Consider the following 541,871-nt stretch of genomic DNA (forward strand, 5'->3'; position numbering starts at 1 on the left):
GCACAAGTTTCGTCTTACAATATGTGTCAATATTGATTCAATGTTATATTGGGTGAAGGTTAATGCAAAATAATTTTTTGTACAATTACTAGCAAGCAGGTCTTTGACTATACTTTCTTCTTACTGTCTCCACTGTCACTGGACTTTTTGGCAGAAAGCTGAATTTATTCATTTGAAATTTCATGCTCTATCGAGTAGGTACTAAAAAATATTTCTGTTCCTCATAAGCATTTTATCTTTTGAATAAAAAGAGAGCTGCTTTGTTTGTATCACTAGAATCCCATCTATATTTAACCAACAAAGGAAATTCTGTTCTCCTTTACAAAGCTAGGTTTAAGGTTCAAAAACAGCTTCTGATCGAAACATTCAGTCATGACGCAAGTTGAATTGAATGTTGGAAATAGGTTTGAAAGCCTGCCACTATTCCACAATAAATGCCACTTTTGGCAAGTAAATTAATTAGATCTAGCATTGCCATGTTAAGCATATGTGCAATTATGGGCTCCATATCTGGGGTGCAGGTCTTTTGGTGAGAAGGCCGGTGAAAGGCCTGAAGTCTGTGGACCAGCTGTGAGTTGGGTTCGGCCTGTATCGTAGTGGTTAAGGTACACGACTGGGACCCACAAGGTTGGTGGTTTGATCCCCGGTGTAGCCGTTGGGCCCTTGAGCAAGGCCCTTAACCATCCGGGGGAGGATTGTCTCCTGCTTAGTCTAAAATCAACTGTAAGTCGCTTTGGATAAGAGCATCTGCCGAAATGCCATTCATGTAATGAGTTGACACTCTCCATGGACCTGAAGGCCAACTGTCCACCAGAAAGTAGCTCCAGTATTGTTTTTCTAAATTGGTTCTAGGTAAAGAGACTCTGAATTTAATTCCTACTGAACTGCTTCTTTAATTTTTGAGAACCGGATAGCTTTGTGAATGACAGCATTCCAATGTCATGTCCAAGTTAGCCACACGATAATCTTTTATTTTTGTATTTTTTCAGCGTTAAGAATAAGCGAATGCTGTCCTTATTTATCAATTCTGGAAGAGACGAAATAACCACGGACAGGCAGGCATGTAGGGCAAGGCCACCGTGAACAATGTCCTGTCCTCCGCAGTACAAACAGTCGCTCCTGACATTCCGTGTCACAGGGAACGCCGTTACATTGCTCACTTCTGACAGAGGCAAATTGCTCCCAGAATCCGAGGGGGATGACAGAAGTGACTTTCTTCTAAATTGCAGAATCTGTTTGATGGATTGGAAAGCTACTTCTAAATGTGCAGAATCTGAAGGCCAGTAGAAATTTGGCATGCCCCCCCCCCCCCATCCCCTCCCCTCCGCATCATGTGGGAAATTATGAACCTATGGCCATAATATTATATTACTCCCAGGGAATAATAAAATGACTCTCGGGAGAGCGAATGAAAAATATGTTTCAAACATCTACTCAAAATGTGGTATTCCTTAAAAGTGGGCTTGGGGATACAGTCGGAGGTACAATCATCTTCACATCTGTGAATTGAATTTTCTGTGCAACACTGCAACAGAGATCGTAACCTTGTCTGCAATCCCTGCGTGATTATTCACTCATGAATTGTTTATAACATTGTGATCTAAATCCTTACCTCACACAGCACCCTTGTAGCCACTATCCATTTTGACCATCTGATGCAACCAGCAAGCAAAACTGCTTTTGAATCTCTTCATTCGCACAATATTCCCTGAAATAAATAGCAAACTGACGGAACATTCCAGACAGAAAGTAAGCGTTACTGGTAATGGCACACTCACATTGTTACAATTAGCAGTATTATTTGGATTTTTTTTTTTAATGTTTTCTGGTGAAGACATTGAAACAGTAAACGGTAGTTTTTTGACATCTGAAATGCATTTGTACGCCACTGGCTAAGAATAACGTTGACATCTTTACATTTGAAATGGTTTGTAATCAAGTCTTGTTTTCACTTTAATCAAGATGAGTTTAATTTCATTCTTCTTCAGCATTTCAAGAGAGTGAAAGATGAGCCATATCAGTCCATTAAATGACTGTCTGATTACAGTTAATCAAGGACAATTATGGGACATAATGACTTCATAAATGCATTTTGTCTGAATGCTATTGATGTTAATTACACACGTCATAATACACTGTACGTGTGTGCCATGCATCCAGAAAAGTATTTGTTGTAAACTGTGTGACTTTTAAAATATGTATGCATTTACTTTCCTAATTATACTTTAGCACTAATGTTAACACAGAAAGCAAACATACACTCACTTTACCACTAATGCTAAAACAGGAAGTACACATGCACTCACTTTACCACTAATACTAAAACAGGAAGCACACATGCACTCACTTTACCACTAATGCTAACGCAGGAAGCACACATGCACTCACTTTACCACTAATGCTAAAACAGGAAAATGCATTTGCATATACAGTACATTAGCTGTATTGCTAAACCAGGGAAACCCTTGTGCATGTACAGAACAATAGCCTTAACTGCAGTGTTCTTACGATAGCATCACTGCTAAAAACAGGAAAACTGCAGTGTTCTTACAACATCATTACTGCTAAAACAGGAAAACTGCAGTGTTCTTAAGATAGCAGCACTGCTAAAACAGGAAAACTGCAGTGTTCTTACAATAGCATCACTGCTAAAACAGGACAATGCAAGATTTGGACTTAGGTGTGTTCATATCTGGCTCCCTACAACATACAGGTGTCTCCTTGGTGTCTTTACCAGGCACAAAGTACAGGTTGAGTTCTCAGATTCCTCGTTTTAAAGAGTCGATTGGGATTATTAATCCCCATTCAGTGCTGACAGTAATGCCATTTAACCTCAGCAAAACACCTACTGTATCACAGTGATGCCAGTCCATCTCAGCAGCTAGACATAGTCCAACTAGCACAACTAGTCCATTGGCAGAGGATCTAAAAATCATTGTTTTGATTTTGGTAAATATTTCATCAGAGGGATTCAGTTCATTTTAGATGAAATGAAAGGTAACAGAAAAATTAAGATGTTTACAATATCAGGTGAGTTGGAAAATAGTTATGTCATTTTTGGGAATAAAAATGTCAATATGAATTATTGGAATATTGCTTCAATAATTTTGAAATTAAGTTCTTGCAGTCATGATAGAGACATCATGGGTGATTTATACCTTGTGAAATGGATGAATGAGAACATTAAATATTTTAATCTGAAACAGTCTCCCTCGTGGTTTTAAACTTAATTCGACTACCTGATTAATAAGCACTTCCAGACCAAAGTGCAGTAATGGAAACTAAACCTAACTGTGCTATGCAATTAACTGCACCTAGGATTGAACAACTGTACTGTAAGTAAATTATTCAGCATTAATTTATAGAAATCTTCATTATGAATCATCTTAATTGTTCACAAACAGCTATCAATGAAAGAATATCTCAGTTTGGCATAGATAATAGTAGAAAAATGCTGGGTGCAGTCCCAAGATCAGTGTCAGATAGAGAGCAGTGTCAGAGATGCCTGTTTTCAGCCAGGGAGCAGTATCAGAGATGCTTGTTTTTCAGCCAGGGAGCAGCGTCAGAGAGCTTGTTTTCAGCCAGGGAGCAGTGTCAGAGTTGTTTTCAGCCAGGGAGCAGTGTCAGAGATGCCTATTTTTCAGCCAGGGAGCAGTGTCAGAGATGCTTGTTTTAATCCCGGGAGCAGTGTCACAGACCCACTTTGCAGTACAGTCATCCCTGATACAGCTGTCTTGCAGCACCGTTTGTATAATTTCATCTAGATCCCCAGATACTACTGTTAAACACCACCTGTGCTAAATGTATAGAACTGCACGCTCTTCATCTCCACTCTCACTGCTGATTACAGCAGCTGTATGTCTGCAAAGATATTTCCCCACTGAAGTCTCTGAGTCACTGCCCAAACAGTCCCACTCTGTCAGTGTCAGATTATTTTCTCCACCATCTTTCTCTGGGCTGTAATATCTCACACTTTCTGTGCCTTGATAGATTTGATTGGTGCCAATACAGAATACCTGTAGCACATTCTATAAATTCTGTCTTTAATGCAGGTGAGTAAAATACAATTTACTGCACTGTCACCCATAATCACCCAACTGAAGAAAATGGGAAATGCAGATTTCCTTTTACGAAAAAAGGTAATGAGTTCAGAAAATGTGAACACGTAACATGAGAAGAGCACATATGAAAACTATAAACATAATCCCACTTTTAAGATGGGAGTGGAAAAAGGTAGCAGTTTTGAAACAAAAAAAGCCAGGCACATGCATTTGACATTTTTTGTTCACGTATTAATATTTTAATTCACATTAAAAACATTTAGTTACATGTAAAATGTGAGACTATCTATTGTATGTAGCCATTAGACCAATTCATGTTGTTCATTCATTATCTTAACCCACTTATCCTGAACAGGGGGGCTGGAGCCTATCCCAGCATACATTGGACGAAAGGCAGGAATACACCCTGGACAGGTCGCCAGTCCATCGCAGGGCACACATACCATTCACTCACACACTCATACCTACGGGCAATTTAGACTCTCTAATTAACCTGCATGTCTTTGGACTGTGGGAGGAAACCGGAGTACCTGGAGGAAACCCACACAAACACGGGGAGAACATGAAAACTCCGCACAGAGAGGCCCCGGCCGACGGGGATTCGAACCCAGGACCTCCTTGCTGTAAGGCGGCAGTGCTAACCACTGCACCATCCGTGCCGCCAAATTAATGTTGTACTGCACAGTATTGTAATAGTGTAATCGCATGTCCATCCACCTTGCTGTTGCTCAGACAACGACACAGATGTCCATGTACTTAGTTACTATGCTGGACTGCAGGGTTAAAGGCTTTGATGGGCTTAATGAAGAACACCTGTGAACTAGGATAAACAGCAAACAATCATGACCATGACCACTGGCCCCAGTGTGAAACAGAAACCATGAGGATGTTGAGAGCTTCGCTGTTTCTGGCCTTGATTACTATAACTCTGTTCCAAACTGTATCTACCCTCTCCTCTCCTATAGCTGCCTGATCGGTTCATCAACTCTTTTTTCACGGATACGAGTCACACCACTAGACCTGGGTCGAATAATTCACTCGTATTTTAATAACCCTTTTGACACCAGTAAGATTCCTGAAATTGACAAAGAAATGTTTTCAGTAACATTCAGGTCAAAGTTTTTTTCCGTTCTGTGCATACTGATAAGTGTAATCGCTGGCAGAAGTGGTTCTTTTTTTAATCTGTATATGCTTTGACCCAAGTCTGTAAATGACCTGTTCTTGCTTACTCCTGCATTAGACGCTCTATTTCAGTATGCTCTCCATCAGCTTATTAGCTGTCCATACGTGGGCTCCCGTCGACTTGATTAATTGTTCATCCTTTCGCTACTCCACTGGCTCATATCACACATTATCTACACTGGCCTATGCTTTTTTGTTGTTTAACCCTTCATGTAGCTAATCACTATGACCCCAGCACTAGTGACATTTTTTAATTCAATCTATCTATTATATGGGCATTTCTGTATAGTTTGCCTGTTATTGATCCTGCCGAGGTCAGTTTTATCAACATGCACGGAACTCTGATAAGCATTGCAGCTGAAGCCGTATCTGAGAATTCTCTTTCCGTTCTCACCCCGTAGGTTTAAAATGAACTGACATTTCATTAATCAGTGATTGGGTTCCTCTAAAAAAAAAATCTAAGGAGTAGTCTGAGATCCTGTATCGTTAATTGTGCATTGCATAAGAGATTCATTGTAATAATGGAGTTATAAAATGAGTGAATAGTTTGCCTTTTTTGTATTGTGGTAGAATGGACATTAACTCATAAAAATAATTTCATTATTTTTATTTTTCACTCCAAGGAGATCTACACGTTCTTTGATTAAATGGAGCCGAAAGATGAACCATGGTGCTATCATGTAGAGTCACAAAGGGACTGATTTCCTTTTATATATAAGTCCTTCTGAATAAATCTTTTCAAGTCAGAAATGAGAAAATGGCAGAATGCAGCCTTGTCGGTATCACTCAGATTTTCCTTTTTAATTTCAGTAATTCCATATCTGGACTGTACAGATTTAATATTGATAAAAACCTGTTGCATTTCAGTGTTGTTTCTCCTTTTCGACCTTGGCCTTTAGCTTAAGATATTTAGTGTTACTTTCCATTTTTAATGTACTTTGTCATTTTGTAATGCATAGAATATGTTCCCATTTTGTTCTCTTCAGCCTTATTTGAAATGGCCTCTTGAGTCACCACCACCTCTTAATCTTCTCCCGTTCACTCGGCTACATAACAGGGTCGACATGACACATCGCAATCATGTGCCTATTTGTGGCTGAGGGTGTCATGTGTGGCTTATCAAGGAGTTATGTAATTATAAGGAACATTCACAGAAACCTTCACCTTTTGACTACTGCCAAATAAAAAAAAACATGTGGTGTTGGCAATTATCTTGTAAGCCTGGAACATTGTCACCAAATTTGTGCAAAATACCAAAAAATCTTTATTTGTGGAAAAAAATGAAAAAAGGTATTTTCTAAATATTCGTAGTGTCAACATTGCCAAAGCAGTATCTGCCTGTGAATTACATTCCATTCTGAACAGAGATCAGTCATGCAGCCAGAGATCAGTCACACAGCCAGAGATCAGTCACTCAGCTAGAGAGCAGTCACACAGCCAGAGATCAGTCACTCAGCTAGAGAGCAGTCACACAGCCAGAGATCAGTCATGCAGCCAGAGATCAGTCACGCAGCCAGAGATCAGTCACACAGCCAGAGATCAGTCACACAGCCAGGGATCAGTTTCACAGCCAGAGATCAGTCACACAGCCATTTGTCAATTAGCAGTGGCATTCATCTTCTCTCACAGTAATTACTGTTCCTTACACAAAGGACCACGGGTGTAAATGGAAGAGGAAGATTCACCAAAACTCCTTTAACTGGAATAATGATCCCTCCACGGGACTCTAAAGGCTAATTTGTCTTAGTTTGCGTGGAATAAACCTGCATTCAGTACAATTGTGATTAATGGGCCAGCTTAACTCTGAGGAGTCCTGCAGAGTGAAAAAGCAGAGCACTGGTTAGAGGTGATATCACCAGTCTCCCACTTCAAAGTTGAATACTTTTCTTTCACATAAGGTCACATCCGCATTCACAGCATGAATATGAGCTGAGAGGGATCAGTGGTGTCATTTTAAAATGTTAAACACAGAGAAAGGGCAGCACGGAGCGGATGTGGTACAAGGCACCATTCCAGCGAAGGTTCCTCTGAAGCTGAGCATAAACTGGGCGATTTATGCCACGATTATTGCAGTAGCAGACAAAATGTAAAAAAATTTAAGTTCAGTACCAGTGGAAAAATTGTTTGAAATCCTGTTATTTGACCTTATGTAGCCTAACCATTAATACAGAGATATCTTTTGCACGGTTTTTACTGTTGCCCATGTTATTTCAATCTATCAATGCATGTAATTAACTCATGTTAAGAAAACTTTTTGCATTTTTCCGTGATTATCAACAACCTTGTGTACTGACTGTTCTGCCACTTCAGCCAATATTTTCAGTGGCAACCTTTTTGTTTAGCAGGCTAATCCATATATTTTCCCCATTTCCCCATTCACCAGAAATGATCATTTCACAGCCATTCTCTGAAAAGTAATATTCTGGGGGAGCATTCCACAGGATCCTGCTCGATGATTCCAGTTCTCGGGTCTATCTATTTTAACCCTTCCGACATCCCAACTAAATTTATGCCCAGACAACTTCCTAGAAATGATAGGCTCTGATGACTCCGATTAATCATTTTCAGCCCCCACTAAAAAAATAATAGTTCCCCCGTCTATGCTGCAGTTTTTCATACGCTTTAACGCGCAGCCGTTTAAAGAGGCGGTTTTCCATGACGCAGTAAATCTGTGTGTTCCTCCTTTCCTTAACCGAGTCGGCCATTGGACCGGGCGGACCCTTTCACTGGCATGAGCTGAGGTGTGGCCGGACGTTAATACAGCATCAGTATGCAGCGCCTCGCTCTGAAATGAGTCTTAGTTAGAGACGGCAGACAGAGCTGATGGAGGTGGCCTGGGGTGCCAGCTCCCATTTTGTTGCAGATTCAATTAGGCCCGGCGATATTTCGCAGAGTATTAAAAGTGCGCGCCGCCATGAAAGAGCTGATTGGTTTCGGTATTCATTGAATATTAATGCTGCTGGCCGTCTGTGCAACCGTTTAAGCGGCTTGACTTTTATTTATTTGTGTTCCCTCATATCAATCACAGAGAGATATCAATCTTACAGAGTGCGGATGATTCATCAGATTACAGGCATGGAGATGGAAGCCCAGCATGGTTTTTTTTTTAAATGATTGCACATCAGAAGTACAGCACCTTACATGTTTTTAATTTATTTTCTTGTAAGGTTGATAACACTGTGGGAAGGACATTCATTTGTATCAAATAATTGAATCATGTCCTACCGAGGCTCGTCCACACATACAGTAAAATCCAGGCCCACACACATTTAGTAATACTGCAGACACAGACATGTCAGAGAACATGCCACCTGGTAACACCTGCTAACACCTGCTAACCCCTGATAACGCCTGGTAACACCTGGTATCACCTGGCAACAAAGCAATTTTCCAGAGTGCAAACCTGAGTGTGTTTACCCTTAACAATCCTCTCAATAATTAAAAAAATGAAATTAAAATATATAATTTGGTTTGTTTCAAGTAACAATTTAATATTTATTTACCAAGAGACAGGGTTACATCTCTCTTTGAGCGAGAGAGAGAGAGAGAGAGAGAGAGAGAGAGAGAGAGAGAGAGAGAGAGAGAGAGAGTAAAACAGGACCCAGCAGAAAAGCTGGACGGCTGAGAAGCAGAAAGCTGATGAGTGTCTGCAGTGTTTACACTGTTTTCTTCTTCTTGTTGGAGCTTTAGTCTTTGTGCCCAGAACCTGTGAGGGGAAAGGTGAAGATTTGCATTTACGTATTTGTTTATTTGCCCGAGAGCTTATGTGCCTACCTCTCTCTCTCTCTCTCTCTCTCTCTCTCTCTCTCTCTCTCTCTCTCTCTCTCTCTCTCTCTCTCTCTCTCTCTCTCTCCTCTCTCTCTCTCTCTCTCTCTCTCTCTCTCTCTCTCTCAGCAATAAAAGGTGAAAAGTGGAATTGCTAATGCTCCCTGTGACCAGCAATTTTATCTCTCCTTGGGGTGTCACGCAGCGTGCGACACTTGCCTTTTTTAAGTGGGACTGGCTAATTGTTTTACATGGATACCTGCACCTATTCAGGAAGTTACAGCACATAAAACATATTACACTGCTCACTTTCAGTAAACTACCCTACTGTGTAAATGAACAGTTTACAAATGAGCAGTGCGCAAAAATGTTGCTGTGGAGAAGGTCATCTGCCAAGCAAACAAATTAACTCAGGAAAACTCATGTGTTTTATATGAATGAATATGCAATGCAATTACTTTGGTTTGGCACTGAATGGATCTGTTTTGGGTACTTATTACATTATCAAATAAGGAGCACAATACCTCCCCACAATGCATAGTGAGTGCAGGTTCTCACTGTATAATATTGCTGGACTTTAGTTGCTTCTTATTGTAGCACACATCACAATATTTCCAATGTATTGTTTGCTCATCACAGTGCAGTTGGGAAAACATAGATAGGGAATGTTTATCTTCCCCTGCAATTCCACTCTGTCAGTCTGGTTGTGTATATGGGTATGAGCACAGAATAATGGCTGAACAGATGGGTGCAAATCATGTGAGCATTGTTCAAGCAGTGGTGGGGATGGGTAAAGCAGATGGGTATCGTCTGCATCAGACGGGTTCGGAAAGAAGGAGAAAGGACTCACTGCTTGAGTCAGGGAGTCAGAGCTGGCCCTTGGGCCTGATTTATACTTCTGCGTCAAATCTACACAGAGGCTATGGTGTAGCCTGAAGCGCACCTCCCCAGAAATGTAATTTTGCGTTATAGCCTGTGCGTAGCCTACGGCGTAGGGAAAGTGGATATGCGTAGTCTCTGGGTAGGGAACGTGGCTATGCATAGGCTACACGTAGGCTGCGCTGTAGCCTCTGCGTAGATTTGATGCAGAAGTATAAATAACAGGAATGTTGTTGTGTCCTCAAAGTGCTCCAATATAAATCACATCCCCCACTTAGACTTCAGTTGTGCAGCCCGCTCTGAGGGGGGTGTCTGTGTAGTCTAGAGTAGTGCAAAACCCCTTGTTGTTCTTTGTAGTCTTATCTAGTTGCAGTTGAATTTGTATTTATATTATATTTGCGTTTGTATTTATTGTATGCTACTGTAGTTACAGCAGTCCTAATTCCTTACTTGGCCTATTGTGTTGGCTATACAGGGCTATACTTTGGGTTCTTTTTGAATTGTAGCTTATCCAACCTGCTCTGTTGTAATGCTCGAATGACCTTGAATATGCACATCTTCGTACTTCGCTTTGGATAAAAGCGTCTACTGAACAAAATGTAATGTAATCCCTGGTGTAAAATCCAGCTATGACCAGCTTGAAATACCAGCTACCAGCTGTTTCAAAACATAGCTTGAGCTGATCAAACCATGTTGAGTATAGAGCGGGTCTAACTGCTGTTTTGAGCTGTTTTTTTTCAGTGGGGATGTAATGGACAGGGAAACAGACTAACCATAATGCACTGCTGCTGTACCTCTGAATGTGGAACTAACCTCTTACATCGGCATGACCAATATACCCGTGGCACTCACCCACAGAATTCACTGTGGCACTGCCTGATCCTGCCTGGGGTGCAGTGGCAGACATGGGCAGTCATGGGCAGGCCTTCTCCAATCTCAGCAGGACCCACAGTGCCACATTTCAACTCATAGGGTGGGTTCGGTTCACGGAACGAGAGGGCACAAAAGGGAAATTGGCAAAGGAGAAATTCTGTACAGATATGGGTAAATTCTGTACAGATATGGGAAGTATTTTTTTCACACAGCGAGTGGTCAATGTGTGGAATAGCTTGCCAGTACATGTAGTGGAGGCAGAAACACTGGGGGGTTTTCCAAGACCAGGCTTGATAGACCACTTAGATACTATTTAGCTTTTAGGAAAACTAGGCAGTAGGTACACTTAGGGGTAGGAAAAGGTGATCATTGCTGGGCTCAATGGCCTGTTCTCGCCGTGCCCTTATGTTATGTCATGTTCTGTTATGTTGTTTCCCATGAGCTCCAAGGGAGATGGCATGTCTACATAACACACAGTGCTGTAAAATAGCTTGCACGGATCAGCCCAGGTAATCCTGCTCAGAAGGTGCTCCGCTGTGTCGAATCTTAACCAAACCTGCTTCCCTGACAAGCTGCTTTCTTTAATACGGCCCCCTTCCCGGAGATTACGCAGGAAGACCTGGCCGATTAGCAATGCCTTATCAGCCGCGCAGAAACGAGAGAGGTAGCCAAATTCATTTAAATGCATACGCACTCCACCCCTGCGCTGCGGGATAAACTGTCGCTTCCTCTGGTCTTAAAATTGAACGTCGCCCTTTCGTTCTGAACACAGAACAGCGGTTTCTCTCATTCTGTCTCCAGCAGTGCTGATATTCTTTGTTAAAGATGCATTCAATTATGCAGACCGATTGGAGCCCCAGCTCATTTGGCAGGCTTCCACAAAAGCTCATCTGTTTAAAAAGACGTTAGTGGAAATAAATACGGAAGAGGGGGGCTTAAAATGAGGAGAGGAGAGTTCCTAATTTGCACAATGGCAGGTTGAATACTGAGAGTTTGCCTTGTTTCAGTCCAAAGGGCTTTAAAAGTACTCTTTTGTAAAATGTATGTTTGCCAAGTTATAATATAAAACAAAACACACCTTGCAAGGTGAGGATTTGTCTGGTTCCCCTAGTTTCCCATGTCAATCAGAGACTAGCTTTATCACCACACGCTTGTATTACTTTGGTGAATTTTATAATTGCAATAAGCATTTAATCTGCATTTAGAATGAGCTTTGGTCTCTCACTCTATCTTATGCAATGTCTAAGTCTCTCTTAGACTTCCAAGGGACGCACAGCGTACACTACCGTCAGCAGGATAACATTTTTCCAAAAAATATGTTTTACCGTTCTCGTTAATTCAGGGGCCAAATGGTCGGGCATCAAATTCAAACTGGAACCGAATGAGACCAAAAGACTAGGACTAAGGTCGATTGAGACAGACTGCACCTGAAACTGAGATTGACTGAGACCAACAGAGGCTAAGACTAAGACTGAGGTTGAGAATATAAACTGTTCTGTTTAAGATTATGTCTAAGACTGAGACTATTTCAGAAACCGGGATAGGTGACTTCATAATAATGTTTTATATTGTAATTTGTATGCAGGAAGACAGTGAATGCCATCCGTGCATTGATGGATAGCAGATGATTTATGACTTTGCCCAATTTTATTGTACATTCATATTTCAGAAATGACCTCATCCATGGAATCTTATCTCTAAACCAGCAGGAAATAAATTAATCTGAATGAAACACAATGCGTGGGAAAGCTATAAGGGCATGGGGGAAAAGGCCATGACGGCAGGCATCCTCCCTCACTCACCGACTGCACACGCAAGCCTCTTCGCCATGGAAACCCCCTCATATCCTTTATGACACAAACTGCATGACGGATTCACTCCCCGTCTTCCAAAGACTGGCTCTGATCGATACAAGTATATTGGAGGTTGTTAAAAATATAAAAAAATCCTGCTATTTTATCTGACCTCATCACAGTGGTATGTGCTATCCAGGTCACATGGAACAGGGCATACATGAAAGGGAGTCAATTCTGGTCTACTTACAGAAATGAAATAAAATCTGGTGGACTTTGGAAATTACATCTATATTCATTAAATGTGAAAACCTGGCAGATGGACTCACCCAGACACAATTGTTTTTGGTCACATACATACTGTATGCTTAAGGGGTACATGCACACTGCTTAAAACCTTTTAAACAATCCCAATTTAAGCGCAATCATTACTAAATTGGTTGTAAATGCCACCTATATAAGACTATTTCTTATGAACTACTACTGAGTTTATGAGGTGTCATTGTGCTTTTAATGGCTGTTTAGCTTATAATTTTTCTTGTTCCTGAAGCATTTAATAACAGGAGGTAATTATTTACAAGGCACCATATGGCCACTTTAATAATTAAACAGCACGCTATAAATTAGAGGATCATTCATTTTATGAACCCTCTCAGTGAGATGGCTGATTCATCATCAACTGCTACAGTCATAAAAACGAATTGCCAGTTGATGGATTCCGTGTGCAATGTAATTCAATGCCAATAAGGGGTTAAAAACTGCTTTGTTAACTCATTCAGGAAGGCAGGAGGATTTTAAACTATACATTTTTCTCCTAATGGGCTGGGTCATTTCATGGGCAACAAGTTGTACTTGTGACGGACAATTACTCATTTAACAAGCCCTAGTCTTCTTGAAGACATGAAACTAGCTCTACAATACAGCTGCAGTTATTATTTGCTGTTTCCAAGGTTACTGCTAAATAACTTCCAAATAACTAAGTATTATTTGGATTACATTCCAGCAGTTCATGTTTTTCGAGGCATTAAATTTGTTACTTTAAAGCAGGTAAGTGCTTAACTGGAAAAGCACAAATAAGAGAAAAAAGTATGTGTGATACTGTATGTATAATAATAATCTCACTATTTTCTCTAAATCTGCCTTTTGCGGTTCCCAGAATGCATTTATCATCACGCACCTATCGCATGTGTGCAGTTTATGAGAAGTAGAGGAATGCTAGAAAAAAGGAGCAGACTGCTAGAAGGCTCCACTCCATACAGTGCTGACCCGTTTCAAACACTCGCGCATGAGTGTGTTGACATAAGTTATGTGTAAATGCTTTGTAAGTTGTCTGCAGTCCAGCAGCACTGCAGCTTGATAAATATGAGCTGGCACCTGAATCTTCACTCGCCTGTGTGTGAGTCCCCTCTGCAGGTCCTGCCAGTTCTCCTGCTTATGGCCGTTGGCCAGAAGTAAATTTACCATAATGAAATAATGTGATGGTTCTCAATTCATGGTGAAATGTGTTTTGTGGAGTATGCTGCTCTCAATCAAAAAAAAAAAGTACCCACAACTCTGTTCTTTTGGTAAAATAATTTGTCTTCACTTGAATAATAATAATAATAATAATAATAATAATAATAATAATAATAATAATAAATCCATGTGGATTTTTTGGGCTAGTTTATTGTCAAGTTATAGGTTTTGTTTTCAGTGCTATGTAGGTCAGCCCTAGAAAAGGAATTTTTGTCAATTTAATTCTTGCATAATAAATAGTGTATACTAGTACTGATATTAACCACTTCAATAAATTCATTTAAGCCAGATCTGGGAAAGATCAGATATGACTGTCTGTCTACTGTTCCATATTTATAAAACATTTAATCTAGTCTGTTCCTGGCTACATTTACATTTCTGATTTTGTATATCTCAGTGAAGCAAATGCACAGTGCATTGCCAATTGGCACACAAGTACAAGTAGTTTACAAGTACTCCAAAAGAATGCATGAAGAAGTCGAGTGAGTCTTTATTTTTTGTTTGATCAGAAAGTGTAGCTGATAGTCATATCTTCAAGTTCAAGTGTCAGCAATGAATTTCCAAAATGGGCTACCAAAGTATCTTGATTAGACAAGCTCCAAAATCAGAATCTTATAGTTTTATAACAAATGCGTTTTATATATAAAATAAAGTTTACATTATTGTACTGTAATTGCGAAATCTAGTATTTTTATCCAAGTATCTTCATGAAGTGACCAAACCTGTACTGCTCTGAGAAAACTGAAAAATGTTTTTTAAAATATAGTTATTCAGAGGTGGCTAAAGCCCTTTCTGCATCACCGAATCTTGTCCCCAAAAACATGGAACTGAATTTGAATCTCAATTTTTCTGTGACGGCATCTTCGCAGTGGAGGTAGCATTCATAATAAAATGCCATCAGCAGTTTAATTTTCCCCTTTCTCGACTGCATTCCATCATTGTTTCCCGAACTGCCAGTCAGACCCTTCTTTAAAACGTCCCATTTATCCCATTTTACTGATTTAATGATTTTTCCATCCTCCTGACAGTCCGGCCTCCAGAGGCTTATCACTCTGCAAACATTGCAAAATAATCATCATTAAAGCTGCCAGGAAGCTCTTGGAAGGTCTCGAGCTTCACTCAAGATTAGTGTCAATAAACCGGAGACAGCCCTCGGTTCAAAGGACCACGGTTTCTAGACCTCGGCCGAATAATCTAGAGTGGAGGGAGGCCAGAGTTTGAAACGGTGTAATAATTTCTGGAAACTTCTTCGTAAAGGTGGACAAACAATGCGGAAAACGGTTGGCCCTGCGGCTCAGTTCTTCAAACAACCGCTGTTCTGTGGAGGCCGATGTTGGAGGACTTACCGGTGAATGCTTTTCAGTCAGCTGGATTTCAAAAAGATTTTTCACACGACAGTCTCTAGAGTTTACAGAGAATGATGCGAAAAACAAAAAAACATCCAATGAGCAGCAGTTCTGTGGGCAGAAACGTGTTGTTAATTAGAGAGGACAAGGGCTAGACTGGTTGAAGCTGACAGGAAGGTGACAGTAATGCAAATAACCACACATTTCATAATTATTATGAATAGCTATATCTACACTCTCAGAAAAAAAGGTACCAAATGCCCTATGGTACATACATTTCACCCTTGAAAAAAAGTATTGTGTCTTTCAGGGTACATTTGTGAAATTTGTTTCTGAAAGAACAAAAATGTATCTCCACTGTACCTTTATTTCCAAAAGTGTACAAAAAAAGTGTACAAAAGGGTCAAACTTAGATGACAATCTGAGTTAAAATAAGCTTCACTTGTCCACTTTTGTCAGTTTACACTCAGTGAGCACTTTATTGGGTATTTATTAGACCTATATTATTGACTTATTGGTCTTCTGCTGCTGCAGTCTACCCACTTAGTTATGATGCGTTGTGTGTTCAGAGATGCTGTTCTGCATACCACTGTTGCAATGTGTGCGTATTTGCTTTACTGTCACCGTCTTGTCAGCAGCAACGCGTTTTTGCTCGTAGAACTACTGCTCACTTTTTGTTTTTTGCACCATTCTCTGCAAAATCTAGACATTGTTGTATGTGAAAATCCCAGCAGATCAGCAGCTTCTGACATACATAAATCACCCTTTCTGGCACAGATAATCATTCCACAGTCAAAAGTCACTTTTCTTTCCCATTCTGACATTTGGTCTAAAAAAACAGCTGAACCTCTTGACCAGGTCTGCTTGCGTTTATGGATTTAGTTGCTGCTTCATGATTAGCAGATTAAATATTTGCATTAACAAGTATAAGGTCTACCTAATAAAGTGCTCACTGAGAGTGTGTGTGCGTATTTGTGCATGTGCATGTGTGTGTTTATGTCATTTCATCAATTCCCGGTGTTCCGTACTGAATACTGATAAATGCTGTTCATAAAAACAAGCTATTTCTTCTAAAAAGCTTCACTGGATGGATTCTGCTAATTCAAAAATTCTATTTGAACCAGAATCTGTTTTTACCTTGTTGGCACTGGGCACTCATTGTAAAAAGAATGGATGTTTCCATGGCAACAGTTAGTAGGCACCTGGGGATTTTATCCACACTATAAGTTGCACACGCACTGAGACCGAAACGTTTACACATGAACATTCAATGGTCACAGTCATGCACCATATGTACATGTAAGTATATTTAATGTGGCAAAACAAGACAGAAAGTGTTTGTCTGTATTCACTTAGCTGCTACACAAGAAGTTTGCACTAGTATAATGGGTGCTTGGGTTAATGCGTATCTGTTTTAGGGCATTATAATGCTGGACCGCAAAGATATGGGAGGAGAGGATGAAAAAGTTTTTGAAAAGGATGAAAAAAGGTTTGACCTGCTACAGCTGATTTATCATGGCCGTTGGCCGTTGCAGCAAAGGCAACTGTGTGTTTTTTAAACAAATATGCACTGTGCCACAAAAGGAAACGCTGAAAACATGCACCATGCTAATGTGAAGGATCTGGGCTTGTGACCAATGTTGCGGGTTTGATTCCCAGTTGGGCCACTGCCATAGTTCACTTAGGCAAGGAGCTTCAGTAAATCATACACTCAGTGAGCACTTTATTAGGTATTTATTATACTTCAGCTGCTGCAGCCTATCCACTTAGAGGTTTTTCACACCATTGTCTGCAAACGTTAGAGACTGTTGTGCGTGTAAATCCCAGGAGATCAGCCATTTCTGAGATACTCAAGCCACCCTGTCTGGCCCCGACAATCTTTCCACAGTTAAAGTCACTTGAGATCACATATTTTCTCAATTCTGACATTTGGTCTGAAAAACCTCTTGACCATGTCTGCATGATTTTATGAATTTTGTTGCTGCCAGGTGATTGGCTGACTAAATATTTGCATGAACAAGCTGCTGTCACAGCTGTATAAATGCACTCTATAGTTTGTAGAAAACAATATATAATCTGTGTAAGTGACTTTGGATAAGAGCATCTGCTAAACATATCTTCATAAAAAAAGGCAAAAAACAAGTTAAATACTAAATACATGCATTCATCTGTGAGTAGAACATGGAAGCTGGACTCAAAGCAAGGTCAGAATGGCCTTTTTATGAATTGTGCACTGTTTCAGCCAGTTTCAAATGCTATTTCACCAATCCTTATATCTTATTGACACTTGTAGTAAATTGCAAAGTGATATATGGTTCTAAAGTATTAGAGTGTGCATTCTGCCCGTGGGAAGGATGCATACCATATTGAAGGTTAAGAATTATAAATCGGCAGAATTTTAGGAATACATTTAAAATTTGGAGGAGCAGTTACAGCCCATTGCAGAAAAAAAGTTATTGTTTTTGGCTCAAGTATAATTAGGAGGGGGGGAGGGGAAAGGGACATTTCAGAATCAGTTTTTCATTCAGGGTGGAATCAGCCCAATGATGGTGGAACCAGGTTGAACCAGGTTTCTCAGGATTAGATTTGAAATGCAAAGCATTCGTAAATGACCGCTGTTGATTTCAATCACATTTCTTCTCTGTTCTTACATTTGGTCTGAAAAACAGCTGAACCTCTTGACCAAGTCTGCATGATGTTATGCATTTAGTTGCTGCCACATGATTGGCTGATTAAATATTTGCATTAACAAGCTGGTGTACATGTACCTAATAAAGTGGTCACTGAGTGGTACACGACTAAACACTGGTTTAAAAATGCATCTACCTCAGATTCCCAACCGGAAGCACCATGACACACAGAGATTAAGGGGGGAATGCTTTTGGGAAAGAGATACAACAATGTCCATCCTCCAATTTTATTTCTTCCATGAACAGGGCAAACATTTCACAAACACAAATGGTCTGTGCCCAATGGGGTTTGTCCTGGATTAGATGGGATCTGAGGAGGGCCCACTCATGATCTGAAAAACCAATTGAAATGCTCTGCCTGCATGTCCTTTCGTAACTGAAAACAAATCAAATTTCTTCCCAAGACCCAGATGAGCTTGGGCTGCTCTGCTTAAGCTGAACCAAAGAGCATTTAATTGGATTTTTCTGGTAGCTGCAGGGAAAGAATTTGAGATTCAGGCATCTGCTCATAAGATGATCGACCACTTTCAGGAATTCAAATAAGAAGATGCACAAATGCAAGATTGCATTAATGAATGAAACTGTCTATGCATATGCCATTCATTCAATCCCGCGTCTGCTGTACAAAAGTAATATCTCAGACACTGCAAATGTGTAAAGAAATCTCCCAAAATCAATTTATCAGAGTATTGTGTACAGATTTCATCTATTTCAATAACTAGCCTCAAAGGACATTTTCCATCCTTCAAGTTGGAAGTAACTTTGAATCCAAACTTCCATCTGGAGTATGGACTGTGGATTTAATCTTATGGATTTGATAATGAAATAAAATGAGTGACTGTAGGCTACTGCCCCGCGTGTATTATTTTGAAACATTGCAGAAATGAATGCAGAGGGTCCAAGCTTAAATGAGATGTCCTCTTTTCTTCATGATAAATGTGCCTTTCCCCCGTCTCATAAATCACGATTACATCCGTGAGTTCAGGCTTCTTGGAACCTTTATTACCCTACACTGCTTTTGCTGCAGAGGTGCTTAAATTAATGATATGCACAGCAGGCCGTTTTAAACCAGTCCTCAATTCAGATTGACAGGCGAAGAAATTTTGGAAGGACAATTAATGCTTAATCGATACGCGGTTTTATAACTTCACAGCTTTTTCAGTAAAATGTCTGATAAGCGTGTGATTGATAAGTGTGGTTAATATGTGAGGGAGGCGGGGAGGGGCGGGGTCGTCGCAGGTCCGATGAGGTCTTCTGATCTTTGATGTCTCAGTCACGCCGAATTTTCACTTTTTCAAGCACTGAGACTGCTTAGCAAGGGTGTTAGCTGCTACCAGGGCAGTAAGCGCCTTCACCTGTGTGCTGGGTAAGGCAGGGGCAGGGCATGACTGTGTCATCTGACCTCTCTCAGTTCACTGCATAGAAATGCTGGTCGTCATTATGAGCTATAAGCGTTATGAGTATCCATTTCTTTTCACAAGACCAAGGGCGAACTGTAGTGCAGTGGTTAAGGTACGTGACTGGGACCTGTAAGGTCGGTGGTTGATCCCTGGTGTAGCCACAATAAGCACAGCCGCTGGGCCCTTGAGCAAGGCCCTTAACCCTGCATTGCTCCAGGGGAGGATTGTCTCCTGCTTAGTCTAATCAACTGTACGTCTGCCAAATGCCTGTAATGAAAAAGACCACCTACAGTCCAAGAAAGCAGAAATGGCTGTATTGTGAAATCATACGGTAGAAGGAAATGTCATATTTCCATATATGCTAAGTAGATGTCAAATAGTTGATAGATATCAAGTTTCTAGCTTAGGCGTTAAATGTCCACAGCTAAAACAGCTTTAGACATAATGATTTCCATTTAGGCCAAATTACATAAAGCTCAAGGGCGACATCTTGTATACTATTTTGCACATACGGATGAGCAGAACTAAGAGTGGCCGCAGTCGTCACGTTAGGCTACAAAAACACCCCCTAGCTACATGTACGATAGGTGAGCTGGATATTTATTTGCTGATGCAAATATGAAATGTACGTTTTCTTCCCATGTCTAAATTTGATGATGGTTCATCCATCCATCCATCCATCCATTATCTTAACCCGCTTATCCTGAACAGGGTTGCAGGGGGGCTGGAGCCTATCCCAGCATACATTGGGCGAAAGGCAGGAATACACCCTGGACAGGTCGCCAGTCCATCGCAGGGCACACACACCATTCACTCACACACTCATACCTATGGGCAATTTAGACTCTCCAATCAGCCTAACCTGCATGTCTTTGGACTGTGGGAGGAAACTGGAGTACCCGGAGGAAACCCAGGCAGACACGGGGAGAACATGCAAACTCCGCACAGAGAGGCCCCGGCCGACGGGGATTCGAACCCAGGACCTCCTTGCTGTGAGGCAGCAGTGCTACCCACTGCACCATCCGTGCCGCCCCGATGAAGGTTCAGAAAATGAAAAATTATTCTTTTTAAGATATTTTTTAGGCCTTTTTCAGCTTTATTGGACAGTATAGTACAGAGAGACAGGAAGAATGGGAGCAAGAGAGAGGGGAAGACATGCAACAAACGTCAGACGGTTGGATTCGAACTGCCGACGTCGCGGCTCACCACGAGCATGCAGTCAGTGCTCTACAGGCTGTGCCACCAAGACACCCAATTCAATTTGTATTCTAATGGCAGGGGGATGAAGGTTAACACAGCTGTGTGATGCTTTTCGCTAAAATGGAATTAGCCAGAAAGGTCTCATGCTGTTTTTTTGGGTACTGTTGTTTTTTTTTTTGAAGGAAGGCAGTGATATACCCACACAGCATTCATTCACACATTCTTACCTCAAGGATGATTTAGACTCTCCAGTTAATCTAAACTGCATGTCTTTGGGCTGAGGAAACAACAGTGCCCACAGGAAACCCATGCTGACTCAGGGGAAACATGCAATCTGGCCTGCAAACCATGCTCTCTTCTTTTTCCCCTGTGCAGTAGACTCAAAGTAATCATCGAACGAAGAGCCACAACAGTATGTTTCAGTCTATTGGCTTTTCATGAACAGGCTATGAAGGCACATGTTGGGCTGGTTTCACAGACACAGATTATGCTTAGTCCTGGGCTAAATTGAGTTTTGTACAGAGAAACTCCATTCAAAATTAAATTTAGTCTCGAACTTAATCCGCGTCTGGCCCGTTATTATTGCATTTTCAATGATTTGTAATCAGGTAAATAAAGTACTGAATGATGGGAATCAGCTTCCCAACTCAATTATGTTGTTGTAAACTACTATTCAGATGCATATAATACTACTGTGAAAAACTGACTGAACAGTGGGGAAAGCTATTATAAATGACATGCCATTGACCACTACATGATTGCTCTTGCACTGACTGAACAGATCCATTGTAACCGCTAGTTCATGATTGGTTTGGAAACCATGATTTGGCAGTGTGAATTCAAGACTTGTGTGAATTCAACTAGAAGTACTGTATATGCCTGGCTGTCGGACCAAAATAAAAGGAAATTTGACTGAAATTTGGGATACATTACTGGGCAGGATCACTATATGTTTGCCTTGGTTGACCCTTCCATTGAAAATAGCAACATTTAAACCTCAATATCTCACTCGTTTTAGAATCAATCTCAAAGCCATTCCGCAGGTCTACTGCAAGGGCAACACACAGTTGTTCTGATTTTGGTTTAGCTACGTTACGTCATTTCTCATTGCACATGACATGAGGAGATAAAATCTTGCTAGCAAGATAATAATATGCAAATAGCATGCCCAGTGCTGAAGATATTGTTTGACGTACAGTAGATATTACACATGGCTGTAGCATATTGACAGAGACCTGTGCTGATACCTCAATGGAGAGCAGGTTGATGTTAGCATTAGGGCTGATCAATTTAATTTCCTGCCTTTTGAGACTTTCAGCATGCGAACACTTGCCTTAAAACATATATTTTTGTGATTAATTGATTAAAGAAGGGGACAAGTCAGGCATTAATTAGTAATGCAAGGTTGCATCGTCCTGTTTGCCGGACCCTGCCTTGTTGCGCCGCCCCCCCCCAAAAATAAATAAATAAATAAATAAATAAATAAATAAATAAATAAATAAATAAATAAATAAATAAATAAATACATAAATTTAAAAAAATGTAACAACACACATTAGTCACCATATGTCACTAGGGCTCCGGGGGGAGGGATGGGGCAGACTAGCTCTCTGTCGCCCAACGGTGGGCGGTGGGCGTCCCCGCGCTCCCCGGGCCCCCCCCCCCTCGCCCCCCCGCTCCCCGCCCCGCCCGTCTCTGCGGGGCCTGGGGGTTCGCCGTCCGGGCGCCGCGGGGGACGCCCCTCGCCCGCCTGGGGGCCGGGGCTCCGGTGGGCGCTGCTGCGGCGCGCGTGGGGCCCCAAAAAAAAAAAAAAAAGTAATGCAAGGTTGCAGAAGGTGCTGTACTCCTGAGAGGTGTACAGTGTAGTCTAGATAAAGTCCCACACTACTCTACCTTTAGGTCGAGTGCCTGCAGATGTATTCCATGATTAATAATTTTAACCAAGGACTTGACATGTGCATATTAATCATTATTAATGTGTGATTGTCTGAATGTTTGCTGGGTACAATTGTTTCATAGACCTTTCATTATGAGGATCGGGGGCTGTTTTACACAGCCATGACCTGATCGCAAGGAAGAGCTAGTCAAGTTTCAATTAGCCTTGGCATTAATAAATCACTGAAATTATTAGCTATAATTTGCCTAAATGCAGTTCACTCTCTCGACAAATTCTCCGATTCCTTCTCTTCTCACAAAGCTTTAGAATAAGGTTCATTTATTAAACATGCTTTCAGTTGAAATTGTGCAGCTATCTTTAATAAAATCACAGGAAGTAATAATATTTCCTGTGACCCTGAAGTTATGAAAATCATTATATTGCTTTTAAATACTTAAGCTACTGTCATGCACTACTCCCTAGGGTGAGTCCTCCGTGTAGCTCAGCATGTCACAGATAATGAGCTTTGGGAAAATGGTTCATATTAACCTCATCTGCCACCTTCTGAATTCATTTTCCCTCCGAAACTCCGCTGCGCTTCCTCTGAGGATCACATTTGCGGTTTTCTTGCGGCCTTGGCAAGTCTATTTATCACGACTGTTCCTGTGATTATATAGAGGTTTTATTTGAATGTTTTTCAATTATATGTTGATAAAGATCTGGGTGCCTACTGACTGACTGCAACACTGCAATAGTTGTACATGGCTGATGTGCCTCTGTCTCTACATCTCTACGCAGCATTCACATGCAGGTACTTAGGTTAATAATTCATTAATTCAAGTATTTAATTTGCTGCATTTGTCAGGATATTTGATGCAAGGTTCATGGTTAGGGTAAAATCTATTGTCTATGTAAAGTCATTTTTATATTTAATAATGGCATTTTTCATAGACCCCGAGAAATATGAAAGGTAATGGTAGTTAATTTATAACACCATTAGTTAACTCAGTTAACAGTAAACCCAGTTGTTAACCTAGGGAATCATGCATCTTCCTTTACATTTTAAAAAGGGTGCAGCCTGTATCCCAGTGGCTAAGGTACACGACTGGGACCTGGAAGGTTGGTGGCTCAATCCCCAGTGTAGTCACGATGAAATCCACACAGCTGTTGGGCTCTTGAGCAAGTCCACACAGCTGTTGGGTCGTTGAGCAAGGCCCTAATGCCCATATTGCTCCTTGGGGGATTGTCCCCTACTTGGTCTTCTAATCAAGTGTAAGGTGCTTTGGTGTCAGTTACAGTAAATAACAAACTATTAAATAGCACTGAAATTCAACTCATGACATATACTATTTGTGGCTTTGCACTCATCAAATCCAAAGAAACTACTGAACTGATATTCCTTAATGTTAAATTATCATTAAATCAAATCTGCTAGTATCATTGTGCTTCGTCATCAATGAGTGCCTTTCACCAGTGTAATCCCAGTAGCTGTAAAACTGTAAGGAGGAAATTGGGCCGATATTGGTTCAGGAGGTAAGAGCAGTCGTCTGGCAGTCAGAGGGTTGGCGGTTCGATCCCGCCCTGGGTGTGTCAAAGTGTCCCTGAGCAAGACATCTAATCCCAAATAGCTCCTGATGAAAAGGTTGGTGCCTTGCATGGCAGCCAATCACCATCGGTGTGTGAGTGTGTGTATGAATGGGTGAATGAGAAGCATCAATTGTACAGCGCTTTGGATTATGGCGCTATATAAATGCCAACTATCATACTGTGTTAATTTACTTGGGATCTCTGCTAGAGAAACTCTGTGGACTGTCATACCCAGTTAAATGTGCCAGTTGTATACCAGCACTCCATTTAACATTGCACATTAATACAGTCTGACAGTGTTTCACGACTAAAGAACAAATTAGAAGAGGTCGGTCATGCATTACTGGATTAAACCAAAAAGCTGTCATTTGGAAAATGCTCTCTCACTTTATCTGAAGTTGTAGTATGCACTTATTTGGGAACCATCAACACATGCAGTTGGGTAAAATATATGTATTTAGTGAAATTGTAATGTTCACTCACATTCATATTAGCATTCTGTTCAGCTAAAAATTAAAAAGTTAATATCTACATTTAAATCAGCGTCTGCTTAATTGCCACAGATGTTAAATAAAATATAAAAGTTAAATGTAGATATGGATTTTCTGTTTAAAACCATTCAGTCATGTGTAAAACAAACTGATGGAGTAGCTACATACTAGGTCTTAAAGATCATCTAGCAGTGGCACATAGTACAGTTCTTCTGATCTTACTTCATTACAGGATTAAATATAGAAGAGTTCATTAGACAACACTTCACTTTCAAACTCTACCTTAGTCCTCCCTCCTGATTTCCCCCGCCCCTCCTTTCTGATATCCCTATCCTTGTCTAACCCCCCCCCCCAAAAAAATGTTGCACTTATGATGACGACTATGTTTAGAACAGCATTCCATGTGTATTTTCCTAGTTCTGGATGTGATGCTTTGACTTGTGGTAGAACCTATGCACTTGTAAGTCGCTTTGGATTAAAAGCATCTGCCAAATGACAAAAATGTAAAAATGTAAACTGACAATCTGAAGTCATAACAAAAAAACACTAAGGTTATAATCCTGTTGTAATATACATTGACATAATTGAACTAATGCATTTACTTATGATCTGATGTCACTTAAATTGCAAAGAAATCTGACATTTGAATTGAATGTATGCATATCATAGCACCTTTCATATTCTTCTAATTGCCTTAAGGAGCATACAATTAAGAAAATCAAACTTTATTATTATTAATTATTTTATTTTGTTTTTATTTTATTCAAAAGTTGTATCTATGTGTAATGTAGGATTGGAGTGACGCATTTACTTTGGTTATTGCTTAGTAACACTCATGCATAGCACATTTGTGTAATTCATAGTGGTTTATGGATGGAAAAAATGGCTAGCTTACTGTAAATCCAATTTAATTACATGGCTCATATGCACACCACTGTCATTACCTGTGAGAACACAGTGGTCGTTACTCTATCTCCAATCCCACAGCACTGCATGGATTAACACCTGATTTAGACTGGCTGAAAAAATCGAATTTGCATTACATTTTTGAAATGTCTGTAAAGTAGGGTTTGAAAAATGAACCATTTCACAATACTTCAAAGACACTCTGATTTTAGTTATAAAACAAGATTTCTCAGCTGCTTTGAGAGATGCCACATCGGTTATCTGGGAGCATTGTGAGCTGTATTTTGTGAGCTGCTTTTGTGGGATATACTGTACGCAAGGAGCGTGCAGATAGCGTGCAGGCCCAGAGATTCATTCCCTGTGCTTGCATTTAGCTACTTTCTTTTCGGCTTCAATAGATGAGCGCGATGGCTAGTAAATCTGAACAGCCTGGCCTCTCACTCACAGACATCGCTACCGTAGGGCTGGGAAGGTGGGCTGGGAAGGTGGGCCGGTGATGTCCAGTCCTTTCAGCTGAATTCCACTCGTGTCTACATTACATTTTTGGCTGGGGTTTTTTTTGGCTCAGATAATATTTTTATTTGATCTAGACGCGCTTGAATGGTTTTTGGCACGGTGCTGGACAGAGGGGAGCTTTAACCATCCTGTGGGGAACAGACTGCAAACTGATTCCAAGCAGTTACATTATTTTGCTAATTATTTGTCTGCTTCCCTCATTACCATTCTTCTGGTGGGCCTGCAGGGCTCCAGCAAAGTTTGAATTTGCTGGTTCACTTTCATCATTCCGTCCAAATATTGATGCCTTTGCTGTGAGTCAAACACATTAGAGAAGGCACAATATTTGTGTGGTGAATATCTCTCTCTCTCTCTCTCTCTCTCTGTATCTCTCTCTCACACACCCTCACATACTGTCTTTCTCTTTCTTCCTCTCTCTCTCTCTCTCTCTCTCTCTCTCTAAGAATAGTTTTTACTCTAAACTAAAGCTTGAGTTCAAGAATAATCTCAGATACTGTATGTCTCATACCCTTCTGATCCGTGGTTCTGTTCCTGTGATCCTCTGGAGTACTGTATGTGGTAACACATGTACAATTGAACAATCGTGTGTTTGCACATACTGTTTGTTTATTGCTTTGGAATAATTATGTACATGGTCAGTCATATTTATTGGAATCACCTACAGTATCTGGTAAAACAATGGAGCCAATTGCCTGTTTTACAGTTTTCATGTCTGCAGTCCAAGTTCCTCTATCAAACATTCTTGGAATAAGGTCATGCTCAATCTGTGCCAGGTTCTTACATCAATGGATCAATCTGTCACTGGCTTTTGTTCTGCGTCTTTTATCGTACAGAGAGGAACTGATCATTTAATACAATCCCACTAATTAATTTGAATTGCTTTAAAAGGTTCAGCCAGCAAAGGTGAATGCCTTTAAGACAAATATCTGTGAGCGAGACACATACACGCCTGCGGGTAAATCCATTCTCTGTTCTTCCTAGCCCTGCAGATCCCTCATGTGTCTGACCAAGCTGAAGACGATTGATATTTGAATAAAGCGCCAGTCAAATCAATGGCTTCTGGCAAATCAAAGTGAAACTGAACACCAGAAGCCGCCGGTTTCCCCATGGTCACCATACCTGCAGCTCATACAGAAAGTGAATATATGAAAAATAAAACACTTTGGTGTAATGAACTTTGCGTGCTTCAGAAGGTCAGCCGTTTTATGGCATGTGGTGTAACAGCAATCTCCCGGCACCCTCTGTTTCAGCAGATGATGCGTCTACTCAGTTTAGGAAATGAGACATGGCCGGTCACGCAATGCTGGCCTTCGTCTTTTGCCATTTGAGTCATTTTTCTCCATGAGCAGAAATGGGGGGAGACCAGCGACAGATTACCGAAGTTAAAAAAAGAATGCCGGCTTGGCCAGGAAAGCAATGAACTAATCTGAGAAATAACAGAATAAAGCAGGTGAATTTACCATAACGATATCCATTCAATTAAGGCTAATCCATAATCTTTCTTTTTAACCAAAACAATTCAATTGGGAATTTGACCTTGTGTGAGTGAACTAATACATCAAGCTGTATCAAAGGGCTTAATAATTTTAAGAGTACACAATTCAATCATGTGATTAATGTCATTGCAGTGATATTCTCCTGTTTTTTGGCAGGGGGATGTAGACAACATACATTTAAACATTTAGCAGACATTCACATGTAGAGCAACCTAAAACATTCATACACTCAAATTGTACATGGATATTTACAAAAGCAATTCAGTCCACAGTCATAGTACTGTACTGACATAGACATCACTCTGTTCTGTATTTATCATCCAATCAAATGAGCGTTCAACATAGTCTTTTACTGAGAGGCTTCTCTTGTAAAAATGACCATGAGTGAAGTTTTTATCTAGTGTGTATAATTTAATAACTGTAGAGCTTCTCAATGGCTCCTTCCCATTGGTGGACTCATTTCCACTGCCCCAGTGTAGAAAGTGTACCTTTAATAACTCAATTGCTACAGAAAGGAGAAAACGCTTTTTACTTTAATGACTGCTGTTATCTGATCCAAGTGTTCTTCACTGCTAATCAATTAAGGCAAGAGAAAGATTGAAAGGTGCCCACATTACTACCTAACTGTACTGTATGATATGTTCAACAAACATTTAAAAACAATCTACCTTGTGTTTGCTTTTACTGTATATCGCCTTTGCTTATGTCCAAGCATATGATTTAGATCAGTTTTACCACTGATAGTGATTCCGATGCATCTATTAAAAATGAAGTTTTTAAGTGTTCTAAAATCTTAAGTTTTTATATTAGCCATAGCACAATAAAATAAAGCCACAAAGTAATGCTTGTTTATTGTCTGTTGTGCCACATTTTAATTTTCCCTCAGCAGATTTTTTTTTTGTGAAATGGGAAAAAAAACATGACAGAAGACATTTATACTGCTCATAATATTGTCAAAATTGCCACTGTGAGTCCTAAATTATGAGGATTCTTCCTTCTATCAGAACTGAAGACCATGCCATGGGAAAAGTATTAATTTCACTGATAATTCCTTAGATTCGCCTTCTCACAAGCATCTGTTTTTAATCATCTAAATAATATATATATTTTTGCAGACATACTGCAGGAATGTGTATATCTACTGTTGTTGATGTGATTTTTACAGATTATTTATCTGCAAGTCCCATTCAAATAAAATGCTCTTGATTTCCTTTCTGTGACAAAGTGAATTAGGACTAGTATATTTGAGGTCTCACAGATATCAGTCAGAAATCTTGTCATACTTCTACATGAGCTGTGATGACTCCATATTATTGACTACACAGTACTGTGTAGAGCACGGTCATGTCTGCTGTAGCTCACAAGGGGGCAGTACTGCTATGCCACCTCGATCTGAGTACAGACATCCGCTGATGGAGCTCCAGAGTGTCTCTCCACCAGGCCTCAGTGTCCCTGTGTTCTCTCCGGCAGGACCCAGAGGTAGCAGGCCTATGCTCCCATGGTTGGCCCCAGAGCTAGCTGCCCTGTGCACCGTTTCACCCAGGCTGCCAGTGCATCAATCAGGCAGCACGTCCTCCACCTCAGGGCCTGCAGGCGGAGAAGCCTGGGGGCCCACTGCCCTGACCTCGTCTGTCTGCGAGGAGACGGGGGTGGCTCAGAAACAAGGCCAACGCGTGGGATGGGTCACGGTGACTGAGGATGTCCAGTTCCAAGCCCCCCCGGCCCTCCCACTGTTGGCAGGGAATCCCCTCGTCGCGAGTGAATCTCACTTCTGGAGCTCGTGGGGGTGCAGAGTGCTTGCACTCTGTCAGCCATGCATCGGGCCAGTGTGTATTCTCCACCGTGTGAAGTTAGAAATGTGTCACTGACAGGGGTTTGAGGCTCTGCGTGTGTATGTGTGTAATAAGTGTGAACCGTTCGGTTTGAACATTTCAATCTCGACACAGTGGTATAAGATCTTTCACACTTATGCCCAGAGGGCTTGATTTCAACGTTTCGCTTGTACGCTTGCTGCGGTTTATCGTAGACCTCGAACACGTGTGTGCATGTGTGAAATGTGTCTCACAGCCCATGGGACAGCTGACTCTTCGTCACATGTGATTTGTGTGGGCGAGGGTTTGATCCCTGCCATGGCTCGTCTTCAGCTATGGTCCCTATCCAATTTCCATATGTCTGATTAATGCTAAACTAAAAAAAAAACTAGAAATTATTGGTTTAAACTCACAGGTTGCGTTGGATCAAGACTACTTTCCATAACCAAAAACCAAAGCTTTGCTTCATGTGGGGAATAAAAAAAAGTACCTGTATATAGCTCTAGTGAGAAGGAGAGAATGGAGACAGTTTTATCAATGTCCTGTCTCGGAAAGACAAACAACGATGAAATGTTGAGATAAGCAGGAGGTCTACCACTACATCTTCCCCAAGTGTGGTGATAGTTGGACAAATATCAGTTTATCTAATGGCAAATATCTTTGCTATCTGACTTGACAGCTCGGTTTATCTGTATTTGAATTGATTTGCCATTTTTAAGGTGCTTTATGTGTTAATCGCTCATTTGACCCCAAGTAACCCACATGAAGAACACTGGTCACTTGCCTAAGAACAGGAAGGGGTTCATCGTCATGGCACCCACTACTACTTCCTGTGGGAGACACTGTGATACCATCAGGATGAACGAGGCCATACCATGGACGTGTGAAGCTGTTCAAATTGTTTTCTTTGGTTTGGCTTAAAAAAGCTCTCAGTGTCATTCGACATAATAAGAGCAGGTACACAAACACACATCGAAAATTTAGTTCTAATTCAGTGCATATTGCACAAAAATATGCACGCAGTAAATCAAATAATGATCATTATATAGGCCCACTTGTTTTAAATAGTACAGCTTACATAATGTACTCAGAATAATGAGCGATAATGAAGAATAATGAAGTGTACATAATCTTGGGAGAACAGCAGAAGCTCAATCAGAAATCAAGGCTATGGAAATGTGACATAACTGAGACAGCCTTTTATCTCCCATCTACCGAGAAATATATGTGAAATTTCATTCTGTACATTTTCACAGCTGTGATTTTTTTTAGTAATTGAAAAAATGCGAACTCTGTCTCTCTGTTTCTCCAAGTTTAACAAGTTAAAAGTGTCTTGTGTTAGCACTTAAAGGGTGTAATGTATGCTGATTAGTGTTGTACAGTTAGGCTGCATGTTCCATAATAAGTGGCTGCAGTATTGAGCGATCATTACTCTCCTCTCACTTGCCTGATTATGCATCATTATTTGTCATTAGCCCTGGTGCCAGATTGTCAGCGTTGGCTGCATCGCACAGAGGCACACTGACGGGCCCATTGTAGCGATGCAGGCTGACAATGCAGGCCCGCATTCACAACAGTCCTTTTGTAAGTTATACACTTGCCTGTACAAAACAATGTCGGCAAAGTATTTCCTCTATTACTTTCAATGGGTGATTATTTATGGCATCTTACAGCTTAAACGTTTCTTTGTTTTTTTTTTGTGGAAATAACATAATCCGGCCCCTGTTTATGCTGCTTATATGCAGTATACGGTATCAGTGCTGTGTAGAAGTCAGAGATCACTCTTTTTTTATTTGCCTTCCAGTGAAAACAGATGTTAAGTTTCAATTATTTATTTTCCAGTGTCAGAAAATAATGCATAAACATACAGTACATTTAATACAAAATTACACAAAATCTTCCATGACAATGTACAATATCAAACATAACATTGCCTTAAATAAACTCTTCCAGGACTACTGCAAGTACTGTAGTCACTATCAAATACTAATGTGATATGAAGTTATACCACCCTTTGCCTTTATCACAGCTTCCATGCTTTTCAGGAGACTTGCTTTTGAGATTTTTGAAGAGAACTGCAGGGATATTTGTCCACGCTTCTTGTAAATATCTCCAAAGTTCAGTCTTCTTGGTTGTATTTTCTGCTTCTATTGATCCAAGTAATCCCAAACACATTCACTGAGGTGTGAGTCTGTATTCTGGGGTGGCCGGTCCTGCGTATGAGAACATCAGCAGCTTCATTTTTTAACAGTGTGCTCGGGATCACAATCACACCTTGTCCTGAGGGTAATGCACGGTGCGTTAACATTTGTTCACATTTAGCAACATTCACAATGCTTTCAATGAATGACTAATGCCATAGTCCAGGCTGGGTTTAGCTCCCAAAGTGGGTCTGTGTGGAGTCGTCACAGTGGCATGCCTTCTCTTCTGAAAATCTATATTTTACTCATTGGTGCATACATCCTTACTCCACATCCAGTTTTTGTGCACTAGTTTTCGTTTTTGGCTTTGGCTTTTTGACAGCTACACATCTTTTCAGGCCTGTAGCATTGAGTTTTCTTCTCACAGTGAAAGGACTGACAAAAACACCAGTGGATTTCTTCAGATCTGAAGCATACAGGAGCTTTTTTTTTTTTTGGAGATTTTATCTTTCAAAGATAAAATCTTTAAGTACTGTCTTTGTGATGGTGATTGTTTCGGTGGTCTACCAGTTCTCGCACAGTTGATAGGCATTCCATGTTCTCCGAATCTTGCAATAATCTTTTGAATTCCACTTTTGGAAACTCCTGTTGTTTTCACTTATTTTCCTTTGCTTTGAATTATTTTATATCTAATCTCATCAGAAATATCTCCTATAGCCATTTTAGATGCACAGGACAAAGAAATCCGCACGGCAGCTGTGGTGTGTTTGGATAGTTTGTTTGAATGTTAGAGGCACTCTTCAAGTTGAGGTTGAAGTCGAAATGGCTTTATCATAATTTCATCAACACTTTTGTTAACAACTTTGTTTGGAGGACAAAGTTTGGAGCTGTACAACTTGTTTGTTCATTGGAATGATAGAAGACGTTTAGAGGTAGTGAGGTGCACACGATAAACAGTAGGAAAATGCATTACAATACATTACTGGCATTTGGCAGACGCTCTTATCCAGAGCAACGTAGAGTTGATTAGACTAAGCAGAAGACAATCCTCCCCTGGAGCAATGCAGGGTTAAGGGCCTTGCTCAAGGGCCCAACGGCTGTGCAGATCTTTTTCTGGCTACACCGGGATTAGAACCACCGACCTTGCGTGTCCCAGTCATTTTGCATTTTGCATTTTGCATTTTTATGCAGTGGTGGAGGTATTTCTGTAATTTTCTCATAAATATACGGTATGTTTCCTGAATTATTGCCTGACACTGAAGAAACTATTGCGCTGAATGGCTGATTTGTCCGGAAATGTAATAAACAATTGGATAGTATCTGACTTTTGAACAGTACTGTATACATCCCCAATGTTACGGGAAAGTGTGTTTCAGATATTGCGGGCACATAAACTGGGTTTTTTGTTTTAATTGGGCTGGTGGTTCACAATGTGAATGCAGAAAGAAAGAGTTGCTTCTCAGCTCAGAGAGGAAATGCATTGAACTGTCATAATGGCTGATGGTTTAATATCTCTGAGAGTTCATTGCACTGTCAGGCTGCTGACTCTGTAAGGCTTTGAAGGCAAAGCACAGTCAGAATGCCAGCCAGCAGGGGTTTAGATGGGTGCCATGTAGGACAGGCCCACATACGCTTTGAAAAGGAGAGAAATTGGTCTCCATTTTGTCATGCAGGAGTACGAATGGACAAAAATATGTTTGTTCCTATTGCTTCCAGGACATGATGTCTATAATAAATTGGATTTGTATTTGATGATGGACACTATTCTTAGCTGCACATGACCCTTGGATAGCAGATGCAGATGTTGGTTTTCAAAAAGAGATGACCAGACGAGAGACAGAGAAAAAATCACTACAAGAGGTTACAGGTGTCTCTTTGAAAAAGCAAGTACCTTCCATATGTATTCATGGTTCATAGTTTTTCTTTTTTATTTAAATATCAGTCTCTTCAAAAGATTTAAGGATGTGAAAACAGCGTGTCTCTTTCTTTTCTTTCTTTTGAGAAAGCCAGTGGGAATTTCTACACTAGTTTTAGTCAGAGCTCTAGAGTCTGTATTTCATGCTCTGAAAGAATCAGGTTTCTGTGATTTAAAGCTAATTTACGGATTCCGATATCTGCGTGACCAGACAGAACAGAACTTCAAGACCTGAAGGATAGTTGGGATTCTCGATACATGGATACATGGATTTTGCTGAAATGGTGGGGTGGCATGACACATCATTATTTTGTTGTGTAAGATGTGATATCAAAATAATAAAATAACACTTTTTTCAATGACAAAATGGTTGTTGTTTACTATCCAAGCCAAAGTACCAAAGAAGGTTTATCAAGACAATGCAGTCTTCAATTAATATTCTACATGTTCTACCACACTTCCATGCTCAGTCTTAAAACATTGGTTTTGCCCGAGATCTGACATGACAATAAAACTGATTACTGCACACATATGCCAAATACATCCAGTGACCCTGATATTAATGACACAATATTAATTTGTGAGTGCAGAACCTGAATGCATGATAAATATTGTTCACCATCAGCTATCTTAGTATCATCAACACTGAGCTAGCGAAGCAGTTTGTGTGTACCTGTATCCATTTTGCAAGTGTTCACAAAGTATGTTGTGCTATGTTGTTACACTACGTTGGCTCTACAGCACATTGGCACTCAAATGAATGGAGACATGGCATGTCCTCAGTGTGATAGTAATGTCTGGAAATGCAGTGCCACAGGATGGCCGTTATAACATCTGGCTGTTTCTGATTTGATTACATATGCACATGGAGCACATAACAGTTTGTACGTTTTCAAGATGATTATACAACATTAAATAACAATCCATGGAAATTATATAAGAAATGATCATATAAATACATTGCATTGTACTAGAATTACTAGAATTGGCACTATAGGAGATGAGGGACAATCGATCATATATACACACACTTATTGAGCACTTTATTAGGTATTTATTAGACTTACTTCTGCTGCTGTAGCCTATCCACTTAGAGGTTGGACATGTTGTGGGTTCAGCGATGCTCTTCTGCATACCACTGGTGTAATGTGTGGTTATTTTCGTTACTGCCACCTTCCAGTCAAATTCAATCAGTCTGGCCCTTCTCCTCTGACCTCTCTCATTAACAACGCATTTTTGCCCGCACCAGCAATCATTCCACAGTCAAAGTCACTTAGATCACATTTATTCCCCATTGTGACATTTGGTCTGAAATACAGCTGAACCTCTTGACTACATCTGTATGCTTCTATGCATTTAGTTGCGGCCACGTGATTGGCGGCAACTAAATGCAATATATTTGCATTAACAAGCTGATGTACAGGTCTACCTAATAAAGTGATCACTGAGTATATACTGTTGTTATACACACTGTTTACAGTTTCACAGTTGTATGCATTTGCAAGATGACTGCTAGCCTTTCTCTCTCTAGTGCAGTGGTTCTTAACCTGGGGTTCGTTGAGACAGTCTCAGGGGTTCAGCAGGGGTCAAGACACACATAGCCATAGTATAGACATTGTGCACTAATAAAATATATACCTATGTTTTGAAGAAATCATATTTTATTTTTCCAATTACGAAGGGTTCGGTGAATGCACTGATGAAGCTTGCAGGGTTCAGTACCTCCAATAAGGTTAAGAACCACTGCTCTAGTGGGACCTACGTATCACTCCTATTCAGAGTAATGAAAAAGTATCTGTTAAACATATCTAACACATACATGTCAGTTCTGAAGTTTTATTAAGGCATTTCAGAATGAGCTATCCTCTGTATGTGTTTCTGTTGTGTGCTATCGTCAGCTACCTACACCGTAGACTACAGAGTAGGGTCAGAGGAGGACCTTTCTTATGCAGCTGTCACATGCAGTCCACGAGCACCGTTAACATGTACCCAGTTAACGACACCAGCGACAGTGGATCCCTGAGTGACAGAACCCCCCCTTACCCTCGGCGACAGAATCCCCAATCACGTGCCGTCCCGTGCAGCTACCGGCCAAAGTCGGGATCGGCACGTTCCAGGTTCGATCCAAGGACATGAGGAATATTTGAGTTCTGAAAACTCACGTCATTGCTGGTGTCCCGGCAGTTTTCATTTCCAGAATAGCTGATGCGGTGGATGTTATATTAACAGGAAGAACGTCACATTAGATTATCTCATACTTGTAAAATTCTGTATTTTTAGCCCTGCCTCTTTATGAGTGCCAACAGAGATGACTCGGCAGAATTCACAAGCAGTTCCTGAGCCATCAGATCCCATGAGCCTCTTCTGTCCAGTGTGAAACCATTAAGTATAAAACAAGCAAGTTAATATATTGGCTTTTTCAATAACCTGTATATCACCAAAATAGTGGAAAGGCTATGACCATATAAAAGATACCAAATTCCCCAAATATTTTAGAGATATTTCACAATGATGATGATCGTAAAGACTTCATCTGAATACAAAGCCAAGTCACGACATGAAGCAATGCAATAGAGAATTGGGGCTTCAAAATTGTATGCTTTTGTAAATGTATTATCCATTTCCATCTGCAAATCAGTCTTTAATTATTTGAGTTTTCCGACTGCTTGTGAAAATTATTTTAAAAATTATTCTACAGCCAATTGTAAATTATGTCATATTAACTTCCTTGATACAGAATATCTGATCCAAGATACAGATGTTTGATCCATGATACAAATTATTTGATCTATGATACATATGTTTGATCCATGATACAAATTATTTGATCTATGATGCATATGTTTGATCCATGATACAAATGATTTGATCTATGATACAGATGTTTAACCCTTGATACAATGATTTGATCCATGATAGAGATGTTTGATCCATGACACAGACATTTGATCCTTTGTTATGAAATTACGATCTCAACATTGTGAGGCAGCAGCTGGCTGAGGGCAAGTTTATGACAGTAATTATTTATGTAAAAATTACCATTTATCCGCATCACTAATGTGCTATTCAAATATATCATTCTTTTCAGAAGTCATTACCCAATTGAGGGCATAATTTATTTAAATAGTTAATGGTGCAGCTGTTTAAATGCTGATGTTTTATCCTTTGCTGTGAATTTATGAAGGCCTTGACATGCGTGAGAGAGAGAGAGAGAGAGAGAGAGAGAGAGAGAGAGAATGAGAAACCAACCAAGTGCGTCCTTTGTTTAGTTTCACAGGTTTATCAGACAGTGAAAAAAATGTACATTGGCCTAAATATGGAAGGAATAGAAATAGGAAGGGCATACCACTACATTTAATATGGCTTTACGCCATGTCCTAATCCACATGCAGGCCACAGGGCTCTAAGCCTATATGTGCAGCTGGATCTGAATGTTCAGCCTTATGAGATTAAAATGCAGCCTCTGATTCAGCCGCGCAGACAACCCTTGAGTAACCAGGCCAGGAATGAGCTCGTCCTCAATTAGCCGCCAAGAATACAGCAAGCAAATGATTGATTACCCTCGGATCTCATTATATCCCATTTCTGAATTTTTCTCTGAGATATTTGGACCTGTAGTGACTGAGACAGTTTGATTAAGAAATATTTGCCAGTGCAATTATTCCATCTCAAACCTTTTCTGACCTCTCTCAGAATTCTTAAATAACATGTGCCAGTTGGATTTCAATGCTGTTGGCCTATTGTTTAACTGTCTGACTTTTGAAACCTTGATGCACATCTGGTCTTGGATTTATCATTTTAAATAGCATGGGGTTAAGCAATAATCATTATAAAATCCCCAGTTGTCATGCAATCAAAATCTTGTTTTCCTAATCTTGTCCTGTTGTTGTCCTAGTGTTTTTCCTTGTTTGGTAAAATGTAGAATGCAATAAGGTGCAGAGCGTTGATAAAATATTTTAATCCCTTAAACATTGATTGATGGTTGTTTGCATTTTGAGTTTGTTAAGCTATATAGCTACTGTCAAAACATATTTACACATCCACTTTATAGTTTTGAATGAGACTAAATTGTATAAAGCAAAGCTTGAATCACACTGACATTTTTCACAGCACATTATACAGTAACTCCCTGACACAGAGAGAGGCATTCTCTGCCCAGTAGAGTGACATTTTGCCTTTTCTGCAAGCAGATGGATTTGCAGTCTGTTGGGTTTTTTTTCTAAAATAAATAAGTAACCACATTGAACTTAGATCATTGGACTGTCATATTGGTCATATGGATTATGAATTATGTCACCAAATAATGAATAAGTTATTAAACAAATGTGTGAAATTATGCACAGGCAGAAATCCTGACATTAATGTCTGTCATTTTGTTAATGTATAACTGGGTGTTTGAATGATGTTTTTGTATGATGCAATGGGGTGCTGATCCATCAGTCAATCAGTCAACATGTACAGTGACATAATCAAATTATGTCTCCCAGTATATCAGCCTCAGAGGAAAGTGCTCCTCAGTTTGCAGATCTCCTTCATGTCTTGGGACGGATTGCTCCAGATGGCATCTTGACTACAAAGTGCCGCAGATGAAAGGCCCCAGATGGGAGTTCCTGTCTCGACTGGGTGAGCGTCGTACGGCTGGTCTTTTGTTTTCCATGCCGAGGGGACAGCCTTGTTTTTGGGCTCACAACAATTGATAGTGAAAAAATGATTTGGAAGAAATGAACAAATATGCCAGTGGGTAATTACACCTTTTAATTCGAAGAGCTCAGGAAAAAAGGCTGATGGAAATGCAGGTAAAATATATTTATTTCCCTCAGAGCATGCGTGATCGTTTTCTTCTAGTCATTTAAAATCGATATACAAAACCATTTAAGTTCTGAGTCATGTCAAAAAATGTGTGTGTCCGTGCAGTCGAGACCAGATAATATGCAGCGTGTGTTCATGAGTATATCTCATTTACTGGCTGGTGAAAGCTAATCAAAGAGTGCTGCTCTAATCAATAATTTCATATGCATGTGTGTAAGAAAGGAAAACACATTAGTGGCACCACTGAACCAAAAATGGTGACAAATGTGAGATTCTGAAGAAAACAATGCACTCGTATTTGTATGCAGCAAAGCAAGGGATCCAAGCATGAACAGGTTCCAATGTGCAGGAAATGAGGCTCTGCAAAAGCATAAAACTGTGTTCTGTTGTTAACTAGATACACAAAGGGAAATGGCTTCATGGCATATGCGTAAAAAGAAAGGAATAAATGGACATGGTAATTAAATGTAAGGTGCTGGTGGCCGTAGTAAAATTCAGTATTTAATAGGGGAGAGCCGAGTAGTCATTTTATACAAATACTAGTCATGAGTATTAACTTTTTTCCGAATACGAATGTTCTATGAGTAATTGGATTCGTTATCCGTGATTGGAGAATAGGCATGCTTTACGTATTTATTTTTTACTTTGGCTGCAGTAGCTGTACAGCAGTGACAAATGCTCTTTCCCCTTATATCAGTAAAAACTATTGTCTGCTGTTATTTTCCTCACGTCTCTCATGCATGTCAAGAGTTTGTTGTATAAACTTGTTCCGCGATCGTAGATTAAGGATATAACAACTTCACTAGTATTACTTAACTGATCAGGGGTGCGTTCAAGATTGCAAATGTTAGTGAACATATAAAAAAAAAATTTCTGTTACAATTTGAAAAGGTAGTGCGCTGCTAACAGAAATACACAGCCATGTGCTTCAAACAAGATACAGTACAGCGCTAACTTTAGACATAAATGATCAAGGATTAAAAATGCCAAAGTAAAAATAGTAAGGACGGACGGTGTGGTCACGATAACAAATAACAAAAATAACACGATTCTTATTATTTAGTTATCCACATTTAAACTTATTTACTAGCCAGCTAGCTTGGGGTACTAGGGGTGGGTACCAAAGTATACTGCCGATACTGTGACTTTGTTTTTGGTATCGATCTCTCCCATACAAGTTTGAAATATATATATATATATATTACATATATATATATATATATATATATATATGTTTACAAAAAATAAATCACATATTTATCTTTGTTTACCTGAAGCAGGGCTAAGTCAGTACACTGCTTTCACTAAAATAAACGTCTCTAACACTATATAAAGGGGCGTCAATTTTGAAGCTGCCTGCGCAAATGTATCGTTCGTGCAGCATGCCTATTTTGAATTTAGTGCCTTTACTTGTTCGTTAGGTAGCTTAACCAATCTAATCTGCTGACCTAATAGCTGGCTAATAGCTACTATTGATAGCTAGCTATGAGATACATTACCACCAATTTTAAAGGGTACCTGTACCCAAAACAATCATATGCCTAGATCTGTTCAATATATCATAAAAATTACTTTTCCCATTCTTGTAAGCTAAATAAGTCACACATAAGGACATATTTCCTTTATTTTATCAGACTACATCGGTCCTGTAACACTTCAGTGAGCAATATTGCCGAATAGTTTGCGAAGGTGTGATGTCATGTCATTGACAGCTCAAACCGGACACTGCTAAATCCAATGTAAACACAGTGGAGTATATAGCATATGTAAAATCCTTGGGATATTTTTTTTTGATCTAGGTATCATTATGAATGCAGAAAAATATTCAGAAACTTCCACTGGTTATTTAGTATGAACCACTGAATAGGGATTATCCACATTTAGTATGCTCAGGTAGAGAAAGCGACGATTCAGACGATGACATTATGGGAGCTCCAGCACAATCGCAAACTTGCAAGGATCGCCTAAAACACTCACTGGCTCCTGGTTCAGAACAATATGTCTGCTCACTAAAATGTTACGGAAAAACGTAGTCTGATGAAACAAATTAAATAATACATTATGTGTGATTTAGCTTACGGAAATGGGAGTTGAATCATGTTGTTTCTTAATAATAACCTCCAACTTTTTTTTTTTTTTTTTTGCAAATAAACTACCTTGTTACTGCAGGTATTGTTCAGAATATAACAGTTGTTTAAAGAATAAATATGCACTTTTTTTATAAATGATTTTCCCCACACCATGAATGTGCACTTTTTGATGTTCACTTAATTTTGAAAGAATATATATTTTTTACTGTTAACAAATAAAAACTGCCATGTGGTCTTGTGTAGGCTAAGTAACTCAAAGTGCCAAGGAAGCAGAAATGCTTGTATTAATCACTGTGTTCACTTATTTTCCTACAACAGAATTTATTATTGAAAACTATTGGTATCAGTATCGGTATCGATGATACTGGCCTAGTATTACTTGGTATAGTATCAAACCCAAAATTTGCAGTATCACCCACCCCTACTAGGTGCTGGCATTGTGCAGACATTGCCATTGGCTTCATTTCTTTGTTCAATTTGTAATGTTAATGAAGGTAGCTAGTGATTTTTCTGGCCAGATTACCTGTGATCTGTTGTGGTATGAACACACTTTAATGTTTGAGGATGGCTGAAAATCCTTAATGTCTAGCCATTCTTAGCCAACGTTTAACTACAGTCGAACAATCCCAGGAAAAGCAGAACATGTGGCAACCCTAGTACCATGTCCTCTAACGATATCTCTATTTTGTTTGCTGTGAAGCTGTGGGACTTGCTTCTTTCCCGCCATAGCTTAGGTTGTTTTCGTGTTGGTGCATTTTTCTTGTTGGTGCGCTTTCATTGAAAACATCAGCTAATCAGAGAAAATAGTGAATTATACCAGTAATGTAATGCTGCTTCTGGCAAATCAACCCTGATTGCAAAGTCATTAAAGGCACCATGACAAAGATATTCAAATAATGGAAATTAAACATGAGATGCCAAAGAAGGTGTATTGCTAGGTGGCATAGTGGGACGATGTGTGATACAATCTGATATCACAAGTAGATAATTTAAGTTAATTAGTAAGTTTTTAATTCTATTCATAAGTTCTCACCAGTCATAATGCAATATTTTCAAGTATTACTGCAGTGTTTTATTCACAAAGAACAGTACTTTCTCTCATAGCGCAGTCAAGCATGGAGTGAATAATCGATTCTGGACTCGCCGATGGGCCAAGTAACTTCGCACGTAGAAGCTATCCCTTAGGCAACCGCCTAAGTGATAGCTCGGGAAACACGCCTAGAAAAGTAAAGGTAAGTCAGGTATACCTTTGGAGTCTTTGTAAAACGCTAAGAGAAACCATTATCAGGAAATGCGGCCCAGATCATTTCGAAGGCTAGTGACCATGAGGAAAAAAACGTTTTATGCCAAGATCACGTGACAAATATGTTATGACTTTTTTATGAGTTACTGTAGTTGTCTCATTTATATTGGATACGTAGTTGGTAATTTTTATGAGTTAGTATGCAATTTCCACCGACCTCTCACGTTCCGTCATCAAATCTGGAAAAATAGACCTCGGCCCGCAAAAGATGAAAGGGGATGAGCTTCAAACCTCAAAGGCTTATTTGTTTGAGCTACATATTTGGAATTACCATTCTCAGAATAATGTTTTGATATAATTAACTAATTTAATTAAATTAAATTTATCGTCTTTGGGCACACGTTAATAACATATTCTTCATCATTCAGGGGTGGTTAAATGGTCAGTTCACGACAAAAGCAAAGCCATACAGTTGGGTTATCAAAATATGCTTTATTTGCAATGTAAATAATAACGTCAATGACATTTAAGCAGTCAATTCATATTCTACAGATGATTGTAGGTGAATCAGATGTTCAGATTCATAACGTTACATGGATCAGTAACGTTAGCTAATGTTGCTATCAGCATAGGCTAACGGTAATTCAGACACTGGCTGCACCTGATACAATATAGCAACTTGGCTAATTAAAGCTAGCTAAGCAGTTTGGTGTTTGTTCCTATTTTAAATAAGATGATGGAAGACTGATCTTTGAATCAAGGAAGTAGGCTATGTTACGTTTGCAAATGTTCCTAGGCTATCAGTATGGTCACAGGTATAAATTCATATGCTGGCTACTGCCAATATGACTTGAAATCGCAAGTGCTGTTCTTGTATGGTGAAGAACATTTGTTTTATATAGAATATTGGGAGTTAGTTGCATAAATACTAGCTAAGCAGTTAGCGGTTGACAAGGGTATGCAGTGAATATACTTGTATGAAGTCAAAGCTAATGTTGTGAATTAGATATTCCAATATGCATTGTGCCCTATGTACTTGCATTAATAAACTGGGCACGAAACTGTTGTCCTTCATATGACAATGAATGAAACTTTTGTGACGAAAAGCAGCTTAAACAGTGAAACAGTCAAAAAATGACACTGAGTGCTGCATTTACCGATGTCGTCACAGTGGGATTTTGATCTCCTCTCATTCATTTTGCCAGAACCTTGCCCTCTTTCTCTCTTCTAATGCTGCAAAATGTCTAACTTCCGACCTCAAGTATTCCAGGTGCATGACGACAAACGTAAGTGTATAACTAAATGAACTGTCCACATTCTGCACTGACCCAATGAAATATATCACTTGTTAATGGTGCTCTGGTCTAGCTACATTGGTAGCTAATCTGCAAAAGTCAGTAAATGGTATATTTCCAAATGGTTTCACATGGTATTTTTCCCAAATAACTTTTGTGCAGAAAAGATAACTTTCAGAGGTAATTTGCCCTAACCAACTATCTAATAACATTGGCAACATTGTTTCACATCAATTCACACGCAGAACAGGCTTTAGTGTATGACAGTATGTTGTATTTTAATGTCATACAGGAAGAAATACTTTGCATTGCCTTTTAGTTGATGGTTCACTTTTTGTTTTGTGACGTCAGACAACTGCTTTACGTGAAGTTAGGGTTGATTGATTTGCCGGGTTCACAAGAAGGAATTCCCACTTTGAGTGATGTTCTATTGCACTTTTCTTCATAGGAGCTCAGAAAAACTTGACTGTCGAGTTGTCTGGAAAGCAGCATAAGCTCTTTGGGTGTACTACGGACCAATATTGCGGGGTTGGCGAGCTAACCTAAGCACTAACCCTGGGTTTTCTGAGCTCTATTTCGTAGACATCGCTCACTTGGTTAGCCTGTCGATTGTCGATGTTTTGGGATAAAGTCAGGATGTTCGGTTTCATTAAGGGATTTCACAATTTAGACAGGCTTGTTGCCACGGTAACAGTGTCAACCTGCAAAACACCAGAATTAAAGTAAAGTTATATTGATGACATGTATGTAGGCTATATAAACCACCTGGTGAAATCGCATTCATTGTAAATCATACAGTTATTGAAAGTAAGCTTCTTGTCAATCTTTGTAAGAAGAGCATTGAGAAGGGAATGTGTTTTTTCAGAACGACAAGATGTTTTAATGTTATCTTTATGTGGGCCTCTGATTTAGGGACTCTTATGAGGGAATAGTTATACGACATAGTGAGTCATTTTTTCCAAGTGAGTTATGTTGTCTTTATAAGGTAGTACGAGTTACTTCGTTTTTTCTACAAATTATCTATATAGTTTTAACAAGATATTTAAGTTGTCTCATTTATATGAGATATCATTTCATCAAGTAATAAACCTTGTTTATCCGAGATTCAAAGTTATTTTTATGATCTAGTTATCTCAGTTACATGAGAGTACGTCATTTTTGCAAGTTTGTTTTTTTGTCATTTGTTTTTATGAACTTTTGAGTGATCTCTACAAGTTAGATAGTAATACATTTTTTCTTTGTTACTTGTTTCATCGATGCAAGAGTAAGTCATTTGTATGAGTTAGAAACCTTGTTTACACAAGTTGGTCATGAGTTAGGAATCTAATTTATATGAGATAGTAAGTCATTTCAGTTGGAAATCGTGTTTGTACAAGATAGTACGTAGTTTTTCAGATTTAGCAATCTTGTTTATACAATTTAACAAGCCATGTCATAAAAACAACATAGCACTAGCACTGTAAGTTGGTATCTAGTTTATATGAAATAGTAAGTCATTTTTAAGTTAGTTATCTTGTTTATACAATATAGTATGTTGTTTTTAGAAGTTATTGTGTCTTTTCTAGTTGTTTTTTTCCAAGATAGGAAGATTTATTTATGAGTTTGTTGTCTCATTTATACAAGATGGTATGTCATTTGTTTGTTAATGAAATATTGTTTATACAAGAGAGTGTCTTTTTAATGCACTAGAAATCTCATTTATACAAGATTTTGAGTTTTTATTAATAAATATCTATATCAATCATCAATATTGTAAACTAACAAGTTAGTTTTATAAGTTAGAAATCTTCATTTTTATAAGTTATTTGCTTTGTATATATGAGATAGTAAGTCATTTGTGTTAGTTTATACAATATATATATATATATATATATATATATATATATATATATATATATATATATATCATATTTTGTTAGAAATCTATTTTTACAAGTAAGTTCTTCTTATGAGTTAGAAATCTAATTTATACGAGAAGTTAGTTGCACTACAATATTGTTACTATAGGGAATCCATTTTTTTTGGCTTGTTTTCACAAGATATCAAGTCGTTTTTATGAGTTACTATCTTGTATAAGAGATTTCTAAGTCATTTTTACGAGTTCAAAATCAAATTTATATGAGATAGTAAGTTATTTTTACTAGCTATCCTGTTCATACAAGATAGCATGTTTGTCATTTGTACAAGTTATTATGACATATTTATACAAGATATAACAACAAAAAAGGAAATCTCAATTATATGAGATAGTAAGTTGTTTTTTATTAGTGAGTTACCTTGTTAGATAGTGAGTGATTTCTACAATTTTATATCTTGTTTATACAAAATAGCATGTCATTTTTATGACATGCTTGTTTATACAAGTATGTTTTTATGATTTAGTATGAGAGTAGTATATCAAGTTAGCTTTCTTGTTTATACTATCTATTATGTTGTTTTTATGAGTTAGTGTGTTATTTCTACTAGTTTCTTGTTTGTACAATATATTAAGATCTTTCATGCATAAGTGTTAGAGAACTTGCTAATACAATATTTTTTTGTTAGAAATCGACAAAAATTTGCAAAAATGAGACAACTAACCTGTAAAAATTAGATTTGCTATCTCATTATTTGTGAGTTAGAAATCTCATAAAATGATAGTTTAACTATTTAGTTGCCTTGTGTATAAGAGATTGAAGTCCTTTTTATAACTTTTCAGGACAATGTGCATAAAGTAATTGTTATCTATACGGGATAAGACATCTCTAATTGGTCTCCAGAATTACAGAGATTGGAGTGGTTAGTCAGCTTTGCTGGCATTGTTGTCACCACATAGCTTCTGCAACTTATGTGTACATGCTTGAAAGGAAAAACAAACAAGCATGGCTTCCAGAGCAAATAAAACTTGAAATTGGAATAGAGAGGAGACCCTTGGGGTCTACCTTGTGGTTTTCAAGACCAGGCTTGATAAACTGTTTTAGGCAAACTAGGCAGTAGGTACACTTCGGGGTAGGAAAAGGTGAGCATTGCTGGGCTGAATGGCGTGTTCTCGGCATTACCTTATGTTATGTTAACAATTTTTTAAAATGGTACACAACCATATGGTTTTGGAAGGAATATTTGAAGAGACAAATTTGCGACAAATATCCCACAGTAAAAGAAGCCTTTGGTGAATCTACAAAATGTGAAGAAAGTAATGGAAGGAGAGATAACCATACCTTCCCTGCCAAAAAATGACTGAGATGGTGTATTTGGACGGGACTAAAATTACAGACATTCTCTGATAATCAGGTACATTTCTCTGCCTCCCCTTGTAAAATGAATCCTATCATATAGGGCTTAGGTTTTTTTTATATGACTTTATATGACTTACTATCTTTTTATATGAGAAAGTACTTTTTATTAGTTATGCATGTCATTTTATGAGTTACAATCTTGAATAGACAAGATTTATAAGTCGTTTTCCTGAGTTTGTTGTTCTCCTTTATACAATATAATTTTTTATTTTTTTTTACAAGTTTCTTATCTAGTTTGTATGAGGCAGTAGATCGTTTTTATAAGTTATGAATTTTTTATAACAAAACAGCTGTGCAGATTTTTTCATGGCTACACTGGGGCTTGAACCACAGACCTTCCAGGTCCCAGCTTTGCCACTTGGCTACAGGCTGCCCGCCTTACTAGTTATCTTGTTTCTATGACATAGTTAGTCTTTTTTAAGAGCTAGAAATCTTATTTATATGAGGAATAAGTTGTTTTTACAACAAGATAAACAAGATTTGTAAATAGTTTCTATGAGTTATAATAAAAACGTGTAATTTCACAATAGTTGTTTTTCCGAGTTAGACGATGGATGATGGATACTCTTGGCTCATAGTGGCATGCTTTGTTAGAAGTCATACCACTCTGTCTGAAGTCAAGGATACACACAATGGGCCTCATTTATCAAACGTGAGCCGAACAAAATTCCCCCTAAACTCTTTGGAAATGCATTTGCACAAATAATGTGGTTTTTGAATGTCAGTTTTTCGTAGGAGCCGAACAAACTTAATTTGTTTATTATTCCATTTAGATTTTATTTAGATTTTGAGTGGCAAAATTATTTGAATAAATCAATCGACTATTATAATTATTCATATCATATAAAAACGTAACAGGATTCAACATTAAAATGGGTGATATTTCATTCCGGTAATTCTGATTAATTCATGCTTAAGAGGAGTGTAATATAGATTCCATAAAACATGTCAAAATCTTGCTATAAATCGGGCATAGACCGTTGTTTATATGTCTGGCCTCTCTTAACATTACATGTAAATTTATTGCTTTAGCCTATTAGAGGATTTGGGGCATGGCGTAGCCAACTTTGGAAAGAGCGCATATTCAAAGACCGAGCCAATTTCTTTGTTGAAGTTCACAGAAGAAACAACAAACAATAAAAGCGAGTTCAAGTTCAAACATCATGGTATAAAAGTGGCATGGCATGCGGCCATGAGTTTAGTTTTTTTCCTCGCATTTAAGTTCAGAGGTTGACCGGAAGGTGGTAATCCGGTCATTCCGATATGACGTGAACACAGCATTAGGCTCTCTTTAGATTACATTTATTGCTTTAATAGAAGACTGAAGCATGGCTTACTTCCAGAACATGGTCAGGTGCTTTCCGTCCTCAGCTTCTTGTGGACTGGCACAGGACAGTGAAAATATTGCTTGTTGATAATCCCAGACAGTAACGTATCTCCTATAATTCTATAATTTTGCCTCCTGTTTTATGTCAAACCATTTTTGTTTTACTTTTTTTTTTACTGTGTGTGGAACTCAAGACAGAGATTACTAAATCAACAATATCACCAGTTTGTGTTGCCTACATAGTTTATGTAGCCTATATAAACAAAAAAAAAAAATGTTTAGATGTTAATTTGGATGAAAAGAAAGAAGCCTGCACACTGATGCGGCTTACACACCTTGTAGACAACGTTTCAATCCCAGTGGATCTTCATCAGGTTTGGCATATCACTTTATGTTCATCTTCGGGGACAGCTTAATTTCCTTGTCCATTTTTGAACAGAATAAACAACAAACAATAATGGCGAGTTCAAGTTTATTATAAGACAACATCATGGCATAGATGTTAAGTCCTAAATCATTTTTTTATATATTTTCATGTTTGCAAAGAGAAGTTACGAAGTACAGTCATTTAATTATAAAAAATTTAAATCAGATCATGTGTAGGCTACACAGTATTTTTTCTCTGCCATCTCTTCAAATTGCCTGAAATTTATTTCTTATAAGGTATTTTATGGGTGTCAATTTATGCTAATTATACATTTTGTGCACATGCTTTTTATTTACGATTGATTGGTATGGTTGATTATGAAGAAACACACGTGGACAAAGCTGTGTCTACTCATAAATCCGGCACACATTTTTTGTTTGTTTCCGATCACACATAAATTCACACGGATTTCCGAAAATATTGATAAATGAGGCCCAATGATTTCACCACAAAAAACTTTATTCCATCATAGCAACAAAGTAAAGCCAAAAATAGCACAAACATATTCCGATACAACAGTGAAAAATTCCGCTCACCGAATAGCGGAATAAACAAGGTGAATTATTGTATAATTATATCATGTAATTTTACTATCAATATTTGTGACTAGCTGCAGTTGGATACTCTGGGCTCTTAGTGGCATGCTTTGATAGAATCCATACCACTCACAATGAAATTGAGTGTTGAAATCCCCAAAAGATTTGCAACAAAGATCTGTAGCAAAAGATGACATGCTTGCAGAGCACAGGAAACTAACAAAGTGAATGATTACATTTTTATGTATGTGTACCACAGTGTGTCACATTTCTTTTTCATTCGTTTTCAGTGTGATATCAATGTTTAATCTTTTGCCGCCATAAGGGGAAATATTATATGCTTTATAGTGGAAAAAAAATAATGTTATTCTATTTCAGAGTGGTTTCAGATTTAGTGGATTTTGGACCCCTAGATATTTTAAGGCCCGATGCAGATGAAAAGCTTCCCCTTTGGAATGATGCAGAAGTTTCATGAGTTATTGCAGTTTGTTTGTAGGAAAATATATAATTATTTTATGATTTACAGCATTGCACAATTTAGCCATTTGGATAGATTGGGAGACACTAAGGGACACCAGGGTGCACTGCATACATTTTCCTTTATATATATTTTTATGCTTTTTTCAGTTTTTCATAATCACTAACAAATAAATATGCTCCTTGTGTTCCCAAATGCCCTGTCATGTTAACCAGTAACTGTTGCATTATCATGCATGTTTTATTTGAAACTGTTGAAACTGTCATGGCCTCCCAGTGTGTGCATGTGTGTGCATGTGTGTGTGTGTGTGTGTGTGTGTGTGTGTGTTTGTGTGTGTGTGGTGCCCAAACAAGTAAATAGCCACCACAAGTCACCATGAAAACAACCAAGTTAAAAACAATTAAATCACTCCTCACTTACCTTATCCAAATTTACACTCTTACAAATTCAGACATGAGATGTTGAGGGCAAAAGTTACATCACTTATAATTACAGCCATGATGCAAAAAGATAAATATTTGTGTGGCTGATAATGATGGAGTGGAAAGTTGCTTGGTGAAAAACTGTTCATTTTAAGTGCATACCGTTAAAGAAATTCAGTTTGTTCAGAGAAGCGCCTTCTATGAATCTCAGCGGAACTGAGAATATTTCAGAGGCAGTGCTGAGAATGTTCTACAACTCCATCCCTCGGTGTAAACTCATGCACACAAGTAACTGTAAAGAAACAAAATGAATAATGTGGCCCGAGATTTGTTTCTCAGAGTGGTGTGGCTTGTCTGCGTCTCTGAGTGAGGGATCGTATACATTTATTCATTCACTAGATACAAAAGAAGCATGTTTTGCCCGATGACAGCAGCAGTAACAAAAACATGAACACATGCACAACAAAAAATGAAGTATATGCTCGGCTCCTTTTCTGACACTGGGAACCATGCATTACTGGAAAATCATGCAGGTTTATTCAGTTACTTCCACTGAGAAAATCAAACACCTGGAGAAGGTGTAAAACTTGTTAGAGCACCTGCTGCTGTTAACCTTAGCCAGAGCCCCATAATCTGTAGAAGCAAAGCAACCCAATAACAGCAAAAGATCTACCCCCGTATTCAACATATAGGTATGACATCCTTTTAAACACATGTCCATCTTTTGATGCAAATTCACCACTGGTGTGCATGTCAGAGAAGTTTTTCACAATAAACTATAACTTATTGAAAAGGAAATACAAAGCAAGGATATCTAAGGTGAGTCACAGTGCAATCTGAAGAGATAAGCGTTCAGTCTGTGGTGGAAGAATTAGAGGTGTTCCTGCTGTCCGGATGGCATTGGGGAGGTCATTCAGCCAGGGGGCTGGAGCGCGAGCTGGGAGACGTGACTTAACAGAGCAGACCTGCAGGGCGGTTAAGTGGCAGAGAGTCCGAAGTAGCAGAACATGGAGGTCGACATTACCTCAGGAGGTAAGAGCGGTTGTCTAGCAGTTGGAGGGCTGCCGGTTTGATCGTCCGCCCAGGGTGTGTGTCACCGTTGGCGTGTGACTATGAATGGGTGAATGAGAAGCATTAATTATAAAGTGTGATATACCTAAATGCAGTGCATTTACCATTCTTAAAGGGAAACAAAGTGTGATCGTGATTCGTTTTAAGTGGAAAACAACAAAAACGATTGTTATAGACCAGTGTTTTTGTGCTTGTTAATTGAGGAACTTTGTGTTCTGCTGCGTTTGTTTCTGTCTCCCCTACAGGTGGAGAAGATCACTTACCAATCCTAATTCAGGGACCCAGGTCGGAGGACACACTCCAGATGCCCTCTCCTGGGAATGTCACCGGGCCGACAACTTGAGGAATGATTGTTTTTGAGGTTGCCTTGACCATCTGTCATGGAGCATTGTTAAAAAGATGCAGGACTATATATTAATGTGCATTTTATTACTACAAGACTACAAGCCACTGTCTGCGGATCTGCAAACCTGACAAATGCTGCTTGGGCCAACTGTTTTATTTTGTGAAACTGTGAAAAAAATTGAATGAACACATGTTTTTTAATAAATGTATGTTGTAACAGGTTTCAGTGGAAAATGCCAAAATACATAAGCCTTGCGAACTAAATGTGAAAAAAAGGGAAAACTTTTACATTTTAATGCAAATTAATTCAAAATCATGTTTATTTCACAACTGTGGAGAAATTAATCCAAATGTTTTTGAAGAAGTATAAGTGTATATACATATAGTAAATTATATTATACTAGAAAATGCCTATATGTGATCTGCTATATCAAAATCAGTCATATTGACCCCAAATAATATTTTGAGTTTTAGGAACTAATTGAAAGATGAGAATGTTTTCTAACAATACCAAAGTTATCTCCTTCTCATTAAAACAAATTGGAATTTATAGAATTTCCTGAAGTGGAGGTGAAAAAATGAACACAAATTCCATTTTCTGGACACAATGCTAAGCTGTGGGGCGCAGTCACACACAAAAAACAATGCATCATATTCCGGATTCAGTACCATACCATGGGGCCTCACCACTCACAAAAACAGCATTGTATTCCATGGCAGTCTGTCATGCTTCAATAAAATGCTTTTCTTGCTTCACAACTCGTCTGAAATATTCAGCCAGTGAGTGTGGCTCACCGACTTATTCATGCAATTATCTAATCAACCAATTGTATGGCAGCAGTGCAATGCGTAAAATCATGTAGATACGGGTCAGACGCTTCAGTTAATGTTCACATCAACCATCAGAACGGGGAACAAAAGTGATTTCGACCGTGGCGTGATTGTTGGTGCCAGGCGGGCTGGATTGAGTAATTCTGTAACTCCTGGGATTTTCACACACAATAGTCTATAGGGTTTGCAGAGAATGGTGTGAAAAACAAAAAAACATCCAGTGAGCAGCAGTTCTGCAGGCAGAAATGGTTGATAATTGGTCAAAGCTGACAGGAAGGTGACAGTAACAGAAATAACCACACAACAGTTGTATGCAGAAGAGCATCTCTGAACACACAACACATCAAAACTCTAAATGGATAGGCTACAGCAGTAGAAGTCTGAAAAATAAGTCTAATAAATACCTAATAAAGTGCTCGGTAAGTGTATATATTAAGCTCTTGAATTATTGGCACCCTGTATTGTATTTTAGTATATTTAATAAACAACACAGATAATAATCTAGACTATATGTTATGCTCAAACATACAGAAAAATTATCTACTTTTATTTCAATACATTTCCTCTTGTGTTTCAATGTGTTTTATTTGTTTTTTCTGAAAAGCATAGGACGTGACCTTGAAATTAAAAGGCTGTGTCTGCGTTCTGAGCAGTTTTTTCAGCAGCACATTTTCAATCACAGTTTAAGATTGGTTGCATCTTGGGGTCACCAAGTCAGAAACAAAAACAAAAAACATAAAATGCCACCCCTATACCAAAAAGCTATTTGGAATGGTGACACAATGACAGCCCTTACTGTGCACAAACTAAAACAAAACCAAGCATCTGGAGTTTGCCAAACCTCATTGAAAGAGGGTGCTATGTTCAGATGAGACCAAAATTGAATGCTTTAGCCATACACAACACTGACATGTTTGACAGCAAAAGAGGAATGCATAGAAAGAGAACCTCATACCTACAATCAAATCCCTTTTCTCTCCTCTCTACTCAACACCTCCCTTTCTTCCGGCACCATGCCCTCTTCCCTGAAGAGGGCCAGAGTCACTCCCCTGATCTTGGGGTGACTCTTAATAACAGCCTCACCCTGGCTCCACAAGTCCACTGCCAGAACCTGCAGGTTCTTCCTCTACAATATACGCCGTATCCGTCATCTCCTGACGGAGAAAGCCACCCAGCTCCTAGTCCAGGCGCTCGTCATTTCCCACCTGGATTACTGCAACTCCCTCCTAGTCGGTCTCCCACCTTGTGCCATCAAGCCCCTCCAGCTGGTCCAGAATGCCGCAGCCCGCCTGATCACCGCTTAGCCCAGGTCAGCTCATGTCACCCCACTCCTCATTGGCCTCAACTGGCTTCCTATTGCCGCACGCATCCGCTTCAAGGCCCTAGTGTTGGCATTTCAGGCTGCTAAGGGGACTGCCCCACCTTACATACAATCCTTAATCACTCCTTACTCCCCAGCTAGACCACTCCAGTCTGCCAGCTCTGGTCGCCTTATGGTTCCCTCACTACGAGCACCTGGCGGTCGAGCTGCACGTTCACGCCTGTTTTCCGTTCTGGTTTCCTCAGTGGTGGAATGACTTGCCTACCACTGTCAGGACAGCAGAATCCCTCCCCCTATTTTGACGCAGACTAAAAACACACCTTTTCAAACTGTACCTTAGTCCTACCTCCTGATTTAAATTGCACTTATGATGACTGTATATTTAGAACAGCACTTCATGTGTATTTTACTAGTTATGGATGTGATACTTTAACTTATGGAAGAACCTATGCCCTCGCTTCGGATTAAAAGTGTCTGCCAAATGACTAAAATGTAAAATGTAAATATGGAGATGGGTCATTGATGTTTCGGAGGGCACTATTCAAGATGAATGGCACAATGGATTCAGCAAAGTACCAAGGAATTATTGCAAATTCTGTTTCTAAGGCTTTCATTGATTCCATTGAATCATTAATAAAGCAGTTAAAGTTAAATATTGGAAAATAAAGCTTATATCAATAGCTGTATTATTTTTGTTTAGTTCACAGTAATACCATAATTCTGGTGTCTGCTGTATATACTGTATATACTTTATAAAGATGAATTCCCTCCTTTGCACCTCTAAGGCATCAAAGAACCACAGGCCTGCATTTCTTATTGAGAACTCCCTGCATGACACCCTTTCAGCAGCCTCTACTGCATAATGCTGAGGAGGTCGCTGAGGTCACATTGGCCTGTGGTTAATTCGGTAAAAAAAATAAAATAAACAAGAACCAGAAAATAAATTAAACCTGGTTTGAAGGGACATAAGCAGTCCAGTAGGGCAGAGTCGCCAAATCCCATCTTTAAGATCTCCTGAAGTATCACCTGACAGAAGAATCACTGTAGTTAAGGGAAACACATCAACATTTACGAGACAAAAAGTTGCTTATTGCTTATTGCAGCGCTCCCTCCCTCCTCCCCTCCCCCCCCAGTGGCCAAATGACAAAAAAAAATGTAATGGGTTTTTTCGTTTTCCTTATACCAGGTTTGCCATCAGCACATCAACGCGTTGCTGAGATATGTCCTCACCTCCACTACCTTTGCCGCCAATTTCAATGAACAAACTATTTGGAAAATGAAAATACCCTAGCCAGAAGAAAAGGATGATGATAATTAAAAATAAGAAAAGAGTGAACGAATGAACAGCTTCACTGCTTGGCCCCCATTTTTCACATTTGTTAAAATGAAATAAATAAGAATATTTATACAGTATATATCTTTCTAATTTTAGAACTTTTTCCTTGTGTGTGATCCAAAATGCCGTCCTGTAATTCTAGTCTGAGCCTTTTGTAAATCATGAACAATCAACTTTAAAGCTCCTCTGGATGTTTGTCTGGGTAACTGACTACAACCTTTCTTCTTTTTTGAAGAAAGAGTTGTTGGCAATTAGTCTCAATGAACACTGACAGCAAACATGGCTATAAAGAAAGTTCAGTTAAATGGTTAAAGAAAGTATTCTTATGTTATGTATTCCTCAACATTTCTCACCAGCCTCATCAGACGTGCGAAGAAAACATCAGGCATTTCTGGACCCAGGTAGTTCAAGAAGGGTATAATCAATCCACTTAAACACACATAGCAGCCTTACAAAATGGATATATCTCAACCGCATTCATGTCCTCAAGTTTTAACCCAAATCTTCTCATCACAGCTGTCTTTTGGAAAGCTAATCAGTTTAGTGACAATTATGACCACACATTGGCTGAGATGGGTTATTTGCTAAACCTAACCATCATAACTCAAGCGTGATGTCTCAACTTAATTCAAGTCAATAGCACTGGTTTTAGACCATTCATGAAAGAAGCAAGCCAGTTCAAAGACAAGCCCATTTTCATTGATTTTAGAAGCAGGTGAAGGTTTTCTGTCAATTCTGTATGGCTACAATTTCTTTTAAGTGAATTATTTTTATTCCGAAATACTTAATGGCTTAAATGTCTGAAAGATGACACAAAGGCAAGCAGACAAACGTTAAGTATGTAGACTAGTTTTCAAAACTCATTTTTGCACTCTGCGAAGGTACAAATCTCATTTTACAAGTTTAGAGGGGAATGTGCTGGGAAGAAATAACATAATTCACACGAAGCAAATCTTGTGTTCTCCTTCCTTGTGGTCTTTACATTTAGATTGGAATTCTGAATTCTGGAGTTCTTATGCCAGGGTCTCCCTGACTAGAGTGGAAAACCAAGAGGACGTACATCAAGAGAGCAAGAGGTCAGAGTTTAGAGGTCAGTCCTACTACCAGCCCAAATGTCAGTATACAGATCCATCCAGAAGGAAGATTTATAAAGCAATTGAATAAGTTTAATGAAACTCAAGCCCCTGACAGAGTAGGGGGTGTACCACAGGCGACTACTCAACCAAATCAAAGGCTTTCTCGCTAGCGGGTGACACCACCAAGGATATGGCCTCTTGAATATCAAATAGTATTCATGAGCTTTAAAATTTTATTATCAGTGTCTGCAAACAACTTATGCTGTGTGGTGCCTGTTAATAAATTAAAGGATTACTTTTTTTTTCCACCCATCAGCTTTTGTGTCAAAGGTCAGCATTCCAATTATATCAAAGGGGAATGTACCCTCATCAGTAGGTTAGAAAATGTAGTTCAGTGAATGTACTGAATGCAGGAATCTTAAAATGTCATTGCCAGGGAATTTAGATATGCACCAGAGCATCTATTTTTCTGCAAGAGTAAAATTTACTGTTAGTTTATTGCACACTATTCACAGTTCAGATTTGCCGAAGGCAAACACATGAAGAAAAAAGAAAAAATCTTTTTATCTTAGGAAGTTAAGTAGTCTCCAAGCACAGCTGAGTTGAGCATATTCCACGTTTTGTGTATTAGCTCTATAGTGAAGCACAACAGATAGAAACCTCTGGGCATATTACTGAATTCATCGCCTTTCCTTGGTGAAAAAAAATCTTCCAGAGAATATTTTGCAGATTCATGTTAACAGTGGTTGTTTACTCTGATAGTTCATAGGAAGGACAGTGTTCTTTAGTTAGATGGTATGCAGTTGCTGGTCTAAACATGTTTTCTATCATTATAATATGAATTGTATACTCAATAGTTAAACATGAAAACAGGCCTTTGCTTGGTCTTAAAAGAGGCCAGAAGAGACACCATTCTTAATCGTATACCACCCACACAAATACTCTGCAAAGGTTTACCACCTATTCAAATATTTTTCAAAACTCACACCAAAATTGGATTTATCAGCTGTGAAACATCGAGCTGTGAAATGAGGTGTTTGAGTGATACAGCGACACTATGGAAAACACATCTAACCTTTAACTTGTTAATGACGGCTTAGACTTGCCTAACTTCTTGTCGGCGATAAAACTTAAAATGTGAACATTAATTAGGCTTTTTCGATTTTTCCTGTAATGTAGCCTCCTCCCAGATAATGACACCTGTTCAGAATGCAGCCTTGGCATAAAACCAGCGGTTAGCGGCAGCCTAATGCTATTTTAATTAGCGCGCTTTCTGAAATGTGGAGCGCGGCAACGATTTAAGACCTCACTGCACACCTCTCTCTTAATGTGGGTGCCACGCCGAGGTTCCCTCGGCACAGCTGTGAGGAGTGCAGAGTACCCATCATGGGACAGGGTGCACTTCACACCAGCATCCTGGACACAACGCTTATCGAGAAAGTTGTGTGCTTCGTGTCGACCGCGCAGGGTTTCTGGACGAGGAGGACAGGGGTATGACTATGGTGAGGGCAGTCTAGATGGAGAAGACTGGCAGCTTAAGTAGCCATGTTTATAAAAAACCACTGCTACAGGATAAAAACGTGAACATTTGACATATGACTGTGGTTCTGTATGCCATATCCATCTCCGACAGGCACAGTGACGTTATTTCTGATGCACAAACCAAAAGTATCAACAGAATATTCTACCGTTAGATTTTAAGTTTATCCTAATCCTAGAAATAGTAGTCTTAAAAACCATCAGTGAAGTAAATTACAGATTAAAAATGATAAATAAAATATATAGCAGTTAAGTAGTTCCAAATCACCAATTAAGTATTAACAACAAAGTTTGAGCAAGATTGAACATATTTGCCTGTAATCCAGCAATTTGACCTTGTCACGTTTCATGAAAAGGCTTACTTTGCCCAGAGTGGTTCGTTGATAGGGGACAGGACAAACAAAGTGTGGGCGAACAAACTGTTTCACAATACAGACATTTTTCTTTTGTGTCCATTTCTGTGTCTATGGTTATAAGCTCATTACCTGTATTCAACTTCATTTTCTCATCTTCATCAAGGTCTGAATCATTTTGTCGTGTACTGAATCGGGTACTGAATCAAGAACCACAGTCAGGCAAACTTGCATGAGCAGGTTTCCAGTCAAAGAAAGATATTATTTGAAAGTTAAATTCAAACACACGGTGGGACTTTAAATCACAAATGACTTACCACACACCGGACGCAATCATGAAATATGCAAGTCTTGTCAAGCCAACCAAGTAAACATTATTTTTATACAAATATCACCTTGAAACTTGAAAATATGAGCAGATGCTTCAAGAATTTTATATTTTCTCTGGAAAAATGTAACTTTAATGGGGGGCATGGCTCAATGTTTCTTAGATATTAAAAAGCATCCAAACCTTGAATGAACTATTGGCCTTCAGGGAAATAAGCCTTGGCACACCGTAGAATACACTGTTCTTCAACTGTAGGACAAAGGAAGCAAACACTAATTGGAAAAACATTGAGGTTCCCATAGGAATGTCTAACTATTACTTTTCTTACTTATTTAAAGGAGGGTATAATAAAAAGAGAGAAACCAAGAGCTGTATGGTGCATTTGAATGAATGCCTTTCTCTTTCTCTTGCTCTGTGCTGTAGGACCCAGCCATGCATACAAGGACGCTCTCTCTCTCTCTCTTACATACTCTCTCTCTCTCTCTCTCTCTCTCTCTCTCTCTCTCTCTCTCTCTCTCTCTCTCTCTCACACACGCCTTTTTTGTGCCTCTCCATGTTGTATTTTCTTCTTTTGGCCGACCGCACCCAGCCATTATAGCAGGGAGACTCCATAGCCTCCGCCATGTTTAGGTAGTTGGGAGACTGTTCTCTTTGGACTGAATTTCCTCTCACACGCATGGCTGGAGCCAGCCCTTCCTGTCACTCTGCGAGTGCGAGCGGTTAATAGCGCAGTCTTCCCTTGTCGCACGGCTTACAGTCTAGCGGAGAGAGCGACACGCTATCTCCCACAGGCTGAGCGAGTGGGCTCCCCTCTGGTGCCTCTTGGAAGAATAACTCCAACAGCAGTTCACTGAGGGAAATCACAAAAAACCTTTCAAATATGCTTCGTAAGTAATGGATATCACCTTGAGAATTTCAGCTGAACAATGACTTGAATCAATCATTCAGGCTAAAATGCACATAAATACTAGCAGACTCTTCTGCTGGCCAGGACTGGAGTTTGACACCCCTGCCTTATACTAAAATAGCAAGAGCATCTTCATTTAAATGTGGACCATAACATCTCATCAGGCCAGAAGACGTGTAGCATAGAGGGCAATATGCATACTGTCAGAATGTCAAGTAGATCATTGTGCGGTCCTTGTAGCATGCACTCATATGCCTATGGCATGGCTGCTTACTATAACTTCTGCAGTTAGCTTTGAATACAATACAGGGTGGTGTGGCTGCTTAACTTCAGCGGATAGCTATGAATATGCTAAAGGGTGGTATGGCTGCTTAACTTCTGTGGTTAGCTATGAATACAGTACAGGGTGGTATGGCCGCTTAACTTCTGCGGTTAGCTATGAATACAGTACAGGGTGGTATGGCCACTTAACTTCTGCAGCTGCGGGCCTAGCTGCTTAGCTAGTTTGACATGAGAAGGGTTAAAGGTATTGTGGCAGCCCGCAATACATAAATAAATAAATAAATAAATAAATAAATATATATGAAGCCTAACCAGAACATTAGGCAAATGGCATTGATAGACAATTACATACAGTACACATCAAAAGAAGTGTGATAGTTTAGAAAATATGAACAGACACCATGCTGTGTAATGACATGCATTTAATTTATTCAGCACCCTGCAAATGCTAGGCATATCAAACCAAGAGCCCACAGAGGACGGATTGCATATAGAAACATGATCGAATGTGATTTCATATCATCTAAATGGTTCCATCTTCTGTCAACAACACCCCTCCCCCCATTCCCCCTTCCCCCCTTCCCTCCCCTCCTCCATTCAGCCTGGTCTTTATCTTCCGATTGTGTTTACAAAACAGCCAGCAACTGGCATATGCAAATATCTCCAATAATCTCAGAATGACTGAACCAGAGAAAATCTTGTTCGTGGCTCAGTGTGACAAAGGCAAACAGCGGAACCCTGGGAGTTATGAGCTGCCAACCATAAAGCTCATGGATATCTAAAGTAGAAAATGAAGGGAAGGAATACATTCATAATATGCTTCATGCTATCGAGTGTATCTGTTTTGTCACGATAATAATCACATGCAGGACACATAGTGGAATAGCGTTGTTACTGGCAGATGTTAAATTATCAGCAGCTTGGCTTTGCATGTTATTTTGGCTTTGCATTAATGCGATGTAACTCACTGAATTATTTTTTTGGCATTGCTTATTGCTCAAGGAGTACCGGTATCCACACCAGAACCACTTGTCAAGAGTCATTGTCTGGCAGATATTTTTGGGGTTCTGATTCTTAAGGTAAGGAATTTTGAGCAGAAAATAAAGATGATGCCATAGGCTGCAACCAGGCCATATGCAGCTTTAGAATTCTTAAATTACTGACAAGAATGGATTCCTTGCATTTTAGAAATTTTGTTTCATATTTGAGAAAAAAACTAAATAGTACTGTATATCAAAGCAATACAATTAGATGCATCAATACTGTCCTTTCAGACAAAGACTACTGTAGGTGTAAATGTTAATCACATCTAACTGAAATACATTGGCAGATTGATAAACTGACTAATTAGCTATCCTAAGGGAATCTCTTTATACTAATTTTTCAGATCTGTACACCACAATTTTAGATTTGTAAGGAAACAATTCACATGTGGTTAAAGTGCAGATTCTCAGCTTTTGTTAAAGGGTATTTTTATACGTTTCTGTTCACCCGGGGTTCAGTTAGTTGGGATCCGTGCCTCGTTCCGTCTCAGCTGGCTAATTGGGCGTCCACGGTCTGCTTTCTACAGTTGCATAAGAAGTGTCTTCCACCAACTCATGTCTGTGGGAGCTTGGCTTGTGAGCTGTGGTATGACAAGAAGCAATTGGCAACATTCCTCTTTGGTGGAGAGCCTCTGCTTATCTACCATCTCCTGGATCAGTCACAGAGCAAGACTGCAGCTCTGGCCCTAAACGCAAAGATCTTAACTGTCATAGACAGTTGAAACATACAGGAAGAAGCTACGAGCATCTTAACCCTCCCCAGGGAACGTCCCTCACGACCTTGTCAGATATCATGCTGAAGCCGCTAATTAATCTGAATGCTCAGCCACCCACATGCGGGAGCAGGGAAGGAGCTAATAGACCACATCAATGGGTCAGAAAAGGTAACGGTGTAGCCGTCTGTTTGACCATATATTTTCATGGGATGCCCACTTAGGTGGGTTGTGAATATATGTGACCTGCTCTATCAAAATCAGTTGTATTAACCCCAAAATATATTTTGAGAAACTTGTTTTAGAGGAGCATGTAAGCTTTCTATTGAAGTTGAAGCTCCGTACTCCAGATATCAAGGGAGTTGTATCCTGATGCATTTTCTGAGAATGTTTTTGTTGCGAGAGTTATGTGAGGGCACTGCCGCCTCACAGCAAGGAGGTCCTGGGGTCGAATCCCCGTTGGCCGGGGCCTCTCTGTGTGGAGTTTGCATGTTCTCCCCGTGTCTGCGTGGGTTTCCTTCAGTACTTCAGTTTCCTCCCACAGTCCAAAGACATGCAGGTTAGGCTGATTGGAGAGTCTAAATTGCCTGTAGGTATGAGTGTGTGAGTGAATGGTGTGTGCCATCCGATGGACTGGCGACCTGTCCAGGGTGTATTCAGGGTGTATTCCTGCCTTTCACCCAATGTATGCTGGGATAGGCTCCAGCCCCCCCTGCGACCCTGTTCAGGATAAGCAGGTTAGGATAATGAATGAATGAATGAATGAACAACAAAACTCCAGGGCTATAACGTCATCTTATGTCTAAACCCTGTAAAACAGACCACAGGTCTGACTGCATCAACTGTAATATATTAACATGTACTTACACTTGCATGGATTTATGCAGTTCTTAGACTAGTGACACATTTTGCACAGCTTGCTTTATGAGAAATGTTGCTGTGTTCATACTAATTAGACCATGAACCAACTATTCTTCAAATTGTTTATTGTTTTTTTCTAGCTCTGTAGTTTACGAAAGTTGTTGGCAGATACTGATAATGGCTCACATTGAAGCTGGGATAAACTGTCATCAGGTTTCACCCATTATAGCAATTTTGCCAGTGCATTAGTTGAGTTAACACTACTTTTGTTTAAATGATCTGTCATGTTCCATTTGTTTGAAGTTGTTTTATCTCCATAACATCTGCTGTTGTTTGAACTAATTACTCACATTTTCTGCTTTGTAATCACAGACAGTGGATTTCTGAGTTTGTGAAGGCTGCTGTTATTTTATTTGTATGAACTTATTGCAGTGGTGGAGCAGTTATTCAGACAACTCAGGCATATATCTGAACACTGGAGGATCTTTAACCTGCCTGGCCCTACTGCTGCAAGGTCTCACAAGTAAAGCAAAACATTCAACATGTCATTACTGTGATCCTAATGTAACTACTGCGGGCGAGGGTTTTCTTCAAACCTCCTCATTCAAAACATCACATAAAACTGAAATATATCCTGAAGAAATGAATCACACCTGTTAGGTTGGACATAAATCCATAAGTAAACAAATACTACTGAAAAGAATATTAATACATATACATATACATATACACATATATATATATATATTATATATATATATATATATATATATATATATATATATATATGTGTGTATAGATTATAAATGCAGCTTTTGTCATTATTTTATTTACTTATTTATTGATTGAGAAATTTGAGTTCCCTTTATATGCAATGGTCACAATTCCTGTGTAATTGCATTGTAGCAACATACACTCACCGAGAACTTTATTAGGAACATTTTTACTTTATTACATCTACTTATTTATGTGATTATCTAATCAGCCAATTGTGTGGCAGCATTGCAATGCATACAATCATGTAGGAGCTTCAGTTAGTGTTCACATCAACCATCAGAATGGGGAAAAATGTGATCCAAGTGTCTTTGACGGTGGAATGACTGTTGGTGTCAGACAGGGTGGTTTGAGTAGCTCTGAAAGTGCTGCATCTCTGAACACACAATGCATCATAACTCTAAGTGGGTAGACTACAGCGGTAAAAGTCTATTAAATACCTAATAAAGTGCTTGGTGAGTGAATATAGGTACAGTATAACTTGTGTTTACATACATTGTTATATGGCACTTAGAACCATCAGACATATTTGCGATACAGTACTGAGCAGATGTTTTAGGCAGCTGTGAAAAAATGCTGTAAAATATGAATGCTTTTAACAATAGAAATGTTAATAGTTTATTTTTATCAATTAACAGAATGCATGAACAGAATGCATGAGTGTGAGTGGTTAATCGCACACCGGACTAGATGCCTACAAAATCCCTTAGAAGATATACACATTGGTTCAAACAAAGCAAGTGAACCTAGAAGTATTGATGCTGGTTTGAAGGCAAAGAGTGGTCATGTCAGGAGCCTGGGCTGGATTTGCCAGAGTTGGATGGGGCTCGGTGTGCGCATGGGTCCACGCATGTGACTGTCGGGTTTGGGGGCGTGACGCAGCTTCCTGTTTGACTAATAAGGCAGGTTTAAAAGAAGCAGGTAAGGGGCAGACACGAGAGAGACGCCGGGGTTGAATGTTGGGTTCCGCGAACAGAATTTTAACTGATCGAGTGCATTTCAGTTTGTTGTGTTTGGGTTTCTTTTTCTTTTTCTTTTCCTTTTCCTGTTTTGGTTTCTTTTTTTGTTTAGGCTGTCTCCCGCATTGGCGGTGGTTAGCTGGCTGACAGCCCTGGGAAATTGTGGACGCTACACGGGCGATACTGTTCGCAAGTGGGACCAGCGCTGGGCGATTCCGGTGGAGCAGCGCGGTGCGGAGCCGGACTGGTGCCGCGGCAAAGACCGCGCGACTTGGTGGAGGAAAGACGCAGTGGGACTACACTCACCCTGACGAGGGCGGAGGAAACTGTGAGTCTTCCACGCGGCGGAAAAGCAACGGGCGGACCAGGACCGGAGCCAGCACAAGCTCACTCCCCATTGGAGGAACAGCGAGGACGCTGAGGGCGGACCAGGGCAGTTCCAGCGTGTAGTGGACAGCAGAGTGGTTCGGGGCGCAGTCCAGCGGCCCAGAGACTTTAATGCGCAGCGGGAGACAGCCGATTGTTTAGGGGTTGGGTTTTATTTTTTTGTGTTTTTTTGGGATGTAGAGGCCCAGCACAGCGGTGAGGGCCAACTACATCCCCTCTTTAAAGATTATTTGTTGTGTTGTTGGTGTGTGTGGAAGTGAAAGGTGTGAGTGTGTGTGTGAGACCCCGACCGTGTGACTTCCCCTTTGAGTGGGGTTTCTTCCCCCCCCTCCTGGGCATGAGCTGGGTGGCAGGGGGGCCCTGGGTGGGGGACACTGGAGTGCTGTTTGGTCACTGGGGAGTTTAGCCGTGATTGCCTTTGTGTGTTGTGTGGTGGGTGGGTTCTGCATAAGAACAATAGGGGGCGGGAGTCAGCTGGTGCTTTTCCCGCTCCCGATAGTCACACCAAATATTGATTTGATTTAGATTTTTCTTCACTCACTTTGCATTTTGTTGATTGATAAAAATAAACGTAACATTTCTATTTTTGAAAGCATTCTTACTTTACAGCTTTTTTCACACCTGCCTACAACTTTTGCACAGTACTGTATGTCAATTGTGGATGAAAGGTACAGCATAAGTGAGGGAAAAAAATGCTGCAGAAATTATATGATCTATTATGATATGAGCAAAGGTGCCCCGCTATATTACAATCTGTCCTGTTTAAATTCATGCAGTGGATTATTTTTAAGAAAATGGTCAATGGTTTTAATAAATATGATGATGATGATGATTATTGTTATTATTATTATTGTTATTATTAGTCGTAGTAGTAGCAGTCGTAGTGGTAGTAGTAGTAGTAGTAGTAGTAGTACTAGTAATATTAACATATTTTTACTTTGTTTACCCCCTTAAGTCCTGTTATTTCCGGTGTGCAAATGCATTTTCTTTCTGGAGATTAGTGAGAGGGCAATACACATTCATTTCATCTTTACAGTTAGCTGCCTTAATATGGAATTATTTTGTGCTCTTTGTTGTGAATAGATCTTCTGGAAAGGTGGTTTTGAGAAGTTTTTGTGTTCGTAAAGCCACAGACTTTTCACATGCACTCTACATCATCACTGCAGAATTACGTTTGAGCTTTTTTCGTTTTTTTCCCTTCATCTCTCGGTTCCTCGCGTTGGTTGTGTTACCCCTGACACTGTCTCGCACTTTCAGCAGTGTGATACCAGACACTTGTATTCGATCGATTGTTGTCCTTAACTATGACTTACCAACAGTAAGTGTTTCTTTAAATACAGATGTGTTTCTTTAAATACAGTTCCGTACTTCTGCTTGTCACTGAACTCTCCAAACTAGGTTTGCGAAAGGGAAAACAAAACACTCGGTTAATTGTGCAACAAAGTTGAGGATAGATGTTGCTTCAATCCTGACTCGTCTCCTCAAGCTTCGCACCATCAGAAATGACCGGTAGCTTTGAAGGCTGGACAAACTGTCCAAACATCAAGCCAGGAGGCACAGGACGGAACAAGCGGGTAGATTTCCCAGCACGTACACATCACTCATCTGATCTCGCTGCCTTCTCTCCCCAGTTTCCGACCTCCGGACAGACCCCTCAGGCTCTGCCCGGCCGGGCTCGGCCCATCAAACATGAGGCGTCTCCGGTGGAGGCTACGGGCCTCACCTTTACAACACGGCTGACCTTTGAACTCACCGAGCTGGTGCTGTGAGAGTCCAGCCATCCTCGAGAGCACCTCCTGCAGCATCAGCATGGAGACAGAGGAAAACAGCCAGAACCTTGAAACACAGCAGCAGAATGACTGGACGATTCAACTAGTCCAGAATGGATTCAGTATCCATCCAGAAAGATAGCAGAGAATTACACCATTGTTGTTATAATAATAATAATAATAATAATAATAATAATAATAGTACATATCACTCAAGCAATGGAATTTTCATGTCATTCTGTTTGAACTAATGTATATATCTATATCTAAGTATATAATATTTAATAACACGTGTCTTGTGAGACACTGTATCTCCAAGTGATGGAAACACTCAGCCAACATTATATCTAGAACAGCCAGTGGCCAGTGTAAAACACTTATCTAACATTGTATCTAGAACAGCCAGTGTAAACATGTTTTTGAAAACAGAAGGACCCAGTGATTCAGGTGACATCTGGTCCATACCTTTGAATTGAAAAGCCTTTTAAATGCAATTGCTTCATAAACCCATCCCTCCTCTCCACTTCCAGAGAGAAGACTTGACCAATGACCAATGACTGAGCATTGGATCAGTTCCTTACAATAGAAGCTACGCAAAATGATGATGTATGCTGATTTAATATTTTTGTATTAAACGATGTCTTCAGTTTGGTGCCCACCCAAAAGTAACATTTTGAATAACGTTTTCCCTCCAACCAGTGGCTTGAACATTAAAGTCCAGTTTAGCTCTGTTATTTTGTCTAATGCAGCTCCTGTGGCTTGCCCCTTCCATAGATTCTGTCTTCAGGCTTTAGTCCATTTCCCTCTTCTGTTCAGAGAGTACACTATTACCCACATTACTACCACCTTCTTAACTGCATCAACACGTAACAGTTCTTTTATCTCACTATTTTACCATTATAAAAAAAAAGAAAAATCCATTTTGTTATGCAAGAGTCCCCCCCCCCAACACACACACACACACATGGCGTCCTTATTAAACATAATATTTCAGCACAGTCTAAAATGGCTGATGCAATAATTCTCTGCACTGCAATAGACTGTACATAAACACACAGGTTTTACAAAACAATATCAAAGGCAAATATGCCTAACATAATTGTGCAATCTAATAAATGAAACTAATACTCGGAATTTAACTAGATATCATGTATTATGTGTAATGCCATGTAGTAAACACAATTAAAATGAGTTTAGAATGACTTCTTAAGTGCAATGTGTACTGTGCTGGAAATGCATGTTGGAAAAGGCCACACACAAGAACATTTATATTGTATAATAAAGCTAATAATGTTAATGAATAGTTGGAAATGTTTAAATATTTGTTCAAATGTGTACTGCTGGGAAGAGCTCATAATGAGCATGCAGACATCGTGAACAAAACCTCAATTGTTTAACAGCAATTGCAAGGAATAGTTTAGCAATGTAGTTCCTGGCTTCACCCACAATATCACCATTAACTTGCTAGCAGAACAGCTGCTAAGTAAATTAAATGCCTAATCTTACATGTACAATGACTCATCACGAATAAAACAAGTTAACAGGAACCAATGTCAGTCAATGATCCCCCAGTGAAGAAAGGAGCTTTGTTAATAGCATGTGATTGTGCATTCCATTATCGAATATTGTATTCACAATTTGTAATACTTGATCATTTTGGAGCCCATAATGTTTATTGTTATTCCTCTTTTATAATTTCAAAGAGGGTTGTTAGATAGAAAATAATTTCTCCATTCAAATTATAGATCTCAGATGCAGACGACACCTCCTCCTTGCATGAACTACAGCATTGACACGAGAAACCTTGAGCCTACTCCAAATTAAAAGCTTTTTTCCCCAGGCATTTAAAAAAGACACACAATTATCATCTTTCAGACAATTGCAATTAGCCTTGATGAATTACATGGGCTGGCTTACATGCCTCCCATGTTTGCAGTCTCACATCTGGGCTCACAAACTCACATAGAGTAAGTCTAGCCCACATAATTCTGCAGCCCATGCAATTGCAATGACAAAATTTTTTTAAAATGTTTAAAAAATGTCCCCGCAACTTAATCTGTCCCTTGGGATACGGAAGAAATTAAATAGTAAAAAGATTTTGTTTTCAAATCTCACTTTATATCATTACATTACATTCTGTATCTCATAATGAAATCACCCAAAACATGAAACACATGGCAAAAAAATGTAAAATACTGACGAGGATTTAGCTAAGACTGATGTGACAACTTGTACACATGTCTTATTGTGTGAAGTATGGAAATATATAGAAACATAATCCTTTCTACCACTGTAAGGTTTTCACCATTTCCAGAAAATGTTTTTATTTTATTTTGCATTACTGCTGAACATGGTAACATATGACTTTTTGGTGGAACATGGAAAGTTTGCAACTTTTTCACTTTGTCATGTTTGACTTCTCAAATTGTTAGTGTTCATTTGTTAAAATATAATTTGTAGAGATACATCTTTAAACTTGGCACTTGGAAAAACAATCACAAGGATTTCTCATCTTTATTCATATAGAACAAAATTTACAAAGCCATTCAAACAGTCTTTTTAGTAGTTTGTCTCTTTTTTTAACTCAACTTCAAAAATTGAGAATATTCAAAATACACTTTTACTGCACTTATTTTCCCCTATTTACAAATATATACAATAAGTCTGTTTTCCTTGTTATATTGAACTGGTATTAAAAATCTGCAGTTTATCCCCTTCTTTTGACATTCCTTCTATGTTCTCATTTCCTTTGCCCACATAAAGGCAGGTCAACTTAGCTGTGATTGGTCAGAGTCAGATCGAGGTCCCGGACAGCAGGTCTTCCGATTGGACAAGGTCAGATCTCTGTCCCGAACAACACATCTCTGATTGGACAAGGTCAGATCTCGGTCCCCGACAACACATCTCTGATTGGACAGGGTCAGATGGGAGTGTCCCACAGCAACTGGACTGTGACTGGATACTGGATGGGGAGGAGGAGGCGAGGGTTGGGTGAGGGGGTGAGGGGGTAAGGGGGGGGAGCAGGGTCAGATGGAGGTCCCGTGGGCGGGCTCAATGGCTTCTGGAATGGGTCCTCCTGGCACTGACTGGTACGGCATTGGCAGGGGCGTCTTGATGGGGCTCTGTCGGAAGAGTGCCCCGTTGGGGGACCTGTGTTTGCACTGGATGGAGGGCATGGTGGAGCAGCTGAGGGGAAGGGGAAGGCTCCTTCCAGTGACCTTTGGCAGCGTTCTGCCGCCCCCATGACCCTGTTCCACCAGGAAGGTGGTCACAGCCAGGCCGGTGCCCCCGGGGCCCTGGCTGGGCTGAATGCTGCCGATGTCCAGCGCAGAGATCTCCATAGACGGGGCGGGGATCTGCTTGTGCTCCATGTCCTCGTCCATAAGACTGTTCATACGCCGGTGTACCTGCTCCAGATTCACCTCCTTGTCCTGGGAGGGAGGGAGGGAGGGAGAGAGGGAGGGAGGGAAGGAGGAGAAAGAGGCTGAGACTGGCTGGTTCTAGATCCTTCACACACACTCATGGCAGCTTTGTTTGTTAAAAGCATTAAAAAAGCCACTCTGCTGTAGCGTTTTGTTTTAGGACTAGTTCAATAGTTCAATTGTTTTGTGAATTTGGTGGTGGTGAATGGACACAGTGGTCTATGGTCACGTGGTCCTGAATGTGTGAAGGCTTTTTGTGTCAGAATCCAGCTTTCACAACAAAAATACACAGCAGGGCAGCACTAGATACATGTTTTCTTTTGTCTGCCTTCTTTGATTAAACACTGAAGATGGTGCATAAAAGAAATGGTGACTTTTCAAGACTATTCAGTTTCGCTAGCCCCTTTTCCATTGCACAAAACAGTTTCAGGGACTTTGAGGAACCTTGGTAGTTTCCGGAATGCTGGTTAATGTTTCAACTGAACTTTGAGAACTGTGACACTGAGAATTTGGGAGGAAGTGATGAAAAAAAAGTACTTGTATTACATAGTCAAATATTGAGTTAAGACCATGGCAATGGTGTTAAACCTAAAATGTACTTTGTGGGAACATACGGGTGCCACAATATGGAGTGTCTGAGTAACTCATCTCCTTCTTAATGGAAATTAGGGAACATTGGAGAAAAATGTTCGGGGAACAGGGATGGAAAAAAATCTAACTATATTTTAATCCCCCGTTAATATAAAGGCACTTTATATTAAAGGTTTAAGTGCATATTCAGACATGTCAGCTGACTGTGTCAAATGTACATTTTGTACATTATTCTGAATATGGGCACTCGCAATGCGAATAGCCATCACTGGTCTGCATTGAAATCATACTTCCATTCACAGAATGAGCATATAATTGGCTCTGCAAATCCATTTTGGCAAAGTGAACCTCTATAATCATCCCAGTCACGTGAAAATCCCTTTCTTCTGTGAGCTAATGTTCATACTGTCAGCTTGTGCAAAATGTGGCTGTATTTCATGATTTCAGCACAGACGTGGAACCCAAACAAAGAAACAAAAAAGCATCATCACAAACTATAAGAATGTTATGGTAGGAGATAAAATAAGAAAGCATGTACATCTGAACAGGCAGTAGACAGGAAAATGCACACTGTTGAATCAACTCTGTTAGAGTACACTTTACACTGAAAGAGTTCCTACCCCCTGTGGTCTTTCAACATTGTTAATGTTGGACTACAATTGGACATTCTGTTAATGAGAATGAGGTGGCAGAGACACATACTGTCATTTTAAAAACAAATAAATTAATATAAAATAACACAAGAGTAAACACTCCACAGATAACACAATTAATTAAAAAAACCTGTCATGTTTGGTAATACATAAGGTAGCCCCTTTGGATTTGTGATATGATAGATCTTATTTCATTCAAATGTTGATCTAGTGAAATTATATCTAATGAAATGAGATATTTATATATCTAATCCCACTGGGTTTGTGGCAGATAATACGAAAAAATTATTTAAAAGAACCATCAATGTTATTTTTATTGAAAGGAAATATTTTTAAAGCCTTGATGATGTCACAAAAAAACTGCTGAAAATCGGGGGAGTAGTTCTCTGCAGGAAAAAACTCAAAGAAAAAGATGTCACTGCAGACAAGGCCGGTGCTTCTGTTCCATGCATATAACAATGTAAAATCAATCATAAACAAAATTTTAAAAAATAATAAGAGGGAGGGACTGTGGCGTGAGATGATTGGTGGAGGTTTGGATGTCCCCGCCCCCAGCCCGCTCAGAGCAGTCATGACACTACTGAGCAAGGAAAAAAAAGAAAAAGAAAAAGAACAGAAATCTCAGGAGGCCTATCCTGACCTGTGTCAATGGCCTCTGCTTCAGGCCAGCCCCTCTCCCTCTCTGTCCAAATGTCCTTCCTCCCTTCCGATGAAGCTGTTGTTATATCATTATATGTCAACGGGCCAGAAACCCTTGCCAGTCTGTAATCCTTAGTAACCTGCACGAGACCATAAAGAATGATGAATAAATAAAAGGGAAAATACCTGAACAGCGTGTCAACACTGACATGTAATCGCAATAAAACACACAGTGAATTACTAGGGATTATGGACTGGTTTGACTGGGGATATATGAACTTTTTTTTTAAACTGCGGTGGTTCAGCAGAGAAAACCATGCATCTTCTTCTGCACACACTTTAGTTTACGGATCCGCGCTACTTTTGTCTCCCGCTAGCCCATGAGCAGAGGAGAAAAAAATATGATCTGCTAGGGTGAGACTTGCATGTCAATGTCCGGGGAACGTGAACAGATGTTCAAAAAAACAAAAAGAAACGAAACAAAAATGCTGTCAAAAAACAAAAAAACAAAACAAAAAAAAGATTGCTTCAAGGTTGATTAAGGACATCAGCAGGGCACTTAAAAATGCAATAACTACAAAATAACCATGCAAAATACTTCATTTATGAAAGATATTCAGATGTTTTTTTTATTTATCCGCACCTAGAACTGAGTGTATTGCAGCTCTACTGACTGGGGGTTTGCGTCTGCGGTCGGACCCTTAAAGTAGAGTGTGGCAGTGGCGTTCCCCTCGGCTCTGTGCTCGGTCACCTCTTTGGGTTGCTCCTGCCGGCAGCGGTTGCTGTTCCACCACATCTCCAGGCTGGCCACCAGGCAGGCCAGCAGCAGCCCCGCCGCCAGGATGCAGAACACCCCCACGAAGCTGTGCAGCTTCAGGGCACGGCCCTCCGGCTGCGTGCTGGTCTGCCCGTCCAGGTGACATCGCCCCGTCCTGGGCCACCACTTCTGCTTCAGCACGTCCAGGTCCCCTTTGTCCTGGAGCTCCAGGATCCTGCAGCGTAGAACAACCACTCAATCAATCAACCAGCCAATCAACCAGTCAATCAACCCACCAATTAACCAATCAACCAATCAATCAACCCATCAATCAACCCATCAACCAACCCATCAACCAACCAATCCATCAATTTGTATTTCTATAGCACTTTTGTCACAGTATACCTTGCATACCCCCACAAACCAGGCCAGAAGCCATTCTCAAACTGAAAGTAAATAAATTCAAATGCCGAATTCTATTTCAACATGTATTCTTAAAATAAAACCACGTATAAAACACTGGGAATGAACAACTGTTTAATTTAGATAAAGATCCACCCAAGAAAAAGAGTGTCTTCAGAAAAATGGGCCTTGGGCAAATAATACAGTTATCTACAGTTGTGGGATGAAAAATAAAATGGGCCTGTGTGATATTAAAGGTTATGGATGTGCGGGACGGAGGAGAAGGGGGGGATGATAGAGGGATGAAATGGAAAGGGGAAGATGAATCCTCCCCAGAGGAAAAAAATGCCATGCTGGCTGTCAGAGTTATGCAACCCCCCCCCAACACCGCACACCTCCCTCCCGCCCCCCTCCGCTCTTGCTGTCACTGAAGAAATTACAGATCCTCCGCCTCCCTTCAGCAAGCATGCTGGGATATTTGCTACACTCATCATAGACCCTGAGCTCCAGAGCTCCTGCGCTGTACAGCGTCCTCAGGGCCGGCTGTGCTGCCCCGGCTCTCTGTGTGCGCAGGCCGGCTTTGGACGGAGGATTTATGAGTCACCCTCAATCACGTAACAAATCCCATCAAAATACAGAGAGATTGCAGCTTCCTCCTCTGGATCACACGGTGAAACCTGTTTTATCCACTCTCACTGAGCAGGTCTTACTCAGTATGTGGTCAGGAGAGCAAAATAATATTCTCCTAAACTCTGTAAGGGTTCAATTAACGCTGACCTTTTTATTGTGTAGGCTCTCCTTGGATACATAGTCAATTTTTGAGTACAGACAATGATGACAGGATGGGATTTAATGTAATTTGGTATTAGTTAAACACATCTTTTATTTTATATAACAATCATTCCATGGTCAAAGTCACTTAGATCACATTTTTCCCCATTCTGATGGTTGATGTGAACATTAACTGAAGCTCCTGACACATATCTACATGATTGTATGCACTGCACTGCTGCCACACAATCAGCTGATTATATAATCGCACGAATAAGTAGGCGTAATAGAGTAAAAGTGTTCCTAATAAAGTGCTCAGTGAGTATGTTAAATGGACAGAACAGGATCTGAGCACTTTGCTGTTATACTGTTATAAAAAGCATAAACTTAACAACAGTCTCCATTAAATCTGATTCACCGTGTGAATACAACTGTGGGGCCAAACATTTTCCAGGTCCTCGCATGATTCAGACATGAGAAACTGTTGATACAGGCATTAGACCTGCTTTGCAGTTCCATACTATCTAGCTGTTATTATTATTATTATTATTATTATTATTATTATTATTATTATTATTATTATTAGTAGTAGTAGTAGTAGTAGTAGTAGTAGTAGTAGTAGTAGTCGTAGTCATATTCAAATAATAATAATAATAATAATAATAATAATAATAATATGCAAAGAGGACAACAGAATCAGAGGGCAGCAATGTCAGTAGGCAAATTGATGTCTGGATGCAAAGTGCATTCAGATGGGCTGACAAACAATATAGAACTCCAATATAATATCAAAAGTATTGTGATTACAAAACAAATAAATATTAGAACAATTAATGAAAAACATTGAGGTAAGAATAGTCAATATTTGCCCTCAAAGTTAGTTCCGTGAAAATGGAAGACAATGAAAGGGATATCTTCCTTCGTCACAATTTAGTTTTTTCTATTAGTTTAGTTTTTTCTATTTGTTATTCATTCGCAGAGATTCATTGTTTGCTATTGTGTCGGGGAAGCCAGAATTAATTAAAATGTGTTTAAAACAGCAATTCCTGTATTCAGCAGTTTCAATGGTCAACACCCTTGTTTAAATGTCCAGCACTCTGAATACTGAACACAAGTATTCAGAGTATTCACTTAACCAACATGTAAAATATGTTTATTTGATTTCATTTGGTAATTATTATGAAAGATATGAATGATCAATTAAATCGGCAAATTCTGTGATAGGTTATTCATGTCTAATCTAAAGACGTGGTTCATCTACTTTAAAACAATGAAGGTTACAAACACAGACACATAAGTCACAATGGAAATGGATGAAAGAAAATGCCAAACCCCAGCTTGTTTCCTCCCAAAATACCCAAGACCTGAAGACAGCGACATTCCATAAGACCAGTGACGAGAAGTAGAACGACAGACCAAAGTGCAGGACTTGGATGCTACCTTCCAATTCAAGCCACAAAGTAAAAAGCCAGGTCTGTTGTAAAGTTTGGGGTTTTAAAGCAGGATGTCAGCATGAAGTCTGCTAGGCCACCCCCATTGAAAGACACGTGATGATGATGATGATGATGGTGATGGTGATGGTGATGGTGATGGTTATGAAGATGATGATGATGGTGATGGTTATGATGATGATGATGATGGTTATGAAGGTGATGATGATGATGGTGGTTATGATGGTGATGATGATGATAATGATGATGGTGATGGTTATGAGGGTGATGATGATGATGATGATGATGGTTATGATGGAGATGATGATGATGATGGTTATGATGGTGATGATGATAATGATGACGATGATGATGATGATGATGATGATGATGATGATAATAATGATGGTGATGATAAAGGAGAGAGGAAGGCTCACTTCTGTGAGAAGAGGTCTCTGTAGGGGCTCCCGTGTTGTAGGGCCATGCCGTAGCCCTTGCTGCTCATGCTGTTCCCCGTCACGGCGAAGGTGCAGTCGTCATCTGTCAGGGCTGCGTACTCCACCACTGCTCTGTCCCACAGGAAGGCATACGGCCCCTTTTTAGCCTGTCCAGGGGGCACACAGAGCCACCTCAAAACCCCAACATTGCGTGCTCAGGTTCCACTCAAACAATTAATACCAGGCAAAAGCCATTAACGTGCTTAAACATGCCTTTTGTGCATCTGCCCGGGTTAATTTTGTGAGCAGCGCTCATTGCTGAAACTGTTCTGTGAGCCAATAAAGAGGCTTACTAATGTAAGTACAACTGGAAACCAGGAGAGCTGGGCTGTTTTCACAAAGTCTGCCGATTTTTATCACCAAGTCTGCTGAGCTAATAGACATCTATGGAGCATGCACTCTAAAGTGCATATTTGCATATTGAGTACACATGTTTTATGTGTCAATGTATCATTTACATAATAAAATAATAGTAATAACATTTTTTACTTCATCCTGTGACCTGTGTGTTCTGCGGAGTGAGTGCTTTATACATCGCTCTGCTACACCTGGCACCAGGTGGCAAGTCAGCTTAAAATCTGTTTTATCCAACATGGTGTGGGTGTTAGTCTGTATTTTCTCAACAAAGCTTCTCTGAACTCAGACTGGACCTGTTCAATAGACTCAAGTTTCTCAGTGAAATTAAATGATACTCATCTTCATCTTAGATTATGTGCAGGGCTAGCAATTTCCAGCAATTAGATTTGTGAACGCAAACACAAACCTCACGACTTTCCCCCAAAATTCCATCTGGGGTCCAAACCCATGATGTCTTTCCCTTAATGGTATGCCATTTAAAGCACATGTAATGGGTCAGACATTGCCGGAGTCCGAGGGCGGATTTGAACCCTGGCCTCGTCCATATATTTGTTGAATGAACGCGTTACTAGTCAGCTAAAGACGGACCCGCCTCTAGCCAAGGGCAACAACGTTCTTTTGAATTTGAGGGTTACGTCATCAGAGCGTTGTCGGGGTAACCTGCTACAAGCCTTCGCTTTCACAGCACTTCACCGTGCTTACTAGCGAACTAGCTGAGCTAACCCCGCTACGCATGTAACGCATTGCGCAGAGATATTCGTGGTACGGCCGTACCCTACGGATCCCCTCCGAGGGGCTGGAGACGGAGTACTCGTGGCCGTTGTTCTTGCCGATGGTCCTCCACAGCTCGGCGAAGGTGCTGTCCTGCTCCAGGGCGTTCGTGCCTTTGGCCCTGAAGTACTCGTAGACCGGAGAGTCCCTCACCGTGCCATATCCCAGGTCGATCTGTTTGGACAGGTCCTGGAAGGTCCTGCGATAAGAACAATATCCCTTTCAGGACCCTGGCTGGGTTGGTGTTTTACCGCGACAATTAACCGATAAAGCCAATGTCACAGTTCCCATTACATCACATTGCATTGCGTTAAATGGCATTGCTCTGCAGTAATTTAGCAGATGCTCTTATCCACAAGAGGAAGTGCAGCCACCTGGGTTATAGCAACAATAGAGCCAGACTTGGCTACCACCAGTCCCAACATCACAAAGCACTAATAAACAGGTCTAGCTTTGAATCACAATACAAAGTGTGAATGCATTTCCATTACATGCCAAATAAAACACTTTGATAACTTGAATTAATTGCCTAAGAGAGTGTTGCTGGTGGAGGGAGCAAATGAATAGTCTGAAGTGGTGGGTCTCCAGGCTGTGATGAAAAATGGCTACTGATTCCGCTGGTCAGAGATTTCTGGCTGGTGTTTTTCAGATATTGATAAAGAAAGTCATATCTTACTCTGGGTTGCGAGTAATTGGATCAGTCGATTTGACAATACTTGCAGGGATACATACCTTTCTGACCAATTGGTGCTGTCAGGAAACAAGACCTGAATGTTTAAATTAAATCTTAACTGACAAGGAATACAGTTAATAGAATGATTTATTGGCATTTCTCCCCGCCTGGCTGGGGCGAGTATGCATTTAAAGGGCATGCGGACAGTAAACAGATCAATGCCAGGTCTGCTCAATTTAAAATCTCAATATGCTGTTAAAACTAAACAAAGGATTCAATCAACATTTGCCCTTAACATTTATCCACAAGTAAAAGCTGGTGTTTGCTTTTTATTTTCACAGAAGATTTGAACGATTAGCCTCATCTTACTATAACTGGAAATTGTTGAGTGCAGACCTTCCATGAATGCAGTTGCTGCAATGTTTTGTGTGTGTGTGTGTGTGTGTGTGCATGTGTGTGTTTGTCTGTGTGCATGCAAATCATTTCACAACTATCATTTTGGAGTCCATGTAAGCCCAATGGTATAAACTCTAGACTTCTGATGTGTGAGACCGTGCTTTTAAATCAGGTTAATTGTAAAATGAAGGTGTGACTTGTCTTAATTCTACATACAAACAACAGATGAGTCCCTCAACACTAGTATCCAGTCATGCACCAATTATACAGTGTAAAATTAACACATCATAGGAAGTTATTTTCATAACAATTTCTGTCACTGGAAATGTAACACGTAAATTTGTTCAGAGATATGCGGAGAATTCCATAACTATGATAGCTAACAAGCGTCAAAACACAATTAGCGTCAAAACACAAGTATATAATTAGCATTCGGGGAGCCATGGTGGTGTAGTGATTAGCACTTTTGCCTGACAGCAAAATGGTACTGAGTTTGAATCCTGGCTGGAGGGCTTTCTGTGCGGAGTTTGCATGTTTGCCCCGTGTCCACATGGGTTTCCCCCAGGCACTCCTGTTTTCACCCACAGTCCAAAGTTAACCTAAATGAAGTTTAGGTTAACTGGAGAGACTAAACTGCCTTTGGAGTATGAATGTGTGAGTAAATGGTGTGTGGGTCCTGCAATAGATTGGTGACCTGTCCAGGGTGTATTCCTGACCTTTCACTCAATGCATGCTGGGATAGGCGCCAGGCCCACCACAGCCCTGCCACCAGTTTATAAAATGGATGGATGGACAGATAGTCAGTATTCACTTGAAATGATCTGGAGAAAACCAATGCATGTTTGAAAGCCAAATGTTTGACAGCCAGGACCCTTTAGTTAAAAATTCCAAGAAAATATAAGGCAGTAAGCTAATGAATATGTTTTTTAAACAACTGTAGTTAAAAACTAAAACAAACCAAACAAGGCAAAATCTTTAGAAACTCAGTTGCATATTAATTATCATAAGACACGGCACATTAATTTGCAACTAAACAATCATTGCCTTCCTGTTGATTAATGCCAGACATTACATGTTGGTATTGTTAATCTATTGCTTTGTTTAAACTCTGTCAAATACCTCCTGGGCATTCATTAGAACGAAGGCACTGAATTTAAGAATCCAACTCCAAGAAGAAGCCACAATCACAGCATGCATGCACTGCTCGAGCTATTTTCATTAAGATTAAATAAGAAAATTATTTGTGCTTCAGCAATTTACATCAGTGATTTCATACAACACTGTAGAAAAAAAAGAACAACATATCATATACATTTATAGGCTCAAGACAATAACATTTTTACAGTTTCAATGAATATGTGATGCGCATACATTTTGTTTGCACTCAAAGGGACAAATATTAAACAAACTAATGAAATTTCAGCCTTTGTGGCATATCATATTTTGGTACTGAAGTACTTTCCTAAATGTTTTTCAGAAACGAAAACACATGTTCTACTGCCATGTTGTTTATCCAAAGCATAACCTCCCCAATGTATCTATTTATTCATATATTGTCTGCAGCCATCTGTCAGATATATCTGTGGCTAATCAATATTTATCAATAATCTCTTCATCAGTTTGAAGCATTGGATGATGCATGCTTTGCTCCCAAATACAACACTGACTGCTGCACTTATCTCCCTCTCGGTAGTTGGTGACAGTTACTATTCATTATGTTTAAAATAGGCCCTGGCACATAATTAAAGACAGAAACTTCTTTCTCCCTTCTCCTTTGTATAGATAATTATGTTATATAAGGCTTACCTGACATATATAACCACAACATGTTGATGAAGGATTGATAGTTACAGTATGTGCAGCACTTATAGATTATATTTAGCATGCTATAGAGAATGGACCTGTTAAATGCTGAATACCTCTCAATTAGTATATGTATGTACTATACATATTTTATTGGGCGCTATATGTTTGTGTTGTTTGGAACTTCCATTCAAAATAGCTAATTTTGAACCTCAATAGCTCACACGTATCTCAAGACCACTCAATCTGTGGGTAATTCAGAAATATATGTGCTTTTTGTAATTTCATGACTGTACATTTTATTGAATTAAAATTCGACATTTCGACAATTAATTGCCCATAGACTTAACATTGGGGAGACACAGGCTAACACGAATTAGGCTAATTGAGCGTTGTATTGTTAAACAGACATGAGAATCACAACAGCCGTTTTCATGTGTAACGACCTGTTCGACCTAACAGCCATTCTACTTATATTAGCTTTGTTGGCTAAATGTATGGTGTTTAATGTAGCTCTAACATGACATACTCTATACAGACTCATGTTCATGATCTAACGTTAGACATTTCTAGCTCTAGCCAAATACATGTATTATAGTGAGCACGATTAAATCATGCATTGTTTGGTTGAGAACATAGACTGTAGAAGGTTGCGAAGCAAGCATGTGTCATCAATGAACAGCAAAATGCCACTTTTTGCCAGTAGACGTGATCAGTGTATAAGAAATGGGGAGAATGGGATTTTCTTTACTTAAGATTGCCAGTGGGCCAAATAGAGTATTTAATGTAAGTTAAATACATCAAAGGAAATAAAATGGATCAGCCCTAATGCTAACATCAGCCTGCTCTCCATCAAGGTATCAGCACAGATATTTGCCAAAATGCTTCAGCCCTGTAGCTTATATAGTTTGTGCAGAACAAGACTGTCAGTTATACCCAATTATATGCATAGAATTAATATGGCAGCATATTATTATTTTGATAAATTCATTCATTCATTATCTGAACCCGCTTATCCTGAACAGGGTCGCAGGGGGGCTGGAGCCTATCCCAGCATACATTGGGCGAAAGGCAGGAATACACCCTGGACAGGTCGCCAGTCCATCGCAGGGCACACACACCATTCACTCACACACTCATACCTACGGGCAATAGACTCACCAAATCAGCCTAACCTGCATGTCTTTGGACTGTGGGAGGAAACCGGAGTACCCGGAGGAAACCCACACGAACACGGGGAGAACATGCAAACTCCGCACAGAGAGGCCCCGGCCGACAGGGATTCGAACCCAGGAGTGGGTTCTGTGAGGCGGCAGTGCTACCCACTGCACCATCCGTGCCACCGCTTGATAAATTCAACAGATATAAAATAAATTGTATATATTACATACAATGTTATAACTTATTCCTTCAGTGAGGATCAAAGTGGTTTGTGGATGAGGCATTGAGTGACTGTGAATGCACTTGACTTTGTTTAATTTTTTTTTGGACAAATATTAACAATTATGTATAGGCCAATATACGTACATACTGCAGGCTATACATTTGCTTCTACACTTTGAACCAGAATGACATACAGTAGGCTTATATGAATGAGATCATAGCAATATACACTGTATGCATTAGAATTCCTGTAGGATCTATCAATTAAGCACACTAGTTAAACAATTGTATGCTATGGACCAACATAGTTTGTGGGCAAACTATGTTGAAAGAGTGATACAAGATATGAGGTCTTAAACAGTGCACAACTCTAAGATTGTACATTCTTTGAGAGTTTCTAATCTTAAACAATCTGCCCAGTGGTGAGCACATGATGTTTGACGTAAATTAGGCATTATACATGGCTGTAGCCGCTGTCAAAGATATGTGCAGATACTGTATACGTTGATGGAGAGCAGGCAGATGTTAGCGTTAGGGCTAATCAATTAAATTCTTTTGAGGCTTTCAGCAAATGCAAACATTTCACTTAAAACATAGTTTTTTGTAATTAATAGTATATAGTACAAACCCACTGATAGATTTTGAAAACTGTAATGTCAATTATTTGCTTGCTGGATTCCTATACATTTATTTATGTGGCAAGTAAATCATTTACTATCAATTAACTGAAGTTGCATAGCTAGTGAACACATCAAAGTTAAATGCAAATAACTCATATTATTGGCCTTTTAATAGTCTTTATGCTTCAATATTTATCAGATCCCAGATTGCTACATTTGTCTTCAAGTAAAAGAAATGGATTATATTTTAATTTCTTCCAAGAATTTGACACCCTACACATTTTTTTGGGTGATATTAGAGAACAGCCATTAAAAAAAAAAAAAAAGATTTTCATAGTTTTAGGTACTAAAAATACTAAACATTTGTAGCTAAATGTATATTGCATACTGTACGGGATTAATGCATGTATTATTTCGCATTTTCCAGAAATTATATTTTAGAGGACCAGAAGTAGTAGTCAGATCAAAATGAACTTTCTGCATCAGTTACAAAGAAGGGTTTTTATTTTTTTTTTTTTTTATTGTGTTGTTTTAAATTGTCGAAAACTCAAGTGAATAGCGAGAGATAATAACATCTAGGCGATTAATCATTTTAATTACCACCATATCTTGGTTGGCTATTTAAACCTCTCTATCACAAGGCCTGACAGGGGGATTTATGGGGCAGTCAGTCACACTCAAACCCCACAGGATTGGACGAGCTGGATTAATTTCACCTGTGCATCCAGCTGCCATGCAGAAGGTTCCAGAAGATAACATTTGTCTTCTTGAATATCCCTTGTATCCTTGATAAAAACTTTAAAAAAAAAAATACATTTTATAACAGCAACAAGGAGTTATGGGAGAATGTATCCTGAGTTATGAAACACCAACTTATTTGGGGCAGGTTTTTCCCCCGCAGAAAGATACACAATGATCGCTTCAAATCAGTGAAACACTGGTAGCATATTGCAGCTCTGCCTGCTTTTGGGGTCATGGTAACTCATCTCCCACCACTTGTAATGAGTATGACACGCACCAATTAAAGACGAAATTCATGGTCATCCAGAAATATGGCCCAAAACTGTCTGGCCACGTGTTCCAAGGACACAGAGCGGTAATCATTTGTGTCCTGTCTGGAAAGCTCATTAAACCAGACAATCATTAAACCCTGCTACCATAAAACATTACTGCAACATTTTAAAATGGTGCAGTGGGGTCATGGTGAATTGTATGTTGTTGAAACTTTAATGCAACCTTGACTTTTTCCAGGAACACCTTTTTCAAGACGTGCTTGCAAATGAACAAAATCAACAAAACAGAGGCAAAGGAGAGAGATTAACTCTATGGTTCAATTTGGGTACTTCTATAATACTTTTAGCAGCTTAACTGTATGTGGTTATTTAAATGAAAAACCCTTATAGTTATATAGTTAGACCAATGAAAAACCATTATGAAAAAATAAATAAATAAATAAATAAATAAATGAGCAAACATACAAATAAATAATGTTAGATTCACAACTGAACATGACATATATGACACAATGATTAATATGAGATTGAACACATTTTACTGCGGGACTATGATCTCCAATTGAAGACTACAAATGAATAATTGTGCCTCTTTGTATTTATGTTGAGAATCAATGGCTCTTGAAAATATGACCCTACTTAATAATGTTTAAAATCCTGCTAATGGAGCCCCACATGGGCTGTAATTTTGTATTACGAGGCAGCAGTGCAAACCAATGGGGAAGCATAATGCAAGGAGTTTGGGTTCAGGCACAATGATACGAATATGAATGAAAAACCATTTTCATCTTGATTAAAAATGATGATCAGTGCTAATATCCAGAATACACTGTAGTAACAAAGGCACAGATTTAGCCGATCTTCACTCAAAACAGAATGCAACTGTTAAATGTTAAATTCATCAAGACCCTTTTGTGAGATTATTAATGACACTGTAACACTTACAAGGTAAGGAACTAATGTTCATTGAATACAGACTATTGTTCTTTCATTCAATCCATGTGGCATACCCTTTAAAGTGAAACAAGTTTCCCAAATACAGGCCAACAGGCCGTCCCCTGGTGGTGCAACGACCTTTCACAATCAGCCGAGCAAGCAGATTCACTGGTTGTTCTCCTCAAAAAGGTTCAGTTACGCCCCACACTTTCAGACAAAACTTCAATATTTCTATAGAAGAAGAGGAGGAACAGGAAGAATAAGAAGAAGAAGAAGAAGAAGAAGAAGAAGAAGAATTATTACAGACTCTCTTCCTTCATCCTGAAGGTCTTGACAGTGCCACTCAAACTCTAGTGGCATTTGCTTACCTCGTTAAATGCACTTCGGAAAGTCGCTTTGACGTAAAATCGCCGAATTGTACTCATTTGTAAACTGCATGCTCTCCTGTTAGTAGGGCTAGAGCAGCAAACTGTCAAATTCCTTTAAAAGGATTTTGAATGTCAACAAGGAGAATTGGAATTTTTCGGGGAATTTACGATAATTTGTCCCCAACTTAGCACAGTCAGAAGCAGTTACAGTGACTGAGCACAAGAGCTGAAGCTGTACTTCCACTGAGGACAAGGGACAGAATGCTGCTGGTCTGGAATACAATGTGGCAGGTGCCGTGCTGATATCATTTGATTCATAAAAGTAAAGAATGAAGTGAATTCTCATTAACTCATTAAGACGCACGTAAGTGCAGAAGAACAAGTATAATCACTATTAACCCCTTAAGTCTCACTGGCAGTGAGGCTTTTTTTTTGCTTTCATTCCTCTTTTCAGCCTGCAATTTTCAATCACTACAATGATAGGATATACCATTTGAAAGCATTAAAACGCATGGTTCTATCTGTATAACCTACTTTAATATGCCATTGCTTTGGCAACAACACTTCCTTATTTTGTAACATGTGGGTGGTAAAACAAGTGTGGGGGGACTTTCTGTGAAATTTGGAAATATACACACTGCAAGAAATAAGGTAATGTCAGTATAAATGTACAGCGGACCAAATGCATAATAGTCTCTCATTCTAAGAATGTGCTAACGTTAAACGTTAATAGAATGTCCATTGTTTACTACAAATTTCCCTAGAGGAATTATCATTGCTGCCCGTTTCACCGTTGTATACTTTTACAAAAGTACGCGTACATAGAAATGCTTTTATTTTGTTTTGTATAGGCTCTCTCGAACATGATGAGCCCAAGTACAACCGTCTCCAAACAGTATTTGTAATTTAGTTACAGAGAATCCCCCCATCCGTGTGTAAGAAAATTCAGTATAATTCAGCTCATCAAAGAATCAACTACAGGCATGTTATTGTAGACGACTAAAAAGCATGTTAGCTAATGACATTATGTTTCCAACGGTATATAATTTGTTAGGCTTGCATAAAACAACAGCATTTCTTCTTCTCAAATATTTTATTCTCAACCTATTATTTAGTATGCTTATAAATAAAGGGGCCAGCCTGCTTTTGAATAATAAATAGCATGTGAAATCATGGAATGTGTTTGGCTTGTTGATGGGGGTTATTGTACTTATTTTGTATGATCTTCCTGTTGCTGTCTGAGGATAGCTGCAAATAAAAGTTAATGGAAAGTATACATGCGTTTCAAAACTCATCTTTCATAACAGGATAACAACTGCCATTCAGAGCCGTAGAGGGAAATAAGAACATTTCACTCGAAAGATTAATTGAGCATTTTAGCATTGCAGCGAAATCTGAAATTGAGTGTGAAAGACACTTGGATTGTGGAATCATCGCGTCCCCAAAATGACACCCCTGAGGGGCATATCTTCCCCAAGTACCCCTAATCAGACACAGACACACTAGTGCAAAGCAGTGGGCTTAGTGTTCCTACTGTAGCTTTCACTCATTACCCTTAAAGAATCTAATCAATACAACTACGTACCCAATTTGCCTTGACTGCAGGTTAAAGACCTACGATGCGTGTTGATTTTCTGAGTACTAAACAGGTTAATGGCTAAATTTCAATTTCCAAATGAGTCGTTTTACATTAAAACCCCACATTAAAAATAGCAGTAAGACATTACCGATGTAAGAGCTAAAGGAGAATTAAATATAAATGGAGAAAATGAATTGTACAACCTTTTACACTTAAAGGTGTTACATGATGAATAGCTGTTAAACGAGTGGGCTGGATAAGGACAGTTTGTGGACATGTAGTATCACGCAGTGATCTTATATAATAATTTCTTAACCTTTGATAATTAAGTGTGTTTACTGCATATTCAGAAAGACAGGTGCAGACGTCTAAGTGAATGACATCACGTATTGCATAACGTGCTCACAGCTCAGAATTTAGTGGCGAGAGTGTGAACCACAATTGGATGCCAATCAAAGAAAAGGAAAAAGGGCACCTTCAGATAATTATAGACAGCCCTTTTAACCAGTAGCATATTTTTTTATTATCTTAAATGTTCCTCAGAAGAAAAACCAAAAGGCAGCTATTAAAAATAAAATAAAAGATGAATATATAATGAAAGACTATCCACATCTCTTGGATTTCTACAAGTAATTACCATCAGGCATCACAGGGAATCCTCTCCTGTGTTCATTAACAGCACTATTATAATAGTGCTTCAACAACAACAACAACACCAACAATATACAACACCACCACCAGCAACAACAACAACACCAACACCACCACCACCGGCAACAGCACCTACAACAACACCACCACCACCACGAACAACAGCAGCAACGCCAACACCACCACCACCGACAACAGCAGCAAGAACAACACCACCACCACCACGAACAACAGCAGCAACACCAACACCACCACCACCGACAACAGTAGCAACAACAACACCCACACCACCACCGACAACAGCAACAACAACAACACCCACACCACCACCGACAACAGCAGCAACAACACCACCACCACCGACAACAGCAGCAACAACAACACCACCGACAACAGCAGCAACAACAACACGAACACCACCAACAACAGCAGCAGCAACAACACCGCCACCGACAACAGCAGCAACAACAACACCACCGCCACGAACAACAGCAGCAACAACAATACGAACACCACCAACAACAGCAGCAGCAACAACACCGCCACCGACAACAGCAGCAACAACAACACCCACACCACCACCACCGACAACAGCAGCAACAACAACACCACCACCACGAACAACAGCAGCAACAACAACACAAACACCACCAACAACAGCAGCAGCAACAACACCGCCACCGACAACAGCAGCAACAACAACACCCACACCACCACCACCGACAACAGCAGCAGCAACAACACCGCCACCGACAACAGCAGCAACAACAACACCCACACCACCACCACCGACAACAGCAGCAACAACACCACCACCACCGACAACAGCAACAACAACACCCACACCACCACCACTGACAACAGCAGCAACACCACCACCACCGACAACAGCAGCAACAACACCACCGACAACAGCAGCAACAACACCACCAACAACAATAACAGCAGCAGCAACACCGCCACCACCAACAACAACAACAACAATAACACCAACACTACCACCTCCGACAACAGCAGCAACATCACCACCACCACCACCGACAACAGCACCTACAACAACACCACCACCGACAACAGCAGCAACAACACAACCACCACCACCGACAACAGCAACAACAACACCACCACCACCGACAACAGCAACAACAACACCACCACCACCGACAACAGCAGCAACAACAACACCACCACCACCGACAACAGCAGCAAAAACACCACCAACACCACCAACAGCAGCAGCAGCAACACCATCACCACCAACAACAACAACAATAACACCAACAGCACCACCGCCGACAACTTCTGCAACAACACCACCACCACCACCGACAGCAGCAACAACACCGCCACCACCACCAACAACAACAATAACAACAACACCAACACCAACACCACCACCACCAACAACACCACCACCAACACCAACAGCAGCAACAACAACAGCAACAATTAACATATATGCATAGCCACAAGCAGTAATTCATGGGGTCCAAGCAGCATGTGGTAACAACTGTCAAGCTGTAAGCGCACATATCTCATGAATGGTACAAATATTTTCAGTCCCTGTACAAACATTGTACATGGTATTCTCTAGCTTAGATGTCAACATACTGTACATGAACACTCTGCATTGTAGTTAGGGTGGTATAGTATGTTTGGTGCTAGAGCTAGCTACAGTATAGTCCACATTTTGGATACCTTTCCTATAGACTACAGGACAAAAGCATGCTATGGTAGAGGCATTCAACAACATTTTGAACACCATGTATTCTCTATGCCAGAGTTTTCACTCACTGTTCTGAATCCATCCATCCATCCATTATCTGAACCCGCTTATCCTGATCAGGGTCGCAGGGGGGCTGGAGCCTATCCCAGCATACATTGGGCGAAAGGCAGGAATACACCCTGGATAGGTCGCCAGTCCATCGCAGGGCACACGCACCATTCACTCACACACTCATGCCTACGGGCAATTTAGACTCTCCAATTGGCCTAACCTGCATGTCTTTGGACTGTGGGAGGAAACCGGAGTACCCGGAGGAAACCCACGCAGACACAGGGAGAACATGCAAACTCCGCACAGAGAGGCCCCGGCTGACGGGGATTCGAACCCAGGACCTCCTTGCTGGGAGGCGGCAGTGCTACCCACTGCACCATCCGTGCCACCTCAGTTCTGAATCACCAAATTGAATTTCATTCCAGGAATTTAAAGTATATTTACATTTAATTGAATTACACTTTTACTCGGATAGTATATATTTTTCAGAAATTGGAAATAGCAAAAATTAGGCAAGACCTAGTATGGAACCCTGAAAGAAATCACTAGAAAAGGAAATAACACATTGGGGGGATCTGTGCGGAGAAAAAACTTCTCATTGAGTAGTAATCTCAGGATGAAACCAGAGACAGCAGGGAGTCTTCTCCCAGTGTCAATAGATAAAGATAAGCTAAATGGTAATACACAGGTAATGAGGAATCTATCAAAGCAAACAGGCAATAGACTGGTTAACCAGATTATAGCCTTAAGTATTAAACTAGCTTATAAAATATAAAGTCCAAGCAAAGAAATGTATGCTATTAATATACTGATAAATTTAAGTGGCCCCGCAGAGACTGAATGGGGCCCAGAATGTTGTGTTACACCCCTGCATCGACAGACGTGATGTGTTAATTTAGTACTGTATAATTAATGCATGACTGGATGCTAGTGTTGAGGTACATCTGTTGTTTGCATGTAGAAGTAGGACACCAAGTTGCATCTAAATTTTACAACAAAGTAATTTGAAAGCACAGTTACACAAGTATGTAGCTTAAACATGGACTTATTTTATTTACGTATGAAAGCGATTTAATCGCAAAAGAAGTACGTGTGTGTGTGCGCGAGCGTACGCATACACCTGCATTTTAATTAATAAAGTTATCATAGAGCCTGTCAACATAAGGACAACATGTTCTTTTCTCCCCTTTGATTGCCACATATAGATTCATGAACGGATGGATATTCCAAGAGACCATCCAACTGCTCGGAAAAAAAAACATACCGTATCTCAGATTTTAAACTCGGGGCTATAAATGATAAACGGCGAAATGCATCTCGCACAGCGCAGCGCGGGGGGTGCTGATCTATAATCTGCAGTCCGTCCGGCGATGACACGGTCGCAGACACCGCGCCGCTCCGCTCGTTTCCATGGTGACCTCACGTCAGCGTACCCCGTCCGTTCCCCGGAGGGGGACGTCAGGATTTTTATTCCATTACCGCCAAGAGTTTTACTCTAACGCCGGGCCCGCGGCTGGCTCCGACAGCCCTCCCGGCTGCCAGCGGCGGCGCCCACTCAGCGGCGGCCTTTTCCAGGCCGGTCTCATCGCTTTTCAGGGGGCTCGGGGGTGTTGGAGAGGGACAAAGCAGGCTTAATTCGCTGCATAGACAAAATAAAGCCAAATGCCTTTTCATCCTGCGAGGGTAACGCCGGCGTCGAGAGAGCATAACACAATTTTACAGACCCTGATTCAGGGCTGTTTCGCATGCGGGAAACAGCCTTAGAAGAACAGCGTTGGCTTCTCACACCCCTGGGTAATACTCGGAGAACCGCTATCAGCTACAGGAGTGAATGTTTTAGAGATTGGACATTGATAATTTATACAGCAATCTGTGGTCTGAAACATGATTTTTAAAAATTAATACCTCACGTGCATAGCTCCTGCCTGTTGGCTTATATCATTTAACGGCATCGAAACAGTGTTTTTAGTCAGGGTCACCTTGCTCAAGACCGAAATTTGAGTGCCAGTCTATTAGCTCACCACGGTCTGCTAGTGTCTGGGTTCCCAATACTTGTGTCTGACTGTACGTTTACAATGGGACGGTCAGAAATATTTGTGGTCAGTGCACGCAACAGTGATTGATGCGGGCTGTATAATTAGCTTTTTGGTGTCAGTGGCAGCTGTAAATTTGTCTTTGCAAATGTTAATTATAATTACCATGCATTATTTATTGCCGTTTATCCTGAAACTCCTTCAGTGAAATTTCATACGCGGTGAAATATTTAGTGTCAGTTCAGCTCCTGCAGAGTTTATATGGCATCTAATCAGGATCATGTACAATAATAAAATATACCTCACTTTATTAAGTGTGTAACTATTAAAGTTAAATACTGTTATATCGCATGTAACCTAGGTTACTTATTGTCACATAAGTTTGTGTGATATACTAAAGCAATTCAACGTATTACATTGTCTGACATACCATATACTGCACCTGTATCAACCATGTTGGTTTACGAATAATTCTATTGAACTGAATGAAATTCATGAGAGTTGATTCAGCAATATGTTACTGTGTAAGGAATGGCTGGAACATTTGCTGAACAAACCCAGTGAAATGTCTCTCTCCTCCTCATCCCAGTACTATTTACTTAACATCACCGTAATTGAATGCATTCAAACATCACTTTGGGCTCACTTCTGCTAACATGCACAATTTAAATAGGGATGAACTGATGGACAATGTTTACAGACATTCAAACTGGCAAACGTCTAGGTTTTTGTGTACTGATTAAATAATGAATACATTTGTGCTCTTGTACCTGTGAGGTATATTGTTCAACCCAACATTCGAGACACATGAAGTGTCTATAAAGTCATGATTATACCATAATTATACAGCATATTCCCAATAGAAAGAGGGAATCTTTTTTCTCACCTATGTGTATTCCTTGCCTTGTTTGTGTACAGCATTAAGTCAAATCAGACCCTGGCAACTGTGTTATGATCCTGATTCCTGTCTGTTAGTTTATTCTCTGTTTTTGTAAATGTATTATTTTTCATATTCATGTCCGGTTTTTGGCGGCACGGATGGTGCAGTGGGTAGCACTGCCGCCTCACAGCAAGGAGGTCCTAGGTTCAAATCCCCGTCCCTGTTCTATCCCTAAATTTCTTGCCTCGATTCAGCGAAATGTTCGAACCTGCTCTCCCCTATCACTACGTTCCTTAACTCTGTGCAATTGTCTAGTCCGGAGCCGTTTGTATTACATGTGTTTCTTTGTGAATCCAGTCCGCATTTTCATTTCTCCCTCGTTATTGTATTATTACCCGTTCATGTGTCTCACCTGGTGTGTATTTGTTAGACCGCCCTCACTCTCCTGCCCCACCTAGGTCATCTCATTCCCCTGTGTATTTATATCTGTCCTGCTCAGCTGCACTTCGCTAGTTTGTATTATTCTGTTTTTCGAGTCCCAAGCCCTTATATTCCTTTACCCAAGTTCTAGCCTCCTTGTTCCCGAGCCCTTGCCCATGTGGCATTCTGTTTTGTGGTTTTTGTTTTCTGGATTCTTGTTTATGACCCTTGCCTGCTTCCCTGGACTCTTCTCTTGTTTTGTGGATCTCTGCACCTCTGCCTTGTTTGGACTGACCTCCCGGTTTTTGAACTTTGATTACGCTCTGTCTGCCCCTTCATCTGCCTTTAATAAACCTGCCATTTTTTCGACACCCCTGAGTCTGCTATTGGTTCCTCTGCCCTGCCGTTGTGATAAGGTGAACTTCAGCATGACCCCATAGCAACAGAACAGAAGCTTCCGTTGGTACAATCATTTACATAAAAATAAAAAACACAACTAATTGTGTATATTCCATTCCACAATTATTTAATTAATTTCCAAATTATGTGTATGCATGGGTCCAGGTAAGCCATTGACATCTTGCTTGCAGGTGTAAACATTTAAATTAAGTGCATGAGATGCATGAACAAATTAAAATACATACAACGTGGTTGGCACACTGCGAAAATAGGTCTAGTAAACAGGTCTAGCAAAAATAATGACTTGTTCAATTCATATGCAAATGATGCTGAAGTGAATTAGTAAAAAACAAAAAAACAAAAAGAAAGGCAACAAGATTTATACTAATATGCAGTCCAAATGTTGAATACAAACCTTCTTAGCCGTTGCAGATTTAAACTTTAGACTTGATTTGCAACAAACACAAGCAGACCTGACCTTGTCCTGGCAGCTTTTTGTGTAAAGGCAGGGAGCAGTTTCACTGACATGAAATGACTCCCCAGATGAATCCGGGAAGGTTTGCTTTGGTCTGATTGAATTAAGCTGACTGGGTGCACTTGACTGAATCCCACACAGTGTGTAATTAAGCTAAAACCGTCTCCTCCTCCGTAGAGCAGGCTGCCAGCTGTCGCGGCACCCCAGAGCAGGCTGCAGGGGCACGGGGCCACCAGAGGAGGCGCTGTTGTGCACTGAAATTATTATCGCCGCAAAGAGAGTGACTAACGCATGGATGATATGACAGCTGGATGTACATGGCCCTACAGGACTGCTGGCCACACTCCACACTGGTGTGACCGTGTTTGGCTGCAGAGCACATTGCTAAATTGGGCGACATTGGCTCAGGAGGCAAGAGCAGTCATCTGGCAGTCGGAGGGTTGATTCCGCCCTGGGTGTGTCAAAGTGTCCCTGAGCGAGACACCTAACCCCAAAATGCTCCTGACGAGCTGGTTGGTGCCTTGCATGGCAGCCAATCGCCGTTGGTCGTCAGTTGTACAGCGCTTTGGATAAAGGTGCTATATAAATGCACGTCATAACCATGGGCGGCCTGTAGCGTAGTGGTTAAGGTAAATGACTGGGACACGTAAGGTCGGTGGTTCTAATCCCGGTATGAGCCACAATAAGATCCGCATAGCCGTTGGGCCCCTGAGCAAGGCCCTTAACCCTGCATTGCTTCAGGGGAGGATTGTCTCCTGCTTAGTCGAATCAACTGTACGTCGCTAATCAACTGTACAGCGCTCTGGATGAGATCGTCTGCCAAATGCCAATAATGTAATGTAATGTAACTCTTCAGAGTGTGGACAGTGAGCCAGGTGTGGTATGTAGCGTGAACGGTTGGGAGAAGGGGGTCGTACCGTACGGCGCTGTCCATGCGGGATACAGTGAGGTAGGCCGCCAGGTTGGCCGTGTAGGAGGAGCAGACTATCAGCGTGAAGAGCCACCAGCTGCCCATGACGATGCGCAGAGCCATGGAGCTCACCACCGAATCCCCGCCTGTAAGGGTCCACACATTTGCATGAGTGCCCCCTGTCTGTAGGCCCCTGCATTACAATCTGCCCTTTCAGGACGGCAGACAGAAACATATTACTGAATTATTATTTACTCTTTACAAAAAATAAAATAAAATAAAATAAAAAAATATTTATGGATACTCTCCCAGGCATTAACATTCACAGACTTGATTCCTGTTATGAGCTTTCAAAATGACATCATGCCATTATGGATATAACAGATGTGTCAGTAGGCTTAAAAATAACTACATGATGACATTTCAGTCATCAGCAGAAAAACCAACACTGAGTTACACATGCAGCCTTCTCTGATACTCTCTAATGCCATGTTTTTCACTGATACTCTCTAATGCCATGTTTTCCACTGATACTCTCTAATGCCATGTTTTCCACTGATACTCTCTAATGCCATGTTTTCCACTGATGCTCTCTAATGCCGTGTTTTTCACTGATACTCTCTAATGCCATGTTTCTCACTGATACTCTCTAAAGCCATGTTTTTGTTTTATCTATCATCCATAAAATAATGTATGCATGTGTATGTCTCTCTCTTAAAGTAAGCCTTGCACGTACCCACCCCCCTCTCTCTATCTCTATCTCCCTCTCACACACACACACACACATGCACCCACACACACACTCACACCCACGCACAAACACACTCACACACGCACTCTCACACACACACACACAAACACACACACGCACACACACACACACACACACACACTCACACACACACACACACGCGCACGCACACACACGCACACAAACACACTCACAGACAAACACACACACACGCGCTTGCACACACGTGCACACACACACACACGCTTGCACATATGCACACACGCACACACACACACTCACACAGACACACATACACATACACACACACACACACTCACACATACGCACACACACATACACACACACACGCTTGCACACACGCACACATACGCCCACACACACTCACACAGACAGGCATACACACACACACACACACTCACACATACACACTTGCACACACACACACACGCTCGCACACACGCACACACACGCACACACACACACTCACACACAGATACAGTATAATTCTGCAGAAATTAACACAGAGAGGTGTTTGTTCTTTCCCCCGCTCGTGAGTGAACACCTGCAATGGGGAGCCTGGGGAATAAAGAGACGGAGAGCCAGCGCTCCAGCACATTATAATCACTCAGGTTTCAGCCTTAAAGGGTCCGCGGGCAGACAGCCAGGCTTTTACTGCCACAGCTGGGCCCGGGCTTGAGCCGCCCAAGCAGAAACTCAGCCGGTGTTGCTGTTCTTGGACAGCTCCCAACCCGTCCCACCGTCTTATTCAAAGGCACCTCCGCTATGCACAAACAGCCTTTAAAGCCAATCAAAGTGAATCAGCTTCTAATACAATTACTTTGGCAAAACGTATGTAACAGTTCGGGGGAGGGGGGGGGGGCGCCAGTGTGGACAGAGCTTTTACTCAAAATATTCTCTTCCACTACACCTTCGATACAAAGGGCAAATATTACAGGCTGGCAATTAAATACATACATTTATTTTCATGATTGCTGCTTCCTCAGTGCAATTATGACATCTGTATCAATCATTTTAAATGATATCTAGAGGCTTAATGCTTTGGTGAAACACCGACCCTAATTTACTTCCTGAAAATAACCGGGGAAAGGATATAAAAACTGAAAATTGAGTTTTGTTTGAATGTCCTTGTGGCCTGGATCCAGACAGCTGTCTGTCTGTTATTAACAAAGCACTTTCCTGCACTATTTCTATTCATTCAAGGGACCAACAACTGTTTAAAAAAAATTCTGTCCTCCTTGACCTGATTTACTTACTTACTTCCTTCTACGAACAATCCTTACTCATTTTTATTTCTGTAAATGACAACATACACTGACAAATATGTTTGAAAAAAAATATCTGAAAGAAAACAAATTCAAACATTAAAAGACCCAGTCAAACATAATGAATATTACACACACACATGCATGCATGCACACACACACACACACACACACACACACTTACATACAGTCAGTTTTAATTTGTGTAATTTGTGTACTGTAAAACATTTACAGTACATCCATAATAAACCTAGAAGAACATTGGGTGCATCAATAGATTTGTACTGCAGTGGCGCTCTCAAACAACCTGGTAGACCATGGAAAACCACTGCAGTGTGTGATCAGAGAATACTTTCAATTGTGAAGAACAACATCTTTCCCACTGTTGGGCAGATCATGAAGGCTCTCCAGGATGTAGGCATAGATGCCAAAAACTAAAAGAGACAGAAGTAAGATAAAAAACAAGACTAAACCTGAATAAACTCAGTGGGTTCACAGCGAGATGCTCCCACTGGTAAGCCTTAAGAACAGAATGGCCAGGTTAGAGTTTGGTTAAAAAGTAGCTACATTTAAAAAAAATTAAACTGTAGAGTTCTGTAAAAAACTGCTCATGATCCAAAGCCTCCTCCCATCTCTGAACGATGGTGGTCGTGTTATGGCTTGGGCATGTATGGCTGCCTCTAACAAAGTAAACTCAGCCATTGTTGACGTGTAATGTAAAACGTTTGACTGGTAAATAAAATATAACATAAAGGTAATTTAGTGTAGACCCTACTAGAATATATATGTGTCTGACACATGTGCAAGATCCAGTATCGGAATAGAGTGCTACAGTTTGTAGTCCTAAAACCCGGAAGTCAAGCTGGTATGGTATTAAACTTAATACTTAATATAAGAGCTCAACAATATTTATGGCAATGTTAACAAATACAATTTTACTTGTAGAACAAAATGTGAAACTCTCTTAAATGTAATCCCTTAATCATACTTTATATTAGACAGAAACTAAATGCTGATGGGGAAAAAAACAAGGGAAATTTACTCAGGGCACCTGGCAGGAAGAAACTGACAGCTTGTCCTACAAAAAGACGCAATCATTGTAACAATCTCTGAGCTGTATAATAAGACAAAAGATTATTGAGAGAAATGGAAACCGGTGCATTTTGTCTTTGTGATGATGTCACAAGCTCATCTTTTGATGACATCACAAGCGCATATTTTGATGATGTCACAAGCACATCTTTTGAAGACGTCACAAGCACATCTTTTCATGATGTCACAAGCACATCTTTTGAAGACGTCACAAGCATATCTTTTCCTGATGTCACAAGCACATCTTTTGATGACGTCACAAGCGCATCTTTTGATGACATCACAAGCGCATCTTTTGATGACGCCACAAGCACATCTATTGATGACGTCACAAGCACATCTTGTGATGATGTCACCACTGCGCAGAGCTGTAATCTCACCCTGCTGCATGAAGGCCCCGTAGACGATCCAGATGGCGCTGTGCAGGGAGGTGGAGATGGAGGAGGCGTGCTGGTGTGGGCCGGGCGGGTTCTGGCCCCGCAGAGCCTGCATGCGCTTCAGGACGAAGATCATCACCCCCACCACGGGGATGGCGGCGGCGATGCAGGCCCACACCGCCAGGTCAAAGGGCGCAAAGAGCGAGAAGATGTTGATCTTCTCCTCCGGCTTGTGCAGCAGGATGCCCACCGAGTAGTCCATGTAGCGCTTGCTGAAGTCCACCACGCTCTCCCGCTCCGGCGTGATTGTGATGGCAGACACGGCCAGGTCCGCCCGCTGCAGAGGGAGAGAAAGAGCAAATCAGACAGGGCAGCAAAGTGAAGTAAAACACATACATACAATACGGCCTGTCAAACGTACTGCGTGCCCGCCATCTCTCAACCCGCCAAACAAAGAACCAACCTCAGGGTTAAATGAAAAATCTCTCAGGAATCTATCAATACATATCGAGAGCCAGCGTTCTTTCTTCAAAATGTATTATTTAATAACTGCAGTTAATGCGTTTTTATTTATTGCACAGAAACAAAAATTACATAAAATTAAAAACAATTTTCCCTCAAAGAAAAGGACAATTATCACATACAATGCTTCAGTTATGACTTATTAATGCAGAAATCAACCATCAGCAAGCTGGCTGGGCTTCCCAGCTCCTGCAGGAGGTGAGCGGTCAGAGACTTGCCTTGTTGATGAGCTCCCCGATCATGCCGTTCCAGGATCCGTTGGGCAGCTGGGTGCCGTACTTGTTGTCAGGAACCTGGTAGATCTCGTACTTGAACCCCAGAACCTTCGCCAAGGCATCGAGGACATCGATTGAGAAGCCCTTGTAGCGCTTGGGTTGGCCAAGAATGTTTTCCGCTACCATGACGAATGGTTCCTCCTAGATAATTACACATTGATTCTCATTAGCCATTTTTCTTTTTTTTGCAGGTGACTCTTGGGAGTTTTGGTGTGTTAAGCACATATATCCCCTGCAAGTCAAAGTCCCCTGGAAATGACTCTGTGCCCCTCTGCTGCCCACTATGTGAAAAACATAATGGAACAAAATATCCCACCCTGCTTAGCCACTCAGGAGACCATTATAAACTCTGTACATAATTCTGTGATAATGCATGCATGTTTACATATGCTGTACACGGACCAAGGTAAAACTAGATTAACGCAGTTGCTGAACAAAGGAGAAGACAATTAATTACTTATGCAAACAAGATGGAGGCTAAATGCTGAATGGATTCTACCCACATGCTGCATCCACTTGTTGTTATTTATTTATTTATTTATAAATAAATAACAATGTGGCTCAGTTTTAGATGCAGCTGAGAGGAGCAAATCATTTACGGCAGGTGCATCGAATGAAAAAAATAATAAAATTAAATAAAAACAGGGATTAGTGAGACTGCTTGGTATCGAACCGTTCAAGTTAAATGAAGCTTACACTCACAATGCATGACAGCCACTGCAATGGGAAATCTATCAGTAATCATTTCATAAACAGAACAGTTATTTTAACAGTCAATCAACAATACAAAAACAGCTATGCAGACCGCAGGTTTTGGGAACAAAAGATGGTGAGAAGTAAACTCCAAAGAAAGGGAAAATGATAAAAAATGCAAGTGTAGGAGAGGTGATAACACCATCCTGCCCATAAGGGTTGGGCAGCAAGCTACAGGCCATCTGTCTGAATGAACCGCAGAAGCCCATGTGCATGGAGACATATTGTCACTGTCACAGGGGTTACCATCCATCCTTACCACCGACCATAAGCTCAGGCGTTTCCAAAAACAAACTCGGCCCCAGGGGCAGCCCGAGTTAATTCAGGAAATGAATCGGATTCAATTCCTGAACTGAAAAGTGGGTATAGTGGATTTCTCGGTTAATTTAATTTCGATCCATTTCCTGAATTGAAAGAAAAAGGCTGAGTTCACCCTAACCCCAGCTCCTTGTCTTGGCCTTACATTTTCATAAATCCCAGGGCACTCCCCTTTCCTGAGCATCATCAAAGGTCAAAGGTCATACGCAGTTTGGTTTAGGTGCAGGAACATACAAATCCATGCAGGTAAGCACTACTTTTCATGTGAGAAAATCTGTAGCTCTAAAAAGCAAACATTAAAAGAAAAAAAAAACTACAGATATATTTTCTAGGTTATTCTGCCTATCACTGCTTCTAACATAAGAAGAATAATAAGAATAAGTACACAAACACAGTTCATTTTGGTGATTGGTAAAGTTCAAAACACATTTAATTGTGAGGACAAACGAAGGCTTGGCTGTGGGCGATCACAGCCTGCTCTGTGATTCAGGACCATCCGATCTGTATGAAGAGTCACAGGTTTAAGTTTTCCTCTACTGCTGACAGAGCTAATGCTGATGAAGCGCTTCGTGACCACCCCGCTGACCTGCGGCTGAGGCGCGTGTGGGAGGTGACCAATCATCAGTCCGGCATCACAGGTCAGATTGGTCTGAGAGGAATCAGGATGGATGTTTATGGGAAGGTTTCACTGCGGGGGTAGACATGCGGCCAGACTGTTCCTAATGAGATGACTAAACGGTGCGGCCTAAAAAAGGGGTATCCTGGGCAGTGGATATCTGACTGACCCTCATCTCTCAGCGAAATGCTACCAGAAAGAGGTAAAGTTCACTGGCCTGGTTAACATGGAGGCTTGCGGACATGACACAGTAATTTCACTACTGGAAACACGTGCATGAACACGCAGTGGGACGCAGGATTAGGGCAGCGGTTCGGTCAACGTCTGTCCTGTTCTTTTGACTAACACATAAAAGAGAGCGCTACTGCATCCACATCTTAGATTTAGCAGTGCTCCCACATGTCTGGCCGTAATCTGCTTGCTCGATGGAAACGACGTTGCCCTATTAACGGCGTGTGCGGTGTGAGTATTGTGATACCCCGTTATCTGGAGGTGCGTGTCTGTAGTTACTGCCCTATCTGTGCGTGTGGTTTGCCTGTTGTCTCGTTCGGGCCCCCTACCAGCAAGGTGACAACTCTGATTGTCACTCCCTGCATCCCGTTCTCAATGCGGCTCTCCTGCAGACTCCCGTTCAGACCTCGACTGGAGTCCCATGTAGCCAGCTGTGAGAGAGAGCGAGAGAGAGAGAGGGGAAGAGAGAGAGAGAGGGAGAGAGAGAGAGAGAGAGGGAGAGGGGAAGGGAGAGAGAGGGGGAAAAGAGAGAGAAAGAGAGAGGGAGAGGGGAAGAGAGAGAGAAAGAGAGAGAGAGGGAGAGAGAGAAGGGAAGAGAGAGAGAAAGAGAGAGAGAGGGAGAGAGAGAGAGGGGAAGAGAGAGAGAAAGAGAGAGAGAGGGGGAGAGAGAAAGAGAGAGAGGGTGGAAGAGAGAGAGAGAGGAGGGAGGGGAAGAGAGAAAGAGAGAGATAGGTTGAGAGACAGAGGGGGAGAGGAAGGGGAAGAGACAGAGGGTGAGAGAGAGAAGGGGAGAGGGGGGAAGAGAGAAGGAGAGATGGGGTGAGGGAGGGTAAGAGAGAGGGTGAAAGAGAGGGAGAGGGAGGGAAAGAGAAAAAGAGAAGGGGGAGAGAGAAAGAGAGTGAGAGAGAGAGGGGAAGAATAGAAGAGAGAGGGAATTAGTCATATATTTCAGCCAGAAAATACAAGCAGAAAGCAGGACAGCTTAATTTAGCAAGATGTTAGCATTACAAAGCTGTTCATACCTTGCCTCTTTCCAGGGGGGAATAAAAAACATGTATATATGTATGGCATTTAAATCATTAAAAGTATCAACAATAAATTATTAATTTGGTGACTTCAAAGGGTTCCCAAGAATACTAATCTTTTGGATGTGAAACTCTTGCAAATAACGCATTTGATGTTCATGCTTTTTGTGAAGTTGGTCTCGAATGTGCAGACAGATGCACTGGTCACCATGGTAACAGGGAAAGGACGAGCTCCTTGGCTTTGAGTAGACTGCAACATGTTGCCGTGATACGTGCTACCTAACCAGACTCGCAAACTCTCATATTCTTTCCCCGCTCTGATTAATTTTCTTTCCTCCACAATTAGCAATTTGTCTTCTCAGGGACTGCATGCCATATCCCTAAAACCTCCATACAAGAGCAGACATTATAACGCACATTCCCCTTAAGTAAAACGGGAGGCAAGCCATAGTTTTTTGGTTTTTGTGTCACACTGCAATTCTACGGCTAAGCTGCAAAAGTACTGCCCAGGAGAGCTGCAGTACTTCTGCTTGACCAGAGGTGTCGCTCTTGTCCAGCAAGGCGGCGATTAACCTGCCAACCCAAATTCTCAGGCCTATGTATTGCAGCAAAGTCACTACTTGCACAGTCAGGATTTTATTTTCATTTCTAGAGCGTGTCAGCCAGCCAGGCCCAATTCTTGATCCATTTAGAATAAACTTGGTTGAATGGGAACCAAGCGAGAACTTCCACCTGAAGAAAATTGGCCCGTGCCCCTGTTGCCCTTGGCCTGCGTTTTTGGAAGTTCTAAGCGTATGCTGTGAAGCATATTGTGACAAATGTTTTGGAAAATCCCTATAGAAACACCATTTTAATTTGGTTTGCATGCCTCGGAAATCTCAGACATGAATAATGATTCCTTTAAAACGAGTGACAGGCTACCATTATCCTGCAATCTGTTTACTGGAATACAAGGCGGAGCGGAACACGGGCCCACTGAGAGGATTAGAGACCACCATGTTGGCCGGACATCAGGGACCTCCCCTGTGCGTCTGTAATCCGCATTATCCTGTCACAAGGGAACAGCTCTGTCATCTCACCTGTGACTTCTATAGAAACCAAAAGACCCAATCAATCTGCATAATAAGTCATTCCACATAAAAGCAATTAATCATATAACCTTATATAGACATGCTATGAACTTTATTTGATCCTTTCCCATCATGATTTGATTTAACTGCCAATGACAACGAGGACCTGCCAAGATTGTAATAGCGTCAAACAAACAAAATTTGTGAACAATTAATCATCACTTTGAAATAAAAAGCCATTTATCATGTCCTTTTTTATGATTTGAAGAGTATGTTAGGGTTTGCATAAGAACCGCATACATTAGCTAGCGGTTTGACCCTGAATTTGTCATATATGACAGGACCGTGGCTACACTAAAATTAAATGATACAGTCCATTACTTTACGTCAGGAGCAAATCCTGTCAAAGGTGTAGAACCTACACATTCCACAATTCATTACACAAGTTGTGTAGTGTAACTGGGAGGTTGGGATGTCTATTCTTACTGAAGTTAAAATGTTAACACTGATGTTAAATAAAACCCTGTCTGACCTTACTGTCTCTTTAATACATTATGCAGTAATTTCAGTAATATTGCAACCACCCCAAGAGTCAATATCAAAAGCAGTATTGAAGCACAAATGATTTTAACTTCGGTAATATGATTCAAATGAGTTATTTTCTTTTCTTTCTTTTTTTTGCAAGAATGATGAACTGAGCATAACCTCATTGAATTGGCAATGTGAACTTCATTTTAAAATGCATTTGGAATTTTTCTTTGATTGATTTCTGGTTATATAATGCCAAATCAAGGATAATTACAATGCGATAACTAGTTCCTTTGTTTTCAGAAAAATAAATAAATAGGGAGAAGAAAAAGAGCTCTGTTCTATTTCGTGCAAAATTAAGAACATTATTTTAATCGAGAGCAGAGTGGCAACTATATATATTTATTTTTCCTGACAGAAGTGGTCTCATGACTATATTTTGGGAGGATGAGAAACAGGGTTAGTTAGGTGTTGCATTTTCACTGACAGATTTTAGATCATTAGAAACCTGCTTAGTGTGATGCATGAAGCAATCATGAATCTATTCAATATTTCTATTAAAATTACAACAGGCATAATGTCAAAGCATGCGCGTTGTGAATATCCTTTCTCCCCCCCAATTACAGTTTCGACTTTCACACACAGTACAATATTTGAAGTGAGTTGTAATGTTTATACATCACTGAGCACAATAAAACATCCAGTGATTTTAACAGAGTTTATACATACATACAACAGTCCAATAGGTCTATTTAAACGTTGATTTAACACTGGGGGATTTTGTATTGGACAAATGCATGTGTCTTTGCTACAGTTTCAGACTGATGGCGTGATTTTCCCCTCCATCAGCTACACTGTTAAAATAGAAAATGATCGCAGGTTGTTCATGGTAATTGGCAGTGTATTGCTAGATCAATGCATTTACATTATGACCAACCAAATGGTCCAGTTTCTTAAGTCATGTTGCAATATTAAGATAGTAATCTGCCTACACTGTGGGCAGGTGCACAACGCACATAAACCACACATCTGTTACACACGGGGGCATGAACATGTGTTAAGGTATCAAGATAAGACACACCTATTAATTAAGCCAGTAAATCCAGCCCTTTTGAAACTTGAACTTGAACGATCCACCAAGAAACTACCAAAAGTGTCTGCCCAAAACCTATGTGCACGTGCATGTTATGTTTTAGGCCATGTGCTCAGTCCATAAAAATAGAGCCCTCAATATTGTAACTTCAGCCTCAGGAACATGAGTTTAACAACACATTTAACATATTACCTTCATGTTCTTGAAGTGCACTTAATGAAAGGGCTAAATTATCACCAATCACCATGTGGCCTCCATAAATGTTACAACTACAGTGTATGCACAGAAAAGTACCACAAATCAAGAACTCAAAACTCTTGCTTTACCATTGGGCAGTGGTTTGTTCAAATTGAAGAAATCAATGAAAATCTGAGATTGTCAAATCCACGGGCAAATAGAGACCGCAACACAATCCAGTGATAACCCAAAAATAACCCAACACAATCCAGCGATAACCCAAAAATAACCCAACACAACCCAGCGATAACCCAAAAATAACCTAACATAACCCAGCGATAACCCAAAAATAACCCAACACAATCCAGTGATAACCCAAAAATAACCCAACACAATCCAGCAATAACCCAAAAAATAACCCAGCATCAACACAGCTGTGTGTGTCTGTTACTGTGGTGCCAGTGTCTCTAATACTTAGTTTCTGTGTCAACAGCTGGGAATGGGTAGGCGCTCCAGCTGAGAGGATTTTCTAGAGACTTCCTTTACATGTACACATTTTTAGCAGAAGTGCAGTAGGGCCAGCCAAGGTTCCCTGTCTCTGAAACATGAGTAAAGATGGTCTTCTGTACTCTTAACAGAGAACATCAGCTCACAAATCACACAAAAAAACAAACAAAGGCAAAAAGGGCCTGTGACTACACATCAGGAGGAATCGAATGCTAGCCTAGTGCCATTTCCTTTGTGACTGCATTGTGACTTAAGACCAAAAATAAACTGACTGACATTTAAATCAACTAGACATATTAAAGTGCTTTAGCTAATGTGTGATGTGTGACCAGACTCTCACTCCATAAATAATTGAAAATTGAAAACATGTTATATTAGCTTTGCCACAACCCCCTGCAGGAGTTAGGTAGTTTCACAGCAGAGATGTCCCCGTACATGGGAATGGTTTCATTTTCCTACTGTTAAATTTTATTTCCTCCCCTGCTCATATTCTATATTTTTATTTGAAGAACAAGACATCTCTTAATGTCCTCCAATCCATGATCTCTGGGATAAAATTACTTCTGATTGGAATTTATATTGCGCCGACAAAAACAAAAGGTTATATAATTCTATATTTTTTTTATTATTTTTTTTATTTGGAATGGTCCATCTTTACTATGCTTTACTGGCATCTGCTCTTATCCAGAATAATGTACAACGCGCACACGTTGGATCAGAGTACAGTAATTCCCGAGAGGATGGAAGCATCGTACCAAGAGAGGCAGTAAATTAAAGAGGCACAGATTCTATTAACAAGCACCAAACTCGTCAAGCTTCCAACTGAACGTAAGATAGAAAATAAGAACAAAGCTACGTTAATGAGCATTAATCTACATTAATCACACAACAGTATGAAGCACAGGTGCTCAAGACAAAGAAAAGAGAAAAAAGAAACGAAAGTAGCCACTCAGACTAAGTGGAAGAGAAGGTCAATGTGTCTTCTTTCTGCAATACTGTATATTTAAATGATATTCAATAAGCAATTAGAACAGTTCCCCTGAGCCCCCTTAGATGTTATTTCTGTCTTTGCACTTACTTAAAGATAATGCTATAGTTATATCTGAGTAAATGTTATCTGTCTTTGGTACCTTCTTTTGTTACAATAGTTTCTTGTTAGATTAACATTACACTTAAGATTATAAACAGGTTTTGTGAATACCACAGTTTTGTATTTCTGAGATGATCGGCGATGTTTTCCGCTCTTGTATCTGTCTCTGGATAATGTAATGTTCTGTAAACGTGATTGTGAAGAGGCAGTGGCTAATGTTTTCGGTATGCTCCCGAGTGCAGAATGTATATACCAATTATACCCTGGTTTTTCTTGCTGCCTGATCTTTTCCATTCCTGTGGAAAAGTTAAACGCTGTCGTGATGCACAGCCCGTGTAAATGAACGATGATAGATACGGTGTCGATGTTCGGAGTCGGTACGACGGGCCCGGTCTCTCGTCGTCTGACGCCAAAGCGTTGACTCACAGCCTCATCGGCGATTAAGGAAGGAGCGGAGGGGGAAGCGGACACGGACAGCCGTGTTATACAACGGCTCCACAGGTTATTCTGAGAAACCTGGATTCCATCAGGGAAGATAGCCTTATGAAATATTAAGTGCGGCTCTCCGGCCTTCGGTCGAGCAGCCTCATTTCGTCGGATGTTATTCCGACGTGTCTTCATCCTCGGAATAAGCCAGCGGTGCCCACACGCTGGAACTCAATGTGCACTTCTATTGAACAATATTTCCGTCCTGTGTGGATCTTTCAGTTCCGTCCGGCCAAAGAGAGTGGAATATAGCTTTGTTTGTCCGCAGAAGCTTAGCTTTGCTGTAGGCATAAGCTTCAACAGTTATCCTGCAGCTGACATAGCTGACAAGTGATTGTCTCAGTTAATTCATTGGCATTATCACAACAGCGAAACATATTTGCCAATCTGTGTCTTCAAAACAGTGCTGAAGCCTTTCCTCGGCGATCAGCCCATATCTGAATATCCTTAAAAGAGTTTAAATGACATTATGGTCTGATTTTCCCAGCAGTGTTCGGTATGCATCTGGCACTTGCCAAAGCACTTATCTAGGACCCACATATGCGTTGGACATGCTATGTGTTGTTTTAATGTGGGAAGGTGGTCAGAGAGATCACTGAGTAAGAACGCCGGCTTATCATAAAAGCAAAGATAAATGTGCAGTATTACTACCTGCAGCCTCTTAATATTTCAGCCCAGGCCCATAAAATGGTATGAAATAGTACAGTTAAAAAGTCTATTTTGCATTTTGCCTTGGTCTGATATTACGTCCTGCCTAAGCATCTGAAACCATTCAGTGAGACAAATATGCAATAATCAATCAGGAAGGGAGTAGATACATTTTCATGGCACTGTATTTTTTATGAATATTTTGCAACAATAATCTAAAAGCATATACAAATACATCCAACAGAAATCACAGGTTAGAGAAAGTTAAATGAAGGAAAGAATATGTAAACTCTAGAGACAATCCCAGGAGATCAGCAGTTTCTGAGATATGCAAACTACCCTGCCTGGCACCAACAATCATTCCACGGTCAAAATCACTTATATCACATCCCTTCCCCATAATGACATTTGGTCTGAAAAACAGCTGAATCTCTTGACCATGTCTGCATGCTTTTAAGTTTGCTGCCACATGATTGGCTCATTCAATATTTGCAGGTCTACCTAATAAAGTGCTCAGTGAGTGAGTGAGATTCAAACCATATTGAATCAATGATATGATATGACATGAGTGAGATTCTCCAGGTCTGGAGAACAGGTCTACCTAATAAAGTGCTCAGTGAGTGAGTGAGATTCAAGCCATATTGAATCAATGATATGATATTCATAATAAATGTCTACTAGTCCTGATTAAGGGTTTTTGAGGAGATAAAAATAGGGTATAAATGTAGCTTTCCTTTTAATGTAATATATTTATGTAACATATTTGTTGCAGTTATGTATTAAAGAACATGAAAAGTATGTTTTATTTGATTTATTAACATAGAATGATTATGTCGAAATAATTATGTACGGATGGTGCAGTGGGTAGCACTGCTGCCTCACAGCAAGGAGGTCCTGGGTTTGAATCCCGGTCAGCTGGGGCCTCTCTGTGTGGAGTTTGCATTTTCTTCCTGTGTTTGCGGGGGTTTCCTCCGGGTACTCCGGTTCCAGGTTAGGCTGGTTGGAGAGTCTAAATTGCCCGTAGGTATGAGTGTGTGAGTGAATGGTGTGTGTGCTCTGTGATGGACTGGCAACCTGTCCAGGGTGTATTCCTGCCTTTCACCCAATGTATGCTGGGATAGGCGCCAGCCCCCCTGCGACCTTGTTCAGGATAAGCGGGTTAAGATAATGGATGGATGGATGGAATTATGCACTTACACATTCCTACATATTTTTAAACCCATCGTCATGCATATTTAAAAAGCGTGCTATTTACTTGTTTGTGCTGAAGTCAGCATTTGCACAGGCATGTAAATTATCATGCGGACATGTCTCATTTATGTTTGATAAATCAGAGATAATTATCCCGTGTTTTGGTGGGTGGAGGGCAATACAGGGGAATATTTGCATAATAAACAGAGGGTTGAAGTGCGAATCAAAAAGGAAAGAAAATTGCATGATTGATAAAGCCAAATTATGAAAGCAAATCCGAACTACAGACCCCCCCCCCCCCCAAAAAAAATTTAAAAAAAATTGAAAATAAATAGAAATTGTAAGATAGAGGGGCGGCCTGTAGCGTAGTGCTTAAGGTACATGACTGGGACCGGCAAGGTTGGTGGTTCTAATCCCGGTGTAGCCACAATAAGATCCGTACAGCCGTTGGGCCCTTGAGCAAGGCCCTTTACTCTGCGTTGCTCCAGGGGAGGATTGTCTCGTGCTCAGTCTAATCAACTGTACGTCGCTCTGGATAAGAGCGTCTGCCAAATGCCATTAATGTAATAAATAATAATAATAATAATAATAATAATAATAATACATTGTCAAGAAAATGTCTTGATTTACCATGCACAATCGCATAATTGGACTAGTAAAACAGCTTCAACAAAGCAAGAGGAAAGCCAAATAAATACAGTATAAAATAAAAATAATCATAATCTGGTTAAATCAGTGACATTGTGACAGAGCTGAAACTAAGCCCCTTTCTGTTGCTAGGTTCCATGGAGCAGTCAGTGAGCTTAATATCTTTAATTTATTTTCCTCGCGGATCATAGTATTCATGTCAATTTAAGAAGTTGACATCTTAAGCTCATTACTGATTTATCCAGCAAGATATTCTTTGCATAAAAAGTCCGGTCGAGGGTGCCACAGTAGCACCTGCTGGTTACTTGTGTACAGTACAGTTTATATACCAGCTGAGCAACAGCTAAGTGTATAACAACAATGATTATGTTGTTTAGCCTGTAGCGTAGTGGTTAAAGTATATGACTGGGACCTGCAAGTTTGGTGGTTCTATCCCCAGTGTAGCTTAGTCTAATCAACTGTAAGTCGCTTTGGATAAAAGTGTCAGCCAAATGACATGTAATGTAATAAATCTGACAATATTAGCAATTGCCAAACTGGACAAACAATATGAACGGAAAGAAAATTTGCACCTGCATTTATTTGCAGGTGAAAGTAAAAAAAAAAGTTGTTGATTTAATCCTAGCCATTGGCTGAAGGCGTCCATACAGGAAGATGACTCTGCATCCTCCCTTTGTTGTTTACACAATCGATACATGTTTTCAAACACTGTCCCAAATAAGCGGAGCAGAAGGGGATTTGTTTTATGATTTGTGGTATTTCTGGCAGAAACCTTATCCAAGGACTAATGGGAAAGTTACTGAAACATTTTTGAACAGCCAATATTAGAAAATAATGAGAGCGGTTCCACCAATATCATTCTTCAGTGTGCAAGGAGCTTCATGTGGAACCGCTGATTAAACATATCAACCTTTCTTTAAGAGGAGAGCAGTCCATCCTCATTCTCCCACTTCACCCAGACAGGGAGAAGCCACAGTGGGCCACAGGTGCGAGAGGGGGGTCACAGTGCAGAAAACTTGTAGCGAGCAAGAAACCTCCTGCCAATATGGCGGGATTACCACAAGGGCTGAGTTAGGCTCCCTTCGAACACACTCCAAAGCCTCCCTAAATACGACATTCTAAAGGTGCACAGGTCGGATTACAGAGGCCTGAAAACAGACCGTGAGCTCAATGTGTCGAGAAACGCAGTAAAACATATAGCGTGCAGCAAATTACCTTTGTTTCATTTCTCATTCAGTGCTCATGAGATTCTCATCTTTTGTATATCTCCCACGTACAACCAGTCAACTTCAGGAAGAAAATAATAACTGTATGCCTTTAATTATGAACATTATTATTATTTGTATTTATTTATTCATTGTTCAATTACAAGGATGCACCCTAAATGTTTCCACTAACAAGTACCACCAGTGACAGCAACAGTGACAGCAACTATCACAAGAAGATTGCGTTTCTGCTGCTTCTTCCGAAATCCCTGGAGCTTAGACCCTGTGTTGTAAACAAAATATTACAGACGTTCTTTTACCAGAAAGTCGCAAAAAGAGCTGTGTTGACTGTTTTGGAGTATGCAAACTAGTCAAACTAGAATTTTCCTTCGGGGGATGAAAAAAAAATCCTCAAATGAAAACTGAAAACACAAAAGTATCCTCAATACCACTTGGCTCCCAGTGACTCTAATTAGCATTCGTTCTTTCCAGCTAAACTTTAAATGTCTCTGTGATACTAATGACACAAATTATTTTGCACACAAAGTTCAGGTGCTTTTCTCAAGGCTGTAATCCTTGGGCACAAAAAACATCCCTGTTTAATACTTTTGCTTCTTTCTACAAGTAATTTGAATTGTAAAGTAGAAGTGGGAACATACTTGAGGTGGCAATGCCAGCTGTGAGGTTGGTCTCAGTCTCTTGTGCTTATTTGTATGCATGCAAAAAGCTGCTAGCAACAGATATGCAGCTACAAATGGTATCCATAACAAATTATTATTATTATTATGATTATGATTATTATTATTATTACTGTTATTATTATACTTATTGTGAGAAAGAGAATGAGTCATAGAATGACAGCATCATGGAATCACAGCATAGAAAAGACAGTCATCATGTGTATTAAAGACAAGCTGACACAGAAGTTGGAGCATCACTAACGTCTGAAATATGATATACACAATTTGGCGGGGAGTCGATTTGACTGACGTCAAACGAGAAGGGGGCCACGACCGAGGATGCACGTCACTGTGTGAACAGGATATCGATTGGAGGGGAACAGAAAATTGACATTGATCGCCATTAGTACATACCCATTGGTACACGATTACAGTCCCCTATTGAAACAGCAAGGCCATTTCCTTTGTTTTTGAAATACACTGAATACATTTCAGGTTGAGATAAGATGAACACGAGAGAAGTGTTCAGAATTTCAGCTTTTATTTCCTGGTAATAACACCTAGGTGTGTTAAACTACTTAATACATAGCACCTTTGCTATCAGACCACCCAGTTTTTAGCTGAGCAAAAGTATTGGAACAGAGAGTATTAAGTAATTGAAAGTAAATAACACTTAATATTTGAAAGCATATCCTTTGTTTGCAAAAACTGCATCATCAATCATCACTGCATTTACATCACCAAACTGTTGCATTCTTCTCCCTTTTCCTGGCTTTTACTGCAGCCTCTTTCAGTTGTTGTTAGTTTTTTTTTTTTTTGGGGGGGGGGGGGGGGGTTCCCTTCAATCTTCTCTTCAGATTGAAGGGGAAATTAAATGTATGCTCAATTGGGTTAAGGTCTGCTCATTGACTTGGCCAGTCTGAAACCTTCCAGTTTTTCTCCCTAAGGAAATCTTTTGTTGAGTTGGCAGTGTGTTCTGGGACATTGTCTTGCTGCATGATGAAGTTCCTCCCAATTAGTTTGTAAACATTTCTCCGTAAGTTGGCAGACAGAATGTTTTTGTAGACTTCTGAATTCATCCTGCTGTTCCCATCATAAGTTACATCATCAATAAAGAATAGTGCATGCACTCCAGAAGCAGCCATGCAAGCCAAAGCCATGACACTTCCTCCACCGTGCTTCACAGATGAGCTTGTATGTTTTGGATCATGAGCAGATCCCTTCTTTCTCCAGACTTTGGCCTTTCGATCAATTTGGTTAATCTTGCTCTCATCTGTCCATATAACTTTGTTCCAGAACTTTTGTGGCTCATATCTGCACTTCTTTGCAAATTGTCATCTCCCCTTCTGATTTTTATTATTGATGAGTGGTTTGCATCGCGTGGTATCGCCTCTATATTGCTGTTCTCTGAGTCTTCTTAAAATGGTTGATTGAGATACATTCACACCTGCCATGTGGAGATTGTTTGTGATGTCATTGACTGATGTTTTTGGGTTTAGCTTCACAGCTCTTAGTTTCTGTTGTTTTCCTTGGTCGACCTGTTCGATGTCTGTTGCTCAGTACGCCAGCGGTTTCTTTCTTTTTCAGGGCATTCCAAGTTGTTGTACGAGCTATGGATTTTCCCTATTTTCTATGCTTCAAAATGGCTTGCTTTTCTTCCAAAGACAGGTCTCTGGTCTTCATGTTGGTTTATGTTTTCTATCACAAATTCAGTCTTCACAGGCAAAACCTAAGGCTAAAACCAAGAGTAGGCATTCAGAACTCTATATTGTTTAACCAATACATCTAACAGGACACATTTCTCAAACTCAAACCGACCTGTCTTCGGTGTATAGCAAAAACAAAGGAAATGACCTTGCTGTTCCAACACTTCTGTATGTCAAATCTAATAAAATCTTGTTTTCCAGGAAGTGGATGGAAAAAAAACTGAGTAAAAAAAAGTAAAATACACTAAAAAATACATAAATAAATAAATACACAAGCATTACAATTGTATACATTTTTTGGAATATACACTTGTGGATGTGTTTGTATAATTGGCTGAATTAAGGAAAATTTCATCAAAATGTCATTTGATTTCAGCTTGCCTTCAAAGTGGTAATGATAATGAGGGGTAGATTTTCTCAGTGGGCAAGTTGTCAGAAAGCACTGTCATGTATATATAATATGTATATATAATGGCTGTCTACCTGCCCTAGCCTTTCTTTTTTAATAGTGCTCAACTGAACCCCACTGCATGGGACACCCTGCTCTAACCTAGTGATGAGGAATCATTTGGATATGAGGTGCCTTATTGATATTAATATTATTGAGCTGAGGATACACCCTGTCCCCATTTGCTGAACAGGGCACAATAATCTACTGCAATGGTGCTTATTATAATTCAATGGTTATAAGTGGGTTAACTTGAAATAAATATTAAGATGGCAAACAAATCATTTCATTGAATCCAGTTTCTTGGACATGTAATATTTAATGGTTCTGAGATTGTGCAAGGACTGAAACATCCAAATATTATAACACTGATGCCAGGTACTTCAGACCCTATCACACTGGAGCAGGGATACTACCTGTGTCTGTTTCACAGTGAGGGCCGAGTTAAGTAAAGGGGGCTCAAACAGGGCTTTTCTGGGCTCAAAGGTTCCTGATAAACAGTCAACTTCTTTTGAATACCTCTCGACAGGAACCCCATCTCCCTTACTCCACTAAAGAGAGTCCCACCCAGCAGCTGTCTCTCACACTGTCGTTCCCGCAAGCTCCTGGCTTTATCGCGTTGTCAGACAGAGCCAGATTAGCCTCCCGCTTCCCATCAGATATTTAATCGGCAGCAAGAAGCCTCTGTCATTCCTAGCATTTCGTGCTTGTCTACGTCTCTCTGGCTGGCGCAGTGTCACTTCCCAGCCGGAGGAGAGACTGCCTCTGCGTTTTTTAACGGCTTCGCTCCCTGGGGTAAATCGCGGAAGAAAACAGCTTTAAAGCGCGGCGCCGCTTTCTTCCCTTCAAGAGGACGCCGCGTTAAAAATGTGCGGTCCTCTTGAATACTAAATGGTTTATTTCGCGAGAGAATAATTCATGGAACAAACGAGTTATTTTTATCCACGGGGCCGCGAGATAAATGAGACAGCTCCTTAACCCCTGCTTGGTGGCTGTGTCGCGATGTGTGAAGTGACACTAAAGATGTCAAAGCCAGTCGGTCTAGCCTGCAGTCTGCACTGGGGCCGCTTGCAGCATGGGCAATTAATTATTTACGCATACATGCTGTAGAGTTGTACAGACGCCACACGTTTGAGCAGCACGAATCATACACGCTACACAGCATCACATGAACGGTAAACTCAGACAAATTGGCTGTTCTAGTTCCGTTTCAGTTTGTGATAAGTATCGTGCAAATGTGTTCGCACAGTTCGCACAGTATGCGCGCAGTTTCATAGAGGGAGGAAATGCCTAGCATGGTCTGTGGGGTTGCAAATAGCATTTCAATCTTTATTATTTGTAAGGTGTAAGAGACATTTCATTTCGATTGAGGATTGAGGGCTATTGAGCAGAGAGAAATGCAGAAAGTGAGTGAAGATTGAAGAGAGTGGGAGACAAAATGGATGAATGCAGTTAGAAAGTAGAAGAAAGGGTATCGAGAGAAGTGATCTGTCAACATGATCTAGCTCCGGAAACTTCTCTTCTCCCAGCGCAGATGAGCTGGTCCAAAAAAAAAAAAAAAAAAGCAGCTAACCAAACAGCCTGTGTCTGTCAATCAAAGGCATTCACATCTGGTAGGGCAGACGGAAATTTTCTCGATTCATTTCTTCAAATAACACACAAGTTGACAGCAGCAGTAGCAGGCACAGCATTAAAGTGAAGAATAGCGGACTGTTTTTGACATGCCATTAGCTGTCCTTTCCATTCAGGACTTTAAACGTATGCCCATTTGACGCAGCCAGCTTCTGTGTGGCGCGGAATAACAGACCTGCGGACCTTAATGGAAATATTATGATAAATCTGGTTCATAATTCAACTTCGGATGCCTGGTGATTAAATCTTCATTACTACTCAGCAGCTATTGTACGACTAAGCTTGCATTTAAATTGTATTATTTCATATCATGTCAATGACTAGAAAAAATTGATTGTACATACATACGCACACCCTCCCTCCTCCTCTCTCTCTCTCTCTCTCTCTCTCTTTCTCACACTCACACATATTCTGTACACGTGTACATGCGAGTTAAGTCAATGAAGATAATTTGTAATCAACCATTAGAGCACTTCATAAAAGCAAAACAAAATATTAACAATGACAAAGTATTTTTAGTTTGTTCATCCACGTACTTTTCCCGTAATTGCCCTTGATTACAGGAGTTGTCCTTTTTTGGCACCCTATTGCTTGTTCTAGGTGCAGAGGAACTCAAACACCCTGATTCAGATTGGCTGAGTCATTTGGTTGCAACAGGGCAAAGCACTGATAGAGAGCAAACATAATGGATGCTCCCACACACACACAGGTACATTTTTGTTCTTCAAATTGCCCAAATGTACCCTGGAAGTACAGTAATGTTCTCTCTGGGTACAAATGAGTACATTTTCCGAGTAAAACAGCTGGAAAAATTATATACTGTTGTATAGGGGTAAAAGTTTTTTCACATCTAGTCGAGTGTTCCACTTTTCCACCTTGACCTTTATTTATGAGTGCACATGCACGCACGCTCACAAACACAAGCACGCACACACACACGCACAAACAAACACACACACACACGCTCGCTCGATCACACACAGACATGTGAACGCCCACATGCACACACGCACACACCATGCGACCGTACTGACCCGCTTGACGTCCTTCCCGAAAGTCTCGCTGAAGCTGGTGCCCAGGATCTCAAACTGCACGTGAGGGTTGGAGCCTTCGTCGCGGAAGTCCATCATCCCCGTCAGCCCTGTGATCCGACCCTGCGGGTGCGTCATCGCAAGGATCCCCACGTTAGAGCAGAGCTTCTACTACCCACCAACCCACCAACCCACCACCAGGAGCGGGCATCCCGCCATCCTCATGCAATACACTTTAATACAGTTACATTTACTTTCGGCATCATTCGGCAGACGCTTTTAATCCAAAGAAGTGCATAGGTTCTTCCACAGGTTAAAAGCATCAATTCCATAACTAACATGTCGGGGCGACATGGCTCAGGCAGTAAGAGCAGTCGTCTGGCAGTCGGAGGGTTGCCGGTTCGATCCCCCGCCCGGGCTGTGTCGAAGTGTCCCTGAGCAGGACACCTAACCCCCAAATGCTCCTGACGAGCTGGTCGGTGCCTTGCATGGCAGCCAATCGCCATTGGTGTGTGAGTGTGTGTATGAATGGGTGAATGAGAAGCATCAATTGTACAGTGCTTTGGATAAAGGCGCTATATAAATGCCAACCTTTTTTTTTTGTAAAACACGCATGAAGAGCTGTTCTAAACAAAAAGACACTATTTTTTAATAAATAAATAGCAATCCTTGTGGATGTGGACACAGATGGCTGAAGCTGGTAGAGGAAGGCATTGCTTGCATGCCCACAAGGAATTAACTTTACACAAAAACTCTTGCTGAGTGAACTTTAAAACAGCATCCCACTACAGCACTACATTGCCTGTGAGTGCCTGGAGTTACCTTATAGCATCATTTGATTTTGTTGGTTTTTGAAGAGTAAGATTTTCATTTTCATTTAGGAAAGCTGCTATTCTCTGCTTCAGACAAACTTGAAAACTATCATAAGGTGCCTTTCCTTTCTGAACAAAGGCATATCTTCCATATTAAAAATAGTGCAAATGGCCTCATTATCTTTTATTCTGTGTTGTGTACCCATCGCTAGAAAGCTTCTAGTTATATTATTACCTGTCTGTACACTTATTGCTTCCATTTTTGTAACATGGAGAACATGTTCAAGAAAAAGCAACCCATAGTGTGGCTAGTCTCTTTGCAAAGAATTAATTGCAACTGAACAAGTTAACAAGGCTTTTAAATTAAAAATACAACACCGTTCTTAAACCCAAGGACCTAACGTGGACAGGTCTAGCCAATTATTCTTAGATTTCATTATTAAAATGGCATCACATAGACAATTATTTACATCAAATGAATTCCATCCATGCAAATTTTTTTTTTTTTAAAGCTGCACAAAATTTATATTACAAATGCAAAACAGCTGTTCAGAGGGAGGTTATCTGCGTTATTCCCTCTTTGATGTCTTACTTCATCTACACTTTTGCTGTGATTTCCATGTTTCTCTTTAGTCATGTCTCCCCACAATATGGGGCAACCAGTCAATGAACCCCCATCCCCATAACAACCTACCTTCACCGTGTTCTCAAGAGTCCTCAGAATTAAACACAGTCAGCCACTGCAGTCTGCCAGCTAAGCAGCTACAATGCCTATGCAGCTGACCTGGCTGACTATAGGTGGCTGCCCAATCAGAGAAGGAGGCCTTGCCAACTGAAAACTCCCCCATAGGCACAATTGTAGCCAGTTACACCTCCCCCTATGGGACTCCTAGCCACAATCAGCACTGCATTTCAGAGTCCTTATAGAGCTGGTCACGATGCCATTCTAAACCCGAGCACCATTAGATGAATGGGCTCTTATTTTGATGGTCTATTGCATTATGTTACATGTGAATGTGACACTGGGTCAGTTTTGTTTGTTTAAATCAGGGGTGGGCAATTCCGGTCCTTGATGGCCGGTGTGTGCTGTATACCAGTTTTTGTTTCCACCAATTACCCAGGCTAAATCAGCACATTGGCTGTAAACACCAACACTGGAACACTCATAGATAATATACCCACTGAGCACTTTATTAGGTAGACCTGTATACCTGCTCGTTAATGCAAATATTTAATCAACCAATCATGTGGCAGCAACTAAATGCATAAAAGCATGCAGACATGGTCAAGAGGATCATCTGTTTTTCTGACCAAATGTCAGAATTGGGAAGGAATGCGATCTAAGTGACTTTGACTGATTGTTGGTGCCTGCGATTTTCACACACAACAGTCTCTCGAGTTTGCAGAGAATGGTGCAAAAAAAAGAAGAAATGCAGTGAGCAGCAGTTCTGCGGGCAAAAACGCCTTGTTAATGAGAGAGATCAGTGGAGAAGGGCCAGACTGGTGAAAGCTGACAGGAATATGACAGTAATGCAAATAACCACACATTACAACAGTGGTATGCAGGAGAGCATCTCTGAACACACACCGCGTCAAACCTCTAAGTGGATTTTATTTAGTACAGTTTCTGAGATACTCAAACCACCCTGTGTGCCACCAATAATCATTCCACGGTGAAAGTCACTTAGATCACATTTTTTCCTCATTCTGATGGTTGATCTGAACATTAACTGAAGCTCCTGACCCGTATCTACATGACTGTATGCATTGCACTGCCGCCACACAATCGGCTGATTAGATAATCGCACGAATAAGTAGGTGTAATAAAGTAAAAATGTTCCTAATAAAGTGCTCGGTGAGAGTACTCTCCCTCACCTATTCCCGAATGCCGTACCTTCTGGATGGTGTCCAGCATGGACCACCCGCCATTCCAGGGCTTGGTGGACTTCCGCATGCAGTTCAGACTGGCCATGCTGTGCCATTTCCTGTCCTCCAGCTTCCGGTAGAAGGCGTTGGCCAGCATCAGCACGCTGTCATACAGGTAGAGGTTGGACACCTGGAGGCAGGTAGAAGAAGCACAGGGACATTCACCTTTGCAAACTCACAACCGGACGGTCAGGAGCGACGGGGGTATGAGCAGGAGCAGAGAGAGTCGTTCGCGTACCGAGCAGTGCACTGTGCATTCAGCTCCTCAGCTGCTTAACAGCACCTTTTATTGAGGAATGTGTTCTGAGGGCAGCGTTAGATTTGATTGGTTCTATCAGGTGGCGAATCACGAAAAGGCAGGAGGTGGGGTCATTTGCAGTGCAAGCCTGATCTGCTATAGAGACCTCTATTACATGTGGGGAAACTACCCTTTTCCCTTTTGAGGCATCAGAGAAATGAAAAGGTAGCAGACAAAATTTACAGAACGAGAAATTAAGATTGCCTTCCCCAAACCCCCTGGATTCCCTTTCCCGAAACCCAAAATATCATGTGTTATTGTTAATTTCTTTGCGAGCGAACCAAAGAGAAAAATGGAACAGGTAAGCCATGGAACCCAGGTTTCCTACATCACGCTAACCACCACACTAAATCTGCTGGAAGCCAAGACTGCCGCTTCAGCATATGAGGCTCTTATCCAGGTACATTGAATACAGACTCCACCTCCTCAGATATTTGATTGGGTACCTAACAGAACCAATCATTTCAGTAAATATTCCTCCTATGTGCTGCTCAACAGTGTTTCAGGAGCACAGGGCAGACCTACAGGAATCCATGGTGGCAGCTGTGGTTCTTTGTGAATCATGGCTGCTGGCTGCTGCCTCATCAGTGGGTCTATATAAAGGCTGAGCTCCCAGGCCTCTATAAAGAGACTTTTCCCCTGGGGAGGAGATCTGTTGCAGGCAGAGAAATCGTGTCTCTCTACCTGAACCCTTCGTTCTTTGGCAGCTGCTGGTCGTCTTGTTTGTTATACTCATCCCTCAAAAGAGCAACAACGCCGCATCACAACACATTAAACAGACTTAATCTATAACTAATTTTTGGACAATCTGTTGATTGAAAGCATGCCGTTCAAACCTGGATTTGGCACAGTGCCAGGCTCACACATTATGAGGCAGAGGTGCCAGACTTTATTCCTGGAGGGCCGCAGCGTCTGCTGATTAAACTCCAATGCGCTGGAGTGCAAAACAAATTGTGTCACTGTCACAAATACAGCATCGGCACAGCACTGTGGCCCTCCAGGACTGGAGTTAAACCTGCAGACACTGTGGCCCTCCAGGACTGGAGTTAAACCTGCAGACACTGTGGCCCTCCAGGACTGGAGCTAAACCTGCAGACACTGTGGCCCTCCAGGACTGAAACTAAACCTGCAGGCACTGATACTGTATTTGTGACAGTGACACAATTTTAATTTGAGGGTAATTACATCCATATTGGGAGAACTATGTAAAAAATACATCCCATTTTAAACACAATTAACCAAAAACAAATGGAAAAAGTAACATAATTAAGATTCTATCTCATATATTGCACTATATTTTGCAATAGATTTACTCTGCATGAACTAATGATGTAATGGCACACGTCTGACCAATAAGCTGCAACTTTAATTTAATGGTATGGCTTTAACGTCATATTGACAGTTAAATTTCAAGTCAACAAAAATTGTGTCACCGTTCAAATACTTACGGACCTCACTATATCTATGATTGAGCAAAACAGCATTTGTCCCACATTTCCCCTGCATGTATAGCAAACCCTTTGGTAGGATCTGACAAATGCCGTCGAATATAGATATATTTTTCCCCTTGTACTGAGCAGTGACAGCTACATTAGGCCATTTACCTGACAGAAAAGTCGATGTTGTTTAATTCACAGCCGGTGCTAAGTGACAAACACATTTGGGTGAGTAATAGATTTATGTAAAGACAGAAGGGAAATCTGTGTTTCTCTGTCAGAGATAAGAAAGGGGGAGGGGGCACGGGTGTCTGTTCCAGACCAGTACACTGGATGACTCCATTTAACTGTCTGGCTTTCTTTCGTTAAACACGTGTAATCAGAACATTTCATCGATCAAATGCATGGATCTCATTGGTCGATGTGGCACCTTTGTGATGGTGGCGCAGGCTGTAGTTGGTATCAACATGCATACAAATTATACAACGGGAGGCAACAAAAAAGCATTTGCCTTAGAATTGACTTTGGAGTGGCCTAGTCAAAATCTTTACTTGAACCCAATAGAGATGCAGTGGCAGGACCTGGAATGAGCAGTTTGCGCTCAAAACCCCACCGATTTGTCAGAATGAAATCAATAATGCAAAGAAGCATGGGCTAAAATGCCAATGAAAGACTGACATCAAATCATAGGCAGCGTTTTGTTACAGTTATCGCTGCTAAATGTGGTGCAACCAGTTATTAAGTTGAAGGAGGGTATTACTTTATCAGACGGGTGATTTGGGTGTTTGATAACTTTTTTCATTAAATAAATTAAATGGCAATTTAAAAAATGTCCTTTGTGTTTACTCAGATTCCCTTTAATCTGAATATTACATTTAGTCTAAAGATCTGAAACTATCCATTGTGAAAAATATGCAATAATACTGGAAATCAAGGCAATTTTGTTATAAAAAAGAGCCACCTTTAACATGGATTGCACATCTCTTTTAATGGTGTTTCTGATTAAAAAAAAGAGACCTGTCTCAGCGTGAGTAAAATGGTTCAAACAATGGCATTAATTCATGAATCAAGCACAGAAATTGAAACGCATCAAATCTGAAAAAAAATATAACAAATGTCTACAAATGTATTCATTTTCACCTGTAGATGAAGGTATCTCCACAAACCACCTTCGCTTCTCCGACTGCCACGCAATGAAGCTTAAACGTAAACTTTGCTTTCCATCTTTTCTATTCAACAACCGCAGAAATTATGCAAAGCCACATTAGGGTGTTTAAAACGGGCTCTTGGCCCTGAAGCATGAGGCTGCATAATAGGGTCCCACACAGAAGGAAACGGCACAATCGACCACATCCATCTTCCTGTCCCCTCTAATATCCCTGCCTGGCTGTACACTACATCATTAGGATGAATGTGCGGGATTAGACAGGCAGATGTACAGTATGTAGGCTAGGACACGCGTGGAGCATGGAGCCCTTTTCACTGCCGACTTGTTAACAGACCTGACGAGAGACGGAAGTGGCAAGTTTGAAGTCTCCATTTTCCACACGCGTATGTGACGCCTAGTTCTAGACGGGATATAGGAGCGCTATTCGCTATTCTACTGCACGTCCTGCTGGCCGCAGAGTCCGCGGGTATTCGCTCCGACCGCGCGCTACACCACCCGATTTCACAAATTATTATACCTGCCTGGTTCAGGTGATAAGCTAATTGGTGAAATCAGGTGGTGCAGCGCACGGTTGAAGCAAACGCCCGCAAGCACTGCGACCCGCAGGACGTGGGGTCGAGCAGCCATGAAGGTGGAAACGCACGAGGCCCCACAGACAGTCGGGGTGAGCAGAAACATGGTTCGTTTTTTTGGTTTTTCTTTCATTTCAGCAGCGCAAGCATAAGCACATAATTTTACATGTGCCTCGGGTGTCATTTGGGGAAGGGGGGTCGGATTTCAAATCCGAAATCTGCATACAGATTTTCCGAATATCGGGGATGCAGAAATTGAAATGGATTGTGGCGAAATGAACGTTAATTATATTTCTCTCACAGATGTTCCGATGGCGAATTTGCCACCATATGTTCCCTCATCAGTTAAATACAGATTCTCCAGTCATGAGTTATTCACTCAGTCTGATGGTGTCCTCATTGGTAATTATGCCAGGGCTGTTCGAGTCTGAGTCCTTCATGGCGTCCTAGCTGCAGCCTTTCACAGACGCCCATTACCTCCGAAGAGCGTGATCGTGAGCCGCTAAAGACGCATCGCGTGGTCTGCCCGCTAAAGAAGGGCATCAGTGCTCAGCCATCACTGGCTCCTTACGGTATGTTATCGAGTTAATGAAATGCAGTCAGCAGCGTACCGCAGCAGCTTCGGTAAAATATGACGGAGTATTCGGATGCCTCTTTCTCACCCGTGTGAGTGCTTCCTCTTTTGCCAAGCGAGGCCGAGTCCTTAAATGTCAGGCTCATTGAGACATTCACAAGTACATGTCAATCATGGTCATTTTTAATCAACAATTAGAGCACTTCTTAAAAGCTAAAAAATATTAATAAGGACAAAGTATTTTTAGTTTGTACATCTGTGTGCTTTCCCTGTAATTGTAAACGTCTCTGATTCAGATTGGCTGAGTCATTTGGTTGCAACAGGGCAGAGCAAGCATAATGGATGCTCCCACACACACACTCACACACACAGTAAAGCACAGCACTCACACACACACTCACACACACACACACAGTAAAGCACAGCACTCACACACACACTCACACACACAGTAAAGCACAGCACTCACACACACACTCACGCACACAGTAAAGCACAGCACTCACACACACACTCACACACACAGTAAAGCACAGCACTCACACACACACTCACGCACACAGTAAAGCACAGCACTCACACACACACACGCACACAGTAAAGCACAGCACTCACACACACACTCACACACACAGTAAAGCACAGCACTCACACACACACTCACACACACAGTAAAGCACAGCACTCACACACACACACTCACAGTAAAGCACAGCACTCACACACACACACACACACACACAGTAAAGCACAGCACTCACACACACACTCACACACACAGTAAAGCACAGCACTCACACACACACACTCACACACACAGTAAAGCACAGCACTCACACACACACACACACAGTAAAGCACAGCACTCACACACACACATACACACAGTAAAGCACAGCACTCACACACACACACACGCACACAGTAAAGCACAGCACTCATACACACACTCACACACACAGTAAAGCACAGCACTCACACACACACACACACACACACACAGTAAAGCACAGCACTCACACACACACACACACACACACAGTAAAGCACAGCACTCACACACACACACACACAGTAAAGCACAGCACTCACACACACACACACACACACACACAGTAAAGCACAGCACTCACACACACACACACGCACACAGTAAAGCACAGCACTCATACACACACTCACACACACAGTAAAGCACAGCACTCACACACACACACTCACACACACAGTAAAGCACAGCACTCACACACACACACTCACACACACAGTAAAGCACAGCACTCACACACACACACACACACACACAGTAAAGCACAGCACTCAACATATGATAGTGGTGATGATGGCGACAGTGTCTGATGAAGATGACGATGACGAAGCCAGCGTGGGATGATGGTGGTGATGATGATGATGACGATGATGATGATGATGATGGTGATGGTGATGACAGCACACGTAGAGATGATGATCATTATAAGGACAGGATGTGATGACGATGTTCATGACAGTGTGGAGGAGCTGGCAGCGGGCCCTGGCTGACTGACCTCCAGGGACTGCAGGTAGCCGTCCTGGGGGTCGCAGAGCAGGGAGGCGATGCGGTGGTTGTTCCTCATGCAGCGCACATTACTGTCCTTCCACAAGGGGAAGATCTGCCGGATGACCGTCATCCGCCCCAGTGCACTGTGGGCCAGCTCAAGGATCTCCGCATCGCTGACCTCCTGCGGAGAGAGGCTCAGATCAGCACCACACAATCCACACAGGCTGGGCTGGGCTGGGTTGGGCTGGGGAGGGGTGGCCCATCGCCTGCTACAGCTCCTCACGCCTGGGTCCTAACTGCTCACAAAGCTAGTACTAACAATGTGGAGTATTGAAATATATTTACATATTTAAACGCGTGTATGTGTGTGTGTGTGTGTGTGTTTGTGTGTGTGTGTGTGTGTCTTGCTTTGCGGGGAGGGGTTGCATATAGGCTGCTCTTTTATGATTATGGATATATAAATATATTGTAAAACATCATAATATATGGAGTGGAAAATATTGACAATATTAAATAGATTTTTTAAGCCCATATATTTAAATATACTATGTCTATATATTTAATTTACATAAGGGTAATGCCTTTGGTAAAGAACACAAAAATACAGGCAGATGTGAAGGAAAAATCATATTGCATCATTTATCACATACAGCACAAACCCAGACATTTCAGCAACACCTTTCCTGAGGGATTAATGGCGCTTTGTTTTTAGAATGACATTATAAGCAGATTGTTATCAGGTTTAGCTTTCTAACAGCTTTCAAAACTCCTCGATGCAATGTTCTTCTTTCAACCCACATTTAACCTACACAGTCCCTATTTATGTCAGCTCAACAAATAAAGTGCTAACAACTTCTGGAATGCCGGCTGAAGTTTGCCTAATTAAGACGTTTTTGAAGCACAGATGCCCCTGCCGTGATACTAGCTCCACAGTAGCCATTTTAAGAGCGACATGCTTCAGTGCACTTCCCGGGCGGATATTTAAAGCGTCTACCATTCAATCAGGAACAAAACAGAGTTCTCAGGCTAAAAAAAAAGAAAGATCAACACATAAAACAATTATTGCGTGCTGTCATAGACAGAGTGAGGCTCTTTCCCCTCACGCTGTTAATATGTCATACCCAGCATGCCGTCTGCTGCCACGCCCCTCCTCCTGCCCCAGGGCCATTTTATATTCCCCCGACAACCTGTACATCCAGCGCCTTAGAAACCAACGCTCCTTTAGAAACGTTGGTAAAATGAGACAAAATGCTGCATGTTCTTTGAAACGATTTTGAGTATTGATGCATATGCCTACAGTAACTGCGTGCTGTTATTGGATAGCAGAGCCTTTAGCAGACTCACGCTGGGTCTGACTGCAGAGCAAGCTGTGGGCACACGTAGTCTGCTAAAGGGCATTATTTGTAAAATTACTGAAGTGGAGCAATTTTCAGCATATCTCTCATCCTGTAAAGATCAATGGAAACTGGTTGAATCTCCTGGAAATAATAAAAGAAAAAGGCTAAGTAATATAGAGCATCGGAGCTCAAACAGGCTGACCAACCGAAACACGCGTCGGATTTGAACACCTGCCTTAGCAGGCCATTGAATGTTCTCTTTCAAAATGTATTTTCATTTTTAAGGATTTAAGTTCTCAATTGCAACTAGGTCTTTGAATGTTATATACAGGGGCTCTGGGTATTGAATTGCCCCTGCACAATCGATGAACCAGAATTTCAAAGAAGCAGCTTTGTTCCGCCTTGTGCATAGTTATTTTTCTTTTCAGTTTGTGATTCAGAAGTTGAGGCAGATGCTTATTCTTTTTACCAAACTTTTTATCCGAGGCTTGTTTCAGGCGAGCAAGCTCTTATCTTGACATCACGACTTTCAGATCTTGAAGATGGCTGAATTTGGCTGAGTCTCTATTGAAACTATCGAAGATAAGAGACGCTGGCCATAAATGGAGATGTTCTGTGAGGAACATGTCTACTGCCTACACGGACAGATACGCCCGTTTAAAATGTACAAAGTAATACCCACTCATACTTACGCGGGAAGCACTGGGATCTCCTATAACCTTTAAAGGCACTCATTTAATCAAGTACTGTGCTGGAATGCCAAATGTATTATCTTTTGCCAATCTTATGCAAATTACACTTTTTTTGTATCCTTCAAAGAAGGGGAAAGACCAAGGTTAACATTTACTCTGAAAATGTGAATTAAAAAATAAAAATTTTCAGAAGAAAAATTAGCTTGATGAACATCTTTATGCTGTAGAGCAGTGGGTATCCCCACCCCCCTCTTTCCTATCATCTCAACGCCCAACTGTCATCTCCCTGAGAGTCCCTTTGGGTGCCGGTCACCCTGCTGAGAACCACTGCTGCAGAGTCAGCCCCTCCACTGTCATCTGGAACCTTCTCTGCTGCCCTACCCAAAGGGAACCTTGGATATCACTGCTGATTTAAAGTTCAGTTACAGCTACAGAGTAGATTATAACGTATCCTATAATGTCTTGTGAACATATTCCAGTTTAGTCCTCTGCATTCCACAAACACCTCACTGACAGTTGTGCTGTTATTCATCACATTAGACTTGGAGGGGCTGCTGTGTCCGTGTTCTGTTGGTTGCATCCACAACTGACTTCCATTTTGTCAGTAGATACATCGTGATTCCATTAGAATAAAGATGAACTGGATCATTTCTGGCTGACAATACAGCGATAGAACTAATAACGATGAGTCTCTCACAAAGGTAAACAATCATATACAAATAGATTGAAAATTTATATTGAACTGAAAATAAAAAAAAGTATATAATGTGTATATAAATACAGCAATGTTAACAATACAGATTTAAATGATTAATAGTGGGTGCAGTTAGACATTTTCCTCAGAAACACCCCATCAGCACCAGCCAGTCAATCGGGTGATTACAGTGCCTACAGAACAATCAGTGGATATGCATCAGGATAACCAACTCATAAATGTGCATAGCGGGTGCCATTACAACCAGAGTGTAAAAATAAATACATAATATAAATGAATGATAAAGTCTATCTGCATTACCGTGCAAAAAAAGCTTTCTCCGTCTACAAACGTGACACAAACATTAGCTAATTCTATCCTCAAGCACACCCAGGTCCAATTACGTTTTCATTCGAGCGCTGACCTCATCCTCCTGAGACTCAAACGCATCGGCTGATTGTGTTCCCCGTCACCGTTCCCGCTGACAGAGGGGCGGACAGGCCAAACCCGGGTTTCGTTACCGCGGACGTCCCCGGTCCCCGTCACACGGCTGTGGTACCCCGGGAGCCGGAGTAACCGGATCCTTCCCCGTCCGCCGGTGCCCAGCCCGGCCGTGATCACAGCAAATGCAGGGGACGCCCAGTAGGGGGCGCTAATCTCCACACGCCATTGCACTGCATCACGGGGCATGGTGGCACCCCTTACAGAGATCCCTCCACATCCCTTTATAGCCAGCTGTGTGAAATATGCACAGCTTCTGACGTGGCCTGCTGAAGTCTGCGATGAAAGATGGGACGTATTTCTCCTGTCAGAAGTCTATAGCAGTGGGCTAGAGGGCTTCCCTGGATACTTGATGAGGTTCAATGATGCATTGGCAGCATTTCAAATTATTTTTAAATCGTATTTTGTTTTTTGATTCTTCTGCTCTGTCATTACAGAAGCTACTGCGTTCCCGTGTAACCTGGTCAAATTTAAATCCTACTCAAAAATCTGTACTAGCGTAAGACCGATATTATATGGGTCTGGTAATATCGCTGGCATGCTCTAGCATGCTAATACTCAACTTAACCTGAGAATACAGAGCTGAATGTGTATGTGTTCTACCACCAGTCATAGCTGATTTCAATTCCACTTTCTGTCCGATCACTTCGCCTCAGGAACAAAACCACTGATAGAACAGAATTACTTTGCCAGGAAAGAAAATGAATCATATTTTATGCCAAGTGTTCTGTTTTCTGTTTTTTCTTTAATACAGTTTCACCATTAAAGCTCCTTCACAGTCATCTGAAAACATCTCTGCAGCCCTACCCAAGAATCTTTATATTGTTATGAGTGATTTTCTTTTGTTGCAGTATTGCTTTTTCTCAGCCATGATAACACAGTCAGTGCTAATATGTCATTCGTACTTTCTCGTTTGATGTTACATTACATTATTGGCATTTGGCAGACGCTCTTATCCAGAGCGACGTACAATTGAATAGACTAAGCAGGAGACAATCCTCCCCTGGAGCAATGCAGGGTTAAGGGCCTTGCTCAAGGGCCCAATGGCTGTGCGGATCTTATTGTGGCTACACCAGGATTAGAACCACCAACCTTGTATGTCCCTGTCATTTACCTTAACCACTACGCTACAGGCCGCCCTGTATAGCACACCTTGACAGTGCAGCACAATATAACTACTGCACATGCGAAAACAAACAACTACACACAATAAAACGGGCAAAGCAGAGCACCCTTCTGTCCATGCTGAGTTACTCTGACTCACCCAACTCTCAATGGCTTTGCCCATTCATAAGTGCCATGAAGCTGACAATATGCTGAAACTTCAATATTAAAAGTGAGGGCACATTAACAAGACATTACATCAGATCCAATGTCTTCTGCTATTAAACTTCATTGATGACTTTAGGCCATTGCTCTCTAATTGGGAAGAGGGCTGTTTGCATGCAGCAAAGCAATGGAATGAGAAAACTAGGGAATGACTGAAGAGCTAATAAAATACTGACAAAGCTGATTTTATTCATATATTAATATATGATATATATGTAGTGAGTTAGACCAGAAGGCTAATCAACAAAGTGTTTCAAAGTGAATAGAATAATAAAATGGTTGAAAGTGAAGACATCACAATATGACCATTTTCTTTACAGTCATAAATGACTTCACATCTGAGAAAGCAAGTACATCTGAGAAATCAACTCAAATTCAGTCTGTGAACAAAACATACTTGATTGCTGTAGGGCAATTAAAATGAACATAGAAATTATGTTGCACAATTATCTTGATAAAAAGGCACAGGTCCCCGGTTCAAGGGCACACTGCGTAAGTGCCAGTGGTTATCCTCTCTACGAACACACACACACACGCACGCACGCACGCACGCACGCACGCACGCACGCACGCACACACACCAAGCACATGCACATGCACACACACACACACGCACACACCATGCACGTGCACACACACACACACACACACCCGCACGCACACGTGCTCGTGCAAACGCACACATGCGCGTGCACACACACAGACACGCACACAGACACGCACACAGACACGCACACAGACACGCACATGCGCACACACGCACACACACTCACACACACACAGACACACACATAGCTGTATTCTGCATTCTGTTGAGCAAAGAAATAGAACAATCTGTTCTTCCTAGGTCAGGTCAGTAAAAATATTGGAAGTCACAGGTACTGTAATGCTGGTCTACTCCATTTGGCCAGATGTTCTTGTAACACCATATGTCCTTTCTTGCTGTACACTGGGGAAGGGGGAACGTCTGTGAATGCCTGGTCCATCCCTGGCAATCATCAGCTGATATGTCCAGGCATTCGGCATCCATCCTCTATATTGAATGGTGCCACACATTCAGACCCTGTTATTTCCCCCCTCCAGCCATTTTCCTTCCTCTTCCACCCACTTCTATATTTCTTCCTGGGTCCATCTTCAACAACATCATTCCAAATATTGAATTGAAATTCCCCCAACACCTGGGTAGATCTCCAAAAGAATTAGATGTGATTGTTCTTTTCAATCAATTCACAATCAGAAGCACACAACTTCAATCAGAGCTTTGTTTCTATTACTATTATATGAAAAGTGTTTTGAATGCATTTCAAAATAGCATTTAGAGAATTAGACAACTTGGAGTGGCATAGCAGGGCATTGCTGCAAAAGAGCAACTTTCCTTGTATAAATAAAGGTTAATAAATAAATAAATAAATAACAAATTGCTACCCACATTAATTTTAGCATATATGTTTGGTTTTGAACTTGAGCGTATCAGTTTTGAGACACTGTGTGCCAACATTAGAAAATTCAGCTGCAGAAATGTATTTTATTGCTGTAGAAAATCTTTGGTGGTTGAGCCTGACTGAGAAATGAATTCAGGATTTTGTGTCCATCGAATGAATTTTTTGTCAAAGCAATGAACTAATTATACAGTTTGGTCCATGTAGGTGTGGCTAACAAATGCTTGTTAGCAATTCTAAAAAACAAAAATCATCATCAATCATCATTATTGACCAGAGCCTTGGTTGATACAGTATTTCTGCATGGTATCTTCAAACCAGCGTCTCGCACAACCAGGTTCAGACATAACACTTCCTGTTCAGCTCCATTGAATCAACCCAAGACTTTCAATACAGTCCTCCCACAATAAAAACCATTCTGAACACTGTAATCTCATACATTTTGATCCACACTCACTTACTTACCGTCAGCTGCCATTGCTTCCCATACACACCCTAACAGTGAGTGAATATTCTATCCATAATAATCCCAGATAGAGCATTCAAACTAAAAAGGAAATGGTAATTCGATGACAGGAAAATCAATCTTCTGATGGAAAATATGTAGTGGGAGAAAATATTAAATTTCTCTCCTCAGTCCAGGACGACACAAATTTGCGCATACATTTGAGAACCTGGATGAAAAAGCTTGAGTTCTCCTATTGTGTGCTGTTCATCATGACTTGTCACATTCGGGCACACCTGGCACACCCACCATTTTGTCTCTTTCATTTCTGAGTGTATTTAATGAGAGGAACGTGATGTAAAATGATTTCAGTAAAGTGCTCCCGAGAAGCACCCACACAGTGTACATCTCCATAAGTGTCAAAACATCAAGTGATTTATGGAGATGCACAAACCCACCAGTCAATCTGAATGTTTCTGTCAATGTGAATGTTCCGGAGAGAGAGATCACTATGTGTTTGGCATTCTGGACCTGGAACTGCACACAAGGCCAGTCAGCCAACAGTCAGGCAGACCAAGAAAACAAGATGGATGCTCTGAAGGCGCAGAGGAAGTAATAAAATGATATCATGAAAGAAAAATCCATATGCTGCGAAAAGGCAAAATCTATTTCAATAAGGGAAATGTACGTGTGTGTGTGTGTGTGTGTGTACATATGTGTGTGTGTTTCCTTGTGCTGCATCTTTTACATCTTCAGGCTTATACAATGCAGAAAATGTGATTTGCGTTAATAAAAGCGAAATTGTAATTTATGATGCAGAAACAGATCGAAGATCGGGGATTTGTCATGGATCAGAAACAAGGCGCTCGCTCTTACCTCATTTACAAACACCCAGTGGCTGTCCTTAGAGGCCAGATTGGTTTCAACGGCCTGCAATGAGAGAGAGAGAGAGAGAGAGAGAGAGAGTAAGTCCAGGGAAAGTCCAGGGACAGAGGGGTGCTCAGTGGTCACAGACGATAATAACGCTGGCTGTTGGGTGGCTCATCCCGTTAAGCCTTTACTTTCACATTTTAGGCATTTAGTGACTTCCACAGCTTACATTCTTTATATGTAATCCATTTACACAGCTGGGAATCAAACCCAGAACCTCGGAGTCGCGAGCCCAGTTTCACAACCGTTATGCTGCGCCGCTTCTGAGAATAAAAGGGGGGAAAAAGAGCTAACGCTACAATCCGAACGAACTCTGCAAGGACCTCTGTCAATCACTCAGAGACAGTGTTTATCCTGCACCTACGTGCACCGAGCTGGAGCTCCTACGCAAACACAGCCGTGACAGCCAGACGTCCTGGATCTCCAGCCATTAATATCCGCGGAGGCCGCATCCTAGTCACCTTATGACGGCAAACAGGTGAGCTCCGGTGTTTGCATACCTTCTTATGAGCTGTCAGATGCGATCTCCGTCTTTAGGGACTTACTCAGCGGCGAGGAAGGCGTTATTGTTTTTATTTCTCAGCCTGTTTTCCTCAGCTGATTGATGCCTCGGCTTTCCGCATGTTTCCTCTCGTCTCCCCACCTCAGAGATTGATCGTTCCGGAAAGCACTCTCATTTATAACAGCCCGCAGCGGTGCCAGAAAGTTGATCACAAGGTCTAATTTTGGAGGGGAAAAACCGAAACTCGATTTTGCGCTTTCAGGTGGAGCTAGGTGTTACGCAGCGTGTTATAATCCGAAGATAACTCCCTTCTCGGGAGGAAGAAAATTGAACTACATTGAACTGCTGTCGTACACACGTGCATACAGGAGAAAGCTATTTCATGATAGTTTGTTTCAAATTTGGAACTCATTTTGTGATATATCTACAATTTAACCTGCTACAATGTTCACACAAATAGGACACAGCATGTTTTCACCAATATCAAGGAAAGCTAATACCTGTCCCTGTTCCAGTGAAAATAATTATTAGTCCAATCCATTCTCGTAGCCCTGCTGAAAAATTAATTACACTGATCCATTGTTGCTCAAATTATTAGAGAATATGGTGAAACATTTACTTGCATCCTTCATTGACATTAAACTATTCATAAAACAACTTCAAAAAAATAAAGTAACCTAAACTTGTTGCTTGTTGCTGTAGGCAATTGATAATCAGTGGTAAATTAACAGCCCAATTAAGCCTATTAACTGATTTAATCCCAGCATACGCAATGGGCAAAGGGTGGAAATGGTCAGCGAGTGGCAGCTGCAGGGAACAGCTCAAACTTCAAACATCTACTGTAGAGCAGGGATCCCAAACTCAGATCCAGGAAGGCCGCAGTGTGTGGTGCTGTTTATCCATCCATTATCTGAACCCGCTTATCCTGATCAGGGTCGCAGGGGGGCTGGAGCCTATCCCAGCATACATTGGGCGAAAGGCAGGAATACACCCTGGACAGGTCGCCAGTCTATCACAGGGCACACACACCATTCACTCACACACTCATACCTACGGGCAATTTAGACTCTCCAATCAGCCTAACGTGCATGTCTTTGGACTGTGGGAGGAAACCGGAGTACCCGGAGGAAACCCACGCAGACACGGGGAGAACATGCAAACTCCGCACAGAGAGGCCCTGGCCGACGGAGATTCGAACCCAGGACCTCCTTGCTGTGAGGCGGCAGTGCTACCCACTGCACCATCTGTGCCGCCTGGTGCTGTTTATGGTTAACTTAATTAAGCCATTGATTGGCTAAAGAGCAGGCACACCTCGCTTCTACAGGCAGAAACTGCCAGAAAGGAAACCACAGAAACATGCAGATACTGCGGCCCGCTGAGACTGGAGCTTGAACTTCTGCTCTAGAGTGTTTGGAGAGGCACATTGAAGTTAGTGAGATTGGTTTCCTGCGAAGTGATTGGCTGAGATTGCAGGAAACCAGATGACCAGTAACTGGCCATTGGTTCATTAGCTAAGCACATCCATGTAAACTGGTCAGACCTTTCTCACTTTTCAGGATCACAGGACCATTACAGCTGTGCTCAACTCTGCATGAGTCTGACAAGTGAAGTTTGTGAAAGATACACATAGGCAACGTGGCAATGGACCTTGGCATCCAAAGGTGATGAAGGCCCTAGGTGATGAAGGCCCATTTCGCTTTTAGGTTTTCAGGACTGATACTTATCTTTGCTCAGTGTAATAATCACAGTCACACCATTATGAGAAGTTGTCACTTAGCAATGTCCTGCTAATCTCTTCCACTCATAGTCAAAGATTATCTCCCTGCTTATGCCAATGATTAGAGGTCAGCTAAAGGGTAACATGTAAATTTAAATCGCCTTCAGCTATGGATAAATATCTGCACTGCATATTCACTCCCACCCATCTACCTGCCAGAATGCAGCAATACTCAATTTCCCATAATTTCCTGATCTGCAAGGGCCACAAATAAATGAATATCTAAAATTAGGATGGCGGAGCAACACACAAGCACACACGATTTCTGAAAATGTGTCGAGTGCCAAAACAACAATCTGACGATGACATCTCCAAACAAATAACATGAAATAAAATAGCCAATTTCATTTGAAATGAATAACAAGTTGTGCCCACTGACATCTAATAACAATAATTTTACACTGACTCGGGGGGGGGTGTGTGAATATGTTTTGATTAATTTTCTTTTGATTCAAGGCTTTGGAAAAGCATGCCACAATTTCTCCAAGTCTGCATGGTTGATAACGCATGCACCAGAATATAGTTTTTTTCATTCAACAAGGTGCAATTTCAATGAAAGAATGAGCAGGGCTTGACATAAGTGGTATGCATTATATACCACAAATAGGTATGCATTTGCGCCATTATGACATCAAATTACAGTGCATTTAAATATTTTTCCCTTGCATGCATGCTTACATACCACTTATGTCAATCACTTATGTTTATAGGCCACCTGGGCCTTCAACAGTCTTCTTATCTGAATGTGCAGTGTTCTCACCTAACCTGGTTGTCAACACAGAAAAGGTTCTGATAGTAAAAATACATATGGACAATGAAAACGACTCTCTCAGGTCAGCATGTCTATTATTGACTCTATTGGATTCTTTAAATTCATAGATCAACTGCAATCATACTCTTGATCTGGTGTTCAGTATGAGGCTGAAATTAGCCATATAGCTAGCTACACAATCCTGAGTGGACTTTCAGACCATTATCCCACCACTTTCAACTTCCATTCGCCTGTAATATATAATCAGATTCCAGATTTTCTTTCAGGTGTACAATCTCCTCTGATACTGCTAACGCCTTTATTGATGTGCTTCCTGGATCATACAGTCTAGTCAATGAAGACTCCCTTATCATAAATCAAACCCAAGTTTGGCTAAAAACACTGCATAAAACCTTAAAAGGAGGGAAATCTCACACAGAAAGCTTGCACCATGGCTATCAAACAAGCTTCATGGAAACTTTAAAAAAAAGTTGGGAAGGAAGTCAGTTGCCTGATCTTCATATTTTCCTAACCTAATAGAGGAACATACAAACAATCCCAGATACCTGTTCCACACTGTCGCCAGTCTAACAAAGAGCCATGCATCTGCTGACCCATGCATTATGGCTATTTACAATAGTGATGACTTTGAATCTAAAATCATAAAGATTAGAGAGACAACACAAGTGGATATGCATTTTAGGCCAGCTACTATGCTTAGATTATTTCACTCCCATTGAATTCAATGAATTCCCTTCCTTAATTAATTCATCTAAAAACTCCACCTGTCTTCAAGACCCTTGACCGACAAGATTCTTAAAACAAACGCTTCTTGCAATTGGTGCAATGCTACTTAATCTTACCAATGCCTCCCTAACACCTGGACATGTACCTCGGTCCTTCAAAGTAGCCATTATCAAGCATATCCTCAAGAAGGCCAATCTGGACCCAAGTAATCTAACTGCAGGCCCATCTCAAACATCCTATTCCTGTCAAAGATTTTAGAAAAGGCGGGAACAAAGCAACTCTGCTCCTTTCTACAATCCAATAGCAATAAGTATATCAGTCTGGGTGTAGACCCCATCACAGCACTGAACCTGCCCTTCTCAAAGTGCTTAATGGTCTACTTCTCTCCTCTGACAACAGCTGTATCTCATTACTTGTGCTTCTAGACCTAAGTGCAGCCTTTGATACTATCGATCATTTTTTCTCAAAGACCGACTCAAAAATCTTGTTGGCCTAAGTGGACTGGCCCTCTCCTGGATCAGGTACTATTTATCTGCTCTTCTCCTTATATATATATATATATATATATATATATATATATATATATATGAGAACCCTGCATTGCTCCAGGCGAGGATTGTCTCCTGCTTAGTCTAATCAACTGTACGTCGCTCTGGATAAGAGCGTCTGCCAAATGCCAATAATGTAATGTAATGTAATGTAATGTAACATGTTACCTCTTGGCAACATCATCTGTGATCATGGCATTAACCTCCACTGTTATGCAGATGATACCCAGCTGTCCATATCAGCCAAACCCGAGACCACATCAAACATAGAAGCCTGCCTCAAGGACAGAAAGGAATGGATGGCCCAAAGTGTTCTATTCCTTAACTCTGGTCCAAAGTCCATCAGAAACAAACTGACTGACATTACATTACACCACGATGATGTCTCTGTGGCTTCAAGTACAGTCATCAAAAACATTGGCGTCACTTTTGATCCTGAGCTATTTTTTGAAACGCATATAAAAACACTTCTAGGGTTGCTTTTTTTTTCACTTGAAGAATATAGCCAAAATTAGGAAAATGCTGTCAGTACACGATGCTGAAATGTTGGTCCATGCTTTGGTTACATCCAGATTGGATTATGGTAATGCCCTCTTGTCAGCATGTGCAAATGCCTCCTTAAAGCCCTACAGCTTGTTCAAAATGCAGCTGCTCATATTCTAACAAGAAGAAAACGCTTTGAGCACATTACTCCAGTATTAGCATTTCTCCATTGGCTACCCATTAAATCTCGGATTGATTTCAAAGTACTCCTCCTCACATTTAAGGCCTTAAATGGGCTTGCCCCTCCCTATCTTAAGAACCTCCTTCAGCCATACATTCCTCCACAAACTCTTCATTCCCAAAATGCAGGACTTCTCATCGTTCCAAGAGTGGTCAGATGCACTGAAAGCGGTAGAGCCTTTTCCTATTGATCCCCTCTCCTGTGGAACGATCTACCCATTGAAATTTGTGGAGCAGATTCTCTCTCTACATTTAAGTCTAGGCTCAAATCTTACCTATATAGCAAATCCCTTAGTTGAGGGACACGGCTTGGTCTCACAGCAATATGAGAAAGACGGATCATACTCACATCCAGGTACTTTAAAAGTTTAGAATAATTGGATAATTTGCAGACTATGTCAGAGTGCAGTGAAAATCTCCAAGTGAACCCAGAACACTGCTGTAAAAAGGTACATTGTATTTTTGTGAGTTCCGTTCATGCTCACAAGCTGGTTGTCACAGCAGCAAAGAGGCATGCGGCTTCGAGCAACTTTGAGATGTCAGCCACATATTTTTAGAGTTAAATTGTGCCTCGTTATTAAATGGGTCATAAGTAATCAAAATTGAGCGGAGCAGGGCATTTAAGGGGGGGTTCTTTATCAGCATGGGAGCAGGATCTGGCATAAAGGACCTTGTGTAACTTAAAGATCTGTTACTTAAGATCTTTAGTAGGGCAGCACCATTACTACCCAAAGACAAATGCAAGAGTAAATGATAATGAGTACAATTATTTTTGAGAACGTATTTCTTACTGTATTAGCCAACTTGAAAAACCACTTAATTTAAGCTTTTAGAATACAGGCTGTTTAACAGTACAAACCAAATACTTTTTCACCAAATATGTGGGCAGAGAAATCTTCAAATGGCCAGCTAAAATCTTATTGAATAACAGTAGGCCTACTATATTGAGTGTTGATGGAAGCACATTATTTTATTTTTTCAAACCATTGATTACACTCAATGCATATTGTTGTAGTAGTAATATTGATCTGAGTTGTAAAATACCATAAGGCAATAGTGAATAGTGGAAAACCCCCAAAGAGTAATGCATCAACAAAATAATGAACTTACAAAGAGGAGATGGTACAGTGTTGAAACCCAAACTGGTCCATTGCTAATCTTTATGCAAAAGCAGAATAGTGATTGGCCAGAGGAGAACAGATGGGGCAGGACCTTAGCAAAATTACAGCCAGTCCCCATAATAGAGACGCTGTCTTATGAGTTATCCTTTATTTCACCGTCTGTCACTTGGTTGAAGTACAGTATATTTTAAAAGAGCAGCTCCCTAAAACAGCTTGGGGAATTTTTACACTGGGATTGCCAGTGTGAATTACAACTCAGCAGTGCCAGAACTTTCCTTCATCTGAAATGTCTCTTTAATAATGGATGGTACAGTAGGTCTCATGGGTACTCCAGATGTGCTGAAAGTGCAAACAAAGCCTCAAAGCACTTTCTGTAGGTGACGATCCTTTCGGCTGTGTGACTTTTGATTCTTTTCAGTTGCGAACCAACGCGTAGGCCGCAACTGAAGCGAGTTCCCCTTTGCTCTATTGGTGTACACTCACTATCCACCGACTGCAGGGTTAGTGTTAGTGTGAAAGAGAAACATGCTACATTAGCATACCGTTCCCTCCAGGCCCTTATGCCTCTCTTAGCTGTTTTCTGATGTCACTCAGTTTATTGATACCAAAAACTGACATGCCTCCATGTAGTGTGACAAATTTTGGAATATTTATTGTCACTGAATAAGACAACCAGACATATAGTATATTACTGTGATGCGGTCAACGCACACACATACACAGGCACACAGGCACAAACATGCAAGGATGACTTGGATCACCATATTGATTTCATCCGCCTGAACTTCAGAGGACCGAATCAACACAAAATAGAACGCACAGCGGCTGACAAATTAGAATCGAAAGAATTACAAACAAGTTCCAAATTGGAACAAACTTTTTTCATCCTCTCAGAATCTGCACATCAGACCTTTGTAATTAAACTTGGAGACTATTCGAAGGCAATGTTTGCACACCCGGAAATATCCAATGGGCGGGTGGGGTGCTCAGCAGGAAATTGATCACATGTATTTTGTTTCGATAGTCCAGACAGGACATTGCTAGTGTAGTCTTCTTTGATACATGGGAGCAGACACCAAATTTAATTGCATGGTCTCGAGGTTTAAAGAGGAAGATGAATAAGCCACCCTAAAATGCATAGTAAAAAGGTACCGCACCGATATTAATAAGCCACACACGCATGCATGAACAAGGACACATAAACACACAGACATGATGCATTGTACATAATAATAATGCACTGCATAAATATGAATAACATACTGCCGAGAAAGACTTCTGGGAGCAATTCATGAGACATATTTCTTTGTCTGCATTTACAAGCAAAATCCCATCAATACTCATTTCACCAACCAACATTTTGGCAGGTTTCCGACAGCAAAGATAACGGGCAAAGCATGAATACGAGGCTAAGAGTGGTGCCAGATTCAGACGAACAACAGTGTGCTGACCATGTCAGCTGTGCAGACTGCTGAAACAGACCTTTTACATTCTCTTCAGGACCTGGGGAAAGTAGACACAATGTTACTATGGTAACCCAGACTCTGCAGGTACACCCAGGATGCATCAGGAAATTAGATGCAGAATCTCTCACCTCAAGGTGGTGGAATATCCATGAAAAGCCCACTGGAGTGACCAAGCCACTCAGGAGTGTGTGTGTGTGTGTGTGTGTGAGTGTGTGTGTGTGTGTGTGTGTGACTGTGTCTGTGTGTGTGGGGGTGTGTATGCGTGCATACAGTATACATCCATAAATACATACACAAGCTGGATAACGAACCATTGCCTAAAACTGAACTTGGATGCAACTGAGATGCTGTACTTCCCAGCCAAGTCCTTGACATTTCACTCACCCTGGGTGACACCAAGTGCCAGGAATTGCGAGTGCAAGTGGAGAACAAACTGTCCCACTCCGAGAACATCTTAGCACGTTGTCAAGCTTGCCAATTAGTCCTGGAAAACATCTGCAACATTTATCCCTTCCTAACCCACTACCCAACCGAGCCGTTAGTTCAGGCATTGGTGCAGTTTCGTTTTTTATATAATATTTTATTCACATTTCTCAACCTCATAATGTCTTCTGCCACTTTAATTGGCAGGACAAAATCTCAGAACAAAATATCAGAGACTAGAAACAGCTTTCTTATACCTGCAGTAAGGAAGTGATTGAACACACCTGACTAATCATACACACCTGTGAATCCTTTTGTCCCAAATATTACAGTCCCCTGAAATGGAAGGGGGGGCTATGTATAAAAAAGTGCTGTCAGTTCTACATGGTGAAACCAAATTGTATAAAAATACTTGTAAATAAAAGCTGAAAATTTAAACTTTAACCACGTGTGAATTGGTCTTTCTCTTTTGTATATAGTGTGCTCCATAAAACCTTGTCCCAAGTTTTATAGAGCACACTGTGTACAGTACACCACATATGATTGGTTTACACCTAGGGAATGAGCACTATTATTATAAGGAAGTTATATGTGACATGATTTGCAGGAAGAATTAATGTACTAATGTAATACAGTATTCATGTATTAAGTACTTTCCTCGAATGTCAACACATTAGCAATTACATTGAAATTAATATCAGGAATCCTAGCATGCTTTTAAACTTCCCTTAGCATTCATCGCACCCAGGAGCCTGACAATGAATTTTCTCTCTCTAAGCACACAAGAAAAACAATACAGATATAATGCACACTCAAATACATTCTGTATTCAATTTAATGGTAGTGGAGTACTAGGCAGGGACATCAGATCGATGTAATTAATAAGGCTTGTTGGACTGTACTCATTTTGTTACATGAGATACCCTTCTCAGAGAAGAACTTTGAGCATGCTTTATTGCGGTACTGGTAGAGCTGTGTGAACACTTAAATTCAGCAGAGCAAGGAGACTGGAAATCTGTATCCATATTGAAACAGCTGGTCCCAGGTCAGTGATGTCCCAATTACCGTTAGCCTTTATCACGGGCAGGTTTTCTCCTCTTCTTCATTTTAATCGCAGATGCTACAAAGTTATTATGCTGCTACACTAAACAGTTATTTGGTGTGGGTTTTTCGGAGACCATCACACCTACATTAACAACATAGTGCACTTAACACTGCGGCCAATCAGTGGTGCATCTGTGTAGTGGACTGCCAATCAGAAGTCAAACAGATTAGGACACACCGTGTCACTTCTCTCGCACGCATGAATAAAATTGAGCCTAACAGCTAAATAAAATATTTTTCTGTTTATGAATTTGGAAAACAAAAGTAGTCAGCTTCATCTTATGGCTTAAGAAACACATATAATTATGACTGTCATTATGCTCACTGTGATCTGGAATCTGAGGTGATGTCGATGCTGCTTGTTTGTTTTTGTTCAGCTCCACTTTTTCACCGGATTCATTATCTGTGGCGTGCTTGTCCATTGAAATAGAGACCAATTTACCTCCCTCATGAGCGCCTCCACAACATCAACACAGCCTTCTGCCTGGGGAGCGTCCACCACCTCAACTCTGAATCGGCAGAATCTTTTTAAACAGGAATAATATTTACCAATATGTTAAATGGGGGAAATAAATTCTGCCGATGGGATCACTTTTTGCTATGATTTCTGTTTGTCAGCTTTGTGTTCAAAAGCACCTTGAGTGACTCGGTGCGAAATAAATCCAAAGGAAATGTTTTATGTTTCTCCAGGGTTATTCCGCCTTTCCTGTGCCCTGTGATTGATGTGTGCCTGCCCTAATGTACCACAATTCATTTTAAAACTATTTTCAGGAAACCTGAAAAATCTGTATAAAACAGTACTCCTGTGCTAATAAGCCCTCGGTTCCCTATCATTAAATCCCACTCTGGTGAGAAGCAGCTGAAACTGGAGGGAAAAGTCAGACACGGTGAACTGCAGAAGAATATTCACACAAAACACTTGTGGGTGAAACTATCGAACATGTAGCATCTTACAAACACTTAGGAATTTGAATGGATGAAATATCAGTTACGGTAAGCACCTCGATATCCCTGCAAACCAGGAGAGCACTGTTAAGCAGCCGTATGGTTCTTCTTTAGAAATAAGTCCAATTTTTCTCAAGAAAAAAATGTGCTACATTCCTCTCTGTTCTGGATGACAGTGACATTATCTACACGCAGCTTCAGCACTTAAAACCTCAGATGGTGTCTATCATGGACTCCATGACACATGAACAATGCGTCTGCTCACAGAATGTGTTCTCTGTCTTTCATTCGCACCTGACATGTGCAAATGAAATGAAAGGTGTGAAGGGCCATAGACATTTCAGTGCTACCCGCTTGGTATGCACAGTCAGGTGTAGACACTACGGATAACATACTTGCTCAGTGCAGATCCACAGATCCTGTTGATTTAAGGCAGTGTTTCTTAAACTAGGGGTCAGGACCCAAAATGGGCCACTGCAGGGGACAGTATGAGGTCCCAGAATTCATCTGTACTCCACTAGGCTAAGCTAGCATTTTATTTGGCATGTGCCTGAAAGGAATTACGATTCTATAAAGTATTTCTTATTTGGGTTCCGATATTAATAACCATAAGATGGCATTTAGATGTGAGAAATAAGTACTGTGCATCACTTCACAGTCACAGCTTTGAGTTAGAAATTACACTTTACTTTCACATTGATGCCATGTAATCAACATGCGCAACAGTTATTTTTGGATATATGGGCAGGAAGGGTGAAGGAAAATAGCCTCAAGTAGACATGTCCTTTTAAAGCCAAGATGACAGTTTCGATGTCCTGTTTGTTTTCAAACAAATTATTTCAAGATAAAAAGTCAGTCTCACGATAAATCTGAATACATACGTTTAAAGAAAATCTAATTATGAAATATTAGTCTGCAATGACTTGGTATCGCGTAATTGATGTAGGTGTGCACATTTCTTGTGTGAACATGACCCGATCACAACTCATTTAAATCACAACTCATTTAAATCACAATTAAGTCCCTGGGTTCAAAGCAGCAGAAGGTGTGCAGATGCACTGATCTTTATGTTATATGCGCTGCTTAATCTAACAGTTAATGTGAGTCATTATCGAATGCAAATGAGATGAAGATCGGCTGGCGTGATAGGAGACACGCACACATGTGCGTTCAACGACAGACACAGGTACTGTATAGAATTACTGCCAAACAAAGTGCATTTATCAGACCCAGATTAAAAGTTGTAGAACCTTCAATCTGACAAGTCTCTTCAGCTGAATGTCTGACAACTTTGGACTGTGTGAATGGAAATAAATAATAATACAGTATAAACTTTAAGTACACAAAGATGAAGACTTTTGTGAACGTTTGTTGCACTTTGTGGTTAATATATTGCCTGTATAACTTTTATGTCCTTGTCCCTGATCACCTGAGTGAATGCTGAATTTCTATGTTCCCTTAGCAGTTAAAAGCTGAGAATAATGGCCCCCGTCCCACAAAGCCTTTCATGGTAAATGGTAAACGGTTGGCATTTATATAGCACCTTTATCCAAAGCACTGTACAATTGATGCTTGTCATTCACCCATTCATACACACACTCACACACCAATGGCGATTGGCTGCCATGCAAGGCACCGACCAGCCTTGTCAGGAGCATTTGGGGGTTAGGTGTCTTGCTCAGGGACACTTCGACACAGCCCGGGCGGGGGATCGAACCGGCAACCCCCCGACTGCCAGACGACTGTTCTTACTGCCTGAGCCATGTCGCCTTTCATGTTCCTGGCCGGCTATTCGCAAAGAGATGGGGAAGACCAATGGCCTGTCTGAAAACTGAAAACTACATTTCATTGTTTGTACCGTGTGTGCCACTCCTGGGCTCTACAGCACAGCCCAGTTCTGCTGGGGCCTATTTAGAGAACAATTTCAGGTAATACTGTACATTATCAGACAGACAACACCAACTGAAGAAACTAACATTATACAATTTAAATAGAGATGTTGCTTTGACTTTAAAGCATCATATTTTTCAATGTTTTGCACATATGAACAGCCAAAGTGTACAGTACCTCACTGTAAATACAGTTAACTGAACAGCCACAGTGTACATCAAGTTAACTTAATAGCTGCACTAAACTTCTATGTTTATACAGTTTCTTGCAATATACCATTATTAATATGAATATTTATTATAACATAAATAAAACAAAATTATAAACAAAACAATTAACGGAATTGACCCCTGTATAATGCATTATTCTCTAATGTCATTATAAATGCCTTTATTATTATTAATTCATACACACAAGCACCTCATTTCTGTGAATTGTGGGTTTTTTGAATTCGCCATTTGGCACTCACTAACCCCTGGGTTAATGGAAGCTCAGTAATGAGACTGCAGGCAGTGAGGTCGGTTTTTTTTTTTTTTGGTGAGAAATTAGCGCATTCATTTCGTAAACTAGCAGTGTTGTGGCATGAGCCCCATAAGCCAATAACATCCCACAATGTCCACAGCATTACCAGCGGTCCAATAAAGCCGAGCTCTAACGAGCCCTTTCAGTAAATAATCATAAGTGCGCCTTGTCCTGGCCGGCACCACCGTCGCTGAAAAAAATGCCATTTTCTTTTTCATCGTATACTACATCCATTTTGCCAAGTCTTTCATTAAGGAAGAAGGGATGCCTTTCGCTGCCAAAAAGAATAAGGCTAGAGGATGAAGCAAGGTGCACAGAGGCTCAATCAACATAAGCAGAAACGCCGGTGTTACGCTCACGCAGCTAACAGAAGAGCTGCCGCCCTCGGGGTCTCCGCTAAAAGCACTCGAAACCCACGCCACCCACTCAGGATCGGACCGTCTTTCCGCCGAACAATGAGCAGCGAAAGATCTCCCCTCCGTTCTACACCGTGCTCTTTGTGTTGTTCTACATTTGAGTAGAACCAGAGAGAGAGAGAGAGACTGAATGCTATTTTTGGGGATTAAAAAAAATCTGTTCATCCCATGACAGTTTCATTTTTCATTTCCGTTGACTAATTAGCCAGGACAAAATAGGATTGTATTTGTTTTGCAGGTTATCGAATTATCAAGGCACAGCGGTAATTATAATAAATATGGCCCTCATTAACGAAAGACCTCTCATAAATTTGTCAAGAATACTTCTTGTTCCCTTTCATCAAGTTTGATTCAACAAAAACACAATTCTGCACTTATCATTAAGGTATGACACATGTATTGGCACATTAATGACAGTGGGCCTCTGGTTCTGTGACATGTATGTGCCATTTACAGTACTGTGCAAAAGTCTTAGGCACCTATATCACATTCTGTACAGATAAGATTCTTTCAAAAATAATTCAATGAAAGGACCTAAATAAACATACTATGTATATTACATTACATTTTACAATTTGGCAGAATAGTTAAAAACTGCTTACAGTAATATGTTACTTTTTTTAACTAAATACAAAAATGTCCCTGTAAAATTAAATCTTTTGGAAAATGAATATTTGGAAATCGCAAATGTGTTATGGATAGAGAATAACCAGGCAAAATGAAACAGTTCTTCAGCTCAAAATCAGCCAGCTATCAAATTCACAAGGAATATATTTTTCTTCTCAACTGAGCTCAGTTAGTAAAACAATCCCGCCTGGCTGGAAGTATTAACATTTTGTTGGCAAAAAATCACAGCTTTGTATGGTATACATTTGTAAAGCAAATACCCAATCAATATCCGTAACGTGATGGTTTATGCAATGTCTAATATGGAGTGTCCATCTTTCTTCAGAAACACTCATTTCAGTCAAACATGAAATACATTAATACACTATGATTGACATATAATACAAAACAATATAATAATAAAAAACACCTGTAGTGTTTAAGTGCCAGTGCTGAAAACATCAATCAAAGCAAATACTGGTACAACCGTTTTCTGAAGTACATTTTCCTTTATAGGCTTTCTGTTATATGCTCCAACTAGCAAACTCAATGAAACGTGCAGGGTTTTAGAGACTTTCAGAACAAACAGCCCCCTATGCTGGGACACTAATCACACAGAGCGGCACATGCCAGCTGGAGTGGCAGCTGTCACTCACCGAGACATGGTGCCAAGACAAAGCACCAGCCCACCAGAACCACTACAGAACCCAATTAGTGAGTTATGGCAGGACAATGAGACTTCATAACAGCAGTGTATTCCACTGAGACAAGAGTGCCACATACTGGTAAGGTGACAAAGAATACTTTTTTATTAGTATGTATTATTATTTTTATTTTTATTAAATTATGCAGCATAATCAAGCCCACTGTCTTCCCAATAGAATCAGAATATAAACAAGATTTGTTATAATGGCTAATTTAGCATATCAAAATTATTCAAATGTAAGTAAAATATGTGTGTGACACATGAATCATCATCTACGATGATTACTTGTTAAAATACTACAGACTAGATTTTTACAACGGAATCAAAAATGCAGCCAGTTGGAAGGGTTTATTCCGGCACACAATTAAAAGGATTGCCCCACAGTTTGGCACTACTGAATGAATATGATATCAGATACGAGCAGGAAATGTCATCATATATAGCAGGTATAACACTACAATATGCTGTATCATATACCATTTAAATATTGACCAAAATATATTTTATCCTTGTCTGACCACAAATCCTCTGCTTACATGTCTATAGCATTATGACATTATGACAAGAATGAGTGTAAATATGAGAGTTAATGTGTTCTGTAGTGGTCTACGTCCTGGCACGGGCACACAGAGCCAGTTTAGCGAGGGGAATGAGGTATTACTGACGCATGTCTGTGATGTGAGTCAGTGTTCATTCACTTGTGAAGATACTGTCTGGATACTGGCTTCAAACTGCCATCTCTAAACAGTCTATTCCCATTTTCTGAGTCAAAGCTGACTGAAATATATATCACTGCTTATAAATGGACATTCATTTCAGTCAAACGGATCCTAAACTCTCTTTGAAATATATTTAGGATATTTCTCCCTACAACTTGACATGATAGGATTATTTAATATTATCTTATTAATAAGGGCTTGATTTGATCAGTCACATAGTTGGAGATTAATTTAGGCAAGTAATAAATTAAGGAGTAAGCAAAATACAATTATAATTGTAATAATAACAGTAATAGAAATTAAATATTAATAAAAATAACAGCAAGAACAAAAACAATAATAATAAAAATATACTTTTTATATTATTACCATAATTAGTAGTAGCGGTAGTATTAGTAGTATTTATTGTTTATTAATAATAATACGTGCAGAATAAAGATTTTATTATACAATATATCCCATGCACCCTCCCTTAATCAGGTCAATGCCCACCAGACACCATTACACATAATAACACATAATATTCATATATGCCTGCCCATCATATTGGTGTCACTTTATAAGTAAGACATCCATTGAAACTCCCTTTACCTGCAATGAGAAAAGGTGCAGAATATTTTTCTACACAGTCATTCCATCTCTTGGCTCTCTCCTCATCTAGAACTGACAGGAAGTGAGACACAATCCTGTTCCTCTCAATCTGCTAATGGCTTCGAAACGCATCTCCCTCATTTATTTCCTGTTCTTTCTTCCTTACTTCGTAAAAGTGACTCAGCCATTCCTCTTCACTCAAGATGAATCCCGTTTTACTCTAGCCCTCACGTGCATGCGCACGCGGGGAAGAGGGGGATACTCTAAACAACAGTGCAGTTTGATCAAATTTCTGTCGGCAGTTTGCTCACAGGAGTGTCAAAGCTCAGGCCTGCGAAAGGATACAATCAGCTCAGTCATGGAGGGTTGCGTGCACACCAACAGGCCTCTTCTCGGCCTGTGCAGCTCTATACAGCTCCACACAGCTCTATCAGCAGAAAACACAGCACCACAGCTCCGGTCACACGGGCGCTGTAAGTTCAGCCCCGTGTGCTGTAGGCTCGTGCGGTCATCAGTCATCCTGAGAACGGCCCCGCTGTAGCACCCACAGCGCCGGGGCTCTGTCAGCGCACGGGCCGGGGTCTGAAGGATCGCTGTTATGACTTTACAGTGTCATGAAACCGTCTGTCCTCACGGGCTCAGCGACCAGGCAGGAACGTCGTTGGGGAGGGGGGACACCGTCCTGGAGATTAGGTTCAGGTAAATTCACTGGTGAAAGTGTGACGACCATATCCTCATTTAAAATGGACAGCACAATTCTGGAGGATCACAAATTAAATGTGTTTTTATACAAGTCAAGTATAATAATATAAAATATAAATCTTTTTTTCCTTTTCTGTTTCTACAAAATAGTAATATTTTCTGATTTAGCAATATTTTGTGAAGGTTAATTCATGGGTATTTAAAGGAACAAAAGGTCATTTCAGACTTCTAATGGTCAAGAGAGGAATAACAGCAACAAACACCTTCAAACCACAACACTGATTATCCCTCCCCCTTCTCTGTAAATGAGCTGACATTGAAACGCCATTGGCTGTGGGAATTAGAACCAATTTTCAATCAATAAGCTTGAATTATTGTACAGCTATACGATGTATTGGTACAGAGTGCCGGCCCATGAACTGTATATTTTGAAACCCGAATTTAAGGACTATAAACAGTGAGCCTTTTTAAATGACATGAAGGGATTTACAATGGTCTTATAACAATGTTTTAACACAAAAATCCTACCTATTGTACCTTTAAGGCCAACTTTATCTTCAGTATTCGTACATATATCTGCTTAAACATACTGAGTATGTTAAAGCACTAGAATGAAATAAAATACATCAGAATAATGCATTACACATTGTTTTAGCCATATACATAAACTATAAATAGTGAAACAACTCACCATACCTTCAAAGGCATGTAATTGGGTTGGGTCTCCAATAGGAGTGAGTGAATGAGAAGCATCAATTGTACAACGCTTTGGATAAAGGCGCAATATAAATACCAGCCTTTTATCCATTTACCATTTATAAACTACAGGCTGAGGATTGTATAGTAGCTGGACAGAGCTTCTATACGAGTGTTTATACTCGTTGTTTTGGCACAGGTAGTACACATCATGTGCTGATAATCTTCACAGTGCCTGGCCTTCTCTTATGTCTCCTCTTTCCTGGGGCTCTTGCCCTTCCCTCGCCCTGAGTTCACTGGTCTGCTGCACCCCTGTTCCACCCCTGTTCCACCCCTGGTTCATGTCCATGCCTCGACACAGCCTGGAGCTCCAGATGGTTCACCTCACCCACCTCAACTTGTTTATTACCTCGACTGTAACCCGCTCAAGCCATTTTATTTGCAGTGATGGACCTTATTTTTCTGATAAATCCAGTGCTCATACTTTACACCAGGCCAGGCAGTGGAGGATGGGTTCCCGCTCTTTAGCTGGGTTCATCCTGAGATTTCTTCCCATCAGAGAGTTTACTCACCAATGTTTGCAGGTTTTTCTCCCTACTGGGGAGTTTTGTGTTGATTTTTATGCTCATGAACAGCCGCGAGACAAGGGAAGGCCACCATTTGAACATCATTTTATGAGGAAGGCTCTAACAATTCTAAAGGACCAAAACTGATGATTCACATTAATTTCCACGAACCATGCCATGTCTATTGTCGAACACTGGCAAATTAAGGATGATGATTATTTCAGCACAAAGACCTAAATTAACATCACAATAACAGGCAAATGTATGAAACAGTACATTTTGAGGAATTCTCATATTGTACAGATGTCAAATTTGTATGTACATTTTAGCTTAGAGTACAGAAAAAAGATACTTCATTAGTGTAGTGCATGACCTTGTATATGTACATATAATAACTTGGGCATTTAAATAAAATTCTGTTGGGAGTTTCAGTGGTGTCAACCTTGCCAACTCGAGTAAATAGTCTTTGTGGCTCAGCAAATGCTGTTTTAAATACTGTGCCCCTGCTCCTGCATGTTGCGCCACGTGGGTGGAAAACCCCCGAAGGACCCGCACCACGCAACCACTCAAACGTTACACATTGGGAGAGGTATGCGAAGGAGTGTATTTCCCTAGAAAGGTGATGGGGAGATCAGCACCAAGGAGAGAGACACCTCTACCTGCAGTCCAGGACCCCGGACAGCACACGTGAGTGAACACTATGGAAGAGTACTAACCCAGCTGCAGCCCTTTTTCCATAACGAGCAGAGGATATTTAAGGCGCGGTCAAGTCGGCGCCTATTCTAAGAAAGAAAGAGGCAGAGAGAGGAAGGACCATCTGCGCCCTGCCATACTGACCTGGAGGATTGATCCTAAAGGAGACCCCACCTTTACCGACGGACACGTGAGGATAATAAAGCACATTCAACTTACCCTATCCCTTTGTGCTTCCCCCAGCCCTGCCGCAGCCCAGGAGGGAAGGAGGAAGGAGGCCCTGAAGAATACCCCGGTCTGGGAAGAACCTTTGTTTATTTTTGCCTGAACGGCCCTTTTATTTCTCCTGTTTTTCCCTACCCTTGCCCTGAGGGGGAGGCGCTATCAGCAATACCCCGGAGAAGAAAAAACAAGATACATTTTTTCTGAATACTACTGACTCCTGTGTCTGGTTTCCAGCTTGGCCCACCCACTGCACCTCAGGATCCACCCCGAGGCACCACAGTACATATTACCAAAATCATAACAAATTGCTGTCCATGTATTTTAATGTAACTTACAGATATGATGATTAGGGAGTACTTATAATTAATCGCACGGTCAATTATATATCAATCAATTATAAGTACTTAGTACTCGAAGACTTTAGCGTTATTCTGAAAGATGTTAGAAGTGTTTTTGTGAAAACAAGTTTGGTGGTGAGTGCCTGTTAATGTTACACTGCAGAGTTTCAAGGTACACAAAAGCGCCATGCCAATCATCTCACAAAACTACCACTGTTGTTCCTCGCCTTTAACTTTTTACCCCACCACTTCATTCACTGCCACTTCGACAGCGACGGAAATGAACCGAAAGAAATCCGCAAGGCCTCGGGGAGAGAAAATAAAAGACAACAGAAACCTGAAGTTGTTGTTCAACATAAGTTAAGAACCACAGGGGATGAAGATCGGATCTTCACTTCAACATCCTTATCGAAAGTTTAGAAAGAGTACAATGAAAACGCACACTCACACACGGTTAACTCCCAGAGCGTGGATATTATGTGCCTATTAGTTTAAGTAGACAAAGAGCACAGAAACCCTTTTCATTTGAACCTGACATCCCCTGGGAGGCTGCACTGGACCTCCACAGTAAGACTGAACGCATGAATAATTTTTACGCTTATTTTAGAGTCATTTCATTATGGTGTTACGGCTCAATCATTTGTCATGTCATACATTAAATACGGCTGCTGTTTAAAATGGACAGTTACGATCCCCTCTGAACTTTTAACCAATATTTACTGTTTTATATTAAAGTGCACTACATATTGTATTTATTGCATAGCTAGGGGTGCATATTAAATTAATCTAGACCCTGTGCTCCATGTTGAATATCGCTCATAATGAGCAACAGAAAGTAAAAAAAGAAATAAAAATTAAATAAAATCAAAGAAAATCCATACACGATATCCAAAAGCCCCGGCATCCATTTTGTAAATATAGGGCAGGGCTGAAACTAAGCAAGCTCCAGAACAGTGACGGCTTCTCGAGACAGTTTGGGTTTGCAGTTCATGGTTCACCGACTGTGAGAACCATACAAAGGACGCAGGGTCAGTTTCCGTGTTCCTGTCTCGGTTGTGGATGTGGACTGCGTCTTGCTGGAGCTCACGGTTTGTTACAGACCACTACAGACCCGTACAGCTCAGCTCTGGAGGGCGTTTCGTCGGCGCAGAGAAGCAGGCTGACGAAACGTCACTTCACTACCAGGCTTCCCGACTGCCAAAAAAATGCCTTTTTGATTTGCAGACCCACCACCGCTAGAAAAATAAAACGCCAAGGGGCACGGACGCGTGTCATTTCTCCTACTCGTCACCGGGGTTGATATGTACCTAATCTGAAATATGAAGTCGTTAATGCAGGCTCTGCTGTGATATGAAGGGGTACAGGCAGGTTTCCAGGGTTACCAGAAGGAAAGGTACATAGGCCATATTGCACTGTCACCCGAGGCTGAAGTCAGGCACACTCGATCCCCGGGTGACTCTACAGACTTGTGTTTTTATAAGGTCGGCTTCTCCGCATTATTTAAGAAGGTATCGGGGCATCCACCTTTTGCGTGAATACGAATACAAAGAGTGTTTTCATTATGAATGCAAAATCATCATTCCAAGCTGTTTTCAAAAGCTACAGGCTGAAGGAATTATCGGTGCAAATACTGCATATTTTATTAATTAAGTTTTAGCAAGCCCTTAGCCATGTCAAGTACTCTGTAACGTCAGCATTTACTGAAATGAAATGGGTCTTGCTTGGCTGAATTTGTGTATAGTCTTGTCATAAACACCATAGAAATAAAAGCAGGGCTGAAATAAAGAGGAGATGGGAGTGTGTTGCTGCATCTTTAGGAGGAGCAGGCAGGGCGCTATCCTTCATAGGAGAGGGTGAGACCCAGATTGTCCACGGCTGCCTGTGAACCTCGTCGATAAAGCACCTGTCAGAAATCTAGCGGGACACCATTTTTATTCGCCTTGTTTTCGGAGATAATAAATCACACCTGTAAATACCTGCGCTCTCAGACAGCACAATGCGCCTTCCTGTGTAGATACATGACCAGCATCGCTCTATAACACCTCCTTCCCCGGCCCCTCCACCTCCCCGGCATTACCACCTCCGAAGGTGAAAACAATGGGGCCCTATAAAATGGAAACTTTCGCTGGGTTTCTCAGCGCTGCCATTTAGCAGCCGTTTAGCAGCCATTGTGAGAAACTGACGGGGAACCACGGGCACGGAGTCATAAGCACTACTGCAGAAGAAGAAACAAGTTTGATGTTTGGTCGTGGAATGAAGGTACGGTTGAATGTTATAATTATGCATGTCAGTCTTGTGAGTGACAGTATGAACGTGAGGTATGTTTAAGAAAAACTGTGAATAAAAGGACTGATGGGTGGTATATTTGATGTTCCCAAGCGATGAAGTGAAATTGATTGCGCATGAAAGAACTAGGCACTTAGTGGTACATGACTAGGATCCGCAAGGTCGGTGGTTCAATCCCCGGGGTAGCCACAATAAGATCCTCACAGCTGTTGGGCCCTTAACTCTGCATTGCTCCAGGGGAGGATTGTCTCCTGCTTTGTCCAATCAATTGTAAGTCGCTTTGGATAAAAGCGTCAGCCAAATGGCACGTAATGTAATGTAATATGGTATAAATAAAAACAAGGAAAAAACCTGGAACCATCAAGGCAGTAATGATCAGAAAATCCAATGAGAGAGAGAGAGAGGGAGAGAGAGAGAGAGGGAGGGGGTAAACGTCCCACTGGGGGAACAACAGTCTCAAAATCCACTGAAAGTGAAGCAATAACCCCCTCAATGTCAAAACGTCTCTGACAAACTTAGTTTCGGAAACACCTTCCCAGGATTGGTAACTTTGCCTCAAAAGTACAAAATAATTTGCCGTTGTCAATCCACATACACTACAAGCACATTTTCCACACTGCATGGGGAAATCCTGTGCTACCCAGTTTTGGGGATTCATCCGATCCAATTATCCTGTCACAGGACCAGTTCTCTGCCGCAGGTTTAGCATACCGTACAGTACATGTTCAACCTTATTTGGCCTGTAGTGTAGTTGTTAAGGTAAATGACTGGGACAGGCACGGTTGGGGGTTGGAGTCCCAGTGTAGCCACAATAAGATCCGCACAGCCATTGGGCCCTTGGGCAAGGCCCTTAACCCTGCATTGCTCCAGGGGAGGATTGTCTCCTGCTTAGTCTAATCAACTGTATGTTGCTCTGGATAAGAGCGTCTGCCAAATTCCATTAATGTAATGTTTATTCAACAGGTGATGTCACTTCCTTGTTCCTATTTGTTGTCTTGTGAGGTACAGTAATACAGAGAGGACTATAATTATGCCATAAAAGTTCATTTGCTCAAAGCCTAGACCTGATCAGCTACGGTGGAATTACTACAGAAATGACTACAGTGCATCTCAATGGTGCTTTTCCACAAGCTGACTAGGGTTGGATCCTCGGAAAAGGGATCACATGATTCCCAGGATCATTTTCAGTCTTGTCTCCTGAGAAAATTTACATGACAACTCAGGATTTTTCGTATTCCTGAAAAATGGAGAGATCTAAACACATTTCTAAAATTCCCTGTCACATTCGTTTCCCTGTGTAAGGATCGGGGAATAAAATAGGTCATTTATTTTTCTCTCTTTTTTAGTTCCATACAATTTCCATACAATATGAACATATCCACCACATCTGCATGGAGCTATTGCAGAATAAGTGATAGAATAAGCCATTCATAGAGGTTACACAGTTAGCATGCAGCACAAAAATATTGCCCAATATTTTTATAGGTGACTGGATGCACAGGGATGAAATGGATATTGAACATATTACTCTGGGTAAGATAGCAAAAAACAAATTTTCCAAAAATCTGTTTAAGCATTTTAGTCACTGTACATTTTTTTTGTGGGCACTTGCTATTTTTAACTAGGCTGCAGTAGGCTATTACAATATGCTATAACATTTTCTCCTAACAGACCAGTTAATGATAAAGTGCCGTTTAATAATAGGACTTCTGACAGAAGCTGACACTTTACTTAACCCCTCATTTTACAGGCTACTTGTGATTTAAAATTACGTCTCTCGAATAGGCTGCATGCCTATTTTTTTATCTGGCTGGTTAAGGTTTTATTATTGAGATAAAACAGGACAGGCTTATGTACAGTCACCATACTGCCTTCTCTTATGCCTATTGATTTTTGGGGAACTAAAAATTGGTTTGATTTATAACTTGTTGCATAAATGCTTATTATGAATGTATTCGATCACAATAAAGTGATTTGAGAGTGTGCAAAACTAGGAAGAACTGAAAATGGTCCATATTCAGAAAGATATTATGTGTTGTTATTTGCATTACTGTCACCTTCCTGTCAGCTTTGACCAGTCTGTCCATTCTCTTCCTCTGACCCCTCTCATTAACCCACTTCTGCCTACAAAACTGCTCCTCACTGAATTTTGAGAAGTCTAGAATCTGAAAATCCCTGGAGAACAGCATTTACAGAAATACTCAAACCAGCCAGTCTTGCACCAACAATCATACCATGGTCTAAATCACTGAGATCACATTTCCCCCCCATATTGATGGTTGATGTGAACATTAACTGAAGCTCCTGACCCATACCTGCATGATTCATGCATTACACTGCTGCCGCTCGATAGTCGCATGAATACGTAGGTGGACAATAACACAATAAAGCGGTCAGTGAGTGTATATTTCCACTGGTGAAAAATTGAGTCCATCTCTTCTGAAGACGAAAGGTGAGAAACAGCTACTGAGAACCGGGCACTTCAGAGAAGAGCCAGAGCTTGTCTGCGCTCTCCCAAATCAACGGCGATAATTGCAGGAGGAGAGTTCGCATACGGCTTTATGAACCAGGAGATAGAACAAAAAAAATCCGGGATGAAAATAAGCAATAAAAATAAAACGGTAATTTGCATTTGTTTTACATTCCCTTCCAGTCTTGAGTAATGCGTGTTCCTCTCCTCGTGTGCAGAAAAATGAGTTTCGCAGGAGGGGCTGACATCCGCACGGGCGGAGGGAGCTGAGCCCTGCTACCCAGAGGCTCTGAGGAGCAGGGGCCGCGGTGCAAACATAATCTCATTTTAATTACACATTACAGACCGCCTGAAACAGCCCCCTCTTCCACAAACCCGGGGCCAATCCGCTCCTCAGAGTGACAGTGTGGCCCCAGGCGACTCTGGTAGAGGACTAAAGGGGCGTAGTGACACAGTAACATGCCAAAAATACCCCCCCCCCCCAGTGTCCTCACACTACATCACGGGAGCTGTTGACCTTAAGCCGCGGTTAGAGTAACACAATTTCATTAACACTGCACGCTTTTTTTTTTTTTACCACCGCTGAACAACAGCCGCGGCCCTTTCCGCTGTTTCAGTGGGAGAACGTATTCCCTCAGTTCAGCCGGCAGTTTTATCCCTTTTTTAAATTATTAAATTGAAAATCACACAAGAAGGGAGGCGCGGATCTGAAATATCAATTAAGAGCGCTCGAATTCTCCGAAATACGACAACGCCGGCAATCGTGAAATAACACGTGGAGCTAATTTGCGGCCCGGAGTGGAAAAACGCACAGTAATCGGGGGTACATACTCTGCAGGCCCCCTTAACCCAGGAAATGCAGATAACACAAAGCCCGGATAATGTATGGATAATGTATGGCTATGACCACGACCGCTGTGTAGGTAGTGCTCCTTGACAACGTGGTCAGTCGAGAGGGACAATTACCAGCTCCACATCCAGAGGAAAAATAATGAAAAGGAAATTAAAGAAACAATATGCAATCACTTGTAATATACAGTAAGTGCCACTTACATCAGGCACTAATCAATTCTGTTCTGCAATGAACAATAGTGAACTTGCATACATTTACGTACAGTTTGGGGCAAATACATATTTTTCTTGAGTTGGTTCTGTACTCGACAGTTTCAAATTGTAGGGTATTTTTAAAGGTTATTTTTATACACAATGGTTTTACCATTGAGAAATTACAAAATGTTTTATAGAGTGCATAGCCGCCCACCCCCATGTCAGGGCACTATAATGTTTGGGTCATATTCATGCTATGTAAATGAAAGTAAACATATTTAGCACTTTGTCACATTTGGCTGTTTGAAGTCTGTAACCCATACAAATCATGTGCTGAGTATCTGAGTATCTGGTGATGCTCTGCTGTCTTCAGCTCCTGCTTGTTTTGGGGGCTAGTTGCCTAAAGTTTTCTCTTCAGCATATGAAACGCATGTTCAGTTGGATTCAGATCAGGTGAATGACCAGTTTTGGGCTTTGTTGCAGAAGGGGGAGGTTGTTACTTTTGGCCTCCATACGTTTCTCTTGTCATCACTCTGATGCTCCACAAGACATTTTTCCCAAAGCTCTGAAGGCTCTTTTAGGTCATTCTAAGCTAACTCTAACCTGCCCATTCTGTTTTGTGGCTAACTAGAGGTTTGCATCTTGCAGTGTAGGCTCTGTATTTCTGTTTAGGACGTCTTCTGCAGACAGGAGTTACTAACACATTCACACCTGTCGCCTGAGGGTTTTGACCTGTCGGACAGGTGATTCTGTTTTTGTTTTTTTCATAATGTTGAGAAATTATTTCTCATCAACCGTGGCCTACCTCAGCAATTCAGTCATTCAACTCATTATTAAATCGTCCATAATGCTTTATGGCAGGGGTTTCCAACCTTTTTTGATTCAGAGACTCCAGCCTATGTTCAAAATCATTAGGGGGACCCCATTATAAGCTTTTCATTGAAGAAAAAAGGTTTTGTGAAGACCCATAGATCCCTGATTGGAAACCCAGGCTCTGTTTTTTATTTCAATTATTGAACTGAATTTTAATTGACTACCTGAACTGACTGAATTGAAATGAAATTGACCCAGTGTCTGGCTTACTCAATAGGCAGAATGTTGTGTTACGCTTGAAATGCTCTATTGAACAGTTTGCTACATGTTTCAATAGTCTTTAGGCGGTGGTTCATAGGGGTGAGTGTCCGCTCCACTTGCTGCTGGTAGAGTAACATATTGGAGGAACTGAAGTACTAAATCTTTGTACCTGGCTACGGTAGAAAGGCTTCACATGGTCACCACACCTGCAACATCCTGCAACCAGATATTTACGTCTGTTTTACATTTCCATTTGAAAACTCCTCCTCCCATACGGCCGAGAATCTTGGGGTGACTCTTGATAACAGCCTCATCCTCGCTCCACATATATCCTCCACTGCCAGAACCTGCAGGTTCTTCCTCTACAATATACGGCATATCCGTCATCTCCTGATGGAGAAAGACACACTTAGCTTAATGCTCGTCATTTCCCGTCTGGATTACTGCAACTCCCTCCTAGCCGGTCTCCCAGCTTGTGCCATCAAGCCCCTCCAGCTGGTCCAGAATGCTGCAGCCCGCCTGATCACCACTCAGCCCAGGTCGGCTCATGTCACCCCACTCCTCATTGACCTCCAATGGCTTCCTATTGCCGCACGCATCCCCTTCAAGGCCCTAGTGTTGGCATTTCAGGCTGCTAAGGGGACTGCCCCACCTTACATACAATCCTTAATCACTCCCTACTCCCCAGCTAGACCACTCCGGTCTGCCAGCTCTGGTCGCCTTATGGTTCCCTCACTACGAGCACCTGGCGGTCGAGCTGCACGTTCACGCCTGTTTTCTGTTCAGGTTCTTCAGTGGTGGAATGACTTGCCTGTGATGCTTTGACTTGTGGAAGAACCTATGCACTTGTAAGTCGCTTTGGATTAAAAGCGTCTGCCAAATGACTAAAATGTAAAATGTAAATGTAAAACTTCGATGTAGTCTGTTGGTGCTCTTCAATGCACCCCCTGCCTGTATTCTGCAAAAGGTCTCTCATAAAGCATCACTTGAGAAAAGTACAAACTGGAGTACTTATCAATAAATAAGTACATAAGCAAATAAATAAATAAACAAATGAATAAATAAACAGGGTGGTGTGTGTGTGGGGAGTTGGGCGGGGGGGGGGGGGGGGATCTACCACATGAATAATGTGTCTGCCCACAGAATGAGTTTTCTGCCTTTGGTTTGCACCTGAAACGAGTGTGGTGTGTAGGGCCAGTTCAGTGCTACCCGCTTCGTGTTCACAGTCCAGTGAGGGTACTTACAATAGCTGAGAAACTGCTCAGTTATAATTTCATTTCAAATGCATTGGAGTAGAGGCAGCGAGTAATGATGACTTTTCCAATACACCTGCGCGGCAATTTAATTCAATCCCGCTCACTGTGCTCGATAAATATTCCTGTTCTGCACTTTAAGGGTACATAATGTCGTATAACAAGGAGCAGGCCTATCAAAAGAGTTACCGCTTGTGATGTCAACAATCTGTTTACACGTGGGATCCGAAACTGAAAGAAACAAAATGGCAGGAAGCTAAAGCTTATGTGAATACTCCGCTGGACACACCATTAGCATGATGAGAAACAAACATGCCAAAGCAAATGTTAAAGCGTTTTCGACAATTTCTGTGTATCGACATGTAACGGAAAATCTCTTAAGCAAATAAAGAGGAGGAAAAACATGATTAAAGCATACATTCCAAATCACTTACTTCTCCATTAAGATGATTAATGGAATCAGTTTATGGTTCAGACAGAGGTAGGAACCTGAAAAATGATGCAATTACTGCTTTTTGAATAGGAAAGTAAAAACCCTGCATGAGACGACCACGGTGAAGAGCCTTCACTCTCCCCCCAGGGCTGAAGACAAACAGCCAGCCAGACCGCCATCTTAGAGAGGAGGGGGCCACCTCTCTCACACCTGACACCACCATCATACTTTGTACAGAAAGGAATAGAATAGGCTTTTAGGTGAAAATATTTTTGCTTTCCTTTAAGTCTGCTGTCAAGTGGCACTGAAACTGACGGCAAAAAAAAACACGAAAACACAGGGGCACAGATAAACACAGAGGCAGACACACACATGAAAGCACACGAGCACACATGCACACACAACATCAAGTTGTGAAAAATGAAGAAAATCGTCCATACCACAAATTAAGGCTGATGTATTTTCTGTTATTTATATGTCACATATTTCAATGCTTTCACTTCAAATATGGATTTAATTTACCTGCACATTGAACAGCTAATGACACAACATTAAAAATAACTGTTTTATGGACAGACTGTCCAAATCTCATTGTCACAGACAGCTGTGCTATCTAATGGACATTATCTCTTTATTGGATGATACAGCACTCATATCACAATAGTATTTATCAGCGTAATTAAGCTTGGCATTCCACTGTGTGAAAACAGTGGCTACATCTGTCCTTAAAAACACCAGCCACTACCTTGAGATGTTGTATAAAACTCCATGCAGTGCTTTAATGTGTTTCATTTTAACAATTGGCAGTTTTTGCAGATTTCTCTTTACCATATTGATAAAATGACAAAATAAACACACTTTCCATGGCAAATTCCATAAACTACAAACACAAATGAATGAGGATAAGCAATAACAAATAATGGCACTACACCTGAAAACACTTATCTACCTCCTGCCATCACACCAACGTAAGCAACGTGAAGCAGCTGGTGGAAAGTGAAATATTATATGAAATATGATATTTACTCTGCATGAAACGGGAAGCGTATCCAGGCAACATACCGTGTATGTACTACAGAATCATACTCCACTATAATGCCAAACATCACCAACACCATTTTACAGAAACGTTTCACTGTATTAAATCCTGCATTGACCCATTAAAAATACTGAAGATTCCGTCTCATTTTACCACTTTAGCGCGTAAGTGAAGTGAGTAAAAAAACATAGCATCTGTTAAAACACCCCTGAGATACCAAATCTGTGTGCCTGGAGTAGCAACAAACACAAGCTGACATGCCTGTCAAGGTCACAAAGATAGCAGATAAAAGGGAATTGGAACCCTAGAGATGTTTTCTAGAAAATTCACAGTTTGTGAGCACAGAGTTATTCTTAGCAAAATTGTTCAAAGAGCGGGATTCTGAAGAAGGCAGTTACATTTCGCGTGTTCCTCTTTTCTTGGAAAGTAGGGAGTATTTCCTGAGTGGAATCCAGGTGATAATGATTCTCAAGAGCATTGCTGAGGGCTGTCAGCTCCTTTCCCAGATGCGGCAGCGATGCACTTCAACTTCGGTCTCAATTAGCGTGAAGAAATAAGTCAGAAAAAATATTGGGGAAATGCATTCAGCAAGAAATTAAGTCATTCGGTATGAGCGAACTCCATAAATAAAGGCATCGCATAGGCATAGCATCCTGAAAATACTTCAACTTTGCTAAGATATTAACAGCTGCTATTTAAATGGGTTTTTTGTTGTAGATGCAGCAGATATCATCCCGAAAAAGTGAACATGTGTTTTTCATTCATAGCTCATAACTATACTTCATATTTTGGCTTCTAAAACATATTTTTAAACCTGCTAGAGTAAAAAATAAATAACAAAAATTATGAAGCAATCCATATGCTTTGAAGAATTATTGTAAGCATCAACTTCTCAAACATTAATCAGTGTTACCTGTAATGTTGATTCTTAATGACATGCAATCAGAGCTTCCTGGCTCTCATTTGTTTAACTATATCTAAAAATATATATATGTAAAATGAAAATGACATCCGTATCCTGTATGTGTGTTCTGAGACAAGTAGAATATAATTAATGTGTTATATAAAATACAGTACATGTATGCACTTTACAAGCTGTTATTATAAACTGACAGCCATTATTGCCTATTATCGCATTGTAATTTGCAAGAACTGTGATCTGAAATACACCTGAAATGCATCCTATGCTGAATTTTAGGCCTCGATGCAGCCCTTTGATTACATACAAAAAAATGTCTACACCCCGACTCAACCCGCCCGCAGACACCCCCGAGATGATTCTGGCTGTTGCAGTCTGATACTGGGCAGAAGTGAACACAGACACAGGTTGTCAGTCTATCATAGTAATGACTGAGCACTGTTTTTATAATATTTCCAAGGTGACAATACTGCTGAGTATGCCTTTAAAACAAGCATTATTGGATACTTTTCCACAAGATACAAAATATTATCACACAAATGGAGAACATTTTCTATGACTATAACCACACACTAGAAACACTTAACCATTAATTGGCAGGCGAGACAGGGAGAAAAACAAACGAGTGAAGACCAGCTTGTGCACAATGTGGGCTGTCGTGTCATCACACCGCAGTCTACAGGCTGGGCTCACACAGTCGTGCAGCTGATCCCAGCTCAACAATGAGAGAGAACATCGCCATGTGGACCTGCTGGCCACTGACTGCACTAGCACGGTGTGAAATTGATTCTAGACCACAAGGCCCGTCCATGTGCTAGAACAGTGCTTAATGACATTGTTTTAGGACCGAGAGCAGCCAACTACAGTATACAGGAACAATAAGGGTGGCCTGTAGCGTAGTGGTTAAGCCACAATAAGATCCACACAGCCATTGGGCCATTGAGCAAGGCTCTTAACCCTGCATTGCTCCAATGGAGGACTGTCTTGTGCTTAGTCTAATCAACTGTAAGTCGCTCTGGATAAGAACATCTGCCAAATGACTTGTAATGTAATGTAATAACTATCTAAAATATGAGTAGCATTACGGGCAGTGCTATGCTACAAGACTCGTTCAGGGTCCTTACCATAGATCATCAGTGAATAGTATAGCAATGCTATGCTGGTGCATTACATACATATGGTGAGCTCAATAACTCTTTTTTTATCAATTTGTACTCCACAATTTTAGATTTGCGATGAAACAATATACGGTCGATGCGATTAAAGTGCACATCCTCAGCTTTGACTTAAGAATACAGTATATCCACACATTGCCGTATGAAAATGCCTGGTATGTGTCCAAGCCTTAACACCCACCCACACATCCAAATGTGTGATGAGTGAATGCAGGTGTGCTTGTGACATATTGGCTCCGGGCCTTCCCGGGGCCTGCCCTCCACACCGAGAGCAGAACAGAGTGGGGCCCGGGGCCCGGAGGGGGACAGAGTCCGGATGACAGCTCAATACGGCCCTCCTCGGGGAGGGATTCGAGCCACGGCGTAGCGCAGGTCTGCCCGTGACTCCTGCACTGGCTCGCACACGCCACATCGGCCCTGGTAATTGGAATGATTGACTGTAATTACCCCGTGTCTGTGACGGAGCAGACAGGAGAAATAAGACATAACTCCGCGCTATGGAGGCTCCAATCGAGTGAGATGGACACAATCGCACAGAGAAAATAGGTTATGGGTTATTGACTTTTCCCCCTCCATATGAACGAGGGCCCCAGGTTAAAGAATACAGGGGAACTGGGTGGCTTAATATCATGTTTTATCATTCATCTTCATTGTTAATAATATCAATTAACAAATAGATAAGGTTTCAGGTAATGAAATGTGGGGAAAATACACCTTACATTATACTTTATTAGTTACAATGTTTTTTATCTTGGCTTTATTGGTCTTGGTAGGAGACAACTAGTGATGCAACTCACCAATCCACAGGCGAGACGTGTGGCATGGAGATTCATGCCACCGTCAGTCCATAGACAAGTTAATGATAAAAATTCAAATATGATGTTTCAGAGGATATATTATGATACAGTACATGCTTCTACACATCAGGTTTTACGGCATACAATATAGGGACAAAGCCTAGCCCTAAATTCTATTTTGAATGGACATACTCTGTACAAAACTAATTTTCCAGGACTAAGCTTAATCTGTCTGTGAAACTGACTATACAGTATGTGTCTCACTCAGCAAAGAAATTGCAATCATCGCCTTGAGAAATTAAGCGAAATTAGGTCAAGTGGAAGAACGGATTTTGGCAAAAATGCTTTTGATTATGCTGCCCCATTTTCTCAGAAAAATAATTATCGCTATCGCGGTACATCGAACATTTTAGCGCAATAAAGAACGATCTCGGGCAGGTGGCCGTCGGTTTCGTTCCTTATTTTCGTCTTTAGTCATACTTGATATGGTACCATATCTCCAAACTTCAGTGAAATGCTACCGGGGGAGAGAAAAAATATCACTTGTATCTATTCAATGTTGGTTAACTTACCTATTAGTTTTGAAAACCACATCGCTTACATTTTTGCTCTTTATCCTTGTAGTCGTGTTTTTATCTGCCACGTGCCCTTTTGGTGTCAGCATTGAAGAGATACAAGTGGCATGTTTTCCTCCCGGAAGCATTTCACTCTGGTTCAGAACATTGGAGGTGTGCTACTGCATAAGGTATGATTAAATAAAAAAGACAAAGAAATCTAACACTGCATGCCAGAGATAGTTGTGACTGTGCTTACAAAGAAAATGTGTTATACCACGGTTAGCTATATCGCCCAGCCCTAATTAAAACAATTTTATCACATATGAATCCAGGGAAACTGAAACGGTCAGGATCTTAATTAGTGTATATTATCAGAGCATTTTTTTTCGAGCATTCTCCAAGAACATTTTTAGATGCTTCGTGATTTACGTAACTTGCGCTGGTTTCCTTGCAAACTTTGAACGCTGCAGCCTTGGCCAAGAGTCTCCAGAGGAAAAAGGGAGAGAAAGAACCTTCTAGACTATTCTGCTGAAATAAAATATAATAATACAAAATAAAAGGAATAAAATATATTAAAAAGAGCAGCTTCCCAGGGCCTCTCCTGTCTTTAGGAGCCCTCAAATCGGATTTCACAGTCTTACCCGCACACACAGGGGGACTGGACTTCACTATACAGCGCTTAATGAGACCCATTCTGCTCCAGCGAGTGGAGGTGCGGAATGGGAATGCCAGTCTCCGTGGGCTAGGTGGAGGCTGCGGAATGCTGGAGTGAGATTCCTGGGAAGCTTGCAGGGCTGTGCCAAGCTAATGATGCCGTACAATCGCCCAGATCCCACCGCAGATGTAAACTCAGGATTACACGGCCAAAGCTCAGCCTCACAGAGGGGGAGACAGAGCTCCAGAGCCAGCCACACAGAGGGGGAGACAAAGCTCCAGAGCCAGTCACACAGAGGGAGGGACAGAGCTCCACTGAGTCCCAGAGACAGTCACACAGAGGGAGGGACAGAGCTCCACTGAGTCCCAGAGCACAGCCTTACAGCCACCATGATAGACTGTGAAGTATGAATAAATAAATATATAGACTGACATATAAACAAACAAATAAATAAACAAAAAAACAAATAAATAAATAAATAAAGCTTTCAGTTTTGAAAGGTCCTTCCCTCTCCACATCTAGGCAGTGTGCTGAAACCTTTTCCTCGTCATAGTTTCGTCTGCTTGGCTGATTGGCTGTCTGTCACCTCACAGCAGAATTCCTGCATCTTCATCTGAGCGCTGAGCTTGTTACCCCGGGATACTGAGCCAACAGCAGGAGTCCCCACATGATTACTGGTTTTCAGACAGAAATGCATTCGGGGGGGGGAGGGGGGGGGGGCAGTGGATTTCACATACTGGGAGCTGCGTGAGGCGGTTTGCTCCAGGCACCTTCGGGCCAGAGAGAAGGCCTGCAGGACCCCCTGTCACACAGAATGACCCCCCTCTCCGGAGCACTGCCGCAGAGGAACCTCCACCCGCAGACCTCTGTCCTCAAAGCATCCAGGCTCAGTCAGATCAGAGGGCTTCCACAGCAGCCCAGAGACAGAGTCCGTGCTGATTTAGACCTCACGCTCAAAAACCTCACTCACAGAGACAGAGTCCGTGCTGATTTAGACCTCACGCTCAAAAACCTCACTCACAGAGACAGAGTCCGAGCTGATTTAGACCTCACGCTTAAAAACCTCACTCAGAGACAGAGTCCGTGCTGATTTAGACCTCACACTCAAAAACCTCATTCACAGAGACAGAGTCCGTGCTGATTTAGACCTCACACTTAAAAACCTCATTCACAGAGACAGAGTCCGTGCTGATTTAGACCTCACACTTAAAAACCTCATTCACAGAGACAGAGTCCGTGCTGATTTAGACCTCACACTTAAAAACCTCATTCACAGAGACAGAGTCCGTGCTGATTTAGACCTCACACTTAAAAACCTCACTCACAGAGACAGAGTCCGTGCTGATTTAGACCTCACACTCAAAAACCTCACTCAGAGAGACAGAGTCCGAGCTGATTTAGACCTCACGCTCAAAAACCTCACTCACAGAGACAGAGTCCGAGCTGATTTAGACCTCACGCTCAAAAACCTCACTCACAGAGACAGAGTCCGTGCTGATTTAGACCTCACTCACAGAGACAGAGTCCGTGCTGATTTAGACCTCACACTCAAAAACCTCACTCACAGAGACAGAGTCCATGCTGATTTAGACCTCACACTCAAAAACCTCACTCACAGAGACAGAGTCCGTGCTGATTTAGACCTCACACTTAAAAACCTAATTCACAGAGACAGAGTCCGTGCTGATTTAGACCTCACACTTAAAAACCTCATTCACAGAGACAGAGTCCGTGCTGATTTAGACCTCACACTTAAAAACCTCATTCACAGAGACAGAGTCCGTGCTGATTTAGACCTCACACTTAAAAACCTCATTCACAGAGACAGAGTCCGTGCTGATTTAGACCTCACACTTAAACACCTCACTCACAGAGACAGAGTCCGTGCTGATTTAGACCTCACACTTAAAAGCCTCATTCACAGAGACAGAGTCCGTGCTGATTTAGACCTCACACTTAAAAACCTCATTCACAGAGACAGAGTCCGTGCTGATTTAGACCTCACACTCGGAAAACCTCACTCACAGAGTCTCCAAGTTAATCTCGGTCACACAGATACCGCCTGCTTTCCTCTCAGCCTCCAAACACATTTACTGCCCCTCGTGTTCTTAACAGCGTTGTAAATTTCTGATTACCCCCCTCCCACACACACCCACGCACACACACACACACACATTCACACTCACACACACATATTACGCAGAAATTTGAAAAGGCCAGTTAACACTCAAATTAGCATTTCAATGGCAAAGCATAACTTCTCTGCTCTGAATTACGGCAGTGATCATATTCTCAACAAATTATCCTAATTAGGTTCCCCAATTGCTTTTTTTGTAGAGCAAATACCATTTCATGATGCATTGAAAAGAGTGGAGAAATATTTAGAGCAATCCAATTGGGCTGGACGCTGTGGATTAAAATCTTGGCGTTTTTCTTTTTTAATTATTTCAGTTTGAATTGCCTTGGAAGGTAATGAGAGATAATAAGAGTTCAATTTGAAATGCTGTAACACAGCCATGACCGCATGTTGCTGAAATAATTAGGTCCATTCAGCATTTAAATTATGTTTATATTTTTGTAACACGCAGATGCACACACGCATTTACAGTATGAAACCTTTAGCATCTGTATATGAGCATATAATGGTTGGCATTTTATATAGCGCCTTTATCCAAAGCGCTGTACTCATTCACCCATGCCCATGCAAGGCACCAACCAGGTCGTCAGGAGCATTTGGGGGTTAGGTGTCTTGCTCAGGGACACTTCAACACAGCCCGGGCGGGGGATCGAACCGGCAACCCTCCGACTGCCAGATGAGTGCTCTTACTGCCTGAGCCATGTCGCCCCATGTCGCATATAAACATTCCGTTGTGTATATACACTCAGTGAGCACTTTATTCTGTATTTATTAGACTTATTTTTTGGACTTACTGGTCTTCTGCTGCTGTGGCCTATCCACTTAGAGTTATGATGTGTTGTGTGTTCAGAGATGCTCTTCTGCATACCACTGTTGTAACGCATTGCTATTTGCGTTGCTTTCACCTTCCTGTCAGCTTTGACCAGTCTGACCATTCTCCTCTGACATCTCGCATTAACAAGGTGTTTCTGCCCACAGAACTGCTGCTTTTTTTTTGTTTTTTGGTACCATTCTCTACAAACTCTAGAAGCTATTGTGTATGAAAATCCCAGGAGATTAGCAGTTTCTGAGATACTCAAACCTCTTTGATACTCAAAAACAGCTGAGACTCTTGCCCACATCTGTATGCCTGTATGCATTTAGTTGCTGCCACATGATTGGCTAATTAAATATTTGCATTAACAAGCTGGTGTATTGGTCCACCTAATAAAGTGCTCACTGAGTGTCTATCATTGCATTTCCAGGCAAACAGACGGAGGCAGATAATTTAGACTCTATGATACAATATTTCACTATAAGAAATGAGAATTTGGAGCTAGCATTCACAGATTACAGCTTTTATATGTCGTATAAATTCAAAATCCCAAGGGCAATAAAGCAGATTATCAAAGCTACAGTATGTAACACTGGTCTGTTTTTTTCACTGCAGCTCTCAAAAATTTATCCGTTATCGCAAACACACTGTTGATTCATTCATAAGAAATTGATTTTACATTTCGAACTGCGAATTGGTTTTATTTTGAAACATACCTTCTAAAATTATGATTAATTTAATAATTTTCCTTTTAAATAAATTATTTTAATAAAGTTGTCCTTAGGCCAAGAGGTTTATATCTCAATCTACTAATTTACATCATAAACATTTGCAATCTGCTAAGCATTTTCTCGAGCAGATTCCTGCCCTCTATACTGGCAAAATCTACAATCTGTTCATAAGAATAATAAGTGCACTCACATAGACAATCATAGCTTTAGACTGGCAGTCAACTGAGAGATGTGGGATGTGTTTCTTTTGGCAAGACACTGGGGGGGGGGGGGGGGGGTAGGATATCTCACATGCCATGCATCTTCAAAGAGAAGGCGTGTAAAACGAGTACTGGGGTATAGGGGAGTGGTGTAGGTGAGAAACAGCTGCCGAATCTTCACCAGAAATTAGCATAACATATCCCCGATCTGAATTCAGCTCACTGCAGACAAGCCCTCTCTTTTTGGCTCTTCGGTCCGTGTGACCAGGCAGCCAGAGAGGCCAGCTGCCCTGCTCCAGAGGCCAGGCCGTGAGAGGTACTCACCCTTCCTGGAACCAGCTCGCACAAAATGTCAAAATTTCCATTGAAGTCTTTTTCGTGGGTTTGAAGGTTGTCTGTTCCGAGCAGGCTTAGCCCTCTCGCCTCCTCTGCACCTTACACCAGCGACGAGCATGCAGCGATTCTCAAATGCAGCTCAAAGTGTTTGGCCTGATGCTTAGATTCATATTCATATCACGAACGGTGAGGAGCAAGCCAAACTTCAGTTTTAAACAGTCGACAGAAAACTATTTTATCAGGTTCATTCTAATGTGTATTAATTCTCCACCATTTCAAAACAAATCCACGGTGAATTTGGTACCCATTTTGTATTCTGCTTAATAGTCTTATTTATGTAGTGGTCATGCACATAATGTACTGCAATTACATGTTAATTTCATGCTGCTGTATTAATGTACGTTTAAGAACCCAGCATACAACACTCATATCATAATAATAATGTAAAAAGAAGCAAACATCCACATGAGCTTCTATTAATATTGTCATAACTTGCACATTAAAATTATACATTTGCATGCTGTCCACATTTAGCAAAAGGTCACATTTATCAATCAAGTGTTTGACATGCAAATTCCCACAATCAAAACTGATAATGACAAAGTGTTCTGACATGAAAGGGCTTTGAAGTTTAGCACAAAACAGCCTCTAACAAATCGTATTGTGAAGTTGAAGAAACAGAGAGAATGTTTTCCCAAAAGAACAGATGCCTGTTTCACTGGTGGGAAAAATGTTAGGCTTTTTTTAGATAATTTTGTAAAAGAAAGTAAATAAATAGTTTCAGCAGCCAAAGACATGTCTTTTCAACCCAGGCAAAACTGCCACTTGGAAAAAAACATGAAACGCGCGTTTGATCTTCTCTTGATGCTCAAACTTAAGAGGATGTGGATTATGATCGTAAAATGTGATTAACAGACACCAAAATTAATAACTAGATTTTTGGCAATGGATTACATGCGCCACGCAACTCATTTATCGACTCTAGCCAATATTAGAATCGGATACTGTAATGCTAAATTACTGGAATGCAATGCAAATGCAATGATACATTATGTCTTATTTTAACATAAGAATATTATATAATTATAGGGATGGTCTGTTTAAGTATGCAATATTCATCCACATGAGAGATTATCCAGCACTGTATCAAGCCAGGACCTGACCATTGTGAGGGTCCCTGCCTCATGACTCAGGAAAAAAACTGTCAGCTCTGTGTAACAGAAACCTCCTAAGACCCCCAAGGAATTTACCTTTAGCTCATTTTCACCTACCCCTATGTTCTAAGCCTGACCAAACCTGGGTCAATTACATAATTGTTTTGGATTCAAATACTTTTCTATGCATTACCGAGCATGTCTGGTGTATTGGAACCAATTAAATACTCTCAAAAAGTGCAAACCCCACCTTCTGGTCCTCCAGGTAAGCTCGATGAATCCAAATAAATTCTGTATTTTACCCAGCTTGGTTATTGACAGAACTCAAATCCATGGCTAATGTTTTTGATTACGGTGTGGTGTACATCGGACAGTTAGATTAGACGTGAAGCGAACCAGCACAAGTGCAGACATTTTACTGAGATGATGTTATTTTTCGTTTGAAGGAAGTCCCCTGAGGCAAAGTGGCAGAGATTTAAGGCCTGCCAAAGAAAAACAAGATGACAATGCTCCACACAATCAGAGGAAAAACTTTCCGCCTCGAAAAGATGTTCCATCATTTTTACCACAGCCGAAGGGCATGTTCATGCCCATACCTTTCTGCTGGAGTGATACTTTCTTTACCGCATCGGATACACAATTGAAATTATGATCGCTGTAACCCTTAAATGTCTACTTCATTTGGACATGTTCTGCTATTTCCTAGATTGTAGTCTCTGCAGTGCACTGCATTTGTCAAAATATCCCGCATTTTATAAAAATGCATAGTGTATGCGCTGCATTCACTAGTGTGACTGTGTTGAGTCCTGTCTTCAAAAATAGATAAACACAGTGAACTACTGTACAAGACATTCTTCAGGTAGAGTTCTGTTAGTAGACTGAGGAGGCATATAATTGAAATGAGCAAAAGGTAAATTCCACAGATACTAGGATGTATTTTCTTCACACAGAGAGTGGCCTCTGTGTGGAATGGCTCTCCAAGTCATGTACAATAATAGAGGCAGAATATCTGGGGCCTTTCAAGACGAGACTTGACACGGTGTTAGACACAATCTAGTTCAGAGGTGGGCAACGTGGGCCATATCTGTTTCTGCTTTTCATGCCAACTGCTGGCTTTAAATACTTAATTAGCCCTACCATTATGCCACCTCAAATTTTAGCTACATTTCATGATAAGCGCATGAATGACAGCCAAAATTTGCTCTTGTGTCCCTAAATGAAAACGTTTTACTTTGATCTAATCTACGGGTGAACCAGTGTTGGTGTGTACAGCCAATTATAACACATTTAGCCAGGGTAATTGCTGGAAACAAAAACCTGCAGACACACTGGCCCTCCAGGACTGGAATTGCCCACCCCTGATCTAGTTTGTAGGTAAGTGGTGAGCACTAGGTACACTTTAGCGGTAGAGCAATGGTGAACATTGTTAGGCCGAATGGGTTATTGTGGCTTGTGCGTGGTTTTCAGGAAAGAAAACTGGTTAAGTAGGCACACACCTGGACCACGTTTGAAATAATTTGCCTACCAGTAGGCATGGTCCTCAGCTTGCCCTGCTTCCTTCCTGCAAACCGTACCCTTGCCACGGTTACATATTAAATAATATCACGATCTTCAGTCATATTCATTCCCTTTATGGCACAAGAGGCTCTGCTGTGAGCAGAAAAGAACCACATTACAGTAAAATATGCTTTATATCCCACCTACACTGATGTGCACAGAGCACAAAAGAACATTCAAAAACATTCACTGAATGCTACAGCTTCAAAATCATTCCTATTCCTATTGTGTTCTGGATATAGAACTGCTTAAAAGATGACTGTGGTTTCAATCAATGCAAGGCAATGCCCTTTAATCCCTAATATAGCACTAATGTCAATGATCTAACGTAGCAAATTCTGGTTTGCTAAGTGTGCCACAAACACAAATCAAATTGATAGATAAGCATAATTCATTGAGATTACATGTATTAATGAGAAACAATGCACTCAGTAGAGTGCAGGTCTGTGCCAAGGCAAAACAATCACCCCTATCATGAATGTGCACAGCAAGTATCTTGCCAATCCAGTAATTTATCAAGACGTTTCATCCTCTCGGGAACATGAATATGCACATCAAATTTCATGGCAAACCGGTCATTACTTTTCCAGATACATCCGTCACGGATGGACGGAAGGACAAACAGACGGACGGACATCATTAGAAAACCTCCTTGGCAGAGGTAACTACATCCAGCCAGCCCTACCAGAATGTCAACAAATCTGTTTCCCTTAGAGTGCATCATCATTTTTTAGCTATATCCAGACAAGGACAAGGGAATGATGGCATCCCTTAACTAACATACTGTCGCATGGAAGTCAGTTGCCATAACGCTGACCTCCCTTCCAGAGAATTCCATTACAGTACTGCTAGCATGCAGCAGCACTGACGGCTACCGTGGCTCGCTGATTAAAGCTAAAACCCACATACATTTCCCCCCGTTAGTTACCATAGGGGATAAAGATTTTTGCAGTGACAAGCCACTGAAGGAAATTCCGGTACAAATGAGCCCTGCCACCCCTCCGTAGGGTGATGATCTGTTTTCTGTCACGTCTGAGAGGCGGGGAGGAATGAATTAGCATTCACACGCTATAGCGTAGCCCGTGATATTACGTCTTCCGCTACATCCAGTTGGAAGAAAAAAAACAACAACAACAGAAGGATGCTGAAGCAGAGCTGAGGTTTACTGAAAATGGCGCAAAAGTGCAGAGACGCATGTCACTTTCATTTACAAATCTTAATCAATCGCTCTCCCCTTTAGTCTCAGATCCCACCAGTTGGGGAAAACAATTACCACGGTGGCAGCTGTCAAGATGCAGAACAGCCTTCTGGATCCCCTTTTATAATCAGGCAATCACGGCATGAAGTCACACGGATTCACAAACGCGCGGGCGCCCAGCTGTGATACCCACCCAAATTTTCACCAGGTCTTAGCGAGGAGCGTGGGCGGATCCCGTAACGGGCGGAACCGCGGAGCTCCGTCGAACATCTGTCCTCCGCGTGTCCATGCCTCAGAGCTACAGGGCTCCTCTGAATTCTCCTGACAGAGGAAAGGCTGTTTGAATAAGCCGGGGAGATTCGCGTGGCGCTGAAACTCGATTCCTTTTCACGTGTCCCTCTCTGTTTCTTTCATGAGACGTGGACCGGCACTCCAGCTCCCGGCTCCATTCTTCTGACCAGGCCTCTCAGACGAGCTCCAAGTCTCTGTTGCGTTTGTTGTGATTTCAATGGTTCTGTTAACCAATCGATTTCAGTGGTTCTGTTAACCAATCGATTTCAGTGGTTCTGGTCGCTTCTCGCATAGCATCTTCTCTGTGTGCCCTCCGGAAGGCCATTGCACACACAGCGTTTCACTGGAAGCTTTGCTTATCCGTTACATTACATTACATTACATTAATGGCATTTGGCAGATGCTCTTATCCACAGCGACGTACAGTTGATTAGACTAAGCAGGAGACAATCCTCCCCTGGAGCAAAGGGCCTTGCTCAAGGGCCCAACGGCTGTGTGGATCTTATTGTGGCCGGGGATCGAACCACCGACCTTGCGGCTCCCAGTCATGTACCTTAACCACTACACTGCAGACCACATTAAAGATTTCATATCCACAAGCACAGTGACAAGCTCGGCCATCACGGAAGGAAAGGACTGCAATCGTAGCATTCTCAATGGTGTCCTTGGATTGTAGACAGGGAGCTGTCCTATGAACTGTGTGGTTATAGGGTGCGTTCACAGGGACGCACAATGATGAGGTACTGAGCCTGGTAAATGGTTGGCATTTATATAGCGCCTTTATCCAAAGCGCTGTGCAACTGATGCTTCTCATTCACCCATTCATACACACACACACACACACATACCAATGGCGATTGGCTGCCATGAAAGGCACCAACCAGCTTGTCAGGAGCATTTGGGAGATAGGTGTCTTGCTCAGGGACACTTCGGCACACCTAGGGTGGGAATCGAACCGGCAACCCTCCAACTGCCAGACGACTGCTCTTACTGCCTGCCAATGTTGTCCCCAAACTAGTTTACAGGTCGCAGTGCATCCTGTACAGTCTAAGCAGGCATTTATGAATATTAATGATTTATGTTTTTCCCCAGAGATTTAATGACACCTCGGGGAGCTGTTCTGGGAATGTCCTTTGAGGTCACTCAAGGAGATGCAGGAACGTGTCAGTATATTTCAACTTTAAATTGGAAGAATCTTTAAAATCCTGCCCTTTCCTCAAAGGCACAGGCTGGGTACAGATGCTCGGTGCTAAGCCCGTTGAAATGGGCCTTTGAACATCAGATAATTACAGCACAATATGGGTAATGTTGAAAGGGGAACTCGGTAACATATTAATCATCGATTCTCCTTGAAACAAAGGAAGCAATTGCATTTTCCTTGGATGGAAATGAGTTAGAAGAAAAAAGATAAATGAATGAAGTTTAACAAAGTAAATTAATAAACCTTTCAAAGCTAGCCATATTGGGCTATATTTATAAACTTTATAAATCTTGATAGAGACTATCGCCCACCTGTGTGGGATAATAACACTGACACTATCGCCCACCTGTGTGGGATAATCACACTGAGACTATCACTCATCTGTGTGGGCTAATCACACAGAGACAATCGCTAACCTGTGGGGGCTAATCACACTGAGACTATCACTCATCTGTGTGGGCTAATCACACTGAGACTATCACTCACCTGTGGGGGCTAATTACACTGAGACTATCACTCACCTGTGTGGAGTGATCAAACTGAGACTGTTGCTAACCTGTGAGGCCTGATCAAACTGTTGCATACTGTTGGCCTATACAGCCAAAGTAGAAGAAGTCTTTTCGGTTAATATTGCCTTTTTTGAAGGGTCACATGGCAGTATTCACCCTGGTTTACAATCCATATTCCAATACCATTATACTGCACTGCTTAACCTCAAGACATTCAAGTACTTATGGACGTGCACAAAGGCTAGAGAGAAATGCATTTATGTATTTATTTGTAATACTAAAAGATCAGCTATGAGGGCCAACAAAAGACATATCCCAAGAAGATCTACTTAATCCGTTCTGGTGGAGAAGAGATTTGAGCCAACAAGTCAGGAAGGTAAGCTGCAGTGTTATTGGGTATTAAGAGCTGAAGTCAATGGGAGGCAGAGAGGCAGGCACTGAGCCTGGGCAGAGGCAGATTTCATGTACTGTAGTTCGGAGCTCAGAGCTGGTTTATGAACGGTATGGCGAACGCCATAGGCAACCACATCCCCCCCCCCCCTCTCCCCCGTTCACTCGCGCAGGAAAGACCTCCATCAGCCGAGCGTACTTCCAATTTCCGAATCCTAATATTACTGTCAGAAAGATGAGATCCGATCTGTCCGCAATCACAAAGATCCACTCGTCACCGCCTTTTATTGTCTGTTTATCTCCAGGGCAACTGCAAAGGGTACAGAGCAAATAATGAAGCCAGATTAATGCTCTGTGTCAAAGTTTTAAAAACTACTTCCTGTGCAGCGCAATAAGTAAGGGAAGATGGCATTTCTTTCCGAGCTGAAAGAACAGTAGATAAATTGCACATCTCAAGAGCTCTCAAATAGAATTCAATGATAAAAGTGAATTTATTCATGAAAAATACACTTATATCACACATTCTCTTGTGTATACAGTGTGTTTTATCTTCCAATGCTTTTACATGTTCCTTTTCTCCTATATATTGTATAATGTTCTCCAACATGAGCTCACATCTTGTTCTACTAATATCTGATGTTTGGGAGCCACAGCATATAAAACAGTGGCAGGAAATTGATCAAAGCATTTATTCCTGGCTTTGGCCCCTGATTCTCCTCAGAATAACTGAAGAAAATGTAGAAAAGTACTTCAAGTCCATCCCAGTAGGGAACAATTACTGAGAGAGCAGACATGCACACACACAGGATATACAGTGGGAGCAATAATTATTTGATCCCTTGCTGATTTTGTAGGTTTGCCCACTTACAAAGAATGGAACTGTGTAGAATTTTAATCATAGGTACATTTTAACATTGAGAGACAGAATATCACAAAATAATCCACAATAACAACATCATATAAATTTAATATCATATTTTCACATGAAATAAGTATTTGATCCATAGAACAATAGGACTTAATACTTGGTGGAGAAACCTTTGTTGACAAGCACAGAGGTCAGACGTTTGTTGTAGTTTTTCAACAGGTTTGCACAGATCTTGGGAGGGATTTTGGTCCACTCCTCTTTGCAGATCCTCTCCAAATCCTTAAGGTTCCGAGGCTGTCGCTTGGCAACTCGAAGCTTCAGCTCCCTCCACAGATTTTCGATGGGATTTAGGTCTGGAGACTGGCTAGGTCACTCGAGGACCTTAATATGCTTCTTTTTGAGCCACTCTTTTGTTGCCTTGGCCGTATGTTTTGGGTCATTGTCATGTTGGAAGACCCATCCACGACCAATTTTCAGTGCTCTCACTGAGGAAAGGAGGTTGTCGCCCAAAATTTCCTGGTGCATTCATCCTCTCCTCGATACGGTGAAGTTGTCCTGTCCGCTTAGCAGAGAAACACCCCCAAAGCATAAGGTTTCCACCTCCATGCTTCACAGTGGGGATGGTGTTCTTGGGGTTGGACTCAGCATTTCTTTTCCTCCAAACACGGCGAGTGGAGCTGATGCCAAATAGCTCTATTTTGGTCTCATCTGACCTTCTCCCAAGCCTCCTCTGCATCATCCAGGTGTTCTTTGGCAAACTTCAGATGGGCCTGCACATGTGCCTTCTTCAGCAGAGGAACCTTGCGCGCGCAGCAGGATTTTAATCCTTCACGGTGTAGTGTGTAACTGATGGTTCTCTTCGTGACTGTGGTCCCTACTGCTTTCAGGTCATTAACAAGCTCCTCCTGTGTAGTACTGGGCTGATCCCTGACCTTTCTCATGATCATTGATATCCCACGAGGCGAGATCTTGTGTGGAGCCCCAGACCAAGCGAGATTGGCGGGGACTTTGTGTTTCTTCCATTTTCTAATAATTGCTCCAACAGTTAACGTCTCACCAAGCTGCTTGCTTATTTTCTTGTAGCCCATTCCAGCCTTGTGTAGGTCTACAATTTTGTCCCTGATGTCCTTAGACAGCTCCTTTGCCCATGGTGGAAACGTTGGAATCTGATTGATTGTGTGGACAGGTGTCTTTTATACAGCTACATAACGATGTAACAAGTTGACACAGGTGTTTTGGGTCATGAGTTGAGATTAGGAGTGCTTCTTAATGGAAAACTAACTGGTCTGTGGGAGCCAGAATTATTGCTGATTGGTAGGGGATCAAATACTTATTTCATGCAAAAATACGATAATAAATGTATAAAATGTATATGATGTTGTTATTGTGGATTATTTTGTGATATTCTGTCTCTCAATGTTAAAATGTACCTATGATTAAAATTCTACACAGTTCCATTCTTTGTAAGTTGGCAAACCTACAAAATCAGCAAGGGATCAAATAATTATTGCCCCCACTGTATCTGTAATATCACTGCATATGCAGACATGTTGGCATATATGTGTATGCGAGTTTGTGTGTGCATGTGTGTGAGAGAGAGTGTGTGTGCATGTACATGCGCGAATGCGTGCATGTATGTGAGTATGTGTGTTCTCTCTCTCTAAGAGTCGGAGGCCAACTCTCAGGGAGCCTGTGCCATGTCTTCGCACGCACAACAATACAACAGGAAAAGAACCAGCACTGACCTTCAGACACAGTGGAGAGAGATGGAGAGGGAGAGATGGTGACAGAGGGAGAGGGGAAAAAGCGGAAAAGGGGAGATGGAGGGGAGAAAGCGAGGGGAGGGTGAGGAGTGGAAGGGAGAGAGAGAGGAGACCAAGGAAAGAAACGCGCAGGACAGTGACGGATGGCCCTGGAGAATCCGCGACTGGTAGGGAAAAGGGAAGAGGGAAGACACATAATGTGGTAGAGGGAAGAGGTCAGAGAGGGAGGAGAGGGAGGCCCGAGGCCGGCCAGGTACGATAACAGAGGACAGGTAACCAGATAAACTCCACAGACTGCCTTTTCATTTCTCACTGTCTGCGGCTCCCTGAACCACACAGTAAACAGACAGGCACCTCAGCGGCCACCCCTTGCCTGCTGACGAGGTCCTTCAGAGCCCTTGCTGAACAATTATCATAACACTCATTGTATTTCCATTTATTTCATGTTTGTTTATTTGTGATTTGTTGGTTTTATTGACTGTTCTTTTATGTATTATTATTGTTATTACTTATTTATTTATTTATTTTTGATCCTGTGAAGCACTTTGTGACTCTGTCTGTGAAAGGTGCTATATAAATAAACTAAATTACTTACTTACTTACTTACATTGTACTTGGTACAAACAAGGGCCCATATTCGAGTAGTACTCCTTAAAAATATTGTGTGAAATTTGATTTAAGATAATAGATAATAGTTGAGACATTTCCATATGTCTACACATTTAAGATATTGCTACCATCTGCATTGCAAAATGATCGAAATGTAGCAATGTTTTTTATGTGGCATTATTGTATTTATTTATTTGCTTGTTTACATATTTATTTATTCATGTAGGGATCATGCATTTCAGTGACTAGGCTAAACAGAAGATGCATAAGAATATAACAATTGCTTGTGTGCTAAAACTGTACAGGAATTGTTTTATTGGCAGCTGATTTTGACAGCAGTGCTGTACAACTAAACAAAATATTGAGGTCTTTCTATGCTTCACTTCAAAGTGGAAAGGACTCCGTTCAATATAGCATCACATTTCTATACCTTTCTTATTATTATTTTGCGAGCAAACATTAGTTAATAGCCTAAAAAAATATATTTCGGCTTTTCAGCAATGGTCAGCTAATGAACTTTTCCTCGGCTATGATGCTGTTGGCTTTTAGTTGTAGCAGGAAATTTTAGACTGTCTGAAGAATTTTTCTCACTATTTTTTCACCTATTCCCATTGCGTTTCAATTAATTGATTGTTTCTAAACTAAAAATAGATTGTCCATAGCTACATTACTTTGCCCTTCAGGGAGGTAAACGGCACCAGCATGTCTGGCAATTATTAACTCATAACAGACTCGTTCATGGGGTATTATCCCTTACTTAATTCTCTAATCTGCATATTACAGATTTTTATATTTATTTATTATATTTTGTAATCGCACCTCCCACTCTTAAAGTTGATAATTCCATTAGGGACTCATCTTTACAACACTCACTTTACAAATGATAATAAAGTGAAGAAAATAAAAGAACACTTTTTAAATAACTATTATGGGTGAAAACACTGCGTGGGGGTTTTGAAGAATATCGATTGTATCACAGCAAACACAGAACAAGACTAGATTGTTAATTTTCCTATTATTTTCCAGTTTCTCAAAAACATTCAAATGATGTTTTGCCTGAGACACAGTAACAAATTGGTAACACTTTACTTGAACCTTATGGCTTTGCCGTAAGGCCGACATGACATAACAGCTGTCACAAGATGGCATAGCAGATGATGCCAGGTAATGTCAAATGATATAAAACGGTCATACTTTTATCGGTAAATTTTATGACAGCAACATCTGTCATATGTTTTCAACTGACATCATCTGTTATGGCTTCTTGTAACAGATATTATGTCATGTGTTTGACAATGTTATGTTAGCCTTAGGGTGAAGGGGTTGAAGTAAAGTTTTACCAACAGTTTTCCTGCAGATGTCCTGCAGCTCATAAATATTGCCTGTGCTCTACAGACCACTGTGCTAGCAGTTCAGGCCTACAAATAACACCATTCTGATAAACACAGCCATTGTTCCAGGCCCATTAGCATTCGGAAGGGCTTAATGGATTGTCCATAACTGAAGCTCAATTCCCTCGGTACCTAGAATTACACAACGGAAACACTTTGTGCAGGTGCTGAGGCTGTTCCTGGACCCAGTCATCAGAACTCCGCAGTGGGAAAGAGGGGAGTGGTGATGCGTGTCGCCTAGCGACAGGGCCCTGATTGGCCAGAAGCTCGGGCCATTCCAGGAATCGTGCTGTGCGGTGACGGCAGTGTGGTCCGGGATGAACTCTGTTTTGACTGGAGGAGACCTCTGTGGCTGAGAGCAGTGAATACTAGCCTCCCATTGGCAGTTTACAGCGAGTCACCTTTCCACTACTTTCACCTGAGGTTACTCTGACAGAGTATTGAGGCAGCTAGGGATCACTTTAACCATAATTAATTAGCCAGATCTATAGTATAGATCCGATCTGAGAATTTCATTAGGACACTGCAGTTAAGACTCACGGTCTGTAAGCTCCAAGGGATATTTAATACCGTGTCCCATTCACAGCCCTGTGGACACAGATAACCTGCCCCCTACTGGCCCACCAGCGTCACAGCAAGCACCGCCTGTTCCAGAAAGGTCCTTCCTTCCCAGCGCTTAATAACCCAGCACCAAATAACCCAGCACCACACGGGCCCAAAGCAGCTGTCCGTCTGTAGCCAGGAAAAGGCGGGGCCATTATCCCTCCCGCTGTTCCCATTGGTCTCAGCGCTAGGCCCTCTAACCGGGCTCTACCTAAGTACGTACAAACCTTTAGTTTTAAATCCATCCAGGTTTATATTCGGCCCTACAGGAGAACTACAGCCAGCCGGATGACTTGATTCAGACAGTATTCTACAGGCGCCTCAATCTAACAAATATGATTGTTGAAAACATTTAAAAAGTGATAAAACTGCCACGTACAATTACTCAACTAGCTGAGAAAAATATTAGGAAAATATATGGCTTGCCAAATTTCCAGCTAGAAGCCTGTATACGGAGAAGCTCTTTGTAAGAATTTAACACAATGACGAAGAACCGTATGAACAACTCCAGATGGTTCAGCAATTTCTGGGGACAAGCACAGATCCTTAAAAGTGCATTTTTCTGGTAAAAGAGCTTGTGCTTAAATCATGAAAAATTACCACAGCATTTTAAATCATTTTTGTCTATACATAATAATTGTCTTTTATGTTAGGCTGACAATTAAAATACCTACTCGCAATGTCAAGTTTCCAAGTTGATTATTTGCATAAATGACATAGAAATGTAAAGTTATGCGCATTATGAATTGCTATGGCGTACCCCCATTGATTAGGCGTTGATAACATATTTCTGAGATGATTATGCAAATGGCAATTCTACGATTCAGTCATGTTTGAGGAGTTTTCAATTTGCTGCTTCAGAATTTAATAGGTTTAGGTTTAATGAAAACGGGTGTTTTAGCAACCAAGATCAAACATCCTGTTGAAGAAGTCCCTGATTTGTATGGTAGTACATGATAATACATGGTAAATGGTTGGCATTTATATAGCGCCTTTATCCAAAGTGCTGTACAATTGATGCTTCTCATTCACCCATTCATACACACACTCACACACCGACAGCGATTGGCTGCCATGCAAGGCACCGACCAGCTTGTCAGGAGCATTTGGGGGTCAGGTGTCTTGCTCAGGGACACTTCGACACAGCCCGGGTAGGGGATCGAACCGGCAACCCTCCGACTGCCAGACGACTGCTCTTACTGCCTGAGCCATGTCACCCACTGCAAGGACATTTGTGTCCTTTGCCCATTTTAACAATTTGAGTGGAAATTATATGAATTCAACTTAACAGCACCTCTTCTTCTCATTCCAGTAAATAGATTTTTAGCAATGTGTGAGAATGGAATGAGAGATGAAGGTCTTTTTATTCATTTTATTATTTATGAATTTATTTTGCAATATGGAAGCTGCTAACAGTCTTTGAAATGCCAGCGCTTGCAAACAGCTCAGTGTTACTCCCTGTAGATCACTATACAAGTTCTTACACAATAAAAGTTTTTTATTGTTTTAGTTTATTTTTGGTTGGGATTTATGAGCTTGAGTACTCCAACCTACTTACAATGGATCTGTTGACCTTCCTGAAGGTTTTATACTGATGAGTAGGCTGCTAATTATCTGTGGGATGGCAGAGAAATGAGAAAATAAGTGTACAGCATGTGAGTACTGTGTACATGTACATTCACAAAAGACACTTCAGAGAACTCCGGGTCATGCTTTCTGTTGCCATGGGTAACATATTTAAACAACAATTATTAAGTACTGAGGGCACAGATCTATTGAATGACGATTTAAAAAACGATATTCCAAAAATTTCATAGCGAAACGTCCTTAAACCCCATCTTAGTTTGTAGCAAAAATGGAATGGCATTTCAGATTTTTCTATGTATTAGAGTGCACCACTGTTAAATATTTACTATATTTTCTAAGAAGTCTGTCAGTGCACAGAACTGCAGTCTATTGCCGTATATTCCATTCGTGAAAGCACTTTGTCAGAAACTGCATCCATGCCCCAAGCCTGTGGAAGGAATAACAAGCCACATCCTTTGACTCTATTCAATTTAAAATTCACACAGTGCTCCTTCACCACTAATTAAAATACTTTTTTATAAATGACATTAACAATGGCTCACTTTGGCACCATGGGATTGAAACAAAAATATCGTGCTCTGAACAAAATATTTAATTTACTCCCTAGAAACCACATTTTTACTACAAGTCAAAAATTTAATAAATAATAACCCTGAGTTAAAAGAGACAAAGAGAAGGAATTTTGCTGCATTAAAAAAAAAGTACTACAAGAGAGCCAATGTCTAGTTTACAACCTACAGGCGACACACAGTACTACAGGAGAGCCAGTGACTATTTTACACCCTACAGGCCCCACACAGTACTACAGGAGAGCCAGTGACTATTTGACCCTCTACAGGCCACACACAGAAGGGTACACAGATTATGAATGTTTTTCTAGGGGAGCATGTAACATTACTAGATCGACTCGTATTAGGGTATTCCGTTAACGACATTGTGGATAATGGTAGCTATGTCAGTTTGGCCCAGACTGTGAACTCTTGCACCAAGTATAGGGCAGGCTGTAGCGTAGTGGTTAAGGTAAATGACTGGGACCTGCAAGGTCAGTGGTCACCGATCCCCGGTGTAGCCACAATAACATCCACACAGCCGTTGGGCCCTTGAGCAAGGCCCTTAACCCTGCATTGCTCCAGGGGAGGATTGTCTCCTGCTTAGTCTAATCAACTGTACGTCACTCTGGATAAGAGCGTCTGCCAAATGCTATTAATATAATGAAATGTAAGCCCTTTTATTCAATAGCATGCATTCAACAAAGGTCCTGCACTGCATTACATGCAAACAGCCTATTAAAATGTCCATTACCTTATCTTCCCAACACAAACAGCAAAGGAGAATGTGTGTCGATGTAATTAAAATTTAATTAAAATCAACAGTTGCACAACAATAAAAAAACAAACCTGCGGGTTGAATTGAAGTCTTTTTGCCGAACGTACACCACATAAGGCGTTACTTGACAGACATACAGATATAGACTGACTTGAGATTACGCGTGCCTGAGAACTGGGGCGATGTAAAACACGGGCATTTTTTACCCCGCAGTGCTGCTTCAGTCTGTAATCCCTCCCGGGGAGAGAGGGAGGGAGGGAGGGAGGCAGGAAGGGCCCGGTAAACCCAGATCCGTACCCCTGAAGAGCAGAGCTACTGTGAACACGCCGACACAAAGACAGCCAGGCAATAAGGCGAGGAAACTACACAACAACGTCCTGAGGGATCCGGGGAGGAGAAAAGACCAGGCCGGCGGCAAACCTGCGCTCGAAGGCGTCAAATATAGTCGGCAACGGAAGAATTTACGCTGCGGTTCTTCCTAGCAGACAGAAAATCTATGAATAGAAAACTGGCTGGAGTGCTCGAGATGAGGTATAATCAGACTAATAATGCAAAGTGCACGGCTAGCCCTAATGATTACACACTGGGTTTAGCTGGCACCTCTAATCTGTTTGAATACCCCCTCGCAGGGGAGGCTGATAAGTGTTGGGTAATAGAGATATTTTGTAAGGTGACCCATCGTGAGGAGTGAAAGAAGAGAAAGAGATGATAAGGACCGCACCCACACCTCCCCACCCAGCACCCCTCATCCCTCGTTCCCCCTGCTCTCCTCCTCTGGCTGTGGAAACGGGTCTACTGAGAGCGATGTCGCCGTGCCAACCCCGAGAGGAGCCCCCCCCCCACCCTGTCACGCCGCGGTCTGCCGAACGCAACGTGTCCGTCTCATCCATCAGCTGCCTGCCTGTCTGACCGCCGTGCCAATCCGTCTCCCTGACAACAGAGCAGGAAAACTGCTGAGGTGAAGTTACGCAGACTAACATGGGACTAACATGGGACTAACTCTGGACTAACTCTGAACTAACATGGGGCTAACATGGGACTAATGTAAGACTAACATTGGACTAATGCAGGACTAACGTCAGACAAATACTGGACTAATGTGTGAATAACATGAGATGAATGCAATTGTTCACAGTATCCTCCAAAGATGTGTGTTGACTTTTGGATGAAATGATACGTGGCATATTCATTTTGAAAATGTTATTCAAAATGTTTGATTCAATAATTTTAGGCTATAGTGACAAGTTATGGCTTTATTCTATATGGTGTTTGCAATAATGCCAGATGTAGGCTAATCTAATAGAGATTCAATGTAAGACTAATCAAATTTATCAACTCATCTAGGTTTTATTGCGATAAGGCACCTGCTTGTGTTTAGTATGCTGCAGCAGGCAGCAGTGTGAATTTGGAAACTTTTTTCTGAAATTAGATAGCCTGTGGATAGTCTATTCCAAACTGGTCAAAATGTAAAAACAACAATCACACAGAGAAATGAACATGAAGCGCTCAGCGCATTTCACTTTGAATATTTTTTTAGCTCCATGCACCTGTTGCCTGAAGTAGCAGCCTATAATTATTACTATGTTTGTACTCGTACCCCCCCACCACCTCCACACACACACACACACACGCACACAAACACACACACACACTCACACTCACACACACGCACGAACAAACACCCCCACACACACACTTGCACGCACACACACACAGACACACTCAAACTCACGCACACGCGCACACACACACATACACATACACATACACACACACTTGCACGCACACACACACAGACACACTCAAACTCACGCACACGCGCACACACACACATACACACACACGCATGCACGCACGCACACACACACACAGATACACACACACTCACACTCACATACACACCCACAGACACACCCACACTCACACACACACGCACACACCCAATCACTCCCACAAACACCCAGACACACACACATGTACAAGCACACACACACCCACATGCACACACACCCACACACACACGCATGCAATCATGCACACATACAAAAACACACACACACACACACACACACACAGAAACACACACACACACCCACACATGCACAAACACACACAAACACACACACACACATACCCACACGCACGCATGCATGCCAACATACACAAACACACACACACACACACACACACACACAAACACACACACACACATACGCACACACAGCAGAATCAAGATTTAAGACAGGGTCACAAGGAAACCACGGCGGAGAATCTGCTTGATGTAAACTAGGCCTACATTCCTCAAAGGAAAGCAGTCTACAAACGTAACATAAATCATTTCAATCTGTCAGATAGATCCGGATACACAACATAACAATGAGCCATATGATTATCTTATCACTTATCATCCATTATTTAAAAAAGCATATAAATAATAAATGACAAAGTGAAAAGACCAAACAAGAAAATAAATTACAATGTTAACGATCTGACATTTATGAATGACCTGACTCATCCATGAATCATGGACAATATCGCTCAGAGATGAGACGGACAGATGGCGATATCATAGTTTTATCATAGAGTTTTGCTGTAATTCAATAATAACACAGTGGGCTAGTCGTGTGATCCTTGTCTCTCAGGCACACCTCATGTCTGTGCAACAGTGTGCATGTACACAGTATATGGTTCTGCACAGTATGTAAATATATGATTGTGTGAATGCGTGCGTGCATGTTGCATTATGAACTCAAGGACCAGCATTCGGCCAATCAGGTGCCTGGACATACTGTGGGTATGGTCTGAGAGATTAATACACGAGTGGAATCAACTTGGACACACAATACTAAAGAAGCAGTGCTTAAAAGGTTTTTATGAAAGCTCTTAGAGCTAAAAGCATCTGAGGGGAGTGATTTGGTATCGGGGTTTATTGTATTTTTAATGCTGATTCAAGGGTCAGGTGCTGTTCGAGTGGCAGGGGACGTGCGTTTTTATTTCCCAATACATCAGCCCCTCTTGCCCATTTGCAAAATGAATAGATCCTATAGAGGCAATACACAAAGCGGCAATGACATTAGCTACCCAAGACACAGCCCTCGAAGGAAGGCATAAATAAGTGAAATAGATGACTGGCCCTGGACCTCCAGACCACAGCCAAGAAGAGTAGCTCTGCTGTCTGTGGCCAGGCCGGGTGACGGACTACAGCTTGCGCAGATACTGGATTAGAATCGATAATTATAAAAACGTTCAGCGGGCGACTCATGCCGCTATGCCGGTGGGCACTGATATCCTCTCATGCCAATCACCCACTGACAGATTTTGTAAAAATTGTGTTACTTTACTGAATGTTTTTTGTTCATAGTTATTCGAGGAGCTGGATCTAAACTGAAATGTAATAGGCTTCAGTCGCACTCTCTCAGACTCAAAGTCTAGGCCGTTTCCTCGGAGAACACTACCAGACCGATTGTTATCAGCCGCTTAAGAAATGACTGTGGATTGTGGAGGTGATTGCGGGCTGAACTGTTTCGAGTTTTCATGTCAGCTTCCCTTAATACTTCAAATAGCCCCTTTATTTGACCTGACAGATTCGATAAAGCCATGAACAATAGTGTAGATAGCACACGTACCCTTGGCGAAGATATTTTACTATTGTCTGATGCGGGATTGACCCAGCACTGATGCTCACAGTCGCCAGTATGAATGGTTTGAACAAAGTTGACCTTAAGCACCAGGGGCCTGTTCAACAAAGCAGGATTACACACACGCTCACATAGCTAGCCGGATAACTGCACTGGGTAAAACCCAGAACCCCCCCAAATCTGGAACATAGACTGAAGTAAAAAGAGTTGTTCCGGGTTTTACTTTGCAGTAATCCAGCTAACTCAGTAATCCTGCTTTGTTCCACTGGCCTCAGCTCTCCAGAACTGGAGTCCTGAACCCCTGTAGTTGGACCCAAGCTTTTAATCTTGTTCATGGGTCCTCATGTGACGTTTTGTTTAGCTTTTGTTGCAGCCAGTATAATATTGCTGAGAACCTGGATTGTTTGTTTGTTTGTTTGTTTGTTTGTTTATTTGATTGATTGATTGATTCAATTAATTTTACCCTTCAACTTATTTCAACACATTGCAAGTTTGGCTCATAACAGACTATTTGATTGTTTTCTACAGTTTAGCTTCATTGGCCAAATTTCCACACTTTCCTAAATTAGTACCCCACTGATTTTGCCTGTCAGTAAATCGTAAATCATTTTCCATGCGGAACATTACGGTAAAGGGAGGCATTAGTTGATTAAAAAGTCCTGGGGAAGTCAATACGGGACATTTGTTCTTGATGACACGCACAGCCTCGTCTGACATAATGTGGCCTTAAGAAGGGAAATCGCCCTTCAGCGGACATCAAAAGTGTCTCATTTACAACAATTACCAGCTTGTTGAAGTTCAGACGCTGCGATCACGCCTGGAACGCAACGCCGCGCGCGCAGTGGGAGGCTGCTAGCCGAGGGGGAGGCACGCCACGGTGAAAACTGCGCGCCGTCCTTTCGCAGGTGGAACAGGAAGTCGTCCGCGGCTCTGCCGTCTCGCCGTTCTCTCAGGCTGGCGTCCACCGCGCGGACGTCGTTCGCCCAGAAACGGAGAGAAAAGATCCGGCAGCCGCTTGGCGTCGGAGCAGGGCGCCAGCTTTCCGGGAGAGACGGCTAAAGCGCTTGTACAAAAGACGGCGGGCTCCAGCTCGCGGCGGAGAACCGCTCACCTGTCAGAGCCGACGGGAGCGACACCGCGGCTTTGTGTTGGCTTTTTCAAAAGGCCAAAAACATGCAGCCGCAGAAGAAACCGCCAGGACGGCGAGCCAGACAGAGGAGGGCTGGCACACAGGCGGCGCCCTGCGTTTAGGCAGCCTTATTCCAGGATTCACAAAACAAGACCCTGGCGAGACTAGCCCCTGTGTGGCTGGCCCACACTGACGGAAACTTACAGGCCCTGGGTAATAATGTGATGCCCACATTTAATTTCGCCGCAAATGAAAAATAGTCAGGTTCTCCTGCTGAGTCATTATCAAACCTGATTTAATGCATTTTTATTGCTTTTCCCTGGCTGTGTGCAGACAGCAGGCTTTCCTCTTCAGTGTCTCTAACAAACCGGTTCATTTTATTTAATTATTCATTCAACCCTGGAATGGAAGACAATTTACTACCGGCTAAACTTAACTCATTTTGGCAAGATGAACCTCCCACAGAACTCACGACGACAGAATCGTCATCGTCAAACACAAATTTCCACTGGTTGTATTGTGGCTCCTTCCTATTCCACCACAGTAATTTTTCCCCCCGCAGTTAGATAAGCATGGCTTAGCTTATGCTTTCACATGATATTAGTTACTGTACAAATCTACAGTAGGATATGTATTATGGTTCTAGATCAGCATAGTAAAATAATATTTAGCACTTCAGCAACTTTGTAAATAACCTTTAGGATTTAGAAATGTGGGAATGCGCACATAATTCTGCTGGATGCACTTTAAGTAATTTAAGTCATACTGGAAAAGTGTCTGCTAAATGAATGCAATATAATGTATACTTACTTGCTTTATTTATGACATGTTATGCATGTTAATTCATCTGACCACCATTTATAAATATCTACTGTGACATTACGCTCAATTACTTTTGTGGTTTTCTGTCAGCATTGCACTGCCAAAAAACGAATTTATTCTGCGTGCCCTTGAATGCACTGTATATCGCATCTGCCACAAATCAAACTTAAAAAGGTATCTGGAAGTCATTGAAATGCAGTGGCTACTCGAATTTAAGAATGCACGCTGTAAAGTAACAGCAGTTCTGAAATATCTACACGCATGAGAGTGGCTATCTGTCATCATTCAGCAGAGACTGGCTCCCTGCCAAAGATGGCTACTCTACCGTTGGGCAGTTTTATTCAAAGGGTGCTGTTCATGTAGATATTATGACAGATGTGAAATGCGGAAATTACTGGTTACTGGTGCACTAGATCTATAAATAGAAGTAACACTATTACATAAAATTATTATGTACATTATTAGAACACAGAACAGTGATGATGTCACTCCAATACACATCAGTGTTCATACAGCATGTATATTTATAAGTGTATTTGGACAGTGATTACATTTTTGTTTTAGCTCTGTTCTCTGTGCACGGTGACTTGCAAGCATGTTTAACAGTACACTATGAGGTATCTGAGTGCATGTTCAACAGTGTGCTGTGTATTTACACAGCACAGTTGAGGGCAGTTGGGGCAGTTCAGGGCAGTTGGGGGCAGTTCAGGGCAGTGTGGGGCAGTTCAGGGCAGTTGGGGGAAGTTCATGGCAGTTTGGGGCAGTTCAGGGCAGTTGGGGCAGTTGGGGCAGTTCGGGACAGTTGGGGGCAGTTTGGGGCAGTTTGAGGGCAGTTCAGGGCAGTTGGGGCAGTTTGGAGCAGTTTGGGGCTGGTCGGGGCTGGTTGGGGCAGATCAGGGCAGGTTGGGCAGTTCAGGGCAGTTCAAGGCAGTTGGGGGCAGTTTACGGCAGTTTGGGGGCAGTTCAGGGCAGTTTGGGGCTGGTCGGGGCAGATCGGGGCAGTTTACGGCAGTTCAGGGCAGTTAGGGGCAGTTTGGGGCTGGTCGGGGCAGATCGGGGCAGATCGGGCAGTTCAGGGCAGTTCAGGGCAGTTGGGAGCAGTTGGGGCAGTTGGGGGCAGTTGGGGGCAGTTTGGGGGCAGTTCAGGGCAGTTGGGGCAGTTGGGCGGCGGGGCTGACCTGGTGGATGAAGGCCTGGGCCCCACGGGGGCTCAGCAGCAGCACTGCCCTCCTCAGCGTGTCACGGTAGCGGTTGAGCTCCTCCGTGCGCATGGTGCTGAACAGGCTGGTGAACACCCGGCTGATGTTGCGGTCCACCCTCTGCAGCGACACGTCCAGGCCCTGCCGCGACGCCTGGTCCAGGAAGCCCTGCAGGCCGCGGATGTCTGCAGGGGACACAGCCAGCCGTGAACTTCCAGAACCAGCCCCCACTTACAGTACAGCTGGTCAGCTGACGCTTGTATCCAAAGTGACAGGAGCAATGTTGGGTTAAGGTCCTTGCTCAAGGGCCCAACAGCTGCATGGATCATTTTGTGGGCTTGAACCACCAACCTTCTGGATCGCATGGACCTTAGCTACCAGTCTACAAGCTGCACTTCATCCCAATTCCAACCACAGCCTGGAGGGAAGCTGAACTTCACACATTGTGCTCATAATCAGGTAGCTTCAAATGTAATTCCCTAACCACTGTTCTGGGCATCGGTACTCCTGTCATAATCCATCACTAAGCTGAGCAGATCCGGAAAACATGACACCTGTCCAACCCACTGCCTGCTGAACTGCACAGTTCATCTATACATTACAGCCAACTAAATTAGTTTTACCGTGTAGAAATGACAGCACTTTATATACAAAGAGCAAGCCACCCGCCAACTAGGTGCCCTGTAATGGAGGGCACTATGTGTGGAAAATAGTGTCATTTCTACAGGGTGAAACAAAAGCATATATCAATGTCCTTCAAAGCTGAGAATCCACACTTTAACCACATCTGAACTGAGTACACATCTTTGTAGCGCATTTGTAGTAATAGTGTATGTCTTTTACACATGCACTGTAATGCTCTCACACACAACACAGCAGCTAAATGTTTTGTAGGTTCCCGTTTTATGTAATGGGAGCTGGTCACGCTCTCGGTATGCTGTTCAGCAGAATATGAAGCGATATATCAGGGATATATCATGTGCTGCTATTGGCTGTTCTGCCATTGAGGAGAGTGGTCCAATGGTAACAGAGCTTAATTCCCTAGTGGGGCACTACCACTGTGCCCTTGAGCAAGGCACTAACACTGAATTGGTTTAGTAGAATCTAGCAGTATAAAAGGATTGTACATCATAATGTAATCTGCAATAATGTACATAATAATGAAATGCAGTTGCTCTGGATAAGACCATTTTCTAAATGCCTGAATGTACATGTAAATAATCTTCCGGCATGTTCAGCTGTCACGTTCAGTCCCTGGTACAGTATCTTTAATGGCCACATCATTACCTTCATTCATTGTTCACCCCATCCTGCCAACACTTGGCCTGCAAGCCAAGTCTCCCCATCGCATCCCTCCAAAAGGCTCTGTCTGTACTTCAGTCAATTGTGCGGATAAAAAATGGAAAACAATCTATTCCCAGCATCGAAAGGCGTGCACGATTCAGACTGAATTTTGGATAGCGTTGTACAGGTACGCTACTTTCAGAGTGAAAGACTGATTCGCAGAAATTGGTGGAAATGAGGATTTCAGACCAGGAACATAGCGGGAGAGACGAGTGGTATTTCTATCAGTCTGTAGCACATCACGGTCATCTCCCAGATATCAACCCGCACGCTTCGAGATAACTTCACTGACAGCGGCAATATAAAATTGAAAACTTACTGCAAATAAGCTGAATGCAGTTTCATTACTCTGGGCCTCTGGACCCAGAGAACAGAGAATAACTCAACAGCCTGTGCAAGGCTGGGCCTTAAAAACAGACGGGTCACTTCCTGGGCTACTGTGCCTTTTTTTTCCCAGATTAATGTGTTACCCATTGGCCCAAGCCGTTTTAGAGTGTGTTCTCAAATGGCCCAGGCAGCTTTAGGATATGTCTTTGATGGCAATGAAAGATATTAGATATGAAATTGGACACATTCTTTCAGTGGTTTTATAATAAAGGTGGTTTATCATGGTTCAACTCCTGTATTGGCTAAAATTCTGGGGTGCAGGAAGTTGATGATTGTGGTTTGGCCACGTTGACTGCAATGGCTAATACTGGTCAATGTAATTTGTTCAGTATAATCAACATATCCTATGAAAATACCAACTCTCAGTAATTTCTGAAATGCTCCTAACCCATTTTGCGTTCAAACACAAAGCCATTAGTTTCAGTTGTGCACTCAAGTCATGAAATACAGCTCAGAAAGACATGTTTTCATTTCATGAAAATGCAGCCTATTATCATGAAAAGCATAAACAGGGTAGTTTTGTCTGAAATTTACTTCAAAAAGGGAACACAATGTCCAATTAGACTGGGAGTCTATTCAGGATATTTTGCCATGCATTTATATACTGTACATTGGATTCAGTAGTGAATAGGCAAGTTATGGGAAGCCAAGATACACAGCCAGGAGTGGCCACGAACTGTGCTTTGGATGGGTTTGTGTCACTGAAAAATATGTGCATTAGTACACAAAATGGCACAATTCATGAGCTTGCACATTGCCTTCATTACTGTCAGTAACTCTACTCTAGGTTGTTTCCGTAATGATTCAGTTCTTCGTAATTATGAATTATGCTGACCGAAGCAACAGTAAGCAACAGCACGCGTGACTTGTTTCAAATTTTAGGCAGGATCCAGTTATAGAACAGAGCAGAACTTAACCTGAATAAATTGTTCCCTTATTCAAGTGATGGAAGTGCATTGTCCCAAGTTCAACCCACAACCCTCAATTTAAAAGTCAAATACCACAACCCCAAAAACTCCAACAGATGGAAGTGCAAGACAGGTCTGAGGAGACACCTGAAACGCAGGCAGCACGACGCTACACTCAATTAACCTGAACGATAAAAACAAAAATAATAAATCCCTTGTTAGAGTCAAACAGCATTTCCTTAAGCCTTTAGAGACACATTTCTTTGCAGAAGTTTTGGTTGTTTCGCTGTTTTTCAAAGGCTCTGCCTAACAGGTCTGGAGAACATGCCTGGCTGCAGCTCACGAGCTGGGAAACATCTGGTGCTGGTCCCAGGGAAATGTAAGGAAGGGACTTCAGGGGAACATAAGTGGAGAAACAACAGATCATCAAAGAAGGATGAAGGAGCAGAGGCTCATCTAACAACACGGATCTCAGCAGTCTCCCCACTGCCCAGACGCACAGGGAGGTTCTCTCCTCCTCCCTTTCTCTCTGCCTCTCCTTCTCCCTCTCCTTTTCTGCCTCCCTCTCTCTATCTCCCTCTCGCTCCCTCTCCCCCACCCTCCCTTTCCTCCTCCCTCTCCCTCCCACCCCCCCTTTCCTTCTCCCTCTCCCTCTATCCTACTCTCCCTCTCTCTATCTCCCTCTCTCTCCCTCTCTCCCCCGCCCTCCCTCTCCTTCTCCCTCTCCCTCCCACCCCCCCTTTCCTTCTCCCTCTCCCTCTATCCTACTCTCCCTCTCTCTATCTCCCTCTCTATCCCTCTCCCTCTCTCCCCCGCCCTCCCTCTCCTTCTCCCTCTCCCTCCCTCCCGCTATAACAGTACATAATAAACAATAAAAATTGTTCAAAAAAAGATTCACAAGAAACTAACTAGCAAATTCATCAACCATTGGAAAGGTATCTTACTCTGATATTAGTGCTAATAGGCTCTCGCTGTCTCTCGATCTGTTGACAGTAGAGTACATGAAAAATAATAATACACTGAAATAAAGATACACTGAAACAAATTAGCAAATTCATGAGCAAATTAGCAAATTCACACATACTACATTGATGTTTGTCATGTTATATCAATTAGATAGATTTGATTAATAATTATTTACAGTAAGTTTTGTGTTTTATTGGACACTTCTGCTTCTGGAGATCTGTTTATTTGTATTTTTTTATTTTCCACAGTAATTACTTGTTGTGTATGTTCCGACAGTAAGGGGGCAGCAGTGCTCTTTTTCATCATGAGAAGCATTCATTATCATGAAAGAGCTGAAAAGTCTGTTTCCGGAAGTAAATACAGTACCAAAATACCAAAGGGAAACAGACATTTAAATCACGGTTATGTTTTGTTTCTATTCAAACTCAGATAAAAAGTTTTAAATATGGATTTCTTTGTAAGGGCTGTGATTTCGGTCTCTTTCTCAGAATGCGGACAACCTTGGTGGAAAAAAATATGGGTTTGTTGCTGGGACAACAGTGTCTTCAGCACAAACCTGCAAAAACCTAGGTTTAAGGTTAATTTAGGAGGATAACAGGTAAGTAGCCTATATAAACCACCTGGTGAAATCACACTCAGATTACATCGTGTTCCGATGTTAGTGCTAATGGTCTCTTTTTCACACTCAGCCTTCCATTCTTCTGGCTTTTTTAGTTTCTGCATTTTTCCAACCATGCCCAGTTCTATAAAAACCCCACTATTAAAGGAATTAACGAGTTCATTGGATTAGTTCATGGTCTGTAATGAACTAATCCAAAGAAAACATTTGTTTCATAAAATCTTTGTCAGCAGTTTTTATTACTCTCTACCAAACGAAGGACATTAATCCCAGAACCTTTAAGTGCCGCTCTGCTAACCTGGAGTTAACAAGGGAAGGGATACAAAAGCATTCTGACCAGTGTGCACACACATGCACGTACGCATGAACATGCGCTCAACACATGCACGTGCACACACAAACACACACACGTACTCATGAACATGCGCTAAACACACGCAAGCGCGCACACACACACACACACACACACAAACTCATGAAAATGCCCTCAACACATACACATGCATGTACACATGAACATGCGCTCAACACACGCATTCAAGTACCAAACACACACGCATGTACACATAAACATACACTCAACACACACACATACACACACACGGACATACAAGTGCACATGCAAGCACACACACACGTACACACAAAATAAAGTGCCCTGCAAGGGGGCAGAATGAGGATCACTCATGTTTGTGTGCACACAATAGCCCTGTATATGCAAGCTTTCAACAAATTTCAAAGCTTCCACTGAAAGCATCCCCACTCACAAGTTTCATTCATCCCCGCATTTTAACCAATACAAGTGGCCTGCACGTGCACTGCGGGATATCGAGTCTGTGAATAAAATCCAAATGCAAATATATCCTTAATCTCCAGTCATGTGTGACTCCTACTGGCTTCCAATTCCTCCCACCGCCCTACATCTCTGCACCTCAGGCAGAGAACTCCAGCTGAAGCTTAAATGCGCTCTGGTTGTCATGGCAGCTGTGATCTGTGAAGAGCAGGTAAACGGGAACAGAATTCACGGAAAAAAACTCATTGGTTACCTTTTTAATTGGGATGTTATAAGACTGTTTGGTTTCGGTGCGCCTGACACACGTCAAAGGCAGAGTGCTTAAACTTAGCCAGCCGGCTCACCACCATTAGCGAACAAAGGACAGGGATGAACAACACAGCAGAAATGGGAATTAAGTGGAACGAAACACGGAGAGTCTTTACAAAGGTACAGCGTTGTACAAAGCCGTTTTAATGAAGAAAGATCATGTCTCTGTCCCTTCCTGCCAGACACATAGCTGGCCTGTATGGACCAAATAACCATTAGTAGCACTGTTTGTACACCTGCATCACATCAGAGATGTAGACTAGACCATAGTACTCACCATGGTTTTACCTGTGATTTTAAACCATTTTTAAACTATTTTAAACCTTTCACAGTTGATTCCCCCGTGAAAATGTATTGATCAATATCTTTTCAACTAAGTGCTTTATCAATAAACGTCACTTCCGACATTTTAATCTTGTGTCCTGAGTTAAGACTAGTTTACCCGCGCATAGAGAATGTCAAAAAACTTTCATTTTATAGAACTCTAGCTTTTATTTATTTTTGCAAGAAATCTAATAACAAACACATGGGCTGGAACTACACTGAGAGGAAGAACAGTCTTTTATTAAGAACAAGGAAGGAGAGGAAACACGTCGAGAGAAGGCTAGGTATAATAACTGGCCAAAGCTTTGATCAAATCTTCCTCTACACAGAAAGAAAACATGTGGCTTTTCCCAGTTTCATAACATAGCATTGGCCAGTTTCTGAAAAGAAAAAATGCTGTCCTTGTGCAAGTACAGACATATAGCAATGCAAACAAGTATGAGTGCTTCATCCATGAGTGAAGGGTATAGACATGCCCTTGTAAAGAGCATCTGTATCCTGGCTGCACTTTTGTTGATTGTATAACGATGAAGGGGTCTTCTAAACTTCACACTGAACAGCTCACTAAAAAGCTTAAGCTTATTTTAGAAACAAGGCCTGTTTTTCATTTCAAGCAAGAAAAAACTGGTGGCAGCTACATTTTTACCTCTGCTGGATTATGGTGATACTTTGAATATGAATGCCCCAGTGTCTCACCTGCATACACTGGATGCACTTTACCATGCTGTTTTAAGATTCGTCTCCGACACAAAATCCCTCAATCACCACTGTACACCATATAAGTTAGCAGGACAACCATCTTGGCTGTAAGGCGACAGACTCATTGGTGCATGTTTGTGTATAAAGCCATTTTAGGACAACTGCCAACCTTCCTAAGCACTTTAGTCACACAGCAAGTGGACATTTATGGACGTCATAGATTAAGATTGCATTTTAGATAAAATTCCCAACTCAAGGACAATGTTTGGCAAGCATGCTTTTAGCTATGCTGCCCCATCCTCTTAGAACTCTTTACAAAATGACCTGAAACCTGCCCATTTTATTGAAATTGATGTTTTTAAATCCAAAATTACAGCTCTTTTGATCACAGAATGCACATGCTTTTGAGCACTTCCAGAAAGTTTGTTGCTTTTTTCAGCTCTTTTATGTACTTTGCCCTGCTTTTATCTGTGAATTTGTGCATTGATGTTGTACTGCGTTTTATGCATTCATTTGTGTAACAATATGTACGCTGTCTTCTTGGCTAGGGCTCACTTCACTCACAGAGATGTTAATCTCAATAACCGCTGTCCAAATATCTGTTTACGTGGAGGATGCCTTCAGCAGTACGCAGAAATAAACTGCACTCTGCCCAAATACAAATACAGATACAAATACAAATACAAATCCAAGGCTGGAGTCTGAACCCACCCCGAGAGGCTTCTCAGCCAATTGCACGTGACGGAGACACAGAGAGGTTGGGGCATACCGTAGAACAGGACTATACAGATTGATGAGTTAGAGGAGATGCAGACTCAGCACTAACCCAGCCCAACCATTGATATTCACATCACAATACACTTCTCTTAGCCCACTGTCTCAGTCACAAACCCTGCAGATATCATCCTAGTAATCTTTGTGGATATGTAAACCTGACATGTACACTATGACACATATTTAAAGCCTTTGAAAGTGGATCTCTTCACACGCACACACATTACACAGCACATAATTACCCAGCGTGTCACGAGCATTGCCAAAATGCTGGCGATAATCGTTATTTAACACTATTTATTCAACATATCAACATGCTGTGAACGCTTTATTTGTTTACTGCATTTATTGTTTTGTGGGTATGACTGACAGATGTTGAGACTTGAGCTCTGAGCTCATATTTTCCAAAGTGCGGCACTCCAGGGAAAAGCAGACATTCTTTACGAGTTGAATTTTTATGAGTTTTATTTATTTCTTTATTACTTTAGATCAGGGGTGTCAAACTCCAGTCCTGGAGGGCCACAGTGTCTGCTGGTATTTGTGGTTTCCTTTCAATCAGCAGCCAATTAAGGCCTTGAGAACAAGGTGCATGGACTCTTTAGCCAATGAAAGACTTTGAATTGTATCTCCTGTGCTGAAACACACCAAAAACCAGTAGACACTGCGGCCCTCCGGGACTGGAGTTTGACGCCCCTGCTCTGGATGGACATAAAAGGGGGCTGGTGAGGGGGTAGGTTAAAAGGGTGGAGTGTGGCATTCACGGTGTGACTTATAAAGAATAATTGACCGTAAGTGTCGATCCCTCTGTCTGAAGAGAGAGGCAGCAGGCCTGATGAAGATGGTGGTGCTGCGACCGGTGGGTGAGCGGCGATGTCATTAAACTTCATCACCTGAGAAGCCGGTAGCACGAGCCCATTCTTCAGCAACGCCGAACCATCACCCCCGTCCACCAATCAGCTTTGTTGCTATGGTGCCCAGGCTACTCAAGGACACGCATCGAGGCAGACAGTCACCCTCTAAAGACAAACACTTATTGCCTCGGACACCGAGACCTCATCAATCGGTGGCTCGGCTCGGAGTGTGACGTGTTGAATTAGCGCCCCGTCTTTTAATATCTCCGTGTGTGTGTGTGTGTGTGTGTGTGCGTGGCCCTGTTTGGTTTTTATTGAGTACTGAGACGAATATCATCACAGGGAGCAGGAAGTCAGAGAACGCTACCGCTATTGCTATGACAAATAAGGTGCTAATGACCTGTGTGCCCATTAAAGCTCATTCTGTTTGATGGCCCACGGTGTTTATTGTGCCATGTTGTGTTTAATGCTACGAGCCGTAACCTTTGGGCCAGGGCTCCCTGGAAAAAGAGATGTTCATCTAAATGACACTTAATGGGACTCAAGATAAATAAATGTAATTGTATGTGTCCGTTATTTATCACCCGTTCACCCCCTTAAAACTAAGAGGAGGGAGATTGTCACAACCGCAACAACTGCCCGAATGACCGATCCTCATTCACCGTCGGACCAATCCATTGCGAATTAGGTGCGTAGGTAATCTGTCAATGTTTATCCATAGCCAATAAGAAATGAAAACAAATGTCAAAATGTGTCAAAACAAATGAAAAACCAACTTCTGCGCTGTCCTCTTGTAAAAAAACAGGGTTTTGGTTTTATCATACTGTTTTTGGAATGCTTTGTTTTGACGTTTATTATTATATTGATTTTAAATGCTCAATCTTTTATCTTAAATTACCACTGTCATTTTAAGCGGTCTATTGTTTTTCAGGTGGAGATGTCATACCTCTGGCATAGCAGCAGTATTGTGTTAGAGACTGAAGAACAGTGGGCAGCTAACAGCGGTATATCATTATAGCCTGCTGCTATGTTTCCTGTTATTACTTCCATTTGTTTTGTTCTATAATTCGCCAGTTACCCCTTACTTAAGCAAGCCTTTTTAAGAAACACCTAAAGTGCACACTTTCCATCCCAATAAAGCTGAATAACTAAACAATATACAACTCTATTTAACAGAATATAAACTGAATTAGAAGCATACTAAATCGTCTGCCTCTGAGAAAGTAGCAAAACGATCCGTTTAAAAGCTCATGAAGGCCTCCAGTGATAGTCTCACCTCTATTTACAGACAAGACTCGGTCTCTGAACTGTACAGGAATCTGAAGAAAGCCTTTCCGTTTTGAGTTGTTGACACATGAATGATAAGGTTTTGGGTTGAAAAGAAAAACTTCTATCAGTCTTGTTTTGTGATATTTACACAGCAGTCCCAGTGAATGCCCACATACCCCTCCCCTTCACTAGACACTTTTAATACACTGTGCAGAACACAGAATTGCATATAAAAATACCTCACACACACCCACACCCACATAAACACACACACAGGCACCAGACACACACACACACACACATTCCTCTGAAACCAGACACACTGTCGTGTGGATTCTTCCTACAGACACTACAAGTGGGTTGTTAACCTCCTGCTGACTATTAGTGAATCACATTGTCTAACTGTAACAATGTCTTCTCTCTTCGATTGTCATGAAGATCATTTATTATTTTTCTTTCTTTAAACATAAAACACGCACAAGCCTTTGCTTCATCAGCGTTTTCCAGGCCGTCAAGGTTGAAGCTGTCAGTACCTGTGTCTAATACATCCTTCCCTCAGGTTCAAAGCCACTGTCAGTGTCAGGAATGTTATCATCCTCTGGGAAGAAAGTAAAAGAGCACAAAAATAATACTATATATAATATAATAAATAATTAATACGCTGATCTCTCTGGACAGATGTGGTGCACTAAAGGAGCTACAGCGCACAGTGAGAGGGGTGGACACCAAGCTTTTTGCTGCACGTTGGTTTCATTTTAGCAGGACCATTACCTGCTACTCAGTTTCAACGCATGTTGTTCAGACCTGAACACAATTGCAGTAAATGTTTCAATGATTTGTCACATGTATGCCAACAACTAAGTAAACTAAATAGTTGGCATTTATATAGCGCTGTACAATTGATGCCTCTCATTCACCCATTCATACACACACTCACACACCAATGGTGATTGGCTGCCATGCAACCAATCAGCGCATCATTTTTTGATGGGTTTTTTTGGGGAGGGTTAGGTGTCTTGTTCAGGGACACTTTGACACACCCAGTGTGTGATCAAACCGGCAACCCTCTGACTGTCAAACGACTGCTGGAATTGCCTGAGCCAATTCCACCAGTGAGCCAAAGTCGCTAAAGTAACTGAACTGACAGCAATCCCAAACTGTGTGCTGTTTTTAAATTCTACTCCAAGAGCCATTCCTATCCTATAGCTCATGAGTACAGAACCTTGTTCCCATGTTTTACACTGGGATAAGGCAGTTTAAGATGAAGACATGAATAACAAAATTTAACAGCGATCTTTTGTTTCGGCGCATGTATTATAAAAAACATGAAAGCCCTTTCATTAAGCCTTTAACCAGAAACCCTATTGTGGAAAGGCTGATCACAGCTCTGTATTGGTGGTGTTTTCACACTCACATCAGCGTACGCACACAATCACCACATGACACACAGCGAGGCTAAATCACAGAGCATTCCATAAGCTAGAGTTTGGTCCCCAGTCATGCACCAGAACTCTTTTTTTTCCCATGCGCTACCATTCCAGGAAAACATTCTATACCTAACTGGCCAACTACTTTGTAAATAATAATAATTGATTATTGTCATTTAGCTGATTCTTTTATCCAAAGCAACTTATAGTTGATTCGACTAAGCAGGAGAGAGTCCACAAGGGAGCAATAAGGGCCTTGTTCAAGGGCCTAAAAGCAGTACTGAACTTAGCGTGGTAGCTACGCTGGGGATCAAACCTTGCAGGTCCCAGTCATGTACTGTAACAACTAGACTACAGGCTGTGCCTGCCCCTGCAGAGGTATAACTAAACCACTGCAAAGACCCAGGCCTGTATTCCATCAACATTTGTCTTGACCATTGATTTACTGTACAAACAAATGCAAGCATTACACTTTTTCTTTGAAGAAGATGATGAATATTTGTCTCTTGCTTATAATTGTTTTGTCATTTGTCCTTACCTTTGGTTCACAAAGAAATGCAAGCAATATGTGTTCACTTTGAAGAAAAATTTATGCTTAGTGAAGGGAAAATGTTGTCTCACATCAAATATATTAAAAGTTGTCTTTTACCATGTATGCGGCGGACACAGAGTAACTATATGCAACTTTAAAGAAAGATAAAATTAGCATCATCTTCTAAATTATATGTATTGGAGACCAGACCACCTCAATGAGTAGTATATAGATATGTTCATACCTGCAACCAATTCTGTGCAGTTATGTTTTTTTCTTGCAGCTAACTTGTCTATGCTGTAGTTCTGGTGTTGTCTGAATTGAATATTTGTGTTAAGAACAGAAGGTGCATTACCAAAAAAAACGATAAAATGTAAGAGATAAAAACATTAAATGTTTATTGCAAATCAGCGAGATAATATGCTAGCAATATGCTACGCTACGTCCCTGCAGTTGAGCCAGATTTTCATTTGACTGCAGTGTGGCAAAAAAAATGTTTTATACAATTGGGTGTTAATACATCAACAATGAAGTCAAGAAGTGAAGTTTGCAGGCAATGAGTCTGTATCATTTGGCAGTTGAAGGTCCAAGCAGGCAGGTGGTCTAATCCGGTACCCAGGGGTGCGGCAGGAGACAGAGGAACATTTAGGATCTCTGGAAAGGGTTAGTTAGCCACCCTGACAGCACACTTTGATTTCATGTCAATAAAGCAGCTTAGAGCTGAGGCCCGGGAGGGAGGGGGGTGTCTGAAAGTGTAAAGGGATCACATCAGGATGAGTCCGGCACATCTCTAACACAGACCAGTTCACATTCATTGATTTTTTCAGATTTTTTTTTTTTTTCGGAGCTCAACTCCTTTGAGATTTCGGGATTCGCAAGCATGGGCAGTCTGCCAGGGTTTCTGTTAGCTCTCTCCTTCCAGAACTTTTTCCACAAAAACTGAAAAAAACCCTTTGAAGGCATCATGCACATATCACCCACAAAACAGCCAAACAAAGAAGTACCTTGCCAAAGTGAGTTGGATAGCTGTTTGTATTGTGCGGCCAAAGTTTGATGCTTGTTATTGAAGTACTTTTGTCTGTCCTTGTGATTTACTTTTTCATAGTGCTGCCACTTGGATGGGTCATCCTTGAAAAAAAGATTCTTTATCTCAGAGGGAGTCTCCTAAAATAAAAGTAAAAGAGAATAAGCCATTGTTCTTTCTGCATCTCCAGTGAAACACACCCTTTGTCACTCCTTCCCTCTATCATTCATCTCTGCTGCTCATTTCCCTGTAGGTCTGATAACACTGGTGCAGCTGTGGCAGTAGAGGAAGTCTGAGAGGTGTGATATGAATATCAGCTCCGCCCCCTGTAACAGCTCAGAGCATCAGCTCCACCCCCTTTAACAGCTCAGAGCATCAGCTCCGCCCCTTTTAACAGCTCAGAGCATCAGCTCCGCCCCCTTTAACAGCTCACAGCATCAGCTCCACCCCCTGTAACAGCTCACAGCATTAGCTCTGCCCCCTGTAACAGCTCAGAGCATTAGCTCCGCCCCCTGTAACATCTCAGAGCATGAGCTCCGCCCCCTTTAACAGCTCAGAGCATCAGCTCCGCCCCCTTTAACAGCTCAGAGCATCAGCTCCGCCCCTTTTAACAGCTCAGAGCATTAGCTCCGCCCCCTGTAACAGCTCAGAGCATCAGCTCCGCCCCTTTTAACAGCTCAGAGCATCAGCTCCGCCCCCTTTAACAGCTCACAGCATCAGCTCCACCTCCTGTAACAGCTCACAGCATTAGCTCTGCCCCCTGTAACAGCTCAGAGCATTAGCTCCGCCCCCTTTAACAGCTCACAGCATTAGCTCTGCCCCCTGTAACAGCTCAGAGCATTAGCTCCGCCCCCTGTAACAGCTCAGAGCATCAGCTCCGCTCCTGACACAGCACTGGCTCCTCCCCAATGACACGGCTCAGCATATTGTCTCCGGCTTGCAGGTCCAGAGACACCTCCACCACCACACCTCAAACATACTCCCATCCACAGCTTCAGACCAGTGGGGAGCCTTGAAAAAGATCCTTAAAAAGATCACTTTAAACCCCTGTAATTTACAGACCTGAGTATCTGCCATGCGAGCTGTAACTCTGTTTTCTACATGTCCATATTGTTGTTCTGCAGCATTATTGTCTCCATAACTACAGGGACATTTCAGGATAAAAATGAGCCAGTGGTATTAAAAACAGCTTTTGACAAGGACACAGCTGTGTAAACGTTGCAAAAGCAACCACGAGGCATAAAAATAGCATAAAAATAACATACGGTTTTAATGCATTTAATGGAAACAAGGAGATTGGGCCAGAGGAGTGCCATTACTGAAAGTAATGTTGGTAAAGTAATGTAGGTAAAGTTGGTCCAGGTCTGGGTGTGAAACCACTCAGATCTGAGCAGAATCAGCAGATCACACAGTCCACTGAAAACTACTTTTCATTTTTTACCCACAGACACGTTTAGGAGTTAGCTTCGGTTATTGCTGAAGTAGCCAAACAGCGTTTCTGACAGAAAAGTACAACCCCTAGAGTTTAGCAGAAACATATTTACTCAACCCCAGCCAGAGCCTACAGTATATTACTGGGCTGACCCAAAGAGGTCTGTACATATGTTCCAAGAGGCTTACGAGAATTAAATCGCTGTCACTATCACACGCTCAAGAGCGTTTGAGCTGTTCGGAGTTATTATCAAAGAGCAAAACAGATTGGGTCATGCCGACATGTCCTCAGCACGAATAAATAAAGAAATACACAGCTCCTAAGCTGTGGTTGAGCGAAGTAAATGACCTGCACATCAGCACGTTATGAGTAAACAACTTGAATTAGCTGTCAGACTTTGGTTTAAACTTTAAAGTTGCTCCGTGGATGCGGGATATGTCCCATATGTATTCTCTCAGCTGCTCTAGCGCTTGCCAGTCTGATTTGTGTAACCCGATGGAATGTGGCAGTTAAGACAGGTCCAATACCTACACACACAAAAAAAAAAAACTGTCTTCAGTATTGCAAAAGTTTGTCTAACGGATGTATGAAAATTATAAACAAACAAACCATTGAATGAATTCTAATGACAATTCCCCCCGCTAAATTAAACTGCAGCTGTTGTTTTCATTTATGTGTACAGTGGGGTCCAAATGTCTGAGACCACAAGTGAAAATGCTTCTATTTTGCATCCTTCTCAAATTTAATACCAACTTTTGAATTATAAATTATATTATCAGCATAACAATTTGTGTGAAAAGTTTCAGAATATCTTAGTATTTGGAATGTCCCCTGGCACTGTGCACCGGAGCTGGCATGGACTCTACACCTTTGCAAAACCTGATGACCCATATTATGCCAGTATTATTTGACGATGTTCCAAAAACCATATTGCGATGTTACTGAATGCTTGGCTTTTGTCAGTCTTCAAGTGTCCCCATAAATGTTCAATGGGGTTGAGGTCTTGTAAAGCTTTGAAGTAAATGTAATTTGTTTAAAATTTCAGTTTCTTTCCAGGATTAAATTCAATGTGCTCTCAGACTTTTGGACCTCACTGTACATTTGCACTCAGTGACCACTTTATTAGGTAGACCTGTACACCAGCTTGTTGTGTCGAGGACCCGGCCCTAGGCCCGCCTGATGAGAGATTGACGGAAGATGGGTTAGGCAGGAATGCATTGTTAACCCCTCGCACACGCCATTGAGGTGGTAGTAAGAACGCCTGTAAGAGGAAAAATATGTGGTTCAGAGCTAATGAGCAGCCCTACTTGTCAGCAGAGGAGTCTGAAGTCGGAGGACTTAGATTTAGGGTACTAAGGAGCAAGGCTAAAGGTCTGACTGAGGCCATGCGTAACATGAATGTATAATAACATTCTTGGTTGAGAAGTGTGGGCTTGCTCCTACAGGGGAGGCCTGGTTAAAGCAAAGAGATGAGGAAAACAATGTGGACGATTGGGAAATGAAAGAGTATGAGGAGTTGGGTGATGAATTACAGTTGATACATAAGCAACTCAATACATAAAAGCATGCATGCATGGCCAAGAGGTTGTTGTTGTTCTGACCAAACATCAAAACAGGGAAGAAATGCAAGTGATTTTGACTATGGAATGAGTGAGAGTGGCCAGACTGGTTCAGGCTGACAGGAAGGTGACAGCAACTCAAATAAGTACACATTACAACAGTGGTATGCAGAATAGCATCTCTGAACACACAACGCTTCAAGCGTCTAAGTCGATAGGCTAGAGCAGCCGAAGACCAAAAAATAAATAAGTATAATTGATAGCTAGTGAAGTGGTCTAAATGTATACTGTATGTGCTACAAGTGCTGTCATGTTAGTTAGACTGAGAGCGATGGCAGCTCTTAGGCAGAAAGCACAAAACCCTGAGCACCTGACAGAAATAAACCTTTCTGGATTCGCTTTCTGTCAAAGTGCTGCAGGGGGGAAAGTGCTTGACTGGCCTTAACGCAGGGTGAAAGTACACAATATCCCAGCCCAATCCTCTTCCCCAGCGTATAATAGCATGAGCGGCAGTGCACGCCAGCCAGGGTGAGGGTCACTTAGCTGGAGAGATCAGGAGAAAAGAACAGTGACACGGTGCTGCTCGAGAGGTAGACCTGGCCACCATCTCGTCTGTGGTGAAAAGGTCAAGATGAGTCGGAGCTTTATCACTTTCACTAAGAGGGACACACAGAGAAAGCCCACAGAGAGAGGCCACAGAGAGAGCCCACAGAGAGAGCCCACAGGAGGCAACGTAGGCCTATACTACCAGCTCTACTGCTGTTGTTACTGCTACTGCTGTGACTGCTAATGTTGTGACTATTACAACTACTACTGCTACCACTACTACTGTTACTACTATGACTACTACTGATACTACTCTTAATAACACACTAGTGTCACTAATGCTGCCCTTAATAGTACAGTTTCTTCTACTACTATGTCTGTTACTATTACTACTACTACTACCACTACTACTCCGGCTATTACGACTACTACTGTTTTTACTGTTCCAGTGGCAGGGCTCGATGCACTTGCAATCACATTCTGGGGAAAAAATGCTTACAAGTTTACATGTTGGACTTAGATCCGGGCCTGCCCAATCATACGCCACGGAGAGCTGAGAGTATGCATTCCAACCGAACACTACGCCAGCTGATTTCAATAGTTCCCTCCTCCCTGGTTAAAGTTGTGTTAATTAGTGAAATGTAGTGATTTTTTTGAATGACTACCTGCATACTCTACTCTCAGAGGTCCACGGCACAGTTGGGCAGCCCCGTCTTAGATCCACTCAGCTTGAGCCAAGACGATTTGCTGCACAGATGAAAAAATAAATAAAAAATGAAGCCCTTTTTCAGTTTGCTCTTCCTGCAGAGTCCGTGCACATGGTTGCAAGGGAGTGTGGCGACCCAGAGAGCAGGCTTTGGTGTGAGCATTAACCAATTAAGCAGGAATGAAGGCAGCCTCCATGTTCCACCACTCTGAGCTGAGAAGAAAACCTGCTAATGGAAAATGCCCTTCTCCGTTCATGACAAGGCAAACAATCCCAAAACCATGAAATGGGGGGAGCAGTTTACATCTGCAAAATCAGAGGGTGGTCTGACATAAAAAAAAAACATAAAAAATAACTATTAAAAGCTGTCACAAGTCTAGTCGCACGTCGTGCTTTAAAAGCAGTTCAAACATACTCATAGTTCAGCAGCTTGTTCTGTGCAGATGGAACACATTTTAAGGCCTAGACAGGGACTATGCTCATGTTGAACTACATCTGAATTTATGACAGGATGGGTGTTAGGTGTAGGAAATCAGAATTCTAACAACCGTGGTCTGAAAGCCTTTAAAAAACATCGTTTTTATTCAGCGTCAGGACGCGGTGGTGGGTTCTGCAGTTCTGACAGTTGCAGGAAGTTAATTCCACCTCAGCGGGAGGCAATTTCATCTTAGAAAGAGGTTGTTGTTGTTTTTTGTGGGTGCTGGGAAAGTTTAATTATGCAGAGATTCATATTTCACATGCAAAAGTGGTAGTCTGTCCCCCTGTGACCAAATGGAAGACACTTTCGAAATAATTTGCATTTCAGCACAACTGGGATTTGCATAATGATCATACAAATATGGTGTCTGTATTATAGGGCAGCCTGATGCTTAACAAAATAGTACCCAATGAGCATTACCCAGGCAGACAATGAACACATAATATTGGCTTTAACTACTTGGAATCAGCACCATTTGCATCGAGGCATTTCAGCTAATCCAGTATTATACAGGCAGTGGTGAGAAGACCGGATCAGACAAAGGCATTGAAATGAATCGGGGCAGGGCCTTGTTAGGGATATTATGTTGATGCCTTCACAATTTTTTATTATGTATTATAGTCACACGACACAGCACAACATAACATTACAACATAATGACGAGAACAGGCCATTTGGCCGAACATTGCTTGCCATTCTCCTACCGCTGAAGTGCTCCTAGTGCTCACAACTTGCCTACAAACTAGATATAACACGGTATTGAGCCTGGTCTTGAAAGCCCCCAGAGTTCTGCCTCTAACCTGGCAACCTGGCAAGCTATTCCACACAGTAACTAATCTAAGTGAGAAACAAGACTTCCAAATATCCATGCGGAATTCATTTTTTGCCAATTTCCATTTATGCCCACTCGTTCTACTAACAAAGCTCAAACTGAAGAATTTATCATAGTTAGTACATTTAACTTCCATTTAGGGCTGTAGGAATATTGCATACTGCAACATTTTGGGCTAAATGGCTTTATGTCATCAAGGGTCCAAGGTATCAGATGAGCCTCAAACCATCATGCTGCTGCCAGATATGCTGCAGATACTACAAGGGACATTTCTCCTGACTAATGTTTTGAGGCTGGTTTGATACCTCGGACCCTTGATAACTTAAAGCCATTTAGCCAACAAATGTGTCCAATAGTGTATCAGCTGAATCTAGTCCCAGCCCCCAATTCCCATAGAGATCCATTCAAATGCAAAGAGTTATACTATGGCTTGTAGGACAACCTGATAACCCATAAGATATCCATACTGTGGTGATGTTGATAGGTCACAGACATCAGGAAGTCATGGTATGCAATGGATATGCAAAACATGACTCAAACATTGAAACTGGGGAGGGGGGGGGGGGGGCTACATTAAAAAGGTGCTATAATTACTACATGGCCCTTTGAACTCATATTATTTGTTTTATTACAAACAGTGGAAGTCAAACATTAATAAAAAAAGCCAGAAAAGGGAAAGGTGTTTCCAAACTTCTGACTGGTACTGTATATGCTGGACTATATTGCTCAGGTAAGGTGCACATGTTCTTTGTAAATTCATTCATCCAAGATAGTGGCCTCTGCTAAACAAAGTTTTATATAAAACCTATAATACTAAACGTAGCGTAATATAACCACGCACTGCTGCTGTGACGGTTCCCAGAGGCGTTACGACGAACATAACGCATTACCAGCGAGTCCTTTTTAAAACTGACATCTGAGTGTGGTGTACGGAACCTTCGGCAGATAGATCCAGAACAGATCCGGCTTAATGAGCACGCCACCTCTCTGAACCATGTCAAAGGGCACCCCCGTGGCCCCGGCCCATTGAACAGGGGACCCTGGGGGCCTCATTTCAGACCAGCTTAGCCTCAAGGGCCTCAATTAGAGTCCCAGATGAGAGGGATATCTCTCAGGAAGAGAGGCAGAGCGCCTTTCACCACACGTACGCTCCCAGAACCCATTGCTCATACATGACCTGGGCTGTTTTGATATGTATGAGCTTTTCTGACATGCACATGGACACTGATGGCTCAGGGAACCACACAAGCCTACACATTACTACCAAAACCTCTCCAGTTATCTTATAGCGTTACATCCCTATAATTCCCACCCGGGCCCACTATCTGACAGACCCTTTCCCTGGGCTTCCTGGAAGCTGTTGGCAGTTTGCATTTGGCCTGGCGCTTTGCCAACGTCCTTAGGGGCGGGATGCGGCACGGACCTAAGCCAGAGATGTTACAGACGTGAGGCCTTTGGACAGATGAAACAGCATGAGAAGCAGCCACTTAGCGCATTCTCTCCGGAGAGAAAAACCCTCTTTCACCTGCAGTCCCAAAATCGTCTCTGTGTTAGCTGTGAAAAAGAGATTTAACGCACCGGTCTCCATGCCAGGGCTCTGCTCGAGCAGGGCAGATTACAGATTTAAAACCAGGCACCTGTCTAGCCAAGGTTCCCCTGGGAAAGAGATTTTCATATCACTGGGATACAGATTAATACAGGACAATATAAATCTTTGGACAAAGGCAATGAGCAACAGCAGAGCTGATTACTGATCAGCCTCAGGTGAACATGCCTGTGTGTGGCCTCCCTGTCTGCTGGTGGGAACAGGGACAGCTGCTATCCAAGGACCTGTAGGCCTCCCTGCTTGTATATAATTTGTTATTTAGCTGATTATAAAAATAGTTATTTTATCCAAAGCAACTGACAGTTGATTAGATTAAGCAGGAGACAATCCCTGTGTAGCAATGTGGGGTTAAGAGCCTTTTGCAAAGGGTTAAGAGCCTTTTGCAAAGGCCCAACAGCTGTGCGGATCTTATTGTGACTACACCAGGACTTGAACCACCAACCTCCTAGGTCACCATCCACTAGGCTACAGGCAACCCCTGTATGAGGGTCCTATAGACCTCCCTGACTGTATGAGGGTCCTGTAGGCCTCCCTGACTGTATGAGGGTCCTGTAGGCCTCCCTAACTGTATGAGGGTCCTGTAGACCTCCCTGACTGTATGAGGGTCCTGTAGGCCTCCCTGACTGTATGAGGGTCCTGTAGGCCTCCCTAACTGTATGAGGGTCCTGTAGACCTCCCTGACTGTATGAGGGTCCTGTAGGCCTCCCTGACTGTATGAGGGTCCTGTAGGCCTCCCTAACTGTATGAGGGTCCTGTAGGCCTCCCTAACTGTATGAGGGTCCTGTAGGCCTCCCTGACTGTATGAGGGTCCTGTAGACCTCCCTGACTGTATGAGGGTCCTGTAGACCTCCCTGACTGTATGAGGGTCCTGTAGACCTCCATGACTGTATGAGAGAACAGGCACAGCTGCTGTCCAAGAGCCTGTAGGCCTCCATGACATGGCTAACCGTGCGATCAAGTGGTGTCAGATTTACGGTCTACACAGCTTCACTTTTCACTTCACACAGAAATCTGATAACTATAGTACTGCAGTTTCCTGTGGTATTTGCATTTGTAATTGTCCACAATTGCTTGCAATAACTAGATAGCCGATTGCTAGCCTAGAATGTAAACAGTCTGACAGGAACTAATATGCAGCCACACTAAATCTTTCTTTCAATTGCCCGACCATAAAGCATGTGAACGTGAACGAGTCGGATGGCCCAGTTGTGATATATACCCAACTCGGAGAACACGAATTACCCAGCACCACTTGAAAACAGGGTAACAGTAGCCCTCTCTACTCCTCCTCCCACCCCCCCTGGGGTCACACGACCGAGTGTATCTCCATGGTGAGGGAATTGAAAAGGGCAAGTAAAGGCAACATTTTCACTCAGAACCAGGATACCTCAGAAACAGAAGGGTAAAGTGTTAGCAAATGTCAAATTACTTATGCAATCTGCATATCCAGAATTGTTCTTTTTTAAATATTTGTTTATTTGTTTGTTTGTTTGTTTGTTTGCAACATGACTGGGATTAGTGCACGAGATTAAGGAATCCATGAGTACATCCTCACAAATCCCCAGATAATGATGCATGACGATGATAATGCATTCATAACCGTTTATATGAACAGGTTTGATGTCCTACATTAGCATAAGGTGGGTGTTGATCACTTAACATTCACAGAGACCAACTCTACCCTGTCACATTTTCATATTCTATATGAATGCAGTGTCTTTAAACGCAGCACACATTCTAACACTGAAAATCATTGATATGGCAAAGCCTGACCCATATGTCAAATATGAATTGCAATCAATATTTTAAAAGGGTGAGGGATGCATAGCCTTGAACATGAAAATTGAAAAGATCATACTTTATTCATTGACTCTGCCGCATATATTGAAAAAGAATTAACTTTGAACTCATCAGCTTTAATTGATTGTTCATATCCATAATGAATTGTGAATGCAAGTCTGTGTGCTCATCTGTCGAGCACCGTGTTCATTATGAGTAAATCATGAGGTGTCTGTCTCATTTGCCAAACACTCCCGAATGCTGTTTCACTGTAGGCACAAAATCGAAGCAAACATTTTAGCGCTGCTCGCTCTGTGAACACATGCGGTAGTAATTGCGCCGGCCCTGTCAAAATCACTCCTTTTATATGCACGCGTATATGTAGGAAAAAACATTACACTGAACCTTTTTAGCTTGGTCTCAGAAGCTGAATGTCATGGAATGAATATAATAACACCAATTATTTTTAGATTTGCATAATATACGTGTGTCATGCCCCAAACCTCTATACACTGGAGGATTAAGAGGGCAATAGGGGAGTAGGGGGGTAGGGGGGTAGGATTGAATAGGACCGGTGGTCAGGCCAATGTGGGGGTGGGCAATTATGTTCCTAGGGGGGTGGTGGATCCTTTCCACCAATTACCAGGGTTTAGTGAGCCAATTAACTGTGCACTCTGTTGCCAGGTCGCGTGTAAATCACGGGAATACGTTTCTGGAAAGATCACTGGTGAAGAAGTTGACTTGTTGACTTGTCCACTTGACCTCTCTGGCACCTTCTTCCATTGTAAGGCACACATGCCATTACTGGTGACCCCTCCTCTCCACAGCCTGCTGGTGGAGAAGGCCCAGGAGCAGCAGGAACACGACATCCAGTCTCCCTGCCCGTGCATGTCTTCTGAACAGAGTACATCTTAGCACACTGTCTGATCTCAATGCATCTTCTGAACTCAGTACACCCTCAGACGCTGCGCAAGCTCATTTAACTTTAGCTCTCATTCTCAATCGATCACCCCTCTGATCTGCCGCTCCTTGAGTCAACAGTAAACGCTTAAATATGGATAATTGTACAGTGCTGTTAGGTACTCTACTCTCTATATGAAATGTAAATAAAATGACACTTTCTAACCATTCTGCAGGGCGGCACGGATGGTGCAGTGGGTTGCACTGCCGCCTCACAGCAAGGAGGTCCTGGGTTCGAATCCGCGTCGGCCAGGGCCTCTCTGTGCGGAGTTTGCATGTTCTCCCCGTGTCTGTGTGGGTTTCCTCCGGGTACTCCGGTTTCCTCCCACAGTCCAAAGACATGCAGGATAGGCTGATTGGAGAGTCTAAATTGCCCGTAGGTATGAGTGTGTGAGTGAATGGTGTGTGTGCCCTGAGATGGACTGGCGACCTCTCCAGGGTGTATTTCTGCCTTTCGCCCAATGTATGCTGGGATATGCTCCAGCCCCCCTGCGACCCTGTTCAGGATAAGCGGGTTAGGAAAATGAATGAATGAATGAAGGAATGAATGAATAACCAATTTGCATCTGGAACTGTTAGCCAGAACAATTACAGGTTTATCGATAGCAAGTCCAAATCCTGTAATTACGCAAGTCTGTATATTCATTCTGCTATGCAAATGCAGTAATATTCCTAAACTAGCCTTCACCTGAACATGACACATTATACCATTTTGGGGATGGTAGGAAACCCCATAGACATTCATTTACGCTATAATAATAAGCTTAGGTATAGTCCTGACAAAAAAAAAGTTTTCTTGAAAATGGCAGAATGGATTATGAAAAAAACATATTGCCCTGCTTTGCAAATAGGAGGCTGATAAGCATCTAAACTGCAGTTCTCGCTAGCGGTGAGTGCATTTTTTGTATGATATAAATATGAAAACAAAAATAATTTCAGACGTCGGCGACTCAGCCACAAGTGGGCAGAGTGGGTAGGGTTAAGTACGGATATATGTCTTGAATAGGCCCCTCTGATGAGGCCAATGGAAAGAGTCCACTGTAATGGAAAATTCTGTTCAACCTAAATCATATAGGGGCACGAGAAGAGCCTTCTGCTCTGACATTAATGGGGGTAAAAATGAATTTGGCGTACGTCTCAAATCATATAAATGATTGCGCCGTTTAAATCAGTGAGAGTAGAAGTTGGCAAGAAATCCAGAGACACAGACCCCTCCTTTTCTCCCTCTCTGGCCCCAAAAGAACTCACTGCCAGAGGAAGCGGAGCTTTGTTTGGTAAGCAGAAAGCTTTCAACCGTCACTGACGCCCTGTTTCCCTTCCAAGCCAATCCCTGGAACGGCTGCAGCCAAAAGTGCTGAAGTGAAAGTGTTTAATTCTGATTTACCCTTGGGGCCCTGGTGCGATTAAAAGGCTGGGTCATGAAAGTGAGAGAGGGAGAGAGAGAGAGAGAGACAGAGAGAGAGAGAGAGAGAGAGAGAGAGAGCCTGGGGCCCAGCTATTAGTGTTATTGTTTGTGAAGCTGTGATTGGTCCTGGGGTCTTCACAGCGATAATCAATGGAGGTTAAGTGACTGTGAATGTTTGACGGACGGTACACTTGTTCTGAGGGGCGAGATTGAAGAAGCTCCGCTTCCTGGTGGCCCTGTTCCATTTTTACACCCACTGCTCAGTCATTCCCAACGCTCAGTCATTCCCAACGCTCAGTCATTCCCAACGCTTCTGACGGCGGCACACCACACCCCGTCTGAGATTATGGCTCTAATGCGCACGCTCGCCATCTCTCTCTCTGAGGGATGTAATGCACTCTGCCTCCCTCTCTCTCTCCCACCCTATATTTCTCTCTCGCACACTCTCCCTATCTCTTTTCTCTCTCTCTCTCTCTCTCTCTCTTTCTCACACACACACACACACACACACACACATACACTCCCTCGCCTTCTCTATCTCTCTTTCTTTCACACACAACCTCTCTCTCTCACTCTCACACACACTCCCTCCCCACTGCTCTCTCTCTCTCTCTCTCTCTCTCTCTCTCTTGCTCTCTGACATGCATATCTCACATTAATGCACATGTGCAGCAAGTTTATACAATATGGAGGTGACATGCACAAACACAACATCTCCATACGCGCATACGGAGCAGCTTGTGTGAGTGAGTACTGCAGTCACAGAGAGTTCTGACTCGCCATCAGCACTGCCCCCTCTCTTCAACTGCGATGGGTATGGTGCCTAATGATCCTGCACACCGTCTCGACGTTACAGAATCAGCCAGGTAGCCCTAACTTTGCCCGGGAGGGAAGCTACCATCCAGTCCCCCCTCTTCTGTCCTCCATCCTCCCACGAAGGGCTCCTCCATGCAGGAAAACCACTCCCCAGCCCCGACGGAACGGCGCAGAGACGGCAATGAAGACTAATGTGGGAAGTGCTCTCCCGCTGCCCAACTCAACGCCACGTTCACATCACCATTCTCTGCACTTCTCCCCTGCATTATGTATCTTCAGTTTTATCTATCAACACTCTGGGGTATCGGGAGTGGGAGAGAGAGTGTGTGTCATTCAAGTACTGAAAGGCCCACATTGGACTTCCAAAACTGGCAAACTGCGTTGAACTTTTCGGTTTCGGTTTCACGTATTGCGTCATACAATTAATAAAGTCCAGTCCTGTTAGTAAGCTTTTCTAATTTTCAGGAGAGCCCATCTGTCAACTCCACTACAGGACAACTAGTCTACAAGGAGAACCCACCTGCCAACTCCACTACAGGACAACTAGTCTACGAGGAGAACCCACCTGTCAACTCCACGACAGGCCAACTAGTCTACGAGAAGAACCCACCTGCCAACTCCACGACAGGACAACTAGTCTACGAGGAGAACCCACCTGCCAACTCCACGACAGGACAACTAGTCTACGAGGAGAACCCACCTGCCAACTCCACTACAGGACAGCTAGTCTACGAGGAGGACCCACCTGCCAACTCCACAACAGGACAACTAGTCTACCAGGAGAACCCACCTGCCAACTCCACTACAGGACAACTAGTCTACGTGAAGAACCCACCTGCCAACTCCACGACAGGACAACTAGTCTACAAGAAGAACCCACCTGCCAACTCCACGACAGGACAACTAGTCTACAAGAAGAACCCACCTGCCAACTCCACTACAGGACAACTAGTCTACGAGGAGAACCCACCTGCCAACTCCACTACAGGACAACTAGTCTACGTATTTCAGCAGGAGCCTTTTCCTTTCAGGCGCTAGTCTATTAGCAAGCGCAAGGGGAAAACAAAAATAAACAAACAAACAAGCAAAAACCACAGCTGTGTCAACAGCAAATGAAGCATGACATCACAAAGGAAGCGCACATTAATACGATCCCAGGAAGAGTTCTTAGGGCTGATTACTCTGAATCGGAGCACCAGTAAAGCATTCATTGAAATGCAAAAAAAAACCAAACAAAAATAAAATCATTTATTTAAGAAAAGCTAACGGTCAATTCTGCTTGGATAAATGTGGCCATAAAACTTCATTATTAGGGGCTGGATTTAATTTAGGTGCATTATCAGCCGAAACACAGCTTGTAAAGGCACATTGCTCTGGGATTGCACTGCGCCTCTGATTTGTTCCGCTTTGCCATTGTTTAAAATTTTGTCTCAATAATGCACCTCTAAATATGTATGAGCTGTCACACAATTTTAACTGAATTATCATAATAACTCAACACATTAAGAATTTAATGTGATGAGGTGTGAGGGGCGTTATTTAATGTGGATTCAATTGGGAACGTTGCATTTATTCACACATAATTAAATCAGAATCATTGCCACTCTTCATAAAATGTTGGCAGTAAAGCTCCTATCCAGCCTGACTGAAAATACACGCTCTCAGTGATATAGCAGGAGTCAAAGTGCAGCGACCGTGGAAAAATACATCATTTATTCCATATAAAATTATACTCATGTTGCTGTAAAACACATACCTTTATGACATGTGCTTGAAAATCAAGGTTCTGACATCTTAATTACTGAAATATTAATGGAGCCAAGTTTGAATACGAAAGTAGCACTACCTCTCACAAACTAACTTCACCCGACTTCTCTGACTTCGAAATATGTGCAAATTCCTGAAATTGCTAAACTGTGAAAGATAAAAATACATTCTCAACTGTATAACCAAGCTGATAATTTGGGCCAAATCTTAATGTGAAGTTAAAATAAATAGATTAAAAAAAGTTTAAATGCAGAGAAAGTATCTCAAACTTGCCGGATCAGAGAAAGCACACAAAAAGGATTCCAAGGTGGGTGGGGGGCAATTGATGTAAATGTGTCTGGGACAAATAAACAATTTATTATATCTCGGAATCAGCTGTATTGACTTCAACACGTATTTTGAGTTCTAGAAACTAATCAAAATAGGAGAATATAAACTCAGTAGTGACATGAAAATTATTATCTCTACTCCAGATATGAAGGGAGTTGTGTTTCTTTTTTTCCGCTTCATTTTGAGTGCCACCAAACCATGTTTTTGAGAAGAACGGCTCAAAAGTTTTGTTGCGAGAGTTACCTGAGGCTGGGAGACCACCAACACTGGGCTAAACAAACTCCAGGGCTATAACTTGTCATCTTATCTATAAACCCTTTAAAACTATATTTTTACTCTGAACATTACTCTTGACATTAAGACATACAGACCATGAAAGCACAACTTATTATGATAGAACGGGTCACATATGATATGATACAGGCACACATTCCACATTACATAGATATTTGTGGTTCTGGGATGAGATGCAAAGCAGGTTTATTGGCTTATTCACCCACACAGGCTACCCTGAACACCAATCCTGAGCCGGCCAGGGAAGGATAAGCTCTGCCCACTCAGTCTAGCTCCTCCCAAAGCCTCTTCCTATTCGCTAACAACAGAGGATTTCCTTGCCACCGTCGCCCTTAGATTTGTGGGGCTCTCCTGTTGGGGTATTCTGCAAAGCACATTGTGACGAATGTTTTGTGAATTATATTATGAAAATAAATGGTGATAAAATGGCGGTGGTTTAGCTTGAAGCTCTCTGATTTGTACAGATGAACTTCAGCCTGTGCTGCAGGTGGCTCTGTGGACCCAGATGGGAATTGGGACCGACTGCTCAGCACCATGCCAAAATGGCTGGAGCTTAACATGGGCCGTTACACAATGTATTTTTAAACAAGCAGCTATAGCTTTCTGCATGCCTACTTAGTCTTTGTCATGGACCTATTCGTATTCATTTTTACCGAATAAGACAGAAGCCATCATGGCAACTCCCTTTCTTGAGAGCCTTAAGTCTTAAGGGATTGATATTGAATTCATCCATTCGATGCACCACAAAACTTGAAGCTATGGCATAAATAAATGGCCATTAGATGTTTACCTGCCCCGTCGCCGTATTGATCGCGCTGATTAGGATCCATTATGGGAAGCCACAGTGATTTGTTGCTTCACACACAGAGGCTGTTACTTTAATGATGTTTCTTTTCTTAACTCCAGCCCCAGGAGTTAGCTACCTGCCAACAGGCTAGCTGAAATTAAGGGTCTCTCTGACATTACCGCTATAATTAGCTGAAACACCTGTGGTGGCCTTTAGAATCAGGCAATCTGTTCATCTCCTCTTGACTACAAACGATGAGAGCGAATCTTTCCTGAATGTAGTTACTACACATCTCTGCTGTGAACCCAAAAGGCTGAAATCAATTTTCTACTTATATATATATATTGCTTTTTTCACTCTCTGCCACAAATTAATTGCCTGAAAACTGAGTCTCTGATGTGTAGTTCTTCTCTAATTTGTTTGTACACCTGTTGTGATGCTGGAGTCCAGTATGCAAGACTGCCATCAGCCTATAATACCAATACACATATGAAAGGAATATCCCAAAAGATTTTAATGGCTTAGCCTCCTCATAACTGAAATCATTGAAAACACTTTCTAAATGAAGTTACACTACCAAAAGCCGTGCTCACTTGTTTTTACCCCATTTGTATGACCAAAAGACAGCAGAGACTATGTTAACCCTATCCAATTTAACCAAAAAATCCCAAAAGAAAATTTAATTTTCTTTACATTTTGTATCTCTTTTAATAGAAAATAAGCTTTCCTGATCATTCATGTGTCCGGACAAAAAGATATGCAGATGTTTTCTACTGGGAGAGTATTTGGGGACACTTGAAGACATCTGTGTGCACTCTTGGGAAAACTCATGTGGAATTTGAATGGCTGTCAATGTCTTTACCATATGTTTTACACAAGTTAACATCACGTTTGTGCACAAATATAAAGTAGATCGGTTTGTCCTTCAGAAATTCTGATATTCAGTGCTAAACTATAAAACAAGGTGTTTTGTAATGTTTTGTGTACACTGTATCAACATGCTCTGGCATGAATTTGTTCTGTCTCAAATGTCTGAATGGTACAAGCCTCTTCCTTAATTTAGGTCTTCAACCACGTGTGTTCAGTAAATAGTTTTTTAGATATTGACACTTTCATAGGACTAGTACAAAACAGCTGGAAATGTCCCCTCTAGGGGGGGGGGGGGAGTGGAAAGGGTTAAGTCCCCATATCATGTGTTCCACATGATTTCACAGTTACGGGAGGGGTGTGAACTGTCAGGATCTCTACAGTCAGAGTGAGCACAGGCACTCATAGAGGAAGTAGAAAACGTAACTACCGGAGAATAGAGAGTGGCGGGATGCCGTTCGTTTTAATACAGGGCTGAACTCGTTCATAACTTAACTTGTAAATTCAACACGCCGCAGACATAATCCGCAGAGAGCTCCCAGCATGTGGAGCAGATAAAGCTGGCGTCTGAAATCATTCGCACTGCTACTCGTCTGCGTTATCGTCTGGCCACCGAGCACTGCAGCAGCGCAGAATTAGCATACGCGCGGTTTTCTGATTTTCTGCAGTGTTTCAGGCTGCTAAGTGTGCCCAAACTGCACAAAAGTCTCAGTGTTGTTTTCTACATAAGCATATGAATACATACAATAAGTATAGTATGTTGTGTGTCTCCACAGCAGTGGTCTCCAACCCTGGTCCTGGAGAGCTACTGGGTTGTTACCCTGCACTTAATCGATTAGTGCAGTTAATCACTCACCTCACCTGCTTACCTGGGTCTCAACAGGGTGCTGTTTTAAGGTGAAAACAAAAACCAGCAGACCCAGTAGCTCTCCAGGATCAGGGTCGGAGACCAATGGTCTACTGAGTGAATATGCAGAAGTACTCCAAGTCAACAGCAGTGCCGGTGGAAAGTGCCGCATCATTGCGCGGGTGTGGATGCTCCACACAGTGAAGCCTCTTCATCCAGCTCCCTTCTTGCACTTGCCTGTCACTCCCACGACGTCCAATCCGCCGCAAAAGAGCGCTTCGCAACATCTCAGCGTTATTACACGTCTGGGATATTAGCATGGCGAGAGAGACTAATTGGCTGAAAGTGCTGTGAAGTCACACTGCATGCTGGGAAGTGAAAGCCTGCGAGAGAGCGCGCGGTGTTCACACCGTGGCTCACACTTCCCTAAATGTATCCTCGTGAGATCACAGAGATCCCTCCTGCCTCCCAAAGAACCCTGGCCCCGGTGACAACCGACCCCATTTAACCCAGACTGGCAAGGAAGGAACTGGCTGGGGTGTGTGAATGAAGGGGTGCAGCTGGAATCTCATTTAGGGGCACATCCCCCTAAAGTGCTTCGGTGGTCTCAGTTTAGAGCAGTGGTCTCCAACCCTGGTCCTGGAGAGCTACAGAGTCTGCTGGTTTTCGTTGTTTCGTTGCACTTCATTAATCAATTAGAGCAGTTGATAACAGTTAACTCACCTATCTGGTTACCTGGGTCTTAAGAGGGTGCTCATTTTAAAGTGAAAAAAAAAACCCAGTAGCTCTCCAGGGCTAGAAACCACTGGTTGAGAGACACAGTCCACAACCTGGTATAAAGTTCTGAACATGCCAGTGCCAAGTGATTGACGATGACATGTTGGAGGACAAGTGGCCATAGCAACCCATAGCAACCCATTCATTCTTGTGGTAAAACACAGGGGTTAAACTAGGCATAGATGGCATGGCATCCATTGATTTATGCATTGCTAAAAGCAGTAACAAAACGGAAATAAGCTAACAACATGACTAGCTAACAATCCTATAGCCTACACCTACACCTATAAACACAGGTGTAATCACACACTCACTCACTAACGGTAAAACAATTTCTGCACACAGCATAATTCTAATAGGAGTTAGGATATAAGTACTCATAGTGCCACAACATCTATTAGCTGATGTTGTTGTAAAGTACCTGGTAGCTGGCTAGTTTGGAGTTGGTAAAACTGGTCCTTGGGATTTGTCAGCTCACTGGTTAGCTTGAGTGTGAGGAGTTATAGTATATGATAGAAAGCATTAAAAGTAAGCTTACCAGTGACAAAGTGACTCTAACAAACTCGTATATGTTCCATTTTCCCTTGTGTAAGATCTTGCCTACTTATATTGCAAATCCACCTTTCTCTTGTTTCTGTTGACAACCTTCAATTGTCCTATCCCTGGTGGGTAATATATTTTGGCAAACAATATATAAAATATTATATGCTTTGTCATTGACCTGACATTTAAAAAAACTATATTTTTGGCGGAAAAATACATTTGTTTCTACGGACAGCTTGTCCTCCAACATAGCAGATGAGTCAAGTATTAAGAACAATCCTTAAAAAGGATTCACAAATTAAGTTTTAGAAAACAGCTTTACCCAGTTTTCTAAAACAATGAACATTTAACCTCCTTTTCCATTCTGCAAATTTGATTATCTGCTGCAATTACTGCGAATTACTGTAATCTTTTAACTCAGAGTGTCATCTGTTGTCCACTGACCCAAAGCCAATGGGAATGAGGATTGTTCTGTCATTCGCTGACCCGTAGCCAATGAGAACGAAGATTGCTTACTACACTGAATTCTGTGTGCTGTAAGTCTTGAAAAACAGTGAAGCAATCGCCCCAATGGAGGTCAAAGCAATCAAGCTGTCTGCTCTCATTCCCAGCTCAAGTCCTCCACTGCACTGCAGCCCAAAGGAGTTTAACTTCTATCAAATGCAGCTCACCTCCCAGATCTCAGCTCAAATCTCTATAGGACAGAGCCCCAGGACTGGGCTTGAGAGGCCGTCAGTCCCAGTTCTGCTAGCTGGTGCACTATCCACCTCTATCAGTCTCTGCCTCCACCGGCTCTTTTCCCCACAGGCTGTTTTTTTTACGTGATGCTTTGTTTAGCTGGACTAAACACATATGCATGCACACACGAGCGTAAACACAGGCAATATATACGCAGTAGGAAATGCTGTCTCTGTTGTACTTCCAGAATATCCTGTACACGCTTCATTTGGCTTAGAACTGGTCACAAAGCAAACAGGGATAACCTCAATGACAAAGTGTGCTTTAGACAGGGTAAAATACCTCTATGTGGCTCAGTGGAAAGTAAGCACACAGGTACACTTTAGACAGGGTAACAGACCTCTATGTGCCTCAGTGGCAGGTAAGCACACAGGTGCACTTTAGACAGAGAAACAGACCTGTATGTGTCACAATAGCAGGTAAGCACACGTGCACTTTAGACAGAGAAACAGACTGGTATGTGTCACAATAGCAGGTAAGTACACAGGTGTACTTTAGACTGGGAAACAGTCCTCTATGATTCACAGTAGCCCCATGAAACGCAGGACACGTAAATCGAAGTCCCTATCTTAATCATTATCATTCAGCCATCTCACTCCGGATGCAGTGCTTGAGTGCTTATACCAACAAGCCTCCATCTGCTGTCTCTTTTAAAAGCACAATTTTCATCCATTTTCTCCTCTGTTTTTCCAGCAGCTTTTCATCTTAGTCATTCACTATTTATCTGAGCAATAATAACATTTATTAAATATCCAGGGAGGTTGGGTTTGCAGGTGACAGAGGTACAGAGCGAATGAAAATGGGAGCGGAGTGAAATGAAAACAGAGAAGATGAAAGGAAGACAGCTGTTGCTTCTTGTGTTTTTTATGGGTAAAGGAAAATAAAACATTTAGGGATTGAAATGAGCCACTTCTGCCACTGGAAATGGGGGGGGGGGGGGGGGAGTTTAAAGGGCCAATGGCACTTCTACCTTCCTTGTGAATCCCTGTATCCCGATTAACCCGCTAATGCCCCTATAATTGCAACACGTATGGTAGAAAACGTTACATGCATTCCGTCCACTCTAAAACATGAGGCAAAATATTAGGCAAAGAGTCCATTGTCACACAAACGCATACGGTCTATATAGCAACCTATAAAATAGTTTCTTTCTTTGTGTTTTTCATTCTTTAGCTCTCGCAGCTTTAATTTAGCAAGAAATCAGTAAGTAGGCTATATTGCATATCACAACTTTCTGCAAAAATGGCAAAGGAAGCAGAGCATAACAATGAGAAATACAGCCAAACACAGAGGAGCTTTAACATTCATGTGTTACGGTCCTATGGACTAGAGGTTCAGGCTAATTTAACAAAGGAAGGGCTTCCCCAAGTGCTTTATAGGAACATCAGTGACCAACCACAGCAGCAACAATGACCAAGCATCTTTTTAAAATCACTTAATTTTGTTATCAATCACGAATAACTGCATTAGACGCCAGTATCTAAAAGCAGCGCACGTGGTCCCTGCAGTATATGATCACACGTATGATTAAAATGTTCAGGAATAAACCTTTTGAAGATTACATGGTAATACCCATCTAAATATGTTCCACCTCTCTCATATTGTTAATATGTCATATTGAAGACATATTATTCATAATCAATTGAAAGGGTAAGGGTAGGGGGAACTCTTCAATTTTAATGGAGTAACTTAATGTTGCTGGCATAGGACAAAAACAGACTTTTTAAATAATATAGTTGAAAGCACTTAGATGTCAGACTTCCAAGTAAATCAAATTAAATGAGTGGCATAAAATGGGTACTGAAGTAATCTTTTCTTACTGTTTTACACAATCCCAGTTCCTCATGTCATCTATGAATATTAGCTTTGTAGACGACAGCTTTATTCAATAGCCTGATGATAAAGGACACTGGGCAGATGCTAACCATGTCAAAAGCCTTCATTGGATTACTTTAAAACCGGGGGAATTGGAGAAATATGTGCTGACTGACCTCGTGTGGCATTGCCGCTAATAGTGCATAAAACAGCAGTGAACTCAGAAACACTGATAAAACCAGAAAGACATGAATTTCGACCGATAATTTTCTCTGAAATAAGTCCCAAATTGGTGTTATTAACAATAAATTAATAAAATACTTTGACTGTGGTATGTGTCAGAATCTCTTGGGTTGAAAGTGGTTTAGAATATGCACTGATGTCGAGTAATTGGCTATAATCTGCCTGTAAATAAAGGTCCCTCCTCCCCCCCCACCCCACAACAACTGAGGGGAAACGCTGTCCCCTACTGTTATACTGTTATAAACCCCTATTGTCATACTGTTATAAACCCCTACTGTTATACTGTTATAAACCCCTACTGTCATACTGTTATAAACCCCTACTGTTATACTGTTATAAACCCCTACTCTTATACGGTTATAAACCCCTACTGTTATACTGTTATAAACCCCTACTGTTATACTGTTATAAACCCCTACTGTTATACGGTTATAAACCCCTACTGTCATACGGTTATAAACCCCTACTGTCATACTGTTATAAACCCCTACTGTTATACGGTTATAAACCCCTACTGTCATACTGTTATAAACCCCTACTGTTATACGGTTATAAACCCCTACTGTTATAGTGTTATAAACCCCTACTGTCATACTGTTATAAACCCCTACTGTTATACTGTTATAAACCCCTACTGTCATACTGTTATAAACCCCTACTGTTATACGGTTATAAACCCCTACTGTTATAGTGTTATAAACCCCTACTGTCATACTGTTATAAACCCCTACTGTTATACTGTTATAAACCCCTACTGTCATACTGTTATAAACCCCTACTGTTATACTGTTATAAACCCCTACTGTCATACTGTTATAAACCCCTACTGTTATACTGTTATAAACCCCTACTGTTATACTGTTATAAACCCCTAATGTTATACTGTTATAAACCCCTGTTCACAATAATGCTTTTTCAATGCTATTGTTCTTGTGACATTTATTGTGTCTACGGAGATCATTTCCCCAGTCCAGCAACTGAAGTCACATAATTGCCACATAATTGCTGACAGCCATCCCGAGATATTTGGCCCGGGCACTCCTGAACTGATTCTAGAACGCCTGCTTCAATTGTTATGTATATAAAAAAGAAAACACAGACATTGATCAACACACTGGCTGAACAGTTAGAGTGGGGACCATGTTGTGCAAACCTACGATAACTGCCAGTATCTAGCACGACTCATACCAAACAAATAACCAGGCAATGAACAACAATGCATACACCAACCAATAAGGTGCTACTGAGAGTGATACGAGTATTTCACAGGGGTTGTCAAGTGCGAATCTTCCTTCACCTTCCTTCACTTGTACAGCTGTAAATGTGTACTAAAATAATCCAGGTTAACTACCCTGGTGAAAGGTATAACATGCTCCACGTAGGAATCAAACCCCCATCAGTTACAGTTATCAGGTACTAGAGTCCTAACTGTACTACACTGCCCCCTCCCATGCAAAGGCCCGTGTACATGCTAAGTTCTTGTGAAACGCTGTCTGGTGAAGAGGTTTGGCAGTTGATCAATAAGAGTCTGCAGTAGACTAACAACCTCAAACATATCTAAATGTCTTTGTAAATGCCCCCCGGTACATAGTGATATTTTCACTAATCTTAAATAAATTAAAAAATAAATAAATACACTGAGAGAAACTACATTGCGAATGAATTTTTTTCCGCCAAGTTTATAAAGAGCAAGTCCGTCACATCAGTGTTAATTTCAGTTAGCTTCTGTTTTCGGAGCCATTTTTATGCCTCTATACGCCACATATCATTTTTCTGTTTCTCATCCACATGACATGTGCCTTGAGTTCTTTTTCATCTTCGGGTAAATAACATGTCAAAGACCTCATTTCCATTTAAGACAGCGTCTGTAAGGAATGTTCACACTCATAATTGCCTTTGAAGTCATTTCATAACAGAATTGTCTAATTTTCACGTCAATTAACACAAACTATGCTAATTAAAACTAAACACAATGGAATGAATACAATAGAAGATGAAAGCAATTGCATGCAACATGAAATACATCCTGCAGCTATGTAATATGGATTTTCAGGGCTGCAATGAATGGCTTGTGTAGTTTATACAGTGTAGTTTATAAAGTGATTACAAGTGGAACATTATCTGAACAAACAATTACATGGAATAGGACATTTACCCAGCAGGTAATCTGTGTCATTAAAAACTGTAAATAAATAAAATACAAATTGTATTTATAGATCTCTTTTAGGTGAATGTGAACCGTACAAAATACAAGTCATCTGACAGTAATTACACGATATAGGAACTCACACTAAGTACCTGGCTTAGCGATTAGCCATAAGGTGAGCCAAAAGCTTTTTCATCAAAGTACCTTATTGTAATTTTGGCCACATTTGTTTCACATTTGTGAATTTGGAGCAAGCAATTAGTCACATTTGAGAGCTGCCAATCACATCATAAGCTATTTGCCATATTCCATTTCCATATTCCAAGCTATTTTGCTGCTGTAAATTAATAGAGCAGGTAAACAAAGTACTTGGACTGTCAACTTTCAATGTCGAAAAATGTTGAAATACAAAAACTGAAAATCAAATTGGGTTTCTTTTATAGAAACAAAACATGTTTTTCGTTTTATGCCAGAAAACGACTTTTATCTCAGTAATTGATTATGGAAATGTTATTTACATGCACTGTTTAAAACATGATTTGACAGTGTTTATCATGCAGTACTAAGGTTCATGACTGACAAGACTTATTGCACACATCACTGCACCCTGTATCAGACTGCCCTCACTCTCAGCCCGTAGGCAATACCATTGGTTGATTTTGATTTAGAGAGCTGTCCTAGGCCAGATCCCACTGTATTTAAGTTCTTTGCTAGAGTGGACAAACAAATTCTAATTGAACATCTGTTTTATTTGTTATATTTTAAGCTAAATCGGCCAGGATTCCCTTTTAAAAGGGATGTAAATCTCAATGGGATTTTATCCTGGTAAAATAAAGGTAAATAAAATAAAACATTTCAGGCCAAGCCAACCATAAGCAAATATGTTTAACTAAGCTTGTTAATTCGTCCTATAATTACCACTGCACAAATTCCATCAGAGAAACATGTACTATATAGTCATATGATATGATATTATATTATAGCTAGAATGGTGACTGACAATGTTGTGGTATTTGACACAATCCCACTGTCAGAAGATAATTTAGTCTAAGAAAAAAAATTCCAAATGACTTCAGTTTCCAATTATTCTATGGTATATTAAAGGGACATAGCAACAGCAATTGCTTTGTGAAATTAGAATTAGAATTATTTTTTCATACATCATGTTGTTTAAAAAGTTTAAAAAGTTATATTCGACGTAGAAAATGCTAGCGAGTTCATTTACAAAAAGCTTAACTCTAGAGCATGTATTAGCACTACAGAACACATTTGCCAACAGAGACATAACTATTGATATTTTCTGTGCAAGATCATTAAAAATGCAATTTATGGAAATTTATACTCCAAGCTGGTTGGAGGCTGAGGACATGGGTGGACTGCTAAGCAGACAAAATGAGGAGCAAAATATATAATATAACCACATAAAAGAAAAATACACAGCACAAGGTTTTTCCTCTTTCAATGAGTGCACACTGTGTCATGGATAGTTTTGCCTGTGGAAATTAGTATACTCACTATATACGGAAGAGTTTGCATAAATACACACACATACATACAGTATAGAAGATACTCAGGACCTAATGATGTCTATGGGTCACAGACTCAAGTACAAAACATGACTAATATAATTTACATTAAATTCATATGTCCCAAAAATGAGGGCACCCTGAAATGGAGGTGGGGTCTATGTATAAAATGTGCTGCAATTTGAACATGGTGAAATCAACGCGTATTAAACCAATCAGTATAATACCCTTAAATAAAGCTGAGAATTCTTAAGTTATACTGGCATAACTGATGAAAAGGCGAGCATTGCTGGGCTGAATGGCCTGTCCTCGCCATTACCTTATGTTATGTTATGTTAACAGCTAATTTAAAGAATGCATTTCACTTAGTTGAAATCCATGACTATATACGCCTCGCAATGGAGCGCCTGGTTAATAATAAAGGAAGCTGTAGCCACTTTCACAGCTTCATCCGAAGCCGTTAACAGCCGAAGCCGTTAGCGGTAATTTAGCCGTTAGCGCTCACCATACTCGCTGTCGTAGAACACGATGAACTTGCTCCAGTGCAGCTCGGTGACCAGGCGGAGCATGACGTCGTTGAGGCGGACGGGCGGCCGGGCGGCCAGCGTGTAGCGCTCCCCGTCGGGGCTGGGGTTGAACTGGCAGGCGGTGCGCGGCGAGCCGTCGCTGTTGCGCTGGACGAACAGGTGCGGGATGTGCATGGCGTCCGTCAGGGACTGCAGGGCGCTGGCCGACGCGCAGCCCGTCGAGCTGACCAGCGCCAGGATGCCCTGCGTCATTAGCTCGCATGCTAAAGAGAGACGGAGAGACAGAGGGGAAGAGGTTATTAGCTCACGTGCTAAAGACAGACGGAGAGAGAGGGGAAGAGGTCGTTAGCTCACATGCTAAAGAGAGACGGAGAGACAGAGGGGAAGAGGTCATTAGCTCGCATGCTAAAGAGAGACGGAGAGAGAGGGGAAGAGGTTGTTAGCTCACGTGCTAAAGAGAGACGGAGAGAGAGGGGAAGAGGTTGTTAGCTCATGTGCTAAAGAGAGACGGAGAGAGAGGGGAAGAGGTTATTAGCTCACATGCTAATGAGAGACGGAGAGAGAGGGGTAGAGGTTATTAGCTCACATGCTAAAGAGAGACGGAGAGAGAGGGGAAGAGGTTATTAGCTCACATGCTAGAGAGAATCAGAAGGAATAGGTCATAAGCTCACATGATAGAGAGAAAGATAGACAGATAGAAGAGAGTGGTTATTAGCTCAAGCTAAAGAGAATCAGAAGGAAGAGGTCATTAGCACCCATGCTAGAGAGACAGACAGAGTGGAATAGGTTATTAGCTCACATGTTCAAGAGAGACAGACAGACAGAAGGAGGGAAGAGGTCATTAGCTCACGCCAAAGGCATAGTCAGACACAGACAGAAGAGAGGGCCATCAAACAAACACAGACAGGATAAGAGAGATTCCTAGCTCACACACCAAAGAGAGAGACAGATAGAAGAGAGGGGGTATTAGCTCATGCTAAAGAGAGCCAGACAGAAGGGAGGGAGTATTAGCGAGACAGACACATACACAGAATCACCTATAAAAAAGACCACACTGACCAATACAATCTATACTTTGACCAGTCTGGCCATTCTCCTCGGACCTCTCTCATTAGCAAGGCGTTTCTGTTGTCAGAACAACTGCTCACTGGATGTTTTTTGTTTTTCTACAAACTCTAGACACTGTTGTGCATGAAAATCCCAGCAGTTTCTGAGATACTCAAACCACCCATCTGGCAACAACAATCATTCCAAGGTCAAAGTCACTTTGATCAAATTTTTTCCCCCATCGTGATGGTTGATGTGAACATTAACTGAAGCTCCTGATCCATGCCTGCATGATTTTATGCATTACACTGCTGCCACATGATTGGCCGATTAGATAATCACATAAATAAGTATGTGTACAGCTGTTCCTAAGAAAGTGCTTTGAGAGTGTGAACTCACACAGCAGTTTACATTGACTGTATGAGTGCGAGACACCAGTACAACATGCCAAAACATGCAAAAACCCAAACCCCCAAGATCCATGCATAATTGAGATTTATTTACTGGACAAACAACCATATCAGATCTGACCACAAACCAGCATGGTATCTTAACATTTCATATTATCCCTCTGAAAAGCCCGGCTAGGTTTGGAGGGTTCACTCCAGATTCTACAGCAGCTAAGGTGAGGATGGTGATTCTTTTCAGATTATTACACGTCGAGTGCTTGATTCTGATTGGTCACTTCATGCATTTCCATATCACACAGAAAGAAGTGTAGTTCATTTTTTGACACGAATCAAAAAAATGTACTCTACTGCTATCTTGCTTCATAGCTTACTCTAGTACACCACAGACATACAATCACTTTATATCAATATTCAGTGGAAAATTGTTGACTGATTTCTCTGTAAGATTACTTATAATGTAAGAGGAGGGATAATCCAATCCGAGGTGGTCAAAAAATAAAAATTGCCTCCGCGTCAATCGTAATTTTTTTACAATACATCTCTTAACCCAATTTTGCCAAATGAGATTTGAACTTTGACCTTTGTGTTTTCAAAATGTCCGCCACTACCGTCAATCCCTCCAGCACCTGCCATCGGGTATCGAACGGCGTTCGTTCGATCGGGTTCCCCTCCTCTCCTCTCCGTAGCAATGATGTCTCAGCTAATTGAGTTTTCTTGCCAGTCTAATTATTTTACAGTCGTTCCAAAAGAAAAGTCTATCACGGTTCGCCTTGTTAAAAACGCACAGGATCAATAACGGTGAACAATCTAGATAAGGTGGGTAGTTCAGAAGGAGGAGACGGCGTCGTTTCTCATGGCCCGTCGCCTGGAATGAGGACAGCGGCAGAATAATCAGTCTGGCTCGGGCTCCTTATTATTCCAGCCCAAATGAGTTTGGATTCGGATTTGCACTTAATTAACCCCCTCTTCTGTGGTCTGCGCAGATTGGATTTCTCCTTCCGATAGGCTGTTAGACCTGAGAATGCGGTAGGCAGGAATCCAGAAGCATCTGGAGCCTTATTAAAACGTTCTGCTCCTACACGCGCACAGCGAGGTCCAGGAGGCGAATGCCCTCCAACAACAATGTGGATTTTTCCATCAGGAGTTGGCAGCTATGATTCGCAAATTAATTGCGAGTGCTACATTTTCTCTTCGCAAATGCTGCTGCATGTTTGTTTGTTTTTGGATGGGTGCAACCGCGCTCGATCCAGATAGTGAGCGCAGTCACATTAAAACTTGCACCTGAATTTGATCAAAAGAGCTGAAATATACTGCTGGTATTGCCTTATTAATTATGTTTCTTCAGACACGGTTGGGCAACTTCAATTTTGCCAAAACTGTGTGTCAAGAGGGACACAGACACCTTAATTTAATTGCGAGTCGAGATTAAGGACTAAAACCGACTGAATCTCTACCTCTGCTGGTTTACTTTATGTGACTACCGTGAACAAAGTTACGATGGGTCTCACAATCCTGCAGGTTCATTTATAGAGCTCACATTTCAAACGCCATTTTGGATCCAATTCCCTAACCCTAACCTTTACGTCAGCAAGTCTCTCAGTTTAGTGCTCACAATTCACTGTGATAAATGCTGTATTTTTTTAAACAAAGTGTGTCACGGGGTACCCGTACCTGAGCCCAGTGATCCCCATGTACATCAGGGAGACCTTTGCCTATAAACCAGTGAGACCAAACTCAGAATGGGTAAGTCAAAGCTTACACTCACAGGAGATTGCTTTCATTAAAATGCACAAGTTATCTGCAAACAAAAATATAATTTATCAGATGTCTCTGTGACTGCATTACAAAATGATATTAATGCATTCCTTTGGGTATTTTGTTGATATATGCATTTACAAAAAAAACATATCGATCTCCTGGTTAAGACTATGCTTCACTTAAAACACCTCAACTACATACCAGTACTGTATACTAAATTCATAAAATAAAGTGCATTTCTATTAGTACACTACAGCTGCCAGTCGAGACTATGAAGGCCAGACAGATGTAAAAACCACAGTGGGCAGAAAACCAATTTCAGGAAAACTGGAGATTCATTTAGACAATGTATTATGCAAAGAGCTTCTGTAACACCTACAGGTCAAATCTATTGTGAAGTGAGAGTCTGAGTACACAAGTTTGGCTCGGTAATTGTGCAAGTTCATACAATCAGCAACTATGTCTGAAATACCTGATGCAAGATATTTGGTGGAAGCACAAAGGCATAAGGGCAAAGGAAAACGTCAGCGGTATGGAACCGTTACATTGTGCCTACATATGCTGCAACAGAACAGGTGAGTCACCCTAGGACACCAGCAAATAAGGGGCTATTAGCGTAACGAATTGAAAGCGTATCTGCAGAGTTGCAGTGGTGGGCTAAATCATTGTAAATCACGCGCTTGTTGAGCTTGCTTACTGAATTTCACTCATGCGAGATACAATAAAGCCTTACACCAGAATCGGTAATGAGGAAGCTTTTTTTTTTCCCAAAGACACCTTGAAATGACTTGTATTTCCTGTCAGTCACGTGATCCCTGTGCGCCAGCCATATCTCCCCGCCTCTGTGTCCCCACTGCACCCCTCTGCTTACAACACCAAACTCCACAGCTTTGTAAAGTTAACCCATGTGTACACAATACAATATAATACAATAAATACAAATAGCCCATACATAATAAATAAAGATTTCTCATTACGACCAATGGATGTCATTCGAGCCCAATCCTGTTCTGTGCCGCACTGAACCAGTTCTGCTGGACCAGAAGATATTTAACACTTTTTAATCATCAGGATAGAGTGGAGGGATGTCAAGAGTCTCAGTGGAGGAATATTGAAGCAGGAATAATGATGGCTCTCAGAGAGTGAAGAAAGGACCTTGGAGTCCACACTAAAGATAATTATGATCTAATAATAAGAGGGAAAGGGCCATGAAGCCAAAATTTGCCAAAGCCATCTGTCATGCGACTAATATCTTTAGGGAGTGGTCGTCTTATCATACAACATGGATATAGCATCTCGGCACACGTACCGTATACTGAAATGTCACTGAATTAAACATAATAACCCGAGGTTCAAATGCCTTAATAAATCTTTATTAATATGTATTCAAGATGTATTCATGTTGCAATAAACATCATGTTTTCCAAGAGGTTTACAATGCTGTTATTGAGGTCTGAGCAGACGCAAGTAAATTTTATATAGAGTAAGTGCATTAGTATGATTCTGCAGTAGAATCCGTGACTATAGCTGCAGGGTGTCAGATACAATATTAAACTTTCATGAGCCATGAACAAGCCATGTAACTGCTCAGCTTAATAAAACATGGTCTCGAGTATTATACAATGCTAAAATTATGAATGGAAAGTGTAATTCTTTAATATCAGAAAGTGGTGCAGTTACAGGTCAGAGCTCAGTCACAGAACCAGAGGGAATGCCATCTGTTAGAGAGACAGAGAGAGAGAGAGAGAGAGAGAGAGAGAGAGGGTGGGAAAGAGAGAGAGAGAGAGGTGGGAGGAATGAAAAAGGGAGGAGAGAGGATGGAAAAGAGAGGAGAGAGAAAGAAAGAAATTTTCGCTTCACGAACGGCAGCAACCGCTAATATACCTGCTCGCTGTCTGCAGCAGACAGGAGAAATGTTAAATGAATTTCCCAAATGTCACTGTTTTAATAATGCTCAATCAATAGCACATACAACAGTGACAACTTGAATCTATTCAACAGATCTGTTGATTCGATGGCGATGTGTTTGCATTCATGATCCGAAACCCTCTGCCATACAGAAAATGTTTCAGAATGAATCATGCAAAACCCATCATTAACTATCGGGTCATGAACACAGCAGCGTAGCGAACTACAGGGAAACGCAATTGAGTTTTTAATAAATTGTCTATTTGTAAAATGCCTGTTGCATATTTGCAATGTCAACATTTGCTTAAAGAAGCTAAATTTTTTAAAAGATAAACTATTTTGAATTGCAGAGGGAGAACTGAATGGCCAAGGTTCTACGGTCTACTTTCAAAACCGTGTCATTCAAGGGTGTACATCATATGGACCTTATCTGCTTTTCAGAGCCATTCCACACCTTGCATTCAGTACATATTGCATAGTCACAAAATGTATTCATCACACTCCTGTAAGACTGCTAGAATGATGCGCAATTACAACTCAATAATGCATCAATAAGTGCATATCACTGCATTGATAGATACACTGGCATTATAGAGAAAGGGATGCAAATGGAAAGTCCTTCAAAAGCCTGCTCCACTAGTACAGAAAGTGCTGTTGTTTGTCGCATATGTGGCTCTCACCCTTTACCATCCAACAATTCATCTTATTTGCACATATCCTAATACGTACTCATGTTCAACCATCAACTACAAACCACGCATTTAACAACAAAACACGATTATGTATATTTTCATTCTGATTGCATAGCATGACAAGGTCTTCCTGTTTTGCATATTCCCATTAAAATCACTCGTGTAGCAAAGATTCTCTCATTTTGACAGAGTTTGCTCGGAATCTTAATTCGCGGACAGCGGATATTTGTTTGCTGACTCCGTGTTTTGGTAGCGAGTGAGCGGGACAGCGTTAACGACGCGGTGTTTTCGGAGGGGAACGTTGCAGGGAGGTTGTGGGGAGTGGCGATCGAGCTTGACGGACACATTAGCGAACGTAGAATAATCTCCAGAGCTACGACTACCCTGCCTAAACCTAAACCCAAACCTACAGTAATGAGAAGAAAGAGCAGCGTTTCTCCTGTTTCTACATGACGATGGACAAAAGAGCTAAGAAATATATTATTCATGGAAGCCTGCCATCTCTTTCTCTTTCCATATGTCCTGTCTTAATGGGGGAAGAAGAGGATGACAGACGATTTATTGAACACTGACTTTTACTTTCATATTTTCTATACTTACATGTTTTTTTCAAGTGACATCACCGAATGTGAACAGGCCAACAGAAGCTTCTGTAAGAGTGACATCTCAAAGCCGTAATGCTGGGGCATTCTACACAGTGAATGCTGGTACCCAAACTGAGATCTTGCACACTGACACAGCCTCATTCAAGTGCTACGCCGTGGAGAGGGTAGTTCTGTGGCAGTACTGTGAATAACTTTTGTCTTGGTCTTCATCTTTGGTCCAATAGAAATCGTGAAATCTCCAGTAAAGCTCTATCTGGGGTTAAAGCTCAGTAAACCTCTATCTGGCACCAGGCTCAGTAAACCTCTATCTGGGGTTAAAGCTCAGTAAACCTCTACCTGGCACCAGGCTCAGTAAACCTCTATCTGGGGTTAAAGCTCAGTAAACCTCTATCTGGAACCAGGCTCAGTAAACCTCTATCTGGCACCAGGCTCAGTAAACCTCTATCTGGGTTTAAAGCTCAGTAAACCTCTATCTGGGGACAGGCTTGGTCAACCTCTATCTGGGGACATGTTTGGTAAACCTCTACCTGACGCTAAAGCTCAGTAACTGGCACCAGGCTCGGTCAACCTTTATACAAACTGAAGGAAGAGGAGTGTGCTTGGGTAACAGCACAGACCAATTACTTAATCTATGCTTTGTTTATCTTCTCTCTCATTCTCTCTCATAAACACACATTCAGACGTGTGTACGCACACACACACACACACACACATACACTCACACACACACACTCATCACTACTTGGAGGTGACGGCAATATTCCAAAATGGATCATAATTCTAAATGGGTATAATTTATTTTTAAGATTCAATGAATTTGATTATTTATAGTACAGTGTTCTTCAAATATTTCAATGTTTTAGATACTTTATTCATCCCTTATTCATGCAGGGGGAATAAATAGCAGAAGAGAACAAAACTAGGCAAATTGGTTCAAAACGCACACTGATTTCCATAGACAGGCCTAGCAACAGATATAAAAGCAAACAAAAAGCTGCATTAAACTACTGTGATTATTGAAAACAAAAGCCACCTCAAATGTGTTGGCCATGTCTTTAAAATGGCATGATTGTTGATTGAGATGAAGGCAGGCAGTGAAGGGTCAGGATCACAAACAGTCTTTTAAACAACAGAAATTGAACACAAGGATTCATGCTCGGAAAAAACACAAGCCAAGTCCCCAGGCAGGTAGGATGCTATTTCATAAGAAAAATGGGCTGATTTGGAAAGAATTAAGGGCAGTCAGTGAGATTTAAAATGCCAGAATCTTGGCCGCTCACTTGTTCCAGACATGATTACGACTGGATTATTTGTGATTCTTTTTTTTATGTGGCTTTATTAAATTCACTTTGGGTTCTCATATATTTCACTGGAGGGGAGTAAAATGTAAAATGTAAAATGTAAAATGTAAAATGCCTAACCACCCAGAAACTTTCCAACTTCTGAAGATACGCAGGCACACCATCCTGTACCCTTCTCATGTCAAACTGCTGAAGCTAAGCAGCCACATCACCCTGTATCCTGCTCTACTCCTCTACAGAGTGACTGACAGTTACCAATATGCATTTCGATTTTTTGCCAATCCCTTACACGATATTGAAAAGCCGCACATTAAAATACATTTCTCATTCTCATAATACGACTGTAAAGCACCTGGAATTTAGAAACATCCACCAACTATAGATAGTCAAAGTATGAAAATACTATAATAACACATTTTTGAAGTCAGACATAAAATTTGTATTGAAAAAAAATATTGTATGAGTGTGGTCTCGACCACCTCACCACCCCACCTCTCTCCCCCACCCAGAATGTACCACCCACAAGTGAACTGTACTGGAGAAGGAGGCAGACTGGGAGAGGAAAAAGGTCAGGAGAGGGAATAAGAGCTGAAAAATAGCAAGATACACACAACACAGAAAAGGCCCCAGTCGGGATTTGAACCCAGGACATTGTTGTTGCGAGGCAAGAGTGTTTTCAACTGCTCCACTGAGCTGCCACACAGCTCACACTACAAACCTCTCAATAAAACCATCTTTATACAAATCTCATGAAACTATAGGAGGTGTCATGCATTGAGACTAAAACAATCATTGGCCATGAGATCAGGGAATTTTTGATGTCCCCTGACCCAATAGCTCAAATCTGGTAATAAATTGAACACCCATTAAATCCCCACATAGGAACATTCCCCACATAGGGAAATTATTGATATACAGTACAGTAAGTCGATATTGCAAAGAATTTGCTTCCTCTAATTTTGCTGATGCTTAATACGTGCCATAATAACCACATACAATGTAGTCTGAATCACAGATTTGCCTTTACAGTCACTTTAAGCGAGCTCCAAAATGAATGATATGCTCGTATCCGCACTCGTATTAACGCTAACAGCACGTGTGCTCACGCCTAATGGTAATGGCTCTTCGAAGCATTACCGTTTGAAGTTCAGCCTTTATTCTAATTGTGAAATTGAAAATGGAAAGTAGGGCGGCTTTTCGCCAGCCTCAGAAAATGAGATGACAGAGACCGTAAGGGCTTTGAGACATCAGCGATATCTCATTAGGATCCAAGCGTTCCGTTTAAGTTCACAAACACCACTGAACAGCACAGAAGCATTTTGGCGTGAAGCAGAAATGGCCATTGTGCTGGAAGATACAGCCTCCTTAATTGGTAATCGAACTGATGTCTTGCAATAAAAGGGCTTTCTTACCCGCCCCTGAAGCTTCCATGTTAATATGCAGGTGGCTCCTTTGTTAGGAGGCTTGTAATTAAGACAGAAAACATGAACATAAGTTTAAAAAGATGGAGATGAAGATCTTCTAATTGTGTAAGCCACACATATATCATATACCTGTGTATACCATTTATCTGTTTTTCCACGACAGATAAACAGAATCACACAAAGCTAAGTTGTTAGGAGGCATTGAAGGTGATGAGGGGTAGAGATGACATTTGTCCTTATCTTTGTCTTAGAATTACATGCAAGTGTAAACATTTGTTTTTCTCCGCAAACAATGCATAACTGGGCAAACAAATAGCTGCTTCCTAGCTATTTGAGTTTATAATTGTATTTAATTACACAACAAAGATTAGTCAAAGACACATGTTCGTTGAATGTGAATGGAGTGCATTTTGCATCGAGACTCCAAAACTCCCTCTCCAACAGTTCTCTCTTGTGTGAGTTGAGTCTGTGTAGGGAATATTGCATGCAGTGTCACTGTGACCTCAATATACAAACATGCTGTGGTGAGATTTGGAGTGCTCTAGAGTTTAACGCACACACACACACACACACACACACACACACACACACACACACACTTTTCTCACTGTTGGGGACGATGCAAACTGAAATGACAGGAGCAAAAATAAAACTGCCTCTGGCCGCATTTGTGTAGTTCACACCATGGAAAACCACTCAACATTTCCTGTGTGTGTGTGTGTGGGTGTGTGTGTGTGTGCGTAGGTGTGTGTGTGTGTGTGTGTGTGTGTGCACGTGTTAGAGTGTAAGTCACCTTCTCACTATCCCCCTTGGGAAACCAAGTTTAAAATGGTTTTGAATTGTTGTGGCAGCTGCTACGACAGTTACTCATGTCTGAGTCGTATAGTCATGGAGGTTAAACTGCTAACTTCATTCCATAAATATGTGCAAGTTTCTCTGAGGACACTGTTAATGATTCATTTTTTTGCTTGAATGATTTATGATGTCTGTCTTACTTCTATCAACAGCACCAACTAGATTAACATTTTTTGTTCAAAGTAAATTAAGCTGAAAAAGGCTGTGGTGTGTTTGTTCAAAAGCTTTTAAAAACTGTTTTGCTATGTTTCAATAAGACGTAATGCATTCTGAAACCAAACACTGTTTGTTTAGCTGTGATTCCCACTAATCTGCCTGACAGATGGCTTTTGTGTTTTCAATTAAGAGCTTAGGAGCATATGAGATTTAAACCCAGATTCATCCACATCACATTACGTCAATTAAACAAACGAATCGAATCAAAACAAATGAAACAATTTCAGAGAGGAGAGAAATCTGTTGCAAACGATGCTTCTTATATGGCAAATTAGTAAATCTCCCTCTCACACACACACACACACACACACACACGCACACACACACACACACACACACCCATGCCGAGTCACAAACACTAAACACTCCACCACAGCTTTCACACTAGCAATGACACAAACTTGTTTTTTACAAAGCAGGTTCTGGCAAGTGAAGCATTTTCCATAGCGCTACAAGAGATGGAAGCTCATGGCATGACGGTACATTAAGTAAATTGTGTGTTTATGTGATTGTATGATAGTGCAAATGTGTAACAGAATGCACGTGGGGCGGGGGGGTCTGGATGGAATTAAACTTAAATTTTTTAATCTGATAATAAAGTGGATTTTCAATCAGCAGAAAATAAAGGCTAATGATATAGGCTTTTTAGCTCAGTTACCTAAAGGCACAGAGAGAGTGTACGTGTCTGTATGTGATGCAATAGCATGTCCACATACACTTGTACGCGTGCATACATGCGCACTTACATACATGCGTGTGTGTGTTAACATTCTCAACAAAGAATGATTAATTGATTATGATACCACCCACAACGCAATAAAAACATCGACTGAATAATTAGCATGCTAAGTTTCAGATTCCCTTCCCTTTAAGGAGGAAAGCTCTCATAAGAAGCCGTGGAACATGCCGGAACCAGCCCAGAGAGCTGAACAGAGACTGGGGGTCCGATGCCACCACCCAGATTAGGGTTTAAGCAGAGCTGGGGGCAGAGGCCCTGAGCATTTACACACACGGGGGTTTATCTCCTCCCAGAGCGACAAAGGAAACTACTGCAACCGCGGCAGTAATTGACGGACCCTAGCCCAGGTCTGGCTAATGGCCGCTGAACGACTGGAAGATGGAAAATGACAGTTTGTTTATGAAAATGAGCAGCGGCGTATTTTCTGTTGTCCATTTCCATTAATGCTGTCACCGTTGCTCTGTGCCTGGTACACACAGTAAACACAGGGCAGAAGAGTACACTCCGCAAATTGTCCTAATTTAATCAGTCTGAAATAATGTCCTTCATCCTTAGAAGAAAAGTGTCATTTGAATCATTTTTTTGTTTGTTTTGATTTTTATTTGACATTGTGTGTGGGTACATGACATTGACTAATTTCCTGAATTATGTTGTCTGCAAGCTTTGCTTTTTCAAGTAAAAGCTAATTGCCAATGTGTGGGATATAATGTGTTTTATGATTCATATGTGCTCAAAACGCTTAATAAGTTGAATTGACTGAGTGGAAGATGCTTAGATGAAAATGCCTTAGTAACTAGCGGAAGGATATTACTTCTATGTTTTACAAAAACTCATATGTGGCACTTAAAATGGAGAAAGAATTATGTGTACTGCAGAACCACTCAAGAACAAACATATTATTTCTCGAAATTTGAAATGCAGTTATATTCAAAATCAAAAGCAAAATATTCATGGTCTTGGAATGCGACAGTGCCACTTTTATTGAAACATTGCTAAAGTTTTCCTAATGTAATGGCATATGCTTACCAGGTTAATGTATTTTAACCATTAACTACTAACTATTGAGAAGTTAATCTTGAGGATGTATTTATACATCATTAATTCTTGTTAACAACTAACTTAATGGTTGGTACAGTCTGTACTCACACAGACTGCAGTGTTGGCTGTCACAGACTGCAGTGTTGGGGTAATTTCAGGAAATAACTCAACTGAAAAATCTCTATGGAAACACACTGGGCAAAATACCCTGAACTGACTCTTGAACTGAAACTCAACCCTAATGATCTGGCCCTTCCACCCGATACAAACTGTCCTTTCCATGAAACTTTTCAATTTGCATTCCATGAAATTCCGTTTCAATTGCCATTGCCTAAATCTTTCCATTCCCTGAAACATTTTGATTCCTGTTCCCCTAAACCATTCCATTCCTGCTTCTGCTACTATGCCATGTTTTGACAGCTTGTGTTCTGTACTTTTTCTCATGTAAATGGTAAAAAATATTTTTGTCAGATTCGTAAGTGTCCTCTAATGCAAGACATTACTGAGGTTGGAATTTATTAACTGAATTTCACTTTTGATTGTTGGCTGTCCCTTCAACCCTGTTACACTGGATTCAGTCCTGTCAACCCCTGATTAATTTCTGTTATTTTTATAATAATAACAAATATTGAAGTAATAATGGCCTGGAAGTGTGCATCATTGTCAGTGTAATCAGTTCAATATAAAAGTATCACATTTTAGTTTAATCATTGTCAAATGTCTGGAAAATAAAAATAAAAATAAATGAAATATATAAAAGCACATGCACCCAATGTAGCGCGTGCTGTACCAGAACATTGTAGAGCAAAATCTGTCTGCCTCTGCCAGTAGGCAAAAACCGGATCGTCAGTCAATCCTTACAAGATATTCAGATAGACTAACAGGCCTCCTCTTCTTTCAAGACAAACTTTAATTGTATCCAGTGTGCCATTTGCCTCACTGTACCTCACCAATGGAGAATCCCATTAAGGTCGTTTTTCTGTGCTTATTATATTAGAATGTGAAAACATGAATTTCTCAGGGTGCAGCTGAGTGTTCAAGGGAAACAAAGAGGGGGGATTTCTTGGCTGGAAGCAACAGATGTCAAGACCTTAATGAGGGTATAACTCTGCTCTGCCATGAAATAATAATAATAATAAATCAAATATGAGCCAAAGGTTAGCTAACAAGACCTTATGAAAGAAAAACAACCAGTCTGGCTTCCTGCAGACACGCTGTTGAACAGGAACACAGCTCTCAAATATTCAGCTCCTCAGATTTCAAGTCGTTAGACTTGAGAAAAACGATCACAGTCTGTGTCTTCAGCATAAATTAGAAATAATACTGAAGTTGCACTTTTAATTAAATAAAAGCCCAAAGGAGCAAGGGCTACATTGGCTGATGGGAAGAGGACACACGTAAGAAGGGCAAATTTTGCCACTGAAGAGAGCGATTCAGAACAACTTGTGCCAAGGTTTCCATTTTCTTCCTTGTAAAGTTTCACTCTAAATGGGTGTAAGGGGATAATGTTTCTGAGGTGTAGATTGATGCAGTCTACTGCGGTAGTGCTTTAATGGCCTAACACAATCAACTGTACAACAGGAGTCCCAAACCCATGTATTATGAGAAAGAAAGCTTGTTGAATTTGTCGAGTGGAATATAGACACTATCTTATGCAGATTGCTCTTCCAAAGAGCAAATTATGTGGCTGCAACTGAATGTATAAAACTTGCAGACATGGTGAAGAGGTTGCGATTTTTGTTCGTCAAAACATTAGAGCACATGCACATGCATGCACTCACAAACACACACCTACATACTGATCCTGTCTGCACAGCTCGCAGACATGCACACGCACAACCCACACATACATGCATGCATTTGCACACACACACACACACCAACATGCAACACACACACGCACACATATACATACCCAGAAAACCTTGCAGCAAGTTCCAGCGAAACAGCTGTCATATGAAATATGGTCGACACACGGTGCTATGATCAAATTACTTGATTGTGTTTACTCTTCTCTCCACTCTTCATAAAATCATTAATAAAAAGTTGCTGCATTCAAAAGATGATGTAGTGCAATAATCCTTATTTTCCTTATTTAGACACGGCAGATGTATAGACCCCCTACACATGTTTGCGAAGCAGGTATTCAGACTCAGGTTATGCATGTGCTCATCTTTGATATTGGGAAAGGCTTCCCTGTGAGCATTGGAAAACATATATTTGCTTACAGGGATCAGTTGAAATTGCTAATTGGATTTGAGTCTTTAAAATAGGGTCCTGAGATCTTTTGTTTCTCCTCCCTTACCACCAATAGAGCTTGATGAAAGAGATTTGAGACGAACGGTAAAAATGACCTTTGATGACCACTATAAAATGGTGAGAAATTATAGTTAAGCAGCTCATCAGCTCAGCCAAACCATCAGAAGGAGAAAGAGTTCTCGCACTGAAAAATATCCATTAGCCGGCAATGTGTCCTCGAGCTTGCATAATAAGCTCCATCCATGTTTACGCCTTTACCTTCATTAAAATTCAGGTTCATACTGTTTACAATGTTAATGCTAACCAAATCAACTGAACTCATCGTGTTTACCATGCATTAAATAGAGTGCTGCACAAACTACAGTGATTATAATTAATAAAATTACATCCTTGAGAGGCAATATGTATATGGAAGTGGCTTTTCTGGTAAAAAAAAAAATAGATATAGTGGTGTGAAAAAGTGTTTGCCCCCTTCCTGATTTCTTATTTTTTTGCATGTTTGTCACACTTAAATGTTTCAGATCATCAAACAAATTTAAATATTATTCAAAGACAACACAAGTAAACACAAAATACAGTTTTGAAGTAAATGAAGGTTTTTATTATTAAGGGAGAAAAAAAATCCAAACCTACATGGCCCTGTGTGAAAAAGTGATTGCCCCCCTGTTAAAACATAACTTAACTGTGGTTTATCAAACCTGAGTTCAATTTCTCTAGCCACACCCAGGCCTGATTACTGCCACACCTATTCTCAATCAAGAAATCACTTAAATAGGACCTGCCTGACAAAGTGAAGTAGACCAAATGATCCTCAAAAGCTAGACATCATGCCGAGATCTAAAGAAATTCAGGAACAAATGACAAAGAAAGTAATTGAGATCTATCAGTCTGGGAAAGGTTATAAAGCCATTTCTAAAAGCTTTGGGACTCCAGTGAACCACAGTGAGAGCCATTATCCACAAATGGCGAAAACATGGAACAGTGGTGAACCTTCCCAGGAGTGGCCGGCTGACCAAAATTACCCCAAGAGCGCAGCGACGACTCATCCAAGAGGTCACAAAAGACCCCACAACAACATCCAAAGAACTGCAGGCCTCACTTGCCTCAGTTAAGGTTCCAAGACGGAAACCACTGCTGAGCAAAAAGAACATTAAGGCTTGTCTCAATTTTGCCAGAAAACATCTTGATGATCCCCAAGACTTTTGGGAAAATACACTGTGGTCTGACGAGACAAAAGTTGAACTTTTTGGAAGGTGTGTGTCCCATTACATCTGGCGTAAAAGTAACACCACATTTCAGAAAAAGAACATCATACCAACAGTAAAATATGGTGGTGGTAGTATGATGGTGTGGGGCTGTTCTGTTGCTGCTTCAGGACCTGGAAGACTTGCTGTGATAAACGGAACCATGGATTCTGCTGTCTACCAAAAAATCCTGAAGGAGAATGTCCGGCCATCTGTTCGTGACCTCAAGCTGAAACGAACTTGGGTTCTGCAGCAGGACAATGATCCAAAACACACCAGCAAGTCCACCTCTGAATGGCTGAAGGAAAAACAAAATGAAGACTTTGGAGTGGCCTAGTAAAAGTCCTGCCCTGAATCCTATTGAGATGCTGTGGCATGACCTTAAAAAGGCGGTTCATGCTCGAAAACCCTCCAATGTGGCTGAATTACAACAATTCTGCAAAGATGAGTGGGCCAAAATTCCTCCACAGCGCTGTAAGAGACTCATTGCAAGTTATCGCAAACGCTTGATTGCACCCCAGCTAAGGGTGGGCCAACCAGTTATTAGGTTTAGGGGGCAATCACTTTTTCACACAGGGCCATGTAGGTTTGGATTTTTTTCTCCCTTAATAATAAAAACCGCATTTTAGAATAAGAAATCAGGAAGGGGGCAAACACTTTTTCACACCACTGTATATATATATATATATGAATATGAAATTCATGGATTGAAGACAAAACAATCTGTGTAGTAGTGGTATCTTTAAGTGAGATGCAAATGCTAGGAGGCATGTTAACATTCCACGCTGTCACAACAAAATCATTGGCAAGCCTCTTTCTTCTCCCTGAGAACAACAAGACAATTCTCCTCACTGCCTTCCAGTCAAACCATTAAACAAGTAAGGCTGTCACATACTATTAACATAAATCTATACTCATTTCACTTGGACTGTCATGTGTAAACGTGAGAAAAGGTTGGCTATGCTGAAAAATCCTCAGCGGAAAAGGCAGCAGTGAAATGGTAATATCACGAGAAAATATGACACGCATTACCAATATATAAAACCCCTGCTTTAGTATTTCTTTTGGTGGATTTCCACATTCCGAACCTACAATGGTTCTTTCTCGGACTCCCTTTCAGGTCTCTGGAACCAAAGGAGGGGAGCTCTTCACAAACGCTTTGAACACAAGCCCCGCCTCAGGCTAAGGCCCAGCACATCAAAGAGCGAAGGGGAAAAACCTGCACCCGTGTGCTCTATTATACTGTCCAAACCGGCCGGCAACCTTTCAATGCACCGTTCTCTTCCAAACGCCACCGGATATTTCTGGAACAACGTTCTGAGCCCGAGGGAGAACCTCCCCGTCTGTGAAGTGTAAAGTCGGCGTGTGATGTTGACCTCAAAGCGGCACCGTTACGGAATTTGATTTGGGAAGCTAATCCCCTTCCCTTTGTACAGGTCTCTCCATGTCTGCTACTGCAAGCAAATAATAAAATAAGTTTCGCAATTAACGGCCTAGGTAAATAGACTTCGAATCAGATGCCAGCAAACACATTTAGAAGCGAAGGCTTCGGCCAATTCCAATTGGGTTATTAATTTCATGGAGCAGCTCAGCAGTGGACGTTAACTGTTGCCTGGAGACCTTCGAATGCACTCTGAGAACTGATTGCGGGCTCCGTATTTTATACAAATTCAGGAGCGTTTATAATTCATGCCGCTCTTGTAAAAGTATTTTGTTTACAGTTCTGGAGTTGCAGAAATTAGAGGGTGCAATGAACTTACGGGGAGGAGAAAGCAGACAGCATGAGGGCAATGGAGTAGACCACTCCAAACGTTCAGACCACTCCACACAATAGCGACAGGTGCAATCGATGCGCGGTTATTTACAACTGAGTCTGAGTGGGCATACCTTCACTTCAACATCATTAGTTCAGTCAAAATAAAGTTCTCGTTCCAGTTGTTTGTTTGATATATTTATATTTTTGCATTCCCACTGCTTTTTTAACAGTCCAAATAAATGAAGCAAAAACAAAAAAGCATTTTCTATTCTTTTGTACAGCAGGAACAAGCAGCCTGCAGCAGTTTTCATGGCCACAGGAGGTGCTGTTGAGCAAAACTACCTACTGAATCCCTGGGCTCATATCCCTTTTTTTATTTTTTATTATTAGTTATGAATGTATATATTTTTTAATTCTTTCCTTGTCTCCTTGTTCCTGGACTGATCTGGAAATTGATCAACGTTAATCGTCTTTAAGGACATTCCAACCCCTTATATGGCCCTTGAAGGAGTGAGGAGCCAGGAGCTAGAAGGCTCCTGAAGGATTCTTGAGCAAGCAAGCACAAGTGTTTTTTTTGGAAAGCAATAGACAAGTAAATTATCAACATTTGGATCCATCTCCTGATCTACCATGTCTGAAAATGACTAAATGGCTTCAAACTTACATTTGGAAGGGCACGGACATTCAATTTGCCTAATAGTGTGTTAAAATCTCCTTCTCCAAATTATGCATTTTTGCATTTCAGTTGCTTGTAAAAATATATATTTTAAAATGTATGCTCAGTTTTCCAAGAAATTTACCTCAAGGTTTGGTTTGGTGAAAACACTTCAGACATAGCTGGGTACAAGACAGGGAAACAACTTCCAAATTCCTTGCTAGCTCTAGCTCATGAAACCTAATCTCTTTGATGGAAAAACATTTTCATCTGCGTTGAGAATACATTTAGGCGCAGCTATGGGAATAAAATTCAACTGCTGAATACTACATTCTTTTTAATCACAAAAAAATCCACTGGGTGTACTGTACCTCAGAGCTGTTGATATCTCACGACTTTATATGTGATTGAAAAGAGAAAAAAAAATGTGAGGGTGTAAAAAAACAAGTCGGATTTTAACACTAAAAACATTTTTGTCCAGAACTTGATCAGTCATATGATTAATCAGCATGCTATGAAATTTAGAAAATGTATTTTTCAGTGCTATTTGAATGTTACAGCTTCATCTGAATGCCACAGAATGGTGATCACGCAGACACACTTCATGCTGTCAGTCACAGTGCGATTTGCCAAACGATTCACCCCAGTGAATTCAATTCAATTTCATTTCTAATGGGCTTTTACAGAGACACTTTGGAGGGAAACACAGAGGGCACAATTCTGTAAATATCAAGCCTGAACCTGCAAAAAAAAAAAAACCACACACACACACACACACACACACCAGAGGGGGGTCCTACAATTGACAGCCCCCCTCAGCAGCTGTAAGATCATGTCATCACTGAGACAGCAGCGTCTTGCAGGTGTTATTTCCCCAGCACCCTGAGTGGTGATGATGCGCACGTGACTACTGCCGTCTCCAGCGGAAACGGCCCCAGAGACAGCCAAAAAACCCAAAATCCGGAGGGCCCACAGAGCGACACACCTGAAAACCAGCTAGCAGCAGCCCAAGGCCTTACTCTCGAAGTCCTCTTCAGAGAACACTGTTCAGAGAGGCCCTCTCGCAAGTGCTTCAGACCACTTTTGGGGTAAATATTTCCTTTAATCAATGACACCCTCACCAAAAGAGCAGTGGCCCATCTTTGCAGCACACTCAGACATTTCAGCCCATCACGGTGGCTTTCCCCACGCCTAAGAAAGGACACTCAAGTGTTGGAAAGCGTAAATGTGGGAGCTCTCAGCCGGACGTGTTTCTGAAGAGCTGGGTGTCAGTAGTGAAGAATCTATTTCTGTCTGTGCTGGTTCTGACCGGTGCCAGATGTGCAGTGGGTCCAGTGGAGAAGCCAGGCTGGCTGACTGCGGAGTTACTGTGCAGCTGGACTGGTGTTACTGCAGAGTGACTGCGCAGCTGAACTGGGGGACTGCAGAGTGACTGCGCAGCTGAACTGGGGGACTGCGGAGTTACTGCGCAGCTGAACTGGGGGACTGCAGAGTGACTGCGCAGCTGAACTGGGGGACTGCGGAGTTACTGCGCAGCTGAACTGGGGGACTGCAGAGTGACTGCGCAGGTCAAGTGGGGGACTTTATACATTAACTTTATACAAGTTGATACTTTAATCTGAAAATTTAAAATTTAAATTCTACTGAACTGGCTTATAGTTCTGGGTACTCCATTTTTGAGTATTAAAAATAATTGGATACACCTTTAATCACCATGTAGATGTGCGACAGGAATACACAAATAAATGTTCTGGTTTAATTACAGGTATTATTTTGTGAACTTTCACCATCGTGTTTGGTAACTTGCTTGATGAAGTTACGCACTCAGTACCTAATGAAATAAATAAATGATACTTCCCGGTACCACGGTGAATTCCACCTGATGAAAGTCCCAGCATTATCATCAATTCAGCTCGATGTAGATGAAAGCAGACGATGCATTATGCAGCAGGAAGTCTGAGAGTTGTCTGGTTTCCTGACGAACAGCGGTGGCAGCGGGCGGAGCGCGGGCTTTAGTGCCGGTCTGCCCCGCACCTCTCCCCCGAATCAATCCTCCCGAAACCCGAACAACCGAGACAAACGACAGAACGCACGCGCCGGGAAGAGTGGCGGCTGAACCCGGCTCGGCCCTCGTTTAACATTCACGGGCTGCCTCACACCAGCGCCTCTGCAGGACGGCTCCGAGGACACTCACCTGCCGGGGGAGACGTTCCCACGCGAGAATATACGGTATTGTTTATGAATATTGTTGTATTCTAGCTGCCAACTGTGGTATGCTAGTTTGAAAGTTGATTGTACTCTTCAAGGGTTCTGAATTTCTGTATGTTTACACTAGGACTCGGAACTGTACTGTCCTCTCAGGTCCTCTTGGCACTTGTTCTTGTGTTTAATTTGCACTTTGTTGTACATCGCTCTGGATAAGAGCGTCTGCTAAATGCCACGTAATGTAATGTAAACGGTTGGCATTTATATAGCGACTTTATCCAAAGCGCTGTACAATGGATGCTTCTCATTCACCAATTCATACACACGCCAACTGCGATTGGCTGCCGTGCAAGGTACCAACCAGTCCGTCAGGAGCATTTGCTCAGGGATACTTGGACACACCCAGGGCGGAATCAAACCGGCAACCCTCCGACTGGCAGACGACTGCTCTTACCGCATGAGCCAATGTTGCCTCAATATCCACTAGCCACACTAGCCCGCGGCCTCAGACAGCCTCCCACCCACCCCCTCCAGCGAAAAAAAAAACATTTAAAAAAAACACTGTTGCTGATAAGATGAAAGGGGCGGCCAGGCTGTTGATACCTTTGTAAAATTGATAGAATTTAAAATGACACCACTGTTAATCTTCAGGTTGCAGTTATGCGTTTGTCTGCGCTGGAGAGAGCGGGGAAGACGACAGGAATCCTGTCGGTTGGACAGCGGACGAGGAAGCGGCCGTGGCAGGGGTGTGCCGGAACCTTCCGTGGGGAGTGAGGAGCTGGAGCTCTGTCTGTTTTGGAACCCCGTACCGAAAGAGGGGTGTGGGAGGGGTGGGAAAGGCCATTCATTTCCCTTAACTTCACGTGTGAAATGGCTATTAGCATAATGCAGGCTTTTACATTGCGTTATCACTTTAGGCTCATTTTGCAGGCCCTCTTATCCAGAGAGACGCACAGCGTAAGGGAACATGAGTGCATCCATCCGTCTGAGTTATATCTGCAACAGGGCCAGACCCACACTCCCAGACCAACGAGTGCTATCTGCAGCATCGCTGAAGCGCTAATTGTTTGCTACGACGCCAACCCGAAACCATCAAATAAATCACAAATACATACAGGAAAACATTCATAATCAGCCATAAAAGGACATTAAAGCCATAAAAATGTTGAGATTAATGGCCTGAGATAGGAGTGTTAGGCTGTGGGGAGGAGAGGGGAGCCAATCATAGTCTGAGGATGTGCTTCTGCCGCCCTAGCCAATGGGGGGGAAGGTCATTGCTCCAATGGGGGCCAGACAACATGACTGGAAAGCCCAACCGCACAGGGAGGTGTTAGCCAGTTACTCAAAGGAAGAGAGATCTAGCTATGAGGCTATAGGGTTTGAAAATTGAGTTGCAGATTAAATCGTTCCTGAAGAAAGGAATGACTGATATTTCTCTCCATCCGCAAACCAAGCCCACTCCCCCTTCCCTCTCTCCGGACAAAAGGTTTTCCCCCGCACGACTCTGGAGAGTACATTATCAGTTTCGGACAGGCAGCGGCAAAGAAAAGGGCCCTGTTTCGCGTGGGTTCTGCGCGCTGTCAGTTGACACTCTGCGGATTAGGTTGTTCCGGTTCTCAGGTAAAATGCAGAGGAGGATGAGCGATATATTATAGGCTAAGCAACCTTGTGCTAAGGGATAACACTTACACGGGAGACAGCTGCAGCGTGTCATTTCAACCAGCCGCAAAATGGGGTTCAGCAGACCCAAGCGTTGCTATTGTCCCCTTGAGTCGCCGACGCTTAAGAGCTAAGTGTATTTATATCTTGCTTGTCAAACATGGTACGTGATGGGCGATAAGGACAACACTTAAACTCTTAGAGCTCTCCTCATTACTGGAAAAAACATGAGTATTGAATACCCTTGCTTAACATACAAAGGCACTTCAGAGATCAATAATATTACCAACACCAGATAATAGTGTTTTGCTTTCCAATTATTTTGACTAAATATAGCTCAGCGGTCAGGTTAAACACTTCAATTCAGTGTTGTCATAAGCACATTCTTGCACAGACCTTGTGTGGGTGAAATATTGTTCAGTATACACTCAGCGAGCACTTTATTAGGTAGACCTGTACACCAGCTTGTTAATGCAAATATGTAATCAGCCAATCACGTGGCAGCAACTAAATGCATAAAAGCATGCAGACATGCAGTCGAGAGGTTCAGCTGTTTTTCAGACCAAATGTCAGAAAGGGGAAGAAATTAGTGACTTTGACCATGGAATGATCGTTGGTGCAAGACAGGGTGGTTTGAATATCTCAGAAACTGCTGATCTCCTGGGATTTTCACACACAACAGTCTGCAGAGTTTGCAGAGAATGGTGCGAAAAACAAAAAAACATCCAATGAGCAGCAGTTCTGTGGGCAAAAACGCCTTGTCAATGAGAAAGGTCAGAGGAGAAGGGGTAGACTGGTCAAAGCTGACAGGAAGGTGGCAGTAATGCAAAAAAGAAGTCTAAAAAAGAAGTCTAATAAATACCAAATAAAGTGCTCACTGAGTGTACACAGTAATGAGCATTATCTGCAAGACCCGTGCACTACGTAAGCAGGGGAGCCAACCTCTGCTCTCAACTATTGACAGTAATTACACACACAGTCATATATATGACTCAAACCTGATATTTTTAGCTAAGTTTATTGATAAACTCATGAATGACAGCTAGTTCCTGTTTTTGTACAGCGATATGAAACCACTCACCGTGCTCTAATCCACGAGTGGAACGGTCTTGGTGGAAAGAGATAATCAGCTAACTGAGGATAACCGGGATAATTGAAGCAGCCGGAAATGAAAACCTGCCCACGCAGGCCCTGGAGGAACTAGAACGTTCCTTGTGACACGTGTGTAGACACCTTCATGAGTGAGAGAGGGGAGTACATTAGACAGCAAGGAGGGCTGAATTCTGGGTGTTGGAGGTATTTAGAGCATGACAGTAGAGCCTACCTGTTTGGTGTTCTACACTGTGGGGCCTACATCCCATACGACTCGGTTCAGACCCAGCTACAGACTAGCAAGGACTCTGGACCTCTTTGTATGCATGCTATAAGCCTGCTATTGTTCTGACGGTGCTATATTTGCAGGTCGCTGGTGTAGCTTCATTTGTCTGCATAAGAGGGGGTGTGTTCGAGAAGCATTTGCCATTTACTTGTGGGAAATGAATCCACCCATTAGCAATTATCATTACTACAATAGAACAGTTTGTAGCACATTGTCTCGTGACACCGTGCATTAACTATGTCCCATAATGAACAGGAAAGCACAGACAGCCACGGTAGTATTGTACAGCCTACGCTGAGAATCATCATTTTAATATATCCCCGAAAAAAACCTTCAATATCGATGTGACAATGTTATACAAGACGGTAAAAAAAAACATTTATCCGAGTGATTCTGGAGTTAGCTCCACCGTGCCGGCGGAAAAAAACTGCAGTGTTGACTGAACACCCACAGGAAGGTAACTTTAGAAATAAACGAGCGCACGAAGCCCGCAGGAGCGCTCCGGCCTGCAGACCGCGGTGCGTCCGCCATTGATATGCAGCGGGGAGCGCTGGAAGTGGAACCCGGGACAGATTGCGTTCTCGGAATGAACAATCAATTGAGCAAACAGCGGCGCTGGGGCACGCGGGAGCCTCAAAGCGGGGCGGCGCGGCGGCGGATTCAATTCCCGGCCCGGAGGCTCCGCTCACGCCTCTGACGTACGCAGCGAAAATAAAAACGCTTCGTGCGCCGAATGCACGTGTCGACATACGACCGAATCAATATCGCGGGAACGGTTTCTGACATGCCCTCTCCAGTCAAGGACAGCGAGAGTGAGTATACGTGAGTGTTTCACTTGGCGGAATTAGAACCGCAATGGTAACTTCACCAGGGTCTGCTTTACTGTACGTTACATTACAGGCATTTAGCAGACGCTCTTAGCGACGTACAGTTGATTAGACTAAGCAGGAGACAATCCTCATTGATTAGACTAAGCAGGAGACGATCCTCCCCTGGAGCAATGTAGGGTTAAGGGCCTTTCTCAAGGGTCCAGCGGCTGTGCGGATCTTATTGTGGCTACACCGGGGATCCAACCGCCGACCTTGCGCATCCCAGCCATGTACCTTAACCACTACGCTACAGGTCAGCCGCAATTCCCAAGGAATTTACGGTACATGGGACTGCGTCAAACCTCTAGATACCTTTGAACTGTGGGTGAGAACAGGCAGCAGCTAAACATGACAAACTGCATTAGCTCTATTTTCTTGATGTTTCATTTCGGCACATAATTCAGCGTGTCTCACGCCAGCAGTTAATCGAAATCCGTACATCTGCGCTGGGATTTGTCAAAGGTTGATCGCTTCAGTTTGACTGAAGATGACATCGGTCATAAACCTTCCCATATCCCGAAGACTGATGCCGGGAGTAAAGCCTTCATACAGAAAAAATCCAGTCAATGTCACTGCGCCATATGTTTTCCTCTACGGACAATCAACTGACAAAGCCATTTCAGGAGGGCCACTCTTCATGATGATGTTGACCTTATAGCATGTTGTCTCCATGAAACAAAAAATAAATACATTTATTTACACCAAAACATCAGTATATTTCATGGTAAGGGGCAAGCGGGTGCCAGTGGTTTTACAAGTCTCTGCAGTGATAGGCTGAACATGAACTTAAATCCTTCCAAACACTCAAACTACAAGGCATTCTACACCACTTACATCTACTACATTAAGCAGGGACAGTTAACCAACTCAAATACACTGTTTTTTTGGGGTTTTTTGGAAATGTATTTCTGCAATAACTACCCTTACAACTACAGCAACAAAGCTAAGTAGGCATGCTACTAATTAAATGCTAATGCAGTGCAAAGTTACTAATGTTAATTAACTCACATGGAGAATAAATTAATATATTAATGTGGTTTACTACACTTTCACAAGTTCACTTTTAAAAAAATATTTAACAGCTAGTTAGTGTACATTAAGTTTTCATTAAGTCACTCTTCATAAATAAGAATTGTTCCTATTATTTGGCTACCTGACTGACACAGCAGAGGATTAATATGAGAGAGTATACTGCAGCGTTTTAAAAGGGATTTTGGCAAGGGAAAAAAAGGCTTGTTTTTGGAGGGGGTTTCTGTGGAGGGGGTTTGAGTGTTAAATTTCATGAAAACATTTTACAAGCTCAGGTAGGCTTGCTCTGAGATTTGAAATAGAGATTAATGAGGAGTGTTTACTCTGGGGATTACATCTCTTTGGCAATTTTCTTCAGATTTCCGTTCTGTCAAAATAATTGCAGAAAACTAAACAAACCATTTCAAGGGTGAAGGCAGATTACCATTTGATTAAAGTGTCTGTCCCATTCCGTGCGATTATTTTGGGCGTTATTTTATATTCTGAAAATAATTATTTATTTACTCCTCACCGTATATGCGTGAAATGAGCGAGGATGTTTACAGGCCCGGTGGACGAAAGGAGCCTGAGAATCTCACTCATCTGGAGCCGTGAGCACGGAGGGAAAAAAACGCCAATTTGAGCGGCGCTCACAGATTCAGATAAAAGAGCTCATCAGCGCCGAGACAGACAGCGCAGCGCAGACAGGGGGATGGCGGTAAGCGCTTTGAGGTGGCGGTAAGCGCTTTGGGGCGGTACCGGGAGCAGCAGACATGCAGCGAGCGATGCGACAGCCCCTTGCCCGCGCCCGCCGTCTCCGCGGCGACGGAGGAGCTCCGATCAGCGGCGTGTGATCAGCGGCGTGTGATCAGCGGCGTGTGATCAGCGGCGTGTGATCAGCGGCGTGTGATCAGCGGCGTGTGATCAGCGTGCGACACGGTGAAGGATCACATGACCGACACCGGCACTGAACGCTGTGTCTGCTGAAAGCCCCGTCACTGTTTACCCCACACTGCCCCACACCGCCCCACACTGCCCCACACCGCCCTGTCACCATTTACCCCACACTGCCCCACACCCTCTCTCTCTCTGTCTCACTCTCTCGCTCTCTCCATCTCTGTCTCTCTGTCCCCCTCCCTCCCTCTCCCTCTCTCTGTCTCTCTCTCTGTCTCTCTCTCCCCCTCCCTCCCTCTCCCTCTCTCTCTCCCCCTCCCTCCCTCTCCCTCTCTCTCTTTGTTTGTCTATGTGCTCACCTCAATACACCAGCATGTCATCTTCATATATTCTGTAGCATTCCCTGAGCCTCAGTGTGTTTCTTTGCACTTTCTGTTTCCTCAAGCTGTCTGAGAGGACAGTCTGCTTGGCTAATATTTCATACGGTGTCAGAGAGAGCAGGGTGTAGAGATAGAAAGGGAGAGTGGGGCAGGAATGGATGCGAGAAAGAGAGAGAGAGGAGGGGGGGGAGAGACACACACAAACACACACATACATACACACACACACACACACACACACACACAGTGTGTCATTCCTCCCCCAGTGGGGTAACATCCCCTGTGCTCGGATCAGGACCAGACGTGAGGGTGAGTCAAATCTAAACATCAGAGGCAAAAACTGCAGGTACACTAAACACACTAAACACAGAGCCATACAATCTCATTACTGTGACTGCATCACACACACACACACACACACACACACACACAGCGAAGACAATGGGTGCGTGAGAAGACCGTATGTGACCGAAGCCCTATTTCTGAGACCAGATAAAAGCACGAGCTGAAACATAATCAGGAGAACGTGTCCTGGAGGCATGGCGCGGTCATTCCGTACGATTAACGGCAAGGGCGGTTAATACTCCTCACCGTCCGGGAGACTGCGTGCTGCGGTCGGTGCTGACATTCCAACTTTTCCCAGGGCTGTCTCTGCTTTCCGAAAAAGTACACCGGGAGGAGACACTGCCAGCTCTGCTTTTAAGAATAAATGAATAAATATTCCTCATCGTGTTGACAGACAAGCTCAGTGCAAAGTGATTTGACTCTCCGGTACATGAGAAAGAACAGGGTGTGCTGCTCGCTAACTGCTCTGCTCTCTACAGAGTCCAGCAGCCAGGACAGGAGGGTTTGATTGACAGACTGATGTCACTCAAGTCATCTTACGTCGCCAAGCCTTCCACGCTCTGTCAAACCTGTGCCACAGTGATGCATCGACAGCCAGTTCTTGTAAACGCGCAAACACGTGCACACACACGCGCGCGCACACACGGACATGCACACACACATGCAAGCACACACACAGACATGTACACACACACACACACTTGTATGCACACACACAAACACACACAGACACCTGCACGCACACACACAAACTTGTATACCTGCATGCACACAATGCAGGCCCACACACACAGACATGTACACACACACACACACACTTGTATGCACACACACAAACACACACAGACACATGCACGCACACACACAAACTCGTACACCTGCATGCACACAATGCAGGCCCACACATACACACTCACAGGCACACACACACTTACAGGCACACACACACACACACAGACATGTACACACGCACACACACACACCGCAAGATCAAGAGGCACGCAGAGTTACAGTCACGTAAGTGCCAATGTCAAGGTGGGCGCACGCCTGAAGACCTATGAGATTAAGGGACAGGACGATTTCCTTTTTTAGCAGCATTGAAATGCAGTCCAACTGTCTGTCACTTAGAAGCCAGCGAATCGGCCTGATTGGCGAAGGTCATTCCAGCGTAAAGGGACAAGGGGAGAGAAGAGTCAGAACAATGAACCGTGCGCTTGAACAGCAGATATATATATACTCTCCGTGATGAAAGATAGCTCAGGTAGAACTAATGATCATCACTTTAAAATTGAGGGGCGAGGTCACTGGATGTAAGAGCGAACTATTCTCGCCACCTGCGAGAGACGATGATTCAGTTCTGTAAATTACGTCTGCGCAGGGCCGACGGACCGTGAACACTACCCTCCGCTGTGCCCTTTCCCACAGTGCGGCCAGTAAGCAAGCTCTTATTTCGGCGTATTTTTTAAATAAAAATGTTAAATTAACAATTTCCTGAACACGATATGTCATCAGTGGCTTCCCGCAAAGGTGTTTTTTTGCTCTTGCGGAAAACACCATTACCAGTACATTTGTTTCATCTGTCCTGCCAATGTTGACATTACAGTTATTCACAGCTTTTGTGCCCACCGGACTGTGGCTCGTGGAGGATAACTGTATAGTGACCTTGTTCAGTTTTCAGTTCACAGTGCTAGAAAGCTGTTGCTATTCATTATTCGTCATGTGTTCCATTTTGTCTTCCTTGTATAACTGTCGAGAGGGAAGAACATTTATTTCCCCCTGCATTTGACGCACCTTTTGGTCACAGTTTACGGATTTGTCTAAATTAGTTTCCATTACTGTAGACAGAGACCGCTTTCAACATCCGTGTTGAAAAAGAAAGAGAAAAGATGCAACGCATATCTGGATACTGAATCAGTCATAGCCAAACAGTCAACAAAAGAAGAACAATATTAGTACTCTTGTTAGAACACTGTTTGATCGCATGACTGGAATATTTACTTATTCATGCTTCATCCATGCATGTCAAATAATGCCCATTATCTTTGTTCGTTATCCGAAGCCATTATGCCCACAAGAGATTTTCATGCACCATATTCAGCGGTTTATCTCATCTCTCCTCAGTTTTCTGGAATGATCCACAGAAGCACTCGCTATGCCTGGCCACACCCGCCTGAACGCCCTGGACCTTGAGGGCATCACCGAGTGCAGTGGCGAAAGACTGCCATGGCCGTGCTGGCTTAGACACTGGTCAGAGGGCAGTGTGCAGTATGCAGTATGCAGTATGCACTGAGACACCTCTGACGCTTGCCTCTTCTCCCTCACATACTCCCCTGCTTCTGCTAAATTAATCTCCTCTTCCTCACAAACTTTCTTGCTTCTCATAAATTAATCTCCTCTTCCCCACATACTTCCCTACTTTTCCTAAGTTCATCTCCCTGGGATGATTTGCTGCTTTCACTGGGGCCTGCCTTCCCTCAGTAGATGCGATTCGTCAGCAGTCCTGCGGGGCAACACATGATTGGCTCTCATATTAGGGGAGGGGTTTAGCTAGGATTAGGCGATTGCAGTTAACCTGTTGAGCTGTGAAAGCACGTGGTGATGATGTCACATATGCAGCAGAGGAGAGCAAGCTTGAATACAAAATGGCGGTTACGATGAGCACTGAAGTGAGAGCATAATCGGGCATCCAAAAAAGGGGGGAGAGCACAAACAATACAATGTTACACGGTGTAACGTGGGCGTATTCATCAGCCTGAGCCACAATGCTTTGGACAGGCTTGTAGCTGAGAGGTACACAGTGTACACACGGCTAGGAAACATACGACATGGTGGAACAATGAGCTTTACTGCAGGGCTCAGACACTGTTTAATCACGTTCTGAGGTCGTGCCCAATATTGAATATCAAAGCAATTATCTGTTTTACCGTATGACTGATCGCCGACGTGCAGTAGAAAAGTAATTCCAGCGTTGATTCAGTCATTTCGCATTAGGCAAAAGGAATAGAACTAGACAGCGAAGGTGTGCGAACAGCTGGTCAGAGTTTTAGATGCCCAACCGTATTCACAGCGTATACGCAAGTGCAGCAGTTGGATATTCTCATAACCATAGTTCAAAGTCACTAGGTTTAAAAGTGCTCAAAGTAGCCTTGAATATCATATGAGCATCAAGCAATATTGGACATTTAATTGAGATGTACATACAAAAAAGTATAGTTCAAACAAAACCAGGCATCTGAACTTCAAAGGCAGGCATCATATTGCTCTATACCTTTTGATCTCATCTTTTCTACTTACTGCCAATATTTCTGTACAACAGAATATCTGGAAATACCAGTGCTGTACGTTTTGATGGCTTCTGAGAAAATCGCACACAATTTTACAAGCTGTCATTGCATTAAGAGCTTGCGAAACAATAACTCCCGATGAAGCCAGAACGGTCGAGTGTAGAAGTTTCCAAAGCCTCGGTCGCAAAAACTTTGTTAGCAACTCAAGCGAGATTAATGATAACTGTGTGTGTACAGTCACAAGTAAATCTAAGGGCTAAAATGGATGGGACAGTAAGCAGAGCCCATCACATACATCCAGTGTGATTCAGAGTGCAGAGAGGGCCTTTGCACTCAGAGATGACAAAGAAGCAATAGAGAAAAACATCAGAGGCAAGACAAATAGCTTTGTCAGGCGACAGATCTGATTGGCCGGTCCTCTCAGCAGTAGCCTGCCCTTGGAGAAGCTCTTTTTAACCATCTGTCAAACGCCTTTCTTTACCCTCTCCACTGATGGCATGATTAATATGCTATGCCAGGAGCCAGCTTTGCAGTGTATCCCCTCGATTAGTCTAAAGTGGAGAAAGGAGACAGCCAGAACAGAGCTCCCAGCCAGGATGAAGGAAGAGAAACACAGCGCTTAAACTTAGCAAATAGGTTTGGGTTGCCGAATATCCGCGACTCCAATTCATCTCCGGATTCCAAAAAAGGTTAACCCGAACCGCTCAATCTAGTCTTCAAGAGAAAGGATAAAGGAGTGAGTGTAATGAATGTTTTCTATGAAACATAGAAACAAAGGTCACTCTGACACCTTCAGAACAGTTTTAGGGCACGAAAAAAAGATGTCATATCTGGCTTAAAGGGTAAAGTAAAGCTTTGATTTTCTCCATATTGAAACTGATATTTGAGACCAGCATGATTAAAGAATTTAAAGCAGCTTTTGAGCAAAGCTCTCCTATTTTCAAGAATCGGAGCCAAAACACTACGGGGCTGACCGCAAGTTACTTGGACCAAAATAAGCCGTAAACAAACGGAGGAGAAAAGCGTGGTGTTTACCTGTAATGAAGCCGAAACATCCTCAACGTGAGGAGACAGCCGCCATCTCATGCGCTGGAGAAAATCTGTATTTTTATGACCCCAGTCTTCGGATGGGAAAATAGGGGGTGAGAAAAATGCAGCGATAATAAAAAGGAGATGATGGGCCCTAATGAACGCAGCAGAGAGGAGGATTAATGTGGAAAGCAGCGAGCGGAAGAGAGGAACTGTGAACTTTACGGATTCGCTAATGCAGCAGCTGGCAGCCCTCTTATGAATTAACAAAACAAAACACAAAAATAGTCTGACACCAGACCGCCCGAGTTTGGGGTTTTTTATTTTTTTCTCAGAAAAAGATTATTTGTTCCAGCAGCGACCCCCGAGCTCCATCTTCCCTGAGCCATTCAGCGCGGGCCGAACGCGGAGCGAAGAGAGCCGGGTAATGCGTCTCCCACCGCTCAGTTCTCCACTCCACCCCACCCGGAAAGCACTCAACTCCTCACCCCGAGCTGTTCGGCGCCGTTTGTATCCGCACGTGGGCTGCTCCACGCAGGGCCGGGGCCCGGCCGTAAATCGTAAAAATCGCATTGAGAAATTATCAAACATTTTTCCGAAGCCGTTAACAATCGCTGCCAGCGTGCGGGCCGTTGGCTTTCTTTTTGTCTTTTTGTACTGTAATCACGCCTCACGCCTCAGATGAAAAGAAAAAAAAACATTAGCCCTATGTATTGCTCGGATAGGTTTATCAGAGTAGCAAAGCCATGTAGCGTCTAGGCGATCGACAAAAACATGTAACATTATCATATTAAAGCTGCATATACAGCCGACAGATCGTGTGTTTCGTCACATGCCGTAATATTAACACCCGGCGTATTGTGGCGGTGCTTTTCTTTCTCCCAGAAGCATTTAAAATGGCCTCTGAACTGCCGGTTCACTGCCGCACCAGCTATGATTCCAGAAAAGAGAAAGCAGACTCTGTGCATGGTGATGATCGCTATCATGCTGAAAATACTTTATAATTATACTGTTCATCATGGTTCATCGCCCAGGCCTGGCTCGCTAAAAAACCCTGAGCTCGTTATACAGACATCAACGCTACGAGGCGTAGCAGGAAACCGAAAGAACAGGTGAGAAACTTACAAAGGTTACGCCGCTACACGAGGAAAACAAAAGCTGAGCTAAAGCGAAGTGAGAGGAGCCACGCGGAATCCAGACTTTGAAAACCCATTTTTCCAAGAGCGCTGACAAATGTTTTCTTTCGCCGGCAGCAAGGCGACACATCCCTGAAGCATGCGCTGTGCATTTTATGTCTGAGAACATGATAAACAGAGGGGCAAATTCACCATTGAAAACCAGGTTTATTGTTCACACGCCAATGAGTGGATGAAACAGATCGCAGATGTGAGGCACGAGGGGTAGTCATTTGTGATGAGAACGGGAACTGTGAGGGCGGCCATCTTGTGCCTTCTGTCTCAGTTCAGAGGCGGCCTGAATTGTCCAAACAAAACTAGATGAGTAAAAAGGACGCAGCAGTAACAAACATTATTTTGTTGAGGCGGTTGGCTACAACTGCTCAAAATTCACAGCGTGAATATCTACAGAAGTAGTTTTGTGGGCTTTTCTAAATGTGGAAGAGTTACTCACTCAAGGGGTGGCCATCTGTGTTGTGGCCACCGGTAGCAGTGCTTATATCATCAGAAACCCACGCAAAAACCCTCTACCCTCACACGGAGAGTTCACCTTGCAGCAGTGGCACTGGCGAGTCCACAGGGCGCAGTTTCCATCACACAGCTGTTTGCTCATCAGCATGCAAGTGGAAGCCAGAAAGAGGAAGTGAGAGAGAGGGAGAGAGAGAGAGAGAGAGAGAGAAATGGAATTGGGTTTTCTAAAAGGTGTCGTTTCGAGCCAGCGCACAGCTGTGTAGAAAATGGAGAAGAGGGGAAAGGAAGATGAAAACCGCAGCCCGAACAGAAGGGTTGTGGGTTCTTCTGTTCGCGGGAAGTGCATTTGCGGCGCCTAAGTGCTGATTCGCGAGTCTTCGCCGTGTGGAAGGGCCGACGGACAGGTAGACGGGCGGGCGGGGCGGGAGGGGCGCGGAGCGATTCGCTGACCGCAGTCCCCCGCTAAACGGAAAACAAAACGCCGCCTAATTCCAATTAGGGTCCCGTAATGATGGAGGAGAGCGAGGGGAGAAGAGGGGACAGTGCGTGAGGCTGCATCCTCGAACCTAATTAAGGGTGCGGGCAGGCGGGGGTGCGGGCAGGCGGGGGTGCGGGCGGGCAGGGGGGGCGGGCGGGCGGGCGGGCGGGGGGGGGGGGCGGGAGCGTCACTCACACACGGCAGGCCGAGGGGAGGAAGGGAGGAGGGGGGCAAAGGCAATTGAATTAAACGGCTGAAAGTGAGATTTAGAATGCGAGATGCAACCCCAGCGTCAAGTCTTGGTGGCACTGAAGAAACTACAGCTGTGTATTTATTCATCTGCGAGGGCTATTATGCACCGTGTACTTTAAACAGATTCATTCCACGAAACGCGCACACAGCACCTGTACGCTACCCGAGCAGTGGGAAATAACTACGGTTCAGACGCCGAACCGACCTGCCAACAGCATCGTTTAGGAGGCTCAGCGCACAAAAGCAGAGTTCACATTAGGTAAAGGCCAACCAACTGAAGAGACCTCCAGGGTGCTTTTTGTTTAAGAATCAAACAAAAGAAACACAGGGAAAGTATCTGATTATGTTACTAAAACTTAAGCCTTGCAAGGAGAATCAATTAGCGCATGCTTGTCACATCTAGCCACCCACATGAATGTATTTTTTTATTTTTTTATTTAGTGTCGAAACATTTCAGGTATTTAGCAGCTTACAAAGCTTACATTCCTTTTACATATTCAAGCTGGATATTTACTGAAGTGGGTCAGTTTAATGACCTCACTCACTGGTACAACTTCGGTACAACCTGGGGTTCAAATGCACAGCCTTGGAGAACTGCCATTGAGACATGAAATTATAGACTGTGTATATACTGCCATGTATATGGAGTGTTGGAAAACATGGGAGGCAAGTCCACTACAGCCTCGTGTCCCTCATTGATCAGTACCTCTGTGTGATGTCCTCTACCCCCTCCCTCAGTCCAATACCCCCCCCCCCCCACAAACAGATCTAATCACCCCTCTCCCCACTTCCTGTGATGTGTTTGGCCCACTGTTTCCATTGAGGTATTGACATTCTCCCTCAGTCGTTGGTTCTTGTTCATCTGTACTTGGGGAACAGACCCAGTAGTTCCTCTACTTACATTCAACTCTTAAAAAATTCTACATGGAGTATATTTAATTTTGAAATCATATTTTCATATTTCACGTACAATTTATGTGTGTCCCAGATTCTCTGCAGTGAAAATTCCTCTGAGAAGAATCATTGTGAGATCAGTCATTTACCACGATCCCACACTGTTACTGTATCTGCCAATTATATACTCTTAAACTGAGCCAGCCTGTTTAATTGAGGTCCTAAAGTTTACTAATACTCTTGGGTTAGCCGACTGGGGTTAATTAAAGAACTTAACTGAGGTTACTGGATTAAATTAAAAGAAGACTTCTGTAATACATCCAAAAATCTTTATGAGCGATTTTACATTACAGATGAGACACATTTGCTGCATTCTCCGTCCCTTCTGAGATTTCGATTCGATTTGCAAATGTGGTCCCGGGAACCGTCTTTTTAATAAATACATTTAAAGCTATAATGTAGCTCATCTACGTTGGAACAAAAAGAAGATGCCTTTAATGCGATTACAAATCCATCAGTGTATTACAGACAATCTGGCTGAGCTCTGTTACGAAGCAATCCCCAGTGCATTAGATCTCTAATATAAAAGAGATCAATTTTTTGGCCTGTTTGTGTGTGTTCTGTTTCAGAAAGAAATAAAAAAACGTTCTATTTGTAAACCCTACCAGGCAAGTAATGCCTTTCAATCCAGGCATGGCTCCTTCCACACCTGCGCACAGTGTTCTCTGATGAGAAACACAGAGATGGCTGTTCTCCATTCTCTCTGACCACTCCAAGTGTTCGTGGGATTCAGCCTGACTACTTCAGCACAGACCACAGAAAGTAAAGGCTCCTTTCATCTACTCTGAAACCCTACTCTATAGCTTTCACAGAGAGAGCCCCACAACGTGTGCTCTACAATGTAAAAATAGCCTCACAATGTAGCAAGAGCCCTGCAATGAAATGAGGCCTACAATGTAACAGGAGTCCACAGTGTAACAAGAGCCCACAATGTTTCAAGAGTCCACAATATAGCAAGAGCCCACGACATAGCAGAAGCCTACAATGTAACAAGAGCCCACAATGTAACAATGTAACAAGAGCCAAAAATGTAACAAGAGCCCACAATGTAACAAGAGCCAACAATGTAACAAGAGCCCACAATGTAACAAGTGCCAACTATGTAACAAGAGCCCCCAATGTAACAGTACATACTGTATATCCAAGACACCGTTTGGTTGATTCACTCAGCATCCATTCAAAACATTGACTCATAAAGGAATGCCAGTGCATCTTCTGGCTTTTTATTTTTATTCTAAAACATAGCTCGGAAGGCACACTTTAAAAGGTCACTGAACTTGCCAAACTGTGTTTGTTAAGGAAAATGAAATTTAATATTCACTCGTTTATTATTTTTCAGTTACATTTAATGCCGATATAAGGAGAAATGCAGACAGAACCCAGGCCACTTTAGCAGCTACAGTAAGACGTGTGTGTATGGGAGCACTGCTAGCAGGCAGGCTCTTAATACAGAGACACTGGAACACAGCAGGACTGGGAATTACAGGCAGCAGATGAGGACAAGGGTTTTGTCCCTCTAATAGGAAAAGAGAAAATATGAAAAGGACACTGGTCATTAGAAAAGCCATTAATTTTCATGAAAGAAATTAGCATGAGCAATCACAGGGAAGGACAACAAAGCCTTAGACGAGGGAAGGAAAGTGACATTAATTCGCGGGTCACGGTCGTGTTAGGTTTTACAGAGCTCAAGCATGTCTCAGTGACTGCTGATGGAAATACGCGAGCCAATCCAAACATGACAAGACAAAATGGGTGCGTGACAGAGGGCAAGGCCAGCCTTCGCAAAACAGGAAGGCGACAAAATCTAATAGCAGGAGTCAGACAAGACGTCTCCGATAAGACGTTCTATAAAAGACAAATGTGCTTTTTATGTATTTTACATAACTCGCATGAAGCTTACGGTCATGTCCAACATGAACATTGTAAATTAATTCCGTTTTTTTGATGGCATGTTTGATCTCTTCGCCTTTATGACTGCTATCTGATGAGCTGTCCTACAGGTAGAGGATCTGAAGGGAAATGGAGGCTGGTGGTATTTCTTCTTTATCTTTAGATATTGTGAAGAATTAATTGGCTCATCAAAAATCCAATGAATCCAAGGATTGCTAGTTCCTTCAATTCAACAAAGGGCTATATCTAATTATATTCATCTTCTGAGGGCATCATATACCAGTGTGGGTTGTTGGGAAATAAATTGGTTGCATTACACTTTAGAATCCAAATGGCAGTAGTCCACACAGGTATTTTAAATATGCATTGAAATTGTACTTACCTCTAGGGTCTTTCAGCGAACTTATCCCTGGTTATGGGTATGCACTTTGTTGTACGTCGCTCTGGATAAGAGCGTCTGCCAAATGCCAATAATGTAATGTAATGTAATGCATTGCTACCTTTGGAAATTGTGTGCTAAATTCATCCTTTCCCACCCTTGGAAAACCTCTCCTGGCACTGACATTGAGGTTTCCTGGAATTTGAAACCGCTATGTAGATTTGACAGAGCATCACCGAGGGGCATGATGTCTAACAGGCCCCCTTGTGTCAGCCCTGTATCCGGCCATGACCAGAGGAAGCAAGAACCAGTAACCGGGGGATGTGATTGACATGCAGAGGCAATATCCTCTCACCTAAAACATAAAAAAGTAAAAGAAAAGTTCCTCAAAGCAGCCAGCCCTGGAGGAAGCCTGCCTCGTATGAATACGGCTGAGCCCCAACGACCCCTTTCCCTCACAAAGCACAAATCAAACAGAAAAGGAGAGAAAAACAGGGAGGGAAAAGAGGGAAAAGGGCATTATGATGGGTTTTCTCCACTCTCCCTCTCCGCGCCGAACAGTTCTGTACCTCGGCCCTGCTTTTGCCATCTCAATAAAGAACGGGGTAAACTTTCTCCACACAGTAAGCCACACCGTGTTGATATCACTCGGCTGACCCGGGGTTACTCTAATTTATGTGTGACGTCAGAATACCCTACCCCCCCCCCCCCCCCCCCCCCCACACACAACAGCCAGAGGACATCCAATCAATGCGGAGCAAAGAGAGCAGGTGGTGTGATTAAAGCCGGGTAGTACACAGCATAGTCGTCTCTCCGTCTCTCTCTCTCTCTCCCGCTCAGAGCCTCTGTATGTCTCAAGCCTGTCAAAGGCAATCCATGGACAACAGACTATTAATATCTTCCCTGCTGCCTGACCAGAAAGTGAGCAGCAGCTGTGATTATCTCTGATTCCAGTTCCAATGGCAGTAATTAGAAAAGAACTGGGAGGCGGGCGTTGGATTATAATACGCATGAACACTCCTCACTTCCAGGTTGGGTGAAAAGATATTCAGTCTGCCAAGAGAGAATTAAGTCAGACAGAAGAACCTAGTTCCTCCCGGCCTAGCCAGAGCGAATGTGCTGGCGTGATCGATGTCCCCCTGCAGAGACCTGCGGAGAAGAACTACAGTGCCATCACACGGTCCACCCCCCCCACCACCCCAACCCCCCTTAAGGGTACAGATCCCACCCAGACTTCCTCTCTGCCCAAGAGCAGCTGTTTAATTGGTCCAGTGGATTTTTCCCATACTTGCTGGAGGAACTGGAGGAAGCACAGGACTCTGGGTGTCTGTTTGAATGGTGTACTGGCTAAGGCAGCCACACACTCACACTCACAGCTGTTCCCTAGAAATGCCCTGCAGATCTAACGTTCCTTCTGGAGAACTGCTTAACTAAATTAATATCACTGCACTCAATATCCAAACCCTTGCATCATAATCTTTTCCCTACTGAAACTCTGCCTCTTGTCACTGGACATCTTTCAACTATACAATGTATAAAATATGAATGAAAATGCACAAAGCATTTTAGCTGTATAAATGTCAAGTGTACATTTTTACATTTTTAAACAACCAACATGATTGGAAAGAGTAGGAGGGTAAAAGCTGCAATGGTACATTATATGAGCATTGACAGCTGCATTAAGGGTGGTTACCCTAAAATGAAATTGCTGTGAATAAGAGACATCAATTATACAGTGCTTTGGATAAAGGTGCTATATAAATGCCAACCATTTACATTTTTTTGGGTATAGCAGTCTGGCCCATCTCATAGCTCTGTGCCAACAGGGGACAGAAGTTTTGGGGGCGCAGTTATCTGAACACCGCTATTTTTGCTTGTTTTGGGGGCTAGTTGCCTAAAGCTTTCTCTTCAGTATTTGCACCACATGTTCAATTGGATTCAGATTTGGTGAATGACTTGGCCAGTCAAGAATTTGGCAGTTTTTGGCTTTGAAAAACTCCCTTGCTGCTTTAGCTGTATTTTTGGGATCATTGTCTTGCTGCAGGATGACGTGTCGTCCAATGAGTTTGGAGGCATTGCTTGAATTGGCCTGAATTTCTACATTGGCTCTTTACAATTACCGAGTTCACCAGTACTCTCTTTCTTCTTCAGTTTATTTTGGTAATCCTAAGGTTCATAAGCACAACTCGGGTTCTCGTGTTGACAAATGCCAATATCAGGCTCCAAAGACAATCAAAAGCTTAGAATCAAGACCAGATGCTGAAAGCTCTTGTATACCTGCACTAAGGACCCTATTGAACACACCTGACTCATCAGAAACTGTGAAGCTGTGAAGCCATTTGGCCCAGACACTGTGTGGGGGTGGTGTATAAAAAGTGCTGTAATTTATACATAGTGAAACTAAAAAGTGAATTGTTTGATAAAATTTGTTGTTTTTTTTAAATGTGGAGCACAGTCAAATCAAGAAAAAAAAAATGCTTGTTCCAAACATTATGGAAGTCGGCGGTAACTATGAATATTGTCATAGTTAACATGGATAGTTTTTCTGACATTAGCCAAATTTAGTAGTAGTACAGTAGTAGCAGTAGTAGTAGTAGTAGCAGCAGTAGTAGTAGTAGTAGTAAAAGTGGTAGTAGTAGCAGTAGTAGTAGTAACAGTAGTAGTAGCAGTAGCAGTAGTAGCAGCAGCAGCACTAGTAGTAACAGTAGTCATAGTAACAGTAGTAGTAGTAGTAGTAGTAGTAGCAGTAGTAGTAGTAACAGTAGTAGCAGTAGCAGTAGTAGCAGTAGTAGTAGCAGCAGCAGTAGTAGTAGTAGTAGTAGCAGCAGTAGTAGTAGTAACAGTAGTAGTAGTAGTAGTAGTAGTAGTAGTAGTAGTAGTAGTAACAGTAGTAGCAGTAGTAGTAGCAGCAGTATTAGTAGTAGTAGCAGTATCAGTAGTTGCAGTAACAGTAGCAGCAGTAGTAGTAGTAACAGTAGTAGTAGTAGTAGTAGTAGTAGTAACAGTAGTAGCAGTAGCAGTAGTCGTAGTAGTAGTAACAGTAGTAGTAGTAGTAGCATTAAAAGGTAAAGAGCAATGTAAAGAAAACATGTGGCTTGGCAGAGCATTGAGACTGAGAGGCTAAGTGATGCTGCGCTCTGCAAACACTAACATCCTCAGAATAAAGCCAGTTCACAAACTTACCCTCAAAAACATTGATTTACCCATAGCATGCCCCTGAACCCTGCTGTGTGCATTCAGTCATCCCCCGTGCAGAACATCGCCTGGCCCCTTGGCTTCTGAACACCGTTCTGCTTAACCACGTTCTGCTTAATTCACCATTACCACAGCACTGCACAGCTCAATCGACTGCCTTCGCTTCATAATGCCGGACATTACAACTGCTTAAGCGTGCACAATGAAGCCTCGTTTCAATCATAATGTCGATTCATCAACGAGCATATGGTCACATAATACACAACCTTCACAGCAAGGCAGTCCTTAAGCTTCTGTTTGTGCTAAGGACAATTCAGTCTGTTCTCAACGTATCAAACATGTTCATAATGTATTTATTAGATTATGTACCATTTGCATATTCGTCCATTTTCTATTACATTTCAATCACTTGGCAGATGCTCTTATGCACAGAGACATATTATAGTGTCTGTGTTAGTCTCAGTAAAACAAAATATATGTGATATCACGAAGTATGCAAAGAGATTTATAATCAGTAAGTGTAATACTAATCTAACAAAGGACAATTTGTATTGTAAGAAAACAAAGTACCACTAAACACATAACCTACCTTTATTCAGGTACACCTATATAATTCCAGTGTGAAGTTTTAAATTCATGACATTTTGTTTCCAGAAAAGTGCAGGTGATTGTTGTAGGTTGTAGTTTGCTTCCATGTTAACTTACGATTATGATAAAGTGACTGAAATTTGAGGTGCAACCTCACAGTGTGCCAGTGTGATGAAACAGCTTCTGTTTGGTGCAATGGGGCCAATACTCGCATTGCAATGCTTTTGAAATGTCACCTCTGGTTCCGTGTTCAGTTTTCTAGGGAGCAGGTTTGAACACAGCGTGTACAAAATCCCAGACAACGACGCGCTGGGGAGCTCTGAATGAGGTTTTCGGAAATAAAATGCGAGTTTACCGGGAGATTCTGGGATCCGGTGTCACCACATATCCCTATGAGGTGCATTGAAGATGCAAAAGTGAATTCTGAGCGTGGTATTAAAGTCGGGAGGATTTAAAAAAGATGAACTTAATGAGAAAAGGACAACAATGTCTGCACTGAAGCAGCATCTGCAGGAGATTACACTGTTCCCAGACTGAAATAAAGGCAGTATCTCTTCCGCTGAGTGTATCCCCAGAACAACAAAATGGCCACAAATTCCATTCTCAACCAGAGAATGTACCCCAGTCCTTCTGCTGTCCTTTATATCAGTGTTTCCCAAAATGGGTCACAAGATATGCACACACACAAATGTACACACACATGCACACAATACACACACAAACACACACACACAGTATTGTGTATTATGTGTGTGTTTGTGTGTACTATACACACAAACACACACACAGTACACACACAATATATACACACACACACACACACACACACACTTGTTTTTCTGATTTTCATTCTTCCCTACATATTTAGACTTTAGATTGGTGGTATGGTTCAGGTGGTATATGTAAGACATTCTGAGAATGGACACAGTGGTCACAGCCACTTACAGCACCAGTGTTACTTACATTTAGCAGATACTTCTCTCCAGAGCAATTAAAAAAAAAACTAATATTCTCATCTACTAGCACAGACAGATAATTTAGTTCAGTAATTCAGGTTAACGGTCTCGGGTTCAAAGGTACAATGGCCGTGCTACACCTGGGATTCAAACCTCAGATACAAACCACTATACTGCAGTACACAGCAGTAACAGTGGTACAGCTAACGCTAATCTGGGAGATAGGGTATAGCCACTCCAGTTCTAATGCACTCCCATAGTCTGTGGTTTCAAAACGGAGGCTTAATCTGCAGGTATGTATTTCGTTCTCATTTCTGTACACTATACACACCTGCAAAGGTTTTTAAACCAGTCTCTGAGATATATTTACTCCTGAGAATACCAAAATAAAAAGCCATGAAGGCATTTCATCCCAGCTAATAAAATAGGTAGCACACAGCCAGGACAGTGTAAGAAGGATCCATACCTGAACTACCTTGATTCTCTCCTCCTTTCGTGTTTATTTAGAGTTGCTGAAATTGTATTAAAGTGCTGCTTTTTAGAGCTTTTTCTGCTCTCACTCTCCTTATTTTGGGGAAGTCTCTCTGAAGTAAGGATCTGTGGGTTCCATGGGTAAGGATACTTTCTGTATTCATATATTCAGATAGAATTGGTCTTGCACGCCACATACAGATGCACACCACACCACACACAGTCAAACAACATACATAGTCGCACACAACACACAAACACACACCACACACAGTCAAACAATGTACGTAGTCACATGCCTCACACACGTACGCCACACACAATGACACAACATACATAGTCATACGCCACACACAGTCACGCAACATACATAGTCGTACGCCACACACAGTCACGCAACATACATAGTCGCACGCCACACACAGACATACACCACACACATGCACACAACATACACAGACGTACGCCACACACAGTCACACAATATACATAGTCTCATGACACACACAACTTATACTGTAGCCATAGTAACAGCGTTTTGTGAGGGTCAATATGAAGGTTTCGGGTTATAAAACAGTTTCTCATCTTGGCCACAGCCCAGCTGAGGCTGCATTCTGGAGAAGTCTCCTTCAGAAGTAACGTTAGTAGCAGACAAGGCCTGACTCAGGCGGATTCGGCCTCTGACAGAAGAGAAATAAGACCTGGTTGGAGCCCTTTGCGGACGGGAGAAAACACTGCAGAAGTCTGTGAAAAAACACCTGATCTCTCAGCTGTGAATCAGTGAACAGAAAAATCCTCCATTAACTGTCGGCCTGCTTCGCGGAGAGAGACACCTGCATCACCAGCTCATCTGATCCTAAGAGCAGCCAGGGGGCTGTTCCTTCATTCCACACGGTTTGGCATAGTGCTGCTCAATTTACCAAGAACAAGTACACAGCCACGGGATAATATCAATACACGTGTACCAATGCGCCAACTCTGACTACAAATGAGTGCATCAGTGAAAGAACACACACACACAAAAGAAACATGATCATGAGGCAAATATAACATCAGACTTGATTGTTATACTGTAGTTGGGGTCAACTCTGCCTTCAGAATTAAGTGTGTCTTGATGTGCATCAAAGAGATGTTAACGCAGACATGAAAAGACCCTTTTTTTTAACAGCTTGGTAAATTCACATCCACGGCCTTACCCATATGTGCTCTGAGGTTGAAAAATCTAGGAGCGCATTAACGCATGCCAATTAATAGATGTGCTTCTAAATGATTTTTACTAATCTGTCTTCAGAAGCAAAAGCTCCTTAAACGGGGGCGATGTCGAGCCCAGCCAATCGAGGACAGGACAGTGCTGACAGAGCCCCACACTGACACGACTCACTCGACGCGACGGGGGACCGGACAACCTCTCACAGCACAAAGTGGTAATTAGCCCCCTGTAGCAGCTTAGAGGGGGAGATGTGAACCCTTCACTGTGAGCCTTGTATCTATTAAGCACACAGCCGTGGAAATAACAGCCTCCCCCTCCCGCTCCCCAACATAATACATGCGCACGATGGGCCGCCACACTCTTCTAAATTAATTCAAAAATCCTTGATTGCAGGGCACGGAAAGGCCGGTCTGCTCTCCGTCTAACCCTTGTTATGAGAACGGGCCCCAAGAAATTGACCGTTGGGCGCCAAGATCCACTTAACATCTGGTGCAGGCTCGAGGTTCTGGAGGTGAAGGATTTGGCTGTAATGACACCCGTTCCTTTCGTTCCTGATTGCCTTGTTTATACCACTGTAAGTGACAGTGGCCTCAAGCAATTTGTCCGACTGCAATTATGCAGACACCCAAACAGCCATTTTGTATTCTCAGAGAAAGCGCACGTTTCAGAGCTTGGCTCTGTTTCTATCTATCTACAGACTGTAGTATGGTTGAATGTGTGCTAGACTGAACATGACAGAGGTTCTGTACGTTACTGTTATCCATTGTACTGGACCCTGAGCTACCATGCTCCAGTTACTTGCCCTTTGCAGCCCCACACACCATGGAGCTACGTCCTGTCGCCAAGTTGGAGCGGTGACATCGTGCGAAGGGTTCGCCACTGCACACGTGCACCGTGAGAACGGATCGGTCTCCGGGTGCAGGCTGTCAGTCTGTTCTCTGGCACTCGCGTGAGCCAAAGCGCATGGTGACCCAAACAATACCCCAGAATGCATCACTCGGGCACAGATGGCGAAGCTCACCTCTACTGTGGAATGCCACCTATTGTGACACTAATTCGGAGTACAGTATACTCACGTTCCGTGAAAACTCCAGACCTCAGTCCACGCTTCCCCTGACTGTGCAACTGGGGGATGTCTTTGTAATGCCATCGATGTATTGCCTGTTTTTTTTGTTTTTTTTTGATATAGCTAGAATTACAAATCTACTTTATAGCGAGGGTCAAAGGTCTCAAGTTAATTTAGGTCTTGTTATGTTTCCTCAGAGCCCCTTCCACAACATCAAATAATATAATTAGCCATGGAGGACTCTATTGATACTGTTATTGCACACTAGCTAGCACTTCACGCTAAATTAAAATTTAAGAATTTAAGAGAGCACATTAATACAGTGTTTAGTAGTAAAAGGGGTTACCGGTGTGCACACATATTGTCACACTGTGCCAAATGTGGAGAGATGTTATGCGTAATTTTTTGATAAAACCACTACAAAACACAGAAAGGCCAACCCAGTGTATTGGGACACTACAGTATGCATTGGCAGTACATTAGGATATGTCAAGTCTGCAGCCAGAAAGCAGAAAGGACCCACAGAGCAGATAAGTGGACTTAACACGGTTCTTTAATATTATGAATGCCACATGCAGCCATGACAATAATGCCTATTACATCAATTAAAACACCGAACACACAAAGCATAACTCTACAGTCGCTCAAGGATTTGAAAAGCAGTCAGCAAATGCATATAACATGCCACCATCAAGTACAACGTCAAAGGAATGGAACAGAGGAGAAAAAAAACGTGTCACAAAAATATACAACAAGAGGACACAAATTCCTATCATCATTGCTTCAGTTGGTGCTGTGAAATGGCCATCAACGCTAAAGTGAAAACACATTTGATCCACGGAGAATGGTGATGTGAACATGATACGAGGCTATTTCAGTTCGCACAAAGACTCCCAGATAGGCGATCGGTGAGGGCTGTAGCACAGTGGGCACTGGCTGAAAGGCCGACAAGCTCACACACGATGCACTTCTCCCACAATGCCGTTCTCAGGACTATCTTCAACAGGTTTATATGTGGTACGTAAGACACACGCTTCTTGTAAAAATACATAAATAACAAATAGCACACCGAATGCTGGAATTCTCAAGATCCTTAAAATTAGCCCACAAAACTGCTCCCTGTGTCCAAAGCTATTTAATTTTGAAGGAAATCCAGCCCTACAGACATTCAATCATCTGCAGTGCACCACAAACTGCAAATGGCGTATTTAAAAATTTCAGAAATGATATGCAAAAAATATCATCAACAGTTATTGAGTATTTCAGAAAGCGGAAAGCGGCCGAGATCGGCGTTCTCTTTAAGGAGAACAAAAGGGCACGGCGCTGTTGAAGCTGCAGACACCGTTATCCAGTCAAGAGGCTCCACGTGGCCTCGGTCGTGTGAGATTCATGGACGGCCGCAACCCCAGGGCTCGATTATGAGGAATGCTGCTGATGGCCGTAATCTAATCCGAAACGATTTAAATCCAGTCCACTCAATCTGGCTATCGACCATAAGAGATGTCTGTGCTTCTACTCGGCACGCACGAACACACCCCACCTCGGTACCCACGCACACACACACACACGTACCTCCTCATCTTTCCTCATTTTTAATAAACTGTCTTCTCTCGTGGACCCGTGATGGATAAGCAACATAACAACGATTAATGCCTTGTCGGCTTTAATTACTGGAGACAGACCGCAGGGTACGGTGGAGTAATGTCATCCCTGTTTGTTTGCAGTCGGGGGCCCGCAGGAGGGCGAGGGGCCCGAGGCCCCTGGTGAACAATGAATCCGCCGCGTGGAGTCACGGGCGGCGGACGGACGAAGCTGATCCCAGGAACACACGCAGAGCTCACCTGTTTGTTCGTGCGTTTTCAGGACACAACACGGCAATCCCGTACACAGGTACAGCAGTGCAACCTATAGCAATGGCTGCCAACCTTCCCGAATCCAGGATTCACATACTTTTAATGTAGCGCACACTCTATTTACAGGCAGACAGCGGTTCATATTGTATATAGAAACTCACATCCTTACATTTAATGTAGCCCACACGTTATTTTCAGGTGGACAGACTTTCTAGATCATACTGTACATAAAGGAATACGCAAACACTGCTGTATAGTGCTGTGCCAAATATACTGGTGTGAATGTGAAAGGTGTGTGTGTGTATGTTTGATGTCATCATCGTACGATGGACAGCTAAGAAAGAGAAAGTGTGTGTACACATGTGTGTGTGGATAGAAAGTAATTTCTGACATCTTGTGACCCACACTGACCCCTCTCACCCCCTCCATTTTGGAGCAGACTGATGTGAAGGACAGCAGTAGGAACGGGCTACAGATACAGTAGCACAGGGTGACTGTTGGCGGAAGCTGGATTACACGCACTTTAATGACTCATTTATCTGACACAAGTCCCAGTCCCAGTTCTCTGGAAAAATACCAGAAACTGAATGTTTAATTTAAATTAAATTTATTTTTTTATTTATTTATTCTTTTGGCTGTAATCTCTGACTAAAACTCTGCTACAGGAAAGATAAACTTTGCGTTCTGTTCAGATTTTGTGCTCCATCTCATTTGCCAAAAAACCCCCCTCCTTCCCCTCCCCTCTTGTACTACATGTCCCACCCTCTCTCTAACTCCGAACGTCTCACCATTGATCCGGAATTGAGCAGTTGCCAGGGCCATTGAAACGCACAAAGGAAGGTCCCCACTATCGCTATACAGTATAGAGACTGTCAGCAGCCCCTGCCATTTTATGAATGGGGAGCACTTTGGCCTGTGGGCTGGACCTCTCCTTCAGACCAGCCCTGCTATTCACATTCCTCCGATTCAGCCCGTGTGCACAGCTTGACAATGTGAGAGGAGAGAGTGTGTGTGTGTGTGTGTGTGTGTGTGTGAGTGAATGTGTGTGTGTGTTTGTGTGTGTGTGTGTGTGTGTGTGTGTGTGAATGTCTGTGAATGTGCGCTCAAGCATGTTCATGTGTGTCCGTGTCCGTCCCCTTGTAGCTGTGCGTGCACATACAAGAAGCTATCGTTTCAGTAAAAAGCGAAGGCTTTTATAAAATTATATAAAATTTCGATAAAGCATGATACATGTTCTTGGCATTAAAACAACCTCTCATATTCCAGACAGATGGAGAGTCAGATGGCAAAAGACGCCTTTTATTTATTTATTTATTTTCTCTTAAATAGCGGTTTTCTTTCATCGAGAAAGAGAGTTCCATCCATCCTCGAATGCCACAACGGACTGTAAAATGGAGTAATTTCTTTGCAATAATATAAAGAATGTGTGCTTTTGAACATATTCACATTTAACACCGACTATTGAAAAAGACATTCCCCTGCTTTCGCTTATATGGGTTTGAGCTTTAAGTCAATTAGCTGAAGGACAGTCACTGGCTTGAAGATTGCGGCTAGTAATTAATGAAAATAAAGAAATACACGCAGCTCGTCCCATTTTCCTCCATTCGGTGTATTTATATTGCTCATACCTCCCTCATCAATATGTATCTCTCAGGACCAGGTGTAAGCCCTTAGCACCGCGCCCTCAGCTGTACTACTGAACACAGGCGGGGAGAAACTAGAGGACGTAAACAGTACGACAGTGTGACTATTCAGAATACAGAGCACATTTTATGAAACTCTGTGTTCACTTGCGTATGTTCTGTTTGAGCTGTTCTTATGAAACGCAAGAGAGCAAGAACGAGCAAGAAAGAGAATGTACACAAAAAAAAACAGGCAGACGCACACACGCACGCACACACATACACACGCACATGCACACACGCACGCACGCACGCACGCACGCACACACACACGCACACATGCACACGAGTGAATTTTACCAACAATTTAAAGCGAGCCCAAGTTCACTAACCTGAAAGATAATTTTGGACCAATTAGTTTAGTTTAGAAATAAATGTTCTGATATGAGCTAAACTGTACAGTAAAATGTACAGCAAAGTTCAGAGTTCAAAATAGCTGCGAGCAGCAGGGTGATGTGACCACAGTGCTTCTTTAGAGATAATCAACGCACTCACTGTACATTACTCCTTATACCATGGCTATTTGCCAAATTAGTTATTTTCCATTTGTAAATTTAAGTCATTATGCATATTTGTACTTTATATTATTGGTATGAAAAGCTTCAAAAACAGCTTTCAGTATCCTAGCAACCACAAATAAGCTATCCGAAGACATTTTTAAAATTGCACAGTTGACACCATTTATACAAATTTAAATGTATATCACATCCTGTTTCTCTGTGTCATAACCCACTTCCAGTTTACTTTTCTTAACGGAACAGATAACGAACACCTATCACCAAAGTTCACTGTGCTTCAGAGGACCCAAGGCCCCTGTGTCTTCTTCAAGGCTGCTTTCAAAAAGATCCATCCACCCATCCATCCATTATCTTAACCCGCTTATCCTGAACAGGGTCGTAGGGGGGCTGGAGCCTATCTCAGCATACATTGGGCGAAAGGCAAGAATACACCCTGGACAGGTTGCCGGTCCATCGCAGGGCACACGCACCATTCACTCACACACTCATACCCACGGGCAATTTAGACTCTCCAATCAGCCTAACCTGCATGTCTTTGGACTGTGGGAGGAAACTGGAGTACCCAGAGGAAACCCACGCAGACACGGGGAGAACATGCAAACTCCACACACAGAGGCCCCGGCCAACCAGGATTTGAACCCAAAAAGATCATCAAAGATCATCAAAATAAAATTGTAGGAAAAACAAATTCTCGACAAACGACCAGAAGGTTATCGACGTTCAGACGAGCTCATGAACTTTCCAAACAGGCACCAGTATCTGCAAAGGCCAGTGTGTGAGACACAGTCAGCCTGCTGGCAGGAAAGCCATCCATATGCTCTGAATCACCCTACCCTGCATACTGCAGCTGAAAGGCTGATCAATCTGCCAAAATCCCCCTCCTAAAGCCCTTCAGCACACACCGCTATTAATCTGCTATCCCAGCAACCACTCCTGCACAAGTACAATCACTCACAGCTGGACATGATCAATTTATTTTTTTCTTAAACAGACATTCAGTTTTAATTTGAACTTTCCTAACGAGCAAGCGAGCTGACAGTGGGTGGTGTCCTTTCAGTCCCCATACAGGTAACGTGCTGAGAAAAAGAATTTGCCTCCTTCTTGATTAAGTATCCCTCCATTATTGCATCTATTATTCCATCTTTGTAAAAAAAGAAAAGCGGAGATCAGAAAGGGGAGCGAATAGCTTTCCCTGTACAGTGCTGTGAATAAGTAAGAAGTCATTTTAATTTCTGCTTCCACAGACAGAATAATTAGTGAAATGTGCTGTACGACACTGAACACCATTCTCTCTGTTAGCTTTAGCCGTGCTGATCTTGCGGTGACCCTGAACCATGCAACAGTGTGCTTCTATGATTAGTCTTACTCGCCGTGGGCACTATGCAGATGATGTCAGTGCACTTAAAAAGGCAGCATATTCCATAGACCGCAGACATTTTCCATTGTGCTGTTCTGGCACATGATAATAGCGCTGGCTATAGTCCATATGCAAGTAGCTCAGCTTAATTCAGACCGACCACTGAGAGGTCCTTCACAATAACTCTACAATGCCACCAGAAGCATCATTTAGCACCTTCATAAGAACAACATATGCCCTCATAAGTAGTTATGTCAAAAATGCCAAATATGCTCATGGTATGTCGCATGGCAATGTTACCTGCTGGTGACATAACATATTATGGGCCAGTCATGCAGACACAGATTAAGCCTAGTCCTAGACTATAAATATATTTTGAATGCCGATTCAACATACAAAACTGAATTTAGTCCAGGACTAAGCTAAATCTTTGTCTGTGAAACTGGCCCTATATTGCCTGACTTTCATTTGAAGAAGATTTACAACAGCTAAAGAAGAATGACAACATAAAATGGCTACAATAACCACTTGGTCTCATCCTGTCATGTCACTATAGTCAGGTGACAGCCAGCCTACACAGAGTGGAAGAGAGCAGGTTAAACTGATGTATAACATGCTGAACCATGACACTTCTCAAGTGAGACAGATTTGCACCAAATCAAACTTTAAAAGTGAAATTTTCTTCAGTTGAGCAAACAAATCTCTCCAGCGAATTGATATTTTCAATAAGCGAATCTGTGAATGTGGAGGAAAAAAGCTCTCAAGCTCATGAGTGAACATCGCAATGCGAAAGGACGGGAAATCATAAATCATAAGTCACACAAACGTCTAACTACGCTTTCCTGCTTTATTAAGCAGCGTGATTAATCTCTCTCAAGTCCTAACAGTGTTCATCCTAAAATTCAACATTCTCTGTGAACTATTGGTAGGAGCTTGTGCTTAGATAAAAGTCAAGCCCGGCGCTTTAACCCTTCAAGGTGCAAGATCACAAATATGTGACTAGATTGTTCTTAACTGAACATACTAATGTTGATGCAACAATCAGTACTGGTCATTGAAAACAATGGAGTTCCCAAACAATGAATCTGCTAAAAACTTCTGTTAAAGGAAGGCCTGGCTCTCTGAGGTTAGGGCACCGATTAGCAGCACAGATGGCGGGCTTCGAGTTGCGCCAGGGTTCCAGGGAGCAGTGCAGTTAGACGCAGGAGATGCGCGACGCGTCTGCTCTGTTCAAGAGGCTCAGTGTCTCCGTCACCGAGCTCCGGGCGCAGGATGCTAATGACACAGACTCAGACAAGGCCTTTATTCAGGAGCCTGTGCTTCTCCCACAGGGAGGCGACGGGATGGGAGGGGGGGGGACACACTCCCGTCGAGGAACAGCGGCCTCCTGACCCCCCCCCTTGTTTCCGCTCACCGTTTCTCTAAACCGCGACCCGGTTTGCTCCTGACCAGAGGCCGGGGGCGGGCTCAGCCAGGGAAACGGGAAGCCAGCCAATCGCAGACCAGCGTTCGCGTTCGCCCGGCCGGCCCCTACGACTCACGCGGCCCCGCGACGGGCTCCACAGCCCGACTGCCGCAGTCGCGTTAACAGCGGACGCGCTCGGAATACAAAATCAGGACTTTCCCCCCCAAAAAAAACTACCGCCGCATCGACCAGGATAGCCATCTGCAGCAGCCAGTAGCAGAGCTTAACAAACCAGCGAGGAGTGCCGGGGGTCACTCATCGCTCGTTAGCGCACAGCCCCCTGAAGAGGCGTCTCTGGCGCCTCGCAGAGAAACCCAGATATCCCACGCTGGAAATATTACAGTACGCTCCATTTAACAAAAGCACAGGAATATGAATACAGTGGGGGAGAAAAGGCAGATGATAATTTACATCTTAAAAAATGCAGAGGCACGACAGACAAACGGTGCAGAAGCAGCACGGCGTTATTTATGATTACGTCTTGGGAGAGATGCCCTTTCCAAGTGGTTTACTACAAATGAGAAATTGAAGGCCCAGTTATAGTTTGATCAAAAGTGTCAGACCGCTATCAAAATATCCATGTTGAAGATTGCGGTTCGTGATTTCATGTTGTCACGGAGAGCTTGCGTGATCTTTCATGTGTCAGTGATGGAATGATGGTCGATAAGGATAAGGCTGAAAAATGCATAGCAAAAATTGGATTTAAATCTCAATTCAAATTGAACTCATGCCGTTTGAAGTAGCCTGTCAGGCTTTTGCCACCATCTGACAACTTGACAATGAGTTACATTTTAGCTCAAATATCTCTGAAGCAGCTTTTCCAATATTCAATCCGAGTACTCATGATTGACATTTTGAAATCCCGTAATTTATCGTTCTGATTTTCAGTGCAAGTGTTCAGCAAGAACTTTGCATTCTGATGATTGACATACAGTATAAACTTAAATGTGACTTCACCAAGTTGTGTTTCCTTATTACGTCTTAAGTGTGGCTTAACATCTGTTACAACCATTCATAACAACATGTTATAGTTTGAAATATACTGAATTGCATCACAGTTTGTAAAACGTATTTTAAAATCTGCTTCATTAAATCTGCTTCAATTAAATTAAAGGAGAAATGACACTTGTCATGATCTGTAATATGCTGTCAATATGGGCAATGACAGGTCTTATGTCATTCATAATAACCCCTTAAATATCGCCCCTTTTCATGAAGCTTAAAAATGATTAATTCAAAACAAAATGGTTACTATCCTTGAACCCTTTTGACTTCTTTCGCTAGTTAATGTTGTAAAGCACTATTCTTACTAACAACTACTAATTTAGATATTGTACAGTACTAATCATATTAATATACATACTGTCTGTCTAACTAATAAACTAACGGTTGCTTATTTTGGGTATTTAGATTTATACACGTAACTAACTTACTAACAATGATCTCCCATTTCTAGTCTGCTCTGTAACTCCGCCTCTCTGTTCTATCACTGATTACTTGCTTAGTTTCAGCGAAGTGTTCACACCTCTCTCTCACTATCACTACAGCTCCTAACTCTATGGAAATGTCTACTCCCTAATCCGGAGCCGTCTGTATTACGTGTTAGTCTATGTGCATCCAGTCCGCGTTTTGGTTTCCCCCTTGTTATTGTATCATTACCCTATTATGTTTTCCACCTGTTGTCCATTTGTTTAGCCTACCTCACTCCCGTGCCCCGCCTAGTTTGTCAACTTCCCTTATGTATTTAAACCCGAGTCTCTGCATTGTTCCTTGTCAGAACGTTGATCTATATCCAGTCACCGATTCATAGTAAGCCTGTATATTATAGATTCAAAAACGACACCCTTTACCTTTGACACCGAGTTTGCCTTATCCTTCTGTTTTGTTTGCTTATTTGGTTTTCAACTTTTTCCTTCTGCCTTCTTTGACTTTTTGCCTAGCCCTTTTGTACTCTTGGATTTAGACCTCTGTTTTGTTTTTTGATAATTTTTTTGCAACATTGTTAGAACTCTGTTTACCTGGCTGGACTGATTAAAGATCAGGTTTTTGCATACTCCCTGGTCTGCGTCGGGGTCCACAGAATGGTCAATCACATTGTGTGTGTATGTGTATGAGAGTGTGTGCATGAGTGTATGTGTGTGTATTAGTATGTGTGCCTGTGTGTGTATGAGTATGTGTGTGCGTGCATGTGTGTGTGTATTAGTATGTGTGTGTATGTATGAGTATGTGTGTCTATGTTTGTATGTGTGTGTGTGTGTGTATGAGAGCGTGTGCATGAGTATGTGTGTGTGCGTGTGTGCATGTGTGTGTGTATGAGTATGTGAGTGTTTGTGCATGTGTGTGTGTATGAGTATGTATGTGCATGTGTGTGCATATGTGTGTGTGTATGAGTATGTGTGTGCATGTGTGTGTGTGTATGAGTATGTGTGTGGGTGTGTGTGTGTGTGCATGAGTATGTGTGTGCATGTGTGTGTGTGTGTGTGTGTGTGTATGTGTGTGTGTATGAGTATGTATGTGCATGTGTGTGTATGAGTATGTGTGTGTGTGTGTGTATGAGTATGTGTGTGCATGTGTGTGTGTGTGTGTGTGTGTGTGTGTGAGAGGGGACAACAAACAGTACAGGCCACTCAGAGCCATTTTTCAATCACGTTCTGAGCCGTAATGGAGGGAATGAGAAAATACAATTTCAGCTAATATGCGAGAATCCACCCTGCTCACTCAGCCCTGTAATCACCAACAGATGGAAAACAATTCAAAAGTAAGTCATTTAATCTGCAGTGGCAATGCTCAAGTGTCTGCACGAGGCAAGGTAGCGCGGCTTTCCGGATGCGACGTTCCACATTATCAGTCTGGAGATGCACCAAGGCCCCAGCTCTGAAAGAGGAGCGCATGAGTGGCCCCTCGGTCATCCCAGGCACTTGTGAATTGCTTTCTTTGCTTGATCAGGTCTATCACTGCATCTGAGGGGGGGGGGGAGGGATTTGAAATCTGATTTAAAAACAACACTCAACTATGGCTTCAGTCTCGGCCGGTGCTAAAAAAATAATACGAAAAAAAAAGCAGAAAATTGCTACCTCCTAAGGTGATTGTCTGCTATTGATCTGTTTTAAAGCTTAAATTAAATGTCACAGTTCACCTCTGCCGCGATGACAGCACCTGCGCGGCCCGGCCCTCCGAGCGGGAACGGGGCGGCATGTGAGAAGCGACCGGAGTCAATTACACGCTTGACACGTTAATACCGAACGGCTTTATTTAACCACATCTCTCACTCCGTTCCACTTCGCGTGGAGCCGCCTCGCCACGGAGCGTAATTAGGGCCGCGCTAACGCCGCGACCGCGCCGGAACGATCCGCACATCCTCCGCGGGTGCGTACGGAGCGCGAACGCGCGCGCTGACCTGGCGGAGGCCGTCGTCCCGGGTTACGCGGGTAACCGCCGTTCCGCCGCAGTCGCGCAGCCGGACGCGTGCGGACGTAACTGCCGGTACCCTTGCTAAGGGCGCGCACCAGCTGTTTCCTCACCGGGGAACCGAACAGGCAACCGTCCGCATCGCGGCGGACGGCTCATTCCTGCCAACCTCCTCCTCCCCCCGAGAACCTGACGGCGCCAGAAGTGTAAAACGCCCGAGTTATGACAGATGTTAATGCTTGTCTGACCTTTTAAACCGTGCAGAGGTGTCCTGGCAGGTCAGTGGCGGATGCGGAGAGTGAGCGGAGAGTGAGCGGTCTGTTCCAAGCGGAAAGGGCGCACCGCTGCTCCCCTGTCTGTGTTGGCCGGAGCCTTGGGTGGCAAAACTCTTATTTTGACACAAAACGGTCTGGCGCAATGCGGCGATCGGCAATGGCGACGGATGAATGTGATATCCGCAGGGCGGAGCCCCTCACGGATAATGTCAAACCACGTGAAATAAAAAAACTACATCAGGAATATACACTCAGTGAGCACTTTATTAGGTATTTATTAGACTTATTTTTTAGTCTTACTGAGATGATTAGAGATGCTCTTCTGCATACCACTGCGTTACTGTCACCTTCCTGTCAGCTTTGACCAGTCTGGCCCTTCTCCTCTGATCTCTCTCATTAACAAGGCATTTCTGTCTGCAGAACTGCTGCTCACTGGATGTTTTTGTTGTTTTTCGCACAATTCTCTGCATGAATACCCCAGGAGATCAGACATTTCTCAGATACTCAAACCACCCGGTCTGGCACCAACAATTATTCCATGGTCAAAGTCACTTATATCATTTTTTTTTTTTCCATTCTGATGGTTGATGTGAATATTACCTGAAGCTCCTGATCCGTATCTGCATGACTCTATGCGATGCACTGCTGCCACACGATTGGTGGATTAGATAATCGCATGAATACGTAGGTGTTCCTAATAAAGTGCTCAGTGAGTGTATATTTGTTGACTGCAGCATGCAGGCATAGTATCGTTACTGTTGCTGCAATGTCTTTCCTGCAGAACACTACAAGCTTTCTCCAGTAAGTCTTTGTGCTTATCCCAATGAGACCATTTACACATACAAGGTTTATTTATTTCTTTATTTCTTTATAAAAATGTGTATTGCTTGGCATGCTGGGTAAACCCATGTGCCTCTAACCGCATTTTAGGTTATTATATTTTGATATCACTATACGCCACAACGGAATCACCACATGCTTTCTACAAAATAAAAATGTGTACCAGAGAAATGTATTATATTTGAAATTGAACGCAGTCAATATGACATATCTTGTAAAGGTATTAGATCACTGTTATGAGAGCATATAGATATGCATCTGAACATAGGTGTGCAGTCAGATCGTTTTTGTGGAACTTCATAGCTTTAATCTATTTCTGTTGAAACTGCATTCCCTCCCAGATTAAATCAATGCAAACTCTCTTCTGCCAGGCTCAGATATAGTTCAGCGCATCTTTGTTGCTATGGAAAGGAATATGAGTTAGAAAAAAAAATTGCAAGGATGTCTTCACCAGAAAAAAATCAGCTCCCCAGAATTATATCTCTAAACAGATTTAGATAAACAGATGAATATATTCTAGCCAGAAGTTGATGATATTCGAGGTTAAAGCAATAATATTAATACTAAAACTAATAATAATAATATGGGGTACGGTAATGTATAGCATTCTATCCAAGCATTGCCAGATGGTTTAATGCACTGTATAGTGTTTTTCTCCAGAATTATCTCGATCTAGTGGCAAAAGTACAGACTGTTCTTCGGTATACACTAGCTCTACTGTATATAGGAGCACCTTCAAGCTGTCAAACATGAACCAATCTAAAGGTGTAGGTCCACTACTGAAACCCTCTCCTAATTATGTGGATTTTCCAAGGAATGTAGGTGGGGCTCATGCATTTAAGATATTTTGAAGTTTCATGACTCTAAAATATTGATCCTCTAGTTTTGGTCATATGGGACACATACAACATCATGCATTTATCTTACATTTTGCTTACTATTTTATTTTTACTTCTCCACTCAGTCCTCGTTCTTGCCCCACAGGACAGGAAATCAACTGCAAAACAGTGTTTAAACCGAGCCCAGGGTTATATGTACAGTATCGAATGTGCGTAGCTTAAACATACTGCATACACATTATGGTTTTAATCATTCCCCTGAATTAATGAATAATACATTGAACTTGAATCCACGGTGAGTTACATAAAGCATACATATACAGTAACTTTAGCAGAGCTGATGCTAAGGCATTAGGGTCATAGATAACAACAGCAGTCAATACAAAAACATAGGATACCATAGAATGTGCATGAGGGACAAAGAGACTTCAGCGTGTAAAACATGAAAAACGCAGGATACCATAGAATGTGCATGAGGGACATAGAGACTTCAGTGTGTAAAACATGAAAAACGCAGGATACCATAGAATGTGCATGAGGGACATAGAGACTTCAGTGTGTAAAACATGAAAAACGCAGGATACCATAGAATGTGCATGAGGGACATAGAGACTTCAGTGTGTAAAACACGTGGGTTTAAGCACATAGATTTACGCAACGGCATTGCGCTGTTCAGACAGAGCCTTCCAGCGCCATCCCTTCGGCTCCAGAGCATGACGCAGGTACAATCAATCCCGCTTCGTCCAGCTCCATCTTTTAACATTATTGCTTTTCGCCGCGCGGACGTCTGGAGGGCTAATCGATACCTCGTGAAATGGGGAAACTGCACCTTAGGGACGAAGGCTGAGGAGACCTCTCGGCTGTCGATCAAGCCGGGGCTTCAGTGGAAGCAGGGACATGACCCCACGGTCCGGTGTAAATGGCGTTCAGGGCTTTGCGTATGGTGACCAGAGGAAAGTGGACTCCTCAGTTAACTAAACAAAAAGCCACACGGACAGGACAAACGGCCGTTATTTAAACGGATGGTAAACGGGTGAAGTAATAGGGAATATGCTGTGAGAGGCTCTGCCAAGTGTGGGGCGTGTTTCATACATGGAAATCGAATGGCAGCCGCAGAAAACTGAAATTGCCCATTATTTGAAATAGATTTTTTGTAAAGTGGAATCTTTCGAGGCAAAGTTATGATTGATTTTGATTGCTGAGTTATGAAACATTTAAATACATTGCTGTGGGTGAGAACTTTCAGTATTTGTAACCCTTTAACTGTAACATTGAGAATGCCTCACAGAAAAACAGAGAAAAGAAAAACACTCCATGATCGCTCAAGAGTTTTTCTATTGAATTAACAATATCAGGCGTGTTAGTCTTAAGCACCTCCAAGTAAATTTATTCTACCAGAACTTCTCCACAAAGCAAACCTTTTGTAACAATGTTTGAAGGATATGTGCCAAGTTCTGGCAGCTTGAATCTCCCGTAAAATACAATAGCCTTCCAAGAGATTAGCAATGTAGTCTTTGTACAATATTTGAGTTAAAAATAACACAGAGGTGATTGTATAAGTGATTCAATAACCAGGCAAAATAGTTTTGCTGTTCCGATATCACCAACTTTCTTTCTAGTGCTGCTATTTAATTACAATGGAGGTGGGCTCAACTTCAAATATCATGCCACTGATATGCAGCCATTAGCATTATCAGAGCAATCAGTGCTACTTTCTTTCATGTCATTTGACGGATGCTTTTATACAAAGCGACTTACAGTTGATTAGACTAAGCAAGAGCCAATCCCCATCCCACATTGGAGCAATGTGGGATGAGGGGCCTTGCTCAAGGGCCAACCTTGTGGGTCCCAGTCATGAATCCTAACCACTCGGCTGCCCTGTACGCTACAACACCAGTATCGGAAAAGGCACAATGTCATTATGATTTCTTTGTGCTTAGTACTATTGCCATTTCACTCCATCGTGAAGCACTTTCATCTGCTTGTTTCCTTATATGAAAGACTGCAGCGGTGGTTGGGGGCGGCTGGGGTGGTTATAGAGATTTTTCCAAATGCTATAAAATTAAATTGTTGCCCATAAAAGATGACTATATCTCCAGCATATGTCTCTAGCAACCCATAGGGCACATGGCTACAATTACAGGAAGTGCCACACCTGGCAACCCCACTGGTTTCTGGACACCCGATCCAGTGCTTGGCACATTCACGCACACCCACATATCCTGCCCGTCTCCGGCATGGATTCAACTGTACTTATAATTAAGCCACAGTTAAGTAACGAAATAAAAGTGTTTTTCTTTCGTCCTTGCGGTGTTTGATTAGTTAAGAAGCACACAGTCATTTCTCAGTCAAAGATCAGGACAAATCCTCGCAGAATCCAGACTTCAGTCTTGACACTGTTATACATGATTATTTTAATACTTCAGCTTGAACATCGGCAATATTACAAGGTCTGAATACATTTCCTAAGGCTCTAAAAGTGCTTGTGTAGCTACTGTTTATCAGTAAAAATACAAGGTAGATAATCTCCGTGTAACAGTTTTGAGCCACCCCCTCCAAAAAAAAAACAAGATACTGTATACTTTCACTTAAATTCAATAATTCTCCCCCAGAGCTTTAGCTCTATTTAGAGCTAACTCGAGCATGAAATGGCCAACATGATTGGCTTCAGTAAAAAGGCCAAAGGAGAGAGCAGAACTAACAGGCTCAGTCATAAAGATGAAGTCACCACGAGGGCCTGATAAGCCTCATACCACCCGTGTGCCCGAGAGGGCTAGGAAAAGTTCACCATGTCAGTGGGGAAAACTGGAATTTGCTCGCTGTTTCCGCAAACAAAGGCATACAGGTATTCACCGCAGATCCCCGGAGGGAATTCAGGAAGCAGGACCCCCAAGTCCCTTTGAAGCAGAACACGTTTGTTGAAAAGCACGTGTGTGTGTGTGTGTGTGTGTGACTGTGTGTGCATACCGCATGTCTGTGTGTATACGTGTGTGTGTGTGTGCATAAGTGTACATGTGTGTGTGCATACTGTATGTAACTGTTTGTGCGTCTGTGTGTATGTGTGTGTTTTTTTGTGTGTGCATACTGTATGTATGTGTGTGTCTGTGTGTGTGCATAAGTGTTTGTGTGTGTGTGTGTGTGTGTGTGCGAGAGAGAAGGGGAGAGCGGGAGAGTGAGAGAGAAGGGGAGAGAGGGAGAGAAAGAGAGAGAGAGAAGGGGAGAGAGGGAGAGAGAGAGAGAGAGAGAGAGAGAGAGAGAGAGAGAAGGGCATAGTAGGTACAGTCACGGGGAGACATCTTGTGGAACAGACAGGGGAGGGCTGAGACTGTAAACCAGTGCCCCAGTGCCCCTCTCTGGATATACGCTACATTCATTACAATCAGCACACACTCGAGATAAGAGCTTAATCTCTGACACTTTTACACTGTACCCATATATACAGCCCAATACTATTTACTGAAGCAATTCAGGTTAAGTACCATCCTCAGACACAATAACAGGAATCCACCTGGGAATCAAACCTACAACCACCGTTACAAGCTAATGTCCATCTAAAGTTCACACTGCCCCAAGACCTGTTCCATTACCCTCACAGGAAGAGATTCTTCACTGGCCCAGCCATCTTGACCAAGGCCTGCATTCCCCACAAACGTGTACAAGCACACATGTAAGGAAGCACACACACACACACACACACACACACTCACTGACACTCCCACACACACACAGCTAGAACACTGAGCCCTTCCTCCTCAAATCTCAATTCTACAAAAAGACTATTGTTTTTTATAGTGCCATCTGGATGGCTGCATGGGGTGCTCGTGGTATTATTGTAGCAGGGGAAGTAGGCTCGGGAGTACCAGCGATAAAAATATCCTGGAAAATGACCGAACAAAACAATTTGTTAAGTTAGTCAGCAGTAGCCAATACCCTACCTTGAGACAGCAATCCTGCTATAAACAGAACCACTATCTAGCTATATACATCTGTAGAACCACTATGCAGCTATAAACACTCCACAGAACCACTACTGGCTATAGCCCTCAGGACCAATATCCTGCTTCATATACAGCCCGCAGGACCGCTATTCTGCTATATACAGCCCTCAGAATTCCAATCCTACTATATACAGTCCTCAGGAACACTATCCTGCTATATAGAGTCCACAGGAACACTATACTGAAATCCTACGAGATGCAGATCTCAATCTGCCAGCAGACAACTCACCCCCAGGTCATATTAGCACACAGATTTCTGCTCCATCTACTGTATATCAGATAAATTATAGCTCCCGTCAAAGCTTTAGCTTCCATGAGCTCATCAGCTATGCTAATAGTTGCGAATGATAACATGTGAAGAGTCTATCTTCACAGTGGTAATCTGGTGAAAGTATTAATGCCGTATTGCGTTTGTAGTAATCCATTCACTTGTGTTGGGCCATTGTGATATTTAACATTCGCGGCATTCATTAATTATCTGTCACTCGCTCTCACTCGCTCTCAGAAAGATAGAGACATCATTCTGTTCTTTTCTTTGCAGAGGTCTCAATTTTCTGCCTTTTTTTGCATTCTAAGAAGTATAATATATTTTCACATAAAAACTGCCCATTTCAACAGTGAGATTACATGGCTGAAAATGACACCTCCTGACAAAAACAAGAATGATAATAAATCATTATAGAGATGAAAAATCAGAGCTGCTCTTTATGCACTCCAAAAACCCCATTTTCTGTCAGAAAGACAGGTACGTAGGCAGCATGATAAAATCCCCCCGACAGCTTGCAACCTCCGTACACGAACGGTACCTGGCTATTATGCAAGATCTTTTCACACAACAGCTTTCAGATGTGGTAGCCTCAAAGTTGAGCGTTGTGTCTGGGTTATCCTAAACAAGCGAATGACATCCTCCGCCATTTTGAAGAATAGACCCTCACATTTGAACCATCTGTGTTTCTCGCCGCTGTCTTATACATTGGAACGGTGATTGCATAGTGCACCCACATCAAGCTCTGGCCTCGTACAAACAGAGCCTACAGTTGTATTTTGAGATAGTTTAAATGGGAACTGTATGAATCGCTCGAAGTTCACGTGCCCTCAAACCCCCTCCAGTGGCTCTCCGTGAGGACGGGGGAGACGGCGGCCATTTTGTGGTGGGATACTTGTTGAGGCGAGGGAGGGGTGCGTGCGAGCGATCACAAACCGCCATCACAGCAAATGAGCCCCACTCTCAGGCTGTCACCGTCCGTCTCAGATATTCCAGCGCTTTCCGCAGATGAACCCCTGGATGATTTACCCACTCAGGCTGGGCGGGGAGTGGGGCGGGCGGGACACAGGGGCGTGGTCGATTCGAGCGCTTTTCACTGAGCCCGCCGGTGCGGTTTTGGCGAAGCGGTGACATCACCCAAAGCGGTGACATCATCGCTGAGGCCACTCTGCGCACTCATACATCCCTCGGCCGCCGCTCGGCTGACAGCGGCACGACCCGTTCTTCACACGCCACCGCGTACGCTCAGACAGCCAGCACAGACACATCGACGGGCACAATACCACAGTGCTAAAAGTACACGGCTCTCTTACCTGGTTTGGAGGGGTTACCAGGGATGGAGAGGTAGCATGAAAGAGAACAGACATAAATAACCGGTTAATGTCATATATACTGTACAGAAACACACACACACACGCAAAAACGTGCAAACTCATACTCACACAAGCTCCAGCACACACACGTGCACGTACACACCTCTTTCTCTGTGTAAATATGTCAGAGCAGTTCAATGGTAGGGTAGGTACTGTAATGTATCAGTAAAGAACAAAGCAGTCCCTTGTAGGTCAAGTTTTGTCATATTTCTACCCTATTCTACCTGAAACATAAAGGTACAAATGCCAAGGCTGCAATGTAATCACCCTTCCATCCATAAGAAAAAGGATTTTATCAAAAGAAACTCCATAAAACAGGGCCATTTCGTTATATCCAATACATTATTATTCTTTATTTTTTATAGAATTTTACTTCTCAACCAAAAGCTCTGGCCTTTGGCTGAACTGAGTTCATCTAACACTTCTGCTGAAATTGGCCCTGATGGAAACACAAACCCTAGGAAGCATTCGCAGCAGAAATACACCCAAGATATGGTACAGTACACTGCATTGAGGAAAATATGTTTACACTGTGGAAAATAAATCTCTCCTTTGAGTTTCTGACAGGTAATATTATTCTGTGTGTGAATGAAAGCCACCCCGGAGCACAACACTAAGGACGGCTGTTGAAGATTGAGATTGCGTTTCAGGGGGAAAAAATAGCCCCAGTGTCACTGTGGCCTGAGTTTCACCATGGCACGGCATTTTTACCGAGGAGCCCCCAGAACGTACACACCGGCATGTTTCAGCGAGCCGAGAGTTAACGGGTGCCTCGAGCCCGGAATAATGTAGTGTTGCAGTGAGAGCGGGCCGTAAATCTGCGCATATTTACATGCTCGTGTTGGGATGTACGCGTGCATGCTCAGCTTGCATCAGCGACTGGGTAACAAGCAGCCGCAGTTCCCAGCAAGAGTACTGCGGAGAGCGCCCCATATATCTCCGGGGCAATGTTCAAGGAAATTAACTGTCACCAAGTTATAAAACACACTGCCTTAACAGCCTCTCTCACACAACTTGCAAATTTTTGTGGGCCTCTTGATAAGGCAATAAGCCAGACTGCCTGTGATCATTTGTTCACCTTATTAGCGCTCCGCTCCCCCTTTTAAAAGCAGAGGTCTGCCGCATCAGTCAGAAGCTGCCGGAAGAATACGGGGGGAGTCCCTGCCCAGGGCGGTCCATCGACCGCGAGCTTGTCTGTCCACCTGTCCGTCCGTCTGTCCTCCCACATCCCGCTGCTCACAGGGCCGACATTGGCTCAGGCGGTAAGAGCAGGTGTCTGGCAGTTGCCGGTTTGATCTCGTCCTAGGGGTGTCGAAGTGTCCCTGAGCAAGACACCTAACCCTCAATTGCTCCTGACGAGCTGGTTGGTGCCTTGCATGGCAGCCAAACTGCAGTGGTGTGTGACTGTGTGTGTGTGTGTGAATGGGTGAGTGAGAAGCATCAATTGTACAGCGCTTTGGATAAAGGCGCTATATAAATTCCAACCATATACCATATCTATCACACAGACTCTCAGCAGAAGCCTGGTGCAGTGAATAACTTTTACTTCACACCTTTTATACAGCTAGTTTATACACTGTACTGATTATATCCTTTGCTCAAGGCTACAAGGCTTTACACACATTCCTATTATTCTGCTGTAATGATTTATATTTCCAAACGTACAAACACTGTGAATAAACAGCTATATTTGAAATGGCATTCTGAAGAAGGGCGTATCATGGGCGAAATGTCGATATCGGAAAAGCAGTGGGTGGAACAACACTCATTTAAGCCCCTTGAATTCTTAGAAACAGGACAGTTTCAGGATTAATGTGTGCAACTGAACTGTGCATAATTCCTTTTATGGTTTATTTGTGTAGCTTCATTGTTTGACTCAGTTAATTCTCATTTAGACTGATGGCCAGAGGAATCAAGGTGACAGTGTATATAAATGGCTTTGGAGCCAATCAAATGTAAGGAGGATGAGAGGGGTGGCCAATCAAATGTAATGAGGATGAGAGGGGTGGGGTTCAGCAGGGAGCAGCTAACTCGCCTGTTCCTTCAGTAAGTTTACATTACATTTACATTTTAGTCATTTGGCAGACGCTTTTAATCCAAAGCGATTTACAAGTGCATAGGTTCTACCACAAGTCAAAGCATCACATCCAGAACTAGGAAAATACACCTGGACTGCTGTTCTAAACATATAGTCGTCATCATAAGTGCAATTTTTTATTTATTTTTTTTTTTTTTGGGGGGGGGGGTTAGACAGGGATAGGGGTATCAGAAGGGGGGGGCGGGGTAAATCAGGAGGGAGGACTAAGGTAGAGTTTGAAGAGGTGTGTTTTGAGTCTGCGTCGAAATAGGGGGAGGGATTCTGCTGTCCTGACAGTGGTAGGCAAGTCATTCCACCACTGAGGAACCAGAACGGAAAACAGGCGTGAACGTGCAGCTCGACCGCCAGGTGCCCGTAGAGAGGGAACCGTAAGGCGACCAGAGCTGGCAGACCGAAGTGGTCTAGCTGGGGAGTAGGGAGTGATCAGGGATTGTATGTAATGTGGGGCAGTCCCCTTAGCAGCCTGAAATGCCAACACTAGGGCCTTGAATCGGATGCGTGCGGCAATAGGAAGCCAGTGGAGGCCAATGAGAAGCAGGGTGACATGAGCCGACCTGGGCTGACTGGTGATCAAGCGGGCTGCAGCATTCTGGACCAGCTGGAGGGGCTTGATGGCGCACGCTGGGAGACCGGCTAGGAGGGAGTTGCAGTAATCCAGGCGGGAAATGACGAGCGCCTGGACTAGGAGCTGGGTGGCTTTCTCCGTCAGGAGATGACGGATGCGGCGTATATTATACAGAAAGAACCTGCAGGTTCTGGCAGTGGAGGATACTTGTGGAGCCAGGGAGAGGCAGTTATCAAGAGTCACCCCAAGATTCTTTGCCGTACGGGAGGAGTAAGTGCCATGTGGTCTTTAACCCTCCTATTACGTTGGGGTCAATTTGACCCCATTCAGGGTTTGACATTTCTTAAAAACCAGTTGACCCTTTTTTATATTGATACTGCACGATTTTTATAATTTGGTGAGATTGAACAGTGAAAACAAATAATCATAATGCTATGAAAAATCCTGTACCAACTTGACATACACATGTGTTGTGCAGTGTTATTTCAACCTTCTGTAACTGTATAAAATGTAAGAAAATATACAACTATTTTTTTTTTTTTCCCAGATTTCAGTGTGCATGATTCTGGTGGCACTTTCCCATACAGGTGCCAAACTTTCACTTACTGTTCCTTAGACACTAAATGAGACATTTTTCTCAGATTTTTCATATTTATGGATCAAAGGTTTTTGGAGGCAATAAGAAGGCGCACACTATTGTCAAAATTGTTAAAAATTTTTCTATGACAATATATTTGTGTTTCTTTCAACTGGTGGTTTCGATTTCACCCCAAATGTAAATGTGAACATAATAAAATGGTTAAGCACAAATTGAGCTGGAAACTTCATTCCATGAAGAAGGACACCTACAGCCTTCTGTTACTACGGTGACAGCACCCTGTATTCACCGCAGTGAGAAGACTACAGGGTGCTATATCTTCCCGTGTCGTCAGAGACCATCTGTCAATACTTTCAGTCCCAGCGCACAATAACTCAATAAGCGCTCTCCAGCACAGAGGGTTTCAAGCTCATATTTCAGCGCCTAAATCCATCCTGGACTCCTGGAATTCCTTTCATGCAGTATTGGTAGATGTTATCACGAGTATTAATTATATTTCGTTTTTAAATAAAGCCTCGTTTCAGACTGAGGTCTGCGGGCGCACGCTCACGTAAAAAGAGAGAAAAGGCCAATGAGGTTTACGATTGCTCCAAACGTCGTCTTCCTGTCCTCTCCCCACGAACCCCTCCGCTTCTGCACACACACGGGGACCGAACAGCTGCAGCTTTTGTCTACTGCGATTTATTCCGCGAAAGATTCAACTGGGAGCGCTGCATCGCATTAGCACTACGCTGTAAATAAATAAAACACGCCGGCCCATTACGAACTCTCGTGATGCAGAGGGGTCATTCTCAGCGAGAACGCGCCGTGTTTTCATTGTATGCTGTTGAATTTGCCGAAGATTGCTCGTAAAAGGAATGAAAGGGGCCCGACCAATCACTGTCTGAGTGTGCGTGCGTGTGTGTGTGAGAGAGAGACAGAGATAGATAATATCTGTGTGGCGTATGTTCCGTCGATGCTATCTCTCCCTTCGGTACCCGGTACGCTATTAGACATGCCGTGTTGTGCACCCAGACAGGCAGGTAATCAATGACGAAGGAATCAATGTCCCCCTGTCATCAATAGGCGCAGTGCATATAAAGCTAGGCACGTATTGTTGATCAGACTGTGGAGGAAACGGCATGTACCTTTGATAAGTGAGCAGTAACTAACAATCATATGTCCGGTTGCTTCAAAAGCTGTTCTTATATCAATGCATTTCCTAACATCATTGCTATACGCTGGATATTGTTAGTGTTGATGGCAACCATCAGTAAGTAATGGTAGTGGGCTTTTATTATATCTATCTCTCGACCAATATACAGCATGTATGCATCTATTGTATATATCCATCTATCAATATCGTCCTACAAATCTCAATTGGTATTATGGGAGGCAGGGCCTTGTACAGATTGTGCAGAGGCTACGATTTGCAGGTCTCTCTGAAAATAAAGCTAGTTTCAGGACTGTCAGTTCCAGCCCTCCCGGAGAGCCTCACAATCTGGACTAGATTCAGCTATTTATACCAGAAAAAAAGGCTCTGTGGGACCTGTAAACTGACTGATTAATCACATTTACAATCTGTGCCAAAACTGACATTTATGGATATTGACATCAAGTAGTTATAAGATGCAAGCTATTCCTGAAATTTCAAGATGTGGAGCTCTTTCTTGTTAACTGCAGTCTGAAATAATTTAGGAGGGTATGAATTAAAGTGCTTGTGTGTAATTGGACCTGGAGAAAGTGGGAGAGGGAGAGGAAGAGGGAGAGAGTGACAGAGAGAAACAGAGAAAGACAGAGTGAGCTAAATAATGTGTGAGAGAGAGAGAAAAAGAGATTGTGAGAGAGAGAAATAAAGAGAGATTGAGAGATCGCGGGGGTAAGGCCTGATGTCTCAGCTTCCCGGGAAGTGCCAATAAGTACTGGACCCACTTTGGCCTTGTGACCCACCCCCTCCAGCGAGGCCCAGACTGTGTGCTGAGAGCCCCAGCAGAAGGTCCTCGGTCTTCCCCTGGATTACCTGCTGCTTGCTCCACTCTCTATAGCACTCTCTATATAAAGATCTAATATGGAAGTTGATGGGGGACAATGCTAGTCTCTGATTTTAGCACTAGGAATAGGTGCAGGCTCTCTGTGATTTTAGCACTAGGAACAGGCGGTCTCCAATTATAGCACTAAGAACAGGTGCAGTCTCTCTGCCTATCTGCAGAGACAACCCAGGAAATTAATTCTAATTCGATTAATAATTGAGCGATTGAAATTAATTACACAATTCCCTCCATAACATCACAATTAGGTGGGGTTGAGGGAGAGATTGAATTCACTATCTTTTTCATTACTTCTAAAAAGATACTGCCCCGTGCATGCAGAATATTCCTAAGCACAATCAGTGCTGTAAATTACTTGAAGACAACTGTTCCTGCAGGCAGCGTAGCGCACAAAAAGGCACTATTTTCTCTCTCCTCTGGGAGACCAGACAGTTGAGGTTCTTAATAACCCACACCTAATAAGCCAGGTCATACTTCCCTGAATGCTACTGTAATAACCGGCCGCAAATGTACAATTCATCTCCCCGAGTGTCCGGGTGAATTTCCTGTCCCACACTTCCAAGAGTCACAGGCCTTCCCCCCCGAGCACCATTCATTAAACCGGGCCAGCGGCACCAAATCATTTCACACCCTCCCAAGAGCGGCTGGAAAAAGCTCAGCTTCAGTTCAATCCCTCACCCAGATAAGTTGACTGAGATATGGCAAATGTCTTTCTATGCACTGTAAATCAGTGCCATAAAGCAATAGAATCATGGTAAATCAGGAATTTTGGCAAGGATGTTCGATGTTTCCGGCCTGTAAATAATGCCTTTGGCCACCTTAATATGACATAGTCCACCACGATTTGTCCACCTTAGCGCTTTATTCTGCACCATTGTACACTCTTATTTTTCAAGCTAAACGTTGATAGTTTATGTTTTAGTTCGCCATTAGGTACTTTGTTTTTTATTGCCTCATAGCTGGCTAATAGTCATTGCTGCTGGTTTGTTATCGATTTGTGAACGTGGGAAAACTGCAGGCCAACAACAGAAGCCTTATAAAAGCATCACCTTGACCACAGTTTACAGTTAGCCAGCTGTAACACTCAGTGAGAAACATATTAGGTCGACATGAACACCAGCTTGTAAATTTCAATATTTAATCAGCCAATCATATGGCAGCAACAAAATACATAAAAGCACGCAGACGTGGTCAAGAGATTCAGCTGTTGTTCAGACCAAGATTCAGAATGGGGAAGAAATGTGATCTAAGTTACTTTGGCCGTGGAATGATTGTTGGTGCCAGGGTATTAAGTATTAAGTATTTTGGAAACTTCTGATCTCCTGTGAATTTCTTACACAACAGTCTCTAGAGTTTTCAGAAAATGGTGCGAAAAGCATAAAATCCAGTAAGCAGTAGTTCTGCGGGCATCAATACCTTTGTAATTAGAGAGCTCAGAGGAGAAGGGCCAGACCGGTCAAAGCTGACAGGAATGTGACAGTAACGCAAATAACAATGCGTTGCAACAATGGTATGCAGAAGAGTATCTGAAAGCACAACGTGTCAAAAAAGTGGATAGGCTATAGCAGCAGAAGACTTAATAAGTCAAAAAAAGTCAAATAAATACCTAATAAAGTATTCATTGAGTGTAGATATTTGGCCTGAGCTGCAAAGTACTTACTGTGGGTTAACTACATGTGGGTTAACAGTTATCACACAAAGTGCTTGTACATATTTACTAAGCCTGCCGCCTCTGTTCCCGATAAAGGCGAAAGCAGCTGAATTTCCATGGTTACCTTTAATGCATATTCATTCGGGGAGTCCCGGCGAGAGAGAGAGAGAGAGAGAGAGAGAGAGAGAGAGAGACCACATGATTTGGGAGAGTGCAGATAAATGCACATCCCCTAATTTAAGCGATCTATCAACGTTACCACCAGCCGCAATTCCAGGAAAGACCATCGCATCAGGATTTTTTTTTTTCTCTCCTTTCATGAGAGAATTTACAATGGGGAATTGATATGGATGATGTAATTTTAGCTATGATTAGATATTCAGATGGAGAGTGTATCACTCTGGGGAAAAAAAAACTATGAGCTTTCATTTTAAGAAATATTAATATATTCGTAACATACGAATATAGTTCTAGAACTGTAAAATAATACACGTCCCATTCGTACAGCACAAGGGCTTCAAATGAATTATGAAAATGAATTCACAGCACAACTAACCTTTCTAACCTGCACTGTGACATGCAAAACCATTTATCAAGGGTCAGATTAACCGGCAACAGCGTCCACAAAGCAGGCTCGCAAAGTGGTGAAGGGAAGTCAACAAAACAATTTTAGATGCAAAAACGTGAAGGTGAGTTAACCACGCAATTATAGCCCCTGACCTGATTTAATTTCCCTGCTAGTATCGACAGGACATTTCAGGGACACACACAATGAAACTGTATTTCTGCTTACCACCTTGAAGTGTGCCGGGCTTTATAAGCACCAATAACTTCACCTTCACCGTAGCGCCACAGCATAAAGCATAAATAAAGGAAAAAAAAGAAACTTAAACACCAGCCTCTTCACGTGTTTGCATCCTGAAAAGTCACCAAACTGGACATAAGTGACCTTCAATTGATTTGTTCTTTGTCCACCCAATGACTGGTCTTGCACTTGATGCACATTTTGTGTTGGGGGGGGAAACAATAGAATTATATAAAGTATATTACATACTGTATATAAGTAATAAGTAAAAGGTACAAAAAGGGTGTTTATGAACCTTACCGTGTACTGCAAGACAAGCCTTGTGAAGACATCTCACAATTGGGGGAAAAGATATGCTGAGGCCTGATTTAAAGCTTTTATAACTGCAGCCTGGATACAAGAGCTGTATGTTGCATTGGATAAAAGCGTCTGCGAAATAAAATGTAATGTAACCTAATGTAAAAGGCTCAAGCCGCAATGTTAGCGCAGGACTAGCCTGCCATGGGTGCGTTGTGAACCCCTCCCTGCACCTCGGTCATGTCCCCAAACCGGCTGTTCTGGATCGCTGAGTGCAGCTCCACTGCTGGGACGTTTCTGAGCTCCTGCCAAAGGGCCGGCCCTGCCCAGCATGCACTGGGCTTTCCAGCTCTTTACCCTGCGATGGCGCCATCGCTCCCGCGACACACCGTGCGGCCTCGCTCCGCTACGTCAGAGCGAGAGAACCGCTTTAATCTCACCAACCGGAGAGTGCTAATACCGCTCTAATGCTCATACCTACACAGGAGAGTACTAATACTGTTCTACTGCTCATACCTACACAGGAGAGTACTAATACTGTTCTACTGCTCATACCTACACAGGAGAGTACTAATACTGTTCTACTGCTCATACCTACACAGGAGAGTACTAATACTGTTCTACTGCTCATACCTACATAGGAGAGTACTAATACTGTTCTACTGCTCATACCAACAGAGGAGAGTACTAATACTGTTCTACTGCTCATACCTACAGAGGAGAGTACTAATACTGTTCTACTGCTCATACCTACAGAGGAGAGTACTAATACTGTTCTACTGCTCATACCAACAGAGGAGAGTACTAATACTGTTCTACTGCTCATACCTACAGAGGAGAAGCACAATTGAAGCAGGATAGTTTCACCAAAAAAGAGCACAGATCATCTATCACAGACAAATGCCAAATACAAAGCAGTGTACTGGTGTACTACCTACCTATACACACATACATATATGTACATATAGTACATACTGCATATACATGCATACTGTACATACCTTAAGTGTAGGTACTGCAAGTACATACTTTCATGGGGGTTTGTGGAAAAGACCACTGCACAGATCATCTAAACAATTAAAAATTGTAGAATTAACTAATATGAAATATTCCATATTTAATGGTAATTGCAAGGATGGTGCGGTTCACCTGTAAAATCATGTTGCTGAAGGGTGAGGCAGGGTTTAGAGGGGCATCTCAGGCAGCACTGACGCCTGTGTTAATCTCACTTCCTCCTGGGGCCACTATATAGCATTAACATTTCCCAGGGTATGAGTGGGTTTAGAGGGCCATGTTCAACTGGTGACTCTGCTAGGCGATTGGGCGCCCATGGTCTCATGGTTTGAGTTTGATAATGGTGCATTTCCTAATTAGAGTGGGCACCACATTGGATGGCAAATTTTTAAAATAAAAACTGTACATAATCTGACTTCCTGCCATTACTGTGCTACTCATACATGGAGTAATACCACTTCCTGTGTCCTGACCTGACCTTGTAGCAATACTGCCCCTAGTGGCTAATCCCTGGCCTGCATACTGTTTCTGACCAAAGCTCAAGTCATGCCCATGACCTTATGGCACTGCGTGCTTAACCAGGCTCCTCATAGACTTACAGTACTACAAGCCTTAGCAGGTTGCTCATAGCCTTATGGTGTTACATAAATAATTTGCTAAATCAATACATGAACATACCGTGCAAAAATATCACAGTGTAACACCTGCATTTTAAATACGAATGTATTTGCAAATTCATCTTCATTACCTTCCATGTATCCACGTGTTTACTCATGCTCATTTTAACTAAATCATCAGGCCTCGTTTGCTGCCTTTATTTTCATTAGTCCAGTTTTGTTGCTCCACGCTGACGCCCCCCCGTCGTCTCTGCGGGTGGGTGTGCTGCCTCAGCATGCCAGCGTGACGGGAGGGCTGTCCACAGCTGTTCCACTCGCTCATCTTTCTCTGTTACGCATTCTGCTGCCTGACTCCAAAACCCTGTGACATCTCTGTGTACAGACCCTGTGACGTCTCTGTGTTCAGGCCCTGTGACGTCTCTGTGTTCAGACCCTGTGACGTCTCTGTGTTCAGACCCTGTGACGTCTCTGTGTTCAGACCCTGTGACGTCTCTGTGTTCAGACCCTGTGACGTCTCTGTGTTCAGACCCTGTGACATCTGTGTACTGACCCTGTGACATCTGTGTACTGACCCTGTGACGTCTGTGTACTGACCCTGTGACGTCTCTGTGTACTGACACACCTTTTCGAATAAACATCCCTCCGTGGCCACGGGGGTTCTGGTACCCTGGAATATCCACACACAGTCCCGGGATATAGTGACACAGCGATAACATGCCTGAGGAACCTGCAACAAGCGACTTGTATGTTCACCGTCTGAACAGTTCAGTGATAGAAAAGTGTGGGAAACACTTTGACGAGTCCTTTAAGACATTTAAAATATGCAGTAGCAGCGGCTACATCAGGTCTGCCTCATACACTACAAACAGTTTCGTACTCAAACACGATTTTTCAAATTCTGATTTATCTCAGAACATGACTCTGTGCTGTGACAAGAGTGATGGACCACACATTACACCCACCATCCGGGTTCTCTCAGAACTGCATAATTTCACATCCCACCTCAGATCATTTTGGTGTCGTTACACAGGAGAGCAGATATATCTGGCACCGCAGATGCCACACTTCCATTTACCCAGACAGACGGAAACAGTGCCCATGGATGATGAAAACGAAGGCGCACGGAGCCAACATGGAGCCAGATTGGAGCCAACATGGAGTCAGCATGGAGCCCCGCAATCCACAGAGGAGATTGTGGATGTCAGTGACTGGCAGGTGAGAACATGAGAACAGGCCAGGGGCTCAGACTCATTCAGATCAAACTCGCTCAGCCATGACTGGATCCACCGTGACATCACATCACCGTTCAGGCTGACATCTGCGCTGACTCACATCCTGTGAGCCTGAACGTATAGTATCTCAGCATAGATATACACACATTCAACCGGCTCAGAGGATAAATACAGAGCCGAAATGGCTGACAATACAGCAGCTGTTGGAAACTGTATACACTTTTTATGACTCAGGTGAATGTGTACACTGTGAGCACTTTACTAGGTATTTATTAAACCTATGTTTTAGACTTTCTAAATCTTCTGCTGCTGTTGTGTTGTGTGTTAAGAGATGCTCTTCTGCATCCCACTGTTGTAATGCTTGGTTATTTGTACTGTCAGTACAACACTGTCACCTTCCTGTCAGCTTCGAGCAGTCCGGCCCTTCTCCTATGACCGCTCTTAACAACGCGTTTCTGCCTGCAGAACTGTTGCTCACTGGTTGTGTTCTCACTGGTTGTGTTTTTGTTTTTTCGCACCATTCTCTCCAAACTCTAGAAACTGTAGTGTGTGAAAATCCCAGGAGATCAGCAGTTACAGAAATACTGAAACCAGTCTGGCACCAACAATCATGCCACGGTCCAAATCACTGAGATCACATTTTTTCCCCATCCTGATGGTTGATGTGAACATTAACTGAAGCTCCTGACCCTTAACCGCACGATTTTACGCATTCTACTACTGTCATACGATTGGGTGATTAGATAATCGCATGAATAAGTAGATGTGTAAAGTGTTCGGTGAGTGTATATGAATGCACACACTGTAGGCATGCTTGCATGCATGTGTGCATACGCTGTGGCCTTTCTATCTTCACGCAGTTTGCCTGCCATGCTCAATGCAGTGACCTTGCTCTGCCTCACCATACAGACTGTACTGCAGCATCACTGCGCTGCTCTGAGCTCCACCAGCAGTCTGCTTCAGGTGAACTAAGCCCTGAAGGGGAAAAACTACCCTGCCATCGCTTCAAGGAGCGTTGCCCTTCAAGCTCCCCCCTAACAGAGACACTGAAGGAAGTATAAACCGTATACATAGCGTGTGTATGTGTGTGTGTGTGTGTGTGTGTGTGTGTGTGCATATGAGCATGCGTTTGTCTGCGCGTGTCTGTGTGCATTCGCTTGCATAAGCACGTGTGTACGGGTATGTGTATGTGTGCGTGCGCTTGCATGCATGTGCGTGTGTGCATACATGAGATATTGTATTGTTGTACTCGGGGTATTCTAGCTGCCAACCGTGGTATGCTAGTTCGTAAGTTGATGTATTCTTCAAGGGTTCCAAATGTATCTGTATGGTCACGCAAGGACTTGGAACCTTACTGTGCTCTAGGGTCCTCTTCACACTTATTCCTGTGTTCGATCTGCACTTCATATAATGTTATATTTGTGCATGTGTATGTGTATGTGAATGTGCGAGTGTGTATGTGTGCATGTGGGGGTGTGTGTATGTGCGCATGTGTATGTGTGCATGTGGGCATGTGGGGGTGTGTGTATGTGCGCATGTGTATGTGTGCATGTGGGCATGTGGGGGTGTGTGTATGTGTGTATGTGCGCATGTGTATGTGTGCATGTGGGCATGTGGGGGTGTGTGTATGTGTGTATGTGCGCATGTGTATGTGTGCATGTGGGGGTGTGTGTATGTGTGTATGTGCGCATGTGTATGTGTGCATGTGGGCATGTGGGGGTGTGTGTATGTGTGTATGTGCGCATGTGTATGTGTGCATGTGGGCATGTGGGGGTGTGTGTATGTGTGTATGTGCGCATGTGTATGTGAGTGTGCGCTCGCATCTATGTGTATGTGTATGTGCGAGTGTGCATGTGTATGTGTGTGTATGTGTATGTGAGAGTGTGCATGTGTATGTGTGCATGTGTGGGTGTGTGTATGTGTGTATGTGTATGTGTGTGTATGTGTATGTGAGAGTATGCATGTGTATGTGTGCATGTGTTGGTGTGTGTATGTGTGTATGTGTGCATGTGTATGTGTGTGTATGTGTATGTGAGAGTGTGCGTGTGTATGTGTGCATGTGTATGTGTGTGTATGTGTATGTGAGAGTGTGCATGTGTATGTGTGCATGTGTGGCTGTGTGTATGTGTGCATGTGTATGTGTGTGTATGTGTATGTGAGAGTGTGCATGTGTATGTGTGCATGTGTGTATGTGTGTATGTGTGTATGTGTGCATGTGTATGTGTGTGTATGTGTATGTGAGAGTATGCATGTGTATGTGTGCATGTGTGGGTGTGTGTATGTGTATGTGCATGTGCGAGTGTGCCCACGCATGCACGTGTGTGCATCCTGTCTCTCCGAACGTGTTGCGTTCCACTCGAGCGCCTGCACCAGCCTGATAAACACTTCAGATGTTCTGACAGGAAGAGCTGTGCAGCGTATTAGCTGTGGCAGACGAGCTCTTCTGCAGTCTCTGAGTCACCCTGCCTGGCTGGCCTCTCCTTCTTATCCAGTCTCTCAGTTGTAAAACAAACAAACAAACCCCCTTTATCAACTTTGCCATCAAATTCTAAAAGCTGAATATACACCTGGACACCTCTAATCTGCCCTGGAAGTGTGGACAGAGATAGGAGAATTAGTTCTCTTAGGAATATTGAGCAGTTATGGGAAGCACACTAAAGACTAACAGCTAAAACATGCTTTTCCTTCTGGCTATACAAAACATAGCCTCATCCCTGTCTGTAGCATACATACCCTCAAGCCCTGTCTATACCATAGATACCCTCAGCCCTGTCTATAGCATACATATCCTCAGCCCTGTCTATACCATAGATACCCTCAGCCCTGTCTATACCATAGATACCCTCAGCCCTGTCTATACCATAGATACCCTCAGCCCTGTCTATACCATAGATACCCTCAGCCCTGTCTATACCATAGATACCCTGAGGCCTGTCTATACCATACCATAGCCCATACTACACGCACCCTCAGGTCTCAGCCCACAGCTTTTATTGGGCCTATGCATTAATACCAGTGGAAGTGTAAGAGGAGTAGACTGGGACACTGTGCCCTGAGAGACAAACTTTGTGAGATGTTATTTTAGCCAGAAACTAACCTAAACGCATCACTGCACAAGAGAAATATCTCAATCTGCCAGCTTGCTCGGGCTGTGAGCAAAGTCCTCTGGAAACAACTCTAATAACTCAATGGCTCCATGTGATAACCCCAATCCCTTAAGCTCAATGGACGCTACAGCTAGCTAGCACCCTATCACACATACACACACGCACTCGCACAAACATTCAAGCTCGCATACGGCGACACGCAGCCAACTGAAAATGTCCGTCGGCCACTTTTGTGACGGGCGCGACGTGTGAATGGCATCTCGTATTACATTCAAATTGGATTTTTGTACAACACATTACAGCCTCTTACTCAAACTGTGAATACAGTCATTCCACTCGGAGATTGCGGTAGACAAGCAGAGAGCGGTGCTACAGAATACAGGAAACATTTGTTGACATTTTTATTTAAGGCAGCAGAAATAAATCACCATACCATAACACACTGGTTGACATTCCAATTTAAAACTAATTTCTGAAATCATTTACCTCGAGTAAGCACAGACGGAATATTGATAATGTACCAGACGCATCTAATTCACCAAGGAAGGCAAAGGCACGTAAGCAAACATCTTCAAACTTCATTTTTGTTAATTGTGTGTGCTCCATATGGGGTCAGAGGAACGCGTGCGTGATCACACACACTGCGCTCCACAGCCGTGAAGTGTGAGGGGTGCACTCATAAAATGTCATATTGGTAATGTTTTAAATTATCACAGAGCAGACTGTGCAGATGAGTGCAATTCGCACATCCCATTCAATGTCCAACAAACACCCAGATTTCTACTGCGCAAATATCACGTTTAAGAGACAGAGCCCAGTACAGAGCAGTGTTTAATTCAAAGCCCGTTGGACGTCCAATTCTCATTAAGACGCGAGGTTACTGCGTGAGAATGTGCTCCGTACCCCAATGGATGAGAAGAGATAACTGATATAGGATATTAGGGTAATCAGTTGAAAAAACACACAATAACAAATACACACAAGGCAATATGCAGCCACGTTGAACTGCGTTAAGGACAGGATATGACCCATGCAATCCTTTTCTACAAAACTTCCAATCACTATATATTCCAATATGCATCTCCCACAGAAGGAAACAGCTGTCTGAACCGAGAGAGGACAGAGACATACAGACAAACAGGCAGGAAAGGTCTGAGTGTTGCGACAGACAGCGGCAGAGAAACCGGCACACACACAGGTGTTTGGAGGACTAACCGAGTCACTAATTTCTCGGTAGGATGGCAGGGTGGATGGCAGGGTGGACGGCAGGCGAGGTGCGGGCTGAATCCAGAGCACTTTTAACAGGCCCGCCCAGCAGGAGCCGGGGTGCGGGAGCCAGAGACGGGCTCCTCCTTCCTGCCTGTCGCGGAGCCACCCGGGGTGACGCTTCCTCTAATCCAGAGAACGGCTCAGAGAGTCAGAGAGCGGCCTCTCCCAAACGCAGCCAGCCCCCTCGCCAAACGTCACCATGGCAACCGCAGCCAGGCTAGCCTTCACAGGCAGCCGCGGAGATATCACAGCACAATCCGCACTTATTATTTTGTAAACTTTGTTATTATCCTTAATGACCGTAGCCGTCACAATTAGTTTTTCTTGAGGGGATCACGACAATCTACTCGAAACAAAGTATATATACAATAAGTTATTTGTTTGAAAGAATTAATTTTATTGAGTCATTTTTACATTCGTCATGGAAAGATTTGGTAAAAGAATGGGAATAAGCCCATGGCAAGTAAAGCAGTTGTCTTTAGAATTAAATGAATCATCATGTTTTTAAATTAGGATGATCCCATTGAGCACCAGATGATATTGGTTTCCCTACTGGAAGCTCACTTTAATAAACTTCAAATTAGTTCATAAAAACTGCTTTAAATCCCCGGCTGCTGAAATTAGACAAGCTGCAGAAGAAAAACATTCATTTTTAAAGCTGTTGCTGCTGGAACTATTGCTGCTACTACTGCTACTGCTACTACTACTAGTACTACTACTACTACTACTGCTGGTACTGCGGTTGCTACTACTGCTACTACGATGGCAACTACTGCAACTATTGCTACTACTGTTACTGCTGCTACTGCAACTGCAACTACTCCTACTGCTGATACTGCTACTGCTACTGCTACTGCAACTGCAACTACTGCTGACACTGCTACCAATACTACTGCTACCACTACTGCGACTGCTACTACTGCAACTACTGCTACTACACAGACCACAATGGCAACTATGTGGGATTTTAAAACTGCAGGGCAAATAACTGGGTAACACATATATTCCATACATACATATATACTCAGATTTGATCTGTACCCCTAAAGCAGTCAGGTACCAGTCATAACTGAAAAGAATCTGCTCAATTAGGTCAGCATGAACCCATCTGGCAGGTCGTGCGTATTTCACCGAGCCCCACAGCGAGGAATGAGGAATGAACTCCTCAAGACGCAGATTCATCCCTTTCCCAGCAGCCACCGAGGCGAAGACGCGCTGTAATGCGTCTTCAATAATGCATGCCTCCGCAGCTCCGCACGGAGGGCCGAGAATAGACGCGCACTCCGACGAAACGCCGCGCCCGAAATATCACACAGTCATAGTTTTCCAGTCAGGGGTCACGAAAAAACACAGGCCTATATACAGTATTTACGAGGCCGGGAACTCTTAGGGTGACGTGCAGGTAAGGCGGGAACACAGCGGGAACACGGCGGGAACACGGTGGGGGAGGAACAGGCACTACGGCCTCCACGTTCTCAGCAGACAGCGGCTCAGTGTCGACTCCCTGCCCGAGCGGCAAAGTGCTCCGAGCGTTTTCAATCATCGCCGCGAGACTGCTACTGAGGAGGCCATTATTCAGGAGAAATGAATGCAGATGAATTCATGAGACGCCTGCAGAGGATGGCGGAGAGGAGCGCTGGTGTGAAGGGAGCCCCTGGAAGCCGTGTGAGGCCCAGCCCGCCTCGCTCTTCAGCCCAGACCGGCGCTAACCTCTCTCTCCCGCCTTGCAAGCCGCAAACTGTTGACTGCTTAAACTGACGGAACATGAATTATGTTCAGAAGTGTGCATACAAAGTGCTGCTAGGAATCTGCCTGTGTGTAAGGCCTTGGGACGGGACTTACTTCCGCCTGGAATGAGAACACACGCACTCACGCGCTCACTCACAAGTGTGAACGCACGCGCGCACGCACACTCACATCACGTAGACACACGTACACACACGCACACACGTATTCACACACACACTAGCACGTGCGCTCGTGTGCGCACACACGTACACACACAAGCACATGGGCTCACACGCATGCACAGGCGCGCACGCACACACAGAAGTGCACACACATGCACACGCACACATACACATACATAAACACACATGCATACACACACATTCACACACACAGGCACTCAGGTGCACACACAGGTGCACACACACACAAGCATACGTACACACACACACACACACACACACACACAAACACCCTAAGGGTAGGCTGTTGAAAGAAGGACATAAAACGAAGTGGCCTTCTGAAAGCATGTGAGAGCTGGATGTTTATCTTTGTACAATCAACCCTGTGCAATAGGGGGTGAGGCCAGGGAAAACTGCACCAAGGGAGACAGGGGAAAGGCTTTATCTCTATGACAGATTCCATAAGGAATAATGGCACTTCCACATCTGGGAATCTGCAAGTCTGCATACCATATATATGCTGCAGCAGTTAATTAATACAGCAGCTACTGCCTTATTCATTATTTCAGCTAATTAAACGTGCGTGTGCTTCCAGGGTGCATTTCTTGAGGGATCTAAGAGTGAGGGCTTTGAATATTCAGGCACATTATTCTTAAAATACCTAGTAAATCTCAATAATTACTCAAATTTCTCGAAGCCCAAACTCACAGAACTCTCAAGAAATCCACCCCCTTGGAAGCAGACGCAAGATTAATTACAAAATCAAATTTAGTCTAGTTTAATCAAGTTTAAAAGGAAAATCTAAAGATATATTTCAAGGAAGTGTAATATCTGAAGTGTAATATTTGCAGTATGTGAAGGTGGAACTAATTTTTGTACCTTACAAAACATTTTGAAATATTGCAGTACATTCATAATACACTTTCAATTATGTTCAATTTGCATACGATGTACACTCAGTGAGCACTTTTCAGTACACCGGTACACCAGCTTGTTAATGCAAATATTTAATCAGCCAATCATGTGGTAGCAACTAAATGCATAAAAGCATGCATTCCATGGTCTGACCGTGGAATGATTATTGGTGCCAGACAGGATGGTTTGAGTATCTCAGAAACTGCTGATGTCCTGTGATTTTCACATACAACAGTCTCTAGAGTTTGCAGAGAATGGTGTAAAATACAAAAAAAAAAAAAACATCCAGTGGGCAGCAGTTCTGCAAGCAAAAACGCCAATGTAAAATCTCTAAGTGAATAGGCTGCAGCAGCAGAAGACCAATAAGTCTAATAGATGCCTAATAAAATGCTCAGTGAGTGTATATACTATTGTAAAAAGACTGAAATTATTCTATAACAGCCGTGCGGGCACTAGCCTTTTTTCGTATCCACTTCTCAGCCTCAAAGACATTTTGTGATTTGAGGTGGCAGAGTTGAGCTCGGCAAATGCAGCAACACAAGATTGATCGTGACATCGCTGGGTTCCACCCATTCCAACATCTGAAGCATTACAGGCACAGACCGCTGCACAATGCCAAGTGACATGGCCAGATCGACCCCCATACAGCGTTTTAGCCACTCCAGATTCATTTTTCAATGCCACATACATTGAATTAGTGGTACATAAACCAACATTCATAGCCACAGCCACTTAGCAGCTCTTCATACCAAAAGTGCCTCGCACGAGTGCAGACAAGGTTGTACAGAGCAGAGCACAGACAATAGGTCATCAGTATCAAAGACAGCGTAGAGAGCTTTCACATAAACCTACATAGCTAAGCGCTATAGTAAGCGCATGAGTGAGACTGATGTACTTTACTTAGCAAATGTATTTCCGTGGGTAGTGTGTTAAATGTAACAAGTAGAAGAATTCAATTCAGGATAAATGCTCAGAGTTCAGTGTTTGCTGGACCAGAATGCAGTTTTGGCGTGGCATGCTATCTTGGCAACAAAGAAATTCCAGAAGAAGCAGGCATGACAAGCAGCAGGAGGTACCTGGATCTGATTAAGTTCTTTGCAGAATTAATGACTCTCTGCGCATTCTGTCACGCTGTTTACAGAACGGGTTTGAGAGTGAAGGCCCAGGAAAGCAGCAAACGCCTACGATAAGACCTCAGGGTACGTGCCCCAGATTGAGGGCCAGTAGATTCATCTCAGGGCATGTTACTTTATACACTGATCAGCACTATAAATGCTGTTTCTTATCCTGCCTGAACCAGCACCACATCTGCCCATCAACATGAGCCAAGCTCTTTGGCACCAGTGCTGTGATATCTGCACCTGCACTGCTGCAAAATGCAGTATATTATTATACCCTAATTTCATGAGGGATATACAGTGAGCACTTCATTAGGTATTCATTAGACGCATTGGTCTTCTGCTGCTGTAGCCTATCCACGTAGTTATGATGCGTTGTGTGTTCAGAGATGCTCTTCTGCATACCACTGTTGTAATGTGTGCTTATTTGCATTACTGTCACCTTCCTGTCAGCTTTGACCAGTCTGGCCCTTCTCCTCTGACCTCATTAACAAGGCATTTCTGTCTGCAGAACTGCTGCTCACTGGATTTTTAAAAGGTTTTTTGCACCATTCTATGCAAAGTCTAGATACTAGTATGCGTGAAAATCAGGAGATCAGCAGATTCTGAGATACTCAATCCACCCTGACTGGCACCAACAATCATACTACAGATCACATGTATTCCCTATTCTGACATTTGCTCTGAAAAACAGCTGAACCTCTTGACCATGTCTGCATGCTTTCATGCATCTAGTTCCTGCTACATGAGTGGCTGAAAAAATATTTGCATTAAAAAGCTGGCGTACAGCTCGAACCTAATAAAGTGGTCATTGAGTGTGTTTGATACATTTCCCAATTGATACCAACATGCAATACATAGCATATTCCAAATCACACCGAATATTACCAGTTTCATCTGTGTGATTAATAACATTAATAACAACACTATTACTACTTAATAATCAATAATAAAGCAGTTACAATAGCATTTGACAGTTTATCACAGGTGATATACTTGCACAGGGTTTTTCCTGCATAGAGAATTCTGAGGCAGCCGGCGAATCCAATTTTGTGCCACCTCCACAAAATGGTGCCGGGTGTTGGCACAAAAAACCCCCCCAGAATAAATAAGCTACAATTGTTGCACACGGAGGATTCCTATCATTTGTAAGCACAATGGTGGCATTACAGCGATGTGCCTCTGTGTCATAATCGGCACAGTGCACCAGGAAGGGTGCTACGGGAGGAAAGCGCAGCTACAGCGGCTGAGTTCTGGGGCGTGCGTGATCAGACGCCGCTCTGAGTTCGCCCGGTTCACAAGATTTCACAAGACAGGTAGGTTTTGCTGTCTTTTGCACCCAAGCACATCCAATATTCCCAAAAAATTGCAGCCTATAAAAGTTTAGTGTTTTCAACTTCGCAGATATGGCCCGTAGAATAACCAATTATTTAGAGAGCTTGCGAGGAGAAGCAGGTCAAAAGACAGTACAGTCATCTCCTGATCTGTACTGGTCATTAAAAAAATCAATTCATAATACCAACAAGATGGTAAATTTAATCATGTGATCATTATTAAAGCACTGCCTCAGCCTCCTGGAGCCAGGAAAAGGACTGGTGTATGTAAACACACGGAGGTGCATAAAGACACATACAGCCTGATGCAGCTCCATACAGGACATACACTGCCTGCTGCTCCATACAGGATACAGTCTTTCTGCAGCTCCATACAGGACACAGACCACCTCCTGCAGCTCCATACAGGGTACAGACCACCTCCTGCTGCTCCATACAGGGTACAGACCACCTCCTGCTGCTCCATACAGTGTACAGACCACCTCCAGCTGCTCCATACAGGGTACAGACCACCTGCTGCTGCTCCATACAGGGTACAGACCACCTCCTGCTGCTCCATACAGGACACAGACCACCTCCTGCAGCTCCATACAGGGTACAGACCACCTCCTGCTGCTCCATACAGGGTACAGACCACCTGCTGCTGCTCCATACAGGGTACAGACCGCTTGTAGCCCCATGCAGGACTCAGACAGTCAGGATCTCTGTGAACCTCTGGCCTGTGGGATCACCAGCAGTAATAAGAAATACCCTGAGCTAGACAGACTCTGCTGTCAAGCAACGCCTGTCGGACACAAAATATAAAAAGAAAACGACTATTTTATACGAGGGTGTAAAAACAGCCGAAAAGCTTCAAAGCCATGAGAGAAGGGTGGGTGATATGGTATCCCTCTTTACAATCCAGAGCAGTAAATTCACTCTTTGACACTGTATTCACATAATCATAAACCATACGAACATGAAAAGTCTATAATGATCCAAAGAAGTTATCTCTTTTCCTTCTATTCATGGAGAAGGATTTTTATCCACAGTGGAAACACACAGAGTCTACCACGGATATCCATAGACACACTATCATGGATATCCACGCATGCACACACAAACTGTTACGTTGAAAGGTGCTTGATCCTTGGGGGTGTGGCAAATGCACCTGAGTTTCTGTCAACGACCTTTTTAGATACAAGGCACTCCCCTCTCCACGAGCATTCTGAACCAGCGGTTCCCAAACTCGATCCTGGAGGCCTGTGTATGCTGCTTTTTCTTCCAAACACAACTGCAATCACATAACTTTAACAAGCTGTTATTTTTTCTTATTTGCCTTCCATGTTCAGAGGGATTATTTACCCTCTTAAGCCACATTTTCTCAGACATAGCTAAGCATTCCATGAAGAATAAAACTCCCATGTTTTTAATTGTGCTATATTGCAAACAATTACGGAAAAAGAGGTCATATTTTTTGATCAAATGTTAGACTGAGGTTAAACAATGGGCTTATAATTAGGTTGCTGAACACATGTGTTTAATTCCTTTCATAAATTTATCAACACAATGCAGGCTTGGCTCATTATCATTTGCTTTGTTTTCACATTTTTTATCATCTTCCACGTGGTTAGTTTTAGTAGCCAGGTGTCCACAATCTCAGAAATTAGGAGCCTATTGATTCACCTCAGTCTTTGATCAGTTAAAAATAAGTCGCTTTTTTACGTAATTGCTTGCAATACAGCACAATAAGCACAATATGAACATGTATTGTATTATTTTTGGCCGTGTCTGACATAATGTGGTTTAAGAGGGTAAATAACCCCTTGAAACATCAATAGCCCATAATTACAAAAAGAAATAACAGCTTGTTAAAGTTCTGGGATTGCAATTGCGGTTGGAATAAAAACCAGCATACACAGGGATCCCCCAGGACCGAGTTTGGGAACCACTGTTCTAAGCTGTACTTGAAAACAAAAATGATTATCATAAGATTAACTTAAATATGCCTACAGAAGGAGAACAGCAGGGATTCCTTCACATTGCTCTGTGGTTGGAGGTCAAAAAACATGTTGTAAATATTATTCTAAGAGTGATCCAAACGTTTATTGTTATAGGTCATTTAGAGTTAACACCGTATAGCGTTGTAAACACTTGCATCAATTTTAATTGGAGAGATTTAATTATTTCACAGCTATCCTTCCTTATAGTTTTCCTTCCTGGTGAATAAGGACCTTTAGAATTAGCGTGTGCTAATGTTAGATGAGAACAATGGCAGTGGCTGGGGAAAGATCCAAAGCTTAAAAGGTCACTGAATTCAGCACTTTTTTTGGGCCTCATTTCCATAAGTACACTGCCGCGTTTGATACGACAGCCTCCCGCTCTGCACCCCCGGACTCATTTGTAACCTTTCCTGCAGTCCACTCCGCTAATGAAACGGCTCAAATCAGGCCGCTTCTCGGGCCCAAAGGAGCAGCGACCTCCCCCGTTTCAGCCAGGAGCTCATTAGGGTTTCGGGGGGGGGGGGAGAAGAGGAAGGGGCACCCCGCGGTCTGAGGAAACCGAGAAGGGCACGCCACAGGAGTATGAGCATTTACACCGGGGAACAGCGAGACCGTTAGAGTAATGAGAATCAGATCACAACTGCTAAAGTGCAGCGGAACAGATCCTGGCTGTTAAAGCAATGTGGATCTCATCTTAGTTGCTGAAGCACTGGGTAACACTTTGTAATAAAGTTACATGAATCGGCATTAACTAATGTGTTTGTTACTGTTACCAACCAACTACTGCGAAGTCATTCTATACAGCGTCGTTGATGTAATTGTACGTCATTAATTCCTGTTAACTACTACATTAGTTCATACAGGAATGAAAAAAATAGTTCATGTTTTCGTTAATGGTGAACTAATTATACGTTTATCCTATGGTTTGCATGTAACTACATGAATTAGTTAGTGGATAACAAATGCATTCACTAAAGAAAAGTAAAAAAAAAAGAATCATGATTAATAATTTGATTAGTTTCTGCCAACTCAAGAACCTTCTTGTAAAGTGTGGCTGTAAAGTACTGTAATATGGAAGAGATCCTGGCAGACCAGAACAGCTGAAATGAAGGTGATAAATATGTGAACTCTCTCAGCAGAGCCAGGCCTGGTAGCAGAATCAGTACTCTGGCTGCATCCCCACACGTACACACGAAACACAGCCCACGGCCCGTGGCTCCGCTCGTTTGAGGACAGAGAGTGACTCACCGAATTCACACAGAGGCGACTTTCACACCGTCCAAGAGCCACTTGTGGGCGATTCACAGCTTTTCTTACACAACCATTTTAATGGGCCTCTTTTGTTTAAAATAAAATAAAATACAATAAAAAATACTGCAAAAATGATAGGCATAGGCAGGCGATGGGCTCTGCATTTGTTTTACTATATACATTATTTTGATTTTTTAAAAGATTTTCGCTTTTTGCTTCAGCTTTGGAAGGCCCAGTTGTGTAATTTCTTCAATGCCTGTTATCAATTCACCTGATACCCGATCGATAAGAGGTATTGCGTATTTTCCTTAACGGGCTTAACTCGCCTGCAGTTAATCCTGGGTATGCACATTTGCGGTCTCAGAGTATTTACCTCCCACCTCTAGGGTCACTGTTTCTCTCCTGGATTTATGTGCTTGTCTTCTCGCTGTGGACCGGCTGTAGAGCAGTAATGTAATGTAATGTGTGGAGTGGAATGGCCAGCACACGTGGGGTTAAAACTGTAAGAATACATTAGGAATGGAATCAAAGTTATAAATATGAGCCTTGGCCACTAGACGAGGGGCGGGTCGTAGGTCAGGGCGAAGTCTCAGACTAGCCGTGCCATCAGACGAGGGGCAGGTCAAAGGGCAGGCGTGACAGAACCTTTGCAGAGAGATTCTGCCAGGGACTCGGTAAGTTAATTGCATTCATGTAGCAGATGGCAGACCTGACTAACAACGTTCATACAGTATAGCAGAGTTCATGCAATGCATCCCTAAGGCATATTCCCAGACCAGTGAGTGTTCCACATACAGTACCTAAAGCTATGAGACATTCCCACACCAGTGAGTGTATGTGCCACATACCAAAAGTTATGGGACATTCCCAGATGAGAAAGTGTGTGTGCAACATCCCTGAAGCACAGAGACAAGTTGACTTTGCAGAGACATGATGCACTGCGCAGGGTCTAAGTGCAGGGTTGTCACTCAACACTTATTTGTTCAATTAAAGCAGTTGATTACACAGCTCAACTGACACTGTTTCTTGGGTCTAAATAGGTTCCTGCCTTTAAAACTACAAACAAAAACTGCCAGCCCCTCAAGAACAGAGCTTGGCCTTGCACATGAAGGTGACTTATCTCAATGAAGGTATGTTTCCCTTATTCTGTTTCTTCTTATTATTTTTTCCACACATGAGTTATGGAAGTTGACACACTGGGTCTTTGGCAAGACAAAATTCCATTCACAAGCAGGTAGATACACAAGTGTAAAAAATTCTGAAAACACCAAAATCCATCAGTCAAAAAAACAACTTCTGATAAAATCTGGGATGAATTGCCAGTCTATTTCAGCTGGTCAACCTTCCAAATAAAGCCCAGAGCTTAGCACTGCTAAAATAGCCAAAGTATTAAAGTTTATTCTTTGTTCATATACTTTTTTAATCTGGCACTTGGGTGTATCTGACCGTTGTATGAGCAGACACTTTACTGATGTGGGGAAAACCTGCTTAGTCATTTACCTCCAAGCCACCCAAAATGGCCTCCCTTTTCTCCCTCCCTCCAGTCCCTTTGATTTATGAAATAAAGAATCAAAGTGATCCCAGCACCCTGACCTTCCTTCTTAGACCATCTGTGTGAGAGAAACAGAAGCGCCGTCGCGTTGTAAGGGGATTAGCCCCGGATCTGTCCGTCTTACTGCGTGTTATCCGAGAGGACGAGATCAAAGTTTCAGAGCGCTTCATTTGCTCAGTGTTTCACAATCAGAGGCCAATCATAAATCCCCAATTAGTGTGGGACGGGCTTCCTGCTGCGACCGTGACACTTCCTGTCTGCGGTGTCCGGATGGCACAATTAGCCATCCGTTTCCTTTGATAAGATGAAATGTGTCCGTCCAAGCTCTTCCCCCGTGCTTTCTTTGTTCTGCCTTTACTGTATACGACGTTTACCCCCCAAATCACATTTCTTGTGGAAGATTAATTTTACAGTAGAGGAAATGGATACCCCCACAACATATGAAATGCTCTCAAACAAGTTTAATGGTGCAAACCCTTTGACCTGTAATGGTCTAGGGAAAGGCTTGTAAAAGTTAGCTGTACCTGACAAAGACCTTTGCAGGTGGGTATGTACAGTAATTTGCATCATTAAACTTGCTTGGAAGCATTTGGAACTCACTGTTGATATTCGGTATAGCCTCAATCTGACTTACCCTCGTCTCCATCCCCCTCCCGCGGCTAGCAATATCAGCTCACATCAAATTCAAAACCCTGGCGGTAGTCTATCATCTATGGCGTCTCCAAAGGCGCACTTCCAAGTCACATCTCCTGTCAGCTCAGCAGTGGCAGGAGGTGGAATGAGCTTCTCACCGCAGTCAGAGCGCACCACGACTCTCCAGAGCTACCTTTTTTTATTTCCTTTTGAATTTCATTTTAGTATAGTAACGTTATAGAGTTTTACTTGACTTACTTGTTCACAGTACTAATTGCTGGTATGTTTGGCTAACGTTACAGTTATTAAAATAAATGAAATACAGTAGAGTGGCTGCTAAGTGATTCTAATTGGAGTGTGAGGATGCCTCATACCACGTCGTGTTACATTACATTACATTAATGGCATTTGGCAGATGATCTAATACTGCACCATGCAAATATATTAATAAACAGCTTACCCAGCCAAATAAAATTAGCAAAGGTATCACCATAGCATAATAATAATAAGACAACAGTTAAGGTTTACAGAGAGGTAGGGAGGGGTGGGGAGAGGTGCAGCTTGAAGAGGTGCGTCTTTAGTTTGCGCTTGAAGGTGGTAAGATTCTGTTGTTCTGATCTCCACGGGGAGTTCGTTCCACCACCGTGGAGCCAGAACAGACAGTTGGACATGAGCGTGAGGTGGAAGTTCGGAGAGGGGTAGGTGCCAAGTGGATGCTGAACGAAGAGCTCTGGCAGGCGTGTAGGGTCTGATGATCTTTTGGAGGTAAGCTGGGGCTGACCCCTTAACTGCTTGGAAGGCTAGCACCAATGTTTTGAATTTGATGCGAGCCATGACAGGCAGCCAGTGGAGGGAAGTAAGATGTATTCTGTGCTTATAATAGAATAATCTATGGCATAATTCTCTGCAACAAGTGTTCGGGAAAAGATGTCTCTTCACCTTTCTTAATTTATAATTGCTATATTTGTCTATCTCCAATATAATAGCTTTTGTTTTTAATTGCATCTTTACTACTCATAAAGTAATTATATTTCATAAGTTGAACACAAATTACCTTTTGAAACTCCAATATGTATTCTAATTGTGCAGTGCGAAGTTTTTTGTCAAGAATCATTAACTTAATACCGTAGGTATAATAATAATATATCATATTATAGTAATTTTGCCTTCCTATCTTTAGCCTCAGACCTGTTGCTAAGGCACTACTTGAAGGTAAAGCCATAACCTTTATTCAAGAACAGAAATAAAACTATAAACTCCTCAAAAACATTTGGTAATTTGTGCATGCATTTGTGGGATGAGCAGCACAGTTGATTATGTGAGTGGGGTCCCAAGTGAAATGTGCCAAATTTCCAAAGTCGAACAGTGTATTCTCCAGGTGGTATTGACTGTATTGTTTTGAGTTGTTTGGGGATTGGATGATTGAACTCTCTATCAGCAACAAGGAACAAACAAGACAGATTGGTAATTTTACGCTGTATTCATTGAACAGGAACCTCAGTAGCGTGTGGAAGAGCCATACACAGCCACAACAGCCTGGCACCTCCTCCTCATGCTGGTCACCAGCCTGGTCACGCGGTGCCATTCAAAACACATCCAATCCCCCCAAACACCTCAGAACAACAGAGTCAATACCAACAGGACTGACACTGGAAATTTGGCACATTTCACTTGGGGCCATTGTAAAGGGAAATGAACAGGCTTTCCAATGATATTCACAATGCTAATAATACAGTGACAACAGAGATATGATCATGAGCAACTCAAAGTAGCTGGAGAAAAGAAAAAAAAAAGGTTTTGTTGTAGATTAGAGTAAATTATCATGCTTACCATTACAAAAAAATAAGTAATTCGTACATGTTGTGCATTAGCACAGTAGAGTGGGCCTCTTATTGTAGGACTGGCTGACCTTAAGGAAACGCTTCGGTTTAATTTCATGGTGCGAAGCCTGCGGAGCTAATTCAGGCAGACAGCTGGAGAAGTGCCGCCCCCTCACATGATGCCTGCGCTGCTCAGGAGATCATACGACGCTGCCCTGCTGCCTGGCTCATCAGCACGCACTGCCTGGCTCTATCTGCTGCATCTCCCGCTTCAGCACGCTGTCGCTCCTGTGCTGCCCAGCTCATATTGGGCGGCCTGTAGCGTAGTGGTTAAGGTGAACGACTGGGACACGCAAGGTCGATGGTTCGATCCCCAGTGTATCCACAATAAGATCCGCACAGCCGTTGGGCCCTTGAGCAAGGCCCTTAACCCTGCATTGCTCCAGGGGAGGATTGTCTCCTGCTTAGTCTAATCAAGTGTATGTCGCTCTGGATAAGAGCGTCTGCCAAATGCCAATAATGTAATGTAATGTAATATTGTGTGCTATCGCTGCATTAGCGTGAATTACCCTGCTTATTCCTGAATCACGCCTTCAGGATGTTTCTGCCGCTCCCACCACCACCCCAGCGTCCACCTGTGAGCTCTGCTTCTCAAGACCCCCATGAGGAGGGGTGTTTGTAGTCACTCCCTGTTTCGGCTGGCTTACAACAGGGAGTGATAAGAGGCAGAGCCTTGAAGCCAAAGTTTGCATTTGCATTAAACCTCAATAAATATTGCTTACTTCATCGTGAGTCGTCTGACTGAACTTCTTTATTGAGCGGAAAAACACGGAAGTCTACAGTCCCTTATTCCTTTAGTCAGCAGAAAGACTGGCAGTCTACAATACAAATATATGATGCCGCTATTTTGTTCCAAAATACTGACGGGCCCCCAAGTCAGCTGCGACTGGGATAACTTACTTACTTGTCATATAAAAGGTGGCCCGACCTGGGAATTTAGACAGAAAGGGCTCACTGCAGGGAGCTGATCTTCTATTGATGCCGGCTCTTGGGTTTGACAAATTGCGTCCCAAGAATTCCACGGTTTGAATGCTTTTTATTAGCTATATTATTGTTATTGCTGTTGTTGTTATTATTATTAGTCATTTTTACAACCCTTGCCCCGTCTCAACACAGCGGCGCATAATCACAAAGGCCTCCAGACACAGAGCTCTGGAAGTGTTTTTAAAAAACACACACCGAACAGACACACGGGTTTGGTGAGTCAGACGGATCCTGGGAGGTCAATACAGGCACCACTTAGAAGCCAGGCATCACGCTGATCAACCAGCCTCAGATACCTCTGCTGACAGCCGTGTGATTAACCGGGATAAGAACACATGGACCACCCCCCGCCCACCTCCCAACAGTACTGGAATATGGTGGATGGGTGGAGAGTGGGGGTGGGGTAACTGGTGTATCTTACGTAACGACTCACTGCGTGCCGATTGACCGGCGGAATCACACTCCGTTTCTGATTGGTCAGCTTTCGTGCAGACATTATCTCGGTTTGGTAAAAAGTAGTTAGCAGATGCCTGAGTGATGGCTGGTAAGCGAGGTTGGGATTCTCTGCATGACTGTTTGGGGTAAGAGGGTGACATACCCTCTGTGTTTAATTAGGCTGGTGTACAAGGTCAGATACACATAATTAGAAATACTTTCAAATCCCTGAACCCTGCACTGAAAATCAAACGGTTCTCTACAGCGAATAGGGCCTTCAGGCCTGAGGACTCCAGGCTTCCTCTCTGTAGAGACAGGACTATAAAGAAACATGAAAGACCACATAATTCCTTTTTTAATAAGCATCACACAGGACTACTTGGTACATTGGGGAGAAAAGTGAATTAAAAACAGGATCTCTAAGCAAGCCATTCCTTCCTAAGAACAGGTCAGTCAATAAAGCTCCTCAGCCTGCTAGGCTAATCTTAGCATTGCACACAGTAGTGGAGTAAATTGAAAAACAAAATGGCAACACCGCTTAGAAAGCCACTCGAAATTTGTTACATCTAAAGCAATTTCTCTAGAGGAGTTACACCGCCCCCCCTTGCCCCAGTATGACCACCCCCCAATCCACCCACCCTCCAGTACCCCTGCCCCCCCCCCGCCCCCCTACTTTGAACCCACACCCCCTTCTGGTCACACCAGAAATAAATGACATATCCGCACAGCAAAACTTAATCACTCAGAAATAATTAAATTCAATAAAGCGGAACAGATTAAATAAGAAACAACCAGAACAAATAAGCAGGGAGGTGTCGCCCTTCTCCCATTCATATAGTGGGCAGGGCAGGAGGAGGGGTCCCTGGAGTTGTGCCGTAGAAATCGCTGTCTTATTTATGTATTTATCTCTCGACGCGCAACTGGGAATGCATCGAGCAGTGCCCCTTCTGTCAATAGTCAGAAGGCAGAATGCGCTACAGACAGCTAGCTAATGAGAAATCTTATGAAAATATACTTTCATACACTGACACGCGCACCTACACCCACACCCACACACACACCCGCATGCACAAGTACACACAGTTTGATTCTTTATCCTCAGGATAACAGCTGTTAAAAAGTTTGTTATATATTTTTTTTAGGACAGGAACATCTAACAGGGCATTCACAAGACATACTCCGCCCTTGTTCTATGCAAATGAATCTGTCCAACACAGCTCACCTGGCTCACAAAACTTGCATCAAACTTTCAAACTAGGCATTGCAGATCAAATATGCAACAAGATTCACCATCTGGAGTGCCTATTTCTCACCTCAAATGCTTTTGGAAACATATTTTAGTGGAGTGTTGAGGTGGAATAAGAGAAAGTTTACCAAGTTCATCAGCCATATTGTTCAATTTTGCCAAAATGAAGGACCACAATGCAGCTATCCAATCAGGTACAGGCAGTGTCCCGTGGTAGGCTAGGTCACTTGTTCATATTGATCCCATAGATGTGTTCGATCAGATGGAACCAGCCTAAGTAATTATTTTTGTGTCCAGGTTAGAATAGGTGTGAACGACCCTTTGGAACTTATAATTACTCAATGTCATTGGCCATACATATCACAGTTCTACCACACAATGTAAAACTGATTGATAATCACACAGCCATACACACACACACACGTACACACACACACACACTCACATAGGAGTTTATCCACAGTAGGTCTCTAAAAACAGTGACAGGGAGGGTCACCCTGGATCAGGCCTGTCACCCTGAATCTCAGGACGGGACTTGGTTTCCTCTTTAAACGCCCTGTCCCACCGGGACTGTCAGAGGATGTTTCTAACAGGCTCAGCCTCAGGCCAGCGATTCCAGAGCGGGACGCTCCGCTATCGCAACCTGGGATCTCAATTCAATTAGCCCCACTCCCCTGCCTCACTCTACAGCGTCCCCGAGAGAAACCGGAGAGAGGGAGGGAGAGGGAGAGAGGGGGAGAGAGAGGGATGGGATGGCAGGGAGAGGGAGACAGAGAGAGAGATAGATGGGACTGCAGGTAGAGAGAGAGAGAGAGAGAGAGAGAGAGAGGGGGATGCAACCACAGAGAGGGATATAGCCACAATGAGAGAGAGGGGGGGTATGGCCACAGAGAGAGAGAGAGAGAGAGGGGGGGGGGGAGGGATGCAACCACAGAGAGGGAAATAGCCACAATGAGAGGGGGGGGTATGGCCACAGAGAGAGAGATTTGACCACAGAGAAAGAGGGATGTGGCCACATTGAGAGAGTGAGAGAGAGGGGGGGAGGGACCACACAAAGAGAGAGAGGGGGGAGAGAAAGAGAGGGATATGACCGCAGAGAAAGAGAGGGATGTGACCACAGGGAGAGAGAGGGAGAGAGAGAGGGATATGACCATAGAGGGAGAGGGGGAGAGAGAATGAGAGAGAGAGAGGGATATCACCGCAGAGAGAGAGAGGGATGTGACCACAGGGAGAGAGAGAGATGCAAGTGCATGTCTTCCATCTTCCACAGGATTCGCCCACACCATTTCAGACAGCTGCTCCTTTCCTGATGAATACCTTCAACTAGCTTTGCATTATCACTGAGCTTTATACAAACCACTGAACATTCATTAGCACTCAACATGCTTATACAAGTGCTTTGCATAACAAACAAATGTCTCTTCAACTGGTTACGTTTTACAGCCTAATGTCACCATACATCTTGTCAAAGACTACCTTCACACAACTGGTTGTGCATTACTAGAAAGCTTTTTTACTCTGCTGTTTCTGCATGTTTTCTGACAAATTCACAAATATGAAAAACATAGCCAGTCCAGCACGAAGCCAAGATCCTGGCCATTCACTGATTTTGAAAGGTGCACTGCATCTGTGGTGTAGTATGGAGAAATATCACTGACCATGGACTACTTATGAATGAGTATTAGGATAAACATGAATGTGCTTGTGTGTGTGTGTGTGTGTGTGTGTGTGTATGCGTGTTGGTGTGCACGCGCATGTGTGTGTATCCGTGCGTGCCAAGCAAACTGCGAAACATCAGAAACCTGGAAACGCAATGAGCAGACAGTTCTATTCTCTCCTCTGACATGTTTGTGCGCCATCATACTCTCCCTTCACAGTTTCTTCACGGTTTGGTAGCAGCGTTTGATCTGATTTGGCTCGATTTGTAGTGGGTGCTGTAGGAGACATTTTCCATCTGATCAAACGCCAGCAGCATCTCCTGCTCTGGCTCTCCGAAGACAGAGTCCTGTCGAAGCGCACGTGCCAGACTCCGCGGCATCTCTGTTTGACTCTGAATACTGCCGTCATCCCCGTCGATTCAGACAACAGCGCCTTCCTAAGCGGCCCTGATGTCTCTGAGCACAAAGACAAGCCGGAAAAACTAAGGAAGAGGTGAATCGTGCAAGGGTGCTTGAAAAAAGTGCAACGGAGACTGTATCTTCACATCTGAGGTCAATCACGTCCACTGCCTTTATGTAACCATGTACTGTTAAACCACCAATATATCCTACTCATACAAATAAAACATCACTGCAATTTAATTTATTTACAGACAGTACTTAGTTTTGAGCATTTTTTTCAGCGTGCCTACGTACGTACGTCTGGTACATCTCCACAAAATATGTGCACTTTTCTATTTTTTTGCACTTTAAAGCAAAGAGCCTAACATTTTATCTTTATAATCCATTAACTACCATTCATTTAGAAAATTAGCTCTTGTGGAAACATATTCATGGACGAACCAAATCAGAAAAAATATCATTCATTTTCAAGGCAAAATATCCCTTTATGGACTCAACTGATATGGCGGTGATTCCATCAGTCAGTAAATATTTGCCTTCCATCAGCTCCCTTAGAGCAGTAACAGGTCTCTCTTGCCTCTGAAAAGGCAGACAAGCGCACAGCCCACAAAGAAGCCCTTATTCAACATTTGTGTCCGCTTTTGTTAGCTTCCTCATTGTGGAATACCATGGCAAGCTTCCTACGCCTTGATCTCGTTCGTACCGTAGGTAGCGCTGGTGATGCTTTTAATCGGAGAGGACATCTGTGCTTTGGCTAATTGTGTTGACAACTTTTTCAAGTGTTGGCTATCAGGCTTTTTCGAGGGTTGAACCTCAGGTCACAGGATGTCTACGCAGAAGCTGGAATGAATGAGAGTGTGATAGATCTGCAGAATAACCACTCACTCCAAAGAACCAGGCTACGCCGGCACTTGCAGACAAAAGGAGAGGTTTTATTTTTTACTTGCAAATTCAGCTGCTTGACTCAAACAAACTGAATTGGAATAAGCCACAAAAGCAGAATGGGGTCTTCCAAACTCAAGGTGATCAGAGAGGTTCTTGCTAAATTTGCATATTTATGACTACATCAAAACCAAGTCCGGGTTTATATGCAGCTGCAGACAACATTTTGCGAATTGAATGATCCAGCACTCCAAACGAATGAACCAGCACTCAAATCAAATGATCGAACACTCGAACCAAATGAACCAGCCTTTGAAATGAAAGAACCAATGCTCAAATCGAATGATCAGCACTCGAAATCAGTGTGAACCAACGCTCGAATCAAATGATAAACACGTAAAATTAGTGAGCCAACACTCAAAATCGAATGATAAACACTCACAATATCAAGAGGAGCCAAATCAACCTTGTAATCAATTCCTCCTGAAGGGTGCAGACAACTAAAGCATATGGCCTTTTTACCCTGATCCAACCTATAATTCAGAATCAGATCCATTCCAGAACCTTCTTCAATAAAATAAACCCATTAAAACCATCTATGAATGCATTGGGTCAGGACTGCCCACTGGAATTCCCCGGGCTCAGGACAAAATTGTATTTTTAGATTATCCCTGGCCCCTGGAAAATATTATTTACCACAACTTCACTAGCCACCCCTCGCCCCTCCAGGGCCCCGGACAACATACCTTTATCTCCCCCCTCGATGGTGGCCCTCCAGTGTGTAGTCAACTCAGCCCCATATGCATTTCCTCCATTTTCTTATTGGTTTTTGCGGTTTGTTCCATCATTCCTATAGGTTCTTATATTAATTTATGCACCTGCTTCATTGTCAAGGCCAATTTGAGGTCAAGTGAACCTGTATCTTAATACTGTATTAGGTATTATACTATTTATTAGGTATTTATTAGACTTATTTACTAATAGACTTATTTACTAATAAATACCGATCCACTTAGAGTTATGATGCGCTGTCTGCCATCAACAATCATTCCATGGTCAAAGTCACTTAGATCCCATTTCTTCCCCATTCTGACGGTAGATGTGAACATTAACTGAAGCTCCTGACCCGTATCTACATGATTGTATGCATTGCACTGCTGCCACTCAATTGGCTGATTAGATAATCGCATGAATAAGTAGGTGTTATAAAATAAAAATGGCATTGGAAGCTACAGACTGGCATTGGAAGCTATGGAAAAGAAAATGTCTTTATGCCAATACCCACAGTGCACTACATACCCCCAGGGAGGACGTCTATCACATTGTCTTTACTTTAGAAAGACTTAAACATCAGAGAGTCTACACAATCATAGGCTACAGCCTTCAAGAACATGGAAAGCTCCACATGTTCAGAAGCTCATTATGCAGTCAAAGAGCTGGTTCCAGCTGGACTAGGGACTAGTACAGCCTCAGTGTATTTAGCATTGATGTGTGATGTATGCACCGTTCCAATTCAAAGACACTTCATTTGCATGTCAAGTGAACCTGATATGCAAAAGCACTAAAACTACATAAGAGAGAGCGCAGGAGGGGAAAAAAAGAAACAGTCAGTCACATCCTTCCAAGCACACACACGCACACAGAGACATGTACGCATACATGAACAGCCTTGAAGCAGTTTTCTGTTTTACACAATTTTGAGTGGATTACTATTCAATTTTATCATACAGTGATTTATTTTGTTAAGTGATAGACACATTTTACTTCCATAAATAAAGAGCCTGGTATAACTGGTTTCATCCCCTCAGGGAGCTGGTGACTGAGGTGAAATGACAGACCAGGCTTCTGGAAGGCTGTTGTTTTGGTCCTAATTCACTGACCGAGCTCAGGTCTGACAGACCCTCTCCAGTCATTGAAGGTTCTGCAATAACCCTTATTCATTGACCTAAGCATCAATATACTGGAACAACTCAATTTCATATTGAGTGAGCCTGACCGTTATATATATAACAGACTGTTTCAACAGTGTGCTTGCATCACTTGGAAGGCAACACCAGGCAGAAAATAACACAGCAAAATAACCCAGCTTGAGGAGAAGAAGTTTCTAATTTCCAAACAATTTCACATAGCTCAAATAAAAAATAAAAAAACACGTACTCATCCAACAGAAAGGGTTTATCTGGCCGGAGTGAAAGGGGATGGAAGGTCAGAGGAGAACGGAACACAATTGGGGTGAAGCAGAGGGTAGCCACCAGGGGAAAAGCACAATTCACGCTGGGAGCGGATAAAATCGCCCTCCTTATCGGGCAGAAGAGCATCACATTCTATCTTCTCCGTACGCCGTGCTCTGCTCTCCTCGGCCGCGTGTGACAGCCCTTCCCTTCAGATAGCCATTTTGTTCTGCATGGGGGAGTTAAGAATCCGCCATAAATCTATCCCCTTGCGCGCGCGGCGAAGGCGCACCCTTATCATTCATAAAAGAGTGAGCGCTGACAGAAGGAGGCAGCCGAGCTTTGTCAACGCACAAAGGGCCCGTCCCCGTGACTCACCACCACATTTGCATGTCCCCCGTTTTGTTTTAATTGAAGCTGCCATTTGTGAAGAAAGAAATCTGACATTAGTATTTGTTTTCTGGAGGAACATTTTTTTCGATTCGATTAGATTCAATTCGGGCGTTCGCTAGGGCTTTGTATTTTTTTGTTCTTTTTTTAAACATGATTCAATATGTTTTATTGTTACTCAAATGCAACTACCTGTTATTCATTTTCAATTGATGTTATTTTATGAAGTGCTTAAGCACTGTGAGATGAACTGTTGATGATGATCTGAAGACGTTGAAGATCCCCAGATATGGAAGATGTTTCTTCACTTCCTTTTAACACTTTGTCTTATTTTTAATATTTTTCCCTTCTTTTCAGCCGAACTAGGGATGGGAGTTGGAAACTAGCGATAGCTATAATCTCCGTGTGCAGAACATCAGCTACATGAACCCGGTGTAAGCCGGCAGTAATGATGCTACGTCTCTTGGCACTGTCCCTACTCAAATAAACGTTAAATAATAAAAAATCCCCAGATGTGGAAGATCCTCAGTGGCAGAAGATCCTCAGATGTTGAAGAGCAGCCAGTTGGCCAGTCGCCTCTCTGCTCAAACTTCCCCCAGCCCCGCCATCACCCCTGCCCACTCCCCCCCCTTCCCCCTCACCCGCGAAATAATAAGCTGTAAAGATATCCCAGGGGCTTCCTTGTTATCCAATAGCACTAAATTAGCGAGCCCTTCATTAGGATTCGGTCTGTGGACCTGGCGTGAGACCAGGGCCAGGGCCTGTGAGTTATCCTTGGGCAAGGCCACTCGGGATGGGAGGACGAGGCCACACTCTCGTACAGGGCAAGAGGCCGGCTCCGTACGAGAAGATTTCATTATTGAAATTGCGGTCGCGTTGATACGTCAGCTGGGATTTCCACCCAGCAAGCTCTTTCCCACCCGGCCGTACGGCGGAGAATCTCATTTGCGAGACGGAGAGAGATACAGCACGTCCGCGGCGGCTCCTCCAAGAATTCTCTACGCTTCCGTTTTCATTTCATCTTTCGTAAATGAATATCTAACGGAGGTCTCGGGAGGTCTATCCAAGGAAAGCGCAGACGTGCTATTGTGATTGGAAACCTACACCGGGGGGTACAAATATATACATCTAGCATCTAACCGCAGCCTGAAATGAATTTGATATTTTAGGGGAGATGTAGTTAAAGATTTGAAAAGGAACCTCAGAGAAATATGGTCTGCTACAGCCAGCATGAGGCTAAAGCGAATGATGCTAAAAGCCTTAAACATGCAACCTCCTCCCCAGCTCCTGAATGTCTGCACACACACACACCACACACCACACATACAAACATACACACATACATCCTGCACACACACACACACCACACACACACATACACAGGATTGAAAGCATATTGCCATTAAAAAGAAAGCCCACATTAATTTGGCCCCAGCTTAAAGACATCATCGCCCATCAATAAGACAGTGACAGTGCAGGTCAATTGCAGCCACGCACACAGGCATTTTCATTTGAATCCCATCATGCATCACACTCTGGCAGTGTTCCATCATGCAATACTCTCTGGCTTTGTGTGAGAGAGAACTACTGATCCTGTCCCATCATGCATCGCTCTCTGGCTGTGTGAGAGCCCCTGCTCTTGTCCCATCATGCATCGCTCTCTGGTTGTCTGTGAGAGAGCCACTTCTCTTGTCCCATCATGCATCGCTCTCTGAGTGTGAGAGCCCCTGCTCTTGTCCCATCATGCATCGCTCTCTGGTTGTCTGTGAGAGCCACTTCTCTTGTCCCATCATGCATCGCTCTCTGGTTGTGTGTGAGAAAGCCACTTCTCTTGTCCCATCATGCATCGCTCTCTGTCTGAGTGTGAGAGCCACTGCTCTTGTCCCATCATGCATCGCTCTCTGGTTGTCTGTGAGAGAGCCACTTCTCTTGTCCCATCATGCATCGCTCTCTGGTTGTGTGTGAGAAAGCCACTGCTCTTGTCCCATCATGCATCACTCTCTGGCTGAGTATGAGAGCCACAGCTACTGTCCTATCACGTATCGCTCTCTGGCTGTGCCCCATCATGCACTGCTCTCTGGCTATGTGCATGAGAACCACTGCTCCAGTGAGAACAGCAGCAGGAGCTCGCCCTGCCCCACAGAAATAAATATATGGTTTCTCCAGGAAAACTGCAGCAAATTGCATTTAGCTGAAGTCGAGCTCCGTGGCTACGAGCGAGGGAATCGAATTATGCGCTTCCAGCGGCTCTGATCTTTATTCCGCAAATGCACTCTCTCGCCCCCGGTCCCCCCCCCCCTTCCCCTTCCCCTGCCCCCCCTCTGCCACTCACCGTGCAGAGATGATCTCTCCACACTCCCTCTAAGACCCCCCACCCCCCCAACAGTGAACCAGGCATCAGTGAACAAGCAATCATGGCCGCCCGCAGTCTGGGTGGAGAGGCAGCGCCGATAGGTCAGCCACTTGACCAATATTTATTTCCCACTTAAACTTTACAGCTCAGCGTGGTGATATTACGGCTTTCTGATGTCTCCCTGGAGCCAGCTATTTCCCCATCAGCACGCTGTCTCCTGCTCCTCTGCGCTACGGAGGGGAGACAGGGCGTGGCCTTTGTGGGGAGGGGGAGGGCGGGGGCGGCCTTTAGGATGAGGGGGAGGGAGGGTGTGGCCTTTAGGCGTTGGGGGGTTTTGGGTTTCTTCTCTTTCTCGGTCTGCTGCCTGTTCCACCTTCTCCATTTCCTCCATCTCCGCTTAAGCAGGGATACCATGGTGTTCTTTTTTTATGAAAAAAACGAAACAAATCAAGCATATGCAAAAATTGCTTCAGCAAGCCAATATTTCCCCGCTTCAGTGGCTTTACTCGTTGTGACGTGATGCTATTAGCCGCAGCCCAGGAGGGTTCTGGGACGGGGCTGGGGTGATGAAACACTCCTCACGTGGCTCGGCACACTGCCCCGCGTCCAGGGGCGGGATTCTCCAGGAAGCGCCACTAATTCTGTCTTTTAAAATTATACGGAGCCCAGTGGCATCGAAAAGCCAGCGGAAGCCCCCGGCATCATCGTCCATTTTAACCACAGGTCAGCATCCAGGATCTCAGGGCCGCCGGCACACACGGCATGCTTCCTGGGGGCTTGAAGGCCAATCAGAGCTCTGCAGTAACCACACTGATTGTCATTTATGGTGGGGACATTACAATGCATGATGGGAATTATGTTTCTGTTCATTTCATACAAAAATAAAGAAATAATGCACAGATCTAACTCCAAATACGTTTGAAGTTGTGGTGTGGACCATAGATATAGTTTTTTCTTGGCGTGCAACTTCAATTAACACTAATATATACAGCAAGATCCGAATTAATGTCAGATTTCCGTGGTGTAAATTACATTTGCATAACGACAAAAGAAGCATTCACCGTGGGCTGAACTGAGAGAAGGCACAGACTGGGAGAAAAGGCCATGATTCCCTCAGAGAGAGCTGGCATAGGATCTCTGCATACCGCTTTCTACCGAGACCAATGTGAACAGAATGGAGACCTGGCCAGTGGGGACAACTATTCAGCTTGTTAATTAATTTCACAAGGTGATGAATATGAAAGGTGATGAAAGCATTGAACTTGTTTAACTGCAGTTCACCATTCAATAAATTTAACACAACATCGGACATTTTATAATTAAACATATTGATTCAGTAGTGTTGAGGAATTTGCCATGAGTGCGTGTGGAATTAATTAAACATGTTAAACCAGTTAAACTTAAGCATCTCCTTGCGATTGCCAACCAGTATGCTGCTATGTAAGTGCTTTACCAATGACAACTACCTAAGTTTATCTACTTAAGATTTATCTACTCATTTATATCACATCAAATTCCATAAAGCTTAATTACAACATTCATTATGCTTTATATTTACACATCTTGGTTCTGGAGAAAAGGGGTGTTGAGCCTGAATATCTTGCCAGACAGTTGTGCTGCCATAAGATAGGGTTCGGCCATGATGTTTCACTGCCTACTATGCTGGGGGGGTGACTAAATGAGAAGCAGAGCCCATGAGAACAGCCGGCACATTTAAGGATGTTCCCTAAACCTGAACAGGATATACATGTATGCATCAATGGAAAACAAACAAGGAGCCAACTGTCTTGTGCAAAGCCAACGCCATCCAAGTACAACATCTCTAAAGACTGTCATCGTGTTTTTAGGTCAGGATTTCATCTCTGGAGAGAGACTACACCCTCGGAGGGAGAGTAACTTCTGGAAAAAGACTGATGCTGGTCAAAATAATATAAGGCGTTTGTATTCAGTTCAACAAGCCGTCACTAACACACGGATGGATTCAGGGATATTCCCATATCTGCTTCTCACAAGCACACACAAACAGACAATCAGATGGCAATGCACAACAGGACCAAGTAAAATTGTCAATGGTTGGCATTTATATAGCGCCTTTATGCAAAGCGCTGTACAATTGATGCTTCTCACCCATTCATACACACTCACACACACCAACGGCGATTGGCTGCCATGCAAGGCATCAACCAGCACGTCAGGAGCAATTAGGGGTTAGGTGCCTTGCTCAGGGACACTTCGACACACCCAGGGCGGGATCGAACCGGTAACTCTCTGACTGTCCCACTGTGCCCCACTGCGATATTAAACGCGTCCCTATTAGATCTCGGGCGAGAAAAACACATCATTTCTCCCAGTGCTGCAGCACTGAAACACAATGGCGGAAAAGCAGAAGGCTGTCACTCCAGAGACGTATGGTCTTCCGGGGAAAGACCTCGCTCCGATTTGCACATCAGGAAAGACGTATGCGCGGGGGGTGATTATGAACGGACAAGCCGCCTGAAGCAGGAGGGTAATGGATGGGCCTGCGGAAAAAAACCTGATCATAAACAGGAAATCTATAGGGGCTGAGGGCCTGACGTTTTCTGAGTGACGCTGGGAAAAGTGCCCCCGATGACAGAAGAGACTCTGAGACTGTAAAACAAACCGAGATATCGGAAATCTGACACGACGCTCAGAACACATGCAAGACGCACGGCCATTGACGCGACACCCAGGAACTCACTACAAAACACCTGCCTGCGAAGCTACCTCTGTCGTAGACAAAGGAAGACAGCGTTTTTTTAAAATACCCATGTGGATAGTGCTGTAGCAGACCGCATAAACGCAGAGAAACCGCTGGCTGAGATTTCATCTCTCCTGGTGTCAGCGACTCACTCAAGAGGAGCCGCTGCTCGACAGTTTAATGATTTCTTTTTTGAAGCGGCTGTGGGGAAAGGTCGCTTCTTTAAATAAATACCCTGCCTCCTGTACGCTCCACTGGAGCCGTGCGCCGGGGGGGTCAACACAAATGAAAATAAGAGGCTTCAATGGACGGACCCCCTTCAGCCGAGACCTGCCCAAGGAACGTTTCAAAGCTCATCCCAAATTTCTTCAGCGTTCGTCCGTGAGCCTGCAGAGCTTGAAATCTCTCAAACCTATCTCTCCCTCCCTCTCTCTCTCTCTCTCTGAGATGTACCCAGCCTGGTGCTCGCTCGCCCCGCCCCAGCGGTTGAGACGCGGGCCCCACGGTGCTGACGCCGTGCCAGGACTTCAGAGCCAGCTGTCCAGCCAGGCTACACTTCCAGAGCACTGATGAAACGCAGCACCTCGGCCAAACGGAGAGCGAAAAAACCCTGGCACATTTTAAACCTCGATCCAAAGGGGTTTCGGGACAAGGCCGCAGGTGAGGCACAGTGCAAGGGCCACCGGACAATCTGTCTCGCTGCTCCCGGATTTAATAAGAAAAGGGACGGCTCACTCACATTAGGGAGTTGACAAAGCTCCAACTCACCTGCGTTAGTTTTAAGAATAATGTGGACAAGTCAGATGCAGTCTAATCCAGGCTAATACCATTTTCCGGAAGATTACGGAGCAGAGGGTTGGGTATGAATGGGAAGAGCGGGGGACCTGCAATAACATTTAAGCACTCTGTGTCTTCAGCAGTAACAATTCACCGAGAGGCTACTGGGTACATGCTACGCCTGACCAGCTATTGTAGACACAGAGGCACAGCCTTCTGTAAAATAATCCAGCACCGCACTGATTAACCACCAGAGTTCTGATGGATTATAATGCGTGAGATTCACAGGGAAAAGGGGGTATGTATGGGCTACACAGGGAAAAGGGGTACTTATGGGCTATACAGGGAAAATGGGGTCCTTATGGGCTATACAGGGAAAAGGGGGTACTCATGGGCTACACAGGGAACAGAGGGTACTTTGAGCTATACAGGGAACAGGGGGTACTATGGGCTATACAGGGAACAGGAGGTACTATGGGCTATACAGGGAACAGGGGGTACTATGGGCTATACAGGGAACAGGGGGTACTTACAGGCTACACAGGGGGTACTATGGGCTATACAGGGAAAACGGGGTACTTACAGGCTACACAGGGGGGACTATGGGCTATACAGGGAACAGGGGGTATTATGGGCTATACCCAGCAGCATGGAGGTCTATCAGCCTGAGTGCAGAGAGGCTCTCGGTGGGAGTCCAGTGGGAGGTAATTGAGTGAGAGGGACAGAAGCTCTTCACAGAGCAGAGACACTATTTACCAGAGACTTAGGGAAGAAAGGCTGACTGGACCATGGCAGTGGAAGAGCATTTCACCCCACAGTGTGTACCCTGCAGTGGGCACACAGTGTATACTACACCCTGTGCCCAGTGTGTACTCCACACTACAGCCAGTACTCTGTGCCCAAAAAAGGGTCTTCAATGATACACCCGTCCTGTGTGTGTGTGTGTGTGTGGGACCCCTCCGCATATGGGTTGCATATTTGAGAAGTGTAAGGCTTTGAGGAATGGAAAATGGCAAATGGTTGGCATTTATATAGCGCCTTTATCCAAAGTGCTGTACAATTGATGCTTTTCATTCACCCATTCATACACACACTGACGGCGATTGGCTGCCATGCAAGGCACTGACCAGCTCGTCAGGAGCATTTGGGGGTTAGGTGTCTTGCTCAGGGACACTTCGACACAGCCCGGGCTGGGGATCGAACCGGCAACCCCCCGACTGCCAGACGACTGTTCCTACTGCCTGAGCCATGTTGCTCCCAGGAACCCTGGGGTTTCAATGAGGAACTTACCGTCACTTATTCTGTTTTCTATCACTGTTGATTCTCCGTATAACAGAATAATTATTATCTGCTGATTGTTTCCTGATTGGTGATTCGTTTTTAATTGTCTGTTTGGCAATCTTCCCACTGATTTTGGTGCATGCGTTATGGTGACTGTTCCGGCAGCCTATACCCAAATAAGCCATTTGTAGGCCCCTGGTTGGAGCATGTGACCTGTGTTAATTATTGGTTACACCTGTTGGAGACCAAAATAACTGTTATTTTGAAAACATCTCTTTTATTTGAGTCGGATGAAGACTCGGTAGCAGCAAAACGCATTGGTTTTGTCCCATTAAATGGCTTATTCTGCATCCAAGAGCTCCTTAACTTTTTTTCCTTTTGAAGGCTTTGAGGAATATCATTAGATGTCCTAAAATAACCCCTCACACACAGCAAGAAATCACCCCGTTTTCTCTCATCCGCTAAAGAAGTCACCCCATTTAGTCTGCTACCTGTGGGAGTACTGCACGGCTGCAGAATTATTCCGGTCATGGAGGGACTCGGCAAAGGCCGCTGATCCAGAATAAAACACTATTACTACAAACACACAATCAATACAACACTGGCCACCTCTGACCTCACCACAGGCTCCACATCGCTTGCATTTGTCCTCCTTTTACATTCAACAGCCATCTTGCTTTCCAAGACTACACTTTACTTATATCCTGAAATGAGATGTATTGAGCCTTGTGTCATCACAAATTACTCTCGCGTGTCTCAAATTCTGAAAGGCGTGCGTAATGACCAACCCGTTTTCTGAATGCAAGTCTCAACTTGCATTCAGATACAATGAAGGCCGTGTTCCAAGACACTGACCTTTCCGTTCTGAAACATTGAAGATTGTGTTCCGATACACTGAAGCTTGTGTTCTGATACATTGAAGCCTGTGTTCTGATAAATTGAAACACGTGTTCTCAAACATTGAGGCTTGCGTTCAAATTCATTGAAGCTTGTATTCAGATTCATTGAAGCTTGTGTTCCGAGACATTGAAGACTGTGTTCTAATACACTGAAGGTCTTGCTCCAAGACATTGAAGATTGTGTTCTAATACACTGAAGGTCTTGCTCCAAGACATTGAAGATTGTGTTCTAATACACTGAAGGTCCTGCTCCAAGACATTGAAGCCTGTGTTCTAATACACTGACCCTCGTGTTCTTGCTGCAGTAGGACCTGACATCAGAAATCTATAAAACGGAAGAGATAAAATGTCACTGGGCCAGAAGGCTTCAGAGCGTGGATTGATTCTGTTAAGGACTCCAGGTTGTTGCTTTAATTTGGTCAACATAGGGACCGTGAGGATGGAGCCCTCTGAAACATGCAGTCCAATAGAGCGCCCCCTGCTTTATGGTTAAACCAATAGTCCATATTAAGAGCTGTGGGCAGAGCCATCGATAAACTATGAGCAGCTCGATGGCCATCCGTCGCCCTGCAATGGCATGACCCCCTCCCTTCTCTTTCACCACCACCATCAGGGGAACCACCAGTCTCCTTTCTGGAACATTCTACAAAGCTACTCTGGCCAACGAAGGTGAACGGGGTGGTCTGAGGTTAAAGCGGGAGATTTGGCGCACAGGGCACGGTTATGACCGCCCCGCCTCGTCCACAGGGTGTGTGTAAATTAAATATGGAAAGTGTGCTTCTTTTTTTGGGAATCTGACATCCTGTCCATTCGTTGCGTTTCCCCACATCGCCCTTGAAGAGAGCAGCGTAAACTCTCTCGCTAATCACACTTTGACAAATTTGCCCATGGAATGCTTTTCATTTGGGTAATGCAGACGTCTAAGTGATAAAACAACTGCTGTGAATGTGTGGGTTATTATTTATTTTTTTCTACTAGATTAAATGCCCGGGCCCTACATTAATTCTGATGAAATTTGCATATAATCAACAGAGAAATTAGATATAGGACAATCAATACAATTCACAGCAGCTGTTCTGAAAGTAGAGAGCAAAATCTCCTCTATTAATTCTCTCTCCTCTTCAGATAAAAACTAGATGAGTTTAAGATAATAAAATGTAATATCGAAGTGGTCTAAGTCCCGCCACTAAGTCCTGCCAGTCTTAGTTAAATTTTCCATTTGCAATAGATTTACAATCTGAAATTATGAAATGACCTTATAGTCATGTGTCAACTTGAAACAAGGAATGAATGCAACCAATAAATGAAAATATTAATAAACATGGCCTCTTGCGGTGGTGTTAAGGCTCCTGGTCTCTATAGCCTTAATTAGGTTTCTAATACTGGGCCTCACTTAAATGAGACTCTCAGTCAAAGTGGTCCTGGTGATAACTGGGGCTGCTGATTGGATAAGAACAGGAGCCACACATAATCCCATGTCTCTTAAAGTCTATGGACCAATATGAGAGGAGGCCCTGCACTGATTATAAAAGACTGGGTATAGATCAGCTATGTGCACTGATTATAAAAGACTGGGCATAGATCAACTATGTGCACTGATTATAAAAGACACGGCATAGACCAGCTATGTGCACACTGATTATAAAAGACACGGCATAGACCAGCTATGTGCACACTGATTATAAAAGACTGGGCATAGATGAGCCAGTGCACACTGATAGGCAGATTTATATCCTTGTTTCCTGACCGTTAATAGGCCGGATCAGATGATTTCGGGGGAAAACGTTCCTCTCCGTGGGAGGGTCGCCTCCTCCTTCCCCTCGCTGGGAGAGAAGAGGGGAAAACACTGGCGCCTCAGATGGGCCGAGCTCCGCTCGGTCTTTCAGCGGAGAGGAACAGGAGGAAGTGGTAGATAGGAGCAGCGGGGGGCTCTTAGCGTGCCACCATTGTGTACCAGTGCGTCCTGCGCAGTGGTGTGTGGAGGGCTCAGTAAACACCCTCTTCAGCTGCTTTTCCGGCCAAATCCGCAGCACAAAATGGGATCCTATCAAATGTATTATGTTGTGGAGAGGCCCACAAAGCAATCGGGGCCTCAGTGGGGTGACGTACACTGGGCACAGAGAGGGTGAGAGGGAAGAAGGCTGAACTAATAACTATCTCCATTCTGCTTGACATCAGACCTGGGTCAAATGCGTCATAGTTTCGGATTCAAATAGTCTTCTATATCTTTCCTGAGCATGTCCGGTGTATTGGAACCGCTGAAATACTCTCAAAAAAGGCAAGCGCTGCCTTCTGGTCCTCTTGGCTTGCTCAGTTACATCAGGCAAGATCAATCGAGCACAGAAACATATTTGAATGTAAAACAATGACATATTTGACCCAGGTCTGCTTAACACACACTCAAGTTTTTTTCAATGGCTGCTGATCCTGATACAGTAAGGTCCCAGTGTCTAGTATGTGTTAAGGTACTGTCCTATCGCATGGCTGGATCCCACAGTCAGGTATCTGTTTAGGTACTGTTCCAGTGCGTGGAATAGCTTTATGGTTTGGTATCTGTTATGACACTGTCCCAGAGTGTGGATGGGCCCATGGACTGGTATCTGTTATGACCCTGTTACAGTGTGGATGGGCCCACGGTTGGGTACAAAATCTGTACTCTACCCAGTACCAAGTAGGGCTGGCAGCCCTGCAAGACAGCTGGCCCAGGGAGGGAGGGAATGCGGTCCGTTGCTCAGTTCACAACAGAACTACAGCAGATGCAGGTAAAGGAAACGGCACCAACTGTCACACTGACAGGAGAGCAGCCAAACGCAAGGCACTGTAATGGCTGGGTAGAGTGGCAATGTTTATATCGGAATGGGGAATGATTCATTTGAACCGTGTAGCTACAGAGCCTGGAGGCAGTCTGCGGGCTGTTTCCCCAACCCGGCGCTCCTCTTTTCCCATAATCTTCCTAAACATGCCCGATTTCACTCACTCGTACGCTCCTCCGTATCCCATCAGATTACCCAGGGGGCAGTGGGAGGAAGCGCGACCGCCGTAAACAAGCACGCCCACAACATCTATTAGATCTGTGTGACACGAGCCGGGCAGCACGGTGACTCATGCTAATAGAGACAGATCCAGGCCCTCGTGCGCCGGCCCCTATATGGTCACAGTGTGTTCACACATCGACTCATTCCAACAGAAAGAATCCTCCTCTTTACATAACATCACTTTACACTGGCGCCAGTTCTCTGCCCCCTGCAGAGGTAGGGTTAAGCTCACTAAAACACGGTAAGTGATAACGTCTCCAGGGCATGGGGAGGCGCTGGTGGGCACGGAGAGAGGTCCGATCGGAGCAGCTGAGTACCGCCAGGCGGTGAAAGCGAGGCCCTCTCATCGAATCCGCCCCCGGGATGAAGGAGCGCTCGGTTCAACTCCAAATCTATCGGCGCATTCCGGTCCGCGGCACCGCGAGACAATCAGGCTTTAATCAGAAATTGGTCAGGAGGCGGCGGGTCGCCGGCGGGGTTCCGGGAGGGCGCTGTGAGGGGCGGGGCCGGGAGCGCGTGCCGCCCGATTTCGCACGGCTGAGCGCCGCCGTAGCCTCGGCAAGCCGTGCCTCTTCCTCAGTGACCCGCAATTCATCACGCAGCCAATCCCGTCGCGGCGAAACCGCCGGAATGTAAAACAAAGATATGGAAATGCGGCGGAATCCGCGTAGTCCCTCAGACAGACGGCGTGATTGATCAGAGAGCCGCGGCCCGTAATCCCTGCGATGAAATGGGGTGTTAAAAAAGCACATATTTGAACGGTTGCATTTCAAACTTCAGCACTGCGGCGGAAGGAAAATGGATGTGTGTGAATTTCGGAGACGGGTTTTCCCTGAAATGTAAAGCTTTAATGATGGCACAGAGCTCAGAAAACCATCATGGTTTCACACATCAGCGAGAGGGCAATGCGAACACCAGCCCCTGACGACAGTGACAAACCTTACGTGTGACTGGAAGGTTTGGGACGGCCTGTAGCGTAGTGGTTAAGGTAAATGACTGGGACCCGCAAGGTCGGTGGTTCGATCCCCAGTGTAGCCACAATAAGATCCGTAAAGCTGTTGGGCCCTTAACCCTGCACTGCTCCAGGGGAGGATTATCTCCTGCTTAGTCTAATCAACTGTACGTCGCCCTGGATAAGAGCGTCTACCAAATGCCAGTAATGTAATGTAATGAAGCCAATTATGGTGAATTCTGTTCCATTTTAATACACTTTCACCTCAACCTTTTACAGTAATTGCTAATGTAATTTTAGTGTGATATTAGGTGCGATAAAAACCATCACAACACTTAAAATGGATTCCTTTGATTGGAATCCTAACATCAACTGAATTTCATCTAAAAGGATCCTATTTTCTGTCAGAGAAACACACCATACTCTTTTTATACATCCAAAGCAAATATGAACTGAATGTACTGTAAAGGGAAGTTATACCCAAGGCAATAGAGAAAAAATTCTAAAAAATAGTGTGATTGACTGTTTTAAAGGCAGTACTTGGTTATAAATATGAATATGAACATAATAATCCCCAGAGTCAACAGAGATTAAAATGTAAACTTCATTGCTTTTACCTGAGCAGTCATTCAAACTCAGACTGGAAGAGGTCATACAATTCAGAAACTTCTAGAAAAGTGTAGAAAACTTCTGGGCTGGGAGCGAATGCAAATGTGACAGAAGGTAAAACGGGCCATCGACGCCAAAATGGGGACATCAACACATCCCGATTCAGGTAGGAAGGGCCCAGATGAGCAAGCCGCAGATTGCTCTTTTCATTTTTCCCCACTTTTTTGGATCATTGTCAAGTCAAAATCCAGTTGCGGTGGGTTAACAAGGCAGCCAGCTTACCCCCAGAACAGCACTGCACACATAAACACCATCAGCAGAACCACTTTTACAAACAGGCTAATTGATGGTTATTTCCGCTGTTCATTTAGCAAGAAATAAATCAATACATAAACAAACAATACAGACAGATCAATCACTCAGCACTCTATTCCCCCGTGATGTTATTGAAATTCGAGGACGGCCATGTTCAGCGCATTTTTTATCATTTCCCCAGCGTCTGTCCCACAGTCTATCATCCACAGATGACTTCTCTCTCAAAATGCACCCAGACCAATTCTGTACTAGCATCTTAAAATGCACCCAGACCAATTCTGTGCTAGCTTCTTAAAAAGGCCCCAGACCAATTCTGTACTAGCCTCTTAAAAAGCCCCCGGACCAATTCTGTACTAGCCTCTTAAAAAGGCCCCAGACCAATTATGTACTAGCACCTTAAAAAAAACCCTCTAATTCAAATTTTTTGGGAAACAAAAGAAAAAAAGAACCGGTCATGTTTACAATGACTTGGCTGAGGGAGAATTTCAAAAGACAGCAAACACATTACCAAAGATTCTAACGACTCAAAGGCCTTCTATGAAACGAACCCTCTGAAACAGCCTGTTCCTCTGGGCAAATGAAAGGAATATCCCAGGCAGAGAGCAGAAACCATACTGCTGCTCTTTCCAGAGCAGATCGTGAGATGAGGCACAAGGCTACTGCCACTTCATATGTCACATAACAGATCGTTCCAGGTGGATAATAATGTGAGCATGCAAAGGGAGGTCAGGCTTTGTGAAGTCACTCATTCACAGCTCTGTGTTGAGCCAACGCAGCTCTTCCCTTGAGTATTCCTATCAACAAAGGCAAAGCGGAAACTACCCAGATGAGGTCAACGATAGATACAAATGTACCTATTACTTATTTATTTGCGGACGCTACGATAGGGTACAACAAATCTGTTAAGTTGTTTCACGTCGTGAAAAACACGCGGTTGGGGTGTAACTTAATTCCTTGTAAATGTATGCAAAATTAAGTAGGATATCAAAAGCAGAGCGATCTTCAGTGAGGGGGAAAGGATGGCGCCCCCGGGCAGTGTAAATTAAAGATCACTGCGGTAAGGGCTGAGTCATTTATGCAAACAGAAGCAAGTCCATAAAAAAAGGACACTTCACAACAGGCAGAGGTGCCCAGGAGATGAATCAGCGGTGTTTTTTTTGGTTTTCGTTTTCTTTCTGAATAAAGATGTTTTGTTTTCTCTTGTCTTTCCTTCTTCCAGAAGGTGTAATAATTGGGAGTTTCTATTCCAGCCGGTATGTTTTGGAGCAATAGGTTGGCCTTCTGCTGTGAATAATGAACCGTCGTCAATTCAGAAATGTCAACGACGGGTGGTGAATTTGCAGAAACGTATCTATGATTAATTAATACAAGAGAATAACAGAGTTGGTGACTTTTTAATGCGGGGAACAGAATGCTTTGCCCATGTGCTTCTCCACCAAAGCCCTACATACCTCTAAGTGGCCCATGAATGTCTTGCCGAAATCAATTTTGGCAAACCACTTAAGAAGGTTTACAACAGAAATCCAGCACTTGATAGAAATCCAGAATGAGAGAATTATCTCTAGAAATCCAAATCATTAGCTTGTTTCTAGCTATGGTGGGTAGACTACGTGAAGCAAAGTGCAAAGAGCTATATTAAGATTCTGCAGGTAAGTAAGAGGCAAAATTATGACTTGCTGAACCTATCAAGAAGTCCTTTCACCAAAAGCACTAGAGCATGCACTCACTGGAGCTGAATCTAAAGCACAACAACCCTTAGGAAACAGAGGAGGGTTCCAGGCGGCACATTCTGCATCTGCTTGCCTTTGCCAAACTGTCGACAAAGTTTCTTCTGAAAGAAAGATGGCCGAACGCCAGAGTCGATCAATTCAATCTTTTAGGATTTTTTTCCCCCTCCGTTTTCTGCGTATTGAAATGACATCAGCGTGCCGTTCTCGACCGCGGCGTCTGACATCCGAGCATCTGCTCGGCTCCGAACCGCAGCACCGCCCGCCCGCCCCGGTCCCCGGACAACCGTCAGTCCCCGTCCCCGAAAGACCGGAGCACTGCAGGACTGGCGCAACAGGCGGAGACTGCTGTTGTCATGCCAACCACCCAAAGAGTCTCTCTGTATTCATGTAAGCTTCTGGGTACAAGAAAGAAACGTTGAGTAGTCATCTCCATATTCACACATTTACCGGCGTTCAGCCTAGCCAACCCCCCCCCCCCCCCCCCCCAATTGTCGTATTTCAATTAGCTTCACGCTTGGCAAATTACAGGGCTCTTCATCTTATCTAGGCCACGGGTGCACGTACATGTACGTGGACGTGTGTATGTGTGTGTGGGAGAGAGTGAGAGTAACTGTGAAAAGAGTTTTATCCCTGGAAAAACTTGTAATGTTGTAACAGTTTTACAAGCATTATCCACTCTTGAAAGAAACCAAGCCTTTGTGGAGAGCACATAACTAGTTCTCCTGTAGGCTTGTTAGGCAGACGTCGTTCACATCCCCTCTTGGCTATTAAAAAAAAAAGTAAAATCTCAATAAACAGCATAGATAATGAGCTTGAAACAAAATGTTGTCCGAACAACATTTGTGTGTATTTGTGAGGGAGAGAGTGTGTGTGTAGACGTACTTGTTCAATCAAAGCCTATAAAATAGTTTGCCAGCAGCACCCGCACTGTATGATCTAGGAATGTTTCCAAGGAACAGGTAGGCTTTTTTTTTCTACCTAGCTAAGATGTATGAAGTGTTGGCTGTCTGAAGGTGGTGTTGCTGCAAGTGCAGTGCGTGAAGGAACGAACAGTTTGCATGTGGGGGCGGTAGCAACTTCTTTAAGAACATTCAGGACTTTGAGATTGATGCCACATTTCACTGATGATGTTTTCTTTGTGCCAAAAACAGTTCTGTTGTTAATGTGGTGTTTAGTGTAACTCAACGCCCCCTTATACATTTAATGATCATTTAGCAGGTGCTGCGGCCAGAGGAACATTTACATTTATGAAGTTGGCTGTATACAGAAGCAATTTAAGGTAAATATTCTTTCCACAAGGGTATAATGACATTGTCCTACGTAGGAACAGAGGTAGGAAGTCCAGGGGTCGGAAATTAAAAGTCCTGCGATGAGATTCTTCAGGCCATGAACTCAGCCAGCAGGTTTCACCATATTGTGGCAATATTTTGACGTGAGCAAAAAGAAAAGCCAAATGACAGCTACTTACAGTAAGGCCAACTGCGACCAGAGTGGCAATAAGAAATCCGCATTACAACTCAATTTGGGCAAGTAGATCATGAAATAAAGAAAAGTATGCACAACGCATTAACCAGCGTATTTGTCTCCAGAACGTTCTAAATGTCGCAGGCGGACAGCAATTGAACCGTGAAACCAATTTCTTATCCATAGTAAGCCATTTTAAAGATCAAAAGGTGTATTTGCAAAATGCACTCTCTTCCAACCCACTTCGTTTTCAAGCTTGAAAATTATCTGGTGATTTCACTTTTAGAAACAGTGCAAGTGGATTATGGTTATCTTTCAATGTTACGGTTTAGGTGTTAAGCTTTAGCTTGCCAGCTTTGTTCGCACTAATCAGAAGCACAATTATTGGGATGCATGGCAACGGACTGAGCTTATTACATACCGGCTGACATGGTGGCCTGTCAGAAACCTCACACCAACCCTCTAGAAAAGCGCTTTGTCGAATCATTCATTTGAAGGACATCTCAATTCAGCTCCCGGGCTCGAACGCCCTCAATAATAACCTCATATTTTTAATTTAGCATTTAAAAAATTGAGACTAAAAATCTATTTTCCAAGGGCGACCTAACAGCAATCTCTAACTGAACCGTGAATTCAAATAATTTCTTATCCATAGTACAATAAGATTGCCTAAATACACTCACCCAACCAACTTAGTTTAGCCAGTCCATTCAGTGTCTCCGGCACTAGGCTGCTAATAGTTCTTCATAACTTTTAATGCCACGAACAACAGAAGTGCATATTTCCCAGAAAGCTTACAGATACAAGAAAAGAAGACTCTGCCATCAAAGAAAGTACAAGAGGCAGTTTAATTAGCAGTGTTTGCACTTCATTATTTGCATATGTTTGACGTGCTCAGGGCCTATTAGCAATAAAAAAGGAAAGTAACCATGAAGTTGTCACGTTGAAACGTGGGTAAATATTCCGCACGCCTGGAACAGCTTGATATAAAGTTGTTAGAATTTTTGTTGTTTCATTGTGTGAGAGCCCGTAGAAGTAACTTTGATCATGTCTGTAGTTCAGGGGGAACACAACACAACACAACAGGGGGTGGCAGATCAGTGTCTTTCCAACATTGGGGCAGACACCCACCCCCACAAAGAATGCAGGGATGTATGTCAACAGTATGCTAAACTCAGCCTGGGGCTGACAGTGCTGCCTCTTCTAGATTTTAAACTACATTCACGCTTGATTGTTTCATTATTTGGTCTTTTCGCCATTATGTACAGTAGATAACAGTAGTTGAGCAGCAGCTAAACAGACATAGCAGACATAACTTTAGTCATTTCACTGGCGACAATGCTGATTCAATTGCAATTAGCGGATCATATATTTTTTTTCAAAGGACCTAGAAATAGTTTAACCAATGAATATCAATTTATAATGACAATAACACAAAGTTCAACTGGGACCAACAATAATTTGATTCATTATGCATCTTTTTGTCAATTTTGTTAATTACCAAGCCAAATGTAAAATATTTTACCCTTTTTTAAATTAGAGCTGGCCAATCACGGGTGGCATATATCCCCAGGGTGTTCACATGAGAGAGGAACGTCTGCAGTGAAGTGGAGAGGGCTGCATGGATTATTGGATGCCCTTTTCCTACAGAAGTAGCTGATTTGTGTTTGGGAACTTTGCTTTGGACGTTCACAACACTTGTGCCTCATCCCTCGACAGCTTAGCATAGTACTGTTGTTCGGCCAGCAGTAGTATAAATGAAGACAAATGTTACTAAGGACTGTTGTGTTAGTTACTCTCAAACCCTCCCACACATACACACACACACACACGCGAGCAAACACACACACATTTTGCTCCGTTGCTTTCATGCTAAAAATTCCCACCGGGGCCGTGCAAATGTACAAAAGCTACTTCAACTGCTCAATATTTTAAGCTGTAAATCAAGCCATTTCACACCACCCACAGTGCGGCATCCATAGAGATCGCGTACTGCAGCTCGTCATGGCCTGTGGCCTATTTCAGCGCAGCTCAAGAGCTAAGACGGGCCTTTTCGCTGCTCGTGCTAAAGCACATAAACACCGCGAGACCTCAGCTCGGTGTGCGCGTTCAATACAGGGCACAGTTCCATTCTCTCACTTACAGCCCTTTCAGGCTGCGAGACTGTGAGAGGATCCAAGGACATATTCTGTAACAACAGACTCCCAAGCACCTGATTTAAAAAAAAAAAGAAAAAAAAAAAATGTTCATGCCTTTTCCCTTCCCCCGATTCTCCGATACACTGAATGATATCCAAACCCGGTTTGTCCCTCTGTCGAGTGTTTTCATTAACAGATTTTCTACAAGTCTCTCGTGGGTCGATTTCCAGAAGGCAATGGGACAGGTGGTGGATTGAATTATACACGCTGCCCTCCAACCAGGACAGGGGACCTGCCAACATAGAAACCGCACTCCACACCCTCTCTCTCACCCTCTCTGTGAGCCAGGACACAACCTGGCAACCCACACAACACGGCAACCGTAGTTTATTTCACGAACGCGAGTGCCTCACGTTAAAAGCTCAACGAGAGCTACGTCCGTTTTCCGCTCGGGAAGGGAACAACCCCTTCTCCTCTCTCTACTTTTTCATCTTTTCTCATTTTAATAAACCTGCCATCAATCCAGCTGGTTTGAATACTAAAGCCTTTGACCAATCCAGGATTCCCCCTAAAAGCAACATCAAACAGTATTACATGGTGTTCCTGCCAATTTCCCGCTGTGCCCGGGATCAGACCGACAGGGTCTGGAGCAAGCCAGAAAGCCATCTCTCTAAGTAATGAGCGGCACCAATGGCGAGTGAATGTTAATGATATACTCGTGGGCAGCGGTGTGGAGTAGTTGAGACTGTGGGTTGACTTCAGATGAGGAAGCCACCCTGGAGGACCACCCACACAGGACGTGCTACCTGTCACCTTCCTGTTGGCTCTAGCCTTAGCGTCTTTCAGCGCACTTATCCCAGGTTATGCACTTTGCACTTTGTTCTATGTCGCTCTGGATAAGAGCGTCTAACAAATGCCATTAATGTAATGTAATGTAATGTAAAGATGTGACATGACAAAATATCAGGCTTCTGTTGTGTAACATATTAGATTCATTAAAACAATCTTGTCTACTGTTCATGTTACCACACGATCACATTCAAACTTGAAAATCTAGCCACAAAATCCTGATATCTGCAAGGATCAGAAACGAGTTGCCACCATGAATGTGCTGGCGTTGCTTTGAAGGCGAGGTGCTGAAAAGGCTTAAAAATGTGTTTGGTGGAGGGATACATTTTGAAATGACCAACCTTAATAAACAGACTTTGTGTGACTGACTGTACACATCGCATACAGACTAGTGACTGAATTTGAGAGCCGGAGAGACGTGGGGTTCCCCAGTGAACACGGTAAATATTGACTGCTTGTGGGAACACAGTTCACTGTACTGAGCAGGAAACAGGAAACAAACAGAGCCAAGATGGCAGGGCTACCCTGACCCTTCGGACAGGCTGTGTGCTGCAGCCCTGTGCTACTGGGGGGGGGGGGGGGGGGGGGGGTAAATGGAGATTTTATTGAGTCCCATTCCGGTCCCATCAGCCTGAGGGTCGAGCGATAGCCCTCCGCTGCCCTGCCCAGCCTCACTGCCATCTGCCTGGGAATGGGAGCACACAGGGCTGGGGCTTTCAGTGCCCAACTCTGCACTGCGGTGCTCACCATTCCCATACACACACATACACAAATACATACACACACTTAGAAACGTGTGCTCACACACACACATGCGCGCGCACACACATACACACACACACGCACATTAGCACACAGGGCTGGGGCTTTCAGTGCCCAACTCTGCACTGCGGTGCTCACCATTCCCATACACACACATACACAAATACATACACACACTTACAAACGTGTGCTCACACACACATGCGCGCGCACACACACACACATGCACATTAGCACACAGGGCTGGGGCTTTCAGTGCCCAACTCTGCACTGCGGTGCCCACCATTCCCATACACACACATACACAAATACATACACACACTTACAAACGTGTGCTCACACACACATGCGCGCGCACACACACACACATGCACATTAGCACACAGGGCTGGGGCTTTCAGTGCCCAACTCTGCACTGCGGTGCCCACCATTCCCATACACACACATACACAAATACATACACACACTTAGAAACGTGTGCTCACACACACACACACACACACACACACACATTAGCACACAGTGCTGGGCTTTCAGTGTCCGACTGCACTGCTGTGCCAATCATTCCAGCTCACCCACACACACACACACACACAACGTCCCCATGTCTCCCCACCCCAGCTCATTCCTGGGGTCGCCCAAGCCCCATTACCACAATCTCTCAGAGACCTGAGGTTCATTCCATCCATTTCATAGCCACAAAAGCAGTTAAACAAGATGAGTCATGTATGAGATAAAGTGGATGCCTTTGTGATGTCTAATTACAGAAAATATCTGAATAAGAGATTGGACCCAGAAATTTCATGTTGGTTGTGACCTTACTTGAAGAACCCGACATGTCAGATTCCAAGCTTGCCAAGAACAAAGACCTCCAGGATAATTAACAACCCTGAGGCAGCAAGCAATTGCACCCGCATTTTCTTCTTTCTTCTATAAAAGAGTGCAGAATATGGTGATATAATCTTAATTCACACTTAATATGGTGTTAGAGGTACCAAAGGAATCGTGTTAGAAGTGCCCAAGAACTAGATTACAAAATGTTTACCAATATGGCCAAAACATAGGCTTTTTATGTGCTAATGATGAAAGCTATACCATGGGCAGTCATTTTCACATGATTCATACATTGACCCACTATAACACAAATTAAATGCATTTCCAGAAAGACATAAACACTATGTTCAATCATATGAAGTCAGAATTTTGCTCCAAACTCACAAGGTATGAATAAATAATTTACGATCATGCATGCAAATTAATCTTGCCGTTTCACAGCATGTGAGGATTCCATATTTTATGTCTACCGGTCATTTACATAAAACTGTTTCCATGAAAACACAGTTTCTAATGGTAGGTACAGCATACTGCTTGAATGCTTCACATTTTTAACTCAAGATGGCCAGTTAAACAAGGTCAGGCTATGAGGCTATCAGCTGAGAATGGTCAGTGATTGGATGATGTCAAGGCAAGGCAAGGTCAGTGCTCTCAGTGAACCAATGAAGAGAAAGGGGGCAAGGCTTGAACAGAACGTCAGAAGGAGACCTGTGTATTGTCTAAGTGAAGAACTACAATGTGAAAAATTATACTTTATCTGACAAATCAAAGGTGACACCATGACTTAACAAGCTGGCCGTTCTGACAAAATCCCCCACAAACTTTTTCATGCCAACCAATCTTGGCACACACAGCTCAATACATATATAAACCAACACCTTTTCCACTTCCGATGTCCCAAAACACAAATACATTTTGTCATTTGCATTAATATCATTATTTTGTTTACTTTTTAATTTATAATTACTGTTACCTGCCGTTAATCTCAGGTACTTATCTCTTTCCCTGGCAAAGGGATAATGTATTCAGTAAGGATCTTTCCCACCATTGGAAATGCTAAATGGAGCTCAGGCAGTGATTCAGCAGCACATACTATAGGTGTGGGGAACAGAGTGTGAATAACCCAGCGCGTCTGACAGGAGAAGTGTCAGCAGGACATGCTCATGACAGCTGCCACACTCAGGCCTCCCACAGTACAAACCAGGGACCGGCCCCCACAACTACAAACACATTCTCACAGTGAACAATGTCACAACCAGCTCTACTACAGTACAAACCAGTGACCGGCCCCCACAACTACAAACACATTCTCACAGTGAACAATGTCACAACCAGCTCTACTATAGTACAAACCAGGGACTGGTCTCTACAACTACAACAACATTCCCACAGTGAACACTGTCACAACCAGCTCTACTACAGTACAAACCAGGGACTGGTCTCTACAACTACAACAACATTCCCACAGTGAACACTGTCACAACCAGCTCTACTACAGTACAAACCAGGGACTGGTCTCTACAACTACAACAACATTCCCACAGTGAACACTGTCACAACCAGCTCTACTACAGTACAAACCAGGGACTGATATCTACAACTACAACAACATTCCCACAGTGAACACTGTCACAACCAGCTCTACTACAGTACAAACCAGGGACTGGTCTCTACAACTACAACAACATTCCCACAGTGAAGACTGTCACAACCAGCTCTACTACAGTACAAACCAGGGACTGGTCTCTACAACTACAACAACATTCCCACAGTGAACACTGTCACAACCAGCTCTACTACAGTACAAACCAGGGACTGGTCTCTACAACTACAACAACATTCCCACAGTGAACAATGTCACAACCAGCTCTACTACAGTACAAACCAGGGACCGGCCCCCACAACTACAACAACATTCCCACAGTGAAGACTGTCACAACCAGCTCTACTACAACACAAACCAGGGACTGGTCTCTACAACTACAACAACATTCCCACAGTGAAGACTGTCACAACCAGCTCTACTACAACACAAACCAGGGACTGGTCTCTACAACTACAACAACATTCCCACAGTGAAGACTGTCACAACCAGCTCTACTACAACACAAACCAGGGACTGGTCTCTACAACTACAACAACATCCCACAGTGAACAATGTCACAACCAGCTCTACTACAGTACAAACCAGGGGCTGGTCTCTACAACTACAAACACATTCTCACAGTGAACAATGTCACAACCAGCTCTACTACAGTACAAACCAGGGACTGGTCTCTACAACTACAACACATTCCCACAGTGAACAATGTCATGCTCGCCCAGGTTACAGTACAAACCAGGGGCTGGTCTCTACAACTACAACAACATTCCCACAGTGAACACTGTCACAACCAGCTCTACTACAGTACAAACCAGGGACTGGTCTCTACAACTACAACAACATTCCCACAGTGAACACTGTCACAACCAGCTCTACTACAGTACAAACCAGGGACTGGTATCTACAACTACAACAACATTCCCACAGTGAACACTGTCACAACCAGCTCTACTACAGTACAAACCAGGGACTGGTCTCTACAACTACAACAACATTCCCACAGTGAACACTGTCACAACCAGCTCTACTACAGTACAAACCAGGGACTGGTCTCTACAACTACAACAACATTCCCACAGTGAAGACTGTCACAACCAGCTCTACTACAACACAAACCAGGGACTGGTCTCTACAACTACAACAACATTCCCACAGTGAAGACTGTCACAACCAGCTCTACTACAACACAAACCAGGGACTGGTCTCTACAACTACAACAACATCCCACAGTGAACAATGTCACAACCAGCTCTACTACAGTACAAACCAGGGGCTGGTCTCTACAACTACAAACACATTCTCACAGTGAACAATGTCACAACCAGCTCTACTACAGTACAAACCAGGGACTGGTCTCTACAACTACAACAACATTCCCACAGTGAACAATGTCATGCTCGCCCAGGTTACAGTACAAACCAGGGGCTGGTCTCTACAACTACAACAACATTCCCACAGTGAACACTGTCACAACCAGCTCTACTAGAATACAAACCAGGGGCTGGTCTCTACAACTATAAACACATTCCCACAGTGAACAATGTCACGCTCGCCCAGGCTACAGTACAAATCAGGGAGCGGTCCCCATGGCCACAAGCACATTCTCACAGTGAATGATGAGCAGGTGTCCTAAATGAGCTTATTCACTAACAGATGATTAAATTCCAAAAGGCAATCAGGTCATTAAAATCCCATCCCCTCCCTAAAGAGACAACGGCTGAACGCAATGAAAAGCCCATAAACTGAAATTTATGTGTCAGGCCACTTTACTAGTCAATATCAAGGTTACAAAAACTAATAATGAATGAATGACAGTGTGGTAATATATAGACACTATATTCACAAATATTGATGCATATTGATAGAAATACATATATTGATATATATAACCTAATATATAATTAATTATTTCCTGGTTTGGTACAAAGTGAAAGACTTTGGTCAACCAGCCAGACCTTTAATGTGACATGGCTTATTCACTCTGGCTTGTTGGTTAGCCAATGGCAAATAGCAAATAAGCTAATCATATGTCATATTATTATAATTCTAGCTAATCGTTATTATAATTGCTATGGATATGCTATAAGGTGTACACTGACAAAGCATACCAATAAAATTAATTCATCCTTTCATTCATTCCTAACTCATCGCAGTCACTGCTGTGTTTTTACAAACAGTGAAATATTCAAAATATTCAATTCAGTAAAAGCAACTCTGATGCATTTTACTACGTCTTATTTTACAATACAAGTATGTGACCCAGACAGCATTCACTCATAGACAGCCATGGGCAGCCATGTTAACACTGAATGCTTTGCTGCTGGTGGTGACAGGACTCAGGCTGGTTTTCACAAATGAATGTGGAAGTGACCCTGAGAACATTCATATTTAACATATGCCTGTTCTAATGGATAAAGCCAATAGGAAAAGACAGGGTGTGGAGGGAGGAGGGGGGAGGCAGGCAGGGTCATGACAGCCACAAGGCAGAAGAAATGAGAATTATGGGAATGGATAGGCATCTGCACTGCACTTACACTGCATCATGTACAGGTTATACTCATAGGCATGTGCAGAGGGGGCCCGCGGATATAGGGGGAGGGGGTCTGCTTATTGACAGCTCTGTGACTGTGCAGCATTAGCAATGAAGACAACAATCCAGTTCCACACGACGCCACTCCAATCTGTGCAGAGAGCCCGCCGCAGGGCTGTAAAACCCGCACGGGGCACGACTCCCTGGCAAATAACATCCATAACGGACCGAAAAGCTGACGCAACCCGCGTGAACTCAATACACCAGCTGTGCGGAGAAGCCCGAGTCAGCACTGAATGTCAGCCTGTCGCCATGACGATGTACATCATACCACTGACCTGAGAGCAGCCTCGCTCTCAGAGGGGGGTGGGGGGGGGTGGGGATGTGCGGTGCGATATGGGAGAAAGAATTCAAGGTTCCTGCACCGTCTAGAACACGTCCAGCCTTGGTTTACGAGCCTTTATTTCATCTTGTATTGGGTAACACACTCATATTGTATTGTTATAGCCCAACAAAAAGGTCCTCTCTCAGCAACCAACAATGAAACTGCCCTGGAAGAAAAAATAATGTTATTCATCACAACTATTACTTTTTTTTTTTTAATAGAATAACCAGCTACCGTTTGTTGTACTTTATCTGCAGTTCCCAGGATGCATTGCAGTTAGTGATATATGTTGCCTTCTTTCCACACAAATCATGCATTGTTTTTGAAAATACAGGAAGCCCATAAATCGTTGAAATCACAAAAACAACAATCAACAATAATGGGTTTAAATTGCTGGCAGGCAAGCACAATTACTTCATCCGTTTGCCTTTACATTTATTCTGTTATTTTTTATGTAGCAGATTTGGAGCACAATAAAAAGCTTGCGTTTTGTTCTTCATCCATATACCACTGAAGGTTTACTGAAGACATTCTGGATAAATACCTCGCTTAAGGGCAAAACAACCGCGCTACTCAGAACAATTCATACGTGACTTGCTGCTTCAAGGTCTTGGTCTCTACCCACTGTCGGCCAATAATCATGTTTATTTTATGTCCCAGAATACGTGTTCATGATATATTTATTAATCAATAAAATAAATATTTTATAAGATCATTTTATGTTAATAATCAAAGGCTACCTACCTGTCTTGTTAAAGTAAACAAAGGGAAATCTATAAACAATCTAGTTTGGAGAAAGTTTTATGCATTAATCTATACAGAGTAAGTGTTTGCTATTTAGTTCATATTCACTGTATACACTTTCACAAGAATTGCTCTACCCTTCAACTCTACGGATTATACCCATTCAACCAGTCCAGCCATGACCATTATGGTTGGGAAATAAAGCCAGCTATTAGTTAGAATGTATGAATGAATGAATAGTTTATTTCGGTCACACTTTATAAGGAACTAAAAAAACTGTGTGATATATGACAGACAAAACATCAACACCAATCCATTTCACACAATAAAGTTCACACAATCAGTGACCAAAAAAAGGAATAGGCTGAAGCCAAATAACAATTACTGCCTATCCTAAACAATCCATAAATTAACCCCGAATATCAGTAGTACCATATCAGTAATGATTAAACCAAGCTCCTCCTGTTCAGCCAATCAGTATCAAGTACCATCTACGCCATCCAGACATTGCGATTCCTCTCACTGAATCTACCAGGAACATCATTTGTGCTTTGGCCTCCTGAGGCTTGTGGATAGAGACTAGCTGATACAGATAACAGACAAAAAGCTGAACAATGTCCTTGAATGCCAGCTGTCTCAGACAGAGGAGAGAGACAAACTCCTTCAAAATTCCAAAATATTTTTCCAAAGTTTAACTTTTCTGTGTGAAGTTGGGTGGAGTCGGATTCAGAACGACTTGCTGAGTATTGAAGTGTGAATATAAATGATAGAAAAGCAGGGAGAGGCGGGTGCAGTAGGTAGCACTGTTCCCTCACAGCGAGAAGGTCCTGGGCCTGAGCCTTTCTGTGTGGAGTGTGCGTGTTCTCCCCGTGTTCAGTGGGGTTTCCTCCCACAGTCCAGCTAACCGGAGAGCCTACATTGCCCCGATAGGTTGGAGTGTGTGAGTGGACGTGCCCTGCACTGGATCGACAGCAAGAGGGTGCATCCTGCCTCTGGTCAGATGCATGCTGGGATAGACTCCAGATAGACTCCCCCCACAACCCTGACCACGAATAAGCGGGTTAGATAATGGATAGATGGACGGATGGATGGATGGATGGATGGATGGATGGACGGATGGATGGATGGGGATATTTGGGGGTAAAGTAACTGTCTACTGTGAGATGAAGAAATATCTGAGTGTCAGTATGAATTTAAACGCTGTTGAGGGTAGATGAGATTACATATTTAAATTAACAGATTTAAGTGCAATACAGAAATTCAATTTAGAGGACACACAGGAGAGATTTCATTGGTTATGCATGGAAAGTTAGAGAGATCTTGGCTTAAACATAAGGTAAGAGGAGCTTGCTTAGTGATTACTGTCCACATGTCAAATAAAAGGATGTGGAGATTCTCAGAAAAATTCGACTGACATTGAACTAGAAAGCAGGATTTGAGTGGACCATTAGTCTCAAGGAGCTACAGAGACTGGGGTGTGAATAATAAACAGGTATATATCCATCCTTCAGAGGAGATGGCACAAAATAATCCCCAGGTCATTAAACATGGCACATTTCAAAAGAGCCGCAGTACTTACCCCAATGCTCGGGCCAGATTTCACAAAAACGCTCTCTCTGCGTCTGTCCATCATCTCCTACATCACACACGATCGGTGACAGAATGCCGCTTATTCCCCGCCCCCAGATTGACGCTCCAGGGAGGGTCAGTGCAAAAGAGAGCAGCGCTTGAGAACTGACACACCTGACCATAAATGGTCAAATGTAAACGCGTACGCATATGAACGGCCCTCCTCCAGCTCAGCGAGAGGCAGCCAGGCTCGCGTGAGTGGCAGGCCTCATCTGGTTCAGCAGAGGGGAAATGTGGCCCGCACTCTCATTACATTACATTACATTAACGGCATTTGGCAGACGCTCTTATCCAGAGCGACGTACAGTTGATTAGACTAAGCAGGAGACAATCCTCCCCTGGAGCAATGCAGGGTTAAGGGCCTTGCTCAAGGGCCCAACAGCCGTGCGGATCTTATTGTGGCTACACCGGGATTAGAACCACCGACCTTGCGTGTCCCAGTCATTTACCTTAACCACTACACTACAGGCTGCCCTGATCTCCGTAATGAAAAAACGTATGATGAGTGTTAGCATGGTTGAGCACACAAAAACAAGGGGGGATATTTGGGAAAAGCTATTTCAGAAATACGTGACCACTCTGAAACGATCATGGTTTTATGGTTTTCATGCTTTTATAGATTTTCTTAATATTCTTACTCTACATATGGACGAGGAATATTGCGGAACAGTCAAACTATGAAAAAACAAAAAACAATAGAGCCTTCTCATTGACAAGTAGCAATTTTACACCAATGTTCCACCAATGTTACACTCTGCATAGAAATTGATGTACCACTCTTGTTATAATAATATTGTTGTACGGCTCTTGTTATAATAATTATGTAGGACGGTTATGACAGATTCTTTATACATGGTCAAATTATACTGACAGAATTCTGCTTTGCATAACATCGTGCTGTGACATTGGGGGACTGATATGGAAATTGCGGGTTGGTCCATTGTCTCCGTAACATTGCATTAAAGTTTTCATTTCGGTTTGCTCTTCATGTATTTAATAGTTATTTGCAAAGTTGTCACTGAACTCATATACACTAATTTAAATAATTGTAATAATTGCAAGAAATATGATAAAGAGAAACATTCTTAGAAATAAAACATAATTGCAGTCTTTATTGCAATGTTTTCTTGACATGACGCACATAATTAACTTGATGTGTATGTATTGGGAAGCAAATATACGGTATATTTTCAACAAATAATGGTAATTAAACTAAATACATTACAGCCTACTATTTAAAAAATAATCATACAGTGATGCCATAAAAGCAACCTGGTTTTTGGTAATTGAGTACCCAGTAATTATTTCTAAGCTAATGCGCACTTGTGTCAGTTGTGTTTGTGTTTGCGTGTGAGTGGGTGACAGTGCAGGCTACATTAGCCCATATAACATTACTGCACGACATGGGATCTCATCCTCATGGTTTTAGCACAAATGTCTATAAGTGGAAACTGTGTGTCCCCTTTTGGCAAGATTCGATCTAGCTAATATTAATCTTCTATCATTTGCATATCAATTATTACATTTTTCTTATAATACAGAATAATAAACTCTGCATGTCTTTTTTTATCACTATTACAGATCCAATTAAGACTATTTCAGCCATTCTCTTAATTTAAGCTGATAAAACAGATCATTATCATCTTCATTCTGTAGACGAAGCACGTCAGAGCGTGTTACTGTTCAGTTTTCTTACTTTTTTTCGTGCTCATTTCAGTTAGTCTTAGGTTGAAAGTGGGTGTATTTTCCATTGAATTTAATTATTCATGTAATAGCTGAACATCAGAATTCACGAATTTCATGCTCTTCTCGAATTTTCTCGTCACCATTTCAGTTCACAACTGGCCATTTGTATTATGCAGTAACGGTAGCTGCCAGTTCCTCGTGTGTTTTCTGAAATCAGATACACAAACCCGCATTCCACATCAACACCAACGATTGTAGCAGCGATTAGCAAAACATAATCAAGATCGTTTACACTGTAATGTCACACTGTTATATTACTGTGCTCGTTTACACCGTATATTATGGTTTAATGTACATTCGTCACATTAAACCATAGTTTAATGAAATATCATACTGGAGAAGTATGTGGACACTGTTCGGTGTCTCGCTCAGTAGCCATCTCAGTGTTCTCCTGTTCTGAGATGACTCATTCAAGTAATAACATAAATAACTCGGTATATGTAACACACTTCACGCTGACATCCACATCAGTCAAATGAAACAGTACACCTGTCAGATGAACTGTAATACTTTTCAATACTTTGCAGGTGTACAGTCAGATAGGGCAAGCGAAACGTCATTTTAATTCCGCGCCACGTTGTTGACGGTCTTGGCAGGTGTTAATACTGTGCACTGGAAAGCATTGCCCATGAGAACATACCTACCCATTTCCCGTCGCCGATGGTCCGCCTCCACTATGACATGGGGAGTGGGGAAATTTCCTCAGTTAAAATATTTCCTGTTTTGGTTTTACATTTCGGCCTTTCGCGCAGGTAAATTGAAAGTTGAATTCAAGTACATTCGACGCATTACTTCGCACATTATTGTCTTCAGTTTCCCAACTACCGCTATTATGATTTGCATTACGCAATGCTTCTGGCGAAAATGGCCTTTGTGGATGTGAAATTGTTTTCAAATGTTTGATTGCTTTAATTACCGCGCCCGAAATAAAGTACACCTGACTGCTTGGAGTGGGAAGGCCTCTTCAGGAACGCGTGCGCCGGTGCACGCACTTAAAGTACCAGGTTAAATTTCCCTTATTGTGGGGAAAAAAAACATTGTAAATCATTGGTGGTTCTCGTGGCCAAGTTTTCTAATGTGTGAAAGTGATGTGCTTTTTTTCTTTGAAGATGACTACCGAATAGTGTAAAGATTTAGAATCACAGTATTGTTTTATTATGACCGTTTTTGCATGAAGCGGTGGTTTCCCCTCCGTGGGAGGCGTTTATGATTATAAGCAAGACTACACATTAACGCAGGCAGTTTTGCTGATGCTGTTTGACTATGGAAGCCATGAAACTGTAGCGTTAAGTGAAGAGTTATTCCACTTGATATTTGCATTCATATGCTACCAGTGTTAGTTGTGTGCTTGGGGTTTTGTTGTAAATACACAGTTGATGTTTGTATACCCTTTTTATTTTTATCTGTCTTGGTGGGGGATGGGGGGGGGGGGGGGTCATGTCTGTCCCTTCCTGCAGGTTCCAGGCTCACAGTTTGGGAATCCCTGCCCCTCTGCCTGTGTTACTGCTTAACTTTGGCACACAGCTGCTGAAATGAAAAGCCCCCCTTCCCCAATCCACTGTGCCTTTAGTTTCCACCACCCCATTGGTCTGTAATGACACGGCTGCGCATAGCAAGCAATTGGGGGGTAAACATGAACAAACAAAAGGTCACAGGCCATGGAGAAGAGGAAGCCAGTCCGCCAATCACACTGAGAGCCCACAGAGGGCTATTGATCCAAGAGTCTCATCAAGAGCCTCATCAAATCAAGCATTGAGAGAGTGCAGAGACTCCCTAAAGTCTGAGCAAACTTGAACACATTTATTTACAATTTACAGTATTACAATATAGTGTGTGTTCACTATTCTTTGTGAGATCACACACACAGTGCCACTGTTGGAAATGTGTGCAGTTTCAGGGTTCAGTGTGTGGGGGAATATGCTAAAGGAGAGATGACCCCCCCCCCCCCCACAAACACACACACACACACACACACGTATGCACACTCAGGCATTACATATGTTCTGTCATAATGAAAAATATGTGCCTACATTACGAACCCATTTCAGTGAGAGCCCTCCCCGGCTAATTTACCCGGCTGCTTGTTTGTACATAACCTTCATGCCAGATTTCTGCTTTCACCAAAAACTGAACATCTGCTGTCATTTCTATCACTCCTATGTCTGGTGCTATTGGGCTCTTCAGCTTGAGAAAAATGATTTTATTCCCCACAAACAGTTCTGTGTCTGAAAACTGACAGCAAAGGCTCTTCAAAAAAAAAGAACAGGTAAATAAGCTCCAGGTCTAATTATGTTTGTTTTGTTGTTGTTGTTTTTGGTTTGCCCTTTGTCTGGAATGTGGTTAAGGAAGTGCTTCTTATCTCCAGCTAGTTTCATTCTATTTTGGATTGCAGTGAATTGGAAGAACTTAACTCTGTCCTTAGTTGTTAAATGTATTTTACACCCTATGGGGGATCACCTCTGGCACTCAAATGCAAATCCAGCCCTGGTTTTGGTAAGTAGCGCTACTGATTGGCCAGCCTGTCTTCACCCCTGACTCCCAGGTAAAGGTATGGTCAAAATCCTGCAGTTTCCGGCCCTGCTGATCCCTGCCCTATATCCACATTAAAGGCCCACACACATCAGCATTCTCTTCCTGGTTTTAGTATCTAAAGCGCCCACCAAATGTTCGCAAAGAGCAGTGAAGTTGGTTTTCTGAAAGGTCCTTAAGGTCAGCTCTCTGTGTAAACATTTAGAACCTAATCTGATAATTATGCTAAAACAACCATCATGTCACGTGGGAAATCTTTAACAGCTCATGAAAATAGCAGTTAGACCCTACACTATGCATACTTTTTGCTACTGTTTTACTTGGACCAAAAATATGTGCTTGGTCCTTTAAACACACACATTTCTGATTACAAATCTAAAAGTGTGAAACATCCAGAAACATACATTTGTCCCAAGCATTATGTATAAACAGTAATATATCTTGGCAAATATAGGTAACAATTTTTGCTTTACGATAGCGTTCCCTGAGAAAAAAAGAGGCAGAAAGCCCAGTTATCTGAATTAATTAAATCGGCTACATTGTGTAATACCTATTCCAACTGCCATGGCAACTTCATCCCAAACCTTTTCTTATTTTAGGTTGTCCTTGTGAAAGGTGTGATGGGGTCCTGCAGCTCCCGGTGCTGTTTCACCTGCACAATTAGCTCTGTGTGCTCCATCCTGTCAACTCCTTCAAAAACCTCTGGGCAATGTATGTTTATTTGAACATTTTTTCGAAAGGTTGTGTTGTCACTTGCGGTTGGTTCATCTTTCCTTAGGCCAAGTGGACCTATGTTTCCATCCATTTAGGCTGTGTGTTGAAATAGCTGCATATAGCTATTTCCAATTGTTTTGGTGATAATTCGGTGACACACCCAATGTTCATTTGGAAAGTGATATTTCAAAAGAAGATTTGTCAACTCTCTGATGACTCTATTGCTAGTAACATTTGTATGCATGCATATGTATGCATGTCTATAAAAAAACATTGACAATAATAAAGACAGAACTACAGGTTGCTCACTAAATAAATGTATGACCATCAACACTGCATTTACAGTGTGCTTCTGCACAATTAGCATGCCAGGCATGGACAAATTCAACCTGACACTTAAAGTATGCTACATTTCCCTGCCTTGCACAAGGAGCTCCACACCAGACTGCCTTACACAAGGAGCTCTACACCAGACTGTGCCTTACACATGGAGCTCTACACCAGACTGTGCCTTGCACATGGAGCTCTACACCAGACTGTGCCTTACACAGGGAGCTCTACACCAGACTGTGCCTTGCACATGGAGCTCTACACCAGACTGTGCCTTACACAGGGAGCTCTACACCAGACTGTGCCTGGCACATGGAGCTCTACACCAGACTGTGCCTTACACAGGGAGCTCTACACCAGACTGTGCCTTGCACATGGAGCTCCACACCAGAATGTGCCTTACACAGGGAGCTCTACACCAGACTGTGCCTTGCACATGGAGCTCTACACCAGACTGTGCCTTGCACATGGAGCTCTACACCAGACTGTGCCTGGCACAGGGAGCTCTACACCAGACTGCCTTACACATGGAGCTCTACACCAGACTGTGCCTTGCACATGGAGCTCTACACCAGACTGTGCCTTGCACATGGAGCTCCACACCAGACCGTGCCTGGCACATGGAGCTCTACACCAGACTGTGCCTTGCACATGGAGCTCCACACCAGACTGTGCCTGGCACAGGGAGCTCTACACCAGACTGCCTTACACATGGAGCTCTACACCAGACTGTGCCTGGCACAAGGAGCTCCACACCAGACTGTGCCTTGCACATGGAGCTCCACACCAGACCGTGCCTGGCACAGGGAGCTCCACACCAGACTGTGCCTTGCACGTAATCTGTAATCCATTAGCATGGGTGCTGAAAGCATGTAGGCATCAGTCAGTGTCTGCTACACATTCACTCCACTTCTGGTGTAATTCCACCCTTCATCTCTTCATTTTAAAATTTTAATCTTAATTTCCTGCTTGAGTCTTAATCTCAAGAACCACATATTCTACTCTGTAGAAGCCAAAACTACAAGGGACATTTAATTTAATTAAATTAATAATATTTTTGAAACTATTTTCACTGCAACATGTTTTTGTCATCCAATACACTTGTATTATTTCACGAAAATGCAACAACTTAACAACTTGATTTTCCTTCTCTGCTGGGTCTCAGGAGTAATATAGTACATAGTAATATAGTAGATATACTAACTCCCAGAATGGAGTTAACCATAAAACTGTAGGTACACTCTCCTAGAAAACCTCTTTTAGAGAAAAACAAATATGCACAGAAGCACAGAAAATTACACAAACGGTGGTAGGCAGGAGGACAGAGTGGGAGTGTACACCACTTAACAAGTGTACAGGGCTCAATTGCCTGGCATACAGACGACGTCACGCTCACATCCACTGCTCGTGTGCGTGAGGCAGCAGCAGGGCCACTTTCTCTGGGTTTGTAATGCTGACCAAGTGTCTGTACGGTATGCCTTAAGACTGCATTTCTTAGGCCATATACAATTTCATCGATTTTTCTACAGGATGAAAAACCGTCTCAGTGCCTCCCTCCTCTTCTCAGAATCCACTCGGCCGACTGAGCAACCCATCTCTTCAAACAGACGAAAGCCCTTTCTAGTGCACCTCTACACTCTCAAAACATCAATTACAATCACTTAGTAATTAATTTAATTAACAAACAACAATGGCGGCAACTAATACTAATAAATATTAGCCAAGAAGCACAATAAATCACATTACATTACATTATTGGCATTTGGCAGATATCCAGAGCGATGTACAGTTGATTAGACTAAACAGGAGACAATCCTCCCCTGGAACAATGCAGGGTTAAGGGCCTTGGTTAAGGGCCTTGCTCAAGGGCCCAATGGCTGTGCAGATCTTATTGTGGCTACACTTGGATTTGAACCACCAACCTTGCCAGTCCCAGTCATTTACCTTAACCACTACGCTACAGGCCGCCATAACCTGGCCATTCTGACAGAAACATCTGACGGTATCTAGAATCCTTTTAGGATTTTCTCTCTTGAAAGCGACACGTTTCGTATGATTAAGCTGTTTCATGTGAAGGACTGGTCCCGCCGGGAGGGAACTTTGGATCCTCCCTGATGTTGCGCTTTTTTGCATTTTCTGCTTGATTAATTTCTGGTCATTCATAAAAACGTTATGTTGCTTTTATCTGCGCTGTACAGTAGGGCTATGGTCCCGCTAATTACATCATCCCGCTAAAATGATCCTACCTTTTCTCTTCCACCTGGAAGACTAATCCTCCTGACTGGCTTGGAGAGAAAGAGGCGCACAGAAAATGAAAGCGTTAACATTGGCCGCTTGCTTGTTTTTTCGCTGGGCTCCTGAGAGGAGGTGTTATGAGCTGAAAGCAGCGCTGATGGTATGGGCTGAGGCTGGCAGCTGCACAGAGAGATGCACAGTTGGCTCTAGCATCGCCCAGGGATGGGAGAGCTTCAGTCAGCTGGGACGGCAGCCATTACGCTCCCGCTAGTCTGTCTGTGGAGCTGCGCATGAAGACTCTTCCTCTGCCGCGTTCCTACCCACTCTCAACCCCCAGGTCATCTCAGTTTACCTACCTGCTTAAATAAAGGGTAAGTGCAATACATGTATTACCTCTTATTTAGTATTTAGGCATTGCTGTGCCTGGACACGCATCCAACATCAGGGATAGTCTAATTTCACCCTTGAATCTAAATCTGGCCCTGGATTTCGTTCGTCCCAGGAAATTGACTGAACATTCAGTGCTACGGATTGGCCAGACTGTCTTCACACCTGACTCCCAAGTAAAGGGAGGGTGGAAAACCAGCAGACCTCGACCCTCAAGCACTGTGATTTGAGGAACAGGGCCCTACCCAGTAAAATGTTCAGTGTTAAATTGACTGTGACCGCCTACATTTGACTTTGATAGAGTACATTTGACCCCACTGGATGCATATAAACTGCTTGAGTTAAATTAACACCGAAACAATTAACTGTGTACCAGACAGCACTGCACTGAACAATTTATATGCAGAAGTCAGACGGTTTAATTTAGTAAAAACATTATGCATTACTCTGTGAAGTCAATGCATTGCTTGTTTTTATACCTGCATGCCAGCAGCTCAGCGGAATGCTAATGAGAACCCAGACGCTATGCTCTGTTACATGTTGCGTGCTGACACAAATGCTTATTCACTCGCGCATACGCAACAGTGCTCCCGTTGCAAACCGTCAACCACCGCAGCCCCGACAGATGACTCTGTTTACATCTGGTACACTCTTCAAAACAATGAGAAAAAAACACTAAACTAAATTCTTAATTGCGGGATTTCATACCTTGGGTATTTTGTAATAGTTTTTATGTTGTTTTTGTTAATAGGATTTTGACAGCCTGACAGTTGCTGGAGAAAGGTTGGTAATTTTGAGCTGTTCCCACATTGGCATTACCTCTTTTGAAATCTACTGATCAGGCCCTGTAAAAATGGCTGCTTATTTATGTGTCGCTGCCTGCATTCGATGTGAGCTTGTCCTCCCCCCCCCCCTTCCCCGCTCCATGTCTGAGTGTTATTAAGCCAGCATGCTTATGGAAGTTGACAGATAAAAACTGAACACCCCTACCCCCCTCCCCACCCACACACCCACCAGGAACTTTCTGCCACGAAGCAACTTCTTAAATGCTCATCGCACACTTGATTTAGCAATATGGTAATTAACACAATCAATTTACTCAGCCTCCCCATCCAAGGCTTTGCACTTTAGTGTCCTACGTGGGATAATTTATGCAAACCCAGCGCAGAGAGGAACGGGAAGAGATGACAGTCCTCACAGTGAGGGGGCAGCTCCGTTGCAAGGCTCCAACGCACCACGGCTGCAGGGCTGTCTGACCAAGCACAGAACATGCTAGCATCATGCTAGCGCACGGTAGCACACGCCTGTCTGTGGCGTCCATGACACTTAGGTGGGATAAATCCTAGAGGAAGCTAACTTCACACCAGAGACTCATTCCAACTGTTTATTTTTCATCTCCGTCTTCTTTCCATGCTCCTTGCTCCACTCTTCAGGGGAGGCAAGGAAAGGAAGCCAGAAAAGGAGGTGTAGACGGAGGAGTCGAGAAAAGAAGGTGAATTAGGCAAATATGAACGTCCTTGCCCCTTCATACATCAGTTTGAAGCAACATCAGTTACAGATGTCACACATACGCAGCAGACGGGGAGTGGTGGATCCACAGGCCGATCATACGCCACACTTTCCATAAAAATAAAATACTTCTGCAAAAGATGCACTTCGTGTATGATTCCTTATGCAAGAAATCTTAGCTCCTGGCTCCTAGTTCCTTGAAGGAATGTTTAATGGATTGCAAGTTACTTAAAGATGGCGGCCCTCTATTGATTTTTAAGTCAGGCAAGGAACAAGGAGACGGGGAAGGATATAAAATAAGCGATTGGAATGAGCCCCAGGTAGGGCTCAGCTCAATCCTAGTCTGCAAACTCAGGAATACATTACATCACATTACTGCTCTCAGCAGACATTCTCGTCCAGAGCGACTTACATTTTTACAGAGGAGCCATTTATATTTATTTACTAATGCTATTCAGGTTAAGCTCCTTGCTTAAGAGTACCAAATGTGTGATGGCATCCATTAAAAATTACTCTGAAGGCTTCTATTTCTGTATGTTCGGTATTTTGAATTCCTTCCAATAAAATAAATATGGAAAAAAAGTAGCCGATGGAAGAAAATTGTTTATTTTATGCACGCATGCAGTTCTTGTGAACGGGGTCAACAATAGATTGGATTTCAGGCAGCTCCTGAGACAAGACAAAAGAGTTCACGACACCATTACTAAGACTCAATCCTCTGATGCTGGCCACGGTCCAGTGTGCCATATGTAAATCGAATGCCCTCGATATTTTCAAACAGATTTGCACAGTGGATGAAAAAATTGCCAAGAACTGTCAAATGCAAAGTGCATCTTTATTGTGAGTGATGTACAGTACAGTCTAAATTGTGTTGGATTAGCTTCAGGTCGATGTGTTATCTTGTCATACTCTAGCTTATAAAGGACTTTGTTGATTAGGTTGTCCCTGGGTTTGGAACTGATGCAGTTTTGAATGGAGTGAGACCATTCTGTCAAACTGCATCCAGTCCAATGTTGAATTCAAAAATCATATGTGCAACTAGTTCAGAATTTGGCCTAAAGCCAACATAGAAAGAGATAGTCCTACAGATTCCTTCTGTACAACATCAGGATGATTCAACCATTCCTGACCACATACTCCACCCAGCTGCCTGTCCATGCCATGGTAATTTCCCATCTAGACTACTGCAACTCCCTTCTCACAAACCCACCAGCCTGTGCTATACAGCCACTACAACTCATTCAGAACAACACTGCCCGACGTGTCTTCAATCTTCCAAAGTGCTCACGTCACACCCCTGCTGAGGTCACTCTGCTAGCTGCTGGCTTCTGCCTGAGTCAGATTCAAAGTCCTGACTCTGGCCTACACTGCTGCAAACAAGACAGGCGCTACCTACCAAACATAACTCAGCCCTACGCCCCAGCTCAACCACCCCGCTCTGCTGCAGCAGGGCGACCTCCAGTCATCCGTGTGAATGTGAATGGCCCTCGCTTGTCCCAACCCTGGAGCTTCTCCACCATGGCTCCCCAGTGGTGGAACGGGCTCCCCGTTCCTCTACGAACCTCTCAGACACTGCCCCTTGCCTGACATGGTCTCTTCAGACTGTACCTTGACTAACACTTTCACTACTCCTCTGCATGTTTACCCCCAATCTCATATCACTCGCGTTTACCACTTGGATCTTTATCTTCTAGAACTTTCATGTGTCTCCATCTTGATGTTGTAGCTCTTTAACATTTCTCTTGTAATCATGCCACACTTCTAGTTATGACCATAGCTATACTGACTGCTTATGCATGCTAGACTTGATGTTCATGGGTATAGCTAACTGATCATTTATGAGAATTGTACCTCATCTTACCTGTTTGTAGCTGTTCCGATGACCTCCAGTATTCAGTACATCCCTTTTGATAAGAGTGTCTACTAAATTAATGTAATTTAATATAATGTAATGTGAAAAAGTAGATGCTGCAGATCCAGAAATGCAAATGGTATAATTTTAAAGGCCTTTATTGTTGCAGGCAAAGTAATTGGGACACAAGTTTTTTCAACCACTTTCTATATGGCGCCTCTTTGTATTAAATGTAAGATTTTGGGTACTGAATGTATAATGTATCTTTTTAAGGCAAAATTACTGTATACGCATGCTATAAAGGAATTTGGTTATTGTTTCCAGAACTGAAAAATCTATTAACACATTTTAAAAAAGACAAACAATATAAGTAATGTAATTTTTAATTGCTGTGGTTGTTGTTATAAAACATTCAGTTGTTATACAGCAATTTTCTCATTTATTGAGAAATGCATTCCGACTGGTTTTAGGGCTCTTGTTGTTTCTGTTGCGACTGTTGATTTTTTGATTTTGCTATTAAGCTTTCATCAACTCGGCTGCGTTATTGGTTTCAATTTCCTTTCTCAAAAACTGTGTGCAGAGGATTTCTGGTAACGTTTGTATTCGCACTCGCATGAGAAAAATAAAATGCAAAAAGATCATTATTCAGCTCGACTCAACACTTCCACCTAGCTTCCCTTCCACAGAAGACAGTTCCTGCCTTGGCTGAGGCATGGTGAAAAGCTCGCTTCAGAAGAAAAAAAGCACACAAGTCAGGAAGTGACAGAGAGCACTGGGACTCACCGATCACTCACCCTACGGAGCAGTGGGGCCAGGACACCCGCATCAATCTTCAACACTTAATTGTTTAACTGACCTAATTAGCTTCCGTGTGCACATCTATTAGAGAGAGAGGGCACCAACAGGACAGCAGCTCCTGAAGGAGCTCCGATGCATCAGCTGCCCGGTCCTGAACAGACGCAATGTGGGATCGTGGGTCTGGGTCAGGTGACCCGGTGCTATCGGTCTCCGCAGTGTACTGTCCCATATACCATCCATCGATCTCGAAAGTGCCGCCCGGAGCAACGGTACTGCAGAGCAGTCAAGTGAAAAATGGTGTAGCCCGTGGCATTATCTTTGGGGTGCATACCGTGCACCTGGCCATGTGTGTGAAGTGACCTGTGGGCCACTCTGCACTTTGTTGGTGTAGCAGCGCTGTCTGTGGATCAGCCAACTGCTCAAACCGAAATTAATGAATAAATAAATAGTGTTCATGCGTCTGGCCCACAAGGATACAGTACATTAGCGCAGAGCTACCTTGGCATGTAGTCTCCTACATAAGAGGGTCAAAACACTGGTTCAAGCAGCAAACCATCTATCTAAAATGAAAACACTGTGATCCACTTACCTTCTTGTACCGCCTGAAATGGGTTGTTTGCCTCAATAAGTTTTATGGAGTGGGTAATTTTCTCGCTCTGTAAAATGTCGTCATTGAGACTGAGGTCTGAAATCGCCAATTGGAAAATCTCCTCGTCCCTCAATGCGTTTTCTTCGAAAATGGCACCTGTAGAAACAGTGTTTCTAGATTAGTTATTTTGTTGGCCGCTAGTGAGTGCCCAGTAAGCTATTAACTGTAACACACATATTCACAAACAAAAGTACGTTTTCATGTTATTAATAGATTCATAACGAGATTACTTTTTCACTGAGTTATTGTTTTAATATTGGGTTCGGGAGGAAGTTCAAGACAAAATATGGGTTATTAAAAATAACGTTTACACTTAAGGCACGTGCTGCAGGGCATAATGATGGGCATGATGGTCTTTGCGTTCTCCACAATCTCAGACGTTATCATGTCCCATCCGCTTTCAGCACCATGGAGAGCAGTGTATCCGGTGAAATTGATTATGCACAATAAGGCTAGCTACTACTTGCTTTACGATTCGCATCTGTATTTTTTGCAACAAGAGTTTGTTCAAAAACAGAATTCTCCCATGTGTCTCCATGTGTCTAGGACGTTTTGTTTTATGTTGACCGTTTAATGGTTTTAAAGCTTGAAAGCACAATTCACATTACACATCTATAAATGGCAAGCTTAGCAGTTATTCACTTTGTAATCCGTGAACTCTTTCACAAAAAAATAACAAAATTCGTCTTATGTGGGCTACACCACAATTAAAGTCAAGCGAACTGTGGGTTGAACTACTTCAGATGAGAAAAATATAGAGTAGGACGGAAGTAAAATCCGGAGGGGACATAGGCTACACAGTGCGAATGAGTACATAAGGAGTAAGACCAGTACGCTGACTCAACTTGACTATAACTTACATCGACAGTATAGTACAGTACACCCCGCATACCCTATATGCCGCGGGTATGGTACTCAGAAGGCTAACCTACACATTTAACAGAATGAATGACGGAACAAATCGTTGCTTAGATAGGCGACGAGATTTGGGGGTTTTTTTCGACGTAAAAGACAGAACAGTCTCTGTTGCATGTTCCTTGGCTGACTGATGGATCGCCTACACATTATTTAAAAAGAAGAAATTCTTAACTAGAAAGAATTTAATAGAGCGCACAACACCATTAACCATTTATTTGGGCAGACTTGTTTGCTGTTTGCATCCATTGCTGTCACAAAATCAAAAACCGGTAATGGGCAAGGGGGGGCATCAAACTTTGAATTAAAAGGGGGCATGGACAGGAATCGTGTATCCATTTCATCGTCAAGGACTATTCCAAATACCCTCCATCAATTTCACTTTTTAAATGTGAAATAAAACCGCAGTGCCGTGCAGCGTACACCAGCTGACTAAACCTTCAGATCTTGCATATTCTCCATCGTCTTGTGGTACATGTCTATAGGCGAGTACTGGTGCCAAATTGCACTAGAATCTTCTTCCAACAACTAATGTGCAAAATGCCTGGACAGATCCAAGGTTAAGAATTCTCACAGCGACGTGAGAAAGGGACGAGGCTCAACGTTCCCTTGTGCCTTACCGATCTTAAAGTGTGGACCAAAAGACCGGCCCTTTAGTAGCCTACCGCACGCGACAGATGCAGATCTGTGAGTGGGCGGGCGTGAGTGGTTCAAAGCTATCAATAAAAAATGTTCTAAAAGATATGTTAGTTATATTCTTTTAAATCGGACTTTTTTGGGTTTCATTTGTAGCCAATATCGCCAGCGAGCATATACCCGCGCAGCAAATCCCTTTCTTCGCAACTCTATGCTTTCACTTAACTTATAATTCCACATTTAAAGCTATCTCTGGTTAGTATGTCTGTGCGAGCATGTGAATATAAGGACGTTTGATAAATTAGTGCCGCCGGCGTTTTTAGCCTTGTGCGTCGTAAAATAAAACGTCTCTCACTTGATCTGTCAGATCAGTATGCTGAAAGGACTCACACTTAAAGTCCAAAATACCCAGTTGAATATAACCCCTGAAACGTGCTATTGTTCTTAAAAAAGAATAAACCCTCTGTCTTGTGCATTGATTTCCCCCTCAGCTATATATAGACGATATCAGCATTTTGCTCACGTTCCATAGAAAGTTCAAGCTTATAGGTGGGGAAGGAGAGAAGGGGGAAGGGACATTATAACAAACATCCGGCATTCGGTAATTAAAGCTTATGCAACATGTAAAACATATCCCAACAGGTAAATCTCTGTTGGGTTTAAGATACGTCCTTGCCTCGAATGGAGCAGTGTAGTTTCGCAACTACATTCCCACGGAATTTACTGCGTATAAATAATGCACATATTACATTCCAGATCAAGTACAATGTTTATATATTTTATATACTGATTGAAATCACACAGCAATCCAACTTGAACTGTTTGCGCGTTTTGTTGGCACCTACAGCATTGCTAATTCAATAGAAGTAGACGATCCAACTGGTATACCTGCGTCTCTCTCACAGACAGTACACAAGTACACACACACGCACGCACGCACACGCACACACACACACACACACACACACACACACACACACACACACACAAGCAAGCACACACACTCTTTTATAATAGAATGCAGGTGAATCAGCAATACTATGGAACTCGTTCCGAGTGTTCGGTTTTTTGCCGTTTGCTCTGGTTTGCTTGTATTTCTGTAGAGGCTTCTTACCGATGTGAATGATGGAGTCCGCTTGCACTAAATTGCATTGCAAAATCCAAAGGGAAATGGAGATCAACAGCAATTCCATCTCCGGTTTTTACCAAAGCACCTCATCCACGCCTTCAATCGTTGGAAAATCCAATTAGACACAGTGAAATATTGACATGGAAAGCTTTCGATTAACGGCTACGGCAGCATGTTAACATCACAAAACAAAACAAAAAAAAAACAGGATTTACACAACCGACGGCCGCTTTCAGGGGGAAAATAAAGAAGTAGTCAAAAGTAAGAGATGTAAAAGAAGCGGGAAAGGCGGGGAAAATCCTTGGCGGTTTAGAGCCAGGCAGTGAATCCGGCGCGTAGCTCCAACACTCGCTCCATCCGGCGCTCACGGTGTCTGAGACATAACAAACTGCAAACTGCGGAGGAGGGACACCCCCCACGCGCTCGCGCTGCCTGCTCGCTCTCCCGGACCACGTGACTGCAGAGACTTTCTACACCACGGAGCTGTCCGGAGAAGCCAAGGAGAAATGGAATTTGTTCAAGTCGGAGACAGCCAGACGCGCAGAGAGCAGTCAGTCCACGAGAATGAGTCCTCTAACAAAGACGCCTACGTGGGAATTAACACGAATCGTTTGAAAAGCATGCCTAAAATAATAATCGTAAAAAGGGAGTGGGAGGGGTCACATGATTGAGTTCAACAACCCTGCAAGACCGACAGTGGAATTATTATTTGTAAGGGCTCTTTAAGATTGAACCGCTGCATACATGTGTATTGACGAATGGGGGAAGAGTGTCGACGTGGATTTTTTAAAAAAGTTGAAAGTATTGAGGAAAAAAGTGAATCTAAAGCCTTATCTAGAGCGCATATTCACAACTGTAGGACCGAGAAGAGGAACGATAGGCTACAGGAGGTCTTACAGGTGGAACGAGAGGAATTCAATAAATCAATTGAGGAGCTATCCTGGGAATGGGTGGACGGCGAGGTTATTTTTTTACGGCTTCCAATCGCAACAAAGAGGTTGTGATTAATCCACTTAGAAACTTAACTGACTGTGTGGAGCTGAGCGGAGCTGCAGCCTGCAATTTAGTGTCGAGTGGGAGACGCGTGACAAACGGGATAATGAAATGAGATGTTTTGATAGTGATTATCTTAATTAACTGGTTCATTCAGCTAGCTTCTTGTTGACATCCTAACGCTTGCAAAAGACACCAGTAGATGTTGTGGAAATTCCTATGGTGATAATTACGGAGATATCAAGTGGTATTATTTGCGTTACTAAAATCATGTGTAATACATTTCCGTTTTGGAAACGGGGAGGTTATATTTAGAAGTAATCGACAATCGTTTCCTCTATTGCACATTGCCAACATAGTTTTCTGGAATTTCACAGAAGGAAAAAACAAAGCAAAACAAGTTCAAAAGAGACTGGTCAGAACATGCAATCGGACTTTTTACACGTCGCATTGTAGCGTGGAAGGTTGGGCAAAGTAAAAGCGCAGGTCACAACTAAGGACAGAGAAAATCTGCTTGATGTCGACTGCCTAACGGGAAATCAAGAGGGGGAACGGCTACATGTTTGTCTTTTCTTTATATTTCATATGAAACGGATATGTCTGTGAACGAAGAATTTCAAAGAAGACGACGAAGCATGATGGTCTTAATCTTACAATTAAAGGATATTTCTTGCAGCAATATATGAAACAGAAATATCTTTTAGTTGTTTGGCGAAGTCTATCGGGTCACATAATAGTTCAGGACCGTGGAGACTGGACAGCTACACTCTGCAGTGCTGGGTGCGCGGTGGGACTTCTTAGGTTGCGGCATGTCATTCAGCCAACTGGTGGGAAAAATATTCTGTGCGTAAACACGTCATTCTTAATCATGTTGTTTGGTCTAAAAACATACGCATAGTCTCAGTCGAAGTGTAATTTACCATGCATGGTTTGATAAATATCGCACGTGAAGGTCAATAGACTTGCTAATGTACATGATATATTTAGCCTAGCAAATCTTTTTTGACATTTTTGACAACCGTTTATTTATTTATTTATTTTATTTTACAATTGAACCGTCTCACATACGCTTCAACGGCTCAGCAAGTTGGTTAGAAGTGACTTAAATAGTTTAGGTCATCTGACATTTAATTTAAGCAACAGCTTTAAACTGAAAACTAAGAGGTTTTGAAAATCAAGAAAAATGAGTTAATGTTGACCAACCTTAGCTGAATGGATGATCCTGCATTTCCGCCTAATGTAGCCCACGTTTTATAACAAGCGAGATATCAGATCCACAAATATTAATGTTTATGCAGTGTAAATACACGCAAGTTGGTAGGCTCGTTTATGAAGACTGCAACAGCGCCAGCCCACATTTAACTTAATGCTTTTTGTATGGACAAGTTGTTTCTTCCTTTAATCCACCACAACGTTCTGTCAAACTGCTTGCTTGGAATATATTTCAGAGAACTTGAAAGGCACTGAATGACAATGGTTGCTGGAGTAGCTTTAGTTACATACAAGTGGATGGGAAAGCAAAATAAACCCAGAGACAACTTTACTAGGCAATTATTATACTTATTTCATTATTTATGGGACTTCTGCTGCTGTAGCCCATCCACTTCATGGTTCTACTTATTGTGTGTTCAGAGATGCTCTTATGCACTGTTGTAATGCATGGCTATTTGAGTTATTGTTGCCTTCCTGTCATCTTGAGCCATTCTGACCATTCTCCTCTGATCTCTCTCATTAACAAGGTCAATGGAACTGCCCCTCAGTGGATGTTTTTTGTTTTTCACACCTGCCTCTGAAAACTCTAGAGACTCTGTTGTGTGTCAAAATCTCAGGAGATCAGCAGTTTGAGATACTCAAAGCACCCCATCAGGCACCAACAATCATTCCACAGTTCAAGTCACTTTGATGACATTTCTTCCCTATTCTGATGGTTGGTCTGAACAACAACTGAACCTCTTGACCATGTCTGCATACTTTTATGCATGAAGTTGCTACCAAATGACTGATTACGTATTTGCATTAACAGGCTGGTGAACAGGTCTATAAAATAAAGTGGTGAATGACTGTAATCATCACACCAATTTAAAGTTTACTGACATGTATTTATACAGTACCTGAAAGTCAGGCCAACTGGGTTGTGTGTGAAGAGTGCATGAGAAAGATTTCTGGGTGGCACAGTTCTTGAAGATTTGTCATGGGCAGCTTTCTTTGGGCCTTTCGGTTGGGGATATGTGTTTGTGGGGCGGCCTTCCGGTTGGGGATATGTGTCTTTGGGCCGGCCTTCCGGTTGGGGATATGTGTCTGTGGGGCGGCCTTTCGGTTGGGAATATGTATTTAATTTGTATGAAATTTAGATAACAATTTACCACATGAAAGTGAGTGTAGAATAAATAGCTACTGTTTCATAGATTTTTCTAAATGGATCGCTGAACTCGTAGTCAGTTCTATAGCAGTGATGGCGTTTGTTTTTCTGAAGAAATCTGAGGAGGCGTTAGTCTGGAGTAGTAATACATATACGCTAAATACAGGATTCAGTAATGGCCATTAAGCAATTATCAGTTCTCAGGCATACTACCTTTGTGATCATCAGCTGCTGACACTTATGTAACCCCAACTATCATGCCACATCATTGCCTCGCTTACAATTTGCAATTGGAATTACTGCACTTAAATAAAAGTAGCCCTATCACAAGCACAGTACTGCAAGTGATCTTGATTATAATTTTAACAATCACAAAAAGAAAAAGAGTCGCTCATTTTTGTATGTCTTACGCCTCAGAGGTGCTCGTTTTTACCTATATTTGTGATTTGCACATCATTGGGCGACATGGCTCAGCTGGTAAGCGCAGTCGTCTGGCAGTCGGAGGGTTGCCAGTTCGATCCCGCCGTGGGTGTGTCGAAGTGTCCCTGAGCAAGACACCTAACCACCAATTGCTCCTGACGAGCTGGTCGGTGCCTTGCATGGCAGCCAATCGCTGTTGGTGTGCAAGCGTGTGTATGAATGGGTGAATGAGAAGCGTCAATTGTACAGTGCTTCAGATAAAGGCGCTATATAAATTCCAACCATTTACCATTCACATCAGAGCTGCACGTTTGTATTTTTGTGTTTTTGCAGGTTTTCATTGTGCACTTCAGAGCCATGCATATGTTTGTGCATTTTTTTGTGTTTTGTCCTTCATAGCCACCATAAATAATGCCATTGGCACACCCAATAAAGCCAGTTGAGGTACACAGAAGCTGAGTATGTTTATTTGTAGGTCTTTCACTATGATTTTGGCAGGCAGTATCTCTTAGGCCCTCATTCACACACCTCTGGAGCCAGACAGAGAATAGGCCCAACACAGCAGCACAGCAGCACAGCTGCACAGCAACACAGAAATACAGCAACACAGCAATACAGCAACAACACAGAAATACAGCAACACAGGAATACAGCAACAACACAGCAATACAGCAACAACACAGCAATACAGCAACACAGCAATACAGCAGCACAGCAATACAGCACCGCAGCAACACAGCAATACAGCAACACAGCAATACAGCAGCACAGCAATACAGCAACACAGCAGCACAGCAGCACAGCAATACAGCAGCACAGCAATACAGCAGCACAGCAATACAGCAACACAGCAATACAGAACCGCAGCAACACAGCAATACAGCAACACAGCAATACAGCAGCACAGCAATACAGCAACACAGCAGCACAGCAGCACAGCAATAAAGCATGCCACTGCCCGGTAACTGATCAGGGACAGAGCACGTGCACAGCATTGGACCAACATTAATACAGTATTTAAATGAGCGGATCACAAGGAGGCTCTGTGCAGCACAGACTGGGCCTTATGTGGCCACTCGGGATGCTTATGCAAAGCGCCGGCCCCGGCAACAGTCACCAAGGAAACCAGAGCCATCCCACCAGCCTGTGGCAGAAAAGCTGTTTTCTGTTTCCTTTTTTTTGTTTCCAAGTATGGCAAAACTTTGTATAATTCATAGCACATTTGCAGTTATTCTAGTTTGTTTGGTACCATTTTTCTTTTCATTAAATAATTACAATAATGCAGAACACAACCGACAACATTACAGTTTATGAACCCAAACAAGAAAGTGGAGAAGGGGGAGAGGGCCTCGTATAGGTCACTGGCAAAGCCAATTAAAAATTAAAACAAAACACTTGCCTAGTGCAACCCTGTTGTTGAACTGTGAAACCGCAAAACAGCCCTCAGATTTATTTCTAGGAAGTGAAGCCTCCTGGGTAAGTTTAACTGAATTTGGATGTCATAGGGAGCTGCCTGTGTCACCCATGAACATCCAGGCACCAGGAATGATCAACTGGATCATTTCCCAAATGGAATTCTGCCAGGACATTCCTTAACCTGTGCATGGAGACACACACTGCATTCCCTGAGTGTCTGTCTCCAGTTTTATTTGAGGAAATGTTCACTTTGAACATCAGCAGTTAGACGGGCCCTATGCAAAGATCTAAAAACGTATTACACTACAATCACTCGACAGAAGCAGAGAACATCTGTACTACTCTCAGGAATACAAAAATGCGACATCACCAAGAAAGCCAGAAGCACATTTATAATCAATAACTGTAATGTTAACACACAGCACAGGTCAGCTCAATTTTCAGAGGATTAAAAAATTCCCACATAATGTCCCAATCTAAATTCACATTAAAAGCGCGGAGTCTCCGGATTATATCAAAGGCAGGGATATTGGAACGAGGATACACTTGTTTTTTGCAGAAGAGAGCTGTGAGTGCTTTTAAAAAGCAGGCCTGTAATTAACTGTTGTAGCGAGGTCTACACGCTCAAAGGGTGGAACAAAGTCTGAGATAAAACCAATAAGAGGTGCCAGGGAGAGACCGCGTATATCTTCTCAGTTCTGAAAATAACAAGTTTCTGCATCAAACAAATCAGTCAATGAGCAAACATAGCAGCTGGATCAGAAGAAGGGAAAAAAACTAAAGGTTTGGAATCCATGAGCAAATGATTGTTTTGCCAAATGGGGTAGAACTAATGAAAACACTGAAAATGCCAAGATGTCCTAGCTCCCCTGGCTGTGAGTTTGTAATGGATTAGTGATGATAGACCTCATATAAAGAGAATATGTCCTTTGTTTTACATCAGAGAATGGCAGATCTTTTAAAACTCTGTGCAATCACTCTTTGTACTATAAACTTCAATAAACCAAAAAAAAGCATACTTACCTTTTCCATATTTATGAATGGGGAAAACCACAATTTACTGCAACAACCAAAAATAAAATTTGACATTTGGCTTCCTGACAACTAAGGATGCTGCAAAGTTAGAAAAATGTGTTTTTGATCCTTTGTTGTTCCACATTATATATTTATTTCTAAATGGCACTGATTACATCACAAAACTCAAGAGGAGGTGAGGGCAAGACCACAAATACAATATATTGACTTTTTTAACGTTGCCACCACATTGTTGTGTTAACAAGAACAGAAAATATATTTTGGACACCTATGTCATATTCGAGATAAATGTTGTGGATTCATATCCAAAACACCCTTGTAATGGTTATGATAGAGAATATCTACCGTATGGCTGCCACACAGTAAAGGTGGTCAGAGATAAACCTAACCGCTCAAACACTGAATAACCAACCGTGCACAGCTCATATATATTTGAAAATATGATATCACTATAGGTATGACACGCATCTCCTTTTATGTATCTCTGTTTAAAGGCCAAATATACCAATGCTGTATCTGACCAAAATGTTCAATTTGGACTTATCTGACCACAGCACCTTCGTTCAATCATACTTCAAATGACCAAATGAGACCAGGTGAGACCAAAAGAGATTTTTTTGGTCAGGTACAGCATGGGCACGTGCATCATTGAATCAGAGAGGCATAAACAGAGATTGGTGAGTCATACCCACGGCGAGGGGGGAGGAGAGCTCGTGGGGCACTGGATAAGATCAACGGTATAATGGATTCCACCACTTATCAGCCAATCTGCGATGGCAATCTCAGGCACCAGACCTCAATCCAATCAAAACCTGTGGGCTGGACTGATGTACAATAAACGCCACCGCAAGAATGTAAAGGATCTTGCAAGCATCTGCGTAGAGGAATGGTCCAAAACCCCCCAAAAAGGGGTTCCTTAACCTTGTCAGAGGTGGATGCACCAAGAAATAAACCAAGGGTGCCAATAATTCTGGAACCTTGGCAAAATCTATATTTTATTAGATGAATGTTTGATTTTGGTGTCAATGTTGGTTGCATTGAAACATTAATAAAGCACAGTATTCACATGTTCAGTATTTTGAGTTTGAGTATCTCAGTAATCTTACTGTTTTTTTTGTCATTTTCGGAGCCCACTGCATCTCATTATATGCCTATTTGTGGCTATTGGCATTTGTCAATATCATGTAACACATATAAAAGTGCTATGTGGTTCTTATGAAGGGGTTCTATGAAGCGCATTAGCATTTCCTTGGTGTTGGAATCAACACACGATGCGTGTATTGTTCAGGCTGAGGTTCCAGAGTTGGCTAAATTTCTCTCTAATCCCAAAGAACAAATGAGAAAACTAAAGGTGACCTGTCAGACCGTGGTCATTATCGACCCCAGCTCCCCACATCATGACGAGCGCGGACATTAATCCCGGGCGACTGGGACAAATTCATAATCTGCCAATCTAATCATTCCTCCTGTCTAATTGGCCAAATAAATCCTTGTTACCTGGCTGCAGCAGCCTTGCAGTGAGCCTTAAAGTGAAAAATGGGCTTTAAGGTTGTGAAGGATAACCACCCTACCCTTTCCAGGAACATTGCTTCTGTTTCAACAGTCTGGGGGAAAGGAACTTTCCAGCAATGTTTAAATTCACATTTATCACTGTTTGACTGCAATTTACACAGTCCTTTTACTTCCATAAAGCCTTTCAAATATAACAGGGAAACCTGAGCATACATGCTTTACTGGAAATAAAAGGGGTCATTCTTATAAAGCATGTTTTTATGAACCAACTTTCCTTTTTCCTTGTTATATCTGAGAAATAGCTGTCTAGGTTTCACAAGTTTACAATTTTAGATTTCTTATCAGTGTAAAGTGTGTTTCATCATTGTAGTTGTACGAAGAATGCTTGCTATGCTATTGCACTTGCCATGTTATTGATATAACAAAGCTGATGTTTGGCTGTATAGATCATTTACTGTACATATGTCTGTGGAATCAGGTCACTGTTCAACACACATCATGTGACTTACTGAAATCTGAAAATAAATCAAAGTTAAAAAGATATATTTTATATATTGAACCTGCATTACATGGATAAAAACATAATTTGATATGTTTCTGTCCCACACTGTGAAAGGATAGATGAGCAGGACAGTCCGGATTGCACCAGTGTTTTATTCAGTTTTGATGGAGTGGGGAAAGGAGAGAGAAAGCACAGAAGCACATTTATGAACTTATAAATAAACAAAAAGGTCTTTGTCCATCTACCTCGTGGGATCCGGGTAAAAATAATAAAGGCAAAAGAAATTGAAACCAAACTGTGGCTTTCGCTCTGTGGCTTTCAGACCCATCTCTCTCTCCCGTCCATGGTTCCCCGGTCTCAGACGTCTACTGCGGATAAGAGCACACGTTTAACCAGTAGGTCGTGGTCCAGGGGTCGCCCTGCTTCCTTCCAGCAAGCCGTGCCCTTGCCACAGTTTCATATAGTTATTAGTTAAAGGTACAATAGGTAATTTCGGACTTCTAATGGTCAAGAGAGGAATTGCAGCTACAAATATGCTCAAACCACAGCACTGTTTATCCCTCCCCTTTTCTGTAAATGCGCTGACGTTGAAATGGCATTGGCTGTGGCAATTAGAACCAATTTTCAACCAATGAGCTTGAATTATTGCACAGCTATACGATGTTTTGGTACAGAGTGCAGACCTGTCAAGTGCATGTTTCGAAACCCAAATTTCAGGACTATAAACACAGGCAGAGGGTGAGTCTCCATGTCAGTGAGCCTGTTTTAATGATGTTTTAATTTACAATGGTCTTGTAACAATGTTTTAACACAAAAATCTTACCTATAGTACCTTTAAAAAGAGTAGAGAGTAAAGTAGTCCATTCACCAAAAATCAGGCCCAAGCAAAATATGAAGTCATCAATCTTTTTTGATCCTGACATATTTGGATGTCTTAAATGTCCTTTACAGTTGCCTGTTGAAAAATGTACTCCGTCATTTAGTTTAAAAAGGCCATAATAACATTGATCTTTCTTGTGTAGCTCATCGTTTAATATTGAGCAGCAATGACACAGCCACGATAACTCCACTCTTGTGGGGCTACGCTGTACCACGAAATAAATTGCATCACCTTTAAAAATATATATAAGTGCTCTCCGCCTCATTAAGTACCACTGACAAAGTGTGACATAAAAAGACGGGAGAGTCTGTGGACACACATGCTGTTCATTTCCTTATGGTCTTTGCATTTCCGCGCTCCGCAGGGTTTATTGCACGCTTTTACAGCCAGGGTGGTACAGTAGATCTGTGTAGTGTCATCCTCTCAGCCAAAAGGCTGTATCTGTGACCCCAGACCTGCCCCCCTGCTGCCTCCTCTCCACACACACCCCTACCTCACCCCACCCCCACTACTGCAGGAGAGAAACGGGACAGAATTAGATTCCCTGCTCGTTTCATGTGGCATCGTAGCAGTCCCGAGCACATCTTCTGAACTAAGGGAAGCTATTATCTTCTATTATCCTTTGTGCTTGCTTAGAGATGAATGATATGATTGCATCAAACGTTCAGCACTGTTCTCGTATTACAGAGCATTTATGCATTTTGTGTTTCTGGTCAGGTTTTTGTTCTTTTTCTTTGGCATTGGGTCTACAGTTTCTTTCTCGGCTTGTTTATTTCACATGTTGAATGAATTATGAAACAAGCATGATAATGCATGCATGGTATATTATTTATAATAATTTCAGGATACTTATTCAACTGAAGGTCATTCCCCTATCCATATGCATGCTTTCATTCTATAATAAATGTCTGCAGTGCCCAATCGAAACACAGTACCCAGACTCAGGTCTCAGATCCACAATTCTGCAGTTCAAACTCAGCAACATTGATTTCATCCATACAAATGTCCTACATAATTCATATACTCCAGCTAAACACATTAGTGAGGAAGGTATTAACTCAATGCTGAAAATATGCGTGGCTATCTATTGTATTCCCAGGTCCCGGAACGAGCAGACACGCAATAAACTCTTATATACTGTGATCTCCTGGAAGTCTGCACTGACACAGAACAGAACTAAATGGAGCTCTGTTAGTCTGTTAGTAATGAAGCGGTTGAAATCAAGATATGCAGGAAATGAGACACAGGCTACATATATGTCTGGCTAATGCATTACATTTCCTTTAGGACCCGGGCAATTGTTAGCATAACGAACCGCAAAAGATTATGAAGCAGTCCTTTCAGACGCGTGCTGAAAGGGCAGGCTCCGATGAAAAATTCCACTGAGCGATGAAGGTGGAATTTTTCTGTCACGCAAACAGGAATCATTACGTTATCACCGCGATGAGCTGTTGATCTTTACAGAGGAGAGATGTTGGCTGTGAAGGGCTGATGCCACGCCGTGACACAGAGGCTTCAGTTAGAGCAAATATAACCTGTCATTAGAATGAATTAGGCGAGCTTGGATGCCCACACCTCATAGAAGTGATTTTCACAGAACACTACATCACTGTCCATCACGGAAATGAAGTGAATCACGGCAATTGTTTACCGCATTTTCACAACTCCGGAGTGCACGGCCGCAACAAGTGCTAATTGTAGCGGTCTTATTAAGAAAAAGAAAATTACATTTTCTTCGCGATTTGCCCCAAGCAACCTTTTTTAAAATTACCATACATTAATGACTTCCCTCTTCCTACCCTCTCGCCGACTCCCCTTTGGCTCAGAGCAGTACAGATGGCTGAATGCACAAAATTACTTTAGTTTACATCACTACAGCCGAGCTCCGCGGTTGTTACTTACCGCAGTGATTAATGAGCATTATGTACAAATCAGCACAGGCATTTTCTATTTTCCCTGGTACTTTCCTAGAGACGATCAGAAATGCATTACTGAAGAAATAAAGTGCAGACGCTGCTCCACAGTTGTACTCATCCCTAATTTATTTTAAACATGCTATTGGAAAAAAGCACCTTGATGAGGTCTTACATGAAAAATTATATTACAGGAACAGAATCACAGTGATAAACAGACGGATCCCCAACGAATTTTGATGACCTGAATGTTTGGTGTGTGCTTTAAGTGAACCAAAGACTAATTCTGACAAAATATTCATCAGGTTTCTTCAGTTCAAGTCTTTAAAATGAGCTAAGAAGAAGGCGGGTAATGAATCATTGTGCTTGTATCCTGTGCTCGTAAAAATGAATCACCGAGCTGATCTCAGACCTTTTCAATTCAGAATGAGAAATCGAACAAATGGACCCAGGAACCAAACATCTCCAACCCCTCTCAAGAAAATTGACATTTTCAAATAATCTTTGAATTTGGTTAGTTGACCTGGTATACACCTCTGCACTGTGTGTGCACTGAGAGGGCCAATAGGCTAACACTGCAACTTCTCAATTATTGATTTAAAATACTCTCTCTCTCTCTCTCTCTCTCTCTCTCTCTCTCAAAGCAAACGTTTGGGAGAACTCAGAAGCTCAGTAAGCCATTCTGTCACACACAACATATGCTTGTGTAGGTATGCCATTTTTACTCATAGAACACCAGGAATGTAAGGATCTCCAGCAGTTAAAAAGCTTTGAGGTGTGGCACCATCTTAAATGTTCTTACCCAGAGATGTAACTCACACCACCCCATCTTCCCTAGAAGGCTCAAGGTAACTAGTAGTGCTGGAAATAAACACTTAAATAAAACTTAAGTATACACACACCATTTGCTGTCAGTGTCTCAGTAATTTACCAAAGTGCAATGCACCTCAGCTAGTTTTTTCAGACTGAGAAAGACTGCTTTCTTATTTGGCATATAAATAATTAAGTAAATAAAAAAAAGCATTTAGCTTGGAAAATAAACAGTGTTTCAGCTTTGTTCGTAATGCGTTCAGCAGCACCAGCTGGTCGGGGCACTCAGACCAAGTGACTGAGCAAGCAGCACTTTAAAGGGCTTTAAAGAGACTGCGCTGCCTGTCCAAAAAGGTGCAGCCAAAGCCACTTTGCTGAATGTCACGGCATGTGGGGCTTGGTAGTTTTATTATACAGCCGAGTACAAACTGTTCTCCTGCAGGTCCCACACAGAACCAGTAGTGTGGGTGAGGGATGCAGCTCGGAGCAATAGGGAAGGGCTATTGTTCAATACAAATACAAACAGCTAATTACACCTTAATTATAGAGGGATGTTATTCTGTGTCAGAGTGTAACACTGTGTCAGTGATGAGCCCCACCAAACCACACTTTACATTCTAGTATACTTTTATCAGGACCTATTATCCTGAGCGACAGCTTATATTCTTTGCATAGATCATTTATATGGCTATTTTTACTGAAGCAATTCAGGTTAGGCACATGGCTCCAGGATTCAGCGACAGTAGCCCACTGTGGAATCAAACACATTACTCTACCTCAGAACTGCAAGCCGCTATAGGAGTGGGAGCATCAGTGCATATAACATACTGTAGGCAGTGAGCAGCAGTAACACAGGACTGTAATTAAGCATATGAAGTTAGAGAGTATGAAGTTATAAACCTAATAAGAAATGCTAAATAGGCATGATAATAGTATGATCTTTTGCAAAAGGTTCCAAATAGTACATTCTGCATCCATTAAGTATTGTAATAGGATCAATTACAGAAGAATGTATTTTGTAACCTAAATTCCTAAATTGACAGTCCCAAATCCAGACTTAAAACGAAAGAAGACAAAGGAGAATGTGTAAATGTCTGCCCTAGGTACAAGAGCACGCTGGTAACAAGCTACTTATTTACTTCATCTCATGACTGAAATGCAGTGCCCTCCATAATGATTGGGACAAAGACCCATCATTTATTTATTTGCCTCTGTACACCACAATTTGCGATTTGTAATACAAAAATCACATTAACATGTGGTTAAAGTGCATATTGTCAGATTAAAAAAAAAAGGTATTTTGGTTTCACCATGTAGAAATCACAGCAGTGTTCATACATAGTCCTCCAATTTCAGGGCACCATAATGTCCCAAACATTATGGAGGGCGCTGTAACCCAGAAAGCACAAGCCGCATGCAGTGACTGAACCTCTCCATCTGTCTGACCACGTGAAGTGCAGATGTCAAACATCAGTGAAGATATTTTTTACCACGATGGATTCAGCCTTTTTCAATGTTATTGAAAAAAAAAGAAATAACAAATGACTACAACAAATAACAAAATCAACACACACCCACGCACATTGCATATGTACACATGCAAGCATTCACAAGCATGAACACAAATACTTACACACACAAACACAATGCTTACATATGCGCACACACAAACACAAACAATACATATGTATGATTACATAAGCTAAAATGCACATACACATACAAAGTCAAACACACACACATGCACTCTTAAACACATAAAATATTGATGCACATACATACAAGCACAAACTTGAACACATGCACACAAGCATGCACACATGTGCTTGCACTCACACACAAGCATATACACATATGAATGTACATCTATGTGTACGGATGCATGTCTGCACACCCACATGCACACACATACACATACATGCACACACATGTACATGCATACACACACACACACACACAAACACACACACACACACACACACACACCTGACCATCCTCATTCTGGAAAACTAGACCCACACAGTGAACTGTGGGCTCAGTTTTGTTGAGGGTCTGTCGGTGTGAAATGTGCAAATGAATATCTGAACATGGTTCATTAAAACAACCTACTTTATGCGCACAGCAATATCTTCAAATGAAGGAACAGTTTGACTGAAATATTTAAAAAAACATGATAAAGAATAGATGAGATTCTAGCACATCTCTGTTTCTAAGATTGACCTTGCACATTTGCATTGGATGTCAATAAAAGGTTTTTCCAGACTTCAACTACAACTGATTGCAATGCTGGAACACAGCCGGGTTCATCAGGGTTTCAGACCTGAATATGGTCCGCAACCGGCAAACCACCCTCGCATCGCAATGACCTGTGTATTCAAGTCGATGTTTCCTTCAAGTAGACGGAAGATAGGGCTGGGTTATGAAATAAAAAAATAAATAAACCTTCAGCGGGGCCTTATCTACATAAAACCATCACAGGCAACAGTATGAGTATTATAAGTCAAGCAGCATCTTCACAGCTGTTCAAAAAGTGCAACAATTTTCAGCTTTCGAAGCCTGGTGAGCAGTACTTGAAACATGATTATACACGTCTGCTTCTGATGACACTTTCAAAAACCCGAAATTCAGGCATTGCAATCATGGATCCTTTATTGAAATCATCCAATTTCTGACCAAGTAGGTCTACTTTAAATATTTTGAAGGTACAGAACTCCACTTCTGAGGAAATCACACACAAAATTCAGGCCCAGATTATCATCTTCCGAGGACAGGTCTTGCTAAACATAAGTTTCCTATGTCTTCTCTCTTAATGCCAGTGTTGAAATTCAGACTGTTATCATGCGTTCTCAATTGCTTGAGGTAACTGCCCATTCTCACCCGGTACTGTAGGTTACACATGCTTGTGTCTCCGCTACCCAAAGGGCAATGCGTTTAAGAAGGCAGCTTCAGATGCGACATCCAGGCAGTGAGGGCCCTCGAGTTTCCGTGCCTGGGCTATTAACTAGCCAGCTTACACCAGCAAGAGCACAGAGAAAACAATCAAAGTCAGGCTATGTTTTGCAAACAGATCATTATGGTAAACAGACAGGCGAAAGCTTCTGGCTCCAGCGAACAGTTTTGTGTTGATAAAAGTCAGCGAAAAGTTGGTGAAAAACTTCAGTTAAAATGAAAGTTCAGTTAACAGTTAAACACATCAATGACGCACTTTCAGAGGAAAATCCATGAAAAATGCTTGTGTACAGGGGCAGCCTGTAGCCTAGCGGCTAAGGTATATGACTGGGACCCAGAAGGTTTGGTGGTCAAGCCCTGGTGTAGCCACAATAATATCCAGGGGGATTGTGCCCTGCTTAGTCTAATCACACCTAAGTCACTTTATAAACTGTCAGTTAAATAACAGGTTGTTATTTTTATTATGAACAATCAGATCATAAACCCCATGCAGTGTTATCGTATCAACTTATACCATGCTTGAGCCTACAGTTGAGCCATCAAATAAATTAAGTAAAAGCTGTCACGTGTTGTACTGATTTATTTAAAGTGCTTGGAATCACACTCCAATTTAATCAACAGATTTCAAACAGACATTCTCTAGACAGGACATATTCCAACCACATGAATATTTGGTGTCAACTGTCAACATTCAGCTTAACAACAGCTTTGAATACATTTGTATAATCAACATAACCTTGCATATCACAGTCAGGATATAGCTTTGTCAACTTGATGCTGGAAATAATGTAGCATACTAGTGTAGTTCGCCTTGTGTTATTAGTTATTGGTTGTTTTAATTCGACAGACCATTGTAACCATTGTAACCACTTAGTTTACTGTATATCAATATAAATGTAGCAAGTTACTTCAGGTAATAGGCTACTCTATCAAACGTGGCTAGTCACTAATATTTCATATCACAGTGCCCATATCCACAGTATCACTCCCTCACGAAATTGACTCATGTTGGGTTTCACAGTCGGGATACAAAATGCTACCTTGATGTTGGAAATAATGTCATAAATGGATTCTTTTTCTTTTCTGATGCTACATAACTATAAACAGGGAGCAAGCAATCCACAGCAGCCCATTTTGAAGTGTAGTGTAGTCTGTTGTTTCTAATCTAGCCAGTCAATGCTTTATGATGTTTGTGTAATTATTTTGTAAACTTGTTGAGACTATTGTTTTCTCGGTCATAGCTAGTTTTTCATCTGCAATCTAGTGTAAAATAACCTTTCCAAAGGCAAAGATGCGTTAAGCAAAAAGAAAGTGCAGAAAGTGTCTGTTTAATAGTGATTTCTGAAAACAGGGTCCCTGCTATCCTACCACGACATGGAAGAAAAGCACAGAAAATGTGACACGCATAAATATTCATAACTTAAGACCACACTTCTTATTCAGTTGTTCAAAATAATTGCAGCACCTGGTAAGACACATTTCTGTGGTTACATAAGTAACTGTCTGACTCTTAAACAGATTTCCCTTCTGGCAATGAGGCAGTGACAGAGCTTTGCTTATATCCTGTAGCATAATATTTGAGGCATGTATTTTTCAGTTAATAAGAGTGCACATCCATAGGCCAGTTACCATGGTGAATCCACGTTTTAAGCTCGGAAACTGAATAACAAGACAAAATGACAGCGAAATTACAGTATATTTTAATATAGCGTGGCTAGTGCATAAAATTGGCTATAGGACATTGTAGTACTAATTATACACACACTATATTGTGTTTTCTTCTCACCCTGGGCCACCTCACAACCCACGAGTGCCGTACTTTCATGTTGTAGTTATTATCCTTCATATATTAAAGAACTAGTTAGGCTCATGCCGTGTAGGCCTATACCATGTAGGCCTATAGTTTGCTTGCATTAAACACAAATGCCTCACTCTCTGCGTTATATCGTTTTAATTTCTGCTCCTGCAATCGAGGCACCGTAATGTCTTGTCTCAGATGAACCAATTTTTCCTTTTCTAATTGGGCATATGGCATATGGTGTCTGTTATTAAAATTTCATCTCTACTCCATTATGCCTGGTGAAAGCAGATTGCGAATGCAAAAGCAAACCCAACAGCTAAGACATGTTTGTTTTGTGCGCATAATTTTGAATAATGCATTGTATTTAATCGCAGGAAAAAGCCTGTAAAAGCCATCATTATTTACAAGTATGTAGTAAAGCTGCAACAAATCTTGTGACCCATAGAAACCGTTCCATTATCAGCAACCACAGTTGTGCTCTGTGGGTGACAAGTGTTACAATTAATTACTGTAGTATAAACTGTCAATATACATTACGAGCTGTCATTTGACTAATTATCCTTCAAATGTTGGATAAATGCCTCAGATCAAATGAATTAAACTGATAATTTAATAGATCTGCTTGTACAGAGGTTTAATTAATTGGACAATGTCATAGCATTGCAGTGCTATTGTAACCCAAATCATGTAGCAATACACTACCAAGTACATTTAAATCAGCAGGTCAAATATGAATGTCTAAATTGATTTGTTGATGCAACAGGAGTCATGAATTTGGTTGCATTAGGTAGAATATTTCAATATGTAAATCATTTACTTGAAATGGAGCCTCAAAGATGCATTTTATAAAATTTTGTTCTTCCCAGCTGGCAGTTAATATTTGGGGAATAAAATGTGCACATTATTTTATCAGAATTGCAAAGCCAGTAACTCACAAAAATTGTATCTAATTTCTTGCAAACTATATTATAACCCGTAAAGTCTCACAGGGCTGGGCTGGTGAGAGTTTTTTTGAATTCATTCCTTTTCCAGATTGAAATTTTCAATCACTATGATAACACGATATATCCCGTTCGAAAGCATTAAAACTCACGGTTATAATATATTTTAACATGCCATTGCTTTAGTGTAAACAGTCCATTTTGTAACAAGTAGGTGGTAAAACAAGTTTGGGGGGACCTCACCGTCTCTGCATTTTGGAAATCCACAAGAGAAATGAGAAATAAAGTAATGTCAGTGTCCAGTGGACCAAATGCATCATAGCTTTGCCGTTGTACACTTCTACGAAAGTGCCTGTACATATACAGTGCATCCGGAAAGTATTCACAGCGCTTCACTTTTCCCACATTTTGTTATGTTACAGCCTTATTCCAAAATGGAATAAATTCTTTTTTTTCCTCAAAATTCTACACACAACACCCCATAATGACAACATGAAAGAAGTTTTTTTGAAATGTTTGCAAATTTATTAAAAATAAAAAACTAAGAAATCACATGTACATAAGTATTCACAGCCTTTGCTCAATACTTTGTTGATGCACCTTTGGCAGCAATTACAGCCTCAAGTCTTTCTGAATATGCTGCCACAAGCTTGGCACACCTATCTTTGGGCAGTTTCGCCCATTCCTCTTTGCAGCACCTCTCAAGCTCCATCAGGTTGGATGGGGAGCGTCGGTGCACAGTCATTTTCAGATCTCTCCAGAGATGTTCAATCGGATTCAAGTCTGGGCTCTGGCTGGGCCACTCAAGGACATTCACAGAGTTGTCCTGAAGCCACTCCTTTGATATCTTGGTTGTGTGCTTAGGGTCGTTGTCCTGCTGAAAGATGAACCGTCGCCCCAGTCTGAGGTCAAGAGCGCTCTGGGGCAGGTTTTCATCCAGGATGTCTCTATACATTGCTGCATTTATCTTTCCCTCAATCCTGACTAGTCTCCCAGTTCCTGCCGCTGAAAAACATCCCCACAGCATGATGCTGCCACCACCATGCTTCAATGTAGGGATGGTATTGGCCAGGTGATGAGCACTGCCTGGTTTCCTCCAAACATGACGCCTGGCATTCACGCCAAAGAGTTCAATCTTTGTCTCATCAGACCAGAGGATTTTGTTTCTCATGGTCTGAGAGTCCTTCAGGTGCCTTTTGGCAAACTCCAGGCGGGCTGCCATGTGCCTTTTACTAAGGAGTGGCTTCCGTCTGGCCTGATTGGTGGATTGCTGCAGAGATGGTTGTCCTTCTGGAAGGTTCTCCTCTCTCCACAGAGGAACGCTGGAGCTCTGACAGAGTGACCATCAGGTTCTTGGTCACCTCCCTGACTAAGGCCCTTCTCCCCCGATTGCTCAGTTTAGACGGGCGGCCAGCTCTAGGAAGAGTCCTGGTGGTTCCGAACTTCTTCCATTTACGGATGATGGAGGCCACTGTGCTCATTGGGACCTTCAAAGCAGCAGAAATTTTTCTGTACCCTTCCCCAGATTTGTGCCTCGAGACAATCCTGTCTCGGAGGTCTACAGACAATTCCTCTGACTTCATGCTTGGTTTGTGCTCCGACATGCACTGTCAACTGTGGGACATTATATAGACAGGTGTGTGACTTTCCAAATCATGTCCAATCAACTGTAGAAACATCTCAAGTTTGATCAGTGGAAACAGGATGCACCTGAGCTCAATTTTGAGCTTCATGGCAAAGGCCGTGAATACTTATGTACATGTGATTTCTTAGTTTTTTTTATTTTTAATAAATTTGCAAAAATCTCCAAAAAACTTTTTTCACATTGTCATTATGGGGTATTGTGTGTAGAATTTGGAGGAAAAAAATGAATTCAATCAATTTTGGAATAAGGCTGTAACAACAAAATAACATAACAAAATGTGGAAAAAGTGAAGCGCTGTGAATACTTTCCGGATGCACTGTAAATGCTATTATCTACATTTTATAAAGGCTTTTCTGAACACGATGTGTGATATTGTCCACATATTTGAAAGACCAGCATTGTGCCATGGCTCCATTGTGTTTCTAAGTGCACAAGCTACAATAATCAGTATCCAGTCAATAACAGAAAATCTTTGCAGTGACAAAAAAAAACATACACTTCCACTGTATACGAGCTTCCGTAACACAGTGAATAAAAAAAGAATTTGGAGAAATTCTGACTCTTGGGAAACGAACACCAAAGGGTTACCTTTCAGAAGAGACTGGGACTATGCCTCTAGTCAAAAGGGTTCAGGAATAATGACAAATTATTTTGGGCATGTCATTTTAAGCTTGTGTTAAGAAAAGGGGCGGTACTCAAGAGGTTAACCAATTGAATGATGTATCATTCTAGCAGATAAATAATCAGTGAATTTGTTGTGCTACCTGTTTATACAGTTTGTATTTTCTGTAATTCTGCCATTTAGTTTAAGCTTTAGTCTTTCCTGTAGGTATTATATTGGTATGCCTGCCTAGTGTTATGTTCATTTTTAAAATATGCCTTTGCACAATGTATACACTTTCAATAACAAACTCACAGAGCTCACCATTCAGCATTAAACATAAAGAAATGTGTAGCGCATTGCAATCAGTTTCATGTCCCTTCCCCTCTAGAACCCCATTACGGCCTGTGAGCCTAACTGCTTATCAAAATGAAAAACCGTCCTGTTCACTAAATATATCATAACCCAGGCTCACAACCCATGCCACCCCCTAGCACTCCCATCTAATTTCATGAATTAGCAATGAAGTTATGGCATTTTCTATTATTTTATGTTTTATGGTTTATTTTATGTTTTTACGGTTATGGATGCCTTACGTATTCATGACTTGTATTGTGTTTGAAAACTTCAACTTAAGTGGTGATGTTGCATAAACATCCTTGATGTTGTTAGCTTGGTCTGAAACAATTGCTCATTAGACAGTAACTTCAGTGTCTTTATGATGATGTCTTGATGTCTGATATATTCTAAGTCACTCTGAATGGGAGTGTCTGCTAAATGAATGTAATCTAATAAAAAGCACACAGAAGAGAAGATGACTGACCAGAAGTGTGAATGGCTACAGCTTGTCAAAATATGCATAGCTCCACGGTAAGCTCTCCTCTCAGTAATTATGTGCAGTAGCAGTAGTTAGCAAAGCTCTGATTAGTGTTGAGGTTCATTAGCTTTCTGAAAACTCTCAGCTATGAGCACCATACTGGGTAAAGGCTGAGTTTTCTCAGGAAATCACTGTACTTCAGACACAGATCCTACAACTTGATTAAACTGCTTCATCTAAATACCATTATGGTTAGACTGGCTTCTTCACCATGTGTCAACGGACTGTCACAATCTGATATACTGAGATTACACTGCATTTTATGATGTTATACAATCGGTGATCACTTTATTAGGTAGACCTGTACACCAGCTTGTTAATGCAAATGTCTAATCAGCCAATCAGGTGGCAGTAACTAAATACATAAAAGCATTCAGACATGGTCAAGAGGTTCATCTGTTTTTCAGACCAAATGTCAAAATGGGTAAGACATGTGATCTAAGTGACTTTGACCGTGGAATGATTGTTGTTGCCAGAGAGGGTGGTTAGAGTATCTCAGAAAATGCTGATCTCCTTGGATTTTCACGCACAACAGCCTGCACAGCAGACTGCAGAGTTTGCAGAGAATGGTGCAAAAAACAAAAAACATCCATTGAGCAGCAGTTCTGCGGGCAAAAATGCCTTGTTATTGAGAGGTCAGAGGAGAAGGGCCAGACCGGTCAAAGCTGACAGGAAGGTGACAGTAACACAAATAACCACAGATTACAACAGTGGTATGCAGAACAGCATCTCTGAGCACACAACACGTTGGAACCTTGAAATGGATAGGCTACAACAGCAGAAAACAAATAAGTCTAAAAAATAAGTCTAATAAATACGTAATAAAGTGCTCACTGAGTGTATATTGTGACTTCACTGCTCTCTGATATGAGATTTATGAGATGTTTTCTAGACCAAAACAAAATGAACTGAGCGATGGGCTCCTGATGGTCCGTCTCATAAATGACCATGTATATCCACAGAACCCACGGCTGTTTTGTAAAAGCTCGACATGGCATTAAAAGGGACATTGTTGCCAAACCACTCTGGAACATTCTGACAAATGACATCAGAATTATGTCTGTCCAAGCTGTACGTAATGTACGTCTCATTTGGCCTTGTATTTATTAAAAGCCTTTTTCTGTCTGCCATTCTATCCCAGCTTCACAAATGTTTCATTTTCCATCAATTTCTCTTCTCTTTGTTGCTGCGGGATCAGATGTGGTTTTATCTTCCGAAGGGGAGAGGTGTTCTTATCTTCCCCCCCGCCCTCGGAGAAGGTAAGAGCGTCAGTCACACCAGACTCCGGGGCTGTCAGTCTCCGCTTCTCCACCGCGTCCGTCCTGGAAGCGCCCCGCGTCTGTCCCACAGCGTTAGCTTTCAGCTCGTCTCCATCGCGAGACGGAAGAAGCCTCCCCATTGAACCGGGAATAAACACAGGAATTATCTTCACCTGCATTCACCTGCACTTAACAACAGGCCCGGGAAACATAAAACAACCTAGGACGCGTAAAGAGCTTAATTAAAACAACACAAACAACATTAATCACACACTTCAAAAGAGTTTTATGCACTTACAGACATTTTCTTTGATACACCTTCAGCTCTTTGAATTGCTTTGTCTGGAAACAGTTTTTTTAAAATGGCCGCTTGTCTTCAGAGGGAGAAAGTCATTTTGAACTCGCGGTGACATCTAAAGTGTATCCATTCTGCAGCCGCGGGCCACGCCGCCTGCTTATCGGTGTCTGAATATCGGACTGAGGAAAGCTCACAGCGGGAGTAGAGAGGCGCTGGCTTTACTCACTCAGCGGAAGGGAAAGCCATGATTCACGGCCCGCTGCATTGTGGGCCTCTGCAATTCATCTCTCATTGTGCCGTGGTGGAATTTCGCAGACGAGCGTGCGGCAGCGAAATTGGCTCGCCCCGTATGGTGCCAGCACTGCGCACCCTCTTCTCTCCGAGACTCTGTGCACGCGTTAAAGGAAAAGATGGGGGGAAATGGCGACAGGCTGCCAGTGTTATTACTGATGGTACGGAGGGTCCCCTGGGAGCCTGTGACAATGCTAGCTAGCGGATCTGCCGTAATAAGCCAACCCGCCATTCTCGCGGCTCTCCCGTTTGGGGTTTTTCTCTCTCTGTTTAATCAGACTGTCATGCGGTTTGGGTGCCCTTTCAGTCGTAGAGCCTGCACAGCTCGGTTGGAGATGAAGGGACATCATCCAGCCATTAGTCCCATTAGAGCAGCTCTCATTCGCCGGAGATAACGGTCTCTTACATAATCATCTCTTAAACACACATCCCTTTCAACATTATTTCAGCCTAACCCCCCGTCTGAAAGCAGCCTCTTCTCAGGCTTCATATCATCCATGAAATGTGTTCAGGTAGCATATGCACATTTGAAATGATCCATTTCCAGCCTCTCACAGACGCTGATCTTTGGCTGGTTTCCTTGTTCGGCTTCGAATATGAAGCGTAAGTGCTCTTCTGCATATGAATAGAGTCTTTGTAGTATCACTGTACTACGCTCCAGTTCTCCTCTTCTGTATTAACAGTCACCCTGTTTGAGAGCTTCTGATAAAATACATCAACATTATCCTCATCATCATCATCATCATCAACACCTTCGTCATACTGGATACTCTATTCGTGTCATTTTATCCAGTAATGTAGCTTTCACATTTCTTTTATCACTCCTAGATTTTAGTATTGGGCTTGTCTGTATTTCTTTCAGAAATTAACAATACTAAATTCATCCATATTAATTAAATTAATTCATATTTTTAATAGTCAATATATTTCAAATCATAGTGCAGTTCCAGTGCTTGGATAATATAATCAGCTAAAATACATGACGATAATTATTATCTAAATTATCATTTTTGATACTGCTTGATAATGAAAATCCATGATGAATATGCGCACACATGACTATACTCCAGAACTAGACTAATATTTTCAACAGATGCATACATCTGTCAACATGGTTGAATAAAATATTGTTGAATCTTGTTTTGAGATACAGGTATAGGCGACTGTGTGAGTTTCCATTGTACATTATCTAATGTGACATTTGGACAACACAATTATTTTTGAGATGTGCTTGTTTATTTTGTTCACAAAGCATGAATACGTCAAGTATGTCTTCTGACAATTTTACACCCTACATCAACACAGTACTACAGGAGAGTCGGTGACTATTTTACACCCTACAGCCCACATAGTACTACAGGAGAGCCAGTGACTCTTGCTCACCCTACACTCTACAGGCCATACAATATTACAGAAAAGTCCGAGACTATTCTGTACCCTACAGTCCACATAGTACTACAGGAGATTCAGTGACCATTTTAAAACCTACAGCACACAATACTCCAGAAGAGATCTAACACCTATTTTAGTAGAGGCACGCCTGTCATTCGGGCAGACAGAAGCATTAAGACATGTGACATATGCTTCATAGGAACTTGTGTAGCGGCAACTAAAGAACCTTAGCCCCCTTAATCCCACCCTAGACCTGGAAAGATGAAGGCAAGTGGAATTTCAGAAGTCTAAAGACATCTGCTGATTGGTTAGGTAATATATGTTTTACTTAAGTATGTGACTGGTAGCAGCACATATTAACAAGCACAGCTGTTCAGTGTTAACTGTGCAGTTGAACCAGACAGCATGCTGGGAATCTTTACTCAGTGAAAAACATGTATACCCACAAGAGCTGGGAAGTAAAAAAACTGATCAAGTAAAGTATAAATACCATAATTATTAAGAAGCAAAACTGGATTTCTGGTCATGAGGTTTATGTGACACTTGGCATCACCTGTATCACTAATTTTCAGCAGCCATCTTTGTGCTTAAGGGATCGTTCAGTTCATACTGAATTAAGTAAAAACCGCCTTTAGATATTGAGCGCCATACACTACAGGTACGACAGTATCTCAAACTCAATGCTTTAGTACTCACTGGTCATTTTAGGAATCTGATAAAAACCTGATTACATTTAATTGTGAATGTTTTCATTATTGTTGAAATACTATTCTTATCTTTTAACTAATGTCTTATTTATAGGTGGTTTTAATTTTGTGTTTTGGTCATATTGCGTATTATTGTGCTTTCTCTGTTAACTCGCCACTCCTGAAAAAGAGTGCACTGAGTACTAAATAAAGATAAAGAAATGAATGAATCTTTCAGACATTACCTTGAGACACGGAAAGGTTAAGTTGCTTTAAAAGGAGTAGGGAGAATAATTTCGGATAAGGATTCTTGGTAATTCTTGAGAAATTTTTGAGCAATTAGACCATGGATTCAAGGAAATGTCTCGACGGAATACAATGTTATACAAAACCATTCATTTTCACACAGAAATAACAATTTATAAATAACATGAACAGAACCTTTGATTAAGCATTCAGCTGTGGCACACATTTAATAATACAAATCACCACGCTTGAGCCACTGGGTCAACGTGATTCAAATAATGTGCTCTGCTACTTTCTAAATGCACAGAAACTCACTTTGGCTCACAACAGCCCTATACGAGGTGTCCCTATTATTCTGTTGATAACTGAATACAAATCTCAGCATTAACCTTGGAGGGAATGACTATTATTATCTGTTCCCACAATTACCCTGCCAACCGTAATTCCACAATCGGCTTAGAGTTGTCTCAGAGAAATGCTGATAGTTGCACTTCTTTAACTTGTTTTTCTACATAGTGTCACTTTTTTTTTGCTACCGCTGTTGCATACGACACACAAAACAAGTCTTTCACAGACAGCTGACACGCCGGCCAAGGAGTTATCCGTTTCCAGCACGACATCCTCGCCGCTTTTGAATGAAAAGGCCCGTAGCACATACCCATTTATTTAACCGCGCTATAAAATATGCGCGTGGCTCCCGCCCTGTCATGTTACTTTGGGGATAATGAGTAGTGTACGTTATGGAATAATAAATATCCATCTTTGTGTGAGTAAATCATCCGTTTGTAATCTCTGCCGAAATGCAATTTCACCCCTCCTAACGAGCGCCATGAATCACGCCGTTCCCAGCGGCTGAACGCTTGACCCCCTCGCTCCCCGCCGTCGACGCGCGCCCTTCCCGGGGGTCGCACGGCGCTCATGGGTAATCCCGGAGGTCGTAATATGGGTCATCTGCTTTAACAACGGCCGCGCGCTCTACGGACTGCATAATATGAGCGCTGTCTACGGGAGCCTAATTGGCTACGGACAAGCGAAGTGTAGGGGGCCGTGGGCGGGCGGGCGCGAGATGTTCCGCTGTTCCGCGGCACACTTAGGACTGTGGGAGAAGTGCCCGTCAGTCTAACGCAAGCGCCTCCCTCCTGTCCTCCCAATACAAGTGTGATTTATCCGTTTCCGACTGCTAGCGTCTCGCCAGTGCCAGGGCGGTCTCTGTGACAGATGCAGTAGTGCTGCAGCGTGGATGTGTGCTTACGGGCTAGCTTGCCTTTTATCAGGATTACTTCACGGGCACTCGGTCATCATCCGCGGCTTATCCGGAATGGAGGCTGCTCATCTGATCCACGACCTCCCCAGACTCTGCCACGTCACTCCCCTGCTCCCCGCCCTCCACTGGCTGCCTGTGTCAGCTAGCATCCATCTCCAGACCTTAGCGCTAGCCTATCGGGCAGCAAAAGGGACAGCTTGGTTATATCTTCAAAAGATCAGCAGATCCAACAGCAACCAACTAAGCTTCTCTGATCTGCTAACTCTGCCATTTCTCATTACATTACATTACATTAATGGCATTTGGCAGACACGCTTATCCAGAGCGACACTGTTGATTAGACTAAGCAGGAGACAATCCTCCCCTGGGGCAATGCAGGGTTAAGGACCTTGCTCAAGGGCCTTATTGTGGCTACACAGGGGACCGAACCACCGGGTCCCAGTCACGTACCTTAACCACTGTGCTACAGGCCTGTCTGTAACAGCAGAAACCCTGTCCTCACTCTGACGCAGACTGAAGACTCATACCGGCATATTGCACCATGGCATTTCTGACCCCCTCCAGATAAATAAAAGATTATCAAGAGGCGTTCAGGGGTGCAGTAGTCCTATATGTAGAACTTAGTGTTTTGTCTGTGTTGGAAGGGTTTCAGCAACAAACATTTTGTGTTGTAACAAAAGAAAGTACTATTAGACAGATAACCTTTACTCTGCAATAACTATAACATTATTCAAAAGGAAATCCACAGAAAGAAATACATCTCCTTTAGAACAAAAGGAGTGCGTTATAGTTATTGCAGTGTAAAGGTTATCTGTCTAGGTGCTCTTTCTTTAGTTACAATACAAATTGTTTGTAAGGATAACATTACACTTATTGATTATGAATGGGCCTCTAGGCACCCTTGGTGATACCGCATTTCTGTATTCCTCTGAGGAGCGCTTCTATTCTTCACTCCTCCAGTTCCTCCGGATAAGAGCTATGTAAGGGATTTTAACGTAGCGCCATGTCACAAGTGATAAACAGTCTGATCCACTGCCTTTCGCTTATAGCGGTTAGGTCCAGCCAAACCCCACAAAATTCTCTTTTTCATCTGCAAAATTTCTTCATGACTTGAATAGGCTGAATTTCAGCCAGGTATGGATATTTGCAACAACAAAAAAAAGAAATATCTGCTCTGTATCTATAAAATGCATTACTTGAAGTTTTGAGGAAAAGGCAGCCACATACACGGCAAGACTAGTGCATCCGGTCTTTGGGAACAGGAACCATGAACATGCCAGAGCAAGTGACTCCTAAAGAAAAATCAACAGAGACAAACAAACCCTTTTGGCTGTGCCAGATATAGGTCTGAATCAGAAGCAGTTTTGTGTCATTTCTCAATCTTATTGTCAATGAAGATAAAAGTGATATACAAAATACATGCTTTAATTTAATTTCAAATTATCCATAATGTCCATTCGGGAGGGCCAGGAGAAATGACAATGACATGAGCACACATATTAATATGTGCATGTCTGACTTTCCACAGAGACTGACAAAGGTTATTATAGATAACAGTACAATTCAGAAACCGTCTTTGTCACAAATGTCAGCCATTATCTTCAAGAATATAATCACAGTATAAGATTACTTTGACCATTTCTCAACCACAAAGATTCACATGATTGGTTTTACCGTGGGTAATGCCTGGTGCCCTTAGACCTCTAAGCAGCTTTTCAAATAAGCGTCTCATTTTCAATGTTCATTTCTCCATCTCTCGTGGGGAGAGAAAACTGAAAGAAGTCAGATGTATCCCCATTTAGCCTTTTCAGCCATTTTGATTGTGTTTGACAAGGCTGGCAAAATCTACTTGTAAAAGTGCATTAACATTGTCTTGTATGCCAAGGATAAGGCTAAATAAAGGAGTTTTCAGGTCAAATTCTTCAATAAGAAGTCATGTCGCCCTATCTTGCAGCTGTCAGCAGTTAAGAGCTCCTTGTGTTCAAACCGCATTTGTATTTCAGGCAGTCAAACCGAAAATCACTTGGCGATGTGACTGGAACATAAAAAACGTCTTCTGCGGTCCCAGATTTGTACGCGAAAACGTCTCCCACTTTACTGAGTGAATTCCTTTTGCTTTACCAACCTTTCTGCGGCTCACCGCTCGTAAGGGTAATTGCTACTATGCTAACAATCGATTTCTGGAGACTGAATCAGTCGGCCTTGACATGAACTTGGTTGGCTACCTAGTTTGCAGGTATGCAGGTATTGTCCTATTTATAAAAAATGTCCTTGTATGGCTTGGACAGACAAATTAATTACCAAGGCATTATTCACTCGGTTGTCTGTGGTCAGAAGACACCTCTGACAAAAATGCCCTTTGTTTGCATAAACAAAGAATTAATTGTATATACACTTACATTCAGACCCCTTGTATTAATGTATTATATTGTATATAATGTTGTTTAATACAAAGCACAGTGACGCAGTGCCATTCATGTTACAGTACAGAACACCATGCCAACTGCCACTCTATTCTCCTTTAAGGGAGTAAGACCAGGAGCCACTAAAATAAAAAAAAACAGAACAAGCCTTCTAGTTAGTTAGTGATGTGGTGACCAGCTCCCCAGGAACAGACTGCAGCACTCCAAGATGGCCACAGCAGGTCCAATCAGCGACAATGTATTTACCAGTGTACACAGAGAGAGGTTCTAAAGAAACTTCATGATACATCTGTCTTGATTGACAATCCTTGGTCACTCCCATAAGAATGCAACTGCCAATTACTACCCTCCGTGCTGGCAAGCACCCATCTCTAAGCCTCACAGCGACCTGATTACTCCCTAGACCGCCCAGACCTTCTCCCCCTGCCCAGCACCAGTGACTTCAAAGCCTTGAGTCCCAGCACCTGTCTAGTTAGTTAGCTCTAGCCCTTAGAAAGGGTTTCATTCCAATTGCTTCTTTTTCATCTCTTTTTTGTTTTCTTGCTCTCTTTCTTTTCTATTCCCGGCACCACCCACTGGGAGAGGCAAGGGAAAGCGGCAAGAAACGAAGATAGGGAGATCGAGAAAACGTGAATTAGGCAAATGGAACGTGAGTTCGAAGCCACGTCAGTTACAGATGTGGCAGATGTGTGGCAGATGGGGAGGTGGACCCACAGGCTGGTCATATGCCTTTCCCAATATAAAAGGACGTGCTGATGTTTTCTTGTTCAAATGAAAGATTGGGAGCTTCCTAACTTCTACATCTAGCTCCTAGAAGCAACATTTAACAGGTTGGAATTGTCCTTATAGAGGGCTGACCTCAATCGATTGCTGGGTCAGGAGCAAGGAAAAGAAAAAAAAAAAGAGGAGAAAAGTAAGCGATTGGAACGAGCCCAAAGTATCCCCAAACTTTTGCAATGCGGCGGTAAGCTCTGTCAGTGGGCAACTCAGGGTCCATGGGCCCAGAGGGACACAGGTACATCCCCTCAGAATATACACGACCGATAGTTACAGCATAATGCCGATAAGCATCTTTTATCACTGCATATTTAAAAAAAGTGAAGCTCGGGAATGTATTCATTCTATTGATTTATTTCCGCAATAAAAGTATTTGTTGAAAACAAAGTGATCACGACTCTGTCTCTTACTGTTGGCTGGATGTTTGCTCATTTGCAAATGGCTCCGAGGCACATTACTGAGGAAATGAATGCCTTCGACAATCTGCTGTTCCGTAATAAAACGCAGAGCCTGGTTTTTATCTCACGGCCGTTTCTTAAAGCTGGTAAAACCTCGGTACCCGACGAGACGTCGGGATTAGCGTTGTCGTGGCAACGCGCGATGCCAATCTCTTGAGGAGCGGCGTACTGTTTTTATTTTTCTTTCCTGAGGACGTCGTTTACCGCGGTAATGAGATCGCACCTCAGTCGGCGGAACAAAACACACGCCGACATGGACACAGACCCTGAACAGTTAATAGTTTAAGCCGAACCAGAAAGAGAAACCAACGACTGCAAAGATCTACAGCCAGCGGGCTGGATGTCATGCAATATATGGAGGCATGGCTCTCCAGGATCTGTAAAATAAATATGAGGGAAAGAGATTTAAAATCAATAAAAACCGCAGCATAAGCCAGGGGAGAAGTCAATGGAACCTAATGAAAAATAAAACACATGGCCTATCTTGCAGACAGATCTCACATTCTTTATCGTTAGCGAACAGGCATAGGGCAGTGTACAGTAGGCAGCCATTAAAGCAAGCTGTGTAGGCATTTGCTGGTAAAATAATGTGTTTACTCAAAGGGAAATTAAATTGCGGCTATCCCTTTCGTGTCTTCCGAGATCCCGGCTTTTCATCAAATGGTCTGAAATACACCCGTGAACATAAATTAAATTATCTTAATCAAGTCGTATGTCTTGTGGGACCTAAAATAGCCACAAGCTATGTCTCTCTCTCTATCTCTCTCTCTCTCTCTCTCTCACTGACTCACTCTCATATACTCGTACACACACACACACACACATGAGACGGCTAAACAATTTAGTTCCATGCTGATGTCCCTACAGCATGGTATACCAGAATATGAAAACACCCCAACATCCACTCAAGATAAATAACACAGCAGTCAGTGGCAGTGAGCACACAGTCTTACCGTGCTGACAAAATCTAATCCCGCTATCAGCAGTTTATGTGAGGATTGGGAAAATGGAGCCTCTCTGTCCATCCATCAAGACCGGCCTGTCATCTTTAAAACCACACAGGAGGAACGAGGCCTCTTCCTTCATAAGAGCTGTTCTTTGGGGACAGGTCCTACTAGTATATCTTTAACAATATTGTTTTCAGACTGTCTCAAAACATATTAGTGCGATAAAGTACAGTGACTGTATACTTTCTGCGGCTCGGTGCTGATAACGTTCAGGTCCGGAATATTTATGTGGGGTTTCTGTCTCCCTTTCTGTACCTCTCTCTCTCTCTCTCTCTCTCTCTCTCTCTCTCTCTCTCTCTCTCTCTCTCTCTCTCTCTCTCTCTCTCTCTCTCTCTCTCTCTCTCTCTCTCTCTCTCTCTCTCTCTCTCTCTCTCTCTCTCTCTCCTCTCTCCTCTCTCTCTCTCTCTCTCTCTCTCTCTCTGCGCTGGCGAGCTATCACGACCATCTCCAGGCGAGAAAAAAAGAGAAATGTTCAGAGAGACTGGGTTATTGTGGAAAGCTACAGCTCTGTTTATAAGTGATGTTATGTGGGGTGTTCTCAGAACACACGACTGAGCAGCCGGTCTCGTTGGAAAGGTGTTATGAATTAGGGGGAGGGTGAGGGGGTGCCCTTTTCCCTCCCTCTGATCTATCCCGTTTTAGAGAGGACAACCCCCCCCAAACGTACCCTGCCGGCTAATGCGCTAGGTCTCCCACCTCCAACACAGGCTGCAGTAAAAGGGGCCGATTACGGAGCACTTTCGGAGGTGTTCCCACTGCAAACGTTCCGGGTTTAAAACCGGCAACTTGCCACCTTTGGAAAAAAAAGGAAAAAAGGTGTGAATTCCATTTCTACATTGCTGTGTTTTTGCTGTTTTCGGGGGAGCGTCCCACAGAGAGAAATGCCTCTCGCTGGCATATTTATTAGCAGCAGGAGATGGAGAAGACTTGAGAGAGAGCACACAAAGCTCTCTCCGAAAGCGGAAATGATTCAGAGGTTCTTACGTGACCCGTGTGTTACCCACCATTGTAAAATCACACCGGTGCTCCCCGCTCCTCTGGTAAGAATATTGCCTCAATAAAAATGCTTTTTCTATTAAATAAAAACTACCGAATAAATATACGTAGTAGTTACTTTTTTATTTCTATTCAGCTGGCTTTAAAAAGTCTGAACTAAAATGAAATGAAGTGAAAAGTATTGCCGAGACTTTTGGTTCCGTTGGGAGTCGGATCAAAACTACACATTTTACGGCTGCAGATTCTTCTGTTAAGGAACAATTGAATATGGTCTGGCGTAGGTCGTAATCCTTATATATATGCATTCTGCTCATAAAATAGTTAATTAAGTAATTCAAATTAATTAAATCAAATACAATTATAGGGTGTTACCAAACAGTCAGCCTGAGAGAAGTGCAGCAGTATTCCATTGGTATGAGCCATGACATGTTTTACTCTGGAGAATATTTTCTCCACACCTTTACAAACTGTATGTCCTTCACAGAGCACAGCAGCCGATTGGATGAGGCTTTGGTGGGCGTACCCTCCTTCGTGGGCTGTACCTGACCCACACATCTTTGTCAGTCTCTGTTTGTACCATTGTAACAGGTTATGACCCAACAGCAGAGCGATTTACCTCCATAGACACGCTGCCACTCAGCTGTTCTGCTCAGATCACATATCCACACATCTAGGGACTGTGATGGGTTCAGTAGCTGATGCTGGGTATGACAAGACACAGAACTGTCACATAACATACTGCCAATAATATCACGTCCTTCTGGCTGTCTCTTCTCGCTCTCTCTCATCCTCTCTCGCTCTGTCTCTCACTCTCTGTGCCCCACACACTCTCTCTCATACACACACATCCTCTCCCCCTCTCTCTCTCTGTGTCACACTTTCTATCTCACACATTATTGGCATTATTGGCATTTTTGGCAGACACTCTTATCCAGAGTGACGAACAGTTGATTAGACTAAGCAGAAGACAATCCTCCCCTAGAGCAATGCATGGTTAAGGGCCTTGCTCAAGGGCCCAATGGCTGTACAGATCTTATTGTGGCTACACCGGGATTAGAACCACCAACCTTGTGTGTCCCAGTCATTTACCTTAACCACTAGGCTACAGGCCCCACACATGCATCCTCGCTGTCTCTCACTCCCTGTGCCCCACACTCTCTATCTGATACACACACATCCTCTCTCTCTCTCTCTCTCTCTCTCTCTCTCTCTCTCTCTCTCTCTCTCTCTCTCTCTCTCTCTCTCTCTCTCTCTCTCTCTCTCTCTCTCTCTCTCTCTCTCTCTCTCTCTCTCTCTCTCTCTCTCTCTCACATCCTCGCTGTCTCTCACTCCCTGTGCCCCACATGCTCTATCTGATACACACACATCCTCTCTCTCTCTCTCTCTCTCTCTCTCTCTCACACACATCCACATCCTCGCTGTCTCTCACTCCCTGTGCCCCACACACTTTATCTCAAACACACACATCCTCCCTCTCTCTCTGGCTCTCTCTTTCCTGAGAGGAATGGTACTACCATCAGATTACACATGCTCTAGATTCTAATAGTTTCCATGTTTAGTGGGAGAATGTAATTGGGGTATGGGAGATGCGGTCCTCATTATACATCTCAAATTGGAACCGTTGGTCTCCATTATGTGGTTTTGCGCTGAAAACCACTAAAACCCATTTTAACGATGTTGAGCAGAAACGGTGAAAACCTGCAGAAGGTACGCACCCACAGGAGGGGTGAGAACGGGATCACAGCTCATTCACACTTCCTGCGTTCCTTCAGGCTGCGCCGATTGGCACTTTGATGTGGGAACGCAACGCGCCCGGCAGCCAATCACAGCGCACCTCAGGAGGAGGTCAGGAGCGGTCATCAGTCTCGGGCTCAGAGTCGAAAGCGTTTGGCGGGGAACGGAGCGCGTGGGAGCGAGCCGGTCCACGTCTCCGCGCTATTCCTAATGCACCCTTTGAAAAAACGAAATCCCCAAACAGAATTTCTTCTTCTCTGAAGCGGCCTGTTCCAGGAGGTGTCTGCTTTCCGGAGGAGTAAACTTTGTATCACTCCAGGTGCGCTCGGCGAAATTCGGAAAGCCAGGGAGGGTTTTTATTTGAAAATAAATAAATAAATAAATAAATAAAACCACTTCTCCAGCCAGAGAAATCCGACTCTCCTTTATGTACTGTATATGTGATTTTTATCTTTTCACACATGGGCAACCATCTACCCTGTCAATAAAAATAGATCGCTGTTTGATCCTGAGGATTTCTGTCCTCTCACGAAATTCATTTTTCAGCGCGACAAGCATTGGATGGGGCTTGCACGCACACACACACACACACACACACACACACACACACACACAGGCGCACATTCAAACAGACCACAGTGAAAAAATCCAATGTGACTACATGTCACTTGACGTGACGTGCGTTTGCAGTATTCTGCGCAGAAGGGACAATAAAGACAAAGACGTAAAGATGACACGCGTGGCATCAGAATGACACGTTCCGTCGGAAAGCGAGAGAGGAGATCAGCTCAGACGCCTGCTGCTCCTCTGCAGATGCGTCGGCTGCCACTCATCGCTGAATCCACAGGTGAACATGAGAGTGTGCAGAGTGTGACCTGGAGAGAGTGTATTCTAACAGAACTCAATGTCCACAAATACACAAATGTATTTGTGAAGAGCTTCTTTATTGGGCTGCTGTCACATGGTCTTTCATAGAAATACTTTTCTTAGAAATAGTTAAAAAATCCATTTTTGGATTTTGGATTCAGATATGGACGTTTTGAGATTAAATATTAAAATTGTTTTGTGAAATTCCAATGAAGATCGGCAGATATGGATGCAAACACCCTCAAACTGAGGCGAATCGTGCACACTCATATCCACCATTTTATTTCAAATGTACTCGCCGAAAGTAAAAGCACTTTTTTCTAGTGTTGCAATTTCTACATGGTGAAACCATGGTGCACTTCAACCACGTGTGAATTGTTTGATTAAAAAAGGCTAATAAAAAAACAGGGACAGCTCATGTAGTGAGATTGCAAGATAGGCATCATCATCAGAAAGCTTTTTACTAAGATATAATTTACTGTCATCAGGCCAATGGCAGGCATCCATCCATCCAGCCATTATCTGAACCCGCTTATCCTGAACAGGGTCGCAGGGGGCTGGAGCCTATCCCAGCATACATTGGGCGAAAGGCAGGAATACACCCTGGACAGGTCGCCAGTCCATCGCAGGGCACACACACCATTCACTCACACACTCATACCTACGGGCAATTTAGACTCTCCAATCAGCCTAACATGCATGTCTTTGGACTGTGGGAGGAAACCAGAGTACCCGGAGGAATCCCATGCAGAACATGCAAACTCCGCACAGAGAGGCCCCGGCCGATGGGGATTCGAACCCAGGACCTCCTTGCTGTGAGGCGGAAGTGCTACCCACTGCACCATCCGTGCCGCAATGGCAGGCTTATTATACATAATTATTCAGTTATATATATTTTGGAGGGGGTGGGCTTTAGCATTAAAACAACCCAATATTATCAGCATAGCAAGTGATAGCTTTGAGACAATGGTGGCGCTGATTAATGTTTTTGTTCTTTATTAGTGGAAATTTAAGAATGGCAACTCTAGCTGAAGCATTCATTACAGCATTACATCTGGCTGACTGAATTGCAACCATGTCTACAACTGTGTAATTATTGTACAAAGTGGTATAATCACAAATTCAAAAGGAAAATTTATTTTTGTCTTGAGATTACTTGAAAGTTCAGGAAAATTAAAGAGAAATGTCTTCGACACAAGCCAACATACAGTATTTACAGTACCATAACACATAAAACTAAGGATGTCATGGTCATAGATGAAGAACTACACCCCCTGGTGGCCGATTCAGCCAGGACAGCGGGTTTTCATTATTCAGTCCTGCGGGTGAGAAGTCCAAATGGTGAGTGCAGTCACCTCTTCAGCTATACGCTGGCATAGTAGGGCGTAAGAATTTGTGCGGCCTTAAACTGAAGCTATTCCTTTTGTGAACTTGTGTGGACTCTTTTTGTGGAATCGTGGAACTTGAACTCATCCTGACATGACAGCTAGTTCACCCCATACACCATGTTCCTCATGCCCTAAAGCCAGTGAGTCAGTTTATCAGATCTCCTCCCACCCACCTCCACCCTGCCTCTCCAGTGATCTCTATTTCCTTCAACTATGGGACTTAAGCAACTCCTCCAGGATTTTGTAGGCTGAAATTCATACCAAACAGAGAGCTTGTTGTTCTTTACTGTTGGCAAAAAATACACAGAGCAGTGACAGACAGCGATGACAAGCTGAGTTGTCTAGAGAAGTGGAGAAATAGTGAGGAAATATATTAATTATCTTCGACTGCTTCAGCGGCACACAATCCAGATATCACCACTCCACTCGCACACACTTCCGATGAACCCGCATTTGTGCCATGCATTCCTAATGAACTCACTTCCTACTGTCACACACTCCTAACAAACTCCATTTATTGTCACCCAGTCCTTAATGTGCCTGCTGATGTCCCCACTTTACTGTCACACACATTTCAATGTCTCCAATACTCACACTTATATCTGTGGACTCCCATCTCACACACTGCTGATATCCTCACTTTACCATCACACACATTACTAATGTCCCCACTTTACCATGACACACATTACTAATGTCCCAACTTTACCATCACACACATTACTAATGTCCCCACTTTACCATCACACACATTACTAATGTCCCCACTTTACCATCACACACATTACTAATGTCCCCACTTTACCATCACACACATTACTAATGTCCCCACTTTACCATCACACAACATTACTAATGTCCCCACTTTACCATCACACACATTACTAATGTCCCCACTTTACCATCACACACATTACAATGTCTCCACTTTGTCAGTCGTGTCTGTGGACTCCCATCTCACAGACCCTTTTCTCCCAAATCCTTCTCTCTGCACACTGCAAACAGTTGATTTTGGCCTGTGTTCCGTAATGTTTAGTTGTTCTTATTTCTCAGACTCATAATGGCTTCCTTGACATTCACTGGCACAACTCTGGGCCTCATGTTGACAAACACCAATAACAGACTCCAATGGCAATCAAAAGCCAAGAATCAAGATAGATATTGAAAGCTCTCGTATACCTGCTCTAAAGAAGCAAGTGGGTACACCTGACTAATCACACACAACACCTGTGAAGCCATCTGGCCCAAGCATTATGGTGCCCTGAAATTGGGAGGCTATGCACTGTATAAAAATTGGTGAAACCAAAATGTATAAAAAATCCCTTCAATAAACCTGCACTTTAACACAATGTTCATTGCTTGATTATAAATCTAAAGTATCTGGAGTATAGATACGTATTATTATTATTATTATTATTATTATTATTATCCATCCATCCTTCCATTATCTAACCCGCTTACTCCTTGGTCAGGGTCGTGGGGAGCTCAAGCCTATCCCAGCATGCACCGGGCGAGAGGCGGGAATACACCCTGGACAGTTCACCAATCCATCGCAGGGCCCACACACCATTCACTCACACACTCATAGCTACGGGCAAGAACTTTGAAATGCGGAATGAAACTGGAGTACCCAGAGGAAACCAGCGCGGATGCATCCACACAGAACCCAGCCGGGCGTCGGACCCGAGAGTCGGACCTGCTTTCTGATGCTTTTTTTCAGGCAGAGAGGTCACGTATTCTATTTGTGGCAATGAATATAAATATCCTTGAGATTATATTTGAGATACACTGGATATAAATATCACGTCCACAGGGTCTGGGCCTCTGTAGCTTTGAGTGAGAGCGTCATACTGACAGCACATCCCAGCGCTGGATTCAGAGCTAATTCACAATGGAACTGAGGGACCCACTGCACTCATTAAAAGATTTTTGTTATACATCTGGATAAAAAAGGATCAGTTTTCACTCGCATCCACTGAAAGTTCAAGCAGATTCTTTGTTAGAATACAAAGGAAGCTTTTCTGCATTCATTAATTGCTAAGCCCAGCCAATGAACACTGGAGTGCATGCACCGTTGGGGACTGGATCTGAGGAAATATTAAAAACCGTTTGATATTTCTCCCTATTACAGAATTTAAAACGGCTATTCTTCTTAGCCACCAAGCAAAATGACCACAGTGCCTGTGATATTTCTGCTAGCCTTGCATATTGTCAGTTTCTTAATGATAAGAAATTCTACTAGCTGGAGAATCCCAACTCAAAAGACTCACTTTAAATGCTATGGACTAAACAAGGAGGTTATGAAACAGAGAGGTTTGAAAACAACGCAACTCAACTTGAGGAAAACACATTTTAATTGAATTCATTATTTTAAGTGAACTCTTTGTGAGCCCCATGAGAAGGTATCCATGGCTTTGTGTAGCCATACAGACTGTGGTTTCCGCTTTCCCCGAGAAGAAGACTCTGAAGAATGTTTCAGGGCTGTTGTACACACAGTCCCATTTTTCCCCAGATGAGATCTTAAATAATAGATATGTTCACATTTGCTTTGAGAAATAACTGCAGTTGGAACACTTTTGTATGAATGGGTATTTAATGTCACTTTGTATTTATTCTCTAGCACATCAATTCCAGGTAATTTCACCAAACTGGATTACATACTTTTGTAAGTACTCTATGAAGCCCTCAGGGGTGATTCTGAAGTGGCACAATAACATATTTTAGTCCAAAACATTACTGGCCAGCACTCAAGTGTTTGTGAAAATTGAGATTTCTAAGGACAAGGGAATGCAAGACTAAGAAATTGTAGGGTGAGAATTCAACATGTAGATTGAAAAAAAAAAGTCTCACAGAGGACTTTATATTTCTGCTGATACTGAAGTTCAGTCAAACAATTCTGACTGAACTGTCTGACTAAAGTTAGATTGGCTTCTGACTTCAGCTATGTAATTTCAATAAATGTAAAAACGTGCATTTTCTGATGTGGTCTCATCGGCATTTGTATGCAGGGAGTTATATTGTAAGCATACTATGACTATTGGATAAATGACTGTTTGTTCCTTGCTAAATCAAGAAGAATTTAATCCCATTTCAGAGGGAAGGCCCTTCGACAGATGTTTTTCACTCACATAGTGAGGAGAATCTACACACCTCCACACTTAAATAGCCTGGCAGTAACCGGCCCACAGTGAATCCTGATTTAGCAACAGGTTCATTAATCCCGATGGGCACAAATCTCAGTTCAGTAAACAGGTGAATATATTTTTATATTTCTACACTCCAAAGAGATTTTATTTGTGAAACTATTGATTTTCCTCAGGGAACAGATTACTGGAAATGCCCGACAAGAGAAAGCAAAACAGACAAACAGACCAGGATGCACTAGAAACAGTCATTTCATTTGCAAAAAATAAGCATTATAGGTAGGATTCTACCAATAATAATTTTGGAAGCCATGTTTTAGACGAAGCCGGCTTTGCTGATAGTCATTCACTTATGAATTGCATATAACTGGACACATTTGGCGCACAGTAAAATAAAGTGTTTTTCCCATAACAATTGTGAAACACATCACAGGAGAATTGTTGCTAATCTACTATCCAAGAGCCAAAATGAATCCAAATGGATTTTAAAACGTTAGCTTTAATATGATTTTATCCAACACGCTTGCTTCAGCATGGGTTCTTCTTGTTCCTTAAACAATCATCAACCATAGACTGTCAGGTGTGGTTTGGAAAACCCCATATGGTTGACGAATGGGCCATCTTTATGAATCAAATCTCTGCGCAAAACAGGCTGAACCCTGGTAACCACATGCTCGATCATGTTAGATGTATTGCCAAATAACAGAATTTATGTCCATCCCCCATTGTAGGTGATCTAGGCAGGCATGTTCTCCTCCAGCAGGAAAACTCTTCTGAACATTGTTCTGGAGATAATGTTCATAAATAATTATTGTCAAGTGTCAAAAAATCCACTGAGAGTTCCACAATTCATATTTGCATGTGCAAGGTGAAATGTGTCATTTTCTTTTGAAAGAAAATCCGATAAATCCAGGCAGAAGAACTCTACCTATCTTTGATTGACAGCAGGTTCCTATTGATCCCACTCATCTAACTAATACACCTCGACTGAGAACTGACCCGTTAAATAACTACCATCTGCATCATTACTCTAATTAGAGTTTTATTTCCATGTGATTGACATATAGTGTCATGCTGTATGCATATCTAATAAAGTGATACGCTTATCATGAGCAAAAGTGTAACGCGACTCAAATCTTTAGCTATGAATGAATCTTCGCAGTACAAAGTATGGGCTAAAGGAAATAGACTGGACCATAAAATTCTGAGGCCAACATGCTAGAATCTAGAGGCTAGACCGGAAACTGATAATCACCATGACAACAAGATTCCAGAAATATCAATCTCAATCAATCCAGTTAAACTCAGCATATTAAATTCTGATAAAATCTAATTATCATTATAAAAGGTAAGTCAGGAAAGAACACAAAAATGGAAATGAGGTCATCTGTATGCATAATCTAACCGTGGTGACTCAGTGTAGTCCACAGAGCATTGTCCTTCATATTGCTCTTATAAAATCATACTGTTTATAAAAAACAGGCAGCATTAGCTATGTGGGTCATCTTGTCCGTACATCTCCCCCCCACCCATTGAGGACCATGTGCAGCGAGCGTTCATTGTCCAGTGTGCACTACACATTCCTCCAGGAGAGACACATTTGCTGGATTTATAACTGAGAGAGGTATACAAACCAGATAAAACCAGGGGGAAGATGGTGTTGTTTTCGCCAGCCAAAGAGAGCTCAGTACACTGCAGCAGCCTGTGCAGAGCTGGGCTGGACGCAGGGAAATCTTTTCATGGATTAAAACCACCATGAAACACCATCAAATGTCCTCTGTCAAAAACACAGCTTCTATTTCCCGTCTGTGTGCATACGTCTGCCAATCACTCTGTCTGTATTTCAGACCTTCTAGGGATCTGCAAACGTGTACTTTTCTTGGTAATCTATGCAATTGAGTCCGTATCTACACAGTAAACTGCTCACTGTTAATCTAACTGTAACGCAGCTTGCGCGAGTCAAAAAGGGATCTGATCCACTCTACCAGACGTGATTTAACACAGAACACAAATTATCTCCTTTTCCCAAGCCGTGCAAAGCAATAAAATCAATGGTAAGCACATTATGAACCTGGCCATGTAACTCCTAGATCAATCATCTTACATTATTAAATAGGAGAGGCTGCCTGGCTGTCTGCGAGCTCCACAATTGATTTTAAGGCCTTTTTATTGGCTTAGCACATAACTGATATGCTAATTTATGACCAAACAGAATGTAAGACCATCTAACGAGAGTCTGCTCAGCGCGTAAACAGGGGAACGTGGGTGAAGCAGCGAGGCGGATGTTGATCTGCCAAAGGGCATTACTGAGGCGCGGTCATTAGATGATTTATTTTATTTAGAAAGGAGAGGAAAGGCTCTGGGGATTAGGGTTCGAGAGCAGGCCGCCCAGCGGACCATACCCCAGTCTCGCCTGATTAGTATTTCCAAGCGAGATGAAAATGGCTTTTATGCTTCATTCATATTCATTGTTTATTCATTAGTCTTAGTTATTAATCATGTTGTTTTGAGTACTGGTATCAACGCACTGACACTTTAATGTTCGATTTTAACGTATATTTACGACTATTGTTTGTATTTATTATTTCATATCCTGATTTTACCACCGCAGTCAAACATTGCGTATGCGGTGTTGTTTTATTATCCATTATTTTTTTTTACATTAGAAATGCGCTGTATCTACAGCCATTGAGGTATTGCATTTGACACTTGATACATTTTCTGTGAGTGAAAGAAAAAAAAGGAATGTACAATGAGCAATGTCACCGGTCTCAGCGCTCGTAGAGACGCATTCGGCGTCCTGTGACATTAGCGACCGCGGCTCTCCCTCAGACAGCCTGCCGGCGGTACGAAACGCACTGAGTCACTGGATTGCATCATTCACCGCTGTGTTGACGCCCTGGGCTTCAGCGCACCCGAAACACCAGTCAAACACCCCGATCTAAGCGACGAAAAACGATTAGGAACAGGCAGTCCTCCACAAAGGGTTCAAAGGCAGACAGGCAGACTTTCAGGCAGACGACTTCCCAAAACAATTTGTCTTCAGCTTAGCAAGACACCTACGGCAATTTAAAATTGTAAAATAAATAAATAAACACACCGTCTATATCTAACCTTTATCTCTCAGTGAAGCTCAGAATCAATCTGTCTTCATTTACATGGAAGAACTGAATAAATATTTGAAAATTAAGCTTGGGGAGAGAGGCTTATGGAGTATTTCCTGCATATTCTTATTCTCGTAATAAGTGCTTTCAAGGTAAACTCACTCATCAAACCAAGCTCACCTTCAACCTTTGGTTTTTTTTTTCTACAGAACCATCTAGAAGCCTTCCAAATCTGTGCATTGAAATGACAGATGTTACTCTCACCGCCAGTCAAATTGCAGTCCGGCCTCCTCTCCAGACGTGCGTAATTTTACAGAGCAGAGAGCAGCCCTGTCCTCAGGGAACCCTGCGTTCACGTCGCAGCATTGGGAGCCACAGACAAGGGGACACGACATCCGCCCTAGCCTGAGCATCGCCGAGGGCGACCAAACGCGCTCGTAAAAACCTCCCCGTTCATCACACGCCAAATTATTCCTGATTTTGATTGATCTGTGTAATTTGGAATTGGTTGGGTCTGTAACTCAGGGCTCCGGGGACGTTAACGTAAATTACACGTTCCCTAACCTCCACGCATCCCGCCGGGGGCTACCGCGCGTCCGCCGCTGTCATAACACAGCGCTTTAATGGCGGGAGGCGGGCTTTGAAGCCCCGTGCGTGAGAGCTTAAGAGCAGGCCCGGCTGCCGCAGGTATGAAAGGAGTCCGTCAGGGCTGTTATCGGCTATGAAAGGAGTCTGTCAGGACTGGCTTGTTGCGCGTCACGCCCGTCTATCACGGAGAACTCTTAATTGCATCAGCTCAAGACGCTGTCATCGCCCACAGAGCCTGTAGCTCCGCCACACTTCGCCGAGAGACCCCTCTAATCAACACGCACGTCAGCAGACACCTGTTCTCACGCGTCGTCTCAAGACGGCTTTAGCAGAGGCAGCGCCTTACGCCCAAAACCCACATTTATTTTTGTTCGCATTCGTCAAGGTTTTTTTTCTTTGAAGCTTTTGGCTGAATCTTATCTGGTCTTGCAACGTTGTTCTTTTCCTGCTTATTGCTGTCCCTGGCATTTCTCTGGCTCTGTAACCCAGAAACCCGCAGCTGAACCACAGCAACAAAGGCTAATCCGGACTGGGCTTTACTGGACAGGTGATTGAGTGGCAAATAGGAGATAGTGGGAGAACACCCGATGAAAATAGCTCCAGGTTTGCATTTTTTAAATGTTTTTTTTCTTGATTTTGTTGAGGTTTTGCTTGGTCGCAAACATGCAAGTAAATGTAATAAAGTAACACAAAAATATTACAGTACATTTATGGTTTGAAAAATCCTTTGCCGTTTCCACACCTTGAAAATTCTCTATTGATGCAACAAAGAATTGTGAGGTATCAGTATGGTGGGGGTTATACTTTGGAGCGAGATTCAACACTCCACTGTCTGATTCTCTGATTGGCCAATTGCACATCCGTTTCTAAACCAGTTGGGCAAAATCAAGGAGTTCTATTTCATCCACTGTCTGCCACACAATGGCCAGCAGGTACAAACAACAGCCAGCAGACACGTTTCACCACACAGCTCAGACATGAACACTGCAGTGACGCACCAAAGCCGCGTCAGGTATCCTCGAAAGTATCTGAGCGCCGTCAGTGTGAGCCGGTAAGCTGTGCTTTTCCAGAAGCAGTAAAAACGCCACCTCCGAAACAAACCGCATCCTATAACACAACCTCACCACAATGGTCTTTTTGTGCTAGAAGTCATTTTGTGCTTGTTGGGTCAGACCCTTCCTGTTAGTCCCCCGTGGTCAGCCACGGACCCAGGCCTTAATTGATAGCACCTACAGCCGAACTGCAGCACGGCAAAACTAAAGCAGAGGGTGGGGGTCCTAAGGTTTTGCACCCGGCCGCACAGTAAAATCTTTACGGCTGTGCCAACTGGGTACAGACAGCTTAATGAGCCCGTAGATTGCTTTGCTTTCCCTCCCTCCAGGAGATACAGCAGACCTCTAAATGTTGCAGAGAAGTAACACGATTTGCAGCGCCTTAAGGGAGCGCGGCAGGAGATGTGACTTAAGCAGGATCCCGGACCCTCGCCCTGGAGGGCACCCCTCCTGCCGCGCATGGGGACGGCTCTCGCTGTGCGCCCTCTCTGCGGAGGAACGGTCCTATTCATTACTCCGCAATTACGCGCAAAAACGAAATTATTCCGCTGAGGATTTGGGAGGGGGAGAGGGAATCTGAATGCGGGTTTGCTGAGAGACACGGGAGGGTTGATCTGAATGGAATCAAGAGAGCGTGTGTGTGTGCGTGTGTGTGTGCATGCATATATGTGTGCGTGTGTGCAAGCATGTGTAAGTGTGTGTGTGTGTGTGTGTGTGTGTATGTGAGTGCTTTTGCCGAAAGCAAGAAGGACAGTACTAACTACGGTCTTCATTGTTCCAGGGGAACAGCGATGATTAATACCCAGCTGTCTTTCAACTGAAAAACCAGCAGATTGATCAACGCTGATGCCCATGCAGGCCCATACAGGTGAATGTGTGCCAGGCACCAGCACTGTCTGAATGTTAGATATTTACCGTACAATAATCACTTCTCCTAATAATACGGGACAGGAGAATGAAAACTGCAACATGTACCAATCCTGGAGAAATCTAAACCGACAAGCAATGAGTACATGTTTACTGGAATTGTTCTTCCTTTTCCACTATTACAGCCAGCGAATTTAAACTTCTGCAAACAACAAACTTTGAGAGAGAGAGAGAGAGAGAGATAGTGAGAGAGCGAGAGATAGGAGAGGGGGAACATTTGATGTGAACATCTCTGGAGAACAGCGGTGACAAAGCAGGATGGCAGCCTGCAAACGCCCCCCAGAGAAAATCCCGAAAACACTACGCCCAGGGGAAAGGATATCAGACACACATCACACGACTCCAGCGGGAACGTGCTGTGGAGCAGAGCGCTTCGGTACCAACCCCAATCCCAGTCTACTCTGTACCATCTGTGGGCCCGAACCCCGCCAGTCCCACTGTCACGACTAGGGTCGCAACACATTCCATCACAAAACCAGTCCGATTCCCAGTGAGGTTCTGCTCTGGGCCACTGGGAGGCTTCCACGCACTGGTTTCTCTGAGCGTAATTACCCCTGATGAGTTTCAACTGTTGAGCTCTATATTAAAGGCCCTGTTTCCTTGCTTGGCACAGACTCATTGACAATTGCTGCAGAGCACTATCCTGTGTTGTCTCTCTAGTGTGTAGGGGTGGGCAAATCAGCAGAAGTTACCATGTCGATCCTATCGGCGAGATTTGGGCACTGTTTATTGGGTTCTCTGAACGGAGGGCAGTTGCCCTCGTCTGTTTTGTCAGACCCACTTTACTGCATGTGTCATTTTCTACCTGCTTGATTTCCCTTTTTTGGCTTTCTGTTTTGCCCCTGTATTAGATATGCAGTGGCTGTGTCTAGTTGTTTTTATAGACCGCTGGCAGAACATTCAGTGAGTAGGGGGAGAGCTTATTAAGAGCTTTCTTCTATCTGCGTTTCTCCTGTCCCTTTCTATCGCTTGCCAGTTTTAGTGGCTATCCCTCTGGGTTAACTTGTGGATTCCTTCATTCCTATCCCTCTGTCCCCTGATCAATTCCATTGAAAAATAGTTCAATTTCATTACATAACCAGCACAATTCCATTGCAAAACAAGCCAAAATCTCTAAACCCTCCAAAGCACAAAATAACACAATTTTCAATGGCGGTGAACCGGTACTAATGCTGTCAAGTGGGATTGCAAATCCTTACAATAAACGGTTTATAAATGTTTTACAGGTCATCTGTTAACATTGTATTAAACGCTGAAAACTGGTTATAATACATTTAGTAAAGTTGCTTTTGGTAAATCACATTTATATCACATTGAGCCAACACTTCTCTTTGAGTGGACAGACACACCTGAGTTGCGGAGATGAATCAGCCCAAGCAGGCCCAAGGTGCACTCCCTCTCCACAGCTGAAAAGCCTCCTCTGATTGCTTTGTTTTGTCTTGTCCTTGTTGTTTCAGTATATTATTTGAGTCCGGAACCCATGAATAGGAGAGGTGGAGATTTTTGTTTATTCATTTGTTTGTTTAATGAGCTCTATCTCTCTAACAGCAAATACATTGCCGTTTAAAACTGGAATTGCAGATCTCCCTTTGCCCAGCAATCTTCTCCATCCCAGGGGTATCTCACAGTTTGCGACAGACAGTCCCTCACCGCGGTAGTGAATTATCTCTGAAACCCCCCACCACTCTCCCTGCGATATCATTCGAATAACAACAACAGCAGATATTATAATAATGATAATCATCATAACACTTTTCATATTTCAAGTTATTTGTAACCCAAAGTGCTTTACAGAAAATGTAAGGGACCCAGAAATGATATAAGCCTTTAAGGTCAGCAGACTTTTTTTAGCCAACCAATGATTAAAATTTAGTACTTAAGCACTGATAATTCCACCTCAAAAGACATCAAACGTAGCAGATATTGTGGCTCACAGAAGAATGATTTCTGCTCTATCTAGTAATGGATTATGTGTGCCGCAAGTGTGGGTGTTACATCTCCACACCCTTTCCCCTAACCTCTGTCATTTGTGAGCAAACCTTTTTCTCTGCTGTGCCATAACGCTAAGATACAAATCAAGACTACTTCAGTCAATATAATTCTGCGTGAAGGAGGTCTTCAGCTATGAAACTTCAATCTATCAAATGAAAAAGTTCTGACAGGGGCACCATGAAGAGTTTTAATGTACTCTCAATGTGGACCAGCCAACTTTAAATATTAATGCAGTCTACACTGAAATAGGGGGCTGGGGAGGGGGGTCTTTGAGGGGCGGTTGCAGGAGTGTGGGGACCTGGAGAAGGGGATTATGGGAGTGGGTGGTTGTGGGAGTACGCTGAAGCTCATGGACCTCAAAACCCTGCAAACAGGAGTGAGGCTGGGGTCCCTGTGAACTGTCTGGAGATGTGGGCATAAGGGCTCTCCGGCTCCCCCTGTGGGACTGGAGGAGTAGCGACACACAGGATTGCTACACACAACCTGATAATACCTCCTCCATGAATCACGAGATCGCCAAGCACACAACCTGATCATCCCTCCTCGATGACAAACAGGATTATCAAAACACACAACCAGACAGTTCTGCCTCAATAAAATACAAGATTATTAAAACACAAACTGATGATTCCTCCTGGACGACACAGAGGATTATTAAACACACAAACTGATAATCCATCTCCGGCCCCGTGATAGCTCGATGCTCAGCTGGATCACAGCGTTGAGTCAACGCCCCCCCACTCACACTGCCACAGCATGCTGGGTAATTACCCAGCCTCCCAGAGGAATGCCGGGAGAACTCACAGTGGGCTCCAATTTTCACGGGCAGACGGATCTATGGAAACACCTGAATCCAGGAGGAGGTCGGACTAATGAACCAATTAGCTAAGAAATTACCTTGATTAATTACCGGAGCAGAAACCGTCCGGATGAGCAAATGGACCTCACTGTGAAGAAACTAACGGCCCTTTTTTTGGAAGAACATCAGGAATTAGCAGAGCTGTCAAGCACCCACTGTTATTCAAACAACACCTGCTTCATCTTTTTAATACATTCATTTCTCCAGTCCATTCTTCTTTCATTCATTTAATTCATTCAGCAGACGACGCAGCTCTTCAGAACTACTCATGCAGTCATCTTGGCTCAGAAAAAAAAAAGAATAAAAATATCATGTATACAGTACAGCCAGTAATACAGGAAATATGACCTGTTTTGCGCCCTGTGATTATTCTGAAATACCTGCATCACACGAGCGAGCGCACGCAGGTTAATGATTCACAAGAGCAACACCTCCCACACAGCCGGGCTCCGACAGCGCGACGCAACACGCCCCCCCGCCCCCGTGCCCCCCCCCCCCACGTGCCCCCCCCCCCCACGTGGCTGGCTAACTGCCTCCCGCTCCGAGCCCTCTTCTAGAAAACCACCGCCAGAGACACGGAAAAAGCCATCGCAGAAACTCCCCAGCACATTTCCAACAGATTCCCTCGGCCCGGCTGCGGTTCGCTCTCGGGTTTTGGCCCGGGGGTGTTTGAGTTCGCGGTGGCTTGTGGGAAGGGGGATCAGGCATCGGCAGACAGCGCTGTGGTTTCCGTTCACGGCGATGCGGTATGAGAAGAGGACAGCTCTCACCGCAGGGCTTTCACGGGCGAGGGCACGGGCGAGGAGAGGCTGCTCTCAGCCACGCTCAGGAGATGAAGCCTCCAGGCCCGTGGACCTCCAAGACAAGCGTTTCCCAGCCTGCCTCGCTGTCCCCATCCACAAAATGCCAACAAAGAATTTCAAAACAATCCTACAAAATCTCAATTTCACATCTGAACACAGATCTATGTTCTTCTCTCATTCTCCTTCTCTTTACACAATAGCTGTTGTCTGGTTCGTTATTTATAAGCTAATAATGTATTCCAATAAATATCCTGGATATGCTCAAGAAATATCCAGTCTTTGTTCGTCAGATAATGAGCTTTTCAATGAGCTTTATTTTAATTACAATCAATTTCATCAATGTGAATTATTATTTGGTTAATTATTGTCCCATAATCCATGATGCATGTTAACAAAACAGATAAACCAAATAATATTTGAAAAGCATTTTAAGACTTATTAGTCTATCAGCAAATGTCCTTCCATCAGCAAATCTAGTTAAAATTCTACACATATAGTGTATTCACTCTAGAGTGTTCTTTCACACCCAAGGAGGGTATCGATCGGGAGGTATCATGAACAATTTCGATCAGAAAACAAATCACAAATCTAAACATCTGACAAGGAATCTCAGAATGTTCCATCTGTCAGTTTTTGAGGAGAAAAAAAAGTTTGGCACAGAGACGCTGATGCTGTTTTTAAGTTTGTTCAAGTGCATGTTTTCCCCGCAAGGGGAAATACTGTATATACCAGTCCAAAAAGTAAAGTAGGAAAGGGAAACTAATGTGGAAAATTCAGAAAACTACCATCATCTTTTTCAGTTATGAATTCACTTCAAACAAAAAACAACTGTCCACAGCAACATCAATTTCCTAACACAGCACACAAAAATAAAAGCACACTTGTTCCTAAGCACTTCCTAACAAGATGGCTCTGGTACTCAGAGAAGCATTGACTAATGACAGGGCAGCCAACGTTTGAATGGAGATTTGGCATACAAACATAATTTTAGTCCAGGATAAATTTTAATCTGTGCCTGTGACACAGGCCCTAATATAATATGCACTCATATGTCACAGATAGCTAGAATCAGAGAATATCAGTCTGTGCCAAGTTTAATGTGGACTTTGCTTGTTAAAGACCATCCGCTCTGCAATAGGCTTGCTCCCATAATTTGTAAACTCTGCTCTTCAGGCTGGTGAGATAACTGATAATAGTTATTCTGGACCGATGCAATAGCAAAAGATTATACCCACAATGCCCTGCTTCACTCCTTATTCCGCCACTTAGCCATCTAGCCTAGTTCATGCTAGTAGAAGACAGTTGCAAAAGTGCCATAAAACATAGGGCATATCAGAGTAGCAGCGCTGATCTAGGTTCAGTCTTGCCATTATGTTTAGCCATAATGTCTTAGGGCTGACCTGATCCTGGATCAACACTCCTACTCTAGTCTGAGACAATGCAAGTCATCCTCTGTACATTCTCCTCTTTCATCAAGAACATGCACTCTAACCGTGACCCCAGAGGCAAGCAGCGATAACCGTTATTAGAATAGCTATTTATCATGATAGACGTCTCCACAGTGCATCAAGGATTCACCCAGCGCCCACGCAGGCACAATCTTGTTTTGCATGTACTTATTATTGTTTAGTATTTATCTTGCATGTTTGAGTTAAATATAACAACCACAATATCTCATCTCAAACTAGCACATTACCAGTTCACAATACAGGGACTTTAATGATCGTTATAAATGCTCACATGTTTAAAAAAGCCAAAATGACTGTGAATTTTGGTCCTCGTTATTAGTTGGGGCTGCAACTTGAAAACAACACCTTTCCGGACTGTTAACTAAATGAGCTACGATTTTAATTTTCATTTTAAAGCGCCATATTTAGAAACATGTTTGTTTTTGCCATCTGCAATAGATGCACATTTTTTTATTAAAGAAAATAACGCTCCACGTCTCAAGTTATGTTAAATACTTTTGTCCGGTTTTGTGTTGCGACATCTAAAATTCCACGTGCATCTTGGAGACTGAAACTCGGCCAAAATTATTAACCATCAGCATCCATATTTGAGTAGTTATTTTGCGCTTCTCTACTTATCACATGAAGGAGCTTCATGGTTTGGAATGGCAATTGCATTGCGAAACAAACTGCATTACAACTTACCCTTGGCACTGCATTTCGTGACTGCCCATTATGGGAGGAGTGAGGCACGTGTTTATGCACGCATTCTACGGCATTTTCCAAATCCGTTTTGATTAGGGGTGGGGTATTTAGGGGTATTTATTATTTAAATGTAGTTCTGCAGAAGCTATGATCCGCTTATCCGCTTTGAAGGGGGTTTTTGTTGTAATTTTATCCCTTGTCTATAATGTATTAAAATGTGCCATGACATGTTAGTGAATAACTGGACATTATTCTTCTGAGGTTGGTATATTCTGCGGAGGGTATAAAATATATGCTTTCTGCAGGATGAGTTGGTAAGTAGCCTGTGCTGTGTATGTTTTTCCTCACTATAGAAATGAGTCACCATCACTTTCACTTCACCTGCGGTAAATTAAAGCTGTGTCAGCCTGCCATGGTTTCAAGTGACTATGGGTAAGCATTTGTCTAGCTGGAAGTTTATTGAGAGTTTATTTCAGAGTTTGTCTAAGGTACAAAAACTCTCATTGCCTTAAAAGAGCTTGAGGCTGAAGCAGACATGGAGAAGGCAGTGATTCTGCTCATCCACGGGACTCCGGTGGAGGAAGTGTGTTCTTCTGTTTCAGGTAGTCCAGACGTGCCTGAGGAAGACTGCGGTGAAAACGTCTTTCCTGACCGTTTATCCTCTCTCGGGTTTAGCTCAGGAGAGGACACCCACAACAGGCCTGGAGGAATCCCACGGTGCACTTCTCCGAATGATCACCGTGTCCAGAAGCCCAGCGCATCCGTCCTGATATATCTGACATGTGACTGATGTGGATTCTGATGAATTGGTCCAAACAGACCAGAGAAACATCATCGGACACTTTCTTTCGTGTATAGCTGGCTCGTTTTTACACACATTTACATCTCAACAAATATATGACACGGTCTACATTAGTGCTTTCATCGCCTTCCCATTTAACAACTTTACCGTATACAGCTGCGTTCTGGAGGGGGTCTCCCAGCTTGGTCTCCATGGCAGCAGACCTCCCGTAGACCGTGCGCTCTCCCAACATCCTGTACCCCATCGCACCACTGTTCCTCCCTAACATTATGGACGTACACACCTGGCCCGAACGGGCCCATAACATTTTAATTTTGCAACCCCAAGCGTGAGCTAAAACCCCTTTAATCAGTAGACGGAGATAATGAATATAACGGTGGGCCTTCTGGTGGCAACAGGGCTCCTCAGTCTTCCTCTACACATTTCCTCTTCCCCTATCCAAGGTCCACAGCACCATCCAATGGCTAATTGCTGGAATTTGTTCGGGGTCTCTGGGATGATGACCGCTGCGGCCGTTGCGTCTCCTGCAGCGACGCTCGGAATGACTAAACTCGGAGAGCGGGTCCAGGGGGGGACGGAGACGGGGGGAGAGTCACGCCAGCCCAGCGAAATGATGGAGAGGGTGATTAGAGAAGAAAAGAGCTCTGTTAATACTACATGAGGATGAATAAAATAAGGGGAAGCTTCAGAGTTTACCGAAATGGAAAATCTGAATTCCCACCGTTCCTTCCGTCACCTTGGGTTATGACGAACGCACAGGGAATGCTCTCGGGCTTTGACCCCTGAACCCTAAACCTTCCTGCCCACACAGAGGCCTCATTGAACACCTCAATAAAAGATGTGGGTTGTGACTTCAACAACATCCTTTGGGCATCATAAGAAAACCAGCAGCAAGAAGGAGGGAGAGAGAGAGAGCAATACGTCTCTCACAGTGGCTCACAAACCCTGTTCCTGGGAGCTACTGTCCTCTAGGTCTTCACTCCAACCCTAACAAAGCACACCTCATTCAACAGCTAGAGATCTTGTTGCGCTACTAATTAGGGTTGAAATGAACAGGGATGTAGATCTCCAGGAACAGGGTTGGGAACCATGGTACTAATGTGTATAAATGTAATGTGACATATTTATCACAGAGACAGTAACAACAACAACAAAATTGTTGTTGCAGATGAGGATTGGAATATAACAGCATATGAGAAATGCAGTCATAGGCTGGGAGGGCTTGTTGAGCCCTGTGAGTGAATGGGGCTGGCCGACTGGGGCAGTGGGTCAGAGATTTGGGCATCCAGCCATTTGAAATGTCACATCGCCTCGTCAAACGTTTCACAAGAGTGACTGAAATCGTTTTGTCGGATGATAAGGACTCCGGTAATTGCGCCCAAACGGATTCGTGAAGCCGAACCATCCGTAGTCTACAAAGTGAGCTGAGGCCGATTCACAACCCAGCTTGCGAAGAGAGAAACAGTTGTGTACTGAGAGAACTATCCTGAACATTTTCAGTTCATACTGCATGTGAAGCGGATAAAAAGATTGTAATTCAAAACAGCCCTCTGGTCAGTTATAAATAAATGGTGCTCTTCTGGAGCAGATTACCCACCAGCACATACACACACACACCCACACACACACACACACACACACACAACCGCAGTAAGGCCTATTAGAATGTATGTATCATTTTGAATTAGGAGACCAGAGCAGCAGGTGTATACAGTGAAGAGTGTCTTTGACACAGAAATGGCTGCTGTTGACATTGAAAGCCGTTAGGAAATGCTTCGACACAGCGAAGGACTTTAAATGAACTGTCTTTTTCATACCAGCGTTGAGGAACAATATATTTGACACGGCAAAGGATGCTGAGCTGAACGTTTGAGCTGAAATAATGGCTAATGGCAGGTCCACAGATTTGCCCTGGAGCGTTAAGCGTAGACCTGCCTGTTTGGGCTGGAGTGCGTTCTCCCAGCCTGGGCAAGCTTCTCATTCCAAGCACACCAGCCGAAGAGATCATCGCTGCAGGGAAGGATTAATATTTAACCCCCCCCCTTGCATTTCTCCAGTTCGATTATGCCTGATAATGTAAATATAGGCCTTTCTAGGACTGTTTTTTTGCGTTCAGAAACGGCCCCGTTGAAAACAGCGAAAGGTGCGGCTTCCACCAGCCCTGTTTTTCTTTGTTTTACTCCATGTGTGACATTGAAAGAAAATGTTTTCTACAAGCTCAGGTCCAAAAAGGGCAGGGTATTTTTCTGAGCTGCTACGGCTGTTTAACACGGCAAAGCAAATACTGTAGCTGCCATAGCCTTCGGAAAAGAAAAAGGAAACCTCTTGACACCGAGGCAGCCTTCAAGATGCCATTTGTTTCTGCCTTACAGAAACATCCTTTCCCCCATCGCTCCAGAGAATGCAAGGGGCCTGACAGATTGTTTGCAGTAATATCACAGAAAGTGTAACACCTGTGAGTAGCGTGAGCTTCTATTTCTTAGCACTCTCCTGAACTCTGCCCTGAGGATCTTTCTCAGTCTGCTAGGATCTGTCAACTCATTGATTTGTCACTGATAGTTTTCTTTAAATAAATATACCAAGTAAATGGCATTTGCCATATATTTGTACATTATCATTATTATTGTGAATATTATTATTATTATATAGTCGTACTGTAGTAGTAGCAGTAACAGAAGTTGTATTATATGGTTAGATAGTTGTAGTAGTGATAGCATATATCAATTCAAGCTCATTTTATTCTACTTATTCCGAGAAGGTATATCTATGACATTATTTCCACCGCGTAATGAAACAGTCCACCTTCCATTTACCAAGTCTGTGGTATTTATCTACACATTAGCCTCTCGACCCCTTGCGCACAGCAGCTATGGTTTAAATTCCTTCACAGAGAGAACGCTTGTATTATGCTCCAGATACGCGCGTACTCGGCGCGCGCTGAAACCCTGTTTTCTTATGCATTGGATAGCGGGATCCCAGAGGTAATTACAGCCACGTTGAGAATAAGCTTTGTGAGGTAATTTATGAGATACACCGTGCTCTCAAGCTTTGTCGCGCTCCCGTGGATTGTCGCAAATAACATCCCAGCTTCGCCTCCTTTCGGCGCAGTGACAGAGTGATGAGAGGGGAATGCAATCGCAAATAAACCGCCATAGTCCGCGTCTTAAACCATGCGCGGACTCCCCGAGGCGACAAAGCCACGAAACCATCAATACGCATCAGGAAGGAAGGCGAAGAGGGATACATTCTATGTAATGTAAGGCCATGAAAGTAACAGGGCAGTAAGAATAAGAACAGAAAAGCCAATTCAACATTTGGGGAATTACAGTTGCGCCGTAGCATCCCTGCGGTTCAGAACAGACTCCACCGCTGAGCGCAGTGGGGTGGCCCGAGTCTGCCCCACACATGACAGAACACAACTCTGCGTAGAAGCATTTTCTTATTCTGTTTGTCTGAGTGATTACGGCTCGTCTCGACCGCCACTCCGCTTAACAGCGCTCGTGTGGCTCCATGCATTTTTAACGCTATTGCGTGGTGGGTGGAATTACGGACCCCATGTGAAAAAACACGACATCTAACCTCATCTGCACGCAATACGCGTCTTCCCCAGAGACGATGGCTCATACAAACTCAAATATTTGCCCCCGGGTGTGTGTACTTCACAGAGTGTGTCTATATAAGTTAGTTGTGAGTGGAGATCAGACAGCACATTCCCACTGCGGCAGAATGCAATTTTACGACGTTTTGGGTACTCTATCCCCTCCACTATACTAATGCACTGATCCATATGGAGACACGGAAGATAATATTTATGAGCAAATATGAGTATGGGTTTTTTTTTTCTTAGAACTGTTAAATGTGATAGCCGAGGGGAAAGCATTCTTTATCTATTCATGTTTAAACATATATCATTTTTTAAATATTTGTGCCTGCAGTCTAAATGCAGTTAGCGTGGTAGTTTTTAGCATTTTCTGAGTTATAATTGTTCACTATTTTTGCAAATAAACGCAATATCTTTTGTTGGCCATAGGATTGCAATTTTGACCACATTTTAGTTTTCCTTTCCTCGTGTCTTTTTCGCATTCACATGAACTACGTAGCCTACCTAACCCCCCAAACCTGAAACGCTCAAATGGGACATTATTGTGAGAAACAGTGCCACCTGTTGTGACAATATTGTACGGCGAGTTTAGCCTTCAAGAATATGCAATTGTTGGAGGGGCTTTTAACTGCAGGTAAAGCAATCTTTCATCCACAGAAAGTTTGGGTCTTAGAACAGACAGGTTCAAAACTGATTTAACTTCGAGGCACACAGTCAGTTTACTGGAAGATCGAGTTATATTACTCCTGGCATATTGCCACCATTATAAGGAGAGCTTTTCAATTCCGTTAAAAGCATTTCTCATCAATACAACTATTAACTATTATTGTTATTATTATTTTAGTAATGGCCACAGTAAATGATGGTGCACACTCATGCATTTAATGCCACAGGATGACATCTAATTAAAAGGAAAAAAATGTTTGCAAAGAAGATTTTTAATTCTTTGATTATGTTAAGAGAGAGGGAGAGAAAGCATTGCAGGTTCAATTGTCAGCAAGACCACTTAGCTTCATCCATTATTGGGCACATATGTCAGCATATAATAGCTTTCGCATGGCAGTTTAGAAAACATAACCACTGTCTTTAATAATGTACATACTTGTAAATTCATGTCATCCATTACGCTACACCAAGCTTGTTAGAAAGCATTTGTCCTAGAAGATTACTCTAAAAACATAGAATTGTAAATGAGGAAATGCATTCATTCTACTTAAGTGTAGTGTCAAGTGTACAATGCACACATATTACCATAGAGAATGATGAAGAAGTCTTTCATGGGCGTGTGCTAACCAACACTATTACGGCTGTGTCTTAACCAGTGCCTTTATGGCTGTATTCCAACTTGTGTCTTAACCAGTGCCTTAATTGGTATTTCTTAACCAGTGTCTTTTTGGGCGTGTCCTAACCATCATATTTATGGGCGTGTCATAACCAGCATCTTTATGGGCGTGCACTAACCAGCATCTTTATGGGCGTGTACTAACCAGCATCTTTATGGGCGTGCATTAACCAGTATCTTACTGGGCGTGTCATAACCAGCATCTTTATGGGCGTGCATTAACCAGTATCTTACTGGGCGTGTCATAACCAGCTTCTTTATGGGCGTGCACTAACCCGCATCTTTATGGGCGTGTACTAACCCGCATCTTTATGGGCGTGCATTAACCAGTATCTTACTGGGCGTGTCATAAACAGCATCTTTACGGGCGTATCATAACCAGCATCTTTATGGGCGTGCACTGACCCGCATCTTTATGGGCGTGTCAAAACCAGCATCTTTATGGGCGTGTACTAACCAGCATCTTTATGGGCGTGTCATAACCAGCATCTTTATGGGCGTGTCATAACCAGCATCTTTATGGGCGTGCATTAACCAGTATCTTACTGGGCGTGTCATAACCAGCATCTTTATGGGCGTGTCATAACCAGCATCTTTATGGGCGTGCACTGACCCGCATCTTTATGGGCATGTACTAACCAGCATCTTTATGGGCGTGCATTAACCAGTATCTTACTGGGCGTGTCATAACCAGCATCTTTATGGGCGTGTCATAACCAGCATCTTCATGGGTGTGCACTAACCAGCAGCTTTATGGGCGTGCACTAACCAGCATCTTCATGGGCGTGTCATAACCAGCATCTTCATAGGCGTGTCATAATCAGCAACTTTATGGGCGTGTACTAACCAGCATGTTTATGGGCATGTCATAACCAGAAAATTTGTGGGCATGTCATTACCAGCATCTTTATGGGCGTGTCATAACCAGCATCTTTATGAGCGTGTCCTTTCCAGCACCCCCTGAACCATAGGCCTCATTGGTACGCAGAAATCCCAAAAAATATTTACACTGCAAGTGTGTGTAATGCGAAAATAAAACTTAATGAACAATCATACAAAATAAAATGAAAGTTAATGAACAATCACGCACAGTAGCATAAAAGTTAATGAACAATCATTCACAATAGCATAAAACTTAATGTACAATCGTACAGAATATATTTTTATATTCCGCAGGATTGTCAGTAGGTAGGCAGCTCCTTCTCCGAGCAGAGGTAGCAGAACGCACACACCCTTGTGAGGAGCCCAGAATCTGTCCCTCTGCCACAACACATGTCCAGGACCTGCCCCGTTCAAAGGGCTTCCTCTCCACGCACCTCCAACACGCTGCTCTGCAGGAACGCGGCCCCCTCCGCCCCGCTCAGCCCGCCACCATCGCCCAACATTTTTATCCTCACTTTCCGAAAAGAAAAACTGCCGACAATCAGCAGAGGGGATTGTTTTTATTACCCGCGTGGAACGCGGTTCCAGACAGTGCGGCCCTCGGGGGATAGCCGGGACTCGACGTCGCATTATTGCCGTTATTATCATTGTTGGAGGATAATTCATTCAGTAGATTATGATTCCCTCTGCAGCTCGTAGAGCAGGAGAATCTGCGAGCGGGCTTTGAGATTGGATTTTATATCCTTGATTTACCTCGCATTTTAAACGGGCAGAGCAGATACACCCCTACCTATTCACACGCAACAGCGCACGGTTTCCACACACTCTAAATTATAAACAATACATAAATGCTGATTCCAGTAGTAGTTCTCCCCCCCCAGTTAGAAGGTTTAGCGCGCGGTTCCTGGGGGCAAATTTATGTGAAATCAATATTGCATTTTGTTGAATTGTGTAACCATAGTCATGGGCAGAGACGTAGTATAACGGTTAGTGCTGGACTTGGAAAGGTTATATTGGCACGATTCACAGCTGGGCCACTGGTGTTGAGCAAAGCCACTTAACCTGAACTGCTTCAGTAAATATTAGGCTGTAGAAAGGGAATGAATGGAAAACTTAAATTTCGGGGCAGTTGGGTGCCACCCTGCTTTCATGCCTCAAGGAATTTCAAACGCCTGCATTATAAGGTAAGGCTTTCTTTACCCAGAGCCATGATCAGTTATAGAAGGCAGAATCAATTTACTTCCTCCAGCAGTCCTTAACAGTACTACTGGGATAGAAGACGTGTGGAATGAGCTTGGAGAACTGACCTCAGATCAGCATTCAGGCCTACTCTGGCAGCTCCAACAGATGGATCTACTGTCATTCTTGCCACATTTGAGACTTACTTCAGATGGAGGGGTTACAATGACTTCACTTGTTGTTGACATAAGAGACAAAATGTTGACATTCAAAGAGACACACAAAACAAACAGACTGAACAGCAGATTTCAGTATTGACAACAGTTTAATTACCAGACTGCCTCACAAACCTACAGTTAAATAATCACTGCCTTGAGGAACAGACCGTAAGATTCATGCAGTAAGAGGCACACAGTATGTACTCAGTGAGCAATTTATAAGGCAGACCTTAACACCAGCTTGTTAATGCAAATATTTAATCAGCCAATCATGTGGCAGCAACTAAAGGCATAAAAGCATGCAGACGTGGTCAAGAGGTTCAGTTGTTGTTCAGACTAAATGTCAGAAAGGGGAATAAATGTGGAATAAATGTGATTTAAGTGATTTCAACTATGCCAGAGAGGGTGGTTTGAGTGTCTCAGAAACCTTTGATCTCCTGGGATTTTCACGCACACCACTAGTTTGATAATGAGAGAGGTCAGAGGAGAATGGCCAGACTAGTTGAAGCGGACAGAAAGATGACAGTAACGCAAATAACCACACCTTACAACAGTGATATGCAGAAGAGCATCTCTGAACACACAAGGCGTCAAACCTCTAAGTGGATAGGCTACAGCAGGAGAAGAATTAAAAATATGTCTAATAAATGCCTATGTATAGTTTATACTGGTTCTTGGTTAGCAAAGTTAACCAAATGTTAGCGTTGATGCGCTCGCTAGTTTGCCAGAAAGGCTCAGTGGCACTGCTAACGTCCTTTTCCATGTTTTGCAACCGTGAATAAAAAGCGTCTGCTAAATGAATGTACTGCAGTGAAGATACATCTTTCTCACGGTTCTAGTTAATGTAAGTTCACTTTCTGCTCATTCTGGTTATATTTTTGTGTGCTTAAATCCCATTGGCTGTTGTGGAGGTCGGTCTCGATTTCAGTCTTTAACCAATTCACACGATGCGACTCGCTCCGAGCTGGCCAACAAAATCAAACGCGGTTGAAACAAATCTTGCCTGCCGGTCGGGAGAGGACCAAACGTAAGCCCTTTCACACTGGAGGATAATCACAGCCGACTGTTGGCTCCGGCTAAAAATCAGGGGAATTACCATCAAGTGTGTACCAAGTTTCATCCTCCTCTTAGAAGTAGGAGGACCAAGGAAGGGGAGAGATGAGTGCACTCAGGATCCCCCTCATCCTCCTTTCCTCAGATCTGGAAGAGCAGTAGGGACAGCCAGGCTAACACATCAGAGGAGGGTTGGGTTGCGAGCGTTGTTGCAGCCCAGCCTGAGGGCCCTTCTCTCCTCACAGAAAGCAGAACGGTACGGACGGCCGGGCAGGCCGATCAATAGCCCACAGCCTGGAGAGAGACCGCCGCCTGACAGCGCAGAGAGTCCCTCAAACGGCAAACAACTCGCGCCGGGCTCGGGGGGACAGTATCTATGACAACATCACGGAACGGTTACCATGGAATTCCCAGCCTCTCCGGAACTCGGATACGTTGTACGGTGTCAGGTTTTATGCTGCCTGTAAGCAGATCGCTCCAAGCAACAAAACATGTGCAGCAGAGGATATTACTTTCTCAACCGTCTGGGATGAAGGGAGAGCATGGAGTTCCAACCATCATTTCTCTCCAGAGAGAGCATCCCCGCAGGCCAAAGGGATGGCAATGTTAACACAGGCCTCAGCAGACAAGGGGTAAACAATGTTAGTGTAGAGCATCAATGAAGCCATTGGGAAATGAAAAGCTTTACAGGTGCTTGTGGTCAGCAACATTTTCACCCCATTCCAATTTCCATCATAAAACTTCAAACAGCCGTCACCTCGACACTGTGAGTGACCTACCCAAGGGCACATGCCAGCTTTCCCCTGGAAGGGACTGGAAATGTACATTTCCATATATATTCAACCCAGTTTCACAGGACCCATCCACACACTGGAACTGTGCCTTAACTGATACCAAACCATAGTGCCCATCCACACACTGGAACAGTGCCTTAACAGATATTAAACCATAGGACCCATCCGCAAACTGGAACTGTGCCTTAACTGATACCAAACCATAGGGCCCATCCACACACTGGAACAGTGCCTTAACAGATACCGAATCATAGGGCGATTTAACGGATACCAGGAGCAGAGCATCCCGGACAAAGATCAGCTTGCGTTTCGCAAGCTTCAGACTTCCCTCATTATATTTCGAAGGCTTGCAGAAATTGTACATTAACACGTCAACGCCCTGCCTTTCCAGTAATTTACACCTGCTTTACTGTGAAGGCGAAACACAGTGACAACCCATCCGGAAACAAACAAGGCTTTAACACAGCAGACCACGCATCCATTTCCTGACCTCCGGGGTTAATGTACGCAGGCGATAATAAACTACATCGACGGATCGAATTCCTCGCCACGTTCGGTCATATTCATTAAATGTACTTTCGTAGCAGATTAATATTTAATGTTTTCAGCCAGCGCAATTGTATTTGCGATGCCCACAAAACAATGCAACTGCCTGATCACGCATGATCACGCACCATCTTAGCATAGGAAATTAACCTGGGGATTTGCAAAACCACATCGTATACATGAATCTCATTTCAATCTCAAAGAAAAACAGCCAACAATGAGATGCAAATGAAAATACAAGTTGTACTGAAAGTATCAATTTTTATTTGAGACAAAATTATGTACATGTAACCAAATACATTATTCTTGAAACCGGTACAAATGTTTTTTTTCTTCTTTTTTTTTTCTTCCTGCAGTTGTCTTTTTTTGTCTATACTTACTACTGTAAATAATACAACTGAGAAACGTGGTATAAAACAAAAATAGGATTGGATTCAGAAAGTGTTCTACCACTCCAATGTCCAACAGCGGATATTTACAAGTATTTACATGTAATTTCATTTATATTTGTAAATAAACTTTCTTTCTTTTTCTTTTTTTTGCAGTTTTTGCAGACAAAAGTAAGAAAACTATTGTTGGTATGGCTATAGAGGAGTCTTCACTCAGGAACCACACTGAAGCAGACCTGGGTCCAATTGAAGCCATCGGACCTGAGGAAGCTCCAGTCAACCACTGGCCCTTCTCAAAACTCAAACCGCCCTGTGCAGGCGAAACCGTTCAAGTCCCGTAACACTGAATAACACAAACGTCATTAAAAGCCTTGCTGTTCTCGAACCCCGAGTCGTGTATATCCGAGGACTGTATCTTCACCCGTGCCTGGTTTATGGCTGCAGAACTTCACCTTGTGCCAGGTAATGAGGACTCTGAGATTGAACACTTGTGCAAACTGTATAATGCACACTCTGTGCGCTAGGGGCTGGGGGCATCGCGTGAATAATGCGTTTAGCATCACAGGGTGTGGAAGTGACCGATCCAACCGGCTGAATTATGGATGAACCATGAAACCTCCAAAGGACATGGTGGTTTCTCTCTCACGGTTTTTGCAAATACATACAACATTTCAGGAGAATTTTACATTTAAAGTGCATTTATTAAGTTAATAGAAAAAAAACCACGAGTACTTCATGTTTTTAAGTGGCAATCAAAAATGAAAAATGGGAATTGTTTTGTTGATAACTAAAGCTTAATTACTGAGAGCTTTCTCAAGCAAAAATGTGGGGCTTTTTGAGCAGGGTGTGACGTAGCTCAGTCAACAAACTGAATCAGAAATGGAAGACTGATGCACGCAGCTGTGGTGGCTGTGTTATTTCAGCTTAGGGATCTTCAGTCTGCCAGCTCTCTTCCCCCGATCTCCCTCAGTCCCCCAGGAACTACGCTAACCAACGCGAACCCTCAAGCAGAAGTTCTGCCTGAATCTGTGCTTCTCTACACCAGTGCTAGACTGCTACACAGTGCATTATGGCAGTTGTGTCCAACGGAAACTGTTCCACTAAGCTGACAAGTCAACTACCAGGATAACCAAGTGAAGTCATCTCATGAGAAATTATACCACGCAGTTGTTCACAGTTCACACTCCCAGATAATCATCTCTCATATAGACCTGTGGGACCTTGTTTGACCTGAAAACCCGCTTGTTAGCCCGATGCGTCACGCTAACGTAAAGCTCAGGCTACCCCCGTCCCTTTCCGTTTTCGGTTTTGGAGACTTAGTTTAGGCGCAGCTGCGAGTAGCATCAGTAGTACTTTCTGATCAGACACAACGGATTGAGTTCAAGCGTAAGGTTAGCACAGCTACAGTGCACTCTGAAATGATTCACGCCCTTGATAAAGATGAGCGAAGAAGGCAGCATGAAATGAAGTATGCAGGTAAGGAACCAGGGTTTCTCACAGGCCTGATCAGTCAAGGCGGACCTAGGCTCAATGGGAGGGATCAGCCCCAGAGAGCTTTATCCTCAAATTTTATCCAATATACTGTAGGCATTTACCATTAATTCACAGCTGAGAACTACTGACATCTGCTGGTCACACACAGATACATTTGCTACAGAAGACTGCATGAGAACTGATCCAGAATCAGTGATCCGTTTGGCATAAGCAGAACTAACACGCAAGTGTCTGATCCTAGATCTGCCGTGGGGACATCTACAAATCTGCATAGTATGACCACACCCTGGCACAAGTTACCACGGTCCTGGCAGATGTAGTAATCTTAGCTAGCCAGCCAACTGTGGACCCAGGAAATGGATTAAAACAAGGGCTAATTTACACTGACATAAACAGAGTAAAGCCATGAGTGGTTTTTGAAGCGTATCTTGGTCAACTACAATTTCCAATGGGTGTTAGTAAAATATGTAATGAATTACCAATAGATTAAGACAATATTCTACTTCATCATCTTTATCTAGGCTGTGATTTAACTCGGACCACACTGCATGTGCTAAACAATATCAATTTAGTGGTTCTTGATTTGCAAGATGCTATTCAAGCTCAGTATATTAATCGATATAATTTTGTTCCAGAAAAATCCGGAATTTTCCTTATACAATTTGAACTGTTAAAATGGTGTTAAGAGGTATCTGTGACGGCAAAGGTTTGTGAATGATATGCAAAAAAAATTACAATAAAAAAAAAGGAAAAAGATGCTTATTTTACATTGTTAAAACAAAAAAATGTCTTCCAGTCCAGTTGATTTGTACTTAAATTAAGCTTAAAATGTTAAGTTCAACAGCTAAAAAAAAGCATCTTGTTTTTGAAAACACCTTGCCTCAGTCTCCATGTAGAGACAAATCGCCTACGTCGGTGAAAAAGTGCGGCCCTGTACAATGTACACAACCGGTCTACAACTCACAGCTTTAATCGAGAAGAAAAATACCTTCTTACAGACACTTTCCAAAACTGTACAATGCAGTGAACAGCTGACCTGCTGCTACGAGAGTGGAAATGTGAGCAAAGTTATCATTTCACTCTGCACATGAAAACACATAGTGCAACTGTGAGAAGGATCTTTCATCGGTTTTTTGTTTTTTTCCCCCCATTTTCATTGTTTCTTTCACAATCTTGAAATTGCAGCTCCAAAATCCTCTGGGTGTACTTGAATGTACACATTATTCCGCACGCTCCCTCTTAATTAGCTGCTTAGACTTCGCTGAATGCTTAAAGAGAGCTTTCGAAAACATTTAAATAAAAATAAAGACGACGACAACAAGAAAAAAAAAAAAATGTTTTGAGAACTGAGCTAACCTTACTGAATAGGCAAGTGCTTGGATTGTTCCCTTGGTCAAAGGTGGGTGAGTCAGTGCCAAGACCTTGCAAGATCAGACAAAACACACAGCTGCCTCAGACATAACATTCAATAACACTTTATAAACTCCACTACCATCCTCACTCATCCACTTGTAGGTCAAGAGCAACCCGTGACAATTATTTGTCAGCACAGTCGGCCAATGTGTGTTTGGTTTATGCAGCCCGTGCTAACTGCACTGTTCATAATTTCATTCATCTGTGAAATGAAGCCCTCGTGCCTCTCCGTCGGTTGCTGGAGAACATCTGAACACACCTTACAGTAAGGAGTGAAACTGAGAGAGGCACCAGCCATCGAATGAAACGGGAAGGCGGTGAATCCCACTGTGACGAGGATCATGATGATGTACCTCCCTGTGGCCCAGAATCCCCAGGGTGGCCCGACAGAACCAAAGCACTAACAGTGCTCCAGGTAGTCAACGACCCGAGAGATGGACTTCTGACCTGTGGTGCCCACAGCACACTGAAGGGGGAGGCAGAGAGAGATTGAGACATCACAGTCAGAGACAAGGCTACCACAGAGCAAGAGACTGGGTTACCACAGAAACCGAGACTGGGTTACCACAGAAACGGAGACTGGGTTACCACAGAAACAAAGACTGGGTTACCACAGAAACAGAGACTGGGTTACCACAGAAACAGAGACTGGGTTACCACAGAAACAGAGACCAAAAAACTGACAGCAATACTAGGTTACTCCAAAAAAAAAATAAAAAATAAATAAAGACTACATTACCACCAGCCATGGGGAAAATACACATTTGAGCATATGTTTCCAAAATGATGCATTTAAGTTAAAAATCATTTCTAACACATTCCAAATGTGACAGCAGCTTTCCAATATGCTTGGGAAAAAGTTCACAAATATCATTTTTCATAAGCAGCTTAAACATGATTCTCATTGCAATTGACGCTTAATCTTAGATAATCTTAAACCCTGGACGTTTCTTGAACTTAGCGCGGTTAATGCGGCTTTGCAGTTCATCTCACAGACTGTAAATGTAGAAAGAAATCCCTGCAGAATGTTACATGAACACAGATGTTTCAGTTGTATTTCTTACTCCAGAAAAAGGTGTAAAGTAGCTGAATACATGCTTCACGAGATGCTGTGCAGCTGAAAACATCAGTGGCATTCAAATTGTTAAAAGTCGTCAAATCCGATGTGTTTGTAGATACTGTTCAAATTGATTCAGAGAACGTTTTTCTAAACGAATTTCATGTGTGCCCCAGGTCTGGTTACTGCAGTGAGAGAGAGACTGTTTCCAGATAAATATCCTCAGACCACATAAATTCTTAAGAGAGCAGATACTTACCGTTAGATTCATGAAGTTTAAGAACTTCTTGAGCATTTCTGTCATTAAGGAGAAATCTCCTTTAGGTAGATTTTCCCTCACAGTTGTGGCAGTCATCTGTGAGGCAAAAGATGTGTTCAGTGTCAGCTGCGTTTTTACCTGGCCTAGGGCACCATCTTCTCCGAAAAGGGCCAGTGTGGCTGTAGGTTTTTGTTTTAGCCCATCACCGTGATACCTGACAACTAATAAACTACTCATGGTCAAGTACACTATACACGCGATAAGGCCAATCAGGTGTCTTAGTGCTGGAATAAAATGTAAACCTGCTCCCAAACAGGCCCTTCTGAGAAGATTAGACACCCCCTGAGCTTCGTAATATCCATTTCAACAGTCCGGTGTCAAAAGAAATAAGTAAGTATCACACTTAAAACTAGCAGCGTTCAACAAAATTCTATAGAATAACTTACCGCTACCAATTTACACCGCTGAACTAAAGGCCAGAAACAGAACGAGAGAACAGAAGAAGAGTACTCTCCCACTGAGGCAGGGCTGATTTAACCATGAGAAATCTGCAGTGACCTTCACATAAAACCCTGCCGCTGAGCATACAGATTTACACTGGCTTATCAGTGAAAAAGATAATGACCGCCGATATCAATCATAACCTAACATCCCACAGGAAAGTCCATTACTTGTAATGAAACCCAGCTCTGGGCATTACTGGGCACCTAATAACCTCAATAAAGAACCATCATTAAACCCAAAGAACAGTACAGACCTTCCATTTCTGTCATCCTTGAGGCTTTAAGACTGCGGTATTTAGTGGGGAAAACTCAAGGTCCTTCGGGGAAATCCATTAAACGAAGTTCAAATGATAAGTGTTATTGGAAAGGAGTTGGCAATCAGGGCAGCTCAATATATATGCTGGGCATCACAAACACAAAGACGTCCCAATAGGAGCTCGGAGTGAGAATTACGGGACTCCCCTGACACAGACAGACCAATAGGGGCGCACTGTGGGACTTACGGGACTCCCCTGACACACAGACCAAAAGGGGCGCACTGTGAGACTTACGGGACTCCCCTGACACAGACGGACCAATAGGGGCGCATTGTGGGACTTACGGGACTCCCCTGACACAGACAGCCCAATAGGAGCGCGGTATACGAGGCCACGATGCTGTCCTCCATATGCTTCCCAGCATGCTGCAGGGCTGAGATGAGAGCACAGAGAAACCACTGAGGAAGTGATGAGAGGCACACAAACTGCACCCCAGAGAGAGATGAGGTGCTGAAAACAGGCTTGTGTTTGGCTGCAGGTGTTTCTCCAGAGGGACCCTCACCTTTATTCAGGTCCAGTTCCTCGTCCTCCTCTTCTTTCTTCTCCTGCTCCGCGCTGTTCTCGTTCTCCGCAGAGTTTTCAGAGGACACCCACTGGATCTCTCCGGAAGTTTCCTTCCACTCGCCTGTCTTGTCCGGCTGGGGCTTCGGCGCGTCATTGATGAAGTCGTCCGTCTCCGTTTCGGCGAGGACGGCCGCACGCTCGTGCTGAAGGAAGAGCTGCGGACGGACAGACGGACGGACGGACAGACGGACCCTGACGTGAGAGGAGAAGGAGCACCCCGGGGAGAGCAGAGGCTCCAGTTCCACACAAACACAGTGGAGAGGACTCCAGGGGTCTCATCTCACAGTGCTGCCTTCGGCTCAGGGGCTACGTGAACACACGCACGCACACGCACACACACTCACTCACTCACATACACGCATAACCACACACCTGCACTAGAGCAGCGACTGCACTGAAGGACCCCTCTGTCTTCAGCTCCTCCCCCAGGCATGGGGGTGTGTCCAGCTGCAGGTCCATCACGAAGTGCCTGTTCCTGGCGCTGTACTCCACCAGGTTAATGAGGAGGCCAAGACCCTGCATGTACGCACACACACACACCACACACGACACCACACACACACACACACACACACACACAAACCACACACATAACAAGCACACACACACAAACAACACGACACACATAACAAGCACACACACACCACACATAAGAAGCACACACACACACATACACACACACCACATTAAGCACACACACACACACACACACACACACACACACAGAATCAGAAAGGCAGTTAAAATAATGACACATAAATAGAAATGTAGCTCGCAATATTGCAATTACAATGTTCCAAGCACACATGGCAGAAATAGACAGAGACAACATTAAGGAACAGACTAGACAGAGAAAAATAAGCGAAGGTTCCATGAGGAAGGGACAGGCAGTCGTTAACATATGATTGATATAATTTTGTGTTTGTCCGTGACCTTTTGAAGCATTTACGAATCAAGGACATCAAGAACTTTCCCATGGAATCATGGCCTCAGTTCTGTAAATTTCCCAGCCTAATGGCCTCATCAAGTCTGATGAGCCATTTGGCTCAAAAACACAACTTTTTATGTTAATAAATTCATGTTATACGGGAGCAAATACAATGGACTCTTCCTTTTTACTGAGTCCATCCTTCAGTTTTTGGATGGGCACGTACTTGGTATTCCATTAATGAAGTGTGACTCATCTCTCCATTAATTAAACTCATGGTTTTACTTCAATACCATCCTGATTCCACGGACAACTCAACTGACAAACTTGAACAAAGGCAAAATATATATATATATATATATATATATATATACACACACACAGCTTTATATAGTTTTATAACCACATGTATGTATGGCAAGTCTTAGCATGCTAGGTTTAACAAGCTAACAGGAATTCTGTCAAGTTAAACAACTTAGGTCAACATATATACCATGTTTGAAGATGGTCCCACTTACTGCCAAGGAATTCCAGCCAATTATGTAGTTTGCCATCATTTTAGCAAATAAGTCTAATAATAAATAGGCATTAGCAGGGGAAAAAAAGGCCAAATGTGAGTAACTGAACTTGTGGAAAATAAGAAAGAAGGAAAGAAAGAAACGAAACAAAGCAAAAACAAAGTAACAACAAGGCCAGGCTTTGTACAGAAGGCATCACCCAGCACAGCACAAAGCTCCAGAGCTGCCCCTGAAGCAGAGCCTCGTGCCCTGCGCTCCTCTCTCTGAACGGGGCCGGGCTCACCAGCACTCTGATGTCGAATCTCTGCTCCTGAGGTAGAAACTGCGGGACACGTAGCACGCAGTTGAGCGCCGTGGGGATGAGCTGGTCCTGCTCCCCCGTCTTCGTGCTCCCCCACTCTGGAGGGAGGGAGAGAGAGAGGGAGAGAGGGAGAAAAAGAGACAGAGAGAGAGAGATACAGAGGGTGAGAGCCACAGAGACACAGCGTTTTTTTCACCAGTTTGCTTTACCGCGATCCCGCATAAAGCCATCAGGGAGCCTTAGGTTTCCCCACACTCAGAAACAGCAGACAGATTTCTACCGAGCCTCAACACGAAGGCACACAGAGACCCAGTCTAAAAGCAGAACACAAGTTTGGGCAACTTTGTTTGGGGAACTTCTGACAGTTTATTACAATTTCTACAGTGTTTATTTTTATCTGTCACCTGCAGCAGAATTACTAAAAAGATTTGTTAGTTTAAAATGCGTAAACCTGAACGGCAGCCATTTTGACGGAGCAGCCTGCGTGCGTGCAGGGGTAGAGCACGAGGTCGGCGTGTCCTTGGTTAGAAAAACACCCTGATAAATATTCACCCCAGCTGTTACACGTTTGTAAGTTGAGGACGTCGGGTTGTAATCTCCGCAATTACACAGCTATTCCACAGACCATTTGACTGTAATGTTGTCGACTGTTGCGGCTTTAAAAGCGAAGACGCATTTACTGCTTGGCGGACTGCAGCCTCTCGCTGGTGAGAGCGTGAGGAACTGTTCATTACTCTGAGGCGGCGTGCGAGGCCCGGGGAGGGCGGTGAGAGCCGGATATGGAGGCGCGGCGGGGGCAGACGGCCGTGTCTGCTGAGGCGCCTCACCGTTGTCGTGGGTGAGGTTGAGCAGAGCCCCGATGACCGCGCGCATGCAGTCCTCCACGGCCTTGGCCACGCTGCTGAAGCTGCAGTGCGGCAGCACAGCGCCCCCGCAGGCGCGGAGGGCGGGCGCCTCCCGGCTGTAGCACTGGATCTTCTCCTCGCAGTGTCTCAGGGCCCTGGAGGATCAGAGGCCTGTTAGAGAGAGCTGATAAACACGGACAAGCACGGACAGAGACAGAGCGAGACAGACAGAGGGACAGACAGAGGGAGACAGAGCAAGACAGACAGAGGGAGGGACAGAGGGACAGAGGACAGACAGAGGGATAGACAGAGGGAGACCGCCAGAGAGAGACCGACAGAGAGAGACAGACAGAGAGACAGACAGAGAGACAGACAGAGAGAGAGTGAGAGAGACTGCCAGAGAGACGGACAGAGAGAAAAAAGAGAGACAGACCGAGAGACCGACAGAGAGACAATACCATGTGAAGCTTCGTCATATTCAACACAGACTTTCATAACCAAGGTTCGACACAGATGATTTTTTGAATAACCGCTAAATTACACGTCCAACACGGTGTGTGCTTCCGCACTGGTGCGGTTTGAGCATTAGCATTCGAGATATCGCGTGCGCCGCCACCTCTCTTATAAATCTGCTGCGCTAATTCTTACCACGCTAAAGAACAGGCGCCCAGATGGCCGGTGTACAAACACGTTTTATTTTAAAAATCACTCCCGACTCTTCCACGCCATCTGCCTCCTCAATTACCCTCGCACTCCACATCCCTGCAGCCGAGCCGCCCGGCCCTCCGCATTACCGCCGCAGAGCCGGGGCCGGAATTAAAGAAAATAAAATGGAAATAAGAAGCGGACGAACCACAGGGGAGCGCTCATTAAACGCGCATGCGGAATGCTTATTAGCGCTTAGCCGCATAGTTAAGGGCCTCGCGCGAACATCTGCGAGCACAAACGCACACACGCATCTCATCCTCCTACGCTCCCTGGCAGCTAGGCTCTCGTCTCCGCTGCGGACGAGGCGGGCCTACGCGCCGTGCTCCTCGTAGAGATGAAGGGTACGGGCTCGACCGGATAGCAAGGGCAGATTCCAGGTATGAGGAGGAGAATGGAGGCTATGAGTGTGTTTGCAGTGGGCCGGTATCACACACCCATTCAGAGCCAAAATGGACTCTGGGTCCGTGGAAGGAAAACGGAGGTTAAGGGTGTGTATTCAGTAGGGTGGTATGGATTCAGAGGCAAAATGGACTCCGGGTCCGTGGAAGGAAACTGAGGTTAAGGGTGTGTATTCAGTAGGGTGGTATGGATTCAGAGCCAAAATGGACTCTGGGTCTGTGGAAGGAAACTGAGGTTAAAGGTGTGTATTGAGTGGGCCGGTATGGATTCAGAGCCAAAATGGACTCTGGGTCTGTGGAAGGAAACTGAGGTTAAAGGTGTGTATTGAGTGGGCCGGTATGGATTCAGAGCCAGAATGGAGGTGAGCTGAGCAAGAACTCTAAACTCTGTGTTTAGAAGGGTTCTGAAAGGAGCCCAGCTCTAATGGGTCGAAGCACAACTTCTTTGAAGGGCTTTGAAGCAGAATTTCATCAAACGAAAGGGGCAGATTCACAGAGGGACTGGGAGCAGAGCGAGATCAAAGACAGATCACAGCCGAAAATTCTACGATTGATCCAGTCGCCTTTATTTAGCAGATATGTTGACATATCTTCATAATACGCCCTGCATGTCAAAAAGGAAACGCTACATCCAGTAAATCTATCATTAAATAGACTATTTTATTTCACTACTTTACCTAAAATAAGTTAAACTTCATCAGTTTTAGTTTTCAAACCATCATAGGCTTGATTTCAAATCGTACAGAAAAAAAAACTATGTTGAAACTTAAAAAAATAAATAAATGAATAAAACCAAAAAAGGTCCAGAGAAAATGATTGGCATCCAAGAGTATATACTTGGTTGCACAGATTTTAACGAGGATAACTGCCTTGAAAGGCGTCTTGTACCCATCAATGAGCTTACTGCAACCTCTTTGCTGAACTTTTCCTCCACTCGTCAGCTGCATAGAGTCCTATGTTTGAAGGGTGCCTTCGACTGCTGTTTTCAGGTCTTGTCAGAGAGATTTTCTCTGGGATTTTTATCTCAGCTCATTGCTTGCCTTTCTTCTTGAACCGTGCAGAAGCACTTTTTGAAGTATGCTGAGGGTCACTGTCCTGCTGGAACAGCCACGATCTTTGACAGAGACCGAGTTTTCTAACACAGGATCATGTCGCTCCAAATGTTACTCCGAAATGTCTTGATAATGCTCAGATTTCACGGAGCCATGCACTCGTTCAAGGCCTGCAGCGCCAGAAGCTGCAAAGCAACCCAACAGTGTTATCAAACCTCCACTATATTTGACAGAAGGGAGAGTGTTCTTCTCCTTGAAAGCTTCATTTGGTCTTCAGTGAACAGCACAGAGAGCTGAAATGATGTCTCATCAGTCCACAGGTGGGTAGGTCTTGTTTACAAAGTTCCAATAGGCTTTACTTCTCACCTTTAGCAGCAGAGTCTTCCTGGGCTTCTGACCTAATAAGCCTTCTCGATTCAGAGCCCGGCGGATGGTACAGGGTGAAACCACTGTTCCAGCCCACTCCACGTCAACCTTAAAACCTTCTTGAACATTCTACGGCCGTTCAAACAACCGTCAACAGGATCTTTGGTAAATTGTTCTCTTTCAATCACATCCTGGGCAGGGTGTTCACAGTCCCTTGATCGGCCTGTGGCGGCCTGTAGCGTAGTGGTTAAGGTAAATGACTGGGACACGCAAGGTCGGTGGTTCTAATCCCGGTGTAGCCACAATAAGATCCGCACAGCCGTTGGGCCCTTGAGCAAGGCCCTTAAACCTGCATTGCTCCAGGAGGATTGTCTCCTGCTTAGTCTAATCAACTGCACGTCGCTCTGGGTAAGAGCGTCTGCCAAATGCCAATAATGTAATATAATGTAATGATCAAATTAAAGACTGTTGAAACTGGAATGTTAAGGTCTTGTGAATTTGTATGCTTATTGATAACCTTATTTCTGTTATTAAATTCCAGCTCTTTTCTTTCAGTCATCTTCACAGAAGGAAGAAGGGACAGAACGGTCTATTGTCTGACCTTTAAACAGAATATTGATTTGGTAATTAATGTTACCAGGAAATTAACAAGGGCACATGAAATGACAATCAAATTCTTTCAATCAGATTTATTTGAATTAGCATGCCAGGAGAAATTCAATTTATTTTTATTTTTTTCTGTAGTTTTTTCTGTACAGTTTGAAGACTAAAACTTTTCTCAAGTGCAACTTGTTTCATGCAAAATAGTGAAAAATGCTTTGGTGCCAATAATTTGTACTCTATCTGCACAGAAACAAAAATTCCCTGTGTACTATTTAGAGTCTTTCCAAGAGTTTACAAATGGAAATCGATGGCAACAAACAGCCGAGTCCAGGGCCGGCTCTGGAGCGAACAGACGCAGAAGAGGCTCCGATAAACATTCCCGCTTTGAATAAAATGTTCTATTCACATTTAACAACAGAAACCCTACGAGGCCGAGCCTGAATAATCACAGGCCAAAAACAAACGGAGGTATTTACACGTCTCTCAGACCTGGGATGTTCCCCGCTGTGCTGCAAGAGCCAGCGATTATGACAGTGGCAAGGGCAAGGTTTTGGCCACGCGTAACGACTATTCAAGAAACAAATTAAGGCGATTTCCATTCCGCCCCTGACTGAGCCAGCCGATTGGCTGCTCCGGAGCAGAGGGGTCTAATTAAACTCGACTGACCTCATTTGAAGGGCCTTTTTCTGGGCATAAACCTCCTCCTCAGGCTGGCACTGTTACACAGCTGCCGGAAGCTTCCGGGTCTGGCAGCTCGCTCCGTGCTACCGATCCGGGCGCTTGTTGGCGTGCGGAACTCTGCTGGCAGCGGTTCACCGCTCTACGTCCTGTTGAGCGAGCTGCCATCCTGCCCTCCTGCCACTCTGTAACCTTCAGCGGCGTTCTACCACTCTAGCGCTGGCAGGGCGGTCACCTTCAACCTCCCGCTCACAGAGCGGCACGCGGGCATGCAGCGTGTGTGCCAACAGCACCGTGCCCGCCCATTATCTACCGGCTTCACTGAAGAGTCATCCTGACCTTTTATCCGCCAGCACTCACCCGTGCCACCCCCGTAGACAGCGGGTCACTCACCTGGCAGAGGAGACAATGAGCTGGGAGTCTTTGTAAGCGATCAGGTAGCTCTGGTTCTCCGGGTTGTGTACAGTCACCTGTAGCAGACGCAAGGACATTTAGTTTTAGACAATACACTGAAAAAGAACAAAAAAGAACAAAGGGTGGTGAGAATATCTGGGACTTTTGGAGTATGCAGTATCCGAACCACCAGATGTGGTGCTGAGAAATGCTGGATTTACTAAAAGAAGAGAACAGACTGCACTGGTCTCAGCTTATTAGCTATACACTGACCATATTCCTCACTGTGTTGCTGCTGTATATGAACATTATGTTATATAGTTCCTGAGGTTCCCTGACCAGGCATAAAACACATATGAGACCTGGTGAAAGGGGTAATGTGGTGCATGTTGTTCTGGGTGTACAGTAAACAATGCAGCCAATTGGCTGAAAAGTCTCAAACTGTGAGGGCAAACATCAGGTTATTAGACTGCAGGTGCAGTTCAGTTCTCACACTGAAATGAGAGCTGTACATGGCACGCACACACAAAGCTGTAGTTATATCTGCACCAAAGCCAGATACAGCTGGCACGGCACATTTGGGCACACTCACGCTCTCCAGCACCCGTAAACACCGCTCGGCCCCCCATAACGACGCCACCAGGTTGTCCTCATCGTCCTCTTCCTCCAGGTTCTCCACACACTCTTTAACTGCAGGAGGAAGACACAAACATACCACTCATTACGGACAAAAGTGCACATCAGAGAGACAGATATACCACCAGACAGGCCGTTCTCTACCTTTATCTACGATGTGGTCCAGTCCGCCTAGCAACCGCAGCTCCTCTTTGAACCAATCACCTGCCCTCTTGGAGGTCAACGACAGCAAGGTCTCCATGGCTAAATGGCCAGTCTGGAGAGAGAGAGAGAGAGAGAGAGAGAGAGAGAGAGAGAGAGAGCGAGCAATCAAGTGTGTCAGTGAAGGACATTACCGCAACAGCACGGCTAGAAAAACATCAGATGAAAAGCACTTTCAGCTGTTTGAGTAAGCGGGGGCAAAAGCATTAAAAAGAGGCTTGTGCGATCAAAGTAAAATGATTCTAACCATTTATAATGAGTTAAAACAAACGCATAATGAGCTGAAGGCTAAAGGCTGCTGCTCTGACCGTGATGTTGCCCAGGTCCAGGTGCTTGTTGTGCACCGTGTCGCACAGCTTGCGGATCTTCTCCTTCACTTTGCCCATCTCCCTGGAGCTCAGCTGGGAGTCGGCCATCTTGGGGTCCTGCTCCAGCTCCAGCAGCCGGAGCATCAGCTCCAGACTGGCCCGGTCCAGGTCCATGTTCAGCCGGTCCCGGCTCAGAATGTACATCAGAGAGGCAGTGCACAGGGCCAGGTTCTGAGAGAGGGAGAGAGAGAGATGGGGGGGGGGGGGGAGAGAGAGGGACAGAGGGAGGAGGGGGAAAAGAGAGAGAGGGACAGAGGGAGGAGGGGGGGAAAGAGAGAGAGGGACAGAGGGAGGAGGGGGAAAAGAGAAAGAGGGAGAAAGAGAGGGAGTGAGAGAGGAGGTAGAGAGAGGGACAGAGGGAGGAGGGAAGGAGGGTTGGAGAAAAAGAGAAGGAAAGACAAGAAAGCACGGAGGGGAAAAGCAGAAGTCAAAAGGGGGAATAGAGGAGCAATAGAAGGAAAGAAAGAATAAAGACACATTGAGAAACAGAGTGTAACACACACACACACACACACACACACACACACACACACACACACAGCCATCGAGCACTCTCATCTTCAGCCCTGTTTAACGACACAGCCCTGCACTTGAGCATTTAGCGCTGACTCATTCACAGCCGCGTGCATAAGCGCACAGACACTGAAGAGCTGCGGGCGAGTGGCGGGGTCAGGGCGGCGAGTCTCCGTTAATAAGTGAGGTACTCAGCGGCGGCAGACGCCGGCCAGAGCTCCGCAGCAGGTGCCAGATGGAGGCCGGGAGAGAGGAGCTTTAAAGGAGCGGGGTCTGGAGCCCACAGAGGGCCGGGCTGAGGGGAACGGCGGCCGTACCGGGTGCTGCGGGGCGTCGCTCAGCGTTTTGAAGACCTGGGCCACCTTCCCCCTGGCCCGCAGGTGCATGCGGAAGCTGGGCATCGCGCACCTGGTGGCCAAGCCGATGACACTGCGGGGGGAAAAAACAACCGTCAGGATTCAGGGTCACACTGTGGAGTAGGCCAGCAGAATACTGGGATATTTGGCAAAGAAATATATAAAATTTGCGTCAATCGAATGGGGCTATATTCTTCAGAACTGTGGAATTGTGTCCAGTTCTGGATATTTCAGAGAAGATGGAGAGAAGGCACAAAGAAGGTTCTAATATTATTTTGACATTACAAAGAAACACTTTAGAAGTATATTGGACCGTGGCTGGTCATATACTCACCTAAGGTACCATGGGTTACACTGCGATTGGTCATAAACTCACTTGTGTTGGACTGCGATTGGTCATAAACTCACCTAAGGCAGCGTGTGTTGGACTGCGATTGGTCATAAACTCACCTAAGGCAGCGCGTGTTGAGGGGTTGACCACTCTTCAGGCCCGCTTCCAAATACTCAAAGTCATCTGTGAACTCCTGGTTCTCCCCGAACTCCACAACATCGTTGAAGTGCTTCACGTTATGAACAACAGTGTACAGCTGTAGGCAAAACAGCAGTCAATCTTTAGTCATCTTGTTCAGAGACTGACAGACAGGCAGATAGAAAGGGGGCTCACATAACTTCTGCTCCAACTAACAGAGGTAATTAAACTCTATGATATGAGATGACCTTCATATCAAATCAGCGTTGCCAAATTTTAATTCTGGAGAGGAGCAGGGTCTGCTGGGGGTCCCCAGACATCGACCAAGAGACCCACAGGATCTGCGGACGGCCGTTTTGGACTGTCAAATTAAAGAAGATAATTACACTTGAAGGTTAACTCACAGGAGAAAAGGCAGTGGAGTCCATCTGTAATTTGGCTCCCAGTTTAAAAATCACTCAATCTTCATTGTCACTCACACCTAAAAAGCAACAGCTCTTTGGCAAGTCCTCCCTTCTGAAGGGATGCTAACAGTTCTCCGTGTCTCGTGGCGTTAGCTCATCGATTTGCATTACTGTCCTCCCATTCATCTCCCTACCAATTAAGGGCCGTCCAGGTCATGCACTGCTGGGTCAGGCACTGCCAAGTAAATGACACGTGGCTGTTGAATAAACAGGATGGAATCAGACCTTCTGTTCGGCCGCCGAGGGACTATTATTCAGGGGACCGTTCCTTTACAAAATGGAGGAGGCCAGGTACACATCACGGTTCACTTGGCTACATCGCTGAAGGTAACGGGTGTGACCGAGCGGATTGGCTGCTCACCTCCTTGTGCTCTGTCCGGCATTTCAGCGCTGTGACGATGTCCTGGTACGGCTGGGTGGGGATGGTCACCGATTTGATGACTTTGGGCGGCGGGGCCGGGGTCTTGAACAAGCCGTCGTCCGGGTGGGGGTTGTTCGCCTTGCTTCCTCCCGATAAACTGGCCTATGGGAAAACACACGCGAAAGGTTCGGAGTGAACTTCATTTCAGTTCAGTCAGGTCGGGGAAATGAGCTGAAATTTAATCGATGGAATGAAAAACGTTCATCATCAAAAATTCTTCATATTCCCGGAGGATTTATTGAACTGGGTTGTGCTTTATTTCCTGAATCTGATGTACGGAAATGACCCCAGCCCTCGTATATATGGAAATACACACATGAAGGTGCTGAAAATAACTGCATAATGACCAATGCAGCAGTTCAACTGCTTAGTGTGATTGTCTATAGGTACAACATGATTTTCACATCTGACTGCTCACTCTGCCTCTCTCAAAGGTGTGAACCCCTGTATTACACAATACTACATGACGTTTAAATAAATAAATAAATAAATAAAATCACTACCTGAATGGATAGGTAGCTAGATAGTAAGTGGGCCAAAACTCAAGTTGCCATTTCTCATGTTAACACGACTGAATTCTTCCACAGCTTTCACTAGCAAACTGAAACCTTTTCTAACAAAGTGGGAGTTAACCCTTTCGATGTGTGCAAGGCAAAGAGAGGTCCCCTGTGAGACGTAATATAGTATGAGCGAAGGGTTAATGCTATCGTTCTCTCTCTGACCGCTAATCGCTAATTGCACAGGAGCACCGGAGGGGCTGTAAAATATCATATTCCATGAGCAGCACCAGATGCAGGCTGATGTATTAACAGCAGCCATCTCCCGCTGAGCTGCCAGAGGGGTAACTGAGGGCTCACTGTAGCTGGGGGCAGAGGGGTAACTGAGGGCTCACTGTGGAGCTGGGGGCAGAGGGGTAACTCTGAGGGCTCACTGTAGCTGGGGGCAGAGGGGTAACTCTGAGGGCTCACTGTGGAGCTGGGAGCAGAGGGGTAACTGAGGGCTCACTGTGGAGCTGGGGGCAGAGGGGTAACTCTGAGGGCTCACTGTGGAGCTGGGGGCAGAGGGGTAACTCTGAGGGCTCACTGTGGAGCTGGGGGCAGAGGGGTAACTCTGAGGGCTCACTGTGGAGCTGGGGGTAGAGGGGTAACTCTGAGGGCTCACTGTGGAGCTGGGGGCAGAGGGGTAACTCTGAGGGCTCACTGTGGAGCTGGGAGCAGAGGGGTAACTGAGGGCTCACTGTGGAGCTGGGGGCAGAGGGGTAACTCTGAGGGCTCACTGTGGAGCTGGGGGCAGAGGGGTAACTCTGAGGGCTCACTGTGGAGCTGGGGGCAGAGGGGTAACTCTGAGGGCTCACTGTGGAGCTGGGGGCAGAGGGGTAACTCTGAGGGCTCACTGTGGAGCTGGGGGCAGAGGGGTAACTCTGAGGGCTCACTGTGGAGCTGGGGGCAGAGGGGTAACTCTGAGGGCTCACTGTGGAGCTGGGAGCGATGGCGTCAACTGCAGCTGCTCTTCGGCGAAGATGAGGTCCCAAAAGGAGCACACAGAGCGGACAAATACCGACCCGGTATCGTCCCCAAGAGCGACACACACCCGTTTGAGTTTCTCAATGTGATGAAATGCAGAAATGTTTCTGTGATTATTTGCACTCTACACAGAAGTGCCCAGATGTTCAATGCAGTAGCACGGATTCGTACAAAATGACCGGTAAACCAATAGGGGACTTAAGGCCCCTCTGGGCATCTTTATGCAACATGTAAACACGTACAAGAGAGCGTGTACAAAATAGTTATTAAAGTATAAATTATGGTATATAGTTGAAGTGACCTTTTTTTTCAGCTCAAAATGTCACACCTGGGAATGATACTGGGTTCAGAAATACATGTAATTGCCCGTACTTTGCATTACATTACTGGCTTTTAGCCTGATCCAGAGCTACTTACGACGAGAAGTGCATAATTCGGGGTTAAGTGCAACAAGCAGCCCTCCAAGGATGTAAATACTAAATATGAATGAGGTAAATACTTGCTTAATGTACTGGCAAAGCTAAGGGGTAGTTCTGCCCAAAACGCAATTAAGCGGTTTTAAAACACTGTTTTAACATCAGATTAACAATGTTCACACTGGGCCCCAGAATATTGCTATGCTTTGGTTGTGACTTTTCAGATATACAGTTGCCGTACTTCAGTATAAAGTAGATTTTGATGAAACCGTGTGCAACATAAGCTCTGAGGATCTGTGTGTATTTTCATTATATTATGAAAGATGCATTGCTGTTGTGTTTTACAAAGTGAATTTTGGCACTTTGAGGCCACAAAAACCATGTCCCTTTGAGGTCTGTTGCATCAGGGAGAGCAGCAGCAGATATCTAAAAAGTGAAAACTATCTGAATGGATAGATGGCACTCTGGTAAGTGGGTAAGAAACGTAGCTTAATATATTTTTGGGATGAACTGCTGCTTTAAGTTAAGAGCAAATATACCTTCCCAAGCCAAGGCCTGCCTTAAGCACACGTAACCACTCCTGTTGGTCTCCCGCTCCCTCCCTGCCCTGCTGGTCTCCTGCTCCCTGCCCTGCCCTGCTGGTCTCCTGCTCCCTGCCCTGCCCTGCTGGTCTCCTGCTCCCTGCCCTGCCCTGCTGGTCTCCTGCTGGTCTCCTGCTCCCTCCCTGCCCTGCTGGTCTCCTGCTGGTCTCCCGCTCCCTCCCTGCCCTGCTGGTCTCCTGCTGGTCTCCCACTCCCTCCCTGCCCTGCTGGTCTCCTGCTGGTCTCCCGCTCCATCCCTGCCCTGCTGGTCTCCTGCTGGTCTCCTGCTCCCTCCCTGCCCTGCTGGTCTCCCCACACAGGGAGATGGGGGCTACTTACCGGAGCGCTCTGAGCCCGGGCCAGGGGCGGGGGGAGCTCCTCAGCTTCCGGATTGTTCCAGTGTCTGGCGTTATACACAGCCTTTGCGGGGGACTGACGGGCACAAGAACACACAGAAGAACACAGTCCGTCAATCTGAACTCATCACTCAGAGCATCGATGTACCACACATACTGCCTCCCCTCCACTGAAGCCACGTATGAAGTTTCAGCAAGGCCACACACACTTTCCACCTTCTGTATTGCCCATACATACACAGAACATGTTTTACATTACATTACATTATTGCCATTTGGCAGATGCTCTTATCCAGAGCGACATACAGTTGATTAGACTAAGCAGGAAACAATCCTCCCCTGGAGCAATGCAGGGTTAAGTGCCTTGCTCAAGGGCCCAACGGCTGTGCGGATCTGATTGTGGCTACACCGGGATTAGAACCGACCTTGCGTGTTTAACCTTAACCACTACGCTACAGGCCGTTTTAAATTACTTCTCCGTGATGCAAACATTATGGGCCCATATCAATAGCCCATATTCGGCCATGTTGGCTGATGCTTCCCTGTTTTACTGCACAGCACAAATGCAAACTGCAAACAAGTTTCCACATTCACGTAGCAGCAGATCAGCACAAACTTTAAAAACATTCAAACATTTTATTTGCCAACCTGCATCCTTATGCATTCCCATAAAAATATACCGTGGACATTAGTCTCGTTAACAAATGATCTGATAATTACATTTGGAGAGAATTTTTGTGTTTTGTGGCTGCAGAATGCTATCAAATGGTTGCATTTTGTGGTCTTTTCTGTGCCGAGTAAACAGTTGAACAGTTTATTAGATCACACCAGAGCGAGTTGAAGAATGCAGCTGGTTAGATTCACATTTTGTCTCTCAAATACTGCATTTAATTGCAACTCAGATGGCTCGTTCAAGTCATTGATACAGGATAATGACCCTGCAGTAACCCTGGTTATTGTTTTTAGTATGTTCTGAATCCTCTCTGCCAAAAAGTCATCGTAAGGTCAAGTCATTTCTGGCTCTTGGTTGGAGCCATTAGAAATAACTTTTAGCTAAAAGTGCCGTTTCTTTGGTTTCTGCTTTTTTCCCCATTAAGGTCATCAAATGTTGTTGCGCTTCATAAACAAGGAATGCTGTAATTTATATTAAAGAATAACACAACAAACAGTTTTGGCCATTTTTTATGGGCATATTCATTTTTGAGCAGTTTCCGTTAATTTGCGCTGGCTCGACAGCTGTGTAAGATGCGTAAGATGCTGGGATAGGTGCATCGGTTTGAAACGCAGACTCTTTCCTCTCCTAATTTGAACACAGCGATTCCACCATAAAAACAAACTGCAACACATCTGAGATAAAGACGCAACAAGCTGAAATGAGCTCAGTTTCGCCTGGCGAAGATGGGGCTGGTTAGACAACTAGCACTCAAACATACATTGGATGTTCATGGTTTTCCCTCAGGGAAGGGAGATGACAGTCTCGCGCATATTAAGTGGTCACAGAAGCTTTTAGTTTTGACAACAAGCGACTCAAAGCCTCGAATGACAATCTAAATATAATCATCCAGATTCCTGTAAAAAGCTTTCAACGGCAAATGAGAATAACTGAAAAAAAATAATAATAATTGAAAAAAAAAAAAAACAACACAATAAAATAACAAGCACCTGAAAAACACCTGCACTTGGAAGGGTCAACCCTCCGCTCAGTAAATTGTTCTTGCACTATGACCATCAACAAGGACCAGTCTCTTCAAGGTGTGTTCATCCAAGGGCTCTAGAGTGCTGACATTTTACGAGCATTGCATTAATGTGTGTGAACAGGAAAAATTCTCAGTCTACTAATTGGGATGCATTAAGGTGACTAAGGTCCTTGAAAACAAATGCATGCGCAGCGCCCTGTATCCATGGCGGCAGATGGTCATTATGCTGCGCTGCCCCCTAGTGGGGGGGTGCCATTACGCCAGCTCAGTTCAGACGGTGTCAGGGATTGTGACAGTGACAAATGGTCTTCCCCAGTCCTACAAGAAAACGTGGGAGCTAAAATAGCCCGTCCGATTGTCACAGACGGTACAGTGCAGTGGTGCTTCTCAAAAACCTGATCTTAAATCCCACTTGAGTCCCAATGTTCCCAATATCATCTTCAGCACAGTTCACAGTCCAGACCTAGTCATCTTCTCAGATAGATATCTAGCAAACTTCATCGCCTCCAACAATTGTAAAAAGTGAACGACATCCAGTCCTTTCCGACATCAGACTGCAGAGAAGAGAACAAAAATCGAAGCTTTTATAAAATGATTTTAGTAGGACCAGGCTTTAAAACCTTTAGCTCCGAGCTCTGTGGGCCAGTGTGGTTATCCGGGGCCGCTACAGTAACGATGGGATTAACTGACTGGTATAAACTGTTTGCACTCAGCCAAATGCAAAGGTAAGCTTCATCTTTGAAGGCATAATGAGCTGCTTCACCTGCCGCTAAACAAGAGCGCCTTCCAAAAATGACAAACATTTTCCACATTGTGAACGTGAAGTCATTTTATAAAGACCTTTTATTTCAAGAAAATGGACATTGGCATTAAAAGAATAGGATGCAAACACTCAAGTTTTTGTCCCTAGTGTTATTTTTGCTCCTTCTTAAAGGCCCGTCGCAAACTAAAGAAAACTGGAGCGATTGTCCACCGAGGGCATGCAGGAAGACCAGTATGACATTGATTTCGTGTTCTTCAAGCTTTTCCATAAAAGAAAGGAACATCTTACTTCTTCAAGTGCAGTGTGGGCGAAGAACATGTTCTAAAAAATCATTTTCTTTTCAAAGCAACCAAGAAATGGCACAGCGATTCAGGTAAATACTCTTTGTCCACGACCAGGAAATATCTCTGGGGGGGGGGGGGGGAGAATACCTTTGACAATCTAACAAACAAACTATTTCAGCAAGAAATAACTGACAAAAATGGCCAAGATGAGCTCTCAATGGACTAAAATAAAAAGTGTCTCTCCACAAACAGGTTCTAAAGCGCCCAGGTCATCTAATCTCGGTGTAAACATGTTTAATGGACTGCTTTTCAAATTACCAGTAAATGTTACACTCATTCTTGGTGAATTGATGGGTTTTTGAATGGGTTGTTCAGTGAGGACAGAAAACTGAAGAGGCATAACTTCTACAGGTTGCCATGTATGGAAGTAAATCACTACCCTTATTTTATTTATCACTTCCACAGGTTGCCAGGTATGAAACTACATCACCCAGGGGACCTTAATGCATAGGGCTTCAGTGCCACTGTGTGTGCTGTATACACCTGGGACACAGACGCGTTTATCATGTTGATTTTCATGTTCCGCCCAAATGCGTTTTCCTAGCGGTCTGGTTTTCTGTTCCAACGTAAACATTATAATGAAGACCTCAGTGGGTTTTTTTTTTCATTTCATTAGCCGAGCATAACCAGCACAATGTACTTTATATGAAGTGATGCCGGGAAAATAAACTGTATAAATAAATAAAAAATATTCTACTGGTGAGCAGGTAAATGTAGCACTCATGAGACAGCAGATTTATCATCTCTTTAAACGGCTTGTCCTGGTCCGGGGTCCTGTGCATTATAATGTCTCCAGACCAAATAATGGCTGTCTGACAAAATGTATCCCAACTTTATGTCCTGGCTGTCAGGAACAGAGAAATATGGCAGTTCAGCATTTTGACTAACACAGCCGAAAGAAGGCAGACACAACGGAACACACCAACAAAAGGCAGACTGCAGAGGTCTGCATTTAGGTCACTGCGCAGAACCCACATTTTAACCTCATTTACAAAAGAGTCGATATTTGTACTGTTTGTACTGTATTGTTTTCAGCTGAAGATTTTTGCCCAATACAACAGAAATGCCTGAAATGCTTCATCATAAAATGGCCATCCGGTGAAGGTACACATGGTACAACACGTTGGTAATATTAAAACCAGTCTGAGCATAATTTTGCCTTTTTTAATTTACTTTCCAGTGAAAGTAATTTATTTTTCTGTGTCAGAAAATAGTGGAGCAAACATATTTAACATAAGTCTTTCAGTATTTAGTGCAGTGCCACTCAACCCCACATCCTGCGGGCCGCAGTGTCTTGCTTCAACCGTGCGCTACACCACCTGGTTTCACTAATTATCTTATTATCTGAACCAAGCAGGTAAAATAATTAGTGAAATCAGATGGTGTAGCGCCCAGTAGGAGCAAATATCTGCAGACACTGCGTCCTGCAGGACGTGGAGTTGAGTAACACCGATTTAGTGACCACCCTTCACCTTTATTACAGCTTCCATTCTTTCCAGTAGACTTGCTCTGAGCTTTGCAAAGAAAGCCACAGGGATATTTTTCCATGCTTCTTGTAAACACCTCCAAAGACTAGTCTCAGAAGCTGATTGCATTTTCTGATTCTCTCGACCCAAGTAATCTCACGCGCATTCAATGATGCTGAGGTCTGGGGTCTGAATCACAAAGCGGGATTACGGAGTTAGCTGGATAACAGCACTGAGTACAACCCAAAACCCTCCCAAATAGTGAACATGGACTGATGTGAAAACGGCTGGCCCGGGGTTGCCTTGGCGCAGTTATCCAGCTAACTCTCCAACCCTGCGTCGTGCTGCATGTCCCAGGAGTCCGGGGTGGCGAGATGACTGTTCTGAGAACACCAGCAGATTGTTTATCTTAGTGTGCGTGGGGTCGTTATCTTGTCGTGGAATTCATTTGCTCCCAATCAAACATTGTCCAGATGCATGACGCTAAGATTTGTTTGCATTCATGATTCAATTGAAACCAAGTCACCAACGCCAGATGTTGTTATATAGCCCCAAACTTGCACTGATCCTCCACCAATCTTGACTTATAGTTGGAAACGTGGTTCCAAGAGTCTCATTGCTTCAGCTGCAGATGTACTGCTGAAAACCTCCCAATTTACTCATAGGTCCATAAAGCCTTACTGCGCAGCTCGGTTTTTGTATACTAGTGCAAATATTCTTTCTTTGGTTTATTTCCTTTTCTCAGAAGTGGCTTTTTCACAGATACAGATCATTTCACGACCGTAGCACTGAGGTTTCTTCTCACAGTAAAAGGATTTCTTTACTTCAGATCTGAAGAAAGACTGGAGGTTTTCTCCCATCTCACAACGATAAAATCTTTAAGTACCGTCTTTGTGATGGTGATAGTTTCGGTGGTCTAGCAGTTCTTGCACAGTTGATAGGAGCCCCATTTTCTCTGTATCTTGCAATAAGCTTTTGAACTCCAGTTTTGGAAAGTCTGACAGGCAGCCAAGGTGGTAGTTGTTGTTTGAATGTTAGTCACATTTGAAGGGAAAGGGCTCGATGTTGTTGACTCTTTTGGTAACATCTGAAACGTGTTTGTTGATCGGAAGGCTTGAAGACTTAAATGGTTGTAGGGAGCATGAGAGTGAACATATATTTATAGATTTGATACAAGTGAATGGCTGACTTAACTGGAAATTGAATAAAGGAAAGGGTGATCTCTGATTTTTGCACAGTACAGTATATGAAATAAGACTCAAATCTTTGGTTCAAAAAACAGCAAGGCTCTTGGAGCAAGAGGAGGAATATGGAAAAATGCTAACCATTTTACCGTATGTTCTCCTAAGATGTTGAGATGCATTCCGCAAAAATGTGTTTTATCCTAATCTAAATTCAAAGTAGCAATTATATTTTAGACGGATCATGGTGTTAAAGAATGAAGATGTACTGCATTGTAGAATATAATCTAAAAAAGCAACTGTGAAAACTTTATTCATTAGAGTACAATTGTCTACAACCTGCACCTAATCAATTCCCTTTTCTGACGTTTTAAGCATTCTAGTCGCATCATGAGAGACACGCCAGTCTCATTATGACAGACAGGCCAGACGGCAAAAGCAGTCTGGGAGAGAAAAGCTTTGTGAATCTCTAAACGCACGGAGCTATTGTGGTATTGTGCAGGAGACAGAATTATTTTTGATTGGTCTGAGCCAGACTTCTCTGCGCTAAGCCACGGGACCTACCTTCTTAGGGCCGCTGAAAATCTTTCTGCCGCTCTCTCCGGATTTATCCGACTGTTTTCCCTGCGGCCTCTTCGGCGTTCCAGCCACAGCCGGATAGGAATCGTCTGGGAATTCCAGAATATCTAAAAGCAGATGCATATCACGGACTCAGGAGTATGACAAAGACAACGCGACCAAAAAAAGGAAATTTCTCGTCATTTGACAGCTTGTCTTAAAACAGGCCACTATTTCACATGACAGGCATAACAAGTCACGCAAGACCAGGCCGCAGCTTTTGTTCTTATTTCACAGCTTCCGTTGGCGTTAAATGTTAACGAGGCTTCACTGCATTTGCATTTTAAGCCTATAGCAGACGTCCCTATCCAGAGCGACTTACCCAGCTTTACATAAAATCCATTAACGTGGCTGGATATGTACTGGGGCGGTCGGGGCTAAGCAGCCTGGCTCAAAGGTTCAGCAACAGCACCCCAGCTGGGAGGCGAAAATATAACCTTGAGACAGCGCGGCCAGTTCCCGCAGCACCCCAAATCATACAGTTGCGTGCGATGTTTGAGAACGCACAAGGTTAACCGGCATGGGAATCCGCAGATTAGCCGTGAAGAGGGCCGTGCCCTCATTCCCCTCGGTATATTTTTTGGACGACAGGTCCTCGGTGCAGCAGAACTGAAAGCAATTATTTTTCGAGCACATCTTAAATTATGGGGAACATGCTTAACGCTGCCTGTGGGAAAATGCACGCTCGTATAATGAAATGGCAGGATCTTGGCTAAATGATCATGGGTTTATAAATGGGGTTAGCTGCTGATCTAGACAGACGATGTCATAAACACTTCTTTGGTGTGGCACCATGGGACTTTGTCTCGACAGTAAACCCTCCCCTATGACAGTGGGAGCATAAGGGGTAACAAACTGGGAGTGTTCCCACTCCCACATGTATTTAGCATGTCCACTTCATGCAAGCGTGCAAAGTCCTGTGTTCATGGTAGTTTAGACTCAGTACGGACCTGTGTTGGTGCTGGTTTGTGCTAAGGCTCAGTACGGACCTGTGTTGCTGCTGGTTTGTGCTAAGGCTCAGTACGGACCTGTGTTGGCGCTGGTTTGTGCTAAGGCTCAGTACGGACCTGTGTTGGTGCTGGTTTGTGCTAAGGCTCAGTACGGACCTGTGTTGGTGCTGGTTTGTGCTAAGGCCCAGTACGGACCTGTGTTGGTGCTGGTTTGTGCTAAGGCTCAGTACGGACCTGTGTTGGTGCTGGTTTGTGCTAAGGCCCAGTACGGACCTGTGTTGGTGCTGGTTTGTGCTAAGGCTCAGTACGGACCTGTGTTGCTGCTGGTTTGTGCTAAGGCTCAGTACGGACCTGTGTTGGTGCTGGTTTGTGCTAAGGCTCAGTACGGACCTGTGTTGGTGCTGGTTTGTGCTAAGGCTCAGTACGGACCTGTGTTGGTGCTGGTTTGTGCTAAGGCTCAGTACGGACCTGTGTTGGTGCTGGTTTGTGCTAAGGCTCAGTACGGACCTGTGTTGGTGCTGGTTTGTGCTAAGGCTCAGTACGGACCTGTGTTGGTGCTGGTTTGTGCTAAGGCTCAGTACGGACCTGTGCTGGTGCTGGTTTGTGCTAAGGCTCAGTACGGACCTGTGTTGGTGCTGGTTTGTGCTAAGGCTCAGTACGGACCTGTGTTGGTGCTGGTTTGTGCTAAGGCTCAGTACGGACCTGTGTTGCTGCTGGTTTGTGCTAAGGCTCAGTACGGACCTGTGTTGCTGCTGGTTTGTGCTAAGGCTCAGTACGGACCTGTGTTGCTGCTGGTTTGTGCTAAGGCTCAGTACGGACCTGTGTTGCTGCTGGTTTGTGCTAAGGCTCAGTACGGACCTGTGTTGGTGCTGGTTTGTGCTAAGGCTCAGTACGGACCTGTGTTGGTGCTGGTTTGTGCTAAGGCTCAGTACGGACCTGTGTTGGTGCTGGTTTGTGCTAAGGCTCAGTACGGACCTGTGTTGCTGCTGGTTTGTGCTAAGGCTCAGTACGGACCTGTGTTGGTGCTGGTTTGTGCTAAGGCTCAGTACGGACCTGTGTTGCTGCTGGTTTGTGCTAAGGCTCAGTACGGACCTGTGTTGCTGCTGGTTTGTGCTAAGGCTCAGTACGGACCTGTGTTGGTGCTGGTTTGTGCTAAGGCTCAGTACGGACCTGTGTTGGTGCTGGTTTGTGCTAAGGCTCAGTACGGACCTGTGTTGGTGCTGGTTTGTGCTAAGGCTCAGTACGGACCTGTGTTGGTGCTGGTTTGTGCTAAGGCTCAGTACGGACCTGTGTTGGTGCTGGTTTGTGCTAAGGCTCAGTACGGACCTGTGTTGGTGCTGGTTTGTGCTAAGGCTCAGTACGGACCTGTGTTGGTGCTGGTTTGTGCTAAGGCTCAGTACGGACCTGTGTTGGTGCTGGTTTGTGCTAAGGCTCAGTACGGACCTGTGTTGGTGCTGGTTTGTGCTAAGGCTCAGTACGGACCTGTGCTGGTGCTGGTTTGTGCTAAGGCTCAGTACGGACCTGTGTTGGTGCTGGTTTGTGCTAAGGCTCAGTACGGACCTGTGTTGGTGCTGGTTTGTGCTAAGGCTCAGTACGGACCTGTGTTGCTGCTGGTTTGTGCTAAGGCTCAGTACGGACCTGTGTTGCTGCTGGTTTGTGCTAAGGCTCAGTACGGACCTGTGTTGCTGCTGGTTTGTGCTAAGGCTCAGTACGGACCTGTGTTGCTGCTGGTTTGTGCTAAGGCTCAGTACGGACCTGTGTTGGTGCTGGTTTGTGCTAAGGCTCAGTACGGACCTGTGTTGGTGCTGGTTTGTGCTAAGGCTCAGTACGGACCTGTGTTGGTGCTGGTTTGTGCTAAGGCTCAGTACGGACCTGTGTTGCTGCTGGTTTGTGCTAAGGCTCAGTACGGACCTGTGTTGGTGCTGGTTTGTGCTAAGGCTCAGTACGGACCTGTGTTGCTGCTGGTTTGTGCTAAGGCTCAGTACGGACCTGTGTTGCTGCTGGTTTGTGCTAAGGCTCAGTACGGACCTGTGTTGGTGCTGGTTTGTGCTAAGGCTCAGTACGGACCTGTGTTGGTGCTGGTTTGTGCTAAGGCTCAGTACGGACCTGTGTTGGTGCTGGTTTGTGCTAAGGCTCAGTACGGACCTGTGTTGGTGCTGGTTTGTGCTAAGGCTCAGTACGGACCTGTGTTGGTGCTGGTTTGTGCTAAGGCTCAGTACGGACCTGTGTTGCTGCTGGTTTGTGCTAAGGCTCAGTACGGACCTGTGTTGGTGCTGGTTTGTGCTAAGGCTCAGTACGGACCTGTGTTGCTGCTGGTTTGTGCTAAGGCTCAGTACGGACCTGTGTTGCTGCTGGTTTGTGCTAAGGCTCAGTACGGACCTGTGTTGGTGCTGGTTTGTGCTAAGGCTCAGTACGGACCTGTGTTGGTGCTGGTTTGTGCTAAGGCTCAGTACGGACCTGTGTTGGTGCTGGTTTGTGCTAAGGCTCAGTACCGACCTGTGTTGGTGCTGGTTTGTGCTAAGGCTCAGTACGGACCTGTGTTGGTGCTGGTTTTTGCTAAGGCTCAGTACGGACCTGTGTTGCTGCTGGTTTGGCTTTCCTGCGAGTCGCTCGGCTCGGGGCTGTCCAAGCAGGCGGCCATGGCTGCTGCTGCTGCTGCGGCCTTCTTGGCCTTCCTCTTCTCCGCTGCCGAGGACCTGTCCTCCTCTTCCTCACTGTCGCTCTCGCTCAGGTCGTCGAAGCCGAAGTACTTGATCTTGTAGTTTGTGCTCCCTGAGGCAGCGGGGTCCTCCTCGTCCAGACCGTCCTTCTCCTCGAAACCAAAGAAGTCCAGCTTGCTCTCCTTTTTAGACTTGCTCAGCACGGGCCTGAACCTGGCAGGGAACAGACCAGTTCTTACACACTATTCATCCACAGCCTTCTCCTAATTTACATGCTTAAGGGGCAGTACACCCAACAATGAAATTAAGGTACGTTTCAAGAGTACCATCTATACATCCAAAAGGTTTCATTTGTTGAATTGTCTCAATATCAGCTGCAGCTCCCCCTGTTGCAACGAACCGCAACAGATCCGTATTTTTGTGGTGCTCAATGCACCGAAAATGTACATAAGAAAAATTCAATACCAACGTCTCCTTCCAAATATATTGCGAGAGTTACTCACAAACATCCAGAGAGCTTAATTTGTGCACGGGTAGTACTCTGGCTAAGTGGAAATGTATCTTAATTTCACTTTTGGACAAACTGGCACTTTCAGTTTTTATATAAAATTTTGGAAGCTGCAGATTTATTTTATATAAAGTCACGCATAGCTCAGGAATCATGTTTGTGAACCCTGCACAATGATTATTCGCATCATAAACATTATAAGCTTCTGCCACTATCCAGTGGGCCAGTTTTAAAATGAGCTACTAGACTAGGAACTACCAAATGCAGAGTCATTCTTCACCTCCATGCATAATATTCCCAAGGGGCATGTCTTATGAATCCTTAACTATACATGAGTTTGCACAGACAGCACTCCGAGCCATCGCCTAACCCAAACGCTGAAACATTTCCATATGTATCATTTATGATTACCTGCACAACTCAATAATTAACCAGCTCTGGATGCTTCTCCACTTGTCTGACAAGTGTCACAGGCTAACACTGAATATAAATGCTTAAATTTGAATGCTTGCAGTTTTCATCAGAAACAGGACTCTTTAATCAGTTACTAATTAACTAATGAAATGCTATGCATAACAGTGCAGTATGTGGAGCTTTATAACTGCTATACGCATCTTGAAACATGCTATACATTGTGGATTTACACCCAGTGAGCACATTATGAGGTAGACCTGTACACCTGTTTGTTATAATATATATAATCATGTGGCAGAAATTAAATGCATAACAGCATGCAGACCCGGTCAAGAGGTTCAGCCGTTTTTCAGAAGAAATGTGATCTAAGTGACTTTTGACCGTGGAATTATTGTCGGTGCCAGGTTTGAGTATCTCAGAAACTGCTGATCTCCTGGGATTTTCATGAATAAATCTCCAGGGTTTGGAGAAAATGGTGCAAAAAACAAAAAACATCAAGCGAGCAGCAGTTCTGCAGGCAAAAATGCGTTATTAATGGGAGAGCTGAGAGGAGAAGGGCCAGACTGGTCAAAGCTGACAAGAAGGTGCCGGTAACACAAATATCCCCACATTACAGCAGTGGTATGCAGAAGACCATCTCTGACCACAAACAACACGTCAAACCTCTAAGTGGATAGGCTACAGCAGCAGAAGACCAATAAGTATAAAAAATAAAATAATAATAAATACCTAATGAAGTGCTCAGTGAGTGTGTAAAGTCAAGCAGTATAAATATGTAATTCTTCACCCTCCCACTTGAAGCACCACTTTTCTAACTGCCGCACTTGCGCTTAAGCTATTATTTGCCTTAATTTAACAAGCATGATGTTAGTAGTGCATTAAAATGTCAAATTCTTATATTTTCTCCTCTAGTTCTCTCACATTCATTTGAAACCATGCGAGAGCGTGTCAGGTAACAGAGAATAATTTTGCTCATTTTCAAGAGCTGGAAGACAGACAGGTAGTGGAGCATTGTGTACTAGGGGCTGAATGCTGGGCTCTAAGGGACACCTGGTGGGCTTGTTGGGCGTGGCCTCGGCCTTCTTCCTCAGCCGGCCGGTCTCTCCCGGGTCTGCAGACGTGGGGGCGGGGAAGTCCTCCACGGCCCTCTCCATGGAGTCCTGGATGGTGACGTTGCACACGGACAGGCAGGAGGGGTGCAGCACCGTGTAGTCCCGGCCTCGGCCAGAGGGGGCGCTGTGGGGCCTGGGCGAGGCCTGGCCGGCGCTCTCCCCGTTCCCCGGCCCCGGGGCCTGCCTGAAGCGGTCGGGCCGGCGGTAGGTGCGGCAGTTGGGCGGCCGGTGGAGGAACTGGGAGGGGGCGTCCGATTCGGAGGGCAGCTCCGGGTCCCCCAGGCCCGGCTCGGCCCGGTCGGGTTCGGAGAGCGGCCGCTCCTCGCTGCGGAGAGCCTGGCCCTCCTCGTCCTGCCCGGACGCCCCCGGCCACGGGGACGCCTCCCCCCGGGGCGTGTCGAAGGCGGGGGAGGGGGGCCGCGGCCCCGCCAGGGAGCTCCAGCTGTCCGTCTTCAGGCTGGTGGAGCGAGGCGTGGGCTTCCTGTCGCTCTCTGAGGCGATGCTGTACCAGGCGTAGCTGTGAGCGTCACAGCCCTCGCTGGCCTGGGTCTGCTGCAGCCGTCCTGCAGGGCCGCACAGAGACAGGGCCGTTAGCAAAGACACAGGCCACACGGATTACTCCAGACATGGGATTGTGCACGCCAACACAGACATGAGGAAAAATGTATATACATTAATGAAAGATGTATTTCTACAGTGCATTATCAGCATAATCCAATATAGGCCCAACCTGCACCCAAAGACTCAGATTCAGAAATGTCACAGATCATAGAAGAAGTAATAACAGGAAACGCCCTCCGATTTGAAAGCCTTTTTACAGATTCTTATATTAATGGTTTAGCCAAGTCAGTTCATTCTAAATCTAAATTATTAACAAACAGGTTATGTGAGACTGCAAAGTACAACCAGCAGCTTAAAACAGAATATATTCATAACTGAAAGAAAATGTTGGATGATGGATGAATTAAAAATACAGCCTTGCTTCAGGAATCCTGGATTTACGGCTTAAGCAGTGGAAGTCCAGAGAGCGTTAGCACCGACTCATCCACTGGGGTAAACAGCATGAAAGCAGGGCCTGCATGAAAATGGCTCACCAGCTCAAAGTGTGAAAAAAAATCAATAGCTACCAAGGCCCAACTGTAGTAAAACCAGGAAAACACTGTTAATGTTTCATGAGAATGAAGAGATGGAGAAAAAATATATTTTTCAAAGCCACAAAACCAATCCCAGAATCCAGTTTCGACTGCGTGCTCGCCCATATTAATGTCCGGCTTTGATGTACTGGCGTGCTTACTGCTGAAAGCTGAACAGGCTGACTGACATAAAGAAATGCAATACGTTCCTAATGTGTTTAATAAACACTTGAATGGTTTCTTATGTAATGTATGATCTAGCAAGTTGAGGGCCTATTCATATGGCTAGGTTATTAACTGCGAGTTGGACACTATGATATTAAAAGTGCTTTATTTCAAGCAGCACAAGTTCCTGACTTAGCCATCCCACTCACTATTTATGAAGATAAAATATAGCTCATGATAACGTGATGGTGTGCTTTGTATGGTGCATGAAAAATTGCCAAAATATTATGAACTGGAATCCCATTCCATCAAAAGACCAATTAGCAAGGTATTTATAGCATACATAGTTGTTTATAACATAAGCTTAGCAATCTATAACATACGTATAAGCATTTATAACATATGTGGCACTTTATAACATATATACTTAGCAGTTTATTATAAGTCTATATGCACCACAGCACTAACGAATGTACCTGGTATTTTAGAAATTGGTCATAAAATATTAATACCATTCCATATTCCAAAAGCAATCAGTGGGAGCCAATTTCTATCCAGCTCCAGGCTTGAGTGAGTGAGTGAGTGAGTGAGAGTGTGTGTGTGTGTGTGTGTGTGTGTGTGTGTGTGTGTGTGTGTGTGTGTGTGCAGGTGTGTGTGTGCATGGGTGTGAGTGTGTGTGTGTGTGTGTGTGTGTGTGTGTGTGTGTGTGTGCGCACGCGTGTGTGTGTGGAAGCTGCAGATTGTGCATGCAAACTTTAACGTTTGTAAATGGCGCTACAGCAAATAGCCTACCCATCAAACTGATTGTTTATTCAAAATATGATTGACTTTGATGACAGAATGCAATATTTGTCCATGTACGGTTAATGACATTTCTGAATAAATAGAAAGGAAGAAATCAGAAGCAATAACAACACAGAACACTACTGGCACAAAATCAATCAAGTCATTTTTTGCCATTATTGAAAATGGTCATATGCAGCAAGAGAGAAATGAGTGCCAGAATCAGTCAGAGGATGTGCCACACATACACACACACACACATGCACACACACACGTACGCACACAGACACACATGCACACACACACATACGCACACAGACACACATGCACACACACACGCCATGGCGTGTCATGCACTGTCAAATCAAGCTTTCACAGAAAGTGCGCAGACTAGCAAACTAGGTGCACACATTAATTTACCATCAGCTGGTGGTAGCTTCTGCTTTCATAATACTATGCTAAGATTACGTCCATCATTGCTCCACAAAAACATGGACATCCTAAAGCATTACCACAGTCAAACTCAATTTAGCTACAGCGCAGCCAGATGGCTAGCAATACGCAGCAACCAGGTACCTGCGCTCCCAAGAAGGGTACAGTATCAATCACAATCTATTCACAGCGGTGCATTTTCTGAGCAGAAGAAAGGTCTGCGTTTGCACAAATGTATTTCATACAAGATCTGAATCTCTACCGCTTTCACACAGACGCAGAAAAATAAGCCGTGAAATTCACGAGCGTACCGGATCTTTATCGGAACGCGAGGTGACGGAGCCTTTGGTTCCCATTTCTCAGGGTCTGCAGGTTCTGTGTTCCTGTCGATGCATGACTATCTCCTCCATGCAGATGGCCACTCTGAATTCATGACTAAATATCCCACATTAAATTGCACTTCTCTCCATTGGCCATCTGCGATAGCAGACACGACTACATAAATCAGGGTCGGTGACTCACGCCGGAACATCTAAGATTACTCAGAACCCACCTAGGAGATGCGCGGCAGCCATTTTGTGTCGGATTACCGACCGCACAAAGGCTTAGGTGGAAAAACGGACGGAACCGTTCAGCCGAAGACTTTGAAATGATTAGACGGGCAGGCTGGGAGTTCGGCCAGGCCCCCGGAGGGGACCCAGTGTTCAGTTCAAAGGGCTTGGGGGGGGTGTCCCTCAACGCCCACGGCCAGCCAGGACCTGAGTTTCATCTCTCGATTAGGGAGGCTCCAAAGCAGCGTGATCCCAGTCCACCGTTCCCCAGCTTCAAAGACAGCCTGACGCTGCCGAACAGATGCAGAGCGCTGGCTTCACGAGGAGGGGGCGGTGCCCTCGGGCTGAAAGTGCCTGTAACGCGTCACATCCACTCAGCTACAAAAACTTAGTGTGAAGTGGAAATCTAGCCTATCAGCACAGCAACGCGATAAAGGCATTGCAGACCCTTACAGTATCAATCTTCAACTGAAATGTGATACTGTCCGTTTGCATCCTGCACCAGACAATATTTTACTTCATTAGCTAAAAACTAGGCATGGTACCTAGTTTTAAATGCAACCTCAATTCATCAACCTTCAAAGAAAACCAAGTCAGTTATAAGTACACCGTTTCTACTTCGGAGTGAACACACATCTTTTTGCATTACTTGTCTATGGTACAAATACAGTAGATATGGAAAGCACAGTTCCCAAAAACACCTAATCAACAAAAATAAATTCTAGTGCTTTCGTAACCTTGAATTTTCCTCTTTGAAATGAAGTACTTTTAAGGGCCTGCAGGAACTCAGCATGAAAGCTGCCTGGGGGTCCATTTCAAGAGTGCTAGATATACACAGTACAGGGTTCGCAAACTACCGTCTGCAAGCAAACCACAGAACATAGCCCAACTACTCATGGCACTCATAGAGTGTTTCTCTAACACGATGGGATATTACTATGGGAAAGGCTGTTCTGCAGTTGAGGCTTCATGATACAACGTTGGGAGAACAGGAACAATTGTGAGAGGATGGCCTTGTTTAAGAAACCCCTCGCCGTTAGCCTGTGTATTCCTACTCCCAAACAACAGGACGATATAGCCAACAATCCACACGTAGCCAGTGTCTTTACCGCTGCGTTGTTGCATGAGCACTAATGTGTATATTCTAATCCAAGAACTGCTTTTTATAGAGTCTGGCAGGTGTAGGTGAAGTAAGCCTATTGTCGAGACAACAGTGCTGTATTCACTTCTCTTCTGTAACATTTTACACAAAAGAAGAACCGGTTCAATCCAGTCACTGCAATTTGGCTACGGTTATTATTTTTCCAAATGAGATTTTTTTATCCCTCTATATTTCTTTGAAAGTCCATCATGGTCATGCTATTGCTAACTGCCCCAGTTGCAGAACTTGCAAATTCCTCCGAAAATTGCCTCTCAAGTTTTACTAGAGTTAGCAGCGACGTTTAGCTATCAGCAGCGGTTAAGTCAGAAATAAGGGATGACAAACAAAATCCTTTCCTCAGCCCTTTTCTAGAAGCTATTTTTCCGGTCCTCTGGATGTTGAATATGTTATCTTAATAGCACACACACAAGAGAACTGCAATACTTATGCCAAGAGATACTGATTTAGTTTAGTCGGGAACAATTTCAGAACATCTCCGTTTTCCCTGTTTTTACATTAGAGAAAAATGCATCTATTCTGCACCTTATACCAAGTAATGAAACTGTTTTCTCCTCCAAGCTTTTATCCTCAATTCGCCCGCAACATCTAAACCACCCATTTAAGCTTCCCAGAGCTCTTCATTAAATAGGCCTACAGTGTGTGCTCTCTGACATCGCACCCTGATTTAACACTTTACTTCATTCAACACCTAGGGTTCTCACAGTGACAACAACACTTTCACATTTGAGCACAGCATTGCGGAGGTTCAGGAGCAAACAGCCTGGTTGAATATTAGCACCTGGTCAATAACATTTCTCGAGCCGGTGTGTTTCCCGTCAACCACCGAACGCGAGGGGGCAGCCAGGCCACGTAAGGGCACCGTCCATCAGGAGCCAGCGCCTGGCTGAAGAGACTCTGGACACAAGCGGAAGATTGAGCTGTGGCAATATCGCCATCTGAAAACAGTAATGCTCCAAAGCATGATTAGTGGAATGAAGTAGGGCGGCCTGTAGCGGAGTGGTTAAGGTACATGACTGGGACACCCAAGGTCAGCGGTTCGATCCCCGGTGTATCCGCACAGCCGTTGGGCCCTTGAGCAAGGCCCTTAACCCTGCATTGCGGATTGTCTCCTGCTTAGTCTAATCAACTGTACGTCACTCTGGATAAGAGCGTCTGCCAAATTCCATTAATGTAATGTAAAGTAGCCAGGCACCTTGACCGATATCATCAGTGAGTGACTTCTCGGGGTCAAGTTAGGATATCCTATTAGTTCACATTTAGTTACTCTCAGGGTGGGGCACCTTCCTGCCCCACAGAACACTCCCAAAAGCTAGCCTCTCCAGAACTATCCTGAAAGCTTGTCTCTCAAGTACTCTCCCAAAAGCCAGACTCTCCCACCCTCTTGGCTTAGTCTATGCTCTCAACAGAAGGAAGACTTTGCAGTGATGTGAAGGGGGCACAAAAACATGACAGAGCCTTCCAAATTGAAAGGAAACAAAAAGACAGTAAAGAACCACAGTGTGCATTAAGCTTTACCCCCCTCCCCCACAAAGTTCTTGAACACCATTATATTAACCACTTTATTTTCTGCTGAGGTCATCCGTCTGCAGGCTTCTCCAGCAAGCCTTACCCAGTGCTGTCAGGCTACTGTCAGAGAGGATTTATGCAGTTCAGACACTTTCTAAGATGCAACTGGATTCACTGCTACCCGCCCACCTTTCTCTGAGCTGCCCGCTTCAACTAACACCAGGAATCGCAGGCTTAAACAATTACTTTTGGAACAAGGCACAAGCTACGTGCTAATGTCATGCAATTTGTTACTCACTAATAACATTGCACATGGCATGGCATGGCAACTGCACATTTTTTCTGGAGCGTCATAATACCATCACAAACCAAAAGGCAGTATCTGATTTTCCGTAAATCTGATACCAGATTACCATACTGCTGTACTAGGGGGGAGAATCTGGTGGTCACAGACTGTCTAATAGTGTGAACGGAGCCCTACTTGAGCCGAAATGGGACCCTAATCCAGGGGAGCTTACATACCACCATGCCCCCATGACCCCATGCAATCAAGCATACACATTCACATTTTTACACACAAAAACAAGCCAGTATCACGTAACGTCTACAATAAACAGTGTCTTAGAAGGTATCACTGCATGAAAAATGCATTCGCCAAAATGACTGACGGAACATATCCTTGTGCTCAGTTGCATGCACAGAAAAACTAAGGCCAGTAGCTCTACTGCGCTGCATTAGCATCAGTGTGAATGAAGGCAGCCTGGTGGTTTAAACAGCTGCTCGTGGCATTAAAGAGGAGTCTCAGGGGTCACGTGGGCACCTGTGTCCCGTGCACCTGTCCCAGCTCTTACCGCCAGCTTCCTCCGACAGCCCCCTCTGCGCGCTCCAGTCAAGGTCCAGGGCCGGGGACGCTCTCTGATTGGACGGCGGTGCCGTCTCCACGGCGAAGCGCCTGTTCAGCTGCCACGATTCGCTGGGTCTATCAGCCTGCCGTGGTTCAGGGGCGGCCGGCTTGGGCGGGGCGGGCTTGGGCGGGGTGGCCTTGGGCTGGGGGGTCCCGCGGGAGGTCACGGGTCTGGACTCCTCGTCGCTGTCGAAACCGAAGGGGTCCTCGGAGCCCTCCTCCGGGAGACGCCGGGGCTTTTTGGGGGCCTCTCCAGGCTCTGGGACCAGGCCGGGGCGCTTGGAGCCCAGCTGGGCCTTGAAGGTGGTCTGACCCCATTTTGTGCTGTGGGTGGACCTCTTGTTGGACAGGACCTCGTCGAACTTGGAGCTCCCCTCCCCTCCCTTCCGACTGTAGGTTTTACCGAATCTTGATGCCATGGTGACCCCCGTTACATATTCTCTGTGGAAGACAACACAGTGCTATTTTACTGAACAGCATTACACCGTCCCGTAATCACATTTTCTGCACAAAAAGGATCTATTACATTTTCTAGCTTTATTCATTAACCTCAGTTCATCATGGAATTTAAACGAAATCCCAGCTCACAGTCATAATTACGCAGGTGAGGTTACACCTTCAGGGATTAATAATCTGTGATGTGAAGTGAAAATTATCTATAAAGCGCCAGGCATTTTCATAGTATACAGTTGTTTGCTATCATACAAACAACTGTACACTATGGCTAACCAGCAAGCTATATGCACCGGTAGAAAAACAGGCCTAACTTTACGCATTATACTTCAGTGCAACAACTGAGCTGTAATGTTGTTGAAAACTGTTACGGTAAATTAAAATGTTAGCTACTATAAAAGTTAGACAATAGAAAATAGATATAGCAATAGCTAGATAGCTAGTGAATTGTTTAAGTTTGCGCCGCCTTCTTGCACATTTAGCGACGGTAATGTATGTTAAGTTAGCAGTCAATAAATAACTTGCAATTTGCAACGTTCAATAAAGTAACTTCATTTAGATAGCTAGCTACTACGTCGATGCTGATAATGGAAAATCATCAGCACTATTAGCGTTAGCTAAGTAAAATGTAACAATTAAATCCAAATATAACAATACTTGGTACCTTTGCATTACACTAAGATAGCCTAAGCTAATGTTATATAGCTAAACATAAAAATACTGTGTGATGCCACGAGCCTACCGTTAGCTAGTTATAGTTAGCTATCCAATCTGAGGCCTGACAGCTGTTTATCCAAAAATCCGTGCAGGTATCCTAGCTAGCCAAATGACTTCGGATAGGGAAACTGTCATGAACCAGTCACCTACGGTTAAGTTACTTCTGTTGCTCAGACGTCAGAATGAAGGACTTGTCTGCGGGACTGGAGCTGGACCAGCCCAAAACACTTACAGTAACAGTTAACTTACCAACTGTCAACTCCGAGGCGGCCGCTTCTATCCACTCCGACCCGACTGGGCCTCCTCGGTGTCCTCGCAAAAATAACCTGCCGATTCCCTCGAACAAAGTCAGGTGCTTGCTTCACGAATAATATAAGGTAATTTACAGCAGGGTCAATAATAATAATAATAAGTTTATTATGAAAAATCTATTGTTGATATTTGTCTTTATTTAAATATGAACACACTCATATCGGTTGCACCGCAGATTTCCATTGGATTCCTCCTCCCTCTTTCCTCCACTGCCAACACCGCTGTCAACTCGCGCAAGGAGAATCCCAGCCAATTAGCAGGAGAAACGCTGTCACATGACCTGCTATCTGCGAGTAAAACTGACTACAATTGGATAGAGGCTGAAGAAAACGGTTTGTTGTGAGCGTGTTAAGGGATGGGCGTAGTCGTAACGTAACGTAATGTAAGGTCGTGATGGGAATTGTAGTCAAAATACGCTCTTCATAACTACCATTAGAAGATGAGGGGTTTTCCCTGCATCTCAAACAGATTCCTCAGATCTTTTTGCAAGGATTCATTGAAATCCAAAACATGTTTATACATTGAGGTGAGTTCATGTTGTGTTCAGAGAAAATATCCAATTTTCTGGACTGGCACAAAGCAGCCTCTGACACATTGGCAACAGTGACCACATTTTTGTAGAAAATGTATCACTTTACAAATCCCAGGTAGAATGGTATTCACAGTCAACATGTGAACTGTGATATAAAGTCAATTTTGTCCAATGTATCAGGTAAAGGTACTGAATGGGAGCTCCCATTGCTAAAGTGGACAATTGAAAGCCTCTCTAAAGTACAAATATATTTTCAATTTCTGTTCAAAGCTGTTTTGATCGGTTTATGTTCTGTTTTTCTTTACTCTGTGTAAACTCTTGGCATGGCTGCATTAGCCTTGAAGACTTCATTCTGACCCTTTTGAAGATGTTCTGTAAACAGCAAAAGGCCCCTTCTCTTCATTACAAACGACTCACTGCTTTGACAAGCAACATTCACCATGATAATTGCTTGAGTTCTTGTTAGTTCCCTGGCATAGATGCAAACATTGGAGCTGAAAATGGAAAAACACAACACACACACACACACACACACACACACACACACACACGTGCAGTGTGTGGAAGAGTGAGGGGGTGAATTAATATTTTTAATTATGCAATTTTTCTGCTGTAAAACAATTCTCCCAAGTATTTTGCATAAGAAGGTATATGTTTATGGTTTACCTGTTTACTGTGGTTGCACATTTTCAATGTATTTTTCAGTGACTACATTGTAACCTCTCTTATCAAACCAATTGGAAAAGACTCAACAAGTGTGTAACATATGAACATTTTGTATTGTGGGTTCCTTTGCATGAGCAGAAGATGCAATGGTTTCAGGTGATTCTTTGCTACTGTATATGAGAGGGAACTAGAGGGCGGTTGTCAACAGCATCCTTTTTCAAGTAACATTGTACTGTTTATGTTGGCCACCAGATGGCAGGATATAATCAATCATATATTTAATACCAACGTACTGTCCCACTATGTTTTAAACCATTTCAAATTACTCCCCAACTAAAATTGATATATAATATCCATATTCAACGTTACAGTTCTTTTTCAAAATGCTATACATATGGGGGTCCAAAAATGGCGATTCCATTTACTGCATTTCATTGTAATAAACGTTTTCTGTTATTTTTTTATTTATTTATTCATTCATTCATTCATTCATTAATTTAAACCAACCCTGTCATATTCAATTCAGTGCTGAATTTAGCAGTCAGTCAGTCAGTCATTCCGTCATTTAATTTAATTATTCAGAGATAATTCATGGGATTTTTTTTTTCATATTTATTTAATATTTATTTTTTACCCATCCACACACTGCAATGAAACATGTATGATGCTAACTAAACAGCAAGTAGTCGAGTAGACAGTACATTAAGCGTAGAAACTACACTCCCCAGAGTGCATTGCGAATTTGTCCTGCCAGCACTGCTACTGCCTGTGAGCCCTCAGCCCAGCTCTAAAACGCTACCCCGTTGGCTCGTTCCTTCACGGCATCAACCTTTTCAGAAGTTGTCGGACAGTGGGCGATGGGCTGAATAATATCTTCATGCAGACTGCATTTGCTGTTCTTTAATTTCCAGAGGTGCAGATCGCAGTGGTAAGAGTATCTATCTTCGCGATGGCAGAATTTCTGCTTTGTGTCATTTGTGTGGTGTTTAGCTAGCTAGCTGCTGTGCGTGATTGTGTCAACTTGTTGATGCAGAATGTTTGTTTGACAGGGTGTTGCTGGCTTTTCTGCGATAGTATTTAGAGCAAATTTGGGTGTCAAAATAGCAATCGAAAATAAATAGGTAATTAACTTGATTAGTCTGTTGACATATTTAGGCATAACTGGTGTTAGCACGATAGCTAACCTAGCTTTGTAATAAGGTGTCAGCTAACAATCATAAGTATTGTAACTTCTTATTAGTTAGCTAGTAAGCTAAAATCACACTACTACTTACGTCATTAAACAAGCTATCTATTCTAACTGTAGATTAGTTGCATTTTGCTTTTCGGACCTTGGCAATTGCGTTCAGTAACTATATGTAGGTAAGAGTCACAAGTGTTTTTCCTTTTGACCTTCGTTCACAAGTAAGACCATCGGCCGTCAGGTTCCAGTGACAGGAAAGCAAATAGTGGAGGAATCTTGCTCTTTCCTTTCGTCACTCAAAACGTTACAGATGTGGCTCTATCTATCTTTGCTGTAATTGAGGAACCACAGTGCTACAGTCAGTGACAGTCACTCCCAGCATGTTGGACACTGCCATTTTGAATCTGGATTATTTTTATTATTATTATTATTATTATTATTATTATTATTATTATTATTATGTGGAAAGTAAGTAAGATTTAAAATCCCTGCAGTAAATCCCAGATTAGAACCCAGAGCCCAATCCTACATTGTTACATCTGAGTTTCTGTAAGACGTATGGAAGGCAGCTGTTCTCTGGAGTAGAATTAACAGTGGGTTTAAATGATGTCTTTGTTTGTGTTTTGGTTGGGTGTGAACTTTAGTTTTAGTTGTCAGTGCAATTCTGCTGCAGCCTGCCTTGAGAGCTCTGTGTCTTGTTGCAGTATGAATTTAATATAATTTTTGGTGACATTCACGTGACATTCATGTGTCAGAAGGTGCTGATAAACACTCACCTTTAAAAAGTGAGAGAATAAGTGAGACAGTAAGCAAAAATAGATCACTCGGATCTTAAATTCATAATTTAATCCTGTCTCTGACAAAATGTTATTTATTTTCAGCTCTCTCGGATCTGTTTTATTTATTTTCAGCTCTCTGGAATCTTCTGCTCCCTGTGTGTTTAAATCTAGGCCTTGGCTCTGTAGAAACATGCTGGGAATTACTGCACTGCGGGTAGAAGACCTATTGTCTTTCACTGCATGGGCCGAGGCCATATCGCCTATATAGCCTATGACACGTTATTAGGCTTGTATTGATTTTCTCAAATTGTGGATTGTACTGGAGTTTCCCAAAGGGGTTTTTTGGGGCTTGAAGTGCTGCTCATGCAATGTTTGTGTTTGGAAACATATTTTGCTGAACATTTATCTACAAACATTGTTTTGATGTGTGGTCATTAGTTTATTTTTCCCCTTTAAATAAATGTCATTAGGAAATCCGCAACTATGGAGACAATGATTTCCAGATGATCTTAAGTCCAGCGGGGTTCCTTGCAGGGTTTATCCAGGGATCAAGCAAAAATAAAAAGCACTTTTTCGTATTTTATGTTCCATATAAGGTGATTATGCTGTACACCATGACAGTTGGGTTATGACTGCAGAACTATTGATTAAGCTCCTTTTTCTGCCAACTGTGTTTATTATTACCCAAAGATAGGCCAGTGTTTATTTATTGACAGAGGGCCTGTATGACTCCTGTATAATTCATGAACCCTGGAGCCTGCCAGCCTTGATTTGATTGACAGTCTCCATTACATTGCTGCCCTGTGGAGAGGTTATGACTGTTAGCGACTGAGCTGTTTGTTAATGATAGACACAGTCCAGTGTGTGTGTGTGTGTGTGTGTGTGTGTGTGTGTGTGTGTGTGTGTGTGTGTGCGTGTGGGTGGGTTGCTGTGTGTGTGCGCTGCTCTTGACACACTGAATGTTGTTTGCCTCTCTCCTCTGACTAGAACAGGATAGGAGGAAGATGATGAAAAAGGTTGTCTATTCTGTTGTTCAGGCGTGTGCTGTAGTAGGTCTCAGGGCCTGCTGCACATCTTGGAGAGCGGGAGAGAAAATGGCAGAGGTGTCGGAGAAGAGATGAGAAAGATTTGACGTTTTTTCAGTTTTTAAGTTAGAATATGTATGAATATTGTTGCAGTTATTTTATGAAACCATTTACCATTGATCAGTCACACAGGGTTCTGAAAAAACGTTGAATGAAGCATGTTGCATGTATGAAGTTGTGGAAAGCCATTTTAATCCATATGAGCATGTAAAAGCCATCTTCAGCAGAAAGAAAAGGTTTCTGACAGATAAGGTTACCCATTTTACAATATACAAATTGTGTCCCAAAGCAGATTCAAACTGGAGAAGGAGAGAGGGCGATTGAGACATGGCATAGCCTAGCATGAGTGAACTAGAGAACCAGGAAGATTCAGGACAGAGATGGAAGGAGAGGGAGAGAGCGACTGATCAATGGTGAGAATTATATAATATAATATTATTTTACATGGGCACTAGCATGCTGTCTCTCTGGAACAGTGCTCGGTGGTCGTGTAGTGTGCTCTCTCCGTCTCGGGACCGGAGCATGGGAGTGGAGCTCTGTGAAACCCTGCTCCTCGCTCACAACGCTGTGCACTCACTCCTCTCTGACCATGCTGTGGTCAACATGTGCTTACAGCTCAAGGCAAAACAGTGTCGCTTCAAATGAGCTGTTTCTTTCTTATATGACGGATTCAATTGTGATTTTTGTATACTGAGAGTGGGAGTTGGAGACAGATATCTGCTGGCCGAAAGCATTTCAGTGTCATACAGATGTGACTGCTGTGCATGAACAAGAGAGAGAGGACATGTTTTGTAGCCCTGTAGAGATTTCACAGTGAGGCATGATGGGTAATTGCCTTTCTGCTTTGTAGCTTTGTCGTGGAAAATGCCACAAGGAAGGTGGTGTGCATATCTGGAACATTCCACAGGTGTGGAAGGCATGACCTCATTGACCTAATAAAGAAAAGAGGTGCTTGCGATTTCTAATTGAGGAAGTGTACACTGTCTGTAGGTCTGGGCTGCCATCTTTAAGACTTGAGCGGTCGATGTAGATCTACAGTAAGGGCACTCAGATGCAGGTCTTCACTAAGGGCACTCAGATGCAGGTCTTCACTAAGGGCACTCAGATGCAGGTCTTCACTAAGGGCACTCAGATGCAGGTCTTCAGTAAGGGCACTCAGATGCAGGTCTTCACTAAGGGCACTCAGATGCAGGTCTTCAGTGAGGGCACTCAGATGCAGGTCTTCACTAAGGGCACTCAGATGCAGGTCTTCAGTAAGGGCACTCAGATGCAGGTCTTCACTAAGGGCACTCAGATGCAGGTCTTCACTAAGGGCACTCAGATGCAGGTCTTCAGTAAGGGCACTCAGATGCAGGTCTTCACTAAGGGCACTCAGATGCAGGTCTTCAGTAAGGGCACTCAGATGCAGGTCTTCACTAAGGGCACTCAGATGCAGGTCTTCACTAAGGGCACTCAGATGCAGGTCTTCACTAAGGGCACTCAGATGCAGGTCTTCACTAAGGGCGCTCAGATGCAGGTCTTCACTAAGGGCACTCAGATGCAGGTCTTCACTAAGGGCACTCAGATGCAGGTCTTCACTAAGGGCGCTCAGATGCAGGTCTTCACTAAGGGCGCTCAGATGCAGGTCTTCACTAAGGGCGCTCAGATGCAGGTCTTCACTAAGGGCACTCAGATGCAGGTCTTCACTAAGGGCACTCAGATGCAGGTCTTCACTAAGGGCACTCAGACCAAGCCCAGCAGCGCATACATTACATTACATTATTGGCATTTGGCAGACGCTCTTATCCAGAGCGACGTACAACAAAGTGCATACCCATAACCAGGGATAAGTTCGCTGAAAGACCCTAGAGGGAAGTACAATTTCAACTGCTACCTGTACAACAAAGATAAGGACAAGGGCCAATTTTTTTTTTTTTTTTTTTTTTTTTGAAAAACAAACAAACAAACAAACAAACAAACAAACAACAGAGCAAAAGTGACCAAAGTTAACTATCCAAACACTGCATACCTAGCCAACTAAAAATACCGATACACAAAGCAAGTCACAGGGACAACAATTAAGGTTCACAGGGAGGTAGGGAGGGATGGGGAAGAGGGCATACAGGCCCTCTCTCTGAGTGCCTGAAGCGAAGTCGCGCATCTCGGCGGAACAATGCCGCACTATTCAGAGTGTCCTCAGCTGAGGCCGGGGAGAGCAGCGAGTGCACACAGACCGCAGGAGGAGGAAGCCCGATTCAGATGAGCATGGTGCTACAAACTAGGGCTGCACACATCGCAAAATTCTGCTTGAACTGCGATGAATAGTATTTATTTAAATTGATGTTCTCTTAAATTAATTGGCTGTTCATGTGCAATTTGTTCAATAAAAGTATGTTGGAAATAATGCATTACATTGTTTTCTTCAGTTGCCATAGGCTATTCGTTGTCATTGGCTCTGTGTTAGCAGTGTACCAAAAGCAGAAAGATATTGTGTATCTTTCAATATTTGTTTATTTACCGCAAGTCATATCGTCATCGCAATATCCAGCAACATACTCGCCTATTGCACATTTCCTCTTATCCTGCAGCCCTAGTGTGAACGTGGGTCAGTGTACTATTGGTGCTTTGCACAGGATTTCACTGGCTGGCCACTTGGCTGCTACCATTGGCCAAAGCTGCCACATACCATGACCAATGAACTCCGGCCCCCTGACTGCTCAGAGGCTGACTCCACCCCCTGCCTGTGATTGACAAATGTCCCTGTTCTCTACTGTGGGCAAAGAGTCCAGTCCAGTCCAGTCCAGTCCAGTCCAGTCCAGTCCAGTACCGGTTCATGTCTCGTATTATTAACCTGAAACTCCCTGGGTTTATTCCTGTATTCAACCTGAAGTTCACCTTACTCTTGTCATAGAACTTGGTAATAAAGCTAATAAAGTATATATTTATATATTAAACTATTTATATAAAAGTCTTAAATTGTATATATATATATATATATATATATATATATATATAAAAGCTGTGCAATTGACAATAACTGATAGAGCATGGGTCAGGCGATGAAGTACATATAAATAAATAATATGGCTTCATCTACACAGAATTAATTATCATAATAAGTATATAAATCCACTCTGTGGTCAGGTACAATACATAGTAGAACCATGTAATTCCCTCATTAAACCCACCCCCCATCAGTGATCACTTTATAATACACCAATGCAAATATTTAATTAGCCAATCATGTGGCAGCAACAAAATGCATAAAAGCATGCAGACGTGGTCAAGAGGTTCACCTGTGTTTCAGACCAAATGTCAGAATGGGGAAGAAATGCGATGTCTGATCTCATGACAGTGGAATGCTTGTTGGTGCCAGGCAGGATGGTTGAGTATCTCAAAAAGTGTGGATCTCCTGGGATTTTCACACACAGCAGTATCTAGAGTTTTCAGAGAATGGTGCAAAAAAAAAAAAAATACATCCGGTGAGCAGCAGTTCTGCAGGCAGAAACGCATTGTTAATATTAAAGTTCAGAGGAGAAGGGCCAGACTAGTCGAAGCTGACAGGAAGGTGACAGTAATGCAAGACACCATGCATTACAACAGTGATATGCTGAAGACCATCTCTGAACACACAACACATCAAACCTCTAAGTGGATAGCCAACAGTAGCAGCACACTTAATAAATAAAAAAAATAAGTAAAATAAATTCCTAATAAAGTGCTTACTGAGTGGAAGCCTTTGCAAATCATGATTAGTCATTACTTGCATTATCATAACAAGTAATATAAATAATATGGCTTCCTCTCCAGGTCATAATTAGCCGATGTCATGAAAAATAATTAGCATAAAAACTAATTAAAGTAACGTCTTCCTCTGTGAATCATAATTAGCCATTACTCCAATATCGTAAGGAATAAATAATTCTCAAGAAGAGTAAATAAATATGTTTACTCGAATGTGCGCAAATGATGTTGTTATTTAATTCTCATTAAAAGCAGATAAGTCTTCCTCTGTAGGATTAGTTATCTCTTGAGTGTCTCTTGCTCTTGAGTGTCCCCCACTCTTGTCCCCTGTTGCAGTAGCTGAGTGGTGCAGTGTTTCAGTAGAGTTTAAGAACCTGCTCATTTCAGATGTATTCATAATGTTCTGTCCTACGATGCCTTCTGAAGCTAGGCAGGGGTCTTGTCCGATACAGGTTTTTATTGTGCTTAGCTGTGCTGAGGGTAGACCAGTCAGGCTGAGTGCAGTTGTGTGGTGCGAGTGACTATGGCATGGTGGATATGATAGCGTAGGGATAGGGAAGGGTTGCACACTGATTCGGTGATCTCTGAATTTGGATTTATTTCAGTTTAAATTGTATTTCTCCTTCACTCCCTCTCTCTGTCTCCCTCCCTCTCCCCATTCTCTCTCCCTCCATCTATCCCCCCTCTCTCTCACCCTCACCCCCTCTCTTTCTCCCCCTCCCTCACCCCCTCTCTCTCTCCCTCCCTCTATCCCCCCTCTCCCTCACCCTCGCCCCCTCTCTCTCTCCCCCTCTCCCCTCTCCCTCCCTCTCTCTCTCCTCCTCTCCCCCTCTCTTTCCTGCAGCAGTGGACTGATGGAATGATAAGGCTCAGACATGCCTTACGTGGATCGGCAGAACCGCATCTGCGGGTTCCTCGACATCGAGGAGAAGGAGAACAGCGGAAGGTTCCAGCGCCGATACTTCATCCTGGACACCCAGGAGGGGAATCTGGTGTGGTACATGGACAACCCTCAGGTACAGGCACACACGCACACCCCCCAGGTACGGCACACGTACAGACACACAGACACTGTCAGGTATTAGCACACACACACACACACATACACACACACCCCTCAGGTAGGGGCAGGCAGACACCCTAAGGTTTTAGCACACAGACACACCTCGGGCAGGGGCACAGAGACATCTGGCCCGGGCTCAGGCAGACAGACACCTGCCTCTGAGCTTTTTGAAGCTCCCGATAGAAGCAAGTGACGCTGATAATACAGGATGACCACAATTCCCTTTTCTCAGTGGCACTCTCTGTCTGTTCCACTGCTCAGTGCTCTCCAGTGCTGTTGCGTGCAGTTTCATCATTCTCATTAATTCAGCTGCTTTGTGTTAGTTTGCATGGCTGCTTTGACTGGCTGCAGGCCCCTGCGATCCATAAAACGGTTAGCACAGGCGGCTGGTTTGCATGTCGTGGGAACAGAAGCTTTAATTGCAGGGATTTTCTGACTCTTATTTGAGGTGTTAGTGATTAAAAACTGCAACAGTTTCAAATGCTCTGCAAACGGTGTTTTCTCTTTGGGAGGTAAAGAAGCTGTCTCAAAATGGCTGCCTCCCTCACAGCTTCATCTCAGTGTTCCAGTAGGGGGACCACACTACCCTCACGAGTAGCCACAGGGTACAAGATGCAGCAGATTGTGAACCACAACTTCACTGTGTGTGTGTGTGTGTGTGGTTGCGTGTGTGTGTGTGAGTGCACGTACGCATGTATACGTGTGTGTGGGTGGGTCTGTGTGTGTGTGTGTGTGTGTGGGTGGGTGGGTCTGTATGTGTGTGTGTGTGCATGCATGGGTGTGCACAAATGCATGTGTGTGTGTGTGTGTGTGTGTGTGTGTGTGTGTGTGTGTGTGTGTGAGTGCACGTACGCATGTATACGTGCGTGTGGGTGGGTCTGTGTGTGGGTGGGTGGGTCTGTATGTGTGTGTGTGTGCATGCATGGGTGTGCTCAAATGCATGTGTGTGTGTGTGTGTGTGTGTGGTGTGGGTGGTTCCGTGTGTGTGTGCGTGTGAGAGTGAGTGTGTGTGTGTGCGTCTGTGGGATTGAGTTTGTCATCCTGTCTCTTTAAAACACCTTGGACTTGTTAGAAATGTGTTTGTGGCTGAAAGGAGCTTGGTGTTTGTCTTCTTTAGTTTTCCACACCCGTCCACCCGTGTGCCCAAAACACTGCCCCCCGGGGGAGGACGTGCCGGAACGGATATATCGCACAACCCCTGCGAGCAGTGTCATTTAAGAGCATTTTACAATACTTCAGCTGCTTTATGCTGCCGTTTCCGTCAGCTCCACCTCTCTGCCACCTCCCCAATATTCATCTGTGGCAGTGTTCGTGTGAAGGGATCGACGGTGTCCCGACGAACAGGTTTAAAGTGCAGTTATTTATGAGGCATGCTGGTTTCTCCTCTTCTGTTGAGGTCAGAGAAGTTGCTTATCCCCCCCCCCCCCACGGGCCCTTGTAAGTGTGTAGCTCCACAGGAACAAGAGACGAATAATATTTCACTGAGGCTTGCCGTGAAGGGACATTGAAGTCCGGCCATTGCAGTGGCATTTATTCTTGGCTTCTTTAGGGCTTTGAATTATTCACCCAACTTCTTTTCATGTATCGGGAGACGCTCTGAAACTTTTATGGAGTCTGGTCTGAATCTCTGAGTATGCCAGACATATAAACTACGTCTGCCGTATTCTGTCTACAGGCAATAAAAGAGTGAAAATGTGAACATTTCGAATCTCCGGAGGACTGTTTGGGCAGTTTCTATTCGGCGTCTTGATGCCGAAACACGTTAACTTGCTTGATACGTAAATAAAATGAATTGAGTTTATGGGACTTTTTTTTGCTGACTGTAGACCGCAGTCTTATGAGCAGAATAGCAGTGGCCTTTGCGTTTTAGGAGTTGTGGTCCGCAGTGAGGAAACGCAGGAGAGGTGAGCTGTTTTAACGCTTCCTTTCTCCTCTGTCTGTCCCCGCAGAACCTGCCCACAGGGATGGACCCGGTCGGTTCGCTCAAGCTCACCTACGTCTCTAAGGTGAGTGCGGTCGTGCTTCTGAAACCCAAACGCTTGGCCTGGGGAGAGTGCACGTGCTGAATCGTGCACGTGCTGAATCGTGCACGTGCTGAATCGTGCACGTGCTGAATCGTGCACGTGCTGAATCGTGCACGCTCACGCTGTCTCTCACCCCCTCCCTGCAGGTCAGCGACGCCACTAAACTGCGGCCCAAGGCCGAGTTCTGCTTCGGTAAGTCTGCCTTGTCGCTTCCTGTGTGTGTGTGTGTGTGTGTGTGTGAGGCCGTATAACCAGCACCAAACCCAAAAGCCCCTTTCATGCCGCAGTTAGTACATCACTTACAGTTTAGCGTCAATAAAACAAAATATAGCCTTTATGCCTTCATGGATACTAGTACAACCAGAGAATAGACAACTAAGACTACTAGACTACTGCTGCTTGAGTCACTGCAGCTTCCTTATGACCACTTCCTGTCTAATACAGCCTATGGGTGACCATGTCCTGTTTAACACAGCCCATGGGTGACCACGTCCTCTTTAACACAGCTCATGGGTGACCACTTCCAGTTTAACACAGCTCATGGGTGACCACTTCCTGTCCTCTGTGATGCTGCTGAAGGGTCCCTCCTGGTGTGCGTCCCAATACTCAAAATTTGTCCTCCTTCCGTGTGCTCGAGCATGAGGCCAGTGAAGGGAAGGAGGATATTTTTTTTTGAGTACTGGGGCACACTCCTGGTCTCCATAGGGAGGAATCATGGTAGAGCTTCTATCCGCATCCCTAGTCTATCTGAGTCATACCTTAACCTCAGAAATGGTTTCCCAGGGTCGCCCCAGTCCTTAGTATGGGAAGGACCGGCCGAGTGCTTCTCCTGGGCTTTGTGTCAGTAGGCACTAAAGACACGTACTCTCCCTCTCAAAAGGCATCTCTGCATTTTCATTTTTCTTTGCCTTTGTCTTATAATGTGAGGAGTGTGCACATGACCTTGCTAGGGCAGTACCAATGAACTCTCTCCTTCTCTCTCCCTCCCTCTCTCACTGTAGTCATCAATGTTGCGATGAGGAAGTTCTTCCTGCAGGCCAATGACCAGCAGGACCTGGTGGAGTGGGTAAACATGCTCAATAGTGCCACCAAGATCACAGTGAGTCCCCTATCTCAACGATGTGCTAGCCCATAGTAACCTTGGCCTCGTGAAACAGAAAGGAATATTTTGGAATGTTCATGAATAATTGGCTTATTGATAAAAACATATAAACCAGCCTTATAAAACATGTCTTAAATCTCACTCAAAAACACGAACAAAAAAAACATGTCGGCTGAAAAGTTCTCAGTTCTTAATTTCCCCCTCCCTTTGCTCAACATGCGCTCATGAGCTATTCCCAGACCTCACAAACTCATCCTACAAAAATATTGCCCCTTCCATTTGAAAGCGAATGATGTCAGTGATGATGTCAGTAGTGTTCTCTGTGATGACCTCAGTGATGATGTAGCTGATGACAGAAGCGCAATTCTGCAGTTATTCTCTCTTTCGGCGGCAGGTGCCAAAATCTGGCGACATCCCACACGCAGCTGAGGACTCAAAGGCCACAGGGGACGTGGTGGTTGCCAAGAAACCGGCCTCCTACAAGACCGAGATCATCGGAGGAGTGCCCATCATCACCATGACGCAGGTTAGGGTTCTGCTCAGTTCGGTTCTTGCGGTTCATGGTTATTTGATGTTTCCTGCAGATTCCTTGTTTGGTTTCCTCTGTTTGTGCTAGTAGTAATGAATGCACACACAGGTTTAATAAAGTGTTGCCTTACTAAGAGTATTCAAAGAAAATGAAGTTGCATGCTCTTTACGTTGTGATTTTATTCCATTTTGTATTCCGTATTGTTATAATTAACAATGTTTAGACATTGAGTAATGTAGGCATGTGATGCTAATGCATTGGGGCTGGTGGGGAGAGAAATGGGGAGAGCTCAACATTTTTGTGGGTTGAAGAATTGTGGCAAGGAAACACAATGTGAACATCACATCTATAACTGGAGGCCCTCATGTCTATGGTAAATTAGTTCTAGTGGGCCATCATTTCAATGGTATATGGGTTCTCGTGGGCAGTCATGTCTATGGTAAATGGGTTCTGGTGGGCAATCATGTCTATGGTAAATGGATTCTGGTGGGCAGTGATGTCTGTGTTGAATGGGTTCTGGTGGGCCATCTTGTCTATGTTATATGGGTTCTCATGGACGGTCATGTCTATGGTGAATAGGTTCTGGTGGGGCATCGTGTCTGGTATATGGGTTCTGGTGGGCAGCCTTGTCTATGGTAAATGCATTCTGGTAGGCCATCATGTCTATGGTAAAGAGGTTCTGGTGGGTCAGATTGGGTTTGGCACACAAGGAGACCAGTTAAGGCCCTCTGTCTCTGCCCTGGTGTCCGCAGCAGGAGGGGGTTGACGGGCAGAACGAGGGCAGCCGAGAGGAGGTGAAGAGGGCCTACAGCCAGCTGCCCTACTTCCTGAGGAGGTCCTCGCAGGACCCGACGGCCATTAAGGCCGGCTACTGCGTCAAGCAGGGTGCGGTGGTGAGTGTCTATCCACCCATAAATCAGTCAGTCCTAATTCTGAGCAGCCCTGTTTACAAACAGGATGACACACTGCAATTTGTAAAGGGCGTTTTCCAGTGAAAACAAAATTTTTGTCAATGAGGGAAAAAGGCGATGGAGCTGTTCTAACAGATGGCAGGGCGTGGAGGAGAATCATTTATTTACACAGACCTGAGAGATTTCTAGTGTTTCATGAGTCCTGGTGTGTGCTCTGCTCTGCTCGGTGTGTTTTACTAAAATAATTATGTGGTTTTTTGCCTCCTACATTTTTACATTTGTTTTTTTTCTTCTGTTTTATCAGAGGAGGAACTGGAAGAGAAGATATTTCCTGCTGGAGGAGAATTCTTTGAGCTATTTCAAATCAGACATGGTAAGCCCAAATCTACAGCCGGAGGTAGCTACTGTAATGGAGGGAATCTGTAACTGAATTAACATTTTTAATTGTTTCATGAGGCTAAAACTACATTATGGATTTAATGATGGATATCTTTTTTTTGCACATTTTGAGAAGGTGGTTTTTAAATTTGGGATGACATTTTGAAATATCAACTAAGGCATTACCTGGCGGGGTGAGCCAAAGATTGACATTTCTACGTCAAAGAAAATAGGATGGGGTGTGATCAAGAACATGAGGCAGGCTTTCAGACTGCGGGACGAAGCAAGAATTATTATTGAAAACAATTACTGGAGATGAATGGAGGAGCTGATAAGGTCTGAATGGATTCGGAGCTTTGGTGAGGTATCTGTTCCCTGGGGGGAAGGCTTGTAATGAGCTCTCATATCATTTGGAGATGAATTGGTCTATTTTCTTTTAGCAGTTCAGTGTGACATTTCAGACTGAAGTCGAGCTGAGCTGATATGGTTGTGTCCTTCATCCCGGCCCTTAGCGAGAACTGTTTCAGCAAACACCCTGCTGTATCAGTGAGCAGTGGACTTGTAGGATATGTGAGTGTGTCTTCAGAACAGCGTCTGCAGTACCGATACATATTAAGACGTTCACATTTTTTTGTTGCTCTGAACAGAGCAGTATAATGCGAGGAGCCTGAGAACCATTTTTGAGCAGGTGCTATTAAGGTGTGTTCAACTCTCTCTCTCCCTCCCTTTCTCTTTCATCCCTCCCTCCCTCTCTCTCCCTGTCTCTCTCTCCCTCCCTTTCTTTTTCATCCCTCCCTTCCTCTCCCTCTCCCCCTCTGCATCTCCCTCTCCCTTCCTCCCGTCTCTCTCTCTCTCTGTATCTCTATCTCTATCTCTATCTATCTCTATCTCTCTCTCTCTCTATCTCTATCTCTATCTCTATCTATCTCTCTCCCCCTCCCCTTCTCTCTCTCTCTCTCTCTCTCTCTCTCTCTCTCTCAGGATAAGGACCCATTGCGAGTAATCCCACTTAAAGAGGTACAGAAAGTCCAGGAGTGCAAAGGGTAAGCCTGAGAGATATGAACACTCACACACACACACTCTCTCTCACACACACACACACACACACACACACACACACACACACACACACACACACATTCTCACACTCAGTTTGGAGGGGCCCCTGAATACATCCAGGCTCTGTTTAAACACACATCCATTCTCTGTCCCCACAGTGACATCATGATGAGAGATAATCTTTTTGAGGTTGTCACCGCCAACAGAACTTTCTATATTCAGGTGAGAACTGAGCTTGTGAATCTCTCTCTAAAACTGGAACTGTGAAACCACACTCTCTATTGCCTTCGTCATGTGAGGAGCATGGAGTGAACTTTCTAGTGCACCTAACAATAATAATGTTCAACTCTCCCTCTCTCTACCCCCTGTGTCCCTCTCTCCTTGTCCCTCTCCACCTCTGTTTCACTCCCTCTCTCTATCCCTCTCTCTTCCTCACTCTCCCCCCCCCTCTCTCTCCCTCTGTCTTTCCCTCTCTCTCTCCCTCCCTCCAGGCGGACAGTCCAGAGGAGATGCACAGCTGGATTAAAGCCGTGTCGGGGGCCATTGTGGCTCAGCGTGGACCAGGCCGAGCTGCTGCCTCTGTAGGTTGTCAGGGTGTGCTATAGGTTGTCAGGGTGTGCTGTTTGCTGGGTTGCAGCCTCTATAGGTTGTCAGGGTGCGCTGTAGGTTGTCAGGGTGTGCTGTGTGCTGGGTTGCAGCCTCTGTAGGTTGTCAGGGTGCGCTGTAGGTTGTCAGGGTGTGCTATAGGTTGTCAGGGTGCGCTGTGGGGTTGGGTTGCAGCCTCTGTAGGTTGTCAGGGTGCGCTGTAGGTTGTCAGGGTGTGCTATAGGTTGTCAGGGTGCGCTGTGGGGTTGGGTTGCAGCCTCTGTAGGTTGTCAGGGTGCGCTGTAGGTTGTCAGGGTGTGCTATAGGTTGTCAGGGTGTGCCGTGTGCTGGGTTGCAGCCTCTGTAGGTTGTCAGGGTGTGCTGTGGGGTTGGGTGGGTGGACCTGTTCCTTTCAGGCGTTTCTGTCACACACACATCAGGGGTGCTCAGAAACACTGACAGCCAGTTCAGGCAGGAGCGTTCATTTCCCTGAAAGCTGCATCTTGAAAGGAAACCAAAATGAAAATATGAAGAAAAATAACCCGTTGGCAATCTGTAGAACAACTTCTCAGCTTGAAACGCGTCCTTTCATAATTCCATAGATGTTGGCACACAATTGCATAGCTAAGAAAGAAAGTGCTCAAACAACTTTAAGGTAAATATGTAAGCTATGTAAATTGAGTCATGCCAGTTGATCCCCCTTGTTACTGTCGTGCCAAATCAGATGACTAGCCTCATAGTGAAATAGACATGTCAGCCTGTTCCCACAGGCCGAGGCAGAGAAACCCAGACCGTCACCACCTCTTCCTGCCTCATGCCTCATGAGCTTGATTTAGTTTCTCTGACACCAATTAGTTGAATATGACTGTCCATGAATTGAGCACATCCAATCAGATCTGTGTACTAAAAAATACATTTATTTCGCAGACGTTGAGTAAATAAATATTCCCTCACTCTCTACACCTCCCTCTGAGTCCACCCCACCACCGTGTCTCTCCGCTGGTAAATGGTAAATGGACTTTTATCCAAAGCGTTTTGGAATTGATGTCTCTCATTCACCCGTTCACACTCACTCTCTGACGGAGATGCAAGGCACCAACCAGCTTGGGAGCAATGTGTGGAGTCTTGCTCAGGGACACGCCCAGGGCGGGGGGCTTAACCGACTACCGGAGGACCGCTCTTAGCTCCTGAGCTAATGTCAGATGTCTCTCTGCTGTCGTAGCAGATGTGCAGTCCCAGTGGCTGATGGGCCTGTGTGCGCAGAAGCCTTCATACCTCAGTGGTGAATGTAGCACTCTCTTGAGGCCCAACCCGAAGCAACTGCTCTCTCACATTTTCAGCTTGTAGCACGGCACGCCTACAGAGCTTCCTGCTGCCGTGAACGGCCTCACGTCACCCGCGATTTCAGCTTCCCTTTTCTCACAATCTACAAAACCCTCCCCTCCCTGCCACTGCCCTACCCACCGCCTGTGTCCCCAGCCCTGCCCCCCGTTTCAGTGCCCCGGCCCCAAGCAAGCCCTGGAGGTGATCGCTTCCATCCGACACTTCCCTGTCTCTGTCCGCGTTTGTGGCTGTTCGTTCCCCTCTCCTGTCCCATTGAACCATTGAGCACTTCTGTTAATACATTTCATTTCCTCTCCAAAGTGCTGTAGAAGGGGCCCCGGTCTTAATTCTTCAGTTACAGGTTCCGTTCCCTAGTCAGTAAGAGTCAGGGGAGAGAGCTACAGTCAACCCGAAACACGGTGCAGCTGAAATCACAGAAAGATTGTGCAAATTGCACACTTGCGCAACATACAAAAATGCTTTATTCCTGTTCCTTGGTATTTACGAGCAGCGGTTGTGCTCCAGCTGTGTCTTCAGTGAGGCCCTAGGCCTCCTAACATAAACCCGTAGGCAGTGCGTGAGCATGTACCAGCGGACCGGAATGTTCTCTGAAGGGGTTTCTCGAGGCTGAGGCGCTGTTTAGTGCCGTGTGTTTGGAATGGAGGTCGGAGCGCGAATCTCTCTCGCTCTGCTTTGAAGGCATGAGTCAGAGCGTGTTGCTCCTGTCTTTGCGGTAGATGGTCTGTGCGTGGGCTGTTTTGCATAAGCCTGACGGTGAATTACTAACGGTGAGAAATGTGAACCTGACTGACCCTGTGTCCCTGCCCCCCCCCCCCCCCCTTTCAGGAGCAGAGCGACCGTTCCTCCGGGTTCTACCGCAAAGACCAGCCCGCATCTACAGCGCCACCCTACCCACAATTCCCTGTCCTCCAGCCCCCTGCCGCCCCGCCCCCGTACGGTGCCCACGCCCAACCCGGCCTGCGACAGCCCCCAGCCCCGCCCCCAGCCCCACCCCAGGCACAGCCACGCCCGTCCGTGCCTTCAGCGGACCAGGCTTTCGCCGTGAGCGACGAGTCGCCGTGGAGACGGCGGAGCAGCTATGAGGACGGCCTGTCCGTGCCGCCCCCCCTCGACCTGGACGACACAGACCTGCTCATCAGCGAAGTGTGAGGCCCCCTGGGGAACCTCCTGCCCCCCCCCCCCCCCACAACTTCCCCCCCCAACACCCCCTACCATTGGATAGCAGCAACTGGAGAACTGGGTTGGACTGAGTTGGATTCAGATGGGCTGAGTTGGATTCAGCTGGATTGAGTTGGATTGAACTGGATTGGGTTGGACTGAGTTGGATTCAGATGGGCGGAGCTAGATCCAGCTGGAAGGGGCTGGATTGAATTGGCTATGTTTAGGTTCGATGAAACGGTTTGAAGAAAGTTGACAGTCATCGTCTGTGAGACCACAGCTCTTCCGGGGCGCACAGTCCACTGCCAGTCCTGCACTGACACTCACCGACCAGCAGGGGCGCCGAGCGCGCTCTCACACAGCCACTGTGAAAGGAGGGACATGCCGACGTCTCCTTTGTGAAATTTATTTTTGCGCTTTTATTGTATTTATTTCTGGAGGGTAGGAGGCAGCTCTCTCCTCTCCCGGCTTTCCTTCGCTGCACATTCTCCTCACTCATTTGGGCTTGTGTGGTCATCAGTTTGGCTTCATTTTTACAGACGATTTTGCAGGGAAATGTTTTTATCAAGCAACAATGGGCTCATTCATTGTCCCTGCACGGCGTAATAGGCACAACAATTCATGGGTATTTTATATTTTAGAATTATATTTTTGTCTTTTGGGAAAATGTAAATACTGTGTTATGAAGGGCAAGCTAATTATCCCACATCACATATATCCCAAACACTGGTACTCAAACAGGTGTGTTACACACTGGTTCTCAAACAGGTGTGTCAGACACTGGTACTCAAACAGGTGTGTTACACACTGGCACTCAAACAGGTGTGTCAGACACTGGTACTCAAACAGGTGTGTTACACACTGGTACTCAAACAGGTGTGTCAGGTACTGGTACTCAAACAGGTGTGTTACACACTGGCACTCAAACAGGTGTGTCAGACACTGGTACTCAAACAGGTGTGTTACACACTGGTACTCAAACAGGTGTGTCAGGTACTGGCACTCAAACAGGTGTGTTACACACTGGCACTCAAACAGGTGTGTCAGGTACTGGCACTCAAACAGGTGTGTTACACACTGGCACTCAAACAGGTGTGTCAGGTACTGGCACTCAAACAGGTGTGTTACACACTGGTACTCAAACAGGTGTGTCAGGTACTGGCACTCAAACAGGTGTGTCAGGTACTGGTACTCAAACAGGTGTGTCAGGTACTGGCACTCAAACAGGTGTGTTACACACTGGTACTCAAACAGGTGTGTCAGACACTGGCACTCAAACAGGTGTGTTACACACTGGTACTCAAACAGGTGTGTCAGGTACTGGTACTCAAACAGGTGTGTCAGGTACTGGTACTCAAACAGGTGTGTCAGGTACTGGTACTCAAACAGGTGTGTCAGGTACTGGTACTCAAACAGGTGTGTCAGGTACTGGTACTCAAACAGGTGTGTCAGGTACTGGTACTCAAACAGGTGTGTCAGGTACTGGTACTCAAACAGGTGTGTTACACACTGGTACTCAAACAGGTGTGTTACACACTGGTACTCAAACAGGTGTGTCACACATTGGTAATCCTGCACAGCAGGTGCTGCAGAAGTGAAACCTGTTGTATTTCTCTTTCATGACTTATTATTTTATGGCTTTCCCTTCATACCGTGTATGTACTGTATAACAATGTGGTGATGTTGTATTTTCACGTGACACGTCTCCTGCTTTGGGGAATTGTGATTTTAGCAGTTTTTATAATCATTCTTTGACGATTTTCTTATTTGACGTTCCAACCAGCTGCCACAAGAAAATGTAGTCACTCTTTCTGCCACTGTTGTGCTCAGAGAGGATCTCTGTTGTTTAATTTGGTGTTCTTGTTCTATCACGAGACCCAGATTCTGCAGACCTGACAGTAATTTCCAAACCTCACAGATTTATTCAGCTTGTGTTGTTTGTTCCGCCCCAGTCTTGTCCTCACTAGAAATGTCAGAGCCTCAGGTCTGTGGTTGTCGAAACAAAAGATTGATTGTCCTAAAAGTAGCTACATTTTTGGGAGACTGGTTTGTCCTGTGGGTTTGGGAACCTGTTTTCCAACTGTGTGGAAAACATTTGAAAAATGTTCACTGCAATCTGTTTTACCGGCTGCCTTTGTGAGCACGTTCTGTATTCTCTTGTGTTTGTGCCGTTTTGCTCGTCTACTCGATCTGTTTCTGTCCCGCATTGCCAAATAGCTTGGGCAATATCTGCTTCTTAGCACTGGTGTCAGGAAGCTAAGGGTGTCCTGAAATCTGAGCTGAAAAACGTTTTAACTGTATAGCTGTGAAGTACCCCACTGTTTCCACGCAAAAACAACTGATTTTGCTCCTGAATTTTTACTGTGTACAATGTCCATTATTTATTATGTGAAGTGTGGAAAAATAAGAAATAAACAAGTTTGAAACCGACAATACTTTTTATTCACCGTCTCAAATAACTCTGGGGGGGGGGGGGGCAAGAAAGGATTTACTATTTCATTCATAATTCATGCCACAGGAATTTATCTGTGGTTTCAACTCACACGTATTGTCTGTGTGTGTAAAGCTTTTCTAGGTAAGCTGTGTCAATCAAGGTTGTTTCAGGAACCAATGGATATGTGCGGTCGGATGTGTTCGTCTGGCATTGGATTCTGAAGAAGGATTGTTACCTACTTTGTTTCACGTCACTCCTTAACGATCGGAATCTTCAGCTGAATTTCCACCGAATTTTTTGAAATTTTGAGAGGTGATGTCATTTCCTTCCTCCTCTGATAGTATTTGCTAACACCAAGGGGCCAGCTTTCAAGCTTTTAGTTTCGCCCATTGATATGAGGTCGCCCCCTAGTGATACCTATATTTTTTCTCAAAAGCTACATTTTCCCATTGGACTCCATTCATGTTTGACAGCAAATTTAAAAAAATATTTTAATTTGCTGATGCTCAATCTATGCTAGATATTTTTAATTAAAAAAAAAAAAAAAAGTTTTTTCATTGGCCAGATTTTTTTCTCTTGCACACAAAGAAAGATATAAATGTTTTTATTTCACAAAATTTGCTCTGATTTAAAATCTTTACGCCCTCGTTTAGCAACTGCCTAAGTGTTTTTAATTGGTTCACCCACTGACAACATAAGTTACCCTGCGTTGTCTTCGTTGTGCATGTGACTAGTCATGTGACCAAGGACACAAATGGGCATGTGTGGATGAGTGAAACTGCAGCCCTGTGTGGAATTTTTCCCCATTGGTTTCTGTTGGTAATTGGTTGGCATTTATATCGCGCCTTTATCCAAAGCACTGTACAATTGATGCTTCTCATTCACCCATTCATACACACACTCACACACCGAAGGCGATTGGCTGCCATGCAAGGCACCGAACCGCTCATCAGGAGCATTTGGGGGTTAGGTGTCTTGCTCAGGAACACTTCGACACAGCCTGGGCGGGGGATCGAACTGGCAACCCTCCTTACTGCCTGAGCCAAGTCGCCCCATTACCTATTGGTGTCGCTGTCTCTATAAATCATATATAATGTCAGTGTATTACTCACCTCTCAACAATGCTTTAAACAGCAACCTGAAGCAATCTAAAGTACTGTGCTGGTAATAGCAGGGGCAGTAAAAAATGTTTATTTGTTGAATTTCAAGCCCCTGTTGCATGCATTCATCTGTACTGTGTGTTGTACAGTCTTACACAAATGATAAATTCTGGTCCTGGTTTGTACACTCTGTATTTTAACTTATTATGTACACTGTATTGAAAATGAAAGTATTTTTCAATGCTGATTTAAGGAACTGCACAGTTCTATGGAGTCTTGTTATGGGAGGTTTACACTGTTCTGCATTACTGCATGATTGCCACGAGTTTGGAAACAAAACAAAAGAAAGCTGTCTACTGAATGGCTATACTGCCCTCTGCTGGTCTGTCCTTCACAGAGCCATGTGACTTAATGTTTTGAGTGACATTGAGTGATGAGTGGTGCTAGTTCTGGGGTGCAGAGCAAGGGCCAATCCGCTTCAGGATTTTGTGCCAACTTCTGCTCTTAATTATTTAATTAGTAATGTCTTGATCAGACATTTGTATATGCACCAGCTACAGCTGCAAACTGCAAGTGTATCCTAAAGATTGTACAAGTAGAGGAGTGAACCAATATCATTTCTAGAGGTGTCTGAAAAATAAATGAAGGTAGTTGGTAGGAACAGAAATCGCAGGCTGGCCCTCCAGGACCGTTGTGCACCTTTGTTCAGGTTAATAATGTGTTGATGGCACATCTCCTCAAGAAACTAAGAGCTTTCACAAGCATATACATGAGCGTTATGTTAGTGAGAGTCCAGCAAAATGAAATCCCTTTTCACACTATTGTTTCTCGTTTACAGCTGCAAAATGAGGCTTTGTGTGTGTGTGTGGGGGGGGGGGGGGGGGAATGAGAAACCTTCAAACATGAGAGGAAATGACATGGGCTATACTCTGGCAAGTGTGACAGTGATTGTGTCAGGAATAATATTGGTTACTTAGGCTAATAATTTAATCCAGCTGCACCATACAGTAACTGTATCTATGAAAACATTTGGATTTACAATATCTCAAAGCCTGTCAATCTATTGCTCAATTTATATTTCTTTATTTTCCTGGGCAGGTCAAGCTTTACTCTGTGCTCTGTGCTTTCTAGTGAAATACGGCATTAGAGCACATCACATAAGAGTCACATAATGCTGAACAGATCAAGTGTCACTTAATTGGATGACACAATAGATTACATCATAATTCCCTGTTGCCTATAACATGCACTTGGAACCGTACCAGTAACACCCTTGTATCTGTTGGGCAAGGGGGTGCTGTATATGGACATTAGCTTGTATATTAATGTTGAAAATCTTGTTTTGGTTACACAATATTGTGTATGTCTCACTTAATAAAGCCCATGTGTGACTTGTGACGTATTCAGTCCACCCCAGTTCAGCAGGCAGGCCTCAAAAAAACTAAACTCAATAAAACTAAACTAAAATAAAATGGTACATAGAAACACGGAACATCAGGAAATAACTAGAACAATGAGGCACTGGGCATGACACATGACATTATATCTGAATTACGGTTTGACCATATTCCTTATAGTGCAGATAACGTTTCACAAAACAGTGTGGTATGTAAACCATTTATACATTGCTGTTGTTGTACAAGCAGATGATTTACCAGAACCAAAGAACGGTATGCAGGCAGCACATTGGTATGTGGACTGAAAATGTGAATTTGAATCTGGCCAGTGAATATGTATTCATAGGGAGATTCAGTGAGACTCTTTATTCATGCTGATGAATAAACTGATCTCCTGAATGCCTCGGCACTACGTGTCCTTGAATGTCTCTACAGTTTGCGCCTGTACCTATCTATTCTTGTACCGTCCAGTCAGCTCGTTAAAACCATGCGCTATCACTTTCTTCTTCCATTTGAAGTGTTTACAAGCCACAGACTGAAAATGCTTCTCTTGTCAAATTCATTAACAGGAAAACAATAAAATTATATTCCAAATCACAAGCACTGCCTGGAGGTCTGGCACCATGTTCACTTCAAATGAGTTTTTCATGTAAATGTTTTTACGTATAGTATTGCTAAATTAAAATCATGGTTTTCATCATTAAATAGGGCCTTTTTAAAAGTCATTAAACTAACCAGGGACCACAGTCTGTCTCTGTGGACAAAAGCACTTTATTAAGGTGATTAATTTATTGCTTAAACCCGTTGTTACAAGATTATCAAACTTCATCGATTATCACTTCACGTACAAATGTAGGTTTCAGAAAGTATTGAATGTATTTGTTGCATACAGATTATTATACCAATTTACACAAAAAGAAAACAAATCTATATCTTCTAGAAGGGTGTAACTCCATTTCCAGAACTGTACTCTGTACACATCATTAAAACGATTTTATGATTATTATTCACCAGGAAAGTTACAATATTGTATTTTTAGGAAACATCTTCAATATTCTGTTGACAATTCTGTTCACAATAACAGAGCATATCTCTGTCGGACGCCTTCCCTCTTGGATCCTCGTTAAAGGGGAAACGGTGGTATATGTCCTGTACGGATTGGAAAGGCCTTGAGGTATTTCTGGATAATTGAACAGGCACTCATTAACTGCCTATACCAGAGATGGCTGCATTTGGGCAGAGGGGATAATAGTGTTGCTTCCATGCCAATGTGTGGGTACAGCTGTGCTATAAACTGAGATAATGCACGATCAGAGACTGACCAATCGGAACCAGCATTTTTCACCCGTTCAATTGGCACAGGGTAGGCATCTATTATCAACAATCATCAAGTGAAAAACTGTTGAATATTTATCTCAGTAAAAAACCCTGCATGACCCATATCTGCAAGATTTTATTGATTGCACTGCCGCCACATGATTGGCTGATTAGATAATCGGATGAATAAGTAGGTGTCAGAATACAAACTATCTCATTAGGTTCAAGCCTTTCTAATTATCAGTTAACATAATGACCCTTGCTAAAACCTGACAAAAAACAATACTTTACAATATTGTGCCATCTGGCAATAAACTAAAATTAGAGAAATGACATCATGATTAATGTTTTGGGAATGACAGACATTCTTGCCATTAGTGTTTGTGATTTTCTCAGGGATAAAACACTGCCTTTAATTGTATTATGTTCACAAACAAGAACCAAATGGTTGGATATTTGACTGTTTTGTGAATTTCTATTTTATTTCAAACATCCTGCTATGACCTCCCCATCCATGCCGACGTCCATTCTTAAATATTTACTCAATGTCTATGTTTTTACCTTTCCTTTATTAAATGTTCTCCCTCTATAATGAGACAAACACCAAGTTTGAAAATCTTGCCGGGATAAACAAATCTTTCAAAAACAGACAGGACACCATCTGGCTGTTTTGCTTAGGGTGTTATAATGCATCCCGTATGTTAGAGCGGGCACTGAACTGCAGCTCTCTATGAACGCTTCTTCTGAGGATGAGTGGCTCGGCTGTACAGTGGGAGTGACTCATTGTACCAGGGTGCTGTTTTTCAGAAATTCCATTCTGCCTGATATCACTGGAGCCTGCGTTGCCTTCTGGCCAAAACAGCGACGGAGACCTCAAAAAGGGAGGCCTGCTCTGGAGAAACAGGGTACAGTGATTAGGAGAGTAGGCTACACCCTCTGTAAACAATGCCTTTCTGTTGGTACTTAGATATGGTGCCCCAACTTTATACACCGCAGAAAATCTCAATTTTGCTGCTGTGTCTAGACACTGAGGTGTCCATTTAACCATTTTTTTTTTAAACAAAAAAAACAACAACAGGGAAATAATGCCTCTTTGTTTGAGTAACTTTAGCCAAATCTTTGTATCACTGCAGGATCCCATTGGATCTTGTGCCAGCACCACACCCTATAATTAACTAAAATACTTCCCCTGGACTTGGATAGGTTCATACTGGACAGTGTATGTCTGGAGATAACTGCCACACAAACTCTACCTGCACGGGAAGGCATAATCAAGACTCTTTGTTTGACTACAAGCAAAATGTTCCAAGCTGCTGTGCTGTCCATGGAGGCCGTGCTGGTGTTAGCTCGGCTCGTTTGCTAGTAAGGATGGAGAAGGGCGGTGAAAGTGAAGGCTCGTAGTAGGTTAGCGTGACCACGCTCCCTGATGACATAACACTCAAATTCAAAACAACGCCTGAGCAGCAGTTCTGCAGACAGAAATGCCTTGACGTCAGAGGAGAACGGCCAGACTGGTCAACGCTGACAGGAAGGTGACAGTAACGCAAATAACCACACATTACAACAATGGTATGTAGAAGAGCATCTCTGCTACAACAGTAGATGTCTAAAAAATAAGTCTAATAAATACCTACTAAAGTGCTTGGCAAGTGTACATCCCTCAGAGGCAGTCCATGGCAGTGGTGTGAGCCCCAAGTCAGTTGAGTCATTTATGAGTAAAGGCATGAGAGCTTAATTTCATTAACTATGTTGTTTTCAATCCAAGGCACTTTCCAGGTGTGCCTGATGTGTAATTTGATGAACTGGCACACCTTGCTCCAAGGTAACACAAAGTTATCAGAATGTGCCAGACAGAAAGATTTGTTGCAAATTTCTTGGCATTTCATTAACTTCTGCACGCTAAATGAATGGTAGTCATGCTAAAAGAATGTCCATTTAGCAGTGAAGAGAACAAAGTCCATGTTCATCAGCATGTCAGGGGTTCTCTGGCCCCCCCTTCACAGATTCAAACTCGCTTTCTGTCATGAGTCACTGTGACACATCCTGCCGTGTCTGTACTAAAGCTGCAGGACCTGAGGGTGCCGTGACTTGCTCATATGAGGCCAGCACTGGGTCATTCACTAGCATAAGAACGGCCGGTAAGTTCTACCCCAAAAATTCTCTCAGTGAATCATATGGCTCACGTTCAAGATGAGGGACACTCTGCAAAGATATGTCTTCAAAAAATAAAGAGAAAACTGAAATTACATTCTGAAGAAAAGCAAAAGGACTGTAAATTAAAAGCTTCCACCACATACGCACCTACAATTTAGTAATTACTTTCTCAATAGCTTGCAATTAGTGAGCTTAAACTACTGGAAATCACTACCTGAACGCAGAGCATAGAGAGAAACTAAAAGATATTATTCCACATGAATGCACATTCACTTGCATGAGCCACACTTTCATTGTGTGATATGCTTGGCTTCTAACTCAAATTCAGAAAGCATTGGTTGGTGATGGGGAACTGGTGCACATGAAAGAATATTATATTTTTGGCAGAAATCATCCTAAAATTGCCACTTTCTTTGTGTCTGTTAGGAACCATTGTCATTCTGCTGATGTGAACAGAAATAGGTGCTCTGGGGAGGGGATGCTGCAGAACCTGTTATCTTCTCTCTGCCTTCAGTTCAACGCTAGCAGCTTCTCACAAACAAAGTTCTGGGGATCCCATTTAAAGACAGCAAAGACGGGCCTCCTATTAGAGCAGTTCATATCATGTGTTATAGTAAAGTATTTGAGTCAGAGAGTTAGGAGAAAAGTGCAAGCTGTTGCGTCCAAGAAAAACTATAAAATAATGGACAAGGCATTTAGTCCACTCTATACAGAACAAATGTATAAATTGGACAAGTTAGCATACAGTTAGCTTACAACACTAGGTCTCGACGCTCTGCAAACGCACGCCTGAATGCGCCCGGTAAAGTCTGCTTTCTGAACTTTGAGAAGTTGTTAACGCAACCCAACTCCCTCCCAAAACCGAACGTCACGCGGGCCCAGACCACCAATCGCCGAGCTTGTTTACACTGCGTGTGTGTCGAGTCATGTGGAATTGACTCGGCTTTTATATACCCCTTACCAAAGAAAACAGTCCATTACTGCACTCAGCACAGTTGTAGGGAGTCTGGTAGTCGAAGAAAGCAGACCATAGGCATATTGAGTAGACATTTATGAAAATAATTTATGAGAATTGATTTCATTCGTGTTAAATAAGCAGACCAATTTATTGTCGATAAGTAGAAAGTTACTTAATCTGAATGATAAAATTGAGAAAATAGCAGTTTAATATTTGTGTTATTGAACTATTTTATGTATTGCATTGTACATTAATTTGTATCCAAGTGTTGTCTAGCATATTTTAGTATGATGTGGCTACTGCTCTGCGCTGGTTTCATTATTATGCCATTTGTAGTCGAATCTAGTGTCTCCAGGCGGTATATAATCGGCTGCCCTGACCGGTGTGACAAGTCATCATGTCCCCCAGTTTCTGCAAACTGCTTAGCAGGCGAAATCCTGGACCAATGTGGCTGCTGCAAAGTTTGCGCGGCTGGAGAGGGCGAGGTGTGCGGCGGCTTCGGGAGATTGGGCGACCCGGTGTGCGGAGATGGGATGGAGTGCTCGGTGTCGGAAGGAGTGAGCTACTCTGCTACGGTCAGGCGGAGAGGCAAGAGCGGCGTGTGCGTGTGCAAGAGCTCGGAGTCCGTGTGCGGCAGCGACGGCGCGTCGTACAGCAACGTCTGCGAACTGAAGAGAGTCAGCAACCGTGCGCAAAAAGTCCAGCAGCCACCTGTCATCTTCATACAGAGAGGAGAATGTGGACAAGGTAAGTTGACTGATTCCCCCTCTTTTGTTGATATCCTTTACTCGATCGAAAATTCTATTGTGGTTGTTTTTGTTTTGTGCTTTGTTTTAACAAATTAAATGTAGTTTCACAGCTTTATAACATTTAACATGTAGCGATACAAACCGTCCTTCAAAATAAAAAATAACAAATAGGCCAAACATCCACTTATCGAGTCTAGTTTACTAACTTTAGCTGTCTCATCAGGTTGAATGAATCTGTCTTATTAGGTTGAATGAATCATATCCTATATTTTATTCTCGTTTTGCATACATTTTTAGGAACGCTGTGTCTAATGTAGTCGCTGTTTTAGGGGTAACTTGTCCGGTAGGCTAATTATCATAGAAGTAATAACCTACCAATTACGTTCTAAATGTCTACGTTGCTGTGCGTCTGCAGAGTTTTTGTTCTCTCATTCAGTGTCTTTTTTCACTTGGAGTGGTTAGAGCGCAAGCAGATGGGCTGTTACGTTTTTTAGGGGAGACACATGTTTCAGGACTTTACTGAGGGACATACTGTACCTCCCAATTGACCATGCCTTACAGCCACAGTTCGAATAAAGAACGGTCGTTACTCTCCATTGCGCCATTACCCTCCCCGCACAATTACAAAGTATGTTGTTTTAGTACAGTTGGCACGTGGGACTGCAGCCCTTTTTCAACGCAGCCATGGAGAACAAACCGGACTATCAGCTGGAGACTTAGATAGTAAGATAGTACCGGTTCTGTCAAGTAAAAAATACATCTAAATACAGCATCTCACTGTGTTATCCGCTTAAAGAAATGACAGAAAAACATAATATTTAATTTAACATAAAATCATTTAACATTGTAATTATAATTGCATTCCCTGAATCGGCTCGGATAGTGAAAGTTGTGGTCAATAAATGGCTTGTTGATTTGTTACCATTCCTTATCATTCCTTATCATGTGTAGACTGCAGATAAAAGAGGATGAAATCTCCTTCCCCCAGACACTTATCTGCCACTCATCAGTAATACTCATAGTCTGGACCATGTCCAACACACTGAACGCTGCCGTCTCTGCAAGCGCTGAAAGTTTACAAAAACAAGGGTCATCACTTTAATTTATTAGCATGCCTTTTATTCCTACTTTATTCAACATGGACTAAATGTGATCTCTCTTCTCCTGGGACTGTTCCATGGCTCTTATGAGTTCAATGAACCGTGTTTTACATTGCATTAGCCCTGCCCTGACATCAAATGCCCTGAACCCTGGACATGTCAGTATTGTTGAGCGGTACTTCTTTTGAGCCAGCATACGTCCAGTGCTCATACTGTGTTTGATCTGGGATGTGGTTCAGAAGCCCCACTGAGGTGGAGCCAGCAGTCACGGGGTTCTAGTCCCGCGTTAGTCTGTAAGGGAGATGTGAGGAGAGAGTTCCCAGAAGCTGTCGTTCAAAGGACCGAGTCAGTGATACAGGCCACACCCCTCGAACCGAGCTGTCCTATGGATAGCTGCTCTCAGGGCGGAGTTACAGCCTGGCTTTTTGAATCAGTAAAGGCCCCGCCCTGTAACTGTCAGCTGTCTCCTTGCTGTCCAATCATGGACAGGTCTCCTCCCACCCCCAGTTTTGCATCATTGAAAAAAAATAATAAAATGAACGGATATCTCGGGCCGCTCTCTGTAGTTCCAGTGCTGTGAGCCAAGGCAGGATTCTGGAAGATCTCAAACAAAAGGCAACACGCGATGCCACGCGACACATGATGTCACCTGCATGTGGCTTCTAAACCAGTCAATTATATAATGGAAAATAATTCATTTGGGTCAAGATCTAGGCCAAATTCCCCTCTCATTAAAGCACGGTTTAAGCTTTAACCCATTGTGCGCTATAGTCTACCATATATGTACACGAACTTTAGGTGCTGACACCTAGAGTATGAACAGCAGTGCAGAGCACACCGAAAATGACTGCTGTGCGGAAAAATGAAACTCAATATTTACCTTTTTGATTGGCTGTAAAATGTAATGTTTCCTTCTTTTCATGACAGGGGTCCCTGCAGTTCAATACCAATATAATTCTGTTCCTTGCAGCCTTAATGTTGTAATATATCAGAACATTTGAATCAAGTGGAGCGAATCAGTGATTAAAGCGTCAACAAACACTAAGGTAACTGAGGCCATTTAAATGGAGGGTTTTGTTTGGTTAAGGGCTGGTTGGTAATGACCAGACCTCTCCTTCACAGGGTGTAGAGGTATGTGAATGGCTGTGTTCTGTCAGTTCTGAAACCCCATAGCTGTTTAGTTTAGAGTGGAATGTGTTTCCATACAGTTCACTCTACATGACCAGACTGCTAAAGTAGACAGCAAGTGTGCGTGTTTGCATGTGTGTGTGTGCAATATATTGCTCAGTCTCCTCCATTATAGGTAGTTGCTGTATGATAGATCCTACTGGTATACTATCTGCTACTCAAGTGAATGACATCAGAATGCAACTGAAATCTATTTGGGCCCTCATAATGTATCTTGTAAATGTGGACGTAAATAAAGAATTGAACTGTGTGCGTGTGTGTATGTGTGTGTGTGCGTATGTGCAGACAGTACTGCCACCTGCAACCCAATCCCCCCACGCGCGCTAGTCTGCGTCCAGGAATGGGAGACACGGCTTCCGCTCGGAAAAACTCATAAAATTCCCGTATCAACATGGCCCAGGGAATGAGAGTGGAGGGGCAGGGCGGATGCAGGTCACGTGGGAAGGGGATAGGGTCAGTGAGGGTGTTTGGGGGGGGCGGGGTGGGGGGGTAGCAGCACAGGACAGCCAGGCAAGGAGTCGCAGCCAAATATGAAGGGGTGCCATCGTCGCGTCTCAATTTCCCCGGCGGGTCACGCGGACGAGGGGACTCGTGTTTCAGAGCTGTCCGATCTGCGCCGCTTTTTAGCGCCTCTCGCGTCGCTGCTGGGAAGCTGGGCTCCCTTTACAGTGGCGGGCCGTGGCCGCCCCCCTCGGCTAGCCTCACGGAGGTCCGGAGACCGCCGTGCGCCCGACTGAGACAGACACGCCAGGCCCGTCTGCGACTGCAGTGTGCCGTGTTCCCCCAAACCTGTCAGGGGCCATTTCATATGCCCATCTGGCAGCTGGAGGCTGTCACATCTTCTGGCACCCCACATAATCAGTGTATTCATTCACTTCAACGGTTTGACCGTGTTGTTAGTGGGCGCCCATCAATCCTGGCACATGTGGGAGATGTGTTTAGACTGAAGAGCTGTTTCTCCTAAATTGAATTGAACGAACACATTCATTTATTTCTGAAATGTGTTTCCGTCGTGGGGTTGCATAAAAGCAGTAAATGTCTGTCGTATATTTAAGACATTAGGCAGTCGTAGTCCATGTACAAATCATAGATTCTGTTCTGAAAATCAGAGTCTGGCTGACCTTCATCTCCCAGCACAATGAAAGAGGGCCACACTCCTTATGTGGATGTCATTATCCTCTCTTCATGTCCTGATTTCTAGCTCATAAACACACAGAGATGTGCTTCCCAAAAGAGTCATTTTACACAGAATCTTCTTTCGAGGCACTCATGTAAGGGGGAATGCACAGCTTTATGGAAACTGGCATATTCCCTGCAGGAAAGCCTCAAAACACAGTGCTCTATGGTTCAGGTAGCAACCGGTCAAGTCCACCTGTGGCCGCACATATACAGTGCTTGCATCAAATGACTGCAATAGTAGAACTCGCCTCGAGTTCTGTCCATAAATATATCAGCCAACTCCTCCAACTTGAACTTCCCACCAGCAATGGCAGCGTGCCAACTTTAAGCCATGCGATGGTCTGACAGTCAGGCGTTACGCCATATAAAAGCATACAAATGAAGGCTGAAATGATGCAGTTTGTGACAGCACCATGTTCCTTGAATGTCGTCTTGTAAAGTGAATAAAGTTCACGGAGGACCACAGCCTGTCCAGTGTGTCAGCGATGAGGTAACTGCAAAGTGCTCTGGAGGGTTCAGTCAGCCAGTTCAAAGAGATAGGATGTGCTTAATATTCAAATGGAATTCCTTGAGTGGTGGTCCTTGTTATGACTTTAAACTATTTGCTCATGGTGGTGTAACTGAGGTGTGAGTTTGCTTCCGTTTATGGTGATGTCTGCCTGCATTATTCTTTTATGATGTGTAGTGGGTACGTAATGTTGGCCTTTTGCACACATGCTCAAATATGCTGGTATTGCTGCCTCTTAGCCAGAATTCCTTAGTGAATGATGCTGGTCTCACAGGCAATAGGCTGGTAAAATAAAGGTAGGGAAAATAAAGAAATGCTTTATAGCAGAACACTGTGATAAAACAGGGCTCTTTAAAGATACAGGGACGCTTTAGTTGGGTTTGTGGTTTCTTCATTTGACGTGACTGCAAATCAACATTCTCTAGTCATCCCCACTACGAGTAAGCCTCACTCCGAGTTTCCAAAATGGCAATTTCTAAAGGCACCTCTTGTTACGACCTCTGTCGTAAGCTTTTGCGTTTACATTTGTGTATCTTTGCTGCGTGCACAGTTAGCTTCGATTCACTTCCACTGGGACACTATTTTGTTATTTTGCTTTGTTATTTTTGCAGGCTACTCTGGGTGGAAATCAAATCTCCGTTGGGGGAACTCTATTCAGACTCTTGATCACAGCCTGTAGATTAAGAGTTACACTCCAAGCTTCCAAACTGCCATTCACTAAAGACAGACGCCACTCCAGGTCAACCCCACTCCGAGCTTCCAAACTGCCATTCTTTAAAATCACCCCCATTCCGAGCTTCAGTGCTGATACAGCTTGGTGTCTAAACATGTCTCCACGGAGCCAGACCTTTCAAAAGTGTGTTATTCTTGGATATCTGTCTGTCTGATATACGCTTGGCACTGTTTCAGGAAAAAAATACAAAGCTATATAACATATTAGGGTTGACACAGACCATAAAATAACATTTAAGAACATATAAATACATTGTAGTGAGTCATATATTTCCTCAAACTCAGTGCGAGAGAGTGTGCCCTACTTATCTATGTCAGTGTTGGCTGTACGTGTTCATAAATTAAATCACTCAATTAGGAAAGAGCTTTTTTTATTATTACTTGCAATGTTTGGGGTTCTGGCTCTGAGAGTTAGATGTCATCATTTTATAAGATTTTTTCCTGGGCAGCGTTGGCAGGGTTCCTACAGTCTCTGCCTTTTTGATGTCGCACCATGAATGTGTTATTACTGTACACATAATTGCTGTAAAAAGGTGGTCATCATAATGGAGGGCTCCAGGGAATGCTGTTTGCGGTGCTATTGTCATGGAGTACAATGTCTTTGTTTCTAATATCGCACAGAATTAATGTCACATGAATGGAATTGGGAGTAAAAGGGGGAAATTGCTATTGTCAAATTGCGCAGATGTTGCTATCACAACCCATTTGCCTCAAAATCAAAATGGAGTCAGTGCTCATTGGCCAAATGACGTAAAGCAAAGGGGATGAGTAATAAAGAAAGACCTAATTATCCTGCTTCTGATAGCTGGCAGGAGACAGGAGCTGGTCTGTCTGAGCTCATTCCTTCAGACTCTTGGTTGGGAGAGGGCAAAGGAGTCATCCAACTCCATAAGAAAATAAGAGCAGTCGTGCATTTCCCAATTTGAAACCGCTTATGTTTTCTGGCCTAAATCCGAGAGGGATGTGGAGAATTTCTCTGGTGGCATTCTTCTGGAACAGATGTTCAGAAAATGGGCTCATGTGAAGGGTCACAGGTTCAAGTTCATGCTTGGGATTTGAATGTTTCTCAAATCCTGCAGCAAGCTAAGTAACTAGCTCACTAGCTATATAGCCTGGTGAGCTAACTAGCTCACTCGGTAGTATATAGCATTTCCACATTAAAAAACCTGAACATAATTGGCTCATTTCTGCTTTACTCCTGTGGTTTTGTAATTCCCATCTGTTGAATATTTCAAATTGGGCACATACAGTCAGATTACAGTTTGCCATGCCAAATATTGTCATATTACTTCAACAGATGGTCATTCATATAGCCTAGTAGGACCACAGCTTAAGGTTCAGAGAAACTTCAGAGATCCTTAATTAGCCTATGGGAAGAGATGGGCTACCTACAGTATAGACCCAGTTAGCCTGAGTTAGCCTTCCGACCGTGGAAAAAGGGGGTAATGTAAGGTGAAACCAGGTCCCTACTGTTAGCATATGACCCCCCTCGCCGTAAGATGTCTCCTCGCTATGCGATTTCTTGGCCTGGTTTTCTACCTGTCTCGGCCTTCTAGACTGAAAATATTTCAGTAGTCTCTGCTGAACTGAACCGCAGCTGTAAAGAATAACCGTTTACCTTAAACGATTCTGGTGTTGACACACGGCGTAAAGAACACAGCTCTGAAGGTGAAACAGCCGGAGGTGAACTTTGTTAAGGGGACCGTGTTGGTCCACGCAGGACTGAAAAGCTCTCGTGCTGTGCTGCATGTGGCCTGCCCTTGCCCTGAATCAGCATATCGCTGGCGGTTGACACATCTGTGAGTCGTTAGAGCTTGGCTATGAGGCGAAAAGACAGCTGCAAAATTTCCAACAGCAGGGTCTCAACGGCCTCTTAATTTAACACTTTAAAAGTGCTTTATTTCATCAAGTGTATTTATACACTTTATTTTAGTAGGTGCCCAGGGCTAGATGCAAACTCCTGGTTTTGTGAGTTATGAAACCTAGTTTAAGGTGGAGTGAACATTACATACGAATGGTGGCATTAAGTCACTTTCTAAAGTTTTATATCCTTATGAGTTGATTCTGGTTCATTCTCCTGCCGTAACAATAAACAGTTCCAGAGAGACAGTGAACTAGGATTTGGGTTTGGCAGTGGTGAAGTGCCCTCCTTTTGAAAATACACACCGATTCCGGTTTATTTTTTGAGGAGAACTAAGTTTAGTTCAGGTTTCCTCTCGCTGAAATATATCTGGCAGAAAACAGGAGGTACGGTTAAACTGTAAAGCGTTTACAGTTCACATCTTCACATCGTCGAGTCCACAGTTGGGTGAAAACCTCATTGCAGAATTCCACCATACTGTGATAAATAAAATTCTTTCAGATTTTCCAAAGAATGTTATATTTTTTGGGATAAATATACACTATATCTGCACAGACACATATCAGCTGAGGTCAGTTGGCTATTCTCTCGGGTAAAAGTAGAGAACTTTGGCACACATTCTTCATGGTATACATTTTTTTCACAGGCTCAATGGGTCACTTTGTTGTAGGATCATTAAAATGCATAATGACTACTTCTGCTGATGGAAAAATTCAAACAAAACAAAAAAATGATAACATTTACATTGCTGTGAAATACGAAGACAGAGTTTTTCAGGCGAGACGAAAGAACCCCTGTAAGACGTCCCCTTTCAAGAACGGTCACGACATGGCAATAAATCGAACCATTAAAGGTTCAAGTGAACATTAAAATGGACCGAAACCAGAGGGAGGGAGAGAGAACTACTTTTGACGATATATCACTGTGTTAATGGTGTCGTTTTGGATTCGCAGCTCAGATAATCCGTTTTTTTCCTCACCAGGTCGGGATAATCCAGACAGCCTGCGATACAAATACAACTTCATCGCCGACGTGGTGGAAAAGATCGCTCCTGCAGTGGTTCATATTGAACTTTACCGCAAGTAAGCGCCTCACCGTTGCTCCCTATCGAATTATGCACAATTTCAGTCCGTCATCACTGTAAACGGCACAGGGAAGTGTGTACAAACAGCAGCCATTGTGACCCATTCTGTGGTACACCCTGCTCATGCCCTTGAGATCTGTAGTCACTGGATTCAGCGTTTCTCATTGGTTTTGCCTTGCCTCTCTAACCAATGAACGGATTGCATGGTTAAGGTGAATTTGCTATCCATAACCTAAGCACACATAACCTTAGCCACTCTTTGTCTTGAAACATCAGCAAGTTCCACGTTATTAATCACTTAAACTCCAGCCAAGCGTACCCTAACAACCATCTTTCAAAGTCCCTGACAATTCTCAAAGTCTCAGGAAATGGCCTTGCTTGGCGCTTTTATACGTAGCGTGTTTATGCCGGCATGTTAATTGCTTAATTAACTCAGGGGCCACAGCTGTGTGGAAGCACCTGCTTTCAATATCCTTTGTATCCTTTGGTTACTCGAGTTTCTTTTATTTTGGAAAATGCACAAAGCTTAATTAGTGAAATTTAGGGTTAAATCAGTCCTGAATTTCTGCCAAGTCTCCCAGATTTTTTTGCAATTACATAAGGTACGCCGGACTGAGCATTTAGTTAAGCCTGTCAGCATCTCTCCTGCTGACAGCAGTCAGAATCACATGTGGCATGGGTTTGCACCCCCTGGCCCGCTCCTTGGACCTGTGCCATCACTCCCAGTGGGGCTGAAGCCCCACGCCCCCACGGTGCCCCATGATGTCACTGGCGGCTTTTTGGCAGAATTGTCTGGGAACAGAAACACCCCCGTAGGACATACACGGTCACGCTGGTCATTAATTTCACACAGAGGGGTCCGGGAGTGGGGAACACCTGCAGAGAGGCCCCTCAGCCCAGACGTTTTTGCGAGGGTCGTAATTACTCGCTAAAGGAACCGCTTCATTTCAGTTATGCCGTTTGACCTGAAAACAGTGTCACAGTATTTACAGTCAGATCTGAACTAATGAAGGGAAACATCTTTTTACTTTACACCGTATGAACCTAAACAGTGTAGCACAGATCCAGTGGGGGGGGTCTTGAGTTATTACACCTCTACGCACTATAGGGCAATGCGAAGAAATACAACCATGCATTCTCAGCAAATTCTTCCTCCCCTGCTCCACTTTATATATGAAGACATTAGCAAATGATTTATCTGATTGTACTTAATAAAATATTGAATGAGCTGTCTCACCATGAAATATATGCTTTGCTTTCATATTTATCTTTTGAATTCAACAGGCATATGAAACTAGTTTTATGCACACCGTGTGTCGTAAATTGAATGGAAAGATGTGAACAGTCACTGCTTTCTTCTTCTCTGACTCCATCCTATACAGAGTTATTGTTTTCCCCCTTTCCCTTTCCCTTTACGAATTTTAAACAGACATGAGGCAATTACTGACCTGGGCCCTCCTGAGAGGCAATGAGGTCCATACAGAAATCACTCCTATTTAAGCAGACTGTCATGGGTCAAGCCCGCTGGATTGCTGAGCACATGTTACTGTTAATAGTCACTGCACATATGGGAAATTACCTGGCTTAAACTGAGACTCTTTCCCATCTGGTGCCATTATGGCTCTAGTCGCTGATGGGAGGCCCAGTTCTTAGGAGAGCACTGGCTGTATCTTGTTATTGAAATGGAAAGAGTTAATGTTACACACAATTACTGCTCACCAGACAGAGCCAAACTTCCAAAGAAGTTTGGAAATTGCACGATGTGGCACGATGAGCAGTAAAAATGATCGAACAATGCGAATAACGGTAAAGGAAACACCAACCACGGTATTCTTCTCGCTAACATCGCCCGCATCTTAGCAAGCTTGTGAAATACCAGCAAGCTCAGCAGGCTTGGGCCACTGCATGTCCTGGCAAGCATTCCCCAGAAACCGCTCTTCTTCCACAGTCACCGAGATACTCTGAAAGTGAACTCTTCTCCCTGGATCTGTATCCCTTCAGTGCATATTAAGAACATTTTATTGGCTAGTTTACTGCTGTCTGCTTGCCACTAGTATGCAGACGGCTTAATAGGGGTGGGTAGCAGGATTACTGATGTGGAAAGCTCATTGTGTGCGAATAGAAAACCTTTAAACTTGAATTTTATCATAAATATTTGTGGGTGCTTTAATGACTGTATGAAAGTGCATTCCTGCTTCTTCTGTTGCGGGGTTGTCCTTAGAGCCCGGGGCTTGGCTTTCTTGGTCCTTGGTCTTCCATCTGAAGTTGTTTACAGACTTTACAAAGCAGTGACTGATGCTTTTCGTGCCCTTCAGTGAACTTATATGCTGGAGCAGGTTTTTATATTTTTAACCCCATGTCATATTCTTTGTGCTAAACAGAAAAATACAAATGTTCTGTAGTTCTTTGAGAATTATTTGCTGGCTAGTTACAAAACAAAGAACAAAAACAGTGACTTAATTTGAGTGTTTTTTTTACAAAGCCACTTCAACTGGATTCTTGATTCCCTCTTTCTCTCTGTCTCTCTCTTGCTCCCTCACTCTCCCTCCTTTCTTGTCATCCTTTTACTCGGGCGTCCATTCCTTGCGCCTCCTGTCCTGTCCTGAATCCTCGTCTCGCCCGGGCCTCAGGATGGTGTTCTCGAAGCGGGAGATCGCGGTGGCCAGCGGGTCGGGCTTCGTGGTGTCGGAGGACGGCCTGATCGTGACCAACGCCCACGTCGTGGCCAACAAGCATCGGGTCAAGGTGGAGCTGAAGAGCGGGGCGAGCTACGACGCCAAGATCACGGACGTGGACGAGAAGGCCGACATCGCCCTCATCAAGATCGACACCCCGGTAAGGCCCGGTCCGCAACTTCACCTGAGCCCACGAGCTTTCATTCACAAATAAATACTGTTTTCAGCGCAAGCACTATTTTAAACTCAAGTTCGTAAAGGGTTTTTTTTGTGGAAGATATCTTTGTGTTGCATTTCGTACCAAGTTATTAGGGGTGGGGGAAAAAATTGATTCATGTAAGATTCTGGATCGATTCATGAATTTCAAAAATCGATTTTTTATAAACTTTTCCACCGTCTCTCTGCGTGCCCTCGCAGACTTCCGTACATAGCGTTACAGCAAGCTGTGTTAAGCTAGTTAGCGTCTAAACAACAACTCTCTCACCGGCACTATGGAGTAGCAAGAAATTCAGCCAGTCCCGTCTTCACTGAAGGCAAGCGTTTGGGCTCATTTTGGATTTTATTATCTCCCTGGGAAGAAGGAGCTCGACATGACTCATTCAATATGCAAGGCTTGCGAAATGAAAGTCAAGTACTTCGGGAACACTTCAAATGCCCGGGCACACATCGTACGCCACCACCCGGAGTTGAAAGAAGCGCCAGCGGAACAACGGCCGACTCCAGCCGACCAACGCACTCTGCACCACTTTATCAGCAAACTCCCAGCCAACTCTGAACGGGCAAAAAAAATAACTAAATCTATCACCTGTTTTATTTCGAAGGACCTGCGCCCCTACAGCGTAGTCGAGAATGAGGGCTTTAGATTCATGGTTAAGACAATTGAGCCAAAGTATGTCATACCGTCACGTCAGTTTTTTTACAGAGAACGCAGTACCCCAGCTTTACGAAGAAACAAAGGCAAGCCCTGGACTTCAAGAGCAACCCAGTCCTTCGTTACATTCACCGCTCATTACATCACGGATGCCTGGCAGCTTGAGTCCCGTGTTTTACAGACAAGAGTGATGCGCGAAAGCCACACGGCCGTGTTTCACTCTGTCGCAGATGAATGGATGCTAACGCTAGCGGATTTGGTGATTGTTACAGATAACGCTGCGAACATGCTTGCTGCGGCGCAGATAGACAATTTGACACACGTTAAGTGTTTTGCACGTACTGTAAACTTAGCCGCTCAGCGAGCTCTGAAGTTAAATCCGGTGTCGCGGCTGCTTGGGAGGATTAGGCGAATCACCGGATTTTTCCACCGCAGCAGTATCGCTGCCCATGCTCTGCAGGAGAAACAGAGGCTTCTGGAGTTGCCGCCGCGCAAGCTGAAAATTGACGTGCCTACCAGATGGAACAGCGCTTTCGAAATGATCGAACGATTTCTGGAGCGGCAGCCGGCTATTTGTGCCGCTCTCCTCTCTCCACAGGTGAGAAAATGTGGAAGCTCAAGTGACATCTGCACACTCAGCGAATCGGACATTTCAAACGCTGAGGATATAGCTAAAGCCTATGAAAGACGCAACCTGCATCATTATCTTATACAAACTGTATTCTGTTTTGATGCCATAATTTGCCTCATTATTAACACACTATGCACTGTATCAATTTTTGAATCGAGAGTCATTTGAATCGAGAATCGATTTTGAATCGAATCGTGACCCTAAGAATCGGAATCGAATCGTGAGATACCCAAAGATTCACATCCCTACCAGTTATATTCAGCCCGTAGTTGGCCACCTGTACAGGGCATCTTTGTGTTGGAGACGAGATTGGGATGTACACAGGGAATGACGTAAACCCAGAACACCGATAATATAAAGAGGTGATATGAGATTCAGTATGTAAGCAATACAAATTAATGTAGTTGTGTATCTTGTTTTGTGCAAATAATCTTCTAGATTGTATGCTATGCAAACTCTGTGCAGCGGGTTTCCGTGTTCATAATGCAGTTGCTGTGCATTGTAGTCCTTTATCCTTTACGCAGTGCAGTTGCCACACAGTCACGCTCAGGAAAGCAGAGTTGGAAAGTGCATCGAGTTCCTTGCTGTTGATGGAAATCTAATAGGGTGGGAAACTGTTTTACCGTATCTGGGCAGAGGGACAGACTTTTTTACACAAAAACAGGCCGTGTCATTTAAGAGATGAAGGCTTGGCACATTAAAACGATGCCATCGGAGTAGGAGATTGTGTGCGGGTCACTGCGGACATTGTTTTCCATCTTATAAACTGAAGGGTTGACTCTGGCTTCACTTTGGCCGAGTCTCCCAGAGGCCCGTTACCAAGCTAGTCATCACCGAGCTGACAGCCAGAGCTGTGATGGTGTGTTACAACAAAAAAAATATCCCCACATCTGTGTTCTCCAGTCCCTTTTCTCTGGGAACAGTGCTCAGCGCTCCCGCCCGGGGCCACAGTGAATGTGGTTTTGGTAGTGGTGGGCAGGGTGGTTTGGGGGGATGGAATGGGGGGTAATGAGAGAAGGGGAGGGGGGGACCTGGGACTGCATCAACCACTTCTGTCAGTGGTGCTTTTCCAGCAAAGTAAAGAGTATAAACAAAAGGTCAGAGCCTAAAGCATTTGCACTCATTTAAAGCTGTAATTAGAGGGAAATGTGCCATTTCATTAAAAGCTCCAGGGGTTGTGTGTAATGAGACCCTGCCCAGTGTACTTATAGGCTCCCCTGCCTTAGCATGGAGAAAGTGGATCAATACCAGTACCTCTGCAGCCTTCTGGCACTCTCATCGACACATTTCAAACTCTGTGAAATACATTTTTACACAAGCAACAGGCCAATTTCTGGAGGGCCGAAGTGCGTGGTCGGTCCACCGGTCTGTAGCAGGTCCACCCAGAGACACAAGGGGCAAGTGCAGATGCCTTCAGCCAAACGGCAGAAACGCGCAGACCTCATTACCGATGAGGTGAAGAGGGGTTCCGTCTGCGCTGAGGCCAGTACTGCGTTCACGCCGTGAAACGGCCTGTCTGGTTTTCAGCTGCACGGGACCCAATACAGACTCGGTCGCGTAGCGTGTCCTCTCCCCGTTCCGTGAGCCGAAGGGCAGAGGGAAAGTGTCGGTTCTGGCTGCGCGCTGGAGGCCGATGTTTCTGCTGGAGTCGCCTCGCGACGCTGACTAACTCGCGCGTCTGGTGAGTCACGGCGTTCGAGCGAGTCAGTGCCCCGCTGCCTGCTTTCTCCTCGGGGTGATAAGAGGGTGTGGTGAGGCTGTATAGTTCATGGATTTTATGATGGATGGGTATACATTCATCAGTGATTACTGTAGATAGCTGACCTAATTACGTTTTATAATATTTTCGGGATTTTGTTGGGACTTGTGTGGCGTGGATGCATTTTTGATCGGTTACTGTTTTATCCGAATGGGTGGCGATGTAGTATAATCGTTCAGGAATTGAGCATGTAACAGAGGTTAGGTTCAGTTCTAAGGTGTGGCTCTGCCGTCACACAAGCTTAACCTGAAAGGCTGCGGTACATATTCAGCTCTATAGACGGATAGCCTATAAAAATACACTTAAGTTTCTCTGGGCATCTTGTGAATGCTTTGGATTTATTTTTGCATTCAGTTCAAAAAGACACTTAATTCCACATTTCAGAATAGCTGATAAAAAGTACATTTTATGGTGAGAGGAAAAGGCAGGAATGCAGAGGAAATGAGCTCAGAACACAGTGGGCCTCTGCAGTCTAAATCCAAAAGGTACAGACTTGCAGGTCCAGGACTTTTATGATCTAACAATTCTATTTATAGATTATGATGGAACACATGATTATTAGAATTAAGCTAATTTCAGAGAGTTTACCATTTTCCCACATCAGTGATATCCTGTTCGTGTGTTTTTAAACTGGCTCTGATATTTTCCCACATCAATGGTATCCCGTTCACATGTTTTTAGACTGACTCTGATATTTCACCAATAGATTAGTACTTAGGGTTTATTTTCCTGTGTATAAATATACAGGCTTTCTACAAAGTGCCTGAGCAGAGCTGGAGGCCTGCGGCCAGCTTGACGCCACTGTTAGCCGTTCATTACAGTGAAGAGCATTGCCAGACAGGGGAATCTGTGTAAATCATTTCACCCGAAGTCATTCGCAAAACAAATGTAAATAATGGCCAGTTTCTGCATGAATTCTAATGCACTGGGCCTTTAAAACTGCTTCTATCACATATTTTGGTAGTGATCGACAATGTTATTAATACCATTGGACATCAAAGCTGGCCATTGAAAATCTGTTCATTTCTCACAGTCTGTACTTACTGTAACATACTGTATGCTATAAAATGCGCTTTCCTTCAACTGAAGCCGTGACCATTTAAGCACCAGACTGGAAACATTGCTAGTGTAGCTGCTTGCTCATACACATCTCCAGGCTTTCTCTACGCACTGGCAATACTGACAATGTAGGGTTTTGTGGTGAAAGTGTGCCGTACAGTAAGAGGCCTGTTAAATGTGGAAGACCACGAGAAATGTGAAGATAAAGACCGTCGCCCCACACCAGCTGGTCTGGGTCAGTGTTCTGGTTCGTTCCGCTGTTGTGGTCGGTGTGTTTGATGTGGCCCACACTGTGGTGCGGTGTTGGACAGCTCGCCAACACAACTGTCATCATTAGATGTTAGATCTGTAATAAGTAGGGCATTCATTTCCCAAGTGGCAAAACAGGGATGTTATTTTAAAAAAGAAAAACATATGGGAAGATTATGACGACGGCTGAGAAGTAGCTGGGTTAGATTAAGTACTGCAAGCTTGTCAATATTGAGAATATTGATGTTTTTATGTAACCTTCATTTGATCAGTCACATTGAGATTAAAAATCTCTTTCAGGACAGGCTTGACAGGAAGGTAACAGTGTATACTAACGGCATTATAAAAATAATTCACACATCTGTCTGATATTTTTGTTGTCTGTATGGAGCACAGGATTCCAGTCCTGGCCTAGATGTGTTCTTTTTAAGTCACTCGATAGGTTAACAAGCTTAACAAGGAAAGGTTAACAAGTTTAGCTGTGTTCTTTTTTTTTAAAAGAAGTGGCCCTCCAAGAGCGAGGTGGCAGACAAAAAAGAGTGGGAGGGGGAGGGTCTTCAGCCAGTTTAATCTCTTGAATGTCATTTTACAGAGTGTTGAGGATGTAGTTCTGGTGTAGTCTTGCTGTAATTCTGACCCACAGTTACATAAAGAAATTTACCAGTTATAGAACTTATCGGTATTGTTTCGAATGTAGCGTATCAGCAACAGACAGCTGACGGTGTCATACGGTGTGACGTTGGTGGGGGACTCTCTCTGTAGACCCCGTGGGACAGAATGTTCCACGTGTTCAGCTGTCAGATGAGCTCTGTGGAAAAAAACAGCGTCGAGCATCGCGGGAAATAAAGCCTTCCACTGTGGCTCCGAGCGCCCGCCACAAACAGAGCGGTCCGGCCAGCTGCTGACCTGGCTGTGCCAGTTCCTGTCTGCGCCCGCCTGAGAGATGTTTTCCATGTTCCCCGTTCCAGAACTACCACCAGAACAGAGCCGCGATCACCAGTCACAATCCAGACCAGTGACGAGGGAGACAGAATGAGGGAGAGACAGAGAGACTGTTTGACTTTTAGATCTCCTTTATTGCACAGAACATAGAAAATAAATGAGACCTATACCTTCAAATTATCCATATACCCACTCAATCGCACACCCACGCGTGCACACGGAACCAAATAAAATAAAAGACGAAATAAAATAGAATAAAACTAAATAAAATAAACCACAGAGGAACATCCAGACAAAACAAGCAACGCAACTACAGAGAGAGAAAGAGAGAGACTTGAATTTCTGTAAATAAATAAACAAACGTCCTGCCACATAGCAGTTTCCCCGGTCACATGCACCATCCTCGTTCAGACGGCTCTTTTCCAATGCGACTACAGGGGACTGAGAGGGAGGAGAGAGACGTGGAGAGGGGGAATTAAAAAAGTGAGAGTGAGAGTCAGACGTTCTGACCCGACATGTCGGCAGGCGAGCAGTCTCCCGTCAAAGTGTCTTCTCGTCAGCCCCAGGGGCCCCAGCCCTGCCACCTCACCCCATGGCGGGCCGGGACTCATCAGACCCGGGCCGTGGCCCTCGGGGCGCGTGCTCTCTGAGCAGTGCCCCCGGACACAATGTGTCATTCACTCTGCGGAGGAAGAGAACTGGGTTACGGCAGAGACGCGACGGCCTGCTTGTGTCATCGTTTGCACAGTCTGTTTCCGCCCGCGCTGACAGGGGTGTGGTTAGTCAACAGGGTGTTTGGAGCCACTTTGGCGATGGGGGAGGGGGTATTTAGAGCGGCCAGCTTTGCTGTTGAATACATTTGCCCGCGTGTGGGAGGTCAGGCAAGGCCTCACATCTTCTGTGCAGAACGGAGTCACCCGAAACACACAGAGACCTGCACTCATTTGAGCTTGGATTATACAATTCTCTGCAGTTCCTAACCAGGATATAAAGGCCTGCTCCTCCAGGACGGGCCTGATCCTCAATCTCATGTTTATTTCCAGCTAACAGAGTTAAGCGGCACTTACAGGACCGGCTATGATGACAAACACAGAGCTTGGATCTTTAATAACACCTCAGCTTGGGTTCTAATGGAGACGGGCGCTGGGCTTTGGATTTCTCTCAGTCCAAGCATGTCAGAGCGGTGACATAGGGAGCCAGGACATGTGGCACCCTCGTAAACAAAACCCCTCACTGCACTCGTGCACCCGGAATCCAACACTCCCTTCCTGTACTCCATCCTCCATATCCATTCTTAATGATGCGATTTAAAGGGCTCATTTATGATTTCGTTTGGCAGGCGCCCTCTTCGAGACGACGTAAAGCTGGCCTGTGTGCTCGGCTGGAGAGCCGTCCCTCAGAAACAGAGAGAATTCATTAACAGGTTCCACATCTCACCCTCACACGTCTAATCCGTTATTCCGACAGACGCGTATCACCCTCAATTCCGGCGGACATTTAATATTCCAGTAGATCTTTCACATGTTATGTAACACGTATTTTTCCCCTGACTTCAGTTTTTAGGGTCCCTCCTTTCTCCTCTTTCAGACTTGGCCTATTAACCAGGCGGCTGTTAGTCATTTTGCAGAAGAAGAAAAAATCCTAACCACTTAAACTGAAATGTAGGGTACATGGCTTTGATTCCATCGGCATTCCGTGTCTCGCCAGTATAGGGTACAGTTTAGTCATGTGGTTATGGAAAATGATACAGAAAGAAGGGGAATATTTTTGGTTGTTCGCTTACTGCGGACCGTATGTTACGGTCCTAAAGCACGCCTCCGCACTCACTCTCCCCTCCTCTCCCCTCCTCTCCGTTAGGAGGAAAATCATTCCTGCGGGCAGAGGAAATTGAGTAGGAGAGTTTCCGTCTACGCAGGTCTGAGCATGTCTCCCTCTGACCTGGCTTATCCGCAGGGGATCATGCGAAACCCTGAGGATCAAGTTCATCTGTGTACATGGTGTGCAGTTATAGCACACAACTGCAAGATGTCCACTACTGTAGGTCAGCCTGTCAAAAATAGTGAGGCTGTTAAATCTGATGCTTATGTCACTTTCCTTGAAAGAAAGGACGATTTCCTTATTCGAAAATAGAATTTTTGAGTCCAACTGATTTTTGAGCACAAAAGATTTTTTCCCTTTTGTGCTGTGTGTCAGGCAGAGTCACTGCTGTACAGTGGGCAGAACCCCTTTACAGTGGACAAACACAGTACCAGTTCTTTCCACTACTCCCACTACATTTTCATTTTACGTCGTTTGGTTTATTTTGCTCCTTGGATAATAATAAAATATACAATGAACTTCTTTCACAGGGTCGTTATGTTGCTATTGGCAACTGTTTGTGACTTAAATGGCTGTCTTTCCCACATCCCGGATCTGCATTCAGGAATCATGTGTCTGACAGGGTGGCCGAATGCACAGGGGAATTGTGGGAAAAGCCAGCGTTGCGTTCTAGCCAGCTGGCTTTCTGGGTCATGAAGCTTTGGGCCCTGTAGTCGACTGGGCTTTTAAACAGGTTTTGTGGCAAGGCTGATGGTGTCCCAGAAGGTTAGTGGGTACCCAGCGATCCAGTGGAACAATGTCCAGTGTGTCTACCTACCTTCTTCAGAGGTGGTACCTCTGACTGCTCCAGTTTTGGTTTCTGTACAAACGTGCAGTACCGCTCCTCTTCGTCCATCTTCAACCTACCTGCAGACTGACTCCGGGCTGGTCTTCAGTGAAGGGTTGTGATTTGGGCTGATTTTCGAAGGTGTAGAGAGCTTAAAATACGGACTGACTCACGTCCGCAGTGGGGAGAGAAGATCTCTCGGAGGGAGCTTGTTCCACGCCGCGGTGTGACGGCTGACTGGGGTTACTGGGCGGAAGTGCCAGACTGGAATCGGGCCCTTTGACGCGATGTGTCCGTGGCCTCGTCTGCCAGAGACGCGGTCAGCTCATTTCCACATCCTCCATGACTCCACGTCCACTTGGCATTCGCTTAAACCTCTCCACTCTATCTGTGCACACAACCTCGCTTTCAGTGGATAGTTAAAATGGGTCAAGCACCAAATGTTTTTCAATTTAGGCATTTAGTAGATCCTTCTCGCCAAAGCAAGTGACAGAAAGCAAGGTGGTTAGAGTCAGTGAATCTACAGACAGATCAGTGCCATCACAGAGATGCTGTCCACAAGGCCGGCAGAATATAGGGAGAAAGTGGTAGGGGGTTTTCATATTTAAATACACTGATGCTATAGCTCCTCTTGATGGTACAGTGTATAGTTCACTTCTGAGCAGTGACAGCCTTGCGGTGGATTAGGAGCTTTTTGGGAAAGTTAAAATTTCCATAATTTCATAAAAGCCCACATGCTTGCTTGTGCATTTATTTAATGAGCAGATGTTTCCACAGGATCGTACAGTGACAGGGAGATCTCACCCCAAACTGGAGATTATTTTTGAGCTGAGGTTTATCCATCTGTAAGAATATCATTACCCACCATCTTAGTTGAATCTTTTTAGAATTGAATCAGATTCAAAAAATGTTCATGACTAATCTACCTTTAATATATCACAATGCATTGTGAATACATGCACTTCTGACAGACGTATTTTGCAGCAGTATGATTTTTCAAACCTATATATGAAAGTGGCAATGTGTATCTTCACCCATATATTGTGCGGTTTTGCAATATCTTGACAATATTATGTATTTGAATATAATTTCAGTCTGTTGCATTTCTGAACCCTCCCCATCTGTTTATCTGCTCAGCAGTGAGGGACAGCGGACGGCTATTCCTGTTTAAGCTCTAAATTCTTCCTCTGAAGAAAAGGAGGCCATAGGATCCCCTCCCCCCACCCCCAAACCCCCGCCCGCCCGCCTGCTGCCTCTCCCTCTCTCTTTCTGTCTTCTGCTATTATTAACCACACCTCATGGATACTGCTAAACCCACCAGCCCTGGTCAGACCTGCTTTTTCCATGGTTCAATCTCTCACTCAGGAAAAACTGTATCTCTTTGAATTTATTGTATCTGTTGCCTTATTGGCCTGGCTTACTGGCTCACTGAGACATTGCAAGAGTGCTACGAGATAACGTACCTGTGATTAACTTTCCGTTTCTCTAGTTTATTACATCTTGGCGGAACAGCGGAGCTCAATGTGAGATTAATCTCTGTCCATTCACAGAACACGTATTGACTGCACGCTGTTGCGCCCTTGTAGTTTTCATTGGTTTCATGTGATGTCACTTCCTGTGAGTGACTGGTATGTCTTATAGTGAGGACTTGTTATCTAATTTACTTACTGTTGTTCTGGGTATGGGCTAGCCAACATTAGCATCAGGACATGCATGTGGTGGTGTGCGCTTGATGAAAATGACACGGGTGAATAATGCTAGCTGCAGCTTGGTCTGCCAGTAATGCCCAGGAGGGGGCGCTGTGGTGTTTTTGCTCGTGTTTGGGTGGCTTCTGTCATAGCTTCCCCAGGACATACAACCTCAGACCTGCTCACTTGAGCCACTACACAGGAAATTATGTCACCTCTATTAACGTACGTCCATTTGTATTTTTCTTCTCACAAACACTCAGTGTATCATTAAGAAACGTACAATATACCCTTTAGGTAGAATTAGTATACCTGTCAGATATTGCTTCACAGAGTGTTGTCCACAAAAAGTTTTATGGTGACCAACCATAAATCTGGCCAGTATGTATGTGTGCATGTGTGTGTGCATGTGTGTCTGTGTGCTTGCATAAATACATGTGTACGTGCATGTGCATTTCATTAACAAGTGTACAGTATGCATGCATGTGTGTGTGTGCATGTTTGTATGTACGTGTGTGTGCATGCACAAGTGCACAGTATGCGTGCATGTGTGTGTGCATGTTTGTGTGTACGTGTGTGTGTGCTTGCACAAGTGTACAGTATGCTGCATGTTCGTGTGTACCTGTGTGCGCATGCACAAGTGTACAGTATGCGTCTGTGTGTGCGTGCATGTGTGTGCGTGATGTTTGTGTGTACATGTGTGTGCATGCACAAGTGTACAGTATGCGTGCATGTTTGTGCATGCATGTTTGTGTGTATGTGTGTATGCTGTGTTACTGAAGCGGGATTCTTGTTCTGCATGTATCCGTGTCTCATTAGCTGGTCTCACTGGTGCTACATATCTGCTGTAACTCTATTTATACCGTGTCATATATAACATCGTCTAATGTCGCTGGAGGCTCTGCTGCTAACTATGGCTTTGAGGGAAATGGTCAGTGCCAAGACAATATGGGAATCTGTATTTTTCTGTGTGCCACTCATCAATATTGCATCACAATGACGGTTTAAATATCACATTATAAAACATCCTGTCTACTCTACAATATATCCTGCAAGGCTTTTCACGGATATGTGCCACTTCTGTGCTTAAAGAGGTCTATTTCTGTAAGCTGACATTGTTACCATTCTTTCAGGAGTATTTTATGGGTGAAACAAAAATAGAATGTGCTCAATGAAAAAAAAAAAAAAAGACTTGGCAGTAGTTTGCATTCTCGAAAGGAGTTAGCAAAAATGTTGAGGCAGTTTTGCTTGGAGAACAAAGGGGCATAGGTGGGCATTAGCTAAAGGTCTCCAGGGTTATCAGCAAGTAATTAGTTACACAGAGAGCTGTCGATGTGTGGAACGGCTAGCCGGGTCATGTGATAGAGACAGAATGTGTTCAGGGTGTTCCTCTCCAGGCTTAAGGCAGTGTGGGACACCCTGTGCCTCATACCGTAATGGCGAGCCTAGGCTGGCCTGTTTTCCTCCTTATGTATTCATAAAAAATGATCTGGTAATGCAATGAGGTGTGTTGGGGGTGCAGGGGTGTAGGTCAGATCTGACTGGTCAGGGGGCTAGGGATTGACAGGGAAAGGAGAGTGAGGATGTGAGTAGAAAAAGCTACATCAGGCGTTCCTCACACATTTTTACTGGCTCTCCCAGGCTTCCATCAACTAGCAACATACTGCGCCTCCTGTTTATAAGTTTACACGGTAAATGGTAAATGGTTGGAATTTATATAGCACCTTTATCCAAAGCGCTGTACAATTGATGCTTCTCATTCACCCATTCATACACACGCTCACACACACTCCAACGGCGATTGGCTACCATGCAAGTCACCAACCAGCTCGTCAGGAGCATTTGGGGGTTAGGCGTCTTGCTCAGGGACACTTCAACACACCCAGGGTGGGATCGAACCGGCAACCCTTTCGACTGCCAGATGACTGTTCTTACCAGCTGAGCTAATGTCGCCCCCACTGAGCTAATGGTATTTAACATTTTGAGAATGAAACGTTGTTAGAAGACAGGGTGACTGCTGTGTGAAGCGTGTAGGAGGAGAGCGCTCAGGCACGCTAGCCTAGCGTGGCGTCAGACCATCACGCCCCGTCCCTGTCTCCTCAGACCAAGCTCCCGGTGCTGCTCCTGGGGCGTTCGGCGGACCTGCGGCCGGGCGAGTTCGTGGTGGCCATCGGAAGCCCCTTCTCCCTGCAGAACACCGTCACCACCGGCATCGTCAGCACCACCCAGCGCGGGGGCAAGGAGCTGGGCCTGCGCAACTCCGACATGGACTACATCCAGACCGACGCCATCATCAACGTCAGTCTCCCTCGCTCACATTCACGTGCAAAGCGCTTTACTGGCATTTCATTTATTATTTATTTATGGCATCGGGCAGATGCTCTTATCCAGAGCGATGTACAGGTGATTAGACTAAGCAGGAGACAATCCTCCCCTGGAGCAATGCAGGGTTAAGGGCCTTGCTTAAGGGCCCAACGGCTGTGCGGATCTTATTGTGGCTTATTGTGGCTACACCAGGGATCGAACCACGACCTTGCGTGTCCCTGTCATGTACCTTAACCACTAAAACATTTTACAGACAATAGGTCTACCAAAATAGGCTCACCGGTTGTCACTCTGTGTATGGCATGCTGTGACGTAATTTGCTGAAAGTTTGATTTTTTTTGTGTTCTCCTAATAAATGAGAGAGCTTTTGGTGGGCATTTAAGGTTTCAAATTGGGGGCATATTTTTCTTTTACTTTGTCCTGGTAATTTCCACATGAGAAAGTGTTGCTCTCTGTGTAGTCTGTCTCCCTGTCTCCCTCTCTCTCTCACTCTGTCTGTCTCTCTCTAACTCTCTCTCTCTGTCTCTTTCTCTGTTCCCCTCTCTTTCTCTCTGTTTCTCATTCTCTCTCTCTCACTCTCTTTCACTCCCTTGTTTTTCCTCTCAAACATCGATCCCTATCAGCGCTGTGTGAAGATGTTTTGGCTCCTGTTCTCAGTGACATGCCTGCACAGAACCTCAAGGAATTTACAGCCACTTTCTATCTCTCAGCTGAGCTGTTAACAGTAACTCTGAGCCTATCTGATTTCATTTGTCTTCTCCCTGCAGTATGGAAACTCAGGAGGGCCCCTGGTTAACCTGGTAAGAACCCTGTTTTTCCTGGTTATTTACGTGTGAGCGTGCGTGTACATGGAGGTGTGTATGGGCACTGATGCGGGGCTTTCTGTCACAGGACGGGGAGGTGATCGGCATCAACACTCTGAAAGTGACCGCTGGCATCTCCTTCGCCATCCCCTCCGACAAGATCCGCCAGTTCCTGGCCGAGTCGCACGACCGACTGACTAAAGGTGAGGTTAGAGCCATACCTCCATCTGTGCTCTGCCCATTCTATACCTCCATCTGTGCTCTACCCATTCCAAACCTCCATCTGTGCTCTACCCATTCCAAACCTCCATCTGTGCTCTACCCATTCCATACCTCCATCTGTGCTCTACCCATTCCATACCTCCATCTGTGCTCTACCCATTCTATACCTCCATCTGTGCTCTACCCATTCCAAACCTCCATCTGTGCTCTACCCATTCCATACCTCCATCTGTGCTCTACCCATTCTATACCTCCATCTGTGCTCTACCCATTCCAAACCTCCATCTGTGCTCTACCCATTCCAAACCTCCATCTGTGCTCTACCCATTCCATACCTCCATCTGTACTCTACCCATTCCATACCTCCATCTGTGCTCTACCCATTCCAAACCTCCATCTGTACTCTACCCATTCCATACCTCCATCTGTGCTCTACCCATTCCATACCTCCATCTGTGCTCTACCCATTCCATACCTCCATCTGTGCTCTACCCATTCCATACCTCCATCTGTGCTCTGCCCATTCCATACCTCCGTCCATACCTCCATTCCATACCCATTCTATCCTTGGCTCTATCAGCTCTGTATTCTCCACAGTTTATCCGGGGTGATCTTATAAAAGTTAGGAGTTGGTTAGAGCTGCTTTATTGGCTCAAGCTTCCTTAGAGTGACACTTCACTGGAGCCTGTCTCTTGTTTGCAGGGACGGTGGTGCTTAAGAAAAAGTACATTGGCGTGAGGATGATGACGCTCACTCCAGCGTAAGTCATCAATCCCAGCATCCTTTGCTGTGCAGCAAACCCTCAGAATGTTGTAAGACAGTAATACTCCCAAGGAAATGAATTCTAAAAATGGTGTAAGGTTCTATGAGTTTATGTCACGTTTCAGGTCTGTCTTGCCATGTTTTATGTTTATTCATTTTGTCTTAGTCACGTATTGTCTTATCATGTATTATGTTAGTCTAGGTTCGTCATGTTGTTTAGCTTGTTTCTTGTTACGATTTATTTTCTTGTCATGTCTAGTTATGTTTCGTTACGATTATTTTACCTTGTTATGTTGAGTGGTTATCGTCTTTGTTCGTTTAGTGTTATGTTTTGATTTATGTTTATTGTTACGCAGAGTGGTCATTGTTTATACATACACTTTTACATGTCTTTCCGCAAACCTTGCGTTCCGGGTTTCTCTCTCTCTCTTTCTGTCATTCACACCCTAATTGTTTCTATTTGTCTATTTACTAAAACTACTAACGCTAGATCAGGATTGGGTAAAACTAACAAACTAATCATGTGTTCATGTTACCTTACGTTTCTCGTGCATGTCATTTACTAATTTACTAATGCTAGGGCAGGATAGGTTTATTACTAACGATTACTAAATTACCTTGTTAAACTTGTCATCCATCGCACCTGTTTTCCATTCCCTTGCTGCTCTCTAACTAATTGTCTACACCTGTCTACACCTGCATTTATAGCCCAGTCGCACTTCTGTTCTTTGCAAAATTGTCTGCCTCTTGTACGTCAAAGCAACGCTTGAGCATTACTGTCATTGATTACACTTTAAGATCCACGCCTGTTTACCGACCACTGATTTTTGATTTCCGTTTCGTTGACCATCGCATGTTTTTGACCACGTCCTCGCCTACCGTTTTTGTACCTTTGCCTCGCTGATTGTTTCATCGCCCTCGACTACGACTCTGCCTGCCGTCCGCCTGTACTTCAGCCCCGCTGACAGCTCTCCTGCAACCGGACCTCCCTGCACGTCTACCAACTACGAGTTTGCCTCTTCCCTCGGCACCGTGCTTTTTGTTTGTTTATTGTTTGTTTGGCTGGATCTACGTGTATGGACTTTGCTTGTTTTGACTACGCTCCTGGGATTCGTCCCGAATAAAGCCCTGACGGGACTTTATCTAACTATTGTTTCTGAGTCGTGCATTTTGGGTCCAACCCCCACTGACCCGTCTCAGTTTATCTCATTCGGTGAACTGAATTTCGGGCTGATTGGTCTGAGTTGAAATGGGCTCGAGCCATGCTCGGTGTGTGAGTTCCACCTCATCTCTCGCCCGCAGACTCGCTAAGGAGCTGAAGCTGAGGCAGAAGGACTTCCCTGACATTACCTCCGGTGCCTACGTCATCGAGGTCATCCCCAAAACCCCAGCAGCCACGTGAGTACCCGGACCAGAGCCCCGTTCTGCCCAAGCCTGCCTTCACACACCCACGGGTGGCTCTGGAGGGCGTCTGAGCTGCTCTCTGGCTGCAATGTCTCGGGCTGCCTGAGGAATTGGCCTGGCTTCAATCCAAAATTTGTCCGTATTATATATTTATTTTAAAATGCAATGCAAATACAAGTTCTCTTTTCCCAACTCTAGTTTTGGATAGTTAGTTTAGTGATTACTGGACTTGCCACACAGTGCTTGTGAAAGGAAACTACTTACTACTAATAATAATATGTATCAGATATGTGCAAGTTGTGCAAGTTTTTCCTACAGAAAAAGTTTGTTAATTTTGGTGATTATTCTACTCTGTACTGTAAAAAAATAAAACTGGCATTTGCATTTAGGTAAGAACTCAGGACTGAACTCAGGCTGAAAGGCCAGACATGTGGTGGCATCTGTAGGGTGGCTGACTGTTTATGAATTCCCCACGAGGGTGTAAGTTTGATCCCCTAATGTGTCACCCTCAGAGCAGTCGTGTAATCCCTTATAGAATCCAGGCCCTTGTCTCAGGCTTGCCTGTCCACCCCTGTGAAGCGTGGCCATCTGCCTTTTCTGCCACCGCCTTCTCCAAAATGGCAGGCATTTATATAGCGCCTTTATCCAAAGCCCTGTACAATTGATGCTTCTCCATTCACCCATTCATACACACACTAACACACCAACGGCGATTGGCTGCCATGCAAGGCCCCGACCAGCTCGTCAGGAGCATTTGGGGGTTAGGTGTCTTGCTCAGGGACACTTCAACACCGGCAACCCGCCGACTGCCAGACGACTGCTCTCACTGCCTGAGCCATGTCATCTCCAGCTTGTGATGCATCAGAATGAGGGCCGTGCTTCTGTGGGTAACCACGGTAACATGAGCCACGCCTGCCCCAGGGAAAGATGGGTACTGCGGTTTATTAGCGGGTACCCATCTTTCGCAGAGAACAGGGAAGTGTGTGTGGTTCCATGTGCCGGTGATACAACTGTGACAATAGACTGAATTACTGTGCAGTTTTGCTGTTGCTTTGATGTAGATAAAGGCCTTCAACTACTTTGGGAGTATAAAAACTTGAAAATTAAATGTCAGATCAGACATTTTCCTTCTCTACTTTCCGTATCTTCTTTACCCATGTGTAGGTATGGCATCTTTATGCTCTCAGTTGCAGACCTGGGTCACATTGTTTTGGATACAAATACTTATCTATACTTTACTGAGCTTGTCTGGTGTATTGGAACCTATGAAATGAAAGTGCAAGCCCTGCCTTTTGGTGTTCTTGGTTGGCTCAACCGCACCAGGCATCAGTCGAGCACAGAAAAGTATTTGAATCCGAAGTATTTGACCCAGGTCAGTTTCCTCAGCCTTTACTCGGTACTGCTGCCCTCACGCGCAGCGCGTTTCAGAAGCTCAGAGGACACGGCTGCTCAAAGTGACACGTGACGCATGGCTGCAGGCTGATAACCCCTCCCCTCCCCCCCCCCACACAGCGGAGCTCTGAAGGAGCACGACGTCATCATCAGCATCAACGGCCAGCGCATCTCCTCCGCCGGGGACGTCAGCAACGCCATCAAGCGGGACGCCACCCTGCGTCTGGTGGTGCGGCGGGGAAACGAGGACGCCATCCTCACCATCATTCCGGAGGAGATCGACCCCTGAACCTTGACCCTCGACCCTCGACCTCCGCCTTCACTTTCCCGGACCTGGGTTTCAGTGCCTCCGCATGGACCTTAGCTGGGTGACTGGAGCCCTGCCCACTTCTACTCAGCAGAATCTGTAACCAGTGGCGTCTCTGGAAGCTGCTGGTTTACGGCGGTGCAGGAACGGACAGTGTGCGAATCATCCCCAGACACAACTCTCGTCCCTGAGCTATAAACATCTTTCTCTCTTTTTTTAAATGTATGCTTGGAAAAGATGTTACTACTGTTAAACTCAAGCCAATGACCAGTGTTAATTTGTCTTCTTCTGTTTTGTCTGTTTGTTTTTATACTGTACTTCTTAAAAAAGTTTTGAATGCCTTTTTTAAACTTTCTTTTTTTGATGTTGTTGTTATGATTTCCTTGAGGATTTACAAGATGCCAAATAAACAATTTGTGTTTATGTCTGCTTGGGATATCATCATTTAGCCTCGCTGGAAAAGGAGCTATGTGTTGATAAACCTCACTTTAATGCACAGGTCTGTAGAATTGCACTCGCGCGCGCGCGCACACACACACACACACTTTAAGTAGGATATTGTGAGAATATTGCAGTTTGCAGCACCCAGTGCATCTCTGTAACAGCTGTATCTCTGTAAATCACAGTAGAGATTTGTGCTGGCTTCTGAAGTCCAGTTCTCTAAACCAGACTTGGAGGTATACACACACACACACGTACACAGACACACATGCACACAGACACACATTCACACACATATACACATACACTCTCACACACATGCATACATAGACGCACACTCATACACATGCACACGTAGACACACACTCACACATGCACATGTAGACACACACACATGCACACAGTCACACATGCACGCGTAGACACACATGCGCACACACACACACAGGTGCACTCAATAAGTTGCATGCTGTAACTTAAAGGGCTATGCGGCCATTTTACCTCAGACACACCATGACACTAATATAGCCAGACAGTGTCAACAAAAAGAATAGATGTATTGTCATATATAAATATAGATTAAATATGCCCCGCAATATGATATCTACAGTATCTATCATCCTAACATCCAAGATAAATGATTAAACACTAATTTAGCCCTAGAAGGGAGGGGGAAGACTAATTTAGCCTTACTCTTAAATAGTTGACACCCCTGGAATGAGATTTCATGGTTGCATATCTTCCCAGAAAAGTTCAGGGTCCTATCCAATGTACCTGTCGTGTTTATGGTGCTTCAAGGAGACTTGATAGCCTGTCCGCATAGGGTTGTATTTTTATAAAGCACACTTGTACAAAAGCAAATCCAGATATCTTTAACTTATCACTTCAAGCACTGTTGATGCTCTCGATTATGCTTCAGCACAATTATTCTTTGAAATAAACAAGTGAGCCGCTATCTCTTCTTTATGTTTTCTTCTAAATATAAGCTCAAAAATGTATGCTTGAAGGTGCTGCCCTCTAATGGTAGTTTACTAATTTTGCAACCTTAGAAACACCGCTACATTTAAAAGCGGCAACACTAACATCCCAGGACCATTATTCAACCTGAATAACTATTGTTTCATTTTCTGTAATAGGCAAAAAAAATAAAAATGAAGCTTCTTTTTCTTATGAAGCGCAGCTTGGTTTTCTACACTACATATCTACTGAAGGAGGGTGGTGTACTCCCTATGGTCACATTATGACAGAAATAGCCATGTGTAAAATGGAGAATAAATATTCCACATTCACATCCCAGGATGTTTATTTAGTCTGGATGCCTTTTTAATGCTTTAATTTTTGGGAATAGCAAAGCAGCTTGGTTTTCTACGTTGAGTCAATGGGGAGGAAGCTCTTTTTGCTTCTAAGCCTGCACAGTTGAGGTTACGTCCAGGTACTTCACTGGCCCCTCCCACCCTCTCCAGTTCCCATAAACACTATGAGGCCTACACGAAACCGGAAGGTTTAAAATTTTGTTTTGAACATACTGTCGTGAGCCACGGACCCCTTGCCGAGCTCAGACCTCATGTTCCCACGAGCAGTACCCCACGAGGAGGTGTCTCGGGGACGAACTCAAGTACTCCGAACGTCCTGGAGCCCTGGTAAGTTCTACTGAACTTCCAGCCCAGTCTCGAAGTGAAGGGTGTGATGCAAATCTGATATTCAATGTCCTATATTCAATGTATTCCTCTAAAGAATCTTTATCACATATGATTATAGTAAGATATACTTTATTATAATCAATCAAAAGAATAGAGTTATACAGATTACAGTGTAAATATCATCTTTTCAGTTTGCTGATCACATGCAAGTTACATATACCCCTTTAGCTCTTTCTAATTTACCTTTCCACCATGATGTTTAAAAGTCAAGGTACACCCCTCAAATACCCATCCTCCTCTTTGGCCTTTACCTTATCTTATGGCTCCCCCTTCACGGAGATAAAAGCTACTGAACTTCCATTAATACAATGGGTACGAACACCCCTAAAGTCTACTACTTATTTATATCGTATATAGTATCTTACTAAAAAATAAAAGACATAAAAATAAAAGGAAACTTATAATGTATTACTTCTATGTATTACTTTTCCTACTTCTAGAAGTAATATAGATTATTATTACCACCCATGCCCTAAATATAGCCATCTCGTTTCCTGTGGGATTTGATCCCTCCTCCTTGCTGTTGATGAGCTCTTTGAACAGCTGCATTGGTTGGGGAATCTGGGGCAGGATCAGGACCCAGACTTTCGAAAGACGTGACTTTGCACTTCGTACTTCTCCTGCCTGTTGTATGGGATGTGCACTGGTATGTCTTCGAACACGTCGGGGGTTTTGCAGTGCAGCCGCAGCATATGCCTCTCCTCACTGACACTGAGGTTAGGGGGGTAGGCTTCAGGTTCTTGCGTGGGTCCAGCAGGAAGGTGTTCTGTAGCGTGGAGGTACCCCGCGTCCCGTCTGTTGGCCTCCAGGTGCAGTTCACGGCTCCAAGCATGTCGTAAAAGCCCTTTAACTCTTTCACCAGCTGTTCTGTATGATGAGGGATGCGCATGAACACCTCTTCGACATCAGTCCCGCTGCCACAACTCTTGGGCTGAGTCCGCACCACGTACGTCACTCCTCTCTCCATATCCATATCCTGGAGTGGCGCGCAGAGGGAGCGCGCCACTCCAGCTTGACTACAGCTGTCTTGCGTTGCTCTCTCTTCAACAGCCCATAGATATCTTCTGAAGCAAAATTCTAAGATCCTATCCTAAGGTCTAAAAGCTTATTCCTTATATATCTTTTTTGCATACAAAAATGTACCTTTTTGATAAGAAATGTCCCCAATATTTCAAGCGGGAAGACGTTTATCTCTTATGCAACTTGTTTTTTAATGACCATATTCATTACTTCTGTTTTTCACACTATCATTTTCTCATACCTCAAAAGAAATTTCCCCAATACTTTATCTCATGTGCCCCTCCGGTTGGGAATTTCCACCATCTCAATATACGAGTGGAAAAACACTAGCTCTTTTGTATTTTTTTTAAGGACCCTATTCATCACTGGTGTCTGTTTCAATTTCATAGTCTCTCCTTGACTTCCTCCACACCTTGGCAAGCCAGAAGTTAATGCCTGCCACCATCTCAATACACTCTTCGAGTTCCCCTTTTTGTGGCGCCTTAAGGGATCTACAAAGGACATCCAGCCAATAGCTGAGTGTAAATCGTCATTTAACTCCTCCACTGTTAGTCCTTTGAATCTATCCGATAAATTATTTGTGCTATAATCAGGAAGGCCCTTGAAGCCTCTTAATCTTCTTTCGGTATTGACATCCCTTCCGTTTTCTTATTTTTTTTCTTTAGCCAGGCATTGTGCCCCTCCCCTGTAGGGTTGGGGTATTCTCAGTCAGAACTTTAACCTTGCTCCTTAAAACCCTAAATCTAAGTCCCCCGACTTCAGACTCCTCTGCTGACAAGTAGGGCTGCTCATTAGCTCTGAACCACATATTTTTCCTCTTACGGGCGTTCTTACTACCACCTCGATGGCGTGTGCGAGGGGTTAACAATGCATTCCTTCCTAACCCATCCCCCGGCAATCTCTCATCAGGGGGGCCTAGGGCCAGGTCCTCGACAATACTGATGCAACTAAATAAATACAATTATTTCTGCCATATAATTTACCCAGTGCTGCTGTTTTCAGTAAGCATTACTGCGCTAGAAACAAGCTCTTAGAACGTGGTGGACTGTTCCAGAGCATTCTTACAGTGACAGGAAAGTGGCACTGTCAGGGTTTGAATGAACTCACAGGGAGACACGGAAATACGAACCAGCTTTTATTAAAGGGTTTGCGGACCATCTCTCTCTCTCCAGTGATGATTCCCCGGTCACCTTTAAAAATCCGCGACTGATTCGTAATGTAGTCCAGGTGTGTGCCTACTTAACCAGTAGGCGTGGTCCTCGGATTGCCCTGCTTCCTTCCCGAAAACCGAGCCTAGTTGCCACAGACGTATTTGGATATGATAAGAATTCATTTCTATTCTCAAAACAGGGACCACAGTAAATTTTATTCAGGCATATTTATGTTAAAGGAAGTAAAAATGTCTCTAGCTGTAATTACGTCCTGAGTGATTTACATGAATCTTCCATATTTACAGCCAGGTGTTATATAACCAACCAATTGTGAGTTGTTTGTGGATGGTGTAAATTGTAAATGCCTGCATTTATATAGCGCCTTTATCCAAAGTGCTCTACAATTAATGCTTCTCATTCACCCATTCACCCATCCACACACACACACACACAATCAATTTTATTTAAGGTGCAGAATCACCATGCAGCAAGGTCCCAATACACTTTACAAATAATTCAGAAAAGGATGCATTAAAGAAAAAGGATGTCAAATAAATGTAATTTAATAACAATTTAAGAGATCAAAGCAGAAAATAAGAAGCTATAATCTGGGGAAGAAGCCTCAATTAGTGTCGCTGAGGCAGTGGACGAGAGCCAACATTCAGTAAGAAATAAAAAATGTAGGCCATATTGAGAAATAAAATCATTAATATAAAACCTCTTACTAGAGAGCGATCTAATGTTCAATAATGCAAACTTCAAATCATCTGAGGACATGAAACGGGCAGAATTAAGCTTCTTCAAACTGATGTGCACTACGTTTTTTGATATTGAAAAGCTAGTAGGTTTTCCACACTGGGGTGAATGCCATCAAATCTGTAAAAGGACGAGCTGTTCCAAAAAAGGTTTAAGTTATCGATAAAAATATCAATATCATTGTAAATTATCATTGTACAATGTACAGGTGGACTGTAACCAAGTGTGGAGGGCTAATATCCTGCTAAAACGATTTACACCGCTCCTAAGAGGAGGGATAGGACCAGAAATGAACACACGCTTTCCACAATCTTTGAGTGAGTTAAAGAGGCAGGTAAAATCGCGTTTTTAAATTTCTGATTTTTCAGCATAAACATCATTACAACCAACATGAACAATTATATTACGGACAAGGGGATGTTTAACCAGCAAGCTCTAACCCTAGCACCGGGAAAGCAGAAAGTCACAGCCGACTTGCTCTTTACGTTTCTGATAATGGAGTCACCAATTACCAAGGAATAGGGAGAAACATGGTCTTTTCGTCTTCCCTGATCGGATAGAGAACGGATATTCTCCCTTCCAGTTTCGAGACCGTCTGGATGAGGCAGGCACAGCCAGGATGTGAGGTAAGAGGAGGCATAGCATTTACTAGCGCATAGGCTCGGAAGACTAGGCTGGTGGAAGACTCACAGACCAACATTAATTGGCTGCCAACCAGCTCCTCAGGAACATTTAGGGGTTATGTGTCTCGCTCAGGGACACTTTGACACACCCAGGGCGGGATCAAACCGCCAACCCTCCCACCGCTCTTACCTCCTGAGCCAATGTTGCCCCAGGAATGGAAATTGGGGCGCTGGCCACCAGGGGGCAGCACCAGCCCTTCAGGCGGGTATGGGCACAGCTGTGATTAAGTGCACTCACTGTAGCTGTGGACACTAATGCAGCTCATTAAGAGTTTTGCCATTGTCTTGTCTGACTATTACATTACATCACATTAATGGCATTTGGCTCTTATCCAGAGTGACGTACAACAAAGTGCAAAGTGCATACCCATAGCCAGGGATAAGTGCACTGAAAGACCCGAGAGGGAAGTACAATTTCAACTGCTACCTGCACAACAAAGATAAGGACCAGGGCCTATTTGATTTTATTTTTATTTTTATTTTTAAAAATAATACTGCAACACACAAATGTATGAACGAACCCCTTAACTAGCCAAACACTGCTTGCCTAGCCAAACATCCTGATACACAAGTAAATCACAGAAAGACAACAATTAAGGTTTACAGGGATGTAGGGAGGGACAGGGAGAGGTCCTGCTTGAAGAGGTGCGTCTTCAGTTTGCGCTTGAAGATGGGAAGAGATTGTACTGTTCTGACCTCAACGGGGAGTTTGTTCCACCACCGTGGAGCCAGAACAGACAGTAGTCGTGAGCGTGAGATGGAAGTTCGGAGAGGGGGAGGTGCCAAGCAGATACTGAAAGAAGAGGTCTGGCAGGGGTGTAGGGTCTGATGATTTTTTGGAGGTAAGCTGGGGCAGACCCCTTAACTGCTTGGAAGGCTAGCACCAATGTTTTGAATTTGATGCGAGCCATGACAGGCAGCCAGTGGAGGGAAGTAAGCAGCGGGGTGACGTGAGTATTTGGGAAGGTTGAAGACCAGACGAGCTGCTGCATTCTGGATAAGCTGGAGGGGTCTGATGGCAGACGCTGGGAGGCCAGCCAAGAGGGAATTGCAGTAGTCCAGGCGGCACAAAACCATCCCTTGGACCAGGAGCTGGGTCGAATAGGGGGTGAGAAAGGGGTGGATCCTCTGTATGTTGTATAGGAAGAACCTGCATGACCGCCGCAATGTTCTCAGAGAGGGACAGACTGCTGTACATCACCATGCCGAGGTTCCTTGCACAGGGTGATGGCGTCAGTGTGGTATCCACTAGGGAAATGGAGAGATCCAGATGGGGAGAGGTAATGGCAGGGATGAATATCATTTTTACCTGGGTTGAGCTTTAGATGGTGGTTGTCCATCCACCTCTAGACGACTATGTTTGAATCAGGGTGGGAAATAAATTTTTCTTTACCAAGTGTTTTCTTTACCAAATGTGACAGTCATTTTGCCTTGGGCCCGCATTAATTTCCGACCCTGGTTTTGAACTGATATGGTGTGGTACTGCGGCTTTAGGTGGTAACAAGACCTGTTCTGCAGACACTATTGTTCAGTGTTTGGTCTTATGGTTGGTGTGAAAACGGAGGGTCGGTGCTTCTGTGATTAATGGTGATGTTAATCAGTACCAGAGGTATCGGGAAGTCTTATTGGCCTTGCTTAGAGGTTTGATTGTTAAAATTTAATGAAGTTTAATGCTATGCTTTACTTAATCTGTTATGAATTATTCTCCCTGGGAGGCCAGCAGTAAGTATACTGTTATCTGTTATATAACTTTGCCCTAGGAGAAAAACAGACGGTTGCCTTGGAGGACCAGCGGACCTTTGTGTGCTCTTAACTAAACTTTTCCTTTCCTTCTTCACAGACCATTTTTCTATATATAGTGAGATGGTCTGAGTAAGACCATCTTGGACATTATCCCATGGGATGACAATATACAGTACTGTGCAAAAGTCTTAGGCACTTGTATATCATTCTGTACAGATAAGATTCTTTAAAAAATAATTCAATGAAAGGTCCTAAATAAACATACTATACATATTACATTACATTTTAGTAATTTGGCAGAATAGTTCAAAACTGAATCAAATGAATATTTTTTGTGACCACCCTTCAGCGTTAAAACTGCATCAGTTCTCTGTGATAGCCAACGCTGTCCTGCAGTTCTATAAGATAATCAGCAAGCAAGCTGTTCCAAGCATGTTGGAGGATTTGCCAGTTCTTCGGCAGACTTTGGTTGGGTCCTTGCTTCTGATCTCAGACAGCCTTGATCAAGTTTTTATGTAAAAAGTAGTTAATTGCTTACAGTAATATGTTACTTTTTTTAAATTAAATACAAAAATGTCTCTGTAAAATTAGATCTTTTGGAGAATGAATATTTGGAAATCTCTAATGTGTTCTTTTATACTAACACACACAAAATAATTAACATATGTATATAATACAGTCTAGGGTGCCTAAGACTTCTGCACAGTACTGTACGTATAGGAGGGGAGGAGGGGGCTGTTTGAACTCTAAGAGGCTAGGCCATCTAGAGGAAGTTTCAAAGAGACTTTACAGTATATATGATTGTATAGTTTCTGCTTCCAGGCTGTGAGAGTGGACAGCAGTAAGACTCATGGTTGGACCCTTATGGAAAGAGATTATTCTCAATATTATTCACAAATGTGTGTAGCATGATCCACAAATAAGAGACCTATCAGAAATGTGTTTTATATATCCACACACAAATATCTCTCAACTTGTGTCTCGTGTCTTCTGACTTGTACGAATGCACAAAACGTACATATTTTTATATGAAGGGCAGAAATTAGTATGCAAATTCTATGTGAATTCTTTTGAATAGCCCAGCCTCAAAGGTAAAATTTGTCTGTGAAGTATAGAATCTTAATTAGCGGATTAAATGACACACGTGCATTCAGTGGGTAAGTAAGTTTGTAAGTTTCCTTTTTTATTCTTTTTATTTTGAGACTATCCTTCCACAGTTCCTGTGCAATCGACATACCAATAGCTATCGATCCACTGATGTGGCAAGCTGTGTATGGAATGCCAAAAGGGTCATAATTCCCCGGGTTTTCTTTAAGATCCCTTTGCTCAGATTGCTAGTGCGCTTAAAGGAATACAGCAACATTTTTGGAAATATATCTTCATCTTCATTTTTGTGCATTCACTGGCTCAATTTCCAAGTTAGCATGACATGTTAGCTTAGCTTAGCAAGACTTGAAGCCTATCGGAGTCAGTAGCCTACCTCGTTCAAAGTGAATAAATACACCTTACAGCAACTCTGAAGCAGTCTTATTTACACAAGGTAGCATGTGTATTTGAAATACATGTGTGGGAAAAAATTTAAACGGGAGACGTTGTTTTTGGAGAAGTTAGATGGTTGGAACTATAACCGCTGAACAGACATGTATCCTCTTCCGCTGGTTGACAGTGTAAGCAACAAGGAAACAAGGGGGAAAGAGGCACGGACACCTGAGTTAATAAATTTGTTTCTAAACGAAAAATAAATTGCCCATAGCTACATTACTTTGGGAAGTTAGCCATAGCACCACCCTGTCAGGCAGTTATTTCTTCATAACTGACTCGTTCATCTCAACTCGTCTAATCCCTGACATAATACACGAGAAAGAGTATAGCAGTACCAATATCTCAAGGTAAGGCACGACTTTGAGTATAAAATGATACAGCAATGCAGATTCAAAACTTTGGAGCACTTCAGAAGTGTTGCTAGGATACATGTTTATCATATCTCTGATACAATGAATCAACGGATCATAAACAGCAGATTGGTAACAAAGTTTTTTTAATTTAGCAGTGATGTATAGCGCGGTATTGGCAGTCCTTGAAATGTCTCTCAGCCGATCACTGAGAGACATTTATATAATGAGCAATCAAAAGCCTAGAATCAAGACTAGATACGGACGGCTCTCTTATACTGCAGCTGCAATAAGGAAGCAGGTAAACACACCACCTCTCAGAAAGTCTTCGTGTCAAAAAAATAATGATACCCTAAAAGGGGTGGCAGGGACTGATGTATACAAAGTGCTGTTATTTCTACTTGGGGAAACCAAAATGAGTTGCCGCATTTAAACTTTATTTAATTAACTGAGAATATGCATTTTAAGCACATTAATTGTTTCATTACTAATCAGCAATTATGGGGTACAGAGCTGAATCAAGAATAAAATGATTTGTCACAAACATTATGGAGCTCACTGTATAAGCTACCAGTGTTCACTCAGCTAATTACTTATTTGAGGATCAAATTCGATTTTAGATTCAAGAATAAACGTAAGCTTATGAACTGAAAAAGCATGCAGTGAATTGTGCCTTTATGAGCCATTTTGAAAAGTGTGAAATTATACTTTTTTCCTCAAATTTTCAGGTTGGGTTCAAGAGAAACACCACTGTTTACAATGTCTATTTCAGGACAATAAGACAGAAATAAGAAAATAATAACGCTTGTCTTCTGCCACAATATAAGCAATTGTATATTTCAGGGCTAAAGGGAAGATAACCTCTCCACTCCAGGCCCTATAAATAAAATACAATTCTCATACCTGAATCAACAATCATGTAGCAATAAGTCAATCATTACATGTGAGTACAGTAGTAACAGCTAAGGTGTGTCCAAGAGCAAATGCTGCACCTTTATTTGATTTATCTGCATGATTATCATCCATAACAATATCAGTAAATTGTAAGTTAGCAGCTGATTGATTAGCTCCCTGTCTGTTACACTTTAACACAGCGGCTGTTGTAAAGAGCAGTAGCTACAGCACAGCTGCCAGTTCCTGCTCCCAGATCACTTCTCTCAATGTGCGTATTAGTCTCAGGAAAGTGTTGATTTACAGTAAAAACTCCCCACCTTCCATCAGAAGGTATTCCGAGAGCTACAAACAGAAGAATATCTTCCAGCGGCACTAGCAGTTTACTTAACCCTAAGAGACTTTGAAGTCTCTATCATCAGTTTCATCGGGATAATTTATTATTTTTTCAGATTAAATAGGTTCTAATAGATAACCCCTCATGCAACCCCTCATTCAAAAGACTTATCCATATCAGGAAATGTCATGCTTAGGCCTGGATATGATATGGTTTAGTTGGTAGGCCCCATTATATAAATATATATTTTCACTTACAAAAAAATATGTTCACTTGAGTATATCTCCACAATCAAAAGTGTCAGTTCAGTTACATCATCTTACATTCAGAGAATTGATTGTGTGGATTAACCATTAGGAGAAGCCATTGCTTTACAAATAAATATCAGAACCTGGTGAAAATATATTAAAACAGAAGCCAGTTAAACAATCAATAAATAACAATGTACAACAACAATGAATGTTAATTGAATATTAAACATAATTATATTATAAGAACAAAAATACATTTCTAAATACTTATTCATATAATAACTACTAATTATATATATATGTTTTGCAATGAACTGAATGATTACAAGAATTACTAGATAGGAATGACTAGATTACCAGAATTCCACTAATCATGTCAGTTTAAGTCTCAGTTTATCCTCACTTGCATGGACATAAACCTGTTCCCCAGAATGCACTTTCACCTAGTAGCTTGTCTTGAAGAGGCAGTTCTACTGATAAGTGTTTTACAACTACAGTGCAGCATCTTCTCAGTATTGGGTGTGTGTTCTCAGAAGCCACTACTGGTGGTTACAAAACTTAGCGCAAGGCAACCCTTGTTTTATTGTCGGTTGATTCAACATATTCTCCCCTGCATAAGCATTTAAGCAGGAAAATGACCCTACTCGGAGCCGGTTCGAGGCATAGGCACACGGGCCCCACTGGTCTGTAGGTCCTCCCGGGTCCACTATCGCAAACCCTCCATGCCTCTGTAGGATCAAGCCTAACTCAAAAGGGGGCCTCCAAAGAAGATTTTTCCTCAGCCCTCAAATAGTTTCATCTTAAGTTCTGATCCTTCATTCAGAAATAACAGAGCTATTTGATGGAAATTAAAGGTGATGCTTGATTCAACTTGCCTCATTCAACTTCAAAGGGATAATATAAATTAAGACGAAAAATCATGTTCTTTTTCTGGAGGATAATCACTAATGGCAATCATATTAGTGAAGAAACCTGTGATGGTAAAAACAGGATGTTGTATCCATGACGTGCCGAGAGGCTCCACCATATTCCGTGAAAAACTGGTCTGTCGAGTACTCGAAACCAAGGACTGCGTCCAAAATAGAGCGCAGCTGCATCTTCTAGAAAACAGACGCTAGAACCTTGTGTGATGTATTGAACATGTACTTGCTCAAGTGTGTGTGTGTGTGAGAGAAAGAGAGAGAGAGAGAGGGAGAGAGTGATGTGTGCTGTAACCTAGAGACAAAGTAACCATCACAAGTGGAAAAACACTGACGCACTATATCTTGTATAAGCTTGCACACTTACAGTATGTCATGTGTCCAGCACCCCTCGTACATGCAGCTGATAAGAAATAGGAAATGCCTTGAATCGTATAAGAGAGGACTGCTCTTGAGGTCTGCCTCTGACGGCTGGGTAGGAGCGTGCTTGTGCTTGCGAACATTAAAGCCTCATAAACGATATACTGTGTGACCGTCTTTTTGACCACCTTGACCACCTCCCCTTAAGGAAGATGAACAGATTTTCCACCACAAACCTCAGAAAATTATGTTTTTATTAGCTTTTTCTGCATATACAGTATATGTAACAATAAGCCATTCTCATTAACTGAGCCAACAGTACAATATATCAGCTCATACTCAAATTGGGTAACACTTTTTTTAAAATTGTTCCTATATGTGAGCTATCAAACTGTTTCAGAAGCAGTTGGAAACTCATAAACCACATGTTTGTAAGTGCATGTTGGCAGAACATATTTTTGATGATTAACAGAATTGAATGCCTGTGTTTCTGTCGTTCTTATAAAGGTGCAACGCACTGAATATCGGAATATTAAGGAGTTATATATCACCTACACTCACTGAGCACTTTATTAGGTATTTATTATACTTATTAAGTCTTCTGCTACTGTAGCCTATCCACTTAGATGCTTTTCTGCATACTACTGTTGTAATGTGGGGTCATTTGGGTTACTGTCACCTTCCTGTCATCTTTGACCAGTCTGGCCGTTCTCCTCTGATGCATTTAGTTGCTGCCACATGATTGGCTGATTAAATATTTGCTTTAACAAACTGGTTTACAGGTCTACCTAATCAAGTAATCATTGAGTGTATGTCAGACCATTAAAATAAAGTTATATTGAATTTTGTTGCATTTCAAAATATAACATTATGAAGAAGTAGGAATAGAAGCTTGCAAAGAACAGGGGGTATATTCTGGGGTATCACAAGGTATTCTGGGTATTCCAAGGTGCTTACTGTTACATGTTACGTGTTACATGTTATGTGCACGCATGTCCTGGAGTTTTCTGTTTCCTGCCTTTGTTTTTGTGTTTCTTGTCCTTGTTCGCTTTCCGTAGCCATTCACTCACCTGTGTCTCCTTACCTGTTTTCCTGCACTCACCCCTGTTCGTCATTGTCTTTATACTTGCCTAGTCCCCTTATTTCTTTGCCAGATTGTTATGGGTTCCGACCCTTATGTATTTTTTGTACCTGCCTATTCCATGTTTCAACTTGCTTTGTTGTTTGGCTTAACTTGGACGCTATCAGTAAATATTCAACTGTGTAAATGAATTTCAAAATATAATCTACGTAAGTCACCTTGGAAAAGAGGGGTTACTGAAATGTAATGTGAAAAGCTAAGACCTAGCAACATAAATTAATGGAGCACAATGCTTCATGCAGAGATATTTTAATGTGTGGAACAGCTCAATTAAACAAGTTACAAACTGACAGACATGGAGTACTTTCACATGCTCTTATTTAATGGCTTTTTGATAACTGGTTTGTTTGTTTTCCATATATGACTAACTTCTACCTAAATCAATGAACTGATAAGATTTTGTTCTGCATTTCTGACAGTGGTTTGGCGCTGTCTTGCTTATCAGTGATGGGACAAATGATCATTGCTCGTGTAAACCTATTTTTCATTTATTAATGATTATCAAGACAGATTGATCGTAAGTGTTGCTAACCTCTGAATGCTTATGTCAGTGACAATACAAAGCACATTTAAGCTTAACACATGTGTTTGCAGTTTTGGGCAGTGCTGTACATTTGAGTACAGGTTGCAAAGTCAAAAGTAATCTCAATCCGCACACCAAAATAAGCACTGTGGCAAGGTTATCCAAATTCACACACCTGAATACACACTGCTGGATGCATCATTATCTAAAATTAAGGGATTTACATGCTTTTAAAGGCTGCTTTCCTATGCTTCAAGCTTTTTTTCAGTCATGTCCACTTCTCCTCTATCAGGTCTGTTGTAATCATGGAAACTTGTGACAAATTTACTCAGGATTTTAACTCACAAGGTTTATTTTTTAAATTGGGCCATAAAAATATCATCATTACCCAGCCAGGGTGTCATCCATCCATCCATCCATTATCCTAACCCGCTTATCCTGAACAGGGTCGCAGGGGGGCTGGAGCCTATCCCAGCACACATTGGGCGAAAGGCAGGAATACACCCTGGACGGGTCGCCAGTCCATCGCAGGGCACACACACTATTCACTCACACACTCATACCTACGGGCAATTTAGACTCTCCAATCAGCCTAACCTGCATGTCTTTGGTGTGAGGCGGCAGTGCTGCCCCGGTGACAATGCATCATAGTTGAAATACAGTAAATGCTAGAAATGTTACTCCGGCTTCTAAATGTTCCTATGAAAATATGATACAATCAGCTTCCTTTGATTGACTTGACAAAACAAAAGATGCAGTTTCAGTTGTGATAGCTGGCTAATAATTTCCATCTCAGAACTAGGAGGGAACTGTGGGATGTGATAGCCTGTGGAGAATGTGTTGCCTTTCCTGGAAGGATGTCTGTGTGTGTGTGTGTGTTGAGGTGTCTAAATGGTGGACACGCTGTGTCCATGGGAATTATGACAGCCGTGTCCTCCTGTGTTTGACTGGAGTGGCTTGCTATCATAAACCACATATTTGTATGTGGTCATTTGACAGTTTATTGAACTGAGTTCCCATTGCCACTGTTATATAAAACTCCAGAGTGTCCGGTACAGTGCATTTATGATGAGTCCAGGGGCGGTTCTAGGATGTTTTTACTGGGGTGGCCAAGGGGTGGCCAAGGGTTGTCTGGAGGTGGCCACCATATCTCCTGGCCTCAGGCGCAAGAAACATTTTTTATTTTTTTGTTTTTTGTTTTTTTGTTTCACGGCTGAAAAAATTACAAAACTATATGCATTACTAGTATACTTTAACATAAATTAATAACTCAGTTGTAATATTAATATTACAACTGAATTACATAGTATATGATATATATATATATATATATATATATATATGTATATATATGATATACATATATTACATCTATATATATATATATATATATATATATATATATATATATATATATATATATATATATATATATATATATATAGATGGAATTTAAGACAATGATATGTTTATGGACCAAAAATAAAAAACCATATTTAAGGACATTAAATTCATCGATTGTGTTCTGCAGAACAATCTACAAGGTGGAGAGCAATCCCTGCCATGGTACACCATAAATAAGTGGTAAATGGTTGTTTATTCATTTGCACATTTGGAAGCTTTTATGCAGTGGCAGCAAAATGGAAAAGACTGTCTTTGTAAAAGCAGACAGACAACCTGTGGGATGGCACTGGCCACCCCGCCCATCCCGTTCAAACCACCCATGGATGACTTTATTACAACAACTGACTTTTTAACAACTGCATGTCAAGCTGATCCCTTTCCCCACACACCCATTTCAGGGTTGGCATTCAGTATATAAGCTAGTTGGTTGAATTCAGAGTAACAAGTAAGTGAGACTGAGTCTGAAATATGGAGATCAGAACCATAACATTTCTTCTCTGCTCTCTGCTGGCTGTCAGGAGTGGACAAGGTTGATTTTGTATCTTACTGTATCTCATATTACTACTTATTACTGTGTGTGTGTGTGTGTGTGTGTGTGTGTGTGTGTTTGTGATATACCTATTATGTATAATGATAGACATTTGATATTTATTATTTTAAAACAGTGCATATTAGAAGAATGCACTTTCTGTGTCCACTCTACCCATGTACTGATATTGTCTTGATATTTTTTTAGGATGGTACACAACCTTTGGACCACAACACAGTGAGTATATGAACAAACCTTCAAACCTGAAAAATAGTCAAAACTGTACAAAATAACAACATTATAAATCATTATAAAGGATCGGCTGTATATCTTTGCATTGATTATTTCCTTTCAAGATAATTATATTTCTATTAACTTTGACCTATTGTACTATGTAAAATATTATGTCACTCTTAAAATTCATTTCAATTCATGGTGTCTGCATGAAGATCAAAGCAATCCGTGTGTTTGTTTTGTCTGCTGCCAAAAATATTGAAAAGCAGTGTTGAAATCGGCATCAATTTACTTTTAGAACTTCTTCAGATTTCAATATGATAGTTAGTATATGTCGTGTCTGTGTCACATGAACATGGTAGTGAAACCTCTTGTACCTCACCGTAGCTGCAGAAGAATGTGGTGGAACTCTGACAGCTCTGAAAGGCGAGTTCACCAGTCCCAACTACCCTGGATTGTATCCTAACAACGCATTTTGTCAGTGGCTGATCATGCCCAATGGAGAAAAAAGTGTGTACCTGAAGTTCACTAATATCAGGTAAGAAAACCAGCTATTTTCTCTCATTATACAATGTTATGGGTATGTGTCGAACATAGGTAGCTGTCATGTTGATTCTGGTTCTTTTTTAATTATTATTTTTGATTCTGGTTCTTCAGTTTTTCTTGTCTTATTTTGTTTTGTTTTTGTTCTGTAAGATTCAGGTTCCTCTTAATAGAACTTTCTGCTAAATGTAATGCTATTGTCCCAGTAGGTTGTCACACACCTATTACAAGTATGCTGCTACTGTGTGTGTGCATGTATGTGTGTATGTGTGTGCATCTGTGTGTGTGAGTCTGCACATTTGTCTGGGTGTGCGTGTGTATGTGTGCATACCGTAATGTGTGTACATCAATGTGTGAGTGTGTGTGTGTGTATGTGTGTGTGTGTGTGTGTGTGCCTTTATATGACCATCTAACTTCGATTCTCTTTTCTCCAAGTTTGGAGGATGGGGGGTGCATATATGACAGTGTGTCTGTGTATGACGGCCCCTCCACCTCATACCCACTGCTGATGAAATTGTGCGGGCAGTGGCCCGGTTCCGTTAACTCCTCCGGCCCTTACCTGACAGTGGTCTTCCGAAGTGACAGCTCCGTTAATCACAATGGATTCCACGCAGAGTATGAAGGTCAAGGTAAATAATGGACGTATTATTTCAATTTCTAAATGGTAATTTATTTTCAATGTAGTTTTCCACTGTGCCTATACTGGGTAATTGATTATATTGTAAACACCAGATATTGTTTTCATTCAGTGTTTGTCTTCTTGAGGAAAATTACTTACTTTGATATTGTGAAAGAGTGATCATTTCCACATTATTTCTTGAAGACTTCTTGCGTTAATTTTTTCTGAAAAAAAAAATATTGTCAGATTGAATAAGACTACCCATATAAATTTGGCAGGACTGGAATTATTGGGGCCATATGATTATATCACATCAATTATTTGAAACATTTCCAAATTTCTCACAACCAGTTCACTATGTATTATACAGTATTTCTAAAATATAAATAAATCTTATGACCAATGGGATTAAGTGGGAATAAAATATGTCGGAATATGTTACTAAAGTAATGCATCACTGTATCACTTTTGCCAAACAGACTTCAGTTATATTATGGAATTCACATTATGGCATATTAATGAAGTCATAATATTTTTAACAAATATATTTGAATAATACAGCAATGTCCATTTAGTGCAGCTCTGGTGTTGATAAAATGATTAAAAATCACTTTTCTACTATTCAGCACCTCCAGTCTCTGAATCCTGTCGGAACAACTGTGGCAACACTGTCGGAAACTGTTCCTGCTCCAGCTACTGTAGTTTCTATGGCAACTGCTGCGATGACTACCACGGTAATGACAGCAGAGCACTGCCAATCATTGACTGTCGATAGAGATATATAGAGAAAGAAAAAGGAAACAAAGCTCTTTCAGGAGTCTATCCATGAGATATCCATGACAGCGACGATGTGTGTTTTCCAAATACATACTGCATAATTATATTAACAATAATATAATAATAATATATGTTATTTTCTTGTTTTGTTTTTTTTCATTGTTTTACTGGTGTTACACCAAGTGAAGTCAGTGTGCAGTGAAATAACAAACCAACACAGACAGTCCAACAGACCAAGTCAGTTGGCATAGTATGATATGTCATTGAGAAAAAGCATGCAATTGATTAATCCTATTTTATATTGATATTATTATACAGTATTTACTATTACATATTGAATGCCTGGGGATGTTATTAGCCTGGTCTGGCAATGTTGCTTGCATTAGTTGATTCAATTATGTTCTCTTTCATTGTAAGGTCTGGATAAGAGTGTCAGCTAAAATAATGTAATGTAAGTCACTCACTGGATAAGTATAAGGTGGCGGTAGAGCGGAGAGCCAGGGGCGACCAGAGGAAGAACCCGAATGAGCGAACGCGCTAGGGTTCGCCCCTGAATGCTGGGGTTGGTTTACAGGGATATTCAGGCTATCTACTCCCAAAAGAAAGGGAGGAACAAAAACTAACCCGAAGGCGATTCTTAATAAGGAAACAGAAAACAAGCCCAAAACGGCTGAAGAAAAAATAAAACAACCCTCACAAAACAGGGCGAATAATCAAATCACTCTTTGTGCTTAAAGGCGAGCACAGATACAGATAAATGAGGAGTTCAGAAATTAAAGTACAACCTAGCCAAAAAAAACGCTAGGCATGAAACAAAAACCCATGAGGCGCAGCTCAGGCAAAACACAAACTAAAATACAGATACCGGGGACAACGTCCCTCTACCACCTGCTCACACGAGCCCAAAACAAAAATGAAAACCCTTAGGGAAGGCGTCGGTGAACCCAACAACTAAACCGAGCGCCCTCCTTACCTTTGTTCTTTTCTTTCTTTGAATAGTATTGCTTAGACACACACACCTGCACAGAACCTGACTCGTATAAACACAGAGTCTACCTTGTGCCTTTACCGGCTTTGTGCTAGGGCGAACGGTAACACAGAAGCACTGAAGACCAGTCAGAACTGGCCTTAAATACTCTGCTGGGAGGCAATTCCCCTGGTGCAAACGAGGAACAGGTGTTACCAATTATCCTAGGCCCTCTGGCGATCACCACGGGTATTACCTTCCACCATGACAATAAGAGAGTCTGCTAAACAGAGGCAGTGAAATGACTCAATGCTGAAAAATATAAAACAGTCCTATATTATGAGAATTTTCAACAAAACATTATACTAACCAGTGCCTTTGGTGAAATGTGAGATGTTTGTTTCCTGGAGGAATTGCGCTGGTTTGTGTGTTCTGAACTGACATTATCCCCCCTCCCATGTCTTACCAAGTACAACTCTACTAAACTCTCCCAGTTAATGCATCAATCTGGGTTCAGAGTGATATCCATGAGAGATCTGACAGAGTAAGAACACTGTGTGTTCTGAACTGACATTATCCCCCCTCCCATTTCTTACAGGGTACTGTGGAATGACAACAGACAGACCAGAGACAACAGGTACAGTATTTCACCTTTTCTTACATTTACTCTGGGCATGTTTCCTATTTACATTTTAATGTGGAAATATTCAAAGCAAATATAGTGAATCAATGAAATGTAATTTCATATAGAGTTTTCTTTTTTAATTGTTATGACATACAGAGTACCAATATAGTAAGAAATTCAAGTGATGTATCACAAAAACACCACACAAAAATGTATCGTGATGTTCAATAATACTTATATAAACAATATAACATATTTCAATTCACATGTGAAAAGACACATTTCACATGATTTTTTTGGAAGAGTAAATTCACTTAAGATGAGTTATTGAACCTTAATTATTCACTGATCTTGAACACAAACACTGAAGTCATGTGGCTCTCCTGGGCCAGCGCTGCTTTCCAATGATTGAATTCAGCTACTGTGTGTGTGAACAGTTTTGGTATCGAAGAGTGTTTTTTAATTTGTAAATCTCCCTGTGCTCCCTATAGCATACCCAACAGCCAGCTATAGATCCTGTCGGTACAACTGCGGTTACAATCTAGGGTCCTGCTCCTGCACCAGCTCCTGTCGATACTATGGCAACTGCTGCCATGACTACAACAGTATGTTTCCAAACCAAGTACAACTCTACTAAACTCTCCCAGTTAATGCATCAATCTGGGTTCAGAGTGATATCCATGAGAGATCTGACAGAGTAAGAACACTGTGTGTTCTGAACTGACATTATCCCCCCCTCCCATTTCTTACAGGGTACTGTCCAATAACTCCAGAAACAACAGGTACAGTATTTCACCTTTTCTTACATTTACTCTGGGCGTGTTTCCTATTTACATTTTAATGTGGAAATATTCAAAGCAAATATAGTGAATCAATGAAATGTAATTTCATATAGAGTTTTCTTTTTTAATTGTTATGACATACAGAGTACCAATATAGTAAGAAATTCAAGTGATGTATCACAAAAACACCACACAAAAATGTATGGTGATGTTCAATAATACTTATATAAACAATATAACATATTTCAATTCACATGTGAAAAGACGGCGGCACGGATGGTGCAGTGGGTAGCACTGCCGCCTCACAGCAAGGAGGTCCTGGGTTCAAATCCCCGTCGGCCGGGGCCTCTCTGTGCGGAGTTTGCATGTTCTCCCCGTGTCTGCGTGGGTTTCCTCCGGGTACTCCGGTTTCCTCCCACAGTCCAAAGACATGCACGTTAGGCTGATTGGAGAGTCTAAAATTGCCTGTAGGTATGAGTGTATGAGTGTGTGAGTGAATGGTGTGTGTGCCCTGCGATAGACTGGCGACCTGTCCAGGGTGTATTCCTGCCTTTCGCCCAATGTATGCTGGGATAGGCTCCAGCCCCCCTGCGACCCTGATCGGGATAAGCGGGTTCAGATAATGGATGGATGGATGGATGTGAAAAGACACATTTCACATGATTTTTTTGAAAGAGTAAATTAGCTTAAGATGAGTTATTGAACCTTAATTATTCACTGATCTTGAACACAAACACTGAAGTCATGTGGCTCTCCTGGGCCAGCGCTGCTTTCCAATGATTGAATCCAGCTACTGTGTGTGTGAACAGTTTTGGTAAAGATGAATGTTTTTTAATTTGTAAATCTCCCTGTGCTCCCTATAGCATACCCAACAACCAGCTAT

At 43.0% G+C, this 541,871-nt stretch overlaps 4 protein-coding genes across 19 annotated transcripts; 2 read left to right on the top strand and 2 right to left on the bottom strand.

Moving 5' to 3' along the window:
* Positions 1–67,547: 67,547 nt before the first annotated feature.
* Positions 67,548–365,747, bottom strand: grid1a (glutamate receptor, ionotropic, delta 1a). 2 transcript variants are annotated; one of them, XM_061228001.1, is made up of 17 exons: positions 365,371–365,747; positions 362,646–362,801; positions 224,388–224,672; positions 186,837–187,042; positions 128,869–128,922; positions 121,563–121,736; positions 115,939–116,100; positions 113,236–113,355; positions 98,397–98,498; positions 96,093–96,290; positions 95,356–95,689; positions 91,854–91,992; positions 75,534–75,729; positions 74,343–74,509; positions 71,297–71,537; positions 70,547–70,685; positions 67,548–68,671 (listed from the first exon to the last, which is right to left on the bottom strand). In XM_061228001.1, the coding sequence occupies exons 1-17, from the start codon at positions 365,447–365,449 to the stop codon at positions 68,292–68,294; spliced, it is 3,132 nt and encodes a 1,043-aa protein (XP_061083985.1). In that variant the 5' UTR covers positions 365,450–365,747; the 3' UTR covers positions 67,548–68,291. The 2 variants fall into 2 exon arrangements, with proteins under 2 accessions (XP_061083985.1, XP_061083986.1); XM_061228002.1 differs by lacking the exon at positions 70,547–70,685.
* Positions 365,748–426,404: 60,657 nt separating this feature from the next.
* Positions 426,405–465,286, bottom strand: wapla (WAPL cohesin release factor a). Its single transcript, XM_061227971.1, has 20 exons — positions 465,022–465,286; positions 463,550–464,043; positions 456,905–457,529; positions 454,847–455,145; positions 451,269–451,390; positions 445,237–445,329; positions 442,318–442,479; positions 441,474–441,610; positions 440,985–441,096; positions 440,095–440,325; positions 439,730–439,841; positions 439,542–439,639; positions 438,950–439,026; positions 434,734–434,906; positions 433,889–434,004; positions 432,532–432,675; positions 432,098–432,314; positions 431,880–431,968; positions 430,776–430,871; positions 426,405–429,925 (listed from the first exon to the last, which is right to left on the bottom strand). The coding sequence occupies exons 2-20, from the start codon at positions 464,019–464,021 to the stop codon at positions 429,860–429,862; spliced, it is 3,441 nt and encodes a 1,146-aa protein (XP_061083955.1). The 5' UTR covers positions 464,022–464,043; positions 465,022–465,286; the 3' UTR covers positions 426,405–429,859.
* Positions 465,287–467,046: 1,760 nt separating this feature from the next.
* Positions 467,047–485,638, top strand: LOC133118387 (pleckstrin homology domain-containing family A member 1-like). Of its 15 annotated transcripts, none has more exons than XM_061228351.1 (14): positions 467,047–467,210; positions 469,619–469,742; positions 473,897–474,068; positions 476,065–476,121; positions 476,286–476,331; positions 477,141–477,238; positions 477,636–477,767; positions 478,523–478,663; positions 478,986–479,054; positions 480,041–480,102; positions 480,277–480,340; positions 480,610–480,699; positions 482,873–484,540; positions 484,730–485,638. In XM_061228351.1, the coding sequence occupies exons 3-13, from the start codon at positions 473,928–473,930 to the stop codon at positions 483,194–483,196; spliced, it is 1,224 nt and encodes a 407-aa protein (XP_061084335.1). In that variant the 5' UTR covers positions 467,047–467,210; positions 469,619–469,742; positions 473,897–473,927; the 3' UTR covers positions 483,197–484,540; positions 484,730–485,638. The 15 variants fall into 15 exon arrangements, with proteins under 15 accessions (XP_061084335.1, XP_061084338.1, XP_061084333.1 ...); XM_061228354.1 differs by having other exon boundaries at positions 469,622–469,742; XM_061228349.1 differs by lacking the exon at positions 469,619–469,742 and having other exon boundaries at positions 482,873–484,351; positions 484,406–484,513; positions 484,676–485,638.
* Positions 485,639–492,601: 6,963 nt separating this feature from the next.
* On the top strand, positions 492,602–521,122 carry LOC133118732 (serine protease HTRA1B-like). Its single transcript, XM_061228906.1, has 9 exons — positions 492,602–493,312; positions 500,865–500,964; positions 503,597–503,801; positions 515,588–515,782; positions 516,577–516,609; positions 516,701–516,815; positions 517,537–517,594; positions 518,899–518,994; positions 520,513–521,122. Exons 1-9 carry the CDS (start codon positions 492,853–492,855, stop codon positions 520,679–520,681), a joined length of 1,431 nt encoding a protein of 476 aa, XP_061084890.1. The 5' UTR covers positions 492,602–492,852; the 3' UTR covers positions 520,682–521,122.
* Positions 521,123–541,871: the final 20,749 nt, after the last annotated feature.

This window comes from Conger conger, chromosome 18 (genome assembly GCF_963514075.1).
Source record: "Conger conger chromosome 18, fConCon1.1, whole genome shotgun sequence".
NCBI lineage: Eukaryota > Metazoa > Chordata > Actinopteri > Anguilliformes > Congridae > Conger > Conger conger.

Excerpts from the sequence above, each read along its gene's own strand:
- grid1a (XM_061228001.1), bottom strand. The coding sequence starts at position 365,449 with ATGGAATTGCTGTTGATCTCCATTTCCCTTTGGATTTTGCAATGCAAT. Across the intron at positions 98,499-113,235 it reads TCGGGAAGGACGTCAAGCGG|CTGGCTACATGGGACTCCAG; the intron begins GTCAGTACGGTC and ends TCTCTCTCACAG. Across the intron at positions 95,690-96,092 it reads TCGGGGAGCTCATCAACAAG|CGGGCGGACCTGGCCGTGTC; the intron begins GCAAGTCTCTGA and ends CTCCCTCTGCAG.
- LOC133118387 (XM_061228351.1), top strand. The coding sequence starts at position 473,928 with ATGCCTTACGTGGATCGGCAGAACCGCATCTGCGGGTTCCTCGACATC. Across the intron at positions 477,768-478,522 it reads CCATCATCACCATGACGCAG|CAGGAGGGGGTTGACGGGCA; the intron begins GTTAGGGTTCTG and ends TGGTGTCCGCAG. Across the intron at positions 480,700-482,872 it reads CAGGCCGAGCTGCTGCCTCT|GAGCAGAGCGACCGTTCCTC; the intron begins GTAGGTTGTCAG and ends CCCCCCTTTCAG.
- LOC133118732 (XM_061228906.1), top strand. The coding sequence starts at position 492,853 with ATGATGTGGCTACTGCTCTGCGCTGGTTTCATTATTATGCCATTTGTA. Across the intron at positions 493,313-500,864 it reads GAGAGGAGAATGTGGACAAG|GTCGGGATAATCCAGACAGC; the intron begins GTAAGTTGACTG and ends TTTCCTCACCAG. Across the intron at positions 518,995-520,512 it reads CCCAAAACCCCAGCAGCCAC|CGGAGCTCTGAAGGAGCACG; the intron begins GTGAGTACCCGG and ends CCCCCCACACAG.
- wapla (XM_061227971.1), bottom strand. The coding sequence starts at position 464,021 with ATGGCATCAAGATTCGGTAAAACCTACAGTCGGAAGGGAGGGGAGGGG. Across the intron at positions 442,480-445,236 it reads CCCGGGCTCAGAGCGCTCCG|GCCAGTTTATCGGGAGGAAG; the intron begins GTAAGTAGCCCC and ends GTTTTCCCATAG. Across the intron at positions 432,676-433,888 it reads GATTCGACATCAGAGTGCTG|GGTCTTGGCCTCCTCATTAA; the intron begins GTGAGCCCGGCC and ends GCGTACATGCAG.